Source organism: Pleurodeles waltl, chromosome 10 (genome assembly GCF_031143425.1).
Source record: "Pleurodeles waltl isolate 20211129_DDA chromosome 10, aPleWal1.hap1.20221129, whole genome shotgun sequence".
Classification (NCBI taxonomy): domain Eukaryota; kingdom Metazoa; phylum Chordata; class Amphibia; order Caudata; family Salamandridae; genus Pleurodeles; species Pleurodeles waltl.
Genome location: NC_090449.1, coordinates 582,135,266 through 582,711,981, shown reverse-complemented (window position 1 = coordinate 582,711,981; position 576,716 = coordinate 582,135,266).

Here is a 576,716-nt window from a genome sequence, read left to right as displayed (position 1 = left end):
CCAAGATGGGGTGACTTGTGGGGTCTGACCAGGTTCTGTTACCCAGAATCCTTTGCAAACCTCAAAATTTGGCTTAAAAAACACATGTTCCTCACATTTTGGTGACAGAAAGTTCTGGAATCTGAGAGGAGCCACAAATTTCCTTCCACCCAGCGTTCCCCCAAGTCTCCCGATAAAAATGATACCTCACTTGTGTGGGTAGGTCTAGCGCCCGCGACAGGGAATGCCCCAAAACGCAACATGGACACATCACATTTTTTTAAAGAAAACAGAGGTGTTTTTTGCAAAGAGCCTACCTGTAGATTTTGGCCTCTAGCTCAGCCGGCACCTAGGGACACGTACCAAACCTGTGCATTTTTGAAAACTAGAGACCTAGGGGAATCCAAGATAGCGTGACTTGTGAGGCTCTGACCAGGTTCTGTTACCCAGAATCCTTTGCAAACCTCAAAATGTTGCTTAAAAAACACATTTTCCTCACATTTCGGTGACAGAAAGTTCTGGAATCTGAGAGGAGCCACAAATTTCCTTCCACCCAGCGATCCCCCAAGTCTCCTGATAAAAATTATACCTCACTTGTGTGGGTAGGCCTAGCACCCGCGACAGGAAATGCCCCAAAACGCAAAGTGGACACATCACATTTTTTTAAAGAAAACAGAGGTGTTTTTTGCAAAGAGCCTACCTGTAGATTTTGGCCTCTAGCTCAGCTGGCACCTAAGGAAACCTACCAAACCTGTGCATTTTTGAAAACTAGAGACCTAGGGGAATCCAAGATGGGGTGACTTGTGGGGTCTGACCAGCTTCTGTTACCCAGAATCATTTGCAAACCTCAAATTTGGCTAAAAAAACACATGTTCCTCACATTTTGGTGACAGAAAGTTCTGGAATCTGAGAGAAGCCACAAATTTCCTTCCACTGGGCGTTCCCCCAAGTCTCCCAATAAAAATGATACCTCACTTGTGTGGGTAGGCCTAGCGCCCGTGACAGGAAATGCCCCAAAGCGCAACGTGGACACATCCAATTTTTTGAAAGAAAACAGAGGTGTTTTTTGCAAAGTGCCTACCTGTAGATTTTGGCCTCTAGCTCAGCTGGCACCTAAGGAAACCTACCAAACCTGTGCATTTTTTAAAACTAGAGACCTAGGGGAATCCAAGATGGGGTGACTTGTGGGGTCTGACCAGCTTCTGTTACCCAGAATCCTTTGCAAACCTCAAAATGTAGCTAAAAAAACACATGTTCCTCACATTTTGGTGACAGAAAGTTCTGGAATCTGAGAGGAGCCCCAAATTTCCTTCCACCCAGCGTTCCCCCAAGTCTCCCGATAAAAATGATACCACACTTGTGTGGGTAGGCCTAGCGCCCGCGACAGGAAATGCCCCAAAACGCAACGTGGACACATCACATTTTTTTTAAAGAAAACAGAGGTGATTTTTGCACAGTGCCTACCTGTTGATTTTGGCCTTCAGCTCAGCAGGCAGCTAGGGAAACCTACCAAACCTGTGCATTTTTGAAAACTAGAGACCTAGGGGAATCCAAGATGGGGTGACTTGTGGGGCTATGACCAGGTTCTGTTACCCAGAATCCTTTGCAAACCTCAAAATTTGGCTAAAAAAAACATGATTTCATCACATTTCGGTGACCGAAAGTTCTGGAATCTGAGAGGAGCCACAAATTTCCTTCCACCCAGCATTCCCCCAAGTCTCCCGATACAAATGATACCTCACTTGTGTGGGTAGGCCTAGCGCCCGTGACAGGAAATGCTCCAAAACGCAACATGGAGACATCAAATTTTTTGAAAGAAAACAGAGGTGATTCTTTGCAAAGTGCCTACCTGTAGATTTTGGCCTTCAGCTCAGCAGGCAGATAGGGAAACCTACCAAACCTGTGCATTTTTTAAAACTAGAGACCTAGGGGAATCCAAGATGGGGTGACTTGTGGGGCTATGACCAGGTTCTGTTACCCAGAATCCTTTGCCAACCTCAAAATTTGGCTAAAAAAACATGTTTTCCTCACATTTCGGTGACAGAAAGTTCTGGAATCTGAGAGGAGCCACAAATTTCCTTCCACCCAGGGTTCCCCCAAGTCTCCTGATAAAAATGATACCTCACTTGTGTTGGTAGGCCTAGCGCCCGCGACAGGAAATGCCCCAAAACGCAACGTGGACACATCACATTTTTTGAAAGAAAACAGAGGTGTATTTTGCAAAATGACTACCTGTAGATTTTGGCCTCTAGCTCAGCCGGCTCCTAGGGAAACCTACCAAACCTGTGCATTTTTGAAAACTAGAGACCTAGGGGAATCCAAGATGGGGTGACTTGTGGGGTCTGACCAGGTTCTGTTACCCAGAATCCTTTGCAAACCTCAAAATTTGGCTTAAAAAACACATGTTCCTCACATTTTGGTGACAGAAAGTTCTGGAATCTGAGAGGAGCCACAAATTTCCTTCCACCCAGCGTTCCCCCAAGTCTCCCGATAAAAATGATACCTCACTTGTGTGGGTAGGTCTAGCGCCCGCGACAGGGAATGCCCCAAAACGCAACATGGACACATCACATTTTTTGAAAGAAAACAGAGGTGTTTTTTGCAAAGAGCCTACCTGTAGATTTTGGCCTCTAGCTCAGCCGGCACCTAGGGACACGTACCAAACCTGTGCATTTTTGAAAACTAGAGACCTAGGGGAATCCAAGATGGCGTGACTTGTGGGGCTCTGACCAGGTTCTGTTACCCAGAATCCTTTGCAAACCTCAAAATGTGGCTTAAAAAACACATTTTCCTCACATTTCGGTGACAGAAAGTTCTGGAATCTGAGAGGAGCCACAAATTTCCTCCCACCCAGCGATCCCCCAAGTCTCCTGATAAAAATGATACCTCACTTGTGTGGGTAGGCCTAGCACCCGCGACAGGAAATGCCCCAAAACGCAAAGTGGACACATCACATTTTTTTTTAAAGAAAACAGAGGTGTTTTTTGCAAAGAGCCTACCTGTAGATTTTGGCCTCTAGCTCAGCAGGCACCTAGGGAAACCTACCAAACCTGTGCATTTTTGAAAACTAGAGACCTAGGGGAATCCAAGATGGGATGACTTGTGGGGTCTGACCAGCTTCTGTTACCCAGAATTCTTTGGAAACCTCAAATTTGGCTAAAAAAACACATGTTCCTCACATTTTGGTGACAGAAAGTTCTGGAATCTGAGAGAAGCCACAAATTTCCTTCCACTGGGCGTTCCCCCAAGTCTCCCAATAAAAATGATACCTCACTTGTGTGGGTAGGCCTAGCGCCCGTGACAGGAAATGCCCCAAAGCGCAACGTGGACACATCCAATTTTTTTAAAGAAAACAGAGGTGTTTTTTGCAAAGTGCCTACCTGTAGATTTTGGCCTCTAGCTCAGCTGGCACCTAAGGAAACCTAGCAAACCTGTGCATTTTTGAAAACTAGAGACCTAGGGGAATCCAAGATGGGGTGACTTGTGGGGTCTGACCAGCTTCTGTTACCCAGAATCCTTTGCAAACCTCAAAATGTAGCTAAAAAAACACTTGTTCCTCACATTTTGGTGACAGAAAGTTCTGGAATCTGAGAGGAGCCACAAATTTCCTTCCACCCAGCGTTCCCCCAAGTCTCCCGATAAAAATGATACCACACTTGTGTGGGTAGGCCTAGCGCCCGCAACAGGAAATGCCCCAAAACGCAACGTGGACACATCACATTTTTTGAAAGAAAACAGAGGTGTTTTTTGCAAAGTGCCTACCTGTAGATTTTGGCCTCTAGCTCAGCTGGCACCTAAGGAAACCTACCAAACCTGTGCATTTTTGAAAACTAGAGACCTAGGGGAATCCAAGATGGGGTGACTTGTGGGGTCTGACCAGCTTCTGTTACCCAGAATCCTTTGCAAACCTCAAAATTTGGGTAAAAAAACACATGTTCCTCACATTTTGGTGACAGAAAGTTCTGGAATCTGAGAGGAGCCACAAATTTCCTTCCACCCAGCGTTCCCCCAAGTCTCCCGATAAAAATGATACCACACTTGTGTGGGTAGGCCTAGCGCCCGCGACAGGAAATGCCCCAAAACGCAACGTGGACACATCACATTTTTTTAAAGAAAACAGAGGTGATTTTTGCTCAGTGCCTACCTGTAGATTTTGGCCTTCAGCTCAGCAGGCAGCTAGGGAAACCTACCAAACCTGTGCATTTTTGAAAACTAGAGACCTAGGGGAATCCAAGATGGGGTGACTTGTGGGGCTATGACCAGGTTCTGTTACCCAGAATCCTTTGCAAACCTCAAAATTTGGCTTAAAAAACACATGTTCCTCACATTTTGGTGACAGAAAGTTCTGGAATCTGAGAGGAGCCACAAATTTCCTTCCACCCAGCGTTCCCCCAAGTCTCCCGATAAAAATGATACCTCACTTGTGTGGGTAGGTCTAGCGCCCGCGACAGGGAATGCCCCAAAACGCAACATGGACACATCACATTTTTTGAAAGAAAACAGAGGTGTTTTTTGCAAAGAGCCTACCTGTAGATTTTGGCCTCTAGCTCAGCCGGCACCTAGGGACACGTACCAAACCTGTGCATTTTTGAAAACTAGAGACCTAGGGGAATCCAAGATGGCGTGACTTGTGGGGCTCTGACCAGATTCTGTTACCCAGAATCCTTTGCAAACCTCAAAATGTGGCTTAAAAAACACATTTTCCTCTCATTTCGGTGACAGAAAGTTCTGGAATCTGAGAGGAGCCACAAATTTCCTCCCACCCAGCGATCCCCCAAGTCTCCTGATAAAAATGATACCTCACTTGTGTGGGTAGGCCTAGCACCCGCGACAGGAAATGCCCCAAAACGCAAAGTGGACACATCACATTTTTTTTTAAAGAAAACAGAGGTGTTTTTTGCAAAGAGCCTACCTGTAGATTTTGGCCTCTAGCTCAGCAGGCACCTAGGGAAACCTACCAAACCTGTGCATTTTTGAAAACTAGAGACCTAGGGGAATCCAAGATGGGATGACTTGTGGGGTCTGACCAGCTTCTGTTACCCAGAATTCTTTGGAAACCTCAAATTTGGCTAAAAAAACACATGTTCCTCACATTTTGGTGACAGAAAGTTCTGGAATCTGAGAGAAGCCACAAATTTCCTTCCACTGGGCGTTCCCCCAAGTCTCCCAATAAAAATGATACCTCACTTGTGTGGGTAGGCCTAGCGCCCGTGACAGGAAATGCCCCAAAGCGCAACGTGGACACATCCAATTTTTTTAAAGACAACAGAGGTGTTTTTTGCAAAGTGCCTACCTGTAGATTTTGGCCTCTAGCTCAGCTGGCACCTAAGGAAACCTAGCAAACCTGTGCATTTTTGAAAACTAGAGACCTAGGGGAATCCAAGATGGGGTGACTTGTGGGGTCTGACCAGCTTCTGTTACCCAGAATCCTTTGCAAACCTCAAAATGTAGCTAAAAAAACACTTGTTCCTCACATTTTGGTGACAGAAAGTTCTGGAATCTGAGAGGAGCCACAAATTTCCTTCCACCCAGCGTTCCCCCAAGTCTCCCGATAAAAATGATACCACACTTGTGTGGGTAGGCCTAGCGCCCGCGACAGGAAATGCCCCAAAACGCAACGTGGACACATCACATTTTTTGAAAGAAAACAGAGGTGTTTTTTGCAAAGTGCCTACCTGTAGATTTTGGCCTCTAGCTCAGCTGGCACCTAAGGAAACCTACCAAACCTGTGCATTTTTGAAAACTAGAGACCTAGGGGAATCCAAGATGGGGTGACTTGTGGGGTCTGACCAGCTTCTGTTACCCAGAATCCTTTGCAAACCTCAAAATTTGGGTAAAAAAACACATGTTCCTCACATTTTGGTGACAGAAAGTTCTGGAATCTGAGAGGAGCCACAAATTTCCTTCCACCCAGCGTTCCCCCAAGTCTCCCGATAAAAATGATACCACACTTGTGTGGGTAGGCCTAGCGCCCGCGACAGGAAATGCCCCAAAACGCAACGTGGACACATCACATTTTTTTAAAGAAAACAGAGGTGATTTTTGCACAGTGCCTACCTGTAGATTTTGGCCTTCAGCTCAGCAGGCAGCTAGGGAAACCTACCAAACCTGTGCATTTTTGAAAACTAGAGACCTAGGGGAATCCAAGATGGGGTGACTTGTGGGGCTATGACCAGGTTCTGTTACCCAGAATCCTTTGCAAACCTCAAAATTTGGCTTAAAAAACACATGTTCCTCACATTTTGGTGACAGAAAGTTCTGGAATCTGAGAGGAGCCACAAATTTCCTTCCACCCAGCGTTCCCCCAAGTCTCCCGATAAAAATGATACCTCACTTGTGTGGGTAGGTCTAGCGCCCGCGACAGGGAATGCCCCAAAACAAAACATGGACACATCACATTTTTTGAAAGAAAACAGAGGTGTTTTTTGCAAAGAGCCTACCTGTAGATTTTGGCCTCTAGCTCAGCCGGCACCTAGGGACACGTACCAAACCTGTGCATTTTTGAAAACTAGAGACCTAGGGGAATCCAAGATGGCGTGACTTGTGGGGCTCTGACCAGGTTCTGTTACCCAGAATCCTTTGCAAACCTCAAAATGTGGCTTAAAAAACACATTTTCCTCACATTTCGGTGACAGAAAGTTCTGGAATCTGAGAGGAGCCACAAATTTCCTCCCACCCAGCGATCCCCCAAGTCTCCTGATAAAAATGATACCTCACTTGTGTGGGTAGGCCTAGCACCCGCGACAGGAAATGCCCCAAAACGCAAAGTGGACACATCACATTTTTTTTTAAAGAAAACAGAGGTGTTTTTTGCAAAGAGCCTACCTGTAGATTTTGGCCTCTAGCTCAGCAGGCACCTAGGGAAACCTACCAAACCTGTGCATTTTTGAAAACTAGAGACCTAGGGGAATCCAAGATGGGATGACTTGTGGGGTCTGACCAGCTTCTGTTACCCAGAATTCTTTGGAAACCTCAAATTTGGCTAAAAAAACACATGTTCCTCACATTTTGGTGACAGAAAGTTCTGGAATCTGAGAGAAGCCACAAATTTCCTTCCACTGGGCGTTCCCCCAAGTCTCCCAATAAAAATGATACCTCACTTGTGTGGGTAGGCCTAGCGCCCGTGACAGGAAATGCCCCAAAGCGCAACGTGGACACATCCAATTTTTTTAAAGAAAACAGAGGTGTTTTTTGCAAAGTGCCTACCTGTAGATTTTGGCCTCTAGCTCAGCTGGCACCTAAGGAAACCTAGCAAACCTGTGCATTTTTGAAAACTAGAGACCTAGGGGAATCCAAGATGGGGTGACTTGTGGGGTCTGACCAGCTTCTGTTACCCAGAATCCATTGCAAACCTCAAAATGTAGCTAAAAATACACTTGTTCCTCACATTTTGGTGACAGAAAGTTCTGGAATCTGAGAGGAGCCACAAATTTCCTTCCACCCAGCGTTCCCCCAAGTCTCCCGATAAAAATGATACCACACTTGTGTGGGTAGGCCTAGCGCCCGCGACAGGAAATGCCCCAAAACGCAACGTGGACACATCACATTTTTTGAAAGAAAACAGAGGTGTTTTTTGCAAAGTGCCTACCTGTAGATTTTGGCCTTTAGCTCAGCTGGCAACTAAGGAAACCTACCAAACCTGTGCATTTTTGAAAACTAGAGACCTAGGGGAATCCAAGATGGGGTGACTTGTGGGGTCTGACCAGCTTCTGTTACCCAGAATCCTTTGCAAACCTCAAAATTTGGGTAAAAAAACACATGTTCCTCACATTTTGGTGACAGAAAGTTCTGGAATCTGAGAGGAGCCACAAATTTCCTTCCACCCAGCGTTCCCCCAAGTCTCCCGATAAAAATGATACCACACTTGTGTGGGTAGGCCTAGCGCCCGCGACAGGAAATGCCCCAAAACGCAACGTGGACACATCACATTTTTTTAAAGAAAACAGAGGTGATTTTTGCACAGTGCCTACCTGTAGATTTTGGCCTTCAGCTCAGCAGGCAGCTAGGGAAACCTACCAAACCTGTGCATTTTTGAAAACTAGAGACCTAGGGGAATCCAAGATGGGGTGACTTGTGGGGCTATGACCAGGTTCTGTTACCCAGAATCCTTTGCAAACCTCAAAATTTGGCTAAAAAAAACATGATTTCATCACATTTCGGTGACCGAAAGCTCTGGAATCTGAGAGGAGCCACAAATTTCCTTCCACCCAGCATTCCCCCAAGTCTCCCGATACAAATGATACCTCACTTGTGTGGATAGGCCTAGAACCCGCGACAGGAAATGCCCCAAAACGCAAAGTGGATACATCACATTTGTTGAAAGAAAACAGAGGTGTTTTTGGCAAAGTGACTACCTGTAGATTTTGGCCTCTAGGTCAACCGGCACATAGGGAAACCTACCAAACCTGTGCATTTTTGAAAACTAGAGACCTAGGGGAATCCAAGATGGGGAGACTTGTGGGGTCTGACCAGCTTCTGTTACCCAGAATCCTTTGCAAACCTCAAAATTTGGCTAAAAAAACACATGTTCCTCATATTTTGGTGACAGAAAGTTCTGGAATCTGAGAGGAGCCACAAATTTCCTTCCACCCAGCGTTCCCCCAAGTCTCCCGATAAAAATGATACCTCACTTGTGTGGGTAGGACTAGCGCCCGTGACAGGAAATGCCCCAAAACGCAACGTGGAGACATCAAATTTTTTGAAAGAAAACAGAGGTGATTCTTTGCAAAGTGCCTACCTGTAGATTTTGGTCTCTAGCTCAGCAGGCACCTAGGGAAACCTACCAAACCTGTGCATGTTTGAAAACTAGAGACCTAGGGGAATCCAAGATGGGGTGACTTGTGGGGCTCTGACCAGGTTCTGTTACCCAGAATCCTTTGCAAACCTAAAAATGTGGCTAATAAAACAAGTTTTCCTCACATTTCGGTGACAGAAAGTTCTGGAATCTGAGAGGAACCACAAATTTCCTTCCACCCAGCGTTCCCCCAAGTCTCCCGATAAAAATTATACCTCACTTGTGTGGGTAGGCCTAGCGCCCATGACAGGAAATGCCCCAAAACACAACGTGGACACATCACATTTTTTTAAAGAAAGCAGAGGTGTTTTTTGCAATGTGCCTACCTGTAGATTTTGGCCTCTAGCTCAGCCGGCACCTAAGGAATCCTACCAAACCTGTGCATTTTTGAAAACTAGAGACCTAGGGGAATCCAAGATGGGGTGCCTTGTGGGGCTCTGACCAGGCTCTGTTACCCAGAATCCTTTGCAAACCTCAAAATGTGGCTAAAAAAACACGTTTTCCTCACATTTCGGTGACAGAAAGTTCTGGAATCTGGGAGGAGCCACAAATTTCCTTCCACCCAGCGTTCCCCCAAGTCTCCTGATAAAAATGATACCTCACTTGTGTGGGTAGGCCTAGCGCCCGCGACAGGAAATGCCCCAAAACGCAACGTGGACCCATCACATTTTTTTAAAGAAAATAGAGGTGTTGTTTGCAAAGTGCCTACCTGTAGATTTTGGCCTCTAGCTCAGCCGGCACCTAGGGAAACCTACCAAACCTGTGCATTTTTGAAAACTAAAGACCTATGGGAATCCAAGATGGGGTGACTTGTGGGGCTATGACCAGGTTCTGTTACCCAGAATCCTTTGCAAACCTCAAAATCTGGCTAAAAAAACATGTTTTCCTCACATTTCGGTGACAGAAAGTTCTGGAATCTGAGAGGAGCCACAAATTTCCTTCCACCCAGGGTTCCCACAAGTCTCCTGATAAAAATGATACCTCACTTGTGTGGGTACGCCTAGCGCCCGCGACAGGAAATGCCCCAAAACGTAACGTGGACACATCACATTTTTTTTAAAGAAAACAGAGGTGTTTTTTGCAAAGTGACTATCTGTAGATTTTGGCCTCCAGCTCTGCCGACACCTAGGGAAACCTAACAAACCTGTGCATTTTTGAAAACTAGAGACCTAGGGGAATCCAAGATGGGGTGACTTGTGGGGTCTGACCAGGTTCTGTTTCCCAGAATCCTTTGCAAACCTCAAAATTTGGCTAAAAAGACACATGTTCCTCACATTTTGGTGACAGAAAGTTCTGGAATCAGAGAGGAGCCACAAACTTCCTTCCACTGGGCGTTCCCCCAAGTCTCCCAATAAAAATGATACCTCACTTGTGTGGGTAGGCCTAGCGCCCGTGACAGGAAATGCCCCAAAGCGCAACGTGGACACATCCAATTTTTTGAAAGAAAACAGAGGTGTTTTTTGCAAAGTGCCTACCTGTAGATTTTGGCCTCTAGCTCAGCTGGCACCTAAGGAAACCTAGCAAACCTGTGCATTTTTGAAAACTAGAGACCTAGGGGAATCCAAGATGGGGTGACTTGTGGGGTCTGACCAGCTTCTGTTACCCAGAATCCTTTGCAAACCTCAAAATGTAGCTAAAAAAACACATGTTCCTCACATTTTGGTGACAGAAAGTTCTGGAATCTGAGAGGAGCCACAAATTTCCTTCCACCCAGCGTTCCCCCAAGTCTCCCGATAAAAATGATACCACACTTGTGTGGGTAGGCCTAGCGCCCGCGACAGGGAATGCCCCAAAACGCAACGTGGACACATCACATTTTTTTAAAGAAAACAGAGGTGTTTTTTGCAAAGTGCCTACCTGTAGATTTTGGCCTCTAGCTCAGCTGGCACCTAAGGAAACCTACCAAACCTGTGCATTTTTGAAAACTAGAGACCTAGGGGAATCCAAGATGGGGTGACTTGTGGGGTCTGACCAGCTTCTGTTACCCAGAATCCTTTGCAAACCTCAAAATTTGGGTAAAAAAACACATGTTCCTCACATTTTGGTGACAGAAAGTTCTGGAATCTGAGAGGAGCCACAAATTTCCTTCCACCCAGCGTTCCCCCAAGTCTCCCGATAAAAATGATACCACACTTGTGTGGGTAGGCCTAGCGCCCGCGACAGGAAATGCCCCAAAACGCAACGTGGACACATCACATTTTTTTAAAGAAAACAGAGGTGATTTTTGCACAGTGCCTACGTGTAGATTTTGGCCTTCAGCTCAGCAGGCAGCTAGGGAAACCTACCAAACCTGTGCATTTTTGAAAACTAGAGACCTAGGGGAATCCAAGATGGGGTGACTTGTGGGGCTATGACCAGGTTCTGTTACCCAGAATCCTTTGCAAACCTCAAAATTTGGCTAAAAAAAACATGATTTCATCACATTTCGGTGACCGAAAGTTCTGGAATCTGAGAGGAGCCACAAATTTCCTTCCACCCAGCGTTCCCCCAAGTCTCCCGATAAAAATGATATCACACTTGTGTGGGTAGGCCTAGCGCCCGCGACAGGAAATGCCCCAAAACGCAACGTGGACACATCACATTTTTTGAAAGAAAACAGAGGTGTTTTTTGCAAAGTGCCTACCTGTAGATTTTGGCCTCTAGCTCAGCTGGCACCTAAGGAAACCTACCAAACCTGTGCATTTTTGAAAACTAGAGACCTAGGGGAATCCAAGATGGGGTGACTTGTGGGGTCTGACCAGCTTCTGTTACCCAGAATCCTTTGCAAACCTCAAAATTTGGGTAAAAAAACACATGTTCCTCACATTTTGGTGACAGAAAGTTCTGGAATCTGAGAGGAGCCACAAATTTCCTTCCACCCAGCGTTCCCCCAAGTCTCCCGATAAAAATGATACCACACTTGTGTGGGTAGGCCTAGCGCCCGCGACAGGAAATGCCCCAAAACGCAACGTGGACACATCACATTTTTTTAAAGAAAACAGAGGTGATTTTTGCACAGTGCCTACCTGTAGATTTTGGCCTTCAGCTCAGCAGGCAGCTAGGGAAACCTACCAAACCTGTGCATTTTTGAAAACTAGAGACCTAGGGGAATCCAAGATGGGGTGACTTGTGGGGCTATGACCAGGTTCTGTTACCCAGAATCCTTTGCAAACCTCAAAATTTGGCTAAAAAAAACATGATTTCATCACATTTCGGTGACCGAAAGTTCTGGAATCTGAGAGGAGCCACAAATTTCCTTCCACCCAGCATTCCCCCAAGTCTCCCGATACAAATGATACCTCACTTGTGTGGATAGGCCTAGAACCCGCGACAGGAAATGCCCCAAAACGCAAAGTGGATACATCACATTTGTTGAAAGAAAACAGAGGTGTTTTTGGCAAAGTGACTACCTGTAGATTTTGGCCTCTAGGTCAGCCGGCACATAGGGACACCTACCAAACCTGTGCATTTTTGAAAACTAGAGACCTAGGGGAATCCAAGATGGGGAGACTTGTGGGGTCTGACCAGCTTCTGTTACCCAGAATCCTTTGCAAACCTCAAAATTTGGCTAAAAAAACACATGTTCCTCATATTTTGGTGACAGAAAGTTCTGGAATCTAAGAGGAGCCACAAATTTCCTTCCACCCAGCGTTCCCCCAAGTCTCCCGATAAAAATGATACCTCACTTGTGTGGGTAGGTCTAGCGCCCGTGACAGGAAATGCCCCAAAACGCAACGTGGAGACATCACATTTTTTGAAAGAAAACAGAGGTGATTCTTTGCAAAGTGCCTACCTGTAGATTTTGGTCTCTAGCTCAGCAGGCACCTAGGGAAACGTACCAAACCTGTGCATGTTTGAAAACTAGAGACCTAGGGGAATCCAAGATGGGGTGACTTGTGGGGCTCTGACCAGGTTCTGTTACCCAGAATCCTTTGCAAACCTAAAAATTTGGCTAATAAAACAAGTTTTCCTCACATTTCGGTGACAGAAAGTTCTGGAATCTGAGAGGAGCCACAAATTTCCTTCCACCCAGCGTTCCCCCAAGTCTCCCGATAAAAATTATACCTCACTTGTGTGGGTAGGCCTAGCGCCCATGACAGGAAATGCCCCAAAACACAACGTGGACACATCACATTTTTTTAAAGAAAGCAGAGGTGTTTTTTGCAATGTGCCTACCTGTAGATTTTGGCCTTTAGCTCAGCCGGCACCTAAGGAAACCTACCAAACCTGTGCATTTTTGAAAACTAGAGACCTAGGGGAATCCAAGATGGGGTGCCTTGTGGGGCTCTGACCAGGCTCTGTTACCCAGAATCCTTTGCAAACCTCAAAATGTGGCTAAAAAAACACGTTTTCATCACATTTCGGTGACAGAAAGTTCTGGAATCTGGGAGGAGCCACAAATTTCCTTCCACCCAGCGTTCCCCCAAGTCTCCTGATAAAAATGATACCTCACTTGTGTGGGTAGGCCTAGCGCCCGCGACAGGAAATGCCCCAAAACGCAACGTGGACCCATCACATTTTTTTAAAGAAAATAGAGGTGTTGTTTGCAAAGTGCCTACCTGTAGATTTTGGCCTCTAGCTCAGCCGGCACCTAAGGAAACCTACCAAACCTGTGCATTTTTGAAAACTAGAGACCTAGGGGAATCCAAGATGGGGTGACTTGTGGGGTCTGACCAGGTTCTGTTTGCCAGAATCCTTTGCAAACCTCAAAATTTGGCTAAAAAGACACATGTTCCTCACATTTTGGTGAAAGAAAGTTCTGGAATCAGAGAGGAGCCACAAACTTCCTTCCACCCAGCGTTCCCCCAAGTCTCCCGATAAAAATGATGCCTCACTTGTGTGGGTAGGCCTAGCACCCGCGACAGGAAATGCCCCAAAACGCAACGTGGACACATCACATTTTTTTAAAGAAAACATAGGTGTTTTTTGCAAAGTGCCTACCTGTAGATTTTGGCCTCTAGCTCAGCCGGCACCTAGGGAAACCTTTCAAACCTGTGCATTTTTTAAAACTAGAGACCTAGAGGAATCCAAGATGGGGTGACTTGTGGGGCTCTGACCAGGTTCTGTTACCCAAAATCCTTTGCAAACCTCAAAATTTGGCTAAAAAAACACATGTGCCTCACATTTCTGTGGCAGAAAGTTCTGGAATCTGAGAGGAGCCACAAATTTCCTTCCACCCAGCGTTCCCCCAAGTCTCCTGATAAAAATGATACCTCACTTGTGTTTTATAGGCCTAGCGCCCGCGACAGGAAATGCCCCAAAACGCAACGTGGACCCATCACATTTTTTTAAAGAAAACAGAAGTGTTTTTTGCAAAGTGACTATCTGTAGATTTTGGCCTCCAGCTCTGCCGGCACCTAGGGAAACCTACCAAACCTGTGCATTTTTAAAAACTAGAGACCTTGGGGAATCCAAGATGGGGTGACTTGTGGGGTCTGACCAGGTTCTGTTTCCCAGAATCCTTTGCAAACCTCAAAATATGGCTAAAAAGACACATGTTCCTCACATTTTGGTGACAGAAAGTTCTGGAATCAGAGAGGAGCCACAAACTTCCTTCCACCCAGCGTTCCCCCAAGTCTCCCGATAAAAATGATGCCTCACTTGTGTGGGTAGGCCTAGCGCCCGCGACAGGAAATGCCCCAAAACGCAACGTGGACACATCACATTTTTTTAAAGAAAACATAGGTGTTTTTTGCAAAGTGCCTACCTGTAGATTTTGGCCTCTAGCTCAGCCGGCACCTAGGGAAACCTTTCAAACCTGTGCATTTTTTAAAACTAGAGACCTAGAGGAATCCAAGATGGGGTGACTTGTGGGGCTCTGACCAGGTTCTGTTACCCAAAATCCTTTGCAAACCTCAAAATTTGGCTAAAAAAACACATGTGCCTCACATTTCTGTGGCAGAAAGTTCTGGAATCTGAGAGGAGCCACAAATTTCCTTCCACCCAGCGTTCCCCCAAGTCTCCTGATAAAAATGATACCTCACTTGTGTTTTATAGGCCTAGCGCCCGCGACAGGAAATGCCCCAAAACGCAACGTGGACACATCACATTTTTTTAAAGAAAATAGAGGTGTTGTTTGCAAAGTGCCTACCTGTAGATTTTGGCCTCTAGCTCAGCCGGCACCTAGGGAAACCTACCAAACCTGTGCATTTTTTAAAACTAAAGACCTATGGGAATCCAAGATGGTGTGACTTGTGGGGCTATGACCAGGTTCTGTTACCCAGAATCCTTTGCCAACCTCAAAATTTGGCTAAAAAAACATGTTTTCCTCACATTTCGGTGACAGAAAGTTCTGGAATCTGAGAGGAGCCACAAATTTCCTTCCACCCAGGGTTCCCCCAAGTCTCCTGATAAAAATGATACCTCACTTGTGTGGGTAGGCCTAGCGCCCGCGACAGGAAATGCCCCAAAACGCAACGTGGACACATCACATTTTTTTAAAGAAAACAGAGGTGTATTTTGCAAAATGACTACCTGTAGATTTTGGCCTCTAGCTCAGCCGGCTCCTAGGGAAACCTACCAAACCTGTGCATTTTTGAAAACTAGAGACCTAGGGGAATCCAAGATGGGGTGACTTGTGGGGTCTGACCAGGTTCTGTTACCCAGAATCCTTTGCAAACCTCAAAATTTGGCTTAAAAAACACATGTTCCTCTCATTTTGGTGACAGAAAGTTCTGGAATCTGAGAGGAGCCACAAATTTCCTTCCACCCAGCGTTCCCCCAAGTCTCCCGATAAAAATGATACCTCACTTGTGTCGGTAGGTCTAGCGCCCGCGACAGGGAATGCCCCAAAACGCAACATGGACACATCACATTTTTTGAAAGAAAACAGAGGTGTTTTTTGCAAAGAGCCTACCTGTGGATTTTGGCCTCTAGCTCAGCCGGCACCTAGGGACACGTACCAAACCTGTGCATTTTTTAAAACTAGAGACCTAGGGGAATCCAAGATGGCGTGACTTGTGGGGCTCTGACCAGCTTCTGTTACCCAGAATCCTTTGCAAACCTCAAAATTTGGCTAAAAAAACAGTTGTTCCTCACATTTTGGTGACAGAAAGTTCTGGAATCTGAGAGGAGCCACAGATTTCCTTCCACCCAGCGTTCCCCCAAGTCTCCCGATAAAAATGTTACCTCACTTGTGTGGGTAGGCCTAGCGCCCGCAACAGGAAATGCCCTAAAACGCAACGTGGAGACATCACATTTTTTGAAAGAAAACAGGTGTTTTTTGCAAAGTGCCTACCTGTAGTTTTTGGCCTCTAGCTCAGCCGGCATCTAGCGAAACCTACCAAACCTGTGCATTTTTGAAAACTAGAGACCTAGGGGAATCTAAGATGGGGTGACTTGTGGGGTCTGACCAGCTTCTGTTACCCAGAATCCTTTACAAACCTCAAAATCTGCCTAAAAAAACATGTTTTCCTCACATTTCGGTGACAGAAAGTTCTGGAATCTGAGAGGAGCCACACATTTCCTTCCACCCAGGGTTCCCCCAAGTCTCCTGATAAAAATGATACCTCACTTGTGTGGGTGGTCCTAGCGCCCGCGACAGGAAATGCCCTAAAACGCATCGTGGAAACATCACATTTTTTTAAAGAAAACAGAGGTGTTTTTTGCAAAGTGACTATCTGTAGATTTTGGCCTCCAGCTCTGCAGGCACCTAGGGAAACCTACCAAACCTGTGCATTTTTGAAAACTAGAGACCTAGGGGAATCCAAGATGGGGTGACTTGTGGGGTCTGACCAGGTTCTGTTTCCCAGAATCCTTTGCAAACCTCAAAATTTGGCTAAAAAGACACATGTTCCTCACATTTTGGTGACAGAAAGTTCTGGAATCAGAGAGGAGCCACAAACTTCCTTCCACCCAGCGTTCCCCCAAGTCTCCCGATAAAAATGATGCCTCACTTGTGTGGGTAGGCCTAGCGCCCGCGACAGGAAATGCCCCAAAACGCAACGTGGACACATCACATTTTTTGAAAGAAAACATAGGTGTTTTTTGCAAAGTGCCTACCTGTAGATTTTGGCCTCTTGGTCAGCCGGCACCTAGGGAAACCTACCAAACCTGTGCATTTTTGAAAACTAGAGACCTAGGGGAATCCAAGATGGGGTGACTTGTGGGGTCTGACCAGCTTCTGTTACCCAGAATCCTTTGCAAACCTCAAAATTTGGCTAAAAAAACAGATGTTCCTCACATTTTGGTGACAGAACATTCTGGAATCTGAGAGGAGCCACAGATTTCCTTCCACCCAGCGTTCCCCCAAGTCTCCCGATAAAAATGTTACCTCACTTGTGTGGGTAGGCCTAGCGCCCGCAACAGGAAATGCCCAAAAACGCAACGTGGAGACATCACATTTTTTTAAAGAAAACAGAGGTGTTTTTTGCAAAGTGCCGACCTGTAGATTTTGGCCTCTAGCTCAGCCGGCACCTAGGGAAACCTACCAAACCTGTGCATTTTTGAAAACTAGAGACCTAGAGGAATCCAAGATGGGGTGACTTGTGGGGCTCTGACCAGGTTCTGTTACCCAAAATCCTTTGCAAACCTCAAAATTTGGCTAAATAAACACATGTTCCTCACATTTCTGTGGCAGGAAGTTCTGGAATCTGAGAGGAGCCACAAATTTCCTTCCACCCAGCGTTCCCCCAAGTCTCCCGATAAAAATGATACCTCACTTGTGTGGGTAGGTCTAGCGCCCGCGACAGGTAATGCCCCAAAACGCAACATGGACACATCACATTTTTTTAAAGAAAACAGAGGTGTTTTTTGCAAAGTGCCTACCTGTAGATTTTGGTCTCTAGCTCAGCAGGCACCTAGGGAAACCTTCCAAACTTGTGCATTTTTGAAAACTAGAGACCTAGGGGAATCCAAGATGGGGTGACTTGTGGGGCTCTGACCAGGTTCTGTTACCCAGAATCCTTTGCAAACCTCAACATTTGGCTAAAAAAACAAGTTTTCCTCACATTTCGGTGACAGAAAGTTCTGGAATCTGAGAGGAGCCACAAACTTCCTTCCACCCAGCGTTCCCCCAAGTCTCCCGATAAAAATGATGCCTCACTTGTGTGGGTAGGCCTAGCGCCCGCGACAGGAAATGCCCTAAAACGCATCGTGGAAACATCACATTTTTTTAAAGAAAACAGAGGTGTTTTTTGCAAAGTGACTATCTGTAGATTTTGGCCTCCAGCTCTGCAGGCACCTAGGGAAACCTACCAAACCTGTGCATTTTTGAAAACTAGAGACCTAGGGGAATCCAAGATGGGGTGACTTGTGGGGTCTGACCAGGTTCTGTTTCCCAGAATCCTTTGCAAACCTCAAAATTTGGCTAAAAAGACACATGTTCCTCACATTTTGGTGACAGAAAGTTCTGGAATCAGAGAGGAGCCACAAACTTCCTTCCACCCAGCGTTCCCCCAAGTCTCCCGATAAAAATGATGCCTCACTTGTGTGGGTAGGCCTAGCGCCCGCGACAGGAAATGCCCCAAAACGCAACGTGGACACATCACATTTTTTGAAAGAAAACATAGGTGTTTTTTGCAAAGTGCCTACCTGTAGATTTTGGCCTCTTGGTCAGCCGGCACCTAGGGAAACCTACCAAACCTGTGCATTTTTGAAAACTAGAGACCTAGGGGAATCCAAGATGGGGTGACTTGTGGGGTCTGACCAGCTTCTGTTACCCAGAATCCTTTGCAAACCTCAAAATTTGGCTAAAAAAACAGATGTTCCTCACATTTTGGTGACAGAACATTCTGGAATCTGAGAGGAGCCACAGATTTCCTTCCACCCAGCGTTCCCCCAAGTCTCCCGATAAAAATGTTACCTCACTTGTGTGGGTAGGCCTAGCGCCCGCAACAGGAAATGCCCAAAAACGCAACGTGGAGACATCACATTTTTTTAAAGAAAACAGAGGTGTTTTTTGCAAAGTGCCGACCTGTAGATTTTGGCCTCTAGCTCAGCCGGCACCTAGGGAAACCTACCAAACCTGTGCATTTTTGAAAACTAGAGACCTAGAGGAATCCAAGATGGGGTGACTTGTGGGGCTCTGACCAGGTTCTGTTACCCAAAATCCTTTGCAAACCTCAAAATTTGGCTAAATAAACACATGTTCCTCACATTTCTGTGGCAGGAAGTTCTGGAATCTGAGAGGAGCCACAAATTTCCTTCCACCCAGCGTTCCCCCAAGTCTCCCGATAAAAATGATACCTCACTTGTGTGGGTAGGTCTAGCGCCCGCGACAGGTAATGCCCCAAAACGCAACATGGACACATCACATTTTTTTAAAGAAAACAGAGGTGTTTTTTGCAAAGTGCCTACCTGTAGATTTTGGTCTCTAGCTCAGCAGGCACCTAGGGAAACCTTCCAAACTTGTGCATTTTTGAAAACTAGAGACCTAGGGGAATCCAAGATGGGGTGACTTGTGGGGCTCTGACCAGGTTCTGTTACCCAGAATCCTTTGCAAACCTCAACATTTGGCTAAAAAAACAAGTTTTCCTCACATTTCGGTGACAGAAAGTTCTGGAATCTGAGAGGAGCCACAAACTTCCTTCCACCCAGCGTTCCCCCAAGTCTCCCGATAAAAATGATGCCTCACTTGTGTGGGTAGGCCTAGCGCCCGCGACAGGAAATGCCCCAAAACGCAACGTGGACACATCACATTTTTTTAAAGAAAACATAGGTGTTTTTTGCAAAGTGCCTACCTGTAGATTTTGGCCTCTAGCTCAGCCGGCACCTAGGGAAACCTTTCAAACCTGTGCATTTTTTAAAACTAGAGACCTAGAGGAATCCAAGATGGGGTGACTTGTGGGGCTCTGACCAGGTTCTGTTACCCAAAATCCTTTGCAAACCTCAAAATTTGGCTAAAAAAACACATGTGCCTCACATTTCTGTGGCAGAAAGTTCTGGAATCTGAGAGGAGCCACAAATTTCCTTCCACCCAGCGTTCCCCCAAGTCTCCTGATAAAAATGATACCTCACTTGTGTTTTATAGGCCTAGCGCCCGCGACAGGAAATGCCCCAAAACGCAACGTGGACACATCACATTTTTTTGTAAGAAAATAGAGGTGTTGTTTGCAAAGTGCCTACCTGTAGATTTTGGCCTCTAGCTCAGCCGGCACCTAGGGAAACCTACCAAACCTGTGCATTTTTTAAAACTAAAGACCTATGGGAATCCAAGATGGTGTGACTTGTGGGGCTATGACCAGGTTCTGTTACCCAGAATCCTTTGCCAACCTCAAAATTTGGCTAAAAAAACATGTTTTCCTCACATTTCGGTGACAGAAAGTTCTGGAATCTGAGAGGAGCCACAAATTTCCTTCCACCCAGGGTTCCCCCAAGTCTCCTGATAAAAATGATACCTCACTTGTGTGGGTAGGCCTAGCGCCCGCGACAGGAAATGCCCCAAAACGCAACGTGGACACATCACATTTTTTGAAAGAAAACAGAGGTGTATTTTGCAAAATGACTACCTGTAGATTTTGGCCTCTAGCTCAGCCGGCTCCTAGGGAAACCTACCAAACCTGTGCATTTTTGAAAACTAGAGACCTAGGGGAATCCAAGATGGGGTGACTTGTGGGGTCTGACCAGGTTCTGTTACCCAGAATCCTTTGCAAACCTCAAAATTTGGCTTAAAAAACACATGTTCCTCTCATTTTGGTGACAGAAAGTTCTGGAATCTGAGAGGAGCCACAAATTTCCTTCCACCCAGCGTTCCCCCAAGTCTCCCGATAAAAATGATACCTCACTTGTGTGGGTAGGTCTAGCGCCCGCGACAGGGAATGCCCCAAAACGCAACATGGACACATCACATTTTTTGAAAGAAAACAGAGGTGTTTTTTGCAAAGAGCCTACCTGTGGATTTTGGCCTCTAGCTCAGCAGGCACCTAGGGAAACCTTCCAAACTTGTGCATTTTTGAAAACTAGAGACCTAGGGGAATCCAAGATGGGGTGACTTGTGGGGCTCTGACCAGGTTCTGTTACCCAGAATCCTTTGCAAACCTCAACATTTGGCTAAAAAAACAAGTTTTCCTCACATTTCGGTGACAGAAAGTTCTGGAATCTGAGAGGAGCCACAAATTTCCTTCCACCCAGCGTTCCCCCAAGTCTCCCGATAAAAATTATACCTCACTTGTGTGGGTAGGCCTAGCGCCCATGACAGGAAATGCCCCAAAACACAACGTGGACACATCTCATTTTTTGAAAGAAAACAGAGGTGTTTTTTGCAATGTGCCTACCTGTAGATTTTGGCCTCTAGCTCAGCCGGCACATGGGGAAACCTACCAAACCTGTGCATTTTTTAAAACTAGAGACCTAGGGGAATCCAAGATGGGATGCCTTGTGGGTCTCTGACCAGGTTCTGTTACCCAGAATCCTTTGCAAACCTCAAAATGTGGCTAAAAAAACACGTTTTCCTCACATTTCGGTGACAGAAAGTTCTGGAATCTGAGAGGACCCACAAATTTCCTTCCACCCAGCGTTCCCCCAAGTCTCCTGATAAAAATGATACCTCACTTGTGTGGGTACGCCTAGCGCCCGCAACAGGAAATGCCCCAAAACGCAACGTGGACACATCACATTTTTTTAAAGAAAACAGAGGTGTTTTTTGCAAAGTGACTATCTGTAGATTTTGGCCTCCAGCTCTGCCGGCACCTAGGGAAACCTACCAAACCTGTGCATTTTTGAAAACTAGAGACCTTGGGGAATCCAAGATGGGGTGACTTGTGGGGTCTGACCAGGTTCTGTTTCCCAGAATCCTTTGCACACCTCAAAATTTGGCTAAAAAGACACATGTTCCTCACATTTTGGTGACATAAAGTTCTGGAATCAGAGAGGAGCCACAAACTTCCTTCCACCCAGCGTTCCCCCAAGTCTCCCGATAAAAATGATGCCTCACTTGTGTGGGTAGGCCTAGCGCCCGCGACAGGAAATGCCCCAAAACGCAACGTGGACACATCACATTTTTTTAAAGAAAACATAGGTGTTTTTTGCAAAGTGCCTACCTGTAGATTTTGGCCTCTAGCTCAGCCGGCACCTAGGGAAACCTACCAAACCTGTGCATTTTTTAAAACTAGAGACCTGGAGGAATCCAAGATGGGGTGACTTGTGGGGCTCTGACCAGGTTCTGTTACCCAAAATCCTTTGCAAACCTCAAAATTTGGCTAAAAAAACACATGTGCCTCACATTTCTGTGGCAGAAAGTTCTGGAATCTGAGAGGAGCCACAAATTTCCTTCCACCCAGCGTTCCCCCAAGTCTCCTGATAAAAATGATACCTCACTTGTGTTTTATAGGCCTAGCGCCCGCGACAGGAAATGCCCCAAAACGCAACGTGGACACATCACATTTTTTTAAAGAAAATAGAGGTGTTGTTTGCAAAGTGCCTACCTGTAGATTTTGGCCTCTAGCTCAGCCGGCACCTAGGGAAACCTACCAAACCTGTGCATTTTTTAAAACTAAAGACCTATGGGAATCCAAGATGGGGTGACTTGTGGGGCTATGACCAGGTTCTGTTACCCAGAATCCTTTGCAAACCTCCACATTTGGCTTAAAAAACACATGTTCCTCACATTTTGGTGACAGAAAGTTCTGGAATCTGAGAGGAGCCACAAATTTCCTTCCACCCAGCGTTCCCCCAAGTCTCCCGAAAAAAATGATACCTCACTTGTGTGGGTTGGTCTAGCGCCCGCGACAGGGAATGCCCCAAAACGCAACATGGACACATCACATTTTTTGAAAGAAAACAGAGGTGTTTTTTGCAAAGAGCCTACCTGTAGATTTTGGCCTCTAGCTCAGCCGGCACCTAGGGACACGTACCAAACCTGTGCATTTTTGAAAACTAGAGACCTAGGGGAATCCAAGATGGCGTGACTTGTGGGGCTCTGACCAGGTTCTGTTACCCAGAATCCTTTGCAAACCTCAAAATGTGGGTGGCTTAAAAAACACATTTTCCTCACATTTCGGTGACAGAAAGTTCTGGAATCTGAGAGGAGCCACAAATTTCCTTCCACCCAGCGATCCCCCAAGTCTCCTGATAAAAATGATACCTCACTTGTGTGGGTAGGCCTAGCACCCGCAACAGGAAATGCCCCAAAACGCAAAGTGGACACATCACATTTTTTTAAAGAAAACAGAGGTGTTTATTGCAAAGAGCCTACCTGTAGATTTTGGCCTCTAGCTCAGCCGGCACCTAGGGAAACCTACCAAACCTGTGCATTTTTGAAAACTAGAGACCTAGGGGAATCCAAGATGGGGTGACTTGTGGGGTCTGACCAGGTTCTGTTATCCAGAATCCTTTGCAAACCTCAAAATTTGGCTTAAAAAACACATGTTCCTCACATTTTGGTGACAGAAAGTTCTGGAATCTGAGAGGAGCCACAAATTTCCTTCCACCCAGCGTTCCCCCAAGTCTCCCGATAAAAATGATACCTCACTTGTGTAGGTAGGCTTAGCGCCCCGACAGGAAATGGCCCAAAACACAAAGTGGACACATCACATTTTTTCATAGAAAACAGTGCCTACCTGTGGATTTTGGCCTCTAGCTCAGCCGGCCCCAGGGGGGGCAGAAATGTCCTAAAATAAATTTGCCCCTCAGGGGAGCGACCCTTGCCTAATGGGTCGCTCCCCATCTCTAAAAAAAAAAACACACAAAAAAAAAAAAAAAATTGCCCTGGAGCCTAGAGGTTTCTGCCCCCCCCCTGGGGGCAGATCGGCCTAATAACAATAGGCCGATCTGCCCCCAGGGGGGGCAGAAATGTCCTAAAATAAATTTTCCCCTCCAAACACCCCCCGGAAGCGACCCTTGCCTACGGGGTCGCTCCCCCTGCGTAACATTGGCGGCAAAAAAAAATCCCGGCGGGTGCCCAGTGGTTTCTGCCCCCTTGGAGGCAGATTGACCTAAAATCGTCCTATCTGCCCCCAAGGGGGGCAGAAATGGTCTAAATACAATTTGCCCTCCAGGGGAGCGACCCTTGCCTAATGGGTCGCTCCCCATCTCTAAAAAACAAACAAACAAAAAAAAAACAGAAAAAAAATGTCCTGGCACCTAGAGATTACTGCCCCCCTAATATCAATAGGCTGATCTACCCCCAGGGGGGGCAGAAATGGCCTAAAATAAATTTGCCCCCCCACCCCCCGGGGAGCGACCCTTGCCTACAAGGTCGCTCCCCTTGTGTGACTGCGCAAAAAAAAGATCCCTGGTGCCTAGTGGTTTCTGCCCCCCTTGGGGGCAGATTGACCTATAATCGGTCGATCTGCCCCCAAAGCGGGCAGAAATGGCCTAAATACAATTTGCCCCTCCAGGGGAGCGACCCTTGCCTAAAGGGACGCTCCCCATCTGTAAAACAACAACAACAAAAAAAATCCCCGGTGCCTAGTGGTTTCTGCCCCCCTTGTGGGCAGATCGGCCTAATTACAATAGGCTGATTTGCCCCCATGGGGGGCAGAAATGGCCTAAAATAAATTTGCCCCCCAGGGGAACGACCCTTGCCTAAGGGGTCGCTCCCCTTACGTGAAAAAAAAAAAAAAAAAACTCCATGGTGTCTAGTGGTTTCTACCCCCCCTTGGGGGCAGATTGGCCTCATAAAAATAGGCCGATCTGCCCCCAAGGGGGGCAGAAATGGCCTAAATATCATTTGCCCCCTATGGGAGCGACCCTTGCCTAAGGGGTCGCTCCCCGCACCTAAAACACAAAAGAAATCAAAAAAACAAAGTATCCCTGGTGTCTAGAGGTTTCTGCCTCCCCTGTGGGCAGATCGGCCTAATAATAGGCCGATCTGCCCCCAGGGGGGGCAGAAAAGGCCTTAAAAAAAAATGCCCCCCTGGGAGAGACCCTTGCCCAAGGGGTCGCTCCCTTATGTCACTTTTACAAAAAAAAAAAAAAAAACATCCCTGGTGTCTAGTGGGGTTTTCAAAGCCGGATTGCAAGCAATCCGGCTTTTGAAACCCTGGGAGAGACTTCTAAGGGAAGGAAATAAATTTCCTTCCCTTTGAAGCCTCTCCTTGCCTCCCCCACGTGATCGAAAGAGAAATGCTGAGCATTTCTCTTTCGATCGCGCTGGAAGCAGAGAGGCTCTGTGATTGTCAGCACACGCTCGCGTGCTGACGTCACAGGGGGGGTGGGGGTGGGTCGGGGGTTGAAGGGGGAGGGATTCCCTTTTCAGCCCTGACCTGGGGGGCTGGGGAGGTTGCCCTCGGGGAGCGCTAGCGCTTCTCCCGAGGGCAGCATGCAGGACGTACTGGTTACGTCCATGGCGCCACACGGGCGCTGCCATGGACGTAACCATTACGTCCATGGCGGGGAAGGGGTTAATATTAGTTTGAAATGACCTAATGGAAAACTTGATGGTAGAGAGAAAGAAATGACTTGTTATTTTATGCTTCGGCAAATATGACGATTTCAGGCCTACCTAGACAAGAAATGCAATGCATTAATATCGCCATTAATAAAACACACATATTATGCAAATGTATGAATTCAACATTAATAATATCTCATCAAAGTATGTAAAAGCAATTAATAATTGCAGACTTCATTAAAACATCACATTAAGTATTTATTTTTCTGCACATGTGTAACTTTAAACTAATTAATCATAATCATTATTAATCATATTCATTTCTACTATTAATAAATAATTCTAATAATTAAAATATACTTCAACAATATTTAAACCATGTTAACACATTGTCAGTTCTGGTAGGCACAACGTCCAACATGGTTGGCACAATGTCCACCACTAATATAAACATGTACTCTTTTAAAATACGTATCAGTGAAGCTTAGCTCTGTTAGGCTATTAAGAGTGAATGTAAATGATAGCAAATGCTGGGGTCTGGTGCATTAAGAGCATTACTAAAAATTTAGGCTCCAACACTCTCAGTGGTCTGTTACATTGCAACCTCTCTTGCCTTTCCTAAATGGCTAGTTAGTTGTCTCGCGCCCCTTTCTCCTGCCCTCCATGGTCCATTGTGCTGCCACTGCTCCTCCTGCCTTGCCAGCGTGGTCAACTTGTTGCCTCTGCACCCTCCTCCCTGCCCTCAATTATCCAAGTCTGTGCGCTTAACATCTGCCTCCCCACAGTATTCTAATGAACAACAACATTCTATATTTCTTGCAAGATGTGGCACGCCTGATGTCATCTTGACATAATCAAAACTGTAATACCTAAAGCATCTCCTTTAGAAATTATAAAAAACGATAGGGTCTTATTCCCATAGAAATTATGGTTATTGATCTATAAAATTGAAATGAGGACATATTTTCTGCATTTTTAAAGTATTTGCTATCTTTATGTTTTTCAATCCAGTTGATCATTTGAATAGATGTTACACTTAGGGGAGAGGATTTTATGTTATGGCCAGAGCTGCAGACTTTGAAACTGGGGAATCAGGTTTGAGTTTCGACATCAGCTCAACATCCTGTGATTCTGGGCAAATCATTTAGGGCCAGATGTACAAAGCGTTTTTCCATCGGGCTGTTTGCGACCAGAATTTTTTTTTCTATATACCAAAGCAAAATGCTACTCAGTAACTTGTTTACTGAATCACATTTTGCTATTGCAATTCAGTATTAGGAAGAGGCGGCTTTAGGGCGTCCCTTCCTAAAACTGAATCACACTGGCATATAGGAATGTTTTACAACCGTGAAGGCGGTCGCAAAATATTTGCAGTTACCAACAACTTCAAGTCAGTGGTAACTCATTCACAAATCGTGTGATTAATTTACCAATTAGGAATTGGGGGATAGTCTGGGTGACTTTGATGTAATGGCGTGACAAAGGGAGAAAACTTCAGATGGATGGGGATAGACGTTATGTGACAGACCTTCTTCCGAAACTGAAGCAATATTGGGGAGAAGAGATTCGAGATTCTGTCATTGAGCTCGTGCTCTTGAGAGCCTGATGAGATGCTGATCGATTGATGACCTGAAGACGAAGACTGACTTTGTTGCTGATCCATACAATGGATAGGTATCTATGACAATGTGACTGAATGACTTTTGTGCCTTTTCTTTCTAGGTACCAACTGCGCTCTATAATAGTTTTCTCTTCGCCAGATGTTTTCCAAATCGATGTTCTAATTTTTTTTCGCATGAAGTCCGACATGCTAATGCTAATCTGAATTAGGTGAGGTTCCTATTCTAGATGTTGACATATACAGTGACAAATGATTGACAGACTGATTTGCTGAACTCTGCTACTCATGTTGACGTATTTACCTTTGATTCACAAGTTGACTTATGCTAATGCTTTAGAATGTATTCTGTCTCAAGTTTTGATTATATTATGTTATAGGTGGTTACTAATGAATTAATCTTGATCTGATGCGAATAAAGTTTTGGAATAATCTCATGACTTAGTATTGTAACTAATAGGGAAATAAAATTGCTAAAACGTATCCTGAGTTGTGGTTTTTCATGACCAAAGGGTTGTGGTGTGGTGTTTATTAACTATTGATTAATGACTAGATTAATGCTATTGAATTTGTGTATATTGATTATTGAGAAACATTGGTTACACCGTAGCTAGGATACTCCATGCAAATCAAAAGGTTCATCGACCTGTGCGCATCCCCTATTAAGATTGCTTATTAAGGACCAGGCGTGCTAGCAGTCCCGAGATAGCAACCATTATTTCCGGGTTGAAGTGCTGACAGCCAATCAGATCTCACCATGATATCTGTGCTTAGGATCTGATGATATATATCTATTTCTTTTTCTTTTAATAATTTAAAAACTACTGAACGAATTCACACCAAATAACAAGAGGTGCGACCTGTGTATCAAGATCTAGCTTCTTGCTAAATTTGGTGTAATTGTGTTCAGTGGTTCAGGCTGAAAAATGTGTCTAAAGACCACTCATGCATGGGGAAAATGTGTTTTGGGACCCCCATTTTCACGGCCTCCATTTGACGGATCACCAAGAAACTCTAAAGATAACATCTGAGCCCATTGCTGTATTAATTTTGAAACTTTCGTGCAAATTTGCCAAACAGCACCACAGTTATTGCAAAATAAATGCTTTCCTATGGGAACTAGGCCCTAACTATAACTATTATTTATGGTAGATCTACCCCTAGTCCAGGAGAGATCAGAAAAGACCCCTGTGGGTATCCTAAATCAGGAACAGGAGCCCTCACTTACCTATTGATGACATACTGCGTTATCGGCCTTTGCTCCTCGTCAGACCGGCACTGCAATGTCTGACGGGCCCCTCGTAGGGACTCTTTACCAGAGATCTTTTAAGGAAAATTGCCAGTGGTGAATGCAATAATGTGGGATTGGTGAAGTGAGTTGTTAAAATTGACTTGTAGGACCATATAGTGAATTATTTATTGTAAATGTGGGCCTTTATCAAGATTAAAAACAAATTAATAAAGGGGAAGTCAGAGTAATGTCTGTCATACCCTTTTGAGATTGTAGTATCTGATGTCGATGGACCCTATATTCTAGGGATCAAGCATGTGTATAGCAGAATTAAGCATCCCTTCACTGCCTGAATTGAAAAAAGGTCAATATGTTTCTTGCTTGAATCAGTCTATACAGGTCTGGGTGCGATTCTTCAGGATCTCAAGATAATCATACCTAATCCTCACTGTAATCGTAAACTATGTGATACAAGAACCTCAAAAGAAAAAAGTCTGTTAACAGTACAGTTGTCTATTTACATCAATCAAAACACTAGTGAGAATCCCTAGTGATGCTTAGGTGACGTGAGAATAAACACTTCTAAATAGAAGAAAGTTGAGGTTCTTGCCCTCCTCAAATTAAAGGATGGGCCCCAAAGGGAATAGCGGAGAGCATACGTGGTTCAGTCAATACAGTAATGAGCATGTCTGGAGTATAAGAAAGAATAAACAGTCATTGTATGTCAATGATTGACCTGATAGGATTGCATGTGGGAATGAAATATTCTAGTTTCTTGTGTTTAGCCCTCCTGCAGAGCATGGACTAAGTACTTGTCTCCATCAACAGCTCTCATTTTAAGAGTTACAGAACCACACAAGGATATCTTATCTAATGAGTGGATAAAGATTGTTCCAATTTTTGAAGTTAACCTGTTCAGAGTAAATGTTATCAGTATTTCAACTGTGGAGAGGATGCGGAGAGGATACTCAGCGCACACGTGGCATGCCGCAGGTTGACAGGAGGGGGAGGAGCCATCACTGATCGCCAGAGCAGCTGGGAGCAGAGCGGAGTGGAGCAGCCGGAGCAGCTGGGGCAGACGGGGTGGACGGCGGATGGCGTTTCAGCTTCGGTGGACCCTAGCAGGCCCCCGGCCCCAACGGCCCAGCTTCGGCTTCTTGGCCCCTGCCAGCTCTCCTGTCTCTTGCAGGCGGATTGCACACAGGACTCGCACAGGGCTTGGCAGGACTTGGCACACGGCACTGTGAGGAGACGCCGGGGAGGAAGCTTCTGCCAGGGGCTGAGGGTGGGTGCTCAGAATATGCCAGGAATTACCACCACGACACCAGGCCAAACATTGTCAAAGTTCACCTATTAATACCGCTAATCAAGAAATTCAATTAGAATCTTGTCTGCTGCATGCCTTGCTACTGTGCTCATGCCTGCCACCTGTGTGTTACAACCCCTGAGCCTTTGTGTGTGACTGCGCACAACTGTATGAAATCGAAGTGACCATTGGAGTATTAGAGCAATTGAATTTTATAACACTCTGCTTTACCTGGATGTGTTTGCTGGTCAGCGTTGAGTATTGAGGGCAGTGGGTAGCTGGAGTCAAGACATACAGGGGGTCATTCTGACCTTGGCGGTCCATGACCGCCATGGCGGAGTGCGGCGGAAGCACCGCCAACAGGCTGGCGGTGCTTCCTGGGCGATTCTGACCGCGGCGGTAAAGCCGCGGTCGGAAAAGGGGAGCTGCCGGTTTCCCGCCGGTTTCCCGCTGGCCCAGGGAACCTGCCATGGCGGCGCTGCTTGCAGCACCGCCATGGGGATTCCGACCCCCTTACCGCCAGCCTGTTTCTGGCGGTGTCCACCGCCAGAACCAGGATGGCGGGAACGGGTGCCATGGGGCCCCTGGGGGCCCCTGCACTGCCCATGCCACTTGCATGGGCAGTGCAGGGGCCCCCTAACAGGGCCCCACAAAGATTTTCACTGTCTGCTGTGCAGGCAGTGAAAATCGCGACAGGTGCCACTGCACCCGTCGCACCCCTTCAACTCCGCCGGCTCCATTACGAACCGGCTTCATTGTTGAAGGAGCTGTCCCGCTGGGCAGGCCGGCGGTCTTCTGGCGGTCGCCCGCCGGCCCAGCGGGAAAGCCGGAATGGCCGCCGCGGTCTTTTGACCACGGAGCGGTCTTTCGGCGGGAACCGCATGGCGGGCGCCGACCGCCGCGGTCAGAATGACCGCCACAGTGTGTGGAGGTGGCAGTAGCGGATTTAGAACTAGTAGAGCTGGGAAGCTGAGTATTGGAGATGTTGTGAGGTTGGAGAGGAAACTCCTTAACCGGTTCTGTGCCTTGGACGAGGTGACCTCGTCCAAGGCTACAGTTCCCGTGTGCCTTGGATGAGGTCACCTCGTCCAAGGCACACGGGAACTTGGGGGAGCGCTAGCGCACCCCACCTGTGCACCCCCCTCCCCCCCAAGGCGGGGATGGAAGGGGAAGACCTTCCCCTTCCACCCCCGACCCCCCCCCAACCCCCTGTGACATCAGCGCACGAGCGCGCGCTGATTTGTCACAGGGGCCTCCCCCATCCCAGCGCGATTGAAAGAGAAATGCAAAGCATTTCTCTTTCAATCCCATGGGGGAGGCCCGGAGGGGCTTCAAAGGGAAGGAAATGTATTTCCTTCCCTTTGAAGTCTCTCCTAGGGTTTCAAAAGCCGGGGGGGCAGAAACCTCTAGGCGCCAGGGCGATGTTTTTTTTTTTTGTTTGTTTGGTTTTTTTAGAGATGTGGAGCGACCCATCAGGCAAGGGTCGCTGCCCTGGGGGGCAAATTGTATTTATACCATTTCTGCCGATTTTAGGTCAATCTGCCCCCAAGGGGGCAGAAACCACTAGGCACCGGGCATTTGTTTTTTTGCGCCAATGTCACGCAGGGGGAGCGACCCCGTAGGCAAGGGTTGATCCCGGGCAGGGGGATTTGGGGGGGGTCAAATTTATTTTAGGGCATTTCTGCCCCCCCCCCCCCGGGGCCGGCTGAGCTAGAGGCCAAATCTACAGGTAGGCACTTTGCAAAAAACACCTCTGTTTTATGTGAAAAAATATGTTGTGTCCACGTTGTGTTTTGGGCCATTTCCTTTCGTGGGCGCTAGGCCTACCCACAAAAGTGAGGTACCATTTTTATTGAGAGACTTAGGGGAACGCTGGGTGGAAGGAAATTTGTGGCTCCTCTCAGATTCCAGAACTTTCTGTCACCAAAATGTGAGGAAAATTTCTTTTTTTAGCCAAATTTTGAGGTTTGCAAAGGATTCTGGGTAACAAAACCTGGTCAGAGCCCCACAAGTCACCCCATCTTGGATTCCCCTGGGTTTCTAGTTTTCTGAAATGTGCTGGTTTGCTAGATTTCCCCAGGTGCCGGCTGAGCTACAGGCCAAAATCCACAGGTAGGCACTGTTTTCTATGAAAAAATGTGATGTGTCCACGTTGTGTTTTGGGCCATTTCCTTTTGTGGGCGCTAGGCCTACCCACACAAGTGAGGTATCATTTATATCGGGAGACTTGGGGGAACGCTGGGTGGAAGGAAATTTGTGGCTCCTCTCAGATTCCAGAACTTTCTGCCACAGAAATGTGAGGAACATGTGTTTTTTTTAGCCAAATTTTGAGGTTTGCAAAGGATTCTGGGTAACAGAACCTGTTCAGAGCCCCACAAGTCACCCCATCTTGAATTCCCCTAGGTCTCTAGTTTTCAAAAATGCACAGGTTTGGTAGGATTCCCTAGGTGCCGGCTGAGCTAGAGGCCAAAATCTACAGGTAGGAACTTTGCAAAAAACACCTCTGTTTTCTTTAAAAAAAATGAGATGTGTCCACGTTGCTTTTTGGGGCGTTTCCTGTCACGGCGCTAGGCCTACCCACACAAGTGAGGTATCATTTTTATCGGGAGTCTTGGGCGAACATAGATTAGGAAAACAATTGTTATTGCCCCTTGTCTTTCTCTACATTTTTTCCTTCCAAATATAGGAGAGTGTGTAAAAAAGACATCTATTTGAGAAATGCCCTGTAATTCACATGCTAGTATGGTCACCCCGGAATTCAGAGATGTGCAAATAACCACTGCTCCTCAACACCTTATCTTGTGCCCTTTTTGGAAATACAAAGGTTTTCTTGATAGCTATTTTTTACTCTTTATATTTCAGCAAATGAATTGCTTTATACCCGGCATAGAATGAAAACGCACTGCAGGGTGCAGCTCATTTATTGGCTCTGGGTACCTAGGGTTCTTCATGAACCTACAAGCCCTATATATCCCCGCAACCAGAGGAGTCCAGCAGACGTAACAATATATTGCTTTCGATAATCTGACATTGCAGGGAAAAGTTACAGAGTAAAACGTAGAGAAAAATTTATTTTTTTTCACCTCAATTTCAATATTTTTCTTTTTCAGTTGTTATTTTATGTAGGAAACCCTTGTAGGATCTACACAAATGACCCCTTGCTGAATTCAAAATTTTGTCTACTTCTCAGAAATGTTTAGGTGTCTGGGATCCAGCATTGGTTTCTTGCCCATTTCTGTCACTGACTGGAAGGAGGCTGAAAGCACAAAAAATTGCAAAAATGGGGTATGTCCCAGTAAAATGCCAAAATTGTGTTGAAAAATTGGGTTTTCTGATTCAAGTCTGCCTGTTTCTGAAAGCTGGGAAGCTGCTGAGTTTAGCACTGCAAACCCTTTGTTGATGCCATTTTCAGGGGAACCCACAAAGTCTGGGTACCTCTAGAATCCCTTGGATGTTGGAAAAATAGGACGCAAATTTGGCTTGGTTAGCTTATGTGGACAAAGGTTATGAGGGCCTAAGCGCGAACTGCCCCAAATAGGCAAAAAAAGGCCTGGCACAGGAGGGGGAAAAGGCCTGGCAGCGAAGGGGTTAATTGATTTTACCCGCTCATAAGGGAACTAGGGGCCTTAGCATGCCCTCAAGCAAAGGGTGGACACGTGGGGGGGTGGGGCCTAAAGAAGGACACGAAGGGGGTCGCCAGGACAAAGGGAACTCCAAAGGACTGCTGGCTTTTGGAAAATACTGTTCTTAGTCCTGAACGACGAGGAGATGTGCTGCTGTCATTTGCATTGATTTCACAGCAGGAGGACACTCAGAACACTAGCAGGGAAGGAACAGCCATAACACCATTGGGTGCACCCATTAAAGAATTTGTAAGGAAATACTTTAGAAAGGCTCCTAATGTACCCGAGGCCATGGAAAAGAAAAAATAATCAAAAATTAAGCAGCCCAACGTTGAAAGGCTCACAACCAGTGACTCTTTTTCTTTACAGGCTGAGGAGCTGTTCTTAGTAGAAGGGAATGGAGGGTTGCATTTGCTGGGGTCAGAGCCAAGGTTATCCTCCTCACCCTGTCTGCCCCTACAAGCAAGGCTTTGCCCTAGGCTGGAGGGGAGTAATTTGTGTCATCCCGTGTTGGAAAAGGAAGGGTTTAAAGAGGAAGTTAAAGGGATATAGCCCCCTCCATGGACAAACAGTCGGCTTCAAGTTTTGAAACAACTGCAATCGCATCCCTGTTAAAAGTTATGCTTAATGCAGACAACTTTACAGGCTATCATAGAAATGCTGACAGTAAATAATGGTCTAGGCAAATCACATAAAAAACAACTACAAGGGATAATGGGAGAGTTTAGACAAATAAATAGTTGTATGCCAAATCTGGTGTGGCCAGTGATAGAGAAAAGGGATCAGAAGACAAGTACACCGGTTGAACGTAGTGAAGGAAGGTTATGTGATGTATTAATGCCAAGGACAATCCTGACAGAATATATCTCAAAACTATCAATGCTGGTGATAAAAAGAGGCCAATGGTGGAGCAGAAGGGGCTACATGTCATCCCTTGACCTACTAAGAAGCTAACAGATGAAAATGAAAAGGAATAGGCACACGAATAGAAGGGGAGGACAGTTCCTAATCTAAAGTCTATAAAAAAATAAAAAAACAGGAGCAAGAAGTGGTTATCTCTATAAGTGGAAATATATCTCGCGGGAACTCCAGGTTAAAAGATGATATCCAGCTACATAAAGAGAAGACTTGCCCCAAAAGAATTATAATGAAAAGAAATAAGGAAAATAAGGAAGATAGGGTCACAGAAAGGAAAGCAACAATTGGTAAAGCCATAGCAGAGGAAAGATTAGAACATCAGGAAAATCCACCATCAATGGAACTCAGGGAAACGAGGAAGTTGGAGTGTGTTAACCGAAGCAGGAGCATGTGGGTGTACCTGGAACCGTGGGGAAAGGAGATTGGGAGAAATCCGCAGAGGAAGCTTAAGCCCTTGAATCGCTTAATACTATTGGATATTATGATTAAATGTCCTAGCCTATATCGGATTGGGTCAGAAGACATAAAGCAAATAGGATTCACTACAAATCGTGAGGGAAATGAGGTGACTAAGGCCCTTTTTTATTCTGGATATGTCAGACAATTAGTACTGAAGGCAAAGAAAGAACTAGAGAAGGAGTGCGTAAGGGGGTCCCTCTGAGGGATTTGGAGAAAGGAGAGGTAAATTATAGAGCCCTCAATTACCGTGCAGGGCTGCTCCTTGATCAAGTACAGTACAGTAATGTAAATCCTAAAAATGTAATAATCTGTGTAGATGGGAACAAGGGCAGATTACGTGTAACAATAGCGGCAGACCCAAAAAGCCCATCATGGAGGAACCGCTCTGAGCTCCTTCCAAACCCCCTTGATGTCTACAGTGAGGGGGAATTGAGTGAGGAGGATTAGGAATCAGCTTCTTCACACAGCCATTTGTTTTTTCCTGGAATTTAGAAGGCTATAAGAAAAATGAAAATCAAGATAATTTAAAGAAAAGTTAGGAAAATATGATACAGTGTGTTTCCAGGAAACCTGGTTGTGTAAAGAACCAGATCCAGTAGATGGTTATTTGAGGCTCTTTAAAGAAGCTACTAGGAAAGGCCCGGTCTGTGTTTCTGGTGGCCAAATCACATTGACTTCAAATAGAATAGCTAATAAAAACAAAAAGTCGCTGGTTACTAACAGGCACGGTAGATCTTTATGACGTCATCGGAGGGACTAGACAGCTTATCATAATAAATGTATACAACCAGCCGGGGATGTCAGCAGATTATCATGCCCTGCAGAGTCTATTTGAGGAGGATTTAGAAGTAATATGCGCAGGGAATGTAGAGCAGTTAGTCGTAATCTTGGGAGATTTTAGTAATAAATTAGACAGAATAAGTAATAGTATATGCTATAAAGAGTTGATGTTAGCTGCACATATACCGCAAGCCATCTTCCCTAGAACAGAGAGTACAGCTCGGTATAGGGTCTTAGTTAGATTCTTAGGCTCCCTAGGTATTAATGGCCACTTGGAAACAGACCTCCCAGCAAAGCAGACTTTCCGAATAGGCACCCAGGGTTGCCATATTGACTATACCTTTGTAAACGCCTGGCACTTCAGTGAAGTGACAAGCTTTCTAGTCGTGCACCTAGAGGGTAGTGACCACTGGCCCCTACAGCTAACACTCAGGAAAAGGAAAAATACCACAAAAGAAAGAGAAAGAGTGGTGGCACTGCAGGTGGGGTACCCGCGTCATTTAACTATGCGAATTACAGAAAGTAGTTTGAGAGTACTTAATGAGCTGATCATAAATTATAGAGTAGAGGAGGATACTAACGATATATTTAAGGGATATAATACGTCAATTGAACAAGTAGTAGATTGTTTGTAGGTAGAAATAAAAAAATAAAAAAAAGCTGAGGGACAAATCAGAAGGGACAAGAAGAATACCTGGTATAATCAAGCGTGTAGGATCCAGAAGCTGAAGGTACGAAAATTGGAAAGAGAATTTAGGAAAAAGCGCACCAAGGGAATAGAACAGAAGTTAGGCTAGGCTGCGCAGTAATATAAGAAAAGTTAGTGGAAGAGGAAACGTAAATATATAAATGCAGATTAGGAAGAAATGTTAGATGTGATAGAAATCTGCAATATTTGGAGATTCTGGCAGTTGGTTAAGGAGGGAAAAGCTATGGGGCATATGAAGTGTTTAGTTTGAGAAGAACATTGGAATAAGCATCTGTGTAAACTATATGGAGGGAAGGATGTAGGAGCAGAACAATGAAATAAAATTGAGGTAGGTGGGGCCCTAAGATCATCTTACACCCTATAAAGGAGAAAATACGTAATTATGGCTCTTAAGGTAACTAAAGCAGCAAGCCCAAACAGCTTGGCAGCAATAATTAAAAAAATAATAGCGATTGGTGGGCAGACCTTTTTATTTCACTTTTCATAAAATCCTGGACTCTGGCTGTATCCTTGAGAATTGGAAAGGTGCAATAATAAGGCCAGTCCAAAAAAAAGATGATCCAACACATCCAAAAAATTATCGCCTAATTAGCTTGTTGGACGTGGGTGAAAAAATCTTCGCAGAGCTATTACAGGGGCAAATGAAAGCATGGGTAGACTCAAATATTGTGATCCCTGTAGAGCAAGGAGGCTTTAAAGAAGGACACTCGACAATAGATCATTGCTTTAGTCTGTGAGCACTATCAAAACAATCAATAGAGGTACGAGGATGCATGTTCTGTTGCTTTGTGGACTTGGTGCCGCTTTTGATCTGGTGGACTGAAATTTGTTATGGGATATGTTGAAGCAGCTCGGGGTTGATGCTGACTTACTTTTCCTCCTTCAGGGACTACATTCGCAAAACTGGGCCCAGGTAATCTTGGATACTGAAGGAGCACTTTCTAAGAAGATACCTATAAAGAATGGGTTGCAACAAGGATGTGTACTGGCCCCTCTATTGTTTGCTATATTTCAGTCTGATTTGCCAGGGGTCTTGAAGGCGGTTAAAGGCTTTTCCCCCAAAAATGGATGACACTCATATCTCCTGTTTATTATACACTGATGATTTGGTGATAGTTGATATGACAGAACTTAGGCTGCAAAGAAAGTTAAATATCTTTTACATTATTGTTAAAATAAAAAAACTTATAGTAAATTTGAGCAAAACAAAAATTATGATGCTAGGGAAAAGAAAGAGGGGGTTATCCTGGTCCATGGGAGCTGATAAAGTAGAACTATTTGATAAATATAAATATCTACAAATGTGGTTTGATTCTAAACTAAAAAGGGTGGAATGCCAAATGACGGGGTGGAGCTATCAGGGAATGCAAGTATAATTTAAATATTGACTGAGTCTGTCTGATGTGGTGATTCCCCAAATCGCAAGATTATGTAAAAGGAAAATACAGGCAAGTGAGCTGAACTGGTCAGCCCAAGTGAGAGGACGGCTAGAAAATATCTGTGCCCCTCTAGGCTTAGCGTCTAGTCAGTGGCAAATGAGAACAGATTCCAAAACAGGAATTGCATGATGGGGTTAATAATAGGGCTGGAGAAACAGGACTAAGGTATCTGGAAGGAAAAATATCCACCCAGTTTATGTTGCATAGCCGGAGAAATGAGCAAAATTTCCCCTATATAGAGTTTCTACCGAACCCATAATTAAGGGATGTACTGTTAAAATTTAGGGTTGGGCTAAACTCTTGCTATATGGTTCAAAAAATGAAAATGGTAATTAGAGATGAATTGGGCTTATGTACATGTGGCATAAAACAAAAATGTAGTGCCCAACACATTTAATTGGACTGCCTATGGTTTTAAGATGCATTCAAGAAGTTTCTAAAGTCAATTTTACTGGACTGTAATATTATTAATCGGGTTCAAGCTCTCAACTTTTTGGTAGATATGAGATTTTGAAATGTGACTTGTGCCTTAGGACGATTTCTAATTGAAATACATGGGGTTTTAGACGATAATATGATGTAGCATCACATGAATTGGTAGGTCGGGTCATGAAAATATGTTTAAATATTTTAATATTTAATCTTGAATGTGATATTGTAAGTAGAGATGGAAAGAGGAACCTAGACTAAATCCCACTCTTATTATTTGCTGAATATGTTATATACTGGAGTTAAAAGGGTGAAGGTCTCCTCAGTGTATCCTCAATGCTGTTCCTTATTATTAAATAGTAGTGTTTTTATGGGATTGATCTGGGGCTAGGGTGTATATTGTACTGAAGGTGGGGATTACAGTTATAAATTGCTAGGAATTCCTTGTGTTAAATTCATTGCTTTAATTTTAAAATTGTAAACATTTGAAAAATATTTTAGGATCTTGAAGTAATTTTATATCAGAATTATTTTTATCTTAGTGCATTGTCTCACTGTCACTATCTTATACATTGTATTTCTTTTATGTTCTTTTATGGCCGAAGAGCCAAAATAAAGTAAAAATGAGTGATTGAATGACTAGTATCAAAGTATCATAATCTGTCAAAAAATATATCACCTAGGGTCTAGCGTTAAATCATGTATAATGCTGTCCCTAGTGCATGTCACAGTCTATAGGTTCTGGTATCAATCAATCTTCACCATGCGGCTAACATATACTGTATAGATGGAATGTATATAGGGATAATGTTACCCAGTGTCAGTCAGAGTATCTGGTAGCACTGCTACAATTCCTAGAGTGTCAGGGTGTGTTAATGTGCCTGGCTATCTTACTCTAGAACTGGTTGACAGACCCCAAAAAGGGACATGTATGGATACTACAAATAAGACAAAGATACGTCCTATTAACGGGTAGTTGGGAATCAGATTGTGGCTGTTATTACCGATAACATGGCAGTAATATGAAGATAATGTGAATGCATGTTAGATAGACCACGGGTTTTTTATTATTAGGCAAATGACAGCTCTCACCAAGGTACAGATTAGTAATGCATGAGTGAGTATGGATAAATCATTTGTGACAAGAATTAAGCGCTCCATTGATTCAGTCACCGACAGCTCCCACCAAGGAGCGAATACATAATGAAAATGCAGGTATCGAACACCTAATCGACTGATAATCATGCTGTAGTTACACATCAATCGCAAAGAATGGTGGTCACTATCAGAGAGGTCCCCGGGTGCCGTAATATTGTGTGGTTCGGGAAAGGGAGACCCTTCCATAACTAAAATACAAGTATCCATTACATCCATGATCGGGTAACAAACATGCCACAAGGTTACTGCGATTGTAAAGGGTAGAGACTGTGATATTAAATGTCCCTGAGTACCATGCTGATGTGTGACATAGGAGGGAGGGACTTACTTGAGTATAGATCAAGGTGTCCATTCTAACCTACTCCTGCTCCGCAAACCCGGAACTAACAACGGAGCGGACAACATGGCTTTTAAAGGATGAGGATGCGTGTTGAAGGCATGAAAATGGAAATGGGACTAGCGTCGCTACACGGAGGTGGTGGCCACCATCTTGGAAAGGAGCCAATGTTCTCATAAGGAGTCGGTTTTAAAGTACCTAGTCATGTTGGCCCATTAATGTAGAATCCACAATAAACTGTAACTACTCCAGTTCACTACAAAAAAAAGTGGAGCTAAAGAGAATAAAAATTAGTAAAATGAAGAAGTTGGTACAAGCAAAGAGACAGTATTAAATAAGATGGGTGGTGGTCTCTATCTAAAATTGAGAATCAAGGATCAACAAATGGGATAAATCATAGGTCTATTTGGTTACTCAACCCAGTGAGCAAACAAAGTGAATGTATATGGTACATAATAATGTACAAAGATCAAGGGGTTATAATGCTAATGCTAGTATTGGAGAGAGTGAACTACATATATCTCTTCAAAATGGTAGATCTAATGTGAGAAAATCATACCAATTCAGACCAGGGAATGTTGTCATTGAGACCCCTAATATGGGTCCTTAATCTGTACACCTAAAGTAGTTCTTTCTCGAAAAGTCAGTTAGTACATTCTGTTTTCTGTAATACTCTCCAAAATGATCCATTTTATGTCATCCGGTGTATGCTTAAGTTCAATGTAGTGCATTGTTAACTTCGTAGAAGATCGTTGACATCTTATTGTGCTACAGTGTTCGTTGATGCTTGACCCCTGACCTGCGCCTGGACACTGCACTCAGAAACACTGCACCAGCTGCACAAGAAGGACATTGCCTGGCTTCAACTGGTTCAATGCGAAACTCCCCGTTTGCTACAGGTGAATAATTGCTAACCAGAGTCCCCTGCACAAACTCCTGAAGAAACTGACCAGCTAATCACTGTCCAGTGGCCAATTTGGAGTTTTTGCCAGGCACATTCTGGGAGTTGTAGTCCGCACCCCCAAAGAGCAACTCAGAGCTTCTGGAAACTTGGGGTGAGCTGTGGACTCCAAAATAACCTTAAAAGACCTTGTGGAAGAAGATCCGGAAGTTTAGAGAAGTTTGGAGAACTTTTTGGAAAAAGTATCAAAAAGGGACGATCCTGTCATAGCAACTCTAGCCGGCTTGCCTCAACCACGACCCGGCCTGACTTGCAGGTTCGTCCTGTTAAAGAAAATCTCAGAAAAAGTCCAAACGTAGAAAGTTGACTGGGAACTCCCACACAGGGTATCCGAAGAGGGCTCCAGGGACGTCAGATCAAGATTCAGGTTTCCCTCGGTCAAAGGATTTTCATCATGAAAAATTATCTAAGTCTGAACATAGAAATCATCACCAAGGGCTCCTGCAACGCATACCCGACGAAGGGCTCGAGGTGGTGGGATCGGCTTGACGACTTGGTCTAGCTGATGAAAATCATCAAGAAAACAACTAAGTCCGAAGGTAAACTCTTGGTCGAGGCCTCCTGCTTGCTGTAGTCGAGCAGGGCTGCATCACAGTCGGCCTTAAAACTTTAAACTTTGACTTTGCCCAGTCAAGGTGCGACCAGATGACCGGATTGGTGCTATTCATTTCTAAGTGCTAAAAACCACTAAGCTGGTCATTAGGACATTGGCGGTAAATGCTGCTTGCCGCTGTGGTGAAGGCCACCAACATACCACCATGGAGGCGAACATCCGTTCACACACACAAACACACCAATCCGACAGAATGCAGCCACATACACAAATCTACCAGCCCAGAGGTCAGTGCTAGAGTGGCAGTACCAACACCCATACCCTTAAGCCAAACAAAACTATGCCCACCACATTATGACACACGGATCACCACGGTGGACATTCAATGGCGGTAAACCATTGGCGGTATACACCGGCGCAGTCAAAATGGACACCCATACACTAAACTACACAACATTGGCCAATGTCAAATACACACACCTGACACTCATATGCACACCACACCCACCACCCACAGCACTATAAAACATCCACCCACATTACCAACAACCCTTTGTGAATATAAGTTATTGTCATCAGACTGACACCAAGACCACTGCGACAACTAGACACCCATACTACATACACCCATACATCCCTCACGCACCCACTTCACACACCCAACCACAGTACCCAACACCCACATACTTACACTCACCACACAACACCCATGTCCCCACAAAGGCACACCCATTTCACAGATGAGGAGTTCATGGTGGAGGAAATAGTCAGGGTAGAGCCAGAGATGTTTGGACCACAGGTACAGCAAATATCCATTGCCAGGAAGATGGAGCTATAGCGGAGAATCATGGACAGGGTGAACGCTGTGGGAGAGCACTCAAGAACAAAGGACGACATAAGGAAGAGGTGGAATGACCTACGGGGGAAGGTCTGTTCCGTGGCAGCAAGGCACCAGATCACCATATAGAGGACGGGCGGTGGACCCCCACCTCCTCCCCCACAGCTCACATCATGGGAGGAGCAAGTCTTTACTGCATCCTGAGGGACTCACTGGAGTTGGCGAAGGACTGGACTCTGGTGAGTCAAAATGTACAACTTATCACCGCCCATACCTGCATGCCATCTCAAACCCTCACTCTCACTCCCATCATTCCACTCCATCCCACACACTGCACCTACACATATGACTAACCCTAATGCGAAGCACTGCATGCTATACCAATGCATGGACAGCCCTGCCTGGATACCCATCACAAAAGCATGCACAGCATGATGTTGAGGTGGTGGGATCGGTTGATGTTAGCGAGCGGGGCCATGTAGATGTTGAAGAGGGTCAGGTTGAGGGACGAACCCTGGGGTATCCCATAGATGATTTCGGTGGCCTCTGATTGGAATGGGGGGAGGCAGACTCTCTGGGTCTTGCCGGTGAGAAATGAGGTGGCCCAGTCCAGGGCTCTGTCGCGGATTCCAGAATTGCTGAGAAGTGAGCGTAGGGTGTGGTAGCAGACTGTGTCGAACGCAGCTGAGAGGTCGAGGAGGATGAGGGCTGTGGTTTCGCCGCTGTCCAGTATTGTCTACTGCTGCCACAGGGGCTTCCTCAGTCCCCACCTCCTACAGAAAAGGCACGTGTCGTCTGAGGGCTAGGTTGTGCAACATGCAGCATGCCACTACTATCTGGAAGACCTTCTTGGGTGAGTAGCACAGGGATCCACCTATCAGATGCAGGCATCTGAACCTGGCCTTCAGGAGGCAGAAGGTCCTCTTGATTATTCTCCTGGTTCTCCCATGTGCATCATTATAACAGTTCTCAGCCCCGGACCTGGCATTCCTCACAGGGATCAGGAGCCACAATAGGTTTGGGTAGCCAGAGTCATCTGCAAGTATTGAGAGACCAAATGTAGCCTTACACAATACAATGGGGATAACACTTTAAGGCATACACTGACATGGGGACAGTGGATGGGGACTCACCTATTAGCCACACCCTGTGCCTCTGTAGTTGGGCCATCACATTTGGGATGCTGCTGTTCCACAGAACGAAGGTGTCATGTACCGACCCAGGATACTTGGCAGTAATCTGAGAGATGTACTGGTCCACCAGGCACACCATTTGCACATTGAGTGAGTGGAAACTCTTCTGATTCCTGAACAACTGTTCATTCTGGCGGGGGACAACGCAAAATGTGTACCGTCAATTGCCCCAATAATATTGGGAATGTGTCCCATTGCACAGAATCCTGCTTTCCCATGGTCAAATCTTCCACCTGGGGGAAAGAAATGTAGTTGCACCTGTGTTTCACCAGGGCAAACAATACCCTTGCCAGCACGATAGAGAACATTGGCTGTGACATTCCTGATGCCAAGCCCACTGTCACTTGGAAAGAACCAGTTGCCAGGAAATGGAGCACTGATAGAACTTGCACAACAGTGAGAATCCCAGTGGGATGACGGATAGCTGATATCAGGTCAGGCTCCAATTGAGCACACAGCTCTGTGATTGTGGCCCTGTCCAATCTATAGGTGAGTATAATGTGCCTGTCCTCCAGTGTAGCCAAGTCTACAAGGGGTCTGTAGGTTTGGGGGTTTGTCTCCTCCTCCTATTCATCTGCAGTGGTAGGTATCTAAGAGATATAAGAGTGAGTAGGCTGTCACAATTTGTACAATGAAACCCCCCCCTAGTGTGCATACAACATTAATGTGATGGGGCAGTGGGAATGGCAATGCATGTGCAAATTACATAAATTGTGCAGTTATGGAAAATCTGTATGTAGTCCACCACCATGAAATGGAGACCGCCTGTCCTGTATCTAGGGACAGGAGGAAGTGAGGTAACTTCACCGACAGTGGGCGTTGTGGCGGAAGGCGGTCTTGCACTGCCATGCACTTCCTAATTGGCTAATATGGAGCTCTCTGGAGTACAGTGGCCAATGGGGGTCAGAGTCAGCGGTGACGGTGTACACCACCGTGGACGTGTCTGCCATTTTCTGTCTTTAACCTCACTTGATTCCTGACTTTCAACAGGACAACACCTACACTGCGTGTGCTGCAGTGACCTGTGTCTGGAACCTACCATGGCCTGTGTGATCGGGGAAAGGGCCCCAGCCTTCACTTCGATGGAGTTGGAGCGCTTGGTGGATCGGGTCCTGCCCCAGTATGGACAGCTGTATGGGCCTCCAGACCAACAGGTGAGTACACCTTGGCTACGGTGCATGTGGGAGGGTTTCATTGAGATGTATGTGTAGGCATTGTGTCATATGTGGGGTGGCATGTCTGGTGGTAGGGTACATGGTGTGCACCGGGCGATGTGTGTGCCAATGGAGTTGGAAACTGGATTTGTGGCCATATGTTTGACAGGATGGATTGTATGCGTACTGCTGTCTTCCTGTCTGTCTTCCCTCTGCTCGTCAGTGCCCATCAAAAGAAGGGATTGTGGCGTGGCATCGCCAAGGATGTGAGGACCCTAGGGGTTTACAGCAGGCGGAGCACCCACTGCAGGAAACGGTGGGAGGACCTGAGACGCTGGGCACGGAAGACCACGAGGCCCAGCTGGGGATGACCTCCCAACGAGGAAAGGGTGCCCATCGGAGCCTGACTCCCCTGATGGCCCGCATACTGGCAGTGGCCTACCCAGAGCTGGATGGGCGCTTGAGGGCATCACAGCAGCCACAAGGGGGTGAGTACAGTTGGCATAACTACAATAATTGTTAGGTGGAATGAAATCCAGGTGGTGGTTGTGAGTTAGTGGGTGCCTCTCAATGCCAGGCCAGACATTGCAGCGTGATCCAGCTCAAGTGTAATGGGTGTATGGCAAAGACAGGTAAACCTAGCTTGTTTGCATTCCATGTCAGTCAGGGCTTTGTGGGTCCCAGGAGGTGTGCAGTTGGCGATGTTTAGCCCTCATCTTGCTGTGGCATCTAGCCAATTCAATGTCAGTGCAATGCATACTGCTCACTCCTGATCCCTGTGTGTGACGGTGCCATATATGCCAAATGTGATGTTGGTGCTGTGATTGACCCAGTGCTCCCTTTCTCTCGCTCCCCCCTTTCTCCTTCTGTCATCCTGTCCATCTGTGCATTAGCATCCTCTGGCGCAGGAGCAGGGGTACCGGCAACAGAGTGAGATGCATCCCGTAGGACACAGAGGCAAAGTCCACTGATGGCGAGGGAACCAGTGTGACGGAGGGTGAGGGGAGCACCACGGCGAAGACAGGAGGTGACAACACTGACTCAGATACCTCCTCCGAGGGAAGCTACCAGGTGGTGGCGGACACCGCTGTGACCACCCCAGCTACAGGTACAGCTGCCAGCACGTACCAACATCGCCCTCCCAGTGGCCCCTCAGCATGTTGCCCGTGCCCGCTCACCCAGGAGGGTGGGTATCTCCTTCGCCCCAGGCAGCTCAGGCCCTGCCCCAGTGAGCCCTGCTGCCCTGAGTGAGGAGGCTATTGACCTCCTGAGATCCATCTCTGTAGGGCATTCAACCATTGTGAATGTCATCCAGGGGCTGGCATCCCAGATGCAGCAATGCATTTCTAGAGGGCATCCACAGTGGATTGGCGGACCAACGGAGATCAATTCAGGCTCTGTCCTCCTCTCTGATGGCAACCATTGTCAATGTTCCTACCGTCCCCCTTCCAACTACCACTTCCCAGTCCCAGTCTCCTCAACCGCAACCCATCCCATGCACACATGCAGACGCGCATGCACACAAGACATCACACAAGAGTGGCACAGTCAAACACAGGCACCACACTTCAGTTCACAAGCACTCACACAAACAACAGACAGTTGCACACACATCCACATCTACTGCCTCTATTGTCTCCCCCTCTTCCTCCTACACCACTCTCACAGTCACGTCCACACTCAAACCTGCATGCACTGCTTCAACAGCCACCACTAACATCACCGCACCAAGCAGCACACACACCTCACTAGCAGATACCTCCACAACATCCATCCACTTGTCCCCTGTGTCCTCTCCCACCTTTTCTGTCCCCCCTTCCTAAAGGACATGAACGCAGGCACTCAGACACCTAACAGCTATCCACCTCACATCAGCACACTGCCCATGCACTTGCACCCAAGTCCAGCAGACATACTCCTCCGACAACTACTCCCTCTACCTTCATTCCCATCCCTCCTCCCACATCCTGCCCCAATGCCCCTAAGAAGCTTTTCCTTGCATGTCTTGACCTCTTCCCTCCCCCTCCCCCCGTCCTGCCCGTAAGAACAGGGTCCCAATGACGCAGACCAGCACCTCAGCCATACAATCCCTGGAGACAGTGAAGGAACCTCCTTGTCGTGGAGGCAAGACAGTGAAGAATCCCACTCCACCAGCCAGGAAAGGGAAGGATCCCACTCCACCAGCCAGGACATGGAAGGATACCACTCCACCAGCCAGGAAAGGGAAGGATCCCACTCAACCACCAATGTCAGAAAGGATTCCCACTTAGCCACCAATGTCAGAAGAGGTTCCCACTCAACCACCAATGTCAGAAAAGATTCCCACTCAACCACCAATGTCAGAAAAGGTTCACACTCAACCACCAATGACAGGCAATAAGCCCTCACCTCCAGCAGAGGCTGCCCAGGAGGCACCTCCTCCAGCAGAGACTATGTAACCCTCACCTCCAACAGAGGCTGCCCAGTGGACACCTCCCCCAGCAGAGGTACAGAAGCCCTCAACTCCAGCAGAGGGCATGTAGGCCACCCTCCAGGGACTTTTGTACAAGGATCCCGATCCAGAAGCAGTGGGTGAGTTCTCCACCTCAGAGACTGTGACCTTGGACTCCCCAGCATTGGGAAATGGGCATGGCACCCCCTCCAGATGCAGTGGGCAAGTTCCCGACTTCAGCTGAGGTGCCCCCACCCCCTTTCCCATTTGCCCCCTTGCCCCCACCCCCTTTCCCACCTGTCCACTTCCGAGATGTTGCCCCTGCACAGTGTTGTGCTTCAGGATCAAGTTGGGGCTTGGACTGTGCCCTGTGGCCATGTGGGCCGTATGCACTTTGGACTGGGCATTGGCCCTTTCTGGACAATTGTTCATGGATCGTTGTTCTAAAATTGGTTCATATGGTGGGTGTTTCCTTGCTATTACACTGTCAGTGCTGCCGAACTATAGTCCTTGTATTATTATGCTGTGTGTCGTGTGCCATTGGTTTATGCCTGCAGGTGGTTGTGTGTATGGTGTGTGTGTGAATGGTGTGGGTTGTGCAGTTCTGTGTCACTCTCCTTTTCCTCCCTTGTGTGCTAGGTGGCAGCACCACCGTTGTCATCTCCGTCGGCGTTGGTGTTCCAGGTGGAGCATGGCATAGAAGGGCATCGGGAAGACTTGCAGTTCCGGTTCCATGGCAGTGTTGGTCTCTGTTGGTGAGTCTTTGGTCTTCTGTGATGTGTTTCTGCCAGGCATTTGATGGAGTTCGTACCCCCGTGGAAACCGTGGCGGTGTGCTGCGTCATAATATGGTGGGCGGTACCTTGTCTTCCGCCTGGCTGTTGATGGCTACCGATGTGGTCAGTGGGGCTAATGCCTTGGCGGTTGGTGTGGTACATTGGCTGTCTATGGGAGTTATCACCTCCATGGTCAGAATTTGGCAGTAATTACCACCAGCCTGTTGGGGGTATTACCACCACTTTAACAGTCACTGCTTGTCATAATGAGGGCCTAAATCTTTAAAAATTCATATCTCTGGTTCCCTTTATCCGATTTTATTAGTTTTGGTGTAATTTTAAAGCTGTTTCCTCTGTTTTATTTAATTACTGTTTTGTGATAGTTGAATGCTTTACACTTTGGCCCTCATTACAACCCTGGCGGTCGGTGTTAAAGCGGCAGTAATACCGCAAACAGGCTGGTGGAGAAAAAAATGGGATTATGACTGTGGCAGAAACCGCCAACGTAGACAGCCACTTTAACACTCCGACCACCACGGCGGTACAAGCAAACAGCGCAGCGGACATCGCCTACAGACAAGCGGAAGACAATGTATCGCCTACCCTATCACAACAGGCCTATCCGCCACCTTTTCCGGGGCAGAACCAATGCGCACAAAAACACGGTGGAAACAGTTCACAGAAGAGAAAACATTCACTTCTCCACACCCCACGAGGAACCCGGACGCCATGGAGCCCGAATTGCAGATACTGACGATGATGGTCTTCCTTCTCCTCTATGAGGAGCTCCAACGACGGCGGCGATGACCACGGTGAGTACTGCACCTACAACACAGGGGAGGGGGGAGGGAAAAGAGAGTGACACACACACGCAACACGTAACACCCCCACCCTCACCCACAACACCATACACACATATACATGCTGCAACATTACATATACACTCTCCCTACCCCCTGGAAGAACGCAAGGACAAAAGGAAATGATTTGAACAAATGTAATCATGTGAAATATCATTATCAATATTCAAAATCCACTATATACAATTATGTACACCAGCTACACAAGACCAGATAGTGCACCAATCATTGTCCGTGGACCACTGGGCCCAAAATGCATGGGCGAGGCCCACACATGATAACTGACTCCAAACGGAGAGAACGCTGGAGGGGCATCAGATCGAAAATATACAGGCACCTCAGGGGGAGGGGGAGGGGGGCACCACAGCCTGATGAAGGCACAACGCCACTGCTCCACGAGGGGGCTCCATGCCCACAGTTTGGTCCTGGGGAGTGCAAAGCCACAGTCTCTCAAGTCTTTCCAGTGGGTGGTTTGCCCACTGCTTTATCCTGGGGAGTGCAAAGCCACAGTCTCTCAAGTCTTTCCAATGGGTAGTTTGCCCACTGCTTTATCCTGGGGAGTGTAAAGCCACAGTCTATCAAGTGGATGTCATTCTCCGCTGGTTCTGGAGGGGGATTTGTGCCCAGAGTGCTTCATCCTGCCAAGGACTGAGGTAGTGGATGCCTTTCTCCACTGGTTCTGGAGGGGGCTTTGTGCCCAGAGTGATTCATCCTGCCAAGGACTGAGGTAGTGGATGTCATTCTCTACTGATTCTGGAGGGGGCTTTGTGCCCAGAGTGCTTCATCCTGCCAAGGACTGAGTAAGTGGATGTCATTCTCCACTGGTTCTGGAGGGGGCTTTGTGCCTAGAGTGCTCCACGTGCACACTCACCTGGGTGTGTGTGCCACAAGATTGCCGAGGTATAGGTAGCATGATATGCAATGGAGGCAGAGACATACCCCACACTGCTATGGCTTCGCATTCCATATGCAGGTGGCAACTGTGATGACAGTGATGCTTCATGGAAGCTGCCCAGGGTCCGGGAACTCACCACCAGCCTCAGACGACTGACCACTGGGGATGGTAGGCATGTCTGCGGTGATGCCACTGCCTGAGGACATCACGGGGCTGCTGGTGGTGCTTGCGGCGGTGTCAGTCGTGGCGGTGCTTGCGGCGGTGTCAGTCGTGGCGGTGCTGGCTGCTGGGTCTGTGGCAGCGGTGCTGGCTGCGGGGTCTGTGGCAGCGGTGCTGGCTGCGGGGTCTGTGGCGGCAGTGCTGGCGGCGGGGTCTGTGGCAGTGGAGCATGTGTCAGCACCTGCTGAGTAAGAAAGCAGGATGTCTCCTGCAGCCTCGGATGGCTGCCCACCGGGGAAGAGGCTGGTGACTGTTGCAGCGGCTGTAGACGTGCCGGAGGCAGTGCAGGTTGCGCTATAGGTAGTGGTGCAGGTGGTGGTGCAGGTGGCGGTGTTCACCGCTGTACAGGTTGGCGTGGACGTGGACAGAAGGTGTGACACTGGTCCCTCAGTCGGTGCCACCATGCCCTCTCCTGACCTGCCCTTCAGTTTTTTGCCCTTCCCCACCTTTGATGGTGGCGCAGTTGTCTTGCCACTATCCCCTTTCGTTTTCACTGATTCCTTGGTGGCAGGTGTTTTCGGCTTCTCCCTTTGGGATGTGGGCACCTTTTTAATCTTGGCAGGTGGCGGAATGTCCTTGCCCTCGCTTTGGGGAACACTGGCAGCCCTGATGGTTGGCGCACTCCATGACCCCGCAGTTGCTGGCACCACTGTGCCTGGGGATGTGGTGGCTGAGGTGCTGGGCTGGGATCTGAAAAGCCTGGCCCTAAGGGAAGGACAGGGGGGAAGGTGAAGGGAAGAGGTCAAGGTTTGACGGGAAAAGTTTTTTTGACACACTGGGACGAGTAGATGGAGGGGGTTTGGGAGTGGAGTAAGAGGTAGTGCTTGTAGGAGGTGTACGTCTGCTGAATTTGGCTGAGGGTGCATGGGCTGGAGACTGTCGTGAGGTAGATCGTTGTTGGGTGGGTGTGTGCCTGCGTTTGTGTACTTTGGGAGGAGGGCTCACTGACACACTGGGAGAGGACACTGAGGATGTGTGAATGGTAGTGGGGGTGGTGAGTGCACGTGAGCGGTGTGTGGTGTTGGGCATGCTGGTGATGGAGGTAGTGGCTGAGGATGTAGTGCCTGCAGGTGTGAGTGGAGACGAGACTGGGTGGGAGGAGGGAGATGTGGAGGAGGGGGACACAGTGGAGGAAGTGGATGTTGGTATGTCTGCATGGGTATGATGCTTGTGTGAGTGCCTGTGGGATGTGTGGTGCTTATGTTTGCCTGAGCCAATCTTTTGTGTTGATGTGTGTGCATGCTGGTCTGATGGTGTGCTTGGGATAGGCTGAGGTACAGGAGATTGAGTCTGGGTGGAGGAGGTTGGAGGGGGAGGCTGTACACAGGGACAATGGCTGCCATCAGTGCTGAGGCCAGAGCCTGAAATGCTCTCTGTTGGGCTGCCTGGCCAGAACGAATGCCCTCCAGGTATGCATTTGTTTGTTGCAAATGCCTCTCAACACCCTGGATGGCATTCAGAATGGTAGACTGCGCAACAGTGAGGGATCTCAGGAGGTCAATAGCCTCCTCACTGAGGACAGCAGGGCTGACAGGGGCAGGGCCTGAGTTGCCTGGGACGAAGGAGATGCCCACCCTCCTGGGTGAGCGGGCACGGGACACACCCCGAGTGGCTGCTGGGAGGGTGGTGCTGGCAGGGGGAGTGGAGGCTGTACCTGTTAATGCGGTGGGCACAGAGGGGCCCGCCACCGCAAGGGAGCTCCCATCAGAGGAGGAGTCGCTGTTGCTGGTCTCTGCTCCTGTCCCTGCCGTGGAGCTCCCCTCGCCCTCCGTCCCACTGGTGGCTTCAGAATCCATTGCTTCACCCTCCAGGGCCAAGTGGGATGAAGCTCCCTCCTGCACGGGGTGCCAATGCTCCTCCGCCTGATGATGCTATTGCACACAAGAACAGGGAGACCACAAAAAGGGAGGCGAAGACAGGAGAAAGACATGTTCAGTGCATGCAACACCACTACCGGTGGGGGACACAACAGACACAGCAGCCCTCTGCACTACGCCATGCACTTATAGTTCCTAGATTAATCACATGCCCATGGGGTACAAGGCCTAAGCCCGATTGCTGCACACCTGAAAGTCACAGGAGCCTGACTAGGTGTAGACAGCTCTAACCACTGGTGGGGTTGGGGTGCCACATAGCCTGCCTCACAAGGGACATTGCCTACCAAGATCCCCTGGCTTTGGGGAACCCACTGCCCACCTCCCCCACCCAGACACCTTGTAATGCGCGTGGAGTCAGCTGAATGAGAGTGTACTCACCCCCTTGTGGCTGCTGTGATGCCCTCAAGCCCCCATCCAACTCCGGGTACGCCACCGCCAGGATCCTGAACATCAGGGGGGTCATGGTGCGACGGGCACCCCTCCCACGTTGGGAGGCCATCCCCAGCTGGGCCTCCACCGTCTTCTTGCTCCAGCATCGCAGGTCCTCCCATCTTTTACAGCAGTGGGTGCTCCGTCTGTGGTGGACTCCCAGGGTCTGGACGTCCTTGGCGATGGCACGCCAAATACCCTTCTTCTTGTGGGAGCTGACCTAGAGGAATAGTACAGGGGGAAATGAAACTCTTTAGCCGTCCGGACCGTCATACTCATTGGCCCCCGTTCCCACCCTTGCCCTGACGCACATACACTCACCGTCGGCACATGCAGGCCTCAGCCCCCCCCCATGTATCTTCCATCCACACCACTCAAAACAGGCATTGTCCATGCAGCATGCTCACAGTGTACTCACCTGTTTGTCTGGAGGACCGTACAGTTGCGTGTACTGGGGGAGGATCCCATCCACTAGTTTCTCCAACTCCTCCGAAGTGAAGGCAGGGGATCTTTCCCCAGACACTGTAGCCATCGTCGCTTCCAGACACAGGTCACAGCAGCACTTGCAGTGTAGGTCCTCTCCTGTTGAAGGTCAGGTATCAAGTGAGTGTACAGACAGAAAATGGCAGTCACGTCCGCGGCGGTGCGTACCGTCACCGCCGGCATACATTGTCATTGGCTCCTCGGACCCATAGGGTCCAATGTTAACCAATGCAGAATTGCGCCGCGGTCTTCGACCGCCCACCGCGACGGTGTAGAATGCCAGCGCAGTTACCTCATATCTCCTTGTCCCACCTTACATGTCAGGCAGCCACCATTTCAGGGTGCCACATGGCATTAATAACAACTGCATCACACCCATTGTAGGCCTGGAATACACACAGTTACAGGCACATTGCGGATTAATAAATGTGTGCAAATGACATTTTGTGATACCTCAGTGTTGGATGACTCTCTGCTCTCTCTTCTCCTCCATAGGGCACGTCTGCTGGGGCAGGTGATGAGATGGAGGCATCCTCCGGTGTACAGATCGCTGGTGGACCTGTTGACAATGGAAGAGAGACACATCATAGTCACCTACAGACTTGATCGTGCAACAATCCAGGAACTGTGTTCCCAGTTGGAGCCAGACCTGATGTCAACTATCCGCCATCCCACAGGGATACCACCCTAGTGCAGGTCCTGTCAGTACTCCATTTCCTGGCAAGTGGTTCCTTTCAAACAACAGTGGCTATTGCATCAGGGATGTCCCAGCCAATGTTCTCTAACGTGTTGTCCAGAGTGTTGTCTGCCCTGCTGAAACACATGCGCAGCTACATCGTGTTCCCTAAGGTGGAGGATTTGCCCACAGTGAAAGGTGACTTCTATGACCTGGGACATATCCCCAACATCATAGGTGCCAGTGCTGGGACACATGTGGCATTGGTACCCCCCGCAGGAGTGAACAAGTGTACAGAAACCGGAAGAGCTACCATTCGATGAATGTGCAGATGGTGGGTTTGGCAGACCAGTACATCTCCCATGTGAATGCCAAATTTCCTGGCTCAGTGCATGACACTTACATTTTGAGGAATAGCAGCATCCCTTATGTGATGGGGCAACTCCAGAGGTACCGTGTGTGGCTAACAGGTGAGGCCAAGGACCCTATACAGTGTGAATATGTGTCTGGGGATGGGGATGGGGTTGTCCCTAAGGGTTAGTGTGTGTCTAACAGTTGTCCCACGATATTTGCAGGTGACTCTGGTTATCCCAACCTGTCATGGCTACTGACCCCAGTGAGGAATCCCAGGACAAGGGCAGAGGAACACTGCAATGAGGCACATGGGTGAACTTGGAGGGTGATTGAATTAACCTTCAGCCTCCTGAAGGCCAGATTCCGTTGCCTCGATATGACAGGTGGTTCTCTCTACTACTCACCAAAGAAGGTGTGCCAGATCATCGTGGCCTGCTGTATGCTGCACAACCTGGTTTTGCGATGCCAGGTGCCTTATCTGCAGGAGGATGGGCCAGATGGTGGTCTTGTGGCAGCTGTGGAGCCTGTGGACAGTGAAGAAGAGGAGGCAGAAGAAGAGGATATCGACAACAGAAACAACATAATCATGCAATACTTCCAGTGAGACACAGGTAAGAAGATGTCACTGCCTCCCATATCTCATACTGTTCTTGGAGCTAGCATAAGTCTGGCATTTTCACTCAGTGTATGGACCCTGACTTGTCACTTTGCCTTTCCATTTCACAGATGTGCATCCCACTTTGTGCCCTCTGCTATATTTCCTCCAGGCCTACAGGTGTGTTACATTGGTATGTGCACAAGTAAATTGACATTGCTATATTCCATGGTTATTGCAAATACAAGTTTGTGAAAGCACAGACTGACTCCAGATTATTTTGTGATTGAAGTGTGTTTATTTCTGTGCAAATAAGTGGAGGGGGTTGTAAAATAGGCTGGGGGGATGTTAGAGGAATGTCCATGGCAGAGTCCAGTCTATTTGTTTCACAGGTGCATTGTCCAAAGGGGCATAGGAAGTGGAGCAATGGCAGTTGAAGGATGGACAGGGTGACAAGGTGGTACAGAAGGGTGACATTCAGGGGGTCTCATTTCCTGGCAGGGGTCTTGGCAATGTTCTCTACATTGTTCCTGGATCTCTGGGACCGTTTGCGGGGTGGTTCTCCATCTGCAGGTGATGGGGTGCTGGTGTCGTGTTCCTGTGGCAGTGCCTCTTGCCCACTAGCGCCGGCAGAGGTGGAGGGCTGTTCTTCATCTAGGCTAGTGTCAGGGGCCCCTTCTTGTGCTACTGTGTCCCTCCTGGTGTTGACAAGGTCTTGCAGCAGCCCTGCAATGGTGACCAGGGTGTTGTTAATGGACTTCAGGTCCTCCCTGATCCCCAGATAGTGTTCCTCCTGCAGCCGCTGGGTCTCCTGAAACTTGGCCCGTACCGTTGCCATCGTCTCCTGGGAATGATGGTAAGCTCCCATGATGTTGGAGAGTGCCTCGTGGAGAGTGGGTTCCCTGGGCCTATCCTCCCCCTGTCGCACAGCAGTCCTCCCAGCTTCCCTGTTTTCCTGTGCCTCTGTCCCCCGAACCGTGTGCCCACTGCCACTGCCGCCAGGTCCCTGATCGCCCTGTGTTTGTGGGGTTGCCTGGGTTCCCTGTAGTGGTGGACACACTGCTGATTGACGTGTCCTGGGGACAGAGGTATGGGCCAGCTGGGTGGGTGCTGTGCTGGTGTTTCCTGAGGGGGGAGGCTCTGTGGTGGTTTGTGACTGTGTCAGGGGGACCGACTGTCCCGAGGTCCCTGATGGGCCAGGCTGGTCATCTTGATCCAGTTGTGCAGAGCTGCTGTCATCACTGTGGGTCTCTTCTGTGGGGGGACTGGATATGTCTGGTACCTCCTGTCCGGTGACGTTGGGTAGGGGTCCTGCAGGGGTGAAAAGGCATGATTATTGCATCTGTGTGTGCCATCGTGTGCAATGGGTGAGTGACCCTATACTCCATTGCTTGCATTCTTGGCTTGGTCCTTGTATGATATTTGGTTTGGGGTCTGTGTGGGTATCTGTAGTGGACAGGCATTGGTGATGGGTGTCCATGTTTTGGTGTGGCATGCAGGGCTTGGTATTGGGATGGATGGGTTGTGATAGTGGGGCAAATGTGAGGTGTTGGAGTGACCGGGGTGAGGGTGAGGGTGGGAGTATGTGATGCCATGCAGGTAGGGTGTGGGGGATAAGGTAGTAAAGATATGACTTACCAGAGTCCAGTCCTCCTGCTACTCCTGCGAGGCCCTCAGGATGCAGTATTGCCAAGACTTGCTCATCCTATGTTGTTAGTTGTGGGGGAGGAGGTGGGGGTCCACCACCAGTCCTCTGTACAGCAATCTGGTGTCTGGATACCACAGAACGCACCTCCCCCGTAGGTCGTTCCACCTCTTCCTGATGTTATTCCTAGTTCTTGGATGCTATCCCGCTGCGTTGAGCTTGTCAACAATTCTGCACCATAGCTTCATCTTCCTTGCAATGAAGGTGTGCTGCACCTGTGATTCAAATAGCTGTGGCTCTACCCGGACAATTTCCTCCACCAGGACCCTGAGCTCCTCCTCAGAGAACCTGGGGTGTCGTTGAGGTGCCATGATGTGGTGTGGGTGATGTGTGAGGTGGTGTGTGTTGTGATGTGTGAGGGGATGTGTTGGTGTGTGTTGTTTGAGGTGCGTGGATGTTGTGTAAGTGGTGGTGTTGTGTGTCTGTGGATGCTGGTGTTGTTTAAGGTGGTGTCTCTCTCTGGCGTGCTTTCAGAATTCTGGGTTTGTGGGTGATGTGGGTGTGTGCTTTATATTGGATTGGGTGTGGATTGGGTGTATGGGTGTGGTGTGTGTATGTGTATCAGGTGTGTGTATTTCGATTTGTCCAATGTGGTTGTGTTTTGTAAATGTGTTTGTATTTTGAGCGTGGGGGTGTGTACCTCCAATGGTTTACTGCGGTTGAAAGACCGCTGCATTGATTCGTGGGTCGTGATAGTGTGGGCGTATTCCTGTTGGCGTGATGGTGTCGGTTTTGTTATCGCCAGTTTATCACTGACCGTTGGTGTGGCAGACTTGTGTGGATGTCTATATTGTGGCGGATTCCGAGCTGGGGGTCGTAATACCTGTAGCGGAATTCCACGGCCGCAGCAGTATGTTGGCAGTCTTCTGCACGGTGGTAAGCGTCTTTTACCACCAGGGTTGTAATGAGGGCCTTTGTCTTTTAAGTCAAGCCTTGTCGCTCATTGTCAAGCTACCGAGGGTTGAGCTGGGTTCAGTTTATTGAGATCCAACTGAACCTAGTGAGTGTTAGTGGCCTATTGCTAAGTGCAGGTATTTACCTGCCCTTACCAATAATACATTTTCCAACAGTAAACTATAATTTGCGCTCCCACCATGCACAGTTTTCTCCTCAATAATTTTACTGCAAATGTTACATTGATATTGTCATGAGTAATGTAATATGTGGGTTAATTGGCAGTGCATGGCAAGAGTGCATGTATATATATATTTATATATATATATATATGCATACATATATATATATATATATATATATATATATAAATATATATATATATATATATACATACATACTCACACACTCACACACATATATATGAATTGCAGTTTTTTTTGTTTAAAATTTCACTTAACTATAAAATCACTTTACCTTTAGTTTTCTTCAGTGAACTTCTGTCTATCTTTTACTGTGGGGTTGACCACAGGACATCTAAATCATGCAACCATCACCAGTGCACAGCTTGGGACCTAGGCAAGCACTAGGGGTGCCCTCACGGCCAACCACAAAGAGGCTCTGTATTCCTACTGAAGAGCATAGAACTCCAGCCAGGAATGTGTTAAATAAAAGGAATGATAAGCTCTCTTGTGGTCATTTACTGTTTTTTTAATATTGAAAGATCGAAATATTGCTAGGGAGCTGATACATTTTCACAATATTTAAAAAAAAGTTTGATGGCGCATCTACATCTTTTAGAGGCAACAGCAATAATAACATCTATGTTGAAAATGCCCTAGGACATTATGGGACACTCTTTGCAGGAGCTGTGAATAATAAATGAGCATTTATGGTTCACTTTTTTCTCAGTTTTTTTTTTAGGTGTCTCGGTGCCCACCCAGGATACCCACATGTATTATTTTGTTAAGGGGCATGGGAAGTCCCCTAGGTTCCCACAGCTTCAGCTGGCTCCCCTGGTAGGATCCAGCCTTTTTTTTGTTGGTGGGTGCTCGAGTGCTCACCCGGGGCACTCACACTCTTGCCTTTGTTGAAAGTCATAGGGGGAGCACCAGGGCCCCTGTGGCCCCTGCTAGCCCCCCACAAAAAACAAAGTGGGTTCTGGGCGGAGTCATAACCTTTTTTTTGTTTTTTGCTCCTACCTGGCAGGAGCAGCTGTTTTAAACTGCCCCCACAGGGTTGAAGAAAAGTGGATTTCCCTGCCCTGGAGAGGGTATGCCCACACTCTCCTGAGCATGAAGACACCATGAAATATCGCACCCTCAAGCTGGGATTCCCAGGGCCATTATAAGTATTAGAAGGAAGAACTCCCCCACTTCAAAGGGAATTAATCCCTACTGGATAGGGTCCCTAGAGCCTACAGAGGCTGAGAGAGGGGGTAGTGTATCCCCATCACTTTAATCACTTTCATTTAACATTCAGCCCCAGGGGGTAGCTTTCCTCTGTCTCTCTGAGGCATAGGAATGAGGGCAGCCTGCACCTCTCCCCTAATTATTAGATCAGCTTCAGGGATGGGTCCTTGGAACCCCTTAGAGGCATGAGGAGATATCCCTACCCTGCTCACTTACATCTTTTTTTAGTGTTTCTTTTTAGTCCTACGATGGCTGCTGCAACATCCTTGTGGTGGCAGCCAATCGTATCCCAGCATGAGATTTGTCTGGCCCCACAGAGCCTCTGTGGCATGATATACAAAGTTTGTGAGAATTAATTGCTCAAAAACTACTGAACAAATGTACATCAAATCTCAAAAATGCTTGTGAGAAATTGGGTTGTTGGTTGCATGAGGGTGAGTCCTACTCAAGCAGTAATCACAATTCTTGTTAGGATAAGGCACAAGCAAACCCCAGATTAACTTGTGCTCACCCTCTGGTATCTTGTCACAGATCAGTCAGGCTTAACGTGAAGGCAATGAAAAATGTTCAATACTTCAAACAGTAAAACAGTGAAAGCACCACTAAAAAGGATACAGCACCATGTTAGAACAATGAAACTTAATTTAATGACTGAAACAGAACCAAAACAACAAAGATCCAATAAGTGGAACTTTAGTTATGTTTCCTTTTGGTTCACAATTCTTTTTTGAAGGATCAAAAAAGAACAGTACAAAAAAATAGGGAGGGAAGAAGTAATGTCAAAAACGGTAGTGAAACCATTACACATCGGTATTGAATACAGTCCTAAATGAAGCAGAAGTGCAAGTCACATGTCGAGTATTGAGGCTAAAGCCCCCAAAAAAGGGACCCCTATAGGACTGGTACAAACGTTAAGAAGTAGGTTAGGCAGGGGCATGATTACATTCATGGCAACCACGGGTGGAGAAAACAAAAGCTAAGAAAGGGAGGCATGATAAAAGACATTGAAAGGCAAAGAAAATGAGAAAATGAGAAAAATGAACAGGCCAGGGTTCCTGTGCTTGAATTCACATATCTGAGGGGGGTAGGTGTGAAGAAAGGGGGGAGGAAGATGTATCAGCAGGGGAAGAGGGAACGTGCCTGGGTGGGTCTTTACAGTTGTTGCCATTGGATAGATGTGACAAATATACCAAGCAGTCTCATAGGGGGTGTGAGTGGGGCCAAGGGCTAACCTTTGGCATCATGAAGGAAGGGTGCTTAGGTTTGAAGAAAGGTCTCAGTTCTGTCCTGAACGTTGTAGATGACTCGCTCATGGGAGGTTGCTTGATACATTGCAGAGAGCCACTCTTCATGGGAAGGGGGTATGAGAGAGCACCTATGGTCAACTATGCATACCTTAACCATGCAGAGTGCAGTATGTATAAGGCAGCTATGTGAATGGGAGAGGTCCAAGGAGTCTGTGGGATTGTGCAAGAAGATCAGGAGACAAGGAGAGTAGTTGTGACTGGCAATGTTTTACTCAACGTGTTCCCAACCTTGCCCCAAAAAGACTGTATAGCAGAACAGTCACAGAGGATATGTAATAGGTTAGAGCGGGGATGAGGGCAGCACCAACAATTTGCTTCAGGCAGCAGGCCCACCACTCACAAGTTTCACATGGGTCCAATGAAAGCCATACAGTTTTTTTAAAAGGCATAATTTCGAACATGCTTCTCTCGTCCGACGGTTAGTGTCTGTAGGAGTTGAGCCCAGTCCTCCATCTCATAATCCATCTGCAGTCTTTCACACCGTTTAATGTGGAGATTACTGAGGAGAGGATGGAAAAAAAGCTGACAGTTCAAAAGATTGTAGAAACCAGACATCACCCTGCGATAATGGACCCATGTCCAAAGGAATTAAACTACGGAGGAGAAAAGGAGGGCCACGGACGTGCACCCATTTGACGGCTTAGATAGTGCTGTTAGAGTTATCTGCAAGACAGGTATGGCAGTTGGCCAAACTCCTTGCAGAGCACCTCAAAGGATTTGAGGGTACCCCTGTCAATGATCTGGCTCAGGCTGTTGCCAGAACATATAGTGGCGTGCCATGTGTCCTGCTTCCTGTAGGCCACAAAAGCAAGCTAGGAAAGGTGGAGGGCAAGCGCATAATGCTCAACCAAAGTGAGGGCCAAGTCACCACATGAGCAATGGGTGGCGTCTGTTGTGTGTGTGAGTGTGGGTATTTGAGTGTCTTTGAAGCTGGGAGGAGGAGGTGCTGGTTGATGGAGTGGCAGGTGTGTGTGTGTCTGTTGGGGTGGTGTCTATGGATATGCTTGATGTTGTGGATGTTTGTGTGTCTGTTAGAGTGGTGTCTATGGGTATGCTGGATATGGTGGATGTGTGTCTGTGTGTTGTGCTGGTGTCTGTGGGTATGGTGGGTGTGGTGGATTTGTCACTGACTGTTGTGATGGTGCCTGTGGGTATGCTGGATGTGATGTGGTCTATGAGTCAGTGGGAGTGGTGGGGTTGTCTGGTAAAGTAATGGCTGATGTGGTGTTTGTGGGTGCATGTTAGGTGCCTGCATTCTAGTGTGTTTTGTGGAGTTTGTGTTGATGTGTGCTGCTTGTGTGTTTTGACGTGGGTACGTGCGGAGGTGTCTGTGTGCTTGGGATAGGTAGGGGAATTAAATATTCAGATTGGGAAGAGGGAGGTGGAAGGGGGAGGAATGTGGGGGGGACTGGCTGCCATCAGTAAGGAAGCCAGAGCCTGAAAGACATTTCAGTGTGAATGCCTTCGAGGAAACAATTGGACTGGGGGGGTTGGCTGGCGAACCCCTGGATGGCATTCACAATGACATTCTGCCCCACAGAGATGGTCCGTAGGAGGTCAATAACCTTTTCACCTCTTCACTCAGTGCAGCAGGGGTAACAGCCACTGGGGTGGTGGTGCGTGTGCAAAAGAGACGCCCACTGTCTTAGACGTGCGGGCATTGCCAACTGGTGGGGAGCAACAGGGAGAGTGGGGATAGACCTGGGGGTGGTAAAGATGGGACAGGAGTAGTTCCCGATAGGTCTGCCACCACTAAGGAGTGGCCACTGGGGAAAGAATCTGATGATGAAGATGTAGATCTGGCCTCCTTGACACTCCCCTTATCCTCTGTGCCACTGGGTCCCTTGGTGTTGTTAGTCTCATGACTGGAGGTACCATAGCCAGATGCTTCCCAACTTGGTTGTGCCCTGTCTCCCTCACTTGCCTGGGGGGATGCTGCAAATACAGAGAACAAGGGTCACCACATGTTCCTGATAGCACTTGAACAACAGCCAGCGATTAGCAAACATTACCATCACATCAAGTAGGGCAACAAAATACATCAAATTGACCCCTACATGTACAATACCATATGCATGCATGGCATCTGAACTGTCAACAGTTGCCCACAGGAAAATCAGGATCTCAGACAACTACAATTGCATGGCTGAAGATGTGCAATCACAGTAACCATTTAACAAGTAGGAGGCCACATCACCTTCAATGCTTTGCCTCATGGAGCATACCTCAGTTACCTGTTGTAATAAAATAGTAGGTCAATGCGCACTTTATTCCCACAGATCCCACACAAGGTCATGCAGGCATCGATTTGACAGTACGCTATAATACAACAAAAAGAAATGATGCTACGAAGACCTGCCATGTTGTTGACAACAGTGCAGTAGCCTGGAGAAGGGGACATGGAAATACTCATGGCACACTGGAAACACTTCAATAATGCACATTTCAGCATGTGTAATTTGTCCTACTAGAGTCATAGAGGTAGTCCTAATGGTGCTCAGATATGCTACACATCTGGCATGGAAATGTACACTGTAGAAAAAATGTCAGGGAGATATGTCTCTAAAAATGCACCACACAATGAATCAGCAATCCCCAGAAAAATCATCACTAATGTCTAGCACCCCTTACAATGACATACTCTGATTGCATCAGTAAACACCATTAGTCCTTTGTATGTTGGAGCGGCCCAGAGAGTTGCACATACTTGTAGAAGGCCCTCAATGTGTTTTGCTAATGGGAAGCTACTTCACAGTCTCCATTTTGGTCCTGCAAACCCAGATGTCTGTAGCTGAATGGTTGTACCCAAAAACAGTTGGGTAACAAACCTTCCCTATTACATATGTGCAGTGCACTTTTCCACATGATGCCACATCACTGGCATGGGCATGCAAATTGTGGGTACAAACTCTAGTCCTACCCCTCTTGTCCCTCATAGCTACTGCAGTTGTACATGCCAAATTACATGTTATGATGGGTGAGGGTATGTGTGAGTCAATAATCAATGGTGACACACTCCTGTCTATGGCACCACAAGAAATGTAGTCCTATTGAAAATGTCCTATTCAAAACACATATTGGCATGCACATATATATGGCTAAATACATAAATTATCCCATGAACCCAGGTAAACCACACACTGAAGACAAGTGGCCTCTGGGGGGGGGGCAGATGCCAATTTACTCACTTGACAAGACACATGGCTGAGGACAGTGATTCATCACTTCTTTTTCTTTGAGCTGTAACACTGATGAGTAGTGGTCGTAGAGTAGAATTTATACCCACAACAACAACAAACTTTACTTGATTGATCAATGTACACAGCCATGTGTTGTCCCTTAGAGCGAATTGTATGTGGAGTGCACACAGTTGTGTCCTAGGTCCCTGGGCCAATAGGCAAGGCATATCAGTATGCACCACATTACCTGTCTATACAAACAGTTACTCATCTACTGTGTCACACATGGCCCACCCCTAATCGGCAGGGTGAGATGTCAGAACCTAACACACTAACTTAGCTATGTGACAGGCAGGAATATTCTCCATACTCACCCGCTTGGGGCTTCTGTGTTCCTGTCAAGCGCCCATCAAGGTCCAGGTGCACCACCATCAGAATGCGGGGTCATGGTCCAACAAGCGCCCCACCCACATTGGGAGGTCAGCCCAAGCTGGACCTGTTGTGGGTCCATTTTAGTTTTTTCTGGGTATAGGAGCTCAGCCTAGCTTCGGCTTGCAGACCTGTCCCCTTTTTCCTAGGTAACATGTTTTGTTTTTTTATTCATCATTATTCATTTTAGCACTGCTTGCATATTAGAAGAAATTATTTATTTTATAATCAGTTGCCATGAAACCATCATTATCAGTAATGCATGTATTAGATTGTCATCATGTTCGCTTACTTTACATTTAACAAAGAACAAAATCTGAACATGTCAGGCATTTTGTTATGATATTGCAGTTTCAAGTTTGCACACACAATCTAACATTTAGGCACATACCCACATCAGGATGCCTGCACAAACAATAACATAAACCTTCTACAAACACCTTGTGAGACCAAGGCCATTAGAGGGAGTTCTACCCAGGATATTCCATATATATTGCACGTCACTTTGAAGCAGACCTGAATCTTTGTGTATCTATGAAGCCTTATTTGGAGACTGGAGGCTGACCAATGTGGGTTGGGGCACTTTTCAGAGACGTGGCACGGATAGATTAGGTTTACCACTCTTTAGGATAGAAAAAAAGCTTTAGGGACATATTCATATTTATTGCAATATATTGGGGTTGTTCATATTTACATGGCGTATTTTCACAATCCTGATTTTGAAACTTGTCATTATCCTAATCATTGTAGCTTATGCATTTTATCGTAGATTGCAGTCTTTTCAATAACTGTATCAAAAACTATCCTGTATCTTTTTTCTTGCCTGTGTGTGTGTAAGATACTTATTGCTGATGAGAGGAAAGGTTAAGACTTGTTCCAAGGCGATTTCCCTGAGAGGTTTTCAGAGTCCATGTGTTAGGCTGCCAGAAATCACCTTTGCTATTTGTGTTTTGATGAGGTGCTGCTAGAGAGCCAGAAGGATTTGGCCGACAGTTGCCATCTGGTGCAGGAGTGACTCAGGTGCCTACAAGCAGAGGTGCTGCTGCCCCTAATCCAGCAGTCTCAAAGAGGTATGACAGACCTCTGAGATTGTTTGGGCCCAGCGTCTCAGGTCCTCCCACCTTTTGCGATAGTGGGTACTCCACCGGCTGTGGACCCCAGGGTCCACACCTTCCAGGCAATGGCTCTCCAGATCTCCTTCTTCTGATGGGGATTTACTTGTATGGATGCAAGAGACAAATCAGGCAATTACGAACACAAGTATTTGCAAAAATGGTTGTGTCACACATGTCAGAAACACCAAGCAAGAAATGTTAAATTTCTCAACACACCACACGTGTAAAGCAAACATACCAATAAGTACAGGGAAATGACTAAAAACTTCTGTATCCATCTACAGACTGACCGAGTCCCCTGCTCATGGCCTACATTGATTAAGAAAGCCTACCGACATCAGGTAGCCCATGCTCCAGCAACATGTACTGTGATGTGAGATAGAATGAAACACTATCCACATATGTGGCTTCTCAATGGTAAACCCTTTAGGCCTGACTGGACCAATACATTCACAGTCTTCGAGATTGACTCATTGCATACAGTCCATACAGGCAAAATTATTTGCTACAGACTTCATCCTTATACTTGAGGGGCAATAAAGGGGCTGGTTTGGTGGGTACAGAGATTGTCCTTCCTTTGCATGTGTAGACATGTGGCCTACCAAAAGCAGACTCATGCCACTTCCAGGGAGTATGGGACGGTGGTTCTATGGGATGTACCTGTACCACAGAACACTCCTTTGGACATATGTGTTTAAAATACAGAGATGGTATCCAACATATGAAGGTATCCATTGTACAAGTTCTGGTATTTGACCAAGCATGTCATGGACTCCCAGGAAGCTACACTGCACTGTCATTTGTGTAATACAGCTGTAGAGGACAATTGTAACTTATGTGAATGTTACAACGGAACCATGGGAGTAAGGGAACTATCACAAGTCAAATACACACGTTGACAAAGAAGGAAAATGCACATATGAACTAGTTTAGGGATCTACCTCTATACCCATTCCTAATCTAGGCAATGGACTAAGGCATTCAGGGCAGGTTTTGCCACTGGGGCATTGTATGGCCCACATGACAGGATCTACTGGTATACAGGGAGTGGGCACAGTGCCACAGTTGCATAGCCACAGTGACTCTCCCACAGGTTGGGCTATGTCCCATACTGGAGATTCATTTGACGAGCCCTGGTCTCTGCAGGCTGAGCATACAGAACCTATATGACACTCACATTTCCCTTACTTCCATGCACAACAGTGCATCATGTGCCCATCATTAATGTGCCTTGTCCTTTGTGTGGCAACCTGAAGGGCAGAGTGAGTCATGATATGCCCTCTAGATGACAGTCTTTCAAGGCCAAATGTGGATTGAAAGTACTGTGGCACTATTCACAAAACTTACAAGATCCTCAAATGACTCAGACTAGATACATACACAGCTCATGCGGTCATGCACATACATGTTGTCTAACATTTACAACCATCATAAAGAAAGAAATGTCATTGGATGACAATGAAGTTTCCTTGCATAGCAATGTGCGTCCAACACTAGGAGGATCTGGAACCCAAAAACACATCACACAACCGAATGTTAATGAACACAACATATAGTACTGGTCACCAATACCTCCACGGTGTACACCCCATTGATGCCACAGACTGCAACAACAGCACACAAGAAGTCCAAGGGGCACGCAGGGGCACATTGTAGCCTATGAAGAGGGAAAGGATTGTGTTAAACAGAGTCAGTTGTGCACATGAGGTACTGACCTGCTCCTCTGGTGAGCCATAGAGCTGTCCATACAGGGGAAGGACATATGGAGAGAAAGCAGGGGTCCTATCACCTGCAGGGCATGGCATGATTGCTCCCAGAGGTGGCACCCAGCAGCTCAAGTAGTGGAGGTGTTGCTGGCAGCATTGTCAGGAGTTAAGTGAGTGCATTTGCATAGCATGGTGGTCATGTCCGCTATGTAGACAGTAATTACCGCCAATGGCCACAGACATTGGGCCAAGACCACCACAGGCAACAATGTTAGCCTACACCGTACACCGTACACCGTAGTGTACACCGTAGTTGGAGCTGCCTACCGCGTGGCGACTTCTGCCTGCAGTCGTGGGTAGTTCTTAATGTACCTAAGGTTAGGCATCCGCCATTTTGGTGGGTGAAAATACTGTTTATGGCTGTGTAAACTGTGTCACAAATAGAATATATGTGTAAGATCATCACAAACATCCTCATGCTAGCTTGTTATGTAGGTCCTACTAAACAAGCACCAGTGTAGTGTGTTGCAGGGCAATAATGGGATATGACGAGGGTGCACAGGCCATCACCACAGACTGTAGTTTTTGGTGGTCGGAAAAGGCAGTCACATTTCAAGGGGCAATATTTTAGCAGATAGTTGGATAACACCCAAATCCATGTTGTTGACATATGTGTGGACAACCATGGGTTTACATATGCCCCTTGTTTGATGCCAGCTGGGATATGTACTGTGTGTCATGTCTATCTAGTCAGAAATGCTTTGTCACATGATAATGGATGTATGTTGCTATGGACACATTGACTAATATTTCAAATCATGTCTTGTCACACATAGGTACCCAGGAAAAGGGAGGACATGACAACCTCCTGTCTGCTGTCCATTGCCAGACCTTCAGATCATGGAAGAGCACTGCATCATACAGTTGTACCATCTGAATAGGCAAACAATAGTGGACTCATGCCATCAGTTGGAGCCAGATCTGATGCCAGCTAACATTAATCCAACCTACATACCACCGATTGTACAAGTCATGTCAGCATTGCACTTCCTGGCCACAGGGTCCTTGCAACATACAATGGCCCTATCTGCTGGTATGCCCCAATCTATGTTCAGTTTGGTATTGAAGGATTTCCTCTCTGCTTTGTTGAAACACATTGACAGCTATATCCCATATCATGTTCCCCGAAGTGAGGATTTAGCCAATGTAAAGGCTGGCTTCCATGGTTTTGCCCACCTCCCACATGGGATGGGGGCCAATGGTGACACACATGTTGACTTGGTGCCACTACAGGCCACTGAAGAAGTCTATTGCAACAGAAAGAACATCCAGCCCATCAACATGCAAGTTGTCTATTTGGTGGATCGCTACATCTCAAACATCTATGCCTATTATCCTGGATCAGCCCATGATTCATCCATTATGTGGAACAGCACCATACCCCAGCTGATGTCACAGCTGCATCCAGAGAGGGCCCAGCTAGTTGATAAATCATGCCTGTCCTGATTGTGTGTGAGCAATGTCAGGTGCTACCATCATGAAGTGAGTAACTCATTGATGCACTTATGTCCCATTCCTTAACAGGAGACTCAGCATATCCAAACCATCCTTGGTTATTGATGCAGCTGAGAAATCCAACTGTGCCAGGGGAAATCTGCTTCAATGAGGCCCATGAAAGAACATGGCAGACAGTGGAGCGGGCTTTTGAGCTCCTGTAGGCCAGCTGCTGCTGTCAGGACAGGACTGGTGGATCCCTCCTCTACTCACCTGGGAACGTGTCAGATCACTGTGGCATGCTGCATGCTACACAACATCGCTCTACGGAGGTATATAGCCTACATCCCAGAGAGAGGGGAGCCTGCAGTGCCATCGGGTGAGAATCCTGAAATGTCAACTGAGGATGACAGTGGTGAAGAGGAAGGAGCTGACTTGCTAGAAGATCTCATCTTCAGCTATTTCTCATGAGTGTAAGTATGTCATGTGATATCCTGACAGTGACTGTATAATGAACTGTAGTTGTGAGAATGTGTGAAGTTGAGTGCTTTGGAAACAGCTAGGGAGCTGATACTCTGCAATATTCAGCCACAGGCTGCTTAATAAGCTAGCTTTTAAGACTCTCCACCTTGATGATGTTGCTTTGTTTGAGTCATTTTCCTTGCAATGTAATTTGTTTTCCAGATGCTTGCTGTGTGACTTGTGTCATATGTATTGTTTCAAGCCTATACTCCTTGTATTGTTCTTTGTACAGGTACCTTTACCATGACATTGTCATGTGAGCATTTCAGAGTTGTGACATAGACAGATATCTTATGCTGTGCTGACATCCAAATTGGACATGGATTGTTCCACATAATGTAGGTCACAGAGTTTGGTTGTTTGAGACTTATACCAAGATACTTTGTACAGTGCTTGGGTGAATGTTCAGAAGTGCCCATAGCACTTCTTTTGTGTCCTGTGGTTGGCATGATGCAGCAGGTATGTCATCATGTTGTCATACATATGGAGTCCTAGCTTACGATCAACTCATTTTTCCTTCACATTGGCTAAACACTTGTTATATGATCTGTATGTAGCTGCAGATGTATTTTGACATTGTGGGCCAAAGTGCCTGTGCACACAACAGAGACATATACTTGTGTCATATCACCGGGAATTGGGTTATAATGGCCCTGTGATCAGGGGCGATTGTACTGCCATCTGTCTGCACAATGGATTATGTGATGTTGAGTTACTTTGATGTGGTATATGATAAGCTCAAGCTGCTGAAATCAACCACTCAAATGTTTGCTTATTTTACTGGAACGTGTCTGAGAAATCCCTACCTTCAGTGGTCTGTACCTGTCAATAAGTTCATTTACTCAGTATGAGTCAATCATTCTTGATTTCAAATTGTTCACACATATTGGCAGCCTTTGTGCTAAACACTGTAATTAAAATGATGTGTTGACCAGACCCTTGTATGTATGTGTTTGTGTGGGAAGGCTGTAATCCTCAACGGAACACTGTGTACATGTAACATATCCCATCTTGAAGACGCATCTTGGATCATCATTGTATTTTCACATTGTCCGACATATTTACATGGATAAATATGAAATCAAAATCAGCACACAATGAGTCAGTGGAGGGTAATTTTATTGTGCAGCTATGACTAAAATAAAATATACGTGACAAGACAACAAAAATTCAGTGAAGGGGTCAGTCATGGTAAATGAAATCAGTGGATTAGATGCCACACTATTGAGAGTCCAAAGTCCAGAGTACTCCCCACAATGGAAATGGTAGGTGGTTCAGGATCAGTCCAGAGTGAATGTGTGACACATAAAGGAGGTCCTTAAGGAAGAGACTTATTACAAGCAGTGGTGGGTGTCTTACCATCCGTACCTCCTGGACTCCTTGCTGGATGTCCCTACTTGAAAGGGGGAATCTGCTCTGACATAGGCAGGGGTGTCTGCAGCTTGTAGTTCCCCTGGCAGGGCCTCCCTTCCATTGGCTGGCACAGATATTGATGGGCCTTCTGTTGTTGAGCCAAAGGAAGAGGTAGACCTGTGTTGAAAATCCTTTCTCAGGGAGGTGTGTATGTCCCTCAGCACCCCTGTTGGGGATGCCATCTTGGTATTGTAGACCTCCATCTATTCCTACATGTCCCTATGCATGTCCCTCTTTAGCTGCTTGACTTCCCAGAGTTTGGTCAACACCTGGCCGATCACGCCTTGGGACTCCTGATAGACCCCCAAGAGGTGTCTGATGGTGTCCTGGCCAAGAACAGTCCCAGTAGACTCACTTCGCTGGCCCACAGCATCCTCCCACACACCCCACCCTCACAAGCCTGTGCCTTTACTACAAGGTGCCCTCTCCAACTTGGTTCTGAACCCCCATTGTCCAAAGTGTTGTGCTGCAACTCAGGATCCAGGACTGGGGGCCACAAGATGATAGAAACTGTTCTAGAGACACAGTTAGGGGTTGCCTGTGATCTTGATACAACAGGGCTGGGAGGTGATGTTGTGTGCACAGTGACACTCACAGTTGCAGTCTGACCAGGTTGCCCAGTTGGGCCAGAATCATCCTCCAAGTCCACAAGTCCAGGAGAGTTGTCTTCACTGAGGGCTTCATCTGGTGGGCGGGCTGGGGGTAGTAGCAGTCTGATCCGTGGACTCTGTGTGCTCCGTGGCAGCTCAACCTGCTATGTAAAATGTACAATGCTACTGGTTGTATTGTGACATCTACCTCCAATGGTTGAAAGTTACAGTAAGCAGTCAACTTGTATAAGGTTAAGTTGTAGTTAATCTACTTGTGGCAAATAATCATGGTATTGGGCGATTTGGCATGACATGTGTGAAACATGCCAACCCAGTTTGACTCAGGCAGCTGTTGAGATGTGCAGATCAGTTCCACTTGGGAGGATGGCCTAAAAATGACATCTTGCCAACAATGTAGCCAAAACAGTGGCTAGGCAAGATATGGATTTAACCATTTGGAGGACTAGTTGGTTGTGATGCAGGTAGACTCAGGACTTTGTTGTACATGTGACCGGAGTCATGAAGTACACAGTGCTGTGTCAATATGCCTGCTTCTACTATCAATTTGGTGATTCAGCTTTAGTCCCTAGGAGTACTTGTTGTACTTACTGGGTAAGGTGCCATTCCTGTCCTCAATACTTTCATCTTGGCTTAGCATGTCCAGACGGAGCTATGTGGGTAGACATGTCTCTGATATATGCATGATCTGTGCTTGATCACTCCAACATAAGTATACTTCATTTGGGATTTGACAAACAGGGGTATTTGGACAAGTGGCCACTGTGCTGCCGTTTGGAGTTACAGACTCAAGGCCTGCTGGGAGTTGCAGTCAGGGCAATCCCTGTACTACACAAACTCTGAAAATATTATTCCCCCAGCTGAGTAAACATCATTTGGGAGTTACCAAACAGATGTATTTTGGCAAGTGCAGATTGGGCTGGTGTTTGGAGTTACAAACCCAAAGCCTGCTGGGAGTTGCAGGCAGGTCACTCTCTCTCCTATACACATTGTACAGATCTTATCCCCCCGGGAGAGTACACTTCATTTATGACTTAACAAACAAATGTATTGGGGCATGTGACCACTGTGCTGATGTTTGGAGTTAGAGAAACAGGGCCTTCTGGGAGTTGCAGCCAATCCCAGTACAACACACACTATACAAATATTACTCCCCCCCAGGTGAGTACACTTTATTGGACAGGTAACAAAGAGGTGTGTATGGACAAGTGTACACTGGGCTGGTGGTTGGAGTTAGAGAAACAGGGCTTATTGGTCTTTGCATTCATGTCACTTCCTCTACTTTCCAACACTTGACAGATGGGATCCTCCAAGATGAGTGAATTTAATTTGAGAGTTAGCAAACAGGAGTATTTGGGCAAGTGAACACTGGGCTTGCGGCTGGAGTAAAAGAAACAGGGCCTGCTGGGAGCTGCAGTCAGGTGACTCCCTCTACGTTACACACTATAAAAATAGTATCTTCCCAGGAGAGTAAACTTCATTTGAGAGTTATCACACAGATGTATGTGGGAAAGGGCAGACTGTGCTGGTGTTTGGAGTTATAGACCCAAGGCCTGCTAGGAATTGCAGCCAGGTCACTCTCTCTACTACACACTGTATACAAATATTATCCCCCCAGGTGAGTACACATAATTTGTGATGTAACAAACAGATGTATTGGGACATGTGACCACTGTGCTGGTGTATGGAGGTAGAGAAACAGAGCCTGCTGGGAGTTACAGTCAGGTCAATCCCTATATTACACACACTATACAAATGTTATCTCACCAGGTGAGTGCACTTCATTTGTGCCTTAATAATCAGAAGTATTGGGGCTTGTAACCACTGTGCTGGGGTTTGGAGTTACCACAACAGGGCCTGCTAGGAATGGCAGTCAGGTCACTCCTTGTACTGCACACACTCTACAGATGCTATCCCCCCAGTTGAGTAGACTTCAAATGTGACTTAACAAACAGATGCATTGGGGCATGTGACCACTGTGCTGGTTTTTGGAGTTACAGAAACAGGGCCTGCTGGAAGTTGTAGTCAGGTTAATCCATGTACTGCACACTCTATATAAATGTTATCCCCTAGGTGAGTACACTTCATTTGAGAGTTGACAAACAGGTGTATTCGGACAAGTGCAGACTGGGCTGGTATTTGGAGTTAGAGAAACAGGGTCTGCTAGGAGTTGCAGTCAGGTCAATTCCTGTACTACACACACTATACAAATGTTACCTCCCCAGATAAGTGCACTTCATTTGGGAGTTGACAAACAGGGATATTTAGACAAGTATAGACTGGGCTGGTGATTGAAGTTACAGACCCGGGCCTGCTGGGAGTTGCAGTGAGTCACTATGCAAATGTTATTCCCCTAGGAGAGTACACTTCATTTGGGAGTTGACAAACAGGGACCTTAGGACAAGAGAACACTGTGCTGCTGTTTGGAGTTGTAGAAACAGTGCCTCCTGGGAGTTGCAGTCAGGTAACTCTCTCTACTACACACACTATACATATATTGGGTATTACATATCTGTATGCAGACTGTATTTATGTTTGAGCATAAATATACATGTTGAGACATACCATGAGCACTGGGTTGATTTTTGTTTTATATTGAAAGGCTTTCACGGACATATGGCATATGATGGACCTTGGTAGCTGTGATGTTGGGTCCAACACTACACAATGACAGTGTTAACACTCAGATACTCTACTCCCCCATGTACTCCTGTCAAGCCCTCCAGATGCCTGATGGCCAGGACCTCTTCCTCCCAGGGAAACAGTAGTAATAGGGCACTAGGAAGGCCAACACCAGTCTTCTTGGCCTGCAGTTGGTGCCTGGAAATCAGGAAACAGACCTTGCTCCTGAGGTCGTTCCACCTCTTCCTAATTTCCTACTTTGTGCATAGGGTAGTGCCTACAGCATTCACTCTGCTAACAATTCTGTCTCACTATTCAATTTTCCTACTGAGAGGAGTATGCTGGACTTGGGTTCCAAATAATTGTGGCTCTACTCTTATGATTTCATCCACCATGACTCTTAACTCATCTTCTGAAAAACTGTGATTTTTTTTAACGTGATACGTTGAGAGAAAGCTGTGGGTGACAGGGACTTATTTAACAGGGAAAGTGCAATAGGGTGTGAATGGACAAAAGCGTGTGCAGGGTGTTCTATGGAAAGGTGAAAAAAGGGATGCCTAATATATGAAGCCTACGGAAAATAAGGGGCTCGGGCTTCTGTGTCTTGCATTGGAAATGCAAAGGATAAAGGCCTGTGAAGGCGTTTATTTTATAGTGTCCTTTGGAGGTGTGTCCACTGTGCCAATGCGTGTCAGCAGTGTTTCCTTTAAATCTATCCAATATGCACTTATCTGTTACTTTGCAGACGTGAACTGCCATACTCCAGACAGCCATTGGTTGACTGCCACGGCGAATGTGTGATTGTAATGAGCTAGGTGGTGGGCCACAGATCTGACGATACTGGAGGTCAGACCACCAATTTCCAGGCCGCTGTGATTCTGGTGGTCTGCCATTTTTGCTTGGAGGATAGAGCTGCTGCCTCATAATATGGCCAACTGGAAGACCGCTGGCATGGTAGTCTTTTCATGACCACGAACATGGAGGTCTGGCAGTCTGACCAACAAACCTGAAATGAGGCCCTTTGTTTTTGTGATGTCACACAAGTAAGCTAAATTATTATTGCATAATGGTGTTGTTTGTTTGATAGGGCATGCACCATTATTTCTTTGTACTTTTATTTGATTTTAAAATTTCATTGTGGTGGATGCCCTGGAGTTTTATTTTTTTTACATTTTATTTATTTTTCATCTGTGTAAAGGAACATTGTTGCACAGCTCAGTTCTTTCCTCCAGGTTCGTTACATTTACAAAATTCATTTATTTTACTATGTTGCTATACTTCCAACAGGCCATCTAGCCAGTAGGCCGAGTACTAGTCATCAGTGCATGAAAAAAATGTTTCTATGGCATATGATTTCAAAACTTCTTTTAGGGCAGGCATAGCATTTGATAGAATTAAAAATGTTGGCTATTGTTTTGCATTTCAGTGTTTTCTGCAAAAACGGTATATGTGGGGTAATATTTGATGTCATGGGTATGTGTGTTGTAAAATGTATATAGCTCAGTTCATTTTCTGAATTAGCATTGCTGAATTAATGGTAGTGTTTTCCTCAGTGTTACCAGCATGACTCCTTTTTATAGCCAGTTTGTGTGTGTGTGTGTGCATGTGTGTGGGTGTGTGTGTGTGTTTGTCATCGGCCGCCATTTCTCTTTGTTCTCCATACCATGTGGCCAGAGTCCATTTTGTGTAGTCTTTGTCCATAAGCATGAATTTTGTTCTTTGTTCTCTATGCCACCTTCCTTTCTGTTGTTGTTTGACCATGTTGTTGACAGGCATTTTGTGCATCCAGCCAGTGTGTATTTTTTCAATAGGTTTGCATCTTTTCTTTGTTCCCTATGTCTCCATGCTCACTGTTGTTGTTTGACCATGTGACTGGCGGCCATTTTGTGCTTCCAGGCAGGGTGCCTTTGCCATAAGCGTGCAGTTGTTCTTTGTTCTCCATGTCTCCTTGCTCCCTGTTGTTGTTTGGCCATGTGGTTGGCAACCATTTTGTGCATCTAGTCAGTGTGCCTTTGCCATAGGCTTGCATGTGCTATTTGTTCTTCATGCCTCCTTGCTCGCTGTTGTTGTTTTAACATGTGGCTGGAGGCCATTTTGTGCATCCAGCCAGTGTGCTTTTGTCATTGTCTTCCATTGTTTTTGTTATCCATGCCTCCTTGATCATTATTGTTTGACCATGTGGCTGACAGCTGTTTTTTACATCCAGTCTGTGTGCCTTTTCAATAGGCTTGCATGTGTTTTTTGTTCTACATGCCTCCTTGTTCACTTTTGTTGTTTGACCATGTGGCTGGCGGCCATTTTGTACACCCAGACAGTGTGCTTTTGTCTTAGGCTTGCATGTGTTCTTTGTTCCCTATCCCTCCTTGCTCGCTGTTGTTATTTTACCATGTGGCTGGTGGCCATTTTTTGCATCCATACAGTGTGTTTTTTCCATAGGCTTGCATGTGTTCTTTGTTCTCCCTGCCTCCTCGCTCGCGCTTGTTGTTTGACAATGTGGTTGATGACCATTTTGTGCATCTGGCCAGTATGCCTTTGCCATAGGCTTGCATGTGTTATTTGTTCCCCATGCCTCCTTGCTCACTGTTGTTGTTTGACCATGTGGCTGGCATTTATGTTTTGCATCCAGCCAGTGTGTTTTTGCCATAGCTTTGCATGTGTTCTTTGTTCCCCCTGCCTCCTTGCTCGCACTTGTTGTTTGACCATGTGGGTGGTGGCCATTTTGTGCATCCAGCCAGGATGTTTTTGCCATAGACTTGCATGTGTTCTTTGTTACCTATGCCTCCTTGCTCACTCTTGTTGTATGACAATGTGGCTGGTGGCCATTTTATACATCCAGCCAGCGTGTTTTTGCCATAGGCTTGCATGTGTTCTTTATAAGAAATATGGGGTGCAATAGCAGGGGATTATTGGCGCTCAGGATATTAATTGGCCAATTGGGTGTTTTCCCTTGTGTAGGCAGCCCCTAATAGTATAATTGGCCAATTAATATCCTGAGTGCCAATAATCCCCTGCTATTGCACCCCATATTTCTTATAAACTTTTTTAAGGGGGGCAGCTTGGACACAGGCCATACCTTTATACACTCTATACCATGGATAGAATAAAATTAGCTGAGGAACTGTTCGAAAACCTAGCCAAGGGAGGCACGATTCAGAACACATTACGCAATAACACTAATGAAGGCTTAAGGAGCAAATTTATTAGATTGGAGAGATTAAAAAAGAATGAATTATCTAAATGGTGGGATGGAGCAGCTTTAAAACAATATAGGAAATTAAATCGCATCCCTAGAGGTTTAAGATCTCAGATCTTTCCCACCTATGATGACTTGGATATGGACTTGTTAGTGATGTGGGATAATGAGCTGACTACCAGCTCAATGAAATTTATGGATATTCTGATTATTAATTCAGAGAGGAAAGTGACCCAATTACAAGGGGAAATTGAGGTTTTGGAAAAGGAAATTGTCAATTTAAATCTTAAGGAGGCTACCGATAAAAACTATAAAATTTTGGAAGAAATATTACTTAAACACCAGGAGGAAATCACACAAAGAAAAGCCCGTAAATTGAAACGCGATGAAAAGGATTATCTGACAGGCAGGATATTCACTTTTTCCAGTAAATATGATCATTTAGTTCATACTAATCTGGCCCCTAGAAGGTCTAGCTTGACTAACATGTCTGATTCAACATCCATTAGCACCTCAGTGACTAGTGAGGTAGAAGGTGGTTCGAGTACTATTGCCCAAGCTGGTGACGTTTCGGAGGGCAGTGCTTTTTTACAGGAGTTAATGAGAATGAGACGAGGCAAGTCTCTACAGAACAGAGGAACACCCCACACAAAAAGACTAGGAGGGGTAGTAGAGGATCAGGTAGGCAAAGTAAAGGATCAGGAAGGTGTCAAAACAAGATCTCGGGACAAGAAAAATTAGGTGTTAAAGAACCATCAACTATAAATGTGGTCAACTTATCTAAAATTGAACTAACATTGGGGATGAGTAGTCTGTTAGCTAAAGGACTACATTTTTGCCCCAAAACCTTTGGGGATCCCTGCAGATCCAAGATTGACCTTTTTAGATTGATACGCAAGCTTAAACTAAAAAGGCATTTTCAGTTAAATAGGATTGAAAATTTAATTTCGGATGAGAGGGTTTCTTTACTAAATACTTTGACCATTGAGGAGGTGCAAGACACAGCACTCATACTTTCTTTGGCAGAACGGGATGATGATCTGGACATTTATTCTAGGATACTACATGATCTGGATGTAGATTTTAGTAGAAGCATCCCCAGTGGTTTGAAAAGAAAATCATGCTGGACTCCGAAATCTTGGGGTACGAGCACTCTTGACAGATTCTTTGACTTGGTCTGCCAAGATTATGACAAATACTTAACTAAGAACAAATACAGACAATTTTCTAAAAACCTGAGTCCAGATGAACTATTTGCACTGAATAGACTCAGACAAGACAAAGATGTTATTGTGAGACAAGCTGATAAGGGTGGGAATGTTGTTCTTATGAATAAGACAGACTATGACAATGAGATCTTGTCACAACTAAATGATCAGTCATGCTATGAGAAGGTTACTGGCAACCCCATCCCTATTTTGGTTGATTCGATCAATAAAAAATTGTGTATATGGCAACAGGAGGGGTTATTGAATAGAGATGAATATTTATATTTAAAGGTTACTCATCCAAGGTATCCATGTCTATACACACTACCCAAGATTCATAAGGGTCTGCCATTTCCACCAGGTAGACCTATCGTCTCTGGTTTACAAGGTCCAACTGAAAGACTCTCTGAATTTGTTGACTGTTTTTTACAACCGATAGTGTGCAATCTCCCATCTTTCATTAAGGATACTACCCATATCCTTAGTATTTTAAATGATGTGGAATGGGATAGGAATATGTTGCTAGTCACACTTGATGTAGTATCCTTATACACTTGCATTAAACACGAATTAGGATTAGAAGCTATTCGCTTTTTTCTAACCAAAAGATCAGCAAGCCTGTGGCAACATACTGCAATGATAATTGAAATGACTGATGTAATTCTTACTAACAACTTCTTTCTATTTAATAATGACTGGTTTAGACAAAAACGGGGTGTGGCAATGGGCTCCAGGTTTTCGCCTTCTTATGCAAACCTATTCATGGGTTGGTTCGAACACTTATGGGTTTGGGGCTCTGAATCCACCCAGTGGCAGGCCGATATTCTATTTTGGGGCAGATTTATAGATGATTGCTTCATGATTTGGACTGGTGGGAAACAAAAATTGTTGGAATTTTGTACTTTTCTAAACTCCAACACCATGAATGTTGAATTCACGTACCAGTACAGTGCGGAGAAGATTGTATTTTTAGACGTGGACGTTTTTATCGCAGATAATATCATTCACAGTAGACTCTTCCGGAAGGTCACAGCTTGTAACTCCATCTTACATGCTGCAAGTGCTCACCCGCGACATCAAATAGCCTCTATTCCCTTTGGTGAAATGTTAAGGGCACGACGAAACTGTAGTTTGAATGATGATTTCTTGTATTATCTGAATGACATGGGTAAAAGGTTTAAAGCACGTGGTTACTCCAATAAAGTGATCAAGAAGGCACAACTAAGAAGTAGAAATGTTAACAGGATTGACACTTTGAGAACCAGTAATCGCAAGAACATGCAAGATGAATCTAGTAAGGTACGTCTTATAACAGATTTCAATGATGCCACTCTGATTTTGGTTAAGATTATGGCTAAACATTGGCATTTACTATCACAGGATGAGTCAATTAAAAACGTAATACCAGAAAGAATACCCATTTCATATCGAAAAGGTAAAACCTTAAGAAATATTTTAAGCCCTAGTTTTACTACTTTGTCTCCTAACAAAACCTGGTTATCTACGCAAATGATGGGCTTTTTCAGATGTGGTAAATGTGGAGTGTGTCGCTGGGCATGTCACGGAATTAAAGAATTTTCCTTGGAAGGAAAAGTCTACAAAATTTGTACTATGATTAACTGTAACACTACGCATGTTGTCTATATAATACAGTGCAAATGTACTCGTATTTATGTAGGAAGTACAATACGCCCACTGAAGGCTAGAATTGGTGAACATATTCGGATGCTTAAAAATGGTGATACAAGATATCCAATAGTTGCTCATATTTTATCCTGTAACTCACAATCGATTCATAAGAGCTTTGAATTCTTTGGATTGGAACATGTTCCCCGTAACCCGAGAGGGGGAAATAGAGAACTAATGTTACGCAGGAAAGAGGCAACATGGATAATGCGATTAAAGGCGGTGGAAATGGGTCTTAACTCTGACAGGGAGTTGGAGTTCTTTTTGGGTGATTGAAATTAATACACGAATGATAATATCAGTTAACTCTAATTTTAAAATACATGGATACGTTTGTTTCATAATTCAACTTATTTGTACAAATATTGTAATTATCAACCAAAATTCTCACACTTTGATACTACTCTGTCGGGGGATAATATTTGAAAATGTAGGATTCATTAATATAACTGACCATTAACTCTCTTAACTTTATTTTCGCCTTTTCGATCTGTTGTTTTCTCTTTTTTACATGGTTTTGAGATGGGTGCCTTATTCTTTAATCAGGAAGACGATATGTGTGAATTAATAAATTTTTATAGGTGCTTTGATATTATTTGTTGAACAAGCTTAGAACAAATAATCTGCTTATTAGTAGTCGGTATTTCTTGTGAGTTGATTCTTTTTTGACTGAGGATTCTGTAGGTAGTTGTTACAGAGAAGTGTTAATTTATTTATATGACATTGGTTAATGTAGACACATTGGCACTTTATAGTGATGTTATTTTGATGAACTAATAATTTTCAGTTTATTGTCGTCATAAGGTTAATTGTTAATAGTTGTTTGAAAGCTCTCTATTCAGCCCCTGTGCGTGAAACAGTTGAGGTATGAACCCACAATATGGCGCTGCTCTTTATAATTGTGTTATTTTCGGCTATCCGATATTTTCCAGTCTATTTTGTCATTAGATTGATTCATTGTTAGTAGTTGTCTGGAAGCCCTGTATACAGCAATTGTGTTAAAACAGAGGAGGTATGAACCCATAATATGGCGCTGCATCACTCAACGTCGTCTTCTTGTTTTGATCACGGACTACAGTCCGTTTTCTACTTTGATTGCGCAGGATAATCGCGCGCTCCCGGAGTTAACTTAATCCCCGGAGAGGCGAGACGGGCTCATGCGTACTCACAATAATGGCGCTTCCAAGCAAATAGACGCCGTACTTGGATCGGTTATAGCCGAGGAGGTAAGGTGATAATATCTTTTAATTTGATTGTGATCTTTGTAATTTTAAGACTGGTTAACTAGAATTACAGACTCGACATTTTCTTTATTTATATTTAGCCTTGAATCAAACGGCGTTTCAATTACTGAACGCACAACAATAGAGGAATTAGATGTAAGTGTATACAATTACAACTTATTTATTGTCGTGGAATCGGGTCACTTGTGATATATTTATTTAGTTGTATCCTGTGCTCTCCTTTTGTCTAAATAGGCATGATGCTTTACACTGAGCAGTTATATTAGAAAACAATATTTACCTTTTGGAGGAATTCAAAACTAATTGAAGTTGGAAGCTCATAAGGTATGGGATTATTCTGCGCTTTCACTAACATATTTACTTAATTGATTGCTTGGATGATACTCATAGGGCATTCTATTATTAGCACAGAGGACTGTTGGTGATGGGCCAACTTATGTGAGTGTAACTATAGGTGAACACATAATTCATTTGGCGATTGGTAGCACTTGTACTATCTTGTTAGGGTGTTTTGGTTGATCTATGAGGTTGGTTTGCTTTATTGAATCACATATTATGAGATTGTATCACTATTAGCTTCACTTTTCCTCTTGCGCTTCTTGGGAATATTTTTCTTTTAGTTTTAAGGGGAATTCTTTCAAAAAACTCTACTTTACATTATACTGTTTGAGCATTTTGGTTTTTAATACAAATTATTTACTTATAATGTAGAGCCCTGAAGAAGTCGTTGGGGACTAGAAGACTCCCACATGACGAAGCACGTGTTGGCTCGGATTGTATTTTCATGGATGATGCTGTAAATTTGAAGATGTGATCAATTAAACTCTTGGATTGAATTGGAAATTATATTGATTTACGTGAATTCGACAGATCTCATTTTTTTGAATTTTACTCACTTGAGTCTTGACTAACTTGATGTGAACTTTGCTCACTTGAATTTTGACTTACTTAAACTTTTTTGGCGTGGGGGCCTCACATTGTGTTTTGCATGTGTTCTTTGTTCTCAATGCCTCCTTGCTCACTGTTGTTTTTGACCATGTTATTGGTTTTTTTAAAATTCCATTTCCCACAAACCACATTGTCTGCCCTATGTGCAGACTAACTTTCATTATTTTAAAGATTATTCCATTTACCCACTCATGTCTCTGACTGTCACAGGTGTCTCCTTTAGAACAGATGTACGTAAAGCAAAGAGCTATATCTCTATGTTGTGTGATGTGTTATCTGGATTGGAAATTGAGGGCCTGATTTAGAGTTTGGCAGAGGGGGTCACCCTGTCATAAACATGATGGCTATCCTGTCTGGTGTATTATGATCCCATAATAGCTGGATATCTGTCATGTTTTTTGACGGAGTAACCTGTCATCAATCTCTAAATCAGGGCCTACATTTTTTGGTATGGTGGTGTGGTTTGACTTTAAAGTGGTTGATTAATTATTGCCTAATTAACCAACCACACTAATATTGCCATTGTCTGTACTAATTTAATTTGCAACAATTCCACGTTTCACTAACTACATGCTTTTCTTGCTTGGTTGCTTTAAGATGCACAAGAGAAGAAAAGACATCACCCACAGTACTGCCAAAAAGAAGGCCTGTACAGTGACTTCAGTCCTCCAATCTCTTTTACTTGTGGAGCTTAGTGCCACTGTCGACTAAGAGCTTTAAGATGGCCCCAAAGAATGTTGCTCCCAAGAATGCAGTGAGTGAGAAGAAGAAGCTTTCCACCAGTGGCATGCTGACTGCAACATTTCGGCAGACATTGGCCTGCCAGACCAGCCCCGGGTAGAAACCTGGGAGCAGTACTCCCACATCAACAGCACCACCTCAAACTAAGCAAAAATACCTACTTGTCAGTGAGACAGCCACTGCAATCATGGCAATGCAGAGAAGCAGTTTTGTTGAATTTGATTTGTTCCTTTCACAAAGTAGTACCCAGTCATTTCAGGAATTCGAGTAAAGAGGACAGCAGCTAGCACTAGAAGATCTTCCTGAAGTTGGAGCAGAACAGGAGGGTGAGCTTCCTGATGAGCAAGAACCTCCTCTTTTAGAATTATTAGCTCCAAGATCTCCAGCAAGGAAAAGGAAGGGTACTACTCCACAATCTTTTCCAAGCACCACTTCTGATTATGATGACAGGGACATGGAGTGGACTTCAGCAGAGTCCTGGAGTTACCAGAAGAGGCATGGGAAAAGAAAAGCCGCTAAAAGCCTTAGAAGTATGGATGCAGATGATGAAGAGGATGATGACAATGAGCCAGTCATTGTGAAAGCTGGCACACAGAAGTCTGACATTAGTATTCAACCAGCTCAGAGGGATGTGGCATAGGCAACACCGCCAGCTCCCATATTTGTAAAGGCCTCGCTTAGACCTTCACCAACCCCTACCTCTGTAGAAGTATGCACTGCAGAGAGGCAATCAGCTCTCCAGTTCTTCTTCAGGCTTTGGCAGTGGCCCACTAAGAAAATACTTCTCCCCAGTTTGGGACTTTTTTATAATGAGCAAACAGGAGGAGAACATTGCAATATGCTCCATTTGCCATCTAAGTGTTTGAGGTAAGCCTCATTCACATTATTGTACTGGAGGCCAAACAACCCACATGAAAAAACATCACGCAATCCGGCAGAAATTATAAAAAATTGCTGAACTTGGGTGTTGTGGTGGTGATGAGGAGAGCCGGGAAACATCAGCTACAAGTCCAATCATGATAGGAGGTGATGATGAGAAAGAAGAGGTTGACATGCTCATGCAAAGCAGCCCTGCCCACAGCAGTGCACCAGAACCACCCACCTCAGCAGCCTCAAAATGACACAAGAAGACTCAGAGCCAGATGGAGATACCACAGCATACAGTGTTTGCTCCACTACGCACATTGAGTTTACCACCATCTACTTCTCGAAAGTCACATAAGTCAGTGGCCCCAGAAAAAAAAAAATACAAGCTACTATTTAAGGCATGTTTAAGCAGGGGCGTCCTACGACCACAACAACTCAATGGCACATTTGAACAATGGGAAGCTGGCAAAAATGTTAGTGCTGGACCACCTCCCTTTTTTTGGGCAAGGAGTGGGAATCTAAGAATTTGTGGCTGTCATCTGCCCAAAATGGAAGGTTCCAACTCTGACCTATCTTGCCAGAGTTGCTGTTCCAATTCTGTACCAAAATGTGCTGTAATTGGTTGGACCAGCTTTACGGCAAAGTATTGTCCATACTATCCACCTGATGACAAACATGTAGACCAGTTGTCAGGTGATTGATTAAGAGCATTCAGTGGCATGCAACAGCAGCCACATTCGCCATAGAGAAATCACAGACAGCTGAAAACATCTTGGATGAATTTAACAGCACAGTGTCTAAATTGCTGCGACCCAGAGGTCTCCAAATTGGCAATGTCAGTGACATAGTCAAGGCCATGGCAGACTGTGGCTATTTTAGGGTCCTGTGTTTGGTTTACTGCATGAATCTGGTTGTTCAAATCTTTCTTAAAAAAAGACATGGCCCTCATTACAACCCTGGCGGTCAAAGACCGCCAGGGTTGTTTTGGTGATTGTACCGTCAACAGGCTGGGGGTACAATTTGCCGTATTATGACCGGGGCGGTAGCGCCGCGGTTGCACTGCCGGGTCTAGCGCTTTCTTGCCATCGTTGTCCCTGGGGTTATAATCCACCAGGGCAGCGCTGCTTGCAGCGGTAGCGGTAGATACTGCCATGGAAAGGCTGGCGAGAAGGTGAGTCGCGGGGCACTTGGCATGGGCAGTGCAGGGGCCCCCAGACACAGCTCCACCCTGCTTTGCACAGCAGACAGTGAAATGTGCAACGGGTGCAGCTGCACCCGTCGCACAGCCACAACACCGCCGGCTCCATTAGGAGCTGGCTCCAATGTTACGGCCGACATCCCTGCCGGCCCAGCGGGGATGTTGTAATGCGGCTGGCGGGATTGCTGCAGCAGAGCCAGCCGCTCGGCGGTCCAACCTTGGTGGGCGGCCTCTGCCGCCCGCCAAGGTTGTAATGAGGGCCATAGTCACCAAAATACTATCCACCTGCAGATGAATCTGCACACATTTCAGCCATTCTTTTAAAGCCTGGACACAGTTTCGGATTATTCACTGTGCTAATAGAGTACCAACTTAAGCCCCAATCAGGAGGTGCCAACACATTGGAATTCAACATATTATGGCCCTCATTACACCCCTGGCGGTCGATGATAAAGCAGCGGTAATACCACCAACAGGCTGGCAGTAAATACCGCCAAAATATGACCATGGCGTAAACAGCTCAGACAGACAGCTACTTTACCACATCGACCACCGGGTGGAATTAACAGTCACCACAGCGGTAGCCGCCAACAGCCAGGCAGAAGACAATGTTCCGCCCAATGTATTCAGACACACCAATCTGTCTCCTTTTCCGGGGCGGTACCAATGACATCAAAAGCCTGGTGGAAACCCTGCACAGAAGGGAAACGACTCACCTGTGGAGACTCAGGGAAGTACTATGCCGCCATGGAGTCCGAACTGCATATATTTCCAATGCTGTTCTACGTCCTGCTCCACCACGAACACCAACGACGGCGAAGATGACCACGGTGAGTACAGCCGCTTCTCACACAGGGGAGGGAGGCAGGATAAAGAGAGTGACACACATGCAACACCCCCACCCCTAACACCATACCCACAAGCAGATGCAGTAACATAACATAAATACCCCGTACCCTCAGGAATAATGCAAGGACAACACCAATAGATAAAAGTGAGTGTAAAAAGAGAAATATAGTAGTAATACATGCATCCAATCTAAAAGTATATACATATTTACAAATCAAGGGACACTGCCCAGTCCCCAATGTTCGTGGGCCACAGGGCCACATTACAAAGTCCAAGACCCCACTTAACTCCTGCAACAACACGGAGAGAACACTGCAGGGGCATCAGTTCAAAAATAGGCAGGCACCTCAAGGGGACGGGGAATGGGGGGCACCTCAGCCGGCAGATGACACAACACCACTGGCTCTGGAGGGGGCAATATGTCCTGTGCTGAGTCCTGGGGAGTGCAAGGCCACAGTCTCTCGAGTGGGTGACTTGTTCACTGCTTGGTCCTGGGGAGTGTAAGGCCACAGTCTCTCAAGTGGGTACCTTGTCCACTGGCTCTGGAGGGGGAAACATGCCTTGTACTTGGTCCTGGGGAGTACAAGGCCACAGTCTCTCAAGTGAGTGACTTGTCCACATGCTCTGGAGGGGGCATCGTGCCCTGTGATCTTCATCCCGGATAGGATTGGGTAAGTGGATGGCTTCTCCACTGGTTCTGAGGGTGGGGCATCGTGCTGTGTGATCTGCATCCTGGATAGGATTGGGTGAGTGGATGGCTTCTCCACAGGTTCTGGAGGGGGCATTGTGCCCTGTGATCTGCATCCCCGAGAGGATTGGCTGAGTGGATGGCTTCTCCACTGGTTCTGGAGGGGGCTTTGTGCCCTGTGATGCAGGTCTTGGGGAGTGCAAGATCACAGTCTCTCAGCTGGGTGTCATACCCACAGGATTAGCAGGTGCAGGCCGCACAACAGCCTATGGATGCAGGACTACACACTGGCCCTCATTACAACATTGGCGGTAAAAGTCGCTTACCGCCGTGCAGAAGACCACCAACACTCCGCCGCAGAATTCCGCCACAGCTATTATGACCCACAGTTCGGAATCTGCCAATATTCAGACACCCACACAAGTCCGCCAACACCAAAGGTCAGTGATAAACTGGCGGTAACAAAACCTCTACTGTCACGCCAACAGAAATACGCCCACACTATCACGACCCACGAATCCACGCGGAGGTCTTTCAACCGTGGTATTCCATTGGCGGTACACACCGCCGCGCTCAAAATACACACACATTTACAAAACGCAGCCACATTGGACAATTCCAAATACACATACCTGATACACATACACACACCACTCCCACACACCCAATACAATATAAAACACACACCATATCACCCACAAACCAATACTACCAAATATTCCGAAAGAAGGCCAGAGAGAGACAGCACCAGCAAGAACAACAGCATCCACAGGCACACAACACCGTCACCCACAGAACTTCCACCCACCTCACACAATACACCACTACATATCAGCACACTTATCACCACCCACTCCACCCCACCCATCACCTACACAACCCCATGGCATGGCAAAGACACCCCAGGTTCTCGGAGGAGGAGCTCAGGGTCATGGTGGAGGAAATCGTCCAGATAGAGCCACAGCTACTCGGATCACAGGTGCAGCACACCTCCATTGCAAGGAAGATGGAGCTATGGCGAAGAATCGTGGACAGGGTAAACGCAGTGGCACAGCACCCAATAAATCGGGAGGACATCAGGAAGAGTTGGAACTACCTACAGGGGAAGGTGCGTTCCGTGGTCTCAAGACACCACCTGGCGGTTCAGCGGATTTGCGGCGGACCCCCACCTCCTCCCCCACAACTAACAACATGGGAGGAGCAGGTCTTGGCGATTCTGCATCCTGAGGGCCTCGTAGGAGTAGGTGGAAGAATGGACTCTGGTAAGTCAAATCTTAACTATTATATCCCCCACCCTACCTGCATGCCAGCACATACCCCCACCCTCACCCTCACCCCATCACCCTAACTCCTCACAAATGTCCCTACATCACAAACAACACATCCTAACACCAAGCCCTGCATGCAACAACAAAGCATGGACACCCATCACCAAAGCATGCCCACTGCTCATACCCATAAAACCCCCTAAACCATCATCACACAAGGTCCCACACAGGAATGCAAGCACTGGGGTACATGGTCACACACCCATTGCACACCATGGCACACACAGATGTAATAACCATCCTTTTATACCCCTGCAGGACCCCTACCCAACGTCACCGGACAGGAGGGTCCACACATGTCTACACAACCAACAGAAGAGGCCCACAGTGATGACAGCACCTCTATTCAACTGGATATAGATGACCAGCCTGGACCATTGGGACCTCTGGACAGATGGTTCCCCTGACACAGTCACAGGCCACTACAGACCTTCCCCCATCTGGAAATACCAGCACAACACCCACCCAGTGGGCCCATACCTCCGTCCCCAGGACACGTCAATCAGCAGTGTGTCCACCACTACAGGGAACCCAGTCTAACCCACCACCCCAACAACAACAGGGACCTGGGGGCAGTGGCAGTGGGCACGGTCCAGGGGACGGAGGCCCAGGAACACAGGGGAACTGGGAGGGCTGCTGTGTGACAGGGGGCGGACAGGCCAAGGGAACCCACTTTCCACGGGGCACTCTCCTCCATCATGGGAGCCTACCACCACTCCCAGGAGACAAGGGCAACGGTACTGGCCAAGTTTCAGGAGAGCCAGCGCCTGCAGGAGGAACAGTATATGGGCTTCAGGGAGGAACTCAGAACCATCAGCTCCACAATGGGCACCATCGTAGGGGTGCTGAAGGAACTCATGAACACCAGGAGGGACACTGTGGCACTACAAGGGGCCCCTGACACTAGCATGGATGATGAACTGCCCACCACCTCCGCCGGCGCTAGTGGACAGGACGCCCCGCCACAGGGCCACCACACCAGCACCTCACCCCCTGCAGAGGGAGAACCACCCCGCAAACGGTCCCTGAGATCCAGGACAAAGACAGAGCACAATGCCAAGACCCCCGCCAAGAAATGAGACCACCCTTATTGTCATCCTGCTGTCCCACTTTGTCACCCTGTCCATACTTAAACTGCCCCAGTTCCACTTCCTATGCCCATATGGGCAATGCACCTGTGAGACTAATAGACTGGACTCTGCCATGGACATTCCTCCACCATCACCCCTCACCATTTTACTACCCCCTCCAATATTGAGCACTTAAATAAACACACTTCAAGCACAAAACAACCTGGAGTCTGTCTGTGATTTCAAAATAGTGTATTAGCAATTACAGTGACAAAATGCTCTTACAATTGTAATGTCAACATACCTATGTCACACAGCTCTAGTCCATGAGGAATCTAAGCAGATGTCACACAGTGGGACCCACATCTGTGAAATCGTAAGGGAAAGTGACAACTCAGTGACAACACACTGGGTGAAAAGGACAGACAGTAGAGAGGTAGTAGTGTTAAAGTGCATGTAGTAGGCAGGTCTGTACTCTTACCTGTGTCTCACTGGAAATATTGCTGGATCACTGAGTCCCTGTTGTTCATGTCTTCTTCCTCTGCTTCCTCGTCTTCACTGTCCACAGGCTCCACAGCTGCCACAACACTGCCATCTTGACCATCCTCCTGCAGAAAAGGCACCTGTTGTTGCAAAGCCAAGTTGTGGAGCATACAGCAGACCACGATGATCTGGCACACCTTCTTTGGTGAGTAGAATAGGGATCCACCTGTCATATGGAGGCACCAGAACCTGGCCTTCATGAGGCCGAAGGTCCGCTCGATCACCCTCCTAGTTCACCCATGGGCCTCATTGTAGCGTTCCTCTGCCCTTGTCCTGGGATTACTCACTGGGGTCAGTAGCCATGACAGGTTGGGGTAACCAGAGTCACCTGCAAATGGTGAGGGACAACTGTTAGACACGCACTAACCTGTAGGGATATCCCCAGACCCAGACAACCATTCCCACTGTCTTGCTCCCAGGTGCTCACCTAATAGCCACACACGGTGCCTCTGGAGTTGCCCCATCACATAAGGGATGCTGCTATTCCGCAGGATGAAGGCATCATGCACTGAGCCAGGGAACATGCCATTCACATGGGAGATGTACTGGTCGGCCAAACATACCATCTGTGTATTCATTGAATGATAACTCTTCCTGTTTCTGTACACCGTTCACTCCTGTGGGGGGGGGGGGGCAAAGCCACATGGGTCCCATCTGTGGCACCTATGATGTTGGGGATATGTCCCAGGGCATAGAAATCACCTTTCACTGTAGGCAAATCCTCCACCTGAGGGAAAACGATGTAGCTCGGCATGTGTTTCAGAAGGGCAGACAATACTCTGGACAACACGTTGGCAAAACATAGGCTGGGACATCCCTGATGCTATGGCCACAATTGTTTGAAATGACCCACTTGCAAGGAACTGGAGCACTGACAGCACCTGCACTTGAGGGGGGATTCCTGTGAGATGGCGGATTGCTGACATCAGGTCTGGCTCCAACTGGGTACACAGTTCCTGGATTGTGGCACGGTCAAGCCTGTATGTGAAAATCACATGTCGCTCCTCCATTGTCGACAGGTCCACCAACTGTCGGTACACCGGAGGATGCCGCCATCTCCTCACATGTCGCAGCGGATGGTGCCTATGAAGGACAACAGAGAGCGCAGAGTCAAACAACTCAGAAGTACGTACCCACAGTTTACACAGAACACCATTCATACACAAATTGTGGCCTGTATGTGTGTTGAGTCTAGGCCTAAGTATGTGTGACGCAGTTGAAAATTAATCCATGTGGGCCCCTGAAATGGCGGCTGCATGACCTCTAAAGTGGGACAATGGGATGTGAGGTAACTGCGCTGGCGTTGTACACCGTCACGGTAGGCGGTCGAAGACCGCGGCGCAATGCTGCATTGGTTAGCATTGGATCCTATGGGTCCCAGGAGCCAATGACGATGTACGCCGGCGGTGACGGTACGTACCGCTGCGGACATGACCGCCATTTTCTATCTGTTCAATCACTCGATACCTGATCTTCGACAGGGGAGGACCTACACTGCAAGTGCTGCTGTGACCTCGGTCTGGAAGAGACAATGGCTCGAGTGTCTGGGGAAAGGGCCCCTGCCTTCACATCGGAGGAGTTGGAAAAACTCGTGGATGGGGTCCTCTCTCAATACACGCTTCTCTACAGTCCTCCAGACAAACAGATAAGTACACTGGGAGCATGCTGTATGGGCTATGCCTGTGTGGAGAGGGCTGGATGCAAGAAGGAAGGGGGGAGAGTGCAGCGTGCATGAAACGACGGTGAATGCATGTGCCACATGGCAAGGGTAGGGATGGGGGCCAATCACTTTGATGGTGCAGTTGGTAAAAACTGACTCTTCCCCCTGTACATTTCATGTAGGTCAGCGGCCACCAGAAAAAACATATTTGGCGTGCCATCGCCAAGGACGTCCGGACCCTGGGGGTCTCCCAAAGACGGAGCACCCACTGCTGGAAAAGATGGGAGGACATTCGCCGCTGGAGCAAGAAGACGGCGGAGGCTCAGCTGGGGATGGCCTCCCAATGTCGGAGGGGTGCCCGTCGCACCATGACCCCCATGATGTTCAGGATCCTGGCGGTGGCCTACCTGGAGTTGGATGGGCGCTTGAGGGCATCACAGCAGACACAAGGGGGTGAGCACACTCTCATTCTGCCGACTTTGCGCGCAGTGGAGGGGTCTGGGTGGGGGAGGTGGGCTGTGGGTTTCCCTAGGCAAGGGCGAGTTCCGTAGGCAAGGTCCCTCAGTAAGGCAGGCCATGTGGCACCCCACCCCACCTCTGTAGAAGGCCAAGTACACCTAGTCATGCCCCTGTGTCATCTATGTGTGCAGATGTCGTCGTCCATAGCCTTGTAGGGCATTTTCCAGGAATTGAACAGTGAACCCAAGAGCGCGGCATAGTGCAGGGGCTTCTGTGTCTGTCGTGTCCAACGGTAGCGGTAATGCATGCACTCAACCTGTCTTTCTTCTGTCGTCCCCCCCCTTTTTGTGGTCTCCCTGTTCTTGTGTGCATTAGCATCATCAGGCGGTGGAGTATTGGCACCGGAGCACCAGGGGGCTGCATCCCACATGGCCATGGAGGGCCACACTACGGACTCAGACTTCACCAGTAGGACAGAGGACGAGGGGAGCTCCATGGCGGGGACCGGAGCTGAGACCAGTGACACGGACTCGTCCTCTGGTGGGAGCTCCCTTGTGGTGGCGCCAACATCTGTGCCCCCCATCTACAGGTACAGCCGCCACCTCCCCTTCCAGCACCGCCCTCCCAGCAGCCCCTCAGCCTTCGCCCCGCGCCCGCTCACCAGGGAGGGTGGGCATCACCTTCGCCCCAGGCGCCTCAGCCCCTGCCCCTGTCACCTCTGCTGCCCTCAGTGAGGAGGCCATTGACCTCCTCAGGTCCCTCACTGTTGGGCAGTCTACCATTTTGAATGCCATCCAGGGTGTAGAAAGGGAATTGCATCGTGCTCACAGTGAGCCACCTGCTGGTCTGGAGGCCCATACAGCGGTCGGTACTGGGGTAGGACCCCATTACCAGTCTCTCCAAGTCTGCCGTGGTAAAGGCAGGGGCCCTTTCCCCAGTCACATGAGTCGTGGTAGATTCCAGACACAGGTCACAGCAGCACATGCAGTGTAGGTCCTCTCCTGTTGAAGGTCAGGTCGCAAGTGAGTGAACAGATAGAAAATGGCGGTGACGTAAGCGGCGGTACATACCATCACCGCCGGTGTACATCACCATTGGCCACTGTACCCCATAGGGCCCAATGATAACCAATGATGACCGCAACATCGCACAACATCAGCGGAATTACCTCTCTTCTACCTGTCCTTCCATACAGGACAGGCGGAGGCCATTTCGGGGGGTCAAGCCATGGATCCTAACTGCGTCACAGTTCACAATTGTACATTCAGGACATATGCCATTAATAAATTTAAAAACTCACATTATGCATTGAACTGTAGTGGTTACAATGTACAGATTATGACCGGCTCCTCATTCTTTTGCCCCATAGATTGCAACCACTGCGGATGAATAGGAGATGGAGACATCCCCCTGTGTACAGACCCCTGTGGACTTGGTAACAATGGAGGACATGCACATCATCCTCACCTACAGACTTGACAGGGCCACAATTACAGAGCTGTGTGCCCAATTGAAGCCTGACCTGATATCTGCTATCTGTCACCCCACTGGGATCCTAGTGCTTTATCTGCTCCATTTCTTGGGAACTTGTTCTTTCCAAGTGGCAGTGCGCTTGGCAGCAGGAATGTCACAGCCAATGTTCTCAATAGTGCTGAAAAGAGTGTTGTCTGCCCTGATTAAACACATGTGCAGCTACATCGTTTTCCCCCAGGTGGAGGATTTGGCCGCAGTGAAGGCTGACTTCTATGCAATGGGACATATCCCCAACATAACTGGGGCTATTGATGTAACACATATTGCATTTGTCCCCCCACCTGGCAAAATGAACAGGTCTTCAGAAATCAAAAAAGTTTTCACTCGATGAATGCGCAGATGGTGTGTTTGGCGGATCAATGCATCTCCCATGTCAATGCTAAGTATCCTGGGTCGGTGCCTGATGCTTTTATCCTGAGGATAGCAGCATCCCAAATGTGATGGGCCAACTCAAGAGGCACAGGGTGTGGCTAATAGGTGAGCCCTGGTTCCCACCCAGTGGATGTTGGTGTATGGGTATGCTGTGGGACATAAGGGTTAGTGTGTGGCTAACAGTTGTCCCTTGATATTTGCAGGTGACTCTGGTTACCCCAACCTCTCATGGCTACTGACCCCTGTGAGGAATCCCAGGACAAGGGCAGAAGAACGTTACAATGAGACACAAGGGCGAACAAGAAGGACGTTCATTGTGCCTTGTGAAGGCCAGGTTTTGGTGCCTCCATCTAACAGGTGGATCCCTGTGCTACTCACCCAAGAAGGTCTGCCAGATCATCGTGGCATGCTGCATGTTGCATAACATTGCCTTCAGACGCAATATGCCTTTTCTGCAGGAGGAGGAGGCTGGAGATGGCCGTATGGCAGCAGTGGGCAGCAGTGGACCCTGTGGACAGTGAAGATAAGGAGGATGAGGATGAGGACAACAGAAGTGCATTGATTCGTCAATACTTCCAATGACACACAGGTAAGACAGTGTAACTTCACATTTCATTGACAGTTTAATGTTTGACATTGTCACTGGCAGGCTGTGAATTTCTACTTCTATGCCCACTCACTGTACCCTTTGGCATCTCTTTTTGCAGATACTGGTGCACCACTATCGCTCCTGGTGTGTGTATTCACTGCTGCCAACTACAGGTCTTTCCTATGTAAACATTACTGTACAGTTGATTTACAACGTTTAATCCTTGTTGAACGAATACAGACTTAAATCATTTGACATACTCCATACTTGCATTTTTTCAAAGTGTGTTTATTGCAGTGCCCTGACGAAAAGGGGGAAGTGCAATGGGCTGGGGGATGATGGAGGAAAGTCCAGGTTAGAGTCCAGTCTATTTGTAGCATAGGTACATTGTCCAAAGGGGCATAGGAAGGGGAGTAATGGCAGTTCAAGGTGGACAGGGTGACAGAGTGGGACACAAGGGTGACAATCAGGAGAGTCTCATTTCCTGGCGGGGGTCTTGGCAATAGTCTAGGGCTTCTGCCTGGATCGTAGGAAACATTTGGGGGTAGTTCTCCTTCTGCAGGGGGGGGGTACTGGTGGCCTGTTGGTCCTGTGGTGGGGCCTCCTGTCCACTAGCAGCAGCGGAGGTGGAGGGCTATTCAGTAGTCTGGCTAGTGGCAGGGGCCCACTGGTGTGACATTTCCTCCCTCATGATGTTGGCCATGTCTGCCAGCACCCCTGCAATAGAGACTAGGGTGGTGTTAATGGACTTCAATTCCTCCCTGATCCCCAGGTTCTGTCCCTCCTGCAGCCGCATGTTCTCCTGCAACTTGTCCAGGATCTGGCCTAGTGTATCCTGGGAATGTTGGTATGCTCCCAGGATCGTAGCGAGTGCCTCCTGGAGAGTTGGTTCCCTGGGCCTGTCCTCCCCCTGGTGCACAGCAGTCCTCCTAGCTTCCCTGTTGTCCTGTGCCTCTGTCCCCTGAACAGTGTGCCCACTACCAATGACCCCAGGTCCCTGATTGTCATCGGTTTTTAGGATGGCCTGGGGTCCCTGTAGTGGTGGACACACTGCTGACTGACGTGTCCTAGGGACAGAGGTATGGGCACGCTGGGTGGGTACGGTGGTGGTGTTTCCTGATGGGGTAGGCTCTGTGGTGGTGTGGGACTGTGCCTGGCTAACCGACCGTCCAGAGGTCCCTGATGGGTAAGGTTGGCCATCCAGATCCTGGCGACCAGAGCTGCTGTCATCACTGTGGGCCTCTTCCGTTGAGAGACTGGAAATTTCTGGCACCTCTTCTCCGGTGACATTGGCTGGGATACCTGTGGGGATGTAAATGCAGTGTAAGTGTTTCTGTGTGTGACATATTGTGCACCGGTGGGTTGCCCTCTATAGCTGTTATTGCACTGGCAGCTTTGCCTTGTGTGAGTTGGTATTTGGCGGGCTAGCTGATTGTCTCTAGTGTGCATGCTTTAGTGATAGGTGTCCATGCAGGTCTGTGAGTGGTGTCCATGCATTGGTGATGCATGCAGGGCTTGGCACTGGGATGGGTGGGTTGTGATGGTGGGTTGTGTTGGAGGTGTTGGAGTGATGGGAGTGAGGGTGGGGGAATGTGATGAAGTGCAGGTAGGGTAGTAGTAGTATAGTGTTGACTTACCAGAGTCTAGTCCTCCTGCTACTCTTGCCAGGCCGTCAAGATGCATGATTGCCAAGACTTGCTCCTCCCATGTTGTTAGTTGTGGGGGAGGAGGTGGGGGGTCCACCGCCAGTCCTCTGTACTGTGGGCTGGTGTCTTGCTGCAATGGAACACACCTTCCCCTGTAGGTCGTTCCACCTCTTCCTGATATCATCCCTTGTTCTTGGCTGCTGTCCCACGGTGTTGACCCTGTCCACGATTCTCTGCCATAGCTCCATCTTCCAAGCAACTGATATCTGCTGCACCTGTGATCCAAATAGCTGTGGCTCTACCTGGATGATTTCCTCCACCATGACCCTTAGCTCCTCCTCAGAGAACCTGGGGTGTTGTTTGTGGTGCCATGGGTGTAGTGTGAATGGTGTAGGTGAGGGTGTGTAGGGTGATGTTTTGGGGTGTGTGATGTAAGGTGAGTGGGTGGTGTATAGATGATGGTGGTATGTGGTTCTGGTTGAGTGGGTGCTCTTGTTGTCTCTCTCCGTTGGCAATTGTTTGTAGTCGTAAAGGGTTGTGGGTGCTGTGGGTGGGTGTTTCAAACTGATGTGGGCATGTGTATGGGTGTCAGGTGTGTGTAATTTAAATTGACCAATGTAGTGTTAATTTGTTTGAGTGTGTGTATTTTTAGTGCAGCAGTCTGTACTGCCAATGGTTTACCGCGGTTGAATGTCCACCGTGGTGATTCGTGGGTCATAATGTTGTGGGCGTTGATCTGTTGGCGTAACGGTGTGGATTTTGCTACTGCTAGTTTATCACTGACCTTCGGGCTGGCGGACTTGTGTGTGTGGCTGTATTGTGATGGATTGGTATGTGTGTGTCATAATATGGTGAGGGGATATTGACCGCAGCAGCGGTATGTTGGCGGCAGTCAGCATGGCGGTAAGTGGCCAATACCAGCACAAAGAACACTGGCAGCAAAAGAAGAATCAGACCCAACCTCTGCATTGGCTTAGTTTCAAGGCACATCTTAAGTCCAGCATAGAGGTTAAGGGAACATAGGTCAAGCAAGTGGCAGCATCATTGACCATTCGGAGGATGTTGCAAGCAAATCTGGAGAAACTAAAAGAGGTCTATGTGGATCAAAGCCCATTGATGTATTGGTATGGGAAGATCCGCCAAGGGACAGAGCTCAGCAGGCTGGCAATAAAGTATCTGGTTTGTCCTGTTGCCAGTGTGTCTGCCAGTGTCTCTGTTGAGTGTGTGTTTAGTGCAGCTGTCACAGTTATTACAGTGAGAAGGACCAGTCTCATGCCTGAAAACGTGGACAGATTGACCATGATCACAGTGAACCAACATTTCATACCACCTGATTACACCGTTCCTGAAACACCATAGGAGGAGGAGGATGATGATGATGATCAAGTGCATTAACCAACCAACTTCTGGGTGAACCACCTGAGTTTGAGGAGAAACTCTTCTTCCCAGACTGAGTTTGCCAGTGCCACCATAGAACTTTTTAAATATTTCTTTTTAAAAATGGAGCTAGTCCAACATTATGTTTGAGCCGGATTTAATTTTATGCTGTCCCACCATTTGGCCGGAATGGAGTTGGACCAGTGTGCAGTGAAAAAGTGTTCACAATACCTTTATTACATTGGAGACAATGCTTGCTTCCCTCCCATGCCTATCCTTTTTTCGCATCACTTATCAGAACTGTCCCAGAGGATCACTTATTTACAGGAGCAATAGTACAAACTGCAATGTTTTGTATGCGTAAAGTCACAATTGTGCGTACCAACCCACCTGGGCTTGGATTGGAATAGGTAACTATAACTAACTATCACTATTACACCAATTAGTGAGTGATTGTGAGTGAAGATTAATGATTTATGTGGTGGCAGACAGTGAGGAAGGGTGTTCAATTAATAGTAAACTTTGGTCAATCATTGGTGTCTGATGGGTGATCATTTTTCCTGAATGTGATTGGCCTTTAAAAACTTACTTAGAGAAAATGTACTTGTACGGTCTGCTCCTTTTTTCAGGTTCTTCAGATACCAGTCACTTTAGTTAACAAAGATCTGTACAACATATGGCAATTCTGTTTCTCTACTTGTTTTTCAACATCAGTGCTCTACAGGTCTATCTTGCTCAGGTCGGAAATGGGACGGAGTCACCAGAGTCAGGAGGAGGATGAAAGGACTCATGGCAGGACTACCTCATCAACAGCTAGAAGAAGGGAGTTGTCGACTTCAAATGGAAACCATGACTCTGAGGGTTAGTACTCAGCTATGTTAAATAGAGAGATATGTTGATTTGGGAAATGCTGATGAGTGTGGGTTTCACTGGCGGCACAAGTAAAACTCTGAGTCCTATTGTTTATTACTCTGCCTTGAGTCCTCTTGATACACTCCTTGTGAAGCTCATCTTCCTTCTGTACTTCTCCCTGACTATACAATACAGTTTCTGTTTTACAACCCACTAGCCTTCTCCTCTCCTGCACGAATGAAAGGCAAATGATTAACTCAACACTCCTGCGTACCTACCGGACCGCTTCAGACAGGCACCCAAAAGTGACAGAGATTGCCAGGAGAATGCAGATCCACCACCCAGTTTGGCGATACAGTATCATTTCACTCTTAACAATCATATTTTTTAGAATTGAGTGTGATCAACTCACTCCTTCATAACTTGATTTTTTCAAGCCTCAATGACAGAACATTTAGATATTTATAAATTGGGTCTCTGGGGTAGAAGTACTGGTTGCAATGCATGTAACTGAACTGTGTCATACTCATTCTTAAATTTTCTTCCACAACAGATTGATGACTATGATGTGCTGCTCATTGCCCTGATGAATATTTTTGTTGTGTTGTGTCTGTCTTTGTCGCACCTTGCCCAAATACCCTTTCACATCCATTGATCAAAACACTAACCCTCTTCTCCTGTGCTGTGTGATTTATTGAGGTGTGACTTAATTTACACTGAGTAGATCCAATATTTGGTGAGGCAGATGTGTTTAAATGCAACACCAACTCATTGCGGGATCTTCTATTATCTGAGTTATAGCCCACACCAGCTTCACTTACCCAGCCATACAAAAAGTAAGAAAGAACGTCATTGTCAAATCTCTGGAGGTGTGCAGTCTAGGGCCTGCCCCTGATACACCACTGGTGGCCTTGTGCCTCCTTATGTCCCTATGTGCTAAACCCCTTTGTGGGAAAGCCCATGAGGCTGCCTTCAATGCTCGTTGGTGGTCACATTGTTTTTATCGGCATTAAAAGATGGACGGAGGGGTTTACATAGAGGTATGAATATTATTTTGTTATTTGCATTTCTGTGTTTATTTGTGAAGGTTTTTGCTGTTACGATGCTTGTTGTTTTTTCCAGAAGTAATGTAGCCAGTGAGGACTAGACTTCCCAGCAGCTTGTGAGAGGCCATGTTGGGTGTGGCACTCTGTATAAATTCAGCCTTACCCTACACACTGTGCTCATTATTCCTTGGAGTTCCGGTGATTCGAGAGCGGCTTCCATCCAGTGCAGGTTTCTGGCTCTCCCAATGTCCCCCAGCTTCAAAGGGGTTCTCCCCTCCAGCCCACCACCCATCTCAGGGATTCCTGGTTTCCTCTTCACCTTTGTGCCAGCTCCCACAGGATTTTAGTAAGCACGTAATCCTCCAGGAAGATTTTTTTCCACACACTCACTTTCTGAATAGGCAATAACCAGCGCAATAAGGTTTTCTCCGTAATTCTGGCATTAACGATTGTGCGCAGAACTAATCTAAGGCACTTGAGTATGCACTGAATTCTCGACAAAGAACTCGTACTAGCGTACCTGGCTCAAGTGAGAGTGTTATTTACTGGCAATAAGCATTGCTAATTTTATGTGGCACAAGAGTATTGTTTTCATGCGCTGGCATCTGGAGTCAGGTTATTACTTTCCCTGATTCCAGTGCAAGCATTTGGTATTCAAGTTAATTCCGGGAGCAGACGCGCCAAGTGGGTTTTATCCCGAACTGAGCGAGTGTGAGAAACCATTTGTTCCCAAGAACTAAATACATATGTGTATATATGTGTGTTACTTGTGTGGCTTTTAGGTTGGATAAGAAATCTGAGATAGCAATATTTAATACTCTGAAAAAAATCAACATGGCAAGTGCTCTATCAGAAGGCAATTTGACTCAGTCAAATAAATGATTGTTTATTGTGTTTTCAGCATTGTCATTCAACTCTTTACTTTTCAGATCTCTTTCCCCGCAGTTCCCTTCCCTCACCTCTTTCCCACAGCCTGGCCACTCTAACATTCTGTGCTATAGTAGCCTGCAGAACTGGAGGTGCTTAGAGGTGGGCTTGCATAGCCTCAAGTAGATCCTAAGGAAGTGACGCTCAGCTTGACAGTCATTCCTCACCATTATCATTCAGGCCTTTTTGTTATGTGGAAATAAACCACCTAACCTTGTCGATTACAGAGTACAGACTCTGAGTAAATTTTTCCTGACATGAGGATTTTATAAATTTGTTTTTCAAATTCCATGCTCATCATTGCTCCGAATAGTTTACTATTGCTAGTTTTTGTTATTTGATTTGTCATGGTGGTAGTAGTCTGTCCTCTGTCTTTCTAAAGCTATAATATAAATGTATAGCTGTTGGCAGTGCTGGTGTGGCCTCGAAGCTGGAGGCGCTGACGGTTGGTTGGTGGAAGTGGATCCAGGAGCATGGGCATGTGCAGGGCCCTCCTCATCCACCAACTGCTGGCAATGTGCCCTGGTGGCCTCCATCCTCTGCTACCGGAGCCTGACTGCATTCTCCTGCTGGGTCAGTGGTGTTGGTGTACCAGCAAGAGTAGCTATATCAAGAAAAAAAAAAAGACAAATTGTAAAGAATTTTCTGTGTAAACACATGTATTTTTAAATTACATAGTTGCCTAGAATATGTGCATTGCTGCTATTCCTCTAGGTCCATAGGATTTTTTGATGTAATGATTAGGAAAGCCAGTAACCTGGAGGGACATTATTTTAAAAACATGTCATACATGAAACCACTAAACAATAAGAGGGACTGGGAGATTGCTGGTCCAGTGTACGCTCTCCCAGAACGTAGACTACTAAATACAAAGAGTACACTGTTCCAAAAAGATAAATCCAGATAGGACGCCGGATATCGATAAAATGATAGGAGTGCCCTCATGCGTCAATGAAGACGCTAAGCATCATCATTGGGCTAACTCCACGTCAGACTGGCAGTGCAATATCTGATGGGTCACCACTCAAATGGTGGTGGCTCTATACCGAAAAATGGTAGCGCAGATCCATTGGTATCTGCAGTACGTGCTGACAAAAAGGAAGAAGGAGAGTGAAATAAGGGATAAAATTGGCTCTGTACATCCAAAAAACTAAATTTAATAACTCAAAAGAGGCTGTCAGGCCAAGATTAAAATCATAAGAGGAGTATTCGGAGGAAATAATGACCATAGTAACTCCTACATAAAGGGAAGGGAGAGAAATACTCTATCCTTACATGAAACCACTGTCTGGTTGAAAGAAGGCAGAATAAGATTAAGAAAACCAAGTGTTTTTTCTGGTAAATGATTTATTAGAAGATAAAACCACACAGACATTTTGTGTTGAAAAGCAAATAACTGTTTAATTAGTGAGGCATCATCCACTATGTAGTACAGGTATTCTATTCTTGTTTTGCTAAATCAACCAATCAGAGTTGGTAAAGCGAAACTACTCACCCGTAAGGGGCTCAAGGTGCTAAATGACTGGAAGCGTGCCAGCTGGCACATCAATTACAAATTTGCTGCTCTCTGCAGTCTGCAGCTGGGGCAGCTGTAATGTTACAAAAAATATCTTTGATTCTAATGGCCCTGCTCTTCTCCAAATGCCGTTCAATTCTACCCTGACTCCAAAGAGGCAGATGATAATTATTTGTCACACATGTCATGTATAACATGTAAATAATAGATATCCTGCCTGGTCTAAGTTAACATGGAAAAAAATTATGTACTACAATGCAGGGAAGAGAACAGGATACATAGATTTTACTAGACACATTCATCACAGCGTATCATATCCGCAAAACACAAACTCACAGACACTTAATACCATTTTACTTCCTGGCCTCACTCTCAGACACAAAATATTTACATGAAATACATTCACTTGGCATTAAGGAAAGGAAACTGAAACTTGATTTAGGTGGTCATTACAACCCTGTCGGAAGGTGTTAAAGCGGCGGTAAGACCGCCAACAGGCCGGCAGAATTCTTTTTGCAATTACGACCGTGACGGAAACCGCCAACAAAGACAGCCACTTTAACACTCCGACCGCCACAGCGGTACAAACAAACAGCGCGGCTGTCATCGCCAACAGACAGGCGGAAGACAATGTACCGCCCACACTATTATGACAGGCCAATACACCACCTTTTCCGGGGCGGATTCACCAGGGATAAAAACCCAGCAGAAACAGGAATTTCGAAGGAAAAACGCTCACCTCTACACACTCCACGAGGAACGAGGACACAATGGTTCTGGAACTCCAAATCCTACCTGCGATAGTCTTCCTGCTCCTGTACCAGGAGCACGAACACCGGCGGCGAAGACCACAGTGAGTACTGCATCTACGACACAGTGGAGGGGGGAGGCAAAAAACAGGGACACACACACGCAACACCCCCTTCCCCACTCTCACCCACTACAACACACACACTAATACATATCTATACATTATAGTTACACCCCCCAAATCCAGTACGCAAAAATATATATATACACTATTAACAAAATATACACCATGAATAGTAGTCCAGGTATTGCACCATTAATAGTCCGTAGACCACTGGGCCCAAAATGCATGGGCGAGGCCCACACTCGATACCAGATCAAAAACAGAGAGAACACTGCAGGGGCATCAGATAGAAATACAACAGGCACCTCAGGGGGAAGGGAAGGGGGGGTACCTCAGCCGGATGAGTGCACGACGCCAGATCCACAAGGGGGCTCTATGCCCACTGTTCAATCCTGGGGAGTGCAAAGCCACAGTCTCCCAAGTCTCTACAGTGGGTGGCTTGCCCACTGTTCAATCCTGGGGAATGCAAAGCCACAGTCTCTCAAATCTCTAAAGTGGGTGGTTTGCCCACTGCATTATCCTGGGGAGTGCAAAGCCACAGTCTCTCAAGTCTCTCCAGTGGGTGGTTTGCCCACTGTATTATCCTGGGGAGTGCAAAGCTACAGTCTCTCAAGTCTCTCAAGTGGGTGGTTTGCCCACTGCATTATCCTGGGGAGTGCAAAGCCACAGTCTCTCAAGTCTCTCCAGTGGGTGGTTTGCCCACTGTATTATCCTGGGGAGTGCAAAGCTACAGTCTCTCAAGTCTCTCAAGTGGGTGGTTTGCCCACTGCATTATCCTGGGGAGTGCAAAGCCACAGTCTCTCAAGTCTCTCAAGTGGGTGGTTTGCCCACTGCATTATCCTGGGAGTGCAAAGCCACAGTCTCTCAAGTGGGTGGTTTGCCCACTGCATTATCCTGGAGAGTGCAAAGCCACAGTCTCTCAAGTGTCTCCAGTGGGTGGTTTGCCCACTGCATTATCCTGGGGAGTGCAAAGCCACAGTCTCTCAAGTGTCTCCATGGGTGGTTTGCCCACTGCATTATCCTGGGGAGTGCAAAGCCACAGTCTCTCAAGTGGATAACAGTCTCCACTGGTTCTGGAGGGGGACTGGTGCCCAGAGTGCTTCATCCTGTGAAGGACAGAGGTAGTGGATGCATGTCTCCACTGGTTCTGGAGGGGGACTGGTGCCCAGAGTGCTTCATCCTGTGAAGGACAGAGGTAGTGGATGCATGTCTCCACTGAGTGCATCACTCACCCCGTGACGGTCCCAGTTGCGTCAGTGCCCCTGCCGCTCATGGGCTAGCGGTGCTTGAGTTTGCGGTGCCCTGTTCAGCGGTGCTTGATTTGGCGGTGCCCTGTTCAGCGGTGCTTGAGTTGGCGGTCCTTCATGGCCCAGCGGTGATTGACTTGGCGGTGCCCTGTTTAGAGGTGCTTGAGTTGGCAGTGCCCTGTTCAGTGGTGCCTGATTTGGCAGTGCCCTGTTCAGCGTTGCTTGAGTTGGCGGTGCCCTGTTCAGCGGCGCTTGAGTTGGCGGTCCTTCATGGCCCAGCGGTGCTTGAGTTGGCGGTCCTTCATGGCCCTGCGGTCCTTGAGTTGGCGGTGCTCTGTTCAGCGGTGCTTGAGTTGGCAGTGTCCTGTTCAGCGGTGCTTGCCCTGTTCAGCGGTGCTTGATTTGGCGGTGCCCTGTTCAGCGGTGCTTGAGTTGGCGGTGCCCTGTTCAGCGGTGCTTGAGTTGGTGGTGCCCTGTTCAGCGGTGCTTGAGTTGACGGTGCCCTGTTCAGCGGTGCTTGCCCTGTTTAGCGGTGCTTGAGTTACCGGTCCTTCATGGTCGAGCAGTGCTTGAGTTGGCGGTGCCCTGTTCAGCGGTGCTTGCCCTGTTCAGCGAGTCTTGTGCTGGTGGTCCTTCATGGCCCAGCTGGGCTGGGGCTGGCAGTCCTTCATGGCCCAGCTGGGCTGGCGGGGCCCTATTGGGCAGCTGGGCTGGGGCTGGCGGGGCCTTCCTGGGCAACTGGGCTGGGGCTGGCGGGGCCCTCCTGGGCAGCTGGGCTGGGGCTGGCAGGGCCCTCATGGGCAGCTGGGCTGGGGCTGGTGGTGGCCTCCTGGGCAGCTGGGCTGGGGCTGGCGGTGTCCTCCTGGCCAGCTCGGATGATGCTGGCGGTGGCCTCCTGGACAGCGGCGATGGGGCTGGTGGGGCCCGCCTGGGCAGCTGGGATGGGGCTGGCGGTGGCCTCCTGGGCAGTGGGGATGATGGCGGTCTTCTCTGCCGTGCTGCTCTTCCCAGACTTGCCGGGTTTCTTGTGGCCCTTCCACACCTTGGGAGGTGTCACGGCTGAGTCCACACTCCCACCGGGACCCCTGGGAGCGGATTTGGTGGCTGGAGTCTTCCCCCTTTCCCGCCGGGCATTGGCCAACTTCTGATGCTTCACAGGGAGGGGACTGGCTGTGCTGTGGCTCCGTGCCACACTGGCTGTCCTGGTGGCTGGTGCACTCCACATTCCTGTGACTACAGGCACCACTGGTCCCGGAGATGTTGTGGCTGAGGTGCTAGTTTGGGACCTATGAGATGGACGGGGTGGGGGAGGTGTGGGAAAAAGGTCAAGGCTGGACAGGAAAAGTTTTTTGGACACACTGGAGGGGGTTTGGGAGTGGAGGAAGAGGTGGTGGTAGTAGGAGGTGTAGGTTTGGTGACATTGGGTGCAGGTGCATGCGCTGGAAGCTGTTGTGAGGTGGATGGCTGTTGGGTGGGTGTGTGCCTGCGTTTGTGTATTTTGGGAGGGGGTGTCACAGACACACTGGGAGAAGACATAGGGGATGTGTGAATAGTAGTGGGGGTGGTGACTGCACGTGAGCGGGGTGTGCTGGTGGGTGTGCTGGTGAGGGACGTAGTGGCTGTAGAGGTAGTGCATGCAGGTGTATGTGTAGACGAGACTGGGAGGGAGGAGGGAGACGATGACGTGTAAATGGTAGTGGGGATGGTGAGTGCAGGTGAGTGGGGTGTGGTGGTGGGTGTCCTGGGGGGAGTCCTAGTGGCTGTAGTGGTAGTGCATGCAGGTGAGAGGGTAGACGACACTGGGAGGGAGGAGGGAGACGACGAGGAGAGGGACACAGTGGAGGCAGTGGATGTTGGTGTGTCTGCATGTGTGTGATGCTTGTGTGAGTGCCTGTGGGATGTGTGGTACTTATGTTTGCCTGAGCTTCCCTTGTGTGGTGAGGTGTGTGCAGGCTGGTCTGATGGTGTGCTTGGGATAGGCAGAGGTACAGGGGATTGGGTTTGGGTAGAGGAAGTTGGAGGGGGGAGGCTAGACACAGGGACAATGGCTGCCATCAGTGCTGAGGCCAGAGTTTGAAAGGCTCGGTGAAGGGCAGCCTGACCAGAATAAATGCCCTCCAGGAATGCATTTGTTTGTTGCAACTGCCTTTCTACAACCTGGATGGCATTCAAAATGGTAGACTGCCCAACAGTGAGGTACCTGAGGAGGTCAATGGCCTCCTCACTGAGGGCAGCAGGGGTGACTGGGGCAGCGCCTGAGGTGCCTGGGACGAATGTGATGCCCACCCTCCTGGGTGAGCGGGCACGGGGCGAAGGCTGAGGGGCTGCTGGGAGGGCGGTGCTGGTAGGGGGGGTGGCGCCTGTACCTGTAGATGCGGGGGGCACATATGTTGCCGCCACCACAAGGGAGCTTCCATCAGAGGACGAGTCCGTGTCGCTGGTGTCAGCTCATGCCCCCGCCGTGGAGCTCCCCTCGCCCTCCGTCCCACTGGTGAATTCTGAGTCCGTAGTGTGGCACTCCATGGCCATGTGGGATGCAGCTCCCTCGTGCTCCAGTGCCACTGCTCCTCCGCCTGATGATGCTAATGCACACAAGAACAGGGAAACCACAAAAATGGGGGGGGGACAGAAACAGAATGAAGACATGTTGAGTGCATGGATTACCGCTACCGTTGGCGGACAAGACAGACACAGAAGCCTCCTGCACTACGCCGCGCTCTTGGGCTCTACAGTGCAATTCCTGGGAAATGGCCTACAAGGCTATGGACGACATCTGCACACATAGATGACACAGGGGCATGAATAGCTGTACTTGCCACTCTACAGAGGTGGGGTGGGGGTGGCCACAGGGCCATGCATTACGGAGGGGCCTAGCCTACGGAACTCGCACTGGCCTAGGGAAACCGACAGCCCTCCTCCCCCACCCAGACACCTTCACTGCACACAAAGTCCACTGAATGAGAGTGTACTCACCCCCTTGTGTCTGCTGTGATACCCTCAAGCGCCCATCCAACTCAGGGTAGGCCTCCGCCAGGATCCGGAACATCAGGGGGGTCATGGTGCGACAGGCACCCCTCCCACTTTGGGAGCCCATCCCCAGCTGAGCCTCCGCGTCTTCTTGCCCCAGCGGCAAATGTCCTCCCATCTTTTCCGGCAGTGGGTGCTCCGTCTGTGGTGGACCCTCAGGGTCCGGATGTCCTTGGCGATGGCACGCCAAATATCCTTCTTCTGGTGGGCGCTGACCTACATGACATGTACAGGGGAAGAAGAGAAGTCATTACCAACTGCACCGTCTAAGTGAGTGGCCCACATCCCTACCCTTGCCATGTGGCACATGCATTCACAGTCCTTCATGCACGCAGAACTCTGCCCCCTTCCTTCTTACATCCAGCCCTCTCCACACAGGCATAGCCCATACAACATGCTCCCTGTGTTCTTACCTGTTTGTCTGGAGGACCGTAGAGTAGCGTGTACTGGGGGAGGACACCATCAACGAGCTTCTCCAACTCCCCCGATGTGAAGGCAGGGGCCCTTTCCCCAGACGCAAGAGCCATTGTCTCTTCCAGACCGAGGTCACAGCAGCACTTGCAGTGTAGGTCCTCTCCTGTCGAAGATCAGGTATCGAGTGATTGAACAGATAGAAAATGACAGTCACGTCCACGGCGGTCACGTCCGCGGCGGTGCGTACCATCACCGCCGGCGTACATCGTCATTGGCTCCTGGGATCCATAGGGTCCAATGTTAACCAATGCAGCATTGCGCTGCGGTCTCCAACCGCCTACTGCGACAGTGTACAACGCCAGCGCAGTTACCTCACATCCCATTGTCCCACTTTAGAGGTCAGGCAGCCGCCATTTCAGGGGCCCACATGGCCTAATTTCCAACTGCCTCACACATACCTAGGCCTAGTCTAAACACACATACAGGCCACATATGGTGTATGATTGGTGTTCTGGGTAAACTGTGGGTACGTACCTCTGAGTTGTTTAACTCTGTGGTCGCTGTTGTCCTTCATAGGCACCGTCCGCTGGGACATGTGAGGAGATGGCGGAATCCTCCGGTGTACCGACCGCTGGTGGACCTGTCAACAATGGAGGAAAGACATTTGATAATCACCTACAGGTTTGACTGTGCCACAATCTAGGAACTGTGTACCCAGCTGGAGCCAGATCTGATGTCAGCAATCCGCCATCCCACAGGAATCCCCCCACAAGTGCAGGTGCTATCAGTGCTCCATTTCCCTGCAAGTGGGTCTTTTCAAACAATTGTGGCCATGGCATCAGGGATGTCCCAGCCTATGTTTTCCAACGTATTGTCCAGAGTGTTGTCTGCCCTGCTGAAACACCTGCGGAGCTACATCATTTTCCCTCAGGTGGAGGATTTGCCTACAGTGAAAGGTGACTTCTATGCCCTTGGACATATCCCCAACATCATAGGTGCCATTGATGGGACCCATGTGGCTTTGGTCCCCCCCCACCGGAGTGAACAGGTGTACAGAAACCGGAAGAGTTAGCATTCCATGAATGTACAGATGGTATGTTTAGCCGACTAGTACATCTCCCATGTGAATGCCATGTTCCCTGACTCAGTGCATGATGCCTACATCCTGCGGAATAGCAGCATCCCTTATGTAATGGGTCAACTCCAGAGGCACTGTGTGTGGCTGTTAGGTGAGTCCCTGGAAGCAAGACAGTAGGAATGGTTGTCTGGGGTTATCCCTACAGGTTAGTGAGTGTCTAACAGTTGTCCCTCGCCATTTGCAGGTGACTCTGGGTACCCCAACCTGTCATGGCTACTGACCCCAGTGAGGAATCCCAGGACCAGGGCAGAGGAACGCTACAATGAGGCCCATGGGCGAACTAGGAGGGTGATCGAGCGGACCTTCGGCCTCCTGAAGGCCAGGTTCAGGTGCCTCCACCTGACAGGTGGATTCCTATTCTACTCACCAAAGAAGGTGTGCCAGATCATCGTGGACTGCTGTATGCTTCACAACTTGGCTTTGTGACGACAGGTGCCTTTTCTGCAGGAGGATGGTGCAGATGGCGGTATTGTGGCAGCTGTGGAGCCTGTGGACAGTGAAGAGGATGAAGCAGAGGATGAAGACATGCAGAACAGGGACTCAGTGATCCAGCAATATTTCCAGTGAAGCACAGGTGAGAATACATTCCTGCCTACTACATGTCTTTTACACTACTACCTCTCTACTGTCTGTCGTTTTCACCCAGTGTATGGTCACTGAGTTGTGACTTTCCTTTACAGTTTTACAGATGTGGGTCCCAACGTCATCTGCTTAGATTCCTCATGGACAAGAGCTGTGTGACATAGGTATGTTGACATTACTATTTCAAGAACATTTTATCACTGTAATTGCAAATACACTATTTTGAAATCACAGACAGACTCCAGACAATTTTGTGCTTTAGGTGTGTTTATTTAAATGCAAAATATTGGAGGGGGGGTTGTCAAATGGTGAGGGTTGATGATGGAGGAATGTCCATGGCAGAGTCCAGTCTATTAGTCTCACAGGTGCATTGTCCAAAGGGGCATAGGAAGTGGAGCTGGGGCAGTTCCAATATGGACAGGGTTACACAGTGGGACAGTAAGATGACAATCAGGGTGGTCTCATTTCTTGGCGGGGGTCTTGGCATCGTGCTCTGTCTTGTTCCTGGATCTCAGGGACCGTTTGCGGGGTGGTTCTCCGTCTGCAGGGGGTGGGGTGCTGGTGTGCTGATCCTGTGGCGGGGCCTCCTGTCCACTAGTGAAAGTACTTGTAGTAGGCAGGAATGTGTTCTCACCTGTGTGTCACTGGAAATATTGCTGGATAACTGAGTCCCTGTTGTCAATGTCTTCTTCCTCTGCTTCCTCCTCATCACTGTCCACAGGCTCCACAGTTGCCACAACACTGCCATCTGGACCATCCTCCTGCAGAAAAGGCACCTGTCGTCGCAAAGCCAAGCTGTGAAGCATGCAGCAGGCCACAATGATCTGGCACACCTTCCTTGGTGAGTAGAATAGGGAACCATCTGTCATATGGAGGCACCTGAACCTGGCCTTCCGGAGGCCCAAGGTGCGTTCGATCACCCTCCTTGTCCGCCCATGGGCCTCATTGTAGCGTTCCTCTGCCCTGGTTCTGGGATTACTCACTGGGGTCAGTAGCCATGACAGGTTGGGGTAACGAGAGTCCCCTAATAGCCACACCCGGTGCCTCTGGAGTTGACCCATCACATAAGGGATACTGCTATTCCGCAGGATGTAGGCGTCATGCACAGAGCCAGGGAACATAGCATTTACCTGGGAGAAGTACTGGTCTGCCAAACATACCCTCTGTAAATTCATGGAATGATAACTCTTCCGGTTCCTGTACACCTGTTCACTCCTGTGGGGGGGGCTAGAGCTACATGTGTCCCATCAATGGCACCCATGATGTTGGGGATATGTCCAAGGGCATAGAAGTCACCTTTAACTGTAGGCAAATCCTCCACCTGAGGGAAAACGATGTAGCTCTGCATGTTTTTTAGCAGGGCAGACAACACTCTGGACAACACGTTGGAAAACATAGGCTGGGACATCCCTGATGCCATGGCCACTGTTGTTTGAAAGGACCCACTTGCAAGGAAATGGAGCACTGATAGCACCTGCACTTGAGGGGGGATCCCTATGGGATGGCGGATTGCTGACATCAGGTCTGGCTCCAACTGGGCACACAGTTCTTGGATTGTGGCACGGTCAAGCCTGTAGGTGATGATCAAATGTCGCTCCTCCATTGTCGACAGGTCCACCAGCGGTCGGTACACCGGAGGATTCCGCCATCTCCTCACATGTCCCAGTGGACGGTGCCTAGGAAGGACAACAGCGACCACAGAGTCAAACAACTCAGAGCTATGTACCCACAGTCTACACAGAACACCATTCATACACAGAATCTGGCTTGTATTTGTGTTGTGCGACAAGGCCTAGGTCTGTGTGATGCAGTTGTGAATTAGGAAATGTGGGCCCCTGAAATGGCGGCTGTCTGACCTCTAAAGTGGGACAATGGGATGTGAGGTAACTGCGCTGGTGTTGTACATAGTCGCAGTAGGCGGTCGAAGACCGCTGCGCAATGCTGCATTGGTTAACATTGGACCTTATGGGTCCCAGGAGCCAATGACGATGTACGCCGGGGGTGATGGTACTCACCGCCACGGACGTGACCTCCAAGGACGTGACCGCCATTTTCTATCTGTTCAATCACTCGATACCTGATCTTCGACAGGAGAGGACCTACACTGCAAGTGCTGCTGTGACCTTGGTCTGGAAGAGACAATGGTTTGTGCGTCTGGGGAAAGGGCCCCTCCCTTCACTGCAGAGGAGTTGGAGAAGCTCATGGATGGGGTCCTCCCCCAGTACACGCTACTCTACGGTCCTCCAGACCAACAGGTAAGTACACAGGGAGCACGTTGTATGGGCTATGCCTGTGTGGAGAGGGCTGGTTGTAAGAAGGAAGGGGGCAGAGTTCTGCGTGCATGAAGGACTGTGAATGCATATGCCACATGGCAAGGGTAGGGATGTGGGCCACTCACTTAGACGGTGCAGTTGGTAATGACTTCTCTTCTTCCCCTGTACATGTCATGTAGGTCAGCGCCCACCAGAAGAAGGATATTTGGCGTGCCATCACCAAGGACATCCGGACCCTGAGGGTCCACCACAGACGGAGCACCCACTGCCGGAAAAGATGGGAGGACATTCGCTGCTGGAGCAAGAAGACGGCGGAGGCTCAGCTGGGGATGGGCTCCCAAAGTGGGAGGGATGCCTGTCGCACCATGACCCCCCTGATGTTCCGGATCCTGGCGGAGGCCTACCCTGAGTTGGATGGGCGCTTGAGGGTATCACAGCAGACACAAGGGGGTGAGTACACTCTCATTCAGTGGACTTTGTGTGCAGTGAAGGTGTCTGGGTGGGGGAGGAGGGCTGTCGGTTTCCCTAGGCCAGTGCGAGTTCCTTAGGCTAGGCCCCTCCGTAATGCAGGCCATGTGGCACCCCACCCCATCTCTGTAGAGTGCCAAGTACAGGTATACATGCCCCTGTGTCATCTATGTGTGCAGATGTCGAACATAGCCATGTAGGCCATATCCCAGGAACTGCATCTGTAGAGCCCAACAGCGTGACGTAGTGCAGGGGGCTGCTGTGTCTGTATTGTCCGCCAACGGTAGCGGTAAGCCATGCACTCAACCTGTCTTTCTTCTGTACCCCCCCTTTTTGTGGTCTCCCTGTTCTTGTGTGCATCAGCATCATCAGGCGGAGGTACAGTGGCACCGGACCACAAGGGACCTGCATCCCACATGGCCATGGAGGGCCACACCTCCGAATCAGAATACACCAGTGGGACGGAGGGCGAGGGGAGCTTCACGGCGGTCACAGGATCTGTAACCAGCGACACAGACTCGTCCTCTGATGGGAGCTCCCTTGTGGTGGCGGCAAAATCTGTGCCCCCCACTTCTACAGGTACAGCCGCCACCCCCCCTACCAGCACTGCCCTCCCAGCAGCCCCTCAGCCTTCGCCCCGTGCCTGCTCACCTAGGAGGGTGGGCATCACCTTCGCCCCAGGCACCTCAGCCCCTGCCCCTGTCACCTCTGCTGCCCTCAGTGAGGAGGCCATTGACCTCCTCAGGTCCCTCACTGTTGGGCAGTCTACCATTTTGAATGCCATCCAGGGTGTAGAAAGGGAATTGCAAGAAACGAATGCATTCCTGGAGGGCATTCATTCTGGTCAGGCTGCCCTTCATCGAACCCTGCAAACTCTGGCCTCAGCACTGATGGCAGCCATTGTCCCTGTCTCTAGCCTCCCCCCTCCAACTTCCTCCACCCAGACCCAATCCCCTGTACCCCAGCCTATCCCAAGCACACCATCAGACCAACCTGCACACACCTCACCACACAAGGGAAGCTCAGGCAAACATAAGCACCACACGTCCCACAGGCACTCATGCAAGCATCACACACATACAGACACACCAACATCCACTGCCTCCACTGTGTCCCCCCTCGTCGTCTCCCTCCTCCCTCCCATCCTCGTCTACACTCTCACCTGCATGCACTACCTCTACAGCCACTACGTCCCGCACCAGCACACCCACCACCACACCCCTCTCACGTGCAGTCACCACCCCCACACCCATTTACACGTCCCCTGTGTCCTCTCCCAGTGTGTCTGTGAGGCCCCCTCCGAAGATACACAAACGCAGGCACACACCCACCCAACAGCCATCCACCTCACAACAGCCTCCAGCGCATGCACCTTCACCCAAAGTCACCAAACGTACACCTCCTACAACCACTACCTCTTCCTCCCAGTGTTCCTAAGAAACTGTTCCTGGCCAAGCTTGACCTCTTTCCCACCCCCCCTCCAACACATAGGTCCCGTACTAGCACCTCAGCCATGAAATCTCCGGGACCAGTGGTGCCTGTTGTTACAGGTATGTGGAGTGCACCGGCCACGAGGCCATCCAGTGTGGCACGGAGCCACAGCACAGCCAGTCCCCCCCCTGTGAAGCACCAGAAGTTGGACAGTGCCCGGCGGGAGAGGGGGAAGACTCCAGGCAGCAAAGCCGCTCAAAAGAGTCCCGGGGGGAGTGTGGACACAGCTGTGACTCCTCCCAAGGTGGGGAAGGGGCAGAGGAAATCTCCAAAGTCTGGGAGGAGCAGCACGGCAGAGAAGACCGCCATCATCCCCGCTGCCCAGGAGGCCACCGCCAGCCCAATCGTCACTGGCCAGGAGGCCACCGCCAGAGTCACTGCCTAGGAAGCCAGCCCAATCATCACTGGCCAGGAGGCCACCGCCAGTCACAGCCCAGCTGGCCATGAGGGTCCCGCAAACCACAGCCCAGCTGACCCATGAAGAACCACCAGCCACAGGCCTGCTGGGCAATGAAGGACCGCCTTGGCAAGCACAGCTGAACAGGGCAAAGACCGCCATGGCAAGCACCGCTGAACAGGTCAGAAACTGCAAACTCAAGCAGCCGCTGAACAGGGCAAAGACCGCCATGGCAAGCACCGCTGAACAGGGCAAGCACCGCTGAACAGGGCAAAGACCGCCAAGTGAAGCACTGCTGAACAGGGCAAAGACCGCCAAGTGAAGCACCGCTGAACAGGGCAAAGACCGCCATGGCAAGCACCACTGAACAGGTCAGAAACTGCAAACTCAAGCACTGCTGAACAAGGCAAAGACCGCCATGGCAAGCACCGCTGAACAGGGCAAGCACCGCTGAATAGGGCAAAGACCGCCAAGTGAAGCACCGCTGAACAGGGCAAAGACCGCCAAGTGAAGCACGGCTGAACAGGGCAAAGACCGTCATGGCAAGCACCGCTGAACAGGTCAGAAACTGCAAACTCAAGCACCGCTGAACAGGTCAGAAACTGCAAACTCAAGCACCGCTGAACAGGGCAAAGACCGCCAAGGCGAGCACCGCTAGCCCATTAGCAGCAGGGGCAGTGACGCAACTGCAACCATCACGGGGTGAGTGCTGCACTCTGGGCACTCGTCCCCCTCCAGAACCAGTGGAGACATGCATCCACTCCGTCTGTCCTGCACAGGATGAAGCACTCTGGGCACCAGTCCCCCTCCAGAACCAGTGGAGACATGCATCCACTCCGTCTGTCCTCACAGGATGAAGCACTCTGGGCACCAGTCCCTCTCTAGAACCAGTGGAGAACAGCATCCACTCCGTCTGTCCTTGGCAGGATGAAGCACTCTGGGAACCAGTCCCCCTCCAGAACCAATGGAGACATGCATCCACTCCATCTGTCCTGCACAGGATGAAGCAATCTGGGCACCAGTCCCCCTCCAGAACCAGTGGAGACATGCATCCACTTGAGAGACTGTGGCTTTGCACTCCCCAGGATGGTACAGTGGGCAAACCACCCACTGTAGAGACTTGAGAGACTGTGGCTTTGAAACTCCCCAGGATGGTACAGTGGGCAAACCACCCACTGTAGAGACTTGAGAGACTGTGGCTTTGCACTCCCCAGGATGGTACAGTGGGCAAACCACCCACTGTAGAGACTTGAGAGACTGTGGCTTTGCACTCCTCAGGATAAAGCAGTGGGCAAACCACCCACTGTAGAGACTTGAGAGACTGTGGCTTTGCACTCCCCAGGATGGTACAGTGGGCAAACCACCCACTGTAGAGACTTGAGAGACTGTGGCTTTGAAACTCCCCAGGATGGTACAGTGGGCAAACCACCCACTGTAGAGACTTGAGAGACTCTGGCTTTGCACTCCCCAGGATACATCAATGGGCATGGAGTCCCCTTGTGGATCTGGCGTGGTGCACTCATCCGGCTGAGGTTCCCCCCTTCCGCTCCCCCAGAGGTGCCTGTTGTATTTCAAGCTGATGCCCCTGCAGTGTTCTCTCCGTTTTGATCAGGTATCTAGTGTGGGCCTCGCCCATGCATTTTGGGCCCAGTGGTCCACGGACAATGAATGGTGCTTTACCTGCACTACTAATCGTCGTGTATATTTTGTTTAATGTGTATACATACATGTATATATTTGGTTAACATATTTTGATATATTACAATGGTTCAACTCATTTCCTTTGGTCTTTGCATTCTTCCTTGGGGGGTTGGGGGTTGTTACTGTAATGTTTGGATATGTGTGTGTGTGTGTGTTGTAGTAGGTGAGGGTCGGGGTTGGGATGTTGGTTGTGTGTTTCCCTGTGTTTTTCCCTCCCCCTCCCCTATGTCATAGGTGCAGTATTCACCGTTGTCTTCGCCACCGGCGTTGATGCTCCTCGTAGATGAGCAGGAAGACTATCGCAGAGAGAATATGGAGTTCCGGCTCCATGGTGCCCTCCTTCCTTGTGGAGTGTGTAGAGGTGAGCGTTTTCCCTTTGAAATGGCTGTTTCCGCCGTGTTTTTATCCAAGGTGAATCCTCCCCAGAAAAGATGGCGAATTGGTAGGTTGTGATACTGTGGGCGGTACATTGTCCTCCGCCTGTCTGTTGGCGGTGACCGCCGCCCTGTTTGTCTGTACTGGCGTGGCGGTCGGAGTTGTAAAGTGGCTGTCTTAGATGGCGGTTTCCGCCACGGTCATAATTCCAATTTTTTTACCGCCGGCCTGTTGGCGGTTTTACCGCTGCTTTAACACCGACCGCCAGGGTTGTAATGACCACCTAAATCTTAACAAGAACTTAGTGAGGCCTGAAGAGCTGCCAGCTGTGGCAGAGGCGCTGGAACTTCCACCTGCCGTGGCACTGGTGGTGGCACCTTCCTCGGCCCAACTCGCTAATACACTCTTGCCCGTTGGTGATGACGTAAGAAATAAAGAAGATAGCAAAAATAGATTTGTGTACAGTTAATCTCCTAGAAAATATTTTGACAGGCAAATGTAAGCACTGTACCACATTGACATTGTACTTATCTAAATTAGATTGCCTAATATCCATATGATCGAGTTACCCAACTCCTAATTTCTGACATCTTACCAGAGCTGTATTTCAAATTTCCTAAACTACATTTGGAAATACTAATGCATTGCAGCTAATTATCTTTGCTTCACACATCGCATTTGCAACCCCCTTTCATGGGCCAATTCAGTCAGTTACCCTTTTCAATGCAGATATTCATGCACACATCACTGGAAGATTGCTTGGGAATGGACAAGCTACATAAAAGACAGAGAGAATGATGAGTCACTAATATCTATAACTTACTACTATGAACACAGTACCATTATATTAGTGACAAAAGGCCAGAGGATTCAGCATAACGTCTTAGATAATCAGCCCAAGCGAGCTCCTACAGCAAGAAGCAGATCTAGGCAGCACTGATCACCTGGGTCGCTCAAATTGGATCACATATTATTCATAACGTTATGTTACATTAACTTAATTTACTTCTGAGGGATTTGTTAAAATATGTTTATTTATGTGGAGGGCGTCCCCTTGGGCAAGGGGCACCCCCCCCCCCAAGGGGGGAATTGAACTGTTGGCCATTTCTGCCCCCCTTGGGGGCAGATGGGCCTATTTTTTTAGGCCCATCTGCCCCCAAGGGGGTCAGAAGCCACGTAGGCACGAGGGATAATGTGTGTGTGTGGTTTGTTTTTTGTTTGGGGGTGGGCCCTTGGGAAAGGGTCGCTCCCCCTGGGGACACACTACTAAAGGTATTTTCTGCCCTTCTTGGGGCAGATAGGCCTATTTTTTAGTAGGCCCATCTGCCCCTATTGCAGAATCCACTTAGGCACCAATTTCTAAATGCTTGATGGTGAAATGATTGTCAACTGACGAAGTATTTGCATTTGTTATAATTTCTTTCCTCCTTTTTGTTCTAGTTCAAAGCTTTTGCTTTCTTTGCTGTGGCTCCTTACGGTTTTTGCTGTGGTTGACCTGTGGTTTGCATAGTTGCATGTTTTAGGTAAGTAACAACAATTTACTCCAAAGGAGTATTGTTGCCATGCATGAATGACATGTTTGTAGGTGGTGTACTAAATGCAGGTTTGTGTGAAATTGTCCTTAGATTTGTGCACAATGATATTTGTGTTGTCTTATTCCTAATTTGCTTTTCTTTCTTTCGTTTTAGTGGGATATCATTGGTGATTGCTGTGTCTGTGCAGAGTAGTTGCTGGTGATTCAATCTTTTTCAGGCAAGTGAGCGGTATAGTTTTTGAGTTTATAACTCATACTAATAAAGCTACACTTTATTAATTATCTTACACAGTGCTGGTTGTTGGTGGTGCATTTGTCCAGTTAATTTTCGTAGGAAAGATCATGGCTAGCCGCAGGATGACCGCTCAGCAGGTGGTTGGTATGCTTTTTGGGTCATTGTCTGATCATGATTATGAGACGGACTCTGCATCTGAGGCAGAGGAGTAAGTGAGGGATTCTGGCAGTGAAGTTTCTGCCGGAGAGGAATCTTTTGATGAGGAAGCCACACTCAGTGCAGATGAAGGGCCTGTTTCAGAGGAGGACACTGATGTGCCATTAGTGCAGCAACCTGGGGCTGAAAGGTTTCCCGTTAGAAGACCTGAACTCTGGGTTGCCCCAAACTTGGAGCAGCCAGAGCTGCCTGCCTTTACTGGTCTCCCGGGGTGTAGAGTCAATACTGAGACCTTTTTGCCTGTCAATTTCTTTGAGTTATTCGTGGATGATGTGTTTTCAGAAGAGATTGTTGAGCTGACTAATTTGTATGCGGAGCAGTATTTGAGGGACAACGCTGCTAGACGTAGGCTGCACTCTAGAGATGCCCAGTGAATTCCCACAAATTTGGAGGAGATGAAAAGGTTTTTAGGTTTGACTCTTTGATGGGGTTTATAAGGAAGCCGTCACTGGCTTCTTATTGTTCTACTAGTCCCTTTATGGCAACAGCTATATTTCCTGCAACAATGAGTCGTAATTGGATATTGCTTCTTCTTAGGATGTTGCGTTTTATTGACAATGCATTATCCTTGCCACGAGATCACCCTGATTCTGACCGTCTTTTTAAGATTGGCCTGTCCTTGATCATTTTGTAGATCGGTTTTCAGAGGTCTATGTTCCAGGCAAAGAAATAGCTGTGGACGAGTCTTTGGTGCTCTTCAAGGGTGGTTTGGTTTTTAGGCAGTACATTCTTAGTAAGAGGGCACGATGTGGAATTAAATTGTATATGCTGTCTGAAAGTAGTGCAGGATATGTGTATAATTTCCATGTCTACACTGGTAGGGATTCCCGTATTGACCCCCCTGGTTGTCCTCCCACTTTTGGAGTTACTGAGAAAATTGTGTGGGAACTTGGTAGACGACTGTTCAACAAAGGTCACCATTTGTATGTAGATAACTTTTACACTGGAGTGCAGTTGTTCAAGGAATTGTTTAGAGTGGACACTTGCTTGTGGCACAATTTGTTGTAACTGGAAAGGCTATCCAAGGGAGGTTGTCTGTAAAAAACTTGAGAGGGAACAGTGCAGTGCCATGCGGAATGATGAGCTGCTAGCTTTGAAGTTTTCAGACAGGAGGGATGTCTACATGCTAAGAACCATCAATGATGAGAGTACTTCCCCTGTGACTGTTTGGGCCAGTTTGCTGAAGTGCGCAAACCTGTGTGCATTTCAGATTATAATAAGCACATGGGAGGTGTAGATAGACTTGATCAGAGGTTGGAACGTTATACTGCTATTCGTAAGTCTTACGTTTGGTATAAGAAGTTAGCAATTCACCTGTTCCACTTAGCAACTTTTAATGCTTTTATTGTGTTTAAGGATAGGTCTCCGGAGTCAAAGATTACATTTGTGAAATTTCAGGAGTCAGTGATAGAGAGCCTTATTGTGGTGGAACAGGCCAGAGTTCCTAGAGAAGCAGTGGTGGAGGATGTGGCTAGATTGAAAAATCGCCACTTTGCTGAGCACATTCCTCCCACACCCAAAAAAGACTATCCAGCTAAGAAATGTAGAGTGTGCTTTCGAAGAGGTATCCAGAAGGAGACTCAAATGTACTGCCCAGATTGTCCTTCAAAGCCTGGGCTGTGTGTGGGTGGTTGTTTTAAGAATTACCACACCCAGAAGAATTAGTGGGAACAACCATGAGTGTAAACTCATGTCTGTTTTGTATTTTCATGTGTTCAGTTTCATGGTTAGCATTTCTGTCATGTACTTAGTTAGAGCTTTTGTGTTTGTAGTTTTGTAATTATTTCTAATTGGTTAGGGGTTTCTTTGTTTTAAAAAAAAAGTGATGCCTTTGTGTGTGGAGTGGGGCTTGGCTGAGGGTGTGCATATTGACTTGCTGTTGGCTACTGCAACACACTGCCAGCCAAACACCAGTCCACACACTCCCATCAGCTGGTGTGATTGTTGTATCAGGCATGTGGGCGTATGTAATTGATGGGCCCTTTCGTGGCGCTGTCTGTCGATGCAAGTCTTGTAATGTGCTGGGCCCGTGGCTGGTGGCATGAATGGTCTTGTGCGTGTCATGTATGAAAGGTGTGTGAATGGACTGTAAAGCGGTTGGTGCCTTGCTGTGGCTTTACAGCTCACGAGCTGTGAGTCATTGGTTCAGTTTTTTCACCTTTCAGTTATTAACAGTGCATTTCATATTTGTGAAATCTCTTGTTAATAAAATTTGATCCACTGAACCATCACTCACCCTCCTGCCAAATCCAACCAGTATGTGTGGTAAAAATGACAAAACCTGCTCCGCTGTAATCAGGCGTCGCAGCACTCCTGTGACACGCTAAGTGCTGCGGGTGGGACCCCCATGATGAAGCATGCCAACAACTTGGTTGCTGGGTGAGGGGTCTTTTTCACATAACCTAAGTGCTTTTCATTTCACAATTTTAGTTTTTGACACATCGCAGACGTATGTGGACACATTAAAATGATATATTACAAAACTACCTGTGTTTGGGGGGGAGGGGGCACCTATGTTTTTGGTCCTGGGTGCGGCCTTAATCTAGGGAAACCTACCAAACACAGACATTTGTTAAAACTAGACACCCCAAGGAGCCCAGGGAGGTGTGGCTTGCGTGGATTCCCCAACATTTTCTTACCCAGACTCCTCTGCAAACCTCAAAATTTGTTTAAAAAAGCATATTTTCCTGACTTTCGTTTGTACGATCACCGCTCCAGCACAAACTTCCTACTCCCCAGCGCTCCCCTCAGTCTCCCAAGAAAAATGACAATTCACTTGTGTGGGTCCCCAAAGCAGAGTCAGCCTAAAGATGTATAAAAGAAGAATATGTCCTTATCAACTCGCTGTGCTATCCCCTCTATCTCTACAAGATTTTGGCCTTATTCTGTTGCAGGCACCTGGCCCACCCACACAAGTGAGGTATCATTTATATCGGAAGACTTGGGGGAATGCTGTTTAGAAGGAAATTTGTGGCTCCTCTCAGATTCCAGAACTTTCTGTCACCGAAATGTGAGGAAAATGTGTTTTTTTTTGCCAAATTTTGAGGTTTACAAAGGATTCTGGATAACAGAACCTGTTCAGAGCCCCACAAGTCACCCCAGCTTGGATTCCCCTAGGTCTCTAGTTTTCCAAAATGCACAGGTTTGGTAGGTTTCCCTAGGTGCCGGCTGAGCTAGAGGCCAAAATCTACAGGTAGGCACTTTGCAAAAAACACCTCTGTTTTCTGTCAAAAAATGGGATGGGTCCAGGTTGTGTGTTGGGGCATTTCCTGTTGTGGGCGCTAGGCCTACGCACACAAGTGAGGTATCATTTTTATCGGGAGACTTGGGGGAACGCTGGGTAGAAGGAAATTAGTGGCTCCTCTCAGATTCCAGAACTTTCTGTCACCGAAATGTGAGGAAAATGTGTTTTTTTAGCCAAATTTTGAGGTTTGCAAAGGATTCTGGGTAACAGAACCGGTTCAGAGTCCCACAAGTCACCCCAGCTTGGATTCCCCTAGCTCTCTAGTTTTCGAAAATGCACAGATTTGGTAGGTTTCCCTAGGCGCCGGGTGAGCTAGAGGCCAAAATCTACAGGTAGGCACTTTACAAAAAACACCTCTGTTTTCTGTCAAAAGATGGGATGTGTCCACGTTGTGTTTTGGGGCACTTCCTGTGGTGGGCGCTAGGCCTACGCACACAAGTGAGGTATCATTTTTATCGGGAGACTTAGGGGAACGCTGGGTAGAAGGAAATGTGTGGCTACTCTCAAAATCCAGAACTTTCTGTCATAGAAATGTGAGGAAAATGTGTTTTTTTAGCCAAATTTTGAGGTTAGCAAAGGATTCTGGGTAACAAAACCTGGTCAGAACCCCACAAGTCACCCCATCTTGGATTCCCCTAGGTCTCTAGTTTTCAAAAACGCACAGGTTTGGTAGGTTTCCCTAGGTGCCGGCTGAGCTAGAGGCCAAAATCTACAGGTAGGCACTTTGCAAAAAACACCTCTGTTTTCTGTCAAAAAATGGCATGTGTCCACTTTGTGTTTTGGGGCATTTCCTGTCGCGGGCGCTAGGCCTGCGCACACAAGTGAGGTATCATTTTTATCGGGAGACTTGAGGGAACACTGGGTGGAAGGAAATTTGTGGCTCCTCTCAGATTCCAGAACTTTCTGTCACCAAAATATGAGGAAAATTTGTTTTTTTAGCCAAATTATGAAGTTTGCAAAGGATTCTGGGTAACAGAACCTGGTCAGAGGCCCACAAGTCACCCCATCTTGGATTCCCCTAGGTCTCTAGTTTTCAAAAATGCACAGGTTTGGTAGGTTTCCCTAGGTGCTGGCTGCTGAGCTAGAGGCCAAAATCTACAGGTAGGCACTTTGCAAAAAACACCTCTGTTTTCTGTAAAAAAATGGGATGTGTCCACGTTGTGTTTTGGGGCATTTCCTGTCGCGGGCGCTTGGCCTACCCACACAAGTGAGGTATCATTTTTATCGGGAGACTTAGGGGAACACTGGGTGGAAAGTAAATTCGTGGCTTCTCTCAGATTCCAAAACTTTCTGTCACCGAAATGTGAGGAAAATTTGTTTTTTTAGCCAAATGTTGAGGTTTGCAAAGGATTCTGGTAACAGAACTTGGTCAGAGCCCCACAAGTCACCCCATCTTGGATTCCCCTAGGTCTCTAGTTTTAAAAAATGCACAGGTTTGTAGGTTTACTTAGGTGCTGGCTGAGCTAGAGGCCAAAATCTACAGGTAGGCACTTTGCAAAAAACACCTTTGTTTTCTGTCAAAAAATAGGATGTGTCCACGTTGTGTTTTGGGGCATTTCCTGTCGTAGGCGCTAGGCCTACCCACACAAGTGAGGTATCATTTTTATTGGGAGACTTGGGCGAACGCTGGGTGGAAGGAAATTTGTGACTCCTCTCAGATTCCAGAACTTTCTGTCACCGAAATGTGAGGATTTTTTTTTCTTCTAGCCAAATTTTGAGGTTCGCAAAGGATTCTGGGTAACAGAACCTGGTCAAAGCCCCACAAGTCACCCCATCTTGGATTCCCCTATGTCTCTAGTTTTCAAAAATGCACAGGTTTCGTAGGTTTCCCTAGGTGCCGGCTGAGCTAGAGGCCAAAATCTACAGGTAGGCACTTTGCAAAAAACACCTCTGATTTCTGTCAAAAAATTAGATGTGTCCCCGTTGTGTTTTCGGGCATTTCCTGTCGCGGGCGCTAGGCCGACCCACACAAGTGAGGTACCATTTTTATCAGGAAACTTGGGGGAACATAGAATAGCAAAACAAGTGTTATTGACCCTTGTCTTTCTCTACATATTTTCCTTCCAAATATAAGAGAATGTGTAAAAAAGACGTCTATTCGAGAAATGCCCTGTAATTCACATGCTAGTATGGGCACCCCAAAATTCAGAGATGTGCAAATAATCACTGTTCCTCAACACCTTATCTTGTGCCCATTTTGGAAATACAAAGGTTTTCTTGATAGCTATTTTTTACTCTTTATATTTCAGCAAATGAATTGCTGTCTACCCGGTATAGAATGAAAACCCACTGCAGGGTGCAGCTCATTTATTGGCTCTGGGTACCTAGAGTTCTTGATGAACCTACAAGTCCTATATATCCCCGCAACCAAAAGTGTCCAGCAGACGTAACGGTATATTGCTTTCAAAAATCTAACATTGCAGGAAAAAGTTACAGAGTAAAATGTAGAGAAAAATCACAGTTTTCAATATTTATTTTTTTAGTTGTTATTTTCTGTAGGAAACCGTTGTAGGATGTACACAAATTACCCCTTGCTGAATTCAGAATTTTGCTACTTTTCCGAAATGTTTTGGTTTCTGGGATCCAGCATTGGTTTCACGCCCATTTCTGTCACTGACTGGAAGGAGGTTGAAAGCACAAAAAATTGTAAAAGTGGGGCATGTCCCAGTAAAATGCCAAAATTGTGTTGAAAAATTGGGTTTTCTGATTCAAGTCTGCCTGTTCCTGCAAGCTGGGCAGCTGGTGATTTTAGCACCGCAAACCCTTTGTTGATGCCATTTTCAGGGAAAAAACCACAAGGCTTCTTCTGCAGCCCCTTTTTCCCATTTTTTTGAAAAAAATGAAATTTTCACTGTATTTTGGCTCATTTCTTGGCCTCCTTCAGGGGAACCCACAAAGTCTGGGTACCTCTAGAATCCCTAGGATGTTGGAAAAAAAAGGACGCAAATTTGGTGTGGGTAGCTTATATGAACAAAAAGTTATGAGGGCCTAATCGCGAACTGCCCCAAAAAGCCAAAAAAAGTCTCGCCACAGGAGGGGGAAAAGGCCTGGCAGCGAATACACAATACACATATTAAAAGAGGATTAGTTGGATAAAGTAACGATGGTTAAGATAAAGTAGGGACTGAAAAAGTAGGCCCAGCACCTTGCACAGAATAGAAAAACAAGATGGCCGTTTGTGCAGGCGATCGATTGGTGCTGTTTGCGCCCACATTGTAATGTGAAGCCTGTGTCTCACACCAATCAGCGTGAAAGGGTGACCAAGCACAACTCCACCCATATAGAGTTAGGCAGAATTCTCCAGACTTTTTTCTTCACTCCATGGAATTCTAAATAGTGGAACTCCATGAACTCCACCCAGGCCTAGTGGAGACCCTTATGCCACTGGAGTGTGTGCCTGGCTTTGGATGTGAACAGGGTGTTAAAGTCCATACAAGCCCTCTCCAGGTGGAGGTTGGTGGAGGATGAGGGGTTCATTGTATAGAGATGTGTGAGAGTTGCAAACTCAGCCTCCAGTTCCTTCTGCTGGGTCACTCTCTGTGTGTTGGTCAGGGCTGCATCCGTCATGAACTGGCCAGAGATAGTCACATTTATAGACCTGATGGGAGGAAACCAAGCCCTAGTTATTTACCAAGTTTTTGGTAATGTGGGATCAAAGCTTTGATTTACCCTCGGGAGTGCAATAGCGTAACATATTCTAACGTCATGGTTTATGACGTGGGGAGGCAAGACCTAAATTTAGAGAAAGTAAGACTGGAGAGTGGTCGGAAAGAGCAGCTGCTATGATCCGGGATTCCAGGGTGATGGCACCTACCTGGTGCAAAACCAGGAAACAGTCCAATCTGGAAAGAATAAGTGGACTGGCGATAAAAAGGTGCATTCCAGGTCTTCCGAAAGAAAGAGACTCCAATGGTCTACCAATCCATGATCGGACAGCACATCACCTAGGAGGGCCCTGTCCACATTACTACCAACATCAAGAGGGCCGATGTAATAAAGCACCTTGTCCTTTGCTAAATTCCACTTTCTCTGATGAGGTAATTGGAGGCTCTGATTTCTGTAAGGAGGTGGTTGAGCTGGAGGAAGAAGAGAAGCTTGAGGCCTCTGGCCATGCACACCGAGCCAATACAAAGTGTTTGCTCTCTGATCTTAAGTTTAACAAAAACATAGCGGCAGTCTGGGTCACACCAGGTCTTAAGAATAGTGAAAGGAAGGGATCTGAATAAAAAAATATAACTCTGCACTTCCTGGAGGGTCCGCCAGGCAGCTACGGTGAACCACTCGTCCCACCCAGTCCCAACACCGTTTTTTGGATTCCAGGTGTGAGAAGTGGGTCTCCTGCAAGAGGGCCACATCCACACGTATAGACTTCAGAAAGGACAGTACCTTCCTGTGCTGCATATAGTATATCAGGCAGATAACATTCCATGAGATGGTTTGTAGGGAAGAGGAAGCTGATGGGGCAAGAGTAGCCATCAGGATAGGGGGCAGATCAGTGGCGATGGTAAGTGGAGGCTTCAAGGTATAGAATGAAAAAGAGCAGAGGGAGGGAAGTATGAAAGAGAAGGGGGGAGGAAGAAGTTAAAGAAGGGAAGAGAATGTGAATAGAAAGAGGAGAGAGAGGAGGGTGTGGCACAAAAAACCCCTTGGATACGCTGGAGTATGGGATGTCTGCTACAAGAGGTGACAAAAGAGGGAGGGGAAAAGAATAATTAGGAGCTAAGCTGAGGGCAGAGCCTCAGGGAGAACAGGAGGCTATAAACCACCAGTGTAGACTTGCGGCTCAGGCATGCTGGAGGTCCAACGGAGAGTGTCAGAGAAGAAAATATTAATTGCAAAACCAGGTCAACAACAAAGCTGGGTGGGACTGCCTAGCATAGGGTCCTGCCTTTACAAGCCATCCCAGGGTGAGGACTGGACGCTGAGGGAGCTCAGCTGATATCAAGCATCAAACAGCTGCATTGTTTAATTAGTGGGGTGGAGGACAGTGGAGAGAAGAGGGTGCATGGGGTGGTGGCTGGGTGAGTCAGCACTTTAGTGAATTGATTTAACGCCCATCCCACCTCTGCCGCTACCGTGATTGAGCCCTTCGCCCACGTCTTTTGCTCTCTCGAGCGTCTGTTTCTTACATCAAGATCCTGGGCTCCCAGTTCCTGTATCCCGGCAGAATTCACAGGTGCCACGGAAATCACAGAAGTTGTAGAGTAGCAGGAGCAAGAGTTGAAACTGTAGAATTGTGCTGGAACTGTGTTGGAGCAGAGTGTTAGAGATTGGCCTCGGAGTTCTTTGTCATAGAGTGTGTCCATCGGTCGATAAGTAACCTGGGGCCAGATGTAGCAAACAGTTTGCGAGTCGAAAACGGCAAAAATCGCCATTTGCGAGTCGCAAACGTGTGTTTGCTATGCAGAAATGCCTTTTGCGAGTCGGAACCGACTCCCAAAATGCATTTCCGACTCGCAAATAGGAAGGGGTGTTTCCTTCCTATTTGCGTTTCGCAGTGGTATGCAATTCTCTTGAAGTGGATGGTAACCCACTCGCAAACTGGAAGGGGTCCCCATGGGACCCCTTCCCCTTTGTGAGTGGACCCACAAATATTTTTTCAGAGCAGGCAGTGGTCCAAGGGACCACTACCTGCCCTGAAAAAATCCGAAACAAAAGGTTTCGTTTTTTTTTTCTAAGTGCAGCTCGTTTTCCTTTAAGGAAAACGGGCTACACTTGGAAAAAATAACTGCTTTATTTAAAAGCAGTCACGGACATGGAGGTCTGCTGTTCCCAGCAGGCCTCCATCCCCGTGAGTGCCCAGAGTCGGTATGGGGGCGCAAATTGCGACCCACCTCATTATTATTAATGAGGTGGGTCTTTGCGACCCCACAGCGACTCGCAGACGGTGTCTGAGACACCGTTCTGCATAGCAAATTGCGAGTTGCAATTTCCGAGACGCTCGGACTCGCAAATTGCAAGTCGCAATTTGCCGTCTTCCTACATCTGGCCCATAGTGTGTGGAGGCGGCAATAGTAGCAATTTAGAATTTAGAGGTGGAGGCCAGTTTCTTTTATTCACACAGTCCAATTGCCTCTTGGGGAAACAGAAATATATAATGCCCTCGAGCAAAACATGCCCACGTGGGGTGTGTGGCCTGAAGAAGAGATTGAAAGACATTACTGGGAAAAAGGGAAAGCCTATGGAGTGTCAACCCTTAGGAGGTATTGTTATCACCCCAGAAGGAGGAAATATATCTTCTATTTTGCAACATGAGGATGGCCTAACAGACACCAGGAAAGAAACTAGTGTAATACCTTTGGGGTTATAAATCGAATAATTTGTGGGAAGTATTTTAAAAGGAATGCCGATCTATCCCAGTATACTGAAAAAAAATAAAAAAAGTTGATCAGAGAGAGGATGAACGGATTGTGGGAATGGGGATCTATCCTCAGGGGAAGCAATGATAGGAATATAGGGGGGTGCTCTTACCGGAGCATAAGTTTTCTTCATCGCTCCGCCACTCCCCCTTGTAGTGAATACTTACATGATGGATAAAAGATCCCAGTTCTATACTACAATTGAGAAGGAGGCATTAGTAGGGGAAGGTAGGGATGCCCCCAGAATGGATACGTCCTCCCCTGTTGCCAAGCAGTCAGCATTAGGTATAGATATTACTGCAACTCCAGCAGCATCTCGATTAGAGGTAATGTTCTTAATGCAGAAAGACCTTACAGGCCATTTTAGAAGTATTGACAGTAAATAATGGACTGGGTAAGTCACATAAAAAATAACCACAGGAGATTATGGAAGAGTTGAAACAGATAAACAGCTGTATGGCGGTACTTGTGCAGCCAGTGCTAGAGAAAAGGGACCAGGAGGCAGGCACGCCCACAGAAAGCAGAGAAGGAGGACCTATAAATACATCAAATTTACCATCTGAATATATCTCAAAAACAGCCTATGTTGGTGATAAAAAGGGGTCAGGTTGGAGAATATGGGGCTATATACCCTATTTTAAAATTTTAATAAGTACACAGAGGAACATTAAAAGGAAAAGACCCATAAAAAGACGGGAGAGAACAGATCGGCCTAAGTTTTTAGGAGTAGCCCCACATCAGAGGCATGAAGTGGGCACCTCCAAGAGGGGGAGTGTGACTCAAAGGGGACCAAGGCCAGATGTAGCAAGGGTTTTGCGACTCGCAAACGGCAAAAAACGCCGTTTGCTAGGCGCAAAAGCCTCTACGAGATGCAGAAACGCATTTTGCGAGTCGGAACCGACTCGCAAAATGCATTTCAGACTCGCAAATAGGAAGGGGTGTTCCCTTCCTATTTGCGACTCGCAACAAATGAACTCACAGTTACCATCCACTTGAAGTGGATGGTAACTCATTCGCAAACAGGAAGGGGTCCCCACGGGACCCCTTCCCATTTGTGAATGAACACAAATATATTTTTTCAGAGCAGCTAAAGGTTTCTGTATTTTTTTCCAAGTGCAGCTTGTTTTCCTTTAAGGAAAACCAGCTGCAGATGGAAAAAAAAAAACTGCTTTATTTAAAAGCAGTCACGGATATGGTGGTCTGCTGTCTCCAGCAGGCCACCATCCCCGTGAGTGCCCATACTCGCAATGGGGTCGCAAACTGCGACCCACCTCATTAACATTAATGAGGTGGGTCTTTGCGACCCCATTGCGAGTCGCAGAATGTGTCTGAGACACCTTTCTACATTGCAAATTGCGAGTTGCAATTTGCGAGTCGCTCGGACTCGCAAATTGCAAGTCGCAATTTGCTGTGTTCCTACATCTGGCCCCTAGAGTAGTAGACACAGAAGACATGCAGTTAGTAAAAGAGAGTAGGTAACCCCAAGTGGTCATAATGGAGAAAAATAAGAAAGCAGCTGGTATCAAAAGAAAGATAACTAGTGTAAAAAACACGGATGGAGTAAGTATAGAACAACAGATGAAAGGTGGTCCCTCACTAACTGATCGAGGGCTATAATGGAAGTGAAAGACTGTGGGTACGTTTGGAACCCTGGGGAAGGGAGATTGGGAGGAAGTGACAGAAGAAGGGTAAAACTTTGAATCGCTCGCGCCTATTAGAAGTTATGGGTAAATATCCCAGTTTGTGGGGGATCGGGTCAGAGGATATAAGGCAAATAGGGTTCATGACAAATCTTGTAGGGAGTGAGGTGACAAAAGCCCTTTTTTATTCAGGATGCGTTAGACAATTGGTGTTGAGGGCAGAAAAGGAATTAGAGAAGGAGGGTATAAGATTGGTACAGTTGAGGGAGTTGGAGAATGTAGAGAGAAGTCCTAGAGCCCTCAATTGTCATGCAGGGCTGCTTCCAGATCAAGTGCAATATAGTTCAGTAGGTACTACTAAGAATGTATGGATAGAAGCAATGGCAGGCTAAGTGTGACCAAAGTTGCAGACCCTAAAGGCCCAATGTTGAAGAACAATTTTGAGCCCCTTTCAAACTCCCTTGAAGATTATAGTGGGGGGAGTTGAGTGATTTGAACCAGGGATTATATGCTTCGCACAGCCATTTGGTTCTTTCCTGGAATTTAGGAGGATGTAAGAAACATTTAAAAACAAGATACATTTAAAGAGATGTTGGAAAAGTATGATATTGTGTGTTTGTAGGAAACTTGGCTTTGCGAAGAACCTTAACCAGTAGATGGCATTCTAAGACTATTTAAGGTTGCTACAGGTCTAGGACGATGGATGACCTTCAGGTGGCCTAATCACTCTGACCTCAACTAGAATAGCTAATAGATTTATAAAGATTAAAACAAAAAGTTGTTGACTAGTAGCTGGTCGGGGTGACCTCTACAATGATATTGGAGTATCAAGACAGCTCATTGTAATTAATGTATGTATCCAGCCAGGGATGACAGCAGATTATGGTACCCAGCTGTGTCTGTTAGAGGAAGATCTGGAGGCAATATGTATGAATAAGTAGAGCAGCTGGATTTGATTTTAGGAGATTTTAATCATAAACTAGATCCAACATTTTGTGATAAATCGTATAAAGGCTTTTTATCCGCTGCACATGTCTCATGAGCTATTTTCCCTAGATCAGAGGTTAAGGCATGTGATAGGGTCTTAGTAAGAATTTTAGGCTCTCTAGGATTGTTTTGTGTTAGTGGACACATGACTGCAGACTTCCCTGCAAAACAGACCTTCTGAGTAAGTAACCAGGTTTGCCCAATGGATTATACCTTCGTAAATGTTTAACATTTTAAGGAAGTGGTAGGATTTGAAGCGTTGCACCTAGGGGATAGTGATCACTGGCCCTTACAGTTACCATTTAGGACAGTGAATAAAGATCTAAGAGAAAGAGTGGTTGCACTACAGGTAGAATTCCCGCATTGGATAACCACCCGTGTCACAGAGAATAGCATAAAAGCACTCTCAGCTTCGTTGAAGGTCCAAACGATGTGTTTATGGGATATGAAAGAGTAATTGAACAAGTGGTTGATTGTCTGAAAGTAAAATTAAAAAATAATGCATGCAAATAAAGATCAGGAAACAAGCTAGAAGGGATCTTAAAAATACCTGGTTTAATCACAAGAGTAGGATCCAGAAGTTGAAAGTGCGAAGTTGAAAAGGGAATTTAGGAAAAGGTGCGAAACGGGAACTGAACCTAAGCTCCTTATAGCTAAACAAGATTATAAAAATATCTTTAAAAACAGGAAAATTGAGTATATAAATACAAATTGGAAAGTTATGTTAAATGTGATAGGAACCCACAATATTAGGAGGTTTTGTCAGTTGGTGAGGGACAGAAAGGCCCCCGGGAATATGCGGTATCTGGTTGAAGAAGATGATTGGAATAAGCATTTGGGCAATCCATATGGGGGGGAGGATGTTGGGTTAGATCTGGAGAAAAAAGTTGAAGCAGGTGGTGACATAAGGTCATATTTTTCCCTTCAAAAGATAAAAGAAATAATTTGCAGCTCGTAAGTTAACTAAAGCAGCTGGATCAAATAACCTTATAGTGGTAATAATAAAAAATAATGTCAGTTGGTGGGCAAGACTCTTTTAAGTTACCTCTCATAAAATATTTGATTTTGGTTGCGTCCCTGAGAGTTGGAAAGGCACAATGATTAGGCCAATTTCTAAGAAGGATGATGCAACACAACCAAATAATTATTGCCTAATTAGCCTGTTGAACATGGGGGAAAAAGTATTTTGCTAAACTATTGCTCGGTTTAATTAAGTCCTGGGTTGAGTTAAATAATTTGATTCCATCAATGGCACCTATGACATGGGGAATGTTGGCAAAGGCATAGAAGTGAGACTTGATGGCAGGGAGGTCAGTACTTTTGGGAAACCGCACATAGGATTGCAGATGTTGTACAAATGCATTCAGAAATCTTGTCAGTACCATGCTGAACACTGACTGTGAAAAACCAGCACCCATGCCCACTGTCAGTTGAAATTAGCCTGTGGCCAGATAATGGAGTGCGGGGAGCACCTGCACCTCAGTTGGAATGGTATGCTGATTATGATTTCAAGGAGTTAGTGCAGGGTCCAGTAATGCACAAAGGTCCTGAATAATTGCACGTGTGAGTCAGTAAGTGATTATGATCTGATGCTCTACCAGGGTCCCCATAACTGCTACCAGACAGATATACATGTACATCACAAGGTGGGAACAGAGTAATTCATGTGTGCTACTATACAGAATGGACAGAGGCCTAGGTGCTTCATGTGGCTAGTAGGGCCTGCATTGTGAGTAGTAGGAAATTCTAGATGCGTAGTTGATGGCAAAATGTCTGCCCACTGTAGATCTGCCCCTTCGTTGTGGAAGTGACCTCATACCGCTAGCGGTCGACATCGCAGCGTAAGGTGGTGTTGATAGATGTTCGCATCCTCATTGGCTAACATGGATGCCAATGGGGAATCCTGGCGTATCATGATCGCCAACGGCGGTGACAGTGCATACCTCCACGGAACGTACACGCGTTCGTCATCGTTTGATCACTTGACTCCCTGATCTTGTGCGGACAGGTATTCCACTCTGTGTACTGCTGTGGCCTGCCTCTGGCTATGGATGTGCCACTTGGTGCAGGGGAAAGGGCCCGGGCCTTCACCCAGGAAGAACTGGAGAAACTAGTGGACAGGGTCCTGCCCCTGTACGCGAAACTGTATGGACGGCCAGAGGTACAGGTGAGTCTGAGTTTGGAGGGCACTGTGTGTGTAATGGATGGTGTAGATTGTACATATGTGTAAACCTCTGAGCCTGCATGGGCCATGGTGCATGGTATGCTGCGTGCGACTGTCCTTTATGTCTGAGAGTACTGTCCGTCCCATAGTGGACGATTAGCCAGCTGTTCCTATTGTGCAAGTGCCTGACCTCTGTGTTCCATTTTGTGTCGCCCTTCTAGGTCAGCGCCCACCAGAAGAGGGCACATTGGCATGCCATCGCAAAGTAGGTGCGGACCCTGGGGTTCTACAACCATCTGAGCACCCGCTGTTGAAAGAGGTGGGAGGACCTGCGGCGCTGGGCGCGAAAGATCTGTGAAGCCCAGGTGGGGAAGTCCTCCCAACATCGACGGGGTGCCCCCCTCATACGATGGATCCTGGCGGTGGCGTACCCAGACCTGAATTGGCACTTGAAGGCTGCACAGCAGTCACAAGGGGGTGAGTACTCATTGACCATACTTCAGTCTGGAAGGATGGCTGGGTGTGCAATAGGGCTCATACTGCTTAGAGGCAGGGAATTTGACTAGTGACCATCTACTGGGTGTTCCCCAAAGGGTGTAGGGGTGTCCCCGTCAGGTATCACCTACTTCTGCTCATAAAGTATTTCAGGGGATGGGTGTAGAGCACTATACTGGTCAGTAGTCAGGGGCATGGCCGTGGGCATGGTGTACGGTGCTGCCTGTTGGGTGTGTTTGCTGGGTGGGTGTATGTCTGGCCATTCTGTACCTGCATTCAGCTATTTACAAGTGTCTCTTCTGTTTTGTCTCCCCAACCCTGTTCTCTTGTGTTGGTTTGGTCCAGCATCAACATCAGGCGAAGGAGCTGAGGCACCGGGACATGGGGAGGCAGTGGCCCATGGATCCTCCGAGGCAGAGACAACGAATGCCCAGGGGACCAGTGGGTGAGAGGGTGAGGGGACTTCCACGGGGAGGCTACTACCACAGGAGGTAGTGATTCAGAGACCTCCTCCGATGGGGGTCCCCCGGCGGTGGCGGACCCTAGTGCACACACCACTACCGTGAGATCTTCTGCCACCCCCATACCATCACCCCCCTCCCCTCTGCTCCCCACCGAGTAGCCCGTGCCCGCCCCCCCAGAAAGGTGGGCGTCTCCTTCGCCCCAGACACCTCCTCCCCTGCCCCAGTCAGCCCTGCTGTCCTCACAGAGGAGGCTATTGACCTCCTGAGAACCATCTCTGTAGGGCAGACAACCATCGTCAATGCCATCCAGGGGCTAGCATCAGAGGTGCAGCAGACAAATGCCTATCTGGATGGCATTCACGGTGCCGTGTCTGCCCTACAGAGATCTTTTCAGGCTCTGGCCTCCTCTTGGGCGGCAGCCAGTTTCCCTGGCCATTCCGTCCCCCCTCCAACCTCCTCTACCCCTTCCAGCACCCCACTCCCTTCACCCATCCAAAGTACACATTCAGACACGCTGACAGGCACCTCAACACACAGGAAGCACACTTCTAAAAACAAGCACCACACATCCCACCACAAGCATTCACACAGCCAACAGACACCTGCACACACAACAATGTCCACTTCCCCCAGTGTGCCCACCTCTTCCGCCTTCCTGTCTGTCCCCTCTACATCTACACCCTCATGCACTGCACCTTCACTGACTGTTACTGTTCCTCTTCCTGCACTCTCCACAATAGCAGACAGTCATACATGCCCCCCACGCACCACACCTGCACTCACCACCTCTGCTGTAGTTGACACATGCAGCACACTCCCCAGACTTGCAGACACCCACACAACATACATCCACACTAGCTGTCTGTCTTCTCCCACTGTGTCCACCCCCCACCTCCCAAGACACACAAACGCACCAAGATACCCACCCATCAGACATCCACCACACCACAGCATACTGAGCAGTCACCTGCACCCACTACACGCACCCCTACACCCCATACATCCACTACCTCTGCCTCCACTCCCATGCCCTCATCCACGCCCACCCCAATTGATCCTCAAACATGTTTCCTCTCCTGTGCTGACCATCTTCCAACCCACTGGCCCACCCCGTCTTGTCCCCAAACGTGCCCACCTCCTTGCCCTTTCCGCTCCTTCCACATCATGTCACAGTCCACCCCAGTCCACCCTTCACATTCCTGTGCCCATTCCCCAGAGAAGAAGAAGGCCCAGACAGAGCATAGGCCATCCTACTCCACCCGAGCTAAAACAGTCCCCACCCCCTCCAAAGGAGAAGCCCACCCCTCCACCCTCCACAAGAAAGTCAAAGGCCCACCCCTCTTGAAAATCCCCACCCCCACCACCCCCTGCCCCCCTTCCGTGAGGTGCCTGGATCCCCATATGGAGCCCCATAAAGTGGAGTTCACAGCACTTGTGGTAGTCGGGTGGGGCCCGTTGTGGCCCATGACAATTGTATTATTACAGACTGGCCATTGGTCCTGTTTGCACTGTTTGGCTCAGTGAGCTTCTTATTAAAGTTTCTGTGTGGCCTGTGTTTGGGCTGCACACCGTTCCACCCTGGTGATTTGTTTTACTTTTTTATGGGTGTGGGGCTTTTGTATTTACTATGGTCAGGTTGCATTAGTCTTGTGTCTGGTACGTACCTCTTGCTGTGGGGTGTATGACTTGTGCTGCTGTGAAGGGTTGGGGGGGCGTTGCAGGGTGGGTGGAGTGGGTGGGTATGTAACTGTGCCCTTTCCTCCCTTGTTTCGTAGGTTGCGGTACTTACCGTCGTCGTCTTCGCCGGTGGTCTCGATCATGGAGGTATTTGGCAAGGAACAGGGCTCGCACGATCTACAGCTCTCTATCTATGGCTGCCGCAGCACGTTCTGTGGGACTCAGGTGCATGGTTGATTATATTTGGTTCATTTCCGCCTGGATTTGTGTGGTGGTGGGTCCTGTCCCGGAACTGGCGGCGGAATGGTGGTTCATTATTTGATGGACGGGTTGGGCGTTTCCGACGGCCTGTGAGCGGACTCTGCCATCATCGGCGGGACTCCTCTCCTGTCAGTGGGTGGTTCAGGGGATGCATGTGTTTCGTTTGGATCATTATTTGGCAGTCCGGACCGCTCCTCTGTTGGCAGTTTCTACCGCCGGCGGAACGAAACGGACCACCATGTTCATAATGAGGGCCTAAATATTTCAACAGACACTGCATAGAATGTCCATCAAAATTCTGGCCAAAGTAGGGCGCGATGGAAAGGATCTCGAAAGAGGAATAGTTCTGTTGAATATGGGAGTTTTAGGGATGGTTTGGTGCCCGTCTTCTGAACTGATTGCAGCCATTTTGGATAAATCTTTAGAGATCCAATAAAGAGCATTATCCATGGAAGTGTGATTGAACTTTTCGATCATTTGTGTATATCTTTGTTCAGCACCAGCAAAAGAACTTCCTGCATCGCTAGCACAAACAGTAAGTTGCAATACACGGAACTGGATGGAAAATTCCAACCACATTGAGCGGTTTCATATTGCTAGGGTTGTTTCCCATTAGCCCCTATTTCATTCTCACAGTCAAAGGTAGTTCATATCCATGGTCAGAAAATGAGTAAAATCATATTCTAATGCTGCAGAGCCCTCCTGATCAGCTCCAAGAGTGTGAAGAAGGGGGCAGTCTGAGCACTCAGGGCATGATGGCACTGTCCCTGCTAATCCTGGCCCTCTGTAAAAAAAAACTGCTGTCCAGAGATTTTTATTTTTGATTTGTGGTTTTGGATCATTAGAAAAGTAAGTTAACTTGGGTAGACATTGCTGATCCACACCAAATGTTTCTGGACAACATTTTTAAAATGGTGGATATTTAGCAATGATGATGTAATATTTCACAAACCCTGAGACCTATATACTTCATTTTGGTGTAAAAACATAGGTCTTGGGGGTCAAGTAGTCTTATAGAGACAGAAAATAGCTCCTCAGAGCAAACCTTCTGCCATTTTCCGAAATGACAGCTATATTAGAGGAAGAAGAGACATATATAGATATGAAACAAATACTTGTTCTTAATCCTTTTATGTGTACACCAAACAATGTTTATGATCTGAATATGAAAAATATAATGTTTATCACTCCTGTTTTAGACACATTTTCATAGTTCACTCTACTTGTTTCAGCAATCACTCATGGTACATTTGCAGAATGTTGATCATTTGAGAAGAGCATATTGGCAGGGACATCTTTTTGTAGCAAAGGTATTGGAAGTACATATACTTGTAAGTACTGTGGGTAGAGGCTTTAGAAATTGTATAGATTTTAGCACCCCATCAATTTCTTCCCAACAAAATTCACACAGATATTTCTCTAAATATGCATGATCCAAAACATATACACAGCTTCTGATCGAGTAGAATGCTCTTTTAAAGTGTCCATGCACAGAATATGGTGAAGGTGGAAGGTCACTTAGTGGGACTGATCTCTTGAACTCACTGTACCAAAGATCGTCAAAAGTGTGACAGACAAAACTTGTTTTTCACACATGAACAAGGTATTTTTCTATGTCTTCAAAGTCACAGTCTTCTTCTGTCTCAGCAAACCCTTTTAGAAACTTCACAGGTTCAGTAGTTAAAGCTCCAAACTGTGTTCCAATTTTGCTGATAGTGTCATCACCCGTAAAGATATGTGCCTTGATAAGAATACTGGGCATCTCTGGGTCAAGTTTCTTGTACAAAATATGAATCAGGCTTAAGTGTCTTTTCTCACCTGTTCCATAATGTATCTGTAACTCTGACAATCCTTGAATTAAGAACATTGCAACAAATCTAAGGAGCACAATAATAACATTTGTGTCATTTAACAGCACAATGACTAAATTCAAACCTTTTTGAACAGCCCATTCAACATGTGGTACAACACAAAGGTCAGCTTCCTCAAATTTGCTATTAAGTTCTTGAACAATATGGCCCACACCTTTTGAATATATCTCTGCATGGATCAACTCCTCATAGACATTCCACTTGTAGTAATTGGAAATTCAGTGTTCACTGAAGCATCAGCAATGTTTTAGTGAGTTACCATCTCCAAGTTCATCTTGTTCGATGATGATGACCAGAATTTACCAAGTTGCACGGTATAGGTGTTGAATGTTTAAAGCAAACAAGGTAAATTGTTCCATTTTGTAGAATTTGTCTGATTCTCTCACATTCTTTGACAAATAGTTCAAGATTACTGTCAAAGACCATGTGCAGTTCTTGCAAAGTGCACACTGCATTTGATAGATGTAAAACAGTCTGAACGACCTCAACGAAGTGATGCATGGATGAAATCTTGACCATTCGCAATTGTGACATATAGTCCACAACAACAGAAGTTTGCAATGAGGACACCTTTTTCAAATTGAAATTCTTCAGTTGAAAGTTTTTTTTTGAGCTGTTGTACAAGTTCGTGCTTCACTGGTTTGGTTGCAGCATCTCCATCAAATAACGCATTGGTTGGAAAAAGATTATGTGACACAATGTCCTTGATGAATTCACCCATTTCCTTTGCTATATTCATCTGTCTATGTGCTTACAAAAGTTGTTTTTTTGTGCCCTGTTTTGTAGTGGCTGGTTGAACGAAACTTTTACTATGGCAAATAAAGCGGGGAAGTTTAGCTGCAGTTATTATGTTTTACAGCTTTTTCACTTTCAATAAAAATCACTCCTGCTTCAGTTCTGCATATAGTTTCAATCCATGGCCCAGGATATCTAGCAGACGTGTCTTTATATCGTTATCCCCTTATTGCTTGGTCACAAATTTGTGTAGTGGCACAGGTCCAGTCATTTCAAAGGGGTTTCCTTCCTGCTGCATAAAATGAAAAAGTTTGTTAACATGTTTATTACAATGTTACCCACTCTTTCCCACAGGTTTGTGTTGAGGAACAGTTTCACAATGGTTTATTAATTTTGAATTCGTCATCTCTTGGAAAACATTGCAAATAGAAAGGACTTCATGGTAAACCAGCTGCCATCAAGCAACATATTCACTTTTACGTGTCTGACTAACTATTCCTTTGTAACTTTTCTATGATCTCTGGATCGTCTGTTCCAATTTCATTTCTGGAGCCATAGCATTGAATTTTCAACCTCTGTCTTTCACCACAAAATGTCTTTGCATGAATTTTCTGTAGAGGTATGGTTTTTCCACCTCTAGCTTCTTCACTCTTTCCAAATACCAAGACCCATATCTCAGACGTTTATGCAATCTAAATTATGAAACACAGTAATCAATATCCAAAGTCTTCATGTGCAACTCCCAATCACCTTACCGATCAGCATGTATCTTCACTAGAGCTATCACGCGTGAAACATTTCCCTAGTACTTTCAAAGTTTTGATTGTTCTTCACATTGTTTGACAAACTCAACAAACTTGTTTTTCAGGTTTTCAGATTTTGAACTGAGTGTATTGAACATTACCTGGCTTTGGGTTATGCCTTTTGAATGAAGTGCACCCTGTGCCTTATTTACTTCTGAGATAAAATATGCTAAATCTAGTTTGTCATTCATGTTCCATAAAGCATTCCACTGCAATGTTTCTATAGCTTCAGATATTATGAGCATACCTTGTAACGAACTAACATAATGAGTTCCGCTCAATACTGGACAGTTTTGCTTCCAAAGATTCCAGTCCCAATAAGTGAATCATCTATGCCACATCCACTGAGATAACTTCCCACGCACCGAAACACAACTTCTGTCATGTGGAAAATGTCCATAATTGGATAAAGATCATCAAATTTACTGTATTGCTCATAAAAATGTCAGATACAATACAGAAAACACCTTCATCTCAGACAGTTGGCGGGAAAGGCAGTACTTCAAGGTGAGCATGCGCATTTTGGAACTTTTTTAAAGCTGTGTATACTTTTGCGTAGTTTGTCACTGGAGATGGTATTACTGGTAAAAAAAACATTATTCTTCAGTGAGATGGCACTGTGGGAGATCAGAACATGAATTCTGGCCCACAGACCAAATGGCTTTTCCTCATCCTTTAGACCGCACGGAATATGCAATATGATGAATTCAGTTAAAACAACTTTGCGGACTGCAGCATCATGTAGAAGAAGATCCAGGTTCTCAACCACTTTGAAACTTTCTGGTAGACTGGTACAGGTTGATGGCTTATAGTGGTTTTGCACACGCTGGCAAGGCTGTTAGGTCATACTTTTGCAGCTTTGTTTCTTTATGCCTACAGCTGACACAGCTTGCTTCCAGCAGCAACTTAATTGGTAGAAAAATCACCATGTCAGTATCATGTGTGATGGATGTTCTAGAGAAAGAAGAGCTTCTTCAAAATCAAAATTATCAAGAGCAGCAATTTTAAATCCTTTCCTGGTAAAGTGACTTGGAAGTGGTGCACTGTCGGATTCACAAGATTTTACAGCATGAGCTACTAACAAGTTCCTGCTATGTACTATGTCATTATAACACATTGATGCACCAATATAAATCATTGAAGTGAATAGCTCTCTACTTTTGCAATTGTCACAGATTGTGTGGGCAGTCATCATGTGTAGTTGAGTTTTCTTTTTGCCCTGATGTAATTCATAAAACATGATTTGGAAAAACTGGTACATTTGTCACGGTTTCGGGCGGGTCTGATCAGGACTTTGGTTGGGACACCCCTTGAGGTCACCGAATATCCTAAAGAGGTAGTACACTGGGGCAGAGGAGCAGCTAAAGGCATACACGGAATGGACAGCTACGGATAGGCACAGGAAACAGGAAAGTAAAAGCAGAGCAACCCTTGTGTGAACAAACAGGAAACGGATTACCAGTGGACAAACACGCTGGGGTTGTACACAGAGTAAGGCGCAGAACCTCCCACAGTGACAGGGAATCTCAATGCCTCTGTGCAGTTTGCTCTTACAGATAGTCACCCTGCCAGCCCCATAGAAAGGAGGCAGCAGAAGTGATTCTGTCTCTGGACCCTAGAGCACAAACAAGGATAGTACTTACATACACAGGACACGCTCTTGTGGGTCCAGCTGGAAACACAGTGGCGATTCCTGAGAAAACAGCAATAGCACACTGTCACTGTTAGGCACGAAATACAACGTATAACACTGGACAAGGATGGGGGCTGGAATTGCCTCCTGGAAACCAGGAGCCAACCCCAGTACACAGGAGGACACGTATACACTGGTGAAGACTGATAGAACACTTACCAGACACAAAGAACCAAGAAGAAACAGAAACAGAAGGGAACAAACAAAGAGGCAGAGGCAAGAACTAGGAACAGGCTCAGGCTGAAGCAAAGGCGGGACTAGGACTTGAAAACAGGGCGCAAACTTCTGGCTGGGACAGACAGAGACAGGACTGGGAAACTGAGAACAGGCTCTGGCTGGAACAGGCAAGGACAGGACTGGAATACAGGGAGTAGGAAATGAGCAGTAAACAGGACTGGGAAACAGAGAGAAGGTTCAGGCTGAAACAAGGCAGGAGCAGGGCAGAGAAACAGGGAGCAGGCTTTGGAAGAAACAAACAGGTACAAGGCTAAGAAGTAGGGAGCAGACTCTGGCTGGAACAATCAGGAGCAGGGCAGAGAAACAGGAAACAGGATCAGGCTGGAACAGAACAGGAACAAAACTGGAACACCATTCGACAAGGGGTCTGTAACACAAAGGAATTGAAGTCTGATGCACGACGGGGAGCTTGAGGAAATGGCTGCTTATAAGCAGTTCCAAGCTGGGCTGCACAGGAGAGGTTTCAGGTGTGTGTGGTTTCGGACACTTGCAAGTCCTGGAGGAGAGGATCCAGTGAAAAGGAGCAACTGGACTTCTCTCATTGAAAACAATGGGAAACAGAATCCGGGTTTTCCTGACTACCAAGCTGTGCATTATGGGATTTGCAGTCCCAAGAAGCAAATGTAGTCCTACACAAGTGTACCATGGAGAAAAGAGAAACAAACAGGAGTCAGCAAGGGACTCTAGATAGGTGTTCAAGGTGATTCCCAGGCTTCTGACAGTCCCCTTACAGCACCTCCTGGAAATGGGACGACCGAGTCGTAACAGTATACCCCCTCCCACCAGTCTGCTCAAGAAGAGAAGGCGATCCTTTGGCTGAAAAAAGTTGAAGAGGAAAAGCCACAGCAAGAAAATCCAACACCAACCTTGCTGGATAAGTTTACAGTCCTGCCATAGGTGAAACTTCCAATGAGCAAAGCATGTATTAATGCCCATACGGGCTCCGATGTCTTTCCTCTCTATTGTTCGATTGATATGGGAGGAGTGCATGGAGTTGGTTTCTGGTGAAGTAGATTCAGGAGCAAGGAGATCTGGAATGGCATTACGGGCGGTATTCTTTATGACATTAGTTTCCTGTTCAATACTTTCCTCTTTGGAGGAGCTGATTGGTGTATTAGTAACTGTAAGGTCTGTAACATCTTCTGACAAGCAGGATTTGTCTGTTTCTGCAGCAGTATTTACATTGATTGTGGTCTGAGGCTTGCAAAGCATAGAGACTTGGGAAACATGGGTAACTGGTGTTCTCAAAGTAAACATGAAAAAGTCAGAATTTTCTTTCGTCTTGGATGACTTCGAAGTATCAAATTCAGGAGCAACAGGAGTTTTCATGTCTTTAGAAACTGGATTAACATCTGAAAATGTAGAAGTTCCACAAACTAATTCTTTAGGGTGATCTTCTGACAAGACTGAGATTTCTTCATTGCAAGTGCTCTGTGGCGTGTTCGTGGTATCAGAAATGGTTTCTTTGCAAGGTGTTTCTACTACAGGTAGTTGATCTTCAACTCTGTTAACATTGAAAGGTTGTTCTTTGGAAAGAAATAGAACTGGAGTCTCTTCAGAAATCACCTTTACACTGTTACCTACATTTTCAGCTCTAGCCTTTGAATTGATGATGGTTTCTTGCAATAAAACACTAAGAACAGTACTTATCATCAGATCTTCGAATACAAGATTCAAATTCAAGTCTTTAGTTTTAGTGGGACATATTATATCTTTCAGTACTTGAGCTTCGGTTTCAGATTGCTGGTTTTCAGGAGTCTTTAATTTCAGAGACACAGCAGGTGGCATTGGTGTGGCTGATTTTACATCAAAATCAGATACCAGTAGATCAAAGATCTGTTCTTCACTAACTGTTGAGCTGGAAACAGGAAACGCAGTGGCAGGGAACAGCAAGTCAGCATCAGTGGTTGAGGCTGCAACTGTGTCCTGTTCTGGGAGATGGCTATAATTTCTTATGACATGCTGTTCAGTTTCTGATTGCTGGCTTTCTTCCTTGTCTGAATTCTCCACGGTTTGCTTTGACACAGAAGAGATTTTTAAACTTTCTGAGAAGTCCATTACATTCTTAGTAATTGCGGGTATTTCTTCACGGTCAGAAAAATCCATTAGTTGACTTGAAACAGGAACTGTCTCTTCATTATCTGAAAATTCTATGATATTGTTTGAAAGGGTAGGAGTATCCCCACAATCTGAAAATTCTGGTGTGTGCGCCATTTGAACAGCACTATTTGTAGGTTTGTTCACGGCAAGGCAGGAACCACTGTCATCACTAGATTCAGATTCTTCAACACTGTTGCACAACTTGCCATTAATCTCCAGTAAAGTCATATCTTGGTTTCTTAAGGTGCAGCTATTGGAGTCTGCATCAGAACTCTCATCTTCCTTTGGCTTTATTTGTTCTGATAGAGGGGCTGAGACACTTCCTTCTGAAGACTCTGATCCATCCTTTGAATCAAGAGGTGTCAAATCTCTCAGAGATGTCAGAGATTCAGGCAACTGTACAGGAATTTTCACTGGAGAACTACAGGCTGAGAGAGAGTCTGAAGAAGAGGCTGATATATTTATAACTGGAGCTGTCTTTTGACTGTCATAAATAGAAGGGACAATCTGCTCGATAGAAGTCTTTGGAGAGGCACACAAAGTAGCATACTGTTCTTTAAACCAAAGCTGGTGATCATTTTCTTTTTTCAGGTTTTCAAATTGCCTTGCAGTAGTTTCCATCAGCTGCTCTGTTACTTCTTCTACCTTACAGATAAACAGAATGTCTGGTTCTGGCAACAGTGAAATTTGCATTGATGAAAAGAGCCCACGTGCATGATTTCTTGTGTATGTTACAACATATTCATCATAGAAGTCCGATATCTGCCTTTTAATCTGCCAAAACTGCTCTTTTAATGTGTGTATGTCCATATTGTTTTCAAACCCACTCAGAATAGAAAAGGGTTTAGCAGAGCTTTTAGGGATTGAGACTGGTGTATTATCATCTAGTTTGGGTAGAGCACAAGCCTTATGAGTGGAACTAAGGAATCCCACAGTCTTTACTGATCCATTTGATACAGGTTCTATCCTGCTGACTTGAAAACTCTGAGGGACTGATAGGTCTTTATAAGAGCCAGCACTGCACTTTGAATTCTGAGAAACTGGCCTAGATGGGCTGAAGCACTCAACAGAAAACAAGGGAATCCCTAGTGTGGCTTCTTGAACAGTGTCAGGGTTCTTTGTTTTGGCAGGGTGCTGGAAGTGAACTTGGGATGCGCTAGCATGAGGCAAGGAATTAACCAGTTTTTCCTGAGTGTGAGTGTCTTGTGCAGAGGTAGCAAAAGCACTTCCACGGTTACGAACATTCTTACTGGCTTCAGCTAATAGATATTGCAAAAACTCATTACGTCCTTGTAATTCTTCTACAGACAGGGACTGGGGGTCATAGCCACAAATAACATAATAGTCTATCATTGAAAGATTAGCAAGCCACTCAGTATAGTACTGAACTTGCAAGTTATGGTTTTCTTTAACAAGTCTATCCTTTAAACTAAGGTCTTTTTTAGAGGATTTCAGAGAATGTATAGGCTTAGAAAGGGGTGTCTTAACATGATAGGAAAGCATTTTGGGTCTGTGTGTGCCTTTACTGCCTGGGGAGCTTGACATTTTTGGGTCGTGCATTCTGTCACGGTTTCGGGCGGGTCTGATCAGGACTTTGGTTGGGACACCCCTTGAGGTCACCGAATATCCTAAAGAGGTAGTACACTGGGGCAGAGGAGCAGCTAAAGGCATACACGGAATGGACAGCTACGGATAGGCACAGGAAACAGGAAAGTAAAAGCAGAGCAACCCTTGTGTGAACAAACAGGAAACGGATTACCAGTGGACAAACACGCTGGGGTTGTACACAGAGTAAGGCGCAGAACCTCCCACAGTGACAGGGAATCTCAATGCCTCTGTGCAGTTTGCTCTTACAGATAGTCACCCTGCCAGCCCCATAGAAAGGAGGCAGCAGAAGTGATTCTGTCTCTGGACCCTAGAGCACAAACAAGGATAGTACTTACATACACAGGACACGCTCTTGTGGGTCCAGCTGGAAACACAGTGGCGATTCCTGAGAAAACAGCAATAGCACACTGTCACTGTTAGGCACGAAATACAACGTATAACACTGGACAAGGATGGGGGCTGGAATTGCCTCCTGGAAACCAGGAGCCAACCCCAGTACACAGGAGGACACGTATACACTGGTGAAGACTGATAGAACACTTACCAGACACAAAGAACCAAGAAGAAACAGAAACAGAAGGGAACAAACAAAGAGGCAGAGGCAAGAACTAGGAACAGGCTCAGGCTGAAGCAAAGGCGGGACTAGGACTTGAAAACAGGGCGCAAACTTCTGGCTGGGACAGACAGAGACAGGACTGGGAAACTGAGAACAGGCTCTGGCTGGAACAGGCAAGGACAGGACTGGAATACAGGGAGTAGGAAATGAGCAGTAAACAGGACTGGGAAACAGAGAGAAGGTTCAGGCTGAAACAAGGCAGGAGCAGGGCAGAGAAACAGGGAGCAGGCTTTGGAAGAAACAAACAGGTACAAGGCTAAGAAGTAGGGAGCAGACTCTGGCTGGAACAATCAGGAGCAGGGCAGAGAAACAGGAAACAGGATCAGGCTGGAACAGAACAGGAACAAAACTGGAACACCATTCGACAAGGGGTCTGTAACACAAAGGAATTGAAGTCTGATGCACGACGGGGAGCTTGAGGAAATGGCTGCTTATAAGCAGTTCCAAGCTGGGCTGCACAGGAGAGGTTTCAGGTGTGTGTGGTTTCGGACACTTGCAAGTCCTGGAGGAGAGGATCCAGTGAAAAGGAGCAACTGGACTTCTCTCATTGAAAACAATGGGAAACAGAATCCGGGTTTTCCTGACTACCAAGCTGTGCATTATGGGATTTGCAGTCCCAAGAAGCAAATGTAGTCCTACACAAGTGTACCATGGAGAAAAGAGAAACAAACAGGAGTCAGCAAGGGACTCTAGATAGGTGTTCAAGGTGATTCCCAGGCTTCTGACAGTCCCCTTACAGCACCTCCTGGAAATGGGACGACCGAGTCGTAACAACATTTGCACAATGTAAGTGAGTTGGATCATGGGATTGTCTCCCACTTCTTGGCTTATATTTTCAAAGCCATCATCAATGTTGCGGGCTTCTGTTCCGAATTCAAGAACTTTCGTTTGCAATAGTTTTTCTTTCCTCATATTAAACAATGTTAAGAAAACATCAGGCATTCTTGTTGACTCCAATGATTTACAGAGCTCTGGGGCATCACGAAATGTTTCATTAAGTCCAAAATCTAAGGCCCAGATTTAAGAGGGTTTAGCACAGCCTTGCGCCACATTATCATAATATTTTATGATGCTAATGTGGCTTAACAAGGCTAAATTTGCCATGCCATATTTAGAAAGTGGGGCAATTCATCAATTGCACCACTTTGTAACCCCTTGAGCCACATTATGCCTTCGCCAGGCATAATGTATGCAAGGGGGGCATTTCACCATTAGGGTGACTGCAAAAATGGTGAAGTGGAATCTAAGATATTCCTCTGCATCATTTTTCACGGATATTTTTAACACCTGCACGGAGCAGACATTAAAAGGGTCATACCATTATTTTCAATCGGCCACTATGTACTCTGCAGGATTAGTGCCAACATTCTGGAGCTGATCCTGCACAGTACATCAATAGTGTCAAAAGAATTCTGATGCTATTGCCCTTTTCTCTGTGCCATGGTGCATCGTATAATAAATACAGCACACAGATGGTGATGGTAAAGGGGTGCTAAGAGGCACAAGACAATTGGCGCTGCATTAGATGCATCTCCGCTTTTCTTAAATTCGGCCCTAAATCTTTTAGGGCATTTCTTAAAATGTTTTCTGCTGATTTTACTGCATCCTGTGATCTTATTTTGGCAGCAAGAACATCAGGAGTCCAATCAGCTGAGAACACCATAAGTGACTCATTCTTTTTGTTAGACTGACAAAAACTAATTTTGTCATTGCTCATTCTCACCAGAAAAATCTTAATTTCATTATTATGGATCAATACAGTTTCATCAATGTTGACCATCATTTCCCTGATCTCACTGAGTGGGAATCCGTAGCCAGCACTCAGAGTGGCTTTAAAACTTTATTTGCTTTTACAAAGAGTATAAACTTAACTGAAGGCTGGAGGTTACGTTGCTGCTGAGAGTTCATTGTAAGTTCATATTTTCAAATGCAAGAATGCATGCAGTTCGGGTGGGCATACACATCTGATGCAAATACATTCACCTCTCTGTTTAAATCAGCTACACGGCTGAAAACCTCATCTTGAAAGAAACTAGCTGGAGATAAAAACATGTTAGCCCTTTGAGCCTCACATACTATGTGCTTGGTTATCTAGTGAATCCCCTTGTCCCTTGTTCTGGCTAAACCACAGATAATATCACAAAATAAAATGGTGGACGGAGTGTTGAAACATTTCAAACAGTTCACCCCTAGTCACAGATCTGGTTTGAATCATTATTTTAATTGCTACGTCACCCCAGTTTGGATCCAGCCATATGCAAATCAGTCTTCATCCTGCTCCATATGGGAGCAATCTAGCCTAAACTGTCAACTCAGGTCCTCCCCTGGCTAGGATTCAAGCATCCAGGGACCAATTTCATAGTATCACCCTTCATCAGCCAGGCTAGCTTGAATCCAGGGGCGCAGCAGGAAGGGACCCATGTCTGGGCATACCCTTGCCACTTAGGGCGCACAAGGCAACATCCAAAAATAAAATGATGGATGGAATGTTGAAACTTTTCAAATACTTAACCCCAGACATAGATCTGGGTTTAATCCATCATTAATTTGCTTGCCACGTCACCCCAGTTCGGACCCAGCAATATGCAAATCATCCTTGACCCTGCTCCCTATGGGAGCAGTCTAGCCCGAACTGCCAAGCCAGATCTGTGACTGGGGGTGAGTGTTTGAAAAGTTTCAAGACTCTATCCATCATCCTTTTGTATTGCTAAAGTTGCCCTAAGTGGGAAGGGTATGCCCATACATGGGTCCCTTGCTGAGTGTGCCACTGGATTCAAGCTAGCCTAGCTGATGAAGGATGATACCCTGAAATCGGTCCCAGGATGCTTGTTTCTGGTCTAGGGAGGACCTATCTTGGCAGTTCGGGCTGGACTGCTCCCATGAGGATCAGGTTCAAGACTGGTTTGCATATGACTGAGTTCAAACCAGGGTGACATGGTGAGCAAAAGAACAATGGATTAAATCCAGATCTGTGACTGTGGGTGAGTGTTTGAAAAGTTTCAAGACTCTGTCCATCATCCTTTTGTGTTGCTAAACCACAGATAACGCATTGAAGATCCTCTGCTTTCTGATCAGTTGTTGCAGGTGGACAAGGGGTAGCCATCAATCTTCTAAGTGAAGGGGCATTGGGTTTGGTTTTCATTGCTTTCTCAGAAGACTTAGATTCTTCTTGTGATTCACTGGGTTCTGCTGTTTTTCAACTATTTCTTCAAGACCTTTTTCCAGTGTATACGACTTGTAGCCGTTGTTGTTACAATGATAAAATATTCAATCCTCTTCATCCATCAGTTTCAATTTTTTGTGAACTTTGTCTTGCCATATTCCTGCAGCATCTCAAATTCTCTTCTTTCCAGCCACAGCTTTTCTTTTGGATTAGTTTGGCATTTGACACATTTTTCTTTGTTGAATGAGTCCACAGATTTTGTAGTTAGCAACACTCTGTCGGGAGGTAAAGATCCTGTGCTATCACCTGCTTCACTCAGGTTTACAAATTTGAAATCAACAGAAAACCTGAAACAAAAACAATATTAAAACAAATTAGCAATATGATGGCTAAAATTCTAGAAGGGTTGCTCTGAGGAGTTATTTTCTGTCTCCATAAGACTACTTAAGACTACTATAAGACTACTTGACTCATGGTTCCTGAGACATTACATCATCACTGCAACCCATTCGCATTTTTGATAATGTCGCCCTAAAAAAAATATATATCGGCCTGGATAAGCAATGTTTACCCAAGCTAAATTTATTCTCTAATGAATCGAAATCACTTATCAAAACTGAAAATCTCTGGACAACAATTTTTTTATGAAGGGACCAGGATTATGCAGCATATGAACAGTGTTATTCACCCCAGAGTCTTGTGAATTTTCCTGATCTTCACAACTGACCCAAGCTCATGAGGAAGACCCCTCATGTCATAACATGTCCACTCCCACCCACCAAGATCTTGCAACTATGTGAACGGAATGCATTGCCATTCAGAGAGCAGGCGAGGCAGAGAATGTCTGGTTTCAGTTTGAGGCAGGGGCATACACACTGGAAGAAATGTGGTAGATAGTACTGATTGTAAGTAAATAAAAATCAATGTAGTAATGCAATTTATTTTCATGTCCCTGGTTGGCAAAGCTCCATAAAACAACCCGGAGCAGTGGAGCGTTCACAACGCCCAGAGAAAAAGAATAGAATATGGGCAAAGGTTGTATGAGCTCTCTGGTGATAGTCTTAAGGCTGTTTGGGTATTGCCACTGGTTAGCTCTGCCCCTTTGGTTCAGCCTTTGAGATAGAAATGTTGTACATCTCTGTGGTTGGCTTGTCACTCCATAGATAGACCTTGTGGTATTTAAAGGCAATAGTCCTTTCTGCTGTGGTAATAAAGGTTATACGCCTGAATTAAGTATAGTGAAAACTCATGTTAAGGTCTGTAAGCCTTTACTTTAAATGGTGTAAATCACATGTTTAAGGCGATGTGCCTTTTTTGCTATATTGCTACTACTGTTTGCTAAAATCTATAAATTGGTATTTTTTTCATGGAAACACGCAGGCTAATGAAGTAGTCAGGGATTTAGCATTACTTATCCCGTGATAAGTCATTGAGTAGAGGATATCAGGGGCCACATGTATGTAAGGATGAATTTGCGATTACCTATTTTAAATTTTTAGGGAATTGCAAATAGGTAATCACAAATTGGGACGTATGCAGTGAGAGCTGGTTTGTTTTGGAACTCTCATATCATACAACTCGAGTTTTAGGAATCACATTTTGTGATTTTCTAAATTAAGAATGTGTTTGCAAACTGCAAATGCAATCCCAAATTAAGAATAACGCTTCTTGGTCTGCATGCCACACCCTGAGGCTCAAACACCTGAACCAGGAAGCGCTTTTCATTGCCTACCTTTGAAGCGGAGAGAGAGACAGAGGAGGTGATGCAAGCTGCTTCTGAATACAGTATACTCTGTTGCCTTCGACAGCACCCTACCCAAAAACTGCATGGCAAGCAGGGAAGCGATAAGAAGACGGGGCAGAAAAAGTAAATGCACACTTTCTGCAAAGGAGATTGAGATCCTAACTGAGGAATGCTGCGCTCACAATGACATGTTGTTTGGGAAGGTTTCCATGACTGTCCCTGAGGTACAAAAAATATGGATTGACATGCAGGCCTAAATAAACTCTACTGGGGTCCCACATCGCTCTGTGAAGGAAATACAAAAAAGTTGGCATGACATCGGGTCAAGGACCAAAGAAAAGGTGGCCACCCACCTAGCGGAGGGTGGTGCTGCAGGGGGTGGACCATCCGCACTAGCCCCACCCACTGCAATTGAAACACTGGTGGAAGGCAGAGGCAGTTGCTGAATTAGGCAAAATAGACACCTCAGCTTCAGGACCCAACCCAAGTAAGTGCAGCATGTACATTGTACTGTTACATCTTTATTGTAAGTCTATACATGTTAAGGTAGCACTGACCACAGCCATACTATTGCATTATACGACATGTAGCACACATGTAACATACTGAAGTTTGTTATTAAAGTTTATTGTGACTAAATAGAGAATGAATATTAATTGGCTCACAATCATACACAAAAGAAGACATTTAAATGTTCTTCCGTACCACAGATGAATCTACACAGCACACCAAAAGGGCAGAGTCAGAGGGAGGTGAGATAAATCACATGGATGAGGAGAAAGACTCAAGTCACAACAACAGTGGAGCATCCAAATCAAACAGCTCTACCACAAGTGAGGTTTTTTCACCCACAACCTGCATCACAAGAGGAGGATATGTGCCAACCACAGCTGAGTTCTGCAATATCTACAACAGTGAGACCACGCCAGCTGCGTCTGTTGGGACATGGTCAACAGAGACATGAGGAAAGACCTATATCTTAAACACTTCCATCAATCCCACAAACAGCAGGGTACAGACAAGTGCTCCTAGGGCTGAAAATGTTCATGAGTAACACATTCAACGCCTGCAACACAACAAATTAAAATGTTGAATCGGAAGTTGCAGAGCATGCAAGACAATATGTTTTTAGGATTTGAAAACATTGCTAGATAGATGGCTCACAGCAAAACGCAAATTGACCACAACGAAATGCAAACTGACCACAAGATGGACAGGATAACAGCTTCTCTTCAGAAGTTAGGTTTCCACCTTGCGGACAATGACTCCAGTCAAAAATGGAGAGAAAGACACAGTGCAGTAAGAATGGACATCTTAAGCCGGTCTAATGGGCAAATAGCACATCCCACAGCAACCCTTTGTAGAAGGACTGTTAATCTTCAGGTCAAAATGGGCCACTGTAGTGGTGATGTAGCAAGAGAGTTGCAATAAATCTGCAGTTGAGTCTATGCAGACTGACTGCATTGCACCAGGACTGATCAGGAACTAGCAGTGTATCTACTACAGATGCCAGTTCAATGAGATGCAGCAGCAGCCGGGCACATGCTGCAACATAACATAAAAGTACCCTGTCAGCCCGTAGGGGCAAGAAGCATTGTGTCACTGTTGATTATTTTCTTTTTAATCTTTCAGTTCACTCGTACCTGGTGTCACAACCAGCAGAGCAGTATTTGTTTTACAATTGTTCGTTTTGTTTCACTCCAAAATGCATACCTGACATTAAAGGAAATTTTGGCTGCATGCATCAACATGATTTTGCGTTTCTTGAACATAGTCAATGCATTTTTATTCTCGACTTACCTCTCAAAGTAATATGTGGCAATGTGGTCCGTGAGCCTTCTCTCCTCCACTGCTCTGCTCTCATCTGTAGACTGCTGGGCTGGTGGCACAGGATCTTCAGCTTTTGAATCTGAGGCTGACACCTCAATATATAGGCCTCTTCTGGTAGCAATATTGTGTAGGATCGTACATGTAGCTATATTCTTGCAATCAATTTCAGGGGCATATTGTAATGTGCAGGGCACCTGAAGTGAGCTTTCAGTAGGCTTAATATTCACTCAATCACACCCCTGGTGCGGCGATGTGCAATATTATATTGGTGTTCATTTTGGGAGGTAGGGGAAAGTCTGGTGTGAGAATTCATGGATGCAGTGCATACGCACTATCACCTGTAAAACAGATTTAGATGTCAGGATACATAATTTTAGGACTAGTAGACAACAACATACATATCTGTTTGTAAATTTATTTTTTGCACCTAATACATATCCATCATCAAACATCACTATTTCTAGCTGTCTGTACGTTCCTCTGTGTCTAAAATGAAGGCGTCATTGGTGCTTCCTGGATAGTGCGTCACATCAGTTATGATATTGTGAGCATTACATACCACTTGAGGGAACATAGATTTTTCCTGTCCCTGAATATATATTCTAGATGGAATGGGGGCATTTGGGCACATGTCCAATCTACACACCCTATGATTTGGGGACAATGGGCAGTCCTGTAAAATTTTAATTTTGTACTATGCATTTCCTGGGCATCCCCGGGTGGGTATTGGTGGCCGTGAGTGTAGAGCAGCATGGCATCTAGGAATACATTGGAGAAACTTGGAACTGTACTTTAAGACAACTCTCCCGCTACAGCAATCATACCCTGGTAACTGACAGAGGTCCATAGGTGTAACGAGTACAACACCTGAACATCAGTGGGGATAGAATTACTGCATAGAGTCCTATTTTCAATATGTGGCTGTGAGAAGGCAATGTCTCCAATATGACATTGCTACTTAGCCTGTATTTGTCGTATATTTCTTCCTGTTTGCTGAAAAATGGCAAGTCTGACTCTGAATTTTCTCTTGTCTCCACTTCCTCATCTGCTGAGCAGCCAGTATTCACATCAGCCTTGCAATCAGGTTCAGAGCAGCTATTGTGGAAACCCCTGATGCATTCTGGGCCAGCTTTCATACTTTGCACCATACCGCCTGTTCAATGTTGGTGGTATATTGCATGTGCAAATGGGCCATTTTGTGATTATTTACTTTTAGCGACTGATTCTAACATACAGCTTGTGAATCACAATTAGGGATTTCCTATTTGCAATTCAGTATTTTCAGTCCCAATATTTACTGACTCGCAAAACAGTGGCATTGCAATTGTGGGTTTGCAAATGCAGTTTGTACATCCCAAACAGCAATTTATTTCATTCACAAACCACTTTGCGATCGATTTGCGAGTCACACCTTTTCCGAACATTTAGGGCCAGATGTAGCAATATTGCAAATTGCGAGTTGCAATTTGCGAGTCCGAGCGGGGGGTCGCAAAGACCAACCTCATTAATATTAATGAGGTGGGTCGCAAATTGCGACCCCATAGCGACTATGGGCACTCGCTAACATGGAGGCCTGCTGTAGTCAGCAGACCTCCATGTTCGTGACTGCTTATCAATAAAGCGGTTTTTTTTTTTTAAGTGTAGCCCGTTTTCCTTGAAAAAAATCAGAAACCTTTAGTTTCGGAATTTTTTCAGGGCAGGTAGTGGTCCCTTGGACCACTACCTGCCCTGAAAAAATATTTTGTGGTCCATTCACAAAGGGGAAGGGGTCCCATGGGGACCCCTTCCAATTTGCGAGTGGGTTACCATCCACTTCAAGTGGATGGTAACTGCGACTCCATTTGCGACCGCATACGCGGTCGCAAATGGAATTGCATTCCACTGCGAATCGCAAATAGGAAGGGAACACCCCTTCCTATTTGCGATTCGGAAATGCATTTTGCGAGTCGGTCCCGACTCGCAAAATGCATTTCTGTATAGGAAACTCAGGTTTGCGACTCGCAAACAGCAATTTTTGCCGTTTGCGAGTCGCAAACAGTTTCCTACATCTGGCCCTAAGCCCTTACTGTAGTAATTCTTGGGAGGCTGATTTGGAGGTCTTGGAAAATATTTTGGCAATTCAGGTTTTATTTAATTATTCAGAACATTATATTTTTCTGTGTTTACATTACAGTTATTTTTTCTTTTCTAACTCAAACCACAGGAAGATACCACAGAGTTGCCATCTATGTGAAATATTAATTTTTATCCCACAATATCTCCCTAAATCAGACTCGGACTGCTCTATTTCCCTGACCTGAGAGGAAAGATTTAAAAGTGATACTAAGTGCTCAGTTTAAGACTCTGCTGTAGGGCTACCCCAGGGCACTACAGGCACTGATACATAGGGAAGCAGTGACCTCTCATTGCCCTGGAAGCCATGGCCTGACTTTTTCACAAATGGACAAACTTCTGTCCAACTAACATTGCAAAAAAAGGGTACACTTCCAGTAAAAAATACTAATTACGCAAAGTTTAAAACGTTTTGAAGTTTGCGTGCATCCTGTATAATATAGTATGCAAAGTCGGAAAAATATGCAGAAAATACAACTTTTCTTCAATGTTATACCTGCCTCGAAGAGGTGTAGAGCTGTGGTAAAAAGCCCTGTCTACCCTTTTTAGTAAGTAGAGCTTTTTGTAAAAAACTGTGGATGTTTACATGAGAACACCCATGGATCACCCATGGTTCACCTTGTTTGCGAAAAACAGTTAAAAGTGATAAATGGTGATATTTTCCGTTACTTTGGGACTATTTTCAAATCCCAGTTTAGCACTTTGAGCTTATTTGCATCACTTTTGTCACTCAAACCCAACACAAATTGTTAGTAAATCTGGTGGGCATTAGCATGCGTCTTTAACCCCTTCGCTGCCAGGCCTTTTCCCCCTCCTGTGCCGAGCCTTTTTTTGGCTATTTGGAGCAGTTCGCGCTTAGGCCCTCATAACTTTTTGTTCACGTAAGCTACCCACGCCAAATTTGCGTCCTTTTTTTCCAACATCCTAGGGATTATAGAGGTACCCAGACTTTGTGGGTTCCCCAGAAGGAGGCCAAGAAATTAGCCAAAAAACAGTGAAAATTTCATTTTTTTAAAAAAAATTGGAAAAATGGGCTGCAGAAGAAGGCTTGTGGTTTTTTCCCTGAAAAGGGCATCAACAAAGGGTTTGCGGTGATAAAATCACCAGCTTCCCAACTTTCAGGAACAGGCAGACTTGAATCAGAAAACCCAATTTTTCAACCCAATTTTGGCATTTTACTGGGACATACCCCATTTTTACGATTTTTTGTGCTTTCAGCCTCCTTCCAGTCAGTGACAGAAATGGGCATGAAACCAATGCTGGATCCCATAAACCGCAACATTTCTGAAAAGTAGACAAAATTCTGAATTCAGCAAGGGGTAATTTGTGTAGATCCTACAAGGGTTTCCTACAGAAAATAACAACTGAAAAAGAAAAATATTGAAATTGAGGTGAAAAAAACATCAATTTTTCTCTAAGTTTTACACTGTAACTTTTTCCTGCAATGTCAGATTTTCGAAAGCAATATACCGTTACGTCTGCTGGACTCTTCTGGTTGCGGGGATATATAGGGCTTGTAGGTTCATCAAGAACTCTAGGTACCCAGAGCCAATAAATGACCTGCACCCTGCAGTGGGTTTTCATTCTATGCCAGGTATACAGCAATTCATTTGCTGAAATATAAAGAGTAAAAAATAGCTATCAAGAAAACCTTTGTATTTCCAAAATGGGCACAAGATAAGGTGTTGCGAAGCAGTGGTTATTTGCACATCTCTGAATTCCGGGGTGCCCATACTAGCATGTGAATTACAGGGCATTTCTCAAATAGACGTCTTTTTTACACACTGTCTTACATTTGGAAGGGAAAAATGTAGAGAAAGACAAGGGGCAATAACACTTGTTTTGCTATTCTATGTTCCCCCAAGTCTCCCGATAAAAATGATACCTCACTTGTGTGGGTAGGCCTAGGGCACGCGACAGGAAACGCCCCCAAAGCGCAACGTGGACACATCACAGAAAACAGACCTGTTTTTAGCAAAGTGCCTACCTGTAGATTTTGGCCTCTAGCTCAGCCGCCACCTAGGGAAACCTACCAAACCTGTGCATTTCTGAAAACTAGAGACCTAGGGGAATCCAAGATGGGGTGATTTGTGTGGCTCGGACCAGGTTCTGTTACCCAGAATCCTTTGCAAACCTCAAAATTTGGCTAAAAAAACTCATGTTCCTCACAATTCTGTGGCAGAAAGTTCTGGAATCTGAGAGGAGCCACAAATTTCCTTCCACCCAGCGTTCCCCCACGTCTCCCGATAAAAATGATACCTCACTTGTGTGGGTAGGCCTAGCGCCCGCGACAGGAAACGCCCCAAAGCGCAATGTGGACACATCACAGAAAACAGACCTGTTTTTAGCAAAGTGCCTACCTGTAGATTTTGGCCTCTAGCTCAGCCGCCACCTAGGGAAACCTACCAAACCTGTGCATTTCTGAAAACTAGAGACCTAGGGGAATCCAAGATGGGGTGATTTGTGTGGCTCGGACCAGGTTCTGTTACCCAGAATCCTTTGCAAACCTCAAAATTTGGCTAAAAAAACACATGTTCCTCACATTTCTGTGGCAGAAAGTTCTGGAATCTGAGAGGAGCCACACATTTCCTTCCACCCAGCGTTCCCCCACGTCTCCCGATAAAAATGATACCTCACTTGTGTGGGTAGGCCTAGCGCCCGCGACAGGAAACGCCCCAAAGCACAACGTGGACACATCACAGAAAACAGACCTGTTTTTAGCAAAGTGCCTAGCTGTAGATTTTGGCCTCTAGCTCAGCCGCCACCTAGGGAAACCTACCAAACCTGTGCATTTCTGAAAACTAGAGACCTAGGGGAATCCAAGGAGGGGTGACTGGTGGGGCTCGGACCAGGTTCTGTTACCCAGAATCCTTTGCAAAGCTCAAAAATTGGCTAAAAAAAACACATGTTCCTCACATTTCTGTGGCAGAAAGTGCTGGAATCTGGGAGGAGCCACAAATTTCCTTGCACCCAGCGTTCCCCCAAGTCTCCCGATAAAAATGATACCTCACTTGCGTGGGTAGGCCTAGCGCCCGCGACAGGAAACGCCCCAAAGCGCAACGTGGACACCACCAAAATTTTGGAAGAAAACAGAGGTGTTTTTTGCGAAGTGACTACCTGTAGGTTTTGGCCTCTAGCTCAGCCGGCACCTAGGGAAACCTACCAAACCTGTACATTTCTGAAAACTAGAGACCTAGGGGAATCCAAGGAGGGGTGACTGGCGGGGCTCGGACCAGGTTCTGTTACCCAGAATCCTTTGCAAAGCTCAAAAATTGGCTAAAAAAACACATGTTCCTCACATTTCTGTGGCAGAAAGTTCTGGAATCTGAGAGGAGCCACAAATTTCCTTCCACCCAGCGTTCCCCCACGTCTCCCGATAAAAATGATACCTCACTTGTGTGGGTAGGCCTAGCGCCCGCGACAGGAAACGCCCCAAAGCGCAACGTGGACACATCACAGAAAACAGACCTGTTTTTAGCAAAGTGCCTACCTGTAGATTTTGGCCTCTAGCTCAGCCGCCACCTAGGGAAACCTACCAAACCTGTGCATTTCTGAAAACTAGAGACCAAGGGGAATCTAAGGAGGGGTGACTGGCGGGGCTCGGACCAGGTTCTGTTACCCAGAATCCTTTGCAAAGCTCAAAAATTGGCTAAAAAAACACATGTTCCTCACATTTCTGTGGCAGAAAGTTCTGGAATCTGGGAGGAGCCACAAATTTCCTTCCTCCCAGCGTTCCCCCTAGTCTCCCGATAAAAATGATACCTGACTTGCGTGGGTAGGCCTAGCGCCCGCGACAGGAAACGCCCCAAAGCGCAACGTGGACACCACCAAAATGTTGGAAGAAAACAGAGGTGTTTTTTGCGAAGTGACTACCTGTAGATTTTGGCCTCTAGCTCAGCCGGCACCTAAGGAAACCTACCAAACCTGTACATTTTTGAAAACTAGAGACCTAGGGGAATCCAAGGAGGGGTGACTGGCGGGGCTCGGACCAGGTTCTGTTACCCAGAATCCTTTGCAAAGCTCAAAAATTGGCTAAAAAAACACATGTTCCTCACATTTCTGTGGCAGAAAGTTCTGGAATCTGAGAGGAGCCACAAATTTCCTTCCACCCAGCGTTCCCCCACGTCTCCCGATAAAAATGATACCTCACTTGTGTGGGTAGGCCTAGCGCCCGCGACAGGAAACGCCCCAAAGCGCAACGTGGACACATCACAGAAAACAGACCTGTTTTTAGCAAAGTGCCTACCTGTAGATTTTGGCCTCTAGCTCAGCCGCCACCTAGGGAAACCTACCAAACCTGTGCATTTCTGAAAACTAGAGACCTAGGGGAATCCAAGGAGGGGTGACTGGCGGGGCTCGGACCAGGTTCTGTTACCCAGAATCCTTTGCAAAGCTCAAAAATTGGCTAAAAAAAACACATGTTCCTCACATTTCTGTGGCAGAAAGTGCTGGAATCTGGGAGGAGCCACAAATTTCCTTGCACCCAGCGTTCCCCCAAGTCTCCCGATAAAAATGATACCTCACTTGCGTGGGTAGGCCTAGCGCCCGCGACAGGAAACGCCCCAAAGCGCAACATGGACACCACCAAAATTTTGGAAGAAAACAGAGGTGTTTTTTGCGAAGTGACTACCTGTAGATTTTGGCCTCTAGCTCAGCCGGCACCTAGGGAAACCTACCAAACCTGTACATTTCTGAAAACTAGAGACCTAGGGGAATCCAAGGAGCGGTGACTGGCGGGGCTCGGACCAGGTTCTGTTACCCAGAATCCTTTGCAAAGCTCAAAAATTGGCTAAAAAAACACATGTTCCTCACATTTCTGTGGCAGAAAGTTCTGGAATCTGAGAGGAGCCACAAATTTCCTTCCACCCAGCGTTCCCCCACGTCTCCCGATAAAAATGATACCTCACTTGTGTGGGTAGGCCTAGCGCCCGCGACAGGAAACGCCCCAAAGCGCAACATGGACACATCACAGAAAACAGACCTGTTTTTAGCAAAGTGCCTACCTGTAGATTTTGGCCTCTAGCTCAGCCGGCACCTAGGGAAACCTACCAAACCTGTACATTTCTGAAAACTAGAGACCTAGGGGAATCCAAGGAGGGGTGACTGGCGGGGCTCGGACCAGGTTCTGTTACCCAGAATCCTTTGCAAAGCTCAAAAATTGGCTAAAAAAAACACATGTTCCTCACATTTCTGTGGCAGAAAGTTCTGGAATCTGTGAGGAGCCACAAATTTCCTTCCACCCAGCGTTCCCCCAAGTCTCCCGATAAAAATGATACCTCACTTGCGTGGGTAGGCCTAGCGCCCGCGACAGGAAACGCCCCAAAGCGCAACGTGGACACCATCAAAATTTTGGAAGAAAACAGAGGTGTTTTTTGCGAAGTGACTACCTGTAGATTTTGGCCTCTAGCTCAGCCGGCACCTAGGGAAACCTACCAAACCTGTACATTTCTGAAAACTAGAGACCTAGGGGAATCCAAGGAGGGGTGACTGGCGGGGCTCGGACCAGGTTCTGTTACCCAGAATCCTTTGCAAAACTCAAAATTTGGCTAAAAAAACACATGTTCCTCACATTTCTGTGGCAGAAAGTTCTGGAATCTGAGAGGAGCCACAAATTTCCTTTCACCCAGCGTTCCCCCATGTCTCCCGATAAAAATGATACCTCACTTGTGTGGGTAGGCCTAGCGCCCGCGACAGGAAACGCCCCAAAGCGCAACGTGGACACATCACAGAAAATAGACCTGTTTTTAGCAAAGTGCCTACCTGTAGATTTTGGCCTCTAGCTCAGCCGCCACCTAGGGAAACCTACCAAACCTGTGCATTTCTGAAAACTAGAGACCTAGGGGAATCCAAGATGGGGTGATTTGTGTGGCTCGGACCAGGGTCTGTTACCCAGAATCCTTTGCAAACCTCAAAAATTGGCTAAAAAAAACACATGTTCCTCACATTTCTGTGGCAGAAAGTGCTGGAATCTGGGAGGAGCCACAAATTTCCTTACACCCAGCGTTCCCCCAAGTCTCCCGATAAAAATGATACCTCACTTGCGTGGGTAGGCCTAGCGCCCGCGACAGGAAACGCCCCAAAGCGCAACATGGACACCACCAAAATTTTGGAAGAAAACAGAGGTGTTTTTTGCGAAGTGACTACCTGTAGATTTTGGCCTCTAGCTCAGCCGGCACCTAGGGAAACCTACCAAACCTGTACATTTCTGAAAACTAGAGACCTAGGGGAATCCAAGGAGGGGTGACTGGCGGGGCTCGGACCAGGTTCTGTTACCCAGAATCCTTTGCAAAGCTCAAAAATTGGCTAAAAAAACACATGTTCCTCACATTTCTGTGGCAGAAAGTTCTGGAATCTGAGAGGAGCCACAAATTTCCTTCCACCCAGCGTTCCCCCACGTCTCCCGATAAAAATGATACCTCACTTGTGTGGGTAGGCCTAGCGCCCGCGACAGGAAACGCCCCAAAGCGCAACATGGACACATCACAGAAAACAGACCTGTTTTTAGCAAAGTGCCTACCTGTAGATTTTGGCCTCTAGCTCAGCCGGCACCTAGGGAAACCTACCAAACCTGTACATTTCTGAAAACTAGAGACCTAGGGGAATCCAAGGAGGGGTGACTGGCGGGGCTCGGACCAGGTTCTGTTACCCAGAATCCTTTGCAAAGCTCAAAAATTGGCTAAAAAAAACACATGTTCCTCACATTTCTGTGGCAGAAAGTTCTGGAATCTGTGAGGAGCCACAAATTTCCTTCCACCCAGCGTTCCCCCAAGTCTCCCGATAAAAATGATACTTCACTTGCATGGGTAGGCCTAGCGCCCGCGACAGGAAACGCCCCAAAGCGCAACGTGGACACCACCAAAATTTTGGAAGAAAACAGAGGTGTTTTTTGCGAAGTGACTACCTGTAGATTTTGGCCTCTAGCTCAGCCGGCACCTAGGGAAACCTACCAAACCTGTACATTTCTGAAAACTAGAGACCTAGGGGAATCCAAGGAGGGGTGACTGGCGGGGCTCGGACCAGGTTCTGTTACCCAGAATCCTTTGCAAAACTCAAAATTTGGCTAAAAAAACACATGTTCCTCACATTTCTGTGGCAGAAAGTTCTGGAATCTGAGAGGAGCCACAAATTTCCTTCCACCCAGCGTTCCCCCATGTCTCCCGATAAAAATGATACCTCACTTGTGTGGGTAGGCCTAGCGCCCGCGACAGGAAACGCCCCAAAGCGCAACGTGGACACATCACAGAAAATAGACCTGTTTTTAGCAAAGTGCCTACCTGTAGATTTTGGCCTCTAGCTCAGCCGCCACCTAGGGAAACCTACCAAACCTGTGCATTTCTGAAAACTAGAGACCTAGGGGAATCCAAGATGGGGTGATTTGTGTGGCTCGGACCAGGGTCTGTTACCCAGAATCCTTTGCAAACCTCAAAATTTGGCTAAAAAAACACATGTTCCTCACATTTCTGTGGCAGAAAGTTCTGGAATCTGAGAGGGGCCACAAATTTCCTTCCACCCAGCGTTCCCCCACGTCTCCCGATAAAAATGATACCTCACTTGTGTGGGTAGGCCTAGCGCCCGCGACAGGAAACGCCCCAAAGCGCAGCGTGGACACATCACATTTTTTCATTGAAAACAGTGCCTACCTGTAGTTTTTGGCCTGTAGCTCAGCCAGCACCTAGGGAAACCTACCAAACCTGTGCAGTTCTGAAAACTAGAGACCTAGGGGAATCCAAGATGGGGTGACTTGAGGGGCTCTGACCAGGTTCTGTTACCCAGAATCCTTTCCAAACCTCAAATTTTGGCTAAAAAAACGCATTTTTCACACAAGTCTCCCGATAAAAATGATACCTCACTTGTGTGGGTGGGCCAGGTGCCTCCAACAGAATAAGGCCCAAAACTTGTAGAGATACAGGGGATAGTACTGCCAGTTTATAAGGACATATTCTTTTATACATCTTTAGACTGACTCTGCTTTGGGGACCCACATACGTGAGGTGTCATTTTATTTGGGAGACTGAGGGGAACACTGGGGAGTAGGAATTTTGTGCTGGAGTGGTGATCGTACGAAGAAAAGTCAGGAAAATATGCTTTTTTTAAGCACATTTTGAGGTTTACAGAGGAGTCTGAGTAAGAAAATGTTGGGGGATCCACGCAAGCCACTCCTCCCTGGACTCCTTGGGGTTTCTAGTTTTAAAAAATGTCTGGGTTTGGTAGGTTTCCCTAGATGAAGGCCGCACACAGGACCAAAAACATAGGTGCCCTCTCCCCCCCCCAAACACAGGTAGTTTTGTAATATATCGTTTTGATGTGCCCACATACGTCCGTGATGTGCCAAACACTAAAATTTTGAAAAGAAACACACTTAGGTTATGTGAAAAAGACCCCTCACCCACCAACCAAGTTGGTGGCATGCTTCATCATCGGGGTCCCACCTGAGGCACCTAGCGTGTCATAGGTGTGCTGCGACGCCTGATTACAGCGGAGCAGGTTTGGTCATTTTTACCACACATACTGGTTGGATTTGGCACGAGGGTGAGTGATGGTTCAGTGGATCAAATTTTACTAACAAGAGCTTTCACAAAAATGAAAAGCACTGTTAGTAACTGAAAGGCAAAAAACTGAACCAATGACTCACAGCTCGTGAGCTGTAAAGCCGCAACAAGGCACCAACTGCTTTACAGTCCATTCACACAACTTTCATACATGACACACACAAGGCCATTCACACCGCCAGCCACGGGCCCAGCACATTACAACACTCACATCGACAGACAGCGCCACTCAAGGGCCCATCACTTACATACGCCCACATGCCTGATACAACAATCACACCAGCTGATGGGAGTGTGTGGACTGGTGTTTGGCTGGCAGTGTGTTGCAGTAGCCAACATCAAGTCAATATGTACAGTCTCAGCCAAGCCCCACTCCACACACAATGGCATCATATATTTTTTTTTTTTTAAACAGAGGAACCCCTAACTAAGTAGAAAGAATTACAAAACAACAAACACAAAAGCTCTAACTAAGAACATGACAGAAATGCTAACCATGAAACTAAACACATGAAAATACAAAACAGACATGAGTTTACACTCATGGTTGTTCCCAGAAATTCTTCTGGGTGTGGTAATTCTTAAAACAAGCACCGACACACAGCCCAGGCTTTGAAGGACAATCTGGGCAGTACATTCGAGACTCCCTCCGGATACCTCTTCGAAAACACACTCTACATTTCTTAGCTGGAAAGTCTTTTTTGGGTGTGGGAGGAATGTGCTCAGCAAAGTGGCGATCTTCCAATCTAGCCACATCCTCCACCACTGCTTCTCTAGGAACTCTGGCCTGTTCCACCACAATAAGGCTCTCTATCACTGACTCCTGAAATTTCACAAATGTCATCTTTGAGTCTGGAGACCTATCCCTAAACACAATAAAAGCATTGAAGGTTGCTAAGTGGAAGAGGTGAAGTGCTAACTTCTTAAACCAAACATAAGACTTACGAATAGCAGTATAAGGTTCCAACCTCTGGTCAACTCTATCTACACCTCCCATGTGCTTATTATAATCTAAAATGCACACAGGTTTGCGCACTTCAGCAACCTGGCCCCAAACAGTCACAGGGGAAGTACTCTCATCATGGATGGTACTTAGCATGTAGACATCCCTCTTGTCTGAAAATTTCAAAGCTAGCAGCTCCTCGTTCCGCAAGGCACAGCACTGTCCCCTCTCAAGTTTTTTACAGACAAGCTCCCTTGGATAGCCTTTCCGGTTAGAACGGATTGTGCCACAAGCAACTGTGTCCACTCTAAACAATTCCTTGAACAACTGCACACCAGTGTAGAAGTTATCTACATACAAATGGTGACCTTTGTTGAACAGTCGTCTACCAAGATCCCACACTATTTTCTCAGTAACTCCAAAAGTGGGAGGACAACCAGGGGGGTCAATATTGGAATCCCTACCAGTGTACACACGGAAACTATACACATATCCTGTCCTACTTTCAGACAGCATATACAATTTAATTCCATATCGTGCCCTTTTGCTAGGAATGTACTGCCTAAAAACCAAACGACCCTTGAAGAGGACCAAAGACTCGTCCACACTTATCTCTTTGCCTGGAACATAGACCTCCGAAAACCGATCTACAAAATGATCAAGGACAGGCCTAATCTTAAAAAGACGGTCAGAATCTGGGTGATCTCGTGGCAAGGCTAATGCATTGTCAACAAAATGCAGCATCCTAAGAAGAAGCAAATACCGATTACGACTCATGGTAGCTGGAAATATAGCTGTTGCCATCAAGGGACTAGTAGACCAATAAGAAGCCAGTGACGGCTTCCTTATCAACCCCATCAAAAAAGTCAAACCCAAAAACTTTTTTATCTCCTCCAAATTTGTGGGAATCCACTGGGCAGCTCTAGAGTGTGGCCTAAGTCTAGCAGCGTTGTCCCTCAAATGCTGCTCCGCATACAAATTAGTCTGCTCAACAATCTCTTCCAAAAACACATCATCCATGAATAACTCAAAGAAATTGATAGGCATAAAGTTCTCTGTATTGGCGTTACACCCCGGGAGACCAGTAAAGGCAGGCAACTCTGGCTGCTCCATGTTTGGGGCAACCCAGACATCAGGTCTTCTAACAGGAAACCTTTCAGCCCCAGGTTGCTGCACTATTGGCACATCAATGTCCTCCTCTAAAACAGAACCTTCATCTGCACTGAGTGTGGCTTCATCATCAGAAGATTCCCCTCCAACAGAAACATCACTGCCAGAATCTCTGACTTCCTCCTCTGCCTCAGATGCAGAGTCCGTCTCATAGTCATGATCAGACTGTGACTCAAAAAGCATACCAACCACCTGCTGAGCGGTCATCCTGCGGCTAGCCATGATCTCTCCTGCTAAAATTAACTGGACAAATTCACCACCAACAACCAGCACTGTGTAAGACAAGTAACAAAGTGTAGCTTTGTTAGTAAGAGTTACAAACTCAAAAACTATACCGCTCACTTGCCTGAAAAAGCTTGATTCACCAGCAACTACACAGCAATCACCAATGATATCCCACTAAAAAGAAAGAAAGAAAGGCAAATTAGAAATAAGACAAAACAAATATCATTGTGCACAAACCTAAGGACAATTTCACACACAATCCTGCATTTAGTACACCCCCTACAAACATGTCTTTCATGCATGGCAACAATACTCCTTTGGAGTAAATTGTTTTTACTTACCTAAAACATGCAACTGTGCAAACTGCAGGTCAACCACCGCCAAAACCGCAAGGAGCCACAGCAAATAAAGCAAAAGCTTTGAACTAGAACAAAAAGGAGGAAAACATTTTTTATCACAAATGCAAAGACTTCTTCAGTTGACAAACACCCCACCATCAAACATTTTAGAAATTGGTGCCTAAGTGGATTCTGCCATAGGGGCAGATGGGCCTACTAAAAAAATAGGCCTGTCTGCCCCAAGGAAGCCAAAAAATACCTTTAGTACTGTGTCCCCATGGAGAGCGACCCTTGCCAAAGGGGACAGCCCTCAAACAAAAAAAAACAAAAAAAACACACACAACACTATCCCTGGTGCCTAAGTGGCTTCTGCCCCCTTGGGGGCAGGTGGGCCTATGAAAATAGGCCCATCTGCCCCCAGGGGGTGTAGAAATGGCCAACAGGTCAATGCCCCCCTTGGGGGGGCGCCCCGTGACCAAGGGGACGCCCCCCCACAAAAATAAACAAATAAAAAAAAATCCCTGGCGTTCTAGTGGTTTCTGCCCCCCTTGGGGGCAGATCAGCCTAAAAATAATAAGCTGATCTGTCTCCAAGGGGTGCAGAAATGGCCTGGGTACATGTGCCCCCAAAGTGGGGGGCGACCCTTGCCCAAGCCCCCCCCCATCCACTAACACACACACACACTATCCCTGGTGTCTACGTGGCTTCTGCCCCCCTTGGGGGCAGGTGGGTCTAGAAAAATAGGCCCATCTGCCCCCAGGGGGGGCAGAAATGGCCAACAGGTCAATGCCCCCCTTGGGAGGGCGCCCCGTGCCCAAGGGGACGCACCCCCACAAAAATAAACAAATAAAAAAAAATCCCTGGCGTTCTAGTGGTTTCTGCCCCCCTTGGGGGCAGATCAGCCTAAAAATAATAGGCTGATCTGTCTCCAAGGGGTGCAGAAATGGCCTGGGTACATGTGCCCCCAAAGTGGGGGGCGACCCTTGCCCAAGCCCCCCCCCATCCACTAACACACACACACACACACACTATCCCTGGTGTCTACGTGGCTTCTGCCCCCCTTGGGGGCAGGTGGGTCTAGAAAAATAGGCCCATCTGCCCCCAGGGGGGGCAGAAATGGCCAACAGGTCAATGCCCCCCTTGGGGGGGCGCCCCGTGCCCAAGGGGACGCCCCCCCACAAAAATAAACACATAAAAAAACATCCCTGGCGTTCTAGTGGTTTCTGCCCCCCTTGGGGGCAGATCAGCCTAAAAATAATAGGCTGATCTGCCCTCAAGGGGGGCAGAAATGGCCCTAAAAGACATGCCCCCCAAAGGGGAGCGACCCTTGCCCAAGGGGGCGCCCCCCCCCATCCACTACACACACAATCCCTGGTGCCTATGTGGCTTCTGCCCCCCTTGGGGGCAGATGGACCTAAAAAAAATAGGCCGATTTGCCCCCAAGGGGGGTAGAAAAGGCCAACAGTTCTCTGCCCCCTTGGGGGGGGCGCCCCTTGCCCAAGGGGGCACCCCCCCACATAAATACACTTAAAAATAAAAAACCCTGGTGATCTAGTGTTTTCTGCCCCCCTTGGGGGCAGATCTGGCTAAAAAGTAGCCAATCTGCCCTCAAGGGGGGCAGAAATGGCCCTAAAGGACATGCCCCCCACAGGGGAGCGACCCTTGCCCAAGGGGGCGCCCCCCCATTCACTACACACACAATCCCTGGTGCCTAAGTGGCTTCTGCCCCCCTTGGGGGCAGATGGACCTAAAAAAAATAGGCCGATCTGCCCCCAAGGGGGGCAGAAAAGGCCAACAGTTCTCTGCCCCCTTGGGGGGGGCGCCCCTTGCCCAAGGGGACACCCCCCCCAACATAAATGCACAGAAAATATAAATCCCTGGTGATCCAGTGGTTTCTGCCCCCCTTGGGGGCAGATCCGCCTAAAAAGTAGGCCAATCTGCCCCCAAGGGGGGCAGAAATGGCCGTAACTAATTGCCCCCACAAGGGGAGCGACCCTTTCCCAAGGGGCCGCTCCCCGCAAACAAGAAAGGGTGAAGATAAACAACAAAAAAAAATCCCTGGTGTCTAGTGGGCATTCCTGCTGCCCGATCGCAATGCGATCGGGCAGCAGGAATGCTCAAAGAGACACCGGGGGAAAGGAAAAAAAGCCTTTCCTTTCCCCCGGTGCCTCTTTAGCCCAAACCCCCCACCCACCGGGAAGAGGAACTCACCTCTTCTCCGTTCGCCGCACAGGAAGCAAATGGCTTCCTGTGCGGCGAAATCCCCATAATGAAGTCAGCGCGCGATCGCGCGCTGACGTCATTATGGGGGGGTGTGGGGGTCGGGGGTGGAAGGGGAAGGGCTTCCCCTTCCATCCCTGACTTTGGGGGGGTGGGGGGAAGCACACAGAGGGAGCGAGAGCGCTCCCTCTGGGCTGTGTGCCGAGGACGTAGTGGTTACGTCCTCGGCACGGCAGCACTGTGCCGCAGGACGTAACCACTACGTCTGCGGCACAGAAGGGGTTAAAATAGATTAGGTTATTGGTGCTCTTTGTTGACCCTGTTTTTTCTGTCCTTAGGATACTGCACACTTTGCCACTGCCAACATGTCTCAGGCCTGCCATTGCAGAGCCTGTGTGTGTAGTTTTGAACTGCCATTTCGACCAGGCAAAATAAACATTTTGCCAGGCTCAACCAATCCTTTTTAAAGCATTTAAGTCAGCTCCAGGGTCCTGGACAGCCCAAGGGGTAGGGTGTAATGCATTTAAAAAGTAGGACATGTACTATTTAGTTCTGATGGCAAAACACTCTCAATTTTTTGTTTTGCTTTTTCCACTGCAAGGCCTCTCTCTCATATAGGTTAAAATTGAAATTGACTCATTACACTTTATAAGCTGTAATTTCCAAATAGGAAGAGGTAGCCCATTGAGGTTTGGTGTCTCTGGAATCACAATTTAAAATGTTAACTGATGGTGAAGTTGGATTTTAAATTACAATTCTGAAAATGCCACTTTTAGAAAGTTGGCATTTTCTTACCTTAGGCATCTGGTGCCTTCAGTCTCTCTCTGATCACATGACTGGATGTATTTGGCAGTCGGGCTTTGTGTATTCATCTTAGACAGTCACACACAAAGGGAGCTTAGGTGTGACTTGATGGGCCATTCGGGGAAGAATGAGAGGGAGGAGCGGGACGCAGCCTCCCATACACCTGAATAGGCTGTGTCCTGTCCCCACACAAGGGCTCATACCCATGTAGTCAGTCTACAGCCAGAGCAGGGAGGGCAAGACATCTGTGCACTTCAATGGCATGTCTTTGAAGTCTACCCATATCAAAGGCACCACAGGGGATAAGAACAGGACCTCAGACATCACCACTTCACTAAAGTTCTAGACCTGTAGATACTCTGCCAGGAAGAAGGGCTGCCTGGTGCTGTAGGACTTCCCCTCTGCTGTACTGCCTCCTGCTGAACTTCTCTTTTGCTCAGCTGACCAGATCTGGATGCATTCTTCCCTGAGAGTGAGATAAACTGGACCTGCATCTCTCCAACTCAGAACTCAGACTGACCCCAAGGGCTGATTAATTTGAAGTCTCAGAGACATGTAAGGCTTCCAACCCCCCCTGCTTTTTTACCTGGACTCTGGCATCTGTGAGTATACCCTGCCAAGTGGTGCCATTGTGGTCCTGAACCCTTGGAAGTGGGTCTAAGGTGCTTACAGCAGAACTGACGCATCCTCTCTGCTGAGGGGCACATCCTTGGCTTAGAAGCACATCCTCATGCAGAACTGATGCATCACCACTGATGCATGTGCTGGACCTGGCACAGAAGCCTTACATCACTGCTGCATCTCAAATCTTGTGTTCAACCCATCACCTTCAGAGCTGCCGCTATGCAACATTCCTAGAACATCACTCATCAACGGTAGCCTTAATGACAAAACTCTGCATTGCAGCCTTCTCACTCATCAGGACTGTTGCAACGCAACACCGACATCGGCCCTCGCGTTGCCAGCACTGCCAACAGGATTCTCAAAAGGGTCGCACCGGGACCTCGCACTGCATCCTCAGCACATCTCAAAACTGACGCATGGCCTCTGCTACCTGACCAATCTTTGACTCGGATCCAGGCAACAGTCTGCAACCAGGATTAAAGGAATTTGTTCAGTTGGCTTAACTGGGTCCCTGTAGCTGACCTACGCTCAATTGCGGTCAGCCTGAACCTTTGAATTTATCCTAAATCAGAGCGACTAGATACCCTTTGTTGGAGATTTTTGCTTTTAAGCACTATTCTAGAGTTTATTCTTTGAGAATTCATAACTCAAGTTCTACTGATTGGATGTTTGTCATTTTGGTCTTGCTTTATTTATGAAATAAGCTCTATTGTTTGGTGTCAGATCCTTTTTGTGTGGGGTTTTCACTATTTTGCTTTTTTAAGTGTAGCACAAACACTTTACATGTTGCCTTCAAGTTAAGCATGACTGCTCTTTGCCAAGCTGCCAGAGGGTCAGCACAAGGTAATTTGCAGTTTGCACGTGCCTCAACCTGATACGATTTGTGGTTGCTGCTTGACCAGGTGTCACAATCCAGTTAACCAACAACCCAATTTCTCACAATGGTGATCAGTGGTGAGGATAGGACTTGTGTTTGTGCAGTGCCGTACATTGATTCAGTGTACACTACCATCCGATATCTAAGACCATTTTGAGTTTAAATTCTCCCCGATTGGCTTTTTTGCTTTGTCCATATTCATTCTTCCTCCTTCTGACTGTTTGTGTCTGTAACTTCAACTGCAAAGAAGGAGTTTGAGCTTGCTAACTCGGAGAGCTATACTGTGTCTCAGCTCCTTGAGTTTTGCCAGGAGAAGGGGCTGCCCCCAAAATGAGCACCAAGAACGTGAAACTTAAAAAAACCTTCAGAGCATGGGCAGAGTCCTTCCAACTGCAGTCAAAATAGATGACATGGGGGATTAGGAAGGATCAGAACAGGACCCACTGTAGGGTCTTGGACTGTGACCTGTTGAGGAAGGGGATAACATACTCCCAGGACTGGAGATATGTTCATGTGCAAGGATCAGTGTGTCTTCCTGCAACCTGCCCCCAGAGAAGCTGGCGGAGAGGAAAGTGAGACAGAGTACAAACTAGGGAGGTCAATGCTCAAAATGGAAGAAAAGTGGCTGGCCATGGAGACAGAACAAAGGGAAATGGCCATGGAGGAAAAGAAATAGGCCATGGAGGCGAGAATTGCTTTGGAGTAATTGGTTCGTGAGAGGAGCCTTAAGGAACTGGACATCAAGGTCAGACAGGCATAGTCCAGTAGTGATAGTGGCAGCATTTCTTCAGTACCCTCTTGAGATAAGGGGGTCCACACTCCTAAATGTCTGGTTCCAGACTTTGTTGTGAGAGAAGATGCTAACAAGTGAAGGCCTATGAGATTGCCTTAGAAATGAACAAGATTCCTGGGGGAGGTTGAGGGGTTAGTCTGTGGAGGCATATCCATAGAGAGGGGAGGGACCCTACTGGCCCTAGAGAAGGAGGACAGAATGAGGTATCCCACCATGAAGGAAGCCCTTTTCAGACAATATGGACTGACCCCTGAAAAGTACAGACAGAAATTTTGGGACAGTCAGAAACTGTCCCAACAGACCAGAGTAGATTGTGTTGATTCATTTTGCAAGGCAAGAATGCAGCAAAGCTGCAGTGCAAGGTCCTGTTGCATCACCTTTGAGGATCCTTTCGATAGTTGGGTGAAGTACAGTGAAGTGAAAGATTCTCAGTGTCTGTACAATTTGATTACAAAGGAGTATGTGTTCAATCTTTGTGTCGCAGATATGCTTCAACACATGAGTGACAGTAAGCACACTAACCAAGGGAGCTTGCTAAGGTGGTGGACTGCTCAGTCAGTACCAGAGTCCATAAAAAGCTATGGGGGGACCGCCAGAAGGGTGGGCAGGGTCTCCACTAGAAGAAGGAGGAGGTAGATAAACATAAAAACAAGCAGTTATCTAAGGGGTTCAAAACTACTTCTTTGTGTCAGGATGTCCATCCCCCAAGTGAGAAAAAGAGATGGTTTCCTCACAGTAAGTCTTCTGGGAAGCCCCCCCCACTATGACTGTCAATTGGAAGGACCCAGCAAGGGGAATGTCAAGTGTCCCAATCAGCACAGCACCCTGGGGTTGACTAGTGAGCCTGGGGAGAAGGTTGTCCCAGATAGTGTGGGGAACAGAGTAGAGGTTACCCTAGTGTTTCTCGGTGACAGAGAGATGGCAAATACTAGGAAATACAGTCACCATCAATGGGCAGAGAGCGGAGGCTCTGAGAGACACTTGAGCCAGCATGTCTACCGTCAGACGTCATCTAGTGACCTCAGAGCAGGTAATCCTTTATGTATTACACCAAGTTGTTCCAGCTGAAAACCATGAGAGTCACGACCTAGTGGCTCTGGTTCCCTTTAAATGTGGGTGGGAGTCTCAGGTTCCTTGAAGGTAGCGGTGACCCCATCCATACCTGTGGATTGTCTGCTCGGCAAAGACCTGGAGCACACCATCTGGAATGAGATGGAGCTCAGATCCCACTTGGAGATGTTAGGATTGCCTGAGTGGGTATGCCTGAGCACACGGTCCATGGCAGCCCGAGAGGTAGTAAGGAGGACCTAGAGCCTGGAAGAATGTATCTGACCAAGAGGAAGAAAGTCAAGGGGTGTGGGAAACCCACTCCTGAGGCTCCCACATTCCGGAAGGAGGCTGACTCTGAGGGAGATGCCACAAAGCCTACAGGGGAGAATTTTGCCAAAGTGGGGAACCAAACTGAGCTGTCCAACTGGTGGAAGGAAGAGGGTCCCACAAACAAAGGGTTCTGCAAGGTACAGAGAGAATGCCCTACTCTTGTGGGCCTATGGCAGCAGGCAGAGGCCCAGGCAGCTGATGACATTTCAGGTGATCACTTAATTTACTGGGAGAAGTGTCTCCTGTGTAGTGAGCCTAATGTTCCTGACCCTGATGCAACCTGTGTGTTGGTGGTCTCACATTGCTACAGGGCCTTCCCACTGGAGATTGCTCATGATGTACACCTGGCAGGTCATTTGGGGTACAACAAGACCGGCGACAGGCTTTTTACCCACTTTAACTTGCCCCAAATAGGAAAGGCTTCAGATGTGTTCTGCAGGTCCTGTCCTACCTTTCAGGCCAGTGGCAAGTCAAGAAGGCAGCACAAGAATACCCTGCATTTTGTTCCTGTTGTTAGCACCCCCTTTCTGGTCTTGGTGGACCTTGCCGCTTGGTACCCAGAGACTAGCCCTCTGAGGACAGTGACTGCACCTGCAGTGGCCAGGGCACTGACAGGTATCTTTACCCATGAGGGGTTCCCCTACAGCTGGTTTCAGACCAGGGTATCAACTTCATGTCAGGGTACAGTAAAGCCATGTTAAAGGAGTGTAGGCTAACCTCCAAGTTCACCACACCTTTTCACTCTCAAACCATTGGGCTTGTTGTAAGGTTCAACAAGACCCTAAAAGGCATGATAGTTGGTCTGTCAGAACACATTTGTTGGAAGATGGATGTCCTCTTGCCATGACTTGTAATTACCTACAGGGAGGTACCACAGAAGGGGAATGACTTCAGTCTTTTTTAACTTTAGTATGAACAGCCTGTGAGAGGACCTCTCAGTCTGTTGAAGAAGGGCTGGGAGCAAGCTCCCAAGAAGGCCTCACAGGATGTTGTCCCATATTCCTTAGCCAGACAAGGCTTCTTCTGGAAGCCAGCACAAGCAAATAAATAAGTAAGCCAGGAAGACATGAAATGAAGGTATGACCAGAATGTCTTTATGGTCGAGTTTCAGCCCGGTCAAAAAGCCCAAATCCCTGCAAGGCCACTGGTCTGGAGCTTAGGACATGAAGGAGCAATAGAGTAATGTCACCTATGTGGTGGACCACAGTACTCCCAGGACCCCTTTGAGGGTCCTACATGTCAATTGCCTCAAGCCTCACTTTGAGTGGTCTGAGTTGATCATGCTCCTAGTCATGGATGATGGGGTGAAAAAGGAGAATGAACCTCTCCCCAACCTCTTTTCTTCGAAGGAACAGGATAAGTGAGTGGAGGGTGTCAGCTTCTCCCCTACACTGATCCTAGAACAACAGAGAGACTGCAGCCAGTTGTAGGGGCAGTCTTCCTCTTTATTCTCTCTTCCCTCAGGACTCACTACATGGTATACTAATGAAATTAATACTGGGGATAGCATGCCTGTTAAGAGTAAAAAGTACAGGTTGTCTGATAAGGTGAGAGCCAGCATTAAAGAAGAGTTCTCCAAGATATAGGAATTAGGGGTTATTGAGCCCTCAATCAGCCCCTGGTCCAGCCGAGAGGTGTTGGTTCCCAAGGCTATTCCTCCAGGTGTCCCTCCAGAACTTAGGTTCTATCTGGACTACTATGTGTTCAGTGGAGTCATCAAGACTGTCACACACCCTATACCCAGAGCTGATGAGTTCATGGATCGGTTAGGAACTGCCAAATTCCTCAGCACATTTGACTTAACATCTGGGTACTGGCAGATTGTGTGGACCGAGTGGGCCAAGGAGAGTTCTGTGTTCTCTACCGTAAAATGGCACTTCCAGTTCCAGGTAATGCTTTTCAAATTGAAGAATGCCCCTGCCATCTTCCTTAGGCTTGCAAACCAGTTCCTGGCCAGATTGGAGCTCTAGCTGGGAGGACCACCAATGCTACCTCAGGGAAGTGCTTTAAGCTATGAAGAGGGCAGGCTTGACTATCAAGGCCAGAAAGTGCAAGATAGGACGGGGTCAGTAGTCTACTTTGGTCACCAAGTGGGAGGAGGCAAGGTGTAGTTCTCAAGGCTGAGAATGAATCCATTTTGGCTTGGGACCCCCACCAAGACTCAGACAGAGGTGAGGGCCTCATTAGACCTCACCAGCTACTATAGGCTATTTGTCAAGGGGTATGGCATCATTGTTGAACCCTTGACAAAACTGATTTCCAAAAATCAGCCACGTCAGGTGATCTGGACAGGGGCAAGCCAGAAAGCTTTTGACACCATGAAGGAAGTCATGTGCACAGCATCCATGCTTAAGGCCCCTGGCGTCTCACAAGTATCAATTGTGCAGATAGACGCCTCAGAGAATGGCATAGGGGCTATGCTCTCACAGCTAAATGAAGTGGGCTTGGATGAACCTGTAGGCTTCATCAGAAGGAGATTACTCACCAGAGAACAATGTTGGAGTGCAATAGAGAGGAAGGCCTTTGCTATAGTCTGGGCATTGAAGAAGTTGAGAATGTACCTGTTTGCTCCTCACTGCTGGGTTTAGACAGACCACAGCCCCCTCAGATGGTTAATGTAGATGAGGGTGAGAATCCCAAACTGTTGAGGTGGTCCATTTTCCTTTAGGAAATTGATTTGACAGTGGAACACTGTCCTGAAACAGACCACATCAATGTTGATGGTCTCTCCAGGTCCTTCTACCTTAGTGAAGAGAGCTCCCAAGGGGTTGGATAGTTCTCTCCATTTTCATCTGGGGGGCATTTGTGAGACATGGCATCCTTGGTGTGGTTTCCCCTAACATTTTGCATTAAGTCTTCCTGTTTTTGCTGACTTCCCTTTTTGCTGGCTTTAGGATTCTGCACACTTTAACACCACAAGCCAAAGCTAATGTTCTTGTACTTGTTCCCTAAAAAATTGCATCATTATCATATACAAAAGTGGCATGTTTAATTTACCTACAAGGTACTAGGAATGTGTACTACATGTAAGCAGGACCTTTACATTAAATGCTACTAGTGAGCCTGCAGCACTAACTGTGCCATTCAATTAGGTAGCCCTTTAAACTTGTCTCAGGTCTGCCTTTGCAGAGCCTGAGTGTGTTGTTTTGAACTGTCATTTTGACGTGGCAAAATAAATGTTTTTTTTTTAAATGTAAAATGCACTCACTAACATATAAAAGATTAACCAACCATTTACTACATACATACAGATATAAACATTTGTAGTGTGCTCTACAGGATTGTGCTCTGCCTATAGCACGTAACAATATTAATAAATAACCGGACCACTGAAGTTGTCCATGAGCAGTGCACACAGCAATAAACACCAAATATTCACAAACTTATTATACAGTTATAAATAAATGACAAAATAAGGTTCTTGTTCAAAGTTTCTATTCTCTAGTCCAATTTCCTAAACAAAAAGTTCAGAAGTAATGTATACTGTTTCCAACAATGTGTGTGTGTAGATGTTATTGCACATTCATAGAGTTCATTGTGGATGATGGTTGAGTTACATTCAGATTGTAGACTGTGTACAAAACCCAGTGCATTTCAGACCATGTATCCCTTCCTCAGGGGTAACTGAAAAATACGAACATATAACTAGAAACAAGGAGGGATGCTAATGACACAAATCACAATTTAAGAAGACAGAGCACTCTGTAGTGACCAACACTCCTCATGCAAGCAAAATGACATTCAGGGATGTCGTGGTTTTGTGCTGTGTGGAGGACTTCAAGTCCTAGGAATTCTTGCAACCAGGAGACGCCACCACACAACTTTGGGGGCAAGACCATCTTCAGCTGAACAAAGTGCTACCCTCACTTCTGCCTCGCGGGACGCTGTTATGCTGTGCTGTGTGGGAGACTCGAAGTCCCAGGAACTCTTGTGCCAGAGGCACCACAACTCACGTTTAGGGGCAAGACCATCTTCAGCGCTACAAAGCACTGCACTCCCTCCCACTGCACCGATCCGAGCCTGTCAAAGCCAGGATAAGGCAAGTCAGGGCCACCCACTTGATAGTGGCATATTGTCCTCCCACAAATCAACTTGATGCACTATTCAGGAGTCCAAGACACCTCCCCTATCAAGGTACTGTCATTGATACATTTTCTCCCTACTGCTGGAGTCAGAAATGGGTGATTGAATGGCCAATCCCCCATACCTTTGCCACGCCTTTGGCTGCTATGAAGAAAAGGAAAGTGGTGGCTAGTTCGGTGGGAGCCCCACCCCAAGCAAACTCTCTCAAACAACCAAAGCATGTGACCATGAGCTGTGTCACTAGTGACATAAACTCATTAATTGAAGATGTTGAAAGTATGTTAAAAACTGACGCTCCAAAAAAAATACAGGGCTCAAAAAGGTGGGAGGGTGGTGGATATTTTCAAAAGAAAATCTTTGACTCACTCTAATCGACCCGGACCCTCCCAAGTACTGCACAGGAAGTCAAGGGCTTGAAACTAGTGATCTTCCCCCACCTGTGCTGCACCTAGGGCCCAAGGGGTCTTTGTGTACTGCTTTGCGCCATGGTGCTCTTACTGGCTTAAGGATGGCCCCTCATAATGTTTTGAGTGGTGCTGAAGGGACCAATGAACATCCACCCACTTAGTCTGGTATTTGCCACACATATTTTCGGCCATTACTGCATCAACATCCCAGAAGTTTTTCCCAAGGAGCATTCTTGGCATGCAGGGACATGATCTCTACCTACTTCCAGCTTGTTTGTCCTGCACAAAAGGCTGAGACTCAGTTGGGAAATACTATGCCTGTCCAACAAAGGGTTTGCCTTGATGCATGCACAAAGGGACTTTCCTCTTTTCTACACTTCTTGGCGGCTTATACTGTCTTTATGCTCAATGTTCCTAAACTGAGACCTGGTGCCTGTGAGGACAGTTTGCTCTAAAATACAAGACCTTTCATTGGATCAGAAATGTCAGGCATTGCCATTCGATCATTTATTCCGATATTGTGTCTGTTGGGCGTTTTTCTCTGCGGGAAGGGCGATGGGACTACATTGAGGTTAAACTTGTTGCGCAGGAGTTAGTGGATGGTCTGATAAGCTTGGAACTGCACACTTCCCCCTCATTGGATCTGAAATTAAATTGAGGCCCTTGGATAATGAGCCTGGGAGGGCAAAGGCCCCTAGCCCCCAGACAGTGGTTCAACTGAGATTGATTTACTATGTAATTGTCCGTCATTCGGGGGTGGAAAGGGGACCAGAGACTTTTGATTTTAATGTCCAGTCTCTTTTAAAGCCAGGCTCTTTTAAAGCCTGGTGAGTCGATCCCAGTACCTTTCTTGTGCCACTCCACCCCACCTGAGACACACAAACTCTTGGCAGAAGGGCTGACTCATGATCAAAATAATAGCTACAACGTCCCACAGTTCCACCGTAGTATACAGCTAGTTTGCAGGCACATAGTGGGAATTAAATCAAAGCTGTATGATCCTGAGTGGGGAGATTATGTTGATAAATTTCATATATGCTTATTTCAAGAAACGTGGGAAGTAGACATGGTTCATAGGCAGTGATTTGCATTGTGATTTATTGGAGCTACACACTCGCTAGCTGGCAGGTCCTCGGATGGGCTTATTGTTTGGGTTAAAACTGCCCTTAACTGTTTAGTGAAGGTTATCAATACCAATTGTCAGGACTTTTTTAGTACTTAAGTAAGTTCCTAGATTTGGAGCTTATATTTTGATTGATGTATATAATAGATCTACACCCTTTAGGAAAATCTCTCTAACTCTAAAATCCTTAGCTGCTTTTCTGGAATCCGATGGAAGTAACTCATTCCTATTAATTGTTGGTGATTTCAAAATGTCTTTTGAGCCTTACCCTCCCGTACTTGAGTTCTTTAAGGAAGAAGGTAAATGTTGGGGAATTCCAGCTTATACAGGCTCTAGAAAGTATACAAGAATGAGCACTGCTGCTCTCCAGTTAGTTGTCCTGTCTGTGGCCCACAGCTTCAGAGCATGCAATGGTTGTTCTGCATCTGATCTGGGGGTCAAACTAACTCTTAGAAGGGGGACTATAGGAGCAATATTCATTATGTACTACTGGATGTTAGGGTTTGGAACGTAATGGTTGAAATGAAGGTTAGTTGTCGTTTGGAGAGTGATCATTTCCCTCTTGTACTCACTCTAGTAGGGTTGCCTGTGAAAGATCTTTCTCAGCCTAAACCCCTTACCTCTACCAATACAGTTCTAACCAATAATAGGCTCCTATCAAGGTGGGCAGATGTATGTGATGTCCAGCAGATCCAGAAATATATTTATACAAGCACAAATAAAGTCCTGACAGTACTTGCCAACTGTGAGTGTGCTCTCCACCAGATTTTAGCGGTGCACAGTGATTTGTTTTCCTCTTTAAATAAATGTTTTGAAAAAGAGACCCGACCCTAAAAACAGTCTTAAAAAGTCATGAATGGTTTGATCATCATTGCAGAGAGGCTAAAATTAATCTGATGAAATCTCTCAAAAGCAATATTAGGGCTGATATCACTGCAACAAGAAAAATGTATTGCAGGGCTATGAAAATCAGCAAGGCTTATTGGGAAGCCATGAATTGGGAAGACATGTTGGAAGCTGCAGGGGCAAAGGACAGTAGCCTTTTTTGGCATGTGGTGGCAAATAGGGCACGTACAGCCCATGCCCGCCTTGAGTGCCACATTGCCGCAGGGGAATGGGAAAAATATTTTACTGCCCTCTATGACAACCCCGAATGGACTGCCAGTGTGTGGGCCCCATAGTTGCAGTTTAGGAGTGGGTAGCAAAACCAGTGACCTTTACTTTGAAAAACATTTCTGACGTTCTTAGTACACAAAAAGTTGGGAACATGGTGGGACTTGACAGAATTCATGCTGATTTGTTCATTCAGAACCAAATAATGTGGGGCCCCTACACTACTTGTCTATCAAACGTGATTACTGGAAGAGCCCCCATAACACTTTCATGGAGAGGAGTGGAAATTATACCCATTTTTAATAAGGGAAGTAGGCAGGACCCAAGGAACTATCGTCTCACAAGCTACATAGTTCAAAAAACCTATAGTAAGCAAATATTGTTCATGCTATGGGAATTGATCAACACCAACAATGTTTCTCAGCTTCAGGCTGGGTTTAAGACTAATGTAAGCACAGTCAACCAGGCTCTCAGATTTTTTACTATAAAATGGAAAAGGGTTTATATGGAGAGGGGATCACTATTCATTGCATTTGTCAATCTGAGTGCAGCTTTTGACCTCGTTACCAGGGTCAAGCTGTGGAAGGCCCTTAGGAAAATTGGGGTACCATCCCGTCTATTATGCCTGATTCAAAAACTTTGCACTGGGAATTTTTCTAAGGTTAGGTGGGGCCCTGGCAGAGAAATGACCGTGGATATTCCTATTCGGCATGGTGTGCGCCAGGGAAGCGTCTTGGCACCCACTTTATATTTGTTATTTATTGATGGGTGAATTTCTTATCTCAGAGATTGTCAGAATGATTCCCCTGAAGTGACCATGTCCAAAGTGCCAGGGTTACGCTTCACAGACGATACTCTTCTCCTCTCAAAAACCCTCCAGGGACTAAATACTATTCTGGGAAAGTTTACCTTATTTTATAAAGATCATGGCTTGAAAACAAACAGTAACACAACCAAGTTTATGATATTTAGCCACCAGAAGAGATCTAAAGAGAATCTGGTCCGGGGAGCGGGGTTTAGATTACAAAGGGTGGCTGAATTTGATTATTTAGGTGTGAGTCTGAGTGATTCACACAAATGGCCAGCTCAGATTGAAAAAGGCTTCCTGGGGGGCGTGGCACTCCGGTGACCAAGATGGACATGCAGTACCAAAGCTCCGGCCTCTGCAACCCCAAATATCCTGAAATTAGAGCAAATCAATAATCCTGGTGCAGCCCAAAAGATTACCCAGGCATCAGTTATGCTGGGTACACCCCGGGTGGCCCAGAGCTGACAACTTTTGGTAGCCGGAACTTCTTGCCTTATCTCCATAAAGGGGATCTCCAAGTGCTAGGTGACCTACTCCCCCTCTCCTGCAGGGGCCCCCCAAAGTGACCAGCGGCCTAACGTTCCTATCTCCTTCTTGGACATCATTTTTTAAGGGCACCACACTCACACTACAAGGCGGAAGTATCACCCCTGCCTTGTGCCTCCTGCCACACAAGCATCCCCTCTTTGTGGACTCGTATACATCTGGGGGTGGGTCTGGGTGGCATCCATGACTGGGCGCTTGATACTTCCTGGTTCGTGCCAGCTTCTCCTCTGGCCCACACTGCAACATGGGACACATGGACCCCAAACAGAGGAAGCTTCCCTTCAAACGTCTGCGGTATCCAGACAACCCCACTTTTGTGACAGAGTGTACTACAACCTCCCTGGACCCTGACTAATCACCCGCAACTGCTGCTATAATGGCTGAAATCCACTCTGGCTTCCGTGCTATGGATGCATTCCTCAGCGTCATCACTGGCAGACTGGATGGAATGGTTGAAATAGCTTTACTGAGATCAGATGCACTTAGATGGCACAGAAGAACACCTTTCCACATTGGAAGATGGTGCAACCAAGATGGCAAAAAGAATCAAAAAGCTGGAATGGCTCATTAAGACTGTTGCCATTAAAAATGAAGATTTGGAAGCCAGATCATACAGCAACAACTTACAAATTGTCGGTGTTGCAGAATCTACTCGACCAGACGGATGGATCAATTTGCAGGATAGCCTCTAACGGAGCTATTTGGTCATGATTGTTTTACTTCTACCTTCGTGGTAGAACGTGCACATCGCTCTCCGGGTCCGCAGAGCCCCACCATTTCCAATAATAGCACACTTACTTAATTTCAGGGATCATGACAAGGCACTTTGGTTGACTCAGAGGCAAGGCCAGCTACATTATCAGGGCTCCAACATCTCCTTCTACCCTGACTTTAACTTGGTGGTCCAGGAGGCCCACTGCAAATTCAAGGATGCAAAATGGCACACCACCGACTGGGTCTCAGATACGGCATGCTGTACACAGCTCAACTGTGTGTTGACGTCAATGACAAAGCAAGACTCTGTGATGTCCCTCCAGACGTCCTTGCATTCTGTAAACAGTATTCAAAAGAACACTTACCCCCTTGCCAGGAGACACCAGTGACACCCCCCCAATCTACACACCACAGCCAGGTCAGATCTTATCCCATTGGAGTGGCTGTCTTTGAATGCCTTTCTCCCAGCTTAGTGGCCATAGGGATGGAATGCATGGCCTTTGCTGACGCTCTACTGGAGCTTTGCCTAGATATCATTCTTCACATGCTCCCGATTTCAATGATCATCGGATCTTTACCTCCCCTTTTTCTTTCTTTAACTTTTCAGATTAGGGACCAGCTGCTGTAGCGTTGCTCACCACTGAGGTGATCATAGAATTCTCTTATTGCTTAGTGTTTTGTTGTGTGCTGCAAAGTTTTTGTTTATTTTTATTGCTGGGAATTCACTGGGCATTTTCTGACCTTGTGTGGGTGGTGGGTAGGGTGCATGCTTTTTTATGTTGTGTATATGTATCCCTATAAATAACTTGCACGGCTCCCCAAGAGTCCACATTCAGCTACTACATTACAACATTCCATGGCCACATCACATAACAATAAGGCCCCATGGATGAACATTCCATTCATAACAGGGAATGTTAAGGGTATTAACAACCCCTGTAAAGGGAAGTAAGTTCTGCGATATCTCAACTAGCATGCCATAAAAATAGCTTTCATACAAGAAACCACAATGCTCCCACTGCGAATTACACCTTTGCCTCTTCTTGAGGTCCCCACAGAATCTTTTCCGCATATAGTACATACTTCCAGGGGGTTTGCATTTTGGTACACTGTACGATGCTCTTTAACCCCAAAACTAGCCACACCTACGCTGAGGGTAGATATGTAGCAGTCATAGGCCTCCTGGCGGGCCACGATTGGCGCCTGCCCCCCACCTCTCTCCATGATTACGTTTCTTATGAGGAACTGAACAAATCAATAGTAGATTTTTTTTTGTTGAATACAGGATTGGTGTGTATAGAAGCCACTCACTTGGAGGCTTTCAAGGCCTGCATTAGAGGCATATGCAGATATAAGAACACAGGTATCCTCTGCATCATTAGTAATGAACTCTTGCGAGTGGAGACAGCCCTTTGAGATACTGATGAGGCAGAGGCACGACTCTTACACTGTGCTTCCCTTATGGACAAGTTTGGCAAACTAGCAGATCGCGAGGCCATGCACATTGGTTGGTAAACTACAGCTGATAAATACAGAGATGGCGATCCCCTGGCACATCTGCTTCACCCTCCTAGAGGAAGGTCCCGGCTACCCCCTGAATTATTGTGGGAAACCGGGACCATGATTAAAGATAATGGTGATGTTCTAGTGGAACTTACAAGACACTATGTCCACCTTTACACCTCTCAGCATTCCGGAGAGGACAAAGACATCTCCAGCTGCCTCTTGGAAATAGCAATGGTATGGCTTTCCACACCGTAATAACAGTTCCTCAGTGACCCAATAACAGTGTCGGAGGTAGTCAAAGCCATTGGCTCTGGGCGTGGATGAGCTTACAGGTCTCTTTTATAAATCATACAAAAAACTCCTTGCACCTCACCTCTTAGCCATGTTTTCCAAATTACTTGAACTGGGGATTCTACCCCACACCCTGCGAGAGGTGGTAATTACACTTATTGCCAAACCCGGTAAAAATCCACTCCTTTGTCACTCTTACCAAAGAATCTCCTTATAAAAGAAATCATTAGATTCGGCCACTGCTCTGGTCTCCAAATGAACTGGGACAAGTCAGAATTGTTTACGTCAATGGACACCACAAACCCGGTCCTGAGTGCCTACCCCTTAAAATGGTGCTCTCACATTGCGAAATACTTCCGCAGCCACGTGCACCGGGACTAGGAATGAGTTATCCGTTTGAATTACGGCCCAGCAAATGACCGTCTCAAATACATTCCTCAACATGCTCCAGAGTTTGCTTATCAGATTTTTGTGAGCAGGACGAAGACCGCATGTAGGTTGGGATATTCTACTGCTTTCTTACAAATGTGGTGGCTTTGGGGACCCTACTTACAACTCTATTACTTGGTGGCATAATGTCTATACGCACATTGTTGGTTTCACAGAGATTTCCAACTTCCATTTGACAAACCCGAATGAGATCAGACGAAGGGGATCCTGTTGAGTTCACTCCTATCCCACGGGATACACCTTGACCCCAAGGATATGCAGACTCTCTCCATCACCTGCTGGGCTTGGTGGAGATTACTCAAGCTTCTTGGGAGCACCCAGCTGTATTTCCCCTCACTACTCCTTGCTGATAATCAATGGCTATCTCCCACTCAAGAAACCCAGCTCAAAAACACGCTGAGGAAATACGCACTGCATACTTTCGGGGATCTCTTCCCTGACTGTTGCATTCTTATGCATTCCACTGACACCCACTTTGCTTCCCCCAACCTGCTGGATCACTTTGCACTAAGACGCATCTAAGGTACACTTGAAGCAGAGTTCCCTTCTTATCTTCTTGCCCCGGAAGTATTCACCCCACTCACCACGTTAATAAACAACTCTGATAGAAGCCATCTCGTTTCTAAATTCTACCGCAGCTGCCTCTAACATCTACCCCCTAGAGATGCCCGTGTCAGGACTCTATGGGAGACCATTCTACAACATCCCTTGCCAGACAAAATCTGAACTACTGTTGCCAGCAAGCCAAACTGATATCCCCCAATCATAGGCACACATTGATCCATTTTAAGTTCCTCAGGTGTACATACACTACTCCCAGCTCCCTCACTAAAATTGTCCCCACCAGGTCTTCTGCTTGTCCGAAGTGCTACTCGGATGGTACTGATTTTACACATCTCACATGGACCTGCACAGTGGTTGGGAGGTTTGGGGCTGATATTTTTGATTGTGTCTCCTCCATGGTGGGCTTTCCCTCAATCCAGATCCCCTCCTTGCCCTGCTGGGATATGTCAGTGATGTCCCAAAAGGAATCCGCAGATACACTGCCATAGCACTCCTTCTTGCGAAACACTAGTAGTTGTTCTGGGGAAGTAGATGAGGTCCAGCAGTGTCCCGATGACTTAGGAACCTCAATTATTGCGTCACTACCAGCAAACGTTACTCCTCGCCCTTGACTCCTCCATCATGTCCTAAAGACAGCAGGTAACCACTCTGCACCTACCTAAAACAATAGGAACAACCAGACTCTTAGCAAACAGAGACATAGACCCTCATTACCAGTTTGGCAGGCCGTGGAGGCCACCCGCCAAACTCGTGCCGCCAGCAGGCCGCCTGTGCGGCCAGAATACTGCCAGCCCTATTAGAAGTTCACTGCAGGGCCGGCAGGTGGAAACAGCATTTCCACCCACTGGCCCTGCGGAGAACAGGGCCTTAACATTGACGCCTGCTCGTAATCAAGTTGGCGTCAATGTGGCAGTGCGGCGGGTGTAGCAGCATCTGGCACTGCTTTCCACTGCCCATAATACGGGCAGTGGAAACCACAATGGGGATGTCCATGGGGGCCCCTGCACTGCCCATGCCAAGTGCATAGGCAGTGCAGGGGCCCTCATGGGATGCCCGGCACCTCCTTTCCGACAGCCTTTGCATGGTGGGGCTGCCGCAATGCAAAAGCTGGCAGAAAGGGTGACTCGTAATCCCCAGGGCAATGCTGCAAGCAGCGCTGCCCTGGTAGATCACAACCGCAGAGAACACCAGGCTGTCAACTGGCAGCAACCTGGCCGTGCTAGTGGTCCAACCGTGGCACTTTTTCCACGTTCATAATGTCACGGTTGGACAGCCACATTGGTGACGATCCAACCGTGACTGTGACCCCGGCGGTCTGTTGACCACCAGGGTCATATTAAGGCCCTTAATATGTATACGACCGAAACAAAAGAGGATCCTTGAGGTTAATATAGTAGCTCAACCAGGGAAATGAAAGCTAAAGCAGTAAAAAGAGTACTGAGCTGCTCTAGAATTACATTTTATACATAAATACAAATCAAACTATATAACATAACAATATTCAGCTCATAATGTATGTCAACAGTTACTAAAGAGCTATATGCCCAATCAAGGGCTATATCACAGTCATAACCTTCACTTTAACAAATTTCATTACATAGAAATATAAATTATATCAATATTTTATTGCTCCATATCAAAACCATTATAAGACACGTAATACCTAAAATATTCATACCACATTCACTCAACAATAATATATACAACAATATACACACAACAATAAAATATTGATATAATTTATATTTCTATGTAATGAAATTTGTTAAAGTGAAGGTTACGACTGTGATATAGCCCTTGATTGGACATATAGCTTTTTAGTAACTTTTGACATACATTATAAGCTGAATATTGTTATGTTATATAGTTTGATTCGTATTTATGTATAAAATGTAATTCTAGAGCAGCTCAGTACTCTTTTTACAGCTATAGCCTTAATGTGTATACCCCAGAATTACTCTCCACACCACACTCCTCATTCCCCGTTATAAATTATATACATCCATTACAGGATCTTAAGGCCCAGATTGAAAAGGGCCTAGGACCATCCAACGGCACATCAGCTTAATTTTGTCAACGCTAATGTGGCGTTAGATGGCCAGAAATGCCATATTTACAAAGTGTTGCAATGTATACATTGCGCCGCTTTGTAACCCCTTGCGCCACATTATTCCAGTGGCAGGCATAATGTATGCAAGGGGGCGTTCCCCCATTAGGAAGGTGCCAAAAATAGTGCCTTTTTCTAGCATTTTTAACGCCTGCTCAGAGCAGGTGTGAAAAGGGGGCATGCCATGGTTTTCATTGGGCCCCTATGTAATGTTCAAGGCTAGCGCCAACATTTTGGCGGCAAACCCTGAACAGTATGTCAATACTGTCTGGATCTCTGACACCCTCAAAGAATCAAAGAAAACTTGTCGCACCCTCTAGAACGCTACCCGCGAACACCACCACCTGATCCGCACTGCCAAAAGGAACTTTTTCACCGACAGACTGGACAAAAACAGCCACAACAGAAGAGAACTTTTCAGCATCGTCAAGGAGTTCTCCAACCCCAACGCCAACGCAAACGCCGTCACGCCCTCACAGGATTTGTGCGAATCCCTCGCCACCTTCTTCCACTGCAAGATCAGCGACCTCCACAACAGCTTCGGACACCAGACCCAACCTAACATCACCAAACCCGCACCCCCGGCCTTCACCCTCAACAACTGGACCCACATCAACACTGAAGAAACCAAATCCATCATGAACTCTATCCACTCCGGCGCCCCTTCGGACCCCTGCCCTCACTTCATCTTTAATAAAGCCGACGACATCATCGCCCCGCACCTCCAGGCCGTCATCAACTCTTCTTTTTCTTCTGCTACCTTCCCCGAATGCTGGAAACACGCCGAAGTAAACGCCCTCCTAAAGAAACCTACGGCTGACCCGAGCGACCTGAAAAACTTCCGCCCCATCTCTCTCCTGCCTTTCCCAGCCAAGGTAATAGAGAAGACCGTCAACAAACAGCTGACCACCTTCCTGGAAATCAACAACCTGCTCGACCCTTCACAAACCGGATTCCGAACCAACCACAGCACGGAAACCGCCCTCATCTCAGTCACAGACGACATCAGAACCCTGATGGACAACGGTGAAACAGTCGCCCTCATCCTCCTCGACCTCTCGGCGGCCTTCGACACCGTCTGTTACCGCACCCTAATCACCCGCCTCCGCTCCACCGGGATCCAAGGCCAGGCCCTGGACTGGATCGCCTCCTTCCTCTCAAACCGTTCCCAAAGAGTTTACCTCCCACCGTTTCGCTCAGACCCCACCGAGATCATCTGCGGCGTACCTCAAGGCTCATCGCTCAGCCCGACACTCTTCAATGTCTACATGAGCCCCCTCGCCAACATCGTACGCAAGCACGACATCATCATCACCTCCTACGCCGACGACACCCAACTTATACTCTCCCTCACCAAGGACCGCGCCAGCGCCAAGACCAACCTACAAGAGGGTATGAAGGATGTCGCAGATTGGATGAGGCTCAGCCGCCTAAAGCTGAACTCTGACAAAACGGAACTCCTCATCCTTGGCAACACCCCGTCCGCCTGGGACGACTCCTGGTGGCCCACGGCCCTCGGCACCGCACCGACCCCCGCAGACCACGCCCGCAACCTCGACTTCATCTTGGACCCCCTTCTCACCATGACCAAGCAAGTCAACGCCGTGTCCTCTGCTTGCTTCCTCACCCTCTGCATGCTCTGCAAGATCTTCCGCTGGATCCCCGCTGACACTAGAAAAACCGTGACCCACGCCCTCGTCACAAGCCGACTGGACTACGGCAACACCCTCTATGCTGGGACCACCACTAACCTCCAAAATCGCCTGCAACGCATTCAAAACGCCTCGGCCCGCCTCATCCTTGATGTACCCCGCAACAGCCACATCTCCGCATACCTGAGACACCTGCATTGGCTCCCAGTCAGCAAAAGGATCACCTTTCGACTTCTCACCCACGCACACAAAGCCCTCCACAACAAGGGACCGGAATACCTCAACCGACGCCTCAGCTTCTACGTCCCCACCCGCCTCCTCCGTTCCTCTGGCCTCGCGCTCGCTGCCGTCCCTCGCATCCGCCGCTCCACGGCGGGTGGGAGGTCTTTCTCCTTCCTGGCAGCCAAGACCTGGAACTCCCTCCCCACCAGCCTCAGGACCACCCAGGACCACTCCGCATTCTGGAGACTCCTAAAAACCTGGCTTTTCGAGCAGCAGTAACCCCACCCCTTTCCCCTTGCGCCTTGAGACCCGCACGGGTGAGTAGCGCGCTTTATAAATGTTAATGATTTGATTTGATTTGAATAGCATCAGAAATTCTGATGCTATTGCCCCCTACCCTGCGCCATGGTGTGCTGTATTTTAAGATTCAATCTAGCCTGGCTGATGAAGGGTGATACACTGAAACCTGTTCCAGGCTAGTTATTTCTCATCCAGGGGGTACCTGGGCTGGCAGTTCGGGCTGGACTGTTCCCATAGGGAACAGGGTCAAGACTGATTTGCATATGGCTGGGTCCAAACTGGAATGGCATGGCAAGCAAAACAAATGATGGATTAAACCCAGATCTATGACGGGGGAATAATTGATTCGTTCTGCATTCAGTACATCATCTGTTGTTTTTGCATTTGTCACCCTAAGTGGGTAGGTTATACCCAGACGTGGGTGCCGTGCTTGCTATGCCACCATATTCAAGCTAGCCTGTATGATGGAGGGTGATATCCTGAAACTGATCCAGTAGTGTTTGTTTCTTGTTCAGGGAGAACCTGGCTTGGCAGGTCAGGCTGGACTGTTCCCATGGGGAACAGGGTCAAGACTGATTTGCATATGGGTGGGTCCAAACTGGAATGGCATGGCAAGAAAAAAAGCTAAAGGATTAAACCCAGATCTGTGACTGGGGGTGAATGTTTGATTTGTTCTACATTTTTTTCATCATCTGTTGTTTTTGTAAAATGTGTTTTTATCCAATTCTGTGCAAACCTAACTCCGTATTTATATTTTAATGTTAGACATGTCTAGTGTCAAAGTATAGGAGTTTGCGCCATTTTTTGGATGAGTGAACCTACCTTCCATCAATGACATGCAAGGTAGGCGTTCCCATCCAAAAAATTGTGCTATGCCCATAGCCCCATATTTATTACCCCATGCTAAAATGACACACTGGTGGGAGGAGGCACTAAATAATGGTGCTAAGCTTGCTTAGCACCATTATTTAATGCCTGGGTCAGACCAGGGGTTAGGGAACCTGTGGACCCATTTCCATGGCTAAAAACCATGGAATGTGGCCACAGATGCCCTCCCCAAGCCCCAGGAACACCCCCACCAGAGGGACACTGGAGGATAGGGGACCCCATCCAAGGTAAGTCCAGGTAAGTATTTTTTTTAATTCCAGAGGGGGGGGCTAACTTGGGGCCCCCTGTGTGGCACAGGGTGCAATGGCCATGCCCAGGGGACACTTGTCCCCTGTGCCCAGCATTGGGGTGGTGGGCTTGACTCATGTCTTTCCTAAGACAAGAGTCATGTTTTTGGTGATTGTGCTCCAGAAATGGTGCTGGTCTGGTTATAGGCATTTTTAGACTCTAACCAGGCCAGTGTCATTTTCTGACGCACAACCCCCTTCTTCCCTACCACCACCCCCACCAGGCTAGTGTCTTTTTTTTAAGACACTAGCCCAAGTTTAACGCCGGCTTGCACCGTTCGATAAATAAGGTGCCCAGCTGGCATTGTGAAATGGTGCAAGCCGTCGCTAAACTTTTTGCCGCAAAACTGCGTTATCACAGTTTTGCAGCAAAAAGTATAAATATGGGCCTTCGTACTATATTTAAAAGAAACTCCAATAATTGTGTTTGTGTCTTGTCTATACAAGAAATGATATAATCACCTCATGGTGCTCCCTTTTGCATGAGGACCTATAAAATCAGAAAAACGCTGCATGTGATTTATGTGGAAAGTCATTGTAATTACGGTGCTCCCCGTCACGTACAAGAAAGTAAGGCAAAAACTCCACATGTAATTCCTGCCCAAAGGCATTGAGACTATGAATCCCATCATGCAGAATTCCCATTTTGTAAGGTGAGGAAAAACTTACTAGCTACACAAGAACCTCAATAAAGTAAAACAAAAAAGGTGGAAAAGTACCCAAATTCGAATCCGTCGCCAGCAGCATCTCAGTTAGAGAAAAGATGTACCTATAAAACAAACATGCGCTTAACAAATTTCAAACATGGAAATACTTAAGGCAAGGCCGGCTTTAGCGGGGTGTGACTGCTGCGGCCGCACTGGGTGCTGACCTCGATGTAGGGGCGACGACCTCAGTTGAGCGCTGTGTTTAACAATAACGTACGAAAATTGTGATGTAAAAGCACCTGCTGAAAAGTTCCTTGTGTGGTCAGCCTTCAGGAAACAATAAAAATTTCAAGATTACTCTTGTGATTAATGTTGGAATTGGCCATGAGATGGGAGGCACCAAATAAGATTGCTGCGCAGGGTGCCACCATCGCTAAAGTCGGCCCTGGCTTAAGGAATCTAATAACACATGATATATAAGAGAAACACAAAACAAAACAAAAGTCTCCCTATTTTTTCAATCCATCATGAGACATAGTCAGACCAACTGAAGAAAATACAATGGACCCCCCGTGTATTAAATGATGTCATGGCACATGTCTAAGAACTGTGACTTATTACAACGCATGTTGATTTAACACAAAATACCTAAATGAAATAACAAGTGAATGAAAATCGGCTAGCAGAAAGCACTTGTGGGCATATTTATACTCTGCACCGAATTTGTGTAATTTTTTTATGCAAATTCAGTGCAAACTTAACTCCATATTTATAGTTTGACACTAGACATGTCTAGGGTCAAAATATAGGAGTTTGAACCATTTTTGGATGCGTGAACCTACCTTGCGTCAATGAGATGCTAGGTAGGTATTCCCCTGAAAAAAATGGCACTATCCCAATAGCACCATATTTATCCCTCCCTGCAAAAATGACCCACAGGTGGGATGCAGCCCCAAATAATGGCGCTAAGCTTGCTTAGCACCAATATGTAATGCCTGGTTCAGACCAGGCATTAGGGGACCTGTGGACCCATTTCCACGGACAAACACCATGGAATGGACCCACAGGTGCCCACCCCAAGCTCAAGGAACACCCCTAACCACACCAGAGGGACACCAGAGGATGGGGGACCCCATCCCAGGTAAATAGGGTAAGTATAGGTAAGTATTTTATTTTTTTTAAAGTGCCATTGGGGACCTTAATAAGGGCCCCACTGCATGGCTCTGGGTGCAATGGCCATGCCAAGGGGACACTGGTCCCCTGTGCTGGCCATTGGGGTGGTGGGCATTTTTTTGCCACTAACCAGCCTAACATCATTTTTTGGTGCACAACCTCCTAACTCTATACCGCCACCCTCACCCAGCTAGCGTCATTTTTGTTGTTGCTAGCCCAAGCTTGGCCCCGGCTTGCGCCATTCCATTAATATGGCACCCCGCTGTCACTCAGGAATGGTGCAAGCCTGTGGTAAACGTTTTGGTGCAAAATTGCGTTAGCACAGTGTTGCACCAAAAAGTTTTAAAATGCCGCTTGATACCTAAATGAAATAACAAGTGAATGAAAATCGGCTAGCGGAAACCACTTGACCATATTTATAAAAATGAAGAATAAAATGTATATCTAAAAGTATGACAAAAATATACATTTAAGGATATAATTTAAGCATTTATTAAATACATTAGTACACAGAGGCCTATTCAAGCTTGTAGATCAGAACAACGCATTCTGTTGCAACGTCTGCCTTCATCATGCATGCGTTACAACGTGAATGCCATTACCCTGCATAACCTTTACCACACATATCCAAAAACTAATATGCATTTACCACGCATGCATTTACAAAACATTTTGTTGTAAAAAACATGCATGTTAAATGCACATATGTGGTTAAGTCTTTCCCTGGCCCCTGCACTAAACGCTTAGGCCCATATTTATGAAAAAGTGGTGCACCAGAGCTGTTGCGCCACGTTTTCGGTGCCCCCCTACCGGCACCTAACGACACCATGGTTGCTCCATATTTATAATACGCCGCACTATGGTGGCCGTTAGCATAATAGCGTCAACGTTGTTGATGCTATTTTGGAACTTTGCTACACTAGCCTCAAAAATTTTGATGCAAGTGTAGCAAAGTGCATGGAAGCCCATAGGTTTCTATTGAAGTGTCATTTTGACACCTGCTCTGAGCAGGCATTAAAAATGATGCCAAAAGTGGCACAGTGAAATCTGTTAAATTTCACTGCACGTTTTCTGTAGGCCTCCTAGTGCCGAAACGCCCCCCCTTTCATACTTTATGACTGGCATAGGTATAATGTGGTGCAAAGGTTTACAAAATGGCACAATGCATACATTGCACTAGTTTTTAAATAACACCACTTTAACACCACCTTTCCTTAAAAAACAATGCTATGGCGGCTCTAAGCTGGCGATACGGGCTCTTAAGTATGCCCTTAAAACCAGACCTCTGTGCCCCTCCACCCACATTCCTTTAAAAAAAACACAGACCTATGCCCTGAACCCTAAAACTTCCCCCCAACTCCTAAAGCCAAACACCCCTCACCTGAGCACTAAAACCTCACCCCAGCACGAACCCACTAACATGACCCCATCCCATTTAAAAAAATACCTGCACCCTCCCTGAGCCCTTACACCACCCCCTTATCTTAAGCCCTAAAGCTATACCAACCCGCCCCAAACCCTAAATCTGGACCCCAGAGCGACACCTCCCCACTGACTCCCAATTCTTTAAAAATAAATACCTGTACCCCCACCCTGAGCCCTAACACTTCCCCCTCTGACCCAGTAACAAACCTATACACCCCGCCCTAATCCTTAAAACAGTACCCCAGGGCAACACCTCCACGACCACCAACCATTAAAAAAAAAAAACACCCCCACCCTGAGCCCAAACAACGCCCCCCTGCCCTAACACTAAAGCTATACCCCCACCAAGCCCTTAAAACCATCGCCCACCACTTCCCTAACTCCAACCGTTTGAAAAACAAAATACCTGCCCCCTGCCCTGAGCCTTAAAACCGCCCCCTGCCCAAAGCCCTAAAGCCTAACCCCCCACAAGACCTAAAACCGCACCCCCCCACCTTCCCCTTCCCCTTACCTTACTCTCCTCACCATAGCAGGCAGGCCGGCAGCTCTCCAGTCAGGCATGTCATAAAGAGTAAATGAAAAAATCTTTCAGTTTCCTCTTACGATGCTGATAGCCATTACCACACCTTCACCACATGTATGTCCTCACCATAACTACCAGAGATATGCCATCACCACCCATACCTTTACAATCTAATTAGTTGTAAAGGCATGTGTGGTAAAGGCAAATGCATTGTGTGAGAATGCGTGATTAAGGCTATGCGTGGTAAAGGGCAAGCATTGTAATGCATCCATGGTTGAGGCTCTGGGGAATATTTATACTCTGTTTGTGCTGTATTAACGTCATTTTTTTATGCTAATTCAGCACAAACTTAACACCATATTTATATTTTGATGCTAGACCCATCAAGCATCAAACTTTTATTGTTAACATCATTTTTGGGATGCATGAAGCCTCCTTGCATCAATGAGATACAAGGTAGGCGTTCCTGTCCAAACAATGACTCTAAACCCCTAGCGCCATATTTATCCACCTGGGCAAAAATGATGCACGGGTGGGAGGCATAGCCAAAAAAAGATTTTAACTCTGATTTGCATCAAATTTTAACACCTGGGACACACCAGGCATTAAAATGAGGCAAACACATCACCAGTTAAGGAAAAAACACAGAAGCAACATTACCAACCAGCAGGAGAAGATGGAGGTGCTACTGATCAAGCTTGCAAGATGACGCAGAGGACAGCAACAACTACAGCAATCACCACCACCCTAACATGGCTCACAAAGGGAACGCAGAAGGCAGGAGAGGGTTTTCAAAACCAGGACAACCCTCCTTGGCCTCAGAGACCAGGACATCATGAGGACCTACAGACTGAACTGGCAAGCCATACTACACCTGCTGCACCACATTGAGCCACTAATCACAGCAAGCCTGCATACCCCACACAACATATCACCTGTGACAAAGCTGCTAGCTGTCCTGCACACACTGGCAAGTGGCTCATTCCAAACAATGGGTGGCCTGGTTGCTGGTGTTTCACAGCTGTCATTCTCTGTGTTCCTGCCAAAGGTGTTAGACTCTATAATCTCCCTGACACCCCGCCACATCAGCTTACTCAACACCCAGCAAAAGCAGTAGGAGAAAAAACAGGGGTTCTACCAAATCCATGGCTTTCCACATGTGCTCTGTGTAATTGACTGCACCCATGTCCGGCTTGATCCACCTGCAGCAACAGAGCACTTATACCAGAATCGCAAGCACATTTATTCTATTAATGTGCAGGGCATAGTGGACCACTGTGGACTATTCATAAACATTTTGGCCAGGGTTTCCTGGAAGTGTCACTGACGTGTTCATATTCCAGCACAGCAGGATCAATGAACACTTCCAGGATGGACAATATGGAAATGGCCTACTTGTGGGTAAGTCAACAAACCTAGCAATATACACACAACACACCAACCCTGTAGGACACACAAGACATACACCACTACATAAACACATGAGCAGGGTAACACAGATGTGCAGGTAACAACACATATGTGCCAGGCTGCAGTACAGCACAATCAGTGCACACCACAAACACATACACCCACATATACATAACACACCCACAACTTGACAGGCACACCATGTGAAGGACAGGTGACGGTATGTCCCCTTTGCTAACAGAATAACTACGCAGATCACTACAGGTGGCCACAGGTTGCCTACTACATACACTTTACACACAGTACACCAAACAAAGAATAGCATAGCCATGTCAATGGCATACACCATGTTACATAAGTTTAATATAGGCACAGATCCCTCAAACCATACTGTGCAAGTCACTGCCAGAACAAACATCAAATGCCAGACAACTGGTGCCAATATCAACTACATCTCATCAACACATACCTGACTTACCTGTAGTGTGCATAGACATCTGCCTGGCGCATTGGGTCACACACATAGGAATACAAAATCAATGCCCATCACATACCATGTCCCAGATTTGTGATAAGTGGCACCAAACATACTCTAGTGCCACCTCACATGCACCATTTACTGACCCACAACATCATTATGTCAGTATCATAAACAATAAATGCCCAACCATGGGGCAGAGTCACTGTTAGACAGTGCAGATCATGGATGCCATAGTGGGACCCTGTAGAAGAATACAGAACATCACAGACCTCAGATGCACTGTGCCAAGGGACACATTTGGTAAGTAGCTGAGCTCAATCCCTTAGCCTGCACTGTGCATGTTTTGACAGTACAAATGCTGAATCACCTGTTGGAAGTTCGGAGGGACACTGGTAGTAATGATGATCACCCTGAAACAATGGGATACACACCCTTGGACACCTGATGGCTGCCACAAACATTAGCTGCCACTCAGGATCACAAAGGGACCAGTGTAAAAGCCCCCAGTGCCATTGTCATGGCCTGAACTGCATGTAAAACTTGGCAGATGACCACTCTTTTGTGACTTGAAGACACATTGTAAATCGACTACCCTCCCATGCTGTGTGTATCGTGGAAGGGGCATGCAAAGTGTGTTGCTGCAGGTCAGTCACCACAAGATCTATAGCATGATGATGCTAACTCAGATGTAGGTGTCACCTAACACCTTAGGCAGTGCCAAAATCAAACACCACCCGGGGGTGCCATTTGCAGGTTGCAATAAGGAAGTAGACTGTGCTTTGAACTTATATGAATGTGCCACCAATGCATGATACATACAGCTGCTCACACAGAAAGAGCCAATTGTCTATCAAAACAGCATATGTGTAGGGCGGTGTCCTTTCCTGCACAGACACATCCTCCTCCACAGGGCAGTTAGCCAAGCACCATGATGCAAGGTTGGTAGTCTAGGTGCACAGCTGCATAGTCAAAATGTTGCAGGACAGTGCTGCCAATGTTGGAGACATGTTCTGCATTGTCACTTACTCATTTCAGTGGGCCTAAGTGTCGCACATCATCTGTAATGACACATGTCAAAATGGTTGAGAAGTCCAGCCTCTGTAGTGCTACAATGTTGCCACCACGTGTCATGTCCCCTCTAGTGATAGCACACTGATACAATGGTGCACTACACAAGGCATGGTACATGCATACTGATCATCTGTTAGGATTCCAAATCATATGTCTCAGGTCCTTCAGCCAAACTCAAGATTGTCATGTCCAACAACACAGTGCTGGGAAAACCTTGCACAAGGAACTCACAGCAAACCACAAAAACAAATGAGTCACAACCAACGCAAAATATCAACTGCGATGCTACATGACAAACCATTTGCAAGGCTTAACAACTACTTACTCCTTTTATCTTTTGCAGCGGATTCGGGTTATGGCATACAGCCATGGAGTTTGACCCCATTTGCCAACCCAATCACAGCAGCAGAGCGTGCATATAATGAGGGACATCGGAAGACACCGAATATCATGGAGAAGACATTTGACATCCTGAAGTCAAGATTCAGGTGCCTGGACCTCACAGGAGGCAGCCTCCTATATGCCCCACACATTGTCTGCAAGATCATAATGACATGTGCTATCCTGCACAACATATGTATTCAGATGAACGTCCCCTTGTATGAGCAGGTTGATGGCCTGCCTGCGGAGGAGGAGGAGGATGGTGGTAAAGAAATGGAGGGGGAACAGCACAACACAGCTGCTGGGGTACACTGCAGACAGCACATAGTTGATAACTTCTTCACTTAAAAATCACTTAACTCACAATGTACATTTTGTAAATAAACACCTCACTTATCCAAACAATCCTGCTTTGGTCTCTTCAATTTCCACAACATATACTTTAGGATTGTGAGTCTAACCTCAGGGAGCCTTTTACAAATACTACTCTGAAAAGTACTGTTGCAACATCACATATGATGTGTAAGATTGTACTCCCACCATCACACACATCACCAGTAGCCTCATCACTTGTATGTGACAACTGAAGGACACAATTTATGGAACACAACATATATATTACATCCACGTTGCCAACTTGTTCATCAATAGCTCATCACACACAACTAGAACATGTCAAAATAGAAGTAAGCAAGGGGCCCACACATGAGGTAGTGGATGTCCAAAATTAGAAAGACAGTAATGTTGGAACAGAACACTGACACAACTCAGTGTGAGATGTGCAACAAGGGGGGGACATCACTGGTAACAAAGGTCATCATGATTAGCCCAGGTATGACAAGCAATGCAGAGGTTGGGCCTGCACAGTACATCCATGGTAATCAGTCCTGCCACTGTCATGGGGCCCAATCCTGACACAGGGTACACATGACCTCACACTTTGCACGGACATGTCTCTGGAAGGCACATCAGTATGGGTGAGAACATGTGCAGCTAAGGCTGCAGGTCCACCACACAAAAACAACAACCACTGCTAAATTTAATGAGTTTAATCAAACATTTGGGGTCAAAACATAATATGGGTGGAATGTAGTCAGAGTGTGTCATACACAGGATGTACCAAAGATGTACATGTTAGACATATTTGTAGGTCACACACAAGTCACCATAAACTACATATCTACATACGGAGACAGTTGTCGGGTAGCATTTCCTAGGTAGCATTGTTCAGCCATCATCAACAATGGCTGAGCTGTGTATGTTGTCTTAAATATTATGCTCTGTAAAACAGCTTCATACATCACATATGAGAACACAATTCACAATCACAAACCATAACTATTGCATTGCACTGACTTGCATACATATGTGGATACTCTGTTGTCACACATGCATACCTATGAACGATGTCCAACTATTTGCATGCTGTTGACTCTGTAATACACATCGGTGTAGCAGACCAGTCACACCCTCATCACATAGTTGCATGGACTACCACATGTGGCCACACACAATATGCCACACTGCAGCACAGCCCATATCATTTGTATGTTGATACAGAGTGCATCTATAGACAATGGAATACAAATCACACAAGCAGGAATTGAGTCACAAACATTGACGCAAATACGTCTAAAACATCTGCAAATGCAAAGTTTATGACACATAGGCCCTTAACGTGAATTTCACCTTTGCGCTCTTCTCAATGCTGATTTTCAGTGAATTTGACGCATAAAGGTAATGCGTCAATAAAAATGACACACGTACATCATGTGTCTAAAATACCCACGTAAATACTATATGCATCACATAAATACACGCATAATAGAAAGCGTGACGCATGGGGACAGGAAGTTATATAATAGGAAATCCTATTTACAAGCATGGTACAGTGGGTGTACTTTGACTTTCTCTTCATAGTATGGGCCTCTTTTGACTGTGTGGTTGTGTTCTGGAGTTGGTGGTGTGATTTCCCCGTGTATTCTCTCTTGTCGTGTCCCTCCTGTCTTCTTGTGTTAATTATTGTCTGTATTTTGTCCCAGTGTTTGTAAATTTGTGTGTTTTTGTGTATAATTGTATTTGTACTGTGGGGTGTCTGTCTGGGAAAGTTGTTAAATTGGGATAATTGGGATTAGTTATTGGGCTTAAGTTTCCTTTATATTCATTTCTTTTTTTTCAAAGTAGTTATGTCAACTGTGAGAGAACAGGGCTGATTGCAGAAGCCCCGTAACTTTTTGCCCCCATTATCCACTTTAAGCTGGTGTTTTCCTGACTCTGATGGTGCCCTGGGTACTGCTAACCTAGTCCCAGGGTCTGTGCTCTGTATAAAATCAGTATGCAAATTAGGCTAATTATAATTGGCTAAGTCATCTACCTATAGGTCTCTAGTATATGGTAGGGCATGTATGTTTAGGGATCACAGCATAGGTAGTGCACCTATAGGTGCACTGCTGAGGTGCCAAGTGTCATGTTAAAGGCAGGCCTGCCTTGATGGCTGCTTTTAAATTAAAGTTATATGCAAATTCAACTTTGGAATTAAAAGTAGTTCCAAAGTCTTAAACTACCTTATTTTTGCATATAAATCATCCCTAAGGTGTGCCCTACATCTGGGTGCCATGTAACTATAAGCAGGGACCTTATAAAATTGTTTTATAAGCCCTGGTGAGGTAAAAACAACCAAATTTGTTTTTCCCTCATAGTAGTGAATGGCCTTCATAGGCTAGAATGGGCAGACTTTATTTTAATTTTCAAAGTCCCCTTAAGTGACTGATGAAAATAGTTTGGTATCAAATTAATTGTTATAATAAATCCCACAACTTCCAGTTGTGGGATTTAATATAACTTGTTCAGGTAAAGAGTTTTAAACGTTACCTGAAAAGTTGCCATCTTCAGCCCTGCATTGTTTTTGCTGCTGTGCTCTGATTGGCCAGCCTCTGGCAGCCTGGCCAGGCTGCCTTGATGAGGTGTGAAGTGGCCTGGCTTCACACAAAGAGATGTGCCTGTGGGAGGGGATCTCCCCTCAGGGTGAGGCAGGAAGGGGAAGGGCTGCCAAACTGGTCTTCAAAGGCAGAGAAGGACATTTGGAGCAACCCAGCAACACCCCCACATCCTGCAACCCCAGACAACTAGGTGCCCCCTTGATTAGATTAGTAGAAGGCAGGAGAGTGGTGTGTTTATGATTTTTAGCCACACCAGTGGGTGGGCTCAGCCAGATGTAACCTCCAAAAATCACATTCAGTCATGATGGATTTTTGAGGAATGTTGAGGAATGTTGCCTCCTGGGATTTATTTTTGCCACACTTCCCAGGAAGTGGTCATCACAGGGGGAAGGACCCTGCACCTGATAGGAGAGTCAGGACCCCCCTGTTTTTCACCCAGGAGCACGGATAAAACTGGCAGACCTGCACCCACACCTCACATCCCCATCAGATTCCAACAAGGAAGAACCGAACGAGAAGAAGGACTGCCCTGCTGGACCCCTGGCCTGCACCTGGAACCTTCACTCTGAAGGACTGCACCAGCTGCACACTTTGGCTACCCACAAGAAGGACTTTGCCTGGCTTCAACTGGTTCAAGGAGGGACTCCCTGTATGCTACAGGTGAAAAATTGCTAACCAGAGTCCCCTGCACCAACTCCTGAAGAAATCAACCAGCTGACGACTGCCCAGTGGTCAAAAAGGAGTTTGTGCCAGGTGCGTTCTGGGAGTTGTAGTCCACACCCCCAAGGATCATCTCAAAGCTTCTGGACTCTTGGGGTGAGCTGTGGACCCCAAAAGAATCTGGGAGAAGATCCAGAAGTTTGGAGAAGTTTTGGAAACAAGCTCCATAGAGGGACCGACCCGCCGTGGCAACTCTAGCCGGCTTACCTTAATCGTGACCCGGCCTGATTTGCAGGTTCATCCCGATGAAGAAAATCTCCAAAAAAGAGACTAAGGGGGTCATTCTGACCTTGGCGGTCCATGACCGCCATGGCGGAGTGCGGCGGTAGCACCGCCAACAGGCTGGCGGTGCTTCCTGGGCGATTCTGACCGCGGTGGTAAAGCCGCGGTCGGAAAAGGGAAGCCGGCGGTTTCCCGCCGGTTTCCCGCTGGCCCAGGGAACCTGCCATGGCAGTGCTGCTTGCAGCACCGCCATGGGGATTCCGACCGCCTTCCCGCCAGCCTGTTTCTGGCGCTCTCCACCGCTGGAGCCAGGATGGCGGGAACGGGTGCCGTGGGGCCCCTGGGGGCCCCTGCTCTGTCCATGCCACTGGCATGGGCAGTACAGGGGCCCCCTAACAGGGCCCCACAGAGATTTTCACTGTCTGCTTAGCAGACAGTGAAAATCGCGACGGGTGCCACTGCACCCGTCGCCCCCCTTCAACTCCGCCGGCTCCATTCCGAGCCGGCTTCATTGTTGAAGGGGTTGTCCCGCTGGGCCGGCCGGCGGTCTTCTGGCGGTTGCCCGCCGGCCCAGCGGGAAAGCCGGAATGACCGCCGCAGCCTTTTGATCGCGGTGCGGTCTTTCGGCGGGAACCGCTTGGCGGGCGGTGACCGCCGACCGCCGCGGTCAGAATGACCGCCTAAGTCCGAATGTACAAAGTTGACCGGGACCTCCCAGGCAGCGTATCCGAGGAGGGCTCCAAGGACGTTGGATCAAGATCCAGGTTTACCCCGGTCGAAGGATTTTCACCTCGAAAAAACGATTAAGTCCGAAGGTAAAAATCTCCACAGAGGATTCCCGCGATGCGTATCCGGAGAAGGTTTCCAGGAGGTCGGATTGGACTGACATGTTCGTCCCGCTGAAGAAAATCTTCAGAAAAATGACTAAGGGGGTCATTCTGACCTCGGCGGTAAAAGCCGTTTACCGCCGGTCAGAAGGCCGCCACAATACCGCCGCGGCCGCGGTTAGCCGCTACGGACATTCTGACCCACAACTGCAAAACCTCCAAAAATCCGACCTCCACTGCAGTCCGCCACATCAGCGGGCAGTGGTAAACTGGAGATGACCAAACCTCCACCGCCACGCCAACAGGAATACGCCCATGCCATTACGACCCGCAAATCCACGCGGCGGTCTTTCAAACGCGGTAGTCCATTGCCGCATTCAAAATACACACACCTTTACAAAACTCTACCACATTGGACAATGTGAAAGGCACACACCTGAAACACATACACACACCACACCCACACACCCAATACAATATAAAAGACACACCCACATCACCCACAAACCCCTACTAACAAAAATCAGAGACGAAGGAGAGAGAGAAACATCACAGAATAGAGAGCTACATCACACAGAGGCACACTACACCATCACACACACCACATAGAAGCACAAAGCACCACACACCAACACACACATCACCACATACAACACCCCACACCTCATACACACCACCCCATGGCACCCCAAAGGCACCCACGCTTTTCGGACCAAGAACTCCGGGTCATGGTGGAGGAAATTATAAGAGTTGAACCGCAGCTCTTCGGCTCACAGGTGCAGCACACCACCATAGCCAGGAAGGCGGAGCTATGGCAGCGGATCGTGGACAGGGTCAACGCGCTGGGACAGCATCCCAGAAATAGGGACAACATCCGCAAACGCTGGAACGACCTACGGGGGAAGGTGCGCTCGATGGTCTTGCGACACAACATCGCAGTGCAGAAGACTGGCGGGGGACCACCACCCACACCACCCGAATTCACAGCATGGGAGCAAGAGGTACTAAACATCCTGCATCCTGAGGGCCTCGCTGGAGTATCCGGAGGAATGGACTCTGGTAAGTACAAGCTCAACTACTTCACCCCCCCCAGCATGCTAACCACCACCCCCACCCTCACCCCCAACCCTCCATCACACATCCTCCCTGAGAATGTCTCTCCAGCACAACCCACCCAACACCAACCCCTGCATGCCACCACAAACTATGGACACCCATCACCTAAGCATGACCACTGCACATACCCCCCCCCCACAAAACACCCTCACAACACCTCCCCCAAGGGAATGCCAGCACTGGGGGACAAGGCCACCCATAAATCGCACGCAATTGCACACACAGAAACAATAACCATACTCTCTTACCCCATGCAGGACCCGAACGACAACACACCGGTCAGGAGGGACCAGAAATGTCCATCCCACCCCCGGAAGAGGCCCCTAGTGATGACAGCAGCTCTGTCGACCTGGAACCTGATGACCAGCCCGGACCATCGGGGACCTCTGGACAGTCGGTTCCCCTCAGGCAGCCACAGGCCACTGCAGACCCGACCCCCTCTTGGAACAACAGCACAGCTCCCACCCAGCGGGCCCATGCCTCTGTCTCTAGGACAGGTCAATCAGCGGTGTGTCTGCCACTACAGGGCACCCAGGGTAACCCACCACCCCAACAACAACAGGGACCTGGGGGCAGTGGTAGTGGGCACACCGTCCAGGGGACAGAGGCCGGGGGAAACCGGGCAACTCGGCTGTGCGACAGGGGGGGGAGGAGAGGCCCAGGGGAACCCACTCTCCAAGAGGCCCTCACCACCATCATGGCAGCCTACCACCATTCACAAGAGACAATGGCGACGGTACTGGCCAGGTTCCAGGAGATCCAGGCACAGCAGGAGGAACGCTACATGGGGTTCAGCGAACAACTAACCAACATCTCTACCGCTATGGGGAGCATAGTCCAGGCCCTCAACCGTATAGAGGACACGTTTCGGGACCATGTGGCATCACACAGGGCCCCTGTCACTAGCCCGGAACAGGAACAGCCTACCACCTCCGCTGGCGCTAGTGGACAGGAGGCCCCACCACAACGACAGGCCACCAGAACCCCACCTCCTGCTGAACAACAACCACCCCGCAAGAGGAGCCTGAGATCCAAAAAATCGACAGAGTAGGATGTCAAGACCCCCGCCAGCATCAGATACCCCCTGAAGTCCTCCCACTGTCCCACATTGCCACCCTGTCAAACCTTGAACTGCCCCTGCTCCATCCTTCCACAGGCATATGGACAATGCACCTGTGAGACTCAGAACTGGACTCCGCCATGGACATCATTCCACCCCCACCCATCACCGTTTGACTAGAATGTACCATCATCTTGCACTAAAAATAAATCACTCATTGCACTGAAATCAATCAGGACTCAGCCTGTATTATTTACAAATGTATAACACATTACATATCAATTACGTTCTGTTAACTTTGTGCTGAACACATACCGAGGTCACTTAGCATTAGTCCATGGGTTAACCAAGAAGAAGTCACGCAGTGGGTCATACAGCACTGAAAAGGGAACGGAAAATCAAACATCAGTTGTAAAGTTCTGGGGGGAAATAGACAAAGTTGAGATGCAGGAGGCTTTCAGGAAATGTAAAATGGCATGGGTGATTCTTACCTGTGAGCTACTGAAAATACTGTTCTATTACTCTGTCCCTGTTGTCTGTGTCGTCTTCTGAGTCTTCCTCCTCTTCACTCTCCGCAGGCTCCACAGCTGCTTCAACACCACCATCTGCACCATCCTCCTGCAGGAAAGGAACCTGATGTCGCAATGCCAGATTGTGAAGCATAAAGCAGGCCACGATGATATGGCACACCTTCTTTGGTGAGTACATCAGGGATCCCCCTGTCATATGCAGGCACCTAAACCTGGCCTTCAGGAGGCCAAAGGTCCTTTCTATGATCCTCCTAGTTCGCCCATGGGCCTCATTGTACCGTTCCTCTGCCCTTGTCCGGGGATTCCTCACTGGGGTCAGTAGCCAAGGCAGGTTGGGGTAACCAGAGTCACCTATTAGCCACACACGTTGTCTCTGTAGCTGCTCCATCACATAGGGGATGCTGCTATTTCGCATAACATACGCGTCATGCACTGACCCAGGGAACTTGGCATTTACATGGGATATGTACTGGTCAGCCAAACAGACCACCTGGACATTCATCGAATGGTAATTTTTCCTGTTTCTGTACACCTGCTCATCGTCTTTTGGGGGCACCAAAGCCACATGGGTCCCATCAGTGGCACCAATGATGTTGGGGATATGTCCAAGGGCATAGAAATCACCCTTCACTGTAGGCAAATCACCCTCCTCTGGGAAAATGATGTAGCTCCGCATGAGTTTCATCAGGGCAGACAACACTCTGGACAAAATCTTGGAAAACATAGGCTGAGACATTCCAGATGGCATGGCCACTGTTGTCTGGAATGACCCACTTGCCAAAAAATGGAGGACTGACAGAACCTGCACCAGAGGGGGAATGCCTGTGGGTTGGCGGATGGGGGACATCAGGGCTGGCTCCAGCTGGGCACACAGTTCATGTATAGTGGCACGGTCAAGTCTGTAGAGTAGTATTATATGGCGTTCTTCCATTGTCGACAGGTCCACCAGCGGACGGTACACGCGAGGATTCATCCTTCTCCTCGGAAGTCCCAGCGGACGGTGCCTAGGAAGGACAACATGGAGCACCGAGTCAGGCAAACCACAGGTACGTTCACACAGCTTGCACAGTTAAAGAATCGCAATGCATTGAAAGGCGTGTATGTGTGGCAATGCAAGGCCTAGGCCTGTGTGACGCAGTCAAATTTAAGCCATGTGGGCCCTTGAAATGGCGGCTGCCTGACCTGTGAAGTGGGACAATGGGATGTGAGGTCAATGCGCTGGCGTGGCACACCGTGGCGGTAGGCGGTCGAAGACCGCTGTACGAAGTCGTATTGGTTAACATTGAACCCTATGGGATTCAGGAGCCAATGACGATGTGCGCCGGCGGTCGCGGTACGCACCGCCGCGGTATGCACCGCCGCGGGCGTGACCGCCATTTTCTATCTGATTAATCACTCGAGACCTGATCATCCACAGGAGAGGACCTATACTGCAAGTGCTGCTGTGAACTCGGTCTGGAAGTGACAATGGCTGCTGTGACTGGGGAAAGGGCCCCTGCCTTCACGTTTGAAGAGTTGGAGAAACTTGTGGATGGGGTCCTCCCCCAGTATGCGCTACTCTACGGTCCTCCAGACCAACAGGTGAGTACACTGAGTGCTCCTTGAATGGTCTATGCCTGTGTGGAGTGGGGTGGCTGTCAGTTGGTGGGGTGGGGAGAAAATGAGGAGTGCAACGCACGACAGATGTGAGAATGGGCCACATGGCAAGGTTGGGGAGGTGGGGGCATTTACTCCATACATGCAGAAATGTGACGTTTTCTCTTTCCCACCCTGTACATGTCAAACAGGTGAGCGCCCATCAGAAAATCGATATTTGGCGTGCCATCGCCAAGGAAGTCCGGGCCCTGGGGGTCTACACCAGACGGGGCACCCACTGTCGGAAGAGGTGGGAGGACATCCGCCGCGGAACCCGTAAGACCGCAGAGACCTTGCTGGGGATGGCCTCCCGACCTAGGAGGGGTGCCAGTCGTACCCTGACCCCCCTGATGTCCCGGATCCTGGCGGTGGCCTACCCTGAGTTGGATGGGCGCTTGAGGACAGCACAGCAGACACAAGGGGGTGAGTATCAGCACATTCTGCTATCCTTACGCACAGTTGAGGCGTCTGGGTGGGGGAGGAGGCCTGTGTGTGACAGTAGGCCAGGGCGCTTTCCGTAGTGTAGTCCCCTCCCTTAGACATGGCCCTGTGCCCCCGCACCCCACCTCTGTAGGGTGCCAAGTGCAGCTATCCATGGTCCTCCATCACCCATGTGCGCGTCTGTTGTCCCTAGACCTGTTGGCCTAGTCAGAAGTACTGAGTAGTATACCCCAAGTTCGCGGCTTAGTGCACGAGGCACCTGGGTCTGTCCTCTCCGCCAAGGGTTTTGACAAGGCATACACTCAACGTTGTTTTATTTCTCCCCCCACCCTTATTCTTTGTTTTCTTGTGAATTAGCATCATCAGGCGGAGGAGAATTGGCGTCGGAGCACGAGGGAGCTGCAGGTCACCAGGCCCCGGTGGGCACTGACACAGACACCGAGGGCACCAGTGATCCGGAGGGCGAGGGGAGCACCACAACGGGGGCCGGTGGAGACACCAGCGACACGGACACGTCCTCGTTTGGGAGCTCCCTAGCGGGGGCGGCAACATCTGTGCCCCCCGCAACAACAGGTACAGCCGCCACCCAGCTCACCAGCACCGCCCTCCCAGCAGCCCCTCAGTCTTCGCTCCGTGCCCGTTCGCCCAGGAAGGCGAGCGTCTCCTTCGCCCCAGGCACCTCAGCCCCTGCCTCTGTTACCCCTGCTGCCCTCAGTGCGGAGCTCATTGACCTGGTGAGGACGCTCATTGTTGGGCAGACCACCCTTTTGAATGCCATCCAGGGGGTGCAAAGGGAGGTGCAACAGAGCAATGCCTACCTGGAGGGCATTCATTCGGGTCAGGCTGCCCATCAACGAGCGTTCACTTCTCTGGCCTCAGCACTGACGGCAGCCATTGTCCCTGTCTCCAGTCTCCCTCTTCTGACTGCCTCCACCCTTTCTCTGTCTCCTGTTCCTCAGCCTATCCCATCCACACCATCAGACCAGCCTGCACACACCTCAACACCCAAGGCCAGCTCATCCAAACATAAGCACCACAGAACACACAAGCATTCACCCAAGCAACACCCAGATGCAGACATACCAACATTCACTCCCACCTCTGTGTCCCCCACCTCCTCGTCTCCCTCCTCCCTCCCTGTGACGTCTACACTCACACCTGCGTGCACACCAACATCAGCCAGTTCTTCCATCACCAGCACACCCTCCACTACAGTCCTCACACGTGCAGTCACCACCCCCACTGCCATCTACACGTCCCCTGTGTCCTCTCCCACTGTGTCTGTCACCCCCTCTTCCAAGACACATAAACGCAGGGAGCCACCCAAGCAACAGCCAACCACCTCACGACAGCCTACGTCCCAGTCACCTGCACCCAAGGACAGCACACCTGACTCTCCTACAACCACATCCTCTTCCTCCACTTCTATCACCACTACTCCTACCCTTTACCTTGGTCCAAAGAAGTATTACCTCTCCAATGTTAACCTCTTTCCCTCCCCTGAACCACCCCCTCCATCTGGGAAAAGTCCCAAAGGCACCTCAGCCACCACCAGCCCAGCTGCTAAGGTACAAGTGGTGCATGGATTATGGAGCCCACCCTTTGGCGGCAGTGACACTTCACTGAGCAGCAAGGGGACTGCCAGCCCCCCCCCAGGCAAGAGGACCCGGAAAGTGAAGGGCCGCCGTGAGCGGACTGAGACGGCTGCCCCCAAGGAGGTAACTCCGGCCACTTCACCTGCCACAACAGCCAGGGGAGGCAAGGGCCCGAGAGCCCCATCTAAGGAGCGGAAGGGCAGCAGGGCGGAGAGGCCAGCCAGCAGGAGCGCGGAGCAGGAGGGCCCCACACGCCCCATCCCGCCTGCAAGGGACGACACCAAAGGGCCCAGGACTCCGTCTCCGAAGGGGCCTGACACTGCACGTTCGGAGGGCGAGTGAGCAGGTTGTCAAGGCCAGGTCTGACTCCCTACACTGACTGGAAGAGCACCGCTGAACAGGGCCCCGCCGTGCAAAAGAGCACCGCTGAACAGGGCCCCGCCGTGCAGAAGAGCACCGCTGAACAGGGCCCCGCCATGAAGACAAGCACCGCTGAACAGGGCCCCGCCGTGCAGAAGAGCACCGCTGAACAGGGCCCCGCCGTGCAGAAGAGCACCGCTGAACAGGGCCCCGCCGTGCAGAAGAGCACCGCTGAACAGGGCCCCGCCATGAAGACAAGCACCGCTGAACAGGGCCCCGCCGTGCAGAAGAGCACCGCTGAACAGGGCCCCGCCGTGCAGAAGAGCACCGCTGAACAGGGCCCTGCCATGAAGACAAGCACCGCTGAACAGGGCCCCGCCGTGCAGAAGAGCACCGCTGAACAGGGCCCCGCCATGCAGAAGAACACCGCTGAACAGGGCCCCGCCGTGCAGGAGAGCACCGCTGAACAGGGCCCCGCCGTGCAGAAGAGCACCGCTGAACAGGGCCCCGCCGTGCAGGACAGCACCGCTGAACAGGGCCCCGCCGTGCAGGAGAGCACCGCTGAACAGGGCCCCGCCGTCTCAAGCACCGCTCCGCTGGGCCCTTCCTGTCAAGCACCGCTCCGCTGGGCCCTTCATCTCAAGCACCGCTCCGCTGGGCCCTTCCTGTCAAGCACCGCTCCGCTGGGCCCTTCCTGTCAAGCACCGCTCCGCTGCGCCCTTCATCTCATGCACCGCTCCGCTGGGCCCTTCATCTCAAGCACCGCTCCGCTGGGCCCTTCCTGTCAAGCACCGCTCCGCTGGGCCCTTCATCTCATGCACCGCTCCGCTGGGCCCTTCATCTCAAGCACCGCTCCGCTGGGCCCTTCCTGTCAAGCACCGCTCCGCTGGGCCCCGCCGTCTCACGCACCGCTCCGCTGGGCCCTTCCTGTCAAGCACCGCTCCGCTGGGCCCTTCATCTCCTGCACCGCTCCGCTGGGCCCTTCATCTCAAGCACCGCTCCGCTGGGCCCTTCCTGTCAAGCACCGCTCCGCTGGGCCCCGCCGTCTCACGCACCGCTCCGCTGGGCCCTTCCTGTCAAGCACCGCTCCGCTGGGCCCTTCATCTCATGCACCGCTCCGCTGGGCCCTTCATCTCAAGCACCGCTCCGCTGGGCCCTTCCTGTCAAGCACCGCTCCGCTGGGCCCCGCCGTCTCACGCACCGCTCCGCTGGGCCCTTCCTGTCAAGCACCGCTCCGCTGGGCCCCGCCGTCTCAAGCACCGCTCCGCTGGGCCCTTCCTGTCAAGCACCGCTCTGCTGGGCCACGCCGTCTCACGCACCGCTGGGCCTTTCCTGTCAAGCACCGCTCCGCTGGGCCCCGCCATCTCAAGCACCGCTCCGCTGGGCCCTTCCTGTCAAGCACTGTTCACGGTTCACTGTGCCCACCATGCATCCTCCATGACCAGTGGACTCTGTTATCCACCTGATGGACTGTGGCCTTGCACTCCCCAGGATGGCACAGTGGGCAAGCCACCCACTGTAGAGACTTTGAGAGACTGTGGCTTTGCACTCCCCAGGATATGTCAGTGGGCATGGTGGCCCCTTCGTGGATCTGGCGTCGTGGACTCATGTGGCTGTGGTGCCCCCCCCTTCCCTTCCCCCTGAGGTGCCTGTAGTTTTGTCACCAGATGCCCCTGCAGTGTTCTCTCCAAAGGACTCAGGTCTCCTGTGTGGGCTTTGCCCTTGTTTCGCTACACTTTGGCCCACGGACATGATGAATTTGTAAGATGTGCAGGACTACTTGCTTCAGTTATCCACTGCTGTGTAAATACTTTTTTTTAATGAAATATTTTTTGATGGTTGAATAAGACTTTTCTGCAGCTATTTTGAACATAAATATTTATTCTCAATTTGGTTATGTCATTGTATTTTTTACGGGTGTTTGGGTGGTGTCACTGTGAGTTGTTGCTCTGCATTGGTGTGTACATCTTGGGGGGGGTGGGGGTCGCATATGTGTGTGCCCGTAACCTTTCGTCCTCCCCCCTCCCGTGTGTCGTAGGTGCAGTACTCACCGTTGTCATCTGCGCCGGACTTCGTACTCGTGGTAGATGAGAAGGTAGACGAGAGCAGGTAGGATGTTTAATTCGGGTTCCATGCTGTCCTCCTTCCTCGTGGAGTGCGTAGAGGTGAGCGTTTTCCCGTTCGTAGTCTGTTTCCGCCGTGTTTTTATCGGCGGGGCTCCCGCCCCGGAAAAGGTGGCGGATTGGTGAGTTGTGATAGTGTGGGCGGTACATTGTCTGCCGCCTGGCAGTTGGCGGTGACCGCCGCGCTGTTTGTCGGTCCCGCCGTGGCGGTCGGAGTGTTAAAGTGGCGGGCTGTGTTGGCGGTTCCCGCCAGGGTCAGAATTCCATTTTTTGGACCGCCGGCCTGTTGGCGGTTTGGCCGCCGCTTTATCACCGACCGCCAGGGTTAGAATCACCCCCTAAGTGTGAAGGTAAACTTTTGATCGACGCCTCCCGCGGCCTGTAGCTGAGCCGGGCTCCATCGCGGTCAGCCTTAAACTTTGACTTTGCCCTGGTCGAGGTGCAACCAGATCACCCGATTGGCGCTTTTTGTTTCTAGGCGCTAAAAAAACAATAATTCTTTGAAAATTCATATCTCCGGTTCCTGGATTTTCTGATTTTATTCGTTTTTGTGTCATTTTAAAGAAGAAAATATAATCATTTTTTATAACTTGGTTTTGGATTTTTAAACTGTTTCCTCTGTTTTATTTAATTACTGTTTTGTGATATTTGAATGGTTTACACTCTGACTTCTAAATTATGCCTTGTCGCTCGTTGCCAAGCTACCAAGGGTTGATGTGGATTTAATTTACTGAGACCTAACTGGACCTAAGTGGAGGTTAGTGGCCTATTGCTATTTGTAGGTACTTACCTGCCCTTACCAATAACCCAATTTTCCAACATCAACCTTTACTGTCTAGTATGGCTGGCAGGGGAAGGTTGACCAGGATCGGAGAGGAACAGTTGGGTGGCTTTGTGTGGCTGGTATCCCACTACCTGTCATTGATGTTGGAGATGGGGGGCCGGGTCATACAGGGTTACTGGACCAAGGCGAGGCAGCCTCGGTGGGGCAAGGTGCTCCATCACCTGAAGTGGGTATTTCGGAGCACCAGGAATGAGCACCAGCAGAACCATCGCTGGGCAGATCTGGTGGCCAGGGAGCAGGATCTGCTTGATCATCTTGGTGTATAGATTGGTGGCCCTGTTGGTGAGTCCCCCTTTGGAATACTATTTACTTGTCACCGCTCTTGAATAACAGTAGGAGATGTGTTGGAGTGCTGCATGCTATGCTTGTGGACAGGTTGCATGCAACTGCCCAGTCTAGACATGGAGCTCCCATGTCCTACCATTATACCAATGCAGGTCAGATGTATGGTGAGTCATGCACAACCATCACTAAGTCACACATTTCAGGGGCCATGGCGACACCTGTGCCCAAGCAGACAGTCATGTATGATACGTCAAGACACACCAGCCTATCATATTTACCTGGATTGTGTCAACAAAGTAGGGCAATGCATGTACAGCCCTACTTTGTCATCATTTCACACACGTGATCCCTGCCATCGCAAAGGGGGCACCCGCTTTATGGGGCAATGTAAATTGGGCATTTGATACCATCAGACAACTTTGCCACATCAGTCATGAATTACTCAGCGCATGATCATTGCAGACCAATAATTGAGCTGCATGTCCATCACAAAGTGCCTCTGGGTGCCTTACAGGAGAAGCATGAATACCAGAGTCAATTGTTTTGCAAAGCACCAGGGTAGTGTCATGTATTTATCACACAACTCCCCCTTATACCATGGAGTCCCATCCTCTATAGATTGCCCACATATGGTTGTTGCTGGGTGTAGCACTACATGAGTCTCAGGCCCAGTGTAAGTGTGCAGATGTGTGATTCCCACTCACCTGAGTGTCAGTGTCAACGTGTTTGTAGTGGTGTGTCAGTTGCACTGTTTTATACCAGGACAACTAGCTCACTCCTTTTATATAGTTCATACTGTAATTTGTTGTCCACTAGTAGTGACAGTGATATGACACTAAGCATGGTTTTCAATTCATATCTTACAGATGGACCTGCCCCCTACACAATCGTCGAAGTGGCGAGATTTGAGGACCCAGATGTATCAGTAAATGTGACAATGTGTGTCCTGTGAAGTAATCCAGAGTTTGGTGTGATTGAGTCATGTGTGTTGCACACAATGCTAGATGTGATAAGCTGTCAAATGATCAGATGTCAAAGTAAGCTGGATGGTGACACTGTGTCCCATTGAAAGGTTCCCCATGCACCACCAGACGGTCATATCTTGTGAGGCTCGTGGTGCTCAATGGGCAGCATCGTATGTGATGACAAACCACATGTAGGGCCATATGTGACTAAGAAGTGCAACACTGTGAGAATATTGGCATTGGGGCACTCCATCATTCTCACAACACAGGGATTCACCATTTTGAACCCAATTTGGTGCATCCCTGTATTGTAATGAATATGGAGGACTGGGCTGGTAATTGTCCCCCAGCATGGCGCTCTGTATTTTGGACTCCATGTAGATACCACTTATGTGGAATGTAACAGGAGTGTATGCAGATCAAGGCCAAACGTGTGCTGGCATGGATATGGGTGTGTAAGGAATAGTATTGGCGAATCAGGTATTGATGGGTGTCTACACCAGGACACATGAATGTAGATGTGATAAACCTATGGCTACCAGCTTCCTAGTTGGCAGCCCTCCTAACTCATGGTCCACTCTCTGACTCCATGTATTAGTGGGCATGCCTTGGTGGACGACCAGGACAGTTGAGATGATGGATTCCATGGCTATCCCCTCTTAGGCACAGGAGAAGAAGAATACCAAATTTGTAGGTAGGTGTGATTCTCACAGTGTAGGTGACAGTTATAGTGATCAGGCTTGCATGTGTACCTTTCAGCACTGACCCCTTATGGTTACCAACTGCATCCCATCCACCCCATAACATATTCAAGTTACTGGTGGTGTATGGTTGAAAATTGACACAGATGATGAGGAAATTTGGGCCTGATCAGTGTGAAGTTTACACTGCCTTTGCATCATTACATTTTGCACAAAAGCAATGCACACCTCATTTGATTTGGTTCCTAATCTTGTTGTGCGTCGCTTTGGTGTCAATGAAATGATGCAAAGGCAGAGTTGTCATTGCATTTATCAGGGCCATTATCTTTTCCCGAATGAGAAGTGGGGGGCATGTGTAATTAGATGCAGTGTGTAAGCCAATAATCTGTACATACTCCACACAATGCTGACACTGATGGTTGCCTGTTTCAATTTAACAGCTGCCAACATGAGCAATGAGGAACTGTGAGCATTCCAGAAGAGGGCAGTCCACTATAGACATATCCTGGCAGTGGAATCTGGGTTCCGGAGGATGGCACACTGCTTTTGCTCAGAGAGATCAACCGGGGAATGGCGGGCATTCATCCAAGGGGGCTCCACCCTGGTAGTGGCCACACAGAGGAGACCAAGATCTACAGCTGTGCAGAGGGGCACAGCGGCCACCACAACTACAGTTCCAGCTGCAACACCTTCAACATCTGTGCATCAACCCACACCACCTGCTGCCATAGACCAGAAAAAGCTGCAGTTTGGAGAAGGAGGTGGCAGCCAGTATGAAGAGACTAAAGTACATTAAAAAAAAACCTCAAGAAGGCAAAACTGTGTTTGGCTTTAGTACTCTCACCACCACAACCCACCCTCCTCGTTTGTAATAATGTTTTATAGTGGGTTTTAAGGGGCTATTGTTAGGTTAGAGCAGATATGTAGTGTATTTGGGATAAGTGGATTTGGGGGGTGGATTTTCTACTTTTTACATTTTACTTTGTGGGTGGGTAGGGGTTAATGTTGGGGTATATATGTGTTAAAAAAAAAAAAACATATATTTTTTAGATGTAGTTAGTAGATGTGTAGTTTGGTATATGTTGTCCTTCATGTGTCTCGTAACATAAGGGGGTGGGGGAGGCAATGTTTAGAGTGTGTTGTTAAATGTGTTAGGTATGCTTAGCATTGGGTAAGTTAGGGTTAGTTGTTGGTTAAGTATAGTTAGAATAGGTTAGGTTAGGATAGGTTTTCTTGAATGTTTTAGTTCAGTTTCATTGTTATTAAAACAAATTGGGTACTTCCTTACTTCATGTGTCATATGCTTGTGTCTCAGTGTCGTCCCCTGAGTGCACAGTGAAAATTGTGTGTCGGCCTAGGGATTCCATCCTGCCTCCAAATCCCTCTCTTAAAATGTTTATCACCTGTTTACAACTGAGCTGTCATACTGGCAGCTACAGCACATCTACTTGTCTATGCATCTGCCATCCAGTGTACCCACCACTCAAGGTGACTATGTTTACTTTGTATTGGACAGGTAAATTTGGTAATTCAGCTGTCAGTGTTAGGGTCCTGTGTAGGAATGCTGGGCACTGTGTCACATCTGACAACAGCAACATCCCTGTGGTAGGCAGCCATGTCTGCCCTGAGAGAGGCCAGTTCCAGGTGCATGGAGTCCATCTTGTTCTCAAGCTGCTGCCGTTTGGGAGGGCAGTTGTTATGGCCTCTCCCTTATGGCAGCAGATATGTCCCTCAGACACTGCTGGACTCCATGCATTGAGGAGTGTGTGCCTCGTTTGGCTGCAGTCTGTTCAGTGGCTGTAATGAGGCACGTGCGCATACCCTCTAGGCTGACTTTCATAGTCTGTTCCCCATCCGCACCTCCTTGGACAGCTCCCACTGGACTCCTACCAATGTCCTCTCAAAGCTGGTCCCTGGGTCCTCGGAGTCCTCTGCTGTGTTGGTGCTGGCAGGTCATACTATTGGGGTGTTGGGTGGGGCATAAGGGATGGCTGCTACATTATTACTCCTCCTTCTGAATGGAGGTGATGTTTGGAGGGATACGAGGACTTCTTGGAGGGTTTCTTGGCTGATGGTTGTCAGCTGGTCAGCTTGGTCTTCGAAGTACTCTAGGACAGACAGATCAGCAGGTGAGCCATCATCCTCTGCAATGAGATTGTTCAAAATCAATCTTTCTGTGTTGTGGCAGTTGATATGTCACGTCACTGACTTGCTATTGGTGGCTAATTGTTGTCTTAGTTCCCAACCATTGTTCCTGTACTTTATGGTTGCAGTCTATCAGCCCTTTCCCCCAACTGAGTATCACATGAGGGGAAGCTTAGATGGGGCAATTTGTTGCGTCATATCTACTAGGTGTGATCTATGTCCTTTCTGTGGCTTGACACCGTCTTATCATTCTCACCCCTCCCCATACATCCATTTGCATGGTGAGACCTTGCAATTGGTGTTGCAGTGGTCAAGACACAACAACACACATGTCAATATGCCACTGTCCCAGTCTTACATGTTTCACTTACACTCATGCAGCACTCTAACCTTGCACCACCCCAGAGTTGGCATTGCCATTACGCTATGCTCTTGCCTCCATTGATAGCTCCTCATATTGATGTATGTGTATGTTTGCTACATTGCATTGCACACATGGACCTAGCGGAGTTCAATTTCATCTTCTGCCTGTACAGGTAGCTGCACCTTCCAACACACCTAGGGGCATATTTATAGTGCCCTAGCGCCACATTAACATCATTGTTTTTGATGTTAATGTGATCCAACGAGGTAGAAATCCCAGCACCTTATTTACAGGTGGCCCAATGCATGCATTGCGCCACTCAGTAACCCTTTGCCATACATTATGCCTGCGCCAGGCATAATGTATGCAAAGGGGGCACTCCCCCATGAGTGGGGGGGGAAGAAAAAATGGCGTCAGGAAACCTGAGATTTTCCTACACCATTTTTTATGGCACGTTTAGAGCAGGCGTTAAAAGGGGCCTTCCATTCTATAGAATGGGGTCCTATGTACTCTGCAGGAGTAGCGCCAATATTTTGGCTCTACTCCTGCAGAGTACATCGATAGCATCATGTGAAATGATGTTATTGCACCCTACCCTGCAGCATGGTGCACTGTATTTTAAATACGGCACACACATGGTGGCGTTAGGGAGGTGTTAAGGGGTGCAGCGAAAGTGGTGCTGTACCGAGTGCAGAGCCAGTTTCAATAAATCTGCCCCCTATTATCTCCCCCTCAATACAGCCATCCTTGCACCATGATCCATGAGATGCAGCATGGCGGTAGTGCAGCTAATTTGACACAGGGGTAGACCCAGGGATGGCCAGCATGGGTATAATATTTAAGCTGTGTACATCATTATGTATGTGATAGTGCTTGATGATAAATGAGTTTATGGACACGGGCATTTAACTGGAGTTGAACTTAGGTCAAGGCCTGAAGCTTGATTGATGGTGATTCTGCTGGTAGTCATTCTGGTCCCTCACTTCAAGTGCGGGAGTCCCATGACCACCTGACTGCTATTGTCTATATGACCACCCCCAACAGTGCAGGTTGTTGTGTCAACTGTTGTGAATGGAGAATGCCTCATCGGCCAATGGCCTATCATTTGCAGGTTTCCAGCATCTCACAGACTGGCAATGGCACTTGTCTTGTGACACCAGACCAATATTACGTTCAATGCTGCACTCCAGGTCTGTTCCCGCATTTTCACCAGCCTTTGCATGGCGGTGAAACTCCCATTCAAAGGTTGGTTATAATGTGGTGTGCCCCTGGGTGCCCCTACACAGCCCATGCACCTGGAATGGGCAGTGCAGGGGCTCCCATGCCCTGCTTCTTTCCTCTTTTCACTGCCTGATTTGCAGAGCTAAGTGCAGCGTGTTTTATCACACCCAATGCACCCCAAGACTGGCACTGACTCAATTTGATCCATCAACAATGTTGTGCTAAGTGCCCCACAGAGCTACCATGGGCAGACAGATTTCCTCCCGCCATCCCAATGTGTGACTAATCATGCCAACCGCAAAGGCTACACTACACTGGCAGTCTTACCAACACCAGACTTAGACATGCACCATCCCCCACCAGTCAATGTGGAATTATACACCATTATATTCACAGTCATACCCCATGTGTTGTATGTGTGTGTTCAGTTCCCCGTTCCTATGTGTCTCACATGGTTGTGTCAGAGTAGTTGTGGGCTCAGCCTGTAACTTTTGTGACCTACAGTTTGCTATCTGTGGTACATATTTTCAGTAGTGGCACATTTCTGTTCAGCATTAAGATGTGTGGTTCTACACTAGACCAGTTTAGTTGGTCTGGGTGGTGGTATGTTTCTAGTGATACAGGACTACCCTGCTATTCCCCCAGCACCTTCTCTTAATATTGTTCCCTGCACCCCAGGGGCATACTCACTGCATGATGGCTGCCTTATGTGGATATGATGTCAATTGGCAGGTTGGTCGTGCTACCGACACATGTGTGGGACAGTTGCAATGAATTGTGCGCTGTAAGATGCAGCACACATGTGTTTGGACAAGAAGGCAAAGCAGTTGCAAGGTGTTACTGCAAGGGACACACCATGACGTGACCCCAGGTATGGCATTGACTGACTACCTAGTCTCTGAAGTCTTGGTCATGTTGGTAGGGTTAATATGACTATATGCAAGGGATGTTGTGATAAAACAACCGGAGGCACAGTCATTATACATGCCATCCATCCCATGTGCTGCATGTGTACATGTAGGTATTTAGGCCTGGTGATTGACATATGTCCAGGCTGTGTATGTGTTATGGTGCAGGGCACTACCAAGGCATAGGTACATGTGTAGCTTACGTCAGCATGGTTCAACTTGCTAAATGTGCAATGTGTCCCTCTACGCTCCTTTCCCATAGATTGTGTGAGTCCTATGTGCAACCCCCTTTTAGCACTTGACAATTTGACATTAATTTCCCCCATGCATCTTACACTGCATTTGTTGTGCTTCCTGGTAGTCTGGCTGTCCTGCGATTCCAGTGACCAGTTCCACGAGGATGACCGCTGCAACCATCTCTTCCATCTCGTCCAAGACCTCTTGTGGTGCTGGACTACCGCCTCCAGTTTGCAGTATTGCCTTCTTGTTCCTTGCCATTTTTTCCTTTGTCCTTCACTTACAATCATGCCAGCATTTCTTGCACTCAGTTACGGATCTCCTGACCTCTGCCACACTGTTAATCTTGCTGTCAAATTGCCTCTCTCCTGCCAATTGGCAATTTAGAGGTGACTAAGAGTTGATTTTGATGTTTATGCTCTGTCACCTTTTTCACCAGTATTTCATGCTCCTCCTCACTGAAACAACACTTTCTCTTTTTCTTCTCCCTCCCCTAAGTCTCGTCTGAGTCTTTCTGATTTGTTCCTGGTTGATTGGGTCCCCCTGGGGTCTCTCCTGGCTTTCTGGTTCCATTTTGCATCTACTTTGCACTGTTTTCTCTGTTAGCATCTGTATTTGACGCTAATGCGGGTAAAAATGGTGCATTTCCGTTTTGCGACATGTTTATATGTCGGAAAACGGGTTAGAGTCATTTTCCCACCGTTAACGTAATTTTGCCTTACAACAAGGCACAAGGGTTAACATAAACATAATTGACGCTAACCTATTTTTAGAACCACCCAGCGTCATAGTATAAATATGATGACCTAGTGGCATTAACAAATGGCGTTAGTCAGTGCTAAACATTTTGACTCAAAATGGTATTAGGAAAACTATGAGAGCAGGCATTAAAAGTGGGCTTCCATTCTTTAGAAAGGGGCCCTATGTACTCTGCAGGGGTAGCGCCAATATGTTGGTGCTACTCCTGCAGAGTACATCAATAGCATCATGAGAAATAATGCTATTGCCCTCTACCCTGCGCCATGGTGTGCTTTATTTTAAATACGGCGCACACAGGGTGGCGGTAGGGCGGTGCTAAGGGGCGCAGGGAAAGTGGTGCTGCACTCAGTGCAGCACCACTTTCCATAAATCTACCCCAGATGTCTCCAACCAATTGATCGCAAGCTACCAGTAGCTCTCAGATACTTCAGAGTAGCTCACAGCCTTCAGTTTAATTTTTAACTAAGCACAGGCTCACATTTTTCTTTTAAAGTTAAGGAAAGGCATTGTTTAGTTTACAATATTATCATTAGGCTGCTGATAGCAGGACCTTATAATGAGTGATCAGTCAGATTTATGACCCAGGTTGGGGCTCGGGCTGAGGCACAGCGGTGAAGAATGTAAGCACTCAGGTATTTAACTCTTGAAGAAAATCCCTTATCAACTCAATTTTGGAGTATGACGAAAATTAAAATGAAAATCCACCATAATGTTTAACTCTTCTTTTTAATTTTCTTCCATTTCAAAATGCTGCATTTACAAGCAGCAGGCCTTTTGCTCCCAGCAGCCAGTAGACATTGTGCCATATTTATAACTGAAAAATAGTATTTTTTTCAAATGGTAGAAATTTAAAGTGAAGAAAACTTTTTCAAAGAAGCATTAAGGGGCATATTTATGGAAAGTGGCACTACACCGAGTGCAGCGCCACTTTCCCTGTGCCCCTTAGCACCCACCTACCATCACCATGTGTGTGTCATATTTAAAACACGGCGCGCCATGGTGCAGAGTAAGGGGCAATACCATCATTCTATGTGACACTATTGTTGTACTCTGCAGGAGTAGCACCAAAAAGTTGGTGCTACTCCTGCAGAGTACATAGGGGCCCACGCTAAATAATGGAAGCCCCCTTTTAACGCCTGCTCAGAACAGGCATTAATAGTGCCGAAACAAATAGCACAAGGAAATCTCATAGATTTCCTTGTTGCATTTTTCTGCCCCCCTAACGGGGGAGTGCCCCCTTTGCATACATTATGCCTGGGGGAGGCATAATATAGCGCAAAGGGTTACAAAGTGGCGCAATGCATGCATTGCACCACTTTGTAAATATGGCACAAGGATTTTGGCCTTGTTGGGCCACATTAGTGTGGGAAAAAATGATACTAATGTGGTGCAAGGTGGCGATAGGGGCTTCTATATAGGCTCCGAAGTCTTAATGTCTTCCTCCACTTTCAATTACGTTAATGTTTTATCAAGCACATTTCTTCATTTACAATTCCTCCCAGCTCAACAAATGTGTTTTTCTTTTTTAATTATTCCACCCTGTCTACAGGCTACGTGGAGCAAGATGCCTGATGTTTGTTAAAATTGAGACGTGGAAATGAAAGAAAATGTAATTGAAGAGTTTTATGGAATCCATATAAACGAAGTTAACTCATCAGTTTAATTTTCTCAACACTGTGCAATATTTATAACTGAAACATGCATCCATTTTTTAAGTGGGGGAATCTTAAAGTGCAGAAAAGTGTTCTATATCCTGAATATTTTTACAGAACATTTTTCTGCATTTTAAAATAAATTTCTTTCATATAAAAAAATGTAGGATTGTATTATACATCAAACAGTGCTATATATGGTGAAAGGTATGTTCTGTGTCACAACAGAACCTATTAGATAGTCTCTCAGTCACCCATATACATATATCCCATTCATATGCACCAATGTTATACATTCCCAGAGACAACGCTCTTTCTGACACACATTGGCAGCCCTGTCATAGTGCCCCTAGGCAAAGTAGTTTGTTCAAACAATAGGATCTGGCTCTATGAACATTAGGTTTAAGGTCAATCAAGCTGGATGTGGGGGTGTCTGGTAACAATCCATGAGTTTTTTAGCCTTCAGTAGATTATGAAGATTTTCACTGATCGAAAGTAGCTTGCGCTGTAGAAGAGGGTGGGGACCCTGCTGTAAACCCATCTTTCCTAAGTTGAGAAGGAAATTAAAGGGTACAGATCTTTGACTAACCGGGGAAGTGACATCAAGCTGAGGCAGAACACAGATCAGAGGCTGAGCAAGCACAGGTGAGTGAGACAGCAGCGAAGAAGAGTGGCGAGTGGAGAGTAGCCTGTGGTTCAGCAGCCCTGGAGTGCCAAGCAGCGGACCTGAGTAACAGACCCACCGCCACAGGTAGGGCCACTGCTGGCAGCCAGTGCAGGCAGATGCATGCAAAGCGCATGCAGCAGCAGACAGCTGTCCCCTTCACGGCTGTGCCCTCATGTCTCACATCTTGCTTCAGCCCCAGCGCCGGTTCTTCTCGCCTTTCATTCCCTGTTTTCTCCTCCTGTGCTATGCCCGTGCTCCATTCCCCCTTCCACTCCCTGCGACTGAAATTATACACTTATATATATACATATATATATATATATACACACACACACATATATATATATATATATATATATATATATATATATATATATATATATATATATATACACATATAATAACACTAAATGTAAATTTAAAGACTACACAGCTGCACAACCAAAGGAACCAAAAGGCGCAAGGATGAAGGGGGGCAAAAAGGGAGTAAAAGGGAGAAAAAATAAAACAGACTAAAACAAACTAAATGTGGGCAGAGCAGCAGTCTGCTCAATTTGCATAATCTCTCTAATCCCATAACCTCTCAAACTTCTCAAATCCATTCATGCCAATCCTTCTCTTACATGCCAGCACAGTAGCAGGCACAGTGGTAGGGCCCTCTGGGTAATTCTACCTAATGTAATTTTATCTAGACTGCAAGACTATCAAGACTGCCTTGACTCCCTAACCTGCCTGCTTCATCAATCTCCCTAACTTTTCCACATTCCAACCCATCACACTATTATCCATCCTTCCCTGGGAAACCAGGTTTGTCCAAGATTCCCAAAAACTCTTAAAGATCTTTAAAGGCATCAAAATGCCACCAGAAGTGCCTATCAAATTCTAAACTAAAACCCTAACTAATCACTCAAATAACAGCAAACAAAAGTGCAAGGGTGGTGTGTGACTTGGGACCCACCAAGGCTGACAAAAGGAGAGAACACAAAGTGACCTTGCATAACTCATCAACTAGAAAATCTGCCCGAAATGATGAGTTCCTTGACTAAGAATTTGAAAAGGAAAACGAGAGGTTCAGTGGCCGGGAAGCCTCTATTCCTGCAACAAAGTCACAGTGCCCCGGACCCTTAGAAGAAATAAAAAGCAGGCTGACCTCACCACAAACACAATTTCTGGAGGCAATAAGGCCAAAAACCATGGGGTTACCCATCAGACGAGTGATCCGTGAACAAACAAAGAAATCACAAAAGCTAGCAGCCACTGGCATGGCCCAGCAGGAGCATCAGCAGTACCATAAACAAGAACCCTCCATCACAGACTCCAAGCCCTGAGCAAGGGTTCCAATGCCCGGGTCATAGTGCGGGCTACTCTATGTAACAGACTCTAATGGCCACCCCAACTGCAATCACTTAGAACTTGGCAGTCGGGAGGTGGAGGCAACATGCACAGAAGAACCAAGATTGCCCCAACAAAAGTGATGCCCATCAAACAATTCACACACAGTTGTAAACCGTCAAGTGGCAATACAGCAAAAATACCCGACACGTGACACAGGCAACCACAACTCCCGTAAAACTAAGAGGAGCAGAAGAAATGTCCCAACATCAAACGGAGCATGGGAGATCAAAGGAAAACCCTAGCATCACATCAGAGAACCTGGGAACCTTGATGCATCTGTTTCACATGGTGGCCCTCCCAAGGCCCAAAACACCAGCGCAGAACACCAAAAAGGCCAAGTATCTTAGAATGGGACTGCAGTGAGGGAGATGCTAGCTCGCCCCACAAATCTGCAGAACAGAAGGTCTTGGCACAGTACAACGCCCATGCACCTGAAATTGTCTACAACTTTAAGGTCATATTAAATCCTGAGTATTTCTCAAGAGGGAGATTCTTAACAGGGGGAGTTACGTGAAACTCTGTGGCAATATCCCAGGACTGGAAAACATCACTTCTGATGATATTGATGGAATGGCCTTCCTTCCCCCAGAAATCAGAGAGTTGAACGATAGCGTTGAAATTACCTTTATCAACCCTTCACCAGTAAGGGCCCTAAAGAGGGAGAAAACCATGTGGAAAACTGGGGAATACAAGAAATAGTACCAGCAGTGCCGAAGTTCCCTGTCTTTCTAAACGAAAAGCACTACAACACAAGTAAATCACCAGCCCAAGGGATGGAAAGCAATTACAAGCAATAGCACTCGGCCAGATCCAGCCTAAGGGGCACTAAAGTTGACCACCAGTGTACTGTGCGACCACAAAAATATCCAGACTAGGCGCGGCTCCCTAATGCCCTTATCTCTCGATCCTAGCTTGCAGACTCCATTAACCTTAACCTAGCAATATGATCTCACTTGAAAATCAGCTTGTTGGAAAGTGCCCTTTTTGATTGGTCACCCTCCCACACACTTTTTTGCTGCTTGATGCTGTTGTTTTAGATTTGAAAGTGCGCTGAGGCCTGCTAAGCAGACCTCATTATGGGTGCTCATTCCCTTAAATTGTACTGTGATTGGTAAATCCAATTGTTAAGGACTTTACCACCCGTGTACAGCCCTAGTTAGTGGCACCAATGGTACCAGAGCAGGGGTGATAAAGGGGTCACCAGCGCTGCTCCACTGATTGTGCCACCCTGCTTAACCTTAGTAAAAGCAAAACCTAAAGAGCTGCCATGTCAGCCGGTATGAGCAGCTTGCCTGTTCGAGTTTGACTCTTCCCACACCAAGTACAGGCAGAGTCCTTTTACTGTCCATAGCACTAGTCAATCTCCTCAAAGGCAGGCCTCCTATAGCCTAGGAGACAGGTGTATTGTGTTATGAGTGTGGACATATATGCACAAGCATATATGGCCCTGTGATAGCATTTAACACATGATGATACTGCAAGTGACTTGAGGTCCATATGATAACATGGGCTGGCAACCGGGCAAACCCCAGATGTCCAGCTCCATGATGGTCTGACCAAATTACCCCATGTTTGGTGTCAAACACCATGCTTTTTAACCCTGAACACAATTTTCATACCCATGGTTACCTTGCATGTACTCAGGTGGTGCCCTTAGAGGATACTCACCAGGTTGTCAGCTTTCTACTACCTCTGTGGGCTTCCCAGAGCCAGTTGCCACTGAGACAAGAGTCTGCCCTCCTGCTGGTTGTGCTAGTACTTCCCCGTGATGGAGACAAAGAACCTGGGCAGGAAGGAGGTCATACCTCTTCCACCCAGGATGGTTAGTGTTTACAGTGATCAAGTCAGTGAGCCTCAAAGGCTTTCACCACCCTTGATATGTAATCTCTTATCCCCCACTCAAGGGCAAAGGCCTTCTCCACCTGTCTTGGCTGGCAGGTGGGAAAATTAGTTACTCAGGACGCCTACACTCCAAAAAGGGCAGCACACTTTAATGGTGGGCTAGGAGGTCTGTACAGCCAAGGAAAGGCTCTGCCATTTTGGCAGATCCTGAATTAGAGGTTTCGGGTAGAAAGGTCGCGTACTCCCAAAGGAGTTGTCACCCTAGGGGCCGATTAGCCGCAGGGACCAGTAGCCCATTTACCAATGTACCTCACACCCTTAACACCCCCTAAACTATGATTTAAGGGGCTCCCCTGGCACCAGAGCCTCAGTTCTAACTTTGAATCCAACAAGAAGCACAGAGAAGACACCAACATCAACAACAGGACTTTGCACTCCACCACAGCGCAAAGTTAGGACAATCTAGTGCCCTGAGGAGACAAAGTGTGCCCCTGGCAAAAGCTCTTTACTCCCAGCAAGAGGGACTCTAGTGGATGCCAGAAACTGAAGCAGACTCCCCTGGACTGGTGGAACCAGTACCCTGCAACATGCAGAAGAATCATCTTGCTGCGTCACAAGAAATGCAACCAGTCTGGCCCCTCGAGAGTGAGCCCAAAGAGAAATGATGACCCGCACCCCAGGAGTTGCAATGAGGCTCACACAACGTTTTGAGCTTCTATACCACTGCCGTTGAGCTCCAGCCAACAAAGCACCCATGGATTACTTTTGCTGCTGGAAAGGCTTGTTGGTCACCGGTCTGGTAACCAACCATTGCCCAGACATCACCAACTCCAGAGCAATTACCAGCAATAGTGACTGATGTCAGCAACAACTCCACTGCTGAGATCCTGTATCCTGGGGAAGATGACTTTGAGTGAGTGACAAAGCATCTTTAGCAGGACTCTCCACTGACTGACATCTGCAAGGCTACCTCTGCACCCGGAGTCACCAGACGTGGTAGAAAGTTCCAGTTGAGGAATCCAGCTCCTGGGATCCACAAAGGCCTCTACTTTCCAAAGGTAGAGTGTAGATCCACCTCCAAGTGTGTGTTTTGTCAAGTGCTGAAATTTTGAGAGCTCCCACAGATCCTGTCAATGCCAAGGATAACCAGAGCACCTCTGCACCCGAACACCCTGGGCAAAGTAACACAATACTGCCTATTGAGACTTGGTCGAGGGACTGGCAAGACCTTAACCTCAGGTTGGTTCCACGGAACTCACCCCACAAGTGACTGATTGTATACTGTGTCTTCTCGCAGTGACCGGAGTGATAGAGTTTGACAGCTTTGCATAGTACTGATTTATTCAATTCTCTGAAATCTATAATTCTGGTTATCTGCAAAGTATCAACTTTATTTTGGTGCCTAAATTAATAGAAAAAATCTGCTTTATTTTTCTAAATTGGTGTTGGAATTCTTTTGAGTCGTGTCAATTACTTATAGTCCATGTTAGTGTTGTGAAATGCATAACACATGTTCATCTAAGTAGCCTGACTGCTCTTTGCCACTCTAACAGGACTGAGCTAGGGTTTACTGGAGTGAATCTGAGATCCACTTCTGGGTAACATGTTAGTATTACATGGTAAGACCCCCAGTCATACCACATTATACTGCCACCTTGCTACACAGCTAATGGAACACTCAGGGCCTAATTGACTTAGAGGCCAAGAAGGATCCCATCAACAAACTAAAGCAATGTGACATTATCACCCTGCAGGAAACCTGGGCTCTACATTTGTCTTCCTGGCCCAATGGTACAGTCTATAAAGAACCAGCAGAGGCATCATGGGCAGCAGGTCATGCCTCCAGTGGGGTGTCAATTTACGTGAAAAACAATCTGGCGGCAACTGCCACAGTACTCTGCACATGGAATGGTGACATCTTTCTCTAATCTTCCTTGGCAAAGATCAGCACACAAGGCCCGGGCTTACCCTCATCCCAGGGCATATTTATCTCCACCCTGCAAAAACAAAAAGGGAGGCAACTATAGTTTCACTTGTACCTACTCTGAAAGGCCTTACACTCAGATGAGATGTGGGTTATAATGGCAGACTTTAATGTGAACTCTATATCCACAGAGCTGACTAGCCCATTTGTGGCTCTGGACAATCAAATATGAACCATACACCCAATTTATAAACAGTTCCAAAGATCTGATAAACAGGGCAATGTCCTGGTTTCTTTCCTAAACCAGCTAGGCCTGCACTCATTAAACAGAAGTTTCAACACAGATTTGCCTGCAGCTTACACACATACCTCCTGCTTCTGGATCGCCACCCTCAATTATCTCTGGGTGTCTCTGGCTCATTTTCAGTACATAACCAAGTTTGGTGTGACCTCTTTCTTGGCCAGTTATCACACCATCCTCACCTGCAAAGTCCGGGCTCCACGGCCCACTTACCTAAATCAAGACCCCTGGGTAACCAAGAAGAGCTTGAGCCTGTTAGGAAAATAAAGTGGTCCATGGCAAACCATGATGGGCAAAAGGAAATCGTGGACCGAATTTTGGATATGTCCTGATGAGCAAGCAGAGAATCTAGGGCCAGATGTACGAAAAATCCAAATTGCGATTTGCAATTTGCGAGTCTCTGCGACTCGCAAATTGCAAGTCGCAATTTGGGATGCAGAAAGGTGTCTCAGACACCTTCTGCAAGTCGCTATGGGGTCGCAAAGACCCACCTCATTAATATTAATGAGGTGGGTCGCAAATTGCGGCCCCATAGCGACTATGGGCACTCGCTAACATGGAGGCCTGCTGACGTCAGCAGGCCTCCATGTTAGCGACCTGCTGCTCAATAAAGCAGGTTTTTTTTTTTTAAATGTAGCCCGTTTTCCCTAAGGGAAAACGAGCTGCATTTTAAAAAAATCCGAAACCTTTTGTTTCGTTTTTTTCAGGGCAGGGAGTGGTCCCTTGGACCACTCCCTGCCCTGAAAAACTATTTTTGGGTGCAATCACAAACTGGAAGGGGTCCCATGGGGACCCCTTCCAATTTGCGATTGTGTTACCATCCACTTGAAGTGGATGGTAACTGCGATGCCATTTGCGACCGCATATGCATACCATTGCGAGTCGCAAATAGGAAGGGAACACCCCTTCCTATTTGCGAGTCGCACATGCATATTGCGAGTCGGTAACGACTCGCAATATGCATTTGTGCATTGCAACCCCACGTTTGCGAGTCGCAAACGGCGATTTTCGCCGTTTGCGACTCGCAAAAGGGTTGCTACATCTGGCCCCTACTACAGTAAACCTCTGGGGGACCCTGGATGACCCTCTAAGGAAACATCTAGGTAGCTTGGGAAAGCAAGAAAATGGCAAGACTTCTGTGAACACCTGCTCTGCAGACAACGCAAAACATCAAATAGCAACATTACAACAAAGTTTAAATCAAGTCTTGAAGAAGCTCAGTAGAGACGAGCAAGTCAATAAATGGCTGTGAACTCAGGTCACCACAATAAGCTGAGAATACAGGAAAGCCCTCTATGCCCAAAGGAGGGAAGAAGTAGCTCAGAGATGGGTTGATTCAAAGGAGATAATCCAGGGATCAGGGAAAATTCTGGCTATGGATCAACAAATGCCTCAACTCAAATTGCCAGGCGGTGGTCACAAACATCACCCCCGAGGAACGAGAATCTTATATCAAAGAACTCTATGTGGATCTCTCAATAGACCATACCCGCTCAAGTCACCAGTGAAGGGTCCTAAACAGCTTATGGCACAGCCTGGCCCCGATCAGGCAGTGCTTCTGGACTAAGTGGCATCCCAGCCATGGGATTCAAATGAGCCCCGTCCCGATGGGACTCAGTAATGGTGTCTTTATTCGAGGAGTATTTATTGGGGACAAAGCCCCTGATACATGGAGGGGTTCATTTTTGGTCCCTGTTCACAAGAAAGGCTCGCAATCATGCCTAGGGAACTATCATCTGATTGCCCTCCTCAACACAGAAGGCAAGTGCTATTCTAGCTTATTAAATCAAGAACTCCGAGCCTGCACGGAGCAAAGGAAGCTGATCCCTTTGACACAAACTTGCTTACTAAACAGCTGCCACATTGAAGATAACCTCATCTGCATCTCTCACTTGATTGAAGCCACAATGGCACCCAAGGGCAAGGCCCTGTATGCAGGACAATCAATTTTCATACAGCATTCAACAGTGTATCCCAAACAAAACTCTGGGCAAAACTAAACACCTGGGTCATCCCTAAAAACTTATTAAACGGTGTTAGACCTGAAAGCCTTAGGGTAGCCACCCCTAACTTTGTGCCTGCCTCCCTCTACTTTTTAGATACTGTTTTTGCTGGTTTTAAGACTCTGCGCACTTTACCACTGCTAACCAGGGCTAAAGTGCATATGCTCTCTCCCTTTAAACATGGTAACACTGGATCATACCCAATTGGATTATTTAATTTACTTATAAGTCCCTAGTAAAGTGCACTATATGTGCCCAGGGCCAGTAGGTTAAATGCTTTTAGTGGGCATGCAGCACTGATTGTGCCACCCACTTAAGTAGCTCCCTTATTCATGTCTCAAGCCTGTCATTGCAAGGCCTGTGTGTACAGTTTGACTACCAATTCGACTTGCCCTTTAAAAGTACTTGCCAAGCCTAAAACTCCCCTTTTTCTACATATAAGTCACCCCTAAGGTGTGCCCTAGGTAACCCCTAGAGCAGGGTGTTGTGTAGGCAAAAGACAGGACATGTACCAGTGTAGTTTACATGTCCTGTTAGTGTAAAACTCCTAAATTTGTTTTTACACTGCTGTGAGGCCTGCTCCCTTCATAGGCTAACATTGGGGCTGCCCTCATACATTGCTTCAGTGGTAACTGCTGATCTGAAAGTAGTAGGAAGGTCATATTTAGTATGGCCAGAATGGTGATACAAAATCCTGCTGACTGGTGAAGTTGGATTTAATATTACTATTTTAGAAATGCCACTTTTAGAAAGTGCACATTTTTCTGCACTTAAATCCTTCTTTGCCTTACAATCCACTTCTGGCTGGGTTTAGCTGACAGCTCCCTTGTGCATTCACTCAGACACACCCCAAACACAGGATACTCAGCCTCACTTGTATACATCTGCATTTTGAATGGGTCTTCCTGGGCTGGGAGGGTGGAGGGCCTGACACTTGCATGTCAAAGGACAGTAGCCTGCCCTCACACAAAGGACTGCCACACCCCCTACTGTGAACCTGGCAGACAGGATTGAACTGAAAGAGGACCTTGTGCACTTCTAAGCCACTTTTTGAAGTCTCCGTCACTTCAAAGGCACATATGGGTATTTAAACACGGCCTCTGCCCCTACCAACTAAGACACTTCCTGGAGAAGAAACCTGAACCAGAACCTGCATCCTGCCAAGAAGAACTGCCTGGCTGCCCAAAGGAGTCACTTGACTGCTTTCTGTGAAGGACTGTTGCCTTGCTGTTGCCCTGCTGCCTTGCTGCTCTCTGGCTGTGGTGAAGAAGTTCTCTCCAAGGGCTTGGATAGAGCTTGCTTCCTGTTCCCTGAAGTCTCAGGACCAAAAAGACTTCATCTCTACAGGAAGGACTCCTTGTGCAGTGAAATGCGACGCACAGCCTCACAGACACGACGCACAGCCTCCACCTCGGTGAAAAATTCACTGCATGCTGAAGCAGAACAACACAGCCCGACTTCGCATCGAGAAGATCGACGCAGCACCAGTGTAGCGACCAGAAATTCAAAGCACAGCCCACTGGATCGATGCACAGCTGAACCGGAACAAAGCAGCCCGACTTCCTGAGAGGAATCGACGCAGTGCCTGCCATGCAGTAGAAATTTTTACGCAACACCCACTGAATCGATGCAGCTCCTGTGACTTTGTCATGCCAGCGCAGGAAATCCATGCATCATCCCTGGGGCATCTGAAAACCCCACAACCCGAAGAGGACCAATGACCGAGCTCCGGAAATCGACACACGGCCATCCCTGCGTGAAAACTAAATGATGCATCGCCATGTGCGGCTCGAGAAATTGATGCACACCCCTTTGATTCCACGCATCTCCCCCTCTGCGGTTCTTTGCGGAGATTTTGAACGCAAACCAGGTACTTTGTGCTTGAAAGAGACATTTATTGCTTTTTAAATACTAAAGACCCTTTATATCACTTTTACAGTGATATCTCAACATATACTTATTGCATTTTTATCATTTTGACCTGCATCCTATCAGATAAATATTATATACTTTTTCTAAACACTGTGAGGTGTATTTTTGTGGTGCTATACTGTGTTATGCATGATTTATTGTACAAATCCTTTACACATTGCCTTCTAAGTTAAGCCTGATTGCTCAGTGCCAAGCTACCAGAGGGTGGGCACAGGATAATTTGGATTGTTTGTGACTTACCCTGACAAGAGTGAGGGTCCTTGCTTGGACAGGGGGTAACCTGACTGCCAACCAAAGATCCCCATTTCTAACAAATGCCATCATTGCTCTTTACTCCAACCCCTGTGTAATTAAATGAGTCAGTGCTAGATGGAATACTACTGGCAGAATCTGGATGAACAAAGGCCTAAAACAAGACTGCATACTGACACGACTCTTATTCATTCTGTACTTGGCTGACCTCCCAGGCCACCTGGCGTCAGTGAGGGCATTCCCACCTAAAATGGCCTGCCTCAAAATTCAATCACTCCAGTATGCGGATGACACGGACCTTTTGGACCAAGTGCTGATTGCCTCTCAGAGGCTCTTCAATGAGCTCACCATCTACGGTAAGGCATACAATCTGTGAACGTCACAAAAGCAAAGACAATGATAATCTCCCTGAAACTAGTAAAAAGGGGGTCATGGTCCATCAAGGACAAGACCATTGAGCCAGTGGAGGCCTACAAATATTTAGGGGTTTGGCTGGACCACAGAGGTCATTGGGCAACACACATCAATGCCCAACAGGAGGCAGCAAATTCCTTAGAATGGCCTTTCTTTAAAATGAAAGAAATCAAGGAAGAATCCAAATGTATCCCTTCTTCTGAAGGCAATAGGATGCACATTTCCTCCCACCATTGCCTACAGGACACTGACATTCAGAGACAAAATGGCCAATTTGTTGGACATAGCGCAATCTTCTTGCTACTGAAGAGTATTTTTGCTTCCAAATTGCACATCACATACTCAAATCTGAAAAGAGTTTGGGTTAGCCTTGCAGCACTGGATATTAAAAGCCAAGTTCATAGCCTATGGCCTGAAAGCCAGGTAGATGAAGGACCGCACGTTAAAAAACTTTGGGGCCTATTTAAGAGGGCCTAGCGCCACTCTAACGCCACTTTAGCATAATTTTAATGCAAATGTGGCGTTAGAAGGCCAATAAAGTGGTGCCATATTTTCAAAGTGGCACAACACATTTGTGAATATGCATGCATTGCATCACTTTGTAACCCTTTGCACTACATTATGCCTGTGCCAGGCATAATGTATGCAAAGGGGGCGTTCCCCTGCTAGAGGGGCCGAAATAAAGGCACAAAGAAATCCAACGGATTTCCTTGCGTAATTTTTTTTACTCAGAGCAAGAGTTAAAAGGGGGCATGCCATTGCATACAATGAGCCCCTCCCTATGTACTCAGCAGGAACAGAGCCAATATTTTAGTGGTACTCCTGCAGAGTACATCAATAGCGACAACAAAAAATGCTTTTGCTCCCTACCCTGCGCCTAGGTGTACCTATTTTAAATATGGCGCGCACATGGTGGCAGTAGGGGGGCTATAAAGGGAGCAAAAAAAAGTGGTGCTGCAATGTGTGCAGCACAACGTTTCTTAAATATGCCCCTTTATCTGGGAACTCATAAGTAACCTGACAATAAACTGCCACAAGTACCTAAATCACATCTTGGAGCCCCTGGAAGCACATGCAGTTTGGACAAGTGAACTGCCTGTACCTGTGGTGGCTAACCTGCTGATTAAACAAGCCAGGCTAATATCGACGGAGTGTGATGTACATGCTGTGAAGAAATTGAGTCATGGAGGGTTGGCCTCAGCACTGTATGAAACCGGATCACTCCCATCCTATCTTTCTCTCCCACTCAGCTTTACTACGAAACAACATCTAAGGGGCTTGTGCTTTGGAATAGCTTCTCTGAAGTCCTATTGGTATTGCTAAAAGAACCAGGACGGCACTGACAGATAATGTCACCTCTGCTCGAAGGGAGAAAAATCTCTGACCCATAATCCTTACATCTGTGAGGAGCTGCTTCCTGCAAGGATGTTCTAGCTTCAGCCGGTCTGGCACATTTTAAAAGTCCAGACTTGCTGAGACGCCGTAGAAGCTTGTTTAAAAGGTGAATCCGTACAGCTAGCTGCCTGCTTTGTGAAATTCATGAAAGCTGCAGTTGCTTTACTGGTCTCTCAGCAGATCCCCGAGTCTGTCCCCGTGACGAATGTCGAACTCTCACAAAGACTAACTTCTCAGTGCTCTAAACATTAGCTATCTAACCTCCCCCTATTTGGCCTTTACAGCAACTGAAGGGTTGCAAAGGGGAGCTTTTCAGTCTGTGAGGAACAGCTCGCTCACTATTATCGTCCTCTTAATGCATTTTTGATTTTTAACATGTCATTTCTTTTATTAAGTTTTAAGCTAATGTTTTACATATATGCTTTGTATTCCTATTTCTTGGTGTTGCACCTGTTCTGTTCAGGGGTCCCAGATTTTAATGATTTTAATTAATCATGCAATAAAGTTTTATCTATCTATTGATCTATCTTTCAGTGCAGGACTTACAAAATTCTCTTCCAGCTTTCTGAGTGTACACCACAGGAAAAGCTTCAGCTAGAGTTTAGTCCATATAAACATACCAGAAATCATGAAATCAGTATTTCCATTTTTTGTTTAAATCTAAGATTTGCTCAGGAAGGCACAAGAGTCTGACTGGCCCTCTGGGCAATCAGGCAGTGTCTGAAGTGCTGGTCTGACAAGTCAGTGTTAGGGCTGTTTTTGTCACACATGGGCCTTTTTAAGGTCTGCTGGGCCAGTTGTTTTTCTGTTGATTTCCCTGATATTAAAACAAACATTTCCCGTAGCAATCTCAAATCCATGCACACTTCCATATTTCACAAAACACTCATGCAGCATATCTTCACACTATCAAAACTGCCCCAATTTGGAAACAAGGGCCACTTTTTTTTAGCTTCGTATTACACTAACGGGGGCCACTTTTATATTTTTTTCCCAGTCCTAGTTTCACCCAGTCCACCCCTGGCAGATGCTAGCGCAGGTATTTTAATAAAAATTATAAATTAGTGTTCTTGTATTATGAGTAAAGAATTAATGTAGAAAATGTAATAACATAGAAAAAATATGTGGAGGGAAAAGTCATGGGTCACAGAGTTTCATTCTTGGTTGACACAGGAGCTACATGTTCTACAGTGAGAAGTGCAGAAGTTCCAAACTTGCCCCTTTCAGGTAAAACAGTTCAGATTCTGAGGGTAGAAAATCAGTATTTGACGAACTCAATTACAGAACCAGTCCAGGATAAAATTGGCAATTTCAGGGATTTCATAAATTCGTAGTTTGTGATTCAAGTCCAGTATCCCTACTGGGAAGAGACTTGCTGTGTAAAACCAAATGCTCGATTACTTGTTCAAATGATGGAATTGAGATTCAGGTGAATAGTGATGATGAAGACAATTAAGCCCCAGAGACCGAATGTGAAACTACAAATTAGGAATATCCACTGAATGAATTTTTCCCAATGTTTACAGTGAAGGAGCTTTATCCTGATTTGCAGGGAACGGTTAAGGAGAAAGTGTGGGATCTGACAGGAAAAGAGTTAGGTGTGTTAAAGGAAGTTGAGCCAGTTAAAGTTTCTGTAAAGCCGAATGCAGTTTTTCCTCAAATTCCTCAGTACCACATGCCACAGGATGTTCTTTTGAAGGTCGCCCAGATAATTGCAGACTTTGTGAAACAAGGAGTTTTGAAGGAAGTGTTGAACAGCCCATGTAATTCACCGATAATGGGTTTGCAGAAGACCTGTGGTAAATTTTGAATTGTCCAGGATTTGAGGAAAATAAATGTGATTGTGGTCAAATGTTGTCTCGTGGTGCCAAATATAGGTGTGATAATGTTTTAGATTCTGTGTGATGCTGAGTGGTTCACTGTCATTGATTTGTCACAAGCTTTCTTTTTTGTGCCTCTTCATGAGGACAGTGAATTTCTCTTTTTGGACCTAGTTCATTGTTGGTGCAGAATGCCTCAATGGTTTTCAGAGTCCCTTTCCATATTCAATCAGATTTTTTTGAAAAATAATTTGGAGTCGTTGGAATTGCCTTTCCAATCAAGCTTGGTACAGTACATTGCAAGTATCATTGACTTGCTGATTGTGTCCAAGACAAGGGACGAGTGCATGTATGACACGATTGCTTTACTGAACCATTTGGGAAAGAATGGCCATAAAGTGCCTCTGCCTAAATTGCAATACTGTCAGAAAGAAGTGAAATACTTGGGTCATCAGATTGAGAAGGGATCGAGAAAGATATCCAGAGAAAGGGTTACAACCATATTGCAGATGAATCCCCCAACCGCACAGAGAGATCTAAGGATGTTTTTAGGGATGGTAGGCTATTGTTGCCTATGAATTCCCAATTTTTCAGTCATTTCAAGGCCATTCCAGAAGCTGACTCAGAAGGAAGTCTCTGATCCCATAATGAGAGAGAGTCTGTGCAAGGCTCCAGCTTTAGGTATGCCTGACTACACAAAACCTTTCACACTGTTTTGCCTGTCTTGACGCAGGTCCATGGAAGTGTAAACCGACCAGTAGCATATTTTTCAGCTACTTTGGACCCAGTCACAGCAGCCTTACCAGGTTATTTGCGTGCAATTGCAGCAGTTGGTCAGAGCCTTACACAGTGTGAGGGCATTGTAATGGGATATCCTTTGACTATAATTGTCCTTCACTCTATTTAGATTCTACTTACAAGGACGAAAACCCAATATTTGACTGGTGCAGGTATGAAACGAGTATGCTAGGGTCACCAAATGTGTAATTGAAAAGATGTACAGTGCTGAACCCAGCAACCTTACTTCCTAATGAAAATGTTGAAATTGAAAAGTTGGAAGACATTGAGCATGATTGTCTTGAAGTATCTGACTTGTGCACAAAACCAAGACTTGACATTAGATATACCTGATTGGCAGAGAATGAATGACCAAATTATCTTTGTTGATGGTTCTTGTGTGAGAGACAATACAGGGACACTGGGAGCAGGATATGCTGTGTGCACAGTTACTGGTATCCTGGAAGCCTCTTGGCTTCGAGGAGTGTATTCTGCCCAAGTAGCGGAACTGGTAGCCCTTACAAGATCATGACATGTTTCTGCTCAACTGAAAGTTACAATCCATATGGATAGCCAGTATGGATTTGGAATAGTCCATGATTTTGGCCATTTGTGGTCACAGAGAGGTTTCATGACCTTTTGTGGCTCACCAGTGAGAAATGGTAAAAGGATTAAAGAAATGTTACATGCTATCCAAATGCCTGAGAAGATTGCCTTGGTGAAATGCAGTGCACATCTGAATTCGCAAGACTTCGTGTCATTGGGAAATAGATATGTGGATCAAGTCGCAAGGTTTTGTGCATTGAACTGTATATCGTTCAAAGATAAGTGGGAACTATTACCTGAAGAAGACGAAACATGTCCAAGTGTTGCATTGAAAGTAATTGATACCTTGGAGGAATTGAAAATGTTGCAGAATAATGCTGACAGGGAGGAAAAACGTTCCTGGGGTAAAATGAAATGTGTGCCAAGTCAAGATGAATTGTGGGTTTCAGAAGAGGGTCAGTTGGTTTTGCCTAATAATCTGTTGTGTCAAATGGCTAGGTATTATCGTGGTCAAGCACATTTTGCGAGGGATGCCATGATTCAGTTGTTTAAACATGATTGGTTCAACCCAAGGTTTAGACAGGTTGCTGAAGCAGTTTGCCATTGTTGTGTCATTTGCCAGCAAATGAATGCGGGGAAAGGGACAGTGGTTAATTTGAGCCACATTGGGAGAGGAGGAGGTCCATTCAGCATAATGCAGATGGATTTTATTGAGATGCCTGTGTGTGGAGGTTTGAGATATGTGTTGGTGATTGTTTGTATCTTTAGTCACTGGATTGAAGCTTACCCTACACAGAGAAATGACAGTTTCACAGTAGCAAAACTATTGCTTAGGGAACTGATACCACGTTTTGAGTTTGCGATCTCTTTAGAATCAGATAGGGGAAGTCGCTTCAACAATAAAGTAATGAAAATACTATGTGCAGCATTGAACATTGAGCAGAAGTTGCATTGTAGTTCTTATCCTGAAGCATCAGGACTAGTGGAACAAATGAATGGTACCTTGAAGTAAAGAGTAGCAAAGATGTGTGCGACCACAAATTTGAAATGGCCTGACACATTGCCACATTAGTTCTGATGACAATGAGAAACACACCAGACAGGAAGACAAGATTGTCGCCTCATGAGATCCTTATGTGCCGAGCCATGAGGTTGCCAGTGGTGCCTGCAAATGCACTTGTCAACATTACAGATGATTTGTTGTGGGACTACTGCAAAGGTCTGGCTGATGTGGTTCGCTCTTTCTTTTAGCAGGAGGAGGCTACCACACTGCCACCAATCCATGACCCACGGCACAACCTGAGAGCCGGTGAGTGGGTTGTGGTCTGAAAGCACGTGAGGAAAACTTGTTTGGAGCCTCCTTTGAAAGGACTTTTCCAGGTAGTTCTGACAACTACCACAGCTGTGAAGTGCACTGGAGTTCCGAACTGGATGCATGCCAGTCACACGAAGAAAGTGGCATGTCCACTGGATCATGAAGAAGAGTTGTTGAGAGTACCAGCAACAGCAGTGCAAGTCTCAGGGCCAGAAGAAGAACAAAGAGGAACTGAGACAAGATCTGAGTCCGTTTGAGGATGGTTCAGTCACTCCTGTGAGAGACAAAGGAGAAGACCTCCAAGAGGCTGACGGAAAGCCTATCTCAATTGAGGTAGCAGGAGAGACTAGTCAGAGGAGGGGTTTCCCAGATGTGGACGATTTTGAGAGACAAACAGCGCAATTGCCAGACCCGAGTGGAAAGGAGTTGAGGCGGATCGAAGTCACTGTGGTCTGACTCCTTCTGAACCAGTTGCAGGTCCGCCAAGAGAAAACACCATAGAACAAAGAGAAGTTTTGAGTTCAACTCTGAAAAGAACACTGACAAAAGGTCCACTGAAAGGAGATAAGTGGCCAGAGTCACAAGGAAAGGGAAAGGAGGTGGTTGTTGGCACAATAATTGAAGAAGAAGTGGATAGAACAAGGAGAGAAGATCTAAGTGAAGGAGAATTGAATGGTGATCAAAAATTGAAAAGAAAGAGAATAGCAAGTCGAAGATATGCAGGTCCTGAATGGGCATATGTAACTACAAGTGAATGGCAGAAATAATTTTTGTCTTTTTTTTTTTTGATAGAGACATTCCAGGTCAATATTTTGGCACTTGAAGGAAGCTGATGAACTAAGCTGTTGAAATGATCAGATAGAAACTTTTTGAGGAAGAGACTGTTGAAAGTAAACGGAAAAGACTTTGATAACCTGATTTGACTTTTTGAAACCTGAGTTTGACAAACTGCTTACCAATTTTGATAAGGGATCCTAGAAGTGAAACTGAGAACTGTAAATAACGGCCGGAAGAAGTTTGTGTTTTTGATTTTGCTGCAGTTTTTCTAAATTTTCTTCTGCTTTCTGATTCTTCACAGATCACGAGTAACATTAGTCAACAGGGTAGAAATACTAGGCACTGTAAATATATGAGTATTGGTTTGGCGATTGTATGTGGGATATTGTTTGTGGTATTGATTGTGAGTATGTCTGTTCTTGATAAGCATGAAGCCAACCATACTTCTGCTTTTGAGACAACTACTGTACTAACAGCAAAAGAGAATTTTATGTTAGATGAGAAGTATTTGCATGAGGGTACTAATGCAAAAGGAGAACTTTCTTCTAATGTCTTCTATCTTTTGCTGAGTGAATTTGTTGAGACGATGGATGCAAAGAATTGTTATGTGTGTACTCAAATTCCTTCATCAGTTGAGGAGGGAGTTACTTACCATAGTCTGCCTTTAACATATGGAATAAGTTGTAGTCTGCTACTAACAAGATTTTATAACCAGGAATACATTCAGTATTTCTACTCCAATTATGATATGGTGTTTGCATTTGTCCCTATAATTAGATATTTGAGTAGAGTAGCTAAAGATAATGACATAGTATTAGTTAGAGGTTTCTTTGAACCTACATTGACATTTGGCACAGTTTACGCCGCAATAATCTGACATGCTTACTTACGTCTTTAGAGAAGAGCTTTTTAGATCACAAGGATGACAGGAGGAAGGCATTGAAGGAGAAGTTAGAAAAAGGCTTAGAGAAAAGGACTTACTCTGAAACAAACACACATGTCTACATTCACTTGTTCCCACAAACAAAGTATCAGCGTGCTATTTAGGCCTATATATACTACGTTTCCCTACATGTTGCACATCTAGAGCTAATTTTCCTTGAATTTTAATTGCACTATGATTATTTACTACCCTGACTGATGAAAGTGCTGATTTGAAGGAATTGAAAGAACAAGGTGTTTGGGAGAAAGTTGGCAAGGGTTTTGCTTCAGTGGGAAATTGGCTCAGCAACCTTGGTAAAGGAATTTTATTGAAAATTATACAGGGGATATTAGTTGTCATGGTTTATTAAATTGGAACATGGGGGATATGTAAATTGCGTGAAAGGATTATATTGAAAAAAGGCAAAGAATGATCAGAGGAGGGAAGAAAATAAAAGGGAAAAATTGCTGAGGAAAAATCCGAAAAGGCAACAAAAGTATGAATGGATTGAAAAGACAGAATTTTAACTGATGCAAACATTTGCGAGTGATGGTTTGGTGTGATGACACATTTAGTCATCAAAGGAGGGATTGCTAGCGCAGGTATTTTAATAAAAATTATTAATGAGTGTTCTTGTACTATGAGTAACGAATTTGTGTAGAAAATGTAATAACACAGAAAAATAATGCACGCATTTGAAAATGTGATCAAGATGAGCGGCCGTCTATGTTCATGAAGTATACTTATTAAGAGTTTAATGTTTGATTAATGTAGTAATATGTTACAATAAGGGTTATGCATCATGTATTAGCTTTATTAACTGTAGGCCTTAAATTAGTGAAGGTCTTGGCCTTGTTGCCCTGCCTCATGTCAAGCTGCATTTCTTAACGTTTAATAAAATGGCTGTTCAGAGAATTAAACCGTGATTTTTCATTGTACTGTCTAAACGTGCTTGTAGCTAAAGGTTTCTCATGAGAACCGATTGCTAGAAGATGCTGTTCTTGCTAAATATAACATTATAAGTGTAAATTGTGTAAGACTGACTTTGTCAGGAGGAGAACAATGGAGACACTGACTGGAGTATAAGCTGCAACAATATTGTTACCTGATGAGCCGGACGATTGAGGACATTGCAAGAGAAGCCAATCAGCGACATTGAATGGAGTAGTGGTAGAATTCATACAATCCCTTGACCAATAGGGACTTGGGAAGTAGTTTTAGGGAATCTAACTTAGCCGGACTGCACCGAGGGAAGGTAGACATTTGCTCAATTTCCTGCTGGCCAACGAGAGATGTGCTTACCTTTAATGCTTAAAGACTTTGGGGGTCATTACAACCCTGGCGGACGGTGTTAAAGCGGCAGTAATACCGCAAACAGGCCGGCGAAAAAAAAAGGGAATTATGACCGTGGCGGAAACCGCCAACAAAGACAGCCACTTTAACACTCTGACCGCCACGGCGGTACAGACAAGCAGCGCGGCGGTCACTGCCAACAGACAGGCGGAAGACATAGTACCGCCCACAGTATCACAACCTACCAATCCGCCACATTTTCCGGGGGGAATTCGCCGTGGATAAAAACACGGCGGAAACAGCCGTTTCAATGGGAAAACGCTCACCTCAACACACTCCACGAGGAAGAAGGGCACCATGGAGCCGGAACTCCAAATACTCCCTGCGATAGCCTTCCTGCTCCTCTACGATCATCAGCAACGCCGGCGCTGAAGACAACGGTGAGTACTGCACCTACGACATAGGGGAGGGGGAGGCAAAAGTCAGGGACACACACACGCAACACCCCCACCCCCACCCGACCCTCACCCACTACAACACACACACCAATGCATATCCAAACATCACAGTAACAACCCCCAACCCCCCCGGAAGAATGCAAAGACAAAAGGAAATGAGTTGAACCATTGTAATGTATCAAAATACAGTAAGCTAATATATACAGATATATATACACATTCAACAAAATATACATCACGATTAGTAGTGCAGGTATGCACCATTCAATGTCCATGGACCACTGGGCCCAAAATGCATGGGCGAGGCCCACATCAGATACCTGACCAGAAACTGAGAGAACACTGCTGGGGCATCAGATCGAAATACAACAGGCACCTCAGGGGGAAGGGAAGGGGGGGCACCTCAGCCGGATGACAGCTCCACGCCAGATCCACGACGGGGCTCCATGCCCATTGATGTAACCTGGGGAGTGCAAAGCCTCAGTCTCCCAAGTCCTTTCAGTGGGTGGTTTGCCCACTGTACCATCCTGGGGAGTGCAAAGCCACAGTCTCACAAGTCTTTTCAGTGAGTGGTTTGCCCACTGTACCATTCTGGGGAGTGCAAAGCCACAGTCTCACAAGTCCTTTCAGTGGGTGGTTTGCCCACTGTACCATCCTGGGGAGTGCAAAGCCACAGTCTCACAAGTCCTTTCAGTGGGTGGTTTGCCCACTGTACCGTCCTGGGGAGTGCAAAGCCACAGTCTCACAAGTCCTTTCAGTGGGTGGTTTGCCCACTGTACCGTCCTGGGGAGTGCAAAGCCACAGTCTCACAAGTCCCTAGAGTGGGTGGTTTGCCCACTGTACCGTCCTGGGGCGTGCAAAGCCACAGTCTCACAATTCTTTTCAGTGGGTGGTTTGCCCACTGTATCATCCTGGGGAGTGCAAAGCCACAGTCTCACAAGTCTTTTCAGTGGGTGGTTTGCCCACTGTACCATCCTGGGGAGTTCAAAGCCACAGTCTCACAAGTCCTTTCAGTGGGTGGTTTGCCCACTGTACCCTCCTGGGGAGTGCAAAGCCACAGTCTCTCAAGTGGATGACAGTCTCCACTGGTTCTGGAGGGGGACTGGTGCCCAGAGTGCTTCAACCTGTTAAGGACAGATGGAGTGGATGCTGTTCTCCACTGGTTCTGGAGGGGGACTGGTGCCCAGAGTGCTTCATCCTGTTAAGGAGTGAGGTATTGGATGCTGTTCTCCACTGGTTCTGGAGGGGGACTGGTGCCCAGAGTGCTTCATCCTGTTAAGGACTGAGGTAGTGGATGCTGTTCTCCACTGGTTCCCCGTGATGGTCCCAGTTCCGTCACTGCCCCTGCCGCACATGGGCTACCGGTGCTTGAGTTGGCGGTGCTTGCCCTGTTCAGCGGTGCTTGCCATGGCGGCCTTTGCCCTGTTCAGCGGTGCTTGACTTTGCAGTTTCTGACCTGTTCAGCGGTGCTTGCCATGGCGGTCTTTGCCCTGTTCAGCGGTGCTTGCCCTGTTCAGCGGTGCTTGACTTTGCAGTTTCTGACCTGTTCAGCGGTGCTTGCCATGGCGGTCTTTGCCCTGTTCAGCGGTGCTTGCCCTTTTCAGCAGTGCTTGACTTTGCTGTCTCTGACCTGTGCAGCGGTGTTTGCCATGGCGGTCCCTCATTGCCCAGCGGGGCTGTGGCTGCCGGGGCCCTCCTGGGCACTGAATCTAGCAGTGGTCTCCTGACCAGTGACGATGGGACTGCCCTCCTGGGCACTGACTCTGGCGGTGGTCTCCTGACCACTGACAATGGGACTGCCCTCCTGGGCACTGACTCTGGCGGTGGCGTCCTGGCTCGACAGTGACGATCGGGCTGGCGGTGGCCTCCTGGGCAGCGGGGATGATTGCGGCCTTCTCCGCCGTGCTGCTCTTCCCAGACTTTGGTGCTTTCTTCTGCCCCTTCCCCACCTTGGAAGGAGTCACAGCTGAGTCGACTCTCCCCCCGGGAGTCTTGTGAGCGGCTTTGATGGCTGGAGTCTTCCCCCTATCACGTCAGGCACTGTCCAACTTCTGGTGCTTCACAGGGGGGAGACTGGCTGTGCTTTGGCTCCGTGACACACTTGCTGGCCTGGTGCCCGGTGCACTCCACATACCTCTAACAGGCACCACAGGTACCGGAGATTTTTTGGCTGAGGTGCTAGTACGGGACCTATGAATTGGAGGGGGGGTGGTGGGACAGAGGTCAACGTTGCTCAGGAAAAGTTTCTGACGGACACTGGGACGGGTAGCTGGAGGGGGTCTGGGAGTGGAGGAAGAGGAGGTGGTTGTAGGAGGTGTAACTTTTGATGATTTGGGTGCAGGTGCATGTTCTGGAGGCTGTCGTGAGGTGGATGGATGTTGGGTGTGTGAATGCCCACGTTTGTGTACTTTGGGAGGAGGCGTCACAGACACACTGGGAGAGGACACAGGGGACGTGTAAATGGTACTGGGGATGGTGAGTGCAGGTGAGTGGGGTGTGGTGGTGGGTGTCCTGGGGCGAGTCCTAGTGGCTGTAGTGGTAGTGCATGCAGGTGAGAGGGTAGACGACACTGGGAGGGAGGAGGGAGACGACGAGGAGAGGGACACAGTGGAGGCAGTGGATGTTGCTGTGTCTGTATGTGGGTGATGCTTGTGTGAGTGCCTGTGGGATGTGTGGTGCCTATGTTTGCCTGAGCTTCCCTTGTGTGTTGAAGTGTGCGCAGGCTGGTCTGATGGTGTGCTTGGGATAGGCAGAGGTACAGGGGATTGGGTCTGGGTGGAGGAAGTTGGAGGGGGGAGGCTAGAGACAGGGACAATGGCTGCCATCATTGCTGAGGCCAGAGATTGCAGGGTTCGATGATGGGCAGCCTGACCAGAATGAATGCCCTCCAGGAATGCATTAGTGTGTTGCAAATCCCTTTCTACACCCTGGATGGCATTCACAATGGTAGACTGCCCAACAGTGAGTGACCTGAGGAGGTCAATGGCCTCCTCACTGAGGGCAGCAGAGGTGACAGGGGCAGGGGCTGAGGTGCCTGGGGCGAAGGTGATGCCCACCCTCCTGGGTGAGCAGACACAGGGCGAAGGCTGAGGGGCTGCTGGGAGGGCAATGCTGGTAGGGGGGGTGGCGGCTGTACCTGTAGAAGTGGGGGTACAGATGTTGCCGCCACCACAAGGGAGCTCCCATCGGAGGACGAGTCCGTGTCGCTGGTTGCTGATCATGGCAGTGAAGCTCCCCTCGTCCTCCTTCCCACTGGTGTATTCTGAGTCCGTGGTGTGGCCCTCCATGGCTATGTGGGATGGAGCCCCCTCGTGCTCCAGTGCCACTGTACCTCTGCCTGATGATGCTGATGCACAAAAGAACAGGGAGAGCACAAAAAGGGGGGGGGGGGGACGACAGAGAAAGACAGGTTGAGTGCATGGCTTACCGCTACCGTTGGCGGACAATACAGACACAGCAGCCCCCTGCACTACACCGCGCTGTTGGGCTCTACAGATGCAGTTCCTGGGGTATGGCCTACATGGCTATGGTGGACATCTGCACACATAGATGACACAGGGGCATGTGTACCTGTACTTGCCACCCTACAGAGGTGGGGTGGAGTGCCACATGGCCTGCATTACGGAGGGGCCTAGCCTACGGAACTCGCCCTGGCCTAGGGAAACCCACAGCCCTCCTCCCCCACCCAGACCCCTCCACTGCATGCAAAGTCAGCTGAATGAGAATGTACTCACCCCCTTGTGTCTGCTGTGATGCCCTCAAGGGCCCATCCAACTCAGGGTAGGCCACCGCCAGGATACGGAACATCAGGGGGGTCATGGTGTGACGGGCACCCCTCCCACGTTGGGAGGCCATCCCCAGCTGAGCCTCCGCCGTCTTCTTGCTCCATCAGCGAATGTCCTCCCATCTTTTACAGCAGTGTGTGTTCCGTCTCTGGTGGACCCCCAGGGTCCGGACGTCCTTGGCGATAGCACGCCAAATATCCTTCTTCTGGTGGGCGCTGACCTACATGACATCTACAGGGGAAGAAGAGAAGTCATTACCAACTGCACGGTTGAAGTGAATGGCCCACATCCCTACCCTTGCCATGTGGCACATGCATTCACAGTACTTCATGCTCGCAGAACTCTGCCCCCTTCCTTCATACAACCAGCCCTCTCCACCCAGGCACAGCCCATACAACTTGCACCCTATGTACTCACCTGTTGGTCTGGAGGACTGTAGAGTAGCGTGTACTGGGGGAGGACCCCATCCACGAGCTTCTCCAACTCCTGTGCAGTGAAGGCAGGGGCCCTTTCCCCAGACGCACGTGCAATTGTTTCTTCCAGACCGAGGTCACAGCAGCACATTTCAGGGGCCCACATGGCTTCATTTTCAACTGCGTCACACATACCGAGGCCTAGACTCAACACACATACAGACAACTTTTTGGACTGTGTTTCGTGTTCTGTGTAGCTGTGGGTACATACCTCTGAATTGCTTGACTCTGTGGTCGCTTTTGTCCTTCCTAGGCACCGTCAGCTGGGACATGTGAGGAGATGGCGGAATCCTCCGGTTTACCGACCGCTGGTGGACCTGTTGACAATGGAGGAGCAACATTTAATCATCACCTACAGGTTTGATCGTGCCTCAATCCAGGAACTGTGTACCCAGTTGGAGCCAGACCTGATGTCAGCAATCCGCCATCCCACAGGAATCCCCCCTCAAGTGCAGGTGCTATCAGTGCTCCATTTCCTTGCAAGTGGGTCATTTCAAACAACAGTGGCCATAGCATCAGGGATGTCCCAGCCTATGTTTTCCAACGTGTTGTCCAGAGTGTTGTCTGCCCTGCTGAAACACATGAGGAGCCACATCGTTTTCCCTCAGGTGGAGGATTTGGCTACTGTTAAAGGTGACTTCTATGCCCTTGGACATATCACTAACATCATAGGTGCCATTGATGGGACCCATGTAGCTCTGGTCCCCCCCCACAGGAGTGAACAGGTGTACAGGAACCGGGAGAGTTATCATTCAATGAATGTACAGATGGTATGTTTGGCAGACCAGTACATCTCCCACGTAAATGCTATGTTCCCTGGCTCTGTGCATGACGCCTACATCCTGCGGAATAGCAGCATCCCTTATGTGATGGGTCAACTCCAGAGGCACTGTGTGTGGCTATTAGGGGACTCTGGTTACCCCAAACTGTCATGGCTATTGACCCCAGTGAGGAATCCCAGGACAAGGGCAGAGGAACGCTGCAATGAGGCACATGGGCGGACTAGGAGGGTGATCGAATGCACCTTCGGCCTCCTGAAGGACAGGTTCAGGTGCCTCCATATGACAGGTGGTTCCCTATTCTACTCACCAAGGAAGGTGTGCCAGATCATCATCGCCTGCTGTATGCTTCACAATCTTGCTTTGCGACGCCAGGTGCCTTTTCTGCAGGAGGATGGTCCAGAAGACGGTGTTGTGGCAGTTGTGGAGCTTGTGGACAGTGATGAGGAGGAAGCAGAGGAAGAAGACATTGACAACAGGGACTCAGGGATACAGCAATATTTCCAGTGACACACAGGTGAGAACACTTTCTTGATTACTACAAGTACTTTCATACTTCTACCTCTATCCTGTCTGTCAATTTCAACCAGTATTTGGTAACTGAGTTGTACATTTCCATTACGGTTTCACAGGTGTGGTTACCAGCGTGTGTCATCTGCTTGCATCCTTCATGGACTTGTGATGTGTGACATAGGTATGTTGACATTACTATTGAGAACGGATTTTGTCACTGTCATAGCTAATACACTTTTTCTAAATCACAGACTGACTCTAGATTGTTTTGTGCTTCAAGGGTGTTTATTGAAGTGCAAATTTTTTGAGGGGGTGGTAAAATGGTGAGGGGTGATGGTGGAGGAATGTCCATGGCAGAGTCCAGTCTATTAGTCTCACAGGTGCACTGCCCATATAGGCACAGGAAGTGGAGCTGGGGCAGTTCCAATATGGACAGGGTTACAAAGTGGGACAGTGGGATGGCAATCAGGGTGGTCTAATTTCTTGGCGTGGGTCTTGCCATCGTGCTCTGTCCTGTTCCTGGATCTCAGGGACAGCATGCGGGGTGGTTCTCCATCTGCAGGGGGTGGGATGGTCCTGTGGCGGGGCGTCCTGTCCACTAGCGCCGGCGGAGGTGGTGGGCAGTTCATCGTCCATGCTAGTGTCAGGGGCCCCTTGGAGTGCCACGGTGTCCCTTATGGTGTTCTGTATGTCCTTCAGCACCCCTACGATGGTGCCCAGGGCAGAGCTGATGGTTCTGAGTTCCTCCCTGAAGCCCAAATACTGTTCCTCCTGCAGGCGCTGGGTCTCCTGAAACTTGGCCAGGACCGTAGCCATCATCTCCTGGGAGTGGTGGTATGCTCCCATGATGGAGGAGAGGGCCTTGTGGAGAGTGGGTTACCTTGGCCTGTCCGCCCCCTGTTGCACTGCAGCCCTCCCAGTTCCCCTGTGTTCCTGTGCCTCCGTCCCCTGGAAAGTGTGCCCACTACCACTGTTCCCAGGTCACTGTTGTTGTTGGGGTGGTGGGTTATCCTGGGTTCCCTGTAGTGGTGGACACACAGCTGATTGACGTGTCCTGGGCACGGAGGTATGGGCCCGATGGGTGGGTGCTGTGCTGGTTTTTCCACAGGGTGGAAGGTCTGTGTTGGGCTGTGCCTGTGCGAGGGGAACCGACTGTCCCGAGGCCCACGATGGTCCGGGCTGGTCATCCGGATCCAGTTGGCCAGAGCTGCTGTCATCACTGTGGGCCTCTTCTGTGGGTGGGGTAGAGATGTCTGGACGTTAGGTAGTGGTCCTGCAGGGGTGTAAAAGCATGATTATTGCATGTGTGTGTGTCATGGTGTGCAATGGGTGGGTGAGCGTGTACCCCAGTGCTAGCATTCCTGTGTGGGGGCTTGTGTGGTGATGGTTTGGGGGGGTGTTATGGGTGTGTGCAGTGGGCATGCTTTAGTGAGGGGTGTCCATGTTTTGTTGTGTCATACAGGGCTTGGTGTTTGGATGGGTGGTTTGTGTTATTAGTACATTAGTGAGGAGTTGGAGTGATAGGGGAGGGGGTGAGGGTGGGGGTGGGGGTGTGTGATAGCATGCAGGTAGGGTGGGGGATATGATAGTTAAGATTTGACTTACCAGTGTCCATTCCACCACCCACTCCTCCGAGGCCCTCAGGATGCATAATGGTCAAGACCTGCTCCTCCCATGTTGTTAGTTGTGGGGGAGGAGGTGGGGGTCCGCCGCCAGTCTGCTGTACCGCGATGTTGTGCCTGGAGACCACGGAACGCACCTTCCCCTGTAGGTCGTTCCACCTCTTCCTGATGTCGTCCCGATTTCTTGGGTGCTGTCCCACTGCGTTGACCCTGTCGACTATTCTTCACCATAGCTCCATCTTCCTAGCTATGGAGGTGTGCTGCACCTGTGCTCCAAATAGCTGTGGCTCTACCCGTACGATTTCCTCCACCATGACCCTGAGCTCCGCCTTGGAGAACCTGGGGTGTCTTTGACGTGTCATGGGGTGGTGTAGGTGATGTGTGGGGTGGTGTATGTGGTGATGAGTGTGGTGATGTGTAGTGGTGTGTGGTGTTTTGTGCGTGGATGTAGTGTGGGTGATGGTGTTGTGTGCCTCTGTGTGGTGGGGTTGTCTATTCTGTGCTCTCTCTCTGGCCTTCGTCAATCAGTTTTGGTCCTAGGGGTTTGTGGGTGATGTGGGTGTGTGTTTTATATTGTGTTGGGTGTGTGGGAGTGGTGTTTGTATGTGTATCAGGTGTGTGTAATTCGAATTGTCCAATGTGGCGGTGTTTTGGAGATGTGTGTGTATTTTGAGCGCGGCGGTGTGTACCTCCAATGGAATACCACGGATGAAAGACCACTGCGTTGATTCGTGGGTCGTGATAGCATGGGCGTGTTTCTGTTGGCGTGACGGTGGAGGATTTGTTTTCGCCAGTTTAACACTGACCTTTGGTGTGGCGGACTTGTGTGGGTGTCTGAATTTCGGCGGATTCCGAGATGTGGGTCATAATAGCTGTGGTGGATTTCCGCGGCAGTGTATTGGCAGTCTTCTGCAGGGCGGTAAGCGGCTTTTACCGCCAATGTTGTAATGACCCCTTTGCGTTTTCTGAACTTTGATGCTGAATCCTGATGCCTTGCTGACTGAACTGATGACTAGATGACGATGACTATCTTAGCTTACCGATCCAATTGAGGAAAGGTATTCTTGTACCCATGTGTTTGTTATTCCTATTTGCTTTTTCTTCCTAGGTACCAACCACACTGTTTGATAGAGCCATAGTTAGATGTTTTCCAAATTTGTGTTTATTAAATTGTTTTGCATGAAGCCCAGCATGCTGATGCTAATCTGGTGATAGTTAAGGATTCTCACTAATGAAAGTCTGGGGTAGGGAATAATGCTGATGTATTTTTTTGCTCAATCTAAATGTATGTAATATCATTTGCGCAATTGTTCTTATTATTAATTTGCACTGTAACCTTAGAATATGTAGTAGTTCAAGCTTTGATTAGATTGCATTTCTTTCACAGGTTTGGACAGCCAGTGTTGTTTCTGTATGTTTATCATTTGATTTTGAGATTAATTTACATGACATTAGCATTGTTAATATAGGGAAATAAATATTCTAACTTTTACTAAAGGTGTGGTTATTCATGACTGAGAAGTCATGGTGTGTGACAATGACTGACTTCTTTGAGTATTAATGCTATTCATTATCATTGATGAAATTGGTTAATTATTAATTATTGATCCACCTGTACCAGATCTAGGGTGGGAACATCTTAATTGCGAGTCAAAATGATCATCGACCTATTCGCGTCCCCTTGTAAGTTTACTTATTAAGGCCAGACGCGCTAACGGAGATGGTATCAGAGATGAATGGTTTGTCTCCTTAAGAGCTCATCATAGATGTCTGGCTCCGAGTAACAGATTCTAACAGAGACAATAGCAGACACGGATGGTTCGTATCCTTAGGAGCCCATCATAGGTGTTCCCAGAGATGGTAGTAGCTTGTCATGGTGCGTGACAATTACTGACTCCATTGATTATTAATGCTATTGATTATCATTGATGATATTGGTTAATTATTGATCCGCCTGTACTGGATTTAGGGTGGGAACATCTTAATTGCGAGTCAAAATGTTCATCGACCTATTCACGTCCCCTTGTAAGTTTACTTATTAAGGTCAGACGCGATAACACAGGCACATTAAAAACCTTAATTGAGTAAGGAATGTAGACAGCCCTTTACTACCCATTGGAAGCTTTTCACAGCTCTCTCAGTTGGAAATTTGCAGGTCCCTGATTTTGGAATGCACACCTACCATATTTGCAGCTGAAGTCATTGATAATTAAACCAGCGAAAATAATCTCCATTCACGACTATATAAGTGGAGAGAAAAACAACCATTTATAGACGATTTCTTCATATTGTTTTTAAGAACGGCAAAAGTATGCAAATGACGAATTGGTCTTTCACCTGAAACACAAACTGGTCAAACTTGGTTTCTTTTTATTTCACCTCTTGGATTTCAGGTCTTGCTGGAAAGAACCAGGGACGATTCTAAAGGCCTACATCTGTTCAGTTGAAGTGGAACAATTTGCACATGCTATATGCACCTGTCAAGGTCTAGTTACCCTCAAAGGAGATTACAGAAGCCAATTTGAAACTAGGTATTACGAGGTGCATAAAAGCAGTAACAGTATATTAGAATAGTCCAGAACCACAGCTGCTAATCAATTTTATAAAATGTATTGCCTTAGTGATGTGTAAACTTCACTGATTCTGTGCATCATCGCGTGACCACTTAATGACCAATTGTCAGCTTGTAAGAATTAGCTTGTTTTTTTACAAATGTTTCATTTATATTTAAAGCAATTCCCCTACTCTCCATCTGGTTAACATTATTTTAGATTATTTGTAATTGAGACCGCTGTAGAGTATTTGAGAATGGTTTCCTTTTTCTCTATTTTTGTAATTGTTGCAATTAATCATACAAATAAAATATTATATTGTTGGGAATGTTTCCATCAGGTGACGAATCGACATGTAGAAATGTAAAATGAGCTCCATGTTCACTCATTTTGCACAACTCAGAGTTGGCGCCAAACATGTATATTAGGTCCGCAACTGCTTTCCTGCATTATCACTTGTATGCTGACTGACATTATTATTATCATCTACACATGGCCATCCTAAATAATTTCTAATTCAACCTCCACAATATCTAGGCCCAGTGTCCACCACCCCCATCCGCCTCCTCGCTGCACCTTTTGCAGTCTGTGTTTCTCTGACCCGAGATTGGCTAAACCAGGGTCATGTGATTAGGATCATAAAGAAGCTTGATAAATAGATGTAATCATTTTCATCTCCATGTTGGAGTCTGAGTGTGTATAGGCTCTACTTCCCTCTTTGAGAGGTCTCCATGCTTGCTATCCTCTGTACCGAATCCCTTTCTAGCAACCTCCTCTTCGCTTGGTTACCACTAGCTCAAAGAGAAGGGTCACAGTCCCTGAATTAGCACCACTTTAGGTTAAGAAGTAAATATGCCAACCTTGCCAACAAAAAAACAGCACCGAGATGTTTATTATGAGGCTGACAGTTTAGGGCACTCTGCAGGGATTTTGGATAGTGTGTTCTGTTGTATTATGCTGTGGTGTGCTATCTTTTTATGATGTGTTGGGTTATGTTGAGCTACGATATTGTATTTTATGGGGTGTAATATTGTACCATGCTGCAGTTATCTATTCTATAGTGTGTTGTCTTATGCAGTACCATTATTGTGTGCTGTGATAGGTTGTGTTAGAAATGGGGTCTTTGGTTGGCAGTCAGGTTACCCCCTGTCCAAGCAAGGGCCCTCACTCTAGTCAGGGTAAAAGAGAATCACCCTCAGCTAACCCCCATTTACCCCCTTAGTAGCTTGGCACAAGCGGATAGGCTTAACTTCAGAGTGCTAGGTGTAAAGAACGTGTACCAACACACACAGTAACTCAATGAAAATACAGAGTGACACAACACATGTTTAGAAAAATAGGAAATATTTATTTAAACAAAAGAAGACCAAAACAACAAAAATCCACAATTGTGAGAAAGTAGCCTCTTTCTAGCATGGTTACCCCCTCTTTTGTCCTGTTTGTGAGTGTGTGTCAGTGTGTTTTTACTGTGTCACTGGGATCCTGCTAGCCAGGACCCCAGTGCTCATAATGTATAACCTAATGTGTATGCATGTGCACTGCCTTACTGTGTCACTGAGGCTCTGCTAACCAGAACCTCAGTGCTTATGCTCTCTCTGCTTTTAAATTTGTCACTTTAGGCCAGTGACTTCATTTACTAATTTCAATTGGCATATTGGACCCCCCCTTTTAAGTCCCTATTATATGGTACCTAGGTACCCAGGGCATTGGGGTTGCAGGAGATCTATATTGGCTGCAGCATTTCTTATGCCACCCATAGGAAGCTCAGAAAAAACCTTGCACAGGCCTGCCATTGCAGCCTGCGTGAAATAACGCACGTTATTTCACAGCCATTTTCACTGCACTTAAGTAACTTATAAATCATCTATATGTCTAACCTTCACTTGCTGAAGGTTAGGTGCAAAGTTATTAAGTGTGAGGGCACCCTTGCACTAGCAAAGGTGCCCCCATATAGTTCAGGGCCATTTCCCCAGGCTTTGTGAGTGCAGGGACACCATGACATGAGTTCACTACATATAGGTCAATACCTATTTGTAGCTTCACAATGGTAACTCCAAATATGGCCATGTAACTTGTCTAAGATCATGACATTGTCCCCCCATTCTAAATCTAGTATTGGGGATCCAATTCCATGCACCCTGGGGCTCCACCATGGACCCTCAGTACTGCCAAACAAGCTCTCAATCAATCAATCAATCAAAGGCATTTGTATAGCGCACTGCTCACCCGGAGGGTCTCAAGGCGCTGGGGGGGGGGGGGGAACGCTACTGCTCGAACAGCCAGGTCTTGAGTTGCTTCCTGAAGGCGAGATGGTCTTGCGTTGTCCGGAGGTGGATGGGGAGGGAGTTCCATGTCTTGGCTGCCAGGTAGGAGAAGGATCTTCCTCCGGCGGTGGCTCTGCAGATGCGGGGGACGGTGGCGAGAGCGAGGCTGGCGGAGCGGAGCTGGCGGGTGGGCTTGTGGAAGGTCAGGCGGCTGTTGAGGAACTTGGGGCCCAGGTCGTGGAGGGCCTTGTGTGCATGGGTGAGGAGTCGGAACGTGATTCTTTTGTTGACGGGGAGCCAGTGCAGGTCTCTCAGGTGTTCGGAGATGTGGCTGTGTCGGGGGATGTCCAGGATGAGTCGTGCTGAGGCGTTCTGGATCCGTTGGAGTTTCTTCTGGAGTTTGGCGGCGGTGCCGGCGTAGAGTGCGTTCCCGTAGTCCAGCCGACTGGTGACGAGGGCCTGGGTGACCGTCTTCCTGGTCTCGGTGGGGATCCACCGGAAGATCTTTCGAAGCATGCGCAGGGTGTTGAAGCATGAAGATGAGACGGCGTTGACTTGTCTGGTCATCGAGAGGGAGGAGTCCAGGATGAAGCCTAGGTTGCGAGCGTGGTCCGTTGGCTTGGGGGTGGCTCCCAGGGCGGGGGGCCACCAGGAGTCGTCCCAGGCGGATAGTGATGATCCCAGGATGAGGACCTCCGTCTTGTCTGAGTTCAGTTTCAGGCGGCTGTTCTTCATCCATTCGGCGACGTCTTTCATCCCTTCGTGTAGGCTGGCTCTGGCAGCGTCCGGGTCGCTGGTGAGGGAGAGGATCAGCTGGGTGTCGTCGGCGTAGGTGATGATCTTGAGGTTGTGTTGACGTGCGATGGTTGCGAGGGGGCTCATATAGACGTTGAAGAGGGTGGGGCTGAGCGATGACCCTTGTGGAACTCCGCAGATGACTTCGGTGGCCGCTGACCGGAACGGGGGGAGGCGGACTCTCTGGGTTCTTCCGGCGAGGAATGAGGTGATCCACTCCAGGGCCTTCTCCTGGATGCCGGTGTTGTTCAGGCGCTGTACCAGGGTGCGGTGGCAGACAGTGTCGAACGCTGCGGAGAGGTCCAGGAGGATGAGGGCCGCAGTTTCCCCATTGTCCATTAGGGATCTGATGTCGTCTGTGGCTGCGATGAGGGCGGTCTCCGTGCTGTGGTTGGCTCGGAAGCCGGATTGCGAGTGGTCGAGGGATCCGTTGGTCTCGAGGAAGGCAGCTAGCTGTCTGTTGACGGTCTTCTCGATGACTTTGGCAGGAAACGGGAGGAGCGAGATGGGGCGGTAGTTCTTGAGGTCGGAGGGGTCTGCAGTTGGTTTCTTCAGCAGGGCACTGATCTCGGCGTGTTTCCAGCACTCCGGGAAGGTGGCGGTGTTGAAGGAGGCGTTGACGATGTCACGGAGGTGGGGTGCGATGATGTAGTCGGCCGTGTTGAAGATGTGGTGTGGGCAGGGGTCCGTAGGGGATCCGGAGTGGATGGTGTTCATTGTGCGTGTTGTGTCTTCGGTGCTGACTGGGGTCCAGGTGCGGAGGGTGGCGGTGGGGGGCATCGGTTCGGTGGTGGGGTTTGTGGTTGGTGGGCCGAAGCTGTTGTGAATGTTGGCGATCTTGTCGTGGAAGAAGGCTGCGAGGGAGTCGCAGAGGTCTTGCGAGGGAGTGATGTCATTGTTTCCGGCGTCGGGGTTGGAGAGCTCTTTGACGATGCTGAAGAGTTCCTTGCTGTTGTGGGTGTTGTTGTCCAGTCGTTCCTTGAAGGCTGTCTTCTTTGTGGCGCGGATCAGTTGGTGGTGTTTGCGGGTGGCGTGTTTGAGGGCCGTCATGTTGTCTGTGGTCTGGTTGGTGCGCCAGGTGTTCTCCAGGGAGCGGCAGTTCTTCTTGGAGGTGATGAGCTCGTCGGTGAACCAGGAGGCTTTCTTGCTGCTGCGTCTGCTGGGGGGGTTCTTCTTCAGTGGTGCGAGGGCATCTGCGCAGTTGGTGATCCACTGTGTGAGGTTGTTGGCGGCTTCGTTGGGGTCCGTTGAGCTGGTGGGGGGGTTCTGGCTGAGGAAGGTGGTGAGCTGGTCGCCGGTGATCTTGTTCCAGCTCCTGCGGGGGGTTTGTTGAGGGTGGTGGTGGGTCGTCGTTTTACTGAAGCTGAAGTGGACGCAGCTGTGGTCAGTCCACTGGAGATTGGTGGAGTGGCTGAAGGTGACATATTTGCTGGATGAGAAGACTGGGTCAAGCGTGTGGCCGGCGTGGTGGGTAGGGGTGGTTACCAGTTGCTTGAGTCCGAGGTTGGCCAGGTTGGCCAGTAGAGCAGTGGTGTTGCGGTCCTTGTCGTCCTCCAGGTGGAAGTTGAGGTCCCCCAGGAGGATGTAGTCGGTGGAATTGATGGCGTGGGGGCTGACGAAGTCTGTGATGTCTTCGCTGAACTGTGTGCGTGGTCCCGGTGGTCTGTAGATGAGGGTGCCTCTGAGCGTGGTCTTGGGGTTGGTGTGTATCTGGAAGTGGAGGTGTTCGGCGGAGGGGAAGGTGTCATCGGAGTTGGTCGTGATGCGGATGGTGTTCTTGTGGATGATGGCGATGCCTCCTCCTGTCTGGTTGACGCGGTCCCTCCTGGTGATTTTGTAGCCTTCTGGGACGGCGATGGCGACGTCGGGTGCTGAGGAGGCGTTCATCCAGGTTTCCGTCAGGAAGGCGATGTCTGGTGCTGTCGAGTCGAGGAGGTTCCAGAGTTCGACGGCATGCCTGTGAACGGAGCGGGTGTTGAGCAGGATGCACATCAGGTGTTTGTTGCTGGGGCTCGGTTTAGTAGGTGCAGTGTTGGGTCGTAGGCTGGTGAAGCGGCAGGTCAGGCAGGTGAAGGGTCCGTGGGTGCGTCTCGGGGTGGCTCGGTAGCAGGCGGTGTTTCGGCCGGCGTTGAGTGCGTGGAGGGTTCTGGCATCGTAGCTGTGCAGGGTGTGCTGGCGAGGGCGAGGACCAGGGGGTCTGGCGCTGGGCGCGGTCCAGGCGCGGACGGGCGCAGACGGGCTTACCTTTGGCGCACCTTCGGCGCTCAGTCGGTGCGGTCGCTCTGGGGGCGTCATAAGTAAGGAGCCGGGAGGGAGGAGCAGCTGGGTGGCGGGAGCGGTCCGGCGAATGGAATCACAGGGGGGCGGGGCCGCAGGGAGGCAGCGGCGGGAAATCCCAGGAGCAGCGAGCGAAGGAATCTGCAGGCAGGAGGCGGCAAAGGCAGGCAGGAGCGGCAGCAGTGAGTGGGGCGACCAAGCCCTGTGGAGGGCTTGGTCGCCCCACTCTCGGAGCTCTCGGAGGATTGCACTGCAGCTACAGCTGCTGCCACCTCACAGACAGGGTTTTGCCCTCCTGGGGTCTGGGCAGCCCAGTCCCAGGAAGGCAGAACAAAGCATTTCCTCTGAGAACAGGGTGTTACACCCTCTCCCTTTGGAAATAGGTGTTACAGGCTGGGGATGTGTAGCCTCCCCAGCCTCTGGAAATGCTTTGAAGGGCACAGATGGTGTCCTCCTTGCATAAACCAGTCTACACCGGTTCAGGGACCCCTTCTTCCCTTCTCTGGTGGGAAACTGGACAAAGGAAGGGGGAGTGACCAATCCCCTGTCCATCACTACCCCAGGTGTGGTGCCCAGAGCTCCTCCAGTGTGTCCCAGTCTTCAGCCATCTTGCTTTGCAAGGTTTGGGGGCACTCTGGAGGCCTCTGAGTGGCTAGTGCCAGCAGGTAACGTCAGAGACCCCTCCTGATAGGTCCATACCTGATAAGATAGCCAATCCCCCTCTCAGGGCTATTTAGGGCCTCTCCTGTGGGTTCTCTTCAGATTCTGCTTGCAAGTTTCCTTCAGGAATACTCTGCAACAACTTCAGACTCTTCTGACCTCTGGTCAACCGCATCCTGCTCCAAGAAATGCTGTAACTGCTACAAAGTGTCTACAAGATACACTTTTCTTATGCAACCTCAGCTCCAAGTCAGCAACTGCAACAGTTTCCACGGTGTGTATACTCTGGGGACTCCCTGTCTTCATCCTGCACCAGAAGGACCGAAGACATCTCCCATGGAGTGACGGATTCACTCCCCTGGTCCAAGCAGGCACCTTCCAAGGCTATGACCGGTACACTGGGACTCCTCTCATGGCAACAAGCATGCTCCGAAAGACACAGAGGGTGGATATCTTCAAAATAGACTGTCTTGAGGACCTGCTGATGCAATTTGGAGGAAGTAAGATCTTGCCTTCCCCGAGAACGATGGTACCCCTGTGTATTGTGTCTTCTTCACCTCCTGAGGCCTCTGAGCACTCATTACAAAATTCCTTTGTACACAGCCTGGCCCAGGTCCCCAGCACTCCTCCCTGCGATGCTCAACTCACTGAGTTGTTCTCCGGCGGTGTGGGACAATCTTTTGTTGTGCTGCACCAACTGCATTTTGCACCTGTTTTTAACCCAGATCCTGCAGCTTCTGGGGGTTCTGGCTTGCATCCTAAGGGCTCTCTAAAGTGCTGAGAGCCCCTCTTCCTCCTCACACAGATTTGAGGCAACCAAGTCCCTCCTGGGTCCATCCAGCACCATTTTGATAAAAAATGCACTTTTGTGGTAGCCAAGACTTGTTGGCGCCTTCCAAAACAAAATCTCATCTGCAACGATCTTCACGCCGTGGGACATCTTTTGCATTATGCAGGAACCCACTGGCATCTTCCGAGAGTGCATTTCTGCAGTCTTCTACGAACAGGGGATTCTTCTTTTGCACCCTCTTCTGGGTTGGCAGGCTCTCCTGTCCTACCTGGATCTTCTTTCGACTTCTGGACTTGCTCCCCTTCCTATGCAGGTCTTCAGGTCCAATATACCAGCAGTTGTTCTTTGCAGACTTGGTTGGCTGCTGCAAAATCCCAAAAACAAGGTTTAGTGTGTCCTAAGGAAACTTGCAGTACTTTACTCCTGCTTTTCTGGGCTTTGGGGTGGGTTAATTTACTTACCTTTACTGTATTCTTACTCCCCCAGTGATTGTGCACACACTTCACTTGTCTAGGGGGGAATTCATGATTCACATTCCACTTATTTAGTATATGGTTTGTGTTGCCCCTAGACCTATTTTCCCCCAATGCATTCTGTAGGATTTCCTACTGTTTGCATTATAATACTTACCTCCAGAAGGAATATTGGGGGTCATTACAACCCTGGCGGATGGTGTTAAAGTGGCGGTAAATACCGCAAACAGGCCAGCGGAAAAAAAAGGGAATTATGACCGTGGCAGAAACCGCCAACATAGACAGCCACTTTAACACTCTGACCGCCACGGCGGTATAGACAAGCAGCGCGGCGGTCACCGCCAACAGACAGGCGGAAGACAAAGTACCGCCCACAGTATTACAACAGGCCAATCCGCCACCTTTTCCGGGATAGATTCACCGTGGATAAAAACACGGCGGAAACAGACATTTCAAAGGGAAAACGTTCACCTTAACACACTCCACGAGGAAGGAGGGCACCATGGAGCCGGAACTCCAAATACTCCCTGCGCTTGTCTTCCTGCTCCTCTACGAACATCAGCAACGCTGGCCCCGAAGACAACGGTGAGTACTGCACCTACGACATAGGGGAGGCAAAAGTCACAGACACACACACGCAACACCCCCACCCCCAACCCGACCCTCACCCACTACAACACACACACCAATGCATTTCCGAACATCACAGTAACAACCCACAACCCCCCCCGGAAGAATGCTAAGACAAAAGGAAATGAGTTCAACCATTGTAATGTATCAAAATACAGTAAGCTCATATATACATCAATATATACACATTCCAAATATATACATCACGATTAGTAGTGCAGGTATGAACATTTCAATGTCCGTGGACCACTGGGCCCAAAATGCATGGGCGAGGCCCACATACAATACCTGTCCTGAAACGGAGAGAACACTGCAGGGGCATCAGATACAAATACAACAGGCACCTCAGGGGGAACGGAGGGGGGGGCACCTCAGCCGGATGACAGCACCACACCAGATCCACGAGGGGGCTCCATGCCCATTGATGTATCCTGGGGAGTGCAAAGCCACAGTCTCTCAAGTCTCTACAGTGGCTGGGTTGCCCACTGCACCATCCTGGGGAGTGCAAAACCACAGTCTCTCAAGTCTCTACAGTGGGTGGGTTGCCCACTGTACCATCCTGGGGAGTGCAAAGCCACAGTCTCTCAAGTCTCTACAGTGGGTGGGTTGCCCACTGTTCAATCATGGGGAGTGCAAAGCCGCAGTCTCTAAAGTCTCTACAGTGGGTGGGTTGCCCACTGTACCATCCTGGGGAGTGCACAGCCACAGTCTCTCAAGTCTCTACAGTGGGTGGGTTGCCCACTGTACCATCCTGGGGAATGCAAAGCCACAGTCTCTCAAGTCTCTACAGTGGGTGGGTTGCCCACTGTACCATCCTGGGGAGTGCAAAGCCACAGTCTCTCAAGTCTTTACAGTGGGTGGGGTGCCCACTGTTTAATCCTGGGGACTGCAAAGCCACAGTCTCTCAAGTCTCTACAGTTGGTGGGTTGTCCACTGTTCAATCCTGGGGAGTGCAAAGCCACAGTCTCTCAAGTCTCTACAGTGGGTGGTTTGCCCACTGACATATCCTGGGGAGTGCAAGGCCACAGTCTCTCAAGTCTCTACAGTGGGTGGTTTGCCCACTGACATCCTGGGGAGTGCAAAGCCACAGTCTCTCATGTCTTTTCAGTGGGTGGTTTGCCCACTGTAGCATCCTGGGGAGTGCAAAGCCACAGTCTCTCAAGTGGATAACAGTCTCCACTGGTTCTGGAGGGGGACTGGTGCCCAGAGTGCATCACGCTCCCCGTGACGGTCCCAGTTCCGTCACTGCACCTGCCGCTCATGGGCAAACGATGCTTGAGTTGGCGGTGCTTGCCCTATTCAGCGGTGCTTGCCATGGCGGTCTTTGCCCTGTTCAGCGGTCTTTGCCCTGTTCAGCGGTGCTTGCCACGGCGGTCTTTGCCCTGTTCAGCGGTGCTTACCCTGTTAAGCAGTGCTTGCCATGGCGGTCTTTGCCCTGTTCAGCGGTCTTTGCCCTGTTCAGCGGTGCTTGACTTTGCATTTGCTGACCTGTTCAGCCGTGCTTGCCATGGCGGTCTTTGCCCTGTTCAGCAGTGCTTGACTTTGCAGTTGCTGACCTGTTCAGCGGTGCTTGCCATGGCGGTCTTTGCCCTGTTCAGTGGTGCTTGACTTTGCAGTTGCTGACCTGTTCAGCGGTGCTTGCCATGTCGGTCTTTGGCCTGTTCAGTGGTGCTTGCCCTGTTCAGCGGTGCTTGACTTTGCTGTCTCTGACCTGTGCAGCGGTGCTTGCCATGGCAGTCTTTGCCCTGTTCAGCGGTGCTTGACTTTGCTGTCTCTGACCTGTGCAGCGGTGCTTGCCATGGCGGTCTTTGCCCTGTTCAGCGGTGCTTGACTTTGCAGTTTCTGACCTGTTCAGCGGTGCTTGCCATGGCGGTCTTTGCCCTGTTCAGCGGTGCTTGACTTTGCAGTTTTTGACTTTGCAGTTTCTGACCTGTTCAGCGGTGCTTGCCATGGCGGTCTTTGCCCTGTTCAGCGGTGCTTGACTTTGCAGTTTCTGACCTGTTCAGTGGTGCTTGCCATGGCGGTCTTTGCCCTGTTCAGCAGTGCTTGCCTTGTTCAAGCGGTGCTTGACTTTGTTGTCTCTGACCTGTGCAGCGGTGTGTGCCATGGCGGTCCCTCATTGCCCAGCGGGGCTGTGGCACCCGGGGCCCTCCTGGGCACTGACTCTGGCCGTGGTCTCCTGACCAGTGATGATTGTGCTGCCCTCCTGGGCACTGACTCTGGCGGTGGTCTCCTGACCAGTGACGATTGTGCTGCCCTCCTGGGCACTGACTCCGGCGGTGGTCTCCTGACCAGTGACGATGAGGCTGGCGGTGCCGTCTTGGGCAGCAGGGAGGATGGCGGCCTTCTCCGCCGTGCTGCTTTTCCCAGACTTTGGAGACTTCTTCTGCCCCTTCACCACCTTGGGAGGAGTCACAGGTGACTCGACACTCACCCCGGGACCCTTGTGGGTGGCTTTGCCGGCAGGTGTCTTCACCCTCTCCCGTCGGGCACTGTCCAACTTCTGGTGCTTCACAGGGGGTGGATTGGCAGTGCTTTGGCTCCGTGTCGCACTGGCTGCCCTGGTGCCCGGTGCACTCCACATACCTCGAACAGGCATCACTGGTACCGGAATCTTTTTGGCTGAGGTGCTACTACGGGACCTATGAATTGGAGGGGGGGGGGTGATGGGACAGAGGTCAAGGTTGTTCAGGAAAAGTTTCTGACGAACACTGGGACGGGTAGCTGGAGGGGGTTTGGGAGTGGAGGAAGAGGAGGTGGTTGTGGGAGGTGTAACTTTTGATGCTTTGGGTGCAGGTGCATGTTCTGGAGGCTGTTGTGAGGTGGATGGATGTTGGGTGTGTGTGTGTGGCCGCGTCTGTGTACTTTGGGCGGGGGCACAGGGGACGTGTAAATGGTAGTGGGGGTGGTGAGTGCAGGTGAGCGGGGTGTGGTGCTGGATGTTCTAGTGTGAGTCCTAGTGGCTGTAGTGGTAGTGCTTGCAGGTGAGAGTGTAGACAACACTTGGAGGGAGGAGGGAGACGACGAGGAGGGGGACACAGTGGAGGCAATGGATGTTGCTGTGTGTGTATGTGTGTGATGCTTGTGTGAGTGCCTGTGGGATGTGTGGTGCCTATGTTTGCCTGAGCTGCCCTTGTGTGTTGAGGTGTGTGCAGGCTGGTCTGATGGTGTGCTTGGGATAGGTTGAGGTACAGGGGATTGGGTCTGGGTGGAGGAAGTTGGAGGGAGGAAGCTAGACACAGGGACAATGGCTGCCATCAGTGCTGAGGCCAGAGATTGCAGGGTTCAATGATGGGCAGCCTGACCACAATTAATGCCCTCCAGGAATGTATTGGTGTGTTGCAACTCCCTCTCTACACCCTGGATGGCATTCACAATGGTAGACTGCCCAACAGTGAGTGACCTGAGGAGGTCAATGCCCTCCTCACTGAGGGCAGCAGGGGTGACAGGGGCAGGGGCTAAGGTGCCTGGGGCGAAGGTGATGCCCACCCTCCTGGATGAGCGGGCACTGGGCGAAGGCTGAGGGGCTGCTGGGAGGGCGGTGCTGGTGGGGGGGGTGGCGGCTGTACCTGCCACAAGGGAGCTCCCATTGCAGGACGAGTCTGTGTCGCTGTTTGTTGATCCGCTGACCGCCGTGAAGCTTCCCTCGCCCTCCGTCCACTGGTGTAGTCGGAGTCCATGGTGTGGCCCTCCATGGCCATGTGGGACGCAGCCCCCTCGTGCTCCAGTGCCCCTATACCTCCGCCTGATGATGCTGATGCACAAAAGAACAGGGAGAGCAAAAAAAGGGGTGGGGAAACAGAAGAAAGACAGGTTGAGTGCATGGCTTACCGCTACCGTTGACGGACAATACAGACACAGCTGCCCCCTGCACTACGCCGTGCTCTTGGCCTCTACAGATGCAGTTCCTGGGATATGGCCTACTTGGCTATGAATGTCATCTGCCCACATAGATGACACAGGGGCATGTATACCTGTACTTGGCACTCTTCAGAGGTGGGGTGGAGTGGCACATGGCCTGCATTACGGAGGGGCCTAGCCTACGGAACTCGCCCTGGCCTAGGGAAACCCACAGCCCTCCTCCCCCCCCAGACCCCTCCACTGTGCGCAAAGTCATGAGAATGTGAGTGTACTCACCCCCTTGTGTCTGCTGTGATGCCCTCATGCGCCCATCCAACTCAGGGTAGGCCACCGCCAGGATCCGGAACATCAGGGGGGTCATGGTGCGACGGCCACCCCTCCCACGTTGGGAGGCCATCCCCAGCTGAGCCTCCGCCGTCTTCTTGCTCCAGCGGCGAATGTCCTCCCATCTTTTACGGCAGTGGGTGCTCCGTCTCTGGTGGACCACCAGGGTCTGGACGTCCTTGGCGATGGCACGCCAAATATCCTTCTTCTGGTGGGCACTGACCTACATGACATGTACAGGGGAAGAAGAGAAGTCATTACCAACTGCACCATCAAAGTGAGTGGCCCACATCCCTACCCTTGCCATGTGGCACATGCATTCACAGTCCTTCATGCTCGCATAACTCTGCCCCCTTCCTACTTACATCCAGCCCTCTCCACCCAGGCATAGCCCATACAACTTTCACCCTATGTACTCACCTGTTGGTCTGGAGGCCGTAGAGTAGCTTGTACTGGGGGAGGACCCCGTCCACAAGCTTCATTAACTCCTGTGCAGTGAAGGCAGGAGCCCTTTCACCAGACGCATGTGCCATTGTCTCTTCCAGACCGAGGTCACAGCAGCACTTGCAGTGTAGGTCCTCTCCTGTCGAAGATCAGGTATTGAGTGATTGAACAGATAGAAAATGGCGGTCACGTCCGTGGCGGTGACGTCCACGGTGGTGCGTATCATCACCGCCGGCGCACTTCGTCATTGGCTCCTGGGACCCATAGGGTCCAATGTTAACCAATGCAGCATTGCGCCGCGGTCTTCGACCACCTACAGCGACGGTGTACAACGTCAGCGCAGTTACCTCACATCCCATTGTCCCACTTTAGAGGTCAGGCAGCCGCCATTTCAGGGGCCCACATGGCTTCATTTACAACTGCGTCACACATACCTAGGCCTGGACTCAACACACATACAGGAAGATGTCGTGTTCTGTGTAGCTGCGGGTACATACCTCAGAATTGGTTGACTCTGTGGTCGCTGTTGTCCTTCCTAGGCACCGTCAGCTGGGACATGTGAGGAGATGGCGGAATCCTCCGATGTACCGACCGCTGGTGGACCTGTTGACAATGGAGGAGTGACATTTAATCATCACCTACAGGTTTGACCGAGCCACAATCCAGGAACTGTGTACCCAGTTGGAGCCAGATCTGATGTCACCAATCCGCCATCCCACAGGTATCCCCCCTCAAGTGCAGGTGCTGTCAGTACTCCATTTCCTAGCAAGTGGGTCATTTCACACAACAGTGGCCATGGCATCAGGGATGTCCTAGCCTATGTTTTCCAACGTGTTGTCCAGAGTGTTGTCTGCCCTGCTGAAACACGTGAGGAGCTAAATCCTTTTCCCTCAGGTGGAGGATTTGGCTACAGTGAAAGGTGACTTCTATGCCCTTGGACATATCCCCAACATCATAGGTGCCATTGATGGGACACCTGTGGCTTTGGTCCCCCCCCCACAGGAGTGAACAGGTGTACAGGAACCGGAAGAGTTATCATTCCATGAATGTACAGATGTTATGTTTGGCAGACCAGTACATCTCGCAGGTAAATGCTATGTTCCCTGGCTCTGTGCATGACGCCTACATCCTGCGGAATAGCAGCATCCCTCATGTGATGGGTCAACTCCAGAGGCACCGTGTGTGGCTATTAGGGGTCTCTGGTTACCCCAACCTGTCATGGCTATTGACCCCAGTGAGGAATCCCAGGACCAGGGCAGAGGAACGCTACAATGAGGCCCATGGGCGGAAAAGGAGAGTGATCGAACGCACCTTCGGCCTCCTGAAGGCCAGGTTCAGGTGCCTCCATATGACAGGTGGTTCCCTATTCTACTCACCAAGGAAGGTGTGCCAGATCATCATCGCCTGCTGTATGCTTCACAATCTTGCTTTGCAATGCCAGGTGCCTTTTCTGCAGGAGGATGATCCAGATGACGGTGTTGTGCCAGCTGTGGAGCCTGTGGACAGTGATGAGGAGGAAGCAGAGGAAGAAGACATTGATAACAGGGACTCTGTCATACAGCAATATTTCCAGTGACACACAGGTGAGAAACTTTTTTTTACTATTACATTTACTTTCACACTTCTACCTCTATCCTGTCTGTCAATTTGAAGCAGTATTTGCTAACTGAGTGGTACATTTCCATTACGGTTTCACAGGTGTGGTTACCAACGTGTGTCATCTGCTTGCATCCTTCATGGGCTTGTGATGTGTGACATAGGTATGTTGACATTACATTTTCTAACGGATTTTGTCATTGTAATAGATAATACACATTTTCCAAACCACAGACTGACTCCAGATTGTTTTGTGGTTCAAGGGTGTTTATTGAAGTGCTAATTATTGGAGGGGGTGGCAAAATGGTGATGGGTGATGGTGGAGGAATGTCCATGGCAGAGTCCAGTCTATTAGTCTCACAGGTGCACTGCCCATATGGGCATAGGAAGTGGAGCTGGGACAGTTCCAATCTGGACAGGGTAACAAAGTGGGACAGTGGGATGACAATCAGGGTGGTCTCATTTCCTGGCGGGGGTCTTGCCATCTTCCTCTGTCCTGTTCCTGGATCTCAGGGACCGCATGCGGGGTGGTTTTCCATCTGCAGGGAGTGGGGTGCTGGTGTGGTGGTCCTGTGGCGGGGGTCCTGTCCACTAGCGCCGGCGGAGGTGGTGGGCAGTTCATCGTCCAGGCTAGTCTCAGGGGCCCCTAGGAGTGCCACGGTGTCCCTCATTGTCTTCTGTATGTCCTTCAGCACCCCTACGATGGTGCCCAGGGCGGAGCTGATGGTTCTGAGCTCCTCCCTGAACCCCAAATACTGTTCGTCCTGCAGGCGCTGGGTCTCCTGAAACTTGGCCAGGACCGTAGCCATCGTCTCCTGGGAGTGGTGGTATGCTCCCATGATGGAGGAGAGGGCCTCGTGGAGAGTGGGTTCCCTTGGCCTGTCCGCCACCTGTCGCACAGCAGCCCTCCCAGTTCCCCTGTGTTCCTGGGCCTCCATCCCCTGGACAGTGTGCCCACTACCACTGCCCCCAGGTCCCTGTTGTTGTTGGGGTGGTGGGTTATCCTGGGTTCCCTGTAGTGGTGGACACACAGCTGGTTGACGTGTCCTGGGTACAGAGGTATGGGCCCGCTGGGTGGGTGCTGTGCTGGTGTTACCAGAGGGTGGAAGGTCAGTGTTGGGCTGTGCCTGTGCGAGGGGAACAGACTGTCCTGAGGCCCACGAAAGTCCGGGCTGGTCATCTGGATCCAGTTGGCCAGAGCTGCTGTCATCACTGTGGGCCTCTTCTGTGGGTTGGGTGGAGATGTCTGGACCCTCCTGTCTGGTGACGTTAGGTAGTGGTCCTGCAGGGGTATAAAAGAACGATTATTGCATGTGTGTATGTCATGGTGTGCAATAGGTGGGTGAGCGTGTACCCCAGTGCTAGCATTCCTGTGTGGGGGCTTGTGTGATGATGGTTAGGGGGTGTTATGGGTATGTGCAGTGGGCATGCTTTAGTGATGGGTGTCCATGCTTTGTTGTGTCATGCAGGGCTTGGTGTTGGGATGTGTGGTTTGTGTTATTAGTACATTAGTGAGGAGTTGGAGTGATAGCGGAGGGGGTGAGGGTGGGGGTGCGTGATAGCATGCAGGTAGGGTGGGGGATATGATAGTTAAGATTTGACTTACCAGTGTCCATTCCTCCACCGACTCCTCCGAGGCCCTCTGGAAGCATAATGGTCAAGACCGCCGCCAGTCTGCTGAATCGCGATGTTGTGCCTGGAGACCACTGAACGCACCTTCCCCCGTAGGTCGTTCCACCTCTTCCTGATGTCGTCCCGATTTCTTGGGTGCTCTCCTACTGCGTTGACCCTGTCGACTATTCTTCGCCATAGCTCCATCTTCCTAGCTATAGAGGTGTGCTGCACCTGTGATCCAAATAGCTGTGGCTCTACCTGTACGATTTCCTCCACCATAACCCTGAGCTCCTCCTCTAAAAACTGGGGTGTCTTTGGCGTGCCATGGGGTGGTGTAGGTGATGTTTGTGGGGTGTATGTGGTGATGAGTGTGGTGATGTGTGGTGGTGTGTGGTATTTTGTGCGTGGATGTTGTGTGGGTGATGGTGTTGTGTGCCTCTGTGTGGTGGGGTTGCCTATTGCTGTGCTATCTCTCTGTCGCCTTCGTCTCTAATTTTGGGTCGTAGGGGTTTGTGGGTGATGTGGGTGTGTGTTTTTTTATTGTGTTTGTTGTGTGGGAGTGGTGTTTGTATGTGTATCAGGTGTGTGTATTTTGAATTGTCCAATGTGGCGATGTTTTGGAGATGTGTTTGTATTTTGAGCGTGGCAGTGTGTACCGCCAATGGAATACCGCGGTTGAAAGACCGCCGCGTGGATTCGTGGGTTGTAATAGCATGGGCGTGTTTCTGTTGGCGTGACGGTGGAGGATTTGTTTTTGCCAGTTTATCACTGACCTTTGGTGTGGCAGACTTGTGTGGGTGTCTGAGTTTCGGCGGATTCCGAGATGTGTGTCATAATAGCTGTGGCGGAATTCTGCGGCGGTGTATTGGCGGTCTTCTGCACGGCGGTAAGCGGCTTTTACCGCCAATGTTGTAATGACCCCCATTGTCTCTTAGATATTTTTGGTACTGTGTCACCCAAATAAATACCTTTGTGTTTGGTAACACTGAGTATTGTCTTTACTTGTGTAAAAGTACTGTGTAACTATAAGTGGTGTTGCATGAGCTTTGCTTGTCTCCTAGTTCAGCCTAAGCTGCTCTGCTATAACTACCTCTATCAGCCTAAGCTGCTAGTACACTACTACATACACTAACAAGGGTTGACTGGACCTGGTGTAAGATGTAGGTAGCCAAGGTGCCCACTACAAACCGTGCCAGCCTCCTACAACAATACACAAGTCAAGTTATCAATTAAAAAGCAAAAAGAGTCTTCATGTAGATTTAAACACACACTAACACTGTTATCATAAAAATGTACCTTGGGTGTGTCAAAAATAACCCCGCACGGGCGAGTGTGCATCATAGAGGGCTTGTGATGCGTCAATTTCACTCACGAGGAATACCTTGGGTCATTTCTCATTTCGCTGGGTCGGGCGCATCATTTCTTCTCTCCGCAGGAGAGTGATGCGCCGATCCGGTTCAGCACTCTCAGGGCCGGGCAGGCCCTACGTCATTTTTACACGCCCAGCGGTGTTTGCGTGTCGGAAATCCAGCCGTACGATGATCCAAAAACCATGCAGCGCGGGTTGTGATCTCACCAGCTTCCGTCAGCGATGCTGTGTGTCGTTTCTCCAGCCCCGGGCGTAGATCTTTGGGTCGAGTTGCAGACGAGCGCTGATTTTCAGCCGCTGCCGCTTCAATTTTTCAGCCACAGATCGGAGTTGCATCGATCTTTTCCACACACATTGCTCTGTGCGTGGATTTCTTCCTCTTAGGCTGCCAGCTTCTCCTTCCAAGGTCCCAGGAACTGGATGGGCACTACAGGGTAGAGTAGAAGTTTCTCCAGAGACTCCAGGTGCTGGCAGAGAGATGTATTTGCTGTGCCTGAGACTTCAAACAATAGGAGGCAAGCTCTAAATCAAGCGCTTGGAGATCTTCACAAGAAGGAAGGCAAATAAAGTCCACTCTTTGCCCTCTTACTCTGGCGAAGCAGCAACTGCAGGATAGATCCACAAAGCACAGTCACAGGCAGGGCAGCTCTTCTTCCTCAGCTCTTCAGCTCTTCTCCAGACAGAGGTTCCTCTTGGTTTCCAGAAGTGTTCTAAAGTCTGTGGTTTTTGGTGCCCTTCTTATACCCGATTTCCCCTTTGACGTAGGCCTACTTCAAAGCAAAGTCTCTCTTGAATGTGAAATCCTGCTTGCCCAGGCCAGGCCCCAGACACTCACCAGGGGGTTGGAGACTGCATTGTGTGAGGGCAGGCACAGCCCTTTCAGGTGTGAGTGACCACTCCTCCCCTCCCTCCTAGCCCAGATGGCTCATCAGGAAATGTAGACTACAACCCAGCTCCCTCTGTGGCACTATCTAGTGTGAGGTGCAACCCGCCCAACTGTCAAACTGACCCAGCCAGGGAATCCACAAACAGGCATCGTCATAGAAATGGTATAAGCAGGAAAAAGGTCACTTTCTAAAAGTGCCATTTTCAAACACACAATCTTAAAATCAACTTTACTAAAACATGTATTTTTAAATTGTGAGCTCAGAGACCCCAAACTCCACATGTCCATCCGCTCCCAAAGGAAATCTACACTTTAATCAGATTTAAAGGTAGCCCCCATGTTAACTTATGAGAGGGACAGGCCTTGCAACAGTGAAAAACGAATTTAGCAAGATGTCACTGTCAGGACATATAAAACACATTACTAAATGTCCTGCCTTAACCATACACTGCACCCTGCCCTTGGGGCTACCTAGGGTCTACCTTAGGGGTGCCTTACATGTATAAAAAGGGAAGGTTTAGGCCTGGCAAGTGGGTACACTTGCTAAGTCGAATATACAGTTAAAACTGCACATACTACACTGCAGTGGCAGGTCAGAGACATGATTATAGAGCTACTTGTGTGGGTGGCACAACCAGTGCTGCAGGCCCACTAGTAGCATTTGATTTACAAACCCTGGCACCTCTAGTGCACTCTACTAGGGACTTACTAGTAAATCAAATATGCCAATCGTGGATAAGCCAATCACATACACATTTTGGAAAGGAGCTCTTGTACTTTAGCACTGGTTATCAGTGGTAAAGTGCCCAGAGTAACAAAAACAGCAAAATCTGAGTCCAGCACATATCAACAACCTGGGGAACAGAGGCAAAAAGTTAAGGGAGACTTCGTCAAGGGTGAAAAGTCTAACATAAATCAAATATGCCAATCATGGATAAGCCAATTACATACACATTTTGTAAAGGAGCACTTGCACGTTAGCACTGGTTAGCAGTGGTAAAGTGCCCAGAGTAAGAAAAACTGAAAGATCAGAGTCCAGCACACATCAACAACCTGGGAAACAGAGGCAAAAAGTTAAGGGAGACCACACCAAGGATGAAAAATCTAACAGGTTGTATGATGCTGAGCTGTGTTATGTTAGGGTGTGTTACTTTTTATCTCTTGTGGTGCTTCACTCTGTTGTCTTTTAGTGAGGTGTGCTTTGATATGTCATTCTGGGCTATGTTGTATTCTCTTCAGGTGTGTTATGTTGTGGCACTCTGTACTATGCTGGGCAATATGGTGTGGTATGTTATAGTGTGCTATGATGTGTTATTTTATGTGTTAAGTTGTATCAAGGTGTGCTATGCTATTTTATGTTCAGATTTTTATCTTGTGCTCATTGTTAATTGCTAGGTTGCGTTAAGTTGTTGTGCTGTATTAGTGTGTATTATGTTGTGTCATACAGTGACATGGTTAATGGTGTGTTTTAGGTTTTGTTGTGAAAGCAAGTGTGAGAGTATAGTTTTTGTGCTATATTGTGTTATATATTGCTATGCTGTGAATATTAGGGCAAATTCCATTGCCTCATGCTGTGCTTTGTTAGGATGTGACATGGCTCTGCAATATTGTATTATGTTAGAGTGTTTTATGCTGCATCTTGCCTTGATGTCCCCTATTATGTTAGAGTGTTGGAGTGTATCTTCCTATTGCTTTATTGTATTAGCCACGTGAAAAATGGACTGATCTACAAAATGACATGTTTGATGGACAACCCATCCGAGCAATGCCAAAGCATGAAAGTCACACAAAAGCAAATAGCTCAAGGAGGCTAACCCAAGCCTAGTTTTCTTTATACTTGTTCTCATTGTAATTTGTTGGACATGGCCCATTCTGCACGACCATCCCCAGTCTGTTTATCTTCACCCTCCTGTTTTCTGAAGCTGTTTTTGTTAACGTTTAAGACTCTGCACACTTTACCACTGCTAATCAGTGCTAAGGTGCTTGTGATATCTCCTTTAAACATGGTAACATTGGCTTACCCCATTTACCACAGTTAATTTATTTCTACGTCCCCAGTAAATACTGATTGTGCCACCGACTAAAGAAGTCTTTTGAAGATGTCTGAGGCCGTCATTGTGGCCTATATGTACAATTCTAATCTGCCATTTCAACCTGGCAAACTAAACTTTTTGTTACTAAGCTGATCCTATTATACACAATATCAATTTGTTTGTTACACTCTCACACACTGTTTTGGTGTCATGCTTCTTCATCAAGTCTCATCCTGGTCCCTAAAAAACAGGATGGGCTCATCCATATTCAAGGAAGCACTTTGGATACTTCCCTGTTGGGATCATAAAAACTCATGGTCTCTTCTTGCTAATAATTGTTGTGGAGTAGAGTAAACCTTTTGTCAGGCCCAGATATTCCTTTATAATACATATAACTCACCCATAGAGTAGGCCCTAAACAGCCCGGGTGGTAGGCTGCAGTGTATTTAAAAGGTTGGACCTGTACTCCGAGTTTTACATGTCCTGGTAGTGAAAAAATCTTAAATTTGTTTTTCACTACTACAAAGTCTACCTCTCCCATGCGAAAACATTGGATTAAGTTATCACATTTAGTAAGTGATAACTTTCAATTAGGAACAGACAGGAATATCAATTTAGGTGTCCAAAGAATTGTAATTTAAAACCCTCTTTAATGGTAAAGTAGGATTTTAGTGACAATTCTGAAAAAGCCACTTTTAAAAAGTTAGAATTTTCTTATCCCAAATCATTGGTGCCTGCAGCCTGTTAATGGTTTACATGACCTGGTTTAATTAACAGCTGGACTTAGTTGATTCCTCTCATGAAGCCACACAATAAAGGTGTTAGTTGTGGATGGATGGGCAATCAAACAGCAGGATGGGGAGGACAGTGCTGGGCAAAGACACACTTGCAGCTGAAAAGGCCTTGTCACCACTGCATTGTTCAAGCAGCTAGCTTGCAGCCAGGAAACCTCTCTAGAAACCGTCCCTACTTCAAAGTGGGCACCAGGTATAAATATTGGACCCTCAGACCCAACTCTTCAGTACACCTCTGGACCTGTGAAAGACTCAAAAAGACTGTTGTACTGCTCTGTAAGAAGGACTACTTCTCTGCTGCCATGCTTCCCCACTTGCTGATTGAAGGACTGGACCTACATCTTGTACCCAGGCCCAAAAGAGTGACTTCAAGCCTTTGTTGTCTGGCCTCCTGATCAGAGTCTCAGGGATTGAAAAAGCTTCAACCACCTCGAACCTAGTCCCTGGACTCTGTCTCCCATGAGTCCTAACCCGAAGTGGTGCCACCCTAGCCCAGGACCCCTGGAAGTGGGTCTGAAGGTGCTCTACCAGATCAGTTGCGATCCTGTTAAGCAAAACTGACTTAGCATGACACATCCCATCACAGCTGCATCGGAACCCAATGTATCCCTGATGCTGGACCACGTACCCTAGCTCACCGAACTCCACATCACTGCACCACAGCGCTTCAGAACTGCAGGTGTGAGATGCATCTTTGACCTAGAACTTAGCATTCAAGTCCCTTATCTATAGCATGTTCGATAACAATGCAGGAGTCCATATCTCAGCCCACAGCAACCCAGAATGGCTGCTGCGCGGCACATCCTTGATGCAGGATCGGGCAAAGCTCCAGAAACCAAAATTTAAGGTATTTTTGTTGATCATGCCTAACTTTATCCCAGTAGCTTGGCCACACTTCATCGTGGTTGGCCTGAACTTGTGACTTTATCCCAGTTTAGCAAGACCAGATGACAACAGTTGGCGCTTTGTGCTACTTGTCTTTTATTTCAACTTTCTCCGGCTATATTGGATTTTTGTCATTTTGGTCTTAAATAATTTATTACATTTTACTCTATGTGTCTGAAATGGGGTGAAAATTGCCTTATGTTGTGTTTTCATGTTATTACTGTTTGAAGTGTTGCATAAATACTCTACACATTGCCACTAAGTTAGGCCTGACTGCTTTTGTGCCAAGCTACCAAAAGGTTAAGCACAGGTTAATTTGGGGTTTGCTTTTGATACTAACCCTGACCAAGACTGTGGTTGCTTCTTGAGTAGTGTTTCACCCCCATTAGCACTTTCCAGCATAAAGGTTTAAAGAATTAATGCCATGAGTTATTTTGCCAATTAAGCTCTCTGTAGCCAGACCTAAAATATAGTTGATTTTTAAAGCAATGGCAGTTTACAAATCAAAAGAAGAATAACAAAACAGAGACATTGATAATTGTACAGACAAGTCTGGGAGATGCTTAAAATAATGACATGGGAAAATTCTGAAAGGCAACAATTCAGAAAGGTGTCTGAATTAATTACAGAAATCCCCACCTTTTTACTGCTACTGTAGGTTTGCAACAGCAGAAAATCTGCCGTCGTAGAATTGCTACAATGGAAATGCATGCCTTAAGACTCCTTATCTATCACCTAGGCTTTTCCGCTTAAGTCACTATGGGCCTGATTTAGAACTTGGGGGAAGGAATACTCCATTACAAATGTGACGGATATCCCATTCTCCATATTACGATACCCATAGGATATAATGGGATCGTAATACGGCAGAAGGAATATCCCCTCCGCCAAGGTCATAATCTGGCCCTGTGGAGCATGTTTATACTTTGTTTGTGCCATTTTATAATCATAAATTTTTAAGGTAAAACATTGCAAACTTAACTACATATTTATGTTTTGTCGCTAAACCGGTCTAGCGTCGAAATATTGGAGTTAGCATCATTCTTTGGATGTGTGAACCTACCTTGCGTCAATGAGATGCAAGGTAGGCATTCCCATCCAAAAAATGATTGTAAGCCCTTGGCGCCTCATTTATCCACCCCGTGCAAAAATGACGCACGGATAGGAGGTGGTCCCAAAAAATTATGATGCAAACCTTGCTTAACGTCATTATTTAATTAACGCCTGGGTCAGACCAGGCGTTAAGGTACCTGTGGACCCATTTTCATGGGCAAACATCAAAGAACGGGCCCACAGTTGCCCATCCCAAGCCCCAGAAATACCCCCACCCACACCAGAGGGACACCATAGGATGGGAGACCCCATCCCAGGTGAGTAAGGTAAGTATTTTTAAATATTTATTTAAAGTGCCATTGAAGGGCCCGCTGCCTGGCACTGTGTGTAATGGCCATGCCAAGGGGACACTGGTCCCATGTGATGGTCATTGGGGTGGTAGGCATGACTCCTATCTTTACTAAGACAGGAGTCATTTTTGAGTGGTTGTGTGTCAGGAAATGATGGTAGGCTTGTTACCGATATTATTTTTGCCATTAACCAGCCTACCGTCATTTTCTGTCGCACAACCTTTTTTTCCCATACCGCCACCCCCACCTGGCTAGCGTCTTTTATTTTACACTAGCCCAAGTTTAGCACCGGCTTGCATCATTCCTTAATTGCTTCACTGCTGGGGATCTAATGGCTATGTCCTGTGGCTCAGTGCTCCTCCCCCCACCCACCAAGGGAAGGGATGGAAGGGGAAGTGGTTCCCCTTCTACCTCGACCCCCTCCAACTAATTACGTCAGCACGCAATCGGGTGCTGACTTCATCAGAGGGTGCTGGTCGCACTGGAAGCAATTTACTTCCAGCATGACCTCGGAGAAGGAGGTGAGTTTCTTCTCTGGCCGGAGGAGGAGGGGGTATTGCTGTAAAAGAGGCATTAAGGGAAAGGAAAAGGTTTTCCTTTCCCTCAATGTCTCTTTTAGTATCCTAGCTGCCCGATCGACACCAGGGATTTTCTTTTTTTGTTTATTTCATTATAGGGGAGCAGCCTGGCAGTTGCCTATCTTTACTGGTCTCCCGGTGTCTAGAGTCAATACAGAACACTTTTTGCCTGTCAATTTCTTTCAGTTGCAATATTTGAGGGACTATGCTGCCAGACTTAGGCCACACTCTAGAGCTACCCAGTGGACTCCTAGAAAATTGGAAGAGATGTAAAAGTTCTTCGGTTTGACATTTTTGATGGGGTTAATAAGAATTTGTGTAACAGAACCTGGTAAGAGCCCCACAAGTCACCATATTTTGAATTTCCCTAGGTGACTAGTTTTCAGAAATGCCCAGGTTTGCTAGTTTGTCTTAGGTGCAGGCTGAAATAGAGGCCAAAATCGACAGCTAGACATTTTACGAAAATAGGCCAGTTTTCTTTAGGAAAATGTTATTTGTACATGTTGTGTTTTGGGTAATTTCATGTCACGGCCACTGGGTCTACACACACAAGTGAGGTACCATTTTTATCAGGAGACTTGGGGAAACGCTGGGTAGAAGGATGTTTGTGGCTCCCCTCAAATTCTAGAACTTTCCATCACAAAAATGTGAGGAAAAAGTGTTTTTTTGCAAAATGTTGAGGTTTGTAAAGGATTCTGGTAACAGAACCTGGTGAGAGCCCCACAAGTCGCCTCATTATAAATTTCCCTAGGTGTCTAGTTTTCAGAAATGTCCAGGTTTGCTCACTTTTCTAAGGTGCAGGCTGAGACAGAGGCCAAAACCCACAGCTAGGCATTTTGCAAAAAACAGGCCATTTTCTTTAGGAAAATGTGATTTGTACATGTTGTGTTTTTGGGCATTTCTTTCGCAACACTGGGACTACCTTCACAGGTGAGGTACCATTTTTATTGGGAGACCGGGGGGAGTGCTGGATAGATGGAAATGTGTGACTCCCTTCAAATTCCATAACTTTCCATACCGAAATGTGAGGAAAAAGTGATTTTTTTGCAAAGTTTGAAGTTTGCAAGGGATTCTGGTTCACATTACCTGGTGAGAATCCCACAAGTCACCCCCTTCTGAATTTCCCTAAGGTTCTTGTTTTCAGAAATGTCCAGAGATGCTAGGTTTTCCTAGATACCGGCTGAGCTAGAGGCCAAAATCCACAGCTAGGCACTTTGCAAAAAACAGGCCTGTTTTCTGTAGGAAAATTCTGATGTGTCCACGTTGTGTTTTGGGTCATTTCCTGTTGCAGGCACTAGGCCTAGCCACACAAGTGAGGTACATTTTTAATGGGAGACTTGGGGAAACACTGGGTAGAAGGGAATTTGTGGCTTCCCTCAGATTCCAGAACTTTCCATCATAGAAATATGAGGAAAAGGTGTTTGTTTTGCCAAATGTTGAGGTTTGCAAAGGATTATGGTTAACAACCTAGGGATGCAACCCCCTAACACTCCCATTCTGAATTTCTCTAGGTGTATAGTTTTCAGAAATGTCTAGGTTTCCTAGATTTTCTTAGGTGCAGGCTGAGCTAGAAGCCAAAATCCACAGCTAGACATTTTGCAAAAATCAGGCCAGTTTTCTTTAGAAAAATGTGATGTTTCTATGTTGTGTTTTGGGGGGTTTCCTGTTGCAGGCACTACACCTACCCACACAAGTGAGGTACCATTTTTATCAGGATACCTGGAGCAACGCTGGGTAGAAAAAAGTTTGTGACTCCCCTCAGATTCCAGAACTTTCCATCAACAAAATGTGACGAAAATGTGTGTTTTTGCTAAATTTTGAGGTTTGCAAAGGATTCTGGGTAACAGAACCTGGTGGGAACCCCACAAATCACTCCATTCTGAATTTCCTCAGGTGTCTAGTTTTCAGAAATGTCGAGGTTTGCTAGGTTTTTCCAGGTGCCAGCTAAGCTAGAGGCTAAAATCCACAGCTAGGCACTTTGCTAAAACAGGCCTGTTTTCTTTAGGAAAATGTGATGTGTCCATGTTGTGTTTTAGGGCATTTCCTGTTGCGGGCACTAGCGCTATCCACACAAGTGAGGTATCATTTTTATCGAGATACCTGGGGGAATGCTGGGTAGAGGGAAGATTGTGTCTCCCCTCAGATTCCCAAACTTTCCATGATCTATATGTAGGTAAAAAGAGGATTTTTACCAAATACTGATGTTTGCAAAGGATTGTGGGTACCAGAACCTGGTGAGAGCCCCACAAGTCACCCCATTCTGAATTCCGCTAGGTGTCTAGTTTTCAGAAATATCCAGGTTTGCCAGCTTTTCTTAGGTGCAGGCTGGGATAGAGGCCAAAATCCACAGCTAGGCACTTTGTAAAAAACAGGCCTGTTTTCTTTAGGAAAATGTGATGTGGCCATGATGGGTTTTGGGGCATTTTCTGTTGTGGGCACTAGGCATATCCACAAAAGTGAGGTATTATTTTTCCTGAGAGACCTCGGGGAATGCTGGATAGAAGGAAGTTTGCGTCTCCACTCAGATTACAGAACTTTCCCTCACTGAAATGTGAGGAAAAAGTGTATTTTTTGCCACATTTTGAAGTTTGAAAAGGATTCTGGGTAACGGAACCTGGTGAGAGCCCCACAACTCTCCCCATTCTGAATTCCGCTAGGTGTCTAGTTTTCAGAAATATCCAGGTTTGCTAGCTTTTCTTAGGTGCAGGCTGGGATAGAGGCCAAAATCCACAGCTAGGCTTTTTTCAAAATATAGGTCAGTTTACTTTAGGAAAATGTAATGTGTCCATGTTGTGTTTTGATGCATTTCCTGTTGCTGGCACTAGGCTTATCCACACAAGTGAGGTATAATTTTTATTAAGAGACCTGGGGGAATGCTGGGTAGAAGTAACTTTGTGGCTTCCCTTAGATTCCAGAACCTTCCATCACCAAAATGTAAGGAAGTGTTTTGTTGCCACATTTGAAGGTTTGCAAAAGGTTCTGGTTAACCAAACCTGGTGACATCTACACAAAACACCCCATTCTGAATTCCCCTACATGTCTAGTTTTCAGAAATCTCCAGGTTTGCTAGTTTTTCCTAGGCGCCAGCTGAACTAGAGGCCAAAATCCACAGCTAAGCACTTTGCAAAAAAAAGGCCAGTTTTATTTAGGAAAATATGATGTGTCCATGTTGTTTTTTGGGGCATTTCCTTTCACGGGCACTAGGTCTACACACAAAAGTGAGGTACTTTTTTTATCAGGAGACCTGGGGGAATGCTGGGTAGAAGGACGTTTGTGGCTAACCTCAGATTCCAGAACTTTCCATCACCGAAATGTGAGGAAAAAGAGTTTTGTTTAACCAAATATTGACATTTGCTAAGGATTCTGGGTAACAGAACCTGGTGAGAGCCCCACAAGTCACCCCATTCCGAATTTCTGTAGGTGTCTAGTTTTTAAAATATCCAGGATTGCTAGATTTTCTTAGGTGCCGGTTGAGCTGGAGGCAAAATCCAGAGCTAGGCACTTTGCAAAAAACAGGCCTTTTTTCTTTACGAAAAATGTAATGTGTCCATGTTGTGTTTTGGGGCATTTCCTGTTGCAGGCACTAGGCCTACCCACTCAAGTGAGGTACCATGTTTATTGGAGACCTGTGGAGACGCTGGGTAGAAGGAAGGTAGTGGCTTCCCTCAGATTCCAGTACTTTCCATCACCGAAATCTGAGGAAAAATTGGGTTTTTTTGCACAATTTTGAGATTTGCAAAGGATTCTGGGTAACAGAACCTGGTGATAGCCCCACATTCTGAATTTCCCTAGGTGTCTAGTTTTCAGAAATGGCCAGGTTTTCTAGCTTTTCCTAGGTGCAGGCTGAGAGAGAGGCCAAAATCCACAGCTAGGCATTTTGAAAAAAAAGTTTTCTTTAGGAAAATGTCATTTGTACATGATGTGTTTTGGGGCATTTCCTGACGTGAGCACTGGGCCTACCCAAACACTTGATGTACCATAGTTATTGGGAGACCTCGGGGAACGCTGTGTAGAAGGACATTTGTGGCTCCCTTCAAATTCCAGAACTTTCCAATACTGAAATGTGAGGAAAAAGTGTTTTTTTGCAAAATTGTGAGATTTGCAAAGGATTCTGGGTAACCGAACCTGGTGAGAGCCCCACAACTCCTCCCATTCTGAATTCCCCTAAATGTCTAATTTACAGAAATGTCCAAGTTTGCTAGATTTTCCTAGGTGCCAGCTGAGCTAGAGGTCATAATCCACAGCTAGGCACTTTGCAAAAAATAGGCCAGTTTTCTTTAGGAAAATGTGATGTGTCCATGTTCTGTTTTGGGGGAATTTCCTGTCGAGGGCAATAGGTGTACAAACACAAGTGAGGTACCATTTTTATTGGGAGACTTGGGGAAACGCTGGGTAGAAGGAAGCTTACCACTCCCCTCAAATTCCATAACTTTCCATCACAAAATGTGAGGAAAAAGTGTATTTTTTTCCAAAATGTTGAGGTTTGAAAAGGATTCTGGGTAACAGAAGCTGGTGAGAGCCCCACAAGTCACTCCATTCTGAATTTCCCTAGGTGTTTAGTTTTTCAGAAATGTCCAGGTTTACTAGCTTTTCTTAGGAGCCAGCTGAGATAGAGGCCAAAATCCACAGCTAGGCACTTTGCAAAAAACAGTCCAGTTTTCTTTAGGAAAATGTGATGTGTCTAAGTAGTGTATTGGGGCATTTCCTGTTGCGGGCACTAGGCCTATCCACACCAGTGAGGTATCATTTTTATCACAATACCTGGGGGAATGCTGGGTAAAAGGAAGTTTGTGGCTCCCCCTCAGATTCCAAAAGTTTCCAAATGTGAGTTAAAAATATTTTTTTGCCAAATTTTGAGGTTTGCAAAGGATTTTGGATGACCGAACTTGGTGGGAGCCCAACAAGTCACCCCATTCACAATTTCCGTATGTGTCTATTTTTCAGAAATGTCTAGGTTTCCTAGCTTTTCCTGGATGCCGTCTGAGCTCGAGGCCAAAATCCACAGCTAGGCACTTTGCAAAAAACAGCCAGTTTTCTTTAGGAAAATGTGATGTATTTATTTTATGTTTTTGGGGCATTTCCTGTCACTGGCACTAGGTCTACACATACAAGTGTTTAATGAGTGAACTGGGGTGTAATAACAGGGGACTAATGGCGCTCAGGAGACTAATTGGCCAAAATACAAATTAGGGGTTGCCTACACAAGGGAAAACACCCATCCCTTCAGGGTTCAAAGTGAACCCAACATTAATTAACATAACATGCGGCCCCCCTTGCCCAAAGTAATCTTAACACAAATCAAGTAAGTCAAAAGCTCAAGTGAGTAAAGTTCAAAAGAAACGCAATCTGTAATTCCACGCCAATCTTTATAAAGTCCAATCCACTATAGGTTAAACAGGTGCTTGATAGCAATTTGTGAATCTGCACATGGTGACTTGGTAACTTGGTGAATCATGGAGGAGGGTGCGCATTGGTTGTTATATTGTCGAGGGGATAGTTCACAATTATGGGATTCACTTTCTATCTCTAACTACTGGTGAGTCACATTTGCCTATATATTTTTCTATATATTCTTCTATATACTTTTATATTTTTCTTTTTCATTTTCTTCTTCCTTGAGCATGAAGGGGACCTATATTTAGGATTATGATAATTTAACGCCTCGAGATTTGAGCATTTTGGTTTCTAATTCAAATCATTTACTTATAATATAGAGCCCTGAAGAAGTCGTTGGGACTAGAGAACTTTCCCATGACTAAACACGTGTTGGCTCGGAGTGTTTTTCCATGAAGATTGCTGTAAATGTGAAGATATGATCCAATAAAATTCTGGACTGGATTGGACTTTATAAAGATTGGCGTGGAATTACAGATTGCGTTTCTTTTGAACTTTACTCACTTGAGCTTTTGACTTACTTGATTTGTGTTAAGATTACTTTGGGCAAGGGGGGCCGCATGTTATGTTAATCTACACATACAAGTGATCTACCGTTTTTTATCGGGAGAACTTGGGGAATGCTGTGTAGAAGGAAGCTTGTGGCTACCCTCAAATTCCAGAACTTTCCTTCCCAGAAATGTGAGGATTTTTTTTTTTACCAAATATTGACATTTGCAAAGGATTGTGTGTAACATAACCTGGTGAGAGCCCCACAAGTCACCCCATTCTGAATTCCCCTAAGTGGAGGAAGTAAGTAAGTAATCTTTATTGTTTAATTAGTAAAAACTATAACAATCAGCTCCTGGTATGCAATATATAAAATTCTGTAAAATTTCATAGGGTCTTTAGCAATAAAATCCCTTCAAATATACATCTATAGTCGAATTTATAGAACTGAAGTGCAATGTGCCAGATTTTTACCAGCTTTCAATTCTTACACAGTTAAAACTCATCAGTTAAAATCATTTCACATGTATATCTATAGTCAAGTTTATAAAACTAAAGTGCAATGTGCCAGCTTTTTACCAGCTTTCAATTCTGAAACAGTTAAAACTTATCAGTTAAAGATGCGTCCCAGATAGCAGATTTACGTTTGTGGTGTAAGCAGTCAGAAATGTGCATATTAACTGCGCATCGTTAGGGTCAAACATTGACATCACTGCAGGCCGACAAAAGCGAGTCCCGTTTTTCTTAAAAATTGGTTTTAACAGTTGTCGATGTGCTTAATTTAAGACCGGACAAATACAAATCAGGTGGACCATATCTTCCTTGGGGCAGTTACATAACCTACAAAAAATCTCTCCTACGTTCTTCCACAATGGTTGATCCTCTCTAGATGGTAGAGCTCCTAAATGAAGCGCTAGGAAACAATGCTTAATATGAAGTGCAAAAGTTTAGGTAAGGTATTCTGATGGCGCCAAGGTGGTGTAAGTGTGCCTTGGATGCCAGGTTGTGCAAATTTAGCTTTATCATCTGAAAAGGATTGTAAACCTATTTACTTTTTTATAACTCTACTCAAAAGGGGATATGAGACATTGGAATCCCGTAGGTACTTTGTTTGTGTCTTTTGCAGGGAGTTATGCAAGTACCTATTGTATACTTACTTTGGATTATTGCTCACTGAATTCCATAATGCCACAACTAGAGGGCTGACAGTATTTTGGCTTATTTTGTACCAAATCTTTATTGTATGAGCTTGACTATCCAGCTGCTTTGTATTCGGCCAAATTCTAAATCTGTCTAGTTTTCAGAGATGTCCAGGTTTTCTAGGTTTTCATAGGTGCCAGCAGAGCTACAGGCCAAAATCCACAGCTAAGCACTTTGCAAAAAACAGGCCAGTTTTCTTTAGGGAAATGTGATGAGTCCGTGTTGTGTTTTGGGGAATTTCCTGTCACAGGTACTAGACGTACCCACACAAGTGAGGTACCATATTTATCGGGATACCTGGGGGAATGCTTGGTAGAAGAAAGTTTGTGGATCCACTCAGATTCTAGAACTTTCCATCTCCGAAATGTGACGAAAAAGTGTATTTTTTCCACATTTTGAGGTTTGCAAAGGATTATGGGTAACAGAACATGGTGAGAGCCCCACAAGTCACCCAATCCTGAATTTCCCTAGGTCTCTAGTTTTCAGAAATATCCAGGTTTGCTATGTTTTACTAGGTGCTAGCTGAGCTGGAGGCCAAAATCCACAGCTAGGTAATTTGCAAAAATATTTAGGAAAATGTGATGTGTCCATGTTGTAATCCACACAAGTAAGGTATCATTTTTATTGAGAGACCTAGAGGAATGCTGGGTAGAAGGAAATTTGCGGCTCCCCTCAGATTCTAGAACTTTGCATCACCTAAATATGATGAAAAAGTGTTTTTTTGTCAAAGTTTGAGGTTTGCAAGGGATTCTGGGAAACAAACCTGGTAAGAGCCCTACAAGTCACCCCATTCTAAATTCCCCTTGGTGTCCAGTTTTCAGAAATGTTCCGGTTTGCTAGGTTCTCTTAGGTGCTGGCTGAGCTACAGGACAAAATCCACAGCGAGCCACTTTGCAAAAAACAGGCCAGTTTTCATTAGGCAAATGTGTTGAGTCCATGTTGCGTTTTGGGACATTTCCTGTAGCAGGCACTAGGCCACCCACACAAGTGAGGTACCATTTTTATCGGGATACCTGGAGGAATGCTGGGTAGAAGAAAGTTTGTGGATCCCCTCAGATTGCTGAACTTTCCATCACCGAAATGTGATGAAAAAGTTTCTTTTTTTCCAAATTTTGAGGTTTGCAAAGGATTATGGGAAACAGAACATGGTGGGAGTCCCACAAGTCATTCCGTTCTGAATTTCCTTAGGTGTCTAGTTTTCAGAAATGTCCAGGTGTGCTAGATTTTCCCAAGTGCCAGATGTGCTAGAGGCTAAAATCCACAGCTAGCCACTTTGCAAAAAACAGGCAGCTTTCTTTTGGAAAATGTGATGAGTCCATGTTGTATTTTGGGATATTTCCTGTTGCAGGCACTAGGCCTACCCACACAAGTGAGGTACCATTTTTATCACGATACCTGGAGGAATGCTGGGTAGAAGAAACTTTGTGGCTCCCCTCAGATTCCAGAACTTTCCATCACCGAAATGTGACCAAAAAGTGAATTTTTTCCAAATTTGGAGGTTTGCAAAGGATTATGGGAAACAGAACCTGGTGGAAGTCCCACAAGTCATTCTGTTCTGAATGTCCTTAGGTGTCTAGTTTTCAGAAATGTCCAGGTGTGCTAGACTTTCCTAAGTGCCGGATGTGCTAGAGGCCAAAATCCACAGTGAGGCACTTTGCATAAAATAGGCCTGTTTTCTATAGGAAAATGGATGTGTCCATGTTGTGTTTTGGGGCATTTCCTGTCACGGGCACTAGGCCTATCCACACCAGTGAGGTATCATTTTTCTCGAGATACCTGGGAGAATCCTGGGTAGAAGGAAGTTTGTGGCTCCCCTCAGATTCCAAAAGTTTCCATCACTGAAATGTGAGGAAAATGTGTTTCTTTTGCCACATTCTGAGGTTTGCAAAGAATTCTGGGTAACCAAACATGATGAGAGCCCCGCAAGTCACCTCATTATGAATTCCCCTCTGTGCCTAGTTTTGAGAAATTTCCAAGTTTGCTAGGTTTTCCTAGGTGCCGGCTGAGCTAGAGGCCAAAATACACAGCTAGTCACTTTGCAAAAAATAGGCCACTTTTCTTTAGGAAAATGTGATGTGACCATGTTGAGTTTTGGGGCATATCCTGTCACTGGCACTAGGCCTATCCACACCAGTGAGGTACCATTATCATCGGGAGACCTGGGAAAACGGTGGGTAGAAGGAAGCTTGTGGCTCCCCTCAAATGCCAGAACCTTCTATCACCAAAATGTGAGGAAACAGTGTTTTGTTTGCAAAATGTTGAGGTTTGCAAAGGATTCTGGGTAACAGAACCTGATGAGAGCCCCACAGTTCACCCCATTCTGAATCCCGCTAGGTGTCTAGTTTTCAGAAATATCCAGGTTTGCTAGCTTTTCTTAGGTGTAGGCTGGGATAGAGGCCAAAATCCACAGCTAGGCTTTTTGCAAAAAACAGGCCTGTTTTTTTGGGGGAAAATAGGATGTGTTCATTTTGTGTTTTGGGGCATTTCCTGCCGCGGGTACTAGGCCTACACACACAAGTGAAGTATCATTTTTATTGGGAGACCTGGGGGAATGCTAGGTAGAAGGAAGTTTGTGGCTCCCATCAGATTCTAAAACTTTCCATCACCTAAATATGAGGAAAAAGTGTTTTTTAGTCAAAGTTTGAGGTTTGCAAAGGATTCTGGGAAACAAACCTGGTGAGAGCCCTACAAGTCACCCCATTCTGAATTCCCCTCGGTGTCCAGTTTTCAGAAATGTTCCGGTTTGCTAGGTTCTCTTGGGTGCTGGCTGAGCTACAGGACAAAATTCACAGCTAGCCACTTTGCAAAAAACAGGCCAGTTTTCATTAGGCAAATGTGTTGAGTCCATGTTGCGTTTTGGGACATTTCCTGTAGCAGGCACTAGGCCACCCACACAAGTGAGGTACCATTTTTATCGGGATACCTGGAGGAATGCTGGGTAGAAGAAAGTTTGTGGCTCCCCTCAGATTGCAGAACTTTCCATCACCGAAATGTGATGAAAAAGTGTATTTTTTTCCAAATTTTGAGGTCTGCAAAGGATTATGGGAAACAGAACATGGTGGGAGTCCCACAAGTCATTCCGTTCAGAATTTCCTTAGGTGTCTAGTTTTCAGAAATGTCCAGGTGTGCTAGATTTTCCTAAGTGCCAGATGTGCTAGAGGCTAAAATCCACAGCTAGCCACTTTGCAAAAAACAGGCAGATTTCTTTTGGAAAATGTGATGAGTCCATGTTGTATTTTGGGACATTTCCTGTTGCAGGCACTGGGCCTACCCACACAAGTGAGGTACCATTTTTATCGGGATACCTGGAGGAATGCTGGGTAGAAGAAACGTTGTGGCTCCCCTCAGATTCCAGAACTTTCCATCACTGAAATGTGACGAAAAAGTGAATTTTTTCCAAATTTGGAGGTTTGCAAAGGATTATGGGAAACAGCACCTGGTGGAAGTCCCACAAGTCACTCTGTTCTGAATGTCCTTAGGTGTCTAGTTTTCAGGAATGTCCAGGTGTGCTAGACTTTCCTAAGTGCCGGATGTGCTAGAGGCCAAAATCCACAGCAAGGCACTTTGCATAAAATAGGCCTGTTTGCTCTAGGAAAATGTGATGTGTCCATGTTGTGTTTTGGGGCATTTCCTGTCACGGGCACTAGGCCTATCCACACCAGTGAGGTATCATTTTTATCGAGATGCCTGTGGGAATGCTGGGTAGAAGGAAGTTTGTGGCTCCCCTCAGATTCCAATTTTCCATCACCGAAATGTGAGGAAATTGTGTTTCTTTTGCCACATTCTGTGGTTTGCAAAGGATTCTGGGTAACCAAACATGAGGAGAGCCCCACAAGTCACACCATTCTGAATTTCCCTAGGTCTCTAGTTTTCAGAAATATCCAGGATTCCTATGTTTTCCTACTTGCCGGCTGAGCTAGAGACCCAAATCCAGAGCTAGGCACTTTGTAAAAAAACGGCCAGTTTTCTTTAGAAAAATGTGATGCGTCCATGTTGAGTTTTGGGGTATTTTCCTGCCACGGGCACTAGGCCTATCCACACAAGTAAGGCATCATTTTTGTCGAGAGACCTAGAGGAATGCTGGGTAGAAGGAAATTTGTGGCTCCACTCAGATTCTAGAACTTTGCATCACCTAAATATGAGAAAAAAGTATTTTTTTGTCAAAGTTTGAGGTTTGCAAAGGATTCTGGGAAACAAACCTGGTGAGAGCCCGACAAGTCACCCCATTCTGAATTCCCCTAGGTATTCAGAATTTCAGAAATGTCCAGGTTTGCTAGGTGTTCTTAGGTGCCAGCAGAGCTACAGGCCAAAATCCACAGCTAGGCACTACAAAAAACAGGCCAGTTTTCTTTAGGAAAATGTGATGAGTCCATGTTGTGTTTTGAGACATTTACTGTTGCAGGTACTAGGCCTACCCACACAAGTGAGGTATAATTTTTATTGGGATACCTGGAGGAACTCTCGGTAGAAGAATGTTTGTGGCTCCCCTCAGATTCCAGAACTTTCCATCACCGAAATGTGACGAAACAGTGTATTTTCTTTCAAAATTTGAGGTTTACAAAGGATTACGGGAAACAGAACCTGGTGGGAGTCCCACAAGTCACTCTGTTCTGAATGTCCTTAGGTGTCTAGTTTTCAGAAATGTCCAGGTGTGCTAGACTTTCCTAAGTGCCGGATGTGCTAGAGGCCAAAATCCACAGCAAGGCACTTTGCATAAAATAGGCCTGTTTGCTCTAGAAAAATGTGATGTGTCCATGTTGTGTTTTGGGGCATTTTCTGTCGCGCGCACTAGGCCTATCCACACCAGTGAGGTATCATTTTTATCGAGATGCCTGTGGGAATGCTGGGTACAAGGAAGTTTGTGGCTCCCCTCAGATTCCAAAAGTTTCCATCACCGAAATGTGAGGAAATTGTGTTTCTTTTGCCACATTCAGTGGTTTGCAAAGGATTCTGGGTAATCAAACATGAGGAGAGCCCCACAAGTCACACCATTCTGAATTTCCCTAGGTCTCTAATTTTCAGAAATATCCAGGATTCCTATTTTTCCTACTTGCCGGCTAAGCTAGAGACCCAAATCCAGAGCTAGGCACTTTGCAAAAAACAATCCAGTTTCTTTAGGCAAATGTGATGTGTCCATGTTGAGTTTTGGGGCATTTTCCGGCTGCGGCACTAGGCCTACCCACACAAGTAAGGTATCATTTTTATTGAGAGACCTAGAGGAATGCTGGGTAGAAGGAAATTTGTGGCTCCCCTCAGATTCTAGAACTTTGCATCACCTAAATATGAGGAAAAAGTATTTTTTTGTCAAAGTTTGAGGTTTGCAAAGGATTCTGGGAAACGAACCTGGTGAGAGCCCGACAAGTCACCCCATTCTGAATTCCCCTAGGTATTCAGAATTTCAGAAATGTCCAGGTTTGCTAGGTGTTCTTAGGTGCCAGCAGAGCTACAGGCCAAAATCCACAGCTAGGCACTACAAAAAACAGGCCAGTTTTCTTTAGGAAAATGTGATGAGTCCATGTTGTGTTTTGAGACATTTACTGTTGCTGGTACTATGCCTACCCACACAAGTGAGGTACAATTTTTATCGGGATACCTGGAGGAACTCTGGGTAGAAAAGGTTTGTGGCTCCCCTCAGATTCCAGAACTTTCCATCACCGAAATGTGACGAAAAAGTGTATTTTCTTTCAAAATTTGAGGTTTACAAAGGATTACGGGAAACAGAACCTGGTGGGAGTCCCACAAGTCACTCTGTTCTGAATGTCCTTAGGTGTATAGTTTTCAGAAATGTCCAGGTGTGCTAGACTTTCCTAAGTGCCGGATGTGCTAGAGGCCAAAATCCACAGCGAGGCACTTTGCATAAAATACACATGTTTTCTATAGGAAAATTTGATGTGTCCATGTTGAGTTTTGGGGTATTTTCCTGCCGCGGGTACTAGGCCTATACACACCATTGAGGTATCATTTTTATCGAGATACCTAGAGGAATGCTGGGTAGAAGGAAATTTGTGGCTCCCCTCAGATTCTAGAACTTTGCATCACCTAAATAAGAGGAAAAAGTTTTTTTTTATTCAAAGTTTGAGGTTTGCAAAGGATTCTGGGAAACGAAAATGGTGAGACCCCGAGAAGTCACCCCATTCTGAATTCCCCTAGGTATCTAGTTTTCAGAAATGTCCAGGTTTGCTAGGTTTTCTTAGGTGCCAGCAGAGCTACAGGCCAAAATCCACAGCTAGGCACTTTGGAAAAAACAGGCCAGTTTTCTTTAGGAATATGTGATGAGTCCATGTTGTGTTTTGGGACATTTCCTGTTGCAGGCACTAGGCCTACCCACACAAGTGAGGTACTAATTTTATCGGGATACCTGGAGGTACGCTGGGTAGAAGAATGTTTGTGGCTCCCCTCAGATTCCAGAACTTTCCATCACCGAAATGTGACGAAAAAGTGATTTTTTTCCAAATTTTGAGGTTTGCAAAGGATTATGGGAAACAGAACCTGGTGGAAGTCCCACAAGTCACTATGTTCTGAATGTCCTTAGGTGTCTAGTTTTCAGAAATGTCCAGGTGTGCTAGACTTTCCTAAGTGCCAGATGTGCTAGGGGCCTAAATCCACAGCGAGGCACTTTGCATAAAATAGGCCTGTTTGCTCTAGGAAAATGTGATGTGTCCATGTTGTGTTTTGGAGCATTTCCTGTCGCGGGCACTAGGCCTATCCACACCAGTGAGGTATCATTTTTATCGAGATGCCTGTGGGAATGCTGGGTAGAAGGAAGTTTGTGGCTCCCCTCAGATTCCAAAAGTTTCCATCACCGAAATGTGAGGAAAATGTGTTTCTTTTGCCACATTCTGTGGATTGCAAAGGATTCTGGGTAACCAAACATGATGAGAGCCCCACAAATCACACCATTCTGAATTTCCCTAGGTCTCTAGTTTTCAGAAATGTCCAGGTTTGCTATGTTTTCCTACTTGCCGGCTGAGCTAGAGACCCAAATCCAGAGCTAGGCACTTTGCAAAAAACAAGCCAGTTTCTTTAGGCAAATGTGATGTGTCCATGTTGAGTTTTGGGGCATTTTCCGGCTGGGGGCACTAGGCCTATCCACACAAGTAAGGTATCATTTTTATTGAGAGACCTAGAGGAATGCTGGGTAGAAGGAAATTTGTGGCTCCCCTCAGATTCTAGAACTTTGCATCACCTAAATATCAGGAAAAAGTATTTTTTTGTCAAAGTTTGAGGTTTGCAAAGGATTCTGGGAAACGAACCTGGTGAGAGCCCGACAAGTCACCCCATTCTGAATTCCCCTAGGTATTGAGAATTTCAGAAATGTCCAGGTTTGCTAGGTGTTCTTAGGTGCCAGCAGAGCTACAGGCCAATATCCACAGCTAGGCACTTTACAAAAAACAGGGCAGTTTTCTTTAGGAAAATGTGATGAGTCCATGTTGTGTTTTGAGACATTTACTGTTGCAGGTACTAGGCCTACCCACACAAGTGAGGTACAATTTTTATCGGGATACCTGGAGGAACTCTGGGTAGAAGAAGGTTTGTGGCTCCCCTCAGATTCCAGAACTTTCCATCACCGAAATGTGACGAAAAAGTGTATTTTCTTTCAAAATTTGAGGTTTACAAAGGATTACGGGAAACAGAACCTGGTGGGAGTCCCACAAGTCACTCTGTTCTGAATGTCCTTAGGTGTCTAGTTTTCAGAAATGTCCAGGTGTGCTAGACTTTCCTAAGTGCCGGATGTGATAGAGGCCAAAATCCACAGCGAGGCACTTTGCATAAAATAGGCCTGTTTTCTATAGGAAAATGGGATGTGTCCATGTTGTGTTTTGGGGCATTTCCGGTCGCGGATACTAGGCCTATCCACACCAGTGAGGTATCATTTTTATTGAGATACCGGGGGGAATGCTGGGTAGAAGGAAGTTTGTGGCTCCCCTCAGATTCCAAAAGTTTCCATCACCGAAATGTGAGGAAAATGTGTTTCTTTTGCCACATTCTGTGGATTGCAAAGGATTCTGGGTAACCAAACATGATGAGAGCCCCACAAATCACACCATTCTGAATTTCCCTAGGTCTCTAGTTTTCAGAAATGTCCAGGTTTGCTATGTTTTCCTACTTGCCGGCTGAGCTAGAGACCCAAATCCAGAGCTAGGCACTTTGCAAAAAACAAGCCAGTTTCTTTAGGCAAATGTGATGTGTCCATGTTGAGTTTTGGGGCATTTTCCGGCTGGGGGCACTAGGCCTATCCACACAAGTAAGGTATCATTTTTATTGAGAGACCTAGAGGAATGCTGGGTAGAAGGAAATTTGTGGCTCCCCTCAGATTCTAGAACTTTGCATCACCTAAATATCAGGAAAAAGTATTTTTTTGTCAAAGTTTGAGGTTTGCAAAGGATTCTGGGAAACGAACCTGGTGAGAGCCCGACAAGTCACCCCATTCTGAATTCCCCTAGGTATTGAGAATTTCAGAAATGTCCAGGTTTGCTAGGTGTTCTTAGGTGCCAGCAGAGCTACAGGCCAATATCCACAGCTAGGCACTTTACAAAAAACAGGGCAGTTTTCTTTAGGAAAATGTGATGAGTCCATGTTGTGTTTTTGAGACATTTACTGTTGCAGGTACTAGGCCTACCCACACAAGTGAGGTACAATTTTTATCGGGATACCTGGAGGAACTCTGGGTAGAAGAAGGTTTGTGGCTCCCCTCAGATTCCAGAACTTTCCATCACCGAAATGTGACGAAAAAGTGTATTTTCTTTCAAAATTTGAGGTTTACAAAGGATTACGGGAAACAGAACCTGGTGGGAGTCCCACAAGTCACTCTGTTCTGAATGTCCTTAGGTGTCTAGTTTTCAGAAATGTCCAGGTGTGCTAGACTTTCCTAAGTGCCGGATGTGATAGAGGCCAAAATCCACAGCGAGGCACTTTGCATAAAATAGGCCTGTTTTCTATAGGAAAATGGGATGTGTCCATGTTGTGTTTTGGGGCATTTCCGGTCGCGGATACTAGGCCTATCCACACCAGTGAGGTATCATTTTTATTGAGATACCGGGGGGAATGCTGGGTAGAAGGAAGTTTGTGGCTCCCCTCAGATTCCAAAAGTTTCAATCACTGAAATGTGAGGAAAATGTGTTTCTTTTTCCACATTCTGAGGTTTGCAAAGGATTCTGGGTAACCAAACATGATGAGAGCCCCACAAATCACCTCATTATGAATTCCCCTACATGTCTGGTTTTGAGAAATTTCCAAGTTTGCTAGGTTTTCCTAGGTGCCGGCTGAGCTAGAAGCCAAAATCCACAGCTAGGCACTTTGCAAAAAACAGGCCATCTTTCTTTACGAAAATGTGATGTGACCATGTTGTGTTTTGGGACATTTCCTTTTACGGACACTAGGTCTACACACACAAGTGAGGCACCATTATTATCGGGAGACCTGGGGAAATGCTGGGTAGAAGGAAGCTTGTGGCTCCCCTCAAATGCCAGAACCTTCTATCACCGAAATGTGAGGAAAAAGTGTTTTTTTTGCAAAATGTTGAGGTTTGCAAAGGATTCTGGGTAACAGAACCTGATGAGAGCCCCACAGTTCACCCCATTCTGAATCCCGCTAGGTGTCTATTTTTCAGAAATATCCAGGTCTGCTAGCTTTTCTAAGGTGCAGGCTGGGATAGAGGCCAAAATCCACGCCTAGGCTTTTTGCAAAAAACAGGCCTATTTTTTGGGGGAAAATAGGATGTGTCCATTTTGTGTTTTGGGGCATTTACTGCCGTGGGCACTAGGCCTACAGACTCAAGTGAGGTATCATTTTTATTGGGAGACCTGGAGGAATGCTAGGTAGAAGGAAGTTTGTGGCTCCCATCAGATTCCAGAACTTTCCATTACCGAAATGTGAGGTAAAAGTGGTTATTTTCTTGTCAAATTTTGAGGTTTGCAAAGGATTTGGGGTAACAGAACCTGATGAGAGCCACACAGGTCAACCCATTCTGAATTTCCCTTGGTCTCTAGTTTTCAGAAATATCCAGGTTTGCTATGTTTTCCTAGGTGCCAGCTGAGGTAGAGACCGAAATCCACAGCTAGGCATTTTGTAAAAAACAGTCCAATTTTCTTCAGAAAAATGTGATGTGTCCATGTTGAGTTTTGGGGCATTTTCCTGCTGCGGGCACTAGGCCTATCCACACAAGTAAGGTATCATTTTTATTGAGAGACCTAGAGGAATTCTGGGTAGAAGGACGTTTGTGGCTCCCCCTCAGATTCCAGAACTTTGCATCACCTAAATATGAGGAAAAAGTGTTTGTTTTGTCAAAGTTTGAGGTTTGCAAAGGATTCTAGGAAACTAACCTGATGAGAGCCCCACAGGTCAACCCATTCTGAATTTCCCTTGGTCTCTAGTTTTCAGAAACATCCAGGTTTGATAGGTTTTCTTAGGTCCCAGCAGAGCTACAGGCCAAAATCCACAGCTAGGCACTTTGCAAAAAACATGCCAGTATTCTTTAGGAAAATGTGATGAGTCCATGTTGTGTTTTGGGACATTTCCTGCTGCAGACACTGGGCCTACCCACACAAGTGAGGTACCATTTTTATCAGGATATCAGGAGGAACTCTGGGTAGAAGAAAGTTTGTGGCTCCCCTCAGATTCCAGAACTTTCCATCACCGAAATGAGAAGAAAAAGTGTATTTTTTTCCAAATTTTGAGGTTTGCAAAGGATTATGGGAAACAGAACCTGGTGGGAGTCCCACAAGTCACTCTGTTCTGAATGTCCTTAGGTATCTAGTTTTCAGAAATGTCCAGGTGTGCTAGACTTTCCTAAGTCCCGGATGTGCTAGAGGCCAAAATCCACAGCGAGGTACTTTGAATAAAATTGGCCTGTTTTCTTTAGAAAAATGTGATGTGTCCATGTTGTGCTTTGGGGCATTTCCAGTCACAGGCACTAGGCCTATCCACACCAGTGAGGTATCATTTTTATTGAGATACCAGGGGTATGCTGGTTAGAAGGAAGTTTGTGGCTCTCCTCAGATTCCAAAAGTTTCCATCACCGAAAAGTGAGGAAAATGTGTTTCTTTTTCCACATTCTGAGGTTTGCAAAGGATTCTGGGTAACCAAACATGATGAGAGCCCCACAAGTCACCTCATTATGAATTCCCCTACATGTCTAGTTTTGAGAAATTTCCATGCTTGCTAGGTTTTCCTAGGTGCCGGCTGAGCTAGAGGCCAAACTCCACAGCTAGGCACTTTGCAAAAAACAGGCCATCTTTCTTTACGAAAATGTGATGTGACCATGTTGTGTTTTGGGACATTTCCTTTCACGGACACTAGGTCTACACACACAAGTGAGGTACCATTATTATCAGGAGACCTGGGGAAATACTGGGTAGAAGGAAGCTTGTGGCTCCCCTCAAATGCCAGAACCTTCTATCACCGAAATGGGAGGAGAAAGTGTTATTTTTGCAAAATGTTGAGGTTTGCAAAGGATTCTGGGTAACAGAACCTGATGAGAGCCCCACAGTTCACCCCATTCTGAATCCCGCTAGGTGTCTATTTTTCAGAAATATTCAGGTTTGCTAGCTTTTCTAAGGTGCTAGCTGGGGTAGAGGCCAAAATCCCCAACTAGGCTTTTTGCAAAAAACAGGCCTGTTTTTTGGGGGAAAATAGGATGTGTCCATTTTGTGTTTTGGGGCATTTCCTGTCGTGGGCACTAGGCCTACACACACAAGTGAGGTATAATTTTTATTGGGAGACCTGGAGGAATGCTAGGTAGAAGGAAGTTTGTGGCTCCCATCAGATTCCAGAATTTTCCATTACCGAAATGTGAGGTAAAAGTGTTTTTTTTGTTGTCAAATTTTGAGGTTTGCAAAGGATTCAGGGTAAGAGAACCTGATCAGAGCCCCACAGGTCAACCCATTCTGAATTTCCCTTGGTCTCTAGTTTTCAGAAATATCCAGGTTTGCTATGTTTTCCTGGGTGCCAGCTGAGGTAGAGACCGAAATCCACAGCTAGGCATTTTGTAAAAAACAGTCCAGTTTTCTTCAGAAAAATGTGATGTGTCCATGTTGAGTTTTGGGGCATTTTCCTGCTGCGTGCACTAGGCCTATCCACACAAGTAAGGTATCATTTTTATTGAGAGACCTAGAGGAATTCTGGGTAGAAGGACGTTTGTGGCTCCCCTCAGATTATAGAACTTTGCATCACCTAAATATGATGAAAAAGTGTTTGTTTTGTCAAAGTTTGAGGTTTGCAAAGGATTCTGGGAAACTAACCTGGTGAGAGCCCAATAATTCACCCCATTCTGAATTCCCCTAGGTGTCTATTTTTCAGAAACATCCAGGTTTGCTAGGTTTTCTTAGGTGGCAGCAGAGCTACAGGCCAAAATCCACAGCTAGGCACTTTGCAAAAAACAGGCCAGTTTTCTTTAGGAAAATGTGATGAGTCCATGTTGTGTTTTGGGACATTTCCTGCTGCAGGCACTAGGCCTAGCCACACAAGTGAGGTACCATTTTTATCGGGATACCTGGAGGAACTCTGGGTACAAGAAAGTTTGTGGCTCCCCTCAGATTCCAGAACTTTCCATCACCGAAATGTGAGGGAAAAGTGTTTCATTTTCCACATGCTGAGATTTGCAAAGGATTCTGGGTAACCAAACATGATGAGAGCCCCACAAGTCACCTCATTATGAATTCCCCTACATGTCTAGTTTTGAGAAATTTCCAAGTTTGCTAGGTTTTCCTAGGTGCCGGCTGAGCTATAGGCCAAAATCCACAGCTAGACACTTTGCAAAAAACAGGCCATCTTTCTTTACGAAAATGTGATGTGACCATGTTGTGTTTTGGGACATTTCCTTTCACGGACACTAGGTCTACACACACAAGTGAGGTACCATTATTATCAGGAGACCTGGGGAAATACTGGGTAGAAGGAAGCTTGTGGCTCCCCTCAAATGCCAGAACCTTCTATCACCGAAATGGGAGGAAAAAGTGTTATTTTTGCAAAATGTTGAGGTTTGCAAAGGATTCTGGGTAACAGAACCTGATGAGAGCCCCACAGTTCACCCCATTCTGAATCCCGCTAGGTGTCTATTTTTTAGAAATATTCAGGTTTGCTAGCTTTTCTAAGGTGCTAGCTGGGGTAGAGGCCAAAATCCCCAACTAGGCTTTTTGCAAAAAACAGGCCTGTTTTTTGGGGGAAAATAGGATGTGTCCATTTTGTGTTTTGGGGCATTTCCTGTCGTGGGCACTAGGCCTACACACACAAGTGAGGTATCATTTTTATTGGGAGACCTGGAGGAATGCTAGGTAGAAGGAAGTTTGTGGCTCCCATCAGATTCCAGAATTTTCCATTACCGAAATGTGAGGTAAAAGTGTTTTTTTTGTTGTCAAATTTTGAGGTTTGCAAAGGATTCAGGGTAACAGAACCTGATGAGAGCCCCACAGGTCAACCCATTCTGAATTTCCCTTGGTCTCTAGTTTTCAGAAATATCCAGGTTTGCTATGTTTTCCTGGGTGCCAGCTGAGGTAGAGACCGAAATCCACAGCTAGGCATTTTGTAAAAAACAGTCCAATTTTCTTCAGAAAAATGTGATGTGTCCATGTTGAGTTTTGGGGCATTTTCCTGCTGCGTGCACTAGGCCTATCCACACAAGTAAGGTATCATTTTTATTGAGAGACCTAGAGGAATTCTGGGTAGAAGGACGTTTGTGGCTCCCCTCAGATTCCAGAACTTTGCATCACCTAAATATGATGAAAAAGTGTTTGTTTTGTCAAAGTTTGAGGTTTGCAAAGGATTCTGGGAAACTTACCTGGTGAGAGCCCAATCATTCACCCCATTCTGAATTCCCCTAGGTGTCTATTTTTCAGAAACATCCAGGTTTGCTAGGTTTTCTAAGGTGGCAGCAGAGCTACAGGCCAAAATCCACAGCTAGGCACTTTGCAAAAAACAGGCCAGTTTTCCTTAGGAAAATGTGATGAGTCCATGTTGTGTTTTGGGACATTTCCTGCTGCAGGCACTAGGCCTAGCCACACAAGTGAGGTACCATTTTTATCGGGATACCTGGAGGAACTCTGGGTACAAGAAAGTTTGTGGCTCCCCTCAGATTCCAGAACTTTCCATCACCGAAATGTGAGGGAAAAGTGTTTCATTTTCCACGTTCTGAGATTTGCAAAGGATTCTGGGTAACCAAACATGATGAGAGCCCCACAAGTCACCTCATTATGAATTCCCCTACATGTCTAGTTTTGAGAAATTTCCATGTTTGCTAGGTTTTCCTAGGTGCCGGCTGAGCTAGAGGCCAAAATCCACAGCTAGACACTTTGCAAAAAACAGGCCATCTTTCTTTACGAAAATGTGATGTGACCATGTTGTGTTTTGGGACATTTCCTTTCACGGACACTAGGTCTACACACACAAGTGAGGTACCATTATTATCGGGAGACCTGGGGAAATGCTGGGTAGAAGGAAGCTTGTGGCTCCCCTCAAATGCCAGAACCTTCTATCATCGAAATGTGAGGAAAAAGTATTTTTTTTGCAAAATGTTGAGGTTTGCAAAGGATTTTGGGTAACAGAACCTGATGAGAGCCCCACAGTTCAGCCCATTCTGAATCCCGCTAGGTGTCTATTTTTCAGAAATATCCAGGTTTGCTAGCTTTTCTAAGGTGCAGGCTGGGATAGAGGCCAAAATCCATAGCTAGGCTTTTTGCAAAAAACAGGCCTGTTTTTTGGGGGAAAATAGGATGTGTCCATTTTGTGTTTTGGGGCATTTCCTGCCGTGGGCACTAGGCCTACACACACAAGTGAGGTATCATTTTTATTGGGAGACCTGGAGGAATGCTAGGTAGAAGGAAGTTTGTGGCTCCCATCAGATTCCAGAACTTTGCATTACCGAAATGTGAGGTAAAAGTGGTTATTTTGTTGTCAAATTTTGAGGTTTGCAAAGGATTCAGGGTACCAGAACCTGATGAGAGCCCCACAGGTCAACCCATTCTGAATTTCCCTTGGTCTCTAGTTTTCAGAAATATCCAGGTTTGCTATATTTTCCTAGGTGCCAGCTGAGGTACTGACCGAAATCCACAGCAAGGCATTTTGTAAAAAATAGTCCAGTTTTCTTCAGAAAATGTGATGTGTCCATGTTGAGTTTTGGGGCATTTTCCTGCTGCGGGCACTAGGCCTATCCACACAAGTAAGGTATCATTTTTATCGAGAGACCTAGAGGAATTCTGGGTAGAAGGATGTTTGTGGCTCCCCCTCAGATTCCAGAACTTTGCATCACCTAAATATGAGGAAAAAGTGTTTGTTTAGTCAAAGTTTGAGGTTTGCAAAGTATTCTAGGAAACTAACCTGGTGAGAGCCCGACAAGTCACCCCATTCTGAATTCCCCTAGGTGTCTATTTTTCAGAAACATCCAGGTTTGATAGGTTTTCTTAGGTCCCAGCAGAGATACAGGCCAAAATCCACAGCTAGGCACTTTGCAAAAAACAGGCCAGTTTTCCTTAGGAAAATGTGATGAGTCCATGTTGTGTTTTGGGACATTTCCTGCTGCAGGCACTGGGCCTACCCACACAAGTGAGGTACCATTTTTATCAGGATACCTGGAGGAACTCTGGGTAGAAGAAAGTTTGTGGCTCCCCTCAGATTCCAGAACTTTCCATCACCAAAATGAGAAGAAAAAGTGTATTTTTTCCCAAATGTTGAGGTTTGCAAAGGATTATGGGAAACAGAACATGGTGGGAGTCCCACAAGTCACTCTGTTCTGAATTTCCTTAGGTGTCTAGTTTTCAGAAATGTCCAGGTGTGCTAGATTTTCCTAAGTGCCGGATGTGCTAGAGGCTAAAATCCACAGCTAGCCACTTTGCAAAAAACAGGCAGATTTCTTTTGGAAAATGTGATGAGTCCATGTTGTATTTTGGGACATTTCCTGTTGCAGGCACTGGGCCTACCCACACAAGTGAGGTACCATTTTTATCGGGATACCTGGAGGAATGCTGGGTAGAAGAAACGTTGTGGCTCCCCTCAGATTCCAGAACTTTCCATCACCGAAATGTGACGAAAAAGTGAATTTTTTCCAAATTTGGAGGTTTGCAAAGGATTATGGGAAACAGCACCTGGTGGAAGTCCCACAATTCACTCTGTTCTGAATGTCCTTAGGTGTCTAGTTTTCAGGAATGTCCAGGTGTGCTAGACTTTCCTAAGTGCCGGATGTGCTAGAGGCCAAAATCCACAGCAAGGCACTTTGCATAAAATAGGCCTGTTTGCTCTAGGAAAATGTGATGTGTCCATGTTGTGTTTTGGGGCATTTCCTGTCGCGGGCACTAGGCCTATCCACACCAGTGAGGTATCATTTTTATCGAGATGCCTGTGGGAATGCTGGGTAGAAGGAAGTTTGTGGCTCCCCTCAGATTCCAATTTTCCATCACCGAAATGTGAGGAAATTGTGTTTCTTTTGCCACATTCTGTGGTTTGCAAAGGATTCTGGGTAACCAAACATGAGGAGAGCCCCACAAGTCACACCATTCTGAATTTCCCTAGGTCTCTAGTTTTCAGAAATATCCAGGATTCCTATGTTTTCCTACTTGCCGGCTGAGCTAGAGACCCAAATCCAGAGCTAGGCACTTTGTAAAAAACAGGCCAGTTTTCTTTAGAAAAATGTGATGCGTCCATGTTGAGTTTTGGGGTATTTTCCTGCCACGGGCACTAGGCCTATCCACACAAGTAAGGCATCATTTTTGTCGAGAGACATAGAGGAATGCTGGGTAGAAGGAAATTTGTGGCTCCCCTCAGATTCTAGAACTTTGCATCACCTAAATATGAGAAAAAAGTATATTTTTTGTCAAAGTTTGAGGTTTGCAAAGGATTCTGGGAAACAAACCTGGTGAGAGCCCGACAAGTCACCCCATTCTGAATTCCCCTAGGTATTCAGAATTTCAGAAATGTCCAGGTTTGCTAGGTGTTCTTAGGTGCCAGCAGAGCTACAGGCCAAAATCCACAGCTAGGCACTACAAAAAACAGGCCAGTTTTCTTTAGGAAAATGTGATGAGTCCATGTTGTGTTTTGAGACATTTACTGTTGCAGGTACTAGGCCTACCCACACAAGTGAGGTACAATTTTTATTGGGAAACCTGGAGGAACTCTGGGTAGAAGAATGTTTGTGGCTCCCCTCAGATTCCAGAACTTTCCATCACCGAAATGTGACGAAACAGTGTATTTTCTTTCAAAATTTGAGGTTTACAAAGGATTACGGGAAACAGAACCTGGTGGGAGTCCCACAAGTCACTCTGTTCTGAATGTCCTTAGGTGTCTAGTTTTCAGAAATGTCCAGGTGTGCTAGACTTTCCTAAGTGCCGGATGTGCTAGAGGCCAAAATCCACAGCAAGGCACTTTGCATAAAATAGGCCTGTTTGCTCTAGAAAAATGTGATGTGTCCATGTTGTGTTTTGGGGCATTTCCTGTCGCGGGCACTAGGCCTATCCACACCAGTGAGGTATCATTTTTATCGAGATGCCTGTGGGAATGCTGGGTACAAGGAAGTTTGTGGCTCCCCTCAGATTCCAAAAGTTTCCATCACCGAAATGTGAGGAAAATGTGTTTCTTTTGCCACATTCTGTGGATTGCAAAGGATTCTGGGTAACCAAACATGATGAGAGCCCCACAAATCACACCATTCTGAATTTCCCTAGGTCTCTAGTTTTCAGAAATATCCAGGATTCCTATTTTTCCTACTTGCCGGCTAAGCTAGAGACCCAAATCCAGAGCTAGGCACTTTGCAAAAAACAATCCAGTTTCTTTAGGCAAATGTGATGTGTCCATGTTGAGTTTTGGGGCATTTTCCGGCTGCGGCCACTAGGCCTACCCACACAAGTAAGGTATCATTTTTATTGAGAGACCTAGAGGAATGCTGGGTAGAAGGAAATTTGTGTCTCCCCTCTGATTCTAGAACTTTGCATCACCTAAATATGAGGAAAAAGTATTTTTTTGTCAAAGTTTGAGGTTTGCAAAGGATTCTGGGAAACGAACCTGGTGAGAGCCCGACAAGTCACCCCATTCTGAATTCCCCTAGGTATTCAGAATTTCAGAAATGTCCAGGTTTGCTAGGTGTTCTTAGGTGCCAGCAGAGCTACAGGCCAAAATCCACAGCTAGGCACTACAAAAAACAGGCCAGTTTTCTTTAGGAAAATGTGATGAGTCTATATTGTGTTTTGAGACATTTACTGTTGCAGGTACTAGGCCTACCCACACAAGTGAGGTACAATTTTTATCGGGATACCTGGAGGAACTCTCGGTAGAAGAATGTTTGTGGCTCCCCTCAGATTCCAGAACTTTCCATCACCGAAATGTGACGAAAAAGTGTATTTTCTTTCAAAATTTGAGGTTTACAAAGGATTACGGGAAACAGAACCTCCTGGGAGTCCCACAAGTCACTCTATTCTGAATGTCCTTAGGTGTCTAGTTTTCAGAAATGTCCAGGTGTGCTAGACTTTCCTAAGTGCCGGATGTGCTAGAGGCCAAAATCCACAGCAAGGCACTTTGCATAAAATAGGCCTGTTTGCTCTAGGAAAATGTGATGTGTCCATGTTGTGTTTTGGGGCATTTCCTGTCGCGGGCACTAGGCCTATCCACACCAGTGAGGAATCATTTTTATCGAGATGACTGTGGGAATGCTGGGAAGAAGGAAGTTTGTGGCTCCCCTCAGATTCCAAAAGTTTCCATCACCGAAATGTGAGGAAATTGTGTTTCTTTTGCCACATTCTGTGGTTTGCAAAGGATTCTGGGTAACCAAACATGAGGAGAGCCCCACAAGTCACACCATTCTGAATTTCCCTAGGTCTCTAGTTTTCGGAAATATCCAGGATTCCTATGTTTTCCTACTTGCCGGCTGAGCTAGAGACCCAAATCCAGAGCTAGGCACTTTGTAAAAAACAGGCTAGTTTTCTTCAGAAAAATGTGATGTGTCCATGTTGAGTTTTGGGGTATTTTCCTGCCACGGGCACTAGGCCTATCCACACAAGTAAGGCATCATTTTTGTCTAGAGACCTAGAGGAATGCTGGGTAGAAGGAAATTTGTGGCTCCCCTCAGATTCTAGAACTTTGCATCACCTAAATATGAGAAAAAAGTATTTTTTTGTCAAACTTTGAGGTTTGCGAATGATTCTGGGAAACAAACCTGGTGAGAGCCCTACAAGTCACCCCATTCTGAATTCCCCTAGGTATTCAGAATTTCAGAAATGTCCAGGTTTGCTAGGTGTTCTTAGGTGCCAGCAGAGCTACAGGCCAAAATCCACAGCTAGGCACTACAAAAAACAGGCCAGTTTTCTTTAGGAAAATGTGATGAGTCCATGTTGTGTTTTGAGACATTTACTGTTGCAGGTACTAGGCCTACCCACACAAGTGAGGTATAATTTTTATTGGGATACCTGGAGGAACTCTCGGTAGAAGAATGTTTGTGGCTCCCCTCAGATTCCAGAACTTTCCATCACCGAAATGTGACGAAACAGTGTATTTTCTTTCAAAATTTGAGGTTTACAAAGGATTACGGGAAACAGAACCTGGTGGGAGTCCCACAAGTCACTCTGTTCTGAATGTCCTTAGGTGTCTAGTTTTCAGAAATGTCCAGGTGTGCTAGACTTTCCTAAGTGCCGGATGTGCTAGAGGCCAAAATCCACAGCGAGGCACTTTGCATAAAATACGCATGTTTTCTATAGGAAAATTTGATGTGTCCATGTTGAGTTTTGGGGTATTTTCCTGCCGCGGGTACTAGGCCTATCCACACCATTGAGGTATCATTTTTATCGAGATACCTAGAGGAATGCTGGGTAGAAGGAAATTTGTGGCTCCCCTCAGATTCTAGAACTTTGCATCACCTAAATATGAGAAAAAAGTATATTTTTTGTCAAAGTTTGAGGTTTGCAAAGGATTCTGGGAAACAAACCTGGTGAGAGCCCGACAAGTCACCCCATTCTGAATTCCCCTAGGTATTCAGAATTTCAGAAATGTCCAGGTTTGCTAGGTGTTCTTAGGTGCCAGCAGAGCTACAGGCCAAAATCCACAGCTAGGCACTACAAAAAACAGGCCAGTTTTCTTTAGGAAAATGTGATGAGTCCATGTTGTGTTTTGAGACATTTACTGTTGCAGGTACTAGGCCTACCCACACAAGTGAGGTACAATTTTTATTGGGAAACCTGGAGGAACTCTGGGTAGAAGAATGTTTGTGGCTCCCCTCAGATTCCAGAACTTTCCATCACCGAAATGTGACGAAACAGTGTATTTTCTTTCAAAATTTGAGGTTTACAAAGGATTACGGGAAACAGAACCTGGTGGGAGTCCCACAAGTCACTCTGTTCTGAATGTCCTTAGGTGTCTAGTTTTCAGAAATGTCCAGGTGTGCTAGACTTTCCTAAGTGCCGGATGTGCTAGAGGCCAAAATCCACAGCAAGGCACTTTGCATAAAATAGGCCTGTTTGCTCTAGAAAAATGTGATGTGTCCATGTTGTGTTTTGGGGCATTTCCTGTCGCGGGCACTAGGCCTATCCACACCAGTGAGGTATCATTTTTATCGAGATGCCTGTGGGAATGCTGGGTACAAGGAAGTTTGTGGCTCCCCTCAGATTCCAAAAGTTTCCATCACCGAAATGTGAGGAAATTGTGTTTCTTTTGCCACATTCTGTGGTTTGCAAAGGATTCTGGGTAATCAAACATGAGGAGAGCCCCACAAGTCACACCATTCTGAATTTCCCTAGGTCTCTAGTTTTCAGAAATATCCAGGATTCCTATTTTTCCTACTTGCCGGCTGAGCTAGAGACCCAAATCCAGAGCTAGGCACTTTGCAAAAAACAAGCCAGTTTCTTTAGGCAAATGTGATGTGTCCATGTTGAGTTGTGGGGCATTTTCCGGCTGCGGGCACTAGGCCTATCCACACAAGTAAGGTATCATTTTTATTGAGAGACCTAGAGGAATGCTGGGTAGAAGGAAATTTGTGGCTCCCCTCAGATTCTAGAACTTTGCATCACCTAAATATGAGGAAAAAGTATTTTTTTGTCAAAGTTTGAGGTTTGCAAAGGATTCTGGGAAACGAACCTGGTGAGAGCCCGACAAGTCACCCCATTCTGAATTCCCCTAGGTATTCAGAATTTCAGAAATGTCCAGGTTTGCTTTGTGTTCTTAGGTGCCAGCAGAGCTACACGCCAAAATCCACAGCTAGGCACTACAAAAAACAGGCCAGTTTTCTTTAGGAAGATGTGATGAGTCCATGTTGTGTTTTGAGACATTTACTGTTGCAGGTACTAGGCCTACCCACACAAGTGAGGTACAATTTTTATCGGGATACCTGGAGGAACTCTCAGTAGAAGAATGTTTGTGGCTCCCCTCAGATTCCAGAACTTTCCATCACCGAAATGTGACGAAAAAGTGTATTTTCTTTCAAAATTTGAGGTTTACAAAGGATTACGGGAAACAGAACCTGGTGGGAGTCCCACAAGTCACTCTGTTCTGAATGTCCTTAGGTGTCTAGTTTTCAGAAATGTCCAGGTGTGCTAGACTTTCCTAAGTGCCGGATGTGCTCGGGGCCAAAATCCACTGCAAGGCACTTTGCATAAAATAGGCCTGTTTGCTCTAGGAAAATGTGATGTGTCCATGTTATGTTTTGGGGCATTTCCTGTCACGGGCACTAGGCCTATCCACACCAGTGAGGTATCATTTTTATCGAGATGCCTGTGGGAATGCTGGGAAGAAGGAAGTTTGTGGCTCCCCTCAGATTCCAAAAGTTTCCATCACCGAAATGTGAGGAAATTGTGTTTCTTTTGCCACATTCTGTGGTTTGCAAAGGATTCTGGGTAACCAAACATGAGGAGAGCCCCACAAGTCACACCATTCTGAATTTCCCTAGGTCTCTAGTTTTCAGAAATATCCAGGATTCCTATGTTTTCCTACTTGCCGGCTGAGCTAGAGACCCAAATCCAGAGCTAGGCACTTTGTAAAAAACAGGCTAGTTTTCTTCAGAAAAATGTGATGTGTCCATGTTGAGTTTTGGGGTATTTTCCTGCCACGGGCACTAGGCCTATCCACACAAGTAAGGCATCATTTTTGTCGAGAGACCTAGAGGAATGCTGGGTAGAAGGAAATTTGTGGCTCCCCTCAGATTCTAGAACTTTGCATCACCTAAATATGAGAAAAAAGTATTTTTTTGTCAAAGTTTGAGGTTTGCGAATGATTCTGGGAAACAAACCTGGTGAGAGCCCGACAAGTCACCCCATTCTGAATTCCCCTAGGTATTCAGAATTTCAGAAATGTCCAGGTTTGCTAGGTGTTCTTAGGTGCCAGCAGAGCTACAGGCCAAAATCCACAGCTAGGGACTACAAAAAACAGGCCAGTTTTCTTTAGGAAAATGTGATGAGTCCATGTTGTGTTTTGAGACATTTACTGTTGCAGGTACTAGGCCTACCCACACAAGTGAGGTATAATTTTTATTGGGATACCTGGAGGAACTCTCGGTAGAAGAATGTTTGTGGCTCCCCTCAGATTCCAGAACTTTCCATCACCGAAATGTGATGAAACAGTGTATTTTCTTTCAAAATTTGAGGTTTACAAAGGATTACGGGAAACAGAACCTGGTGGGAGTCCCACAAGTCACTCTGTTCTGAATGTCCTTAGGTGTCTAGTTTTCAGAAATGTCCAGGTGTGCTAGACTTTCCTAAGTGCCGGATGTGCTAGAGGCCAAAATCCACAGCAAGGCACTTTGCATAAAATAGGCCTGTTTGCTCTAGAAAAATTTGATGTGTCCATGTTGTGTTTTGGGGCATTTCCTGTCGCGGGCACTAGGCCTATCCACACCAGTGAGGTATCATTTTTATCGAGATGCCTGTGGGAATGCTGGGTACAAGGAAGTTTGTGGCTCCCCTCAGATTCCAAAAGTTTCCATCACCGAAATGTGAGGAAAATGTGTTTCTTTTGCCACATTCTGTGGATTGCAAAGGATTCTGGGTAACCAAACATGATGAGAGCCCCACAAATCACACCATTCTGAATTTCCCTAGGTCTCTAGTTTTCAGAAATATCCAGGATTCCTATTTTTCCTACTTGCCGGCTAAGCTAGAGACCCAAATCCAGAGCTAGGCACTTTGCAAAAAACAATCCAGTTTCTTTAGGCAAATGTGATGTGTCCATGTTGAGTTTTGGGGCATTTTCCGGCTGCGGCCACTAGGCCTACCCACACAAGTAAGGTATAATTTTTATTGAGAGACCTAGAGGAATGCTGGGTAGAAGGAAATTTGTGTCTCCCCTCAGATTCTAGAACTTTGCATCACCTAAATATGAGGAAAAAGTATTTTTTTGTCAAAGTTTGAGGTTTGCAAAGGATTCTGGGAAACGAACCTGGTGAGAGCCCGACAAGTCACCCCATTCTGAATTCCCCTAGGTATTCAGAATTTCAGAAATGTCCAGGTTTGCTAGGTGTTCTTAGGTGCCAGCAGAGCTACAGGCCAAAATCCACAGCTAGGCACTACAAAAAACAGGCCAGTTTTCTTTAGGAAAATGTGATGAGTCTATATTGTGTTTTGAGACATTTACTGTTGCAGGTACTAGGCCTACCCACACAAGTGAGGTACAATTTTTATCGGGATACCTGGAGGAACTCTCGGTAGAAGAATGTTTGTGGCTCCCCTCAGATTCCAGAACTTTCCATCACCGAAATGTGACGAAAAAGTGTATTTTCTTTCAAAATTTGAGGTTTACAAAGGATTACGGGAATCAGAACCTCCTGGGAGTCCCACAAGTCACTCTATTCTGAATGTCCTTAGGTGTCTAGTTTTCAGAAATGTCCAGGTGTGCTAGACTTTCCTAAGTGCCGGATGTGCTAGAGGCCAAAATCCACAGCAAGGCACTTTGCATAAAATAGGCCTGTTTGCTCTAGGAAAATGTGATGTGTCCATGTTGTGTTTTGGGGCATTTCCTATCGCGGGCACTAGGCCTATCCACACCAGTGAGGAATCATTTTTATCGAGATGCCTGTGGGAATGCTGGGAAGAAGGAAGTTTGTGGCTCCCCTCAGATTCCAAAAGTTTCCATCACCGAAATGTGAGGAAATTGTGTTTCTTTTGCCACATTCTGTGGTTTGCAAAGGATTCTGGGTAACCAAACATGAGGAGAGCCCCACAAGTCACACCATTCTGAATTTCCCTAGGTCTCTAGTTTTCGGAAATATCCAGGATTCCTATGTTTTCCTACTTGCCGGCTGAGCTAGAGACCCAAATCCAGAGCTAGGCACTTTGTAAAAAACAGGCTAGTTTTCTTCAGAAAAATGTGATGTGTCCATGTTGAGTTTTGGGGTATTTTCCTGCCACGGGCACTAGGCCTATCCACACAAGTAAGGCATCATTTTTGTCTAGAGACCTAGAGGAATGCTGGGTAGAAGGAAATTTGTGGCTCCCCTCAGATTCTAGAACTTTGCATCACCTAAATATGAGAAAAAAGTATTTTTTTGTCAAAGTTTGAGGTTTGCGAATGATTCTGGGAAACAAACCTGGTGAGAGCCCTACAAGTCACCCCATTCTGAATTCCCCTAGGTATTCAGAATTTCAGAAATGTCCAGGTTTGCTAGGTGTTCTTAGGTGCCAGCAGAGCTACAGGCCAAAATCCACAGCTAGGCACTACAAAAAACAGGCCAGTTTTCTTTAGGAAAATGTGATGAGTCCATGTTGTGTTTTGAGACATTTACTGTTGCAGGTACTAGGCCTACCCACACAAGTGAGGTATAATTTTTATTGGGATACCTGGAGGAACTCTCGGTAGAAGAATGTTTGTGGCTCCCCTCAGATTCCAGAACTTTCCATCACCGAAATGTGACGAAACAGTGTATTTTCTTTCAAAATTTGAGGTTTACAAAGGATTACGGGAAACAGAACCTGGTGGGAGTCCCACAAGTCACTCTGTTCTGAATGTCCTTAGGTGTCTAGTTTTCAGAAATGTCCAGGTGTGCTAGACTTTCCTAAGTGCCGGATGTGCTAGAGGCCAAAATCCACAGCGAGGCACTTTGCATAAAATACGCATGTTTTCTATAGGAAAATTTGATGTGTCCATGTTGAGTTTTGGGGTATTTTCCTGCCGCGGGTACTAGGCCTATCCACACCATTGAGGTATCATTTTTATCGAGATACCTAGAGGAATGCTGGGTAGAAGGAAATTTGTGGCTCCCCTCAGATTCTAGAACTTTGCATCACCTAAATAAGAGGAAAAAGTTTTTTTTTATTCAAAGTTTGAGGTTTGCAAAGGATTCTGGGAAACGAAAATGGTGAGACCCCGAGAAGTCACCCCATTCTGAATTCCCCTAGGTATCTAGTTTTCAGAAATGTCCAGGTTTGCTAGGTTTTCTTAGGTGCCAGCAGAGCTACAGGCCAAAATCCACAGCTAGGCACTTTGGAAAAAACAGGCCAGTTTTCTTTAGGAATATGTGATGAGTCCATGTTGTGTTTTGGGACATTTCCTGTTGCAGGCACTAGGCCTACCCACACAAGTGAGGTACTATTTTTATCGGGATACCTGGAGGTACGCTGGGTAGAAGAATGTTTGTGGCTCCCCTCAGATTCCAGAACTTTCCATCACCGAAATGTGACGAAAAAGTGATTTTTTTCCAAATTTTGAGGTTTGCAAAGGATTATGGGAAACAGAACCTGGTGGAAGTCCCACAAGTCACTATGTTCTGAATGTCCTTAGGTGTCTAGTTTTCAGAAATGTCCAGGTGTGCTAGACTTTCCTAAGTGCCAGATGTGCTAGGGGCCTAAATCCACAGCGAGGCACTTTGCATAAAATAGGCCTGTTTGCTCTAGGAAAATGTGATGTGTCCATGTTGTGTTTTGGAGCATTTCCTGTCGCGGGCACTAGGCCTATCCACACCAGTGAGGTATCATTTTTATCGAGATGCCTGTGGGAATGCTGGGTAGAAGGAAGTTTGTGGCTGCCCTCAGATTCCAAAAGTTTCCATCACCGAAATGTGAGGAAAATGTGTTTCTTTTGCCACATTCTGTGGATTGCAAAGAATTCTGGGTAACCAAACATGATGAGAGCCCCACAAATCACACCATTCTGAATTTCCCTAGGTCTCTAGTTTTCAGAAATGTCCAGATTTGCTATGTTTTCCTACTTGCCGGCTGAGCTAGAGACCCAAATCCAGAGCTAGGCACTTTGCAAAAAACAGGCCAGTTTCTTTAGACAAATGTGATGTGTCCATGTTGAGTTTTGGGGCATTTTCCGGCTGGGGGCACTAGGCCTATCCACACAAGTAAGGTATCATTTTTATTGAGAGACCTAGAGAAATGCTGGGTAGAATGAAATTTGTGGCTCCCCTCAGATTCTAGAACTTTGCATCACCTAAATATCAGGAAAAAGTATTTTTTTGTCAAAGTTTGAGGTTTGCAAAGGATTCTGGGAAACGAACCTGGTGAGAGCCCGACAAGTCACCCCATTCTGAATTCCCCTAGGTATTCAGAATTTCAGAAATGTCCAGGTTTGCTAGGTGTTCTTAGGTGCCAGCAGAGCTACAGGCCAATATCCACAGCTAGGCACTTTACAAAAAACAGGGCAGTTTTCTTTAGGAAAATGTGATGAGTCCATGTTGTGTTTTGAGACATTTACTGTTGCAGGTACTAGGCCTACCCACACAAGTGAGGTACAATTTTTATCGGGATACCTGGAGGAACTCTGGGTAGAAGAAGGTTTGTGGCTCCCCTCAGATTCCAGAACTTTCCATCACCGAAATGTGACGAAAAAGTGTATTTTCTTTCAAAATTTGAGGTTTACAAAGGATTACGGGAAACAGAACCTGGTTGGAGTCCCACAAGTCACTCTGTTCTGAATGTCCTTAGGTGTCTAGTTTTCAGAAATGTCCAGGTGTGCTAGACTTTCCTAAGTGCCGGATGTGATAGAGGCCAAAATCCACAGCGAGGCACTTTGCATAAAATAGGCCTGTTTTCTATATGAAAATGGGATGTGTCCATGTTGTGTTTTGGGGCATTTCCGGTCGCGGATACTAGGCCTATCCACACCAGTGAGGTATCATTTTTATTGAGATACCGGGGGGAATGCTGGGTAGAAGGAAGTTTGTGGCTCCCCTCAGATTCCAAAAGTTTCCATCACCGAAATGTGAGGAAAATGTGTTTCTTTTTCCACATTCTGAGGTTTGCAAAGGATTCTGGGTAACCAAACATGATGAGAGCCCCACATGTCACCTCATTATGAATTCCCCTACATGTCTGGTTTTGAGAAATTTCCAAGTTTGCTAGGTTTTCCTAGGTGCCGGCTGAGCTAGAGGCCCAAATCCACAGCTAGGCACTTTACAAAAAACAGGACATCTTTCTTTACGAAAATGTGATGTGACCATGTTGTGTTTTGGGACATTTCCTTTCACGGACACTAGGTCTACACACACAAGTGAGGAACCATTATTATCGGGAGACCTGGGGAAATGCTGGGTAGAAGGAAGCTTGTGGCTCCCCTCAAATGCCAGAACCTTCTATCACCGAAATGTGAGGAAAAAGTGTTTTTTTTGCAAAATGTTGAGGTTTGCAAAGGATTCTGGGTAACAGAACCTGATGAGAGCCCCACAGTTCACCCCATTCTGAATCCCGCTAGGTGTCTATTTTCCAGAAATATCCAGGTCTGCTAGCTTTTCTAAGGTGCAGGCTGGGATAGAGGCCAAAATCCACAGCTAGGCTTTTTGCAAAAAACAGGCCTATTTTTTGGGGGAAAATAGGATGTGTCCATTTTGTGTTTTGGGGCATTTACTGCCGTGGGCACTAGGCCTACACACACAAGTGAGGTATCATTTTTATTGGAAGACCTGGAGGAATGCTAGGTAGAAGGAAGTTTGTGGCTCCCATCAGATTCCAGAACTTTCCATTACCGAAATGTGAGGTAAAAGTGTTTTTTTTGTTATCAAATTTTGAGGTTTGCAAAGGATTCAGGGTAACAGAACCTGGTTAGAACCCCACAAGTCACCCCATCTTTGATTCCCCTAGGCCTCTAGTTTTCAAAAATGCACAGGTTTGGTAGCTTTCCCTAGGTGCCGGCTGAGCTAGAGGCAAAAAACTACAGGTAGGCACTTTGCAAAAAACTCCTCTGTTTTCTGTCAAAAAATGGGATGTGTCCACGTTGTGTTTTTGGACATTTCCTGTCACGGACACTAGGTCTGCAAAAACAAGTGAGGTACCATTATTATCGGAAGACCTGGGGAAACGCTGGGTAGAAGGAAGCTTGTGGCTCCCCTCAAATGCCAGAACTTTCTATCACTGAAATATGAAGAAAAAGTGTTTGTTTTGCAAAATGTTCAGGTTTGCAAAGGATTCTGGGTAACAGAACCTGATGAGAGCCCCTCAGGTCAAACCATTCTGAATCCCGCTAGGTGTCTAGTTTTCAGAAATATCCAGGTTTGCTAGATTTTCTTAGGTGCAGGCTGGGATAGAGGCCAAAATCCACAGCTAGGCTTTTTGCAAAAAACAGGCCTGAATTTTTGGGGAAAATAGGATGTGTCCATTTTGTGTTTTGGGGCATTTCCTGCTGCGGGCACTAGGCCTACACATACAATTGAGGTATCATTTTTATTGGGAGATCTGGGGGAATGCTAGGTAGAAGGAAGTTTGTGGCTCCCATCAGATTCCAGAACTTTCCATTACCGAAATGTGAGGTAAAGTGTTATTTTATGTTGTCAAATTTTGAGGTTTGCAAAGGATTCAGGGTAACAGAACCTGATGAGAGCCCCACAGGTCAACCCATTCTGAATTTCTCTTGTTCTCTAGTTTTCAGAAAAATCCAGGTTTGCTATGTTTTCCTAGGTGCCGTCTGAGCTAGAGACCGAAATCCACAGCTAGGCATTTTGTAAAAAACAGGCCAGTTTTCTTCAGAAAAATGTGATGCGTCCACGTTGAGTTTTGGGGCATTTTCCTGCCGCGGGCACTAGGCCTAGCCACACAAGAAAGGTATAATTTTTATCGAGAGACCAAGAGGAATGCTGGGTAGAAGGACGTTTGTGGCTCACCTCAGATTCCAGAACTTTGCATCACCTAAATATGAGAAAAAAGTGTTTGTTTTGTCAAAGTTTGAGGTTTGCAAAGGATATCCGGGAAACGAACCTGGTGAGAGCCCGACAAGTCACCCCATTCTGAATTCCCCTTGGTGACTAGTTTTCAGAAATGTCCAGGTTTGCTAGGTTTTCCCTAGGGGCCAGCAGAGCTACAGGCCAAAACCCACAGCTAGCCACTTTGCAAAAAACAGGCCAGTTTTCATTAGGAAAATGTGATGAGTCCATGTTGTGTTTTGGGACATTTCCTTTTGCAGGCACTAGGCCTACTCACACAAGTGAGGTACCATTTTTATCGGGATACCTGGAGGAACTCTGGGTAGGCGAAAGTTTGTGGCTCCCCTAGGATTCCAGAACTTTCCATCACCGAAATGTGATGAAAAAGTGTATTTTTTTCCATATTTTGAGGTTTGCAAAGGATTATGGGAAACAGAGTGACTGATGGGAGTCCCACCAGTCACTCTGTTCTGAATGTCCTTAGGTGTCTAGTTTTCATAAATGTCTAGGTGTGCTAGACTTTCCTAAGTGCCGGATGTGCTAGAGGCTAAAATCCACAGCGAGGCACTTTGCATAAAATAGGCCTGTTTTTTTTAGGAAAATGTGATGTGTCCATGTTGTGTTTTGGGGCATTTCCTGTCGCGGGCACTAGGCCTATCCAGACCAGTGATGTATCATTTTTATTGAGATACTGGGGGAAAGCTGGGTAGAAGAAAGTTTGTGGCTCCCCTCAGATTCCTAAAGTTTCCATCACCGAAATGTGAGGAAAATGTGTTTCTTTTGCCACATTCTCAGGTTTGCAAAGGATTCTGGGTACCCAAACATGATAAGAGCCCCACAAGTCACCTCATTATGAATTCCCCTAAGTCTCTAGTTTTTTTAAATTCCAAGTTTGCTAGGTTTTCCTAGGTGCCGGCTGAGATAGACGCCAAAATCCACAGCTAGGCACTTTGCAAAAAACAGGCCATATTTTTTGGGGAAAATGTGATGTGACCATGTTGTGTTTTGGGACATTTCCTGTCACGGACACTAGGTCTGCACAAACAAGTGAGGTACCATTATTATCGGGAGACCTGGGGAAATGCTGGGTAGAAGGAAGCTTGTGGCTCCCCTCAAATGCCAGAACTTTCTATCACCGAAATGTGGGGAAAAAGTGTTTTTTTTTTGCAAAATGTTGAGGTTTGCAAAGGATTCTGGGTAACAGAACCTGATGAGAGCCCCACAGGTCACCCCATTCTGAATCCCGCTAGGAGTCTAGTTTTCAGAAATGTCCAGGTTTGCTAACTTTTCTTAGGTGCAGGCTGGGATAGAGGCCAAAATCCACGGATAGGCTTTTTGCAAAAAACAGGCCTGTTTTTTGGGGAAAATAGGATGTGTCCATTTTGTGTTTTGGGGCATTTCCTGCCACGAGCACTAGGACTACACACACAAGTGAGGTATCATTTTTTTTGGGGAGATCTGGGGGAATGCTAGGTAGAAGGAAGTTTGTGGCTCCCATCAGATTCCAGAACTTTGCATTACCAAAATGTGAGGTAAAAGTGTTTTTTTTGTTGTCAACTTTTGAGGTTTGCAAAGGATTCAGGGTAACAGAACCTGGTGAGAGCCCCACAGGTCAACACATTCTGAATTTCTCTTGGTCTCTATTTTTCAGAAATATCCAGGTTTGCTATGTTTTCCTAGGTGCCGGCTGAACTAGAGACCGAAGTACACAGCTAGGCATGTTGTAAAAAACAGGCCAGTTTTCTTCAGAAAAATGTGATGAGTCCATGTTGAGTTTTGGGGTATTTTCCTGCCGCGGGCACTATGCCTATCCGCACAAGTAAGGCATCATTTTTATCGAGAGTCCTAGAGGAATGCTGGGTAGAAGGATGTTTGTGGCTCCCCTCAGATTCCAGAACTTTGCATCACCTAAATATGAGGAGAAAGTGTATGTTTTGTCAAAGTTTGAGGTTTGCAAAGGATTCTGGGAAACAAACCTGGTGAAAGCCCGACAAGTCACCCCATTTTGAACTCCCCTAGGTGTCTAGTTTTCAGAAATGTCCAGGTTTGCTAGATTTTCTTAGATACCAGCAGAGCTACAGGCCAAAATCCACAGCTAGGGACTTTGTAAAAAACAGGCCAGTTTTCTTTAGGAAAATGTGATGAGTCCATGTTGTGTTTTGGGACATTTCATGTTGCCCGCCGTAGGCCTACCCACACAAGTGAGGTACCATTTTTATCGGGATACCTGGACGAACTCTGGGTAGAAGAAAGTTTGTGGCTCCCCTCAGATTCCAGAACTTTCCATCACCAAAATGTGATGAAAAAGTGTCTTTTTTTCCAAATTTTGAGGTTTGCAAATGATTATGGGAAACAGAACCTGGTGGGAGTCCCACAAGTCACTCTGTTCTGAATATCCTTAGGTGTCTAGTTTTCAGAAATGTCCAAATGTGCTAGACTTTCCTAACTGCCGGATGTGCTAGAGGCCAAAATCCACAGCAAGGCACTTTGCATAAAATAGGCCTGTTTTCTTTAGGAAAATGTGATGTATCCATGTTGTGTTTTGGGGAATTTCCTGTTGCGGGCACTAGGCCTATCCACACCAGTGAGGTATCATTTTTATTGAGATACCTGGGGGAGTGCTGGGTAGAAGGATTTTTGTGGCTCCCCTCAGATTCCAAAAGTTTCCATCACCGAAATGTGAGGAAAATGTGTTTCTTTTGCCACATTCTGAGGTTTGCAAAGGATTCTGGGTAACCAAACATGATGAGAGCCCCACAATTCACCTCATTATGAATTCCCCTCCGTGTCTAGTTTTGAGAAATTATCAAGTATGCAAGGTTTTCCTAGATGCCGGCTGAGCTAGAGGCCAAAATCCACAGCTAGGCACTTTGCAAAAAACAGGCCATCTTTCTTTGGGAAAATGTGATGTGACCATGTTGTGTTTTGGGACATTTCCTGTCATGGACACTAGGTCTACACACACAAGTGAGGTACCATTATTATCAGGAGACCTGGGGAAACGCTCGGTAGAAGTAAGCTTGTGGCTCCCCTCAAATGCCAGAACTTTCTATCACTGAAATTTTAGGAAAAAGTGTTTTTTTTTGCTAAATGTTGAGGTTTGCAAATGATTCTAGGTAACAGAACCTGATGAGAGCCCCACAGGTCACCCCATTCTGAATCCCGCTAGGTGTCTAGTTTTCAGAAATATCCAGGTTTGCTAGCTTTTGTTAGGGGCAGGCTGGTATAGAGGCCAAAATCCACAGCTAGGCTTTTTGCAAAAAACAGGCCCATTTTTTGAGGGAAAATAGGATGATGTGTCCATTTTGTGTTTTGGGGCATTTCCTGCCATGAGCACTAGGACTACACAAACAAGGGAGGTATCATTTTTATTGTGAGACCTGGGGGAATGCTAGGTAGAAAGAAGTTTGTGGCTCCCATCAGATTCCAGAACTTTCCATTACCGAAATGTGAGGTAAAAGTGTTTTTTTTTTTCGTAAAAGTTTGAGATTTGCAAAGGATTCATGGTAACAGAACCTGGTGAGAGCCCCACAGGTCAACCCATTCTGAATTTCCCTTGGTCTCTAGTTTTCAGAAATATCCAGGTTTGGTATGTTTTCCTAGGTGCCGGCTGAGCTAGAGACCGAAATACACAGCTCGGCATTTTGTAAAAGACAGGCCAGTTTTCTTCAAACAAATGTGTCGTGTCAATGTTGAGATTTGGGACATTTTCCTGCTGCGGGCACTAGGCCTATCCGCACAAGTAAGGCATCATTTTTATCGAGAGTCCTAGAGGAATGCTGGGTAGAAGGATGTTTGTGGCTCCCCTCAGATTCCAGAATTTTGCATCACCTAAATATGAGGAGAAAGTGTATGTTTTGTCAAAGTTTGAGGTTTGCAAAGGATTCTGGGAAACAAACCTGGTGAAAGCCCGACAAGTCACCCCATTTTGAACTCCCCTAGGTGTCTAGTTTTCAGAAATGTCCAGGTTTGCTAGATTTTCTTAGATACCAGCAGAGCTACAGGCCAAAATCCACAGCTAGGGACTTTGTAAAAAACAGGCCAGTTTTCTTTAGGAAAATGTGATGAGTCCATGTTGTGTTTTGGGACATTTCATGTTGCCCGCCGTAGGCCTACCCACACAAGTGAGGTACCATTTTTATCGGGATACCTGGACGAACTCTGGGTAGAAGAAAGTTTGTGGCTCCCCTCAGATTCCAGAACTTTCCATCACCAAAATGTGATGAAAAAGTGTATTTTTTTCCAAATTTTGAGGTTTGCAAATGATTATGGGAAACAGAACCTGGTGGGAGTCCCACAAGTCACTCTGTTCTGAATATCCTTAGGTGTCTAGTTTTCAGAAATGTCCAAATGTGCTAGACTTTCCTAACTGCCGGATGTGCTAGAGGCCAAAATCCACAGCAAGGCACTTTGCATAAAATAGGCCTGTTTTCTTTAGGAAAATGTGATGTATCCATGTTGTGTTTTGGGGAATTTCCTGTTGCGGGCACTAGGCCTATCCACACCAGTGAGGTATCATTTTTATTGAGATACCTGGGGGAGTGCTGGGTAGAAGGATTTTTGTGGCTCCCCTCAGATTCCAAAAGTTTCCATCACCGAAATGTGAGGAAAATGTGTTTCTTTTGCCACATTCTGAGGTTTGCAAAGGATTCTGGGTAACCAAACATGATGAGAGCCCCACAATTCACCTCATTATGAATTCCCCTCCGTGTCTAGTTTTGAGAAATTATCAAGTATGCAAGGTTTTCCTAGATGCCGGCTGAGCTAGAGGCCAAAATCCACAGCTAGGCACTTTGCAAAAAACAGGCCATCTTCCTTTGGGAAAATGTGATGTGACCATGTTGTGTTTTGGGACATTTCCTGTCATGGACACTAGGTCTACACACACAAGTGAGGTACCATTATTATCAGGAGACCTGGGGAAACGCTCGGTAGAAGTAAGCTTGTGGCTCCCCTCAAATGCCAGAACTTTCTATCACTGAAATTTTAGGAAAAAGTGTTTTTTTTGCTAAATGTTGAGGTTTGCAAATGATTCTAGGTAACAGAACCTGATGAGAGCCCCACAGGTCACCCCATTCTGAATCCCGCTAGGTGTCTAGTTTTCAGAAATATCCAGGTTTGCTAGCTTTTGTTAGGGGCAGGCTGGTATAGAGGCCAAAATCCACAGCTAGGCTTTTTGCAAAAAACAGGCCCATTTTTTGAGGGAAAATAGGATGATGTGTCCATTTTGTGTTTTGGGGCATTTCCTGCCATGAGCACTAGGACTACACAAACAAGGGAGGTATCATTTTTATTGTGAGACCTGGGGGAATGCTAGGTAGAAAGAAGTTTGTGGCTCCCATCAGATTCCAGAACTTTCCATTACCGAAATGTGAGGTAAAAGTGTTTTTTTTTTTCGTAAAAGTTTGAGATTTGCAAAGGATTCATGGTAACAGAACCTGGTGAGAGCCCCACAGGTCAACCCATTCTGAATTTCCCTTGGTCTCTAGTTTTCAGAAATATCCAGGTTTGGTATGTTTTCCTAGGTGCCGGCTGAGCTAGAGACCGAAATACACAGCTCGGCATTTTGTAAAAGACAGGCCAGTTTTCTTCAAACAAATGTGTCGTGTCAATGTTGAGATTTGGGACATTTTCCTGCTGCGGGCCCTAGGCCTATCTACACAACTAAGGTATCATTTTTATCGAGAGACCTAGAGGAATGCAGGGTAGAAAGATGTTTGTGGCTCCCCTCAGATTCCATAACTTTGCATCACCTAAATATGAGGAAAAAGTGTTTGTTTTGTCAAAGTTTGAGCTTTGCAAAGGATTCTGGGAAACGAACCTGGTGAGAGCCCGACAAGTCACCCCATTCTGAATTCCCCTAGGTGTCTAGTTTTCAGAAATGTCCTGCTTTGCTAGGTTTTCTTAGGTGCCAGCAGAGCTACAGGCCAAAATCCACAGCTAGGCACTTTGCAAAAAAACAGGCCAGTTTTCTTTAGGAAAATGTGATGATTCCATGTTGTGTTTTGGGACATTTCCTGTCACAGACACTAGGTCTACACACACAAGTGAGGTACCATTATTATGGGGAGACCTGGGGAAACGCTGGGTAGAAGGAAGCTTGTGGCTCCCCTCAAATGCCAGAACTTTCTATCACCGAAATTTGAGGAAAAAGTGTTTTTTTTGCAAAATGTTGAGGTTTGCAAATGATTCTGGGTAACAGAACCTGATGAGAGCCCCACAGGTCACCCCATTCTGAATCCCGCTAGGTGTCTAGTTTTCAGAAATATCCTGGTTTGCTAGCTTTTGTTAGGTGCAGGCTGGTATAGAGGCCAAAATCCACAGCTAGGCTTTTTGCAAAAAACAGGCCTGTTTTTGGGGGGAAAATAGGACGTGTCCATTTTGTGTTTTGGGGCATTTCCTGCCATGAGCACTAGGACTACACAAACAAGGGAGGTATCATTTTTATTGGGAGACCTGGGGGAATGCTAGGTAGAAAGAAGTTTGTGTCTCCCATCAGATTCCAGAACTTTCCATTACCGAAATGTGAGGTAAAAGTGTTTTTTTTTTTTCATCAAATTTTGAGATTTGCAAAGGATTCATGGTAACAGAACCTGGTGAGAGCCTCACATGTCAACCCCTTCTGAATTTCCCTTGGTCTCTAGTTTTCAGAAATATCCAGGTTTGCTATGTTTTCCTAGGTGCCGGCTGAGCTAGAGACCGAAATACACAGCTCTGCATTTTGTAAAAGACAGGCCAGTTTTCTTCAAAAAAATGTGTTGTGTCCATGTTGAGATTTGGGACATTTTCATGCTGCGGGCCCTAGGCCTATCCACACAACTAAGGTATCATTTTTATCGAGAGACCTAGAGGAATGCAGGGTAGAAAGATGTTTGTGCCTTCCCTCAGATTCCAGAACTTTGCATCACCTAAATATGAGGAAAAAGTGTTTGTTTTGTCAAAGTTTGAGGTTTGCAAAGGATTCTGGGAAACGAACCTGGTGAGAGCCCGACAAGTCACCCCATTCTGAATTCCCCTAGGTGTCTAGTTTTCAGAAATGTCCTGGTTTGCTAGGTTTCCTTAGGTGCCAGCAGAGCTACAGGCCAAAATCCACAGCTAGGCACTTGGCAAAAAACAGGCCAGTTTTCTTTTGGAAAATGTGATGAGTCCATGTTGTGTTTTGGGGCATTTCCTGTCACAGGCACTAAGCCTACCCACACAAGTGAGGTACCATATTTATTGGGATACCTGGAGGAACGCTGGGTAGAAGAAAGTTTGTGGGTCCCCTCAGAGTCTAGAACTTTCCATCACCGAAATGATGAAATCATGTAGTTTTTTCCAAATTTTGAGGTTTGGAAAGGATTATGGGTAACAGAACCTGATAAGAGCCTCACAAGTCACCCCATTCTGAATTTCCCTAGGCCTCTAGTTTTCGGAAATATCCAGGTTTGCTATGTTTTCCTAGGTGCCGGCTGAGCTAGAGACCAAAATCCACAGCTTGGCACTTTGTAAAAAACAGGCCAGTTTTCTTCAGAAAAATGTGATGTGTCCATGTTGTGTTTTGGGGCATTTCCTGTTGTGGGGGGCACTAGGCCTACCCCAAAAAGTGAGGTACCATATTTAATGCAACTGGGGGAATGCAGGGTAGAAGGAAATGTGTGGCCTCCCTTCATATTGCAGAACTTTCCATCACCGAAATGTGAGAATTTTTTTTTTTTTTAATGTTAACTTTTGAGGTTTGCAAAGGAATCTGGGCCAGTTTTCTCCCTGTCTCGGGTACTGGGTCTGCACACACAAGTAAGGTACCCGTTTTTATCAGGAGACCTGGGGGAATGCTGGGTAGGAGGAAGTTGGTGGTTAACACCAGATTCCAGAACATTCCATCTCCAAAATGTGAGGAAAAAGTTTTTTTTTCTCCATATTTTAAGGTTTGCAAAGGAATCTAAGTAACAGAACCTGGTGAGAGCCCCACAAGTCACCCCATTCTGAATTTCCCTAGGTCTCTAGTTTTCAGAAATGTCCAGGTTTGCTAGGCTTTCCTAGGTGCTGGCTGAGCTAGAGGCCAAAATCCACAGATAGGCATTTTGTAAAAAACAGGCCTGTTTTCTTCTGAAAAATGTGATGTGTCCATGTTGAGTTTTGGGGCATTTTCCTGCTGCGGGCACTAGGCCCATCCACACAAGTAAGGTATAATTTTTATCGAGAGACCTGAGGGAATGCTGGGTAGAAGGTAGTTTGTGTCTCCCCTCAGATTCCAGATCTTTTCCTCACCAAAATGAGAGGAAAAAGTGTTTTTTTGCCAAATGTTGAGGTTTGCAACATATTCTAGGTTACTGAACCTGATGAGAGCCCCACAAGTCATCCCATTCTGAATTCCCCTACGTGTCTACTTTTCAGAAATATCTAGGTTTGCTAGATTTTCCTGGGTGCCAGCAGAGGAAGAGGCCAAAATCCACAGCTAGGCACTTTAAAAAAACAGGCTGATTTTCTTTAGGAAAATGTGATGTGTCCATGTTGTGTTTTGGGGCATTTCCTGTTGTGGGGGGCACTAGGCCTACCCCAGAAAGTGAGGTACCATATTTAATGCAACCTGGGGGAATGCGGGGTAGAAGGAAATGTGTGGCCTCCCTTCATATTCCAGAACTTTCCATCACCGAAATGTGAGAAAAATGATTTTTTTTAATGTTAACTTTTGAGGTTTGCAAAGGAATCTGGGTAACCGAACCTGTCGAGATCCCCACAAGTCACCCCATTCTGAATTCCCCAATGTGTCTACTTTTCAGACATGTCCAGGTTTGCTAGTTTTCCCTAGGTGCCATCTGAGTTACAGGCCAAAATCCACAGCTTGGCACTTTGCAAAAAACAGGCCAGTTTTCTTTAGGAAAATGTGATGTGTCCATGTTGTGTTTTGGGGTATTTCCTGTCTTGGGTACTGGGTCTGCACACACAAGTAAGGTACCTGTTTTTATCAGGAGACCTGTGGGAATGCTGGGTAGGAGGAAGTTGGTGGTTAACACCAGATTCCAGAACTTTCCATCTCCAAAATGTGAGGAAAAAGTGTTTTTTTGCCCATATTTTGAGGTTTGCAAAGGACTCTGAGTAACAGAACGTGGTGAGAGCCCCACAAGTCAACCCATTCTGAATTTCCCTTGGTGTCTAGTTTTCAGAAATATATAGGTTTGCTATGTTTTCCTAGGTGCCGGCTGAGCTAGAGACCGAAATACACAGCTAGGCATTTTGTAAAAAACAGGCCAGTTTCCTTCAGAAAAATGTGTTGTGTCCATGTTTAGATTTGGGACATTTTCCTGCTGCGGGCCCTAGGCCTATCCACACAACTAAGGTATCATTTTTATCGAGAGACCTGAGGGAATGCTGGGTAGAACAAGGTTTGTGGCTCCCCTCAGATTCGAGAACTTTGCATCACCTAAATATGAGGAAAAAGTGTTTGTTTTGTCAAAGTTTGAGGTTTGCAAAGGATTCTGGGAAACGAACCTGGATAGAGCCCGAGAAGTCACCCCATTCTGAATTCCCCTAGGTGTCTAGTTTTCAGAAATGTCCCGGTTTGCTAGGTTTTCTTAGGTGCCAGCAGAGCTAGAGGCCAAAAGCCACAGCTAGGCACTTTGCAAAAAACAGGCCAGTTTTCTTTAGGAAAATGTGATGGGTCCATATTGTGTTTTGGGGCATTTCCTGTCACAGGCACTAAGCCTACCCACACAAGTGAGGTACCATATTTATCGGGATACCTGGAGGAACGCTGGGTAGAAGAAAGTTTGTGGCTCCCCTCAGATTCTAGAACTTTCCATCACCGAAATGTGCAGAAAAAATGTATTTTCTTTCCAAATTTTGAGGTTTGGAAAGGATTATGGGTAACAGAACCTGATGAGAGCCCCACAAGTCACCCCATTCTGAATTTCCCTAGGTCTCTAGTTTTCAGAATTATCCAGGTTTGCTATGTTTTCCTAGGTGGCAGCTGAGCTAGAGACCAAAATCCACAGCTTGGCACTTTGTAAAAAACAGGCCAGTTTTCTTCAGAAAAATGTGATGTGTCCATGTTGAGTTTTGGGGCATTTTCCTGCCGCGGGCACTAGGCGTATCCACACAAGTAAGGTATCATTTTTATCAAGAGACCTGAGGGAATGCTGGGTAGAAGGTAGTTTGTGTCTCCCCTCAGATTCCAGATCTTTTCCTCACCGAAATGAGAGGATAAAGTGTTTTTTTGCCAAATGTTGAGGTTTGCAACAGATTCTGGGTAACAGAACCTGGTGAGAACCCCACAAGTCATCCCATTCTGAATTCCCCTACGTGTCTAGTTTTCAGAAATATCCAGGTTTGCTAGCTTTTCCTGGGTGCCAGCTGAGGAAGAGGCCAAAATCCACAGCTAGGCACTTTTAAAAAAACAGGCTGATTTTCTTTAGGAAAATGTGATGTGTCCATGTTGTGTTTTGGGGCATTTCCTGTTGTGGGGGGCCCTAGGCCTACCCCAAAAAGTGAGGCACCATATTTAATGGGAGACCTGGGGGAATGCTGGGTAGAAGGAAATGTGTGGCCTCCCTTCATATTCCAGGACATTCCTTCACCGAAATGTGAGAATTTTTTTTTTTTTTTATGTTCACTTTTGAGGTTTGCAAAGGAATCTGGGTAACCAAACCTGTCAAGATCCCCACAAGTCACCCCATTCTGAATTCCCCTATGTGTCTACTTTTCAGACATGTCCAGGTTTGCTAGTTATCCCTAGGTGCCATCTGAGTTACAGGCCAAAATCCACAGCTTGGCACTTTGCAAAAAACAGGCCAGTTTTCTTTAGGAAAATATGATGTGTCCTTGTTGTGTTTTGGGGTATTTCCTGTCACGGGTACTGGGTCTGCACACACAAGTAAGGTACCCGTTTTTATCAGGAGACCTGGGGGAATGCTGGGTAGAAGGACGTTGGTGGTTAACAGCAGATTCCAGAACTTTCCATCTCCAAAATGTGAGGCAAAAGTGTTTTTTTTTCTCCATATTTTAAGGTTTGCAAAGGACTCTGAGTAACAGAACCTGGTGAGAGCCCCACAAGTCACCCCATTCTGAATTTCCCTAGGTCTCTAGTTTTTAGAAATGTCCAGGTTTGCTAGGTTTTCCTAGGTGCTGGCTGAGCTAGAGGCCAAAATCCACAGATAGGCATTTTGTAAAAAACAGGCCTGTTTTCTTCAGAAAAATGTGATATGTCCATGTTGAGTTTTGGGGCATTTTCCTGCTGCGGGCACTAGGCCTATCCACACAAGTAAGGTATCATTTTTATCGAGAGACCTGAGGGAATGCTGGGTAGAAGGTAGTTTGTGTCTCCCCTCAGATTCCAGATCTTTTCCTCACCAAAATGAGAGGAAAAAGTGTTTTTTTGCCAAATGTTGAGGTTTGCAACATATTCTGGGTTACTGAACCTGATGGGAGCCCCACAAGTAATCCCATTCTGAATTCCCCTATGTGTCTACTTTTCAGAAATATCCAGGTTTGCTACATTTTCCTGGGTGCCAGCAGAGGAAGAGACCAAAATCCACAGCTAGGCACTTTTAAAAAACCAGGCTGATTTTCTTTAGGAAAATGTGATGTGTTCATGTTGTGTTTTGGGGCATTTCCTGTTGAGGGGGGCACTAGGCCTACCCCAAAAAGTGAGGTACCATATTTAATGCAACCTGGGGGAATGCAGGGTAGATGGAAATGTGTGGCCTCCCTTCATATTCCAGAACTTTCCATCACCGAAATGTGAGGAAAATGATTTTTTTATAATGTTAACTTTTCAGGTTTGCAAAGGAATCTGGGTAACCGAACCTGTCAAGATCCCCACAAGTCACCCCATTCTGAATTCCCCTATGTGTCTACTTTTCAGACATGTCCAGGTTTGCTAGTTTTCCCTAGGTGCCATCTGAGTTACAGGCCAAAATCCACAGCTTGGCACTTTGCAAAAAACAGGCCAGTTTTCTTTAGGAAAATATGATGTGTCCTTGTTGTGTTTTGGGGTATTTCCTGTCACGGGTACTGGGTCTGCACACACAAGTAAGGTACCCGTTTTTATCAGCAGACCTGGGGGAATGCTGGGTAGAAGGACGTTGGTGGTTAACACCAGATTCCAGAACTTTCCATCTCCAAAATGTGAGGCAAAAGTGTTTTTTTTTTCTACATATTTTAAGGTTTGCAAAGGACTCTGAGTAACAGAACCTGGTGAGAGCCCCACAAGTCACCCAATTCTGAATTTCCCTAGGTCTCTAGTTTTTAGAAATGTCCAGGTTTGCTAGGTTTTCCTAGGTGCTGGCTGAGCTAGAGGCCAAAATCCACAGATAGGCATTTTGTAAAAAACAGGCCTGTTTTCTTCAGAAAAATGTGATGTGTCCATGTTGAGTTTTTGGGCATTTTCCTGCCGCGGGCACTAGGCCTATCCACACAAGTAAGGTATCATTTTTATCGAGAGACCTGAGGGAATGCTGGGTAGAAGGTAGTTTGTGTCTCCCCTCAGATTCCAGATCTTTTCCTCACCAAAATGAGAGGAAAAAGTGTTTTTTTGCCAAATGTTGAGGTTTGCAACAGATTCTGGGTTACTGAACCTGATGGGAGCCCCACAAGTAATCCCATTCTGAATTCCCCTACGTGTCTACTTTTCAGAAATATCCAGGTTTGCTAGATTTTCCTGGGTGCCAGCAGAGGAAGAGGCCAAAATCCACAGCTAGGCACTTTTAAAAAACCAGGCTGATTTTCTTTAGGAAAATGTGATGTGTTCATGTTGTGTTTTGGGGCATTTCCTGTTGAGGGGGGCACTAGGCCTACCCCAAAAAGTGAGGTACCATATTTAATGCAACCTGGGGGAATGCAGGGTAGATGGAAATGTGTGGCCTCCCTTCATATTCCAGAACTTTCCATCACCGAAATGTGAGAAAAATGATTTTTTTTAATGTTAACTTTTGAAGTTTGCAAAGGAATCTGGGTAACCGAACCTGTCGAGATCCCCACAAGTCACCCCATTCTGAATTCCCCTATGTGTCTACTTTTCAGACATGTCCAGGTTTGCTAGTTTTCCCTAGGTGCCATCTGAGTTACAGGCCAAAATCCACAGCTTGGCACTTTGCAAAAAACAGGCCAGTTTTCTTTAGGAAAATGTGATGTGTCCATGTTGTGTTTTGGGGTATTTCCTGTCTCGGGTACTGGGTCTGCACACACAAGTAAGGTACCCGTTTTTATCAGGAGACCTGGGGGAATGCTGGGTAGGAGGAAGTTGGTGGTTAACACCAGATTCCAGAACTTTCCATCTCCAAAATGTGAGGAAAAAGTGTTTTTTTTCTCATATTTTGAGGTTTGCCAAGGACTCTGAGTAACAGAACCTGGTGAGAGCCCCACAAGTCACCCCATTCTGAATTTCCCTAGGTCTCTAGTTTTCAGAAATGTCCAGGTTTGCTAGGTTTTCCTAGGTGCTGGCTGAGCTAGAGGCCAAAATCCACAGATGGGCATTTTGTAAAAAGCAGGCCAGTTTTCTTTAGGAAAATGTGATTTGTTCATGTTGTGTATGGGGCATTTCCTGTTGCGGGAACTGTGTCTACACACAGAAGTGAGGTACCATTTTTATCGGGAGACTTGAGGAAATGCTGGGTAGAAGGAATCTTGTGGCTCCCCTTAAATTTCAGAACTTTCCATTATCGAAATGTGAGGAGAAAGTGTCTCTTTTTGCAATAATTTGAGGGTTGCAAATTAATCTGGGTAACAGAACTTGGTGAGAGCCCCACAAGTCACCCCATTCTGAATTCCACTACGTGTCTAGTTTTCAGGAATATCCGGGTTTGCTAGCTTTTCCTGGGTGCCAGCTGAGGTAGAGGCCAAATTCCACAGCTTAGCACTTTTAAAAAAACCAGGACAATTTTCTTTAGCAAAATGTGATGTGTCCATGTTGTGTTTTGGGGTATTTCCTGTTGCGGCGCTCACTAGGCCTACCCAAAAAAGTGAGGTACCATATTTATTGTGAGACCTGGGGGAATGCTGAGTAGAAGAAAATTTGTGGCCTCCGTTCACGTTTCAGAACTTTCCATCACCGAAATGTGAGAAAAAAGTTTATTTTTAATGTAAAATTTTGAGGTTTGCAAAGGAATCTGGGTAACCGAACCTGTTGAGATCCCCACAAGTCACCTCATTCTAAATTCCCCTTTGTGTCTACTTTTCAGGAACGTCCAGGTTTGCTAGGCTTTCCTGGTGGCCAGCTGAGGTAGAGGCCAAAATCCACAGCTAGGCAATTTGCAAAAAACATGCCAGTTTTCTTTAGGAAAATGTGATTTGTCCATGTTGTGTTTTGGGGAATTTCCTGTCGCAGGCACTAGGCCTTCCCTCACAAGTGAGGTACTATTTTCATCAGGAGACTTTGGGAAATGCTGGGTAAAGTAAATTTGTGGCTACCCTCAGATTCCAGAACTTTCCATCACCGAAATGTGAGGAAAAGGTGTTTGTTTTGCCAAATTTTGAGGTTTGCAAAGTATTCTGGGTAACCAAACCTGGTGAGAGCCCCACAAGTCACCCCATTCTGAACTCCCCTAGGTGTCTAGTTTTCAGAAATGTCCAGGTTTGCTAGGTTTTCTTAGATGCCAGCATAGCTGCAGGCCAAAATCTACAGCTAGGGACTTTGTATAAAACAGGCCAGTTTTCTTTAGGAAAATGGGATCAGTCCATGTTGTTTTTTGGGACATTTCCTGTTGCAGGCACTAGGCCTACATACACAAGTGAGGTACCATTTTTATCGTGGTACCTAGAGGAACTCTGGGTAGAAGAAAGTTTGTGGCTCCCTTCAGATTCCAGAACTTTCCATCACCGAAATGTGACGAAAAAGTGTATTTTTTTCAAATTTTGAGGTTTACAAAAGATTACGGGAAACAGAACCTGGTGGGAGTCCCACAAGTCACTCTGTTCTGAATGTCCTTAGGTGTCTAGTTTTCAGAAATGTCCAGGTGTGCTAGACTTTCCTAAGTGCCGGATGTGCTAGAGGCCAAAATCCACAGCGAGGCACTTTGCATAAAATAGGCCTGTTTTCTTTAGGAAAATGTGATGTGCCCATGTTGTGTTTTGGGGCATTTCCTGTCGCGGGCACTAGGCCTATCCAGACCAGTGTTGTATCATTTTTATTGAGATACCGGGGGAAAGCTGGGTAGAAGGAAGTTTGTGGCTCCCCTCAGATTCCTAAAGTTTCCATCACCGAAATGTGAGGAAAAAGTGTTTCTTTTGCCACATTCTCAGGTTTGCAAAGGATTCTGGGTAACCAAACATGATGAGAGCCCTACAAGTCACCTCATTATGAATTCCCCTACGTCTCTAGTTTTTAAAAATTTCCAGGTTTGCTAGGTTTTCATAGGTGCCGGCTGAGATAGAGGCCAAGATCCACAGCTAGGCACTTTGCAAAAAACAGGCCATCTTTCTTTGGGAAAATGTGATGTGACTATGTTGTGTTTTGGGACATTTCCTGTCACAGACACTAGGTCTGCACAAACAAATGATGTACCTTTATTATCGGGAGACCTGGGGAAACGCTGGGTAGAAGGAAGCTGTGGCTCCCCTCCAATGCCAGAACTTTCTATCACCGAAATGTGAGGAAAAAGTGGGTTTTTTTGCAAAATGTTGAGGTTTGCAAAGGATTCTTGGTAACAGAACCTGATGAGAGCCCCACAGGTCACCCCATTCTGAATTCCGCTAGGTGTCTATTTTTCAGAAATGTCCAGGTTTGCTAGCTTTTCTTAGGTGCAGGCTGGGATAGAGGCGAAAAACAACAGCTAGGCTTTTTGCAAAAAACAGGTCTGTTTTTTTGGGGAAAATAGGATGTGTCCATTTTGTGTTTTGGGGCATTTCCTGCCATGGGCACTTGGCCTACACACACAATTGAGGTATCATTTTTATTGGGAGATCTGGGGGAATGCTAGGTAGAAGGAAGTTTGTGGCTCCCATCAGATTCCAGAACTTTGCATTACCAAAATGTGAGGTAAAAGTGTTTTTTTTGTTGTCAAATTTTGAGGTTTGCAAAGGATTCCAGGTAACAGACCCTGGTGAGAGCCCCACAAGTCACCACATTCTGAATTTCCCTTGGTCTCTATTTTTCAGAAATATCCAGGTTTGCTATGTTTCCTAGGTGCCGGCTGAGCTAGAGATCGAAATACACAGCTAGGCATGTTGTAAAAAACAGGCCAGTTTTCTTCAGAAAAATGTGATGTGTTTATGTTGAGTTTTGGGGCATTTTCCTGCAGTGGGCATTAGGCCTATCCACACAAGTAAGGTATCATTTTTATCGAGAGTCCTAGAGGAATGCTGGGTAGAAGGACGTTTGTGGCTCCCCTCAGATTCCAGAACTTGCATCACCTAAATATGAGGAGAAAGTGTATGTTTTGTCAAATTTTGAGGTTTGCAAAGGATTCTGGGAAACAAACCTGGTGAAAGCCCGACAAGTCACCCCATTCTGAACTCCCCTAGGTGTCTAGTTTTCAGAAATGTCCAGGTTTGCTAGATTTTCTTAGATGCCAGCAGAGCTACAGGCCAAAATCCACAGCTAGGGACTTTGTAAAAAACAGGCTAGTTTTCTTTAGGAAAATGTGATGAGTCCATGTTGTGTTTTGGGACATTTCATGTTGCAGGCACTAGGCCTACCCACACAAGTGAGGTACCATTTTTATCGGGATACCTGGAGGAACTCTGGGTAGAAGAAAGTTTGTGGCTCCCCTCAGATTCCAGAACTTTCCATCACCGAAATGTGATGAAAAAATTTATTTTTTTCCAAATTTTGAGGTTTGCAAAGGACTATGGGAAACAGAACCTGGTGGGAGTCCCACAAGTCACTCTGTTCTGAATGTCCTTAGGTGTCTAGTTTTCAGAAATGTCCAAATGTGCTAGACTTTCCTAAGTGCCGGATGTGCTAGAGGCCAAAATCCACAGCGAGGCACTTTGCATAAAATAGGCCTGTTTTCTTTAGGAAAATGTGATGTATCCATGTTGTGTTTTGGGGCATTTCCTGTTGCGGGCACTAGGCCTATCCACACCAGTGAGGTATCATTTTTATTGAGATACCTGGGGGAATGCTGGGTAGACGGATTTTTGTGGCTCCCCTCAGATTCCAAAAGTTTCCATCACCGAAATGTGAGGAAAATGTGTTTCCTTTGCCACATTCTGAGATTTGCAAAGGATTCTGGGTAACCAACCATGATGAGAGCCCCACAATTCACCTCATTATGAATTCCCCTGCGTGTCTAAATTTGAGAAATTTTCAAGTATGCTAGGTTTTCCTAGGTGCCAGCTGAGCTAGAGGCCAAAATCCACAGCTAGGCACTTTGCAAAAAACAGGCCATCTTTCTTTGGGAAAATGTGATGTGACCATGTTGTGTTTTGGGACATTTCCTGTCACGGACACTAGGTCTACACACACAAGTGAGGTACCATTATTATCGAGAGACCTGGGGAAACGCTGGGTAGAAGGAACCTTGTGGCTCCCCTCAAATACCAGAACTTTTTATCACCAAAATTTGACGAAAAAGTATTTTGTTTGCAAAATGTTGAGGTTTGCAAAGGAATCTGGGTAACAGAACCTGGTGAGAGCCCCACAAGTCACCCCATTCTGAATTCCCCTAAATGTCTAGGTTTCAGTAATTTCCAGGTTTGGTAGCTTTTCCTGGGTGCCATCTGAGGTAGAGGCCAAAATCCACAGCTAGGCACTTTTCAAAAACCAGGCCGTTATTTTTTTTAGGAAAATGTGATGTGTCCATGTTGTGTTTTGGGGCATTTGCTGTCACGGGCACTAGGTCTACACACACAATTAAGGTATCATTTTTATCGAGAGACCTGAGGGAATGCTGGGTAGAACAAGGTTTGTGGCTCCCCTCAGATTCCAGAACTTTGCATCACCTAAATATGAGGAAAAAGTGTTTGTTTTGTCAAAGTTTGAGGTTTGCAAAGGATTCTGGGAAACGAACCTGGAGAGAGCCCGAGAAGTCACCCCATTCTGAATTCCCCTAGGTGTCTAGTTTTCAGAAATGTCCCGGTTTGCTATGTTTTCTTAGGTGCCAGCAGAGCTAGAGGCCAAAAGCCACAGCTAGGCACTTTGCAAAAAACAGGCCAGTTTTCTTTAGGAAAATGTGATGGGTCCATATTGTGTTTTGGGGCATTTCCTGTCACAGGCACTAAGCCTACGCACACAAGTGAGGTACCATATTTATCAGGATACCTGGAGCAACGCTGGGTAGAAGAAAGTTTGCGGCTCCCCTCAGATTCTAGAACTTTCCATCACCGAAATGTGCCGAAAAAATGTATTTTCTTTCAAAATTTTGAGGTTTGGAAAGGATTATGGGTAACAGAACCTGATGAGAGCCCCACAAGTCACCCCATTCTGAATTTCCCTAGGTCTCTAGTTTTCAGAAATATCCAGGTTTGCTATGTTTTCCTAGGTGGCAGCTGAGCTAGAGACCAAAATCCACAGCTTGGCACTTTGTAAAAAACAGGCCAGTTTTCTTCAGAAAAATGTGATGTGTCCATGTTGAGTTTTGGGGCATTTTCCTGCCGCGGGCACTCGGCGTATCCACACAAGTAAGGTATCATTTTTATCGAGAGACCTGAGGGAATGCTGGGTAGAAGGTAGTTTGTGTCTCCCCTCAGATTCCAGATCTTTTCCTCACCGAAATGAGAGGAAAAAGTGTTTTTTTGCCAAATGTTGAGGTTTGCAACAGATTCTGGGTAACAGAACCTGGTGAGAGCCCCACAAGTCATCCCATTCTGAATTCCCCTACGTGTCTAGTTTTCAGAAATATCCAGGTTTGCTAGCTTTTCCTGGGTGCCACCTGAGGAAGAGGCCAAAATCCACAGCTAGGCACTTTTAAAAAAACAGGCTGATTTTCTTTAGCAAAATGTGATGTGTCCATGTTGTGTTTTGGGGCATTTCCTGTTGTGGGGGGCCCTAGGCCTACCCCAAAACTTGAGGTACCATATTTAATGGGAGACCTGGGGGAATGCTGGGTAGAAAGAAATGTGATGCCTCCCTTCATATTCCAGGACATTCCTTCACCGAAATGTGAGAAAAATGTTTTTTTTTAATGTTCACTTTTGAGGTTTGCAAAGGAATCTGGGTAACCAAACCTGTCGAGATCCCCACAAGTCACCCCATTCTGAATTCCCCTATGTGTCTACTTTTCAGACATGTCCAGGTTTGCTAGTTTTCCCTAGGTGCCATCTGAGTTACAGGCCAAAATCCACAGCTTGGCACTTTGCAAAAAACAGGCCAGTTTTCTTTTTTGGAAAATATGATGTGTCCTTGTTGTGTTTTGGGGTATTTCCTGTCACGGGTACTGGGTCTGCACACACAAGTAAGGTACTCATTTTTATCAGGAGACCTGGGGGAATGCTGGGTAGAAGGACGTTGGTGGTTAACACCAGATTCCAGAACTTTCCATCTCCAAAATGTGAGGCAAAAGTGTTTTTTTTTTCTCCATATTTTAAGGTTTGCAAAGGACTCTGAGTAACAGAACCTGGTGAGAGCCCCACAAGTCATCCCATTCTGAATTTCCCTAGGTCTCTAGTTTTTAGAAATGTCCAGGTTTGCTAGGTTTTCCTAGGTGCTGGCTGAGCTAGAGGCCAAAATCCACAGATAGGCATTTTGTAAAAAACAGGCCTGTTTTCTTCAGAAAAATGTGATGTGTCCATGTTGAGTTTTGGGGCATTTTCCTGCCGCGGGCACTAGGCCTATCCACACAAGTAAGGTATCATTTTGATCGAGAGACCTGAGGGAATGCTGGGTAGAAGGTAGTTTGTGTCTCCCCTCAGATTCCAGATCTTTTCCTCACCAAAATGAGAGGAAAAAGTGTTTTTTTGCCAAATGTTGAGGTTTGCAACAGATTCTGGGTTACTGAACCTGATGGGAGCCCCACAAGTAATCCCATTCTGAATTCCCCTACGTGTCTACTTTTCAGAAATATCCAGGTTTGCTACATTTTCCTGGGTGCCAGCAGAGGAAGAGGCCAAAATCCACAGCTAGGCACTTTTAAAAAACCAGGCTGATTTTCTTTAGGAAAATGTGATGTGTCCATGTTGTGTTTTGGGGCATTTCCTGTTGAGGGGGGCACTAGGCCTACCCCAAAAAGTGAGGTACCATATTTAATGCAACCTGGGGGAATGCAGGGTAGATGGAACTGTGTGGCCTCCCTTCATATTCCAGAACTTTCCATCACCGAAATGTGAGAAAAATGATTTTTTTTAATGTTAACGTTTGAGGTTTGCAAAGGAATCTGGGTAACCGAACCTGTCGAGATCCCCACAAGTCACCCCATTCTGAATTCCCCTATGTGTCTACTTTTCAGACATGTCCAGGTTTGCTAGTTTTCCCTAGGTGCCATCTGAGTTACAGGCCAAAATCCACAGCTTGGCACTTTGCAAAAAACAGGCCAGTTTTCTTTAGGAAAATGTGATGTGTCCATGTTGTGTTTTGGGGTATTTCCTGTCTCGGGTACTGGGTCTGCACACACAAGTAAGGTACCCGTTTTTATCAGGAGACCTGGGGGAATGCTGGGTAGGAGGAAGTTGGTGGTTAACACCAGATTCCAGAACTTTTCATCTCCAAAATGTGAGGAAAAAGTGTTTTTTTTCTCATATTTTGAGGTTTGCAAAGGACTCTGAGTAACAGAACCTGGTGAGAGCCCCACAAGTCACCCCATTCTGAATTTCCCTAGGTCTCTAGTTTTCAGAAATGTCCAGGTTTGCTAGGTTTTCCTAGGTGCTGGCTGAGCTAGAGGCCAAAATCCACAGATGGGCATTTTGTGAAAAGCAGGCCAATTTTCTTTAGGAAAATGTGATTTGTTCATGTTGTGTATGGGGCATTTCCTGTCACGGAAACTGTTTCTACACACAGAAGTGAGGTACCATATTTATCGGGAGACTTGAGGAAATGCTGAGTAGAAGGAATCTTGTGGCTCCCCTTAAATTTCAGAACTTTCCATCATCGAAATGTGAGGAGAAAGTGTCTCTTTTTGCAATAATTTGAGGGTTGCAAATTAATCTGGGTAACAGAACCTGGTGAGAGCCCCACAAGTCACCCCATTCTGAATTCCCCTACGTGTCTAGTTTTCAGGAATATCCGGGTTTGCTAGCTTTTCCTGGGTGCCAACTGAGGTAGATGCCAAATTCCACAGCTTGGCACTTTTAAAAAAAACAGGACAATTTTCTTTAGCAAAATGTGATGTGTCCATGTTGTGTTTTGGGGTATTTCCTGTTGCGGCGCTCACTAGGCCTACCCAAAAAAGTGAGGTACCATATTTATTGTGAGACCTGGGGGAATGCTGAGTAGAAGGAAATTTGTGGCCTCCGTTCACGTTTCAGAACTTTCCATCACCGAAATGTGAGAAAAAAGTTTATTTTTAATGTAAAATTTTGAGGTTTGCAAAGGAATCTGGGTAACCGAACCTGTCGAGATCCCCACAAGTCACCTCATTCTGAATTCCCCTTTGTGTCTACTTTTCAGGAACGTCCAGGTTTGCAAGGCTTTCCTGGTGGCCAGCTGAGGTAGAGGCCAAAATCCACAGCTAGGCAATTTGCAAAAAACATGCCAGTTTTCTTTAGGAAAATGTGATTTGTCCATGTTGTGTTTTGGGGAATTTCCTGTCGCAGGCACTAGGCCCTCCCTCACAAGTGAGGTACTATTTTCATCAGGAGACTTTGGGAAATGCTGGGTAAAGTAAATTTGTGGCTACCCTCAGATTCCAGAACTTTCCATCACCGAAATGTGAGGAAAAGGTGTTTGTTTTGCCAAATTGTGAGGTTTGCAAAGAATTCTGGGTAACCAAACCTGGTGAGAGCCCCACAAGTCACCCCATTCTGAATTCCCCTATGTGTCTACTTTTCAGACATGTCCAGGTTTGCTAGTTTTCCCTAGGTGCCATCTGAGTTACAGGCCAAAATCCACAGCTTGGCACTTTGCAAAAAACAGGCCAGTTTCCTTTAGGAAAATGTGATGTGTCCATGTTGTGTTTTGGGATATTTCCTGTCTCGGGTACTGGGTCTGCACACACAAGTAAGGCACCCGTTTTTATCAGGAGACCTGGGGGAATGCTGCGTAGAAGGAAGTTGGTGGTTAACACCAGATTCCAGAACTTTCCATCTCCAAAATGTGAGGAAAAAGTGTTTTTTCCCCCCATATTTTGAGGTTTGCAAAGGACTCTGAGTAACAGAACCTGGTGAGAGCCCCACAAGTCACCCCATTCTGAATTTCCCTAGGTCTCTAGTTTTCAGAAATGTCCAGATTTGCTAGGTTTTCTTAGATGCTGGCTGAGCTAGAGGCTAAAATCCACAGATAGGCATTTTGTAAAAAACAGGCCAGTTTTCTTGAGGAAAATGTGATTTGTTCATGTTGTGTATGGGGCATTTCCTGTCGCGGGAACTGATTCTACACAAAGAAGTGAGGTACCATTTTTATCGGGAGACTTGAGGAAATGCTGGGTAGAAGGAATCTTGTGGCTCCCCTTAAATTTCAGAACTTTCCATCACCGAAACGTGAGGAGAAAGTGTCTCCTTTTGCAATAATTAGAGGTTTGCAAAGGAATCTGGGTAACAGAACCTGGTGAGAGCCCCACAAGTCACCCCATTCTGAATTCCCCTACGTGTCTAGTTTTCAGAAATATCCGGGTCTGCTAGCTTTTCCTGAGTGCCAGCTGAGGTAGAGGCCAACTTCCACAGCTAGGCACTTTTCAAAAACCAGGACAATTTTCTTTAGCAAAATGTGATGTGTCCATGTTGTGTTTTGGGGCATTTCCTGTTGCGGCGGTCACTAGGCCTACCCAAAAAAGTGAGGTACCATATTTATTGTGAGACCTGGGGGAATGCTGAGTAGAAGGAAATTTGTGGCCTCCGTTCACGTTTCAGAACTTTCCATCTCTGAAATGTGAGAAAAAAGTTTATTTTTAATGTAAAATTTAGAGGTTTGCAAAGGAATCTGGGTAACCGAACCTGTTGAGATCCCCACAAGTCACCTCATTCTGAATTCCCCTTTGTGTCTACTTTTCAGGAACGTCCAGGTTTGCAAGGCTTTCCTGGGGGCCAGCTGAGGTAGAGGCCAAAATCTACAGCTAGGCACTTTGCAAAAAACATGCCAGTTTTCTTTAGGAAAATGTGATTTGTCCATGTTGTGTTTTGGGGAATTTCCTGTCGCAGGCACTAGGCCTTCCCTCTCAAGTGAGGTACTATTTTCATCAGGAGACTTTGGGAAATGCTGGGTAAAGTAAATTTGTGGCTACCCTCAGATTCCAGAACTTTCCATCACTGAAATGTGAGGAAAAGGTGTTTGGTTTGCCACATTTTGAGGTTTGCAAAGTATTCTGGGTAACCAAACCTGGTGAGAGCCCCACAAGTCACCCCATTCTGAATTCCTTCAGGGTCTTTAGTTTTCAGAAATGTCCAGGCTTGCTAGCTTTTCCTAGGTGGCGGCTGAGTTAGAGGCCAAAATCCACAGCTAGGCACTTTGCAAAGAACATGCCAGTTTTCTTTAGGAAGATGTGATGTGTCCATGTGGTGTTTTGGGGCATTTCCTGTTGCGGGCACTTGGCCTACCCACACAAGTGAGGTACCATGATTATCGGGGGACCTGGGGAAATGCTGGGTAGAAGGAAGTTGGTGGCTAACATAAGATTCCAGAACTTTCCATCTCCGAAATGTGAGGAAAAAATGTGTTTTTTTCCCAAATTTTGAGGTTTGCAAAGGACTCTGAGTAACAGAACCTGGTGAGAGCCCCACAAGTCACCCCATTCTGGATTACCGTAGGTCTCTAGTTTTTAAAAATGTCCAGGTTTGCTAGGTTTTCCTAGGTGCTGGCTGAGCTGGAGGCCAAAATCCACAGATAGGCATTTTGTAAAAAACAGGACAGTTTTCTTTAGGAAAATGTGATTTGTTCATGTTGTGTTTGGGGCATTCTAGTCGCAGGCACTAGGTCTACAGGCAAACGTGAGGTACCATTTTTATCGGGAGACTTGAGGAAATGCTGGGTAGAAGGAATCTTGTGGCTCCCCTCAAATTTCAGAACTTTCCATCACCGAAATGTGAGGAAAAAGTGTTTCTTTTGCAATATTTTGAGTTTTGCAAAGGAATCTTGGTAACAGAACCTGGTGAGAGCCCCACAAGTCACCCCATTCTGAACTACCTTACGTGTCTAGTTTTCAGGAATATCCAGGTTTGCTAGATTTTCCTCGGTGTCATATGAGGTAGTGGCAAAAATACACAGCTAGGCATTTTTCAAAAACCAGGCCGATTTTCTTTAGGAAAATGTGATGTGTCCATGTTGTGTTTTGGGGCATATGCTGTCGCGAGCACAAAGCCTACCCAAAAAAGTGAGGTACCATATTTATTTTGAGACCTGGGGGGAATGCTGGTTAGAAGGAAATTTGCGGCCTCCCTTCATATTCCAGAACTTTCCATCACCGAACTGTGAGAAAAAAGTTATTTTTGTTTTTTACATTTTGAGCTTTGCAAAGGATTCTGGGTAACTGAACCTGGTGAGATCCCCACAAGTCACCCAATTCTGAATTCACCTATGTGTCTACTTTTTAGAAATGCCCAGACTTGTCAAGCTTTCCTGGGAGCCAGCTGAGGTAAAGGCCAAAATCCACAGCTAGGCATTTTGCAAAAAGCATGCTGTTTTCTTTAGGAAAATGTGATTTGTCCATATTGTGTTTTGGGGCATTTTCTGTCGCAGGCAGTAGGCCTACCCACACAAGTGGGGTACCATTTTCATCGGGAGACTTAGGGAAACGTTGGGTAGAAGGAAATGTGTGGCTGCCCTCAGATTCCCGACCTTTCCATCACGGAAATAGTAGGAAAAAGTGTTTCTTCTGCAACATGTTGAGGTTTGCAAAGGAATCTGGGTAACAGAACCTGGTGAGAGCCCCACAAGTCACCCCATTCTGAATTCCCCTAAATGTCTAGTTTTCAGTAATTTCCAGGTTTGGTAGCTTTTCCTGGGTTCCATCTGAGGTAGAGGCAAAAATCCACAGCTAGGCACTTTTCGAAAACCAGGCCGTTATTTTTTTTAGGAAAATGTGATGTGTCCATGTTGTGTTTTGGGGCATTTGCTGTCACGGGCACTAGGTCTACACACACAATTAAGGTACCATTTTTATCGAGAGACCTGAGGGAATGCTGGGTAGAACAAGGTTTGTGGCTCCCCTCATATTCCAGAACTTTGCATCACCTAAATATGAGGAAAAAGTGTTTGTTTTGTCAAAGTTTGAGGTTTGCAAAGGATTCTGGGAAACGAACCTGGAGAGAGCCCGAGAAGTCACCCCATTCTGAATTCCCCTAGGTGTCTAGTTTTCAGAAATGTCCTGGTTTGCTAGGTTTTCTTAGGTGCCAGCAGAGCTAGAGGCCAAAAGCCACAGCTAGGCACTTTGCAAAAAACAGGCCAGTTTTCTTTAGGAAAATGTGATGGGTCCATGTTGTGTTTTGGGGCATTTCCTGTCACAGGCACTAAGCCTACCCACACAAGTGAGGTACCATATTTATGGGGATACCTGGAGGAACGCTGGGTAGAAGAAAGTTTGTGGCTCCCCTCAGATTCTAGAACTTTCCATCACTGAAATGTGCCGAAAAAATGTATTTTCTTTCCAAATTTTGAGGTTTGGAAAGGATTATGGGTAACAGAACCTGATGAGAGCCCCACAAGTCACCCCATTCTGAATTTCCCTAGGTCTCTAGTTTTCAGAATTATCCAGGTTTGCAATGTTTTCCTAGGTGGCAGCTGAGCTAGAGACCAAAATCCACAGCTTGGCACTTTGTAAAAAACAGGCCAGTTTTCTTCAGAAAAATTTGATGTGTCCAGGTTGAGTTTTGGGGCATTTTCCTGCCGCGGGCACTAGGCGTATCCACACAAGTAAGGTATCATTTTTATCGAGAGACCTGAGGGAATGCTGGGTAGAAGGTAGTTTGTGTCTCCCCTCAGATTCCAGATCTTTTCCTCACCGAAATGAGAGGAAAAAGTGTTTTTTTGCCAAATGTTGAGGTTTGCAACAGATTCTGGGTAACAGAACCTGGTGAGAGCCCCACAAGTCATCCCATTCTGAATTCCCCTACGTGTCTAGTTTTCAGAAATATCCAGGTTTGCTAGCTTTTCCTGGGTGCCAGCTGAGGAAGAGGCCAAAATCCACAGCTAGGCACTTTTAAAAAACCAGACTGATTTTCTGTAGGAAAATGTGATGTGTCCATGTTGTGTTTTGGGGCATTTCCTGTTGTGGGGGGCTCTAGGCCTACCCCAAAAAGTGAGGTACCATATTTCATGGGAGACCTGGGGGAATGCTGGGTAGAAGGAAATGTGTGGCCTCCCTTCATATTCCAGGACATTCCTTCACCAAAATGTGAGAAAAATGGTTTTTTTTTATGTTCACTTTTGAGGTTTGCAAAGGAATCTGGGTAACCAAACCTGTCTAGATCCCCACAAGTCACCCCATTCTGAATTCCCCTATGTGTCTACTTTTCAGACATGTCCAGGTTTGCTAGTTTTCCCTAGGTGCCATCTGAGTTACAGGCCAAAATCCACAGCTTGGCACTTTGCAAAAAACAGGCCAGTTTTCTTTAGGAAAATATGATGTGTCCATGTTGTGTTTTGGGGTATTTCCTGTCACGGGTACTGGGTCTGCACTCACAAGTAAGGTACCCGTTTTTATCAGGAGAACCTAGGGGAATGCTGGGTAGAAGGACGTTGGTGGTTAACACCAGATTCCAGAACTTTCCATCTCCGAAATGTGAGGCAAAAGTGTTTTTTTTTCTCCATATTTTGAGGTTTGCAAAGGACTCTGAGTAACAGAACCTGGTGAGAGCCCCACAAGTCACCCCATTCTGAATTTCCCTAGGTCTCTAGTTTTCAGAAATTTCCAGGTTTGCTAGGTTTTCCTAGGTGCTGGCTGAGCTAGAGGCCAAAATCCACAGACAGGCATTTTGTAAAAAAACAGGACAGTTTTCTTTAGGAAAATGTGATTTGTTCATGTTGTGTTTGGGGCATTTCTTGTCACGGGTACTGAGTCTACACACATAAGTGAGGTACCATTTTTATCAGGAGACTTGAGGAAACGCTGGGTAGAAGGAATCTTGTGGCTCTCCTCAAATTTCAGAACTTTCCATCACCGAAATGTGAGGAGAAAGTGTCTCTTTTTACAATAATTTGAGGTTTGCAAAGGAATCTGGCTAACAGAATCTGTTGAGAGCCCCACAAGTCACCCCATTCTGGATTACCATAGGTCTCTAGTTTTCAGAAATGTCCAGGTTTGCTAGGTTTTCCTAGGTGCTGGCTGAGCTAGAGGCCAAAATACACAGATAGGCATTTTGTAAAAAACAGGCCAGTTTTCTTTAGGAAAATGTGATTTGTTCATGTTGTGTGTTTGGGGCATTTCCTGTTGCAGGCACTAGATCTACACACAAACGTGAGGTACCATTTTTATTGGGAGACTTGAGGAAACGCTGGGTAGAAGGAATCTTGTGGCTCCCCTCAAATTTCAAAAATTTCCATCACCGAAATGTGAGGAAAAAGTGTTTCTTTTTGCAATATTTTGAGTTTTGCAAAGGAATCTGGGTAACAGAACCTGGTGAGAGCCCCACAACTCACCTCATTCTGAATTCCCCTACATGTCTAGCTTTCAGAAATATCCGGGTTTGCTAGCTTTTTCTGGGTGCCAGCTGAGGTAGAAGCCAAATTCCATAGCTAGGCACTTTTAAAAAACCAGGACGATTTTCTTTAGGAAAATGTGATGTGTCCATGTTGTGTTTTGGGGCATTTCCTGTTGTGGGGGGCACTAGGCCTACCCCAAAAAGTGAGGTACCATATTTAATGCAACCTGGGGGAATGCAGGGTAGAAGGAAATGTGTGGCCTCCCTTCATATTCCAGAACTTTCCATCACCGAAATGTGAGAAAAATGATTTTTTTAATGTTAACTTCTGAGGTTTGCAAAGGAATCTGGGTAACCGAACCTGTCGAGATCCCCACAAGTCACCCCATTCTGAATTCCCCTATGTGTCTACTTTTCAGACATGTCCAGGTTTGCTAGTTTTCCCTAGGTGCCATCTGAGTGACAGGCCAAAAATCTACAGCTTGGCATTTTGCAAAAAACAGGCCAGTTTTCTTTAGGAAAATTTGATGTGTCCATGTTGTGTTTTGGGGTATTTCCTGTCACGGGTACTGGGTCTGCACACACAAGTAAGGTACCCGTTTTTATCAGGAGACCTGGGGGAATGCTGGGTAGAAGGACGTTGGTGGTTAACACCAGATTACAGAACTTTCCATCTCCGAAATGTGAGGAAAAAGTGTTTTTTTCCTCCATATTTTGAGGTTTGCAAAGGACTCTGAGTAACAGAACCTGGTGAGAGCCCCACAAGTCACCCCATTCTGAATTTCCCTAGGTCTCTAGTTTTCAGAAATGTCCAGGTTTGCTAGGTTTTTCTAGGTGCTGGCTGAGCTAGAGGCCAAAATCCACAGATAGGCATTTTGTAAAAAACAGGACAGTTTTCTTTAGGAAAATGTGATTTGTTCATGTTGTGTTTGGGGCATTTCCTGTCGCGGGTGAGAGAGCGTAGTTTAAATATTGTATATTATAGACGTGAAATGCTTACATTTGCCAAAGCAATATTAATAATTAATAGTTAAAAATACTAATAAACGTAAAGACTTACTCATTTATGAACACTAATGTTGAATAATTAATAATCTTTCAAATATACACATTATTACGATCATAAATGTATGCATTAGAACTCGTATGTCTTAACTTAGCATGAGTCGCAAACTAGCTGTGTAACTCTCATTTAAAGCGTATTTTTCTGCTTCTTCTGTGTGCAGACTTGCAAATGACCATGACCCAGCTATTGTTCTTTTTTGTATTAGTTCAAAACATGAAGGAATCTTCTCATCCGCATGCTAGCAGCTTTTAGTATAAAGTTATGTGCTTCGAAACATTAATGGACACTCTCAAGGACAATGAGACGAGGGGAAGAGAACTTCTGACCTGAGACGTGTGCCAAGATGGTGAAGTAACCCCGGACGTACCACCTACGAAAATGCTGATTATGAAGACCAATTGAAAGACAATCTAATATCAAGAAATGACACATGCATTACTTAATGTATAATTTGATTGGTTACCAATAATGGGGTGTAGTTACTAACCAATAGAATTTTGGGGCAATGTATTACGAAAAGGGGATAAAAACTCATGACACAAGAGACGAGACACATTAGGTAGGGAATGATACCGATTGCATTCAGAAACTCTGTCACTCTATTTGGTGATTTGAGACTTAGACAAAATTATCCTGGCCCATGGACTGCCCTATTACACTTTCCTCCTTATGAGGAGAGTGTCCCTTGCTTCTAATTTAGATAGATTGACGGTGAACTATCTGATGTCCTGAAGACGAAGACTGATCCTGTAAGCTGACCTATATCGAGGAGGGTAATTATTAATGCTAACAAAATCTATATGCCTTTCTTTCTAGGTACCAACTGCTGTATGTTTAATTAGTTATCTTAGTTAGATGTTTTCCAAATTGATGTTCTAAATTGTTTTGCATGAAGCCCAACATGCTAATGCTAATTTGAGGTTAGATGAGGTACTCATTTGACGGACGGAACTGACGTGACTGCCATGAAGCTATGCTGAACTGATATTCTATTGTTTATCATGCACTATGGTCTATTCTCCATTTTCGTATCTATCCTATGATTCTGATCATCGCATTATTGAAAGTTCATCGTAATTGCCACTTTGTGATTATGCTTTTATGCTTCTTGGTTTTGAGACTAATACGTTTATTATTACTATTAGATTGTAATCAATAGGGAATAAAATTCAAAAATCTACCTTTGAGGTGTGGTTATTTGAGTCTGAGAACAACTGAATGCGCCGAAGATTTATTAATGGTTATTGTGTAATATATTTTGATGTTTGGTAATCTCGTCTTATGGAGACTCACCACTGGGTCCAAAGGTTCATCGACCTAAAACGAGTCCTGATGTGTAAAAATTGATATAGACGGACGCGTTAACACGGGCACTGATTCTACACACAGAAGTGAGGTACCATTTTTATCGGGAGACTTGAGGAAATGCTGGGTAGAAGGAATCTTGTGGCTCCCCTCAAATTTCAGAACTTTCCATCACCGAAATGTGAGGAGAAAGTGTCTCTTTTTGCAATAATTTGAGGTTTGCAAAGGAATCTGGCTAACAGAACCTGGTGAGAGCCCCACAAGTCACCCCATTCTGAATTCCCCTACATGTCTAGTTTTCAGAAATATCTGGGTTTGCTAGCTTTTCCTGGGTGCCAGCTGAGGTAGAGGCCAAATTCCACAGCTAGGCCCTTTTAAAAAAACAGGACGATTTTCTTTAGCAAAATGTGATGTGTCCATGTTGTGTTTTGGGGCATTTCCTGTTGCGGCAGTCACTAGGCCTACCCAAAAAAGTGAGGTACCATATTTATTGTGAGACCTGGGGGAATGCTGAGTAGAAGGAAATTTGTGACTTTCCATTCGCGTTTCAGAACTTTCCATCACCGAAATGTGAGAAAAAGGTTTTTTTTAATGTAAAATGTTGAGGTTTGCAAAGGAATCTGGGTAACCGAACCTGTTGAGAGCCCCACAAGTCATCCCATTCTGGATTACCATAGGTCTCTAGTTTTCAGAAATGTCCAGGTTTGCTAGGTTTTACTAGGTGCTGGCTGAGCTAGAGGCCAAAATACACAGATAGGCATTTTGTTAAAAACAGGCCAGTTTTCTTTAGGAAAATGTGATTTGTTCATGTTGTGTATTTGGGGCATTTCCTGTCCCAGGCACTAGGTCTACACACAAACGTGAGGTACCATTTATATTGGGAGACTTGAGGAAACCCTGGGTAGAAGGACTCTTGTGGCTCCCCTCAAATTTCAGAACTTTCCATCACCGAAATGTGAGGAAAAAGTGTTTCTTTTTGCAATATTTTGAGTTTTGCAAAGGAATCTGGTTAACAGAACCTGGTGAGAGCCCCACAAGTCACCTCATTCTGAATTCTCCTACGTGTCTAGTTTTCAGGAATATCCAGGTTTGTTAGCTTTTCCTGGGTGTCATCTGAGGTAGTGGCAAAAATACACAGCTAGGCACTTTTCAAAAACCAGGCCATTTTCTTTAGGAAAATGTGATGTGTCCATTTTGGGTTTTGGGGCACATGCTGTCGCGAGCACAAAGCCTACCCAAAAAAGTGAGGTACCATATTTATTTGGAGATCTGGGGGAATGCTGGTTAGAAGGAAATTTGCGGCCTCCCTTCATATTCCAGAACTTTCCATCACCGAAATGTGAGAAAAAAGTTTGTTTTTTTAAAATTTTTTTTTAGCTTTGCAAAGGATTCTGGGTAACCGAACCTTGTGAGATCCCCACAAGTCACCCCATTCTGAATTCCCATATGTGTCTACTTTTTAGCAATGCCCAGACTTGTTAAGCTTTCGTGGGTGCCAGCTGAGGTAAAGGCCAAAATCCACAGCTAGGCACTTTGCAAAAAACATGCCGTTTTCTTTAGGAAAATGTGATTTGTCCATGTTGTGTTTTGGGGCATTTTCTGTCACAGGCAGTAGGCCTACCCACACAAGTGAGGTACCAATTTCATTGGGAGACTTAGGGAAACGTTTGATAGAAGGAAATGTGTGGCTACCCTCAGATTCCCAACCTTTCCATCACCGAAATATGAGGAAAAAGTGTTTCTTTTTGCAATATGTTGAGGTTTGCAAGGGAATCTGGGTAACAGAACTTGGTGAGAGCCCCACAAGTCACCCCATTCTGAATTCCGCTACATGTCTAGTTTTCAGGAATATCCCTGTTTGCTAGCTTTTCCAGGTAGAGGCAAAAACCCACAGGTAGGCACTTTTAAAAAACCAGGCCGTTTTGTTTTAGGAAAATGTGATGTGTCCATGTTGTGTTTTGGGGCATTTGCTGTTGCAAGCACAAATCCTACCCAAAAAAGTGAGGTACCATATTTATTGGGAGACCTGGGGGAATGCTGGTGAGAAGAAATTTGCACCCTCCCTTCATATTGCAGAACTTTCCATTACCGAAATGTGAGAAAAAAGATTGGATTTTTTGTAAAAGTTTGAGCTTTGCAAAGGATTCTGGGTAACCGAACCTGGTGAGATCCCCACAAATCACCCCATTCTGAATTCCCCCATGTGTCTGTTTTCAGAAATGTTCAGGCTTGGTAAGCTTTCCTGGGTGCCAGCTTAAGTAGAGGTCAAAATCCACAGCTAGGCACTTTGCAAAAAACATGCCGTTTTCTTTAGGAAAATGTGATTTGTCCATGTTGTGTTTTGGGGCATTTTCTGTCGCAGGTAGTAGGCCTACCCACACAAGTGAGGTACCATTTTCATCGGGAGACTTAGGGAAATGTTCGGTAGAAGGAAATGTGTGGCTACCCTCAGATTCCAGAACTTTCCATCACCGAAATATGACAAAAAGGTGTTTGTTTTCCAAATTTTGAGGTTTGCAAATGATTCTGGGTAAAAGAACCTGGTGGGAGCCCCACAAGTTACCCCATTCTGAATTTCCTGAGGAGTGTAGTTTTCAGAAATGTTTGGGTGTGCTAGGTTTTCCTAGGTGCCTGCTGAGCAAGAGGCTAAAATCCACAGCTACGCACTTTGCAAAAAACTGGCCTGTTTTCTTTCGGAAAATGTGATGAGTCATGTTGTGTTTTGGGGGATTTCCTGTTGCGGGCACTAGGCCTATCCACATAAGTTAGGTATCAGTTTTATCGAGAGACCTGGAGGAATGGTGGGTAAAAGGAAGATTGTGGCTCCCCTCAGATTTCAGAACGTTCCATCAAGGAAATATGAGGAAAAAGTGGTTTTTGTTGCCAAATTTTGAGGTTTGGAAAGGATTCTGAGTAACCAAACCTGGTGAGATCTCCTAAAGTCACCCCATTCTGAATTCCGCAACGTGTCTAGTTTTAAGAAATGTCCAAGTTATCTAGCTTTTCCTGAGTGCCTGCTGAGCTAGAGGTCAAAATCTAGAGCTAGGCACTTTGCAAAAAACAGGCCAATTTTCTTTAGGAAAATGTAATGTGTCCATGTTGTGTTTTGGGGCATTTCATGTCGCGAGCACTAAGCCTACCCACACAAGCGAGGTACCATTTTATCGGGAGACTTGAGGAAACGCTGGGTAGAGGGAAGCTTGTGGCGCCCCTCGAATTCCGGAACTTTTCATCACAGAAATGTGAGAAAAAAGTGTTTTTATTTTAAAAATGTTGAGGTTTGCAATGGATTCTGGGTAACAGAACCTGGTGAGAGCCCCACAAGTCACCCCATTCTGAATTTCCCTATGTGTCTAGCTTTCACAAATGTCCAGGTTTGCTAGATTTTCTTAGGTGAAGGCTGAGATAGAGGCCAAATTCCACAGCAGGACACTTTGCAAAAAACAGGCCTGTTGTCTTTGGTAAAATGTGATGTGTCCATGTTGTGTTTTGGGGCATTTCCTGTCACGGGCACTAGGCCTACCCACACAAGTGAGGTACCATTTTTATCGGGAAACTTGGGGAAACGCTGGGTAAAAGGAAGGTTGTGGCTGCCTTCAGATTCCAGAACTTTCCATCACCAAAATATGAGGAAAAGGTGTTTGTTTTGCCAAATATTGAGGTTTGCAAATGATTCTGGGTAATAGAACCTGGTGAGAGCCCCACAAGTCACCCCATTCTGAATTTCCCTGTGTCTAGCTTTCACAAATGTCCAGGTTTGCTAGCTTTTCTTATGTGTAGGCTGAGATAGAGGCCAAATTCCACAGCAAGACACTTTGCAAAAAACAGGCCTGTTGTCTTTTGTAAAATGTGATGTTTCCATGTTGTGTTTTGGGGCATTTCATGTCACGGGCACTAGGCCTACCCACACAAGTGAGGTACCATTTTATCGGGAGACCTGGGGAAACACTAGGTAGAACAAAGTTTGTGGCTCCCATCAGATTCCAGAACTTTCCTTCACGAAAATGTGAGGAAAAAGTGTTTTTTGTTTTCTCTAATTTTGAGGTTTGCAAAGGATTCTGGGTAATAGAACCTGGTGAGAGCCCCACAAGTCACCCCATTCTGTATTTCCCTAGGTGTCTAGTTTCCAGAAATGTCCAGGTTTGCTAGGTTTTTCTAGGTGCCAGCTGAGCTAGAGGCCAAAATCCACAGCTATGCACTTTGCAAAAAACAGGCCAGTTTACTTTAGGAAAATGTTATGTGTCCATGTTATGTTTTGGGTCATTTCCTGTCGCGGAAACTAGATCTACACACATAAGTGAGGTACCATTTTTATCCGGAGACTTGGGGAAACGCTTGGTAGAAGGAAATTTGTGGCTCCCCTCAGATTCCCGAACTTTCCATCACCGAAATATGAGGACAAGGTGTTTTATTTGCCAAATTTTGAGGTTTGCAAAGGATTCTGGGTAACAGAACCTGGTGAGAGCCCCACAAGTTACCCCATTCTAAATTCCCTGAGGAGTGTAGTTTTCAGAAGTGTCTGGGTGTGCTAGGTTTTCCTAGGTGCCTGCTGAGGAAGAGGCTAAAATCCACAGCTAGGCACTTTGCAAAAAACTTTCCTGTTTTCTTTTGGAAAATGTGATGGGTCATGTTGTGTTTTGGGGCATTTCCTGTCGCAGGCACATGGCCTATCCACATAAGTTAGGTATCAGTTTTATCGAGAGACCTGGAGGAATGGTGGGTAGAAGGAAGATTATGGCTCCCCTCAGATTTCAGAACGTTCCATCAATGAAATATGAGGAAAAAGTGGTTTTTGTTGCCAAATGTTGAGGTTTGGAAAGGATTCTGAGTAACCAAACCTGGTGAGATCTCCTAAAGTCACCCCATTCTGAATTCCGCTACGTGTCTAGTTTTAAGAAATGTCCAAGTTATCTAGCTTTTCCTGAGTGCCTGCTGAGCTAGAGGCCAAAATCCAGAGCTAGGCACTTTGCAAAAAACAGACCAGTTTTCTTTAGGAAAATGTAATGTGTCCATGTTGTGTTTTGGGGCATTTCCTGTCGCGAGCACTAAGCCTACCCACACAAGTGAGGTACCATTTTATCGGGAGACTCGGGGAAACGCTGGGTAGAGGGAAGCTTGTGTCTCCCCTCGAATTCCGGAACTTTTCATCACAGAAATGTGAAAAAAAGTGTTTTTATTTTAAAAATGTTGAGGTTTCCAATGGATTCTGGGTAACAGAACCTGGTGAGAGCCCCACAAGTCACCCCATTCTGAATTTCCCTATGTGTCTAGCTTTCACAAATGTCCAGGTTTGCTAGCTTTTCTTAGGTGAAGGCTGAGATAGAGGACCAATTCCACAGCAGGACACTTTGCAAAAAATAGGCCTGTTGTCTTTCTTAAAATGTGATGTGTCCATGTTATGTTTTGGGTCATTTCCTGTTGCAGGAACTAGATCTACACACATAAGTGAGGTACCATTTTTATCCAGAGACTTGGGGAAACGCTGGGTATAAGGAAATTTGTGGCTCCCCTCAGATTCCCGAACTTTCCATCACCGAAATATGAGGACAAGTTGTTTGTTTTGCCAAATTTTGAGGTTTGCAAAGGATTCTGGGTAACAGAACCTGGTGAGAGCCCCACAAGTTACCCCATTCTGAATTTCCTGAGGAGTGTCGTTTTCAGAAGTGTCTGGGTGTGCTAGGTTTTCCTAGGTGCCTGCTGAGCAAGAGGCTAAAATCCACAGCTAGGCACTTTGCAAAAAACTTTCCTGTTTTCTTTTGGAAAATGTGATGGGTCATGTTGTGTTTTAGGGCATTTCCTGTCGCAGGCACTAGGCCTATCCACATAAGTTAGGTATCAGTTTTATCGAGAGACCTGGAGGAATGCTGGGTAGAAGGAAGATTATGGCTCCCCTCAGATTTCAGAACGTTCCATCAACGAAATATGAGGAAAAAGTGTTTTTTGTTGCCAAATTTTGAGGTTTGGAAAGGATTCTGAGTAACCAAACCTGGTGAGATCTCCTAAAGTCACCCCATTCTGAATTCCGCTACGTGTCTAGTTTTAAGAAATGTCCAAGTTATCTAGCTTTTCCTGAGTGCCTGCTGAGCTAGAGGCCAAAATCCACAGCTAGGCACTTTGCAAAAAACAGGCCAGTTTTCTTTTGGAAAATGTGATATGTCCATGTTGTGTTTTGGGGCATTTCCTGTCGGGGGCACTAGTCCTACACACACAATTGAGGTACCATTTTTATCGGAAGACCTTGGGGAGCACTGGGTAGAAGGAAGTTTTTTTGCTCACCTCAGATTCCAGACCTTTCCATCACCGAAATGTGAGGGAAAAGTGTTTTTTGTCATATTTTGAGGTTTGCAAAGGATTCTGAGTAATAGAACTTGGTGAGAGCGCCACATGTCACCCCATTCTAAATTTCCCTAGGTGTCTAGTTTTCAGAAATCCAGGTCTGCTAGATTTTCCTGAGTGCCAGCTGATCTAGAGGCCAAAATCCACAGCTAGGCAATTGACAAAAAAACAGGCCAGTTTTCTTTCAGAAAATGTGATGTGTCCATGTTGTGTTTTCGGGCATTCACTGTCACAGGCACTAGACCTACCCACCCAAGTGAGGTACCATTTTTATCAGGAGACTTGGGGAAACACTAGGTAGAAGGAAGTTTGTGGCTCCCATCAGATTCCTGAACTTTCCATCACCAAAATGTGAGGAAAAAGTATTTGTTTTGCCATATTTTGAGGTTTGCAAAGGATTCTGGGTAACAGAACCTGGTGCGATCCACTCGAGTCACCCCATTCTCAATTCCCCTTGGTGTATAGTTTTCAGAAATGTCCAGGTTTGCTAGGTTTTTCTAGGTGCCGGCTGAGCTAGAGGCCAAAATCCACAACTAGGCACTTTGCAAAAAACAGGCCAGTTTTCTTTGGAAAAATGTTATGTGTCCATGTTGTGTTTTGGGGCATTTCCTGTTGCAGCACTAGACCTACCCACACAAGTGAGGTGTAATTTTTATCAGGAGACCTGGGGGAATACTGGGTAGAAGGAAGTTTGTGGCTCCGCTCAGATTCTAGAACTTTCCATCACTGAAATGTGAGGAAAAATAGTTTTTTTTGCCAAATGTTGAGGTTTGCAAAGGATTCTGAGTAACAGAATCTGATGAGAACCCATCCTGGATTCCCCGAGGTGTCTATTTTTGAACATTACACAGGTTTGGTATTTTTCCCTAGGTGCCAGCTGAACTAGAGGACAAAATCTACAGCTAGACACTTTCCAAAAAACACCCCTGGTTTCAATGTAAAAATGTGATGTGTCCATGTTGCATTTCCTGTTGTGGGCATTAGGCCTAACCACACAAGTGAGGTACCATTTTTATCTTGGGTCCTTGGGGGGACACAGAATAGAAGAACAAGTGTTATCACCCCTTGTCTTTCTCTACATTTCTTCCTTTCAAATTTAAGACAGTGTTTAAAAAAGACGTCTGTTTGAGAAATGACCTGCATTTCACATTTTAGTATGGGCACCTCTGAATTCAGAAATATGCAAATACCCACTGGTTCTCAACACCTTATCCTGTGCCCATTTTGAAAACACAAATGATTCCTTGTTATCTATTTTTGACTGTTTATATTTTACTAAATAAATTTCTGGATACCCAGTATACAGTGAATACCCATTGCATGGTGCACCTCATTTATTAGCTCTTGGTACCTAGGGTTGTTGATGAACCTACGGGCCCTATATGTCAGTGCAAATAGAAAAGTCTAGCAGATATAACGGTATATGGGATTGAAAATCTGACACTACAGGAAAAACTTACAGAGTAAAACATGTAGAGAAATGGCTGTTTTGTTCACCTCAATTTCAATATTTTTTTATTTCAGCTGTTATTTTCTGTAGGAAAATCTTGTAGAATCTTCACAACTGAACCCTTGCTGAATTTAGAATTTTGTCTACTTTTTAAAAATGTTCGGGATCCATCACTGGTTTCACACCCATTTCTGTCACTAACTGGAAGGAGACTAAAAGCACAAAAAATAGTAAAAACGGGGTAAGTCCCAGTAAAAGGGGAAAGTTATGTAGGAAAATGTGGTTTTCTGATTCCAGTCTTCCTGTTCCTGAAAGCTGGGAAGATGGTGATTTTAGCACAGCATACCCTTTGTTGATGCCATTTTCAGGGGAAAAACCACAAGCCTTCTTCCGCAGCCCTTTTTCCCATTTTAAGAAAAAAAATTAAATTTTAGCTGTATTTTGGCTAATTTCTTGGTCTCCTCCAGGGGAACCCACAAACTCTGGGTATTTCCAGAATCCCTAGGATGTTGTAAAAAAGGAAGCATGGGTACCATATGTGGACAATAAGTTATGAGAGCCTAAGCGCGAAATGCCTCAAATAGCCAAAAAAGGCTCAGCGCAGAAAGGGAAAAGGTCTGGCAGTGAAGGAGTTAAATATGGCACCCAGCTGGCACTGTGGAATGGCGCAAGCCGGCACTCAACGTTTTGATGCAAAACTGCATTAGCGCAGTTTTGCGTCAAAAGGTATAAATCTGGGCCTATGTTCCTGAAAGTAAATTTTAGTATAAGTAGGGCATATATGCATGCAAAACAGTCTGGCTCATATTCATACTTTTTTTAGCGCCGCATTTGCGCCGCTTTTTGACGCAAAACGGCGCATACTAACAAAATAACTTTGTATTTTGAAAGTGTGCGCCGCTTTTGTGTCAAAAAATGACGCAAATGCAGTGCTAAAAAAGTATAAATATGGGCCTCTGTGTGCTAAATTGAGTGGAAGTAGAGAGGCCCAGGAACGTGCATTGTTCCTTGGGGCCAGATGTACAAAAGGATTTTACCCATTCTGTGTCTATGGGAAAAAGCTTTCGTACATATGGCCCTTGGCCTTTTAGGTCGGCTCTGGTCATATTACTACATTTGAAACAGCTCAGCTATGTGATTAGGGCATAACATGCAGATTATATTGCTCCCCGCAAAAAGTAACATGCCCCAATATTTTGGCATCCCTTTACTCTCTGTAAATGTATTTTTGAATTCCTGCAGCCTTCACCTGACGAAATGTAATGGGGGTGTGGTTTTATCACACTTAGAATGTATGGAGCGCAATTAAAAATGCAATACTCATAATCTCGATTTATGCCTCAATAGGAGCTATTGGTCACTGCACATGTTGGAAATTATCCCGCCACTAGTAATGGACGCCCAAGGGTGACTGCTGATCATGAAGAACATGCCACGCTATCTTGTGACAGCATGTAGCTTTTCTGAAACATTCGTCATCCTTCAAAGTGCAGTGCTCGGATTTAACCTCGTATAAAATGTGCTGTGAAAGTGAGGTTGCTAGGCAGCAGCATCTATGCCCGGAGTAACCACTTCTATAATGCAAAGACTGGCATTTAAAGAGAAGAGGAAAGATACAATTATAAACCCATTTTCCCCCAGAAGAGTACTTCATTTTCTAAGAAATGGTTTGTGAGAAGAGACCCAGTGGGTAGGTTCTCGGTTCTTTTGATTCAACTAGATTGCACTTTGATTTTTCATTTATGATTTTAAACCAATATCGAATTAATCAATGAACAGGTTTTTCATCGCTCCATAGCATGCGATCCACCGTCTACTTTGCAGTTGCTCTCTCCGGAGGCTCTTTTAAAGATGTATGTAAGAAAAATACAATATTTCTCTTTTCAGCTGTTAGCTTAACGTTAACAATCATTTGCTAATAAAATTCGATTAAATTAATATACCTTCCTCAAAAGTATGGTTTGTATTTTCTTTCCATAGTTTCTTATATTACATACTCACATTATTTCTCTTTTGTACCGAGTCTCCTTCGTGTGTATCCCTCATCTAAAGATGTGAGTGACATAGCTTGGTCAGTAAGATTGGGTGGGTGGGGTGTTAGCTTCAGATTTTCCAGCAATCATGCTGGCCTATCACGTTAAAATATAGCATATGACAAGCAGGGCGCATGGGAGGGGCTTATCAGGCAGTGGAAAGGGAGAGGAATGTGGAATGGTAGGAGCAGTTGCGGCTCTCTGGAGTTACAGAGGGCAGGGCGGCGCGAAGAGGAGATTGGGGGGGATTAAGAAATGATATATATTTTTTTTTAAATGTACCTCCCACACCGTGCCGCTGATCCTCCGTCGTCTCCTCAGCAGGCAGGCACAGGTTCCCAGCCTGCCCTGAGGCCAAACCTGATGCTACTCAAAGCAGACCCAGGCTTGAGAGAGCACATGGCCCATGTGTGTTTGGCCGGGCTGAGGCGGCTGGCCGGCCATACACACATGGGCACTGAAGGGAGTGCCTCACTGCTCATCACCCCACATGCCCTGCCCCTTTCACAACAACAGGATAATTAACAGAAGCCTATATTTATAGGAAAATGACGGAGCACAATGGTACACCAAAATTTGCAGCACCACGCTCTGTCACTTTCACAATGCAGGGAGGCAACATATTTAATTGAATATGTGAATATTGCGCACCCCTGTGTTGTCCCCTGTGCTGGCGCTAAATTTAGCTGCCAGCACCAATGCAGGCATCCTTGTACCATCATGCAAGGATGTCTGCGGTGTGGGGTGTGATTGATTATGTGCAGAATGATGTCCCTTCCTGCACATAAACAATCACTAATGGCGATTTTGCACTTCTGTATGTGCTGCAGAATGCAGCACACACTAAAGTGCCAAAGTGTCATTTTGAAATTATTGTTCATGTGCAGGACGGGACAACTTCCCACACATAAACAATTATTTCTGACATTTTGCTCTATAGAAAAAGCAAAAACGAGGAGGAATAAAAGTATTCCTCCACATTGTACTTTGCTAACGCCACCACTGGTGTGGCATTAGATTTTGGCAATGCCTCAGGTTTGTGAAATCTAGTAAATCTGAGGCTGCGTCAAAATGGAACGGGTCTTGCTGTGGCATGCCCCTCGGACGCAGAAAACTGCATCGTAGGGGTCCAAATTTACAAGGAGGCATAACACCACAAAAAGTGGCATTACACCTCCTTGTAAATATGGGGCAGAGGTTAGCGCCATTGGAGCGTCACGTAACATGACACTCCAGTAGTACTAGGGGCTCTTGAATATGCCACATAGTTTTTTTATCCTTTTTTTAATGAAAGGTTTGCAGCTTCTGCAGCTGGCGGAGGGCTTTTGAGGATTTTCAAAACAGAGTGAGGGAAAGAGTGTGTGTTTTTGTTTGTTAGCATACAAAAATCCCTGGTGAAATCTGACAGACACCTCACCATTCCCAACTGAAATCACATGTATCCAACATTTCATTATAATATGCATTTATCAGGGGGTGTAACACCCCAAACACCCCCCTGAAGTTATGCACCCGAGGATAGGTAACAAAGTTCCTCATTCCAATTTGTGTGAATAGAGATAGAATTTGTGGTTTCATTGTGGATTGAGCACTGCCATCACCGCCAGCAGAAGGTCTCCACTTTTTCTTGAGCTTCCTAGGGTGTGTGCAGCTTGATCCAGATGTTGCAAATTGCTGGGGCCGGTTGCTGACAGGCTCTGGGGATGCAGTCCTGGTCCTGGAGGCTAAGCTGCACCAGTTAATATTTGAGTTTCAGCACAAAGTGGTGAATGCTGAAGGAGGAGTTGGGAGTGTAATCTGGTCGCACGCTTCCTCGCCCCAACACCAAGGTAAGGTCGGCCTGTAACTGCTGCAAACAGACAAGGCCTAGGCCCTGGCAACAGGATGATTTCTTGTTGGGTGCAGCTCAGGGCTTGGCTAGGAGCTGGTGGTAGGTCTGCCACCAGACAGTGATTTGCGCCTACCAACCACGCTACAAATCCAAGTGCAAATCAATTGATATAAAAGCATATGCAGTAAATCACTGTCACTGAGCAAGGTACTCAAGCTGCACTGGGTCACCTGGTTCCTGCATTGCACACAGCACAGTAGCAGCATGTACTCTCATATGGGGGCCTTATGGTCTCCATAATTGCAGCTAAAGCACTTTGAGGTCGTAGAAGAGAGCTTCCTCAAATCCTGCCACCTACAGCAAGAACACATAGACAGTCCTCACTAGCTCAGGCCTGTTTATTTATGTGCAGACTCCCTGCCACTAGGCTGAAAGGGACACTCCACACTGGACCTACTCATTGAAAGAGGCCTCTGCTGCACTGACCAGCCTTTGCCCTCTTACCTGGCACGCTTAAGAGATTCCTCACCAGATGTCTAAATCTGAGAATAGTTTCCAGAAAAAGAAAATCCCTGTGTCTCAATGTTTTAACTTACATCTCTTCAGATGCAGAGGCACCATATGGGACCTTCCCTATGGGCACCTTCAACGATGGGCCTGGTTGGGTGACTTGAAGTTGATGGATCGTGACCCGAAGAGTATTATTTCTAGGAGCAGCATAAACATTAAGGGGACAGCGGAGTATGGTCAATCCGCAGATCAAAGATGGAGTCTGCAGCTTCCGCTGACTGGGGATACCTGCCTTTCTATATACTCCCACTGTGTTTGGCCTAGAACCTGGTAAGCAAATAAGCTAAATAATTAATGAAAGTGATAAAAAAAATGCATCACATGTGTAGTTTTATGAACCTAGTTAGAACTTCGTGGGAAGCTGTTACCAATAACCAAAAAAAAACAAAAAGTGGTATCTTCCAGAATGCTAGTTTTGAGAGTGGTCTCTTTATAATGCTAACATCCATGCTTATCATTTACTAGAAAGCATGCTATATATTTTTTTGCATATTTGTGCTAAAATGATAATCTCTTGCTCTCTAAGTGAGCAACTCTCTTTTTCTCACGTATTTCACTTTATACATATCTAGACCTTATTTATGACACCTTTGGTGACTGTTTCTCACAATTTGAGCAAAGCACTTGGGTTTATGTTTTATCGTTAATTACAAATATGACACTGTTTTACTCTACTGCTTGTTCTGCAAATGGCAATATTTGATGTCTGTTAGACCTGGCATCATTGTGCTCTTATCCTAAAACGTTGTAACACTTGCTTATCCCCAACTGGTGTAATTAATTTGCTTATAATTCCATAGTGGAGTGCACTACATGTGCCCAGGCCCTGTAAATTAAATGCTATTAGTTGGCCTGCAGCACCGATTGTGCAACCCACTTAAGAAGCCCTCTAAACATTTCTCAGGTCTGCCACTGCAAAACCTGTGTGCGCACTTTTAAACTACCATGTTGACTTGGCTAAGTCAACTAGTTGCTAGTCCCAAATCTTCATTTTTCATACATATGTCGCACTTAAGTTAGGACCTCAACAGCGCCAAGGGCAGGGTTCATGGTATTCAAAAAGTTGGACATGCACTTTTAAGTTTCACATGTCTTAGTAGTGAAAAACTCCTATTTTTTTTCATTACTGCAAGGTCTATATCTTCAATAGTATACCATTGAAATTACTGTATTACACTTTATAAGTGTAATCTTCAAATGGAAAGAGATGATCCCTCCCAAGGTTGGTGTCCCTGAAATCACAAATTAAAATTGTATATTTTAGAAAGTTGCCATTTTCTTGCTTTAGCCATTTGATGCCTACTGCCTGTCTCTCATTACATGACTGGGATGTGGTGACAGCTAGGCTTTGTGTATTCCTCCTAGAGAGCCAAACACAATGGGAGCTTAGGTGTGATCTGAGGGCCTTAATGGGCCAGCCGGGAAGGATGAGAGGGAGGTTCTAGGAACAGCCTAATTTAAAACTGAATAGGCTGTGTCCTGTCCACACACAAAGGGCCAAATAACCCTCTATGGTCAATCTGGAGCCAGGTCAGGAAGGGCAGTGACTCCGTGCACTTCAAAGGCATGTTGTTGAAGTCTCCCCCACCCCAAAGGCCCAACTGGGTATAAGTATTGGACCTTCAATACTACCACTTCAGTACACTTCTGGACCTCTGGATACTCTGCCGGGAAGAAGGACTGCTGTGCTGATGAACATCTGTCACTCTGCTGGTCTGCTGTTTGCTGGACTCAAGCTCTTCTGTACTGACCTGTGCCTGCTGACCTCTTGCCTGGGAGTGAGAGTGACTGGACCTGAATCTCTCCAACCCAGAACCCATGGTGTCTCCACGTCTAGTTGGCTGGCCTCTTGATATGAAGTCTCCAGGACATAACAAACTTCCAACCACTCTACCAGCTGTGAGTTTGTGCTGCCAAATGGTGCCACCCCAATCCTGGAACATTGGAAATGGGCCTAAAGTGCTTGCTTTAGTGGAACTGACACATCTTCTGTTGCAGGAGCAGAATCGACGGATCATTGCATGTTGAAAATTGAGGCATCACCTCTACTGCCTGGGGTGGAACAGGCGCAAACAGGATCACATCACTGATGCGCCTCGCATCTTGAAAACAGCACATTGCCTTCAGAACAAAACTTTTCTTGGGGCAAGTTCCTCACATTCCCATTGACAGCAGCCTCGACGATGATGTCGAAACTCTGCATCACAGCCTCTGCACTCACAGGAACCAATGCATCACCTCGACTGCTCAATGCATCCTTGATGTCGATGCATAGGTGACATGCACCGCTACCTCACCACATCTCAGAACTAACACATGCCTGCTTTTGCATGGAAAACATAGATGCATCCCCTCTAGTGTGCAGTTAAAAAAAATGCAATGCTCCCCGACCCAGATTTAAGGTACTTGGGCTCAATGGGCCCAATTGAGTCCTTAGAGCTGCCCCATGTTCCAGTGCAGTCGCCCTGAACTTTTGACTTTGTGGTGGTCCAGTGCGACTGAATATCCCTGGTTGGCTCTTTTGGCTTCTAAGTTCTATTTTACCGTTTATTCTTTAAAAATCCATAACTCAAGTTCTACGTATAGGTTTTTTGTTGTTTTGGTCTTGTTTTATTTATTAAATTGAATTCTATGTTTCTAACCTGTTGTGGAATCATTTTTGTGTGGTGTTTTCACTATTTTACTGTTGGAAGTGTTGCACAAACACTATACACATTGCCCTTCAAGCTAAGCTTGATTGCTCTGTGCCAAGCTACCAGAGGTTGAGCCCAGGTTAATTTGGGGTTTGCTTGTAACTTACCCTGACAATAATTGTGGTTACTGCTTGACAAGGGCTCATACCCCAGTCAACCAACAACCCAATGTCTCACAATCTCCAATTCTCCTGTATGCATGTAAGCCTATTCTGTCATTCTTCACACACGCTCTCCTCCAGCATCAGTCAGGAATATTCTGTACCCTACACCCATTATGTACTTTCTCTCTTGCTTACACTTTGTGCTCCCTCATATATACCTATAATATTTGCCTGCCTCATTTCCAACAATCTCTTCCCTATTATCAGGTATCCTATCTTCTTCTGCTCACTCCTCCAATCCCTCTATATACTGTTTTACATTCACACTCAGGTACTCTCACTTACATCCAAGTGTGCATCCTTCGTCACCATTGAGTACCTTATCTATAATTTCAGGCAGCTATTGTTCCATCTAAGGCTGTCTTTAGCAACATTCCAAAAAGTACTCTCCACTGCTCCTTCCCATATCACCTGGGTTCATACTCATCCTCGATAAACCAACCTCCGTCCGGAATATTTATCTGCTTGCTCACAATCCCCTACAAAGCAAATAGATTGTTATAGTTTCCCCGGGCTCTGAACCAAATTGTTTAGAATGTCCCAAAACAATTAATCTTTGAGTAGAGTATGGTTCATAGCTGAACCCTTGCAGTTAATGGACCCTGTGACCAGTCACTGGACTGTAGAACTATACAGACATGTGTCCTGCATATTGTATTCCATACACTATCTTCAGCTGTGAAGGATTCTCTGGGACCACATACTGATAAGGCAGCTGCTTCACTTAGGCAGGAACTTCCAATGTACTATGAGGACAGAAGTGACTTTTGTATTTGGTTGACGCAGTAAATGCTGAGCCTGCTTCAACCATGCTGAAACTCTATGCTGGCAGAACAAGCAACATGCAAGAATTTTTATTCCCATGTTTGCATATAGTTTTAAAGCTACAAATCTTAGAATTACACGTACTGCAGGCTGAAAAGTCAGGCCTGAGTAAAGGCCTAGTCACTTATCAGCTAAGATTATAACATAAAAAGGTCCTGTTTTCATTCCTGAAATCCTAGTTTGCGTACTCTAAATGAATGTCTGCACAGTCCCACCATGACTGGGTATGATGGAGTACAGTAGGGTCATTTTTTACTATACTTTATTAGTTATGGAATTTCAATATATACAAAGAAAAATGAATTGTTAAATGCGCAATTTTCCACATTTTTCTCAAACATTTCTTGAGAGAGAACACCCTAAAGCCCGCCTTGCACTGGTTAGCTCACTCACTATGACACCTCTGAGGGCAGATTTGACAAAATTTGCCAGGACTGCTTTTGGTTCCCACTCTGGCCCTCCCTATAATGAGAACATGCTTCAGGGAATAATGATTTTTCTCTATTGCACTGAGAACGCAACAACAATGTCCCTCGGAAATTGTTAGGCACTGGAATCTTTCCTATTGTTTATTATTCCAAACTCAGTTTTGGAGTACTTTTCTGTCATTTCACACTACCCGAGGGATGCAAATTATAATGCAGTTGATAGATTGAAATTAAAGTGCTACATGCACTAACATTAAAATAGCTATGATAAGAATCCTTCATTGGTAGTGAACAGAGAATTAATAGGATGCAAGTGTAGTAGAAGAGTATCTAAATATTATCTCGGTAGAGAGGTACCTCTTGGGAAATAAAAGTTTAATGGAATGAACCCATAGAATGCATATGTACTTAACCATAATTTTACACAGATGCATCAGCAGTGGGAGTTGCTCAGCGGTTGATAATGTACAGGCTGTGAATCCTGCCATAGACTGGAATGCTGTGAATGTCGAAGCTCTGAGAGAGACTTCCGCTGATGGGACAGGGCGTGGGGGCGTGGCTTCACAGTGGCTGCACTTGGTTGCACTCAGCTCACTACCAGCTCGCTACCAGTTACAGCATGTGCTCCCGGGGCCGCTTCAAAGTCGCTCCTAGGTCTTTTCCAGCGGGGGAGAGCTGGGTCCTTTCCCTGAGCCCGCCTAGTGTCCACCTGGCCCAGCATCGACACCTGTGGCACTTGCGTCTGCCCAAAATGCCTCACCTGGCACCCGGTCCAACACTCAGTGTCAGGTGCTGAGTGTGCCCTGTGGCTGTCTGGAGGCCTCCCCTGAGATTGAGGGGAGAGGCTTGTGCCGCCTGCTTGGACGCTGTGTGAAGAGGGCGTTTTGTGATCTGGTGTACCGGAGGCACTTTTGAGGCCCCCAAGGTCTCTTATGGTGATTTCTTCTGCCTCCTAGGCCTGGACCTGGATCTGAACCCAGATTGTGTCAGCAAAGAAGCAAAGGAAAAGAAGCATGGACAAGAGGAGTCTGGACCTACCAGTGTCAGGGGCAGAACATGTAAGTTGTGAGGCGCCCCTCTTTTGTACATTTCCACTATATATTTACTGTTCTTGCCCAGTCCCAGCTTCCCCTGTCTGGACAGGCTTGCAGGAGACAGAGTGCTGTCAGAAGTAGGTGTAGCAAGGGGCAGTTCCTAATAAGTTATGAGTGCTGCATGACGAGGAAGACGTGAGAGCCCCTGAAAGGAGGTGTGGCAACTTATTCGCTTTCTTAAAAAACAGCTTGGGAGCATCTGAGAGTCTATCCGATTGGGGCCCATCTGCATTAGCCATTTGGAAAATTGATTGCTCCATCTTCTTTATATTTAAATTTTTGTGAGTACTTCCCCAGTGCTCTCTCGTAGTACACGCTAGTATTGGTGTCAATCAAGGGTGTGGGAACTTTCCTGCCGTAAGAATGAACGCCAGGTGCTTGTGAAGGAGCAGGACTTTCCACCGTAGGGCATGTAAAGAAAACAAGTCTTATCACTTAAATAATATGGGCGTTCATCATCTAAGCTTAAAAGGCATCAATACCATCCTGCCATTTCTCCAAAATGAGCCACTTAAAGAACTGGGCACCAATGATGTAAATGGACTACCGGTTAACTCTGTTGACACCCAGGGAGAGAATAGGGGTCATTTTGGAGGGGTCTCTATGAATAATACTGTCCCCTCGGCGAATGGTACCCTCCCAGATACTGATGTGGAAGTGAATGGCGTTGTTATTGAAGGGAATTTCTTTGATTGTTGTCCCACTATGCCTCCGGTGGGTAAATCTCAATTAGTCCTTTAGGCTTAAGGTTGTTTAGTAAGGTTGTTAGTACCCCTACTGAGTCTTCTTTCTCTCCAGCTATGCTTTCCTTGAGGCCAGATCTGGGGTACTCTCAGAATCTACCAAGTGGTCCTCCAGATCAATATACTATATTTTCTGAGTCCTTTAAATGTCTTGAGAGAATATTATCTTCAATTCTGGCACTTCTAGAAAAATCTCAAAATAATTCTGATCATACCCATGACATGTTATCGTATGTACTGAAGCTTTGCTAGATCAGAAGAATGTCAAATTAAGTATGGATGAGAAAACATTAATTGCTGCAAAGGGTCGATCTCTGTGTCTAGAGGGACAAAGCTCTAGCACACGTCTGCGTTTTTAACTCATTGTGCTCAGCCCACTTTTTTCAATCAGGGAACTCAGGTGGGCAAGCCTCAGGTACTGACGAAAGCTTTAAATCCACAGGATTACTTGATGCAAGAAAGTGTTGTTTATTCTTTGGAAAAGCTCTTCTATAGTCCTCTATCCATGAGTAATAGGGCGCAATCCATAACTGATTCTGTACCCGTGAAAACAGAGTTAAATATTTTGGTTACCCCCTTTCCCATTTTTCTGCCCAAAGTCCCTCCTGCTTCGCTATCTGCAGAACATAATGGGAGTTCGGCTGTAAAAGAGGTTACAGAGAGGAGAATCAGCAAGCAAAAGGGGAAAAGGAGGGGAAATAGGAGAAACAATGCATTTCCAAAAAAAACTCAAAAAAGGTTAATTTTGAGAATATGGGCCCCGATGGGACCTTGATTTATCAGGAAGATCATGATCTAGCCCAAAAGAAGGAAATGCCCAAGAACATGAGAACTGTGGAACTGTTGCTCCCCAGGGGAATGAACGATTTGACCTCAGGTTGGGGTTGGCAATATGACAAATCACTAGATTCAGTGAATGTTGTGTGAGAGTTAAATCAATGAACCTTTGTTGTATTATTCTAAATGGGCGCATTTGCTCTGATTCCCCTGTAGCATTCACCCAAAAATCTTTACAAAGTAATTCTATTATTGATTGTAGGATGGCCTCCTATGCCATCACCCAACTGGTGGAGGATATGAAAATTACTGATACACAGAGTAGTGATCATAAGATTCTCAATCTGTCTCTAAAAATCCAGTTACCCACGAATGAGTCATGGAATTTAAAGGGCATGGATATTAGTTTTAATTGAAAAAAGGTGGAATTGCCTTGGATACCGGCTAAAATTCTACATGTTAAAGATGTCCTTGAATTTTCGGTAAGATCCATCTCTGATTGGAGTGGGAATATTTCAAACTATTTTCTCATGAGATTTATTACTCAAAGTGATCATCCCAAGTCTATAAAACCTCCTCTAAAGAAAGTAAAGTTATCGATCCTACTGTTGAATAGAGAAATCAATAAATTGGTAGAGAAAAGATATGATGGGGATTCTAGGGAAAGTATTAGGAAAATATTCCTTCTAAAAAGAAGAAGCGCACGTATGAAGAGAAGTATAAGGAAGAAGGAGGAGGATCAGAAGCGGGTAGCATTGATGGAAGCCGCTGTGTCCAAATATTCTCGAACATTTTGGTTGATTATATCTGAAGGGTGTGGAAACCGCAAATCCCCCACTGCTCCCTCGATAGTTGAAGCATTTTGTAGGGAACTTATACTTTTCCTTTACATAGAAAATCAGGATTTGGATTTAAAGGAAGTGGTCCCGAGTTGAAGTAATATAGCGGAAATGAATTGTTTTGAGCCCCCTTCTGTTATCGAGATTGAGGGATTTATAAGGTTAATGCAGGCATCTGGAGCTATGGGATGAGACGAGGTTCCAATGGCAGTAATTAAACAAGAACCTCAGCTCTGGGCAAGAATTGCCCACCCAGTATTTCACGCCTGATATTCTCAAGAGTAAAATATCCCAGAGTCTTGGACAGGGAGTGTCATAGTCCCCCTTTATAAAAAGGGAGACAAACCCTCCCCAAAAATTATTGTCAAATTGCGTTGCTGGATGCTACTGGTAAGATTTTTGCGAAAAGCACATTAACGCATTTAACTTCTTGGGTGGAGGACAATGCAATTCTCCCTCTGGAGCAAGCAGGCTTCAGAAAGGAACATACTAATCTGAATAATATTTTTATATTGAAAACTATAAATGAAAAATATGTTCAGCTTAGGGATAGAGTTGTATATGCTGCTTTTATAGATTTCTCAACAGCCTTTGATAGGGTAGATGGGAAGATTTTATGGAAGAAACTACATGAGATGGGTGTTCCACCAAACCTGTTACGCATGGGTATTGCTTTGCACTGTTCCACCTGGTGCCAAGGTCTTTTAGGAGGAGAGCAGGGCCTTTCCTCTGAATTTCCCACAAAAAATGGTCTGAAGCAAGGTTGCCTGTTGGCTCTGTTGCTTTTTTCTCTTTATATTTACGATATGCTGGTTTATTTATCGAATGCAGTTGGTTTTCACCCAAGATTGGAGGCCAATCTATCTCTTGCCTTTTAAATGCAGATGACATAGTTGTGATTGACCTTACTCCAAAAGGTTTAAATCAGCGCTTAGTCACCCTAAATCATTATACTATGCAGCACCACTTGAAAATGACTACAACTAAATCTCAAGTAGTTTGCTTTCTTGGGAAAAGGTATGGTAGAAAAAACAATTTTTCTTGGTCCTTGGGTCAACATAAGTTAGAACGAGTAAAAACGTATTGCTTTTTGGGGAAAAGTCTATCCCACTCACTTAGTGCCCAAGACCACAGTTGTAATAACGTTAGTAAAAACGTTTCTCAAGAGCAAGGGTTATTGGCTTTTTTTAATGCAGTCAGCTGGCACCATTTTCTACATCTTCTCACTGCTTATCAAGCAAAGGTACTGGCAACTCTTCTCTATGCTATAGAATGTATTGAGATTTCTAAATGGGGATCGATAAGACCGATGGACAGATTTTAAGACATCTGGCCTCCTGTAGTAATTCAATCTCAGGGGCTGCCCTTAGGCTCGAATTCGGTATTAGGAGCACCTTTGTAGAGGGCCTTGAGGCAGTGATTCAGAGGGCGTGTTGCCTGGCGCAAAGTAGGGACAATTCCCTGAGACATTTATGCCCTGATTTATACTGTTTGGTGCAAAACTGCACTAACGCAGTTTTGTGCCAAAAGGTTTAGCACCGGCTTGCACCATTTCTATGCACCAGCTGGGCACCATATTTATAGAATGGTGCAAGCTGGTGCAAAGGGTAGGCTAGCGTAAAAAAATTATGTTATTCGGGTGGAACTGGTGGTATAGAAGAAGGGGGTTTTGCACCAAAAAATGATGTTAGGCAGGTTAGAGTAAGAAAAAATGACTCTAACCTGCCTAGAGTCATTTTCTGATGCAAAACCATCCATACCACATGACTCCTGTCTTAGAAAAGACAGGAGTCATGCCCACCACCCCAATGGCCAGCACAGGGGACCAGGGTCTCCTGGGGATGGCCATTGCACCCAGTGCCATTTGGGGGGGGGGGCATTTCAGGACCCCCAATGGCACTTAAAAGAAAATACTTACCTGCACTTACCTATACTTACCTGGGATCGGGTTTCCCATCCTCCGCTGTCTTTCTGGTGTAGGCAGGGGTGTCCCTGGGGCCTGGGGAGGGCACCTGTGTGCTTATTCCATGGTGTTCCCAAATGAAATAGGCTCACAGATCCCCTAAAACCTGCCCTTACCCAGGCGTTAAAAGATGGTGCAAAGCAAACTTTGCACTATTTTTTGATCCGTCTTCCTTCCCGTGTGTGATTTTAGCACCAGAGAATAAATATGGCGTTAAGGCCATAGAGTCATTTTTTGCACCAAATTTGCATTTAAAAACATGACACAAATTAGGTGCAAAACAATTATAAATATGCCCCTTATTTTTTACAGAAATCTTTAGCAGCTTAAGAGAAAATTCTAAGTTTTTTAGAAATTATAATCTTGCAGTGCAATTGCTTGACCTTGATCCTGATTTGATTCTATCGCAACCATCGATTGCTCTTAAAAAAAACCTGAAAGATGTGACATGGTCTAAAAGTTTTTCTATAGATCTGGAGTCCCGTGTTTTAAAGAGGAGACTAACGATATTGACTAATTTTGTTATGTTTAAACACTCCCAGCCATACTTAGCCTGGAATCTCCCACAGGAGGTGAGACTTTTTTTATCTTGTTGAGATTAGATAGATTGCCACTGCAAGAATTTACTGCCAAATGGGATGGTTCATCGAACATTTGTGATTTATGCCAAGTGGGGGTGTAGAACCTCAAGCATGTTGTGTTTGTCTGCCCTGCTTTAGAAACTTTTAGAAAAAAATGGTTGAAACCCCCCTATTTGAATTTTAACATTTATTCTGCTAGAGAGGCCTTGAAACTTTGTATAACCAGGCAAATTAATTATTTTGTCACAGGGTCTTTATATTTTTTAAGTCTTTTTAAAATGTTTGTTGAGCTATTGTATTAGTAGGGTACAAGAGAAATGTATTTATTCTACCTCGGCAGGGTAAAGACCTTTTATGATTCTTAATGAGTTTTAGGGAGGACGGGTTTCAGATCTTATTAATGTTATTATTTTGTATGTTGCTTGACGGAAGGGGGTTTGCAGCTTTTCTCTCTGTATAGTTTCCCTTTCAAATTTTAGGTATAGGCTATCATCGTTTTTTATGGTAGCCAATCTTATTACGTATTTGGTAAAATATTTAAGAGTGGTTTCTTTCTGGGGTATGTTGTGCCCTAGTGGGAACAGCAAACAATTGTGGTTTAGCCTAAGGTCCTTCTGTTAAAAAGTTAATCTCATTTATTAGATGCATTTTATTCACATTTTGTACTGCATGTGAAGGATTTTGGATTTTTAACTCAGAGGGGTATTTAGTGAATGTATTTTATTTTTAGAGAATGTGGTGCTTTATACTTGTTTTAAATTGGAATCTTATGGTCACTTTTGCATATTATTTTGTATTATGTCCACACGTGGATCTCTTTGGAGTTCCAACTCATGAATTAAAATAAAATGTAAATTAAAAAAAAATACACAGATGCATTGTTAAGCTCAACCAGTTGAGAGTCTCAAAAGGGTCCCCACGCAAAAGCACACCTCCCTTGTATCACGAAGACCAGAAGCAAAGGGCACTCTTTCTCAAAACTCACAGCCAATACCTGGAAAGACCTCCCACAAGACCTCATACCCTCCCCCTCCCTCTTGGATGACTGATGGAACCGCAAGGCTCTTCCAGACGAAACAGGCATGATCTCCTCCTCCCCATCAGGCCTACCCACTTACCGCCTGGAGACCCACCCAGGTGATTAGCCACACTCTACAAATCCACATACCATAACTCTGTTGACCCTGTCACTTAAGGCGATCACAGTGAGTGCTAAGTTTACACTCTTTCTCTCCCATTGTTTCGGGTTGATTAGTGTCATAAGCAGTTGAAGAGTGGGAGCAGCACTATTTTACAATGTTAGTCTTCAGTTGTTGCTTGTCATGGTAACTTTAAAATATTGTACTGCTGTTGCTGAAAATGTATCCGGATTTGTTGACATATCTAAGTAACTGACAGAACGTAACACAATCACACACACAAAGTAATCTAACAACATATTTAGGGGCATGTTTACGAGTCCCTAGCATCACCTTGCACTACCATAGTGTCAATTTCTTTAAGCTAAGGCGGCGCTACGGTGGCTTTTTACGCACGCCGTATTTACAAAGTGGCCCAATGCATGGAATGCACCACTTTGCAACCCTTTGCGCCACATTATGCCTGTGTCAGGCATAATGTATGCAAGTGGAGTGTTCTGATACAGGGAGGCCCAAAAAAATGGCAGAGTGAAATTTACAATATTTCACTGCGCCATATTTCCCATCATTTTTAACGCCTGCTCAGAGCAGGCATTAAAATGATGCACCCATTTTAATCAATGAGCCTCCCTGTGCTTTGCTGCCCTAATGTCACATTTTTTGGCACTAGTGCACCAAAGCACCAAAATAGCATCAAAAATGTTGCCGCTATTGTTCTAACAACCGCCATGGTATGCCATATTGTGAATATGGCCCAACCATGGAGTTGTTAGGTGGGCAAGGGGTGACGCAAGAAAAGTGACGCATCTGGACTGATGCGCCACTTTCTTGTAAATATGCCCCTTAAATGCATAACAGGGCCCATCACAACAAAACAGGGTGCAACACAACTACTATATATAAAATACAACAAATTCACATTGTAAAAATGCAACGCAAAAAACATAGCAACATACAAAACAACAGAACACATTACCACCACGAAAAATACCACACAATAGATGTGCACATTCTTGTCACACATTACCACCTACTGAACAATGTTTTGATAATATGGTGGTAAAATATATGTGAAGCAAGCATCGCCTTCACTAGCCACCAAGGCCATGAATTAGTGTCAGTTAAAATATTTTGTGATGTGATCCAGGTAGTCTCGTTTATTGACTACTGAGCAAGGCACAAAGATAGAGGAATGACAGGAAATGGATTTGCCCTTTCACCTATCGAAGGTAATGTAGCATAGGAATGGATCGTGCACAGCAGTATCACAGACTACAGAATGTCAATTTGGTTGATGATTCCTCCTTTTATGAAATACATTTTTTTAAATGTATATTTCTACATTTCACTTGTTAGCACATCAATCGATCAACCATAACGTGTCTGTCAAACATTTCCAATTCCAAATTAAGTCCCATTTTGCCGATTTCATTTTGATTTTCTCCAAGCAACCTATTATCCACTATTTTGTTGTCATTTCTTATTTCGTAGTCTGGTCTTTCCCTCCCAAGTGGATATGAGTTTCATCCTCAAACCAATTTGCAATTAAAACACAATTTACGTATGAAAATCACGTTTTTCCGCTAGGTACAATTTAAATTTTCGTAAATTCTTCTTAACTTCAAAACGGTATTCACATTGATGACAAAGTAATAAAATAGGAAAAAATGTTTGTAAAAGATGCCCATAAATTGGGCTTGATTCCTTCAACAATGCAAAAAGTTCAGGGTGACAGTTTATCAAAGTTGTTCTCTTGAACGGTGTATCATAACCCATCTTACCTCTTTCTTCACCGCAAAAGTTCAAATACCTCTAGTTGATAGAATTTCACAACGTCTGTTCTGAAAAAAAGAACGTTTGTTGTACTTTCTTGTGTGTATTTAAGGTCTACTGCAAACAGTTTTTAATTATTATTTCTCATAGCCGCAAATGCATATTTTCAAACTACTGATTAGATTATTAACAATGATTTTGAAGCACAATCACTATCTTAATTTCATAATTTCACTTGTTTGGCAGTCTGTAATATCTCTGATACGGTATTGTGTGTATGATATTCCTTCAACACACCATTTCAAATGTATAGCAAAATCATATATGTTACTTAAATGTAGTATAATATGAAACTAAGGCCTTGATTTAAGAGGGCCTGGCGCTTTTACTGCCACCTTGGAATCATTTGTTTATGCTGAGGCGGCACTAAGGCAACTTTTCCCTGCGCCATATTTAGAAAGTGGCTCAATGCATGCATTGTGCCACTTTGCAACCCTTGTCCTACATTATGCCTGTGCCAGGCATAATGTATGCAAAGGGGGCATTCCCCCGTTAGCGGCGCTGAACAAATGTCACAAAGAAATCTAAGAGATTTATTTGCGTCTTTTTTTTGCCATTTTTAACGGCTGCTCGGAGCAGGCGTTAAAAGGAGGCACATCATTGTTTACAATGGGCCTCAATGAGCTTTGCAGGATTAGCGCCATCTTGCAAAGCTCCGAAATAGCGTAAAAAACGCTAGTTTCCTAACTATCGCCATGGTGCACTGTATCTTAGATACGGCGCACACATGGTGGCCTTAGGGGGGTGCTAAGCATCGCAAGAAAAGAGGCACTGCATTGGGAGCAAGGCCACTTTTCTTAAATCTGGTCCTAAGAACCTCATGTATTAAGCAATTTCACTGTCTGAAAAGCTCTGATTAGTAAAATCAGAGCATTTCTGACCAAAAATTGCATTTTCACATTCACTAGAGCCAAATAGCAATTGGGTAAGATGTTACTGAATTGCTAAAACTATGTTTATTATTGTTTTCTTGTAACAGAGGCAAAGCCACGTGCTTTGAAAGGCACGGAGGAGGAATGCACAGGACTCCCCCACAGTGCGTATGTATGTTTGGCCGGCCGTCTTGGTCCAGCCAAACACATATACGTACTTGGCTCTCTCCAACCCAGCAATGCAGGCACTGTGTTGCCAGGTTGGAGACAGCAAGCAGAGACTTCCACTCTAACACTGCTTTCATGCTGGAAGCATGACTCTCCCTCCACCACGTGCCACCCTGCCCCTTTTTCCCCCTTAGACCTGCGAGCTGCCACTGCATCAGACACCCAATATGTACAGGGCAACAGGGGCTTTAGGGTAGCAGCTGAGGAGGCATACAAAAATGCCAGAAAAAAGAGAAGAAATGTGGGGGAGGTTAGTGGTTTAACAAGAAACAACCCCCAAGGGAGAGGAGTTCATTGGAGCATGGGGACAGCAGTGCCTTCCAAGGGCCTATGTAGTTCGCAGGGGGCACACTGAAAGGAGTCAGAGCTGGCTGCAGGCTAATCGGACAGGAGGGAGCTCTGTGCATTTCATAGGCCAGCCTGAGAGGAAGTTAACACCTTTGCTGCCTGCTAGCCTGTTGCTCACTCTCCCTTTATTGGCTCAGTATCAGCACATAGCTAATAAAGAGGGGGTCAACCCCAAGGTTTTTTTAACATATTTTGGGGCACTTTTGTGAAGATCGAAGGATTTTTACTAAAGTGCAGATTTTGTGGTTTTTTTGCAAAACAAAAAATCATGATATCCTGGCGGGGGTCAATTTATATACTTTTACGACCGATATCCAGTTGCAAAACATTATTTTTTCACCTATTCCTCCAAAGAGGAGGTAAGACATCTGCAGTCCCTGTGCTGCCTCTTACTTTTTGTGAATGTTCACCGAAATGTTGTTTTATGAACAGGTAGTGGCTCATAAGACCTCTAGCTGCTCATAAAAAGGTTGATGTAATTTTTTTTTTTTTTTTTTTTTTTTTAAACACATCCCATTTTCCATTAAGGAAAACGAGCAGCATTAAACAAAGGATTGCTTTATTTAAAGACAATCACAGGCATGGTGGGCTGCTGATCCCAGCAGGCCACCATGCCTGTGAATGTAGCCAATCATAGTGGGACACAATGTGTGGCGTACCTCATGCATAATAATTCTGTATTTTGCAAACCAACCAATTAGTACACAGGTCAGTTCACAAATTAAAATTGCATTCTGTAAAATTCAGTTTACTTTTACTGAATCCATTTTGTCAAAGTTTTATTTATTTGAGTTTTGTAAAACCAGGAATTTAGAAAAAAATACATTTAAAGTACAAAGCATTGTTGTGTGTATCCCATAATCCCCTCCCCTACAATCAGATACCCAGTTTTCCAGTAGCTTAACGGGCGGAGACCCTCACACAAGTTTTGTTAACATCACACATGTATGTTCGTAGCGCAAAATGACATTAACCCCAGCCCCCTCTACCCCAGATCAAAACGTTACTGACATTCTAGGGGTTTCGGGTCCGAACATTGAAACCTTAACAACAGTAAAAGAAAAAGAAAGTAAAATATAGTAAATATAAAATCTATGTACTATGAACTTGGGAGTGGCTGTTGAAGCATGTATTGTGTTGTGGGCAGTGGTACTGGAGTGGAAAAGCCAAAGGCTTAAGTCAATAGGAAGCTCTTAACTCCTGAGCAGTCATAATTGTCTGTGCATAGTAGAACTAAAAAAGATGCAAGGCTCGGTGCATGGATAACAAGCCATCAGTGGTAAATCCACAGATATACCTATGTCAACAATGGGCCCCAGAGATACTTTAAGTTTTTAAAGTTCAGCTCTAAAAATATCTGGCATGCGTTATAAGGTCAATGCCCTCATAAACGTGGATGCCACTGTGTGAGCCCTGGAGCTGGTTGCTTTTTCCATGCTGCGGCTATTGCCATTTTGACCACCCCTAAACAGAGCCACATAATTGTTTTGTCTCCTATAGTTTGGTGCACCAATGATGCATCTCATAGGCCCAGTAGTGCAAAAGCTGGAGTGTCTGTAATCGGGTTGACTCAGCTTGGGATGGAAAGAAATAACTACAATCACCTCTTCTATCAGACTAAAGCCTCCTTATTCAGAACTCAATTAGACAATACAGGTAACTGCCCAAGAAAACTATTCAATATCATTAGGCAACAAACCCACAAAATCACCCATCATCCCCTGAAAATGAAGTATGTGTGGGAGTATCCATCTTCTTTGCTGAAAAGATCTAAAATATTGAATGTTCTCTCTTAAGAGAGAGAATAAGTAGTCATAAATCCTCTCCGGGAGTCCATTGCGAGTAATGTGTCCTGACGTAAATTCCGACTAGTGAATGAAGTTGAAATCCTCAGGACAATAGCCAGACTGAATCCTGCCAGGTACATCAAAGAACCACTCCACTGCTCCCTCTTCAAGAAAGTCAACCAATTAAATGCTCCTTTCTGGAAACAAGTAAGCCATTTTTCACTGTTCCAAGTGGTAGTTCTGGACAGCCTGGAGACTGGTCAAGTCAACACACTGCTTGAAGAAAACTGGAGTTGACCATGTTGACTTTCATTCAGTGAGCAATCTCCCTTTCCTGGCCTAGAAAAATACAATCTGAATAACCTCATAGGGTTTGTCAATGACTTCAACTTGCTAGATATCTTCTATTCAGGATTGAGAGCTGGTCACATCAGAGAAACAGCTATCATTCATATCTTGATGGATATACTTGGCCTACTGAACCCCTGACCTCAGTCCTACACTACTCTAAGCGTAAACATCACCTATATTTCGAAGGTACACTACTCTACCTAAAAACTTTTCTCTGGAAGATGTCCACCATCTAAATCAGATTCTATAAGACATGTAATCATGGCTGTCTCACAACCACTTAAAACTGAGCCAGAAGAAAACGGAATTCCCACCCATCTTAGCTCCACCCTTCTCTCCAAGATTGGCTCACCTCACTGGATGCACTAGATTACAGACTGGATATTATCAACAGTGTCAAATCTCTGGGGCTCACCTGGAGACTAATTTGAACCCTGCAAGCCCACATCAATTCCATGTCAAAAAGTGTTCTATATCAACTGAGACACATGAAAAGGGTCAAGCTTTTCATTCCTCCACCAAATTATGAAAACAATCCAAGCCCTAGTCTTATATAGGATTGTGTATATCAATGGTACCCTGAGTGGTGCTCTGAAATCACACCTAGTGACAGACACTTCCACGCTAAAATGTGACAGCTGGCCTAGTATCAAGAGCAAGATGATTTGACCACAATATCCCTATTCTTCTCACTCTCAAGTGACCCCCGAAAGAGGCAAGGTGTTTCCTCAGGGTACTTCCTCAAGATAGCATGCATTACTCAAAAATCCCTGCACTTCTGCACCCCAAAATTCCTCGCCCAAAAACTCAGCCTATCTAGAGGCAGCAGCATCTTTAGTAGTGTTGACGTGCTTCTCCTGGATCTTTGAATACAGTAGAAAGAAAAAAAAACTAAGCTCGCTTCTTCTCTAGCTGCATTGCCAAAATATGGAACTCTGCCAGAGTTACTCACAAACCCAATACCAGCTGCCTTTAAGAGAAAAGTTAAATCCTTTCAGGCTGAAAAATTCCTGACAAGCAAATTCGACTCCCACTTTCTCTGCCCCACTTCCTTGCTGGATCTATTTGGAAGACTTCTCTCATTTGTTCCATATATTAACCTCTCTATAACATTTTTGGTGATTACTTGGTTGAGTCTTTCAGCTTTGTTTTTATTAATTTGTATAAATACATATAGTACTCCTTCCTATTAATATTTTGTTGAGCTTCTGTTTAGACATACTTTTTAATGAACCACGCTCAGGTCCTCTGTGTCTTGTATGTTCCTTGTTAACCTTCTAACTAATAAATAAATAAGTAAGTAAATAAATGAATAAATAAACAGGTCAATAAATAAATGTTATCTTTATCTTTTTTAGGTTTTCTATAGCACTAATATTGCAAGGGCAGGGGGGATAAAAAGGCTTTACAATTTCAGGGGGGATATTCCAGTGATAAAGTTAATAAGGCAGCAGTTTATAAAACAGCTGATTATTACATATACAAACCAATCAATATAGTGATAACAATGGAAAATCACACAGATAGGAATTGTAGTGATTGTAGTAAGTCCAAGTGGGATTAAAAGAAGGGAAATAGGTATTATTACCTCAAAAGTGGAAACGTGGACAAGATAGGCAAAACTGTAAGAGAGCAAGATTGAGTGCACAAACAGAGGGTAAAAGGGCTGGCCAAAGAAAAGTAAACACTTAGGCCCAGATTTACTACCTTTTCATGTAGTGCAGCAGTCAAAAATGCTATGCTGCACTGCGTGAGAAAGACAGCACAGTAGATCACCATATTTACATACATATGGCACTCCCCTCCCCTCTCTCTAGCTCTGGCGCACCCTTTCACCATAGTGCCAGGATGTCTGCATGAATCTAGCATAGGTTAGGTACTGAAAGGATGTAGATATAGAAAATACAAGGGAAGAGGGTTCATAGGAATAGGCGCTCACAGTGAATCACCAAGTTATTCTGTAAGTCTATTAAACATAGGCAATGTGCTCCCGGCAGGAGGGTCCTCCCCACTCCTCCTTGGTTTCTCAAAGAAAAACACAGCACACACAAATGGATGCCAAGCTACACGTGGAGAAGAGGTCTGTGTTGGGATAGAGTATGGTCCTATTCAAGCAATCAAATGTACTGAAGACTGGGAAGTATTATCATAAATCCAATTTATTCTTAAGGTGTGATTCTCATGTATTGGTGAACAGACAAACAGCTAACACGTGTTTCGTCTTATGAGAAGGTAATCTCATTGACTTCCTCATGGCTCGGAAAATAATTTATTTAGTATTAATGATGATGCGGAAGTATTCCAAAAAATGCTCCCCTTAAGGTCCCAATTGATATTAATCAAGTGATGGGAGCTGCCGTTAACTCCCCCGTTTAAACAAGAGGGGTGTGTGTATACACCACCTGGCCGCGTTCCAAACGTAATAGCAGGCCACGGAGTAGCGTGTCCGGAGAGCAGAATTGCACTCTCTGGTCGGCGTGTAGGTACTGAAAGGACACCCTTCCACTGCAAAATACTATGCTTAGTCTAACATTAAACATTGTCCAACTTTGTAGGTGTGCTGTACAGTGCAGCAACACACGTAAAGATAGAAGAGAAAGGAGAAACAAAAGTATTCCTCCGTGATAGCACCTATTTGAAATGGAAGCTATTTTTTGCCACAACAGCCAGTCTACCTTTTCAGTAAATAAGGGTTTGCGCCCAAAACTTTCAGTGGTTGCATTGGAATGCCCATGCACCACCCATGGAACACCCCTTTGATGCTAAGTAATGCAAAGCAGCAATAAATGTTTCTTTGCTGTGCTTTCAATTGATTTTCCTGCGCAAAACAGGTTTGGCGCTGGAAAGTAAATTAGTGAAAAAAGATTTTTTATCAATTTGCATCACATTTGTGACTCAAACACAGTGCAAAATCTTAGTAAATATAACCCCTCATGGTCAGAGGTGAAAATAGGAATGAAAATATAGAAGTCTCCCAGTTAGAGACACGGAGATAAGAGTGAATGTAAGGTGAAGAAATGGTATTGCTCAGATAGGCTTGGGAGTGTCTTCGGACGAGTAAGAGTTTAAGATAATTTCCATACTCTGGGCACACAGCCTAAGAAAGAGTGAGTCATGGTGTACTCTTTTTTGCATGCTTTGGAGTTTGGAGGTGATAATCCATACTTCTCAAGGATTGTTGGCCACCCGCGACTTTCAATTTGTTGGTCAAATAAAGAAGCTGTCTGTGTGAAAGGCTGCTAGACTTTATGAGTGAATGAGATGACTTTGTTAACGCATCCCTTTATGATAATTTAACACACATCGGGACTCGTTTTAGGCCATTGAATATTTTGACCCAATTGAGAGACACCTTAGGATGAGATAGCTAATCAATATATCAATCAATACATCAATAATATCATCAATATTTATCACGACAATGCATTTCACTTTAGTCAAAGTCATTAATCAATTCAAAGATGCTACCATGACCTTTCAGCCATGAGTGACCACACCTTGTTTAGTAGAATTTTTATGAGTTTTATTCCCTATTAATTACAGTCTAACAGCAAATGCATTAATCTCAACACCAAGAAACATAATAACATAGTCACGATATGGCAACTTTGGTAAGCTTTCATTAAAGCGAGAATCACAAACATCAGAACATGACACGGCATGAACATAGATCAATTTAGCAGAATGTCAATAACACGTCAGTTCAACAAAGCATAATCTCAGTCGTTTGTCTATTTGCGTCAGTTTGGTGAACACCTGTCCTAACCACTGATTAGCATTCGCATGTTGGGCTTCATGCAAAACAATTTAGAACACCAATTTGGAAAACATCTAGCTAAGGCCTCTGTCAAAACCAAGCAGTTGGTACCTAGAAAGGAAAAGCAAACAGACAAATCACAATCGCATTGTCATAATTACCCTCCAAAGTTTAGGTCAGCGCACAGGTTCAGTCTTCGTCCTCAGGACTGCAGTCAAATCGCCATCAGTCAGAACTTAGCTCCGTGGCAAAAGGGCACTTTCCTCATAAGGCGGTAAAGTGTAAAATGGACAATTCTAAGGGCGAGGATGGTTTTAAGTAAAGCAATAAGTCACCAGAGTGACAGAGTTTCTGGATAAAAATCAATAGCATTCCCTACCTCATTCTAAATGACTCCCCGTGACATGAGTTTTTATCCCTTTTTCGTTGTACATTCCCCCCAAATTCTATTGGTCATCTATTATACCCCACTATCTTCAACCTATCAAAATACACATTAGGTAATCCTACTCTTCACCCCATATTATTTTACAAATCTTTGATTGGTCTTCGTAATTGACGTCTTCAGAGGTGGTACGTCTGGTATGATTTCATCCTTCTGTAATTCTTTGCACATCTTTTGGTCAGCAGTTCCATTGTCTTCCCCGGTTTGAATGACCTTGTACATTACATTAATCTACACTGTTTAAATTTTACTTTAACATTTATTCCGTAAACGAGAGAAAGTGATGAGAATGGATCTAACATGGTTACATTCATCTTCCAAGTTTGAAGAAAAAGAACAAGCAGGTTCATGTCCCCTTGTGAGTCAGCACACTGAAAAATAGAAAAATGCATTTAATATGAGAGCCAGGGCAGCTAAGCTTCGGCTCATGCTAACTTAAGGCCTATGAGGATTTCAATACAGATTCAATAACGCAAACATTAGTATAAACTTATTTAAGCATAATATAACATTTTGGTCATTATTGTTAGTCTACGTATATATTGATGGCCACTCCTCGTGGTCACTATTCAAGTGCACGTCTAAGCAAAATTACTATTATTATAGTTTCTATGTGGCATTATCACATGCTGTTTCATAAACATTTCATGTTAATATAGATTATATAAGCTACACTCTCTCAACTTTATACAGCAAACCAGCTACAAAGGGCAGCACGGTCGAGTTTTTAATAGGGAAAAGACGTTGTCAAATTGCTTGCAGCTACAAAACGACCCTTCACAAGCAAAACTGCGCTCAGCAATGCAAGGTACTTTTTTGAGTAAACTTCTCAACAGAGAGTTGCCATTTTTAAGTCATGATGGAACAATGGGCTAGTTTGCATGCCAGGTTCAGGTAAGAACTACTTTATCCTCCTTTGTAGTCTCTTTTGGAAATGTGCGTACTTTGCCATGTCATTAATTTGAGATTGAAGGCTTAATCTTTTATAGAAAATTAATGCCAATGAGTAAGTGTTATCGGTGTTAGCGGAAGTGCACTGTAGAAAATTGCAAAAGCCCGTCTCAGACTACACACCTAAATTAGAGTGCTCAGGAGAAAGCCAAGCCCAGATTAAATAAATTTGAAGCAACCCAATTATAAAGCTGTGTTGAGCTGTACACTCACATTTTTACACTATGCCAACTGTATTATGCTTCACACGCCTATCAAATTGCCCAGGCAAATGCTAAAAGCTCTGTGCTGCATAATGTTACTGTCAGTAAATGAAAACTTGCAGTGCATAATATCAATATCTGTGAAAATGCACCAAAGTGCAAGACAGAAACTGGAGAGTTGCAAAGAATAAGGACATCCCAAAATGACAACCCCAGAGCTCAGAAAGTCCAAACCAATGACATCAGGCAATAAAGATGACGTTTATGGATCTGTTCTTGTAATCAAAAATTGCAACCTCCTAAAAGGCTGGTCACTTGAACAAAATCTGTGAAAAAGAATTCTATTGTACCCACAAGAAGGACTGAAGATGAAGTAGGGTAAAAATGGCAAAATAATAAGTGCCACTCTCAAAAACAATTGCATCAAAAAAGGAAGCAGTTCAGGTAATAGTCGACCAGAAGACAAAAACACCTCAATGCCACCAGGAGTATGTTGCTGCTGTCATCACACTTGTAGCTTTAATAGGACACATGGGTATGGGCAAAGCGGCACCCCTATTTGCATGGGGCTAAGCCCCCTGAAAATAGGGAAATGTGCTTCACATGAATGGGTGCAAAATTTTCATCTGAACAATTTATATTACGGAAGGTACCCTACACAAGCTATTTTGACTGGTTCTAGATTACAGACTCGTCCAGGAGCAGGAAAAGCTGTTGCAATTCCCATTATGCAATTGGGGCATTTGTGGAAGTCACTACAGACAGTGAGATAAACACAAATTCTAGCATTAATGCCTGCTTATCCGCAAATGGGTAAGAGGCAAAGTTAGAGTTTGGTGGTTTTGCAGTTTCCTCGCCCCATTTAGTAACGGGGGACTGCAGGACTCTGACAGAGGCTTAACTGGCTCCATCATCATCTACACAGTGACGTCATGTCACAGTGATGGTCACCCAACTCTATGATAAGGCTAAAATCACTGGATTATTCTATTTGTGCAAAATGGAGGTCCCGTGTAGCGAAGTCAAAAAAAGCTTCCCTCTCACAGAAAGATACCCCTGAGCACTGGAGCTATAGTTATTGTTTTCTGCAATAACAAATCTGGTTTTGAAAGTTTGGCCTTGCAGGAAAAAAAAAAAAAAAACTCGCAGAGCGAGGTCATTACGTATGGTTTCACTTCGGAAAGTTCGTTGTCTTCACTACAGCCAACGCTGCATCAGATTTACTGAAGCTACGGAAATCTCTCCATGACTGAGAGGATCTCTAACTTTGGTCTGGGGGCCTCAACCATGGGAGAGGGATTCATGACCTCCGCTGAAACGGCAGGCCAGCGGCCCACCTGCCACCGTTTAAATGAGGCTCTGCATTTTTAAGGAAAAATAGTTAAAACTTACTGGAATCCTGGCTAACCCGTTCACTGTTTAAACAGTAGTTGTACATTTGCTCAGTGACACGGCTTTCATACCAGCTACTTGCTCTCACAGCGGGCACTGTGACAATTAAAATTACTTTGCTGATAATATAAACATCCCACTGTGCACTCATTGTATTCCTACAGGCCTCAAAAGTACAAAACGTGTCAAATCCTCTACGGTAAGACTCAATATGTCAAATACGTATACAGAGGCTTGAGCGTAATCAATGTCTCCTTCGTGTACTAACCACTCATTCTCACAACTGTTACTACCGGCAACAAATATATATATATTTTTAAATGCCTTACCTGCACACTAAAACAAACCACTAATCTAGACAGGTCACACAGCCTCACACATGTTATGTCATATCTCTTCCAGCGATAGTTGTTGTGCAATTCCTTATGCCCTCTTTGAACCTTCCTGGTAAAGCACTCTGTCACTCTTTGAGGGATCACAGAACGTTTGCAGAATCAAATATTTTCAAACAATTGCAAGAGCAATATAACTGGACGTAAAGTAGTACTTTCTATATCCAATAATGTAATTGTCTAATAATCAATTATTCTATATATGTGTAGATGGTTCATGTAAGCAAGGAATGACCTAGACTACAAAGCATGTTAACACCTCACCAAGTGGGTTTTACACGTTTAAAATACATTAAGGCCCACGTCACAAGTGTCCCGGAAATTAGTGTGATAAAAATAGAACCTGATAAAATCGACTCAATTAAGTAAGAATTTATCGAAGAGATAAATGCCACCCATTTATTCGTTTTTGGCGAATAACATGCAGAGTTTGAGGCATAACACCCCAAAATCCATATGGTCCGGTCAGTACTGGGATTTCCCCCCCCCAATAAATATTAATACGTTTGGCCTGCTGTTATTGATCACAAAATCTATACTTGTGATATGTGCAGTAACAACAATACCTACACATATTGCAATTAATTAGGCCGTTTGTAGTGACGTCCGTAGTCATGGCAATTGCTACGACCCTCCTACAAATTAGATTTCACCCTGTTTTGCCTAACCACAATGAGTGCTGGATCCACAAAGTACTTACGATCAGCAAAGCCAGCACAGTTTTCTTCGTGATTACAGATAAGTGATCCGCAATATGCAAACGAGCTTTGACATTTACAACAGCTATTCGAGACCACAGTGCACACATTTCAAACCTTTGTACGCTTATAGTTTAACAATTAATTGTATGGGTACTAAGTGCCAAGTCCTAGCAGTAACCATCTGAAAAATAAGATGGCACAATGTGCATGGATGCTAGTAGACTTGGGGGGCGGTAGCAGTCTCCTAAGAGGAAGTCTGCCCCTTGCATCTCCTTTTTCGCCCAGTACCTCTTACTAGAATTCATTGTCTGGTGCTCTTATTTATACCTGTGACAGCTTTTCCCTCCGATTGCAAGACCTAGCCTAAAAAATAAATCAGGGTACATCATCTACCCTGTCTTGATTAAACCTAAATTGCAGTATGAAGAATGGAGACAAATTAGAAATTTTTATTTTTCGATTCCTGTGTCTTCATTCCGCAATGCATGAAGAGCAGTTTAGTTAATTGCATTATCTTTCGTCCTGACAACGAGCATGACTCCATTAGGAGCCGAACAAGAATCATGATTCTTGCAACATCTAGAGGAGACCTGTTAAAACTTTTGAAGCAGTGATACAGTTTATCAATTTTTCTCAAGCAATTACATTATTCTCCACAACCCCTCACTACACCACCTCGCTCGACATTGCTATTATGTACTTTGAAATATGCTTAGCACACCTATGCCACCCTCCCCACAAACAAACACACATACCAACACAAACACACAAACACAGTCTCCTCTCTCTGAGGTACATCTGACCCCTATGCTCACATCTGTTAACCGGTTTAGTTCCAACTTTACCCTCAAATCACTGTACGTTCTCTCATCCAGAGTTCTGCTCTCAGGCTTATACTCAGAATGTTTTAAGTCTATGCTTAACCTTGCTACGCTAATAAAAAATATATGGGTCACCACTCATCTACGTTTAAATATTGTACTGCATTTCAACTTTCATATCTATTTATTTGGATTTCTTTCTTTCTTTCTTTCTTTCTTTCTTTCTTTCTTTCTTTCTTTCTTTCTTTCTTTCTTTCTTTCTTTCTTTCTTTCTTACCATCTTTCTTTCTTTCTTTCTTTCTTTCTTTCTTTCTTTCTTTCTTTCTTTCTTTCTTTCTTTAGGTCAGCCTCCACACCAAGGGAAGTTAAAATACCTCATAGCTTCGAACACATTACACAATCAAAAGTGCTAGTTAGATCCATAAATACCAATTGTAGAGAGGAACCCTTCGCATGCCTATACTTAGCAATCAGCAGATGTAAGTTTAAACATTGCTCCGTGGATCCTAGGCCTTTTCTAAACCCAAACTGGACTGCTGACATGATGTTATTACAAGCAGTCCAATCCAGCAAACAGTCCAGGACAACCGGCCCAATAATGTTTGCAACTGAATCAAGGAGGGAGATTGGCTGGTAGCAGGCAGGATCACTCTGGCTACCCTTCTTAAACACAGGAACTATAACTAATTCATACCAAGAACCAGGTATACCAACTTTAGCATCAGCATTAAAACATTTGCAAGGAAACGACCCCAATACTTCATGTTTTTCTTGAACAGATCCTCTGGGACCCAATCAGGGCCAGGGACCTTTTTAGCCAAGCTATTCTGAATAACATTGAGAACCTCTTCCTCTGAGGATGTAATACTCAACAGCAAGGGCACATCAGACAACCCTTCACCATCACAGTCAATATTAGACTGGTAAACAGTGCTCAAGTGGTTAACCCATAGCTCGGACATAATATGGGTAGTTACAAAGTCAGGACCCAAAAGGCTTGGGGATCCCTGAGTTGACAAGATATTACCATAATGTCCCATCTCTCATCTCGCAGCTCAGCTTTTCTAGTTTTCAGCGCATATTTATACTCCCTCCTGTAGAGCCTAATTAGCCCCTGATCCCTAGGACTGGTAAGCAAAGCAAGGCACCGCTTGTCCCTGGCAGCTTTACTTGCACTATCAAGCCACAACTTCTCCCTTCTGTCAGTATGGTGGGCGGGCTTGAATAGCAAATTTCTTATGAGGTCAATTAGGGTTGTAAAATTTGCAAGGATGTTAAAAGGCTCCGAAGACACAGTCAAAAATCCTGAACGAGGCAGATACGCCTATTACCTAGATGGATCATAAATTTATACATATTGCCTGGGTGCCAAACTAGATGCAACCCTTGTTTCTTAGTAAGCAATGGCAGGCTAGTACTATAATTACAGAACCTCTTAAGCCCAGTGCCAAAAGAAAGGGCTAAGAAAATGTGATCACTATATAAAGTATGGATCACCCTCCCATCCACCGCAGGTGGCTCATATTATGAGATATAAAGAAATAATCAATTACCGAGCCATCCCCTCTCCCTGTAAATGAGGGGGTATTGGCTGTATTGGCTGTAGCGTGAATTGGAATAGCACTAACTAGGTTATGAGCCAGTAAAAAATATAATAAATTATGCCATCTGAGGTCCATAATGCCACCATTCACACACTCTTTTTCCTCCAAATTAAACCAGAAGGATGGGAGAGATGAGGGGAGAAAAGAATCTTAACTCAGCATTGAAGTCACCTGCCAGAATTAAATTAAAGGGACCAAAGGAAGCCACATGCTGGTCAACCAAATCATCAATGCAGGAAAACAAAATGCCCAAAATTCTATTGCCCCTGCTGGAAAAATCATTATTGTAAAAATTAATAATATAGGTGAAAGTTCTACAAGCCCAGCTTATCTGGAAGGCTTGCATAAATACCTCCCCACAACTAAGGGGATAATTCCACACCCCAGGTCCCTATTTGCTTTCCCAGCATCAGATACAGAACCTAGGAGGCTATAAGAGACATATCCGCCAAGGAGAATATCCTCACAAGACCACGGTTCCTGGAGCAAAATAATATCAAACCATTTAATGAAAGTTACCCACTCTAGGTCTTGCAACTTCAGACCAACACCCACAATATTCCAACTAATAATTTTGAGCAGGGAATCCTCACCCAGGTCATTATCCTGTATATGTACCCCCCTCCCCACTCTGACCGGGATGCGCATCAGTCAAATTGACAGCTCAGGTCAGGGCACAAACATGCTTTAAACACGCTTGGAGGGAAGGGAAACTATAACCCACCTAGTGGTGGCAGGGAAACCTGGAGCATTTCATGAGGGCACAACTGATTTAAAAAGGGGTCGTAAGTAAAATGCAGAGACAACCACTTTACTCCACCCCACCGGTGTTGGCCTCATAACAGCGGGAAGGACGAGAACTTATAAGACCTGCGACATTAGTTATCAAATATTGAAAAGGAACTGCCCTGATGAAGGCGGCTTCACAAATTGGATGGTTACCGCCGAAACGCGTGTAGGCTTGGTTCCTACAGTTGTTTTTGATGGATTACGAACTTTAGACTTAAAGTTTAAAAAAAAATTCATGAATTAGTTAGGCGGAGACGTAGTTAAGATTTGAGTTATAATATGTTATCATTACAAATATTATTAAAGCTCCAGAAAGAGAAAGTGTATATTTAGCCTGTATCTTATTGTATTTTGGCCAATTTGGATCGTATTTTTTCAGTGTTATGTTTCTATTATCTTTTTTGTCTCGTCTTGTGTGATACTTTGTCTTTGTCTATTCACTGTATATATGTGAAGGTATATTTAAAGAAATAAGTATTCGTCTTTCCTTGTGAATATGTAAATATTTATATATCTAATTTTGACCGTTGTGTTTTATCGTTGTTGTACATACATATGTAATAAATATAATTTTCTGTATTTCTGTTATCATAATTTTTTGGTTGTTCTGTATTGTGGACAACAGTGAATATTAGTTGTAGCTCATTTCTCTTTCTTGTACTCAAGTATTTCCCTGGATGGGCTACTTATTATACCAGGGACCCTCGATAGTCTTTTCTCATAACAGCTACCAATTTTCATTTGGGCAAAATGGAGTCAATCGTTATTATCTAACCCAGCAAAAACACTATACCGTTCCCACAAAGGGGATAGCTACTGTATCGTGACCTAGGATATGTCTGATTAGCAGCCCTCACTCTTGGGTGAGGGGCAGCATGTCTATAAAAATACACCAATGGAAGAATCTTTACAGGGTCAACATACTCCAATCCTAGCATTGCTCGAGAGAGAATTTCCTCCGCCACATTGGTCTACGAAAATGTATAATAGCACAACCCCCCTGGAAGCTTTGTGGCAATGGGCCAATTGCGCCTACCCTTTGCACAAAGATAAGTTACTCATGGAGGTTACATAAGAAGCCAGTGTGTTTGCCAAGTCAATGTCTTGTTTTTAAGTTCCAGGAAAGCCTCATGTGCTCCATATGCAAGAAAAGGACCACCACTAATGGGCAGCATGCGGGTGGTAAATTTATCAGGGGCTATGCAATGTTAATTCAACCCCACTTCCACCTGTGATCTTCCAGCTCTCGTATCAGCAACTTCTGTAGAAACTTCTGCTCTTAGAGATGGTCTTGGCGAGTGGAAAGAAGTAGGGTTAATAGGCCTCGTAGTAGACAGAAAAAGGAAAGCCGACCCCCCCCAAACCCACTCACCTCACCCACATGACTACTCATGCATGCATTAGACATGTTAACCCTACCTACAGAAGCAGGTTGTAATACATCAATTTGTAATACATTGGCTGCTGGAGCCTTAAATGGCTCTTTTGAGCAGCCAGCTGCCCACCAATCCAGTTTGCTACATGTAGAGTATAATAATGACTCAACAGAAGTGAGGCGCTCAAGTTCAGGGCAAAGTGGCATCAAGTAAATCACACAACTGCCCACAGTAACTGTCTCAGAGGTCTCCAGGCAGTAACACTGGCTCCGATGTACTCTCTACTGTCTCAGGGTGTTTTTTTATTTTTATTGGAGTGAGGACCTGTAGCCTTAGGGTGAGAACTCTTGGTGCTAAATACACCTTTACATCTCTTAGCTGCATGAGGCTGAGGAGGCGATGACTTATCAGAAGCCAGCCTTATGAGAGAGCCCTCTCTAACGTCCTCCACAAGGGCAGAAGAAGCCTGTATGAGTACACCCTTGGGGGTGGGATCCTTGAGAGGAATCTTGCCCAAAAGATCATTGTGCAACTTTATCAGTACAACATTCAGATGAGCCGGTAGCCAAGACTGGAAGGGGACACTCAGCCCTTCCAAAACTAAGGAAAGCCTGTGCTCAGCCAGGTAAATTTTCTTAGTTTTACCATCCACTGCCCTTACTAAAAAATTGTCAATGGTGGTGTGGGCCGAGAAAGCTACATCAGGAGCTACCTTTCACTTCCCCATTTTCCTCAAAGGGGCAAGTAAAACAAATCCAATAAGGAAAGTAACCCCAAAAGTACAGTAGAGCCAGCAAAAAAGCTGAAATAATGACACCAAAAGAGATGCTAGTCAGCAGGTCCATGAGGGGAGGGCCGGCCCGGCCTCTTATGGTCAATGATGGAAGAAGACTGGCATGGTCTTGGCCCAGTCTTCGCCGGGACATTTCCTGCACACGTCCCACACTGTGGGTCCAAAAAAATCGCTTTGTAGCGCAAGAGAGTCTCTTCCTTCTCCTTCTTCAAGGGCCTGCTATGGGCTGTAACCCCACCCGCGCAGGCAGCACTGTTCAAGAACAGACAGGTGTGTTGTAATTTAATAGCGATTAGATTAAGCATTAGCAGAAGACATCTTGTATTTAGCAACTATTGTGAACATTTGGCAGAATCAATTTTTTATTCATGGCAGCCATTTTCTCTGCCATGTGCTCGCCATGTGCTCTGTCCTACCTTTCTGTTAACTACTCTTGAAAATCTGTCTAATGACAAGTTATATTTAGCATCTCCCACTTTCGCACATGCCCAGTAAGATCTGCAGCTGTTAATAATCAGTAACAGACAGTAATGTGTCAACTAGTCCTTGAAACTGTTAGCCCCTCCTACCTGTCGATTGTGCATTTCCATATGACCTTACATGTATGTAAGTCTTGGTTCTATAATTGTACCACCTTCTTTTAGCCCCTGTGTGGGTACAAAAGGACCATGCTCTCTTAGTTCAGTGTGCTACTTCAAACATTGCCGAAGGGTGCTGTTTGAACTGTAGTACCACCTCATGAGGTTTAATAAACTTGGTCTTTTATTTCAGTTTCTGTGCCAACTTCTTCCTATATGGTCTGAGGACTTTGTGCAGAGAAGGGTGAACCCCTTGCACTAGTAGGCCTTGCTGAAGCTTACTTCAACAGGTGCAGGCAGAGTCCAGAGTGTTCCACGCTGCAGGGCCAAACAAAGTGCTTTCTAGAGCTAGAAAGCCTCTTCCTCCTCCCTCCTCATGGCCCTGCTGAGGGCACAAGTCCTAACACAGCAGGCGGCAGGCAACACGTTCAGGCACAGACAGGTGTGGGAAGAGTCCAGCGAGTTCTGTAACAGTCAATTATTGCTATCAATATGAAAGCAATGGCCTTCAACAATGGAAGGGCAGGCGGAAAGTTAGCGGTGTGTTCAATGTTCCCAAATAGTAAAGGTGCCCGAGAACGAGGTCGCAGGCAAAACTATGAAGTGAGTGGTCTTCAACAGGCTCCGGATCTATCTGTCTAATACAACCTACTACATTCTAACTTTCTGCAGCTTTGTCCTTCTGAAAGTGGACTAAACATGGATTTAATATTTCAATGTTTTAACGTATTATAACCACAGCAATCTTTCCTTTGTCTTCTTTGTTGATCTACAATGCTCGCTTCTCTATTGACTGCAAAGGCGACAACAGAGTGGTTTAAACACTCTCTCTCCAATCAACCATTTTTGGTCTTCTGGTTCTCTGTGTCTCTCTTTTTACCCTCCAGACAGTTATAATTATCTAGAACGCTCCTTTTTTCACTCTTTCACTCTATAACACCAGTATTAGAAAAACCAAAGAATAAAGCCACCATAAAAGGATATTGGGTAACACAATATTATTTATTATACAATACAAAAAAAAATCTTCAGATGAATAAGTTCCTTTTCTGCCAGCTTGACCAACCAAATTCCCGGTGGCAAATAAATTACATAAAAAATCATTTGAATTATGCCTCAAAGTGTTTAAAGTGTGCCAGATTGAAGTGAAGTGGCATCAAAATCGAAATCATATGAGTTATGCATTGAAGTCGTTGAATTTTACTACGTTTCAAATGACAGCATCGAAACACATTTTCCAATATTCGAAGACGAGGCATAATTCAAATAATTTCGATATCACTTGGGGTACACGAATCGTACATAGTTACTCTGTGGGATTGCTGCTCGGAAATAAAGTGGTACAGATAAAGAGTTAAGCCTGCCCGAGATGTGACCTCATTGGCTGGTAAGTGCCACAACAACGTTAAGTAATGTGTCTCTGACATGGATTTTTTTGTCTAAAGTACTGCACAAGCACTGATTAAGAGATTCAATCCAATCAAACAATGTAGAACTTTTCCAGCTTTTCTCACATGATATCCTTATTTCTTGGTAGATAAACTGAGGGGCAGATTTAAGAAAAGTGGCGCTGCACCTGCTGCAGTACCACTTTGCCTGCGCCCTTTAGTGCCCCCCTGCTGCCACCATGTGTGTGCCATATTTAAAATACAGTGCACCATGGCGCAGGGCAGGGGGCAATAGCGTCATTTTTTTATGCTATTGATGTACTCTGCAGGAGTAATGCCTACATTTTGGCGCTACTCCTGCAGAGTACATAGGGGCCATTATAAATAATGGTATGCCCCCTTCTAATGCCTGCTTTGAGTAGGCTCTAAAAGTGCAGAAAAAAATCTAAGAGATTTCCTTGTGCCATGTTCTTGCCCCCAATGGGTGAAACACCCCTTGCATACATAATGCCTGACGCATGATGTGGCACAAGGGTTTAAAAAGTGGCGCAATGCATGCATTGTGCCACTTTGTAAATATGGCATAGGGAAAATGCCACTCTAGCGCCACGTTGGCAAAATAAAAATGACACTATGGCAGTCTAAGATGCCACTAGGGGCTCTTAAATCTGCCCCTTAGTTTTCATGTCCCCCTTGCACTTAGATTTTACTCGGGTGAACTGCTGATCTATGATGAATAGTGATCTTGCTTTTCCAGCATAGAACTTGAAAGCTGCCCATACAGGTCAAACAATAACTATAATGGAGGAGCCACTATGGGCACTCAACATGGTACAACGTTTTGAACTGCCCACAAGATTTCAAAACCTCTCCAGTTCTTAGGGTAACTGTGCACAACCTCAGACATCTTGCCATTCAGCAGGCCGAAGATTTTGAGTTAACAAGGCACTCATCCAGAAGTGCAGAGTTTTAGCTTCAATGGAATGTTTCGTCATTTTCAAAAGTGTCGTTGTGCCCAGTCTGAGATTGTCTGTGGAATATACGTAATTGGTCTTACAGAACACATTGGCAGGATGTGCGGTGTTCTGGATAAACATTAGAACTACTTGCCACTTTGATATTCAGTTAAACAAACTTTGCATTACTGAACGTTTGCTTTTAGGCATGTTTGAGGCAATGGGTGTTTGATCTGTCAGCCTTAGAATGGTCTTCCCCAAAACATTTTGCCAGCTTTGCCTCATTTTTTCTTATCTGTTTTTGTTTGCATTAGGACTATGGGGACTTTACCACTGCTAACCAGTGCTAAAGGGAAATTCAATTGCTTGCTCCCTTAAAATGTGGTAACATTGGTGTATCCAGAATTGGCATATTTAACTTACTTATAAGTCCCTAATAAAGTGCACTATATGTGCCCAGGGCCTGTAAATTAAATGCTACTAGTGGGTATGGTGCACTGATTGTGCCCCCCACTTAAACAGCCCTTAAAACTGCAGAGCCTGGGTATGCAGTTTGACTGCCATATCGACTTGGCATTTAAAACCTCTTGCCAAGCCTTAGAGTTGCCTTTTATTACAAAAAAGTCTCCCCTAAGGTAGGCCCTAGGTAGCCCATAGGGCAAGCTGCTATATAATTAAAAAGCATATACAACTTACAAATTAATTTCGCTACTGGGAGGCCTACCTCTCTCATAGAACAACATTGGGGATTCATTATTACCGTTAATAAAGCGTAATTCCTAATTGAGAATGAGTAGTCATGTTTAGTACCCGGGAATTGTAATGATAGATCCTCTTCAATGTTAAAGTCAGATTTACTATTACAATTTTGAACATGCCACTTTTAGAAAGTTGGCATCTTCCTGCTCTTAGCCATATGTGACTGCAGCCTGCCTCCTATATATGTCTGGGATGGGGTGACATCTGGTTTCCTGCACTCCCCCTAGACAACCTCAAACAAGAAAGGTGTGACTGAGTGGCCATCAGCTAGTTAATGAGTCATCCTGGGTAGGATGGGACAGAGGAGCTGACATGTACACCAGAATAGGCAGTGTCCTGCTACCACACAAATGACTGCTCAATCCCCTGTAGTGAGTGTAGTTGGTGCAGGAATGCAGGACGTCTGTGCACTTTCCACTTCAAAGGCACCACTGGGTATAAGAAACAGACATATGACTTTAGAAGTTGGGTCTCTAGTTAGCAAAGGTTTGACCCTGTCCAAGTAGGGACCACAGTCCTAGTCAGGGTAAGTCAGATACACAACTTAAATTAGCACGTGCGCACCCTCTGGTAGCTTGGCACAGAGCAGGCATACTGAACTTAGAAGGCAATGTGTAAAGTATTTGTGAAACAATTAATTACAGCAACACAGTGTAAGACACCACAAAAGGACTCAACACCAGGTTAGACAAATAGATAATATTTATCTGTTTAAAACAAGACCAAAACAACAAAAACCAATAAGTAGATCCTGAGATATGCAATTCCAAAGGTGTAGGTGAAAATGACACATAGAAGCACAAAGCACCAACTGGGGTTATGTGGCTGCGCTGGACTGGGACAAAGTAACAAGTTCAGGCCAACCACGATGGAGTGGGGCCAGCTGCAGGGACCCACTTGAGCCAGCTGAACACAGTACCTTAAATCCTGGTGTGTGGTCTGTGAAGCACTGCTTTGCAAGACTTTGCGCTCCTTTGCGGCAGTTCTGATGAAAATCACAGATGTCAGTGGACCTTAGGCCCAGGACTGAGGTGGCACCACTTGGCAGGGAATACTCACAGATGGCAGAGGTCAGGAGCTGTAGCAGGTTAGTTGGGAGCAGTCTTTGATGTCCCTGAGACTGCAAATTAACAGGGAGCAAGCCAACAAGCCCTTAGAGACTTTTGGGTTCAAGAATGTAAAGAGCAAATCCAGTCCTTCTCACTGCAGGACAGAAGCAGCAGGCAGCAGGCAGCAGACAAACACAGCAGACCATCAGCAAAGTGGCAGTCCCTCCTACAGCACAGCAGACAGCAGCAGTAGGCCCACACAGCAATGCTGTTGCAGAGTGGCAGTTCCTCCTTGGAGCACAGCAGCCCTTCTTCCTGGCAGAGTGCCCTTGGTTCCAGTACAGATCTGATTTGGTGGGGCTTGGGGTCCAGTATTTATATTTTGGTGCTCTAGTTCTGGAAGATGGGAGAAACTTCCCGACCTTCCTTTCGACTCCACAAGGTCCCTGTCATGCCCTCCCTGGCTCCAGACACTCTACAGGTGAATATGCAGCTCTTTGTGTGGACAGAGGTACAGCCACATTCAGGTTTAAGTAAGGTAGTGCTAAGCTCTACCCCACATCAAGCCAGTTAATGGGCCATTAAGGCCCATTAAGTCATACCTAAGCTCCCATTACATGACTATCTAGAGGTAATGCACAAAGCCCAGCTGTTATCTAATCCAGACATATACTCAGAGACAGGCAGGGGCACATAAGGTTAAACTAAGAAAATGCTGACATGTTTAGACTTACAATCCACAATCCAAATTCACCATCAGTTGTGATTTTAAATTGTGAGTTCAGCGACACCAAACACCAAATTTCTATCTTTTCCCAATAGAAAATAGCACTTAAAAGAAGTTTTAAGGTAATCCTGTGATAAGTCTTGAAATAGTGAAAAACGCATTTAAGAGTTTTTTCCCATCTAGACATGTAAACTTAAAAGTACATGTCCATCTTTTTAAATAACACAAAAGGATGATGGACGAAGTGCTGAAACTTTTCAACCGCTAATCCCCAGTTACAAATCTGGGTTTAATACATTGTTCTTTTGCTCACCATGCCACTCCAGTTTGGACCCAGCCATATGCAAATCAGTCTTGACCCTGTTCTCCATGGGAACAGTCCAGGCGGAACTGCCAGGCCGGGACCTCCCTGGACTGGAAACAAATATTCAGGGACTGGTTTCAGGGTATCATCCTTCATCAGCCAGGTTACCTTGAATCCAGTAGCACAGTGAGCATGGGACCGCCATCTGGGCATACTCTTCCCATTTACGGCAACTTTAACAACACAAAAGGATGATGGACGGAGTCCTGAAACTTTTCAAACATTCACCTTCAGTCACAGATCTGGGTTTAATCCATTGTTTCTTTGCTTACCATGCCACCTCAGTTTGGACCCAGCTAAATGCGAATCAGTCTTGATCCTGTTCTCCATGGGAACATCCAGCTCGAACTGGGATGCTAGGTCCTCCCTGCACCATAAAGAAGCATCCTGGGACCGGTTTCAGCATATCACCCTTCATCAGCCAAGCTACCTTGAATCCAGTGACACAGTGAGCACGGGACCCACATCTGGGCATACCCTTCCTACTTAGGGCAACTTTCATAACACAAAAGGATGATGGACGGAGTGCTGAAACTTTTCAAACATTCACCCCAAGTCACAGATCTGGGTTTAATCCATTGTTCCTTTGTGCACCATGCCACTCCAGTTTGGACCCAGCCATGTACAAATCAGTCTTGACCCTGTTCCACATGGGAACAATCCAGCCCAACTGCCAGAGGTCCTCCCTATTACAGAAAGAAGCATCCTGGGATCGGTTTCAGCATATCACCCTTCGTCAGCCAGGCTAGCTTTAATCCAAAATATATATATGTATGTGTATTTCTATCTATCCATCTATCTATATATATATATCTATTTATATGTATATACTGTATTAGGCGTGGGCAGTGAGCTCCACCCCGCTGGTGGAGCTAACAGAGTTTTTGGCACTCTGCGCTTCGATTGGAACACAGAGTTCAGCCAAAAACTCTGCTAGCTCCGCCAGAAGAGCAGAGCTCATTCCATGCATACTGCAGCCTAGTTATAGGTCACACAGCGCAAGCGCAGACAGTCTGCGCTTGCACTGTGTGGCCCATAACTGGACTGCAGTGCGCACTCTCTGCCAGCATGGAGCTGCTGCTGCTGCTGGTTCCAGATCCATGTCGCCCTTTGTCAGCAGCCCGGGAGCAGGGGGCAGGGGGTAGAGAGCCAGGTAGCTGGGAATGAGGACCCAAGTAAGTCCTTGTATTTAAAAAGAAAGTTGTGCACACTGGTGCACAACAGGCCTGAAATGGCAGCATTTGCTGCCTACGGCCCTGGCCTGAACTCAGTTTCACGCCTCTTATGCAGTGGCCTGCCCGGTGTGCAGTGCACATCAGAACTCCTCAGAACTTGGCCTGTCTGCTGTTGGTCATAATGAATCTGAACTGGGAGATTAATGAACTAATACTTGCGCCTTCACCATTCAGAATTTTTTCTTCAATAATTGACTGCTAATTGACTTTTTTTTTTAAGTTGTCATGAGCGCTGTAATATCTGGAGTGATTAGCAGTGCATGGTGAGGGTGTGCGTTATTGTTATCTTAGGGCGCAAGTTATAGTTACATGAAATAATTATAACTAGTGATTTTCTTGGATTGTGTGAGTAATTTCAGGGCCTAACTATAACGACCATGTACCTTTGTTTTTTAAAGTAAATTTCTATGCTTTTTTTTATTCTGTTTCTTGTCTATAACATCCCTTTAACCACTGGCTTTTTCAGTTTATTTCTATTTTTTTTTTGTTGTGAAGTAATTTTCATTACTATACGTTAATCCAACCACTGCTGCTCACAGCCTTCGGCCAACCCCCTATAACCACCCAACCCTGCGCTGTTCAAGACCTTCAGCGTGCATGTCAGGGTTTGGCTGCAGGACCTGGCCCGCAGACAGCCCTGTGGCCAACCCCTAACCACCCAACCCCATGCTATCCTTTAGCATGCACAGCAGCAATTGGCCGCGGGGCCTGTCTCTCTGGGTGTGAAAATAGCCATGGGATGGTGTCTCTGGGTGTGAGAGTGTCTGAGAGAGTATCTGCCTGTCTGGGTATAAGAGTGGCTATAAGAGGGTCCATGTGAGAGTGTCTGATAGTGCTCCAACAGATGAAAGATGCATTCATTCCACAAAGGATTTAAGATGATTTTCAATATGGAATCACAGAGTAACCATGCTTGCTTTGCTTTTGCCAAGCCCTGGAATTAGGTTTATTTGCCCTTTCCAGAAGTGGAGCTTCGACTGGCGCACCTGGTACATTTATATTTGTAAGTGCTTTCTGTTGAGGTTTAATTTCTGTGAAATGAGCATCATGGCCTGAAGGGAAGCTCACCTGCTTGTTTACCGATTAAGAATCCACAGTTTTGCATAAAATATCGATCCAACTGGAGGACTTTCTACTGGTTACTTAGTAAGTGGTACTTTATTGGTTGAATTGCCAGTGTGGGTCCCCTACCCCAGCTGATTTTGGTCCCCGGGACCCATCCCACTACAATTCAATGGGGGGACCATGTTGCCCTCCTCCCTGCCCCGATCTTGGCCCCGGGTCCATCCTGGGGGCCCAATCTTCATTAAATGGAGGAGGGGGGCTGCAGGGCCCCACTCACCAGGTCAATCTCAGCCACAGTGATTCCATCCTCCAGTGTCTGGCAATAGTTTCCTCTGTCTGCAGGCAGAGAAACAGAAAAAACCTCCGCCTCCAGCTCTTTGGCAGCTCTCACTTGCTGAAACTGATGTGTTTGCTCTGACTTGGCGAGCAAACAGCTATGACAAGAGGGTGGGCACCCTGGGATATAGCAGGAGCTGGCCCTGGTGGATGGTAGTCCCCAGGGCTATTATTGGCCCCGTACAGCCCCCCTCCAACATTTGAGTGTGCCCCAGGGAGGTGGTGGGACTTGGGGGTCCACGATGGACCCCGTTCATTATTTCAATTCAACCCTGGGAGGGAGTGGTCCCAAGGGCTGCAGGGTGGGCCACACGTCCTCCCTTTACTTGTAATTAATTGCTCCTCAGAGGTGCTGGTCCCCGCAGCGGGGTGTCCATACCAGACCCCCTTACTCATTTCCCCAAGAAGAGGCAGTCCTCAGGGCTGCGGGAGGCCATGTGGCCCCCCCACATCAATTTAATATTCAGGGAGGTGGAGTCCCTGGGGCTGCAGGGGAGGTCATGGTCCTCCTTACTTGTAATTAATTGCCCTGGGGAGATGACGGTCCTCGGGGCTGGTGGTTTGCAACAGATCCCTTTAATTAAATCAATCAAATCAAGCTGTGTTTGGTTCAATGTACAAACCATAAAAGCAAACATCCTACAATCCTTTGAAATATACAAAATCAAAATATATATATTATGTACATCCTGTCTAAAAAGCACAAACATAACATTACAAGGTCAGACATGATCATCCAATAAATAAGTATAAAATGTATTCAAGGGTGTTCCTCACACTCATAGCAGCTCTAAGGAAACACCACCCAGAAGAAATGACATTTCCTGACAGCAACTACAAAAACATTAGGGCATCATTTTCTTTCTGCATTGGGGAGGTGGTGGTCCCTTTGGCTGCAGGGGACCTCATGGGCTTCCCTGAATACATTTGAAATTCAGCCCTGGGGAGGTGGCATCCCTGTGGCTGCATGGCCTGCAACTAACCCCCTTTAACCACCCAACCCTGCAAAGCAGGTGGCCTTTGGCTATGTGTGATGGGGGCTTGCGGCAGGCTCTGTGAACAATCCTCTATAACTACTCAACCCCACCATGCACAGCCGAAGGGTCAGTTTCTCTGGGAGTTAGAATAGGTGTGGGAGTGTTTCCCTGGGCGTGTGAGTGTCTGTCTGGGTGTGAAAGTAGTATGTGAAGGTCTGAATGGTTCTGAGAGTGGATGTGTGACAGCCTGGCTGAGTCTGTGAGTCAATGCATCAGTGTCTGAGTGGGTCTGTGAGTGGGTGCATGAGTGTCTGAGTTGGTCTGTAAGTGGGTATGTGAGTGTCCGAGTGAGTCTTTGAGTAGGTGCGTGAATGTCTGATTTGGACTGTGTGTGGGTGCATGTTTATGTGAGTGGGTCAGTGAGTGGGTGAATGAGGGTCTGAGTGGGTCTGCGTGGATGTGTGATGGTCTGAATGGGCCTGAGAGTAGATGTGTCAGTTTCTGAGTTAGTCTATGAGTGGGTGTATCAGTGTTTGTGTGGGTCTGTGAGTGGGTGTGAAAGGGTCTGAGTGGGTGTGTGAGTGGGTGCATGAATGCTTGCATGGGCCTTTTACAGGGTGTGTGAGTGTCTGAGTGGCCCTGTCAGTACCTGCTTGAGTGTCTGAGTGCTACTATGAGTGAATGAATCAGTTTATTAATGAGCCTGTGAATGTTTGTTTAATCTTTTCACCAATATTCATAAAATTGTCACAATATTACACAGGGTGCCACCCTGAGCTTGCAACGTATTCGTAAATATTGCGCATGATGCAAAATATGTTCTTAAGGGCATAATTTGACCCTGAAAGACCCCTATATCAGAGCCCTGGGTTCAGGGTACCTCCTTCCGTGCGCCACTTACCAAATTTATTTTCAGCCCCAGGAACCTTGTCCTGTAACATAAAATGGTGGTAACAACTTTCTGGTCAGGTTGCAGCCAGCCAATCACACCATTCCTGGTGGCGCACACATTCGCAAATACACTGCGATCGCCGCAAAGATGTTGCAACAGATCCCCGACCATAGTTGTACAAATTTATTTCCCCTTTAATAGCTCAAAAACTACTGAACAGACTTACACCAAATATCCAAAAGTGTAATCTCTGTAACGAAACCTACCTTCCTGCAATTTTGGTGCAATTCCGTTTAGCAATTCTGGATGGAGATGTATTCAAACTCTTATGGGAATTAACATTGGAAATGCAAGGTTTTTGACCCCAAAGTTTTCTCTGCTCCCACTTGACGAATCACCTAAACTTCCCATGTGCAACAAGAATCACCAGCACACTATCTTTAGAAAATGTTGTGAAGATTCATCAAATGGTGCCAAAGATATAGGCAAGTCAAAAACTGCTTTTTCTTTGGAAACTTGGTCCTAACTATAACTACCTACTGGCTATGGCCAGTAGGAAATATATATATATATATATATATATATATATATATATATATATATATATATATATATATATATATATATTGTTAGACTTTTCATCCTTGGTGTGGTCTCTCTTAACTTTTTTCCTCTGTTTCGCTGGCTGTTGATGTGTGCTGGACTCTGATTTTGCTGTTTTTGTTACTCTGGGCACTTTAACACTGCTACAAGTGCTCCTTTACAAAATGTGTATGTAACTGGTTTATCCATGATTGGCATATTTGATTTACTAGTAAGTCCCTAGTAAAGTGCACTAGAGGTGCCAGGGCCTGTAAATCAAATGCTACTAGTAGGCCTGCAGCACTGATTGTGCCACCCACATAAGTAGCTCTGTAAACATGTCTCAGACCTGCTACTGCAGTGTCTGTGTGTGCAGTTTTTGACTGTAAATTCGAGTTGGCAAGTGGACCCACTTGCCAGGCCTAAACCTTCCCTTTTCTTACATGTAAGACACCCCTAAGGTAGGCCCTAGTTAGCCCCAAGGCAGTGTATAGTTAAGGTAGAACATATAGGCCTGCATTACAACCCTGGCAGTCGGTGATAAAGCAGCAGTAATACCGCCAACAGCCCGGCAGAAAAAAAAATGGAATTATGACCAACATAGACAGCCACTTTAACCCTCTGACCGCTACAGCGGTAGAACAGACAGGCGGAGGACAAAGTACCGCCCACACTATTACAGGAGGCATATCCAACACCTTTTCCGGGGTGGTACCAACGCTATCAAAAGCATTGGTGGAAACAGGAATTGGATCGGAAACCACTCACCTCTCAACACCCAACGAGGAACCAGGACGCCATGGAGCCCGAACTACAGGTCCTGCCCATGCTGGTCTCCCTCCTTCTGTATCAGGAGCAGGAAAGACAGCGTCTACGACCACGTGAGTACTGCACCTACAACACAGGTGAGGGTGAGAGGGAAAAGAGATTGACACATGCTCGCAACACGCAATACCCCCACCCTCACCCACAACACCATACACACCAATACATGCAGCAACATTACATATACACCCCCTGGAAGAACGCAAGGACAAAGGGAAATGATTGTAACGATTGTAATCAATAAAAATCAGATAGTGCAATTTTAAAAATCAGTATATAGAAATATGTACACCAACTACACAAGTCCGGATATTCATCAAACATCGTCCGTGGATCAGTGTCCCAAAATGCATGGGCGAAGCCCACACAACATACTGGAGAAACGGAGGGAACACTGCAGGGGCATCAGATGGAAAATAAACAGGCAGGTCAGGGGCAGGGAGGCACCTCAACTGGATGAACACACGACTCCGCTACTGCACGAGGGGGCTCCATGCCCACTGCTGTATCCTGGGGAGTGCAAAGCCACAGTCTCACTAGTCTTTCTTTTGGGTGGTTTGTCCACTACTCTATCCTGGAGAGTGCAAAGCCACAGTCTCACAAGTCTTTCCAGTGGATGGTTTGCCCACTGCTCAATCCTGGGGAGTGCAAAGCCACAGTCTCACAAGGCTTTCCAGTGGGTGGCTTGCCCACTGCTGTATCCTGGGGAGTGCAAAGCCACAGTCTCACAAGTGGATGTCAGTCTCCACTGGTTCTGGAGGGGGCTTGGTGCCCAGAGTGCTTCATGCTGCCTAGGACTGAGGAACGGGATGTATCTCTCCACTGGTTTTGGAGGGGGCTTGGTGCCCAGAGTGCTTCATTCTGCCAAAGACTGAGGAAGTGGATGTATCTCTCCACTTGTTATGGAGGGGGCTTGGTGCCCAGAGTGCTTCATCCTGCCAAGGACTGAGGTAGTGGATGTATCTCTACATTGGTTCTGATGGGGCTTGGTGCCCAGAGTGCTTCATCCTGTCAAGGACTGAGGAAGTGGATGTATCTCTCCACTGGTTCTGGAGGGGGCGTGGTGCCCAGAGTGCTTCATCCTGCCAAGGACTGAGGAAGTGGATGTATCTCACCACTGGTTCTGGAGGAGGCTTGGTGCCCAGAGTGCTTCATCCTGCCAAGGACTGAGGAAGTGGATGTATCTCTCCACTGGTTCTGGAGGGGGCTTGGTGCCCGGAGTGCTTCACATGCAGTGTGGCAGGTCCCATTCCCTCACATTGGTGTGTGTGCCATGAGATTGCCTGGGAACAGGTAGCATGATACGCCATGGAGGCAGAGACACACTCCATCCTGCTGCGACTTTGCCTGCCTCCTGCAGGTACAAACAGTGCTGAGATTCATGCCACATGGATGCTGGGCAGGGTCGAGGACGTCTCCTGTAGCGTCGGATGGCTGCCCACTGGGGATGATTGCCATGTCAGCTGTGGTGGCATTGTCTGAGCACATCGCGGGGCTGGTGGCGGTGTCTGTGGCGGAGGTGGTGGTGCATGTGTCTCCACCTGTTGAGGGACACAGCAGAATGTCTGCTGCAGCCTCGGACAGCTGACCACTGGGGATGATGATGGGGACTGTTGCTGAGGCAGCAGATGTGCAGGTGGTGGTGCTGTTGGTGGTGCTGGTGGCAGTGCAGGTGTCCACCGCGGTACAGGTTGGTGTCCTGGTTGACAGAAGGGGTGACTCTGGTCCCTCAATCGGAGCCACCGTGCCCTGTCCTGACCTGCTCTTCAGCTTGTGTCCCTTCCCCACCTTTGATGTTGCTGCTGGTGTCTTGCCACTGACCCCTCTTGGTTTGGAGGATCCCTTGCTTGCTGGTAGGTGCAGCTTCTCCCTCCAGCATGTGGACACCTTCTTTACCTTGGCAGGTGGTGGAATGGCCTGCTCCTTGGCCTCACTAGGTGGCACACTGGCAGCCCTGATGGGTGGAGCCCGTGATGAGACCGGAGTTGCTGGGACCACTGTGCCTGCAGATTTGGTGGCTGAGGTGCTGGGCTGGGACCTGGAAAGCTTGGCCATAGGGGAAGATCAGGCAGGAGGTGTAGGGAAGAGGTCAATGTTAGTCAGGAAAAGTTTCTTAGACACACTGGGATGGGAAGATGGAGGGGTTTGGGGGACCTCTACCCTGTCCATCCTTCAACTGCCATTGCTCCACTTCCTATGCCCCTGTGGACAATGCACCTGTGAAACAAATAGACTGGACTCTGCCATGGACATTCCTCCACCATCACTCCTGCCCATTTTACAACCCCCTCCACTTATTTGCACAGAAATAAACACACTTCCATCACAAAACAATCTGGAGTCTGTCTGTGCTTTCACAAACGTGTAAGTGCAATAACCACGGAATATAGCAATGTCAATTTAATTGTTCACATACCGAGGAAACACAGTTGTAGGGCTGGAGGAAATATAGCAGAGGGCACAAAGTGGGACCCACATCTGTGAAATGGAAAGGCAAAGTGACAGGTCAGGGTCCATACACTGAGTGAAAATGACAGACTTATGCTAGCTCCAACAATAGTATGACATCTTCTTACCTGTGTCTCACTGGAAGTATTGCATGATGATGTTGTTTCTGTTGTCAATATCCTCTTCTTCTGCCTCCTCTTCTTCACTGTCCACAGGCTCCACAGCTGCCACAAGACCACCAGCAGGACCATACTCCTGCAGAAAAGGCACCTGCTGTCGCAAAGCCAGGTTGTGCAGCATACAGCAGGCCACGATGATCTGGCACACCTTCTTTGGCGAGTAGTAGAGAGAACCACCTGTCTTATGGAGACACCGGAACCTGGCCTTCAGGAGGCTGAAGGTGCGTTCAATCACCCTCCTTGTTCGCCCATGTGCCTCATTGTAACATTGCTCTGCCCTTGTCCTGGAATTTCTCACTGGGGTCAGTAGCCATGACAGGTTGGGGTAACCAGAGTCACCTGCAAATGTTTAGGAACAACTATTAGACACACACTAACCCCTAGGGACAACCCCATACCCAGACAACTATTCACACTGTATAGGGTCCTTGTCCTCACCTATTAGCCACACGCGGTGCCTCTGGAGTTGCCCCATCACACAAGGGATGCTGCTATTCCTTAGAATGTAAGCGTCATGCACTGAGTCAGGAAATTTGGCATTCACATGGGAGATGTAGTAGTCGGCCAAACACACCATCTGCACATTCATAGAATGGTAGCTCTTCCGGTTTCTGTACACCTGTTCACTCCTGCGGGGGGGTACCAAGGTCACATGTGTCCCATCAATGGCACCTCTGATGTTGGGGATATGTTCCAGGGCATAGAAGTCACCTTTCACTGTGGGCAAATCCTCCACCTGAGGGAACACGATGTAGCTGCGCATGTGTTTCAGCAGAGCAGACAACACTCTGGATAACACGTTAGAGAACATTGGCTGGGACATCCCTGGTGCAATGGCCACTGTTGTTTGAAAGGAACTACTTGCCAGGAAATGGAGTACTGACAGGACCTGCACTAGAGGGGGGATTCCTGTGGGATGGCAAATAGCTGACATCAGGTCTGGCTCCAACTGGGCACACAGTTCATGGATTGTTGCACAATCAAGTCTGTAGGTTACTATTACGTGCCTCCCTTTAATTGTCGACAGGTCCACCAGCGGTCTGTACACTGGAGGATGCCGCCATCTCATCACCTGCCCTAGCAGACGTGCTCTATGGACGAGAACAGCGAGCAGAGAGTCAGCCAACACTGAGGTATAACAAAATGTCATTTGCACAAATTTATTAATCCGCAATGTGCCTGTTACTGTGTGTATTCAAGGCCTACATTGGTGTGAGGCAGTTCAAATTAATGCCATGTGGCCCCCTGAAATGGCGGCTGCCTGACCTGTAAGGTGGGACAAGGGGATAGGAGGTAACTGCGCTGGCGGTGTACACCGTCGCGGTAGGCGGTCGTGGCGCAATCCTGCATTGGTTAACATTGGACCCTATGGGTCTGAGGAGCCGTGGACATGACCGCCATTTTCTGTCTGTTCACTCAGTTGATACCTGACCTTCAACAAGAGAGGACCTACACTGCAAGTGCTGCTGTGGCCTCAGTCTGGAAGCGACGATGGCTCATGTGTCTGGGAAAAGGGCCCCTGCCTTCACTTTGGAGGAGTTGGAGAAACTAGTGGATGGGGTCCTCCCCAGTAAACACAACTGTACGGTCCTCCAAACAAACAGGCGAGTACACTGTGAGCATGCTGCATGTGCAATGCCTAAATGGGGGGGGGACTGAGGCCTGCCTGGCGGACGGTGAGTGTATGTGCGTCAGAGCAAGTGTGGGAACGTGGGCCAATGAGTATGACGGTCTGGATGGGGAAAGATTTTCCTTTTCCCCTGTACTATTCCTCTAGGTCAGCGCCCACCAGAAGAAGGCTATTTGGTGTGCCATTGCCAAGGATGGCCGCACTGCAGTAAAAGATGGGAGGACCTTTGCCACTGGAGCAAGAAGACGGTGGAGGCCCAGCTGGGGATGACCTCCCAACGTGGGAGGGGTGCCCATCGCACCATGAACCCCCTGATGTTCCGGATCCTGGTGGTGGCGTATCCGGAGTTGGATGGGCGCTTGGTGGCATCACAGCAGCCACAAGGGGGTAAGTACACTCTCATTAATCTGACTCTGCGTGCATTACGAGGTATCTGGGTGGGGGAGGTGGGCAGTGGGTACCCCTAGGCCAGGGCGATCTTGGTAGGCAGCGTCCCTTGTGAGGCAGGCTTAGTGGCACCCCAACCCCACTAGTAGTTAGTGCCATCTACACCTAGTCAGGCTCCTGTGACTTCCATGTGTGCAGCAATCGGGCTTAGGCCTTGTACCCCATGGGCATGTGATTAATCTAGGAACTATAAGTGCATGGCGTAGTGCAGAGGGCTGCTGTGTCTGTAGTGTCTGCTAACGGTAGTGGTATTGCATGCATTGAACATGTCTTTCTTCTGTCCTTCCCCCCCCCTTTTTGTGGTCTCCCTGTTCTTGTGTGCAATAGCATCATCAGGCAGAGGAGCATTGGCACTGGAACAGGAGGGAGCTGCATCCCACTTGGCCCTGGAGGACGAAACAACGGAGTCTGAAGCCACCAGTGGGACGGAGGGCGAGGGGAGCTCCAAGGATGGGACAGGAGCAGACAGCAGTGACAGCGACTCCTCCTCTGATGGGAGCTCCCTTTTGGTGGAGGGCACCTCTGTGCCCCCTGCATCAACAGGTACAGCTGCCACCTCCCCTACCAGCACCGCCCTCCCAGCAGCCGATCAGCGTGTGTCCCGTGCCCGCTCACCCAGGAGGGTGGGCATCTCCTTCACCCCAGGCACCTCAGGCCCTGCCCCAGTCAGCACTGCTGCCCTTAGAGAGGAGGCTATTGACCTCCTGAGATCCCTCACTGATGGGCAGTCTACCATTATGAATGCCATCCAGGGCGTTGAGAGGCATTTGCAACAAACAAATGCATACCTGGAGGGCATTCATTCTGGGCAGACAGCCCAACAGAGACCATTTCAGGCTCAAGCCTCAGCACTGATGGAAGCCATTGTCCCTGTGTCCAGCCTCTCCCCTCCAACTTCCTCCACCCAGACCCAATCCCTTGTACCTCAGCCTATCCCAAGAACACCATCAGACCAGCATGCACACACATCAACACACAAAGGTGGCTCAGGCAAACATAAGAACCACACATCCCACAGGCACTCACACAAGCATCATACCCATGCACACATACCAACATCCACTGCCTCCAATGTGTCCCCCTCCTCCACGTCTCCCTCCTACCTCCCAGTCTTGTCTCCACTCACACCTGCATGCACTACTTCCTCAGCCACAACCTCCATAACCAGCACGCCCATCACCACACACCGCTCACGTGCACTCACCACCCACACTACCATTCACACATCCCCAGTGTCCTCTCCCAGTGTATCTGTGAGCCCTCCTCCCAAAGTACACAAACGCAGGCACACAACCACCCAACAGCCATCCACCTCACAACAGCCTCCAGCCCATGCACCTTCACCCAAATTCAGCAGACGTACACTTCCTACAACCTCTACCTCTATCTCCACTCCCAAACCCCCTCCATCTACCCACCAAGTGGTCAGGGAAAACGAAAGGTGATAGTGGCAAGACAGCTGTGCCACCATCAAAGGTGGGGAAGGGCCAAAAACTGAAGGGCAGGTCAGGAGAGGGTATGGTGGCACCGACTGAGGGACCAGTGTCACACCTTCTGTCCATATCAACGTCAACCTGTACATCGGAGAACACCGCCACCTGCACCGCCAGAGATCCCGCCACCAGCACCGCAACCACAGACCCCGAGGCCAGCACCGCCGCCACAGACCCCGCAGCCAGCACCGCCGCCACAGACCCTGCCACCAGCACCACCGCCACAGACCCCCGCTGCCAGCACCGCTCCCACAGACCCCGCAGCCAACACCGCCATGACTGACACCGCAGCAAGCACCGCCAGCGGCCCCCCAACATCCTCAGACAGTGGCACCACTGCAGACATGGCTACCATCCCCAGCGGTCAGTCGTCCGAGGCTGGTGGTGAGTTCTAGGACCCTGGGCAGCTTCCATGAAGCATCACTGTCATCACAGTTGTCACCTGCATATGGAATGCGAAGCCGCAGCAGTGTTGGGTATGTCTCTGCCTGCATGGCGTCCCATCCTACCTGTACCTCGGCAATCTCGTGGCACACACACCCAGGCGAGTGTATTGATCCGGCCACAATGCAAGTGGAGCACTCTGGGCACAAAGCTTCCTCCAGAACCAGTGGAGTATCTCATCCACTACCTAAGTCCTTGGCAGGATAAAGCACTCAGAGCACAAAGCCCCCTCCAGAACCAGTGGAGTATCTCATCCACTACCTCAGTCCTTGGCAGGATGAAGCACTCTGGGCACAAAGCCCCCTCCAGAATCAGTGGAGACTGTTTTCCACTTGAGAGACTGTGGCTTTCCACTCCCCAGGATAAAGCAGTGAGCAAACCACCCACTGAAAAGACTTGAGAGACTGTGGCTTTGCACTCCCCAGGATAAAGCAGTGGGCAAACCACCCACTGAAAGGACTTGAGAGACTGTGTCTTTGCATTCCCGATGATAAAGCAGTGGGCAAACCACCCACTGAAAAGACTTGAGAGACTGTAGCTTTGCACTCCCCAGGATAAAGCAGTGGGCAAACCACCCACTGAAAGGACTTGAGAGACTGTGGCTTTGCACTCCCAGGATACATCAATGGGCAAAGAGCCACCTCGTGGAGCAGTGGCGTTGTGCGTTCATCAGGCTGAGGTGCCCCCGCCCCCTGAGGTGCCTGTATATTTTCTATGTGATGTCCCTCTCCGTTTGGAGTCAGGTATCATGTGTGGGCCTCGCCCATGCATTTTGTGCACAGTGGTCCACGGACAATGATTGGTGTACTATCCAGACTTGTGTAGTTGGTGTACAGCCGCTGTGTCCCCTGTGGCTCCTCCCATCTCCCCCCTCCTCCTCACCGTCCGTTCCTCATCTTTGTTCAATCCCCAGCCGCTTCGTCCCCTGCGGCCCCACCCCCCCAGCCATCCCATTGGCTCTCCCCTCCCTCCTCCTAGCTGCCACTCCCTCCCTCCCCCCCCATTTTGGCAGCCGCGGCCCAGATGCGCTGCTGGCACGCCAAAGGCAAGCCCGTCTGTGCCCGTCCACGCCAAGACTGCGCCCAGCGCCAGTCCCCCTGGCCCTCTCAGACAAACCTACTCCCCCCTCACCCTCCACTCACTCAACCCAGGCCCTCGTCCCACCTGCACCCTTTCCAGCCCCACACACACTCATGGCCCCTTCACCTGCCTTACCTGTCATTTCTCCTGCTCCTCATTCCTCACACCACACACCAACCATAGCGACCCCCCCGACAACAAACACAACACCCCCAACGCAATACACACCTGCTCTGCGCCCACCCCCACCAACCTGTCCCGCCGCACACGACCCCACAACCAGAACACACCCTGCAACAACACCCTCATGCACCACACCAACGCCACCCACCACAACCACCTCAACTGCCTGCTCCTCAACACCCGCTCCCTTCACAAACATGCCATAGAACTGTGGGACCTCATCACATCACACTCACCTGACATTGCCTTCCTCATGGAAACCTGGACCAAACCCTCCTCAGAACCCGACATAGCCATCGCCACCCCCAAGGGATACAAACTCCAACGCAAAGACCGCCTCAACAGGCCAGGTGGTGGCATCGCCATCCCACACAGGGACCCCATCAAAGTCACCACCAGCTCCCAAGACACTATCGACAACACAGAACACATGCACTTCCTAATCCACATTAAGAACAACTCCACCCTCAGAGGTACACTAATCTACAGACCACCAGGACCACGACCCGCCTTCTGCGACACCACCGCAGACACCATCAGCTCGCACGCCCTCACCTCCACAGACTACATCCTCCTCGGTGATTTCAACTTTCACTTGGAGAACCTACAAGACTACAACTCTACCTACCTCATAGACAACCTCACCAACCTCGGACTCAAACAACTGGTCACCTCACCCACCCACTCAGCAGGACACACGCACAACGCAATTTTCACCTCAAGCCAACACATAGCCTACACCCACACCACCGAACTCCTCTGGACTGACCACCACTGGGTCCACTTCTCCTTCACCAAACCCCCCACACACCACCATCAACCCACCACACCCTAGCATTGTAGGACAAGATCCACACAGAACGCCTGAACTCCCAACTGGCTTAAACCCCCCCCCACACCAACGACCCCAACACAGGAGCACACAACCTCTCGAAATGGATCACTACCTGCGCAGACACACTAGCCCCCCCTCAGAAAACACATCGCCACCCGCAACATCAAGAACGCCCCATGGTTCATCCCGAACTCCAAGACTCCAAGTGCAAATGCCTCCAAGCAGAGAAAATATGGCGACAAGAACCCTCTACAACCAACTTCTCCACCCTCAAAGCCACCATTCGCACCCATCACCAACTTATACGCACCGCCAAAAGAGATCACTACAAGACACACCTTGACAACAACTCTCAAAACGGCAAAGTACTCTTCACCATCATTAATGAACTAGCCAAACCCAAAGCCAGCAACATAGACCCCTCACACACACAGCCCCTATGTGACGCCCTCTCCAACACACTTCCACCACAAAATCCTGGACATCCACAACAGCTTCATACTACACACACCCAACTCAACCCCCACTCATGACCCCCCACCACAATCACCACCTGGGCCCCAACCACACACAAAAAAAATGAAAAAACCATGAACTCCATCCACTCCGGATCCCCCTCTGACCCTTGTCCACATCGCATCTACAACAAAGCCAGCCCAACCATCGCACCCATACTCCGCGACATAATCAACTCCTCCTTCGACTCTGCCACCTACCCAGACCCCTGGAAGCATGCAGAAATCACCGCTCTCCTAAACATAACCCTCTCCAACTATCGCCCCATCTCCCTCCTTCCTTTCCCTGCCAAGGTTGCAGAGAAACTAGTCAACACCCGCCTATCCCACTTCCTCGAAGAAAACAACACTCTCGACCCCTCACAATCCGGGTTCCGCAAGAACCACAGCACGGAAACCACCCTCATCACATGCACTGATGACATCAGGACCACAGTCGACAAAGGCGAGACCGTCGCACTCATCCTCCTAGACCTCTCCGTAGCCTTTGACACTGTCTGCCACCACACACTCCGCACATGCCTCCACAACATAGAAATTTGCCACAAAGCCTTAGACTGGCTCACCTCCTTTCTCACTGACCGGACCCAGAGAGTCCGCCTTCCACCTTTCCACTCCACCGCTACCAAGATCATCTGTGGAGTCCCCCAAGGGTCCTCCCTCAGCCCCACACTCTTCAACATTTACATGATCCCCCTAGCCAACATCCTCCGATCACACAGAATCACTATCCTCTTCTACGCAGATGACACCCAACTCATCTTCTCCCTCACCCACAACCCCACCACCACCAAAACCAACCTACACGCCGCTCTCCTCAACACTGCCAACTGGATGACAGCCAACCACCTCAAGCTTAACTCCAACAAAACCGAGATCATCATCTTCGGCCCCAACAAAACCATATGGGATGACTCCTAGTGGCCCACCGCCCTAGGCCCCGCACCCACCCCAGCAAACCACGCAAGCAACCTCGGCATCATCCTGGACCCCTCCCTCTCCATGACCCAGCAAATCAATGCTCTAACCTCCTCCTGCTTCCACACACTCCGCACTCTAAAAAAATCCTTCACATGGATTCCCCCAGAGACCAGGAAGACAATCACCCATGCACTCATCAGCAGCAGACTTGACTACGGTAACGCCCTCTATGCCGGCACCACACTCAAACTCAAACGCAAATTCCAGAGAATCAAGAACACAGCCGCACGCCTCGTCCTTGGTCTCCCCGCCACAAACAAATCTCACCGCACCTCAAATCCCTTCACTGGCTCCCCATAGACAAGAGGATCACATTCAAGATACTCATCCACGCACACAAATCCCTCCACAACACCGGCCTGACCTACCTCAACGAAAGAGTGAACTTCCACACTTCCACCCGCAACCTCTGATCAGCCAACCTCGCCCTAACAGTCCCCTGCCTCCAACGCATCACTGCAGGAGGCAGGTCCTTCTCCTACCTCGCCCCCAAAACCTGGAACTCCCTCCCCAACCACCTTCACAAAACCAAAGACCTCCTGCTCTTCAGAAAGAACCTCAAGACATGGTTGTTCGAACAGTGACCCTCCTTTCTCCCTCTTGACCCCCCACCCAAGCGCCTTGAGACCCTCACAGGTGAGTAGCATGCTCTATAAATTGTTTTTGATTGATTGATTAATTGATGCATAATTGTATATACTGGATTTTGACTTTTGACTAATGTATTTTTATTGATTACAATTGTTACAATCATTTCCTTTTGTCCTTGGTTTCTTCCAGAGGGGGGTGGGGGGTGTATATGTAATGTTGCAGCATGTATTTGTGTGTATGGTGTTGTGGGTGAGGTTGGGAGTGTTGAGCAATGCATGTGTGTGTCACTTTCTTTTCCTTCCCCCCTCACCTGTGTTGTAGGTGCAGTACTCACCGTGGTCGTCGCCGCCGTCGAGGAGCTCCTGATAGAGGAGCAGGAAGACCAACACCGGCAATATCTGCAATTCGGGCATCCTGGTTCCTCGTGGGTTGAGGAGAGGTGAGTGTTTTCCCTTCTGTGTACTGTTTCCGCCGTGTTTTCATTCGCATTGGTTCCGCCCCGGAAAAGGTGGTGGATAGGCGTGTTGTGATAGGGTGGGCGGTACATTGTCTCCCGCCTGTCTATTGGCGGTGTCCGCTGTGCTGTTTGTTTGTGCCTAGCTTTGGGTCTGCCCCTAGTGACTGTATGTAATGAGGACCGGTCTTCCTCATCCTCACTTAGGCTCAGATGCCCTCCCTCCCCTGAGTGGTTAGAGCTAGCATCCTCCCCTACTTCTTCCTCTTCTGGAGCTTCCTCTGGGCCTACTTCTTGGGCCTCAGCCCATGCTGTCAGGGATATAATCAGGACATGCTTCCTGAGGTCAGTGGTTGCAGGCAACCCCCTTGCAGTACACAATCCCCTAAGCTGGACTATTGTCAGTGTGGGTACGCTAGTCAGATCAAGCTCCATGGTTCCCTAGTTTTGTGTCAACAAAAAACTTTTTGCAAAAATTGTAAACAAGGATTTAGAAAAATCACAAAAGTTCAATAATGAAAGTTAATCCAAATTAAAAATGATTTTTTTTTTTTTTGCACTAGGACAATTTAAAGGATTTTTAAGTTTTTTTTTACTCAAAACTGTAATGTGATACTGAACACAAGTACAGGATCCCACCACTGTGCACCAAAAATGTTGGAAAATGGGTTATTGGTAAGGGCAGGTAGGTACCTACACTTAGCAATAGGCCACTAACATACACTTAGGTCCAGGTAGGTCTCAGTAAATTAAACCCTTGGTAGCTTGGCAACGAGTGACAAGGCTTAACTCAGGAGACAGAGTGTAAAGCATTCAAATATGACACAACAGTCATTAAATAAAACACAGGAAACAGTTTAAAAATCTAAAACCAATTCATAAAGATAGATTAAATTGTTATCTTTAAAATGACAAAAAAACGAATACAATTGGATAAGGTAAACCGGAGAAGTGAATTTTTAAAGAATTATTGTTTTTTTTAGCACCTAGAAACAAAAAGCGCCAATCGGGTCATCCGGTTGCACCTCGACCAGGGAAAAGTCAAAGTTTAAGGCCTACTGCGATGGAGCCCTGATCGGCTACAGCTCACAGGAGGCCTCAGTCAAAAGTTTACCTTTGGACGTAGGCCCTCATTACAACATTGGTGGTAAAAGCCGCTTACCGCTGTGCAGAAGACCGCCGACACACCGCCGCGGAAATCCGCCACAGCTATTATGAACCACATCTCGGAATCCGCCAAAAGTCAGACACCCACACAAGTCCGCCACACCAAAGGTCAGTGATAAACTGGCAAAAAAAAAACCTCACCGTCACGCCAACAGAAATACGCTTACACTATCATGACATATAAATCAACGCGGTGGTCTTTCATCCGCGGTATTCCATTGGCGGTACACACCGCCGCGCTCAAAATACACACACTCTTACAAAACACAGCCACATTGGACAATTCCAAATACACACACCTGATACACATACACACACCACTCCCACACACCCAATACAATATAAAACACACACCCACATCACCCACAAAGCCCCACAACCAAAAATTCCGAAAGAAGGCCAGAGAGAGACACCACCAGCAAGAACAGCATCCACAGGCACACAACACCATCACCCACACAACTTCCACGCACCTCACACAACACACCACTACATATCACCACACTTATCACCACACACTCCAACCCACACATCACCTACACCACCCAATGGCACGGCAAAGACACCACCGGTTCTCGGAGGAGGAGCTCAGGGTCATGGTGGAGGAAATTGTCCGGGTAGAGCCACAGTTATTCGGAGCACATGTGCAGCCCACCTCCATAGCTAGGAAGATGGAGCTATGGCGAAGAATAGTGGACAGGGTCAATGCAGTGGGACAGCACCCAAGAAATCGGGAGGACATCAGGAAGAGGTGAAACGACCTATGGGGAAGGTGCGTTCCGTGGTCTCAAGACACCACCTGGCGGTTCAGCGGGCTGGCGGCGGAACCCCACCTCCTCCCCCACAACTAACAACATGGGAAGAGCAGGTCTTGGCGATTCTGCATCCTGAGGGCCTCGCAGGAGTAGGTGGAGGAATGGACTCTGGTAAGTCAAAGCTTTACTATTACATCCCCCACCCTACCTGCATGCTATCACATACCCCCACCCTCACCCTCACCCCCAGCACCCCAACTCCTCACATATGTCCCAACATCACAAACCACACATCCCAACACCATGCATGCAACAACAAAGCATGGACACCCATCACCAAAGCATGCCCACTGCACATACCCATACACCCCACTAAACCATCATCACACAAGGTCCCACACAGGAATGCTAGCACTGGGGTACACGGTCACCCACCCATTGCACACCATTACACACACAGATTTAATAAACATCCTTTTATACCCCTGCAGGACCCCTACCCAATGTCACTGGACAGGAGGGTCCACACATGTCCACACCACCAACAGAAGAGGCCCACAGTGATGACAGCAGCTCTGTCCATCTGGATCTAGATGACCAGCCCAGCCCATCGGGGACCTCTGGACAGTCGGTTTCCCTCACACAGGTACAGGCCACCACAGGCCTTCCCCCCTCCGGAATCACCAGCATAGCACCCACCCAGCGGGCCCATACCTCCGTCCCCAGGACACGTCAATCAGCAGTGTGTTCACCACTACAGGGAACCCAGGATAACTCGCCACCCAACAACAACAGGGACCTGGGGGCAGTGGTAGTGGGCACACGGTCCAGGGGACGGAGGCCCAGGAACACAGGGGAACTGGGAGGTCTGCTGTGCGACAGGGGGAGGACAGGCCAAGGGACCCCACTCTCCACGAGGCCCTCTCCTCCATCATGGGAGCCTACCACCACTCCCAGGAGACAATGGCAACGGTACTGGCCAAGTTTCAGGAGACCCAGCGCATGCAGGAGGAACAGTATATGGGCTTCAGGGAGTGAATCAGAACCATCAACTCCACCCTGGGCACCATCGTAGGGGTGCTGAAGGAAGTACTCAACACCAGGAGGGACACTGTGGCACTACAAGGGGACCCTGACACTAGCATGGACTATGAACTGCCCACCACATCTTTCGGCGCTAGTGGACAGGATGCCCCGCCACAGGACCACTACACCAGAACCCCACCCGCTGCAGAGGGAGAACCACCCCGCAAACGGTCTCTGAGATCCAGGACAAAGACAGAGCACAATGCCAAGACCCCGCCAAGAAATGAGACCACCCTGATTGTCATCCTACTGTCCCACTTTGTCACCCTGTCCATAATTAAACTGCCCCAGCTCCACTTCCTATGCCCATATAGGCAATGCACCTGTGAGACTAATAGACTGGACTCTGCCATGGACATTCCTCCGCCATCACCCCTCACCATTTTACTACCCCCTCCAATATTGAGCACTTAAATAAACACACTTCAAGCACAAAACAACCTGGAGTCTGTCTGTGATTTTGAAATAGGGTATTAGCAATTACAGTGACAAAATGCTCTTACAATTGTAATGTCAACATACCTAGTCACACAGCTCTAGTCCATGAGGAATCTAAGCAGATGTCACACAGTGGGACCCACATCTGTGAAATCGTAAAGGAAAGTGACAACTCAGTGACCATACACTGGGTGAAAACGACAGACAAAAGAGAGGTAGTGGTGTCAAAGTACATGTAGTAGGCAGGTTTGGATTCCTACCTGTGTCCCACTGGAAATATTGCAGGATCACTGAGTCCCTGTTGTGCATGTCTTCTTCCTCTGCATCCTTCTCATCACTGTCCACAGGTTCCACAGCTGCCACAACACCGCCATCTGGACCATCCTCCTGCAGAAAAGGCACCTGGCGTCGCAAAGCCAAGTTGTGAAGCATACAGCAGGCCACGATGATCTGGCACACCTTCTTTGTTGAGTAGAATAGGGATCCACTTGTCATATGGAGGCACCGGAACCTGGCCTTCAGGAGGCCGAAGGTCCGCTCGATCACCCTCCTAGTTCGCCCATGGGCCTCATTGTAGCGTTCCTCTGCCCTTGTCCTGGGATTCCTCACTGGGGTCAGTAGCCATGACATGTTGGGGTAACCAGAGTCACCTGCAAATGGCGAGGAATACCTATTAGACACACACTAACCTGTAGGGATAACCCCAGACCCAGACAACCATTCACAATGACTTGCTTCCAGGTGCTCACCTAATAGCCACACACGGTGCCTCTGGAGTTGCCCCATCACATAAGGGATGCTGCTATTCCGCAGGATGTAGGCGTCATGCACTGAGCCAGGGAACATGGCATTCACATGGGAGATGTACTGGTCTGCCAAACATACCATCTGTACATTCATAGAATGATAACTTTTCCAGTTTCTGTACACCTGTTCACTCCTGTGGGGGGGGGGGGGTGCAAAGCCACATGGGTCCCATCAATGTCACCTATGATGTTGGGGATATGTCCCTGGGCATAGAAATCACCTTTCACTGTAGGCAAATCCTCCACCTGAGGGAAAACGATGTAGCTCCGCATGTGTTTCAGAAGGGCAGACAACACTCTGGACAATACGTTGGAAAACATAGGCTGGGACATCCCTGATGCCATGTCCACAGTTGTTTGAAAAGAGCCACTTGCAAGGAAATGGAGCACTGACAGCACCTGCACTTCAGGGGGGATTCCTGTGGGATGGTGGATTGCTGACACCAGGTCTGGCTCCAACTGGGTACACAGTTCCTGGATTGTGGCACGGTCAAGCCTGTAGGTGATAATCAAATGTCGCTCCTACATTGTCGACAGGTCCACCAACAGTCGGTACACCGGAAGATGCCGCCATCTCCTCACATGTCCCAGCAGACGGTGCCTATGAAGGATAACAGCGAGCACAGAGTCAACCAACTCAGAGGTACGTACCCACAGTTTACACAGAACACCATCCATACACAAAAGGTGGCCTGTATGTGTGTTGAGTCTGGGCCTATGTATATGTGACGCAGTTGAAAATGAAGTCATGTGGGCCTCTGAAATGGTGGCTGCCTGATATCTTAAGTGGGACAATGGGATGTGAGGTAACTGCGCTGGCGTTGTACACCGTCGCAGTAGGCGGTCGAAGACCGCAGCGAAATGCTGCATTGGTTAACATTGGACCCTATGGGTCCCAGGAGGCAATAACGATGTACGCCGGCGGTGACGTTACGCACCTCCGCGGACGAAACCGCCATTTTCTATCTGTTCAATCACTCGATCTGATCTTCGGCAGGAGAGGACCTACACTGCAAGTGCTGCTGTGACCTCGGTCTGGAAGAGACAATGGCTCATGCGTCTGGGGAAAGGGCCCCTGCCTTCACATCGGAGGAGTTGGAGAAACTCATGGACGGGGTCCTCCCCCAGTACAACCTACTCTACGGTCCTCCAGACAAATAGGTAAGTACACAGGGAGCATGTTGTATGGGCTATGCCTGTGTGGAGAGGGCTGGATGTAAGAAGGAAGGGGGTAAAGTGCTGCGTGCATGAAAGACGGTGAATGCATGTGCCACATGGCAAGGGTAGGGATGGGGGCCAGTCACTTTGACGGTGCTGTCAGTAATGACTTCTCTTTTTCCACTGTACATTTCATGTAGGTACTAAACTCGCCCTGGCCTAGGGAAACCCACAGCCCACCTCCCCCACCCAGACACCTCCACTGTGCGCAAAATCAGCAGGATGAGAGTGTACTCACCCCCTTGCGGCTGCTGTGATGCCCCCAAGCGCCCATCCAATTCCGGGTACGCCACCGCCAGGATCCTGAACATCAGGGGGGTCATGGTGCGACGGGCACCCCTCCCACGTTGGGAGGCCATCCCCAGCTGGGCCTCTGCCGTCTTGCTCCAGCGGCGAATGTCCTCCCATCTCTTACGGCAGTGGGTGCTCTATCTCTGGTAGACCCCCAGGGTCCGGACATCCTTGTCGATGGCACGCCAAATATATTTTTTCTGGTGGGTGCTGACCTACATGAATTGTACAGGCGGAGAAGAAAATTTATTACCAAATGCACGTCACAGTCATTGACCCCCATCCCTATGCATGCCATGTGGCACATGCAGTCATCGTCGTTTCATGCACACCTCAATCTCCCCCCCATCTTTCATCCACCCCACTCACACAGGCATATCCCATACAGCATGCTCCCAGTGTACTTACCTGTTTGTCTGGAGGACCGTAGAGTAGCGTGTACTGGGGGAGGACCCCATCCACGAGTTTCTCCAACTCCTCCGATGTGAAGGCAGGGGCCCTTTCCCCAGACACTCGAGCCATTGTCTCTTCCAGACCGAGGTCACAGCAGCACTTGCAGTGTAGGTTCTCTCCTGTCGAAGATCAGGTATCGAGTGATTGAACAGATAGAAAATGGCGGTCACGTCTGCGGCGGTGCGTACCGTCACCGCCGGCGTACAACGTCATTGGCTCCTGGGACCCATAGGGTCCAATGTTAACCAATGGCGCATTGCGCCGTGGTCTTCGACCGCCTACCGCGGCAGTGTACAACGCCAGTGCAGTTACCTCACATCCCATTGTCCCACTTTACAGGTCAGGCAGCCGCCATTTTAGGTGCCCACATGGCTTAATTTTTAACTGCGTCACACATACCTAGGCCTAACCTCAACATACGTATAGGCCACTTTTCGGATTATGATTAGTGTTCTCTGTAAGCTGTGGGTACGTACCTCTGATTTGGTTGACTCTGTGCTCGCTGTTGTCTTTCATAGGCACCGTCCGCTGGGACATGTGAGGAGATGGCGGCATCCTCCGGTGTACAGACGGCTGGTGGACCTGTTGACAATGGAGGAAAGACATGTGATCATCACCTACAGGCTTGACCGTGCCACAATCCAGGAACTGTGTGCCCAGCTGGAGCCAGACCTGATGTCAGCTAGCCGCCATCCCACAGGAATCCCCCCTCAAGTGCAGGTGCTGTCAGTACTCCATTTCCTTGCAAGTGGGTCATCTCAAACAACAGTGGCCATAGCATCAGGGATGTCCCAGGCTATGTTTTCCAACGTGTTGTCCAGAGTGTGGTCTGCCCTGCTGAAACACATGCGGAGCTACATCGTTTTCTCTCAGGTGGAGGATTTGCCTACAGTGAAAGGTGATTTCTATGCCCTGGGACACATCCCCAACATCATAGGTGCCATTGATGGGATCCATGTGGCTTTGGTCCCCCCGCAGGAGTGAACAGGTGTACAGAAACCGGAATAGTTATCATTCCATGAATGTGCAGATGGTGTTTTTGGCAGACCAGTACATCTTTCATGTTCATGCCAAGTTTCCTGGCTCAGTGCATGACGCCTACATCCTGCGGAAGAGCAGCATCCCTTATTTGATGGGTCAACTCCAGAGGCACCGTGTGTGGCTATTAGGTGAGCACCTGGAAGCAAGTCAGTGGGAATGGTTGTCTGGGTCTGGGATATCCCTACAGGTTAGTGTGTGTCTAACAGTTGTCCCTCGCCATTTGCAGGTGACTCTAGTTACCCCAGCCTGTCATGGCTACTGACCCCAGTGAGGAATCCCAGGACAAGGGCAGAGGAACGCTACAATGAGGCCCATGGGCGGACTCAGAGGATTATAGAGCGGACCTTCGGGTCTCCTGAAGGCCAGGTTCAGGTGCCTCCATATGACAGGTGGTTCCCTGTTCTACTCACCAAAGAAGGTATGCCAGATCATTGTGGCCTGCTGTATGCTTCACAACTTAGCTTTGGGACGACAGGTGCCTTTTCTGCAGGAGGATGGTCCAGATGGCGGTGTTGTTGCAGCTGTGGAGGCTGTGGACAGTGAAGACGAGAGGGCAGAAAAAGAGGACATGGACAACAGGAACTCAGTGATCCTGCAATATTTCCAGTGAGACACAGGTAAGAATACAGACCTGCCTACTACATGTACTTTAACACTACTACCTCTCTACTGTCTGTCGTTTTCACCCAGTGTATGGTCACTGAGTTGTCACTTTCCCTTACGATTTCACAGATGTGTGTCCCACAGTGTGACATCTGCTTTGTTTCCTCATGGACTAGAGCTGTGTGACATAGGTATGTTGACATTACAATTGAAAGAGCATTTTGCCACTGTAATTGCTAATACACTATTTTGAAATCACTGACTGACTCCAGATTGTTTTGTGCTTCAAGGGTGTTTATTTAAGTGCTCAATATTGGAGGGGGTTGTAAAATTGTGAGGTGTGATGGTGGAGGAATGTTCATGGCAGAGTCCAGTCTATTAGTCTCACAGGTGCATTGCCTAAATGGGCATAGAAAGTGGAGCTGGGGCAGTTTGAGGATGGACAGGGTGACAAAGTGGGACAGAAAGATGACATTCAGGGTGGTCTTATTTCTTGGCGGGGGTCTTGTCATCGTTCTCTGTCTTTGTCTTGGATCTCAGGGACCGTTTGCGGGGTGGTTCTCCCTCTGCAGGGGGTGGGGTGCTGGTGTGGTGGTCCTGTGGCGGTGCCTCCTGTCCACTAGCGCCGGTAGAGGTGGTGGGCAGTTCATTGTCCATGCTAGTGTCAGGGGCCCCTTGCAGTGCCACAGTGTCCCTCCTGGTGTTGAATACTTCCATCAGCACCCCTACGATGGTGCCCAGGGTGGAATTGATGGTTCTGGGTTCCTCCCTGAAGCCCAAATACTGTTCCTCCTGCAGGCGCTGGGTCTCCTGAAACTTGGCCAGTACGGTTCCCATCGTCTCCCGGGAGTGGTGGTAGGCTCCCATGATGGAGGAGAGGGCCTCGTGGAGAGTGGGTTTCCTTGGCCGGTCCTCCCCCTGTCGCACAGCAGACCTCCCAGTTCCCCTGTGTTCCTGGGCCTCCATCCCCTGGACAGTGTGCCCACTACCACTGCCCCCAGGTCCCTGTTGTTGTTGGGGTAGTGGGTTAGCCTGGGTTCCCTGTAGTGGTGGACACACTGCTGCTTGACGTTACCTGGGGACAGAGGTATGGGCCCGCTGGGTGGGTGCTGTGCTGGTGTTTCCAGAGGGGGGAAGGTATGTAGTGGCCTGTGACTGTGTCAGGGGAACCGACTGTCCCGAGGTCCCCGATGGGCCGGGCTGGTCATCTAGATCCAGTTGGACAGAGCTGCTGTCATGACTGTGGGCCTCTTCTGTTGGTGGTGTGGACATGTGTGGACCCTCCTTTCCAGTGACGTTGGGTAGGGGTCCCGCAGGGGTATAAAAGGATGTTTATTACATCTGTGTGTGCCATGGTCTGCAATAGGTGGGTGACCGTGTACCACAGTTCCTGCATTCCTGTGTGGGACCTTGTGTGATGGTGGTTTAGGGGGGTGTATGGGTATGTGAAGTGGCCATGCTTTGGTGATGGGTGTCCATGCTTTGTTGTTGCATGCAGAGCTTGGTGTTTGGATGGGTGGGTTGTGATAGTGGGACATTTGTGAGGAGTAGGAGTGATGGGGGTGAGTGTGAGGGTGGGGGTATGTGATGGCATGCAGGTAGGGTGGGGGATGTAATAGTAAAGCTTTGACTTACCAGAGTCCATTCCTCCATCTACTCCTGCAAGGCCCTCAGGATGCAGAATCGCCAAGACCTGCTCCTCCCATGTTGTTAGTTGTGGAGAAGGAGGTGGGGGTCCGCCGACAGTCCGCTGAACCGCAAGTTGGTGTCTTGAGACCACGGAACGCACCTTCCCCCGTAGGTCGTTCCACCTCTTTCTGATGTCATCCCTATTTCTTGGGTGCTGTCCCACTGCGTTAACCCTGTCCACTATTCTTCGCCATAGCTCCATCTTCCTAGCTATGGAGGTGTGCTGCACCTGTGAGCCGAATAGCTGTAGCTCTACAAGGACGATTTCCTCCACCATGACCCTGAGCTCCTCCTCAGAGAACTTGGGGTGTCTTTGCCATGCCATGGGGTGGTGTGGGTGATGTGTGGGGTGGTGTGTATAGTGGTAAGTGGGGTAATATTTAGTGGTGTGTTGTGTGAGGTGCGTGGAAGTTATGTGGGTGATGGTATTGTGTGCCTGTGGATGCTTGGTAGTTGTTTGTGGTGTCTCTCTCTGGCCTTCTCTCGGTAATAGTGTTCATAAGGGTTTGTGGGTGATGTGGGTGTGTGTTTTATATTGTAATGGGTGTGTGGGAGTGGTGTGTGTATGTGTATCAGGTGTGTGTATTTGGAATTGTACAATGTGGATGTGTTTTGTATATGTGTGTGTATTTTGAGCGCGGCGGTGTGTACCGCCAATGGAATACTGCGGTTGAAAGACCGCCGCGTGGATTCGTGTGTCATGATGGTGTGAGGGTATTTCTGTTGGCGTGACGGTGGAGGTTTTGTTTTTGCCAGTTTATCACTGACCTTTGGTGTGGCGGACTTGTGTGGGTGTTTGAATTTTGGTGGATTCCGTGCTGTGGGTCATCATAGATGTGGTGGAATTCTGCGGTGGTGTGTTGGCGGTCTTCTGCACGTTGGTAAGCGGCTTTTACTGCCAATGTTGTAATGAGGGCCTTAGTCTCTTTTTCAGAGATTTTCTTTACCGGGACGAACCTGCAAATCAGGCTGGGTCGCGGTTGAGGCAAGCCTGCTAGAGTTGCCGCGGCGGGTCGGTCCGTCTATGGAGCTTTTTTTCAAAAGTACTCCAAACTTCTCCAAACTTCTGGGGCTTCTCCCAGATGTTCTTTTAAGGTTCTTTTGGGGTCCACAGCTCACCCCAAGGGTCCAGAAGCTCTGAGATGATCCTTGGGGGTGCAGACTACAACTAACCGAATGCACCTGGTGCAAACTCCTTTTTGCCCACTGGACAGTGGTCTGCTGGTAGTTTTCTTCAGGAGTTGGTGCAGGGGACTCTGGTTAGCAATTTATCACCTGTAGCAAACAGGGAGTCCGTCCTTGAACCAGTTGAAGCCAGGCAAAGTCCTTCTTGTGGTGAAGCCCAAGTGTGCAACTGGTTCAGTCCTTCTGACTGCAGGTTCCAGGTGCAGGCCAGGGGTCCAGCAGGGCAGTCCTTCTTCTTCTGTAGTTCTTCCCGGTAGGGATCAGGTAGGGAACTGAGGTGTGGGTGCAGGTCTGACAGTTTTATCCTTGCTCCTGGGTGAAAAGCAGGGGGGTCCTGGTACTCCAATCAGGTGCAGGGTCCTTCCCCCTGTGATGACCACTTCCTGGGAAGTGTGGCAAAAATCAATCTCAGGAGGCAACATTCCTCAAAAATCCATCATGGGTGAAAATTATTTTTAAAGTTTACATCTGGCTGAGCCCACCCACTGGTGTGGCTAAAAATCATAAACACACCCATCTCCTGCCCTCTCCTAATCTAATCAAGGGGTCACCTAGTTGTCTGGGGTTGCAGGATGTGGGGGTGTTGCTGAGGTGCTCCAAATGTCCTTCTTTGCATTTGAAGGCCAGTTTTGCAGCCCTCCCCCTTCCTGCCTCACCATTTGCTGAGGGGAAATTCCCTCCCACAGGCACATCTCTTTGTGTGAAGCCAGGCCACTTCACACCTCATCAAGGCAGCCTGGCCAGGCTGCCAGGGGCTGGCCAATAAGAGCACAGCAGCAAAAACAATGCAGGGCTGAAATTGGCAACTTTCAGGTAAAGTTTAAAACACTTTACCTGAACAAGTTATATTAAATCCAACAACTGGAAGTTGTGGGATTTATTATAACAATTCATTTGATACCAAACTCTTGGTATCCATTACTTAAAGTCTCCCCATTCTAGCCTATGAAGGCCATTCACTACAATGATGGAAAAACGATTTTGGCTGTTTTTACCTCACCTGGGCTCATACAACTACTTTTATAAGGTCCCTGCTTGTAGTTTTCGTGGCACCCTGCCCTAGGGGCACATACAGCACATCTTAGGGGTGACTTATATGTAAAAATATGATAGTTTAAGACTTTGGAATTACTTTTAAGTCCAAAGTCGGATTTGCAAATAACTTTAATTTAAAAGCAGCCAGCAAGTTAGGCCTGCCTTTAAAATGATACTGGGCACCTCAGCAGTGCACCTATGGGTGCAGTACCTATGCTGTGGTCCCTAAACCTACATGCCCTAACATATACTAGGGACTTATAGGTAGGTTGACTTAGCCAATTATAATTAGCCTAATTTGCATATAGATTTTTCACAGAGCACAGGCCCTGGGACTGGTTAGCAGTTTAAGACTTTGGAACTACTTTTAAGTCCAAAGTCGGATTTGCATATAACTTTAATTTAAAAGCGGCCAGCAAGCTAGGCCTGCCTTTAAAATGACACTGGGCATGCTGTGGTCCCTAAACCTACATGCCCTACCATATACTAGGGACCTATAGGTAGGTTGACTTAGCCAATTATAATTAGCCTAATTTGCATATAGATTTTTCACAGAGCACAGGCCCTGGGACTGGTTAGCAGTACCCAGGGCACCATCAGAGTCGGGAAAACACCAGCCAAAAGTGGAAAATGGGGGCAAAAATGTAGGGGGCCTGTGCAATCAGCCCTGTTTTCTCACACCTATGCAATTTCAGTCTCTAAGGTCATTACCTGTTGTGGATGTTTTATTCCTCCACACACAAGAGATAAGAGCATGAGAAATGTGGCCACACATTGATACTGCTATTGTACATAATGACAAGCTGAGCAGGCTAAATGCGCTACTGTTTCGAAAACAAGCGGCGTTGACTTCAGCTAGAGAGATGTATTCTCTCCAAGTAGCAAGATCATCAGCCGAGATACAATTCCTATTAAATACCAACTTCCCTAAGCATTTTGGAGAGCTGGTATCCAGAATATTCAATGCCTCGAGCACTACAGGGATTGTCCATTTCTTTAAAGCTGTCGGGTATGGATGCGTGTCACTCTGCCACACTGTCTTCGGAGTCATTCCGTCAGCCATTCATTCACTCTTTTCAAGTGTGTCTGCCGGCTTTCCTATAATGTTGGCATTAATAGGTGGAATACTACTGCTGTTGGTTCTGATTCACAGTGGTTGTGCCTTTCCAGCTAAGCGGAGAAATTGAGTCACTACCACCAGCCCAGCTGTGCTGTGAACGCATGGTTCAGGTCTTTAATGCTCTGTTGCTGGAAGAGTTGGAGCGTGATTGGTCACTGTGATTCAGGCCAGTCCTATGGTGCGTGCAGCCAGTCTTTCGCTGCATGTGGTGCCTATTCGAACTTTTGCTTACTGTGTGCCTTGCTGTTATGCTAGTGCCTCCTGTGGGCCAAGCACTGCTGATGACCCCAAAGAGGGTTCATTCACGGTAGCTCCTTGAGACAAAGGCTGATTTGCAAGACCATTTATGAGCCACCCTTTGTGAATGATCTGGCTCTCTTTGGCGCTGTGGAGAGTACCATCCCTGCAGGAGGTCCTGCACAAGAGACTGACAGACGCTACTGCTCCATGGATCCATCTGCCTATTCTGTCATTGATCTACATCTGATGATGTTGCCTCCTTCTAAGGACTTTTCCATTTAATGACTTTGAAGACTCTCTTCAAGATCAGTACTTCTGTTAAATAAATTTGATGATTGGCTTCTGCTACTAAATCCAAAGATTGCCTTTTAACTTTGGCCTGCTGTGCTTGTCATGATCGACATTATATCTCTTTGTATGTTTTTAGCAACTTTTTTAAAAACGTTATTAAATACAAGTTTTTAGCTAGTTTTTAATGATTTTAGCTTGTTTTTAATACAGAGTACTTTTTAGCTTGGATTCATTCACCTTTGGTGGCGTCATACTTGTTACTGCATTGGGGAGGGTGTAGTGAATCCTATCTTGTTTTGATCGGAAGCAGGAGTTAGCTTAGCCTTCTGGCTTGTAGACTCTTGCCCCCGTCACCAAGTGACTTTTACCCTACTTAGTTTGCTCTGTTTTAACACATTTATTCAAATATATCTTTCAAGATGGCTGCATTGTTTCTAGTTAGGCAAATGTTTTAGTTACGTTACGATAAACACGCTGAAAGTATTCACTTTAGGTACTTTCCATCTTGTGCGCTTTCAAGGGAATTGTTTATATAAATTGCCGTACCAAGCATAACTTGTTATCTATTGTTTGGCAATAGACCTACATCAGGGCATCTAGACCCGATCAGCTCTGTATAAATACATCTCACATGGGCAAACAGTCAGAGGGATACCGACCAGATGCCATCGCTGCTATCAATGCTGCTCATCGCCTTGACACTGACCCAGTCTTCGTGCCCCCACGAAGTCAGATCTAGAGACCTCATTCCAAGGTAATGAGTGTTAGGGGGGGTCTTCTCATGGACACCACATTGGCAGATTAGGTTTATCACACTTAGCTCTCTTTAGGTTAGGGGTTAGGTTCACCATGTTAGGGTATTAAGACATATTTTCATCTCTCATGGCATTTCATGTTATTGCAAGATGGTGAGGGTCTTTGTACGAATGACTCTCATTTTCACAATTCACTTTCTTGCACTGTTTATTATCCTAATCATTGCAGCCCATGCAATTTATCGTAGATTGCAGTATCGTTCATAAAAACCTATTAAGACTTTTATAGCATCTCTCTTCATTGCCTTTGTTTGATTGAGACATGTTGTTAATCTGAGAAAAGGGTAATCTCTGTTTAACCACAACACTCCCTGAGATATCAATCTCTTGAGTCCATGCATAAAGGCTGCCACAAATCACATTTTACTGTCTTGGTTTTTGGTGAGGTACTGCTTGTGAGCCGGGAGTGTTGTGACGACAGTTGCGACTTGTTGTAGGAAAGGCATAGTCACCTTCAAACATAAGTATTGTCAGCCTTCAACCAGCAGTCTTGCCTAGAGCAAGAGTCAAACCTTGACACTGGCACACATGAGACCTGAGATGAGCCAGTTCAGGGCCAAGATGACACTGCTCTGGCATGGGCAACAGAACTTGGCCCAAGAAATTGATACCCTCAAGGCCCTTTTTATTGTTTTTTTGTTTTGAGAGAAGGGCATGGTGTGGTTGGAGAGGGTGGAAAGAACAGAAAGTTGGGGAAAGTGTGAGTATTGGACTTTGAACTTTTTGGGACATTTTTTGGTTTGGGAAGGGGGTGAGCCTGTAAAATTTTATTGATTGATTTATTTTTCTTTGTCATCACCAATATCTGTCCTTCCTTTGCTAGTTAGCATAGTATAGTATTGTTGAATGCTACTGTAGACACAAGAGTGTGACACAGAGCTGCACTCTGAATTTTTCACACATTACATCAACTGCTTATCCTAGGCTTTGCCTGCCTGAAGTCCCTTGCCAAGTATGTATTCTTCAGTGACCCACTTACCTTTTCCTGCTGTCCAGTAATTAGTTATGCCCCACCATCAGACTGACACTCTCTGGGACCAGTTTGGTGATACATTTAATTCTGTTTCACTTGATGAGGTTTTGCAGCACCGGACCCCCAAGCAATTATACAGTATAGTTGTTACTGCACTAACTGCCGTTGCCTTACCCATTGTAACGATTTGCTCATTAATGGGTCTGCCAAAAGACGTCAAAATGTAGTATTTATTACCTTTCCTTCCAAAGGACAAGAGCACTACTAAGTTGTTAACTAGTTCTTCAAGTTCGCTTCATACCTGAATTGGTTCAGCAATGGTACATCTTGCAACCTTCACAAGCCTTATTGCAGGATTTCCTGAAAGTGCCTTCTTATTAATGGTGGTGGTATTATTGGTGTTCTTGTGCTAAAAGGGGAGACAAGGCATCCGATTTGAACTCCAACTGTAAGGTTATTCAGAAAGATTCATTACAAGCAACTAGAGTGAAAGAAAACAGAGTTAGAGGGTTTTCAAAGACTGCGACCAGATCACCATGACATAAAGCCCTTATTACATAAACTAGCAGTAGCAACTCCTGAGCAATCCGTTGTCTAATGTATGAAAAAATATTCAACTGCACTTACAAAATCCTCAAATCAGGAGTCAGGATTCAGGAGGAGAAGGTTTGGTTACTCCATGTTGCATACATTTTGTAATTACCACAGGGAGGGCCTGAGTCACAAAGGTAAAGTTAGACTTTTGGTGTTACTTTACTGACTCTTGCAGTATACGTTTATGACTAGTAACTTTTCCATCAGTAACTTGACCAGTAGTAACTTTGTGAGTACTAAGAAGCCTCTGCAGTGAGTTATTGTTACATTCAACACAATCACCCACCAAATGTGTGATCTATTTATAGTGTACATTTGCAAGGCACTCCTCAATATATATCACATTGCCTGGGGGAGGAGGGTTAGGGGTTTGATGAATGGATGGGAACATTGAGTTGGGGAAAGGTGCAACAAAGACAAACACAGCACAACAACAATATCAAGTCAATGGCAGCACATTATCATCATCAAATATGTTGTGGAAGGAAATGAAAAGATGACACAGTTCAGTTAATGCATTTTGAACAGTCCTTCAGCCACAGAGACTTGAGTTATTATGTAATAGTTTTGATATCTAGGTTTAAAAAATACAAATTAGGGAGAAGTGAACCCACACAGTTCTAAAAATTATGACTGTTAAAAGAAAAATTATACTTTATATAAACGCCATATTGGGCAGTGGATCTGCGTTCTTCTTGGCATGTCCATCTTGGGTGCATGGCTGAACAACTCTGGTAAGGTAAGCAGGAGTGTTGGAGCGTTAGTGCGGAAGAAGAGAAATCCTGTGAATTGGAAGACAGTAAATGCCAATATTGTAGGAGAAGGTAAGCTTTGTGAGGAGTGGACCAAGAGGCAGAGTAAGAGCATAGGCTGCTGCAGTGCAATCCATTGAATGATGACTCATGTGAGATTAACTGATGACTGAACAATTTTACAACCGATCAAGTCAGACAAGAAGCTGCATGTTCCTGGCTAACCAATCTCACAACTGTCATAATATTTAGCTGAGTGCATCCATCATGTGGCATGTCTGTCTCAAGTTACAACCCCATCCAACTATAACCACTTCATTAGAGGAGTTTGACAACTTGGCCAGCACACTACTTAGCATTTCCCAAATCAACGCACCTCTGACCAGTGAAGTCCACAAGGCTGAGTAGGCCTCTTTGAGTCTTGTTGGTTTCTCTTTAAACTTGTTGTAGAATTCTTCCTTCATCTGGCTGTTGAGGTAGTCCCGTTCTGAGTCCTAAGTCTGAGTCTGAGTCCCGACTCTGTCTGACTCCCAGATGAGGTTGAGAGAGATAGACCTGTAGTGCACTACTGTGTAGATGAACTTTAAAAGCAAAATAATGTGAGCATTTTGTGTAGATTGTATTTGTTTAATAAACTGACTGCTCTGTGAAGAACCTGAAAAAAGTGCATCAAAAAGTGGACCATACAAGTACATCTAGATCAGTTTGAAAGAAAGAGCAAATCACCTCAGGCACAATCAACAATCACCCCCCAAACATTGCTAATCATGGTAATCAAGCTTGTGAATATCAGTTGAATAATGTCATCACTGTCTGCCACTACATTGCCACTCACACTCACTCAGTAATTTATCACTTATTGGTGCAATAGTTATCTGTCCTGATCCAAGCACACTGGTGCACAATTGTCTATTGTATCCCCTCTTTTCTAATGGAAGCAATACAATGACAGTCGTGCAAATTAATGATCTTTAGAGTGGCAGCCCTGCTGGGGAATGAAAAAAAGAAGGATGGGAATGAGAAGGAGGAAAACATTGGCCCTCATTATGAACACGGCAGGAAACCCCACCGTATTCATGCTGGCGGTCTGAACACAGACCACCAGCCTGTTGAGGACCCAAAAAGGCCCAATAAACAACATTCCTCTGGGCCAGCAAGTGGAAACAGCCGGCCCAGCGGAATGCTTGGCCTGGACATTGCTGACGGCTCCACATGGAGCTGTCGTCAATGCTGCAGTGCGGCGGGTGCAGCAGCACCCGTCGTGCAAATCGACCTGCGTGACAGGGCTGTGCACGGGTGCCCCAGAGCACCCCTTAAGTCAGCCTTTTCCTGGTGGATGAAACCGCCAGGGAATGGCTGGCGGAACATGGGTTCTTTATCTGGAGGGCAGAGCTGCTTGCATCCGCCATCGTATGAATGACTCTCATTTTCACAATTCAGTTTCATGCACTGTTCATTATCCTAATCATTGCAGCCCATGCAATTTATCGTAGATTGCAGTATTGTTAATAAAAACCTATTAAGACTTTTACTGCATCTGTCTTCATTGGCTGTGTTTGATTGAGACATGTTGTTAAGGTGAGAAAAGGGTAATCTCTGTTTAACCACGAAACTCCCTGAGATGTCACACTCTTGAGTCAATGCATAAAGGCTGCCACAAAACACCTTTTACTGTCTTGGTTTTTGGTGAGGTACTGCTTGTGACCAGGGAGGGTTCTGACAAACATTTGCGACTTGTTGTAGGATAGGCATAGTCACCTTCAAACATAAGTACTGTCATCCTTCAACCAGCAGTCTTGCCTAGAGCAAGAGTCAAACCTCGACACTGGCAGACATGAGACGTGAGATGACCCAGTTCAGGCGCAAGATGGCACTGATCTGGCATGGGCAGCAGAACTTGGCCTGTGAAATTGATGCCTTCAAGGCCCATAAATCGGGCAGTGACCTGCGCAACGGGGCTGTGCACAGGGGCCCCTGCACTGCCCATGCCAAGTGCCTGTGCAGTGCAAGTGCCTCCAGGGGGGCCTTGGAGCACCCCTTACGCCAGCCTTTTCCTGGCAGGTGAAACCACCAGGGAATGGCTGGCGGAACACGGGTTCTTTCTCTGAAGGGCAGCGCTGTCCTGGCGGATGAAGATCTCCACCATCATCAGGCTGCCTGGTGGCAGTAGCCTGGCGGTGGTGGAGGGCCGCCTGTGGCTGACCTTGACTGAGCTCATTATGTGGCGGTCGAGACCGTAATGCTGGTGGCCGAAATTTCCTCCGCCGCCGACATGGTGATCTCGACTGCCAAGTTCATAATGACCCAAATTGTCTTCATGTCCTTTAAGGAAATTAGGAGGTTTCTTCTTATCACATTGGTCCAGCTGCAATTCAGGCACTCATGTGAGTAAATGTAAGGGCTGCCTAAGGTAGATACCAAATATAGAAATGTTACTCTAGCTATATTAATGTTTTTTTTTTTGCAAAGCAGTTTGATGATAATGTGAAAGTTCAATGGTGGCCAACTCACTCAGGTAAGTAGAGTTTATCCTCAAATTCAAGGGGTTAACCCAGAATTTGGTTGGCTAATGCACTTGAGTCTCTCCAATTACCTTGATCCTAAACCTGTGCTGTTTCAGGAGCAATGTAACCTTGTGGAATGAAAGATTGGTTTATTTTAATCATGGTTAATCTTTCAAAGTTTTGAGGTGAGAGACTGGTTCTTCTGACTGTGACAACTGTTCCAGTTGCACTTTACACTAGCTCGGCATACACACTGGCTAATGGACAAGAGACACAGGTCCGCATTATGATACTGGCGGTAAATCCTGCTTACTGCCACGCTGACTACCGCCAACCTTCTGCAGCCGTGGATATCCGTTCACCATATTATGACACACATTCACCAATCCGACAGAATTCAGCCACACACAAAAATACCCCAGCCCAAAGGTCGGTGATAAAGTAGCGGTATCAAAACCCACACCTTTAAGCCAACAGAACAACACCCACCACATTATGACCCAAGAATCACCGCAGCGGACATTCAACGTTGGTAAACCGTTGTAATACACATCAATGCGCTCACAATGGACACCCTCATACAAAACAACACTTCATTGGACAATTCAAATAACACACACCTGAAACCGATACACACACCCACACCACTATAAAACACATACCCACATTACCCAAAATCCTTTAACATTTCAAACCATTGCCAGCAGAGAGACACCAAGACCACTGACACAACTACAACACACACTATTCACACCTATAAACCACTCATGTATCCCACATCACACATCCCAGCACATTACCCAACACACCTTCACTAACACACCTCACACTACACCCATGGCACCACAAAGACACCCCTGTTTCAGAGAGGAGGAGCTAAGGGTCATGGTGGAGGGAATTATCAGGATAGAGCCACAGTTATTTGGAGCACAGGTGCAGCAGATATCAATAGCTAGGAAGAGGGAGCTATGGGGGAGAATCGTGGACAGGGTCAATGCCATGGGATAGCACCCAAGAACTATGGATGATATCAGGAAGAGGTGGAATTGCCTACGGGAGAAGGTACGTTCCATTGCAGCAAGACACCAGCTTGCTTTACAGAGGACTGGCGGTGGATCCCCACCTCCTCCCCCACAACTAACAGCATGGGAGGAGCAAGTCTTGGCAATCCTGCATCCTGAGGGCCTGGCCGGAGTAAGAGGAGGACTGGACTCTGGTAAGTCAACTTTCTACTACTACTACCTCCCTACCTGCATGCCTTCACATACCCCAACCCTCACCCTCACTCCCTTCACTCCACCGCTTCCCACACACCCCACCATCACATCTCACTCATCCCGATGCCAAGCCCTGCATGCTCTACCAGTGCATGGACACCACTCACAGCCCTGCATGGACAATCATCTCTAAAGCATGCACACCATGGAGAACTAACTATCCCACCATACACCAACGTACACAAGTAAAATCTGGCAGGGCAAATCCAACCAAAGAGGGCGAGCCAAGGATGCACAATATGTTAGACACAGAAACCATAACACACCATTTACATCCCCACAGATTCCCCAGCCAATGTCTGCGAAGAGGAGGTGCCAGCACTATCCAGTCGCCCAACTGAAGAGGCCCACAGTGATGACAGCAACACTGGTCTTCAGGATCTGGATGACCTCCCTGGCCCATCAGGGTCCTCTAGACAGCAGGTTACCCAGGCACAGACAAATGCCACCACAGACCCTCCCCCATCAGTAAACACCACCACAGCACCCACCCAGAATACCCACACCTCTGTCCCCAGGACACATCAATCAGCAGTGTATTCACGGCTACAGGAACCCCAAGCCACACCTCATACCCAAGAGAATCAGGGACTTGGGGTCAGTGGCAGAGGGCACATGGTTCAGGGGACAGAGGCACAGGCCAACAGGGAAACTGGGAGGACTGCTGTGCACCAGGTAGAGGACAGGCCCAGGGAACCGACTCTCCAGGAGGCACTTGCAGAGATCTCCATAGCAGGAGTGCTGGCAGACATGGCCAACATTATGAGGGAGGCAGTCTCATACCAGCGGGCCCGTGCCACTATCAAGACACCTGAATAGTCTTCCACTTCCGCTGCCGCTAGTGGCCAGAAGCCCCGCCACAGGACTCACAGGCCACCAGCACCCCTACCCTTGCAGAAGGTGAACCACCCCGTAAACGTTCCCTGCGAAGCCAGAGACAGTTGCCAAGACCCTTGCCAGGAAATCAGATTCTCCTGATAGTCACCCTTGTGTCCCACCCTGTCCACCTTGAACTACCATTGCTCCTCTTCCTATGCCCCCTTGGACAATGTACCTGTGCCACAAACAGAATGGAACAATACCCTGGACTTTTCTCCATCATCACCCCATCCCATTGCACTTGCCCCTGAGTATTTTAGCACTTCAATAAACACCCTTGGAAAAAAAAAGAAGTTTGGAGTATGTCATGTATATCAAATATGTATTAATTGAAACAGGTACAAAGGTTGCAAATCAACTGTACAGAAAATGAGCATAGATTAATGACCTGTAGCTAGCTGCAGTGATCACACCAGGAGTATATGTGAGGTCACCAACATCTGCAAAATAAATTGTCAGAGGGAACAGTAAGTGGGCATAGAAGTGGGAAATATCAGCATGCCACTGCCACACAAATGCAAACATATTTCATTGAAATTTAAAATTACACTGTCCTACCTGTGTGTCACTGGAAGTATTGTTTCATAACTGATGTTCTGTTGTCCTCATCCTCTGCCTCCTTTACCTCACTGTCCACAGGGTCTACTGCTGCCACAGGGGCATCTCCAGTGTCCTTCTCCTGCAGAAAAGGGACATGGCATCTGAGGGCCAGGTTGTGCAACATGCAGCATGCCACCACTTTCTGGCAGACCTTCTTGGGTGAGTAGCACAGGGATCCACCTGTCAGATGAAGGTACCGGAACCTGGCCTTCAGGAGGCCAAAGGTCCTTTCAATTCTCCTTCTGGTTCACCCATGTGCCTCATTATAACGTTCTTCTACCCTTGTCCTGGCATTCCTCACTGGGGTCAGCAGCCATGATAGGTTTGGGTAGCCAGAGTCACCTGAAATATTGAGGGATAACATTTAGCCACACACTATCCCATATGGCCCACACCATAACCATACACCAACTTATACTGTGTGGGAACCAGGACTCACCTATTAGCCACACCCTGTGCCTCTGTAGTTGGCCCATCACATTTGGGATGCTGCTATTCCTCAGGACAAAGGCATCATGCACTGACCCAGGTCACTTAGCATTGACGTGGGAGATGTACTGGTCTGCAAGGCACACCATCTGTACATTCATTGAGTGGAAACGCTTCCAATTCCTGAACATCTGTTCATTCTGTCGGAGGGACAAATGCAAAACGTGTTCCATCAATCGCCCCAGTTATGTTGTAGATATGCCCCATTGCCTAGAACTCGGCTTTCACTGTGGCCAAATCTTCAGCCTAGGAAAATAAATGTAGCTGCACATGTGTTTAATCAGGGCAGATACTCTTGTCAGCACTATTGAGAACATTGGCTGTGACATTCCTGTACTGCCAAGCCCACTATCACTTGGAAAGAACCAGTTGTCAGGAAATGGAGTACAGGAAGCTATTGCACAAGAGGGGGGTTCCCAGTGGGGTGACAGATAGCAGATATGAGGTCAGGCTCCAATTGGGCACACAGCTCTGTGATTGTGGCCTTGTCCAGTCTATAGGTGAGGATAATGTGCCTGTCCTCCAGTGTTGCCAAGTTCACCAGGGGTCTGTACAAGGGGGTATGTCTCCATCTCCTATTCATCCACAGCAGTAGCAATCTAAGGGACACAAGGGTGAGGAGCCAGTCACAAACTGAACAATGGAGCTACAATAGAACTTTGCATCCTGTAAACTTGTAATGGGTCATTGTGATTTGTCCAATATGTTCTAATATCTCCTGTGACGCAGCATTATTCCTGGGCCTTCCCCCCTGAAATGGCATCCACCTGTCCTGTGGGGAGGGACAGGTGGAAGTGAGGTAATTCCGCTGACGTTGTGTGCCGTTGTGGGAGGCGGTCGGGTACCACCTTGCAACTCCTCATTGGTTATAATTGGGCCCTATGGGTTACAGTTGCCAATGGTGATCTACGCCGGTGGGGACGGTATGCACCGCCACGGACGTGATGCCATTTTCTATCATATAACTCACTTGCTACCTGACCTTCTGTAGGAAAGGACCTACACTGCATGTGCTGCTGTAACCTGTGTTTAGAACCTACCATGGCCATGTGACCGGGGAAAGGGCTGCAGCCTTCACTTTGGAGGAGTTAGAGAGACTGGTGGATGGGGTCCTACCCCAGTATGGACTGCTGTATGGGCCTCCAGACCAACAGGTGAGTACACTGTGAGCACGATGCATGTGGCATGAATGCATGGAGTTGTGTGTGTGTAGGCCTTGTGTAAGGGGGGTGGGTGGATGTCCTCTGGGCGGCATACAGGTTGTGTGCTGGGCCATGTGTGTGTGAATGGTGATGGAAACGGGTATGGTGGTCCATATTTTTAACAGGCAGGACTGTTTGTCTAAATCTATATTCCTGTGTGTATTGCCTCTGCAGGTCAGCACCCATCAAAAGAAGGGTATATGGTGTGCTTTCGCCAAGGAGGTGCAGTCCCTGGGGGGGTCTATTGCAGGTGTGGCACCCACTGTCGGAAACAGTGGGAGGACCTGAGATGCTGGGCATGGATGACGGCAGAGGCCCAGCTGTGGATGGCCTCCCAACAAGGAAGTGGTGCCCGTCAAACCCTGCCCCCCCTGATGGCCCGTATACTGGTGGTGGCCTATCCGGATGGGTGCTTGAGGGCATCACAGCAGCCACAAGGGGGTGAGTACAGTGTCCATCATTACAACTTACGCATAGTAGGGTGGTATCTGGGTGGGGGATGTGTGTCAGTGGGTGCCCCTATGCCAGACCTGACATTGCAGCATAGGTCCCCTGGTGGCTAGGGTTCAGAAGGGAAAATCTTGCAACCTAGCTCGTAGGCATCCACTACTGGTCAGGGCTTCGTGGGTCCCAGCTGTGCTGCATTTGGAGGTGTGTGCCTCTCCCCATTCCTTGGCCGCTAACTATTCCTCTGGTAGTGCAATGCATATTGCGTAGGGCTTTTCCCTGTGTGTGACGGTGCTGTGTAAGCCAACGGTGGTGTTGGTGCAGCCATTGACCAAGTGTAGCCTTTGTCTTTTGCCCCCCTTTTTTGGTTTGTCATCCTGTCTTTATGTGCATTCCTTCTCCCTCTTCCCGCCCCAATGTCTCTAAAAAACTGTTCCTATTCACCATTGACCTCTTCCCTACCCCTCCCCCATCCTACACATATGGCCACGGTAGGAAGAACCTAGCCAAGCACCTCAGCCACACAGTCCACAGGCCCAGTCGTCACTACAACCATTCGTGGTGGAAAGGGATCCAGGCCACATGTCCTGAAACGGAAGGAGCCTACACCAGCCACCCTAAAGGGGAAGGAGCCTGTCCCAGCAGGCAAGAAGGGAAAGGAGCCTGCCCCAGTAGACAGGAAGACCAAAGAGCCTGCACCAGCAGGCAGGAAGACCAAGGGGCCTGGGCCAGGAACTGTGACGGAGCCCCCACCACCAACCATGGTTGTGCAGCCGTCCGAGGTTGCAGGGGATGGCCAGGGGCCTCTCCCCACCAGCAGCACCACCAGTGTGCAGCCGTCTGAGGTTGCAGGGGATGGGCAAGGGCCTCCCCCCACCAGCAGCACAACCAGTGTGCAGCCGTCCAAGGTTGCAGGGGATGGGCAGGGGCCTCCCCCCACCAGCAGCACCACCAGTGTGCAGCCATCGGAGGTTGCAGGGGATGGGCAGGAGCACCCCCCCCCACCAGCAGCACCACCACTGTGCAGCCGTCACCGCCGGCAGACGGTATGTAATCCCGCCTCCATGGGCTGCTGTGCGGCCTGCCCCTTCCAAAACCAGTGGGCAAGACACCCACCTGAGAGACTGTGACATTGCACTCCCCAGGATCAAGCACAGGGCAGGTTGCCCCCTCCAGAACCAGTGGGTATGACACCACTCTCAAGACTGTGGCCCATCACTCCCCAGGATCAAGCACAGGGCAGGTTGCTACCTCCAGAACCAGTGGGTATGACACCCACCTGAGAGACTGTGGCACATCACTCCCCAAGATCTAGCATAGGGCAGGTTGCTCCCTCAAGAACCAGTGGGTATGACACCCACATGAAAGTCTGTGGCCCATCACTGCCCAGAATGAAGCACAGGGCAGGTTGCACCCTCCAGAGCCAGTGGATATGACACCCACCTGAGAGACTGTGGCCTTGCACTCTCCAGGATCAAGCACAGGGCAGGTTGCCCCCTCCAGAACCAGTGGGTATGACACCCACTCGCAAGACTGTGGCACATCACTCCCCAGAATCAAGCACAGGGCAGGTTGCCCCCTCCAGCACCAGTGGTATGACACCCACATGTGAGACTGTGACCTTGCACTCCACAGGACAAAGCACAGGGCATGTGCCCCCTCCAGAATCAGTGGTCTTGTTACAGCTTCCGGCTGAGGTGCCCCACCGTCCCCCTGAGGTGCCCTCCTATTTACCAACTGATGCGCCTGCAGTGTTCTCTCTCAGTTGAAGCAGGTGACATGTGTGGACTTGGACTTTGGCCTGTGACCATGTGGCCTACTAATATTGTGGACTGGGCTGTGTCCCTTTTTCTGTGCCTATGTATATATCTATTATCTTGCCTAACTTATTTTTCATACTGTGTTGATCTCATTACATTCACTTTTGCAAAATCATTTTGTCCTTGCATTATTCAGGCGAGTTACTGGGTTAAATTGTTATTGGAATGCAGCTGGTTGTGTGTATGGTGTGTGTGTGTCTATTGTGTGTTGTGCGTGTATGTGTCACTCTCATTTTCCTCCCCCCCTCCCTTGTGTGCAAGGGAGCTGTACTCACCATCGTCGTCTTCACTGGCCTTGTTGTTCGTGGTGGAGCATCACGTTGAAGATAATCGGGAAGACATGCAGTTCAGGTTCCATGGCGGTGTGTTTCTTCCCTTTGTCTTTAATGGGGAGTTGTTTCCCTTCTGAGCGCAGTTTCTGCCAGGCTTTTGATGTCAGTGTTACCGCCCCTGAAAAGGTGGCAGTTTCAAGGGTCTTAATATAGTGGGCGAAACATTGACTTACGCCTGGCTGTAGGCGGCTACCGCCATGGTGGCTGTTGTTTCCCCCCTGGTTGTCGGTGTGGTACATTGGCTGTCTATCAGAGATCTTTCCGCCATGTTCATAATTTGGCATGTTGGTGATATTACTGCCACTTTATCACCGACCACCAGGATCGTAAGGAGGACCATATTTTATTGTGAGTAGACCTGGGCAAAGAACTCTGCTCTGCCGGCAGTGTTTGCGGAACTTAGGCACTTCTCGCTAGGCAGAGTAGCTCCAAGTGCACGAATTCCAAAATCTGGTGTGGAACAATGTTCATTTGCATGTACAAGATTAGGTTTTAGCACTGTCTTGCGAGCACCACAATACTCTAGGGCTGCCGGTGAGCAGGCACAAGACTTTGCACTCACTAGTGCTGTTTCCGGCCATGCATGCATTTTGCATTTACCTGCGCTGCTTCTGGCCACGACGATGGTCAAAACAGTCCAGCTCGCAAGAAAAAATGAACCTGTGTGGATTTTCTTCTCCAATGGACCCTTCAAGTTGTTTTTTAGATTGAGAAACCTTTTTTCTATTTTTTCAAACAGGAAGAAAGTGCCCCAGAGACACCAACTTTCTGTTTATATCCAGCAGTCTCTTCCCAGTGCTTTGTCCATATCCTGGTCACTTTTCACTTGGTTTTCGTAATGGAAAGATCACTCTGTTTGACTCCTGGATATACCTTTGGATTTAAGCACTTTTTTTTTGTTAAATCACGTTAGTTAAAAAACTATTGTATATGTCTGCTGTTTGTTTGCTTCAGGACACCCCAGTATTTCTTTGTATTCTAATTAGATTTTTCAATTTTATAGTGGTGAGTGGCCTGGAGTTCAAGTATGGGCTTAGTTATTATTTATTTTGCATTTCACTTATATTTTACCTTTTTTAAAGGACAATTGTTGCACAGCTCAGTACCTCTTCTACCTGCTTGTAACATTTTCAATATTATATTAATATGTGACCTAGATTTCCAAAGGGACATCTAGGCGGTAGGCCCCATACCAGAAGTTAACAGTGCATTAAATAAATATTTCAGTGGCATTTGTTTTATAAACTTAATTTAGGGCAGTGATGGCATTGGATTAAATTAAAAACATTGGCTATTGTTTGCATTTCAATTTTTGCAAAAAAGGTTATGTGTTTTGTGGTAATGTTTGATGGCAGAGGATGATGTGCACTGTTGTGAAATTTTTATAGCTCAGTTAATTTATGTGTTTTGCATTGCTGAATTAATATTAGCATTTTCTTTAGTGTTATTGCCATGCCTTCTTATGACCAGTGTGTGTGTGTTTGTGTGTGTGTTTGTGTGTGTTTGTCATCGTCCAACATGTGCCTTTGTTCTCCATGCTGTGTGAACAGGCTCCATCTTGTGTGGTCTATGTCCATAGACTTGCAAGTGTTCTTTGTTCTCCATGCCTCCTTGTTCACAGTTGTGGTTTGACCATGTGGCTGGCAGCCATTTTATGCTTCAGCCAGTGTGCTTTTGCCATAGGCTTCCATGTGTTCTTTTTTCCCCATGCCCCTTGCTAACTATTATTATTTGACCATGTGGCTGGAAGCCATTTTGTGCATCCAACCAATGTGTGTTTGCCATAGACTTGCATGTGTTCTTCTTTGTTACCCATGCCGCCTTGCTCCTTTTTGTTGCTGTTTGACCATATTGCTGGCGGCCCATCCATTCACTGTCCCTTTGCCATAGGCTTGCATGTGTTCTTTGCTTAACATGCCTCTTTGCTCCTTGGTGTTTTTCCATGTGGCTAGCACCTACATACATTGTTAATTATTGATCATTTGTTTATTTTAAGTCTAAAATTAATTTTCTTATTTTAATTTTCTATTCTATTTTACTGTTATGTATTTATTTTTTATTTTAGGTTTTATTTTAATTTTAATATTTAACTTCTTTTTTATTTCTTTTTTCTTATTTAATGTTAATTTTAGCTTTAAAAAAAAAAAAAGTAAACTTTTTATTTCATTTGATTTAATTCAGCATTTTGCCATCCAACCATTCATTCACATCCACATCCATTCCTCCATCCATCCACCAAAGCCGTGCAGCCAAATTACAGTATTCAGTTTCTTTAGGTGTATAATTATTCAATTTCCTCCTGGACAACCTGGTTGTGGAGCACTGTAGACAAACCAACAGCAAAATTCATTTTTTTACTGATTATTCCATTTCCCTTAGGCCACCTTGCTGCCATAGGGTTTTATGCACCTCTCTCTGACTACCACAGGTGTCTCCTTTAAAACAGATGGAAAGAAAGCAAAGAGCTATATCTGTATGTTGGGCTGACTAATTTGAAATTCAATTTTATTGTGTGGTGGTGTGGTTTGACTTTACAATGTTTGATTAAATTGGTATTTATTACAGAAGTAAACAACCGCTCTAAGATTGTATTTGTCTGTACTATTGCAACCTGTAAAAATGCCATGTTTCACTAACTAAATGTTTTTCTTGCTTGGTTGCTTTTAGGTGCACAAGAGAAGTGACGTCACATCACCCGCCAAAAAGAAGGCCTGTAGAGTTCAGTCGCCAAATCTCTTCTGCTAGTGTCATTGCCAACTGAAAGCTTTAATAAGCCCCAAAGAAAGCTGCTCCCAAGAACGTGTTCCTTGAGAAGAAGCAGATTTCCACCAGTGGTGTGCCGATCACAGCCTTTTTCAGGAGATGTGTGCCTGCCACACCGGCCTCCAGATAGGAAGCTGGTAGCAGCACTCCCGCATCTACAACACAGCCCTAACCTTAGCCCAAGACCATGGGGGTCATTCCGTCCCCGGCGGGCGCCGCCCGCCGGGCGGAGACCGCCAAAAGACCGCACCGCGGTCAAATGACCGCGGCGGTCATTCTGACTTTCCCGCTGGGCCGGCGGGCGATCTCCAAGAGATCGCCCGCCGGCCCAGCGGGAAAGCCCCTGCAAAGAGGAAGCCGGCTCCGAATGGAGCCGGCAGATTTGCAGGGGTGCGACGGGTGCAGTGGCACCCGTCGCGATTTTCAGTGTCTGCAAAGCAGACACAGAAAATCTTTGTGGGGCCCTGTTAGGGGGCCCCTGCACTGCCCATGCCAGTGGGCACCCGTTCCTGCCATCCTGTTCCTGGCGGTAAAAACCGCCAGGAACAGGATGGCGGGAAGGGGGTCGGAATCCCCATGGCGGCGCTGCAAGCAGCGCCGCCATGGAGGATTCCCTGGGCCAGGGGTAAACCGGCGGGAAACCGCCGGTTCCCCTTTTCTGACAGCGGCTTTACCGCTGCGGTTAGAATGGCCCAGGAAGCACCGCCAGCCTGTTGGCGGTGCTTCCGCGGTCGTTGGCCCTGGCGGTCGGTGACCGCCAGAGTCAGAATGACCCCCCATGTCTGTTAGTGAGGCAGCCACTGCGATCATGATGACGCAAACAAGCAGTGATGTTGAATTGAATTTATCCCTTTCGCAAAGTAGTACCCAATCATTTCAGGAAGCAGAGCAAAGTGGACAGCAGCTCCAGCCAGCAACTGTAGATCTTCCCGAAGTTGGAGAAGAAAAGAAGGGCAAGTTTCCTGCCGGACGAGAACCTCCTCTTTTAGAATCAATGGCTCCCAGATCTCCAGCAAATAAAGGTAAGGGTACTACTCCACCATCTTCTCCAAGCACCACCTCTGATGACGATGGTAGGGACATGAAGTGGACCCCGGCAGAGTTCGGGAGGCGCCAGGAGAGGCAAGGGAAAAGAAAAGTTCTAGAAAGCCTTGGAATCATGTAAGAGGGTAATGGTGAGGAGGATGATAACGAGGAACCAGTCATTGTGGAAGATGGCACAGAGGAGTCTGACATTACTATCCAACCCATCTTCGCTTCGTAGCCAGCCAAAGTAATTGAGAAGGCCATCAACATCCAACTCACCAAATTCATTGAGATGAACCACACCCTGGACCTCTCCCAATCAGGCTTCAGAAGCAACCACGGCACTGAGACCACAGTCCTCGCAGCAATGTATGACATTCTCATTCTCATTGACCGAGGCAAAACTGCAACCCTCACCCTCCTGAACCTCTCCACAGTGTTCCATAGTGTCTCCCACCAGAGCTTCTGCACTGGACTCCACAATGCCGGTATCCACGGCAAAGCCTTATAGTGAATCTGCTCGTTCCTCACAGGCCAAGGCCAGAGAGTCAGGATCCCACCGTTCTCCTCATACAGAGATCACCAACATAGATCAGCTGCAGAGTTCCTTAGGACTCGTCTCTGAGCCCCACCCTCTTCAACATCTACATGGCTCCGCTTGCTAACATCATAAGAAAGCATGGACCCAACATCGTCTCCTACGCTGATGATACCAACTGATCCGCTCCCTCTCCGACAAGCCCACAACTGCAAAAAGCAACTTCCACAACAGAATGGAGGCAGTCACTGCCTGGATGAAGAACAGCTGCTTGAAACTCAACTCCTACAAGACTGAGGTCCTCATCCTGGGTTCCACCCCCTCTGCCTGGGATGACTCCTGGTGGTCCTCAGATCTCGGAACTCCCCATACACCCACCAGTCACACACGCAACCTCAGCATCATCCTCGACTCCACGCCAAGTCAACGCTGTCTCATTCTCAAGTTGTCACACACTCTGCCTGCTCCAAAAGGTCTTCAAATGGATCCCAAGTGCTTGTTTCCATCAAATTAGACTATGGAAATGCACTCTATCCCTGCACCACCCAAACACTCAAAAATAAACTGCAGGGAATCCAGAACGCCACTTCCGATCAACAAAAAAAAAAACCTTCAAGCTCCTCATGCATGCATACAAGGCCCTTCACAACATTGGACTCGCGTACCTCAACCACCCCCAACCTGCCACATGCCCACCAGACACCTCCAACCTGCCCAACTGGCCTTCACCATTACACCAAGGATACACAAGAACTTGGCTGGAGGAAGATCCTTCTCTTACCTCACTACAAAACCCTGGAACACTCTTCCACCACACCTCAGGCAATCGCCCTCACTACCTCAATTAAAGAAGGTCCTCAAGATCTGGCTCTTCGACTGAACCCACTCTTCCCCCCAGTGCCTTGAGACCCTCAGAGGTGATTAGCCACGCTCTATAAGAACCAAGATTGATTGATTGAACCTGATCTGGGGGATTTGGCACCGGCAGCACCGCCAGCTCCAATATTTGTAAGGCCCCAGCAGAGACATAACCAAACCGTACCTCAGTAGAAGTATGCACTGCAGAGAGGCAATTGACATACTCAGTACCTCCAATTCTTCTTCAGGAATTGGTAGTGACACAGTAAGAAAGAACTTCTCCCTATTTTGGGACTGTTTTACAATGAGCAAACAGGATGATAACATTGCAATATGCTACATTTGCCATGCAAGCGTTCATTGAGGTAAGCCTGGTTCACATTATGGTACTGGAAGCCTGATGACTCATATGAAAAAACATCACATAGTCTGGTGGAAGTAGCACCTTAAAAAAAATGCTGAACGTGGATGGGGTGGTGAAAGTGAGGAGAGCCTAGAAACATCAGATACAACTGGTGAAATCATGGTGGTAGGTAGGGAAGAAGAGGGTGACATCCTCACACAAATCAGCCCTGTCTCCAGCAGTGTGCCAAAATCACCTGCCTTAGCAACCTCACAATGGTACAGGAAGGCTTAGGGGCATACTTATACCTGTTTTGTGCTGAATTTACGTTATTTATTTTTTTTACGCAAATTTGTTGCAAAACTAACTCTATATTTATACTTTGGCGCTGGACCTGTCTAGCGCCAAATTTATGGAGTTAAAGCAATTTTTTGGATGTGGAAACCTACTTTGCGCCAATGAGATGCAAAGTAGGCGTTCCCATGCAAAAAATTATTCTATGGTCTTAGCTCCATATTTATCCCTCTGTGCTAAAATCAAGCATGGGGGAGGAGGGGTCAAATAATGGTGCAAAGCTTGCTTTGCACCATTATTTAACGCCTGGGTCAGGGCAGGTGTTAGGGGACCGGTGGGCCTATTCCCTTGGGAGAACATAATGGAATAAGCCCACAGGTACCCTTCTCAGGCTCCAGGGACACCCCCAACCACACCACAGGTACAGCGGAGGATGTGGTAAATATAGGTAAGTACAGGTAAGTATTTTTTTCCTAAGGTGTCACTGGGGTCCCTGAAATGGGCCCCCCTACATGGCCCTCAGCGCAATGGCCATGCCCAGGGGACCCTGGTCCCCGGTGCTGGCCATTGGGAGTGTGGGCATGACTCCTGTCTTTTCTAAGACAGAAGTCATGTGTATGAATGGTTCTGGCCAGAAAATGACGCTAGGCTAGTTAGAGTAATTTATTTTACTCTAAACTTCCTAATGTCTTTTTTTGGTGAAAAAACCCCTTCTTCCATACTGCCAGTCCCACCCGGCTAATGTCATTTTTGTTTACACTAGCCTACCCTTGCGCCGGCTTTCACCATTCCATAAATATGGTGCCTGGCTGGTGCTCAGAAATGGTGCAAGCCGGTGCTAAACTTTTTGGTGCAAAACTGCGTTAGTGCAGTTTTGCACCAAAATGTATAAATCAGGGCCTTAGAATCAGATGGAGACACCATAGCATATGGTGACTGCACCACGCTGCACATTGAGTCTACCACCACTTACATCTCAAAAGTCACCTGTGTCAGTGCCCTCAGAAAAGAAAAAAATCTAGACTACAAAAAATACAGGCTTGTTTAGGAAGGAGGGGCCTATGACCGCAGCCTCCTAATGGCATGTTTGTATGATGGGAAGCTGGCAATAATGTTAGCGCTGGACCTCCCCCCTTTTTCCTTTGTGAATTGAGTGGAATTGTTAGATTTTATGGCAGCCATCTGCCTGAAATGGAATGTTCCAAATCAGACCTAGTTTGCCTGAGTTGCTGTTCCAGCACTGCATCACAATGTGCTGCAACTGGTTGGACAAGCTTTGCAGTAAAGTGTTATCCACACTATACCCCTGACAACAGACATGTGGACCATTTGTCAGGCTTCTGAATACATTTACATCACTGCACACTGGTACTCTTTTGTGGGAGTAATTCAAAAGCCAATTTTTAAGAGCGTTTAGCGGCATTCAACAGTAGTCATGTTCTCAATGGGAAAATCACATACATCTGCAAACATCTTGGATGAATTTAGTAGCAAGTTGTCTGAATGGCTGCAACACAGAGGTCCGTGAACTGGATATTATTGTTGCCACAGACAATGGCAGTAACATAGTCAAGGCCATGACAGATGGTGGCTATTTCAAGGTCCTTTGTTTGGTGCACTGCATCAACCTGGTTGTGCAACACTTTAAAAAAAAAGAAAACATAGTCAACAACATACTGACCTCCTTCAGAATCCGCTGTACTCATTTCAGCCATTCTTTTAAAGCCCTGAAGCAGCTGGGTATTATTCAGCATGGTAACAGAGTACCCGTTAAAGCCCTGATACCGAAGGTGCCAACACGTTGGATCTCAACCTATTATATTTTGCAACATCTTTTTGAGCAGTACAGACAGATCAATGACTATGTCATTATCTATGTCTAAGAGGAGATGCAAGTGGAAAGCTATGACCATGAGGCAGACAATTGGGGCCTCGTCAAGTGCCTGAAATAAATGCGGCTCCCTTTTTGAGGTTTTCACGCGGGAAGATAGCATGGAGGACAGTATGATGAGCCAACCTATTCCGCTGTTGCATCTGCTACAGGAGCATCTAAAGAAGGTGTCTGAAAGGTTCACACTTGGAGGTGTGAAGGAAAACCCAAAATCCCATGCCTTAGTTGAGAGCTTGATCCTTTGCTTTGCTTGTAATGCAACGCTGCAAAATAACATTATCTCATCCAAAAAGTACATCTGTGCCACCCTACTTGATCCACCATACAAAACAAATTCTTCCAACTTTCATTCCCTTTCCTGAAGGGGATGTTTCAAAATGCAAGTGGTGGATTGTTGAGCAAACCTGAGAATTAGAAGCACAAGGGCCGGACCTTAGAGTCCCACTCTCCCACTCTGGAGGTCTGGGATATCACCTTCAACTTCCAGAAAGGGCAGTCTTGTCTCACAGCATCCAAAACCAGAAACAAGAACACTGGCAAAAACAGCATTAGAATTGCACCCAATTCTGCAATGGCTTTATTTCAAGTGGCATTTCTTAAGTCCGGTGTAGAAGCAAATGCAAAAGAGGTCGAGCAAGTGGCAGTACCCATGACACGACACTTCAGAGGATGTTCCAGGAGTATCTGGATAACCCTAAAGAGGTGTATGGGATCTAAACTAATTGGTGTATTGGTAGGGGAAGATGCACCAATGGACAGAGCTCAGCAGGCTGGCAATAAAGTATCTGGCTTGTCCTGTAGCCAGCGTATCTGCTGAAGGTGTGTTCCGTGCAGCTAGTGCAGTTGTGACAGTGAGAAGGACCAGTCTCTCACCTCAAAACTTGGATAGATTAACAATGATCAAAATGACCCAGCATTTTATAACACCTGATTACACCATTCCCGAAACACCACAGAAGGAGGAATAGGATGATTGGTAAGATTCAAGTGTGTTTGCTGACCAACGTCTGGATGAACCACCTGAGTTTGAGGACTGACTCTACTTCCTGGAGTATGCCAGTGCCACTGTAGAACTCTTTAATGTTTTCTGATTGAACTTATTTCTTTCTTTCTTTGCAAAAAAATGTTGTTAGTGGAACATTATATTTGTGTTGGATATATGCTGCCCCGCCATTTGTTAGTCACATATATGGCTGGATTGGTGTTGCACCTGTGTGCAGTGATGAAGCCTACATATTGCCTTCAGGACAATCGAGACTGCCTGCCTCCCTCACATGCCTATCCTTTTTTATATCATCTAGCGGGGCTGCCCCAGAAGATCATTGATTAAAATATTACCAGTGCCAATGCCAAATTTTCAATGTGTTTCTACCATCAAAGAGGAGATAATATTTTGTTCAACCACTGTGCAGAGATTGGAAGAGGTAACAACTAACTATTGTACCAATGACTGGTGAAATATTGAGTGATTGTGTTTGATGATTGATGATGTATGTGGTGGCTAACAGTGAGGGAGGGAGTTCAACAAATTTGTAAACTTGCTTCCAAAGATTTGCATTATTTGGGGGGCTGGCGGGAGATAATTCTTTCCTGGAAGTGATTGGCCTTTCAAACATAATGAAATTTACCTGCAGGGTCGATTTTATTTCTGGTTCCTCAGACCAGACCAGTCACTTTCATTTCAAAAGACAAATCTACACAAAATACTCAATTTCTGCTTCCCTATTTGTTGTTCAACAGCAGTGCACTACACAGATTTACCTCGCTTGGTATGGGACTGGGACAGAGTTACTCAGAATCAGGAGGAGGAGCATGGAAGGCCTCAGGGCAGGACTACCTCAACAGCTTGAAGAAGAAAATTATCAACTTCAAAAAGAAACCATGATGATGCCGAAGACTCCAAGGCATAGGTGTCACTCAGCTCTGTGGACTGTAGAGAGGTGCGTTGATTTGGGAAATGCTGGTGAGTATTTGTTTTACTGGCATTGCTGGCTCAAATGAGAAACTCCTCTTATGTTCTTGCTTTGTCTCTGAGTCTTCTTGGTATACTCCTGACTCCTCATAAAGCTTATTTTGCTTCATTTGTCCGTCTCCTTTACTCTATAATACAGTTACTGTTTTTTTCAATATGCAGGCTTTCGCCTAGTCCTCTCCTGCATGAACAAAACTTGATGAAAGCTACCAGACAGTTTCAGCCAGGCATGCAGGCATGCAAGCATGACGATGCACTGCCCAGTTTGACAGTACAGGATCATTTTCCTTTTAATAATCATATTTTTTTTTATTTATGACACATAACCTTTTTTTAATGATACATAACTTGTATTTTTTATTTATGATACATTTTTGTTTATGATACATAACTTGTATTTTTCAAGCTTTAGAGAGATATTGTCTAGGGTCTCTCTGGGGCAGAAGGACTGCTTGTAATGCATTTAACTGAACTGTGTTATACTTATCCTTTCATCTTTCCTCCTACAACTGATTGATGATGGTGTGCTACTGAGCGCTCTGATGAATATTGTTGTGGTTTCTTTTGTGTTTGTCTTTGTCACACCTTTCTCTAAATCTACTTTCTCATCCAGTTATGGAGCCCCTAATCCTCTTCCCCAGGGCTTTGTGATTTATTGAGGTGTGACTAAATTTTATACCATAAATGGATCACACACTTGCTGGGGCAGATGTGGTGAAAACGACACCAACTCACTGCATGATCTTCTATTACATGACCAATATTCCACACTAGCCCCATCAACATCATAATTAAGGCCTTGTATTATGTGTTGTGTAAACGCTTAACCTTGTCCAACCACTCCTGACTCTGAGCCCACTTCTCCTGACTCCATGATTTAATTTCCTATGTTTAGTTTTTAAATACTGGCTTCCCACCATTGCTCAGATGAAGTTATTATTGCTAGTTTTTATTATCATATCAGGTCTTCTTTGTTGTGTGTCAAATACTTTCATTGTGGTAATCTGGTCTCAGTCTTCCTAAAGTTATTATATAATATGACCCACTAACTCTCTTTTTCTTTTGAATCTAGTTGACAGTGAAGGATAACCATTTGATCAATCCTGCAGTTAGAGTTCGCACAGATGAGAGAGGCACCTTCTGTCTTTCCTGTTAGTGCTCTAGCCTGCTAATACTACTTAAAATGCCACCTTGGGAAAAGCCCTACAGTAAGAAGACTCCCTCACTTCATCTAGTCAGGTAAGAGAAGAACGATTGAAGTGAACTTGTTTAGTTAGTAATTAACTACTATTGAAGAAGAGGAGATGCTGTTTGTGTATATCTAGGTTTTTGTAGGCAAACTTGGCAATGGCAGTCATCCCCTAGTGGTCCAAATAGTTGCAGAAGGCAGTAGAGCAGGGTATAAGTAAATGACATACACTTTTTTAGCAGACTTAACAAACAGGCTTTACTAAAAGACAGCAGTGATAACTAAAACACCAAAATTAAAATTTGATGCATAAATCAGGTAAAATAAATGATCCTCTTTTATTTTTAATAAATAGAAAACCCTCCCTTTCCACTCACAACACGCCCACCACTCTCCTCAAACAAATAGCACCATCCCTGAAAAGTCCAAAGAAAGTCCAAATTGAAACCTAGCCCCAACTCCCTCTCCACCCTCTCCATCCACCACAAGTCCCTCCCACCAAGACAAACAATTTGTAGCAAAGGGGTCAGAAAAGGGCATTGTCTATTTGGGTCTGGAGCTGGTCCAGGCTCTCACCGATCCTGGCAAGTCGGCTCTCTATATCGTCCATCTGCTGCAGAATACAGTAGAGCAATATCCCTCTCACTGAGGCAAAAAAAATATCAAAAGGGGTCAGAAGAGGGCATTGTCTATTTGGGTCTGGAGCTGGTCCAGGTTCTCCTTGATCCTGGCAAGCTTGCTCTCTACACTATCCATCTGCTGCAGGATACAGTGGAGCAATGTCCTGTCATAGCGGGAGGGGGAAGCTGGAGGTGCTGCCATGGGCATTGATAGTTGGCGGGAGCACCGGTGAAGTAGAAGCCGGGAAGCAAGGGGTGGCGTGCTGCTGAATTGGGTCCTGGGTCAGAGGCAGCTATTTCCCCCTTCCTTCTCCAACACCTCCAGCCGCCCATATTCGGCCTGGATACTCTCCAGCCTCTGCCATCGCAGACGGGCTGCTATCTCCTGTCTGGTGGGTAGAGATTGTCAACTAGCTGGAGTAGCTTTGTGGAGAAAAACACAATTAAAAAAGACAAATTGTAAACAATGTTCTGAGCAAAAACGTCTTTAAAAGTAGGTAGTGGGTGGCACAGTAGCTATACATTGCTGGTTCCCTAGAGACTTTGGAATCTGATGCGATTATGATTAGGACAGTCATAGAGCCACTTTTATTTGCTCACTAACACATGCCTCATATAAAAATCACTGACAGTCTGTTAGAAAACAATTAATCCAGAATAACACCAGATTAAAAAATCAGTGATTTCATTTTTTTCTTTTAAAGGCTTTTTCAGTAACTAAACAGACACTCTTAGTGGAAAAATGAATTACCTCTAATTTATGAGTAAGGCATTATGCACTATGGAGTACAAATTCTTGTGACAAATTAATGGAGGCATCCTAGCCAGTGATTCAAGTATTTGCTACTGTCTGCAGCTGGAGCAGCAGTGGTTGACAATCATCTATCTTTAATTCCAATGGCCCTGCTCTTCTCCAAATGCCTTTCATTTAGTTTCTGCCCAGACTCCAAAGAGGCAGATTAATAATAAATAAGATAAGTCACACATGTCACGTATAAAATGTGTATATATAATCCTGTTTGTTGTAAATAGACGGCAGGGAAAATTATGCACTGTGCTACAGGGAAAGGAACAGGCTATCTAGATCGTATTTAGCATGTCCATCATAGAGAATCCCTTACGCCAAACCTGAAATCAAATTGGGCACTTACTAGTCCCACTTTACTCACTGGCCTCACCCACCGCCACAAATTCTTTCCACAAATGTATTTTCTGGTCAGTAAGGAAAGAAAACTCGACTTACACCACAGCAGGGTAAGGCAGAGGGATTAGGCAGGTAGGTGGAGCTTTAACTATAGAATAGAGGGGTGTCACTGATCATCGATTCATCATCTGCCTAAGCTTTGGCTTATTTAGTCACTGTATAGACAAAAGTCTAAAGGGAAAAACCTGAACAGGCATAAAATAAATCTGTTATGGGAAACCATGAAATATATTCTGGACACAATTCACATGGCCTAAAAAATGTGTCACATGCCAAGAATGGATTTTTCAATTTGTTTGGTAGGCTGGGATGGAATAACTTAGGAAAGAAGAAAGGAGTGAAGTACTAAGAGGTGACTGAGTAGGCAAAGGGAACACACTTTGTTATTTGGTTTGCAATGCATTGAAAACTTTGTAAATGCTGCAGTAACTGAAGCAGACACACATTGCACAGGCAACACAGCAGCCACAAGTTGGACAATACTGCACTTCTTTGGTCATGGGTGGCAAAATGCTATGGTCAGAGAGGGGGCTGATGAATGATGATGGGTGGAATATATAGCTGTGTCTCTCAACAAATGCAGTGATTAAAGGGATTAGAACACAAATGAAAATACACCCTACTTGAAACCATAGCTTTGTTAACCATAAAACAAAGTAAGTGAAGTAGTTGAGCAGCATGTATGGGCAGCATATACGAGCAGCATGTACAGGCTACATCGATAAAAGTCACAGAGAATGCTAACTCACTGATATCACTAATTCACTATGGTGACAGGAGGACAGAGGAGTCTGCATTGCAATATCTTCCTAAATAATCAGCCAATGCGAGTGCCGACGAGTGTGATAAGGTAGCACCGATCATCTGCTTAGCTGTAACTAGATTACACAATGACATCCTTAACATAAACTAAGGGTAACTTACCTTTGAGTGTGAGCAGCATACTAATCAGAAAAAAGTTAGCATTGTAGAAAACAAACAAAATAATATAGTTAATACTCACTGAGCCCTGGAATCTATACACCTAGGAGGTCGAGCAGGTCCTACTTGCGGTCAATGATATCCATCCAGCGGTGCGTCTGATGCTGGGTGGTAAGCTGTACCTCGCTGGTGTGCCAAACACATGGTGCATCGTCAACCAATGCAGCTGACACTCCCGCTCAGGGTACCCACTGCCAGGGCTGCTGCCTGTAGCCAACATGGAGGGGAAGTGGTGCTGCACATAAAACAATTAGTGCTACCACCTCCACCTCAAACAAGATGGGCTGTGGCTGCACCCCAGGCAGCATGACTGCTGCCACTGGCTGCTTGGGAGGGTCAGGGGAGTGGGACCCCTCCCCTGCTCACCATCCTGCGCTGCCTTGGCGCTGACCTGGGTGTGGTAAAGAAAACAAAAAGAAACAGCAGAAGGAAGAAAGGAAGGAAGGAAATGGAATAAGAAAGTAAAAGGAAAAATAAACAAAAATACAGAAAGTTATGAAAATGAGAAAATAAAAAAAAAACATAAAATACAGAGACACAAAAACACACACAAATATAATAAATACAAATGAGGTGTAGATTAATTAAGGGGGAGGATTGAAAAGATAATAGAAGGATTCAAACAAGGCCCAGCACCATGACCAGTGTAAGAAAAACAAGATGTCCACGCTCATGCAAACCGCATGGAGACATTTATGTTCAAGTTTGAACATACGAATGTTTGTCGCATTGTGCTTGACTTAAAACGCAAAGCAAACAGGATGACGGGGAGCTCCACTGGCCTGCGAAACTCCACATTGCAGGCCGAGTTTTTTAGGCCACTTCATGGAGTTCTGCGTAGCATGACTCTGCGCACTCTACCAAGGCCTAACTGTGAGACTGCTGAGCACTGGCCATTGGCTCATCTTTTCATACCCATAAACCAGTAGGTTTTGATCTACAATGATCTCTTTTGGGTCATCCAGATAGTCTTGGACTTTTCTCTGAATGGTGCCACTTTTTCAGCCTCTGCTGCCTTTGCCTCGGCACTTGAGTTAAGCTTTCTCCAATTCTCTTACTGGTGTTGTTGTTGCTGGTGTTGGCTGCTCTGAGACAACAGCATTGCCCTCTCTGGAAGTTGAAGGCTGCATGTTGGAACTTCTGCCTAGACATCTAACTTCCAGTCATTCTTCTTCTAGGTCTCTCGTTTGTTTGACAATCACTGAAACATCCCCTTATGAAAAGGGAATGCAAGTGGCCAGATTTGTTTGTACCATGTATCAAGTATTGTGGCACATATACACTCTATGGAGGACACAATCTCTCCATGCACCATTGGATCAATAGCCAAGCGAAAGAATTTGTTCTAAACCAACTCATATGCTTTTTTGTTCACAACAGACAAACTTTGTGACACCTTTTTCAACTGGTCCTGTAGCAGATGTAGCAGCGGGATAGCTTGGCTCATCATACTGTCCACCTTGCTGACTTGCTGTGTGAGAATCTCAAAAGGAAGTAGCATCTTTGTTAGTCATTTGACTAGACCCCATTTGTCCATCGCTATGGTCATGCTTTTCCTAGTTCTATCCCCTCCTCTTTGAAGGACTTAGTCAGTGATCGGTTTATACTGCTCAAATAGACATTACAACACGAAGTAGGTTGAGTTCTAATATGTTGACAACCACTGTATGAGGGCTGTAACTGGTACTCTATTAGCATGCTGAATGATCTTCACCTGATTACAGGCTTTAAAAGAATGACTGAAATGAGTGCAAATACTTCTGCAGGTAGCCAGTACGTTAAATGATCCTCAACAGCTTCCGGGCATGAAAAGAATGACTGAAATGACTGCAGATTTTTATGCAGGTGGCCAGTTTGTTGTTATCTGTGTCAAAGTCCTGTGAGAAAGTCCTGAACAATTGGGTTGATGCAATGAACCAAACACAGGACCCTGAAATATCCATCTGCCATGGCCTTGACTATATTACTGACATTGTCCATGGTGACGAGTCCAATTCTGAGACCTTTGGGTCACATCAATTCAACAACTTTGCTGTTAACAGCTTTCAAGATGTATTGCAGCTATATTGGATTTCTCAGCATTGTTATTGTTGCATGCTGCCGAACTACCTTCAAAGTTTCTTCAGCTCTGACATCTGCTGATAGCTTTTACCTAAACTCCACAAAAGAGATCTAGTGTTTAGTGATACACATACAATTAGTTGTTTGACAACTGGTCCACTTGTCTGTCATCAAGTGCATAGTGTCAACCGTACTTTGCTGCAAAGCTTGCTCAACCAATTCTAGCACATCATGATGGAGTGCTGGAACAAAATAGGTCCGGCTGGGAACCTTCCATGATGGGCAGACGGCTGCCAAAAATTCTAAAAACTTCTCCCACAAAAGGAAAAGGAAGGAGTTCCGGCTCTAACGATGTAGCCAGCTTCCAGTTGTACAAACGTGCCATTGAGTGGTTGCATTCATATGGCCCCTCCTGTGCAAACATGCCCATAACCATCATTTGGATTGTTTTATTTTGTGGTGCTACAGATGCAGGCGACTTCCGGAGAGAACCAGGAGGTAGTACTCTCAATGTGCATCTTGGGGAATCACAAGTATTCGGTTGTGTCTCTATCTGAGACTTATGCCATTTGGAGGTTTCTGATGATGCTGGCATACTGCTGGTGTCAGGGTTGCTTTGGGTAAAGCTGACACCCTCTTCTTCCTAATCACCTCCCACCATGATCGGAGCTGATTCTCCTCTATCATCACCACGACCAGCAATTTTTTTTATGATGCTACCAGATTACATGATGTTTTTTGTATTTGGGTGATATGGCATCCAGTACCATTGTGTGAACCAGGTTTACCTCGGCAAATGAGGCATAACAGAATGTTATTCTGCTTACTAATTGTAAAGAAGTCCCAAATTGGGGAGGAGCAAGTGTTTAGTGTGCCACTGTCAATGCCCAGTGAACTGGTGGTAGGGTGGTGTGTAAAATGTCTTTCTGAAGTGCGCACTTCAACTGGGGTAGTGGTGGATGCAGGTCTCAGTGGGGGCCTTACAAATATGAAAACTGGCAGTGGTGTTGGTGGAATCAGTTCCACGTCCCTCTGAGCTGGTTGAAACAGGGGGTAATGTTGGTGTCCTCTGAGTCGGCTTAGACACTGACAATCACTGGCTCATCCTCATCACTGTCCCTTTCCATAATTTTAAGGCATTTGGGAATCTTCTTTTCCCCTTGTCCCTCGTGGCAAGTCTTGGACTCGGCTGGGGTCCAGTTCATGTCCAGATCATCAGAAGGGGGGCTTTCTTTTTCTTGCCAGAGATCCGGAAGCCAATAGTTTATCAACAGCTACATCTTGATCAGCAGGAAGCTCTACCTCCTGCTCTGCTCCTATTTCAGGAAGAACTGTGGCTGGCTGAGGCTCCTGTTGTCCACTTTGCTTAGTTTCCTGCAATGACTGGGTACTTTGCGGCTGTGACTAATCCAATTCAGACTCACTGTTCGTCGCCATGATTGTAGTGTCTCCCTCACTGTGAGACATGGGCTTGGACTTAAGTTGGAGTGGTGCTGTTGATGTGGAAGTGCTGCTCCCAGTGATGCTCAAATCTGAATTTAGCTTTAAAAAACAAAAGGTAAGAGGCATTTTGCAAAACAAGAATGATTCATATGACTAAACATTACGGCTGGGAGAACAGTTACAGAACCTGGGTCTGAGGACTGTCTCAAGGTACATGTGTTCTGCTCAGTGTTTTATACATTTCTTTGGGCACGATAAAACAATTACTTTTCGGGTTAAGAATATGAACAGTTGTCATGGATTCCTAAATAAGACCCTGATAACAAATGCAGATGAGCCTCAAACATGCGTGGATACAGTGTTGGTCAGCTGGTGTTCAGATGTCCTGCCTGAGAGGCCATGACCACTGTGTGTTACTGTGCGTACTGTGTTCTGATTGGCTGGCTGTTCCTAACTTCATGTGGCGTCTGACTTTATGGTGTTTGGGATTGCACACCCCCCTCCTGCCATGTGTGTTTTATGGAGGCGAATCACCTGGGACCTTTGTGGTGTTGCTACCTATCTGTGATCTGAGTTTCCTGTTCATGCATTTGTCTGTCGACTATGTGCTGCCCCACCTGTGACCTGCCAGTCAGCAATCTCAGGCCTTGGTCTCAGAGCCTGCCTGACCATGTATATTGGAGTCAGGGGTTGATGGAGAGTTCATGTTGGGTGGATTAGCTAATAGTGATGAGATTTCACTTGTACATGTGGTGCACATTGACATTGACTTTCCCAATATTAACTCCAGCTTGTGGCCTGGAGGATGGTGCAGTAGGCGCACCATGTGTCCTGAAAAAATGGTTGCAATCATCTTCTCCTCAATGCTGGTGTGTGGCTATGGTCTCAGAGACCTATGGTAGGCAGGCCTTGCAGACCAGAGAAAAAATTTAATAATCCTTAAAAATGTGAATGCTGGTGTGCACCTATGGCCTAAGAGACCTATGGCTTGCAGGGGGATGCAGACCAGGGAAAATAATAAATAATCCTTAAAAAAGTGAATGCTCGTGTGCGCCTATGTCCTAAAAGACCTACGACAGGCAGGAGGCACAGGCCAGGGAAAAATGGAATAATCATGAAAAATGTGAATGCTGGTGTGTACCTAAGGCCTAAAAGACTTATGGCAGGCTCGGGTTGCAGAGAAAAATGGAATAATATAAAAATAGGTAGTTGATGGTGTCTCACTAGGCACTATAGGAAATCCTTAGGGAGGCAATGTGAGAAAGAGAATAAGGAAACATGCATATATTATTTTATAAACACTGTACATGACAACAGGGAAAAAAGTAACAAAATGAACAAAATACAAAAAGGCCTAACCCCCTTCAATGCCCTTAGAAAATGGTTTTAAAAACTGGAAAAAAAGGATTTAACATATACCATCGAACAAATTGTTTCATATGCCCAATGACTAGTACTGGCAGGATAGTCTGTGGACAAACTAGGCCACATGGGAAAATAAATGAAATAGTACAAATTTAACGAACACTGAGAAAATTTACATAACTGTGCAACCTTTTTCCCTTATAAAAACTATAAAAGAAATGCAAATAAATACTAGGTGCCTGCTGCAACTGAAGGCCTACCACCATAACCACAATCAAATAAAAAAAATAAAAGTACAAATATATACTGGTGCATGTCATTTATCTAACAGCCCTCTTTTCTAAATGTTTTTTTTTAACTTACTTGTGATGTCACAAAACAAAGTCCTTAATAAAATTCAATAGAATATATGCAGCAGGAGTTGCAGACAGAGTATTCCTTTAACTTCAAGGAAGAGGATGTTGAAGTCTCTGTGCACTTTCTTCCTGTTGGAAAAAAAGTATAGTAAAAAAATCCTTTTCACAGTAAAAAACAACCTGAACCATCCATTTAAGTAGAATATCAATTCGAAGAGGTATTTTTGAGTTGATTTAGCTGCTTCTTGAGCCTGAACTCTATTTGAGAAGCAGCAGCAGGGTTCCTAATCATCAGCCTCACAAAATAGCTCTGAAAGGCTCCATGGTGACCAGAAATCACACTAGCTGCTGGCACATCTTGCTAGTGCTCACAAGCATGTGATACAGAAGCCTGTTATTGTTTACGTGAACACTTCAAAGCACCAACAGGAAAAGTATTCTGCCATGCACCGATTGGCAGATTTTGGCAGGAACTTCATGTTACATACTTAATGTGGAGTTATCAAATTCTGCCCACTCAGCGAGTAAAATTACATTTTCTGCCTACGAGTAGCGGTTGCCATGGGTGGGCACCAGGGCAATCACCTGTAATAGTGTAGGTCCCAGGGATAGGATCTCCTCCCCTTTAATTAAAAAAAACAGCCCAAGGGGAGAGGGGTCCCATGGGCCTAACAAGGGAGGTAAGTATGTGGCGTATGTTTGCCCCATTCCCTTTATTTGTAGTAGTGGCCCTTGTGGATGGGGGTCACCAGGGCCTAGCAAAGCTTGGAGAGGGGGACTGCCCAGCTCCCTCCCCTTTTTTAAGTTGCTGCCCCTGAGAATTAAGTCCCCAGGGTGAAATAGAGTTCAGGGAAGGGGCCACACAGCCACCCTTCCCTTTAATTAACAAATGGCTCTGAGGAATGGGGCCCACAGGAGCCAATAAAGCTCAGGGGGGCAGATGGTGCTTCCTCTTGAATTAAAAATATCAGCCCGGGAATGGAATCCCCAGAGCCTAGTAAGGCTTGGGGGGGCAGGCAACGTTGCCCCTCTCACTTTTAATTACAAATAATGGCCCTAGGGGATGGAATTCCAAGGGCCAAATCAGGCACAGGGATGGGGGCCACGTGGCCAACTCCCCTTTAAAAAAAGAAAACCAGTTCTGGTGGATGGGGTAATTGTAGGAGGCTGACCTGGTTTGTAGTGGGTGCCTAAGGTACTTACACCTTCTACCAGGTCCAGGTATCTCTTATTAGTGAAATATAGGTAGTGTCTAGTAGCTTAGGCTGTCTAGGGGTAGCTGTAGCAGAGCAGCCAAGGCTGAACTAGGAGACATGCAAAGCTCTTGCAATACCACTATAGTCACTCAGTACATATACACAATAAAAGACAATACTCAGTGTTACCAAAAATAAAGGTTCTTTATTTTGGTGACACAAGGCCAAAAATATCTTAGAAGCAATACTCCTACTGGAGGTATTATACACAATATATACACTAGTAACCAAAATCAGGTAAGTAAACAATCATAATTGTGCAGTGAAAAAACAAAATAGATTGCAATGGCCTAGGGGCAACACAAACCATATACTAAAATAGTGGAATGCGAAACTCGGATTCCCCCGGGGAAGTGTAGTGTGAAGAGGGGCACTGGGAGTGTAAGAAAACACCAAAGATAAGTAAAGTACCCCACCCCAGAGCCCAGGAAAACAGGAGTAGAGTACAGCAAGTTTCCTCAGAACTCCCTTCAAGTCGTAGTAAAGGATTATGCAAGAACCAAGAAAGACTGCAAGCAACCAATGATGGATTCCTGGACCTGAAGACCTGTGGAGCAAGAAGACCAAGTCCAGAAGTCGGTGAAGAGTCCAAGAAGAACAGGAGCCCCTGCCAACCTGGAAGAAGGAGCAAAAGAAAAGTACAGAAATGCCCGAAAGAAGATATCTGCAGGTTCCTGCTTGGTGCAAGAGATGTCCCACGTCGAGTTGTTGGATGCAGGCTGTTTGCATCACTGAATTCTGCCAACAAGCCTTGGTTCATGCAAGAAAGCGTTTTTCGTCAAAGAGGAGCTGTCCAGTTCCAGGAGAGACCTGGGGGTCCCAACTCAGACTGAGGAGAGAGAGGGGTCTCTCAGCACTTCAGAGTCCTCAGAAGACCAGGCAGCACACACAGGAGTCCCAGGACACGGGGACAAAGGAGTTGCAAAGTACAGTTGTCGCAGCACTACACAGAGGGATCCCATGTTGCCGGAGAACAACTCAGGATAAAGTGCTGGGGACTTGGGCTACGTTGTGCACGAAGAACTTTTGGAAGAAGTGCACAGAAGCCCAAGGAGCTGCAGAAGACATGATATACAGGGGTACTGTCTGGCATGGAGAGCCAAGCTCTTACCTTCACCAAACTTGGACAGCTTGACCTTTGGACTGTCAGGGTCAGTTCAGTCCACCACCTGTGTTCCAGGAATCACACTCATCGACAGGAGAGGAGTCCCAGAGTACCAGGTTGTCATTGCAGAAAGGTGCCTGCTGAAGCAGGGAAGTGACTCTGTCACTCCACTGGAGTTTCCTTCGGTTCTTCTGGTGCAGGATTAAGACAGGCAGACCTCAGAGCGTGCACAACCTGGAAACTGTTGCAGTTCCTGGCTGGAGCTGAAGTTGCAGGTCACAGTAGCCTTCCTAAATACTTTGTTGCAGTTACAGCGGTTCCTGGAGCTATATGCCATTGATCTGATGGTCAGAAGCTGAAGCAGATGATGCAGAGGAGTCCTGGTAGAGTCTTGCAAACCGAATCTGAGGAAACACGCAGAGGAGAGGCCCTAAATAGCCCTGAGAGGGGGACTGGCTAACTACCCAGGTATGCACCTATCAGGAGGGATCTCTGACATCACCTGCTGGCACTGGCCACTCAGATGCTTCCAGACTGTCCCCACACCTTGGAATCCGAGAAGGCTAACGCCAGGGACACTCTGGTGGAGGTCTGGGCACAACCCCTGGGGTGGTGATGGACAGGGGAGTGGTCACTCCCCTTTCCTTTGTCCAGTTTCACACCAGAGCAGGGACTGGTGGTCCCTGAACTGGTGTAGACTGGATTATGCCAGGAGGGCACTGTTTTTGCCCTTCAATGCATTTCCAGAGGCTCTGGGAGGATACCCTTCCCTTGCCTGTAACACCTATTTCCAATGGGAGAGGGTGTAACATCCCTCTCCTAAAGGAAATGAGCTGCTCAATCCCCAGAAGGTCAGAAACCTGTCTGTGAAGTGGGAGCAGCTGGGGCTGCAGTGGAAACCTCAGAGAGCTGGTTTTGGCAGTACTTGGGGTCCATGGTGGAGCACCCAGGGTGCTTGGAATTGGCCCCCCAATACCAGATTTGGATTGGGGGTTCAATATCACAATCTTAGACACCTCACATGGCCATATTCTGAGTTACCATTGTGAAGCTACATATATGTATTGACATATATGTAGTGCACGCTTATAATTGTGTCCCTGCACTCATGAAGTCCGAGGAATTGGCCCTGGACAATGCAGGTGCACCTTTGCTAGTGCAAGGGTACCCTCACACACGGTAACCTTGCACCTAGCCTTCAGTAACTGAAGGTTAGACATAAAAGTGACTTATAAGTTACCTGTTGCAGCACAAAATGGCTGTGAAATAGTGTGTGTACTATTTCACTCAGACTACAGTGGCAATCCTGAAGGAGTGTTTGTATGAGCTCCTTATTGGTGGAAAAAGAAATGCTGCAGCCCATAAGGATCGCCTGGAACCCCAATGCCCTGGGTACCTAGGTACCATATATTAGAGACTTATAAGGGGGGACCAGTATGACAATTAGAATTGGTATTTGGAGTCACTAAACTATATCGACAAATTTGGTGAACTGAGAGAGCATAAGCACTGGAGTTCTGGTTAGCAGAACTTCAGTGACACTGTCAAGCATACTGACGACACGCATAGGGCACAAACTATGAGCACTGGGGTCCTGGCTAGCAGGATCTCAGTGAGACAGTAAAAACACACTGACAAATAGGTCTCAAAATATGAGCACTGGGGTCCTGGCTAGCAGGATCCCAGTGAGACAGTAAAAACACACTGACAAACACTGACAAACAGGCCAAAAATGGGGGTAACAATGCTAGAAAGAGGCTACTTTCTCACTGTCACCAGGGCCTAATAAGGCTCATGGAGGGGTCCTGCCGTCAGCCTTCCCTTTGATAAAGCAAAACAGGAACCCTGGGTGATGGGGTCCCCAGGGTCTAATAAGACTCAAGGCGGGGGACTACGTGGACCCCACCCCTTTCATTAAAAAAGGTCCTGGGGGATGGGATCCCGGGGCCTAATAAGACTCTGGAAGGCCTGCCATGTGGCCTTCCTCCCCTATAAAAAATAAAGAACTGCCCTAGAGGATGGGGTCATGGGGTCCTAATAAGGCTTGGAGAGGAGTGCCATGTGGCCTGCCTCCCCTCCGATAAAAAAAAGAAACAGCCCTGGGTGATGGGCTCCCAAGGACATAATAAGGCACCGGCATGTGAACCATGTCACGCACCTCCACTTTAATAAAAAAAAAACATTCCTAGGGGTGGCATCCCCAGGGCCTAATAAGGTTTGGGAAGTGGGGTAAGGATGTAATAAGTGAGGCCATGAATAGTGCATAGTGGGGGTGCAAGTTATAGTTAGCTGTACTAATTAGAACTAGTGAATTTCTGTGATTTTTTGAGTTACGACTTTAAAGTTGTCACTGACATATTCATCTAAGTATAACATTATAAGAACCTTTGTTTTTGTCAGTGAATATATAAATATATATATATATAATATATATATATATATATTGAAACAGAAAGCCGAAACACCAATCCACAGTAAAATCAAGCGTTTTATTTCCACTTCAGTGCAGCAGAAATTGTGAGTTCTCAATCCTGACGCGTTTCGGCTAATGCCTTGATCACAGGTAATATGAAAAAATATATATAAACCAAAGGTAACAGGGACGTTATAGTTAGGCTCACATGCACTGTAATTACCCACAAACTATGCCACTCATGACATCTTTGATAACATGATGGATAAGATCATTGTCATATTTGCACTGAAATATTTGAGAAAAAAACTGCATGGCGAGGAGACGAGTTATAGTTACCTTAAGGCACGAGTTACAGTTACTTGAGATAACTCTAACAATAGCTGGCGAATTCCTATGGTTTTGTACGTTTAAAATGTGAGACTAACTGTAATGTTCCTGTAACCTTTGGTGTTTTCAGTAAGTTTCTTTGTTTTTTTAATTCTACTTCCTAACTATAACATCCCTGGAACCTTTGTTTTTTTCAGTGAATTTCTATGGTGTTTTTAATCTATGGCAATTTTCATTGCTATATGTTAATCCAATCCCTATAGTTCACGGCCTTTGTCTGTGCATGTCAGCAGTTGGCCACAGGGCCTAGCCTACGGCCAGGCCCTGTAGCCATCCCCCTATAACCACCCAGCCTTACACTGTGCATTTCCTTTACACATGTGAAGCGGAGGTTGCCCTCAAGACCTGGCCTACAGCCAGACCTTGCGACCAACCTCCCTAATCACCCAACCCATGCTGCACATTGTCCGTTAGCCGTGTGTGGTGGGAGTTGCTTGTGGCTTTCCTGGGTGTGAGAATAGGTGTGGGAGGTGTATCTGGGGGTGCGAGTGGCTGGCAGATTGTCTGTCTGGGTGTCAGAGCGTGTACATCAGTGTTTTAGTAAGTGCGTCAGTGTGTGTGTGGGTCTGTGAGTGGATGCATGACGGTGTCTGTGAGTTGGTGCATAACTGTCTGAGTGTGTCTGTGAGTGGGTGCTTGAGAGTCTGACTGGAGATGTGAGTGCGTGCATGAGTGTCTGAGTGGGTCAGTGAGCAGGTCTGAGAGTGTCTGAGTGGGTCTGTGAGCGGGAGTGTCTGTGAAGTGTCTGAGTCGGTCTGTGAGTGGGTATGTGAGGGTCTTAGTGGGTCTATGAGTGGGTGCATTAGTGTCTAAATGGATCTGTGAGTGGTTGTGTCAGTGTTTAAGTGGGTTTGTGAGTAGGTGCATGAGAGTCTGTGTGGGTTTGTGAGTGGGTGCATATGTGTCTGAGTGGATCTGTGAGTGGGTACGTGAGGGTCTGAGTGGGTGTAGGAGAGGGTGCATCAGAGGCTGAGTCATTCTGTGAGTGGGTGTGTCAGTGTCTGAGTCAGTCTGTGAATGGGTGCATGAGGGTTTGACTGTGTTTGTGAGTGGGCACATGTGTGTCTGAGTGGGTTTGTGAGTGGGTGCATGAGGGTCTGAGTGGGTGTGTGGCTGGGTGTGGTGGTGTCTTAGAGGGTCTGTGAGTGGGTGCATCAGTGTCTGAGTCAGTCTGTGAGTGGGTTTGTCATTGTCTGAGTCAGTCTGTGAGTGGGTGCATGAGGGTTTGAGTGTGTTTGTGAGTGGGCGCGTGTGTCTGAGTGGGTTTGTGAGTGGGTGCATGAGGGCTGAGTGGGTTTGTGGCTGGGTGCTGCGGTGTCTGAGTGGGTCTGTGAGTGGGTGCATCAGTGTCTGAGTGGGTCTGTGAGTGGGTGGTTGAGGGTCTGAGTGGGTGTATAAGGGTCTGAGTGGGTTTGTGAGTAGGGCATGAGGGTCTGAGTGTGTTTGTGAGTGGGTGTGTGAAGGTCTGTGAGTGGGTGCATCAGAGGGCCTTATTCACAAAGGTAAACAGTCTTTTGGTCTAAGTTTAGACCAAAGGTTTAAGTCAACAACTTCTAGGTATTCACAAAGGAAAGTTATGAGTAGTATCTCTATGTCCGCATTCGGGTTGAAAATCGGCACTGAATGAGGTGATTCCACTCAGGGTGTGGAGACTACACTCTGCTAGGGCGTGAGTTATAGTAACCTTAGGGAGCATGTTATAGTTACTTGAAAGAGCTCTAACTATAACTGCTGAATTTCTATGTTTTTGTACGAGTACATTCAGAACATAAATATAACGTCCGTGTAACCTTTGTTTTTTTATGTGAATTTCTAAGAGTTTTTTAAATTCTATTTTCTAACTATAACATCCCTGTAGTCTTTGGATTTTCAGTTAATATATACATACATATATATATATATATATATATATATATATATATATATATATATATATATATATATATATTCACACACATCCAAAACACATGTACTTAATATACTATCAACATTAAAATAAATTTAAAAATAAAAACAAATAATAAGAAATATAAATAAGAATTAATACTCTAAAATTCATTTAACCAATATCCTAAGCACGTTTGGAGTCTTAAAATATTAAATATGCTATTCCAACTCCAGTTTATGCAACATTAGGGAAAGTGTTGGACTGGAAAGGGTTACATTTACATTTCCTACTCCAGTCACTGCAATGGTAGAGAAAGCTTTGGACTTCAGATGGGTTACAGTTACTATTCCTACTCCTGTCAGTGCAACAGTAGGTAAAGCGGTGTACTTCAGAGAAATTAAATTTAATCTCCACACTCTAAACAACCGTAAATAAAACATTGGACTGTTGAGGAATTAAATCAACTATTTACACTTTAGTCTAAGTAACAGCAGGAAACGTTTTGTACTTCAGAAGGGAGGATCAAGTTATTAGGAGAGTCCAAGAGTTCCCATACTTAGGGGTCATCTTTGATGAGAAAGGTTCTTGGAAACCCTGTATTGCCAGAAGGATTGTGCTTTTTCATGCAACAGTTGGTGCAACCTTTGACTTCGCGGCTAGGGTAGGTAGCAAACCGATCAAACCCCTGCTTGAAATCTTTAGGCGGAAATGCCTACCTGTCCTTCTGTATGGTTCAGCACTTTGGGGGTTTAGGGATACCCGAGCCCTTATGGTGGAAGAAAATCATTTCTGTAGAAGGCTTCTGGGTGTTGGTCAAAATATTCCTGGATTTTGCCTCCACCTGGAACTGGACCTTGAGCATGTACAGGACACTACCCAGCTGGCTCCCCTTTTGTTATGGATTTCAGTTTGGAGTAATGAACAGGCCTCTCTTAATAGGGATATCCTAAGGGATTGCTTGCCTGCGACCATGTAAAACATATCCCCTGGTTGTCGCACATAAGGAAGATGGCTTATGACCTGGGGTGGCCTGAATTGTTTGATTGTCCCGAAGACCTAACTAGCTATGATAAAAAATGGGTTAAGGATAACTATCAGAGAATCCAGGTGACTAAGAGGGAGGGGGAGGCTCTAAGGAAAAAATCGATCAGGGAATTTACGATGCTAAAGATGTGGGTGGGTCCTGAGCAATATCTTTTAGAAATCAAGGATGTGAGGGAAAGGTCTCTCATAACACGATTTCGCCTGGGGATCATTAGAAGCAATTTGTGCTTCCCCCTAGGTCAGTATGGGGAGAAGTGTATTAGACCCTGCCGCTGTGATGGGGTATCACATCAGACTTTGATCCATTTTACACTGTTCTGTGTCTTCTATGCTCCATTTAGAACCCGATTTTTACTACCGCTCCTTAGGCCCAAGGGTTTTGTGCAATACCGTCCCGCCTTCATGTGGCTGCAAATGGCCTCAGATGTACTGGTATGGAAGGGCCTGGGCTCATTCCTGAAGGGAGCTACTACTTGGCGCAAAAATGTAGAATTCTTAGAATGATTTCATTTATCTTTTTCAGCTTTTATGAATGAGGTTTTAATTTTCTTCTGTTTTTTATTTCTATATATATATATATATATATATATATGTACTTATATGTACATGTTTTTTATGATGGGTATTTTTATCATACATGGTTTTTATTGGTATTTTTACAATGTTTTGGTGTTTATCTGTTGTAATGGATGAATTCTATTCATACCGAATAAAGCTTCTTCTTACTTCAGAGGGGTTAGATTTACTATTTCTACTCCAGTGCAACAGGAGGGAAAGTGTTGAACTTTGGAGGGCTTAAATTTACTATTTCAACTCCAGTTTAAGCAACAGTAGGGAAAATGTTTGGCATAAAACGTATTACATATATGCCATCAAATCCCCTTTAATTATTAAAATATTTTACTACAAAACATTATTAAATTAGAGTACACAAAATAAATACATGTATTTATAAAAAAATATTAACCCATAAATTAAAAAACAAAAAGAAAAAAGAAAATGACATATAACAATATCAACTTCACTAACTATAGAAAAAGTAATAATACGTCATGATGTATTGATTTATTTAATCAATAAATGAAAAATAATGACCTTTAAATAAAAAATGTCTCAGAAACAAATGATCACAAACAAGTACCATCAAATAAAATAAAATGTATATAAAAACAACATATGTAATTAATTTTGAATGAATAAATTACACAAATGTATGACAAGAGACAACAAATGAATATTGTCTTAGCAATGTACTCATCAAAACAATAACACAGTATTAAAAGGGGGCTATTCAGGTGACGGTTGGAAGTGATGCAAGTGTGCCTACAGAGCTTTTAGGCAAGGAAAAGGTCACTTTTTAAAAGTACCTTTTCCAAAATATATACTACAAATGTGATTTCACAAGTGAATTGTGCTTGTAATAAATATTCTAAAAAGTCCAAGAATGAATTATGTAACTACTTCTAAGCCGGAGATTACAAAAATAAATGTAATTTTGTATCCAATGCCTTTCTAAGGATCAGCCAGCCATGATACAGTGGAGATAGCTTTTGGGTCCTTTTCATTGTAAGGACATGTTTAACCTTAAATATTTACATGTGCTACTTTTAAGTACTGTGCATCCTTCCTTATCATCAGTATGGCATAAATGAGGGTTGAGCTATGCCTATAAACTGAAGGTTTAGGTCTGTCAAAAGGTGTAGTTTGACAGGTCAAATTTGCAACTTAAAAATTTTCAGCCAGGTTCCACATGTTCGGCCTGCAGTCTTGTTCACACTATTACTATAGAGAATGGCATAATGGGTCCCGCAGTCCACTTGTGCTATGAACTTACCTGCCCCAGGTACATCGAAAACCATATACTAGGGGCTTATCTGTAAATGGAATTTGATAATTAGGAGAATAACCAATCATGGCATGTTTAGGGGTCAGACCACATGCACTGATACCTGGTTAATAGAGTCTCACTGCACAAAGTAAAAAAACTAGCAACATCAGCCAACAAGAAATGGGGATTGTCATGCAAATAAGGCATTTTCTAAAACATTCCAATTTGAGGTTACTTTCATTACTCAAATTGAAATGTTCTTTGTTAACGCATCATAAAAAGAAAATTGTGACACATCTGGGATGCAGGCTGCTTGTCCATATTTACAATGCCCCACGAAGCCACTTTGCATGGGTTTTCATGGACTTGTAGATATGGGGTAACACTACGCAGCGCAAGTCGCTGTGTTGCCTTACTTTGTATCAGTGAGGCATTTCCATGGGTGTTGCGTGGGTGTTCTGCAGCACACATAAAAGGAAATCACCCCAATTGATTATTTTTGTGCAGGAAAGTGACCTTTCCTGCACTAAAACAATCATCCTCACAACGCAGGCACCCTTGCACCATGGTTGCAATCTGTGTGCCAGCCAAGGGGAGTAGACAGAAATACGATGTCTCTTGTAGATACAACTCATTTCTGCCCTTTCCAGGTGGTCGCCCTTCACCACAGGCCTTGTAAATATGGCCCTCAGTGTGATTACCAGAACAAACCAACCCACTTACCTTCCAGGAGTTGATCCAAGCATTGTTACACCCTGGTCTCACCTCTCTGATACATCGATCATTCACCAGTGGCTTTATTGCTCTAGTTTTGTTTCTCTGGTCCGATATAGTACTGGTCCAGGTGGCTGCTTTCAGGAATAAACATCCAGTGTTTAATGATTCTTGCAGTGCTCAGCTTCAATTTTAAGCCCTTAGGTGCCTTGGACGAGTTTGGCTCGCCCTCGACCACGGTTGCCGTGTGCCGAGGATGAGACCAGCTTGTCCTGCGCGTGGCCCACAGGGGGTGTGCTAGGGAGAATCCCCCCCTCCACTGGGCAGGGATGGCAGAGGAAGCGCTTCCCCTACCACCCGCCCCAACGGGCATCTAATGACGTCAGCACGCATTGCACGCTGACATCATTAAAGGCAGCTGGATGCGCTGGAAGCCATTTGCTTCCAGCTCATTGAGGAGTAAGCAGGTAAGTTTCTCCTCCTGCCAGCTGTGGTTTCCTTTGAAAGAGGCATCGGGGGAAAGGAAAGGCCTTTCCTTTCTCTCGATGTCTTTTTCAGCATTCATGCTGCCCACTAGACACCACAGATTTGTTTTCGTCAATTTCATGTCACGGGGAGCGGGCCCTTGGGTAAGGGCCGCTCTCCTTTGGGGGGACAATATGTTTTACAACATTTCTTCCCCCCCTTGGGGGCAGATTGGCCTATTATTTTTACGCCAATCTGCAGAAGCTAAGTGATGTCAGGGATTTTGTGTCTCTTTTTTTTGTGTTTGGGGGCAGCCCTTTAAGCAGAGTTCTCCCCAAAAGGGGGCACAGAACTGTTGCCCATTTCTTCCCCACTTGGGGACAGACCAGTCTATTTTCCTGGGCCCATCTGACCCCAGGGAGCAGGAGCCACTTAGGCACCTGGGATCTTGTGTGTGTGTTTTGTGTGGAGGGGCGGCCCCCAAAAGATGCATATTACTGATGTCCATTTTTGACCCCGTTGGGGGCAGATCAACCTATTTGTTTGGCCCAATCTGCCCCCAAGGGGGGCAAAAGCCTCCAAGACACAAGGGAATATTTAGTCTTGTTTTTTTGTGTGAGGGTAGCCCCTTGGGCAAAGGTCAACCCCCAAGGGGGGCACACAACATTTGGCTGCTTCTACCCCCTTGGGGGCAGATCAGCCTATTATTTTTAGGCCCCTCTGTCCCCAGGGGGGGCAGAAGCCACAAAGACACCAGGGATTTTTTCAGTTTGCTTCATTGTGTTTTGTTGTGTGGAGGGGTGACCCCTTGGGCAAGGATCACCTCCCAAAGGGGGCACACAACTGTTGGTCATTTCTGCCCCTATTGGGGGTAGATCGGCCTATTTGTTTTAGTCCCATCTGCCCCCAAGGAGGGAAAAAGCCATGAAGACACCAGGGATTATTTTGTTTTATGTGTTTTTGTGTGGGTGGGCTACCCTTTGGCAAGGGTTGCCCCCCAAAGGGGGCATGTGACTGATGGCCATTTCTGCCCCCCTTGGGTCAGATCGGCCTATTATTTTTAGGCCTGTCTGCCCCAAAGCGGGGCAGAATCCACAAAGGCGGCACAGATTTTTTTAGTTTTTTTTTTTGGTGTGGGGTTAGCCCTTGAGCAAGGGTCGCCCCCCCCCAAATGGGGCATACCACTTGGGGGCAGATTGGCCTATTATTTGTAGGCCCATCTGCCCCAGAGGTGGGCCGAAACCACTAGACACCAGGGAAAATGTCTAAATGTTTGTTGACGAGGTGTTTGTCAACTGGCAAAGTATATGCATTTGTTGTTGTAACAGTTTATTTCTCCTTTATGTTCTAGTTCAAAGCTTTTGTTTTCTTTGCTGTGATTCCTTGCGGTTCGGGCAGTGCTTGACCTGCAGTTTGCGTAGTTGCATGTTTAATTAAGTATCAAAAATGGGGTCTCTAGTTGGGAGAGGTCTACACCCTTGTCTAAGTAGGGACTAGAATCCTAGTCAGGGTAAGTCACACACAATCCAAATTATCCTGTGCCCACACTCTGGTAGTTTGGCACTGAGCAGTCAGGCTTCACTTAGAAGGTAAAGTATTTGTGTAATAAATCATGCAATATCACAGTGAGAACACCACAAAAACACACCACACAGGTTTAGAAAACTAAGCAATATTTATCTGAATAAATGAAGGTCAAAACAATCAAGATTTGATAAGCACAAGTTGGAATGTTACTTTTGCAATGATAAAAAGACGCTTAAGTCTTTAGAAATCAACAAATGTCTCTTGTGTGCACAAAGTACCTGGTATGTGTCAAAATTACATGCATGCAGACCGCAGAGGAGGAGATGCGTGGAAAAGGGAAGGTGTTTGTCGGATTTCTGGACGCACACAGATGATGCATTGATTCTTCCCACTCTGCAAAGGCTTTGTGTCAATTTTCAGCGCGCAGAGTGTCTTTCCCAGGAAGTGTCTGAGTTGGTGGGGTCAGGGACCCAGGTTATATACCACAAATTGCCTTTGAAGTGGGGAGACTTCAAAGACTGGTTTTGAAGTGCACAAGGTCCCCTTTCAGTACAGGTCTGTCTGCCTGGGTCCCAGTAAAGGGTTTAGCAGTCCATTGTGTGAGGGCAGGCCACTAGCCTTTGAATTGTAAGTGTGAGGTTTGTCCATTTTCACAGCTCAGGAAGACCTATTCAGTATGCAGATGAGTTCAGGTGTGACTGAGTATCCGATGTTTGTGGATGTCTAGGTGGATATCTAGGCTGTCAACCAGCCTAGCCCAGACATGGATTGGAGACTGGCTGTAAGACACAGATGGATTTTATGTGCAGCGAAACGCTCACGTTCTAGAAGTGGCATTTCCAAAATAGCAATTTAAAATCCAACCTCAACCCAGAAGCAGGATTTTGTATTACCATTCTGGCCATACTAAATATGACCTGTTCACCCCTTTCTGATCAGAATCTACCACTCAAACAGTATATGAGGGTAGCCCTGATGTTAGCCTATGAAGTAGCAGGCCTCACAGCATTGGTAAATGAATTTAGGAGTTTTCCACTACCATGACACATAAAACGATAAAAAGGTATATGTCCTGCCTTTTACCTACACAGGACCCTGCCCTCTGGGTCTAGGGCCTACCTTAGGGGTGACATATATATATATAGAAAAACAGGAGTTTACGGCTTGGCAAGTACTTTTAAATGCCAAGTTGAAGTGGCAGTGAAACTACACACACAGACCTTGCAATGGCAGGTCTGAGACATGGTTAAGGGGCTACTTGTGTGGATGGCACAATCACTGCTGCAGGCCCACTGGTAGCATTTAGGGGCATATTTATACTCTGTTTGCACCGAATTAGTGTCATTTTTTTTTACTCTAATTCGGTGCAAAACTAACTCCATATTTATACTTTGGTGATAGACTCCTCTAGCACCAAATTTATGGAGTTAAAGTCATTTTTGGAAAGTGGAGACCTACTTTGCCTTAATGAGATGCAAGGTAGGCGTTCCCGTGCAAAAAATGACTCTATGGCCTTAACGCCATATTTAGGGGCATATTTATACTCCGCGGCATATTTATACTCTGTTTGCATCAAATCAGTGTCATAATTTTTTTACTCTAATTCGGTGCAAAACTAACTCCATATTTATACTTTGGTGCTAGACCCATCTAGCACCAAGGCCCTGATTTAAACTTTTTTTGCACCGCATTAAAGTAATTTTATGACGCAAAAGTGGCGCAAACTTACAAAATATTGGCCCTTATTTATACTTTTTGCTGCAAAACTGCACTAACTCAGTTTTGCACCAAAAAGTTTAGCACCGGCTTGCACCATTTCAGTGCACCAGCCGTGCACCATATTTATGGAATGGTGCAAGCCGGTGCAAAGGGTAGGCTAGAGTTTAAAAAAATGACTTTAGTCGGGTGGGGCTGGCAGTATAGAAGAAGAGGGTTTAGCACCAAAAAATGGCTTTAGGCAGGTTAGAGTAAAAAAAAAAAATGACTCAACCAGATTAGCGTCATTTTATGGTGCTAAACCTACCATGCCACATGACTCCTGCCTTAGAAAAGGCAGGAGTCATGCCCACCACCCCTGTGGCCAGTACAGAGGACAGGGGTCCCCTGGGCATGGCCATTGCACCATGTGCCATGTATGGGGGCCCATTTCAGGGCCCCCCATGGCACTTTAAAAAATAAAATGCACTTACCTGTACTTACCTGGGATGGGGTCCCCCATCCTCGCAGTCCCTCTAGTGTGGGTGGGGTTGCCCCTAGGGCCTAGGGAGGGCACCTCTGGGCTTATTCCATGGTGTTCCACCATGGAAATAGGGTCACAGGTCCCCTAACGCCTGCCCTGAACCTGGTCTTAAAAAATGGGGCAAAGCAAGCTTTGCCCCATTTTTTGACCCCTCCTCCCTCCCTTGCACCATTTTTACATGGGAGTATAAATATGGTGTTAAGGCCATAGAGTCATTTTTTTGCACGGGAACGCCTACCTTGCATCTCATTAAGGCAAGGTAGGTTTCCACTTCCAAAAAATGACTTTAACTGCATAAATTTGGTGCTAGATGGGTCTAGCACCAAAGTATAAATATGGAGTTAGTTTTGCACTGAATTAGAGTTAAAAAAAAGTGACGCTAATTCAGTGCAAACAGAGTATAAATATGCCCCTTAGCGTCAAAAAATGATGCTAATCTGGTCAGAATCATTTATTTTGACTCAAAACTGCGTAACGTAATTTTTTTAAAACTAGCCTACCCTTTGCACCGGCTTGCACCATTCCATAAATATGGTGCCCAGCTGGTGCAAAAAAATGGTGCAAGCCGGTGCAAAACTTTTTGGGGCAAAACTGCCTTAGTGCAGTTTTGCACCAAAAAGTATAAATAAGGCCCTTAATTTACTGGCCCTGAGCACATGTAATGCATTTTACTAGGGACTTACAAGTAAATGATATGTGTGCCAATTGGGTATGACCCAATGTTACCATGATTTAGGTAGACAGCATATGCACTTTAGCGCTGATTAGCAGTGGTAAAGTGCGCAGAGTCGTAAAGCCAGCAAAAATGATGTCAGAAAAGGAGAAGGAGGAAGGTAAAAAAGTTTGGGGTGACCCTGCAGAGAGCCCATTTCCAACAGTAAGAAAAAACAATTAACCTCAAATGAGTATTGTTGCCATGCATAAATTACATTTTTGTAAGTCGTGTACTAAATGCAGGATTGTGTGTGAATTTGTCCTTCGATTTGTGCACAATGATATTTGTGTTTAATCATGTCTAATTTTCTTTTCTTTTTTCTTTTTTTCGTGGGAAATCATTGGTGATTGTTGTGTCTGTGCAGAGTAGTTGCTAGTGAGCCTAGCTTTTTCAGGCAAGTGAATGGTATTGTTTTTGAGTTTATAACTCTTTATGATAAAACCACACTTTGTTCATTACTTATTTTAGTCAGTGCTGGTTGTTGTTGTAGCATTGGTCAAGTTACTTTTCTTAGAAAGGATCATGGCTAGCCATAGGGTGACCACTCATCAGGTTGGTGGTATGCTTTTTGAGTCGTCTTCTGATCATAAATATGAGATTGGCTCTGCATCTGAGCCAGAGGAGGAAGTGCGAGATTCTGGCAAATAGTTTTCTGTCCGAGAGGAATCTTCTGATGAGGAAGCCACTCTCAATGCAGATGAAGGGCCTGATTTAGAGGAGGACACTCGTGTGCCAATAGTGCACCAGGCTGGGGCTGAAAGGTTTCCCCTTGGAAGAACTCAACTATGGGTTGTCCCAAACATGGAGCAGTCAGAGTTGCCTGCCTTTACTGGTCTCTCGGGGTGTAGAGTCAATACAGAAACCTTTTTGCCTATCAATTTCTTTCAGTTGTTTATGGACAATGCATTTTTGGAAGAGATTGTTGAAAAGACTAATTTATATGCTGAGCAGTATTTGAGGGACAACAGTGCCAGACTTAGGCCACAGTCTAGAGCTACCCAGTGGATTCCCACTAATCTGCAAGAGATGAAAATGTTCTTTGGTTTGACTTTTTTGATGGCGTTGATAAGGAAGCCACCACTGGCTTCTTACTAGTCTACTAGTTCCTTGATGGCAACGGCTATATTTCTTGCAACCATGACTAGTAATCGGTATTTGCTTCTTCATCGGATACTGCATTTTGTTGACAATGCCTTAGCCTTACCACAAGATCACCCTGATTTTGACCGTCTTTTTAAGATTAGGCCTGTCCTTGATCATTTTGTAGATCAAATTTTAGAGGTCTATGTTCCTGGGAAAGAAATATCTGTAGAGTCTTTGGTCCTGTTCAAGGGTCAGTTTAGTTTTTAGGCAATACATTCCTAGCAAGAGGGCATGGTATGGAATTAAGATGTATATGCTGTCTGAAAGTAGTAGAGGATTTGTTAATAATTTTGGGGTCTACACTGGTAGGGTTTCCAGTATTGACCCCTCCCCTGGTTTTCAGCCCACTATTGGAGTAAGTGAGAAAATTGTGTGGGAACTTGGAAGACAACTGTTTAACAAAGATCACAATTTGTACCTAGCTAACTTCTACACTGAAGTGCAGTTGTTCAGGAAATTGTTCAGAGTGGACACTGTTGCTTGTGGCACAATCCGCTCTAACCGGAATGGCTGTCCAAGGGAGCTTGTGTGGGGACAGTGCAGTGCCTTGCATAATGATGAGCTATTAGCTGGCAAATTTGCAGACAGGAGGGATGTCTACATGCTAACTACCATTGATGATAGGAGTTCTTCCCCTTTGACAGTTTGGGGTCTGGTCGCCGAAGTGCGCAAACCTGCGTGCATTTTGGACTACAATAAGCACATGGGTGGTGTCAATAGAGTAGATCAGAGATTGGAAGAGTACACTGCTGTTCATAAGTCTTGCATTAGGTATAAAAAGGTGGCTATACGTTTGTTCCATTTAGCAACTTTTAATGCTTTTATTGTGTTAATGGATTGTTCCCATGAGTCAAGGATGAAATTTGTTATATTGCAGGAGTCAGTGATAGAGAGCTTTGTTGAGGTAGAACAGGTAAGAGTTCCTAGCGAGGCAGTGGGGGAGGATGTGGCTAGACTGAAAGATCACCACTTTTCTGAACACATCCCTCCCACTCCCAAAAAAGACTTTCCCACTAAGAGTCTGTGCCCGAAGAGGTATCCAGAGGGAGACTTGTATGTACTGCCCCGATTGTCCTTCGAAGCGTGGGCTGTGTGTGGCCGGCTGTTTCAAAAGTTATTTTTTGTTCAGTTTCACAGTTGGCATTACTGTCATGTATTTAGTTATCCCCATGTTAAACATTATCTATTGTCTTTTTTCTAACACAACCATTATAATATAGGTGAAATGTGTTCACCTGCTGTTTATAGGCTATAATCCCTTATGAGTAAAACATCTATTACCATTTTTGCAGAATCATGAAAATAGAGTGGTAGGTAGGTGTCGAAGCCATTTAGTGCCCATCAGCTCTGATGTAGAAAATCCCTCTCCCTATTTCCTACCTTGATCAATCCTAATACATTTCCAAATATATTCAATGGCCATTTAATCCCCATAATACCTCCACACAGAACACAGCTATGCCCATTTTTCAACATTTACTAAATAACAGTACTAGGCACTATAATAGCCATTTAACACCCATTATCCTATATAGAAAATCCCTATCCCCATTTCCTACTCTGAACAATGCTAACACATTCCTAAATTGATTCAATGGCAGTGGAATACTCACAATCTCTCCTGCAGATCAAAGTTATGCCCATTTTCTCTCAGCATTAATAAATAGGAATACGAGAAATATGTAATTGCCATTTAATCCACATATCCTGATAGGTAAACAATAAGAATTGCTGAAGAGAGTTTACTTTTGCTTTGCCCATGTAAGCTTAAACACACCCTGGTAGGTAAATAATAACAATTGCTGAAGAAAGTTAACTTTCACTTTGCACAGGTAAGCATTAAACTACACTGACACAGGTGGGCACTTATAAGAATGCAGCCCACCATCCCATCCTCTCACCATCCCCAATTAGTACGTCCCCTTAAAATCCGACTTTACTATTAAAAGGTATTTCAAATTATACATATTTTGAGACTAATCATGACATTTATATATGCCCCCAATCAAACATTAGCACTCATTAAATGTATTGAGGTAGACTTATGTTATCCTATAGGAGATGTAGGCCTCTCACAGTTATGAAAAATGGATTTGGGCATTTTTTACTATCAGGATATGTAAAACTTAAACTATATGCCCTACTTTTTAAATACTATGCACCTTGCACAAATGGCTGTTTAGAGATTACCATGAGGGTGCCATAAGTGTCAAAAAGCAAGGTATAGTCCTGCCAAACGTTTTAATTTGTCACTTTAAATTGGCAGTTGAACTTATTTTAAAGGCTTCCTAACTGAGTGGCACAATGAGTGCTGTAGGCCCACCAATAGCATTTCATTTATAGGCCATACATTAAATGTTTTAAAGAGAGTGCACAAACATTTTAGCACAGGTTATCAGTGGTAATGTGCACTGAGTGTTAAAGCCTAAAATAAGGAATTTCAGCTAATATGAGTGGAAAAGGCAAAACGTTTGGGGGCAGACCACACCAAAGGCTGCTAGTTCTAATAAACCCATTGAGTTATCATCAGAAATACCCATTCAGTGGGCCCCCTGTTGAAGGTATAAATTTCATCTTCTGGAACACTGCTCATCGTCATTCCCAAAAAATTATATTGCTACCCTCTTGATTATCAATGGAATGTCTTCATCAAGGTCCAATGTATTTTCTCATCCTCATGAAGTTTTAAATGAGGCCTTTTGTATTGGAACACTGTCCCTTTTAATTGCGATATTAAGGTTAGGAAAACAGATCACCAAATATACAAGTGTTGGAATGAAAATGTAGAAAAGGAGGTAGGTTTCAAATTTGTATTTTTATTATGATAATTTTGATCCATCCAGTAGCAATGTTTTTTTTATGTTGGTCCAGTTTTCTAGATGCCATGATGGTTCTAGTTGCTTGTCAGACAGTGGTTCTTCCTAGGAAAGTTCTTGCCAAATGTTTTAATGCAAAAACTAGATATGATGGCTACTAGTGCCTTGTAAAGAGATGACAGAAGTTGAACTGTTCCTTTGTAAAGTTGACTCTCAAGGGGAGATATTACTTAACTTGGCCACTGAGTGGAATTTGACAAATGCTGACAATAATGTCTTGTATTCTGAATTTATTTTGCCAATACCCACTGCTAGAGAGTGTTTTAGTACCATTCATTATATTTCCTCACTTGTGATATTTTGGGTAGGAGTTTAGACTTCACTATTACTTCTGGTATCTTCAGTGTTTTTTAACGTTTGCTTTTCAGTTGTGCAGTGCAGTGTATAAAGCCACTCTAATCATAACACATTATGGGGGTGATTATGACCTTGGCGGACAGCGGAGGCCGTCCGCCAAGGTACCGCCGCCAAATGACCGCACCGCGGTCAAAAGACCGCAGCGGCCATTCAGACATTTCCTCTAGGCTGGCGGGCGCTCTCCAAAAGAGCGCCCGCCGGCCCAGAGGAAATGCCCCTGCAACGAGGACGCCGGCTCAGAATTGAGCCGGCGTAGTTGCAGGGGTGCGACGGGTGCAGTTTGCACCCGTCGCGTATTTCAGTGTCTGCATCGCAGACACTGAAATACACAGTGGGGCCCTCTTACGGGGGCCCCGCGGCACCCCCCACCGCCATCCTGTTCCTGGCGGGAGACCCGCCAGGAACAGGATGGCGGTAGGGGGTGTCAGAATCCCCATGGCGGCGGAGCGCGCTCCGCCGACATGGAGGATTCCCCCGAGCAGCGGGAAGTCGGCGGGAGACCGCCGACTTTCCGCTTCTGACCGCGGCTGAACCGCAGCGGTCAGAATGCTCGTGGGAGCACCGCCAGCCTGTTGGCGGTGCTCCCGTGGTCGGTGGCCCTGGCGGCCACCGGCCGCCAGGGTCAGAATGACCCCCTATAAGTCTATTAAAGATGGTGGCTTTAGGTTGTGATGGTATGTGAAAGAAGCAGACGTAGGGCATGATTTAATGTTTGCCAGATGGAGTATAGACTATCATGTAGGTAGAGGACTTTATTTCTGCTACCCTGCCAAATTTAGAGATCACAGCTTGTGATTGTTGGTCTCTGTACCTTGATCAGAACTGCTGTCATGGTAGTTCCTATCAAGTTACACAAAGTTAGGTGGACGGCCATCATCAGTTTTGATGGTCATTCACCAAACTTTAACAAACTTTTGTTGCTTAAAAACAAACACCAAAAGTGGAAACCAAGACCCCCACACCAAGGGAGTATTTTGCCCTCAGCATAGGAAGTCAACATTTGTTTTTTCATCCCCTCACCACCTGGTTTTACCTGACAGTTACAGACAGATAAAAGGACATTGTATCATTCACCTTAAAGAGGGCAGGTGATGAAATACCCTTTCTCCAATTACTCCTACTGCATCAGGCCATCAGAGGATACTTTTTATCGACTGAGCCAGCAGGGGCCCAGTCAATGGAAAGCTAGCAGTCAACCCAAACCTAAATAGGGGGGGCATTTTTTGATGGCAAGAGTGCTCCGTTACATTTGTGAAGGAGTACCCTGTCTAACAAACTCTAAATCAGGTAATTGGTATTCAAAATGGTGGTGAAAGTCTTTCTTCAATTTTCTTTGGTGGAGGAGATACTGATAAAGTTGAATTAAAACGGTTTGATATATCATGCAGTATAGTGAATCAAATATTGCATTGTGCACTGCAATGCTCTGCTTATCTTCAACATGTAATTATTTTCTGCACATATGCATATAAATAAAAACCTGCATATAGATACAGAGCAATTATTTAAAAAAGTCCCTCAAGGATAAAGCATGAGATCAACAGGAAAAGGCAAGTGCAATTAAAGATTCTTCTGCCTTCTGGAACTTTTTTAGCAGTTCATTTTTCAAGGATTGCCATCCCATGCTTGAGGTGAACAGCTCAGTTGCATGTTGTGTTGCTTACTTTTTAAATATCTATAGCATTGCGGGGGTTAACCACACCATTGATATGTAAGCTTTTTCAACTCAAAACTGTTTTATAATAACCAAAGTGGTGGAGACCATTACAGCTAACTAATCTCCCAAAGCTCACAGCTTGATGGCTTGCATATGGATATTTTAAAATCTAATAATTAATTGTGTGTGCCTTTTACCTTAAATATACTTAAATATACTTAATGAGGCTAGAAGATCTGCAGTAGCTAATTAAATCTCTCAATCATTGCTAAGAAGGGAGTTCGTGCAACTTAGATGTTACCGACTGATCTCGCTTTTAGATTATAGCGATAAGATGGCAAGCAGATTTCTGAAGAAAAGGATACAATCTTGGTCCCAAAATAATGGGATCCTAGCTGAAACTCAATACAGATGTAGGGAAGTTCTAATTACTGTTGACCAATGTCTTAATCTGTGTTTGTTAGCCAGTAAATATACAGCACTGTGCAGATACAACCCTTAGATGTAGCACTCTTGGACTTCAGCACAGCTTTTGAGATTTTAAATGGGACAACCTTATGGACACTTTAAGATTTTATAGGAATGGAAACAGCAGTTGTTGCATTAGTGAGACCTTTGAATCATAGTGCCTCAGCCAGAGTACAATACTATCCTGGTGGAAAGTGCTCTAACATTTTCTGTCTGGAAAGAGGTGTTCAACAAAGGTGTGCTCTGGTCCCTCTTCTCTTTTCCCCTAGTCACTAACCAGTTGGAGACTATTTTGAGAGAACACAGTTATGACACCTGTGTCTGAGCTGAAAGCCATTCCAGATTTTTTTGTACGTTGATGATGCAAGTTTATTGGCCATGATTGCAAATGTTAAAGTACACAAAAAGTGATGTCTAAGATATTTCAAGCATTCCATCCATCCCTTTTTTGTGTACATTTTGTTTTTCACCTTAAGTGGGGCGGTTATGCCCAGGCACGGTCCAGTGAACACTGTGTCACTGGAACCAAACTATACCTGATTGATGAGCCTTAACAGGCAAAACTGGTCCTGGGTTGCTTATGTTCTGATTCAGGGGTACCTTGCTTGACAGTTTGGGCTGCAATGATTCCATTGGAGCAGTGTCAAGACCGGTTTGCATATAGCTGGACCCAAACTCAGGTGGACTGGTGTGCAAAATAACAATGGATTGGGATGCATCCCAAGTAATTAGCAGTGGCTGAGATTAATTCAAGCATTCCATCCATCACTTTATGTATAATTTTTGTTCAGGATTGCTAATTGGCAGAATAAGCTGAAGGGTATATAGGTGATGTTCAGAGACAATCTTAAGGAAGATAATGATCTTTCCAAAACATTTATTTTACATTTGGGCCTATTAACAATAAAAAACAGATTCTGACTTTTTATACAACTGGACATATATTCTGGCAACAGCACAAGATGGTGTAATTTGTTATATACAAGACGACATTCAGCATATTCAGTGTGTTGGGACAGTTTTTAATTGTGCAAAAGTGAGTAGTAAAACTTTGGCTCGTATGCTAATATAATAGAAAGTATTGCACTGCTATTCCTTTTGGTGAAGGGATGCAATGATTAATGATTGAGAACTAATCATGGACTGTATGAGAATAGAAGGAAGCTACAGATTTCAGTGGCTAGAATATATGTTAAAGGTATGTGTTTTGAGTTAGGACACCCTGGGTGGCAGTCATTTTTCTTGTGTTAAAATACCTTAACAACTACTCTATGGAGTGAAGTAAGTTATCTGTGAGATTTTCTTTTTGGGCTAAGCTCCTTCAAATTTAGATTTGTCTATAACCTTGGTTTCTAGTTCTTTTGAGCACAATATTTTAATGAGTTTTATTAAGTATGAAGTTCATCATCTGTTGTCTTTTCCTAATGGCTGTGCTTCTCTAGAACCATTACAATTATGTAATTTGGGAAAAATAAGAATAAAGTATAAGACTTTTACATGATAATGAACTATGCATAGTGATTTGTCATTCAGAATATATATGACAAAATATATATGTGGTGTTATTGTTATCTTTTAACAGAATTAAACTATTACTGACTGAAATGCTAAATACGTTTCTAGTTCATCTTGCTAGAGCATATTTAGACCTTAGATCTAGTAATAGGACACACCCTCTTCATAGATAACCTGACTTTAGAGATCAAATTATGTTTTTCCCCTTGTGCCCTTACAATGAACTATTCTGCCATTTTGTGTAGGGATAATCTTAGATTGCAACCACAAACAATCTTAGAAAATTAACAGCATTTTTTGTAAAAGAAAAATGCTTTAAACAGTGACCCAGAAAACCTTATCCTCATAAGATACCTACACTGTACCCTAGACCACTCACTGAAAAGAAAGGGACAGCTTGTAATCATATCTCTACCATGTGGGTATTTCAGAATTGTGCTATTCAAACAACTTTCTTCTGATAAATGAAAAGTCCTCAAGATAGTCATTTAAAGTGCTAAATTTGAATCAACCTTTTACAAACTGAAAATGTGGTCCATCCATGGAGTTGGGAAACCAGATACATATTGATAATTTATTTGGTAACCCCAAAATAATTGTTCAGGAATCAATGCTGAGGGAGAAACTACAGTTAAAAGCTTAGCTCTAGACAGTCTAAGCTTTTTTAAAAAGATAACCAAGCATGAAAATCCAGTTCTGGTAGACTACTTGCTATGCCTTTTCAGCCATTAATGCATGTGAACCTACATTATGGGTAAAATAGAGAACTCATAACTTTGGCCAGAAGACACACAGGAAAGGGTTTGGAAAATTGCTGAACTGAAAAATGGATTCCATACAATCAAAATAATAGCTTGCTATAAATCAAACATGACTGAAGTGGTGAACAAACTTACACTGTTTACATACAGAAGATAAAGTAACAATAAATCCCCAAACTGCTCTCCAAAGAATTACGTGAAGAGGAGAAAAATTCAAAGATGAATAGAGTGACTAAGGTGGCACAAACCTTCTAGGACATAGCTTACAACTATAGAATTCAAACCCAAAAATTTCAAAAAAGCTGTATTTGAGGCCAAGACATTCTTCCTCCAATTAGTTATCCATGTTGTTAAAAAATCCCTTAGAAATTTTTCAAAATTGTTTAAAAATCTATATTGGTATAAGACGCTGTAAGAGGAGAAAGATTTTCAAGCTTCTTATGTGATAAAATAAGAAAGACTGAACACTCTTTCTCCCCCGACAAAATAGAGAAATTTGCTGATGCCTTAAAATGTAATCCTGTAGAGATATGATCACCCTTCTATGAGGTTTAAGCGAGTCAAGTCCTTGCATATCTTAGACCACCCTCGTATAATCAGGCCCTGATTTATACTTTTTGGTGCAATACTGCACTAATGCAGTTTTGCACCAAAAAGTTTAACATCGGCTTGCACCATATTTATGGAATGGTGCAAGCCGGTGCAAAGGGTAGGCTAGTGTAAAAAAAAAATAACGTTAGTCTGGTGAGGCTGGCGGTATGGAAGAAGGCGGTTTTGCACCAAAAAATGACGTTTGGCAGGTTAGAGTAAAAAAAAATGACTTTAAACTGCCTAGAGTCATTTTCTGATGCAAAACCATCCATACGACATGACTCCTGTCTTGGAAAAGAGAGTCATTTTTTGCATGGGAACGCCCACCTTGCATCTCATTAAGGTAAGGTAGGTTTCCACATCCACAAAATGTCTTTAACCCCATACATTTGGGGCCAAATGGGTCTAGCGACAAAGTATAAATATGGAGTTAGTTTTGCACCGAATTAGAGTAAAACAAATGACGCTAATCCGGTGCAAACAGAGTATAAATATGTCCCTCAGTTTCCAAACAAGTGATAGTGAAAGCTATTACTACATGCCTCATCAAACATGTAACACATGTGGTCAGTTCTCCCTTGATTCAGGAAACTGTCCCAGATGAGTTAGAAACTGTTTCAGTCATGCCACTACTCATAAAGCTGAGTGGACCCAGAAGATGTACAACTTCCAGTTGAGTTCACATTTTCCTTTCTTAGCCAAAGTCTAGGGAGTTTTGTCACACAGCAATTACATCTATTCATGAAAGACAATAACTACTCAGGCTTCAGGTCCAGCTACAACACAGAGACTGCTATCTTACAAAACTAGAAAATGCACTGATCCTAGTCAAATATAAATTCTGTCTAATTATGCTTCTTGTCCTGTCAATCATGCCAAACATATCACACTCCTTAATGGCATGTAAATGTAATGCTGGCAAGTAAGTCTGAAAAACTCAGCTCAGCTCCCTCTTGAGTAATTTGAACATTTCTACCAAGAGAGTTAGCTCACCAGACAGTATTGAGGGCTGTCTACCAATGCAACTCATCCAAGACAAAGATGGACCAGTGCAACACATTTAAAAATGGTTATTACGCTAAAATGGGGTACATAAAAATGAGGTAAGTTGCAATGCATTACACTTACATTTACAACAAATTTAAGGGTGTAAGAATGAGTTTGTGGTGGTTGATGTATAGGGATACACAAGGGTGTTTAGGGCTCAGGGGTCAGTGGTGTGGAGGAGTATTAAGCGTTTTTTAAGTTTTAGTGTTTGGTGACATGTATGGATGGTACGGGCTTTGAGGTTTCAGGGATGGGTGGGGTATTTTAGGTTGCAGAGATGAGTGAGGTAAAGGGATAGTAAGACATTTTGTATATTTCAGTGATTGGTGGGGAAAAGAGCATAGCTAGGGCTTTTAGGGTTCCGAGATCTGTGAAATATAGCGATAGTAGGTGGAGTGATGGGTGGGTTATAGGGTTAGTAAATGGGCTTTAGGAGTCAGGATATAGGTGGGGCTTAGGGGTAACAAAGGGTTTTTAAGTTTCAGGAATGGGTGGGGAAAATGTGTAATAAGAGGTTTTGGGGTTTCAGGAATGAGTGCATTATGGAAGTAGTAAGACAGCAATTATTTTAGGTTGCAAGAGATGTGTGGGATAAAGGTACAGTAATTGTTTTTTAGGTTTCCGGGATGTGTGGGGTAACAAGCTATTAACGTTTTTTTGAGTTTCGGGATGGTTTAGAGTAGTAAAGCAGTATTTTTTAGGTTTAAGGGATAAGTGGGGTAAAGAGGTAGTACAGAGTTTCGACATTTCAGGGATTGGTGGGATGAAGGAGTAGTAAGATTTGATTAAGTTTCACAGAAGGGTGGGCTGTATGAGTAGTATAGGATTTTAGATGGAGTGTGGTGTAGAAAGTTTTGTTTCCAAATATTTATATACAACATAAACAGATTCATATGTACAAAAATAGCATGCATGTGTTATTGTATGTGAAAAATGCATTGTAACTGTGTTGTTGTGGTATGCATTGGAGTAGTGAATACCATTAAAGTAATTGCATATGTGTTGTGAGTGTAACTGTGGTAGTGAATGAATGACAAGTGTACTTTGTGGTGCCTGAGCTTGAACTAGTAACCCACATTCCTTTGCAACCCTGGCCAACTTCATACATGTCCTTCAATCCTGAAAGTCCCATCACAACCTTAAACTGAGCCCTCTCTGAATGTAGAGTTCTTCCTCATCCCTCACCCAAAATACTGTACTCGATTTCAAGCCTTGCTAGATTTAAAAACCCTCCTGGTTTGCAGGCCTTCTGTTGTGCAAACCAAGTTCGGCTTCACTCACAGTAAAAACCTCAATATGCACACCAACTTCATAGCACTAGCGAATTGAGTGCACTGCAAAATCAGACTCCTATGAGAAATGTTGTCCTCTTTCTCAGCAGATGACTTAAAAACCTGCAGTGGCAGTGCTAGTCTTCTCTAGGCTTGACTATGGTATCCTAATAGCAAACCTGCTTCCTTGACAGTAATCCTCAACAACTCTCCATATCTGATATCTGTCACTGGAACGTGTGTCTATATTGCTCCAGTTCTTTCGGTTATCACTTGCTTCCCATACAGATCAGAGGCCTTTTCAAATTGTCTTGCATTTTCCTTAACACTGTCCATGAGGTTTCTTCTAAATATCTAGCAAGCCAACTTGCCATTCAAAGCGGTTCAGGAGTCCAAAGCACAGTCTCTCTCCTCCTGGAAATACCAATATTTTGTAAAGTAAATACTCTAAATCAAGATTTCTCACAGGGTGGACCCAGAACCTGGAACCCCATTCCCTGACTATTAGGGCAATTTATTTAATGGGACAATCAAGAGAGAACTCAAAATTCTGCTCTTTCGGCACTACATCCAATGGGGAATGTGTGCATGATGAGCATCTTGGTTCTTGAATGTTGGATGTCTGTTAAAATTGATGTTCACCTATAGTGTTACTCAGAGAATGAGAATATTGAGGTTTGGCCCCCACTGCACCACATCACATGTAGTTCTTACTCTGAGACACTTATCAGATGTGCCTTGACATTCACATAGCAGTATCATCTTCTGAATGCTATCATTCATAAATGTATTCACTGCTTGTTATGGACTCTTAACAAAAGATCTGTATTTATATATACATTTAAGATCTTCCAAAGCACTCAGCTACTCTTGTGGGTCTGGTTCATGGTGGACAAGTCTACAAATAAATAAATAAAAGTATTTGTCTGCAAACATTAACTATTTTTGTTTAGCATAATTTTGACACACTTAAATTTCTAATTACCAAATGTCTGTGCTTCTTTGTAGTTTCAAATGTGAGATTCAATAGACAATGAAAGCTGCTTTATGTGGAGCAATTATTGGGTTCTTTGAGTAAGCAAGTGTTTGATGTTTCAAATTCAACTAAAACCAGACTCTCACCAATTCATTTTAGGAGCTGTTTATTCTAGCCAAGTTAGGCCAGCATCAATAAGTATTTGGGGATTTTTCACTTTACGAAATGATGTAATATTATGTCAGAACAGGAGAGTAAGGAAAATCCTATAACTGGTATGATTGCATGTATTCTGCAAAATATTTCGGCAGATCATCTTTGAAACGGACTATAAGTATGACCCAGTGGGTGGGCAGTGGTAGATTGATGGAAAAGCTTGCCAGGCTATATTAGGTCCACGGGGGTATGGTACCAGAATGGCCTGGGATAAGTATCAAACAACAAAAATATTTTGGAACAAATATTTTTTACAATAACATCCATGTTGTTTACAATACCATCACTCTAAAGGATTTAATAATAGAAAATATGCAGCCAGTGGAACTCTCAATGAAATTATATTTTTACAAACAATATTTAGGACACAATATTTACATCAGACAATATTTTTGCTATTGACATTAAGCCAGTGCCTGGAAAGAGGAGCTGTATTCAGCATTAGTCTCCTATGGACACCTACTTTGGCTCCCACCAGCAGTATGGGAGAGCGACATGGTTAGCAGTGATGACTATGGGGAAACATTGTGGAAGCCAGCTAATAAGTACCATACAATGAGTGTTTGAGTATAAACCATGCACGGTAATGCTCTGGGAATAGGAATTGTATCTGTTGTCAGCACAATACACTAAATTGAATCAGTAAGATCAGAGAAACGAAATAAAAGAATGGTAAAGATAAGCAAAATGTATGTTTCTTATTAATAACTTCTTGACAAGTGTAGGTTCTTCAAAAGGTACTGTGAACCAGGGCTCCAAACTCAGAGCTGTACAATGACTGTTTTCTGACTCTTGATGCAGTTTCTTGATCATCACAATAGCATGGATCCTTACCTCTTACCTGTACCAGGCTGGTAAAATAAACACGGTTTTTCATTTGAGCCATGGAATCATCTAAGCATTTGGTCTGAACTAGTCCACATGCTGGATGTGAAGATGTGCCATCCAGCTTCAAAGGGATTGATCGCATGTTTCTCTCACATAGTCTCTGAAATAAAGGTGGTAGTTGTTTGCATTTATGCTTCTCAGATGTGCTTTGGTGGCAGATGACAGTGTCGAGAACGAATCTTTGCCTGTCATTCTGAAGGAATCTGTCATATGGTCTTCCTCAGGGCTTTTTAAGGGTGGCATTTCGAGGGAAAGTTGGTTCTCAGTGTTGTTTTCAGAAAAGTGAACACATTTCATGTGACATTTTAAAATGTTATGTCTTAGCATAAAAGGGAGTGGGGCGTTTGTCTATACGTGAGCTCAATGAACACGGGCGGTATCACACAATGTGAGTAATGGGAGCGCTAATTTAAGACACAGGGCCAGATCATGATGAGGTGCACATGCTCAGGCAGTTCATACATATAACACTGAATTTCTCTAAGTTAATTAATAGATTTTAAAGAAAATAAGTTACAAACGGTGGTAGAGATTGCCTCTCTCTAAACCTGATTCACAAACTGCACTTTGTAGGACGTTCTGTAGTACTACAGTAGTACTGCAACCAGGTGAGGTTCCTCCGCTGAGACAAAGGAACGCTGCCCCTCAACCAGCAAGAGCAGCTGCAAACCTTTTACTAAAAAATGATAAACTATGTTTATTATAATTTTTTTGTAAAAGGAGCGGGACACAGGCTGTGACGAGCACTGACAGGGAGTGCACAGCACTCCCCCTCATTGTGCACTTATTTTTGGCCAGCCGTCTCAGGCCGGCCAAACACTCATGCGCAGTAGGCTCTCTCCAGCCGGGCACTGAGTGCCGGATTGGAGAGAGTAGGCACAGGCTCCCAGACTGCCTGGGAGCGCCGTGGCTAGGCACTCCCAGCCAATCCCAAAGCTACTCTTTTAGCAATGTCAGGATTGGCTGCAGAGCAGGCTGGTAGCCTGTGCCTTTCAGCCTGCCTGCAGCAGAGTAGCGGCGCAGTGGTGACAGCAGCGGTGGCGGCGATGATACAGGTACGTTTAAAAAAAATAATTAATTCCCCCCACACACACACCCCTACGCTCGCCGCCCTACCCATATTTAGCACCACAAGCCGCTCCTGACTACAACTCTTACTACAAAGTGCTGTTAACAAACTGCACTTTCGAAATAACTTACATTTTTGAGTATGTTCGCTACCCTGCGACGTCAGATCTCCCCAGCACACCTTACTACACTTTTTTCATATTTAATTCCATTTTTAGTGGAAAAAAATGCAATTCTGTTGCTAAGGAAGTATAAATTCTGCCAGTGCAGAGTGACACTAAGGACAATATTTAAGATTTTCTTGTGGCCCCTTGTGCCATCCTTACCGCCACCATCTGTGTGCCGTATTTAAAATACAGCGCACTATGGCACAAGGTAGGGGGCAATAGAGTCCGAATTTCTGAAGCTATTGATGTACTGTTCAGGGTTAGCCCCCACATTTTGGCACTCACCCTGAACAGTACATAGGGGTCCATTAAAAACAATGGCATGCCAGAAAAAATGAAGCAAAGAAATCTCTTAGATTTCGTTGCTCCATTTTTGCAGCCCCCCTATTGGGGGACGCTGCCCCTGCATACATTATGACTCACGCAGGCACAAAGTGGAGCAAGGGATTACAAAGTAGCGCAATGCATGCATTGCGTAACTTTGCGACTATGGCGCAGTGTTTTTGGCCATCTAACGCCACATTACTTAAACAAAATGGAGCTAATGTGCCGTTAGATGGTGCTAGGCCCTCTTAAATCGGGGCCTAAGATTCTTACAACTTCTAGGGAATAGGGATGTCTACCTCAGTATGAGGTCCTTTCTGAAATTAGCTGTACGCTCAAGAAAGGTATGCTTTGTTATCCACTGATAGTCTGTTGTGTTCTTTTGAGGTTGAGACATACCACTATATATAAATATGATTGTTATAGCTCTGAAACTAGTTGTATGCTTTTTGTTTTGTATGCTATTTTAAACTTATGAAATTAGGCTGGTCATTTTAATTGATGAATTTGTAGGATACCTATTTTAAAGTAAGATAGTATGACTGTGTAATTATTTGAGCATTTATTGACTGTCTCTGATGTTTGACTAAAGTTTAGCTGATGATGATGATGAGTAAGTTTATTATTTTTGTTTATGCTCAGAAATTGCACTTTTGTAGTGACTTACACTTCTATAGTGAGCTCCTACCACTGCCTATTGCACTACCAATGGTTGGCCATGTGTAGTGCTGAACTTATTCTAAAAGTGTCAGTTTCTACAAATCACTGTAAAAGTGCGACTTTCTACAAAACTGTAGTTTGTGAATACTGAAAGTAGTAAACTTACTCAAAGATGTAAGCATAATCAAAAAGGTTACCTTTGTAAATCAGGCCCTCAGTTTTCAACTTGTTCTGCCTAAAGTTCATGCACTAACTTAGAGAAATTCAAAGTTATATGCAGGACCTTTAGATACCTTAGACACAAAAAATCAGGCGGTTGGCTCTGTGCAACCAGCATAGCTCATCATGACACAGCCCTAGTCTCTCCTACAGTATGGGGTTGATGCAGGTTTTAAGCAGAGGGCTGCCTCTGAGCTACTTTAGCTCCTTGTAGATAAATGGTTGCTTGTAACAGGAACTTCCAATGAATGTGCTGTTTTTTGCTGGAAATGGAGCAGCATTTGTTGACCTATCTAAAGTAAGCAACAGAATGTAACACAATAGGATACACAAAGTAATATAACAAAATTAATTACATACAATGTCACAACACAACAACAGTAAAAAAAGGATGCAATACAACAACAGGAGCACAACACAACAAAAACATTTTTCAATAATTCAGCACACAAATTCATTTGAACAAAAAATAACAGAATACTGGAAGTGACATCATGTGCCGTTTTGAACTGACAGCATCACAGGATGTGACAATAACACACAGACATATATAAAAAAATAATCAGAATACATGCAGTTAGTGACTGCTGCTTAAATGAGTCCAAACACGTTTACAGTTCTCGATTTTCACGAAGCTTCACCTACTGTCACTGTCGCTAACATCACCAAAAACATTCTACCCACATTCTTGTTAACTGAAAAAACAATGTGCAGTGTTTCAGTGGTATATATCTTTGATATATCTTCCTACTCCACACAGATTTAGATATTTATAAGGTTCTTGTAAAGCCTGAAGGCCACCAAGAGAACCTCAGAGAGCTTTTGGTTTGTGTAAACTTGATACAGGCATATACATGTTGCTTTGTAGTCTGAAGCATCAGAGAACAGTATAGGGTCTACAAGTGTGCAAGGCGACAGTATTCTAAATCCTGTTATCTCTTAAAAAAAGCAGATGGTGAAGCCCTAGAAGAAGAAAGGTAAAAGGTGTCTAAACAGGTGATGATAGTCAGAGATAGAGGCAGCAGAGGAGGTTAACCTGTTGGGATGTGATGAAAATTACATATATTGTTGCAAACTGCATCCTTTTCCATGAAAGAAAAAGTTGAGAAGATATTTGATTGGCGTGGATTACATCCAATTGAGAAGAGGTGTGAACAATCAGCTCAGAAAGTTGATCTGTTGACATCACAGGGCCAATAAATAAAGTCAACTGTCAGCCTTGCTGCCTTCGATATAAACGCATGATAACCAAAACCCACCCTATAATGTAAAACATAATATGACACAAAGACAACCCATTTATAGTCTCAAACATTCACATCTTTCACATAAGCAAACATATAGAGCAGCATAAATGTGTTTTTAGACATGAATACATACACTGAAGTAAAGTCCAGCGAAAGGGGGTGGAGGATGCCAGAAGGCGCTCGCACATCAACAAAGGTTTATCAAGTGTTCATCAAAAAATTGTCTTTTATGCGCACCAAATAGTAATGGGTGTCAGGCTGGCCATACACTGCCACCACAGGTGTCAGAGGGCCACACACTGTAAGAGTGAGTGGTTGCCTGTACGACGAACACACAGTAGCCTGGGCACACCCGTGTAGTAGATCCAGGTGGTATTCCAGGAATTAAGTAGATGTCCAGCAAGAAACGTGATGTTGGATATTTATTATAGAATTGGATGTCTGATTTCTTATTGTACATTGCCTACTTTACCTATTTGTATATATTGTTCAGCTATTTATCACAGCCTTGACAAAGTCTTCAAGACGAAACACGTGTTGGCTGTTTTGCTGTATGGACTTTTGTTGCATGTGGTCATCTGGTTGTAACTCTGACCACTCATTTTCTTCTGGCTGTTTCTCTGTATGGACTTATTGTACACGTAGTCATTTGATTGAGACTCTGACTACTTACTTGCATCTATAATAAATATCCAACATCACGTTTCCTGACGGACGTCTACTTAATTCCTGGAATACCACGTGGATCTGCTACATGGGTGTGCCATGGCCACATACACTGAAGTACATTTATTGCTGCAGTGGCAGTTTCTTATCGAGGGCGGGGAGTGTCGCCCATCCTGCCTGATGCCAGCCGCACAGGAAAAAATAGAATGTCAATCAAAAGGTATTATTGCCATTTTCTTTTTTCTCGCGCAGCGCTTACCAGCCCAGAGACATGCAGGGGTTTGTCCTCTGCTGCCGGCAACAGAGGAATGTCTCTGCTTCTGGCAGTAGAGGAGTGGAGCAGTGCCTGAACTGGATTCTCCAAAATGCTTTGCACCAGCCAAAGTAACATGCACACTTTGAAGCTCTCCACTCAGCTGTCTTAAGACAGCTGGGTGGAGACCAGGCACAGGCCTCCAGGGCCTGAAGGAGCATCCAGCCAGCATGCTCTATCCAATCCTGGCACTTCTCTCATGCTGGTTAACAGCATGAAAGCAGCTTCTGGATTGGCTAAGGGTTGCTTTTCCTCTATCAGAGAGCAGAAGAACACAGAGGAGGATGCGAAGCCTGGAGGTAAGTGCCTTTTTAAAAAATGTTTAATGCATGTGTGTAATATATATATAAGCGTGTAGTGCATGTAATTGTAGTGGTTGTGTTTATGTTATAGTTAGTGTTATTTGGGATTTTGGAGGAAGGGGTGGTTTACTTTGGGGTTTTGGAAGAGGGGGTATTTTTTTTTAGAAGAACCCCACCACTTTAAAAGGGTACAAGCCGCCACTGCATTTCTATCTAGAATGAGGAAAATATCATCTCAACTGGAAATTGAAAGGCAAATAAAATCATGGGTTCTCCCACTCCTGTATGAATCTCAGCTCGCTACCCACAGTTTTGCAACGGAGGTCTATCAGCTAAAAGTGCTAACTAATGAACTTGACACTAGCCTGTAACATACATGTGATTAAGAAAAGGAACAAAACTGTGGTATCAGCACTGGACATGCCCTCACGCACAACAAACAACTTGTTTATTACAAGCCAGACTATGAATACATACTCCACTAGCCACGTACTCAGGCCTGGCATGGAACAAAATGGACAAGGTCTCTATATAGCTTTGGCCTACACTAGTAGCATGAAGCCACTTTAGTAATACTCAGTACAACATAATGCAATGTGAATAGTTGCATAACTTTATGTTTCTATATCAGTTTATTTTGACTGTAAAAATAAGTTTTTTCTATAAGAATAAGGGTTATACATATTACATCAATTCTTGGTGTAATCACTTCCAAGGAAGTTACAGATACATAGAAGATCTCAGCATTAGGACAGGTTCCACATACAATGGGGTGACAAGCCATGCTCAATTGTTTTTGCCTTACTAATGTCTTGCGATTCAAAGATCTGATTCAGGCTTGTCAGAGTGTGCAGTTTATTTGACTGTTCAGTGTAGGCACTTACTTTCATGGTTTTCAGGTGTAAAGCTGGACACAGCTAAGGGTTTTCACTGACCATCGAATAAGGAAAAGATTGCAATCACTCACACACAAGTAGAAGGTCATAATTACCTAAAAAACACATCCACTTATGTGTAGCAATTTGTCTGTTCTTGTTCCCCATCTAAAAGTTAGAGTCTTACTTATTTTTACATACTCATTTCACCTAGAGATGCCCACGCTTTGTGACAAGAGTATAAAAAACTAAATAACTAAAAAAAACAAGGATTGAGTTGGAACATGAATAACAGTGCTTAGACACTGCATGCTTATGCCAGTACAAACATTATGCCACAAGTGTTAATTGTTTATGTTAACCATACAAAGTGATATAATAAAAAAACTCTATTACATTTTCTTCAAGGAAGAGAGAACATGTGGGCGCTGGGTTAATGGGGTACCGCTTCCTGTGCTTAATGAATTTGAAGAGCACCGAGTGATTGGAAAAGGACCAGCAAAGTGGGAGTGTTCCAACAGAATGTTAATAGTGCTGGGAGGGCAGTCATCAGCCCCATTCAGCTATTCACTATCTAAGTCTGTAACTACACATCTTTCTTACACTCTATCTCTCTCTTCTCCTTTTCTTGTGTTGTTTTTCTACCTTTTCCATTTTCTTTTCTTTATCCCCATCTTAATCTCTTGCTCTGCTCCCCCCGGCTATCTCACTCTCACTCTCTCTATACCCCTCCATCTATATCTCTCATACTCTGGCTCTCGCTGTAGCTGTCTGACTTTCAGTTATGACTCCCCAACACAATCCGTACTTCTATGTTAGTTGCCGATTTTTTCTCTTTATCATTTCTGACTCTTTCTGTTTCTCTGCCTCCAAATCTGTTCACTTCAATATCCCTCTTTACCTCTATAACTCACATTTTTTTGTCTTTGCCTGTCTATCCCATCATAATGACTGTCTCACTCAGTTTCTCCCCCGTGCTCTTTCAGTGCCTCTTTGTTTGTCCTCCACCTTGCCTCACTATCTCCTCACTGTGTTTTACTATCTTTGAAGCATAGTCAGCAGGGGCCGCTGCAAATCTCAAGGGGAGGGGTAGGTGGGGGGGAGTCACAGGGAGAATTTCAAAAAATGTAAATGTACCTGTTAGACTTTTCATCCCTGGCGTGGTCTCCCTTAACTTTTTGCCTCTGTTCCCCAGGTTGTTGATGTGTGCTGGACTCTGATTTTACTGTTTTTGTTGCTCTGGGCACTTTACCACTGCTAACCAGTGCTAAAGTGCAAGTGCTCCTGTCTAAAATGTGTACGTAATTGGTTCTCCAAGATTGGCATATTTGTTTTACTGTTAAGTCCCTAGTAAAGTGCACTAGAGGTGCCCAGGGCCTGTAAATCAAATGTTACTAGTGGGCCGGAAGCACTGGTTGTGCCACCCACATAAGTAACCCTGTAATCATGTCTCAGACCTGCCACTGCAGTGTCTGTGTGTGTATTTTTACACTCTAAATTCGACTTGGCAAGTGTACCCACTTGCCAGGCCTAAACCTTCCCTTTTCTTACATGTAAGGCACCCCTAAGGTAGGCCCTAGGTAGCCCCCAGGGCAGGGTGCAGTGTATGGATAAGGTAGGACATATAGTAATGTGGTTTATATGTCCTGACAGTGAAATACTGCCAACTTCGTTTTTCACTGTTGCAAGGCCTGTCTCTCTCATATGATAACATGGGGGCTACCTTTAAATATGATTAAAGTGTAGATTCCCCTAGAGAGTAGATGGACATGTGGAGTTTGGGGTCCCTGAACTCACAATCTAAAAATACATCTTTTAGTAAAGTTGATTTTGAGATTGTGCGTTTGAAAATGCTACTTTTAGAAAGTGAGCATTTTCTTGCTTAAACCATTCTGTGACTCTGCCTTGTTTGTGGATTCCTTGTCTGGGTCGGTTTGACAGTTGGTTTGTTTTTCACCTCACACTAGACAGTGACACAAAGGGAGCTGGGGTGTAACCTGCATTTCCTGATTAGCCATCTCTGCTAGGAGGGAGGGGTGGAGTGGCCACTCTCATCTGAAAGGACTGTACCTGCCTCTGACAATGCAGACTCCAACCCCCTGGTGTGTGTCCGAGGCCTTGCCTGGGCAAGGCAGGATTTCACAAGTAGGTGTGAGTCCCCTTTGAAGAAAGGTGACTTCAAAGACTAAAATGGGTATAAGAAGGGCACCCAAATCTACAGACTGGAGAAACACTTCTGGAACCAAGAGGAACCTCTGCCTGGAGAAGAGCTGATAGCTGAGGAAGAGTGCTGCCCTGCCTGTGCTTTGTGGAGCTTTCCTGCAGTGCTGCTTCTACCAGAGTAAGAGGGCAAAGACTGGACTTTGTGTGCCTTCCATCTTGTGAAGAAATCTCCAAGGGCTTGATTTAGAACTTGCCTCCTGGTGTTTGAAGTCTCAGGGACAGCACAGACTTCTCTCTGAAAGCACCTGGAGTCTCTGGAGAGACTTCTGCTCTGACAAGTGGTGCCCTATCCAGTCCCTGGGCCCTTGAAAGGAAAGCTGGTGGAAATCCAAGAAAATCGACTTCGGACGACTACGGACAGACGCCGCTGCTGAATCCGGTAACGCCGCCTGCACCTGACGCCGTGACCTTCGCTGGAACACAGCGCTCTTCGCAGGCCCGACGCCGCTGCAGCCCCACTGAAGTCCGCGGCTCTGTGGAAGTCGCCGCACCCCGTCGTGACCGACGCCGCTCGAAGCGTGTGGATTCAACGTTTCGCACAGACGCCGCGATCCCCGACTTTGCACCTCGGCTTGTTTTCACTCTTCACCAAAGGTACTGTACTTGGGGGTCTACACGACTCCGTGTCCAGCGCCGCTGGTGTTAGTTTGTTGGGAACGACTCCGTCACGACGCCGTGTTAACATCTCATCGAAGCAATTTTGTTTCTAAACGCTATTTTTTAGTTTAATCTCTAAAAATTCATAACTTGACTTGTGTATGTCGGATTTTTGTCGTTTGGGTCTAGTTTTGTTTAGATAAATATTTCCTATTTTTCTAAACTGGTGTTGTGTCATTTTGTAGTGTTTTCATTAAGGTACTATGTGTGTTGGTACAAATACTTTACACCTAGCGCTCTGAAGTTAAGCCTACTGCTCTGCCAAGCTACCAAGGGGGTAAGCAGGTGTTAGCTGAGGGTGATTCTCTTTTACCCTGACTAGAGTGAGGGTCTTTGCTTGAACAGGGGTTAACCTGACTGTCAACCAAAGGCCCCATTTCTAACATTGGTGATCAGCGGTTGGGATTTTGACTTGTATTTGTACTTGACATACAGTAATTAAGTGTACACTACTGTTTGAGTTCAGACCACTACGTGACCACATACTACTAGTCTTGAGATTTTTGTTTTTTTTCTATTTGGACTGTTTTTGCTCTGCATTCAGTTTCGTTTTTCTCTGATCCTGTGATTGACTTTTCTGGAACTTCATTTTGGAACTTGTTTTCTGCATTTGGAACTTTGCACTCTTTTTAACCTTTCATCATGTCTCTACTTGGAAATGCATCAGTTGGAGCTGACTTTGACCTTGAGAAATTGGAGAGTTATACCAAAGCTCAGTTGAAGCAGTTCTGTAAAAGTTTTGACTGTCCCATTAAGAGCTCATCCAGGAAGGAGGAGCTGCAAAAGGCGCTGAGGGCCTGGGTGACAGCCAAGAGCAATGAAGGGCACACAGAGGATGAGGGAGATGAGGAGGATGAGGAAGAGAGTTCAGTACACAATGGTATTGTGGGTGGGCCTGTTATGTCCAGGGAGAAGGTCTCCAGGGCAGGTAGCCCCCCAGTGAAAAGAAACCATGGTTGTCCAAAGGGAAGCCAGTGGCAGATGGTCCCCCACGTAAGTGCTATGCATGTGACCAGGTGGGTTATGTGAGGGGGGACCACAAATGCCCCAAAAGTACACCGGCACCCCTGGTGCACCGTCCCATGGTTTGGCCAGTGTAGCGCTTGGGGAGGAGTTGGTTTCCGATGGGTGGGAACCAGCAGAAATGACCCTTGTCTCACTAGGGGACAGTGAGATGGTCCAGAGAAACCTAGTGCCTGATAACATTAAGAAGTACATGCAATGGGTGACCATCAGTGGACAGAGGGCGGAGGCTCTGAGAGACACAGGAGCCAGTGTGACTACAGTGAGGAGTCACCTGGTGTCTGAAGAGCAGATTGATCCCCGGGTACTTCACCAAGTAGTTGCGGTAGACAACTTTGAGCGCCTCTGCAGAGTTCCCTTTGAATGGGTGGGAGTCTCAGGTTCCTGGAAAGTAGCTGTGAGTCCAACCATGCCTGTTGATTGTTACTAGGTAACGACCTGGAGGATTCCCCTTGGAAGGAGGTGGAACACAGGTCTCACTTGGAGATGTTGGGTCTGCCTGGGTGGATATGGGTATCCACCCGGTCTATGGCAGCCAATCAGGGTAGTCAAGAGCCCCTGGAGCCTGAAACAGTGGCCCAGGGGACCGCCAAGAAGAGGAAGGGCAGGGGGCGTGGGAAACTGGCCCCAGAAGTTCCCATGGTCCAGGAGGAGACAGAGCCCATGGGTGATGCCCCGGAGCCTACAGGGGAACAGGTGGCTGAACTGGGGGAGGTCCCTGAGCTGTCGCAGTGGCAGCAGAAAGGGGGGCCCACCAGGGAAGCATTCTGTGCAGCACAGAAGTCATGCCCTACTTTGCAGGGTTTGCGGCAGCAGGCGGCAGACCAGGCGGCTGGCAAGGAGCCAGGATCACACCTGATTTATTGGGAGGATGACCTCCTGTATAGCAAGCCTAAGGTTCCTGAGCCTTGGTCAGCCCGTGTGCTGGTGGTACCCCAGTGCTTCAGGGCCTTCCTACTGGGGTTGGCTCATGATTTTCCATTAGCTGGACATTTGGGGCAGGACAAGACATTTGGAAGGCTTGTCACCCACGTTTACTGGCCCCTAATGCGCAGGCACTCAAATGCACATTGCAGGTCTTGTCAGACTTGTCAGGCAAGTGGCAAGAGTGGGAGGAAATGTAAAGCTTCTCTCCAGCCTTTGCCTGTTGTCAGTACTCCCTTTGAACGGGTAGGAATTGACATTGTGGGGCCTCTGGATCCCAAGACAGCCCTGGGCAACAGGTTCATCCTGGTGTTGGTGGACCATGCCACACGGTACCCAGAAGCCATTCCTCTAAGGACGGTCACTGCCCCCGTGGTGGGACGTGCCTTGTTGGGAGTTTTTACCCGCATGGGGTTCCCCAAGGAAGTGGTATCTGATAGAGGTACAAACTTCATATCTACTTATATGAAGTCGCTGTGGAAGGTGTGTGGGGTAACCTACAAGTTCACCACCCCTTACCACCCCCAAAGTAATGGTCTGGTTGAGAGATTCAACCGCACCTTGAAGGGCATGATTCCGGGCCTGTCAGAGCCCTTGAGGCGTAAGTGGGACGTCCTCTTGCCATGCCTTCTTTTCGCTTACAGGGAGGTGCCTCAAAAGGGACTTGGCTTTAGCCCCTTTGAGCTCATCCATGGCCACCCTGTGAGGGGACTGCTCAGTCTGGTGAAGGAGGCTTTGGAGAAAGCTCCTAGTAAACCACACCAGGATGTATTTAGCTACATGCTGGCACTAAGAAACCAGACTGCCCGCTTCAGGAGTCTCGCTCAGGAGAACCTGGAAGCAAGCCAGGAGGATATGAAACGGTGGTACAACCAGAATGCCATTCTGGTTGAGTTTCAGCCTGGACAAAAAGTGTGGGTCATGGCACCAGTGGAGCCTAGGGCTCTCCAAGATAAGTGGACTGGGCCTTTTGAGGTGGTGGAAAGAAAGAGCGAGGTCACCTATCTGGCAGACTTGCAATCCCCCAGGAACCCTTTGAGGGTCCTACATGTCAACCGCCTCAAACCACACTTTGAGCGAACTGAGCTATCCATGCTCCTAGCGACAGATGACGGGGTGGAGGAAGAGAGTGAGCCTCTACCTGACCTCCTGTCTGCAGGAGAGAAAGATGGGTCTGTGGAGGGAGTGATCCTCTCCCCCTCCCTGACTGAGGAACAGCAGAGGGACTGTCACCACGAGTTGGGACAGTTCGCCTCGCTGTTTTCCCTGATCCCAGGAGTCACACACCTGTCCACACATGATGTGGACACTGGGGTCAGTACACCTGTTAAACATAAGGTTTACAGTGTGACTGACAGGGTCAGGGCTTGCATTAAGGAGGAAGTCTCCAAAATGTTAACCCTAGGGGTCATGGAGCACTACAGCAGTCCTTGGGCCAGCCCAGTGGTATTGGTCCCAAAGGCACTGCTCCTGGTGCCACTCCAGAACTTAGGTTCTGTGTGGACTACCGGGGTCTCAATGCGGTCAGCAGGACTGACGCACACCCCATCCCCCGAGCTGATGAGATCATTGATCGGTTAGGAGCTGCCAAGTACCTCATTACGTTTGATTTAACATCTGGGTACTGGCAGATTGCCTTAACTGAGGGGGCAAAGGAGAGGTCAGCATTCTCTACCCCAGATGGGCACTTCCACTTCAATGTGATGCCCTTTGGGATGAAGAATGCCCCTGCCACCTTTCAGAGGTTGGTCAACCAGGTGTTGGCAGGACTGGATGAGTTCAGTGCCGCCTACCTGGATGACATTGCTGTGTTTAGTTCCACATGGGAGGAACACCTGCAACACCTCTGGAGAGTGTTAGAGGCCCTGCAGAAGGCAGGCCTCACTATAAAGGCGAGCAAGTGCCAAATAGGGCAGGGATCTGTGGTGTACTTAGGACACCAGGTGGGGAGTGGCCAGGTGGCACCCCTACAGCCTAAGATTGACACGATTCTGGCTTGGGAGCCTCCCAAGACCCAGACTGAAGTGAGAGCCTTTTCAGGTCTCACAGGATATTCCTGGAGGTTTGTTAAGGGATATGGTACCATTGTTACCCCCTTAACTGAGTTGACTTCTCAGAAGCAACCCAAGAAAGTGATCTGGACAGCTGCTTGCCAGAATGCTTTTGATGCCCTGAAGGCTTCCATTTGCACAGCACCTGTGCTGCAGGCACCTGACTACTCCAAGGAGTTGGTTGTGCAAACAGACGCCTCAGAGCATGGTATTGGAGCAGTACTCTCACAGCTTAATGAAGAGGGCCTAGATCAACCCGTAGCCTTCATTAGCAGGAGGTTACTACCCAGGGAACGTTGGTGGAGTGCCATAGAACGCGAAGCATTTGCTGTGGTCTGGGCACTGAAGAAGCTAAGACCCTACTTGTTTGGGACTCACTTCCAAGTTCAGACCGACCACAGGCCCCTCAGATGGTTAATGCAGATGAGGGGTGAGAATCCAAAACTGTTGAGGTGGTCCATTTCCCTACAGGGGATGGACTTTACGGTGGAACATCGTCCTGGTACAGAACACGCCAATGCTGATGGTCTGTCCAGATTCTTCCTCCTTAGTGATGAGAACTCCCATGAGGTTGGGTAGTTGCTCCCCACTTTTAGCTGGGGGGGACACGTGTTAGACTTTTCATCCTTGGCGTGGTCTCCCTTAACTTGTTGCCTCTGTTCCCCAGGTTGTTAATGTGTGCTGGACTCTGATTTTACTGTTTTTGTTGCTCTGGGCACTTTACCACTGCTAACCAGTGCTAAAGTGCAAGTGCTCCTGTTTAAAATGTGTACGTAATTGGTTCTCCATGATTGGCATATTTGTTTTACTGTTAAGTCCCTAGTAAAGTGCACTAGAGGTGCCCAGGGCCTGTAAATCAAATGTTACTAGTGGGCCTGCAGCACTGGTTGTGCCACCCACATAAGTAACCCTGTAATCATGTCTCAGACCTGCCACTGCAGTGTTTGTGTGTGTATTTTTACACTCTAAATTCGACTTGGCAAGTGTACCCACTTGCCAGGCCTAAACCTTCCCTTTTCTTACATGTAAGGCACCCCTAAGATAGGCCCTAGGTAGCTCCAAGGGCAGGGTGCAGTGGATGGATAAGGTAGGACATATAGTAATGTGGTTTATATGTCCTGGCAGTGAAATACTGCCAACTTTGTTTTTCACTGTTGCAAGGCCTGTCTCTCTCATAGGATAACATGGGGGCTACCTTTAAATATGATCAAAGTGTAGATTCCCCTCGAGAGTAGATGGACATGTGGAGTTTGGGGTCCCTGAACTCACAATTTAAAAATACATCTTTTAGTAAAGTTGATTTTGAGATTGTGTGTTTGAAAATGCCACTTTTAGAAAGTGAGCATTTTCTTGCTTAAACCATTCTGTGACTCTGCCTTGTTTGTGGATTCCCTGTCTGGGTCGGTTTGACAGTTGGGTTGTTTTTCACCTCACACTAGACAGTGACAACAAGGGAGCTGGGGTGTAACCTGCATTTCCTGATTAGCCATCTCTGCTAGGAGGGAGGGGTGGAGTGGTCACTCTCATCTGAAAGGACTGTGCCTGCCTCTGACAATGCAGACTCCAACCCCCTGGTGTGTGTCTGAGGCCTTGCCTGGGCAAGGCAGGATTTCACAAGTAGGTATGAGTCCCCTTTGAAGAAAGGTGACTTCAAAGACTAAAATGGGTATAAGAAGGGCACCCAAATCTACAGACTGGAGAAACACTTCTGGAACCAAGAGGAACCTCTGCCTGGAGAAGAGCTGATAGATGAGGAAGAAATGCTGCCCTGTCTGTGCTTTGTGGAGCTTTCCTGCAGTGCTGCTTCTGCCAGAGTAAGAGGGCAAAGACTGGACTTTGTGTGCCTTCCATCTTGTGAAGAAATCTCCAAGGGCTTGATTTAGAACTTGCCTCCTGTTGTTTGAAGTCTCAGGGACAGCAAAGACTTCTCTCTGCTAGCACCTGGAGTCTCTGGAGAGACTTCTGCTCTGACAAGTGGTGCCCTATCCAGTCCCTGGACCCTTGAAAGGAAAGCTGGTGGAAATCCAAGAAAATCGACTTCGGACGACTACGGACTGATGTCGCTGCTGAATCCGGTAACGCCGCCTGCACCTGACGCCGTGACCTTCGCTGGAACACAACGCTCTTCGCAGGCCCGACGCCGCTGCAGCCCCGCTGAAGTCCGCGGCTCCGTGGAAGTCGCCGCACCTGGTTGTGACCGACGCCGCTCGAAGCGCGTGGATTCAACGTTTCGCACAAACGCCGCGATCCCCGACTTCGCACCTCGGCTTGTTTTCACTCTTCACCAAAGGTACTGTACTTGGGGGTCTACACGACTCCGTGTCCGGCGCCGCTGGTGTCGGTTTGTTGGGAACGACTCCGTCACGACGCTGTGTTAACATCTCATCGGAGCAATTTTGTTTCTAAATGCTATTTTTCAGTTTAATCTCTAAAAATTCATAACTTGACTTGTGTATGTCGGATTTTTGTCGTTTTGGTCTTGTTTTGTTTAGATAAATATTTCCTATTTTTCTAAACTGGTGTTGTGTCATTTTGTAGTGTTTTCATTGAGTTACTGTGTGTGTTGGTACAAATACTTTACACCTAGCGCTCTGAAGTTAAGCCTACTGCTCTGCCAAGCTACCAAGGGGGTAAGCAGGGGTTAGCTGAGGGTGATTCTCTTTTACCCTGACTAGAGTGAGGGTCCTTGCTTGAACAGGGGGTAACCTGACTGTCAACCAAAGACCCCATTTCTAACAGTAGCTCTTCCCATTGTCGCCGCCTCCTGCCGCTTCACTACTCTTCTGCTGTCCCAGCATTCACTGGGACACCAGCACAGGCTCCCCAGCAATCCTGGCACTGCTTTCATGCTAAACCTAGCATAAAAGCAGTCAGGATTGGTTTGAGCAGCTTGGACCACAGCTCAGACACTGCCCTGGGGTCTGTGCAGTTTTTCCAGCCCGGCCGTTCAACACAGCCCGGGAATAGGAACCTAAGTGTTCATGTGTGCTTAGCTGGTCTAAGACAGCCGTCCAATGCACACTTGGTTTCACTCTCTCATCCTCTTCCCTCCCACCTCCCATGGACCAGCCCACCCCTCCCTTCACTTGCTGCTGGCTGAGCGAGCAGCTGATAGATAAAACGATAAAGAAATATTGTTTTATCTTTTAGCTCCTGGCTCAGCCGGGAGGGGAGGGGGGCAATGCTCCTTCGCCATGGCGAAGGAGCCACCCCTGAGCATAGTAAAATCGTCCTGAGCCCGGACGGGCATCCTCATGAGCATCAGAATCATGAAGTTCCTAATGGTCAGGCTGTGTTTGCGGGCAGTCTAGGGAGAGGCACGGAATGCAAATGAGCATCTAAGTGAGGTTGATCCATACCCTCACTCAGTTCTAGCTGTTCAGCTAAGTACACTGAATGCTGAGATTTATAATGTCAAGTACATTAGGGGATACAAGAAACATCCTTGCAAATGTAAAGTGCTATTTGGTAAAAGGTATGGGGACAGTCTGATGTTGTCAAACTGACTTGGATGTTATGTTCTTTAATGAAGTGTCACATAAATGATTTTTAAAAAAATTGGCTTTACTCTCAATGTCCATCAGAATGTACACTATCCTCTACACCAAGCCCTTAAACTGGTAGTAATGTCTAGTAATGTTACCTGATAGTCCATGTCATTGTGGACACCCTATTCAGGTCCATTCTTTCCTTTGACACACAATTATAATTTGGAAGTGAAGCCATAATACTTCAAGGGACTCCCACTCAGAGAAAACATTCTATTGCTATGAAAACTCATGACTGAAATCCAGCAACATTAATGTGCAATCATAAAGCACCTCAAATCCCTCCAGTTACTTCACGGGAGCTTAACTGTAAGAAAACCCTATACCGTTTTCCCTTTGAAGATGTTGCTGTAACCAGCGGGAAAGAGGCAAAATGTCAGGTGTCGCACATTCAAACAGCGCTTACTAGTTGTCTACCAGAAGATGACCTGCTATGGTTTTATGTGTTTTGGGCTAAAATGAAAACTGCGAATCCCTGAATACAAACTGATCCTGAATAAAAAGTTACGATTGTTTTACCACATCACATATAACTCGGGGATCACTAGCATCTATGTATGTTTATGCAGCTATTCTGGAGGGTGCCGGACACCCACCTTGACATTTGAAAAATAAATCAGAACACCAAGCTCCGCTGATGACATGAATGTGTATATTTCAATGTACGTATTATGCCTAGCAGCAGAGCAGAGAGCTTTAACATGCATGATTCTCAACTATCTGGCCAGCTTAGATAAATAAAGCCATATTATAGATAATTTAACATATTATTATTTGTAATCCATTAAAGATGTCCGGAAAGTGCATTGCCAGGCTGAATATATTTATTTCACAAAACAGAAAAGAGGCTTTTCTGAAAGTAAACAGTCATTCTCAGCAACCTATTTGCCGATTTTAGAATCTTGGTCACTCCTAAAGGACGTCCATGTCAGAATCCTGTTTTCATAAGACAGTGTAAAATATGACTGCAGATTGTAGTGCCTTCGCATACCACTAAGGACATGAAATGGCAACAGTCACCTTTGTTATCCAGCCCGTCAAGCCCAAATGTATTTCTGTCGCATTTAATGACTGCTAGGTGTATTAAAAATATATGAACATGCAAATAAGAAATATGAAGAAAACCAACGGCAAAAACAATATTAACAATAAAGACACCACTCCTCCTATAACTAGTACTACTAATAATATTAATGATAATTACAGCTAACAGTAGCGCAATTTTGATTTAGCCTTTCGAAGCAAAAGTCAGATGGTTTCCTTTATTTGATTCTACGTGTACTTTTCTTTTTAGGTCAGCTAAGAGAATGCCTGTACTATGAAAGGGAATGTGTTTGATTGAATATTTGTATATTTAACCAATTTATTAATTTAGTGTTGGTCTCCATTTATTTCACATGTAAAATGTTTAGCAACATTTCGGCAACCTAGCAGAAGCCAATTTAGAACAATGATAAAATAGCACTTTTATTTTTAATAGTGAGAAACTGATACGCAAAGGGGGTATTGATTATAAAGAAGAAGGAAAATTGCAACTGAAACACATTGTGCGCCTAGTGAAAATGGCTCATAAAATAAAAACACATTATTTCTGCTCTACTCTACTAATGATAATGATAGGGAACAAAGTTCCATTGGCTGGTAAAAGGAAAACAAAGAATTATACGACTGGACATGGGAATCATTCATCCCATTTCCAAATACCACTTTAATGCTATTCGCCATAATTGTTACGATAATTGTTTCACTTCTTTTATCAGTGACCAATACTAAAAAAATAAGCATATGGCACTTATAAAAGTTGACAGTTCACACCTAAGAATTTCATATAGTTAATCATAATATGGGGTTTCACAGATCGTGGACAAATTAGGAATAGTTTGCCCCATGTCCTATTTTCACACACTTTAAGGCTGAAGAGGGGGTATACCCCGAAACCGGTCCCAGGATGCTTGTTTTTGGTCCATGGTGGACCTGACCTGGCAGTTCGGGCTGGACTGTTCCCATGGGGAACAGGGTCAAGACTGATTTGCATATGGTTGGATCCAAACTGGAATGGCATGGTGAGTAAAAAACTGATGGATTAAACCCAGATCTGTGACTGGGGGTGAATGTTTGATTTGGTCTACATTCCGTCGGTCAACTGTTCTTTTTGCATTTGTTGCCCCAAGTGGGAAGGGTATGCCTAGACGTGGGCCCCTTGCTCACTATGCCACCAGATTCAAGCTAGCCTGGCTGAAGAGGGGTGATACACCACAACAGGTCCCAGGTTGCTTGTTTCTTGTCCAGGGAGGACCTGGCCAGGCAGTTCAGGCTGGACTGTTCCCATGGGGACCAGGGTCAAGACCGATTTGCACATGGCTGGGTCCAAACTGGAATGGCAGGGTGATGGAGTAAACCCAAATCTGTGACTAGGGTGAATGTTTAATTTGGTTCACATCTGTTCATCAAATGTTCTTTCTTCCGTATTTACAATACAGCGCACCATGGCACACGTTAGGCCAATGGCGTCAAATTTTTTTATGCTACTGTGACGCTTTACTGCACTAGCAAAAATGTTTTTAATGTTAGTGCAGCGAAGTGCAAGGAGACCAATTGATCTCTATGGGTGAGTCCTTTTAACATGTGCTTTGAGCAGGCATTAACAATTACGCCACAAATTGGCACAATGAAATCTTGTAGATTTTATTGTGCCATTTTTGAGGGCCTCCTAACACCGGAACACCCCCCCTTGCATATATTATGCCTGGCGAAGGCATAATGTGGCTCAAGGGGTCACAAAGTGACGCAATGCATGCATTGCACCATTTTGTAAATATGCTGCAGTGATTTTTGCCTTGTTGAGCCACATGAGCGTAAAAAAAATGATAATAATGTGGCTCAAGGTGGGGCTAGGGCTTTGTAAATCTGGCCCATAGTGGTTTCACCAATAATACAGAATTCTCCACACATGGCATGATGCCTATCTTTGTCTTTACAATCCCATGTAGATAAACACCTTCTGGTAAAGGTTTTTCAGGTAAATCAGCAATAAATAGGTGATCAGGATTGGTGTCAATAAACAGCCTTATTTAAAGACATTACATATTACCATTCTAAGTGGTATGTCAGCACACCTTTATAGCACCTCTACCCAAATGTATGGATACAAGTACATTAGCACAAAGATAAAAACCATTATCTATTAGTTTTAACATTTTCCTAAGAAGATAGCTATTCACTAAATCAAACTATTACTGAAATCTAAATGTACACAAAATAGGGGTTTTCATGTAGTAACCCATGTGTTTGATAATCATGTGAATATGACACCATGATACATTGCACCCAGTCCTGTGCAAAAAGCAGTTTAGATCACTGTAGGATATTTTTATTGGCAACCTATTGTGCTATGTGGTTGAAGGTTTTGCAAATATTTTACTATGCGTTCTGCCTAAATGTGATCAGCTAATAAGTTCTGATCCCAGCATATTCTCTGGATAAAATAATCTCCATCCACCAATTAATTGGTGGACAATTCTAGTTACACTAAGCACCTTCCTCTTTGACTTAATCAAGCATACATCAGTTTACTGGTTATCTAGCCAAAATGTATTCTGCAAGCCTTTAGGGGTAATGTATTTGTATACCACAGGCAATCTACAATAATCCTTAGCTCTGAAACCAAAACTTCTATTTCAGACCCTGGACATCCCACACACAAAATAAATAAAATATTAATCTTTTGAGTTTGATATTAAATTCCTGAATGATTTCTGACATAATGACTAGTGAAAGAAATTGAGTTGCTAAAAGGGGGTGGATGGAAGTTCACCTCAAGTAGTAAAGTCACTGGACTGTTGGGTACTATCAAAGGTTTAAGTAACTTAAACCTGAGCTCGACCCCTAGTAGCAATTGCACGGGATAAACAGGCTTAACTTAAAGAAAATGTGTTGAGCGTTTAGAAGTACAAGAAAGACAATTAAAAAGTCAAAGCACACAACACAATAAAAATCCCTCTACACTTTATTGAAGTGCAGCAAAATAAATAAAGAAAATATGACCAATATAACAAAAATAGAAGGGGAGTTCGCCAAGGTTGTGTGCTAGCCCCCCCTACTATTCACCATATTCATCAATGAAGTAGTAAAAGCTGTGTCCATAGGCCAGAACGATGCCCCCTCCCTGAACTCACAAAATATCCCCATCCTGCCGATGATTCGCTTCTCATCTCTAAGACACCAATGGGGTTGCAAATCCTCGTTGACCGGTTTAACCAATTTTGTAGCGATCATGGGTTGGAGGTTAATATCAACAAAACAAAACTGATGGTGTTATCCAAGGGACCTAGGAAAAAATGTTCCATTCATATTGATGGAGTACCCTTGAAGGAAGTAAGCTCTATAGATTACCTGGGAGTCAGGCTAACTAGTAAACTATCATGGGAAGAGCAGATTACAAAAAGTGCAGGGCTCCTACAACACAGAGCCTCATCCATATTGCGTTTTTATCAAAGCACCTCTACAAAAGTTGTTTCCCCAGCAATAAAATTTTATACAGCTAAGGCTCAAGGTGCAGCCCTGTACGGAGCGGAGGTATGGGGTTACGCTAACTGTAACAAGATTAGTGTGGGGGAAAACAATTTTGCAAGGGCTTTAACTGCATGTCCACGCACCACACCCCTGCTTCCATTATTTCTAGATCTGGGGTTAAGCCGAGTAGCAGATCTAGCTACTTTAAGACCTCTCCTTTATTGGATCAGGTTATGGATAACCCCCGAACTAGATATATATAAGACCTCATTACTCGATCTATTAAAATGCCAAAACGCTATCACTCTTCCCTGGATTCGCCATGTGGCCCATTGGCTTCAGCTATTGGGCCTGGGTGATTATTGGGAAAATCCCCATAAATTAGAGAGACGGCATAAAAATGTTTTAAAGTTAACCTATTGGTCTTATGTTAGGGATAACTACATAACCCACAAATCCCATGGTCGCTTAATTAATTCCTTCATTGATATTAAATGGTCCCCAAAGTTTGAAGCCTATCTGGATATTATACCGGATTTGCAGGGCAAGAGCTTATATGCAAGGTTTCGTTTTGGCTCTTTGCCCTTGATGTCATTGATCCATAGGTGGAGATCGATTAATCTTCCCGATATATGCCCTGCCTGTGGCAGTACTTTTGAAACCATTGAGCACTTCATGTTCTTCTGCCCAGCCTATGCGATTCCGCTGTCAAAATGGATTCGCAATATTTGCAGGGCTATGGGATTTAAGAACTGCTCTTTGGCTCTACGGGTTCTAAAAAGCCATAATTCATCCGACGTAATTCTTTTAGTAAGCAAGTATTTAGTAACAGCTTGGCGCATACGCGATGCCATCTTCAAAAAGTAATCTAAGGCCCCATTTCTTTTATAGATAAGTTTTAGAGTCTTATGTGTAATTCAAGTCATTGTTTTAATGTTTTTATACCAATTTATAGATGTGTATTTATTTATTTTCTTAAGTATTACTTATTAACTTTGTTTTTATGTGCTTTTATGGTCATTGATCGAATAAAGCTGATGATGATGAACAAAAATAGAATAATTGGAACCAGAGATATGAATTTTAGAAGAGTTAAGGAAATATAGGGGGTCATTCCGACCCTGGCGGTCCATGACCGCCATGGCGGAGGGCGGCGGAAGCACCACCAACAGGCTGGCGGTGCTTCCTGGGCTATTCTGACTGCGGCGGTAAAGCCGCGGTCAGAAAAGGGGAACCGGTGGTTTCCCGCTGGTTTTCCCCTGGCCCAGTTAATCCGCCATGGCGGCGCTGCTTGCAGCACCGCCATGGGGATTCCGACCCTCTTCCCGCCAGCATGTTTCTGGCGGTGTCCACCGCCAGAACCAGGATGGCGGGAACGGGTGCCGTGGGGCTCCTGGGGGCCCCTGCACTGCCCATGCCACTGCCATGGGCAGTGCAGGGGCCCCCTAACAGGGCCCCACAAAGATTTTCACTGTCTGCTTTGCAGACAGTGAAAATCGCGACGGGTGCCACTGCACCCGTCGCACCCCTGCAACTCCGCCGGCTCCATTTGGAGCCGGCTTCCTCGTTGCAGGGGCTTTCCTGCTGGGCCGGCGGATGTCCTTTTGGCGGTCGCCCGCCGGGCCAGCGGGAAAGTTGGAATGACCGCCGCGGTCTTTTGACCGATGTGCGGTCATTCGGCGGTAACCGCATGGCAGGCGGCGACCGCCGCCCGCCGCGGTCAGAATGACCGCCATAGTGCCAATTTGCACTAAGCACCAATGGTAGCCTATCTCTAAACAGCACTTGGGTTGCTGCTACACAGAAAGTCATGGAACTGACCTTTGGTGTCCACTTTTGCATCCTGGATACACATTAGAGCATGTCTAGCCTTCCAGGTCCCCCACAGGTTTCAAACAGCAAGTGCACTCCTTCTTTTATTCTTCCACAGGCCCTGAAAATGTTCTGAGAAGGGAGACAAAGGGCCTGATTACAACTTTGGAGGAGGTGTTAATCCGTCCCAAATGTGACAGATATACCACCAGCCGTATTACGAGTTCCATAGGATATAATGGACTCGTAATACGGCTGGTGGTATATCCGTCACTTTACCGTCACTTTTGGGACGGATTAACACCTCCTCCAAAGTTGTAATCAGGCTCAAAATTATTGTTGCCATTAATTTGTGGGTGGGGGTTACCCTTGACTTCTATCTAACCAAAGGGAATACAATTTCTCAGGGGCACTCTTACCATCTTTTAAGGCAGTTCCCATTTGCCCTACCGCAGACGATACCACAGTGCACCTTACTCATTGTGCAGAGCCTGTGTGCCCACTCAGAGGTGTGGTCATGGAAATGAGCAGCACTCTTTAGGTTTGCTTCAGAATGACTAGGGGGACAAAAGTTGACATTCCACAGGTCTCACCTTCCATCTACTTGTGAAAGAGCAAGCCTTCTCTTTGCAGGTTAACATGATGGTCCTATGTCCACCCTAACTGTTCTTCCTGCCAGGGAAAGAAAAACACCTCTCCACACCCATGCCACTCTCCCTGCTCCAGGAGCAGTTTTCACACCTCATTAATTTCATGTACTAGCTAAGCAACTACTATACAGCTAATGCAAATTAGCTTTCAGGAGCTTGAAGTTCCTTTAGCGAAATATTTAGCAAAGATCAGATTTTCCCACCAGATTGGATTTTTCATAAATATTAAAAATAGTAGTCTAATCATCTGGTCCCAAATGCGAGGTACTAGAGTTAATATTTTAGTCTGTACTCTAGATTTCTCATGGGACAGACAGAGTCTTTCACAGCTACAACAGCTTTTGGGGCATTATCCCTTTACAGACATGGTAGCATTAAATTCCTACATGTCCAACTCTTATATGCCAGGTATCCCAGATTGTGGCCTGCAGGACCTACCTAATGCTGAATTATTAAAATGTAAAGCAAAGGGGGTTCCCTGTATAAAAGGGTTGTTTGAACTTGCCAAACTGTAGGTTTATACTGCAGTAGTCAGGTTACACTGATAGAGCTAAACAAAAATTTTGTCTGTCACACTAATGGATGCCACAATAAGAGTTGCAGTTCACAATTGACGATTACGTTTCTGTGCTAGGGGTGACTTTCCACACCATATTATATTGCCTTATTGGAAAGTTAAATATACCAATTAGCAGTTAGCCAGTTTTATCATGTTTAGGGGTCAGAGCACATGCAGTTGGGCCTGGCTAGCAGAGTCCCAGTCCAGAGGAAAAACACCATTTGCATTAGCCCAAAATAAAATGTGAGTAGTCGGGCAAAAAGATGCAATTTCTCATAGGTAGGTATTATTAGTTTAATATATTTATGCATCATATTCCTCTTCCAACACATGTCTGGTGCCTGCTACATAACTTTCTTTTCACTTTCCACACAAATGGCCACCATTAACTTTGCAGGCACCTTTCATATATGCTTTCATGTATTCAATTGTTCCATAGAGCACTAGTAATATAAAATACATTTGTTAGTTTAATATTTCAGGCCAATTTATTTCACTGACAATTAACATCTTCACTTCAACTAAAGCAGTAATAACCTAAAACACTTTGATGTCCTATATGTAACTCTGCTTAGCTCTTTTTTTCCAAGATCACTCTACTGATAATTATATGAAAGAGTCCCATAGTGGTCATTTGTCAATCTATCCAACATTATGCTCCTTGATTGTTTCATACATATTAGTGGACATTGCCACATTGTTTCCTAATTTTGAAATGTTCAAAAATCTGAATAAGCACTAAAGATTCCTGAATGATGAATCCAATTTAAATATGTATCAAGGATTAATAAATGCTGTTGCAAATATTGGTATGTGCTCAGGGGTAGTGATTATTTGTGCAACTCTGAACTTGCCTCAATGATAACTGAGAAATGGGACAAATCTGAAGAAGCACTTGGTTTACTCAGTAATGCTGCCAATTCAAACTCATAATATAGAATTATGAGTAAAGATGTAAGTCTAAACATGCACGTAGTAATAATGAGTGATGACAGCTTGACAATTGCTGGGGGGAGATGGTAGGTTGAACCGCTGTGCAGTTCTCCTCTTACTCAATCACTTCCACTGCTGCTGCCACCACAGCTTGAAGCCGGCAGTTTGCTTGTAATGTGCCCAGGCTCATTGGCTGACAACTGCTGAACCGATGGATGTGACGGATAAGCTCCTCTACTGTTAAACTTGCTTTGATGCTTACCTTGATGCAGGACATCTGTAGGACATCTGAACCTTTGGGTGGCCGCATATGCTTCAACTCTGTGGTGGGGAAAACATGGGTTCTGTTTGCCCTCCTGAGGAATTCAACACTCCACTTCTGGTTTTCAACTTTCCAGAAGCCAGTTATGAGCTTGAGGCACAACAGTGGTGCCGCATTCAACCAGGCTCCTTGGCAGCCATGGAGCTTGCAACAATCTCAACCCTGTCAAGCCTGTCAAATCTTGTATGGATTCCTGTCCTGCAGAGACAGACGCAAATGAGCCTGGCTCCCCGCAGCTTGCAATGGAGGATTGGGCTTGGCAACTGGGACGCCGATCCTTAAGCTGTTAAAATCTGGTGTGGGTGCTGCATTGCTTTACACACAAGCTAAGGAACTGCCGGTTTTGGGAATGGAGCCCTCCCTGCTGGATGTTCTCAAGGCTCCAGCCTGAGTCCGAAGAACAGACCACTGCACAAACACTGTGGTCCCTGAAGGTAACAATGTATCAGGGGATTCTGAAACTGTGTCCTTGCCGCATATTGATAACTAACTGTGATGTGCTCAAAACACCCGCCTCATGCCAGAGTTGTTACTTACAGAGGGTTCTCAGGCTAGTTCTTCTGCAGCTACTGCAAGCAAGTCAGGGGGTCTTATGTGCGATGATATGAGAGGGGGCTTTGTAGTGACTCAGAGGGCTAAGCAGAGGGATCTTAGTAATAGCACAATGGGGTTAATACTGTTGATGGTCCTGTCAACCCAGCAAACTGTGGTATTGGACTCTTCTTCTCCTCCCACAAGTCTTGTCCCTCCATCATTTCAAAACTCTCAAACTTCTAGCAACCATGGTGCAGTGCAGGCAATAGGTGATGTGGCAGATATTGTGACTAGGAGGCAAGAAATAGCAGAACAAGCAATTGCCCTGTCGCCAATATCCCCTGCAAAGTCCGACAGACAGGCATTAATGCACAATCGTAGTAAACACCAAGAAATCTAGGCAAACTAACCTACCACCAAAGGGCCCTCACCAGAGCAGGACTACACCTTTACAGTCAAAAAATAAGGCAGTGAGCAGTGGTACCCAGGGCAAATGACTCCGGAACTGGGTTATGGTGAAGGGCGAGGTCAAAGTCCTAATTTCCCAATTATCCATTGCTCAAAGAGACTACCGATCTCCAGCGTCCGTGGATAAGCAATCTGCAGACAAACTGCCACCACGGATCCATTGGTTTGGCCTACCCAAATTATTCCTGTTTCTTAATGTGGCTCCCTCTCTGGGTACTTACCAGTAGCCCTCATGGATACTCTTTTAGCCGGTAATGTGCAGGAGCCATCCTTGTTAAAAATATGGCAACTGCTCCAAGCTCAATGGGCGGAAGCACAACAGCATTATGCCCAAGTTAGGGCTGATAATGTGTCAATTCACCAATCCTTGGCTCAATTTACAGGCACGATAGTGGCCCTTTCTAGAGAAATTTTGGAATTGCAGCAGCAAGTTGCTAGTGCGGGTGATGTGGGTTCAGCCACTGTCTAAGCTGTTGAGAGTCATAATCGCCATATAGCGTTGGTCCAGTCCGAAATTAAAGAGCTGGAGAATCGCCAGAGGAGGAGAAACTTTTGGGTTTTTGAAATTCTGAAAGCAAGGGAAGTTGAAAATCCTTGGCAGTTTATTGTGCAGGTGTTCAAAAAGGCATTCCCGGAGTTGTTGGATTTGGACATGGATTCACAAATACAAGGGCACATCGGCTTCCCATAAACTGGAATAGTCAAGCAGCTACATCTAAGACCAGGACTGTGCACCTGAGTCCTATCCTAACATTTGTTTGAAATTTCTTGTTGAGACAGGCAATCTCACCCTGCTTCACCTGTGGCTGTCGATGCCATGTCTATCTTTGTTCAGTCATAGTTCTGTAAATCCAAGATGGATAGACGGTGGAAGCTCTGTCAATTAATCGATCCATTGAACACCGTTGGGACTCAAGTTTTCTTATAAGAACCTGCCAGACTCAAGATAATTAAATATGGTCGCTCTCAGATATGCCTTACTTAGCAAGCGGCAGTGCAAGTTTTAAGCAGCCTGATGGGTACTTCACCGTAGACTCAATTTCCTGCTATTTCTAATTCTCTTTCATAATGAGTTAGTTCTCTTCTGACCTGGGCCTTTACTAGGATTTACTAGGCTCTGTAAGGCTTTCAAAGAAGTGTGGTAGGGTGGGGACTCTCTTCTCTTTTTTTCCTGTGTATCTCACCTGTCTCCTTTATTTTTCTCCTTCTCCTTATGTGGTACAGAGCAGTGGCAGGCAGGTGGAGAGGTGGTTGTCAGTGGATAGTTTTGATGGGGAGGTAGGTGCTCATGGCTGTTTTTTTTCATTGACAGCCATAGGGATGGGCTGATTATCTTAGCTAGATACGGGGGGGTCTGCTGGTGCGAGGGGGAAGGTAATGGTTAAGTGGGGAGGTAGTTTTCTTTAGATACAGGCTAAATGCTTCTTCATGTGATGGGTTGGCAATGGTGAGGGTTGAAATGAGTCAGAAGGGTCAACTGTCTCACATTGGATGGAGTGCTTTAGTAGTGTACATGGATCTGCATTGGGGGAATGAGCCAGCTTGCTAAGTATTTATGATACAGTCATGGCTAAGTTAAAATGTATGTGCTCAGATGTATTGGGGCTCAACTCATCCAGTAAGTGACAGCTAGTACGGGACGCAATTAAAATCTAAAGCCTACATCTTCTTTCTCTGACTGAGACCCATCTTGCTTATAAGGATCGCTATCTGCTTAAGCATCTTGGTTATGATTTGGTCATAAGTATGTCACAATCTGTCTCTATTATGAGGGCAGCTATCATAATTAACAGGAACTTGTAGTGTAAGGTGTTGAGAGCTATTTCAGATCTGAGACGGAGGTGGATGATTGCCCAGTTAACATTATTTGGCCAGAAATATGCAGTCTGTGTCTTTGTTATTTACGGATCAAATATCGATTAGCAAGGGGTTCTAGATACATTTTGGTTGGAACTTCTAGATTGATCCGGTGAAGTACTGTTAATAGGAAATTTCATCTATGTGATGGATTATAGTATTGATTCCACTAATTAAATTATCATGCTTCACCTAGCATAGCTAAAACTATGACTTCCATAATGGAATTTTATTTGTCCTTACAAAAGCTTTATTCAAGGATAGACGTGTTCTTTGTTAGCAACAATCTCATACAAAATCTAGGCATGCAAATTTGCCCCAAGGTTACATTGGATCATAAACATATCTTGATGATTCTGAACGTGGTTGTATCTAGCAAAAAGCAGCAGCAGTTTACCTTTCCCCAATGTCTTCTCCCAGACCCTGATAACTTCACATTTGAGTTCTCTTAGTACATTTTTGAATATTAATGTGGGTACAGCATCATTGATAGTGGTGTGGGAATGAAGGCTTACATCAGAGGTGCTATGACACAGTTTATTATTAGCAAGAAAAAAGGACATACAGGGTAGTGCTTGTGTGATTGGACAGTCAATCCGGCAACTGGAAATATGGCATGCTCAGCTGATTAGAAAAGCAGGCCCAGATGAGCAACTTCTTTAAGCTTAACTAATTATGGATGGAATTTGAGACGGAAGGTTGCTGCTAGCTATCTCAAAAATAGAGCACACCAGATCTCTGATAGAAGGGTGAAGCAGTCAATTCAGCACCTCAAAAGTAGTGATGGGTTGATGTATACACAACCTCAGGCGACTGCTGACCAGTTCTCTTTGTTTTATCAGGAATTATATAGTCAACTGAAAAATAATAGTTCACCCTGTGATCAGCACATATATTCAGGGTTGTAGATTACTACGCTGTGGAAATTCTCATGCATCAGTTTTAAAGGTTTACCTCACAGCTGGGGAAATTGAGGCTGCTCTCATGGCCCTGCCATCAGGTAAGGAGGCTGGAGAGGACTCTATTCCATTGGAGTTTTTTAAGGTATTCAAGGACATTATAATTCCCCCTTTTTTAAATGGTTTAAAACATATTGATAAGAATGGAGAAACACCTACCACTAGGAAGATGACTAACATCATAGTATTTCTCAAAAAGGAAAAGTTAGCCGAAGGATAGGGCCTCTCATCAACCTATCTCCTTGATTAATGCGGATGCCAAAATATTCATAAAGATTTTGCTACCCGGCTTGCTCCTCTGCAGCCAGATATTGTCTTGCTGCAGCACCATGGTTTTATACCAGGCAGGAATACCACAAGCCACTCTAACACGGCAATTGCCGCTTGCGATGTGGCTGGACGATTGGGTATGAAATTAGGTATGGTCCTATTGGATGCCAAGAAGGTTTTTTATGTGGAGCCTGAGATTTCTTGTGGGCAACAATGAGGGCTTTTGGGGTTCGAGATAAGTTCTGCAAGTGGGTACTGTCATTATATAGTGCCCCCTGTGCCAAGCTGGCGTACACAGGAGTGTCTTCAGTACCATTTAAGATCCAAAGTCTCCTCTGTTATTCATTCTTTATTTGGAGCCATACCTTCTATCTTTGCAGATAAACAAGGACAGTATGCTGCTAATCTCTTGAACCTGTGTCCTTAAAATTACTGTGTATGCTGACGATGTTGTACATCGGAGCCAGTTGTTGCTTTAGAACATATTAAAGAGGAAGAGGATAGATTTTGAATGGATTCTGATGATTATACCTAAAGCTCAGGTAGTGCTGAACTATAAACTGGCTGTCCCCATACCAGGAGTAGCATCCTCTGCTACATACCTGAGTATCAATTTAAGCCTGCAGGTTGATAACATTATTAAACTAAACTACAAACCCCTGCTCTCATCAACTGCAGCCAAACTACAGCTCTGGAATAAGTTGCCGCTTAACATCATAGGTCACTGTAAGGCCACTGTGAGGCCATTACAATGAATGTTTTGCCTGAATTCCTGCATTTAATTTAGAGCAAACCTACTCCACATTCTGAATTCTTATTTTAAGTACCTCAAAGGGGTCCAGTGTAGTTTTATATGGGGCTATAAATGGGCAAGGTGTGCTATATGCCTCATAAAGCTGCCATACTGGCAGAGTGGCCATCAGTTATAAGAGTTATATTGCATTATTGGGCAGCATTTGCAGGATGCCTACCTACCTTGCTAACACAAGCTGAACCAAAATTCTTGGTACTGGGCTACCGATTAGCATTGGAATCTGAATCTATGGCCTTATTTATACTTTTTGGTGCAAAACTGCACTAACGCAGTTTGCACCAAATAGTTTTGCACCGGCTTTCACCATTTATTAGCACCAGCTAGGCACCATATTTATGGAATGGTGCAAGCCGGTGCAAAGGGTAGGCTAGCTTAAAAAAAATGACATTAGGCAGGTTTGAGTCAAAATAAATGATTCTGACCAGATTAGCATCATTTTTCGACGCTAAGGGGCATAGTTATACTCTGTTTGTACTGAATTAGCGTCATTTTTTTTTAACTCTAATTCCGTGCAAAACTAACTCCATATTTATACTTTGGTGCTAGACACGTCTAGCGCCAAATTTATGGAGTTAAAGTCATTTTTTTGGAAGTGGAAACCTACCTTGCCTTAATGAGATGCAAGGTAGGCGTTCCCGTGCAAAAATGACTCTATGGCCTTAACGCCATATTTATCCTCCCATGCAAAAAGGGTGCAAGGGAGGGAGGAGGGGTCAAAAAATTGGGCAAAGCTTGCTTTGCCCCATTTTTTAAAGCCTGGGTCAGGGCAGGCGTTAGGGGACCTGTGGGCCTATTTTCATGGTGGAACACCATGGAATAAGTCCAAAGGTGCCCTCTCCAGGCCCCAGGGGCACCCACACCAGAAGGACTGGGGAGGATGGGGGACCCCATTCCAGGTAAGTAAAGGCAAGATTGCATTTTTTTTTAAGTGCCATAGGGGCCCCTGAAATGGGCCCCCAAACATAGCACAGGGTGCAATGGCCATGCCCAGGTGACCCCTGTCCTCTGTGCTGGCAATTGGGGTGGTGGGCATGACTCCTGCCTTTTCTAAGGCAGGAGTCATGTGGCTTGGTAGGTTTAGCACCATAAAATGACGCTAATCTGTTTAGAGTCATTTTGTTTTACTCTAACCAGCCTAAAGTCGTTTTTTGGTGCTAAACCCTCTTCTTCTATACTGTTAGCCCCACCCGACTAAAGTAATTTTTTTTACTCTAGCCTACCCTTTGCACCGGCTTGCACCATTCCATAAATATGGTGCCCGGCTGGTGCACAGAAATGGTGCAAGCCGGTGCTAAACGTTTTGGTGCAAAACTGAGTTAGTGCAGTTTTGCAGCAAAAAGTATAAATAAGGGCCAATATTTTGTAAGTTTGCGCCACTTTTGCGTCAAAAAATTATGTTAATGCGGCACAAAAAGTATAAATCAGGGCCTAGCACCAAAGTATAAATTTGGAGTTAGATTTGCACCGAATTAGAGTAAAAAAAAATGACGCTAATTTGGTGCAAACAGAGTATAAATATGCTGCAGAGTATAAATATGCCCCTAAATATGGCGTTAAGGCCATAAAGTCATTTTTTGCATGGGAACGCCTACTTAGCATCTCATTAAGGCAAGGTAGGTCTCCACTTTAAAAAAATGACTTTAACTTCATAAATTTGGCGCTAGAATGGTCTAGCACCAAAGTATAAATATGGAGTTAATTTTGCACCGAATTTGAGTAAAAAAAAATTACACTAATTTGGTGCAAACAGAGTATAAACATACCCCCTAGGCTTTTCTTTTACAGACTGACAGACCCCAATTACTAAAAACAGTTAAGTTCAAAATTGTACAGGAAGTCACATGCATCTGGCAGGAAATATGTGACGTGTACTCCTTAAATTGAATACATGCTGATACGTTACTGTGGGATAATCTGGCATTCCCAGTATTTCATGACTCCATTTGTAGGGTATGGCAAGGATTAGGTGTTGATATGGTTAGGCCATGTTTTTTTTTTTGTTCAGGGCTTCAAGCAGCCTATGGTTAGCCTAATCACTCTTTCTTTGAGCATTTGCAGCTGAGGGACTGATATTATGATCAGCATGTACACGGCAAGCAAGAAGTTGTTGATTAGTACAGTCTAACGTGTGTTTTGTGAACAGCAGACCAATGAAAGCCCACATTTGGCGGCTAAGTGGAATAAGGAGCTTGTGTGTGAGGTCCTGCCTTCTGAAATCTATAGTGCCCTAGAGACAGCTGATAGCTCTATGCATTCTATCAGTCTTAAGCTGCATCAATTTAAGACTATTTGTATGCTATACTATACACCTGAAAGAATAACTAAGTGGGGTGGGAGTGTTGGCACTTATAAATCTAGCTGCCCCAAGCATGGCTGCTTTGCAGCCAGCATCTTTTTTTATTTTTTGTGAGTCCTCATTTACGACAAAAGACAGGAGAGTTCTTACCATGTCTCAGCAGTTGTCAGGTCCCAGCACTGAGAGCGGGTACCTGAGACGCTGCCTCCATCAGCATAAAGTGAGGAGGCACGGGGGGAAGGAACAAGAACCTCTCCTCCTCCTCTCTGTTGCGTCTAAATTAATCATTGGACTCCTGCCATGATCAGCTGGAGAGAAATAGTCCCGTATCATTCTACTCTGGAAAATTGATTCTATAAAAGGTCAAAAAAGGTTCCCACTTTCTCTGACGTTTGGGCTGGCCTTTACTACAATCGAGGTCCGAAACTTTCTTCACTGACAATAACCTGTCAATATGAGTGGAGGTAGAACTGGATATCCACTTGGTGCATATTTCCTGCTGTGCCATCAATATTAGATAGAAAAAAGATGTGCCAAAGATTTTGTCAATTTATCATGTGTGTTTCCCCCAAAGCCCTCATATAGTTCAAATATAATCATTGGTAAACTAATTTCTGCTTGACCTTTTCTAATTAATAGAATTGTCCTGCTCACATTTTCCCAAAAATCTTTTATTCCTAGACACTGCCACCAAAAATGTATGTCATCTGCCTCCCCTAGACCGCACTTTGGGCAATTGCTCCTCTTTTGAAAAGCCTATTTTAGCTAACCTTCTGGGAGTCCAATAAGCCCTATACAAGGTAAACAAGTGATTCCTCCTCAAAGAGGCGGGTTTCACCACAGACCAAAGTGCCTTCAAAGATGTTTGCCAAAAATGAAAAAGGTCAAATGTCGGATGATCAGATTTCCACCCCATTATAGGTGGTGATAGAAAGGCATCCTCGGTCTATACTAATACCTAATACCATCTTTAAACTTCTTTCTTTAACCTCTGGGTGCCTAAAATTTCACTTTCCCAATCCGTAACAACCCCTGCCTCCGGCTCTCCTTGTACCCAAGATTTAATTTGTATATATTTAAATCTGGACAATTTAGCATTTGTCGCATCTGATAAGAACTCCCATGAAATTGCGGAGCCACTAATAACTATTTGTCCCCATCGTACAATTCCTCCCTCTATCAGTGGTTAGCTAAGGCATCTTGTAGATATATCGGTGTGCCAGGGGAATCCCAAATTGGGGCCAACTCGCTTTAATAAGGAATTCCTAACCTTGTTCTCAGTGAAAACCATATCCTGCAAGCAGAATTAAGAAACTTTAATCATACTTCTTTGTAGTATTTGGGATGGCTAAATTTATAAAGAAAATATGTAGCCTGTTCCCGAAAACTGCCTGTTAATGGCCGTAGCCGGGGGGAACCGTATTCTTTAAAAAATAGTGGTCTAATATTTTTCAATGGGAATGGCCAGTAGTAAAGCTGAAAATCTGGGAGTGCGATTCCTCCATCTAGCTTTTTTTTTCCCTTAATTTTTTCCAGGCTACTCTTGGATTTTTATATGACCAGATAAAACTAACTACTTCCCCCTGCAATTTTCGTAACCAGTCAGCTTTAAAAAAAATAGGGGGGGGAGTGTTAAAAATTTATGTACATTTTGGAAGTATCACTATTTTTATTAAATTAGTTCTACCTAAAATAGACAGTTGGAGGTGCGACCATCGGATAAGAAGCCTTTTAGTTTCCCTGAAAATATTTAAAAAATTGACGTGGGCCATCTCTGCTAAGTTTTTGACCACTTTTATCCCAAGATAGTGAATTTCATCTTTCTCTAGTCTACTATCTTGTTGGCCATTCCAAGTCATCATTTCAGATTTATCGGTATTGAATAAGTAACCAGAGATTTCCCCAAACCTTGCTATAGTTTCAAAAAGTACCGGGAATGAATGCTGAGTATCCTGTCTATAGACCAATAGGTCATCTGCGTAGAGAGCTTCCTTCAAAGTCCATCCTTGATACTGAAAAGGTATTAGTCTATGGTCTGACCTGATTCTCCTGTCCAACGGTTCAATACATTGGTTGAAGAGAAGGGGGGAAGGGGACATCCCTGTCGTGTTCCTCGTTCAATTTTAAACTGTGGAGATAAAGAGCCATTAATCAGAACCCTAGCTAGCGGTGTTTTATAAATAGTTTTAGTTGTCTTAAGAAAGTTGTCTCCTAAGTTATTATGTTCCATCACTACCTGCAAAAAATTTAAACTCACCTGATCAAAAGCTTTAGCAGCATCAATTGCTAAAATGGTGAGAGGCATATTAATGGCAGTGGAAATGTCAATTGCAGAGGTCAAATCATGAACCAAATCACTTAAGTATTGATTTTTCATAAAACCTTTCTGGTTGTTATGAACCAGATTACCAATCACCTTATCTAGTCTCCTGGCCAGTACTTGTGTGAAGATTTTATATTCACTATTAAGCAATGAGATGGGCCTATACGACTCACATTTCCTAGCATCTTTCTGCGGGTTTTAATATTAAGGTTATAATGGCTTCATTCCATGAGAACGGAACTGAGGTAGAATCTATGAATATTGAATTCATCAATTGATTTAAGACTGGCACAAGCTCTTTTTTTAGAAGTTTATATAATTTGGCTGGGATCCCATCTGGGCCTTAAGCCTTCCCTTTTTTCAAACCAGCAATAACATTTTCCATCTCTTCGCATTTGAAACATTGATTAAGACCCTGATTCTTATCTGATTCTAACATAGGGGGGTGTCCCCCCTAAACCAGTTTTTGATCACCTTGACCGGAGCCATAGTGTCTTCCTTATATAGTTCCAAAAAGAATTTAACAAATGCTCCTTCAATGTCATGGTCTTCTGAGGACACCATACCAGACCCATCCATCACCATGTTTTTAATAATATTTCTAGAATTATCAGACCTGGTTTTCCTAGCTAATAACTTCCCACATCCTTCTCCATGCTCAATATGTGCAAGTTTACTAGCTTCCCATTTGCTTCTCACAACTGATTCCAGGAAGGTCTCAAGTGAATTTTTAGCTTCCAGCAAGTCAGCCTGCGTTGTTGCATCCTTATCAATGTCTGTCTGAGCTTGCAATTTATGGAGGTTACCCTCCAGGGTCTCTATTATAGCTTTGGTTCTTTTAGTCTTATATGCTACATAACCCACGCAAAAAAGCCTTATATGTCTCCCATACTGTGGCTATCGAAGCCGAGCATAAATTAATCTAAAAAAAGTCCTTAGAATCCCTTTTCAACCATTGTATGATCTCATCTTCCCCCAAAAAGGATCTATCTGGTGTCCATCTGGGATATGCGCGCAGGCCGGTGAGAGTTATGTCCAGCTGAACCGCCGAGTGATCCGAGAGGTGAACTGGCTGGTAGGAAACGTCCCCTAATTTGTTCTGAATTCTCACATCTATCAGAAAAAAATAAATTCTGGAGGCATGGCTGTATTTTTTGTTCCAAAAAGTAAGGATCGACCAGGCCAACATTCTTAATTATATTGTGAAGACAGCTCCTCATTTTAATGGTGTTAACAGTTGGTCTAGCGGTAGATCTATCTAGAGTGGGATTAAGCAAAACATTGAATCCCCTCTTATTATTATCTGGTTCATGGCTCTGTCTGACAATTGCTCATATAAATCCATAAGTGGACCAGGGTCATCCACATTGGGTCTGTAATAAGAGACCAAAGTATACCTAACCCCATCTACTTAATATTCTCCAATACCCCTCTTCCCTAGAATCCGCACTCACATCTGTCAAATTACCTTGAATCCCATTTTTCACAATAATTGCTACCCCCTTCACATTACAAGATTGTTGAGTACAGGCAAACTGAGAAATCAATTTTTGTGTCTTAAGAGCATCCATCCACTCCTCATGTCTTAAATGTGTCGCCTGCAGAAGAAAAATATGGTTGTCAGATAGCCTTAAAAATTCAAGAATTCTCTTTCTTCTGCCACTTACTCTGAGACGATTTACATTTCAGGTTAGAATCTTAAGATTAAATATAATATCGGACTCCATAGTCCTGTCCTAATGCAAACAGCTGCCTCCTGTCTAACCCAAAAACTATGAGGACTCTTTTTTTCTCTTTTCTCCCATCTGCTCCCCACCCCGTGAAAATGTAACCAAATCATTTTGCTATGTGATACCCCAGGACTACCCTTCCCTTGACCTCCCCTTGGGAACTCTCCCATAAACCATAATGGGTGGATCATCCTACCCCTGAGCCTCGCCACTCCAGAGCCCGCTAACTCTTATTCCTTATCTGTTCAATTAGTGCCATAGCTTCTTGAGGATCTCTCAAATGGTGCATTTTATTCCTCCACACTACCCTTAGGGTGGCCGGGAACCTCAATTGTGAAGTGGCACCTAAGGTTTTAAGCTCCTGCATATGCTTCCCCAGCACCCATCATCGATCTTGATTTGCCCTAGACATGTCGGACCTAACTGAAAAAGACCAACCATCATGTTTAAAGCCCTGCACTTTAATAGCCTATGTAAGAATATGCTCCTTCACTCGGTAAGAGGCAAAATTAACCAAAGCCTTCCTCGGTTTATCTCTATTGGGATTCCTCCTAAAAGGATCCCAATGGACCCTTTGTATTTACAAGTCTAGATCAATGGAGGCTATTGTGGGAATATGTTCTTTAATTAAGGCTATAATGAGGCCTTTAAAATTAACTCCTTCCATTCCCTCTGAAATATTCAAGACCCTAAGGTTGTTCCGTCTGCAGTGGATCTCCAAGGATTCTACTTTATCTCTCAGGTCTTTCTCATTTTGTTTTCAGGTGTGAAGCTCTTGCCTATTAGCCTCCACCTCAGTCTGTAAACCCTCAATGGTGGACTCTATAGCCCCTAATCTCTCTGTCAGATTGGTGATTTTAGCATCAAGACTATCGCAGACTCCTTGGATTTTAGCCTGATTAGACTCAGATATAGAAAATGTGTCTCTCATCTCTTGCAAAATAGATTGGAGTAAAGAGTCCATATAAATTACTGTTCCGTGCTACCTCCATCTCCTGTAATACTGTGGAGTCCCCCCTTGGCATAGTTTGCCTTGTCTCTTGGGAGACTGAACTCTGTAATACGTCTAATGGGGTAAATGCTTCCTCTGCAGTAGCATCATCCATATTCGCCGGGGGGGGGGGGAAGAAATACTCTGTTGTGTGGGGATATCTATCTGCTCCTGTACCTTAAAAAAAGACCTGAGTGAAGGAGTGATTTTAGTTTTCTTACTGGTGGTTTTCGCAGTACCTCCTGTTTTTCTATTATTTCCAGCACGTAGGGTTTTATTACTTTGAGAAGGTGCCCCTCCTCATATAATGCAGATATTGAGAATAAATTGGCGGGCTTACCTTTATTAGCACGCTTGCTCTTAAGCCCAATATCTACTAGAGAGTTAGATGTAGCTGGCAGGGGGCACAACTGGTCCAATCCAGGCCTGGAAGAGAATAATTTCTACCACTGCTGCCGTGTCCTGGCCCCAGGCCTGGGGGTCATTCAGAATTGTCCCCCCAGGGCAACCTGGCTGGTCCTGAAGGAATTCTTGATAACAAAGGCCTCTAATAGCAGCCCTCTGCCCATCTCCTGCTTTAGCAGGGAAAATTGCCGGGGAAGAGCCTGTGCTGACTCTACCCTACCCGCCCCGGTAGTGTAGCCTGGCCGCTGCCCCTCTGTTCTGGCGGAACAGCCAGGCTACTTGCAGACAGCGTGGTGAAGATGACGGAGAAAAGCGTTATGCTGCCTCAACCCGCACGGTGAGATCCCCTGCCCATGGGGTGCCCATCCGGCGCAGGCGTTCCAAGCACGTTGTTAGACGCGTCTCCAAGCATGCAAGGAACCGCAAGGAGCTGCGCGAGGCAGGGTAGGTGAGAGAGCCTCCGATACGCGCAGCGAGGGGGAGGGGACTCACGGTCTGAGAAGCTAGCTGGCCGACATATTCCCGTCAGTGTCCTAAGCACTGCAGCCAGCATCTTGCATATGTCAGTTACATGCCCTGTTCTTCAGGAACTTTGGGAAATGGTGACTCAGGTTTCAAGAGCATGTCTTGGTTATGCTACGTAGTTCTGTTCTACGCAGTTTACCCCCCAAGGAAATAATGATGGGATATCGTATGGAAGAAGATCCAGGGCGAATAATAAAGCTGTCTATAATATTTGTTTCTGCTAGGCTCCTCGTGGCTAGATCATGGGATTCTTCTGTTTAACCACGGGTTGAGTGGTGGACGATTATCCAATGACTCCATGAGTCTTAATTAGCATTGGCCAGAGTTAGGATTTCAGCTCACTTAAAAAGTTGGGCAAGATTTGTGGGGCTTTAATTGGGCGCCGTGGTTTTTAATGCCTAGTAAAAGTTAAAGGCTTATTTACTTGTAAGTCTGAATGGTCTATTTTTGTTGTGGTTTTGTGATCTTTGCCATTCTCTTTCTCTTTCACCATTCCAATATCCCTAGTATGGCTCTTTTAGGCTTTTGTGTATTTTGGTTTCAGTGTATTCCTGTTCGCTCTGTAACAATGGTACCTAAGTTGATGCCATCTGACTCAATAAAAAATATTTTTAAAAATACATGAATGATGAGTGATGATGCACATATGTACACACATATGAATTACAGATTCTGAATAGGCATAATGATTGCTAATTCTTGACATTTTGCAGGTATTCCTGTCACAGCGATAGCCACTTCTACAAAATGTTTGCACTGGCATCATTTTGGTAATTCTAGACATATTGTAGGTACTTTCGGCACAGTGGTGGTGATAGAGCGTTCCGTACTAATAATTTACCTGTACTTGGACGCTCTTTAGGTCGATGAATCTTTTGGCTAAGTGGGACTCTCCTCACTCTATATCGGTCAATTTAATCAAATCAATAATCAATAACGAACATAAGCAATGCCCTGATCAACATAACACTTAACAATTAATCCAGAATACATTTCGGCGAACCCTGACCTTCCAGTCAGGAATAACCACACCAGTTTATGCAAAGTTAGTGAATTTATTTCCCTATATTAACAAAGCTAGCACAATATAGATGTGTCTCAACACCAAATGATAAACATAAATGAACATTAATAGCTGTCCATAACGGCGGAACAAGTGCAATCTATGCAGCATTTGAATAACAAGGCATTCGATAATAGCAATGCAAATCACTAATAGTATAATCTGTAATGAGCTAATTGCATACATTTAGTCAGCATAACAAGGTCTCAAATTGCATCGTGCAACAAAAGGAATCCTCACCTAACCTCAAATTAGCATCGGCATGTGGGACTTCATGCAAAAACAATTTAGCAACATTAATTTAGAAAACTCCTAACTAGGGATCTTATCAAAATCAGCAGTTGGTTACCTAAAAGGAACACAATGCAATTGTACAATTTCCTTTCATATTTACCAATTACAATCAGCATTCAAGGAAGTCTTCGTCTCACAGGTACCGTTTCTCGATCAGCATGGGTACCGTTTCGATCAGCATGGGACGGGGCAAAGGGGCAGGGGTGGACGGGGCAATTGCCTCACGGCGGCAAAATAAAACTACTACTTCATGCAAGGGGCAGTTCAAAGTTAAAGTCTCTAGGGCCAGAATCATATAAAGTCTCTTTCTCTCGATTAGAGAAAGCATCAAAGTCTCTTTCAAAATGGCGTCGCAGCAAGGTGGGCCATAATAGCTGCAAAGTCCTGCAAAATGGCGGGATGTCCAATAATGGCTGGTAATAGCTGGTAATGGCTCCTTTCCTCTCGTGCACCTGGTTTAAATAGACAACAGTTCAAATCCAGTAGGGTCTTCCATTGGAGGGTTCATAGGTTAGCTTCAAATTGTCCAATCAAAAACAGCAGTTCTCAAGCTTTTACTTAAGCATACATTATCCTTGGAGACGGGTACGCAAGTTGCAACATTTTATACCAATTAACTCACTTTCAGAGCTTCCATTGTCCGCACCTGCAGATCGACCTTGGAGCAAAGAGAAAATATGCCAGGCTGGCACGAAACCTTAAGATAAGCATGTGAACGATCTCAGTGGAAAAGTACAGCTTCAAGCAAAAATACACATTTAATAGCACATTGGAAAAATACGAGCATCTAAATCGTGAGACAAGGCAACTAGGCCAAAGCCTCCACTAAAGTTATGCTAAGCTAAAACATTTCAAACAAGCAAATCATAGCATACGTTTACGATTATGTCGGATTAGTGCACTTCTAATACATCACGTTATATAAAGCACGCTTATAACTGTTGGCAAACTACTCTAAGGGCACATTTTGTCCCCGTACAATCTTTATTAGTTCGGTTAAAGTCACACATGATTATTGCTACACTACGTTTATGCGCTAATAAATGTAAAACCTTCATTTCAGCTTCATCAGTGGCAATCCTTGTTGTAATGTTTACCCTGTCATAATGGTGGTAATTATTTATTAATTATGAGCTTTTTGGCATGAGAGTGCCGAATTTTCTGTAATGTTTGAGGTGCCATAAAACTGGTCATTTTAGCATGTTTATAACATGATTACTACTGCTGACTGAGTCCTCAGCCTTTATGTCTATTAATAAGTTTGGTGTAAACAGTCTGCATCCATCCTTGCACTCATTGTTTCATTCATCCATTCATACACACACCCATTCCCCCAGGATCCACCCATGTGCTTACTAGAGATGTCTGTACTCATTCAAAGTCCGTGATTGAGCACCAAATTGTCCCCGCGAGTATACTTGTGCGTCATGTTATATCTGATTTGTATTGTTATTCAACAGTTCTCTCGTGCACTCCGACATTCATCCACACATGTACTCAACGATTAGACATGCAGCACCTCATTCACTCATCCACAGACATGGTCAATCGTCCAATCATTGGCTCGCTCTCATATTCACCTAATCACTTAAAGACAACAAACTCGCCAATCACTGAAATAGCGTTTTTACTTCTAGATCAGTAAGACCCATCGTCTTTGCTAATGTGTGCTCTAAGAAGGTATGAAAGAGTTTTTCAAAGTTCTAATGGGAGTTTACTCTATCCTCTAGCCACGTGTCTCTAGAATGATCTTTCTCCATTCCAAGGCAGCTTGAACCTATGGAATATAAGCATTCTGAGAATAGTATATTGCACTGTTACTTTCTTAATATAGGGGTAGTTTTTTTTCTGGAGAGTGCTCTTGTGTACCCGTTTAAAACGCAAAAAATATAACTTCCTTGAGATTAGTAGTAACTAGAGGGCTGCACTGTTTGGCAATTTTCAGTGCCAATCAAGCCCTTACATTCTGCACCTTCTGCAAATTGACGATCCATTTATCTAGAATCCCACTGTAAAGAGCAGTGCGGTAGCTAACTTGCTATGCTGCACTTTTTGCGGTTATACATTTGGTTAAACTATTAGATATTGGAGGCATGATTGTTATCAGTGTGAAAAGTTGGAAAAACTGTTATCGGTGACAAACCCAAAATAAGTACAAAAAAAAGGAAACAAAAGCGTGCTATGTATGGCGTTTCAAGAGAATGTCTAATGTGTTGCCTTTTGGAGGCTCCTTAACTATGATATAAGCTAAATATATTGGCCTTAATTACAACTATAAAATGCATTAAAATTAACCGACTTTGAAGACAATGCAGTAATTAACCAATCACAATATTTGAAAGTAAACATACAAGAGCAATTACGGAAGAGAACTAAAAGTCCATTACATTTCATGTTTTGAGTGCAATCTTGACCCATTACGTCGCCCACAAGGACTCGCAGTTGCCTTCCGGAAGCACCGAAGCAGATGATGCAAAAGGATAAAATTAGAAAAAGGCTTTGGGCATCAAATCAGATAGTTTTAACAATGTGCAGTTTTAATGGGATCACCTCCTGTCCAAGAAAGGTTGAGAAAGTCTTGCATTGTTCGCCTTGGTACACTCTTTCCTGCTGTTAATGTTGTTCTCGTGTTCCTGGTCCACAGGAAAGTTGCAAACCTCTTCTATCTACTATTGAGAAAAATACCCTATTGTGTCAGCTGTACATAAAACACACACCAAGGACTGTTGTGCGGAAAAGAGACGATTCTCGTACGGGATTCTGCCCTCTGCTGAACAAATCACTTGAGTGAGAAGCTGGAAAGTGTATTGTTGTCCAGTATGTAGCACACAAAGACATGAGAAGAGTAATACGTTTTCTTTCTTTGTCGCACACATTGAAGAACGTCAACCGACTCAGCGCCCCCAAGTTGGCATCAACACATATCAAACTGAGAATTTAATTAAACACACAAAATTAAATACTGACACTGCAAAAAAAAAGTAGCACTAATGGACATGCAACTGTCAATATGCCCATGGTACAACTTCGAAATTAATGCCTATGAAAAATTAAAATGCATTTGAAAAATAAAAAATAAAAAATGCAGGTTAAATTACTAGCGCCTATGCAATTTCTGTTTGAAATAGTTTTTGCTAAAACCTTTTACTTTAAAAAAGTCATAGGTAAATTTCAATTTTACATAAACTGTGAGGCCTATACGCAAACATTCTGTTGTACGTTTGTAATACTACGAATCATATTGCGAACTACTATTCACAAACCTACATGTAGAGCTTCTCCTGTCTTTTGTGTGCTTAGATCTATACCCGCTCAGGGAGTCTCTTCTCATTTAAGTATAAGTTTTAGGGTCTAATTACGAGTCTGGCAGTCACTAGACAGCCAGGCTCGCAAGTGGCGGTCTGGACCGCTGCTGCTGTGGTGGTCTAACAGCCACATTACGACCCTGGCGGTCTGACCACCAGGATACCGCCCTCTCCACCAGGATCGGTGATCCCGACGGGCTAAGGTTGGGTACAGGTTTGTTAGAAATGGGGTCTTTGGTTGGCAGTCACGTTACCCCCTATCCAAGCAAGGAGCCTCACTCTAGTGAGGGTAAGTCACACAGAATCCAAATTATCCTGTGCCCAACCTCTGCTGGCTTGGCACTGAGCAGTCAGGCTTAACTTAGAAGGCAATGTGTAAAGTATTTGTGCAATAAATCATGCAATAACACAGTATAGTGCCACAAAAATACACCACACAGTGTTTAAAAAATATATAGAATACTTATCTGGTTGACTGCAGGTCAAAACGTTCAGGATTTGATAAGTACAAGTTAAAATATCACTTCAGAGAATTATAAAAAGAGTCCTTAGTCTTTAAAAAGCTGCAAGTGTCTCTTGCAAGCACAGAGTACCTGGTTTGAGTTCAAATTCTCCGCAAGGGACCACAGAGGAGGAGATGCGTGGAAAGTGGGGTGGTGTGCGTTGATTTTTCTGGCACACACAGACCATGCGTCAATAAGTTCCCACGCAGGGCAGGCTTTGTGTCGATTTCCGGTGTAGAGACTGGGATCCTCTTTGGGTTGTGGGGTTTTGGACGCCCTGGGGATGATGCAGAGAAATCCTGGGCGTGCAGGGTGAAGTCACAGGGGTTGTGATGCATGGAAATTTATGTCGCACGACTAAGAAGTGCACCAGGTCCTGTTTCAGTTCCATCCTGTCTGCCAGGGTCCCAGTAGGGGGTTTGGCAGTCCATTGTGTGAGGGCAGGCCACTGTCCTTTCAAATGTAAGTGTCAGGCCTTCCACCCTCCCAGCCCAGGAAGATCCATTCAGTATGAAGATGTGGGCAGGTGTGACTGAGCATCCTGTGTTTGGGGTTGTGTGAGGGAAATGCACAAGGGAGCTGTCAAGTAACCTAGCCAGACGTGGATTGTAAGGCACAGAAGGATTTAAGTGCAGAGAAATGCTCACTTTCTAAAAGTGGCATTTCTAAAATAGTAACATTAAATCCAACTTCACCAGTCAGCAGGATTTTGTACTACCATTCTGGCCATACTAAATATGACCTTGTTACTCCTTTCAGATCAGAATCTGCCACAGAAAACAGTCTATGAGGGTAGCCCTTAATATTAGCCTATGAAAGGAGCAGGCCTCACAGCAGTGTAAAAATGAATTTAGGAGTTGTACACTATCAGGATATATAAACTGCACAGGTACAAGTCCTGCCTTTTATCTACACAGCACCCTGCCCTAGGGGTGACTTATATGTAGAAAAAGGGGATTTTAAGGCTTGGCAAGTACTTTTAAATGCCAGGTCGAAGTGGCAGTGGAACTGCACGCACAGGCCTTGCAATGGCAGGCCAGAGGCACGGTTAAGGGGCTACTTAGGTGGGTGGCACAATCAGTACTGCAGGCCCACTAGTAGCATTTAATCTACAGGCCCTGGGCACATGTAGTGCACTTTACTGGGGCCTTACAAGTCGATAAAATAAGCCAATTGGGTATTAACTTATCTCACCATGTTTTAAGGGAGAGAGCATTTGCACTTTAGCACTGGTTAGAAGAGGTAAAGTGTGTGTGTAGAGTCCTAAAACAGTGTCCAAAAAGTGGAAGGAGGCAGGTAAAAAGTTAGGGGGAACCACCTTAAGGCTGTCAGGTCTAACAAGGTTGCAATCAGTCAGGGCAGCGCTGCACGCAGTGCCACCCTGCTGATTACAACCTGGATCTCCACCAATCTTTCATGGCAGTTTCACCACCATGAAAAGGCTGCAGGAGAACAGATGCAGAGGGCCCCATGGGGGCATGCACTGCCCATGCCTCTGGCATGGGCAGTGCAAAGGACCCCCTGCTCAGCACCCTCGTAATGCGCACTGTCTGCTGTGCAGACAGTGCACATTACGAGGGTGCTGGTGCTCCCTGCGGGCGGCACCATTGCCACCGGCTCGATCAGGAGCCGGCAACAATGCTGCTTCCACTTGCCTGCTGTGCTGAAGGGCAGAAACCTTGGTTTCCACCCATCAGCCCAGTGAGAAAGTCATAATGGGTCCGGCGGACCCTCTCAGGAGAGATGATGTATGGTAAAATATAAGGAGACGTCAAAAAGTCTATGACACTTGTTAAAATATTTTCAAAATAATTGTTTGTTGTGTTATTAATAAATACGTTTCTATTTTATTTTAAATGTAGAACTAAAATAAAGAAATAGATAGACTGCAAATATAAGTCTTTTTACTGTCTGAACCTGGAGAAATGTGTACAGCTTAGTTGTTGTTCCTTACAACCAAACGTGAGATAGCTATACTACAAGGATGGCAACAGTTGCAACACACCTGGTAATGAAATGAGGGATTGTTCTGAACTCAACGACCCATCTCTAAATAAAACTAATTTCTACAACAACCAATCACAGCCAGGCTGACCACATAAGAAAATAACTTTCACACCAAACCACTTTTCCTGCCTTGCCTGTGTAGTCGAACATCTTGTACAATTGCCCCTTCTTTTGAGGTGAAATTATTTGAGGAGCAGGAAAGAGTGTTTACATGGACAGGATCAACCTCTTTGGTATGTCTAGTGAATATACCATTGCCAAATTCCACCTCCCACTAAATGTGATCCCAGACACAGTTGCTGACTTCGAACAGGAGCTAGGTTCACCTACAGCCCACTCCCAGGCTATCCTGACCTATGTAAAAGTACTGTCTGATCTTAATTTAATGGCCACTGGATTTTTCCAGTTACAAGTTTGGCATTTGACAGGTATGACAATTCTGATGTTTGCATCAGGCAATGAGATGCATCAATAGATGAGTGCATCATTTTATACCCACACCACAATCACTGGTGGGAAGGCAAAGGATGGCAATGTAATTTTGTATTTTGCCCTCTTCCTTCATGTGTCAGGTGCCATTAACTGCACTGACATGGAACATTAGCCATCTCATCACATCTCACACCTTTTTGCAAAGGAAACCTCTTGCACTCCATCAACTTGCTGGATATCTGTTATATCAGGGGCTGCTTCACTAACACCTTGCCATTTCATCCACATAGCACTTTCTGACAGTCACAAAATAACATCTTCTCTGTGCTACACATTTTAAAACCACTACTTCTCTAGGCAACTGCACTGCATCAGTTATTTATTACGAGGTAACCAGAGGAAGACGCAAAACCCCTCTGGGGCCACAACGGTCCAAAGTCATGTACCATGGCAAAACCACACTGATGTTACTTCAAATGGTGAGACTCGGAGTGTTGGAAAAACAACATTCTCTGGTAATAGGAATCAATTCAGCCACCTGTGCTGACACTACATTACACAAATACCAGGCTTCCACTGCACCTTCTAAAGTGCAGACAGTAAAATCTGGTTTCAGAACTCCCCTTCCAGCTCCTAGGCGAGAGCCATTCACAAACAAGGTAAAATCAAGCTTTTCCAAAGAGATGTCTTGAATGTCTGGTCTTGGTTTGGTACACAATTCCCTAACATCTAGACAGTCATGGTTAACCCCATCATCATCATCATCATCTGCATCATTTCCTGGTAGTACAGACAAGTAGCAGAGTTGTTTCAGTACTTCACAGCATTTTATAGAACCACTCTCTGCTACTAGAATCAATTGTCCATTTGTAGTGAGACTGCTTTTTGTTATGTGCTGCTTTTAAGTTTGGGTCAACAAGATCTCAACTGAATGTGGAACCATTACAATAAAGGAGTAGCCCATAACAGTACCCTCACATTGTTGTATACTGACACCCATTGAGGCCACTGCTTTGAGGAATCCAGATGGGAATATCGATATTGCAACAACTATAGAAGAGGAATAAGCCACTGGCCATTTGACCACTGGCAGACAATACACACCCTCATGGCTGAGACAGTACAAAACAAATTCCTTCTCATAATCAGACATTCCTAGTGCTGGTGTGCAAAGGAGTTTCTTTCTTAGCTATAGAAAGGCACTCATGCATTTGTTTTCCCAAGGTTGCAAGTCAGACACATCTTTTTGTCTCTGAAGAGGCTTTGCCACTAGTGAAAGTTTCTGAATCCACTGACAACAATAGGCCACCATTTTCAGGAACATCCTGACTTCTCTCTGTGTTGGAGGGGAATTATTCTCAGGACTGTAGAGATTTGTTGGGCACTTTCCTAGCTCCTTTCTTAATGTGATGTCCCAAATGCAAAACCTCCTTCTGATGATACCTTTTTTTTTAAAGGACACCTTGTGTCAATTCTCAACCTAATAATGCAGTTGTTTCTTGATTGCATGCATTCTGTGTTATTGACACAATCAGTAAGTTGTTAATGTATTGGACCAGACCAGATTTTCATGGCAAATGTAGGGTCTCCAGATTCTTCTTCAGTATCTGATAAACGTTTGAGTAGCTCTCCGTTTAATCCTTCGTACTACACCAGAGTTTCCCCAAAAAATACAAACGCAAAAAAGGAATTGACTATTCTCATGTAGAGGAATGGAAAAGAATGCTTGGCACAAGTGACTGACTGAAAAGCCCCCACTTACCATCACATGGAAGTTGCAAACATATGACTGCAGGGGTCGGTACCAAAGGACAACATGTGACAGCAATTTGATTCACCTTTCTCAGGTCCGGACCTAGTCCCAACTTTCAGCGGTCAGTTGTGGGGACTTCCTAATGTTTATTTTAAGATTCCCTGTTTTTTCATGTATCCAATCACTGGTGTAAGTTCAGCTACTGCTTCCGAGGTGAGGTTGTACCATGGCTTTAAGGGATACTCTGCATCAGGCTTTATCGAAAACTCACAGGTTTGACATTCCTGATCAGACCAATACCCTTCCTAGTAAAATACTAGACTTCCTCTTTCACCAGATCTCTTAAGTCAGGAAGTAAGTCTCTACTTCTTATGACTGAGAACTACTCAACTGCTGCTTCTTGTGACTTTAATTTGAACTCTACATCTTCATTGTGGGTCTGGAGCTTTACACCATCAGGTGTACAATAGATCACATGGTTAAACATGCACACTAAATCCCTGGTCCATAGATTGACTGGACTTCAGTCACATATTCCAAATTGAAATACAAGAAGTCCTATTTCCAGGGGGACTTTAAATAAAACTGGGTTTGTGCTCTGCTGGTTTAAATGCCTACAATTTGGACTTGTTTTCTCATGAGGGGTAGGTTTGGAGCCTTTACCGTACTAGCAGTAAGGTGTGTAGCTCCAGTATAGTTGGGGAATAATAGAACCATTCACTTCTCTATCTATGTATGTCCCACTCTGCTCTACCTTAAAAACTGCACCAAGCACACAGTTCACCTCCTCTTTCCAGTATGCCATTGTTAATGAACAGGGTCCAGCCCAATGGGACTATCAAAAAAATGGAACTGCTGAGGAAGATTTCTGGTACACATGGAAGGGTTCTATTGAACCTTTGGGTTGGGATTTACATTTTAGCTTTGATTGACATGTTTTAATGCATCTCTGGGGCTTTGGGCATTTTGGCATTATAGGAGTTTTGAACGTGCATATTCTACATTGGTCTCAATTCATGTTTGGCATTTTAACATAATTCTTCATTCGATTTGGGTTCAATCTACATTTGTTTGACCAAATGCCCTTGGGTGGCAGTACCCCCAAATTTTTGCCTTCTTCCCTCCTGTCTTGCTAGCTTCACTTTTGTTGGTTTTAAGACATACTCTGTGCACTTTACCACTGCTAGTCCATGGTAAGATACTTCCGTCCTCTCCTTAAAACTTAAAATTGGCCAGCACCTAATTGGCACCTTTAGTTTACTTGTTAGTAAATGGTACAACATATACTCAGGGCCTGTAAATTAAATTCCATTGGTGGGCCTGTAGCACTCATTGTACCACCCACAAAAGTAGCACTTTAACGCATGTCACTGCAGCCTAAAACACAGCATTAAAACTGCCATTTTGACCTGGCAAAACAAACCTTTTCTAAGCCCTAAAACATCCTTTTTAAGACTAATATGTCATCCCTAAATTATGCCCTAACAGTTCCTAGCTGAGGGCATTATCTGTAAAAAATAGGACATGTGCACAATAGTTTTACATGTCCTGGCAAAGAAAAACTCCTAAAGTCCTTTTTCACTGTGGTAAGGCCTATTTGACTAACACTGGGGTACCGTATTATATTTATTAAGTGCTAACTTTGTACAGGGAGCATATAGCAATATCCTGTTAAGACAAAAAAAATGTATTTTAAAATCATCTTTAATGGTAAAGCCAGATTTTAAGTCATCATTCTGAAAAGGTCACCTTTAGAAAGTTGGCATTTTCTTGTCTCAACCATTTGTGCCTTCTGCCAGTATCCTGGGTCACACAACTGTGAATTGCTCTTTTGTTGGGTTCGTGCATATATCCCAGACAGAGACACGAAAGACTAGGTGGCATATTTACAAGCCGCTTGTGCCATCTTGCATCGCCTTGGCGTTATTTTTTTTTTACGCTAAGACAGCACTAAGGTGACCTTTTTCCCTCACCTTATTTACAAAGTGGTGCAATGCTTGCATTGCGCCACTTTGTAAACTCTTGCGCCTCATTATGCCTGTGTCAGGCGTAATATATGCAAGGGGGGTGTTCCGAAGTAGGGAGGTACGAAAAAATGGCGCAATTAAATTTACAACACCTACTCAGAGCAGTCGTTAAAATGATGTACCCATAGTAACCTATGGTCCTCCCTGTGCTTTTCTAAACTAGCGTCAACATTTTTGACGTTAGTGCTTCAAAGCACCATAATAGCGCCAAAAATGTTGACAATATTGTCTTAACGACTGCCGTGGTGCACTGTGTTATAAATACGGCACAACCATTTTGTTAGGTGGCAGTAGGGGGACGCAAGAAAAGTAGCACATCGGGACCGATGCACCAATTTCTTGTAAATCTACTCCTAGGCGTGGGCAGGATGGGCCTTCTTGCCACAATGACTGGGGCACAGCTGTACCCTGCCACACTTACACTTGAAAGGGCTTTGCCTTCTGCACACATAAAAGGAACCTAGCTTCATCATTTATCACCAAGACAGTTTGGAGCCTTGACGAGGGAGAGACAAACTTTCTACAACTGGATGTGAAGGTAGGTCAGGGTGGCTCCCCACATACAAAGGCTGCTGCCAGGTATAAATATTGGACCCACAGAACCACTCTTAAAATCATTGCTGGACTTGTAAGACTGAGAAGGACTACCATTCCGCCCTGCTGCTGGAATGACTGCCCTGCTGCCCTCCTGCTAGAAGGACTGTCCTTCTGCCTCATTGTTTGAGGAAGGAAGATCGGGCCTGCTACTTGAATCCAGGACCACAAAAGTGACTCAAAGGGATCACCGAGAGACTCCTATGTGATCTGCAGGGACACCACAAGATCCAGTGTCACTGCAACTTACATGCTTGCTGCTGCTGGTCTCTGCTGGAGTGGATCCTAGTCCCAGGTGCTTGATACTTGTTGTGGTGTTGAAGTGGCCTCCTCCTATCAAAGTCCAAAGCCAGGGACTTAGAAAAGTATTCAGATAAAACTAATCAATGACCCGACCGGAGACCGAGACCTACTTGAAAGCCAATCCCACCAAAGTGCTTCACCAGTGGGACTGACTTTGGTGTGACTCCCAATGCATTCTTCCCTCTTTAGCGGGACCTATGAGCATCCGTATTGGACTTGTAGAGCTCTCTTCTGCCACATGCTGTTGCCTTTTCCCATTGAGCCCAAGAAAAACTTCTGAGTCCGAAGGTAGAAATCTTCATAGGGCTGAAGTACAACCAGCACCCCATTGACAATGACAACCTCTGACAACCTCCTCATCCTGGAAATCTATCTTGTACTGCTCAGAGATTTTCCAACTTCACCAAGACCTTGTCCAGCTGCTCCCTGTCTTGAGTGATGAGTTGTTGCAAACTGGCTGGCACCTTGCCCTGCTGAGACCCTACCTTCTCAAGAACTATTTCAAGATTTTTTTTTCTAACTTCAAAGGTAAGCGGACAGTGGAAACAAATCATCCCTTGTATCAAATTCATCCTCCGGCAGGGTCAACCTTAGCTTTTGATTTTGAACTTGATTTCGGACTTGCACGACCAGTTACCCGCGATTTGTTTTTTGATCTCTTAGGTGTTAGATTTCACTACAAAAATGTTTTTAAAAAAACATAACTGTGGTACTACTGATTTAATTTTATTTGTTTTAGTGTCATTTTATTTATTACTATTGACTCTATTTTTTTAAATTGGTTTGTGGTTTTTCATCAGTTGTGCTTTCACTTTGTTACAGTTTGTGTATTGCATAAATACTTTACACATTACCTCTAAGTTTAGCCTAGCTGCTTGTGTGCCAAGCTACCAACAGGTTAAACACAGGTTAATTTTGTGATTTTGCTATGGTTCACTCTGAAGAGGATTGTATTTATTATTTGAGTGCGGGCTTCCACCCCACTGAAATAGTAACTCAATGTCTTACAACAATGCCATTTCCAGTGGCCCACCTTAATACAAATGTGACAAGCAGTAGTATTCTTCAACATATTTATGCCCATCCCCTGATGTTGATCAACCACAATTTCTTGGCCTATGCATTGTGGACTAACATTCCTTGACACATCATCTAACCACCACCTTGGTAACCTACTCCCTGCACATTTTTGCAACAACAATGGGAACAGAAATATAGTCTGTATCTGCCATCTTAGCATCCTTTCTGATTCAGCTTAGTCTGTACCAAGTTGACTTTCTCCCTAATCTTCTTCTCCTCCATTTCTATGTTATTACTACTTTATTTTACATACCACAAAATTTCATACAAGGACTTTGATTGCCAACAAATCACATTCTGCTGTATTTGAGAGCTAATTTATGGGTGCAAACAAAGAATGTACTTTGACAAGAACGTACGAAGCTTATCCCTTTCTGGATTTTCAACATCACTGTTCTGTCTGAAAACCAGGACCAACCTGTCATAATAAGCATGCACAGTTTCTTTAGATTCATGGGTAGTACTCATTAGCTTGAGCCAATCAATCTCTTTCTGTCAAGAATGTGTTTTCCAATGAGAATTTACTTGGGTATTTTTTAACATAACAATAGGAGAAGAAGTATGAGACTGTGCATCTCTTGGTGGCGCAGGATTTGGCAAACCTATAGCCACTTCTCAGTCTGTCCACAGATCTTTAGGGACCACAGTGTCAAAGAAGGTATTCAAGTCCTCCCAAAGCACTTCGGAAATCCTTAAAATTCTGTCTGCCGCAGTATACCATTGGTTAGGGTTCTCCTGCAACTTTGGGAATTTTCAGATTCTCTAATGTATCCTCAGTCACGAACATTCTGTAATTTTTTCAATCCTGCCATTTATTTAGATCAAATCTGAACTCTATAGCCACCTCTTCCAATCTTTCATCCATCATTCTATGGACTTTATTTCTCGCTTGGTTTTTATATTTCTCTTCCTTCTTTACATGCAAAGCATGTTCCCATGCATTTAGGGCTTCACATTGAGCAGGTCTTGGCAGGGGCTTAATTTCGTACAATATTTCCCTTCAGTTCTCAATCATTGTTAAATTAAATGTGCCATGTGGTGGAAATTGCAAGCACCTTTCATTCAATGTGATCATATTCCATTGTTTGATCCAAGTATGTAAACAGAACTTGGTTGCTGTATATTATGTAGATGTCCCCTCTGGAGGAACCCCCTCATTGTCATGAACCTCCTACACAACATCACACAAAATTTGTAAACTTCATATTGACATAACCATCAGGTTCCAAAAAAACACACACTGCCCTCAAAAACACAAACACCTAATCCTATAGTGACATCACTGAACTGTCACTGTGCAGCATGGCTTCCAATAATGTAACGACCAATCCTAATGTAGCACACACATTAAACAACCTAGCTCAGCCGAACACCTAATGATGTTACTTTAGGCACTACACAACAACTCTCATTTCACTCCAATCAGCTTTGCATAAGGTAAAATATAAAAATAGAATAAGTCTTGTTTGTTTACCTAAATAAATTTAGAACCAACAATTGCTCTAGGTGGAATAAGGAATAGCACATTCTTGGACTATCAAACTCCAATCTCAGTTAGTACAATCTCACAACAGATTTAGGCCCTCATTCCAACCCTGGCGGTCAGAGACCGCCAGGGCGGAGGGCAGCGGAAGCACCGCCAACAGGCTGGCGGTGCTTCCAGGGCTATTCTGACCGCGGCGGTAAAGCCGCGGTCAGAAAAGGGGAACCAGCGGTTTCCCGCCGGTTTTCCCCTGGCCCAAGGAAATCCTCCATGGCGGCGCTGCTTGCAGCGCCGCCATGGCGATTCCGACCCCATTCCCACCAGCATGTTTCTGGTGGTTTTCACCGCCAGAACCAGGATGGCGGGAACGGGTGTCGTGGGGCCCCTGGGGGGCCCTGCACTGCCCATGCCACTGGCATGGGCAGTGCAGGGGCCCCCTAACAGGGCCCCATACAGATTTTCACTGTCTGCTTTGCAGACAGTGAAAATCGCGACGGGTGCCACTGCACCCGTCGCACCCCTGCAACTCCGCCGGCTCCATTCGGAGCCGGCTTCCTCGTTGCAGGGGCTTTCTCGCTGGGCCGGCGGGCGATCTTCTGGCGATCGCCCGCCGGCCCAGCGGGAAAGTCAAAATGACCCCCGCGGTCTTATGACCGCGGTGCGGTCTTTCGACGGTTTCCGACCGGCGGGCGGCGCCCGCCACCCGCCGAAGTCGGAATGAGGGCCTTAATATGTCCCTCTCTTGATGTGGCCGATGGTGCCTCATAAATCATGATCCAACTCCTAAACCTTAACAGACAAGTCACATATCTTTTAATGTATCTCTGTATCTATCCTGGGATTTTAGACTATCACAAATCCGATGACCAAACTTCAAGTCTTTGCAGAAACTTCCTTTATCTCCATGAGCACAAGTAATATACATGGAAAAAGCAATAATTAAATTCTCAATTTCTAAATAGATACTTCTTGGACCCAAATTTGACATTGCTACTTAAAAGATCACACCTCATCAAAAACCACCATACTGCAAGTTTCTACAACTCATAATCAAAATTGCATAACGCTACGTACACTAGCACTCCTAGGATTCTGCAGCAACTTTCAAGAATTCTAACGCCATCAATCATCCAAATGGGACCATAGAAAATCCAGAAGGCAGATTTTATTGAGACAAATTTTGGATTTGGGGAAAATGTTAACTCCTTTAAGACTCTGTGGGAACCATCCACTGCTACCAATTTCGGTGTAGCACATTTCTTTAGGAAAATTCTGGGCCCAGAAAGTAATATCTGATCAATCAATATTCACAACTGAGGCTAGTCTTGAAATCAATAAGTTTACATAACAGGAAGCACATTAGACTCCAAAAGTAAAACAGCGAGTGGTTACGTTTTCAAATGATGATGGTTTATTAAAGGTAAAAAAAATTACAAATTCATCAACTCATTATCAATCGGTATTTAATAGACAATAGGGTTGAGTTGATATGTATTTCAAATCAATCAAAGTCATATAATAAAAGGCACAGCAATATAAAGACCCTCATTATGACATAGGCGGTCTTTTCAGAAGACGGCCACCAACAGACCGCCGTGGAGGTGGCATTCCACCCACCAGATTATGACTCACAAACACAAAACCACCAGAAAGCAGCCAAAACATTAATGCCACCAGACCTAACAATGACAAAAAACAGTTGGTCCCACCACCCACCCCACCATGCCTGATATGTGTCCCATTGTGTAGAATGGAGCCTTCACAGTGGGCAAATCATCACTGTGGGTGAATGAGATATAGCTGCTCATGTTTCAGCAAGGCAGCCAAAACTCTACTCAGCACATTTGAAAACATTGGCTGTGACATACCTGCAGCCAAGCCCACAGTCCTCTGGAAAGAACCACTGGCCAGGAAGTGGAGCACTGACAGCACCTGTCCTGCAGGGGGTAATGCTGTAGTACTACGAATAGCAGGAATGAGATCCGGTTCCAATTGTTGACACAGTTCAGTGATTGTGTCCCTGTCCAGATGATAGGTGAGTATAATGTGGGGTTCCTCCTGTGTAGCCAAGTCAACTAGCGGTCTGTACATGGGTGCATGCCTCCTCCTCCGGAGTGGTTGGTATCTAATTAAACCAAACATCAAAAGTGTGTGACAACAGGAAGGATGGACACACAACATCACAGTACACAGAGCAGTCTCATCCAATTCATGCAACCAATGATTGTAATTTGCACCTGTGTCCTCTACATGCAAATGGACTTCTTTAAAAATACATACTATTCATTTGCCATTGTGTCTCACAGATGTAGTTGGAGTTGTGTGTTGTGGTTTGTAGCATCCCATTTTACATGTTCTGTCAAATACTCATCTGAAAGCAGTGCACTGGTATGAGATCTAATTTGAGTGCCAGAGTCTATAACCAAACCAAAGTATGCAGCAGATTGGAATTGCCTTGGTGTGTACCATTGACGCACATTAATTGAACGCCATGAGTAGCAGCATCAGGTAATGGCGACCGCCTGTCCTGCATGCAGGGACAGGTGGAACTGACCTCACTCCACCGGCATTTAGCGTTATGGTGGAGGGCAGTTTGGAGCACCGTGCAACTCATCCTTAGTTAACATGGAAGTCTATGGAGCACAGGGGCCAATGATGATCACCGCCCGGCGGTAACAGTGTTTACCGGCGGGGATGTGACTGCCATTTTCTGTATCCCACTTCACTTGATTCCTGACTTTCAGCATATCAACACCTCCACTGCATGTGCTGCTGTGTCCTTTGTCTGGAATCCACAATGGCCTGTGCTACAGGGGATAGGGCCCCAGCCTTCACATCTGAAGAACTTAAGAAGCTTGTGGATGGGGCCCTACCCTTTTATGGACAGTTGTATGGTCCCCAGATCAACAGGTGAGCACCTTTTGGGTACTTTGGATGACATGGCTGCATGTAGATGTATGTGTGTGCAGGCAGTGTGTCATTTGGGGAGTGTATTTTTGCTGCATGCAGTGTGTACGCAGAGGTGCGAGTAATGTGTAAGGTTAATGTGGGAGCTATGCGATATGTAAGCCATTGCTGTAACAGAATGTAGTGTGGAGTTCATTGTGTCCTTCGTTCTGTTTTCCCTATGCAGGTCGACGCCCATCAGAAGAAAGGGTTATGTTGTGCCATCGCCAAGGACATGCGGACCTTGGGGTACATATCCGGAGGAGCACCTACTGCAGAAAAAGGTGGGAGGACCTGCAACACTGGGCCCAGAATACCACAGAGGCCCAGCTGGGGACGTCCTCCCAACGAGGGAGGGGTGCCCGTCGGATCCTGACCCCACAAATGGCCCACATACTGGCAGTGGCCTATTGGGAGTTGGATGGGCGCTCGAAGGAAGCACAGCTTCCACAAGGGGGTGAGTACACACTATGTGGAATTCTTTCTTGAATCCTGCTATAGTTTTGGGTGAAAGGGTCTAGTCAGTGTTTGGCCCTATATGCCCATGTAGCTAATCTTGTAAAGTCCTGCTTGGCAATGGTGAGTGGTATACATTTGGAATGGCAGTTAGCTGGTATTCCATCTTCATTTGAGACCTAGATCCTGACTCACCGGTGTTGTTGTGATGCTCTAATGTCCAATTCCTAGGTGGTGTGACCTGGCAATTGCATGTTGTGCAGTCATTTGGTCTGAATTGCGTAGCTGTGCCTTTGTTAACAAGCAGACATGGCTTAGTGTGTCCTAGTAGGTGTGCAGATGGTAGTGTCTGAGTTCAGTTCTGCTGTTGTTCCCAGGCAGTGGTTTGGTATTGTGGTTGTTACTGCACAGTGTTAGTGCCAGTGAGTCATTGTGATGTGTATGCCATATGTGCTGTTATTGCTGTAATTGACCTTGTGCTCCCTTTCTTTCTCCCAACCCTCTCTTCTTTTCTTCTCCTGTCCTTGTGTGCATTAGCATCTTCTGGTGAAGGAGCAGGGGCAACTGCATGTGGGGGAGCAGCAGCCCACGAGACTTAGGAGGCAGTGTCAACCGATGTCGAGGGGACCAGTGGGTTGGAGGGCGAGGGGAGAACCACAGGGGAGACCACAGCTACAACAACTGACTCAGATACCTTCTCCGATGGAAGCTCCCTGGTGGTGGAGGACCCCTCTGTGACCACACCAGCTACATCATCTTCCGCCACCCCATACCAGCACCTCCCTCCCAGTAGCCCCCACCCATTTGCCCGTGCCCGCTCACCTAGGAGGGTGGGCATCTACTTCACCACAGGCATCTCAGCCCCTGCCCCAGTCAGTCCTGCTGACCTCACTGAGGATGCTATTGACCTCCTGAGATCCATCTCTGTAGGGCAATCAACCACAGTGAATGCCATCCAGGAGCTGGCATCCCAGATGCAGCAATGCAACACCTACCTGGAGGGCATTCACGGTGGCTTGGCCGCCCTACAGAGATCTTTATAGACTCTGGCCTCCTCTTTGACGGCAGTCAGTGTCCCTGGTTCTTCCGTCCTCCTTCCAACTACCTGTTCCCAGTCCCAGAGTCCTCTCCCCCACCCATCCCAAGCACACAATCAGACAAGCATGCACCCAAGACAACAGGCAGGACTCACAAAGACAAGCACAAGTACCACAGATCACACCACAAGCATACACACAGCCAACACACAGAAGCCACACACAACACCTACTGCCTCCACTCTCTCCTCCTCCACCTCCTCCCTGACAGTCACATCAGCACTCACACCTGCAAGCACTGCTCAGTCCCAAATCCTGCCACCTGTACAGCCTTGCCTACAGTCACCACAACAGAAGACACGCAGACTAGCACTCCATTCACCACATGCGCTGTCACCACCATAACCATCACCATCACAACACTATCACTTGCAGACACGACCATAACATACATGCACACAACCTGTTTCCCCTCTCCCACCCTGTCTGCCGGCCCAAGAACACATAAACACTCCCACTCAGACACTCAACAGCCATCTACCTCACACACACATAGACACACACACTGTACATGCACCTGCAACCCAGTCCAGCTCACCCACTCCTCCTACAACTACTCCCTCTGCCCCCTGCCCCCACTCTCAAACCTTCTCCCACACTCCGCTCCACTGTACCTAAGAAACTTTTCCTTGCCTCCTCTACCCTCCTCCTGATCTACCCTATGTTGTCCAGAAAAGGAATGTCCCGCTCCCCCAGCCCAGTACCTCCAGCTCCCAGCCCTCTCATGGCCACTCTGGTGTTACACATGTCCCTCCCCCACTTAAACTTAAACTCCTCCCACTGCGAGGCACAGGACAGCCACTCCGACCCCCCGTTCCATGCACACCCCTCCACCCCGTAAACAGAGGAGCAAAGGCCTGCCCCTCCAAAGCCCCCTTCCAAGAAAAGTGCCCCCCTGCACCCTGAGGTGCCTGCCTTCCACATCGATGTCCCTTTCCCAGTGGAGTCACTTAGCCTGTCAGGAGTCAAGTTGGGCCTCTCACGTTGCCATGTGTAGTGACATGGACACTTTTGAACTGCCAAATGGCCCTTTGTGTATAAAGTTCTATATAGTTCATGTGATCGCTATTCCCACCAGAATACAGTGGTTGGACCAAAGGTATTTGCCCTGCCATTTTTTTACTTCTGGCTTCTATTGTTGTTGTACTTTTCAGCAGATTGTTCTCCATGTATGGTATGTGTGTGTGGTGTGTGTTCTGTGTGTGGGTGTGTCACTCTCCCCTCCTTCCCTTGTGTTCTAGGTGTCTGTACTCACCATTGTCATCTTCGTCGGCGTTGCTGCTTCTGAACTCCCATCGCGTGGTACAGCATCAGCAGGCTTCCAGCTCGGGTTCCATGACAGCCGCTGACTCAACTGTGTCCCTAGAGGTGAGTGTCTCCTTTTATATGGGTCGTTTCCGCCAGGCTTTTCGTGGCGGTAGTCCCGCCCCGGAAATCCTGGTGGTCTGATATGTCGTAATATAGTGGGCAGTGAATGGTGTTCCGCCAGCCTGAAGGTGGCAACTGCTGTGGTCGGAGGCCGGACTGCACTGGCAGTTCAAGCAGTGCATTGGCTGTTTATGGGAGGGATCACTGCCCTGGTCATAATATGCCAGTCTTCACCACACATTCTACAGTTATTACATAAAGGACAACTTCTCAGGAGAATGAAAACAAGCACACATTGCATTTGTAAATGTGAATTGAGCTTCACCTAGAAATAAGGAAATACAAATAATATGAAGATAGATGGCAACCAGATGTTAGCCATTTTAAACATGGCCTGCGTTAACTATGCTCAATCTAAATATGAATAATACACGGTTAACACATTTGTGTGAGCACCCATCAATTTTAATATAATGAAAAATATTTAAACTGAAAATTAACTCCATTACACACAATGACAGCAGAGACCCTGCACGGTGACTATATCAGTTGGCGAGATTTCAAGAGAGCACCAATATTATTTTTGGCATTTACTAGGTATATCCAGATATGCAACATATTGTTAAAAGTTTTACCTGCTAAACTGCAGTCTAACTTAAAACCTGCAGGATAGATTAGCAAGTAGAACGAGTTCAGCTGACAAAATGTGTGAATCTTGATGTCATGTATTTGCATCCCTCTGAGGTCAATTAACTATGTCATAAATTAGCCTATGCAAATATCTGTTATTTAAGCATGTAGTAGATAAAAATTTATAAAATGTATAAACGTTGAACGAAGAAAACTGTCTTTCATTGATTTCTGCTTGTTCCGGGTGTCTACTGAGGCCAGTGAAAACAGCATAATTGAACGGCACACAGTGCTGCTTTGAAATACACACGATGTGCTTCTCTCTAGGTGTTATCCTTCATTTGGGACGAACCACAGCCAATAGACTAGCCAGAAAACCAAACCTCTAATGACATCGAGTGAGCTCTCCTATAATAATTTCCTTCAGCTTTAGATTCACTCATGTATCCATCCATCCTGCCACCCATCCATCATTCTTTCACCTTGCTATCCTTCAATGCTCCCTTTCATTATTCTAACCAAGTGTTGAAATTCCATTGATCCATTCATTAATCGTTTTCTGATCTACCCACCTTTCCATCCACCTTTCCATCCATTCATTCATCCATCCATCAATCAATCCATGTATCCATCCATCCAATGACCTTCATTTCACACATACATACATCATCTTTTTCTGTCATCCAGCCATTCATCCTTTCACTCTTCTGGTTATCTTTCTGTTCAAGCATCAATTTCATTCATGAGTCCTTTTCCCCTGTCTTCAACCGTTTGACCAAATTATCCTTTCATCCTTTAGCTATCTTTTCATACTTTCAACCATGTATCCTTATACTCCCTATTCCGTTTTTTCACACACATTTAGTCCACTATGCTATTTACTTTCTTCTTTGCACTTTTCATAAATTAGCATTCTTCCATTACGCTTCCTCCTGTCTATTTCCTAATTACCACATTTCTTAATTTTTTCACATATTTTATTTTTTGTGCTTAACTTTTCCCCCATAACACTCTGTTTTCTGCTCTCTGTGTACTTTTTTCGTTGTTTGCAGCATTTATTTTTCTCTCGCCTTTACTAAACTTTGCTCACATTGCAACTCTCAACACCTACTTCTCAGCCCTGCTCTGCTATTCATTTAGAGCATTTACCAGCCCTGTCTGTAGACCCGCAAAGGTCAATGTAAAACTATGAAAAACAATTCTACTTTAAGTTGATTACCCCACTTAAGCTGCTAAACTAGGCGCGGAAGAACTGCACCTCTAGTCACAATAGAACGCTCATATGAAGGTATAGTCAATAATGACACCTGCTCATTTGTGACAGCCCAGATCCACGGGAAACTGTGGGACAAATGTTAAGGTTCAGAGACCTGTAGAAAGTGTTTCTGCAAGTGGAAATTAGAGAATTTGCTGGGCTATCTTGCGCAAACGTATATGTACGTCTGCAGAAAGAACACAGAGATGGAAATTAGGTAAATCATATTTTATCACTGGCGTATCAGATCAAAAAAACTTTTCAATTATGCACTATATACTCAGTTCTGGTCAACTCAAAAGTGTTCTGATGGGCCCCACAGACAAATACAGGTAGAAATTAACCACTGGCTACAGGACATGCTAGATATTTTTTGGCAGCCTGGTGAGTTCTGACCTCTATTCCTTATAGCTATGTTAATAGACTCTTGTACACATAGGATTCTGTTTGGTTATCAAATATTGTAACATTTTCTCTATTGATTTAGTTGTTAACATTTGTTCTTTCCATGTTTCCTGCACTTTAGTGTTTAATGTAGGTCCTGGAACTGCCAAAAGCAAGCCCATCACACAGATTGCTTGATCTGATGCTATTGATGGTCATTTACTAGCAGGTGTGTCTTGGTGCAGGTTTTGTGATATTTATTGTTTTACCCCTGGCAAGTGTTGCTACTGTAGCTGTAACATGCTTCTCGACTCAGAGCCACGACAGTGTTCTTCAGAGGTTGGTTAGAACAACACTTCAGTTCCTCTTTGCCCTCAAAGTTGCTGTACTTCATCTTCCAGATCAATCTCTTTCTTGATGATCCATCTCATATAAAGGGAGGCATTCCATACTAAAAACAGAATGAAAATAAACTACCCTTATTTTTAGCATGGATCCAGTATAGTGGCACACGTGTTAATCAAAGAAAACAATCTTGTGCTGCAGCCTGACATTTGTATCCAAAGGATTAAGGGGGTCATTATGACCCTGACGGTGAGTGGTAATGTGGCGGTAGTACTGCCAACAGGCTGGCGGTACATACCGCCACATTATGAGAATGGCAGGTTGGCTGCAGCCAACCCGCCACTTCTCCAATCAGACTGCCATGGCGGTAGCAGCCGCCGGGCCAGAGATATCAATCTCCAGCCCAGCAGCCGCTATAGTACCGCCGGCGGCATTTTGAGCCAGCCTACTGCCATGGTTTTCATGGCGTTAGCAATGCCAGGAAAACCATGGTGGTAGGCCCTACCAGTGACAAGGAAGTCCTTCCCAGTCACTGGTAGGAGGCTCACACACCCCCCAAACACTTCCCAGATGGCCCCAGCCCCCTCCATCCACGCTCCCCCTTCCAATCCCCCACCCTTCATACACGCATACACCCGCAGACCCGTACCACACGTACACCCAATCACTCACACTAGCATACACACATTCATACACGCATACATTGAGTCATGCTCACACACATCCATACACACATTCACACTGACAAGCAGACACGCATTCACATTTCCATTCTTACACGCATTCACACAAGTGCATACACCGACGCAAACAACACTACACAAACAGACACATTCACGCATGCACTCATACATTAATGAACACAACCCCACACACAACAGCCCCCACCCCCTCTCCTGTCACAAGCCCAACGTACCTTCATCCAGGTGGTCTTCCATCAGGGGACGGGACGGGGTGCTGCTACCGCCAGCAGCACCCACCAGTATAAGGGCTTCTTGGGAACTTTATTAGCATGTGAAATGATCCTCAACTGCTTCCAGGCAACGAAGAAAGGAATGGCTAAAATGTGTGCACTTCCTGTGACAGGTAACCAGTATGATGTTGACTACTTCTTTTATGGGAACAATCTGCATAATTAGGTTGAACTAATGAGAGAAGCACAACACTAAGATTATCCATCTGCTACGCCATTATCAATATTAGTGCTTTTGTCAGTGGCAACAAATCCACTGCTGAGAGCTACTAGTCAAAGCCATATGTAGACTTTGGTATTGAACGCTTCAGGAAGATGGAAGCTTTGTGGGCTTTCTCGATGGTAAGCAGCTCAACTGGTGCATGCCAACAAATGCCTCAAAAAGCATCAGCAATAGTGATCCCAATGGCTAGCTCTTGCTTTGTTCCCATGAAGAAGATCCAGTCTGCTGTGACACACATATTGTGTGTACCATGACAACTAGTCTACATATCTTTAGTGAAATGAAATTGCTGCACTGTGCTTTCCTTCATTGTGGCAGCAAGCAATTTCACGTCTTGATGGTGTGGCTGTGGCACATTTAAAGATAAAAAATATGTCCGTCTTGAACTCTTCAATTTTGGGCAAAGAACATCCACAATTGCAGAAAACACTATTCTTCCACCAATAAAATGATGAAAAGGTCAAGCACACACTTTGTGGCCAGTTTCCCATTGCATACATGGACCAGCAGATGGTTTTGTGGTGCAGTGCATCCTTGCTGAACATAACTTTGATTGTGTTCAGTTTGTTTGTGATGAATATCCCACTTCAGGTGACTTCAGTATAGGGAAGATGCTGCGTAAACAGTATGGGTGACCCCTTGCCCTTGTTCCAAGCGGAAGATGCTGCAGGTAATGACTACCCACTATAGATTATACAGTTACTTCTTCTGATGATGATACCTTCTTTATCATCAGCACCTCCTTCTACATGTTCAGCTTATTCTAACTCAGCAACAGTCATCTTTTTAGGTACTTTCCTAAAGGATTGGATGTTGGATTTTCATACAGGCCAATTAACTTGCAGTACCATAAGGTCCATCTGGCTTCCAATGATGCACTGGTTTGGATCAAACTGTGCAAACTGCAATATGGCTTTCATTTGGCCTAAGTATAAACAAAAGTCCCAAACCTATGAGAAGAGTCAAAAACAGATGATGTGGTGGAGTTAGGCTGCATTTCCTTTTCCTTAGGGGGGGATGCAACTGTGGTAGTGGTTGTTGGTCCTGGTTTTTGAGTTCTTGAGAAGGTGGAAGTCAATAGTGGTGGTAGAGGAACAGGTTGAATAGGATAGATTCTCAATTCCTTTGGGCCACTCTTGACGGGGACAATCATTTCTTCATCTTTCTTCCTGTCAACTGGCCTTTCTGAAAACTTCCTTTCCCCTTGTCTATCATGAATAGACCCAGGGTCATCTTAATGTCCCCTTCATCTGAAGGACATCTTAGAGAAGAAACAAGAGTGCTTTTTTCTTTTCTTTGAAGAAGATGGTGAAGATGATGTCTCTGATATAACAGCAGTTGAAACATTGTAATGTGCAGGAAGCTCAGTGTCTTACTCTGCTCCTAGCTCAGAATGATTAGGTTTAGCACAGTCTTGCTGCTTTTGTACTTCATGATGCGGTTTTCTGGGACAATTCCTTTTTGGACTCATAAGTGTTACACTTGACTGCAGTCACTGCAGCACTGAGAGACGTCTGCCTTGGTTCTGTTGTTTGTTGTTCAGTTTGGAATTCAGGACTGATCATCTATATGTCTTCGTTTCCAGAAAAGGGTGCATTGGGCACATTGTGCTGTGCACCTCGGCAGATAAAGGATGAGAGCATAATACCAGTGGTTACAGCAGACTTCTCCTCACTGTTTGCTTTCTCTGCACAATCCTATTACTCCTTGTGCTATCTTCTTGATTTCGAAGCCTGTTCCTTAGGTGACACCTACTTTACTTTTGGTCAGCAGCACAAGAATACCATTTAGCAGATAAGTGCCAATCCCGTGATCCGGAGGCCGGAGGAGCACCAGTGCCAAGCGATTCACAGACTTGCCTTCATCTCAGGCTCAGTCTCATCCATCTACAGGAAATAACAAATGAAAATAAAGACAGCCAGACTTAAACATTCTAGTTAATACAATATGAGTCATCATAGTAATAATATACCCATATGTAAACTATGGGCCTTCCCTTGGGACGTGGATGCACCAGTTTTATTGAATGGCACACCATGTCGTAAGGTCTGAAAGTGAATCTAAAATTTGGATGCATTATAAAAAAATGATGCAATGTGTCATATGCAACTGGCCCCTATGTGATGTAAAGCTGATTTGTGTGTGGTAAAGCAATTTTAAATGCTGCAAATGAGCACTGCATCACTTAGGTGTGTGTTACATCTGGGATGAGTAAAAAAAACAATGTATTACAAAAATCTGGACAGCAGACCAAAACAAATGCACAAAAAGAAAGGAGCACAATCCGCAAGTGAGGAGGGCAACAACCTTAGCCCCAGCCAAGATGACCAGAGAGCATGTCAGGGGAGAAGGAAGAGGTGACAAACAATTAACACCTTTTCTTTGTCATCTCCAAATTGCCATTAGGGAAGAAAGAAGCCACTTAGCAGTTCATAGTGGACAAGATTAACAGTGTAGGTCAAACTAAAATGACAGTGCCAGAGTTGAAGAAGAGGTAGCATGACTACGAGCTCAGGACCAAAGAGAAAATGGCCAAGAACCTGAGCGTAGCCCTGTGGTCTAGATAAGGAGTTGAGGACCAGGAGGAGTTAGACACCTTGGAGGAGCAGGTGGAGCAGTCATCCCAACAGAGTTGGTGGCAAGAGTGAAAGGAGAAGATAGTACCTGGGTTTAGTACCCAGAAGATCTATAGGGTAGGTGTGAGCAAGGGACAATATGGTTAAAAATTCCATGCAGTGCAGTGCAGCAACACACTTTGTAGCACTGCACTGCGCTGTGTACAAGGGAAGGGAAGAAATGTCTAACGTGTAAACTGATACATCACATAAATGTAAATTTCTTGCCCAGTGGCAATGTGTCCTTCCCAGTCCACCCTGCCAGGTTTCTCTGGATCATGCATGATGTGCTGCCCCATTCCAGGTTGTCCTTTGAAACTGTGACTTGTGGTCTAATGTTTAACATGGGTGACCAGAACTGCAAGTCCCACAATACAAATAAAAAAACCTGGACTAGAGCAGCAACTCATTCAAGGATTTTAGTAACTAGCCCAACATTACTGTGACAATACTTCCCCCCTGGCACTATGGGGTAAATGTGTTTGTCTTGGGGCTACGCAGCCAAACATGGAGTGTAAAGTAATGGAATGGAATAGGGTTGCAAGAGGCTTAACATCTCACCTGAGATGGGATCAAGTGTTGAGTACGTGGAGTTTTTCCAAGTAGAATCATGTAAAGAGTCATGTGTACAGTCACTAGCATGAAACCACATTCCATGCACCTGTCCTGATGTGATGGGTCAGATCTCACAGGTGTTGCCTGCCATATTACAGACCACACTTCCTCCTGTCTTGTAAAAATGAATATCAGGGGTTAGGGTGAATGCAAGTGATGCACACCGGAGACCCAGGGGTGTTTGAAGCATAGATACTTTGTGTGTTTGGTGGGTCTCTGGTAGTGTAGTGCCATGTAGATGTAGCTCAGCACATTGAAATAGCAGTGTGTCTAAATGGGGAGCCATTGGATCTCAAGGAGGTGATGTGTGAAGTTAGTGCTGCAAGGTAGGCTGAGTGATAGTCATTTACTGCTGTGTTTGATAGTGTCACACTTGTGTTTGATAGTGTCACACTTGTATAGTAGCAGTGAAGGGATGGAGTAGAAAGGGCATTAATGCACTACACTTGACATGTGACGTGGGCCTGGCAGGAGGTGCAGCAGGTATCAGGAGGGAGGTATACGAAAAGTCAGACTATGCTACATATTTCAAAGCAGGAGGATTTAAAACAGGTAATTGTGAAGTGACAGAATAAGCCAGGTGTCCAGGATGATGTGCATGTTTTGGGGATGGTTGGAGGGTGAGGTGCCTAGTCATGTGGCAATCTTGATAGGTACATGTTACAGAATATCATCGCTATTGTCTTGTGAGGTTTACCATGTGCCATAGGTCTCACATATATGTAGGCATGTTGGGCAATTGCATATTGAAAAAACATTTAATGGTGTAGGTGTCTCCTGAGAGTCAATATCTGATCTGATTGTCATTGGTGTGTGAGAATAAGGGTCTGATTTAGAGTTTGGTGGATGGGTTACTCCGTCACAAACATGACGAACATCCATTCCACCATATTATGATCCCATTATATCCAACGGAAATCATGATATGGCGGAAGATCTGTCACATTTGTGATGAGGTAACCCATACGCAAAACTCTAAATCAGGCCTCAAGTCCTGGTCCTGGGCCCAAATCATGATTGACAGAGGAGTCATGTACAGGTACAAGATAGCAGAGCAGAGTGAAGAGATTTATGGTACTCTGCAGAGGACCAATTTGGGTAATAACGAAATGGAATGAGCTTCAGTAGTTGTATATATCCAAGTTTGACAGTGCTTCTCCCCTTCAGAGATGGTTCACAGCGCCTATTGTTCTGGACTTCGGAAATGACGTGTGCTCTAGGAGATCACAGGGGTATACAAAAGTAAGTAAGTAAACCATGGTAAATACATGCCCTTAGCCATTTCTGCAGTGCAGAAAGGCTGCTTGCTGTGTAGAGTTGTGTGGATGTGTGTCAAATATGAGCCCTTGGCCATATAAATGCACATGTTTGCAATTCAGCACTGCAAGGCAGATTGGTGTGCTGTACTTTGTAGAAGACAAAACGGTGGACCAAACCTAATAGATGACCAAAGTAACATCACTTTGTCAGGATCTGTGGGCTAAGTAATGGCTAGAGGGAATGCAAGTACCTTGGTAACATGGTGCCATGTTCTCAGTAGTAGTGTCAATGAACCTTACATCAATTTAGCCATGATTTGAAAATAAGCCAAGCGACATGGTAAATGGGGATCTTACATGCACTCACCCTTTCAGCCATAGCAGGCCAGCAAGCTGCATAACTACCCTGCAATGTGTACAATGACACAAAAATGGCCCCCTTGTCACACTGTCACACTGTGGTTGTATAACAAATGTACAGATATTACAATGTGTAAGGCAAAAACAGTTAATTTGCTGTTAGTAACAGATGTACTGCACATCAATGTGTAACATTAAGGGCCAGATGTATCAAACATTTTTGCGATCGCAAATGGCCCAACAGGCCGTTAGCAATCGCAAAAATGCATTTATGCATGTATCAAATTTAATTTGCGATTCGGTAACTTGTTACCGAATCGCAAATTGGATTTGCGACTACATACCAATTTGGTATTAGGAAGGGGCATGTCAAGAGCGTCCCTTCCTAATACTGAATCGCAAAGGTGTGTATGATTGTTTTATGACCGTGAAATGCGGTTGCAAAACAATCGGAGTTAACACCAATTTCAAATTGGTGGTAACCCATTCACACACGGGAAGGGGTCCCCAAGGGACCCCTCCCCCTTTGTGAATGCATGTAAAAACATTTTTTAAGAGCAGGCAGTGGTCCCACAGACCACTGCCTACTCTTAAAAAATGAAAAGAAAACGTTTCATTTTTCTTTTTTAAATGCATCCCATTTTCCTTTAAGGAAAAGGGGCTGCATTTGAAAAAAAACAGATTGCTTTATTTAAAAGCAATAAAAGACATGGTGGTCTGCTGAGCCCAGCAGGCCATCATCTCTGTTACTATAGCCATTCGCAATGGGTCACAAATTGTGACCTACCTCATGAATATTAATAAGGTTGGTCCATTTGCGAGCCCTTATGAACCACTATATGAAACTCTTGGAGTTTCATACATTCCAATTACGATTACTTAATTGCTATTCGCAAAAAATCGCAATTTGGTAATCACCATTAGTAATTGTTAGAAATTGGGTCTTTGGTTTGCAGTCAGGTTACTCCCTGTCCAAGCAAGGATCCCGACTCTAGTCAGGGTAAAGGAGAATCACCCTCAGCTAACCCCCGCTCAGCCCCTTGGTAGCTTGGCACGAGCAGGCAGGCTTAACTTCAGAAGCAATGTGTAAAGTATTTGTACCAACACACGCAGTAATGCAGTGAACCACTACAAAATGACACAACAAAGGTTTAGAAGACTAAGTACCATTTATCTAAACAGAACAAGACCACAACAACAAAAATCCAACATACACAAGTCAAGTTATGAATTTTCAAAAGAATAAGAATCTTAATCCTTAGAAAACAGTGAGGATGCTGTTGTTACATAAAGTACCTGGTAAGCGTCAAAAATAAAGCCGCATGGGCAAGCGTGGATCGGAAAAGGGTAGCGATTAATTGATTCCTTATTCGCAAGTGAGGATGTGCATTGTTTCCTTCTCATTTAGGTTGGCGACGTGAAGTTTTTCTCCCGCAAGAGAGCGATGCATCAATTTCTGGCAGAGCACCTTGGATCCGCGCAGAGTCGGGTTGACTTTGACTCCCAGGGATGGTTGTGGAAAATCCGGTTACACGGTATCAGGAAACCACACTGCATGGGGTTTGTGTCATTATCAGCCTCTGCTAGCAGGTGTTACATGTCGTTTCTCCAGCCGCATTGCATCGCTCTTTCAGCAACAATGCAGGTGGAGCGTTGATTTCAGACGTGAAGCTAGCAACGTGTCATTTATCAGCCGCATCACAAAAGGTGCGTAGAAGAGTTCAGTCTTTGTCTGCCAGCATCACCTTTCAAGGGCCCAGGAGCTGGATACGGCACCACTTGGCAGGGCAGGCGTCTCAGCAAAGAGTCCAGGTGCTGGCAGGGGAAGTCTTTTTTGCCCTGAGACTTCAACAACAGGAGGCAAGCTCAGTTCAAGCCTTTTGAGATTATTCTCAAGCAGGAATGTACAACTAAGTCCAGTCCATGTCCCCTTTCACAGGCAGAAGCAGCAACAACAGATAGCCCAACTAAGCACAGTCACGGGCAGGGGCAGCACTTCTCCTCATCTCTTCAGTTCTTCTCCTTGGCAGAGGTTCCTCTTGATTCCAGAAGTGTTCTAATCTTTAGTGGTTTTTGATGCTCTTCTTCTACCCCTTTCTGCCTTTGAAGTGGGCCTACTTCAAAGAGAAGTCTCTGTAGTTTTCAAGATCCTGCCTTGCCCAGCCCATGCACCAGACACACACCAGGGAGTTTGAGACTGCATTGTGTGAAGGAAGGCACAGCCCTTATAGATGTTAGTGACCACTCCTCCCCTCCCTCCCAGCACAGATGGCTCATTGGGATATGCAGGCTACATCCCAGCTACAGAGAGGTGTAAACAGCCCAACTGTCCAACTGACCCAGACAGGAAATCCACAAACAGGTAGAGTTACAGAATAGTTTAAGCAAGAAAATTCCTACTTTCTAAAAGTGGCATTTTCAAACACACAGGGGCATATTTATACTCCGTTTGCGCCGAATTTGCGTCGTTTTTTTCGACGCAAATTCGACGCAAAACTAACTCCATATTTATACTTTGGCGTTAGACGCGTCTAGCGCCAAAGTTCATGGAGTTAGCATCATTTTTTTGCGTGAACACCTTCCTTGCGTTAATGATATGCAAGGTAGGCGTTCCCGTCTTAAAAAATGACTCCGATGCATATGCGTCGTATTCATACCCTCGGGCAAAAATTACGCCCGGGAGTGGGCGGGTCTAAAAAACCCGCATTAGCGCCGGATTTTAGCGCCTGGGTCAGGGCAGGCGTTAAGGGACCTGTGGGCTCAGAATGAGCCCAGAGGTGCCCTCCCCTGCCCCAAGGACACCCCCTGCCACCCTTGCCCACCCCAGGAGGACACCCAAGGATGGAGGGACCCACCCCAGGGACATTAAGGTAAGTTCAGGTAAGTATTTTTTTTTATTTTTTTTGTGGCATAGGGGGGCCTGATGTGTGCCCCCCTACATGCCACTATGCCCTTTGACCATGCCCAGGGGACAGAAGTCCCCTGGGCATGACCATTGGGCAAGGGGGCATGACTCCTGTCTTTGCTAAGACAGGAGTCATTTCAATGGGGGTTGGGAGTTGTAAAAAAAATGGCGCAAATCGGGTTGAGGCGATTTTTTTGCCTCAGCCTGACTTGCACCATTTGTGGACGCCCATACTCCATTTTCCCCCTACGCCGGCGCTGCCTGGTGTACGTCGTTTTTTTTAACGCACACCAGACAGCGCCGGCGGCTAACGCCGGCTAACGTCATTCAATAAATACGGCGCCCGCATGGCGCTTCAGAATGGCGTTAGCCGGCACAAATTTTTTGGGCGCAAAACTGCGTTGGTGCAGTTTTGCGTCAAAAAGTATAAATATGGCCCACAATCTAAAAACCAACTTCACTAAAAGATGTATTTTTAAATTGTGAGCTCAGAGATCCTAAACTCCACATTTCTATCTGCTCTCAAAGGGAATCTGTACTTTAATAATAATTAAAGGCAGCCCCCACATTAACCTATGAAATAGATAGGCCTTGCAACAGTGAATTGGACAGTATTTCACTGTCAGGACAAGTAAAACACATAAGTACATCTCCCACCTTTAACATACACTGCACCCTGCCCATGGGGCTACCTAGGGACTACCTTAGGGGTGCCTTACATGTATAAAAAGGAAAGGTTTAGGCCTGGCAAGTGGGTACACTTGCAAGTCGAATTGCAGTTTAAAACTGCACACACAGACACTGCAGTGGCAGGTCTGAGCCATGTTTACAGGGCTATTAATGTGGGTGGCACAACCAGTGCTGCCGGCCGACTAATAGTATTTGATTTACAGGCCCTGGGCAACTCTAGTGCACTATACTAGGGACTTACTAGTAAATCAAATATGCCAATCATGGACAGTCAATTACACATACATTTTACATAGGAGCACTTGCACTTTTGCAGGGGATAGACGTGGTAAAGTGCTCAGAGTATCAAAAACAGCAAAACCAGAGTCCGGCACACATCAACAACCTTGGAAACAGAGGCAAAAAGTTAGGGGAGACCACACCAAGGATGCCAAGTCCAACACATGTCTCCCCAGCTGAAAGTGGAGAGCAACTACCCAACCTCATGGGAGTTCTCATCACTGAGGCGTAATAATCTGGACAGACCATCAGCATTGGTGTGTCCTGTACCAGGGCAGTGTTCCACCATAAAGTCCATCCCCTGTAGGGAAATGGACCACCTCAACAGTTTTGGAATCTCACCCCTCATCTGCATTAACCATCTGATGGGCCTGTGTTGGTTTGAATCTGGAAGTGAGTTCCAAACAAGTAGGGTATTAGTTTCTCAGCGCCCAAACCACAGCAAAAGCTTCATGCTCTATTGCACTCCACCTATGTTTCCTGGGAAATAACCTCCTGCTAATGAAGGCTACAGGTTGATCAAGGCCCTTTTCATTAAGCTGTGAGAGTACTGCTCCTATACCATGCTCTGAGGCGTCTGTTTGTACAACAAATACCTTGGAGTAGTCAGGTACCTTCAGCACAGGTGCTGTGCACATGGCAGCCTTCAGGGCATCAAAAGAGGTCTGGCAAGCCTCTGTCCAGATCACCTTCTTTGGTTGCTTCTTGGAAGTCAACTCATTCAAGGGGGCAACAATGGTGCCAAATCCCTTGCAAAACCTCCTGTAAAGCCGGTGAGGCCTTAAAAGGCCCTTCCCTCAGTCTGGGTCTTGGGAGGCTTCCAAACCAAAATGGTGTCTATTTGTGGCTGTAGGAGTGCTACCTGGCCACTTCCTACCTGGTGTCCCAAATACACCACTGAACCCTGCCCTATTTGGCACTTGCATGACTTATTAGTGAGGCCTGCCTTTTGCAGGGCCTCCAACACTCTGCAGAGGTGCTACAAGTGTTCCTCCCAAGTGGTACTGAACACTGCAATGTCATCCAGGCGTGCTGCTCTGAAGTCACCCAGCCCAGGTAAGACCTGGTTGACCAATCTCTGGAATGTGGCAGGGACATTTTTCATCCCAAATGGCATCACTTTAAACTGGAAGTGTCCATCTCGGGTAAAAAATGCTGACCTCTCCTTGCTCCCCTCAGTTAAGGCAATCTGCCAATACCCAGACGTCAAATCAAACGTGCTGAGGTGTTTGGCAGCTCCCAACCGATCTATGAGCTCATCAGCTCGGGGGATGGGGTGAGCATCAGTTTTAGTGACCGCATTGAGACCCCGGTAGTCCACATAGAACTGGAGTTCTGGGGTGGCACCAGGAGCAGCAGCCTTTGGGACCAAGACCACAGCTCTGGCCCAAGGACTGCTAGAAAACTCAATCACCCCTAGGGTTAACGTCTTATCCACCTCATCTTTAATGCTGGCCCTGACCTTATCAGTCACCATGTAAACCTTCTTTTTAATGGGTGGACTGTCCCCAGTGTCAACATCATGTGTACACAAGTGTGTGACCACTGGGATCAGGGAGAACAGGGAGGCAAACTGACCCAATAACTTGTGACAGTCCCTCTGCTGTTCTGAGGTCAGGGTGGGGGAGAAGTTCACTCTCTCCACAGACCCATCTTTCTCTCCAGCAGACAGGAGGTCAAGAAGAGGCTCGCTCTCTTGCTCCACCCCATCATCTCTTGCTAAGAGCATGGACAATTCAGTCTGTTCAAAGTGTGGTTTGAAACGGTTCACATGTAGAACCCTTAGGGGGTTCCTGGGAGTCCACAAGTCCACCAGGTAGGTGACCTCCCTTTTGCACTCCACCACCTCAAATGGCCCAGTCCATTTGTCCTGAAGCACCCTGGGCTCCACTGGCACCATCACCCACACGTTTTGCCCAGGCTGAAACTCGAGCAGCGTGGCATTCTGGTCATACCACCATTTCATGTCTGCCTAGCTTGCTTCCAGGTTCTCCTGTGCAAGAGCTTTGAAGCAGGAAGTCTGGTTTCTGAAGGCCAGCATGTAGCTAAATACATCCTGGGGAGGATTACTGGTGGCTTTCTCTAAGCCCTCCTTCACCAGACTCAAGGGTCCCCAATAGGGGGGCCATACAGTAACTCAAAAAGGCTAAATCCAAGTCCCTTTGGAGGCACCTGCCGGTACGCGAACAGAAGGCATGGCAAGAGGACGCCTCACTTCCGCCTAAAGGGCTCTGACAGGCCCATGATCATGCCTTTTAAGGTGCAGTTTATTCTTTCAAACAGACCATTGCATTTGGGGGTGGTAATGAGTGGTGAACTTAGACGTTACCCCACACTCCTCCCACAGAGACTTCATTTAGGTAGATATGAAGTTGGCAGCTCTATCAGATACCACTTCCTTTGGGAAAGCCATGCGGTTTAAACCCCCCATCAATGCACGACCTACTACAGGGAAGTCATTGACCTCAGAGGAATGGCTTCTGGGTACTGGGTGGAATGGTCCATCATGACCAAGATGGGCCTGTTGCCCATGGCTGTCTTGGGTTTTAGAGGCCCCACAATGTCAATACTGACCCTTTCAAAGGGGGTACTACCCACTGGAAAAGGTTGGAGGGAAGCCATACATTTCCCCCCACTCTTGCCACTTTCCTGACAAGCCTGGAAAGATCTGCAATGAGCATCTGAGTGCATGTGCATGAGGGGGCAGAAAAAGTGGGTGACAAGCCGTTCAAAGGTCTTATCCTGCCCCAAACGTCCAGCTAAAAGCACATCATGAGCCAGACTCAGTAGGAAGTCTCTGAAGCACTGGGGTACCACCAGCACATGGGCTGACCCAGGCTCAGCAACCTTAGGCTCACTATACAGGAGGCCGTCCTCCTAATAAATCAGGTGAGATCCTGGTTCCTTGCAGCCTGCTGCCTCAAACCCACTATAGTAGAGCATGCTTTCTATGCCTCACAGAATGCCGCCCTGGTGGGTCCCCCTCCTGATGCCACTGTGACAGCTTAGGGACCTCCCCCAGCTCAGCTACCTGTTCCCCTGTAGGCTCTGGGGCGTCACCCTCAGGTTCTGCCTCCTCCCAGACTGTGGGAGCTTCTAGGGCCCTGTTTCCCGCACCCCCTGCCATTCCTCTTTTTGGTGGTCCCCAGGGCCACTCTTTCAGGCTCCAGGGGCTCCTGACCACCCTGATGGGCTGGCATTTACATGGTGGATTTGCATACCCACCCAGGCAGACCCAACATCTCCAATTGTGACCTGTGTTCCACCTCCTTCCAAGGGGAATCCTCCAGGTCATTGCCAAGCAAACAATCCACAGCCATGGTTGGACTCACAGCTACCATCAAGGAACCTGAGACTCCCCATTCAAAGGGAACCTAAACCACTCTGCACAGGTGCTCTGAGTTGTCCACTGCAACTACTTGGTGAAGTACACAGGAATCTATCTGCTCTTCAGACACCAGGTGACTGTAGTCACACTGGCTTCTGTGTCTCTCAGAGCCTCCACCCTCTATCCATTAATGGTCACTCACTGCATGTACTTTTTAGTGTTCTCAGGCACTAGGGTTTTCTGGGCCATCTCACTGTCCCCTAGTGAGACAAGGGTCATCTCAGCTGGCTCCCACCTACCTGGAACCAACTCCTCCCCAAGCGCTACACTAACCAAACCCTGGGACTGAGCCCCAGTGGGTACTGGTGTACTCTTGGGGCATTTGGGAGCCCCCCTAACATGACGCAGCTGGTCACATGCATAACACTTACGTGGGGGAGCCACTTCCACAGGTTTCCCTTTGAATAACAATGGCTTCTTTTCACTGGGGGGCTGGGGATCCTCACCCTGGGAACTATGTTGGGGGCCTTTAGAGAACCCCCTGTTTACCCTTACCCCCTTTCTTCTGAAAAGGCCCTGCCGACCCTTGGCGTGGTCACCCCCATACCTCTTCTGGATCCTGGTGCTCTCCCAGTGGTTCGCTTCCTGCACAAGCTTCCTGGGGTCCGAAAGTTTGCTGTCAATTAGTTGCTGGCGCAACTCTGGAAAGCATAAACTGTACATTTCAACCGTGTTTGGGATTCCTTCTTCTTATAGGACCTAAACTTGTCCTCATACTGCTCACGGGTGAGACCATACCTGGTGAGCAGGGCATCCTTCATGATAGAGTAGGTGAGCCCGTGAGAATCCCCTAAGGATGTCACAGTATTCCTCCCCACTCCCTCAAAGTGCTTTCACAGACCCACCCGCCAATGAGTTTCAGGGACCAGATTTATATGAAGAGCAGACTCATACCCCTTGAACCACAAGAATATGTAATCCTCCCTTTTGTTATCCTTCACAAGGTTTTTAGGAATGTGCACCCTCCTCTTAGGCTGCACTATGATTATTGCTGCCACCATCACTACTGGACTAGATTCTCTGATCTAGCTCTCTCAAGCTGAGCTCATGAGCCAGCAGTATCTTCTTCTTCTCTATCACCATTCTCCTTTCTTCCATATCCCTTTGCATCCTAAACGTTTCCAACTCCAGCTGGTGAGCCATCTCTGCCTGTCTGTCCTGTAACTCCTCAGGAGTCAGACCTTTGGATGACACACTGCTACCTGTCGTGAAGACTCTCTCCCTGGACATAACAGGCCCACCCACTTTACCATTGTGTATGGATTGCACCTCCTCACCCTCATCCTCCTCCTTCTCTGTGTGACCCTTCAGCTTCCATGGCTGTTAGCCAGGCCCTCAGTGCCTTCTGCAGCTCCTCCTTCCTGGTGGAGCCCTTTATAGGACAGGACTGCCTCAACTGAGCAACTGTATAGCTCTCCAGTTTCCCTAAGTCAAAAGCAGCTCCAGCTGATGCATCTCCAGATTGACATGATGAAGAATCAACAAACGTGCATGTTCTAAGGCTGAAAAAAGAGCTCCAAATGAAGTTCAAAAAGTCAATCAAAGATCAGCAAAAATATGGAAGTAGGAAAAAACAATCCAAAAGAGAAAAAGCAAAAACAAGCTGTATGTGCTCATGTAATCACCTGCACTGAAAACAGTAATGTGCACTTAATCACTGTATGTCAAGTACAAATAAAAGTCCAATCCTCACCGCTGATCACCAATGTTAGGAATGGGGTATTTGGTTGGCAGTCAGGTTACCCCCTGTCCAAGCAAGGATCCTCACTCTAGTCAGGGTTAAGGAGAATCACCCTCAGCTTACCCCCGCTCACCCCCTTGGTAGCTTGGCACGAGCAGGCAGGCTTAACTTCAGAATCAATGTGTAAAGTATTTGTGCCAACACACACAGTAATGCAGTGAACCACTACAAAATGAAACAGCGCAGGTTTAGAAAAATAGGTAATATTTATCCAAACAAAACAAGACCAAAACAACAAACATCCACCATACACAAGTCACGTTATGAATTTACAAAAGAATAAGAGTCTTAATCCTTAGAAAACAGTGAGAATGCTGTTGTTATACATAGTACCTGGTTAGCGCCAAAAATAAAGCTGCATGGGCAAGCGTGCGTCAGAAAAGGGTAGCGATGCATCAATTCCTTACTCGCATTTGAAGCCGTTTGTCGTTTCCTTCTCTATCCGGCGATGCATTGTTTTTCTCCCGCAAGAGAGCGATGCGTCAATTTCTGCACGGGGGACCTCGGATCCGTGCAGAGTCCGGTTGAGTATGACGCCCAGGGATGTTGCGTGGAAAATCCAGTTGCACGGTATCAGGAAACCATGCTGTGTGAGGTTTGCTTTGTTATCAGCCTCTGTTAGCGGGTGTTGCACGTTGCTTCTTCAGACTCGTTGCTTGGATCTTCCAGCTACAATGCAGGGGGAGCTTTGATTTCAGGTAAATGTATGTTTGCATGTGAGTGTGCATGTTTCGATGGGTGTGAGTATGCATGTTTGGATGGGTGTGAGAATGCGTGTGCTGAGGTGAATGTGAGTATGGGTGCGTGTGAGTGAATGCATGTATGTAAGTGCAGGTGATTAAGTGTATACATGGTGCATGTGGGTGTCTGTGTGCGTGTGTGCAAGTGTGCGGGGAGGGGGATGCTCTGTCTGGAAGGGGATGGGGTAGAAGGTGAGGGGAGGGTGGTGCTGTGTCTGGAGGGAGGTGGAGGGAGTGGGGGAAGGGGGGCACTGTGTCTGGAGGGGGTGGGGGTGCTGTGTCTGGAGGGGTAAGGCGGGTGGGGGTGCTCTATCTGGAGGAGGGACTGGGGGGTGTTGGGATTTCTGGGGGGGTGGGGGAGTCCTCTACCGGTGACAGGGAAGAAATTCCCTGTCACTGGTGTCCTTTCTGCCAGGGTTTTCGTGGTGGTGCTACTGCTGCAGAAACCATGGTGGAAAGGAGGCTCCTAATACCGCCTACGGTCTTCTGTGGACCACAGAGTCGAAGATACTCATCTCCGGCCCAGCGGCTCTGAACGCCCTAGCGGTATGAGTGGAGATGTAACGGTTTGGCAGAGACAAACCCGCTACACTTATAATTTGGCAGTCTTTACCGCCTGCCTGTTGGCAGTGAAACTGCCACATGTACCCTGGCAGTCTGAACACCGCCAGGGTCATAATGACCCCCAAAGTCTTTTGCCATTTGTACAGTGAAATCTTTAAGCATATAATTGACACAGAGCCATCCTCATTGAGCTGTAAAATGACAAAAGCCATTCAGCACTCCGGCACAGTATTATAGATTTGGACTGGTAAAATACCATCTAAGCCAATCTGGAATGAGTAAAAGCAACCCCTGACATGTGTTTTGCTTCAGAGGAGTTTAGCTTTTCCAGACACAAGGGAGCACCCAGTATAATTGAAAAAAAAACTTTTAGGGTTTGAGTGATACATACATGATGCAAATAAAGAAAATAGAGCTCTGGGTAGTTCCCACGTTTTGGTGGAGAGCAGCTCCAGTAAGAAGCACCATGCAACACCAGTGACAGTCTAGGCTTGCTCACCTCAAATGTCTGTTTATATAGCAAAGTTTTAAGAATAGGATTAGAACAATGTTATTTATACCAAGCTAGAAAGGGACAAAGGAGGTCATTACAAGTTTGAAGGTCATAAATATCCAACCACCAAACTCTCGATGAAGAGACTGCCGTTGTGTTGGCAGTCTCACCACCAGTGCCATTACAACTTTTCCACTGGGCTGACAGGTGGGAACCAAGCTTCCTGCCTGTCATTGCAGTGGGAGACATGCTGCAGCATTCCTCCTGGCTCATAACTAGGCCAGCAGCAATGCTGCCGCGCGCAGGGTGCACCCACACCCTTGAAATGCACACTGTCTGCACTTGAGCTATTGAGTTTAAAAAAAAAAAAGTTTTAGCCCTTTATGGGATATCTGGGACCATGGTGGATCATGGTCAGCATGCATGGAACAGAGATTGAAAATCTGCTTTGTGACAGCGGGACAGGTTTGACAGGTCTCACTGTCATAAAGCAGAGTGTTTGCTGTGGCTTGGCTGCAGCTTCCAAAGCTGCCGCCAAGCCACTGCAAAAAGCTATATCCCAGGGATGGGCACCCTGGGACATAGCTGGAGCCGGCCCTGGGGGTGGTGGTACCCATGGCCATCAGTGGCTCCTCGCGGGGGGCAGTGCAGCCCCCTCCTTCATAATAGCCCCAGGGAGTTGGTGGTCCCTGGGACTTGGGGTCTGAAAAAGACCCCATTTACATTATTTACTATTAGCTGAATCTAATCAATGCCCCAGGGAGGTGGTGGTCCCTGGGGAAGCGGGGGGGGGGGCGGGTGCTCCCTACCCACGGTTTTAATCTTTAAAGCCCTAGGGAGGTGCCAACAGGCCTCCCCTGAAGAATTTAAAAAGAGCCCCAGGGAGGTGGTTGCCCCTGGGGTGAGGTGGGCTCCTTGCCCCATAACAAATAAATGTTGCCCCCAGGACTTGGCCCACCAGGGGGCTTTATAAAGTTGAAGCATGGCAGCCCGCGCATCATTTTTTTCATTTTTGCTGGAGCTTTTTAGCTCTGGGGGGGTTTCCCTTTGGGACTCTGTCACTAGAGCTAAGGGGTCGGGGAGTTCATACCCTAGCCCCTTATGTATTTTTTAATCTTTTCTTCTTGGACTCAGCTTAAACAGTGTCCCAACATGACTGACAACACTTTGTTGTTGAAGTGCTGTCAGCCTATCAGATATCAGCATGTGATTGGGAGGGGTTGTGAATCCTTCACGTCCCTAGATATACAAATTTAGATTTCCTTCAATTTTTTCAAAAAAACTACTGAACAGATTTATACCAAATAATAAAAATGGCTCTTTCTGGACCAAGAGCTACCTTTCTGCAAACTTGGTGTAATTTCGTCCAGTGTTTTTGGCGCTATTGCTGTTCAAAATCCCAATGGAAAAAATGAATGGGGAAATGCGTTTTGGTTTCCCCAATTCTTTTTCTTAGCCCCCACTTGATGGATCACCTGGAAACTTTCTAGACAGCAGCTGAAGTGAAAATACATCAGCGGCGCCAAAGTTATTAGCAAAACAAAAAAGCTCTTTCTATAGAAACTTGTTCCTATCTGTAACAAACCTAGTGTCGGTCCCAAAACATTTCCACTTGTGTGAGCTGCTGTCTGGAAAGTTTCAGGGTGATCCGTCAAGCAGGGGCTAAGAAAAGTGGGGTCCCAAAACTCTTTCTCCCCATTCAGTTTTCTATAGGGATTTTGAACAGGGATAGTGAAAAAAACACTGGACGGAATTACACCAAATTTGGCAGAAAGCTAGGGCGTGCTTCACAAAGCATCCTTTTTGTGGTTTGGTGTGAATACCTTCAGTGGTTTTGTAGTTATTGTGGAAAACAAATTTGTATATATAGGGACGTGAATCCATTGTGACTCCTGAGCAGAGCGTCATGGCTCCGTGCAACAGAAGCAGTACTGTGACTAGCTGGCTGCAACCTATGGAGAAAGTCAAAGCTGTCATCTTATGAACCGGTGCACTGTCCCGGGGGATAAAAAAAGAGGCTGAAAATAACAAAAAGGGTCAGGGTAGAAGCACTCTGACCCCATAAGGTTATTTAATGAGTGTCTGAGGGTCCCCTTAATGACTTGAAAGAGGTTAGAATCCCTTTTTTTGGTCATGATTAGGGAGTCAGAGCACCGTCGCAGCTCTCAGTGTGGCCCCGTGTAAGGCTGAGAAGGAGTTGAAAATCGTTCTGAAACAAAATAAAAAAATATAGCTTCACACACACTAATACACACACTGTGAGACACATTTAAACACTCAGTCACTCACAGACCAACACAGACCCTTATACACCCACTCACAGACCAACTCGGTAACTCATGCACCTACTTGCAGACTCAGACACTAACTCAAAGACCCACTGCCACCCTCACACACATACTCACGGACCTGCACAAACATTCATGCACCCACAGAGAAATGCACTGCCCCTCATACACTCACTCAAATACCTATTCGGATACTCAGACACTTACTCACAGACCCACACGGTCACTCATACACCTTCTCACAGACCCACAGATACACTCATGCACCCACTCACAGGCACAGTGACACTCATATACCCACTCAAGGATCTATTCAGAGACTCAGACACCCACTCACAGACCTACTCACACTCCCACACGCCCACTCACAGACCCGCACAAACACTCATTCACCCATAGGGAGAGATACACTGACCCTCACACACCCACTCACACATTCAGACACTCAGACACCCACTCACAGACCAACTCAGTCACTCATACATCTACTCATAGACCCACTGACACAAACATTCACCTGGTCATATGCACACTGACCGTCATACATGTACTGGAAGAAAGAGGTCTGAACAATATTTTAGATGTTGTTTATTGAATTTGTGCTTTTGATTTGCAAATCCGCGACAGAGTTAAAAACAAAAATTTGTTTTTCATTTAAAATTTACACAGTGTTTGGATTATAGGGTGGTGCTAAGAAGAGAATTAGTGTTAAATATGTGTATATGAATAGTACATATAATAGCGGATGCAGAGTTTCAAGTTGCTCAGAAACCCTCTACTGCCTTCATCTGTGAAGTAAACACCATCTCTTCTATATATCCCATGCATCAAAGTGCACATTATTATTGCAGGTAGTTCCCATGTTATGGTCTCTGATGAATGCTGAAACAGTTTTATTAAATTTGTCTATCTGTGGACAGAATTCAGTTGACCACTTCCATTTCTGCCTCTGGATTATGTTAGAGAACACAAAGGAATTGTGAGGGAAAAGTGCATTAATTGAACAAAGGTATCCTTCATTAGGATTTCCAGTCCTACCCCAGTTAGTGTGGCTACGTTGTTACCACCACAGTGTACAATCATGAGGTGAAGTGGTTGGCGAGCTCTAATGCTTTTAACCAGTGGAAGCAACTGGTACCACTTTAACCCTCTCTGGCCAACCCAAGTAATATCTGTATTAGGCGAACCCAGGTCCCTGTCACTGCAACTCTTTTTTAGCATACTTAATAGTCCAAACAACATAGCTGTGACCTACAGTCCACACTCTAACCATTTTGAATGGAAGTAGCAGTAGTACCCAGGAGAAGGCTGCAGCTGAATGAAGCAGTTTGGAAAATGTGAGGTGGTTAAAATGGAGGGACCAGTGGATTAAAAAAACACAATTTGGATTGGATATTGCATATAGAATGGTAGATAAAAACAGGCTGTGATGAAAAATATGAAGTTATATAATCACTGATTGGTTTGTGTCTTTTTTATAAACAAGTAACCCCCTTATGCATATGCTTACATTCTGTATTGGTCAACCATACCTGCTACAGCAAACATTTAAGCCAGTTTGATGCTGAGAAAAAATACAGTGAACTACATGCTATTCGGAGACCTCAACTTCCACATCTATGACCCCAAGGATGCCAACTCCACATCCCTACTGGAGAAGCTCAACAACATTGGACTCTCCCAACTAGTCTCCAAACCCAACCACAGAGTGAGAACTTATATTTTGGCCATCCTTGCTAAAAGAAGGTCCTTTTCACTGAGGCTGCCCTCAGTACTCCCAGATGAACTAGATTTCCCTGTGGGAGACCCAGATCCTGTGAGTACTATCCTTAGAGCCACGGGCATTGGGGCCCTGTCTGCCCTAGTTCGGCTAGGAGGGGGGAAGTCATCCTCCTGATCCCTAACTTCTTCCCCATCTGAGGGGATGTCTTCCTCCTCATTATGGTGTTCCTTTGCATACTCTGCCAAGTGTAAACTTGGTAGGGTTGGAACCAATTTTTATTTTTCTGAGGCTGCAGACATTCCTTAGCTCTCTCATCCCACAATGGAGGTAAGGATTGAGGTTGAGTTCTACCACCCACCATATCATATGAGCTGCTCATTTTGTTACGCTTGACACCATCTTCTCCTCCAGTGACAGAATCAAATTCATCCAAACCATAAAACTCTCTTGGACCGACCACTCTATCATCCATTTCACCATCTCCAAGACCCAGCATACCATCACCAAGCACCAAAGCACCACCCACCACAGATGGGAAAAAGTAACCGAGAGCCAATGGACGCAAGCTCTCAGTATCACACCACCTACTTGTCAGTCAACGTCAACCAGGCCATTTACAACTGCTCTGCCTGGATCAGCAAATAAGCTGACAAAGTTGCCCCTCTGAAACTGGCAAAAGCATACAGACGATCAAGACAAGCCAGCTGGTACACCCCAGAGGTCAGAACCACCAAGCACAACTGCCTTCTACTCGAGAAGTGATGGCGATTCTCCAAGGAACCCAATGACAAACCGAAGTCAACAACTATCACCAGCTCATCAAGGAGGCCAAAAGAGCAGCCATCATGATGTGCATCAACACCACAGCCAGCCACACAAAGGAATCTTCAAAAATCTTCAAAGAATTCTCCAACACAACTGCCACAGAATACATAGTACACCCCTCCCAGCAACCATGTGACTCACTATCCGACTACTTCAACAGCAAGATTGCCAACAACCCTCAAACCACCATGTTAAGCCCCAGCAACCTCTTACTACCAACAAACTGCAGCCCAGCCATAACCACCTGGTCCCCAATCGACATCCAGACCACTGTGGTCGTCATGTCCTCCTTCCACTCCGAAGCACCCACAGACCCCTGCCTCCACCATCTCTTTAACCTTAAATCCCACATAATCAGCACTGAACTCACCAACCTCCTCAATACTTCCATCTACATAGCATCCTTCCCAGATAATTGGAAGCACGAAGATATCAGACCCCTCCTATAGAAGCCCTCAGATGACCTCTGCGACCTCAAAAACTACAGTCCGATCCCTCTGCTCGCATACCCAGCCAAAGTACTCAAGAAGGCCATCAACTAACAGCTTACCGACCACTTAGAATGAAACCACCTACTTGACGCATCACAATCAGGTTTCTGGGCCAACCACAGCACCAAGACTGCACTCATCAACCAAGGGAAAACAGTAGCTCTGATTCGTCTCGACCTGCCCGCAGCATTTGACACCATCACCCACCACATCCCCATCGACAGACTCCACAACATCGTCATCCAACAGCACGCCCTCAAGTGGATCATCTCACCCAAAGTATCCATCTTCCTCCCTTCACCTCCACTCCCAAGAACATCATATGCGGCATCCCCCAAGGATCATCCATTCGCCCCACCCTGTTCAACATCTACATGACCTCCCTCATGGCTATCTTAGGATCCCACAGAATCAGCATCATCTCCTATGCGTCAATACTCAGCTCCTCCTCTTGCTCACCAAAAACCCCTCTAACTCCAAAACCAACTTCTGCAATGCCATGATTGATATAGCTGACTGGATGAGAGACAACTGCCTCAAACTGAACTCTGACAAAACTGATGTACTGACCTTTGTAAGGAACACCTCTGCTTGGGACCACAGTTGGAGGCCAGAAGAACTCGGACTCACTTCCAAACCGACAAACTTGTAACCTCAGAATAATCTTGAACAGCCAACTCACCATAAAACAACAAGTAAACACAGTCACTTCCTCTTGTTTCCACACCCTTGGCATGCTCGGCAAGATCATCAGATGGATCCCAGAAAACACCAGAAAGATCATCACACACGCCCTCATCACCAACCGCCTCATCTACGGCAATGCTCTCTACACCTGTATCTCCTCTCAGCTTCTCAGAAAACTCCAGACGATACAGAATGTGACAGCCAGACTCATCCTGGATCTCCCCAAGTGTACCCATATCACCCCACTCCTCAGGAAACTCCACCACACTCCCTGTCCAGAAACAATGTCAGTACAAGATGCTCACACACGCCTACAAGGCCCTCCACAAGCAAGGACCTTTCTATGTCAACCACCGGCTGAACTTCCATCTTCCCTCAAGACACCTGCGCTCCACTTCACTCACCCTCACGCATGTTCTCCACATCCATCGCTTCCATTGCGGGGGCCATGCTTTCTCCTACATCACCAGCAGGGCCTGGAATGACCTCCTTCCCCAGCTCCAAATGGCACCCTCACCGGCAGTCTTCAGAAAGCAACTGAAGACCTGGCTTTTTGGCACAGAAGTAGCAACACCAGCTCCCAGAAACCCCTAGGGGTGACAGTGATACACCTTAAAAAAGACTGATAGCTTGATTGATTGGTTGATTGATTAATTGAACTACTGCTACAGTACAGTGTTCTAGAGGAGGTTGCTATGGCAGCTGAGGAGAAAGAATGTGTGGGAAGGGGAACTTTTAAAGCACACATGCAATTTTAAAATAAGACTGGTTTTGGTACAGAAATAACTTGAGAAAAGTACATTTTCCAAATGTTAATTATTAATGAATTTAAAAAGTAGCAGAAACTGTACCAAATAATAATGGGAAATATATTTTCAAACCTCTGACTGGAGTCCCGACTCTGTTGCAACTTACACCAGGGGCCGAGCTGGAGGCAGGAACGGAGTCACAACTCCACAAGCACACAGTAGCAAATTTGGCTTCCTACCAAAAATACAAGAAAGGGTTAACAGATAGTAACCATTCAGATGTGGGATAAGATAAAGAAAACATAAAATGCTGTTCGTGATATGCTAAGTAGGACAGTATCACTGAGAGCAAAGGTGAATAGATTGCCATTACTGGTTCCTGGGTGTGAGAGTGGAGTACCATTCTTAAGCTGAGATTTCATTCTCATATAACTAAAAGAATAGAAATTGATATTGTGACAGTAATTTACCTATCACCAAAAGACCTTTAACAGGTATAGAAATTATACTCTATACTTACAATAAATGTGTATTGATAGGTGTGTGTAAATTTAACAGAGAAAACACTATGTATGACATTAAAAAACATATTGTCTTATATAGAGTAGAGATATGTAGTGAGGTCTTTATCTTTTTATGAAACGATTTACACTAGTAGTTTTCAAACCATGCATTCTGTATGCTACAGTAGAATGTAAATTGTAAGTAGAGTTCAGGTTTATACCCATTTTATATGAGTTTGAGGTTTTCTTTCCTACATAGAAGTTATGAATGCAATCCTCTATATGTAGGTAAAAGGGAGCCTGGTATGTGGTTATGCATATAGTGACAGACGAAGGCACACACTGATATTTAAAGTGAGAGACCCAGGTACACACTAATATATAGACTGAGACAATAAGAAACACATATGTAAGTAGGACAACCATAAATAAACTGATGCATATCCAGACACACCCAGGCATACAGTAATACATACTGTATCATAACCAATGCAGATAGTCCTGGATATACTGGTACAGTTAGGTACACACTCATACATACATTTGTATAGTGAAGTATAGAGTAAATATGTATTCTGGAACACACAGGAAAATACAAAGGCACACACTGGTACATGCACTGTAACACCTAGACATAGACTCATGAATAAATTGAGAAACCTACAAACACATTGACAAAAATACTTACACTCCCAAGGAAACTGTCCTAAACATAATGACACACCCTAGCAGACACAGATAGATACATTGTCATACCCAAGCACATGCCGTACATCCAGACATATCAAGGAACACCCTATTAGGTATACTGAGACACCCATTAATGCACTGATGCATAATGTGACACAGCGAGATAGTCACAGTTGTGTACACTGTCATACTGAGTAATATGATAATCCATACAGAAACAGAGGGAGGTATACACTTACGTAAACAATTGCACACCTAGGTATACATAGACATATATACTGAAACAGCCAGAGTCACAATTATTTATAGACTAATAATGTACTTAGAGAAATACTGACACATCTGAAAAGATATCCAAGTATACACTGAGACATACCATAATGCAGCCAAGCACACGTATTTGAATAAAGTGAAACATTGAGTCACACAGTCATGCCTACAATAATAGAAAAGGCTGTGCTCTTCTTTAAAAAATTAAAGTAAGACACAGAGAGTTTGAAATCATAGTGGTGCAGTTGTTTGTATTACATTTACATTCTTATGTTATATAATTGAATAGCATATAATAGAAATTTACACATTACAAGTTGATAATGTTACGTAAGAAAAATGAGCTGTTGGTAAGAAAACCCAAAACATTTAAAATCTGTACATAGGCAACTGAAATATTTGCAAAATAAAGAACTTAAAAAGGAGACTTTCAAATCAGCCAAACAAAGGAAAAAAACATGTCAGAGTACAAGCAAGAACTCAATAAGGAAAAGAGATAGCTTAACAAGAAGACAGCAACAGTTCAAAGAAATTAGAGTTAGAGTGTTTCGTGGCAGGGTAATTCAAAATCTCATTAAAACTTTGAAGCAATGCAAAAGGAGAAAAGAAGTAATGAAACAAAAAGAACGCATTGAGGCTGTAGTTCATAAGGCGCCTTGAAGAGGAAGCTTTTGAATGAGAACATTGGATAAAACAACCCTGGCTATGAAGAAATGCTGCTAAAGTAAAAGAAGTTTTTATAAAAAGTAATTTTTGTAAAATGTTTAATGGTGAATGGAAACAAACCTCCAGTACAGAACCTTTCTTTAATGAAGAAGGTTATTTCCAAGATAACATATTAGTACATGCAATTGATTCAACTGGTCAATGTTATGAGATGGAGGACAAAGAAGAGATTGTTCCTAGAAATATGGGAGAGGTGATATCTGAAGAGGTTCAGGTAAGGCGTAATCAGAGCCCTGTTTACAAATGGAACTGTTGCAGTATTTGTAGAATTCAGCAGAAATCTATTGAAGGATTCTGAAGTTTTGTACGTGACTTTCCATGTAGAAGTGTGAAGAGAAAAATTGCAGTTTCGGAAGGATTAGATACATGGAAAGTAAGAAAGTATAGTAATTTACAAGGACATTCATTGGCATGTTTAGCAAAGAAAGAGTGTCAAAGTGCATTTCTTCACTTTAGAATTTTGGCAGTTCAACATTCAAAAATACAAAGTTTAGTTAGGAGAGTTTACTATGTGGAGACTCCAGGAGAAATAATTAGAGTACCTTTGCATGGTGCTGTACACGAGCTAGAAATTATTTGTGAGGATGTGCAGTTTCAAATCTTTGGTCCTGAAGAGGGTTCCAGGGAGAATGTGGAATTCATAGGTACAGACATGGAGGAAGATACCAAAGGCATTGCTTCTGACAATTTGAACAAGAGATTATAAAGTTTAATACAACTTGTTCTGAAAAGCCACACTATATTTGCATCTCTTGTTAATGCACTCACTCCAAAAGTCAAACACAAAATGTAGGGGCGTGGCAGGCAAGATAGCCACTCAGACGCACTAGTAGAGTCCTTGCGGCCCGTGTCCAAGATCCTGAATCATCCTGCCTCCTGAGGCTCCACAGACCCCGCAAACAAGCCACAGGGGTTTGGTGGATGGGGGTACGGCACGAGAGGTGGGGATCGTGCTAGAGTCGGGACGTGCTGCCGTGCCCTGTGGGGATCGCCTGACCTCAACATGGTGTCTGTCGCGTCGGTCAGCTGATAGCCCGGTGCTGGAGGAGTCGTGGAGTGCCGTCCTGCGGTCTTGGAGGTGGAAGGCCCCCCCAGTGCTGGCAATCTAGCCTGCTTCAGTTGGTCTGAGCGGGGAGCGGAGCCCCCCCTTTTTGCCCAGCCCTTCCGCATGGAGCGGACTGGGCCTGCGACTGGCTTGGGCTGGTGGCCCCCTGGAACGTGTGCGGCTCCAATCGTTGTGGAGCCCCCTGTGGCACGGCTTGGCCGCCAACAAGGAGGAGGTGGAGCTCAGCGGTGTTACGCTGCTGGGGGCTTTGTGAGGGGCTGACTCCCCCAGTTGGTCAGACTCTCAGTAACTGCCTGACCTCAACATGGCAGCCGCTTTGTCGGCCAGTCATTAAACTCGTGGCTGGAGATGCCGAGTGGTGCCTCCCAGGGGGCTTTTAGAGATGGACGTCCAGGGGGTGACGGCTTGGCCTCAACAGATCGGCCCCAGATTCCCCCTCCTCTACCTTGTCTCTGCACGTGAGGCGGACGCAGCGGATGTTGGGACGCTTGACCTGGTTCCACCCCTGAAACAATAAAACGCCAGACATTGTGGACTTCCTGCGCAGCGGGCCAATTGTTAGTAGTGTGGACTTGGCGCACGGCAGTAGTGTGCTGCCGAGGCCTATGCGAGACGTCGTCCTGAGACAAGGATAAAGCGGGGAAGGGAACGCAGCAAACCCGGATGGACCAATATACAATGCAGACTATGGGTGGTACTTTGCCACAAGAACCCCTGTGTCCCTTGAACAAAGGAAGCAAACCCACTGGCACGTAAATCCTGGCCACCATTGAGGCCTCGGGACTGGCAGTAAAGTCACAAATTGCCGCCATGGCGGTTGACGTGAACTTGCTGAGAGCAGGTTGGAGGGTGGTAGCTGAACATTCGGTGGCGACTGAACAACAAGTGACCTCCATGCAGTCTGACATTGATACCCTAAGGACCTCGGTGGATGCGCAGACTGGAATTGAGAGTTGAGGATGCTGAGGGAAGAGCACATAGGTGCAACCTCCGTGTGGTGGGTTCCCCGAAGGTGCAGAACGTAGGAACCCAGTGACCTTCTTGGAGGTCTGGATTAAAAAAGCATTGCCTAATGCCTCCTTGTCAGCCGTGTTTGTGGTGGAATGTGCACACAGGTCGCTGGCCCCTCCGCCGCCCGCTGGGTGCCCCTCCTTGAGCAATCTTCGCCAAGATACTCAACTACAGGGACCGGGACAAAATCCTCCAAGAAGTGCGCAAACATGGGGACCCTTCCTACAAGAACCACATAATCCGCTTTTTTCTGGATTACACTCGGGAGGTGCACCTCCAAAGACAGTCCTTCATGGGTGTTAAACGCAATTGAAAGAACTTGGGTATACCTATATGTTACTATTCCCCACTAAATTGAAGGTTCTCCATGCAGGCTGCTCTCTTTTTTTTCAGTCATCTGAGGCGGTTTGGGATCGGCTGGAGCTTGGTGATGGCGGCAGGGCACATTATTTACAGGGAGTACCGTTGGGATTTGGGTATAGTGTGTGTGAGGTCTGGGTAGTCAGGTGAGAGGAGTGGGAGTATAACAATACTCTGTCCAGGCCAGTTCCCTGCAGTAGTATAGATTGGTGCTGCCTCTACCTTTTGGACTATAGGGTAGATTGCGGGGTGCACGCACGGAGTGGGCAGACACTAATTGTGGGCGGTGTTTACCCGGGGTGGGATGGGGTTGTTGGTTATGGATTCCAGAAAACACCAGCTAGAGTGGTAAATAACAGGTTAGAACTTGTGACTTTTCCACAACAACTATGAGACTTAAATGTATATGAATCTATCCATATACAATGAATCTCCATTTCAAGTGATTATATGATTGGAACCCAAAAAACAGGTAATATGCATCCAAAAGAGTTATTGAAAGGCCTTAAAGAAAGCGTAGTGTATTTACTGTTAGACTTCAAAATAAAAATGTTGAAACTGTAGGAATAGAGAAAGACAATGAAGAGCCACTTATTGCCCTAGCAAATGGTGTACCAACTAAGAATAAAACAATTTGGCAAGAGTCAGTTGATGTTAATAAAGTTAAACGAACAACATTATACCTTGTACAAAATAATGTTTACTATAAAAATGTTGAAGTGGAATCTTATATACAAAATGTTGATGATGACAGTTTGCCAGGAAATGGACAAATAAAAAAAAGTAGATCCATCCAAATCAAAGCAAATTTATGAGCACTACAGCATACATCTGTTACATTCCACAGAAGTCATTGGTGATGCCATGGCCTTTTCCAGATGAAGCAGGCTAAAGGAGCTCCCATGAGTGTGCAGGGAAAAAGTTTTTCACACTTGTTTCGCACTGGAGTAGTAGGTCGGTATAATAACCGGACCATACAAATACCGGCAGCTGAATATCAATCAACACAATTATATTCAGAGGATCCAAGATTCAGACAGTGTATGCCATACATATTTCACCTTTTATTTGAGAGTGACTTGTCTGAACGTTCGTATGTAGGAAATTACATTTAAAAAACAGGAGTTAATGTTCAAAATATGTTTGACAGAGATTTTGTTAACAAAGTTTAAGAAAAGGATGAAAACTTAGAATACAACTTGATTAATTTAATGGTGTGCCAATGTGGCACCAACAAATATTGGTTCAGTGATCATGGAGAACTGAAGTGTATGCTGAGAAGCCTGGGACCACCAACGTGGTGTTTGAAATGGAGTTGCACAGAATACGCATGGGATGACCTGATTTAATTCTAAAGAGAAGCAAACTCAAACTTAAAGATGTCCATTTAAAGACAACTGGAGAACTCATTATATCCTGCAAATGTTTCCAGATATTTCAACCACAGGTTCCAAGCTTTGCTTCATTTTATCTCTAACAAAAACAATCTTCCTCTTGGAAAAGTAAGTGATTCCTTGGCAGAAAGAGTACCAGGCAAGAGGTGCTCCTCACATTCACATACTACTATGGATAAAAGATGCACCCAAAGCTGGATCAGAAAGTGGTGAGTCTGTGTTTCCTTTTATAGAACAGTATGTCACATGTAGCATAACAAAACACTATGGTGAAAAAGGTCTCAGAAACAAGTCTTAAGTTTCAAAACACATAGATGTGTAAAGAACTGTCGTCATACATACAGGTCTAAAGGAAGTTTTTACACAAGATGTTGATTTGGATTTCCATGACCTGTCATTTCAAAAGGAAGGGTGAATAGCTTTTTGTCTTTAGCCAGGCATAGTCTGACACAGAAATCTCCAAAAAAACACATATAACTTAAAGAGAACTGAAGATTCCAAATATATACGACTACAACCCAGTGATTTTAAAAATGTGGAATGCTATCATGGACATACAATTTGTTGCAGACATCTCCATCACTGTGGCTCAGTATGTCACATTGTAGATCGCAAAGTCTGAAAAAACTCAGATGAAGGAGATGTCGGAGGACATTTCTGCGGGGAAGACACTTAGCAAGAAACTGTATTTCTTCAGCTTGAAAATGCTTTCCCATTGTGAAATGGGGTCCTATGAAGCCTGTGACAGATTGAGGCCCTGATTTATAGTTTTTGGTCAAAAACTGCACCAACGCAGTTTTGCACTGAAAAGTTTAGCACCGGCTTGCACCATTTCTGAGCACTTGCCGGGCACCATATTTATGGAATGGTGCAAGCTGGTGCAAAGGGTAGGCTGGCGGTATGGAAGAAGTGGGTTTTGCACCAAAAAATGACATTTGGCAGGTTAGAGTAAAAAAATATTACTCTAACCAACCTAGTGTCATTTTCTGACGCAAAACTATCCATACCACATGACTCCTGTCTTAAAAAATACAGTGGTCATGCCCACCATCCCAATGGCCAGCACAGGGGACCTAATTTTTTGGTGCAAAACCCCCTTCTTCCATACCGCATTAAATAATGGTGCATAGCAAGCTTTGCACCATTAATTGACCCCTCCTCCCCCGTGCGTGATTTTAGCACGGGGGATAAATATGGCGCTAAGGCCATAAAGTAATTTTTGCACGGGAACACCTACTTTGCATCTCATTGACTCAAAGTAGGTTTCCACATCCAAAAAATGACTTTAACTACATAAATCTGTCGCTAGACAGGTCTAGCACCAAAGTATAAATATGGAGTTAGTTTTGCACTAAATTTGCATTAAAAAATGAAGCAAATTCGGCGCAAAACAAGTATAAATATGCCCCTGGGTCCGACAAGTTTGTTCTCAAACTCAAAAGGATTTGTCTGGGTAAGTCCTGGTCTATCTACCGCAAGAAATAGGGTATTGAAGTCTGTCCCTAAAATTCAGTACCTTGCAGAGTTTGAACTAGAAAGTACATACATTGTAAAATCAAAGATGTTGGATACATACTATCCAAGAAAAAGTCCATGCATAGAAGACAAGTGCCTTCATGAAATTCTTCAAAGTTATAGATAAAAAAGTAATGTAAGTGAAAACACAGAAGAAGAGAATTGTGTAGTATGTGGCGGTGACAAATGTTTAGGGAAACATGAAGAATAAAACCTAATTAACCACCAAGGGTACTGAAGAAAATGGAGCTTTTAATTATTTTTTAATAATATTTTTATTGGATTTTAGTCATAAAGCACATCAATACTTTACATTGTCCGTTGACAGCAGTCAGTCATGCAAACATAAAACTCACAGACTCTGCCACAGTGATCTACGAAGGCAACTTTTCACAACCAGCTGATTTTGCTCCCTAGTGAGTGGTTTCGCCACCGCAGAGTGTTATGCTATCTCTGCATGCAAGTGATGGTTCTTTCCCCTTTGTGTCTCTCAGGGCCTCCTGCCAAGATCATGGGCCTTTTGCACACGGTGGGCCTCTCACCAGCAAATGTTTTCTGTAAATGCTGCCCAATGCAGGCGGCAGCAGCTCCGCAGTGCTGCAAACTTGGCGCTGTTTCCTCCTTCTTTTCCCGCTGCAAGCTCTTTTGCCATCATGCTTAGGTTACTGGTGGGACCCACCGCTGCGGGCCCAGCAATCAAGCTTCCTCCTCCATTTTTCATGCTGCCCGCTGTTACAAGATGTCAGGCAGGTGGCTTGTGGAGCCTGATGCAGCTGGAGTGATGCCCCCAGCTATACACATCCCCTTTGTACTGCAGCTCGGGGGAAGGCCCCAGCCCTCCAATAGTCAAGTAGGCCACAGCAGGCCTCTGGTGCTCTCTTGCTGGCTCTTTTCTCAGGTGTCCTTCTTCTTGCCCTGACTAAAAAGTTATTTTCTTGCATGTTTTTTTTACTCGTTCCACAGCTGCAGGATGCTGCAGAGATCAGGATATTTGGCACCGGGGCATATTATCCGTGCAGAGCTCAGCCGCGCGTGTCTGCCTCCATTGCCTGCGTAGCCACGCTGAAGCTTTTAAATACTGATGAGGTGAGCAAGGTCTCCAATCTCATGCTTGCCTTTGTTCACCTGAGAATTCAACAGAAGTGTTGAAAGCTTTTTGCTTGTGAAAGATTTGTATCTGACAAAAACAATTTCTTGTTTGTCTTGCGTAAGCTGTAATGATCCACAAGTCTCAAGGCTTAAGTGTTAATGCTGCATTCATTAATATCAGAAGTACAGTTTTTAAGGAAGAAATGCCATATGTAGTATTGTTATGAGTTCTAACATTGTCTGGTTTGTTTCTGATTGATTTTGATGAAAAGAAGCTTAGGGCAGATGCAAATTATATTAGCGAGTACAACAGATTAAGAAGCAAATATGCTTCTCATTTAGGACAGTATCCTGTTTATGAAAAATTAGTATTACTCCCTAAGTGGAAACTAACAATATAATTAAAGAAAATTCTAGAAAAGACCTAAAAGAAAATTAAAGGAGAAGGTGTCAATAAAATAAAACTGGAAAAGGATGGAGGTATTGTAGGTTATCAGTTGGATAGCACTACTGATGTAAACTTCAATGCTAATGTTGTTGTCAATGTTCTCTTCCATTTACCACATGTTGTAAATGCAATCAAAGAAAAATCAAGGAACATGTGCACGGCACTAAGTAATTGTCTTCAATGCTTATCTTGTGGCAGAACTGTAATACATCCTACTTCAGGCATTCGACAACTAGTAGACAAATATAGTGGATCTGTAGTATTTACTGTGAACACCCAACAAGATGCACAGGAATTTATTATGGTGATCCTAAGAGTTTTAGAAGACGAAGATGTAAATATTGATGACATATTTGGACTGAGTTATGCATGGAACCATGAGTGTGAAGATTGCTCTTTCTCATTTAGAACTAAAATCCAATCTGAGCAATTTCTGTACCTAACTCTGCCAAATTCTAAAAGTGTATCTTGTGATAAGTTAATAGAAAAGAGTGGCCAAAATATGACCTGTCCAAGCTGTAAATCAAATGTATTCTCTACATTGTTTATACAGAGCAGTGGTAAATCCATTATAGCAATGTTTGAACGATTCAGAACAGATGGAACACAATGGGACACTCAGATTACAAGCTTTGAAGCTGGACAGATTTCAATTTCTGGTAGAACATACTGTACTCTAGCTACTGTCTTCCTTAAAGGCCTAAATATTCCATCAGTACATGATACCACATATTCAAAGACACAAACTGGATGGACTGAGTACAGTGACAGCAATCTGCAGTTCAAATAAAAACTGCCTTTCAAACTTCCTAAGTCTTACCTTTTATTCCTTCATCCAAAGTTCTAAGCATGATTTCTTTAAAAAAATATGAGATACAGGCATCTGTGCTGACATATATACTGCTTACTATATCATTCAGCCTTTCAGGGACCATGTCTTAAAGAAGATATCAAAACTTGAATTGTTATAAATGTGGTCAAAGGGTTTCTGCTATAAAACAAATGTACAGTTTTTTCTCTACATACATTTTCAATGTTTAAGACATCATTCAGCCAATCAGGGGTAATGTCTGCAAAAGGATATGTAAAACAAAAAGTGAGGATGATTGGTTATCATAGGATTTCTGGAGGAAAATGACAATTTGGGCTTCATTCTACATCGCTCATCACTATTCAAGACTTCATTCCGTCTATCAAGGGTGATGTCAAGAAAAGGATATCCAAAAATTAAGTGTTGTTGAAATACCTTCATAGAATTTCTGGAATAAATGATTATATGGTCTTCTGTTTACATGGATCATCACTCTTTAACCCCTTCGCTACAGGCCATTTCCCCTTCAGGTGCCAGGGCCTTCTTTTGGCTATTTGGGGCAGTTTGCGCTTAGGACCTCATAACTTTTAGTCCACATAAGGTACCCACGCCAAATTTGGTGTCTTTTTTCCAACATCCTGGGGAGTCTACAGGGATCCAAAGTTTGTGAGTTCTCCTGGAGGAGACAAGAAATTAGCCAAAATACAGCGAAAATGTATTTTAAAACAAAATGGGAAAAAGGGCTGCAGAAGAAAGCTTGTGCTTTTTGTCCCTGAAAATGGCATCAACAAAGGGTTTGGGACACTAAAATCACCATCTTCCCAGCTTTCAGGAACAGCAGACTTGAATCAGAAAATCATATTTTGCAACATAGTTTTGGCATTTTACGGGGACATACCACATTTTTACTATTTTTTTGTGCATTCAGCCTCCTTCCAGTTAGTGACATAAATGGGTGTGAAACCAATGCTGGATCCCAGACAGCAAAACATTTCTGAAAAGTAGACATAATTCTGAATTCAGCAAGGGGTCATTTGTGTAGATCTTTCCTATAGAAAGTAACAGCTAAAATAGAAAAAATATTGAAATTTAGGTGAAAAATAGCCATTTCTGTCCACATTTTCTTCTGTAACAATTTCCAGCTATGACAATTTTTTTAAAGCAATGTACTGTTATGTCTGCTGGACTCTTCTGGTAGCAGGGATATATAGGGCTTGTAGGTTCATCAAAAACCCTAGGTAACCAGAGGCAATAAACGAGCTGTACCTTGCAATGGGTTTTTATTGTACGGGTATAAAGCAATTCATTTGGTAAAATATAAAGAGTGAAAAATAGGAAACCTTTGCATTTCCAAAATGGGCACAAGATAAGGTGTTGGGAAGCAATGGTTATTTGAACATCTCTGAATTCCGGGGTCCAAATACCAGCATGTGAATTACAGGGCCTTTCTCAAATAGACGTCTTTTTTTTACACACTGTCTTACAGTTGGAAGGAAAAAATGTAGAGAAAGACAAGGGGTAATAACACTTGTTCTTTTATTCTGTTTTCTACCATGTCTCCCATCAAAAATGGTACCTCACTTGCATGGGTAGGCCTAATGCCCACAACAGGAAATGCAACATAGACACATCACATTTGTACATTGAAATCTGACGTGTTTTTTGGAAAGTGCCTAGCTGTGGATTTTGGCTTCTAGCTCAGCCGGCACCTAGGGAAACCTACCAAAACTATGCATTTTTTAACACTAGATACCAAGGGGAATCCAGGATGGGGGGACTTGTGGGGCTCTCACAAGGTCATGTTACCCAGAATCCTTTGCAAACCTCAAAATTTGGCAAAAAAACACTTTTTCCTCACATTTCGGTGTTAGAAAGAGCTGGAATCTGAGAGGAGCCACAAATTTCCTTCCATTCAGCATTAGCCCAAGTCTCCCAATACAAATGGTACCTCACCTGTGTGGGTAGGCCTAGTGACCACGACAGGAAATGCCCCAAAACACAATGTGGACACATAGGCCCTCATTACAACATTGGCGGTAAAAGCCGCTTACCGCCGTGCAGAAGACCGCCAACACACCGCCGCGGCAGCGGAAATCTGCCACAGCTATTATGACCCACAGCTCGGAATCCGCCAAAACTCAGACACCCACACAAGTCCACCACACCAAAGGTCAGTGATAAACTGGCGAAAACAAATCCTCCACCGTCACGCCAACAGAAATACGCCCACACTATCACGACACACGAATCCACGCAGCGGTCTTTCAACCGAGGCATTCCATTGGCGGTACACACCGCCACGCTCAAAATACACACACATTTACAAAACACAGCAACATTGGACAATTCCAAATACACACACCTGATACACATACATACACCACTCCCACCCACCCATTACAATATAAAACACACACCCACATCACCCACAACCCCCTACGACAAAATTACAGAGAGAAGGCCAGAGAGAGACACTACAAACAACTACCAAGCATCCACAGGCAATACCATCATCCACATAACTTCCACGCACCTCACACAACACACCATTAAATATTACCCCACTTATCACTACACACACCACCCCACACATCACCCACACCACCCCATGGCACGGCAAAGACAGCCAGGTTCTCTGAGTAGGAGTTCAGAGTCATTGTGGAGGAAATCGTCCGGGTAGAGCCACAGCTATTCGGATCACAGGTGCAGCACACCTCCATAGCTAGGAAGATGGAGCTATGGCGAAGAATAGTGGACAGGGTCAACGCAGTGGGACAGCACCCAAGAAATAGGGATGACATCAGGAAGAGGTGGAACGACCTACGGGGGAAGGTGTGTTCCGTGGTATCAAGACACCACCTTGCGGGTCAGCGGACTGGCGGCGGACCCTCACCTCCTCCCCCACAATTAACAACATGGGAGGAGCAAATCTTGGCGATTCTGCATCCTGAGGGCCTTGGAGGAGTAGATGGAGGAATGGACTCTGGTAAGTCAACTCTTAACTATTACATCCCTCACCCTACTTGCATGCTATCACATACCCCTACCCTCACCCTCGCTCCCATTACTCCAACTCCTCACAAATGTCCCAACATCACAAACCACACATCCTAACACCAAGCCCTGCATGCAACAACAAAGCATGGACACCCATCACCAAAGCATGGCCACTGCACATACCCATACATCCCCCTAAACCATTATCACACAAGGACCCACACAGGAATGCAAGCACTGGGGTACACGGTCACCCACCCATTGCAAACCATGGCACACACAGTCACAGTCCACCACAGAGCTTCCCCCCTCTGGAAACACCAGCACAGCACCCACCCAGCAGGCCCATACCTCTGTCCCCAGGACACGTCAATCAGCAGTGTGTCCACCACTACAGGGAACCCAGGCTAACCCATCACCCCAACAAGAACAGGGACCTGGGGGCAGTGGGCACACAGTCCAGGGGACGGAGGCCCAGGGACACAGGGGAACTGGGAGGGCTGTTGTGCGACAGGGGGAGGACAGGCCAAGGGAACCCGCTCTCCACGAGGCCCTCTCCAACATCATGGGAGCCTACCACCATTCCCAGGAGACGATGGCAACGGTACTGGCCAAGTTTCAGGAGACCCAGTGCCTGCAGGAGAAACAGTATTTGGGCTTCAGGGAGGAACTCAGATCCATTAACTCCACCCTGGGCACCATCGTAGTGGTGCGGAAGGAAGTACTCAACACCAGGAGGGACACTGTGGCACAATAAGGGGCCCCTGACACTAGCATGGACGATGAACTGCCCACCACCTCCGCCAGCGCTAGTGGACAGGAGGCACCGCCACAGTACCACCACACCAGCACCCCACCCCCTGCAGATGGAGAACCACCCCGCAAACGGTCGCTGAGATCCAGGACAAAGACAGAGAACGATGCCAAGACCCCTGCCAAGAAATGAGACCACCCTGAATGTCATCCTTTTGTCCCACTGTGTCACCCTGTCCATCCTCAAACTGCCCCAGCTCCACTTCCTATGCCCATTTGGGCAATGCACCTGTGAGACTAATAGACTGGACTCTGCCATGGACATTCCTCCACCATCACCCCTCACCATTTTACAACCCCCTCCAATATTGAGCACTTAAATAAACACCCTTAAAGCACAAAACAATCTGGAGTCTGTCTGTGATTTCGAAATAGTGCATTAGCAATAACAGTGACAAAATGCTCTTTCAAATGTAATGTCAACATACCTATGTCACACAGCTGTAGTCCATGTGGAAACAAAGCAGATGTCACACAGTGGGACCCACATCTGTGAAATCGTAAGGGAAAGTGACAACTCAGTGACCATACACTGGGTGCAAACGACAGACAGTAGAGAGGTAGTAGTGTTAAACCACATGTAGTAGGCACGTTTTTCTTCTTACCTGTGTCTCACTGGAAGTATTGCAGGATAACCGAGTCCCTGTTGTCGATGTCCTCTTCTTCTGCTTCCTCGTCTTCACTGTCCACAGGCTCCACAGCTGCCACAACACCGCCATCTGGACCATCCTCCTGCAGAAAAGGCACCTGTCGTCGCAAAGCCAAGTTGTGAAACATACAGCAGGCCACGATGATCTGGCACACCTTCTTTGGTGAGTAGAATAGGGATCCACCTGTCATATGGAGGCACCAGAACCTGGCCTTCAGGAGGGCGAATGTCAGCTCTATAATCTGCCGAGTTCACCCATGGGCCTCATTGTAGCGTTCCTCTGCCCTTGTCCTGGGATTCCTCACTGGGGTCAGTAGCCATGACAGGTTGGGATAACCAGAGTCACCTGCAAATGGCGAGGGCAACTGTTAGACACATACTAACCTATAGGGATATTCCCAGACCCATACAACCATTTCCACTGACTTGCTTCCAGGTGCTCACCTAATAGCCACACACAGTGCCTCTGGAGTTGACCCATCACATAAGGGATGCTGCTATTCCGCAGGATATAAGCGTCATGCACTGAGCCAGGGAATTTGGCATTCACATGAGAGATGTACTGGTCTGCCAAACACACCATCTGCACATTCATGGAATGATAACTCTTCCGGTTTGTGTACACCTGTTCACTCCTGCAGGGGGACCAAAGCCACATGTGTCTCATCAATGGCACCTATGGCATGTGTTTCAGCAGGACAGACAACACTCTGGACAACACTTTGGAAAACATAGGCTGGGACATCCCTGATGCTATGGCCACTGTTGTTTGAAATGACCCACTTGCAAGGAAATAGAGCACTGACACCACCTGCACTAGAAGGGGGATTCCTGTGGGATGGCGGATAGCTGAGATCAGGTCTGGCTCCAGCTGGGCACACAGTTCCAGGATTGTGGCACGATCAAGCCTGTAGGTGATGATCACATGTCTTTCCTCCATTGACGACAGGTCCACCAGTGGTCTGTACACCGGGGGGTTCCGCCATCTCCTCACATGTCCCAGCGGACGGTCCCTATGAAGGACAACAGCGAGCACAGAGTCAACCAACTCAGAGGTACGTAGCCACAGCTTACACAGAACACGAATCATAATCCAAAATTTGGCCTGTATGAGTGTTGAGGCAAGGCCTAGGTATGTGTGACGCAGTTAAAAATTAAGCCATGTGGGCCCCTGATACGGTGGCTGGCTGACCTATAAAGTTGGACAATGGGATGTGAGGTAACTGCGCTGGCGTTTTACACCTTCGCGGTAGGCGGTCGAAGACCGCGGCGCAATTCTGCATTGGTTAACATTGGACCCTATGGGTCCCAGGAGCCAATGACGATGTACGTCGGCGGTGACGGTACGCACCGCCGCGGACATGACTGCCATTTTCTATCTGTTCAATCACTGGATACCTGATCTTCGACAGGAGAGGACCTACACTGCAAGTGCTGCTGTGACCTCGGTCTGGAAGAGACAA